The 518,580-nt window shown below is 39.1% G+C and overlaps 3 protein-coding genes and 1 long non-coding RNA gene across 25 annotated transcripts; 2 read left to right on the top strand and 2 right to left on the bottom strand.

Moving 5' to 3' along the window:
- Nucleotides 1-52,471: 52,471 nt before the first annotated feature.
- LOC310645214 lies at nucleotides 52,472-60,032 on the bottom strand. The gene is made up of 3 exons (XR_014493438.1): nucleotides 59,344-60,032; nucleotides 55,717-59,304; nucleotides 52,472-53,526 (listed from the first exon to the last, which is right to left on the bottom strand). It is a non-coding gene; the product is annotated as an uncharacterized lncRNA (long non-coding RNA).
- On the top strand, nucleotides 59,325-287,255 carry BAZ2B (bromodomain adjacent to zinc finger domain 2B). Of its 13 annotated transcripts, none has more exons than XM_083370565.1 (38): nucleotides 59,325-59,497; nucleotides 126,367-126,409; nucleotides 184,742-184,894; nucleotides 198,478-198,666; nucleotides 204,122-204,283; nucleotides 207,134-207,327; nucleotides 209,511-209,729; nucleotides 211,089-211,484; nucleotides 219,403-220,024; nucleotides 221,378-221,677; nucleotides 223,969-224,029; nucleotides 226,449-226,557; nucleotides 226,829-226,930; nucleotides 232,272-232,482; nucleotides 235,571-235,663; nucleotides 235,775-235,836; nucleotides 238,243-238,308; nucleotides 241,626-241,691; nucleotides 242,743-242,787; nucleotides 243,061-243,087; nucleotides 244,380-244,445; nucleotides 250,926-251,066; nucleotides 253,341-253,595; nucleotides 255,158-255,372; nucleotides 255,709-255,783; nucleotides 259,513-259,753; nucleotides 260,032-260,094; nucleotides 263,817-263,961; nucleotides 266,643-267,328; nucleotides 269,062-269,341; nucleotides 269,656-269,811; nucleotides 270,660-270,820; nucleotides 272,853-273,163; nucleotides 273,566-273,701; nucleotides 275,162-275,308; nucleotides 276,783-277,048; nucleotides 281,865-282,008; nucleotides 285,755-287,255. In XM_083370565.1, the coding sequence occupies exons 3-38, from the start codon at nucleotides 184,744-184,746 to the stop codon at nucleotides 285,906-285,908; spliced, it is 6,717 nt and encodes a 2,238-aa protein (XP_083226691.1). In that variant the 5' UTR covers nucleotides 59,325-59,497; nucleotides 126,367-126,409; nucleotides 184,742-184,743; the 3' UTR covers nucleotides 285,909-287,255. The 13 variants fall into 13 exon arrangements, with proteins under 13 accessions (XP_083226691.1, XP_083226695.1, XP_083226686.1 ...); XM_083370562.1 differs by having other exon boundaries at nucleotides 59,403-59,497; nucleotides 126,367-126,413; nucleotides 243,061-243,093; XM_083370569.1 differs by lacking the exon at nucleotides 198,478-198,666.
- Nucleotides 287,256-295,090: 7,835 nt separating this feature from the next.
- Nucleotides 295,091-336,450, top strand: WDSUB1 (WD repeat, sterile alpha motif and U-box domain containing 1). Of its 8 annotated transcripts, none has more exons than XM_083350469.1 (13): nucleotides 295,091-295,310; nucleotides 296,183-296,598; nucleotides 298,605-298,789; nucleotides 301,120-301,209; nucleotides 302,099-302,192; nucleotides 304,129-304,162; nucleotides 306,427-306,467; nucleotides 308,171-308,277; nucleotides 309,892-310,071; nucleotides 315,135-315,275; nucleotides 321,098-321,319; nucleotides 334,672-334,867; nucleotides 336,232-336,368. In XM_083350469.1, exons 2-11 carry the CDS (start codon nucleotides 296,201-296,203, stop codon nucleotides 321,274-321,276), a joined length of 1,449 nt encoding a protein of 482 aa, XP_083206595.1. In that variant the 5' UTR covers nucleotides 295,091-295,310; nucleotides 296,183-296,200; the 3' UTR covers nucleotides 321,277-321,319; nucleotides 334,672-334,867; nucleotides 336,232-336,368. The 8 variants fall into 8 exon arrangements, with proteins under 8 accessions (XP_083206595.1, XP_083206596.1, XP_083206597.1 ...); XM_083350470.1 differs by lacking the exon at nucleotides 295,091-295,310 and adding an exon at nucleotides 295,532-295,726; XM_083350471.1 differs by lacking the exon at nucleotides 295,091-295,310 and having other exon boundaries at nucleotides 295,532-296,598; nucleotides 315,210-315,275.
- Nucleotides 322,501-507,376, bottom strand: TANC1 (tetratricopeptide repeat, ankyrin repeat and coiled-coil containing 1). Of its 3 annotated transcripts, XM_083350432.1 has the most exons (27): nucleotides 507,113-507,376; nucleotides 473,307-474,107; nucleotides 449,532-449,611; nucleotides 418,441-418,641; nucleotides 405,301-405,408; nucleotides 400,095-400,225; nucleotides 398,213-398,402; nucleotides 388,272-388,529; nucleotides 375,993-376,118; nucleotides 375,009-375,287; nucleotides 370,825-370,976; nucleotides 365,301-365,532; nucleotides 361,393-361,559; nucleotides 359,297-359,904; nucleotides 355,816-355,924; nucleotides 352,757-352,879; nucleotides 348,897-349,133; nucleotides 346,440-346,625; nucleotides 342,386-342,464; nucleotides 340,461-340,594; nucleotides 339,727-339,850; nucleotides 339,280-339,455; nucleotides 336,243-336,375; nucleotides 333,847-333,938; nucleotides 327,568-327,714; nucleotides 326,438-326,538; nucleotides 322,501-325,066 (listed from the first exon to the last, which is right to left on the bottom strand). In XM_083350432.1, the coding sequence occupies exons 3-27, from the start codon at nucleotides 449,590-449,592 to the stop codon at nucleotides 323,722-323,724; spliced, it is 5,499 nt and encodes a 1,832-aa protein (XP_083206558.1). In that variant the 5' UTR covers nucleotides 449,593-449,611; nucleotides 473,307-474,107; nucleotides 507,113-507,376; the 3' UTR covers nucleotides 322,501-323,721. The 3 variants fall into 3 exon arrangements, with proteins under 3 accessions (XP_083206558.1, XP_083206560.1, XP_083206559.1); XM_083350434.1 differs by lacking the exon at nucleotides 418,441-418,641; XM_083350433.1 differs by lacking the exon at nucleotides 473,307-474,107.
- Nucleotides 507,377-518,580: the final 11,204 nt, after the last annotated feature.

Raw genomic sequence — 518,580 nt, 5'->3', positions numbered from 1 at the left:
TGTAAAGCCGCCCTGAGTCTTCGGAGAAGGGCGGGATATAAATGGAATTAAAATTAAATTTATTCTATGTAAGTGTTGGTGTGCAACTCGCCAATCCCAAAAACAGGCTGCTAATTTAAATTGGCTGCACTGAAAGCCCGGCCTTCTTTCTCATTAAGGAGGCTAGCTAGCCGTGTTGTTTCGGTTTAAAGCAGGAGTCTTCACACTTGTCCCTTTTATGACTTGTGGACTTCAACTCCCAGAATTCCTCAGCCAGCGTGCCGGACTGAGGAATTCTGGGAGTTGAAGTGCACAAGTCATAAAAGGGACAAGTTTGAAGACCCCTGGTTTAAAGAAATAAAAGAAATCAATGAAAGTGCATTCCCTTGACATTTCTCCCCTCATGAAGTGTCACCTGCCAGTGGGAAAAGCAATCATCATTTTCTTTAATTTGCAGTAGATGAAGCCCTGTAAGCATAGTTGGATATTTTGAATGGCAGGTTTAGCTGCCTATCAAATTATCCACCTAAACAGGTTTCAGAGATGAATGTGCCCTATGCTTGTGACTAGTATATTGAACTATTTTTGAATTGGGTCAAGTACTTTTCAAAAGAATACTAAACCAGCATTCAAAATACGTGGGATGACAGGTTGCAGATATAGAAGAGAAGCAGAGAATAAACCAAGAGAAAACTTGGTAAGCCTGAACTAGACACACAATCCCAGAAATACATGTTTGAATAAAGGAGGCATCAACAGGATGCAATAAGGTGCTTCAAAGCAGGAATGGACACACTATTGGAGCCTTAATTCAAACGCATATTTCCCCAGGATTACACTGAGCATAGGAGAGGAGGCAGTTTTTTTAACGAGATGCTGACAGATGTGTAGCACATACTACACCTGCTCGAAATGTTACATATTCCTTGGTAAGGCTATTAAATCTGGCATATGTATATCATTTCCTGTATGTGTAATATTGCATAAGGCTGGGGTATAAGCAGGATTACTTATGCCTTTATCCTATCCAGCAAGATTCTCATCTATTCTATGAACAGAAAATGGTTTTCAACCATGGATGTTTATTTTTATTTTATTTATTTATTTTAATTCCATTTATATCCCGCCCTTCTCCGAAGACTCAGGGCGGCTTACAAGTTTAGCAGTAGCCTTCATTCTATGTATATGCCTGCTTATTAGGGCTTTCATACACCCCCAAGCGGCATTATTACAAAGTCAGCTTAATTGCCCCCAACAATCTGGGTCCTCATTTTACCTACCTCGGAAGGATGGAAGGCTGAGTCAACCTTGAGCCTGGTGGGATGCGAACCTGCACTAATTGCAGGCAGCTGGTGTTACTTAAGGAGGTATTAGCCCACTGCTCCACCAAGGCTCTTTTGAACTTAAATTCTTCAACATGACTGTGGGGAGGTGTAACTAACATCTGTTTTTAAAATTCCTCAAACTTTAATACAGGTAATTCTTGATTTAGGACCACAATTGACTCCAAAATTTATGTTGTTAAGTGAGATATTTGTTAAGTGACTTTTGCCCCACTTTATGACTTTTCTTGCCACACTGGTTAAGTGAATCATTACAGTTGATAAGTTACTAACCTAATTGTTAAAGTGAATCTGACTACTCCATTGACTTTGCTCTTCAGAAGTTTGCAAGAGGTGATCACATGACCCTGGGACACTGCAGTGGTCATAAATATGAAGCAGTTGCCAAGCATCTGAATTTTGATCACATGATCATGGGAATGCTGCAAGGGTCATAAGTCTGAAAAATGGTCATAAGTCACTTTTTTCAGTGCCACTGTAAACCTGAATGGTCACCAAATGAACTGTTGTAATTCAACGACTACCTGTACTTGTTCCTCAATAAGATCAGTCATGAGGAATAGGTTAACTACACATAAAGCTTCCCTGTAACTACTATAAATAAAAATAAGTTATATATTTCCTTTGTCCTGAATTGGACTGTTGAACTGAAGGTATCTCGAAGAAAACCAGTAACAGAGCTTATTAAAGCTTATTGTAATACAGTGCTGAAAGTATATTTGTGGACTACACATGCTCACAGGAGTATCTGTTACTTCATTCTAAATCTAGGCTTATTTCCTCAGGCTTCTATTTTGTACCTCCCTTTAGCTGCTATATCTTCATACCTTTTAACTTCAGCAAACAGTTTAGAACCTCAGCAGATGGTTAACTCTAAAAGATTCTAGAAGTTCACTTCCCTTTCCGATAAACTGAAAAGCCTTCCAACAACTCCAGAAAATCATCAAACAAGTCCCTCTCTTGTCCTCTGTGGGGTATAGTGAGTACAGAGAGTATGTAGATAGTTAAGATCCTTTACCAAATCAACAAGGCAAAAACATGGCTTAAGGCTGAAGTCATGCAGCAGGTATGCAAAAATGTCAGGCAAGCACTTCCCTAATTCATAGCACTATAAGAGGGAAGGAGATTAAAGCACAGGAAGACTTGCACATTTCTTTTACCATAGTGAATCTTAATAAAAATAGTTTTAGTCTTAATGTGGAGTTGATTTATTGGTCTGATCTACAGTCTAGGACTAACCTCTATCTGATCACCAAGATGAAATCAGAATTTTTTGCTTCTGCTTTTAAAGCAACCTTAAATGCACTATTGAATAAAGCCAAGAATATTAAATAAAACTGTGATAATTTATGGTTGTAACTTGTTCACTAATTATATTGATTTGGATCCAAACAGATATTTTGAAAGATGTTGGTTAAGTTCCACGGTCCCTTGACTGCTTGTTTCTCTGATCCCAGTCCCATGCAAATTATCCCTTCAGGGCTGTGGAACCATGCCAAGTGAAATGGGTCATGACATGGATTAGGGCAAAAGGAAGAGATCACAGGACCATGTATGGATTCACGTTCAGAATTAATCATGAAAATACTTCTATTTTTTTGATAGTCGCTTTCCTAGCCTTTCCTACCACAATCCATTCCACTCAGCCAGACCCCCACACTCTTGAAATAGTAATTTCCAGTCTCCTTGGGGGCTACTTTGGAGAAAAAGTGTGTGGTCACTCATTTATTATATTCTCAGTTCACTCAATAATACAATCTCTCTAAGCAGCTTTTAAATTTAAAGAATTAAAACTAAATTAAAAAGTAAAACAACTACATAACTAAGTGAAATTTTGGGGGGAAAGTGTATAAAAACTGCCATCTCATGACAGTGCAGATAAATAAAATTATCTAAACCACTGAAATAAAAAAATGGGGAAAACAAAAAGAGAAACATCTCTGCCTATGTCTTTACACGAAAGTGCACGCATTGGGGTTCCAGAAAATAGCACTGCTAATAATAAATTCCTCAGGAACCATCTGCTACAGGTAGTCCTTGATTTATGACCATAATTGAGCCCAAAATTTCCATTGCTAAGCAAGATAGTTGTTTTGTTCCATTTTACTACCTTTCTTGTCATAATTGTTAAGTGAATCACTGCAATTGTTAAGTTAGTAATACCGTTGTTATGTGAACCTGGCTTCCCCACTGACTATGTGTCAGAAAATTGTAATGACCTTGAGACACTGCAACTGTTGTAAATCCATGCCATTTGCCAAGCATCCGAATTTTGATTGCATGACTGTGGGGTTGCTGCAACAGTCATAAGTGTGAAAAACAATCATAAGTCACTTTTGTCAGTGCCTTTGAACAGTCACTAAATGAATGGTTGTAACTCAAGGACTATCTGTAATGACTTTACTTTTCATTTCCAGTGGTACCCTTCTGGAGCACGATATATGGAAGGCATCCTATATGTAGAACATCTGGATCAGACTGTATAAAATTGGATATTTTCTCATTCCAGAATTCTCATTACTGAAAACCTACTCTCTATATAGCAGTAATCAGCCATATTTTCTCTAGTTCTCCATTTAGTAAACTAGTTTTTCTAGAACTGAGTCCCATGGCAACTGATTCAACAGAAAATCTGAGTCAATACAAATTCATTTCAAGGCTCCTAATCAAGGTAACAAAGTGCTCTATTAAGTATATCACAACACTGAATTTGAATTCACATCTTTGAGACACTGGTTTAGTAACATTTTCCAGTCATTCATTCATTCAAAATATTGCCCAATCTATCCGTGATCACTTGCTGCTTTTCAGCATGCCAACACTGTACTTTAATGTTAAATACCAGGATTATAAAGAATGGCATCTTATCCTGAGATAATATAATTGGCAAAATTGGCTGTAATTTAAAATTAAAGTAGGTGAGTAATCTTGAAATAGATTGTAATTAACAATATGATTATCCTGAAATGATTACCAAAGTGGGAAAATAAAACTACATTTATGAGTTGGTGGGTACTAGTTCAAGGGAATTTCCTTGTTATTCCCTTTCTTGGAGATTTTCATCTTTTATTTTTGGGGTACAAAATTTTCTTAGTCCAAAAGTAATAGCTGAGGCCAGGACAACAAAGTTTGATTTTGTTTACAGTTACATTTATTTAAAATTATAGTTAATATAATTTTCTGGTCATTTGTTTAATAAAAAACAAAATCTGTCTCTTTCTCTGTAAACCACATCCAAGATTTTCAGAAATCAAATATATCCCTGAAGCCTTTGATATAACCATAATAACCTATGGGTTTCCATGACTGAACTCTTGGACTCTTAATTTCTTTAAATTAACTTTGTGCACATAAATTTCTTTAAATTATAAAAAATATTCAGCTGTTAAATGTCACTGATTAAAGCTAGATTTAATCATATTTAAAGTAATTCAATTTAAAACAGGGTGACTGAAATGAAGCATATCTAATTGAACCTTGATTTTAATGGGTATCCTACTCAAAATATGGTTAATAATAACTTCTTTGACCCGTTGGACATTTATAAAACAGATTGCTCATCTTTCTGCCTCTGAGATTAAAGTGAAAGAAGAAAACTACTACCAAACTATCTCCTTCATCTTTTTCCATTGTTGCATTCCTCCTACTGCATCCTCAGCATTAGAAAGACTCAAAGATCAGGCTAAAGTTTAATAGCGAATAGAAGAACTGAAGTTTCAAAGAATCCTTGGCACTCCCAGCTTTTTACCCGCACCATGTTTACTACAGATTAGATTAGCTCTTCCTGTGTAGCTGGTGGAATAATTAGAATTAGAACGCTCTTTACTTCACTTCAAAATTGTTCTGCTACTTCAGATTCCGTATTCTTTTTTTTTTTTTTAAATTTTTTTTAATAATTTTTTATTAAATTTATTATTTAAAAACATTGGACACAGTACCAGCGAGCTGACAAACCTTTTTGTCTACAATGTTTAAATATATATATATATACATGTATATATGTACATCAAAAATACACTTAAATACACTTAGATTACAAATCGGTGAAATACCACAATATTTAAAACAGTGAGCTAGTCTGTAAAACCTAATAGAGACCTTTCTTTTTATCCATCCAAAGATACAATTTGTTCCAAATTCTATAATAGTCTGATTGATCTTTATTCTTTAATTCCAAAGTTAATTTGTCCATTTCAGCGCAATCCCAAATTTTCCTAATAACCTCTTTTTGTCCTGGGATCTCATTCTTTTTCCATTTTTGCGCAAATGATATTCTAGCTGCTGTGATAATATGGATCGTTAAGTATAGCACATCTTTAGGATATTTCTCTTTCGTGATTCCCAACAAGAAAAGTTCTGGACTAAACTCCAGATCTTGTTTCAAAATTTCTTTCAGCCAAATCCAAATCATTCTCCAAAATTTTTGTGTTTTACTGCAAGACCACCACGTGTGGAAGTATGTGCCTATCTCTTCAGAACACTTCCAACATTTGGGAGATGCTGTTGTGTACATTTTTGCTAAGCGGGCTGGGGGAAGATGCCATCGGTAAAACATTTTAAATAAATTTTCTTTATACGATGAGGCCAGTGTTATCCTTTTATTCCTATCCCAAATTGTTTGCCAAGTATCTAGGTCGATGTTATGTCCTAAATTGTTAGCCCAGGTCAACATGGGGTCTTTCACTTGCTCTTCAAACAGCTTATATCCCAAAAGTAATTTATAAAAATTCCTTATTTGTTTAGAGTCCGGTCCCAATAATATTTTGTCCAATGCTGTTTCAGAGGTATATATCCCCCATTCATTTTTATCCTTCCTAAATCTCGATTGGATTTGTAAGTAGGCCCACCAATCGAGTTTTATACCTTGTAATTCTAGTTCATTCCTAAGTTTCAATTCCCCCTCCTCATTCAGAATTCCGTATTCTTATTGGGTTGTTGACCAATGGACAGGAGGAGGAGTTAACACAATGAAAACTATTAAGAGATTTACCATGTCAGACAAAGTTGACAGGTAGAGGGGTATTAAAAGATACAGTGGACCAAATTGTTTGTTCTCAGGCAAGGTATTCATTGTATATGGGCAAAGGTTTTTTTTGGGGGGGGATGTAACCAATTACTTAAACGTATTCCATTCCAGCTTGTTACTGATACTATTTCACTCACTTTAGAGCAAACCTATGAACTGCCTGCAGGTCCGGTAATCCTGAGATTGTGCCACTGAAAATTCAGTGACAAAATGACAGGTTTTCATAGACTTTTTTAAAAAATGTCATTAGAAGGGAAAGCATTTTTAATTCCCTCTTAATTCATCTCCCAGAATCTTTCCTTAGTCAAAGTCTGGGGTTGACATTCAGCTATTTGTTAAATGTTACATAATTTGGGATTATTGCATGGGAGGAGATTAAAAATGGAGATGGAATTCACTTGGGTTGCCACTTCTATTGTTTTTCTGCTTCCAAAAAGCAAAAATTGTCTTTGCCCCTTCTGGTGGTAACTGTAATAGTTTTCTACAGCCTTTGGGCAAGCTGAAAGGCAGGATTAAGCCCCTTCTTGAAGGGGCTGCCAATTTGATTCAGGTCATAATTCAAAGGGCTGGTTCTCCCACCTTTAAAACCCTGGATCTATAATATCCCATGAATTGATTTCCTCCATGTAATCATTGTCAATCCTTGGTTTACCTATGATTTCACCCATATAATCATAGTCGGACTTTGACTTTCCTATGATTTCATCCATATAATCATGGCCAATCCTTGGCTTCCCTATTTGACTTGAGTGACTTGGATGTTACATTTGACACCTCTACTCTAGAGACAATTAGTACTAATTGGATGAAAAGATGAAATACTCATGTTCAAAAATCAGTAGATATTCATTCATCCCCAATCCTTTTTTTCCCAGAAAGAGAGGTTGCCTTATGAATGATTAAAAAATGTTCAGTCATAGCAAAGCAAATTTTAACTCATTTTAAACAGAAAAAATAAAGTTGGGTACCGGTATATATTTTGGTTTTTCCTAAATGGTTTGAGCACTGTATTTTATGGAAATCTCTTAGCAACCATTTTATATTAAAAAAAATATAGGGCAAGGCAAACCTATATTCTTATTATACTATTAATGTCAATCGGGTAAAACACTTCCTATGTCTTAAGTCCCAGGAGGGAAGAAATGCTACTTGTGAAATTCTATAATTATACCAAAGTCAGAAATGTGAGACTATGTCAGCAAAGACACCTAATTATAGCCTATACATAGAGGTAGCCAATGGAATCAGGTCAGGAATATGCTCACAACACAACTTCCTGTGTTACACATTCCTTTCTAGTCAAGAAAGACTCTATGATTAGTCAAATCATTTTTGTGAGAGCAATCATGATGTGCTCTAATATACTTGCTTATTTAGTTGCCTCCTGCACCTTTGGTGTGCACACAGGGTGGTTAATCATTTTAGGAACAAAAAATATGACAATAAAAGTAGCATTTGTATTAAAATAAACCCTTAACTAACCATTGAAAACCTGACAAAAGAGATGTAACCTGGAGACAGTATGCCAAGTCCCATTCTCAAGGGAATGGGTTCAGTAAACTGGGTACAACATAGGAGAAGGTCCTCCTCTGTGTCCAAGAAAGATAGGGCCTTGCAAGGAAGCATCTTCAAAAAAAGGCCTCTTCAGCAACTTTTAATGGCTAGACAAGCTTATAACAGGAGAGATTGTCAGGAGCTAAGATGTTTAATGCAAAAAAGTTTGGAGACACCCTGCTTACTGCTGCTGTTATGAAATGGAAATATTCACAGCAGGATACTCATTTATTACCCTAAAGCGTTTCCTTATTTAATCATTTAATTAGCCAACCTGATATGGCTGCCATTGTCATATGAACTAATGTACAATAAAACTATTGACACATATTACAAAACTAATTAAACTAATTAAACAGTTAAAACAATAAACGTGACAGAAGAGAAGTGGGAAAATATAATACATAATGTAGCCAAAATGTGGTCTCCCTATTACCAGGGCTTGTTTTTTTAAAACCCACAATTTTAAACATCAGGGAAAATTATCTAAATACAAGGATTTTTGTGCCATCTGTATTTGGTTATCATCAAAACAAAATTTACTAAGGCTCCCCCCAGATAAGTGAGCAATTTTGCAGTATTCATTAAGTCTAATTGTAACAAATTGCTCAAAAGAAAGATAATATTCACAGATGAAATAGATCAAGAATTAGCTGTAAAAACCCCAGGCTGGGGGGGGGGGAAGGTTTTCCACAATGACCTCCTTAACCTCTCATTTGATGATATTGTTAAGGATTTTGCTTTCTAGAAATCAGGAAAGGAAGTGTTTTACATTTTATGTAAAATTCAAAGCAGGCCTCATGCAAGGTTGCGTATGGCTTTTCCGGACTGGCAGCGCTGAACTAGGTAACCACGTTTTGTGTTTTTTAACATTAGCAGCTGTGAAAAGAATTAATTCAGAAATTGTATTTCTCAGTTACATGTATTGATAACACCAAAATCAATGGTGGTGGCTGCAAAATCAATGGTTTTGTTAGATGATTATTTTTTTAATTGGGAAAATGCACTTCTGTGCCCAGCAACAATGGATGGTCCTGGCCCTGGCTTTACTCCCTCTCCCAGAGCACTCTGGCAAGACAGGAGTTCTTGTAGCAAAGAGGTGTTACGGTGATGTGGTGGGAGGTGTGACTACCCTGCAGCCACCACCGGTACCCAGAGAAGGCACTTCAAATTCCTAGCATGCTTTCTTGTTAGCTTAGGGCGGAATCAGTAAGGTGCTGGCTGGCTTCCAGCTACTGCACTTTCCTGTTTGTAACTGAGATGCAGGCTGCACATGAAGACCTCAGACCACCGGGGGAATTCTGGGACTTGAAGTCCACAAATCTGAAAGTTCCCAAGGTTAGGAGACATCGCTCTAGACCAGGGGTAGGCAACCTCGGCTCTTTTATGACTCATGGACTTCAACTCCCAGAATTCCTGAGCTGACTCAGGAATTCTGGGAGTTGAAGTCCATGAGTCATAAAAGAGCCGAGGTTGCCTACCCCTGCTCTAGACCAGACATGTCAAACTCACAACGTCATGTGACGTCGCGCGATGTATCGGAGCTTTTTCTTCATTGCCGGCAATGGGGTGGGCACGGTTTTCACGTGACGCATCCAGCCCGCGGGCCGGCAGTTTGACACCCCTGCTCTAGACTAACTGCTATTTCCCAGACAGAGGTTCTCCTCCAGGTTGCCCATCATCTTGTTTCTTAACTTTTAATGTTTTATTCTAATACAAATTGTTTGGCACATTTTAACTTTTTATTATATTGTAACCTGCCCAGAGTCACTGTATTAGTATGATAGGCAGCATAGAAATTTAATAAATAAAATAAAACACACATTCTGTTTTCTTGCTGGCAAATCCCTATTTCTTTTTTTTTATCTCTCAGCTTTCTTATGCAACAAAGAATTGAGTGCTATTGCTTGGCAATAACACCAGTATTTTTTTTTATATACTCCTGCACAAATATGTGACTTCTTGCTGTGTCAAACAGGTAATTCTCGACTTACGACCACAATTGAACCCAAAATTTCATTTGTTAAGAGAGTTTTGCTCCACTTTACAATCTCTCTTGCCACAGTTGTTCAGTGAATTATTGCAGTTGATAAGTCATTAACCTGATTGTTAAGTGAATCTGGCTGCTCCATTGACTTTGCTCTTCAAAAGGTCACAAAATGTGATCACATGATCCTGAGACACTGCAATGGTCATAAATATGAACCAATTGCCAAAATCTGAATTTTGATCACATGATTATGGGGATGCTGCAAAGTTCATAGGTCACTGCCATTATAACTTTGAACAGTCAATAAATGAACTGTTGTAAGTCAAAGGCTATCTGTATTTAGTGTAAAGCTGGGGCTTTTAATCAAGAATATTTTATCAACAGAACATGGTATCGCCTTGTGCGGGTTCATGCTACAACCGTTGGGTGTGGGGGAGATAGTTAAGATTTACTTTTTTCAGGCAATGAGATAGAGGGTATCTGACATAAGGTGGGTTGAAAAGCCTTGCTGATTTAGAGTAATGTAGCAATTATGTGGGGGAGAAGATCTATAAATATCAGGACAGAATTTTCAAGAGAAGAGATGGAAATAAGAATAACCTCTGTACTTTCATTAAAGATCAGCTGTCTTTGACATTTACATATGAATTGCATATTCCTCAAGTGTTTTTAAAACAGAATAGTCACTGGATTTCTGAAACTTACTTACCAGCTAAAAATTAAATTGTCTTTTCTTATTTCTTTGAGAACTATTTTCATATATTAGTAATTTCTAGAGTAGACCATGTAATCCAAGTGCGAGTTTCATTGCCTTCTCCAAAATCTGCTTAAGATATATTACACATATTCAGTTTATTTTTTTAAATCATAATCTATAGCAGATTATGGGGATAAAAGCTATAAATACACACATTTGTGTGCATATACTCACTTAAAAATCTTGCTACAAATAAAGCATAAATTGTTGCCCTTTAAACTATTGACTTTCTTGACTGGGGGGAAATAGCAGAGAGAATAAGAATAGGGCAGGCTTCTTGTATTTGTACTCCCCCATTAAATGATCTGAAAAAGAAAAAAAGAATTTCACTAGAATAAAGCTGGAGATGCTGTAACACTTTATTCCTACAGCAAATGTGGGGGAAAAACTTACTATGGGAACAGTGTTCAGGGTTGGAATAGCTGTCTCTAGGGGTATAAGGACCTCAACTGTCTCTAGGGGTATAAGGACCTCAGCTGTCTCTAGGGGTATAAGGACCTCAAGCAGAATTCTTGAAACAGGCATTGTCTCAAAAGGAACTTTTTATTGAGAGTTAGTGATAGCAAGGAAGCAAAGTGAGGTCTGAGGAAACAGCCTGTGCAAGCAGTATATCAAAAGCAGTATTCGTTACTCCTCCCCCCTGGGTCCCACTGTCCTTTGAATCACGGCCAATCCACAGGTGGTATATTGTTTTGGTAACTGGCTCCTTTGACGTGCTCTTCAAGGTCTCTCTCGGTTTTGTTTCCCTCCAAGCACAAACCAATTTTTTAGAGGGCTGTAAAGACTGTAAGTATCTGGTAGAAAGGTAGACTCTTATCTCCTACATTAAAAGATTTAGGCTCCACTCTCTTCTTGTCGGCCTGAGCTTTGTAAGCGGCTCTGGCATCCAGAACCTTCCGAACTACAGGCTAGGTATTTTGCAATTGCTTAATCCATTCCTGCACAGAAGGGATGTCAGGTTCCTTAGTAGGTAGCTCAGGCATAGGGACAAAGTTTTGCCCATTTGCAACCTGAAAAGGGGTGAAACCCGTACTCGAGTGCACAGCATTGTTATAAGCAACCTCAGCAAAAGGCAAAAAAAATCAGTCCAATTATCTTGTTCATAGTTGATAAAGCATCTAAGATATTGTTGTAAAATAGAGTTCAGTCTCTGTGTCCCACCATTGTTTGAGGATGATGGCTAGATGACAGCCCCTAACTAGAACCCAACAGATCCAGAAAATCTTTCCAGAACTTGGAGGTGAACTGGACCCCCCTGTCTGAGATTATATGTTGTGGGGTCCCATGAAATTGATAAATGTGTTGTACAAAGAGTTTAGCCAGTGTTTGGTGGTTGGGATTTTTGAGCATGGGATGAAATGGGCCTGCCTAGAGAACAGGTCTGTAACCACCCAAATAACCATATTTCCCACGCTTTCAGAAAGCTCCACAATAAAATCCATATCTCTCTCGAGGGTGCTAAAGGTCTTGCTACCGGCTGAAGCAGCCCTGGTATTTTCCCTTGTTGCAGCTTTGCTGCTGCACACATGGGGCAGTTGGCAACACAGCTCTCAATTTCCATCTTTAATGAGGGCCACCAAAATTGTCTCTTAAGAAGGTGTAGGGTGTGATGACTCAGGGCATGGCACAGAGGCAACACAGTCAGCTGGCAGCTCAAACCGCCCCTTTATTGCCCCCAAATGTTCCCCAAATGCTCCCACATTTCTGGCAAGTACCAGAACAAGTAACAACACACACACACACACACACACCCTTTCAGCAGTGTCTGGCTGCAAGTAGTTTCAAAAGATTTTCACTCTCTCAGGCAGGAAAAGTGTGTGTATGGAACAGGCAGTCCTCTTTCAGGTTTTCGACTCACACACAGCTAGATTAGAACAGCAATTTACTCAAGGCCAAGTAGAGAACAAAGAAAGAAACATACATCAAAATCTAACGAGTCTGTGGAAATACAAGCTTGCCTGAGTAATTTCAGAAGAGAAGCCAAAATTCAGTCTGAGGTTTGGAGCACCAAATCAAGTTTGTCAGCCAGGCCAATGGTCAGAGTTTCAGGGTTTACAAGTAGAAATAACAACACAGAACAAGAGATCAGAAAGTAATTTCCAATGTCGGCAACGGCACACAAACCTCCAATAATTCAGCGTTTGTTCCCAACAAATGCCTCTCCCCACAGTGTCTCCTTAATTTCAATCCACATGTGTGCCTTGTGGAGAAGGGTGGGGCGCTCTCCTCCCAAGTAGTTAAGCCTGCCTGTGCTGTTTCCTCCTCCTTTCTACTCTCCGTGCTCGAGGATCAGGAGGGGATGGCCCTTGCTCATCACCTGAGCTCTGTCTCTCATGTTCATTCTGTCCATTCCTCCCTGCCTTCAAGCCGTCCCAATCCTGAAAAGCCCAGGTCTGCCTCAGCCTGCTCTTCCCCACATTTCTCCAAAGCCAACGATGCCTCCCCCTCAATCTCCATTGGCTCCAATTCCAGTTCATTTTCCTCAGCAGATTCAGGCTCTGATGGAGACATGACATTATTTCCCCCTGCAGGGCCCTCTCCCCCGGGACCATGCAAACTGGGACATTGAGTGAACTGGGCATGAAAGTCGTGGACCAGACGAGGGGTGTGGATGTCGGCGGCATCGACCCAGGTGAAGTCCTCCGTTCCATAACCTTTCCACACCACGAGGTACTGAAACCGGCCCTGCAACCGGAAGGAATCCCAAATGGTGTACTCCACTTCTCCCTGAGGGGCTACCAGTCCCGGTGGCAATGGGGCTGGCTGACTACAAGTAGTAGTCAGCTGCTACTTGTACTAGCAATGACCTGTGGAAAACCGAGTGAATCTGCATGGTCCACGGCAAGGATAAGTGAAATGCCACAGGGTTGATCATGCTTCGACCAGAAATGGCCCCAAGTAGCGGTGATCGAGTATTTTTGATCATTGATGGCCATGCAATGAAATTAATAAAGGTAACAGGAAAGAAATGAGAAACATTTTTCTCAATGTAATATGTCTAATTTAGTTGATGCTAGAAAAAAATAGTATCTTTTGTACATACTCTTGAAAACTATTTTGAATCTAACCATCTATTACAACTAAACCACTTTAAATTAAACAATTCTTAAGAATGAAATATTCTTAATTTAGACTACTTTTACTGTTTGGACTGTTGTGTGTTTTGAAAAATAGATTTAGAATCTAGTTATGTTGCACTTCAGTCTTTAAATAATTAACCTAGTGTATACATAACAATATATGATGTTTTCCATGGTGAGCTTAACATCAATAACAACATTTATTAAAAAGGCTAAAATAATTTCTGGTAGTGTTATCTGTACATTAAAATTTTGTTTAGTCAGAATCTTTCACTTTTCACATTCTGGACAAGCAATGGTCATGTATCCTAGCAAAAGATGTTACATATGTGCATAAGAGTAGTCAGTAGCATATGCCTTTTTAAAAAATATCAAACATGCAAAGAAACAAAAATAAGTCCAAAATATCTGTATTACATCCAGAAATGCCAACTTTGCAACCAATATTTCTCATCCATAACTATGGCACCCTAAGGATACCTGCATACATGCAAATGCTTCTCTGGGATCAGTAACACACCAGGGATTGATTTTTCCTTCCAGTAACAGATTGCTGGGAAATACCAAACATGGCCTTAAGAATTCCAATGTTTGTTACAAATTTTTCTGGATGTGGTTGGAAAGAGGCCTAGAAATGCCAGCACAAATACATCACACTTGCTGAACGTGCACACGCAACTAATTACAATCTTCAATTATATGTGATATATCCAGGGCTTTTTTTCCCCATAGAATGCTCAGAATGGCGTTCCGGCACCTTTTTTTGCACACACACAAAAAAAAGCTGAAGGAAACTGTTCCGGAGAGCCAAATTCTCCTCAGGCAGCCAGGTTGCAGAGCAGCAGAATGCATCGCAGCGACAGGCCTTCAGATGGCTCAAATCGAAGGTAATGCAATCCGTACAGGCTAATTTAAAAGTGGGAGAGTAAGAAGGGCTGAGTGTGAACAGGTTGCTTAGCAACCTGCTTAAACAGTCTCTGTAACTTTCAGCTCCTGGTGCCTTGCCTTTTTAAAGCTGTGAAGTTGAAAAAAAAGCTAAAAAGAAGGCAATAGAGTGCTATCAAGGAAAATGTATAGCCAGCAGACGTTTAGGGAACCTTTATTTTTCATACACTGTTCAAATTTTGTTTTAATGCCATGGTGATACACAATCAAATGTAGTCAGTCTTTTTTTTTTACGTAATCTCAAAGCATCTGTTTGTTAAATACAGTATAACAAAGTTTTGGATGATGGAATTATTTTTTATCTAAGTATAACTAATGATAACAGCTCTTAAATCTGTTATTTTGTTTTATTTTTTGCACAAAAAATTGTATAATTTGCATTTGCATTCATTTACAAATAGAATATGTTGTTAAATGTATTGGTTTTGAAATAATTAGTGCACACATATATCTAAAACCAGTTTATTGCATTTGGCAATTGTACTAAAAAAAATCTCATTGTCAACCAATATAATTCATTTAATTTGAAATCAAGTGAAAAATTGATTTAAATTATTTTATTAAAACAAATTAATGGCAATTCTTTTCTAAGAAGTTGCCTCAAACAAAATGAGTTTGACATGCCTGCTCTAGATAGTTGAATGCTCCAAAATAAATTCTAGACCAGGCCTGTACATGCAGCCTACCAAGTACCCTTGGACAAAGCACAGACTTAAAAAAAAAAGTAATAAAATCACCACCACTGCCCTGAAAGTCATGTTGCCTAGTGCCTCCATGGCTTACCATGACCACGAGCTCCAACACTGTAGATGCTCCTCTAGTCACCAAATCATTGATTAGCCCACCAACATTCCTTTGCAGACCACTAAGATTTTTAATTTATCAGTGTGGGCCTTTCCCTTCTACAAGTTGCACAGACCTCTTCTAGATTTTCCTCTTGCCTTTCCGAGTTAACTCCTTGGTCTGTCATTGAGCAAGAATTGACTTTGTAGGGAAGCATATTATCATTTGATGTATATTTAACATATATTCTACCTTTATTTACCGATTATATAATATTTGTATGCAATCCAAATGGCAAGGTTTGGGGCAACTTACAATATTTTTAAAATCATAAGATTAAAACATAAAAGCAGGGCTTTCTCATAGAACGCTCAGAATGGCATTCCAGCACCCTTTTTTACACACACACACACACACACACACACACACACACACACAAAGCTTTTGCACAAGCTATGCTACTTCCTCTGTTTTCAAAAGCCTATTGGCTTTCAAAAGCCAATAGGAATTGCTGCTGAGCGTGCCAAAAGACCTGGCTGGCAAACGTTGCCCCGGCAAGTTGTTTGCAGCGAAGGTGAGTTGGCAGGAACTTTGCATCCCTCCCTGCTGCCCAACTACACCATCTCAACTAGGTAAGTAAGAGAGGACAAGGAGTGGGAGGTGGGTTCTGCGGAGTCCATGTGCACTCCTTCCTTGTGTTCACCTGTGTCAGCCAGATTGGTGGCCTACCTGGTGCTGGACCTGCGCCACCACCGCCTCACCCTGTGTGCCTAAGTGGCCGTCCTACATTGCCTGGCCTGCACTGCCTCCGCCGCCCGCCCCCCGCAGCCCTGCCATATAGAGTGGGCCCCGCTGCTCCCACAGCACCAGCCATGCCGGCTCTTGCCCCGGGGGGCAGCCCGTAGCCAACACCCCTCGCACCCGTGACCACAGCAGCACCCCACCTCCTGCACCTGCCAAGATGAGTGTTCCGGCACCTTTTTTTTTTAAGAAAAAAAGCACTGGCTGTGCCAGAGAGGGTTTAACCAATTCTCTTTTCTTCTCTGGTAGGACTCGCTTCCCCACTTTACCTGAGCGGTACTGGTTGCAGTTCTGGTAAATCTCAACTTCGTCAGCCAAGATGCACCAGACGTATGTGTGCTAGTGCTCCACGAGCCACACAGGCATTGTACAGGTTATCATTGAGCCTGTCCTGGAAGCAGCTAACTAATATGTCTTTGGGCTAATTGAGGCGGCATGCCAGGTCTCAATATTCTTTGGTGTATTCAGCCACCAGTCAATGCCCCTGCTTTACTGTTTTTATGCGGTCTCGTGCTTTTCAGTTGGCCTGGTGATCTTCAAAGTAGCGTCTCAGGGCAGTCATGAACCAATTAAAATTCTGGAGCTCGGGAGCATCGCATTTGTGCAAAGTCACCATTCAACAGGCTGCAGCACCTTCCAGGGCTAGTGCGATGGCTTGGATTTTGGTCTCATCGCTACATACACTTGCATGTAAGCGAGGACATGGGCCAGGAAGAACACCAGTTGTTGAGGGTCTCTGTCAAACGTCACCCCCAGTGGGATCAACTTCGGCTCTTCTTGGGGGGCCCTTTCTCTAGCCGCTTGAGGAGTGTGCACTCTCTGGGGGGCTGCCTGCTGCCATGCTGCTGGAGTGCCTTCCACCTCCCCCCAGTGTCCCATCATCCGGTTGAATTTCAGCCAATCCATAGGTATCTAAGATGTTTTGAGAACCCAGTGATTAAACGCCCTTCTCAATGTCTTTCATGGTTTTGTTTCCCAAGGTCCTAGGCTCCATTGTCAGGAGATAAGGCAGATGTCTCTGGGCACATTCCTTTCTCATGGAGAGAGGGCATAGCTAAGAAGATGATTAGAGTGAAGTGAATACATCCCTTCTGGTCCCAACAGTAGAATACCTTCCCCACTCCCAACAGAATGGCAGAACCTGAAATTGGAGTACGAGAGTATAAGTAAACAAAAAGAAATAAATGTATTGACGGTCTGGGCATTAGGAATTTCCTCCCCCGGACACCAAAAAAGGCTACATTTTTAAAAACAGGAAAACCCACCATTTTTAAGCATGAAATGCAACTGCAAATCTCACTCTGGTGTCCGTTTTTGCAATCGGGTCAACAAAATTTTTGTCCTCCCAGGCACCCATGTCACTGACCCCAGTATCAAGAATTTTGTCCTAGTGTCCGTTTCTGCATTCAGGTTAAAAATAATTTCAGCCTCTCTGGCATCTGATCTGTGACCCCAGCATCAGGAATTTACTTACCCAGAAAGCAAAAGAAGACCGATTTTTAAAAACAGGAAAAAGCACCATTTTTAAGCATGAAATTCCACCATGAATCTCATCTTGGCGTCTGTTTTTGTATTTGGGTTCAAAAAAAATTTGGCCTCCTGTGCACCTGCGTCCCTGACCCCGGTATCTGGGATCTTCTATTCCAGCTACTGAAAATGCTTGATTTTTAAAGATTTTTACAATCAATTTAAGTATGCTTCTATATGTAATGCGTAGTTATTGTGAAAATTGGAAACATGAGGCCACTAGGTGGCATTGTAAACAACATAGAGTATGTTGTATTTTTTTGCTTTGTTAGAGCTGCATGATTTTGCCAAAAATGTGAGGCAAACAATGGAGAATTAGTCATATACAAATGTGGCTTTTATACTTTAAAATATCTTCTTATTCTCTTGTGAAATATAATCATTGTAATAAGAATAGCTCTTTCTTAAAAAGAAAGTAAATTGAACTGATTAAGATATCATCAGTGGCTTTTAAGTCTTCTCTTTTTTGTCTCTATCATAACTCTTTCTTTCTTGTTATATTTCCCCTTTTCCTGAATGGCATATTAGCCCGCCCTTGATCGAGAAAACAATGAGGGATATCAGGAGTTTTCAGGTAACTATTAATGAAAACCATTTAATACTTCATACTTTATGCTAGATTTTACTAGTCTGCCTATCCTGAAGCTGAATTCTGAGGTTTCCTATTCCATATACAACTAGATGCAGAACATTGTATATTTTCTTTTTAATGTCACATTAACCTAAAAAAGAGCCGACTGGGCTACAAAGCATACCAAGCTATTTCTAGTTATCTGAATCTGACTTTAAATACCTTGCTAAGAAATTGCTTTGTTGTGCAAAAACATCATACTGCTGTGTTGTGTAATTTATGCATTCTTTCCCAGAGCAATATAAGGAGAACAAGGTCACTTTTTACATCACTTGAATGATTGAGTATATATTCTGGGGTTAAGGGACTCTCTTTCTTTTTTGAATGTCCAGGCTTTTGTCTTTTAATAAATCTAGATGGTCTCTTCTTGCAATTTGCAATTCCCCCCTCCCAAATTGCCTTGTATATATAAAACATGGACACCAAATTCATTATTTTGTATGCCATCACCAATATTGAAGATTGTCTTTTCAGCTCAGAAAAATACTTGGTATTATGCAGGAATCATAATGGGTGACATTCTCTCCCCACCCCTGCTTGGTCCTAATCAATTAGGCCCTTACTAGTCCTGAAATCCGTCAAGGCTTTTCACTTGTCCATGGATTCTTACTCAAGATCATCACTCTTCCTCAGCTAAGGTTGTAATAGAAGACTTAGCATAATGCTGAACAAGGAATATTTGTCCTGAATTTAAATAATATATAATACAGTAAGGGGAGAAATCTTTATATGTTTAAGTGCAGCTGTATCAAACTGTGGATTATTGCTTATCTGTGAAGTTTAAGACCCTGGGTCAAATATATTTTAGCATAAGCAAAATAATAGCTGAAGATGACTGTGAAGCATAAATATAGTGCATAATGCATTTGTTCCTGAGTATTTAAATCAATATTTAACTCCCCAGACCTTAAGGGTAGTAAACCTCAAGGTAATACTTCAGTCATTAATTCATACAAAATCCCCCCAAAACATGGAACACCTATTCACCAAATAACAACAACCAACAACTACTTTAAGCATAATTATTTGATTTACCTGTATACAATGCCATACAAAATGTGAGAATGGGTGTGTTTTGTTTTTCACTGTATGTGTTGTGTGAACTCAATCTTTATTTATTGAAAACTGTGCTTTATGGTTTAGTGTCTTGTGTGAGATTTGCCAGTTATCATGTATTGAGTTCTCCCTAGTTAAGAAGTAAGGGTAAATTATAACTTCAGTCATTATGGATAGTTGTAATCATCACAATACAAGCATAAAAGGAAGAAATAGAGAAATGGAAATGGAAGAATCAGATATAATGACAGTGCATCTAGTGAGGTGAATAGTGCAGGTACTATAACAAATGCTTTTGTCCCATAGTATTGTAGCATTCAGCCTTGTGAATAAGTGAATATGATGGCCTTTCATCCAGTTGAAGTCAATTGGGATAGTCACCCTAGAGACCTATTAGACTTCAAGCTTGTTTTAAAAAGCCCTTAATCTTTTGATCTGAACTGGGAAATTTATTGATAGTTAAATCTCAAGAGATTTATGACATTCACAAAACTTTTTTTTTAAAAAAAACACATTGTAGAAATTTATCTAGTTTGTGAATCAATTTCATGCATTACTTATTTCTTCTTATCCTAAAAAGTAGTTTCATGTGCCTGGTATATAGTTGTTTACTCAAAAATCTGTTATACAAAAAAAATTCTATAATCCATATTAGAGCAATATTGTTACAGTAGCAGGCTAATTCAAGGCCATAAAGTGTTCAAAATGTCAACACTAATAATATTGCTGAGAATAAATGACATTTCCATTTTTAAATGTGATTTGATTTTGTTCTTTAATGACAAATGTATACATTTGCTGTGTAGAATCCAGATTCCTTCCCAACATTTCTACTGTGACCACATCATGATTTTTCAACACTGAAGCTATGATCTGGGGGGGGGATAAATTTTTCCACATTTTTCTGCATGATTATTTTTTTGATCTGATTTCTCTCTAGAAGAAAGCTGTGTGAGTGCTCTGATAAACATTTACTTGATAATCAGAGAAATAGAAAGAAATATTCAATTGAAGAAACAACTTGTTTGCATTCATGTCTAGTCTGCTGTTCCTCCTTATCAGAATAAGATGTGCACCCATAATCTGAATAAAAGGCAAACATGCATCTGCTCTTTCAAGCCACATATTTTTATGATGTTTGTTAGGTAAATGATTTAATGGAAGAACTCCAGTCCACCCATTCTTCAGCACAAGAGATGATGCTTGCATGAAGTACGGTATAAATCCCACAATTTCCCACTAAGATCCCTGATACTGCAAAGTAGAAAATATATTAATGTCTTACTGGTCTCTGCTTTATTTATATACTTAAATGTACAAATGTACATTTGTTTTAATATTCCTTTTTTCCTCCAGGTTTGTCTGCTTATTTTACATTAACCATAGTGGGATGAACTTGTGATCCTTAGCTAATAATTGAAATAAAAGATATGGAACGTTTTAACCATTGAGAAATCTATCATTACAATGATGTGAATAATGGATATATACTTGGCATTCCACCCCAAATTCTATACAACTCAATAGATTTTCCTTCAGTTATACCCAAATAGGATCAGATTATCATAGGGATGACTGCATTAGCTTTTTTTTCTGTCAAGGAACACACTCCACAATAATAAACAAACTGTTGGTGGCCCCATGTACAATCTCTGTTTTCAGTCTGATATGATACCACAGACCTCAAGGTTGATTTAATAAGCCTAATGTTGGGGTCTCTGTGCTTTTTCCACACCCCCTGCTTTTTATAATATATTGCCAGGTTAAGAACTCTGAAAAACTCAAAAGGTTATAAAAGTGATACCTAATCATGGATTTCCTCTCCCATCTCTTCCCAAAATGCAATTTACATTCATAAAATTCATCTCACATCTATTTTTGGTCCTTACATAGATTATATACCAAAAGTGTTAGCAATGTGAATATTTAACTGACCTATATACTATATATACATACGGTATATACTCATTATTTCCTTTTTTTGGAAGTAAGACACTATTTATTTATAGTTTCTTTAATTCACCTGAATCTCAAAGTATTCTGATGGTGTACAACATGTGTGCCAAACTCAATCGCTTCATATGATGTATTTGACGTATCACAATGTTTTTTGACTTTGTGGAGCTGGGGTGGCTGTGGCCTGCATGTGATGCATCTGGCCCATGGGCCACCAGTTTGACACCCCTGATGTACAACATCAACAAAAAGAAAACAATAGCTACTAAAAGGACAAAAATAATCACAGACACCAAGGATAAACCCCAAATAAAACCCAGGATAGACCCAGTCAGCTGGGATTAAAACCTCATTGAAATAAAAGTTTCAATCTGTTTATGAAAGTACAGCAAAGTGGGGCTATATGTTGAGGGGAGGAATATTTCATTGGGTATTATTATTATTACCAAGAAGGTCTGCCATCTAACCCATGCCTTAAAGATCTCATGCCCCATAGCTTGTCTTGTTGAGAGGACCAGATGGAAAGATTCAATTATGGCAAAACATTGTCTATTGTATCCTAATGCTGCACCATTAAGGATTCAAAGATAACTACCAGCACTTTGAACTGGGTCTGGAACAGGGGTGTCAAACTACTGGCCTGCGGGCCAGTTGCGTCATATGGAGGCCGTGCCCATCCCAGCTCCAGCAATGCAAAAAAAGTTGCAATACATCACGACATATCACATGACATGGCGAGTTTGACACCCATGGTCTAGAAAGTTTTTGGTAACCAATGCTGTTACTTTAAATACAGTTTCAATTCTGTACTGATGGGCCTGAACTGCCAATACGTTTTACACAAGCAAACATAAACTCAAAATTCAGCTATAATTTCTGTGTTGTCTCCAAAAGCAGCCTCACATAGACCTTGTTGCAGTAGTTCAGTTAAGATGGGATTCAGCCATGCATGACTGAAGTCTAGCCATCCTGGTCCAGGTAAAGTCATAACTACTGCACCAGCCACAGCTGGGTAATGGCTTCCCAGCTGCGCCATCCACTTATGTCTTGAACAAGAGTTGTGAGCTACTGCATGGTAGCTACCAGGAACAATATTATTGGAATATCTGTTTTCTGTTGACCACAAACAACTCTGTACAGCAGGGGTGTCAAACTCAATTTCATTGAGGGCCGCATCAGCATTGCGGTTGCCCTCAGGGGGCCGGGTGGGTATGGCCTGGGTGGGCGTGGCCTACTGGGTGGGCGTGGCTAGAGTGCGTATGGCCTACTGGGTGGGCATGGCCAGCTCTACATCGTTCGCATCAAGGGTGCCTATGGGGGCTTGGGCAGGAGTGGGACAGATCTGAGGGTCTCTGGCAAAAGGAGGGTCTCTGGGCCAGGGCCAAGGCAGTGGGGGCCGTTCCTTCACTGTTTCCAGGATGGCTTCACGGGCCACATGAAACCACTTCGCGGGCCGCATCCGGCCCCCGGGCCTTGTGTTTGACATGTCTGCTGTACAGGTATTGGTAAGCTTTTATTTGCATTCATATCAGCCAATTCAGATCCTCACAGCTTCCCAATATCTGTTCAGCTTCAACAACATCAAGGCACAATATACAGAAAATGAAATGGTAAGTTGAAGAAATCAAAGCCCGGCAAAATCAAAGAAAAGGAAAGTAGCTAAATCAAGTTTGCAACAATGGCCATTTGCTATATTCATACCACACCCATGCACTACTTCATCTCTCTCTCTCTCTCTCTCTCTCTCTCTCTCTCTCTCTCTCTCTCACACACACACACACACACACACACACACACACGTGTCGTGGTATGGATTTATTTATGAATATCCAAGGTACCACCTTGGAGAGTTCTGATGCGATGAAATCATCCTTGATTTGTAAATCAGATGATAACTGAAAGTCAGACATATTACATTATTTACTGGCAAATTTCCCAGATTGGCTACTCTACTTAATCATGTCAAACAGTTTACAGCCAGGGAAGCTATCATGAATTCCTATGCAATCTGTAACTCCCTCTCCCAAATACTTACCAATATTTACATCTGAAAAATGGTCATACGCTGCACATAATAGAGCTTCTACCAGATCCAAGACTATCAGTGGAGAAGACAACTTGGTCAACACTCAAGATTGCTTCTTCCCTTCTTCTCCTCCCACTTCAAAGGTTTTACACTGCAACTCCAACAGCTCTGGGATCAGACAATATCCCAAAGAGATCCATGGGGTTTTCCATAATAATTCTCAAGGCAGAAAAGTTGGACCACAGAGAGTTAAGAGAAATGTCAGCATATTGTTTTTGAGAAAAGAAAAAAATATTTTAAAAAGAAAAGTCTTATACCCCCAAAAGAAAAACTGGCATTTCCTACTTGGAGGAGGAGGACAAAGAGCAGATTTAAATACAAACAAAAAGTTAGGAAACATTCAGTAGCCTAAGGAGAGACAGAGTTCCTTCCTATGTTCTGTTTTGTTTTCTTGATTTGTTCTCCAGGTGGACAAATTTTCTAGCAATCACCTACAGAAACACAAGAAATGAAGTTTACAGTTGCTAGAGCTGTGTTATTATTTCCATAGCACTAACATGCATCAGTTGCAAAGCAAAACTTTCAGTTTATAGAGTTTTTATGTTTTTACAATTACAGCTAGATAAAAGCTCAAGTAAGCTTTTTTTAACCTATAACTTAAGAAAAATATTACATCTGATGTTAAGCAGTATTCATAGAATTCCCAATGAAATGTTTTTACCCTTGGTCAGGTCAAAAAAGATTGTAAAATTGGGCATGATCACATGATGACCCACTTAATGACTTGAACACCATGACTTAGGACTATAATTGCGTGCTTAATTGCAGTTGTAAATCGAGGATTATCGTATGCGCTTATATGGTCAAGTTGCTGGAGTTTTATGTCAAAACTGGGAAGTCTAATTCTTCCTTATATTTAACAAAAACTGACAATTCTGGCTTCCATTAACAGTCATATATATTTAGCTGTTATTTCTATTACTTTTATCTTTTATGTTTTCACTAAAAAAACCATAATAAATCTGTATTTCAAAGGAGATTAGCTATCTTTTTTTCCATTCATCATTTAACTCCAGTGAGTTCCCAGAGAAACAGATTGTATTTATACAGTCTTGTATTTTAATGGTTTGTTTAAAATATAAGCAGTGTTTTATATTGGTGCACTGTTCCATTAAATTCAGTAACAAATACCACTCTGCTCTTTTAAAAATAAAGGAAAAAAGAGAATAGAGCTATTTGAAATCTGTTTTATATCAGGATAAGCACTAGATAACCTTGAAATATTCTAAAGTGAAAAAAAGATTTTAAAAAATCTGGTCTACTCCATCAGCTATTAATGAAAGGAGCTGTAAGATCTTTGGAACTGGTCCCTTCAGGCAAGCCATTCAGCACTCAAGGGCCCTTATGAGGTTCTCATGGTTGAGATCATGCCTATTTGTATCTCTGCTTTCCACACTGAAATATTGATGGGCTCCTATAAAATTTACAAACAGGGTGACATCAGAATTGTGCAACAGGTATGCTGTTATCAAACCCATCATTACTTCACATTTTATCCTGTAGTTTTTCAAGTGTGGTGTGAAGAATGGGCAGGCTGTGTAGCTGAATCCATACAACTTGGAGGTCCATCAAGGCTGATGTGTACTGACTTGGGCTATTTTGTTAAAGACACCAAATTATCGATTCTTATTTGCTACTTATTTTGCTAGGCAAGAACAGCTCAATTCTCTTGGCTGTAGAATTTTAGCGTATTCAGTGTTCAGCTAGTTGCAGAAAATTTGGAGGAGTTCTATGACTTGTCAGTTTCTAATGTTACAATTCATTAGAATTCATTAGAGCAAACAGATCTTGGATAACTTGGGGCTTAGAATTCAGAAATCCTTTTAGCCTCTGGGATATAGCCATCAAAAAGGAATGTTTAGTATTGAGAAGTTTTCATCATTCATTTTGATCTTTTTAAAATACTACAGCTGCTGATTATGTTCCTGTGGGAAGAATCCAGAGAAATAAATATTTTGGGGAATATTAAAAAGGCAGAATATATTTCCCCAAAGGAATAAGGGAGAAGATCTTAAAAAAGACAGAAACCAGCCCCCCAAAACCAGTCCCAGCCTCTCTCCCCCAAGCAGAAACTAGCAGTTAGAAATGCAAATGTAATAATCCATTCAGGAAGGTTGGAGCCAAGAAGCTAAAAACTGTTGAAATTAGGAAGACAAAGACCCCTAAAATCTACATACGCCACCCAAATTCTAAGGACAGGAAACATGATAGGATTAACCCACCAATACCAAAAGGGCACACTCAGACTCAAGTCGAAGTACATGACACAGGGAATACAAAGCCTCAAACAGGAACAGGAAACAACCTCAAGAGCCCCAGAAGGTATAAAAACCCACCACTCCCTGCTACATGTGGTCAGCTTTCCCAGAACCATCTTGCTGTCTGGCTCTGCTCTTCAATAAACTGCAACCTTCTTTCTAAAGCAGTCTCCATTTTGTTTATTCCCAGCTTGGACTGGACCCTGATGAAGATTTTTCTTTCAACATTCCCTTTCCCCTCACCCTGATTTCAGTAAGTTTCAAAAGGTAGGACAGTATGATTTAGATAAATTTAATAGAGTTCTCAGCTGTAAAACAAATTGTAACAAAAATTGTTTCCTCTGAATACTCCATCACTGTGGAAATCAAGAAGTGTTTCAAGCTTGAACTTCCAGTTTGCTGACGCAGCTGCTGAGGACGCTTGGAAGGACAGCTCGTCTTCATGTCCGATTTTGCATCACTGGGGGACCCTGGAAAGGGTTGAAAGTCGCGCTGTAGGGGTGACCAGCAAGGAGGGGATCCCCACTGAATTGCGGGAGAGTGGGGGTCGATCTGGCGCAGCCCTCCAAACCAGCGGATGAAAGACCGGCCATAGCAATATGGCTCGTCATTAGGCTGCAGACAGCCGAAGTCACACTTACCACCAGGCACGTACAAAGCAGCGTGGAAGAGACTGGGTGAGATCTGAACCTCTCTTTAATCTTAATTATTTTTTCTACCTGTATAAGCTGCCCAAAATATTTTCCCCACTGTGGAGAGAGGGAAGGGAAACTCTATCCCACCCTCTAATAGGTGGGATAGATAATAAAACTCTATCCACTATCCAGGGGAGTTTAAAACATTAAAAAGAATAACCTGATTCTAACTGGACTTTTAATTTTCTAAAGCTTGAGTACTAAAAGATTTCTTATTTTATTGAAGATTTGGGTTTTTATCTACAAAAAAGAAGAAAAATCGGGAAAAGGATTACAAAATTTGGACTTAATAAAAAAAATCCTAAATGGTATGGGTGACACGTGGCTAAACCTGATATTACAACCTGTTATTGCCTAACAGAGACTTGGTTTGCAGCCCAGACTATAGATAAGTTCTGTAACTTTGGCAGATATCAGCTGTTAGAAGCCCAGCTGTGTTCCACACTCAGTAACAAAATTACTTTGATTGTAAAGTTTTTAATCTAACACACTATTAAGAAAACATGGCTGAAGATCAGGAACAGATTCTTTTTATGATGAAAGCAATTCTTAAAACTATTATTACAGCTACTGATAAGAGGCTACAAAGAACAAGGTTTCAGCCTAGATATACAAATGCAAACTTTGACTACAACTAAAGAATCAACTACACAGAATATAATAGAAGAAGTGGAACAATTAAATACTATTACAGAAGATTTAATTGATCAACAAATAGAGTTAATAGAAAACCCAGAAAAGAGACTGATAATATTGAAAACAAAAAAGACTTTCTACACAAACCAGAAGAAGCCTGAGGACCAAGAAGAAGAACAGACTGAAGGGAAGATGTTCTGAACCAGCCCTCTTCTGGCCTTGTAGTAAGGCAAACCCCTATTCAGAAAGAAGAGACTGGAGAGCGTCCAAGGCTAAAAGGCATCTGCCAAGATTTAATTACGCAGTTAACAAAAACACAAGAGCTTGTCTTCTCAAGCAGAAAAGTTGCTTTCAGCAACCAGCCCCTCCCCAAACACTCCTTTTATAGAGAGCTCAGGGCGTGGTCTCCCTGTGCCTCCTCCCGAGGAGTCCCACAGCCTTTCTTTGTTTGTTCCTGCTCGACTGCCTCCTGCGTCGGGCGTCCTTGAACAGGGCCAGCTGTGGGTCATCTTCCTCCGCACTCTCGGGCTCACGCAGCTGAGAAGAGGTCCCCGGCTGAGGGCTCTGCAAAGCCTCCAAACCATCATCAGCCGGTTCGTTTCCCTCCCCCTCATCTGAGTCATCCGATACATCGGAGCCGGCTGTCGGACCCACAGGCTGGCCCTGAGTCACAACAGAAGATAAATATTTCAGCAAAACTACGTTGAGATGGAAAAAGAGAGAGACGATTTGTTAGTACTTCCAAAAAAATGGTGATTGGATGCCATCTTTTATTTCAAATAATATGTATAATAACAGAGAGATCTATTTGATGATTTAAAAGCACAGAGATGGAAGGCGAGTTGGCAAAGAAGAAAGCTAGAATACGGCTGAAGAAAATTGGGCTTTTGACTTATCAGTGAAGATTAAAAGAGAATATACTCAAATAGATCAGATGTATACTTTGAATACTAAATTTTGTTATGAACTGAGATGAAGAAAAATTTGATTATTTAGACCTTGGAAGTATAAATATTAAAAGATAAAATGAATATTGATTTGTCTACAAAGATTGAATGTAAAAGTAATTAAGACATATATAAGCTAAAAATCTATGGATAAATGTAATAAACATGTCTTTATTTAGCTGATATAATAAGAATTGTACTAGCCTAAATATGAGATAGTAGACATTAAGAGAAAAAGAGAGGAAGAGAAATTCTGATTACTAAGTTTAAGATATTTGGAAATTAATAGAAAATAAGAATGCTATATTGTATTATTAATTAGATGATGTATGATGGTGAGATAGGGACGCGGTGGCTCAGTGGGTTAGGACACTGAGCTTGTTGATCAGAAGGTCGGCAGTTTGGCGGGTCAAATCCCGAGTGCCGCGTAACAGAGTGAGCGCCTGTTATTCGTCCCAGCTTCTGCCAACCTAGCAGTTCGAAAGCACGTAAAAATGCAAGTAGAAAAATAGGGACCACTACGGTGGGAAGGTAACAGCGTTCCGTGCGCCTTTGGCGTCTAGTCATGCCGGCCACATGACCACGGAGATGTCCTCGGACAAGCGCTGGCTCTTCGGCTTTGAAACGGAGATGAGCACCGGCCCCTAGAGTTGGAAACGACTAGCATGCATGTGCGGGGGAACCTTTACCTTTACCTTTACTATAATGGTGAGAAATAGAATATGTTTGAATAGATAAGATGTGTATCCTGAATATTAGACTTTGTGATGAATTTGATAAAGGGAATTGTTTTTACTCAAAATTTGGAAATTATAAACAACAAATGTTAAATTCAAATATTAACGAGAAACTAAAAATTGGGAAAACTAATTAGGACATTGTCTATAAAGACTGAATGTTAAAATAATTTAGGACATGTATAAGCTAAAAATTATTGATAAATGTAAGAATGTTATTTTTATTTAATTGACATAAGAATTATATTAGTTTAAAAATGAGACAGTAAATACTAAAGGGAAAAGAGGAAATATTTAATGTGGTATTTTGAGATTTGTATTAAAGATATCTGTATGTCACTGAATTATCAGTTAACCTAGCCGCCACATTGCTTTTTAAATACTTAAATGTAAAATTAGAAAATCAATAAAACCTTTTAAAAAAAGAAGTGTTTCAAGCTCCCGATTCTGAAAACTGCCCACATCCATCCCCCAACACCTAAAGTTAACCTGGAGAACTAACTCAGCCACAAGAATGTGGATGTGGTTCGTTTAAGCTATGCACTTTCCAAAAGGGATGTGAAAAAAAGAACTTGAAGAGAATGACAAAAGTCTTGTTGACTGACAAGATTGTGCAAAGGTAAAACAGAAACTCCACAGTAGAGTTTCTGCTAATTTGAGTCTCCTAACAGTGCCCCACAGGTACTTACAGTACCAACTGCTAGCTTCTCTTCTCTGACTGAGGTTTTCCTTATTCTCCCAATTCTTGGCTCCAGATTACTAATGTCTTCCTTGTTGAACAAAAGAAAACTAGATTTTCTGCCAAATCTAGTTCTTTGAACATGGTTCTAATGGTATGAAAATGGCAAATTGACAATTTGCCCTTGTCTACATTGTTATTTCAACAGAACCCAACATTCTTTTAACTGTTGCTGACATCCTTCACACAGCAGATAAATATCTGGGTTTAAGCACTACCTTAATATACAAAGTTTCAGTGATAAAAGTGTAAAATAATTTCTGAGAGAGAGAGATGCAGAGTAATTGAATGAAGTATCTGTGTAAGTTTTTCCTGGAAAAGTACTGGAAAGATGCAAGTGCCTGAAATATACTGACAGAATAAAGCAAAAATACTTTCCAGAGCAAATTGGTGAACTAAAATTAAAAAATTACAGCTATTATGGTATATATCAAAGACTGCAAGAATAGACCTACTCAAATATATTATTCAGCTTTTTACTAAAATAATCCTACCACAAAGTTGAAATTAGTCAACCAGGACACATAAATCATCTGGTAGATATCCATGTGGTCACTAAGAGTCAGCACCGAACTCATGACACATAATGAATGAATTAATCAGATGTTGTATATAGCACATTCTTTAAAAATTGCCTTGGTGATGTTTTCTCAATAAATTTAGCAGCTATTGATTATTACAGTATGCCTTCTAATGATCACAAAGTAAACAGAATAGCACACAAAAATAAATTAATACTATTTTAATGAAAAATAATTAGTCTCACCACAATAATTTTTGTTATTGAGATTCAGGACAAAGAAGAGTTTCTGTGCATGTTGCATAATTAATATTTGTTCCCTTAAGATATATTGCCTAGTCCCTTCTTTTATATGCAACAAGCCTCAGATTTAAATCCAGATACCTCCATCCAGATCTAGGTCTAACTCCAAATTCGGAAATTTGGGGAGGCACAGTTGCTTAGAATGCTATTAAACCATAATCATGTTGATTGAGAAGCAATGGTTCATTGGTTTATTTAGCATACATGGCTTGCTATAAATTGCACAAGCAGACTTCCTCTTACTTAATAAGTCCTTCCATTGTCCTCTGTCTGCATTCTGCCTCAGTGATTCCCCAGATCTCTCCCTAGAGCAAACCTGGGGTTGCAAGAGAATTCATGGAGAATGAGTTTGTTCAGCCCATGGTAACTTTTTCTAGAAGACAGATGGAGTTGCATAAAATCCTATACTTGAGAGTTCCTTTTTGGCAGAAGGAATTCTCAAGTCTTTTATTTTTAAATTTAGAGTTTTCCAAGAGTTTCCTCTTAAATAGTTTAATCCCAATTTGATTCCCCAGTTTCATGCAGGAGGATGCCACATTTCCTCTTTTGTACGCTTTTCTCCTTTTCTTTATACTTTCACCGTTTATATTGCATAGGCTCATAAAGCACTATTGTAATAGGTTGTGTTGCATAATTCACACTTAAGACTAAGATATAAACCAAGCATAGAAAATCTTTCAGTGTGATGATATTAAAAAAGATGCATACAGTAAACCTGACCCAATCATTTGATTAAAAAGGTTGATTCAGTCCACTTTGTGACATATATGCATATGATCACATCCAACTATTTGAAAGACCTACTGTGTTTTTGTCAGTTGTGAATAGGGCATGGGACCGGATTATTTGAGATTACTTCCAGATTTATCTACCTATCCCACTAGGTCAAGCAGGAGGGGTATGCTATGCTATCCCAATCTACTGAGGATTTACATCTGGTGGTACTCAAGTGGTATGCCTTTTCTGCTATGGCCCACATCCTGTAGAACACAGGTGTCAAACTTGTTGCGTCACGTGACGTTTCACGACATATCGTGACTTTTTTTTGCATTGCCGGAGCTGGGATGGGCGCGGCCTCCACATGACACAACCAGCCCGTGGGCCGGCAGTTTGACACCCTTGCTCTAGAACATCATTCCTCCTGAGAAAAGATTGGCCCCATCTCTGCTTGCCTTCCAGAAAGCTCTGAAGACATGGTTTTTTCATCAACCTTGGGACTACAAGGTAAACTGGCAAAATGTTGTACAATATTAAATGGTGGTTGTCTCTTCTGCTATCTTGGATTTTTATCTTTTTTTCCTTTTTTGTTTTAGTTTTATGATACTTACTTTATGTATCGCACGCCATTCAGAGTCACTTTTTGTGAGATGGATGGCTATATACATTTGCTAAATCAATACTTTGGTATATTTGATGTGCGTATCAGACCAAGTCAATCGGTTCTCCTGAGTTCTTCTCCTGAGACTAGTCACGTCCCTGCTGACCATCTTGTCTTAGCTGCCTCTCCTCCTGCATAAATAATTACCAGAACTGGGATTTGAGGCATTAATTAAAGCATCAAAAAAGTATTAATTTTTTAACTTTTGTTTTAAATCTATTAACACATTAGATGTTAATGTTGTATGTTATAGGCCTTTTAGGCTAAAGGCTATTTATTTCCAACTTTGATTTTATCATTGATTGCACTTTGTAGTAGTAGTAGCAGCTTTGATATTTCTTCTCCATTTGTATTGTGCTTAGTTATATAAGATGTACTACTAACTGCTCAGATCACCTGGGGCCCCAGAAATCCTCACTCAAACTAGAATTGAGAAATTAAACTGGGGAAGAGATGAATCGCTTACCAATAACACTGCAGTATTTAAGCAGTGTAGTGCTTCCTCCCCAAGGGGCTGCTGGCAATTGAGCCCTTCTATCCCTTTCCCAGGTGACCAACACACCTTGGAGGGAGTTATAGACCTTAATTAAAAATAATGACCATTAAGATAAAAATCAAACAACAAAATAATATAAAACATTAAATCTTCTGATGAGCAATGTTGCTCAAACTAAAAATATCCCAAAGATGGGTTTGTTTGTTTGTTTGTTTGTTTGGTAAAATGGCTCCTCACCAATCCTGTTGCCTCACAAACATGTCTTCTGTAGGCCCAGTCAGCGGCCTATGGAATCCATCTCTCATGGCAGCTAGGATACAGTCTCCAGGCCAAGATATAGCCATCCTCTCCCTTGAAGGGGGATAATTTCTCTCTCTTTCTAAAGGAGTCCAGCCTCTCTTCCTTGTAGCAGCTTCATTCTTTTCACTCCCCCTCAGTCCTTTTTTCTGAGCTGTTCGAATTTGCCATCCAACTCCCAGCACCCTGATTTAATTCCTTCTATTGGGGACTACATTTCCCAGAAATATCCCCCAGAGCCTCTTGCTGTCATAATTCCAGGGCCAAGGCCCCAACCAGCCCTTCCACCAGGGAACACTGCTAATGGAGCAAGCTACAGAGGTAAACCAAGATGGCTTGAGGAGACATATGAACAGGAAGGAGGAGGCAAATTGGGTGGAGAAAAAAAGTGGTAGAGAAAGCCAGTGGGGGTCTAATGGTTAAAATACTGGATTAGGGCGATAGGCTCAAATTCATCCTAAAGCATGGAGGCTCAGTGGGACACTTGGCCTGTCAGTCTCTCTCAGCCGTTCTACCTGACAGAGCTCTGGTTGTGAGGATTATATTGGAGGCTGAAGTATTAGGTATGTCGTCTTGATCTAAGATGGGATATACTTCTATATAATAATAATAATACAGCAGGGTATTTTCTTCTGCTGAGGGCTTCTAGGGAGAGGATATCATTTCAGTGCCTAGGAATGAAGGCCAAAATAAGGGCATCAGGCCCCACAACTAAAACAAAAAAGGCCGGCAGACCTACCTGAGGACGCAGATTGTGCTGAGAGGCAAAGCACATAACAAGTAGCAGCTGTTTTCCATTAGTTTAATAACATTGTTCTCAACCCAGCGTTTGCAATCAAGATATGTGCTTAGCCGAACAGGGAAACAAGGCCAGCTGTCACCATGTTTCTTGTTCTTCCTCCTTGGCAGAGGTGGAATCCAAGATGAGGATTGAGAAGTAAAGTGAGACCTAGGAAATTGAATGAGGCTTTCAAAATGTGTACTTCTTAAAAGACTGTGTAGGAAAACAAACGGAATTTCCATAGATGTTTCTAATAGACTACTCGGTTTAATTGACCTCAACCTTATTTTAGTAAAGTAACTGAAGGAAACTAAGGAACGGCCCTTCCTGGTATGACTATTAATCCTCGTCTGTTCTTAAGGGATGATGTACAGAAAAAAATGAGTTTGATGGGAAGCAGTTACCCCAAAAAGTAACTCCAGCATAATTAAAATGGTAGATTTATGCAGTTTAGAAAAAGTTCAAAAGTTCTATTGGTTAGATCTGAAAGTGGTTAGGAATTGCCAAGAATTTCCTCTAGAGGTCTCACTGTTGGTAAATAACAATTCCACCAAAAGATCATTTGCTGGCAAATTTGATTGCAGCCTTGTACAGTATAACCTGTACTGTATTAATGGCAAGAACTTTTGTAATTATGGCTGCCAAAGACATTCCTTAGTCTGAAGCATCAAATAATCTGCCCTTTTCAGTGCCTTGGGACTGACCTCAGGTCAAGAACCATTCCAAGAGTTGCCTCAGTGTTTAATGATTCAGAAAGAAAAAAAATGTATTAAATACATGGTGGTTTTATATTGACTTCAATTGCCTTTAATTTAAGTTAAATTCATCACAGTTTTTGTCCTGGCTTTCATTCCTTCTTGGCATGTGATTTCCAGCTTTTTATTCAAAAATTAAATGTGGCCTTTGGCCAAAATCTGTTTAAAACACATATGACAATATTAGGTGTCTCAGTCCCTCTGTGAGTCATGTGCTTTGGACTTAAATCCCACAATCAAACTAATTCCTTGCCTGTTAGTCAACCAATGACAATGAAATGGCAATTGAATAAATTGTCTATTTAGTATGTTTTTCATTTTATATAAAGGATAATATATACTGTGTGAATCCAGTCTTTATCTCTCTTCCACCTGCCTCTGCCCAGAGGAACCCCTGAGATCTGCTTCTAGTACAAGCATTATAAAGAAAGCTTTTTAACTTCTTGTAGAGTTCTGTCTTGTTTGCTCAGTTTGTTATTTATGTTGTTGCAATTGATTCTGGCAGAACTGGTTTTTCCTACCCTTTCCTTTCTTCTCTTCTACTATAAGAACTATGACAAGAACATGCTACTTCTTATTTTTTTATTCTGTAAACCCCCCCCCCCCCAAATCAGCCTTATATAAGCCTCAGTTCTTTGGCCCTTGGAAAGATGTCCCAATGGCTATTGAGTAGACTGGATCAACACCCAAGCTCAGAGAAAGAGAGAGGCACAGCCAATTAGCTGAGTTAAAGAGATATCCACAAGACTGAATCAACAAAACAATATGCTGGTGTAAAATATGCAGCTACAGTTGTTCAGCCCTATTCTGTGTCAATAATGAAGCCATCATTAGATGGTGTGCTTACTGTTTTCATGCAGGACACATTATTCAAAGCAATGAATTGATTCACCTGGTTTTGCTTCTTTTAACAAGGGTTGCCTACTGACAGGAAAACAATAACTTCCATAATGTTTGGCGGGATGGGAATGGATAACTGTGGGCAGATGTGTTTATCAATCAGTAGGTTGCCCAATTAATAGATTGCAAATGCAGAGGTACAGCTGAATGAAACTGGTCCATTGGGCTACTTCTCAACATGGGTTTAGTATTCTTATGAAAGAAAAGTAAACATGTATTCAAAAACAGGCCTGAAGTTTTAGGTGTGGAACAGGCATAGGAAGCAGTGAATGGGACTGATCAGTAATACTGTACTAAATAAGTTTTCTCCTGGCTGCAAATAAATGGCAGTTAGCAACAAATTCAACTTTTTCCTTGTAGCTCGATGTAACATATGAACAGCTATAGAGTCAGAAGCAACAGCATGAAATGGCAGAGATGACAGAATCAGCTATATGTAGCTGATAAACCCGTTTTTTCCCAATTGAAATTGATTTGGGGTGCTAGAGCTAGTCCTGTTCTTTCAAAAGAGCCCTAATCCCATGTTTAAGAAATGCTTGGCATTTTTTCAAAAAAGCCCTAAATCTTGGAGGCATGCATTACACCTCATAACACTTCTGAAAATGCAGGAAAAAAAACAGGGTTTGATGCCTTTGGGGAACCCAGGGGTTCAGTGAGTCCTGTAGCCTAAGGAGAGATGACCACAAAAGGCAGTTCCCAATAACTGGAGGGAAGAGGCTATGCCTTTAGCTATCCAAAGTGACTAGTTGGACTGCCTGACTTTGCTAGGAACCCTATTGCTGATGAAAAACACTGAGCTATATCTACAGTCCAAATTTTGCTGGAAGAAGGGGAAAAACACTACTCTAAAAGTGGGTTAGCTAAAGGCAAGGCTAAAGTGCCTCAACAGTGGGTTGAGGATGAAAGGAAAGCAATATCACAAAGAAATACAGAAAGAGGTTTAGGAATAGGTTTGTGCTGTGGTGAGGGAACACAATAACAAACCCAGAAAGAGATCTGATCTTGGATCTCCTTTTGAAGGCCTGTATCAGGAAGGATAAAAAGGAATATGTTGGGCATAGGCTGGAGAGCCTCTTTGGAGCTTCAGCAGCCTTGTTACCATCATGTTGCTGCCATCTTGACTGCTAATGTCCCAACATTTGCCATTTTCTAGGGTGTCATTTTATGGGATCCTTTAGTTGAGGGACACTGAACTGTGACCCTCAGGTCTACTTGACGAACTTGAAGTACTCTACTGTACTACTGGAGAAGGAAATGGCAACCCACTCCAGTATCTTTGCCATGAAAACCCTATGGACAGTACCAAAAGGCAAAACGATATGACGCTGGAAGATGAGCCCCTCAGGTCGGAAGGCGTCCAATATGCTACTGGGGAAGAGCAGAGGGCTAGTACTAGTAGCGCCAGAAAAAATGAAGCGACTGGGCCAAAGCCGAAAGGACGCTCAGCTGTGGATGTGTCTGGTGGTGAAAGGAAAGTCCGATGCTGTAAAGATTTTTTCTCCATAGGAACCTGGAATGTAAGATCCATGAATCAAGGAAAGCTGGATGTGGTCAAACAAGAGATGACAAGACTGAACATCGACATCTTAGGTATCAGCGAACTAAAATGGACAGGAATGGGTGAATTTAATTCAGATGACCATCAGGTATACTACTGCGGGCAAGAATCCCTCAGAAGAAATGGAGTAGCCTTCATAGTCAATAAAAGAGTAGGAAAAGCAATACTGGGATACAATCCTCAAAATGACAGAATGATCTGTTCGAATCCAAGGCAAACCATTCAATATCACAGTAGTCCATGTCTATGCCCCAACCACCAGTGCTGAAGAGGATGAAATTGACCGGTTCTATGAAGCCCTACAGCACCTTATAGAACTAACACCAAAAAATGATGTCCTTATCATCATGGGGGATTGGAATGCTAAAGTAGGAAGCCAAAAGATAACTGGAATAACAGGCAAGTTTGGCCTTGGAGTACAAAATGAAGCAGGGCACAGGCTGATAGAATTTTGTCAAGAGAATACGATGGTCATAGCAAACACTCTTTTCCAACAACCCAAGAGACGGCTCTACACATGGACATCACCAGACGGTCAACACAGAAATCAGATTGACTATATGCTCTGCAGCCAAAGATGGAGAAGCTCTATACAGTCAGTAAAAACAAGACCAGGAGCTGACTGTGGCTCAGACCATGAGCTTCTCCTTGCAAAGTTTAGGCTTAAACTGAAGAAAGTAGGGAAAAGCACTAGGCCACTCAGGTATAAACTAAATCATATCCCTGTTGAATATACAGTAGAGGTGACAAATAGATTTAAGGAATTAGATCTGATAGACAGAGTGCCTGAAGAACTATGGACAGAGGTTCGCGACATTGTACAACAGGTAGCAACCAAAACCATCCCAAAGAAAAAGAAATGCAAGAAAGCAAAATGGCTGTCTGAGGAAGCTTTGCAAATAGCTGAGGAAAGGAGGGAAGCGAAAGGCAAGGGAGAAAAACATAGATATGCCCAATTGAATGCAGAATTCCAGAGAATAGCTAGAAGAGATAAGAATGCCTTCTTAAATGAACAGTGCAAAGAAATAGAAGAAAATAATAGAATAGGGAGGACCAGAGATCTTTTCAAGAAAATTGGAGAGATGAAGGGAACTTTTCATGCAAAAATGGGCATGATAAAGGACCAAAATGGCAGGGACCTAACAGAGGCAGAAGAGATTAAGAAGAGGTGGCAAAATTATACAGAAGAACTATACAAGAATGAGCTTAACGTCCCAGATAATCACAATGAGGTGGTCACTGACCTCGAGCCAGACATCCTAGAATGTGAAGTGAAGTGGGCCTTAGAAAAGCTGAGCAACAACAAAGCTAGTGGAGGTGACAGTATTCCAGCTGAGCTATTCAAAATCTTAAAAGACAGTGCAGTAAAAGTGCTACACTCAATTTGCCAGCAAATTTGGAAAACTCAACAGTGGCCACAGGATTGGAAAAGATCAGTTTACATTCCAATTCCAAAGAAAGGCAGTGCCAAAGAATGTTCAAACTATCACACCATTGCACTCATTTCTCATGCTAGTAAAGTCATGCTTAAAATCCTACAAGCTAGACTTCAGCAGTATGTGGATCGAGAACTACCAGAAGTACAGGCAGGATTTCGAAGAGGCAGAGGAACTAGAGATCAAATTGCCAACATACGCTGGATCATGGAGAAAGCTAGGGAGTTCCAGAAAAACATCTACTTCTGCTTCATTGACTATGCTAAAGCCTTTGATTGTGTGGATCATAACAAACTGTGGCAAGTTCTTAAAGATATGGGCGTACCAGACCATCTTATTTGTCTCTTGAGAAACCTATATGCGGGTCAAGAAGCAACAGTGAGAACTGGACATGGAACCACTGATTGGTTCAAAATTGGGAAAGGAGTCCGGCAAGGCTGTATACTGTCGCCCTGCCTATTTAACTTATATGCAGAGCACATCATGAGAAAGGCAGGGCTAGATGAATCAAAAGTTGGAATTAAGATTGCCAGAAGAAATATCAACAACCTAAGATACGCAGATGATACCACTCTAATGGCAGAAAGTGAAGAAGAACTAAAGAGCCTCTTGTTGCGGGTGAAGAAGGAGAGTGCAAAACTTGGGTTGAAACTTAACATTAAGAAAACCAAGATCATGGCATCTGGCCCTCTCAATTCCTGGCAAATAGATGGGGAAGAAATGGAGTTAGTGACAGATTTTATTTTCCTGGGCTCCAAGATCACTGCAGATGGGGACTGTAGCCAAGAAATTAAAAGACGCTTGCTCCTGGGGAGGAAAGCCATGGCAAATCTAGACAGCACACTAAAAAGCAGAGACATCACCCTGTCAACAAAAGTGCGTATAGTCAAGGCTATGGTCTTCCCAGTTGCAATGTATGGCAGTGAAAGTTGGACCATAAGAAAGGCTGAGCGCCAAAGAATTGAGGCCTTTGAACTATGGTGCCGGAGAAGACTCCTGCGAGTCCCTTGGACTGCAAGGCGATCAAACCGGTCAGTCCTAGAGGAGATCAATCCTGACTGCTCTTTAGAAGGCCAGATCCTGAAGCTAAAACTCAAATACTTTGACCACCTAATGAGAAGGAAGGACTCACTGGAGAAGAGCCTCATGCTGGGAAAGATCGAGGGCAATAGAAGAAGGGGACGACAGAGAATGAGGTGGCTGGATGGAGTAACTGAAGCAGTAGGCGTGAGCTTAAATGGACTCCAGAAGATGGTAGAGGACAGGAAGGCCTGGAGGAACGTTGTCCATAGGGTCGCGATGGGTCGGACACGACTTCGCAGCTAACAACAACAACAACAACAGATTATTAATACACACACCTCCCATATCTCAACTATGCATTGTGTGGAGATGAACGTCTTACATGCTGATTGGTTGATCCAACTTCTTGTTGGGAGGCAGGCCCGAAGGCAAAGCACATTCAAATGACAAAATGGAGCAGCTAGAGGAGAGACTTCTGATGAACTGAGGAGATAATAAAGATTTGTATGATGCAATGGATAAAAACTAGAAAACCCAGGAGATAACAGCCTATTTATGGAAGGAAATTGGAAGAAGTTCAGAGCAAGATCCAGATGCAAAGAAAAGTGGAAGCAACTGCGAGAAGAGTTTTCAGTGCTCTGTTGTTCAGGTGCCCCTTAGCCAGGACATTAATATTTGCAGAAGGATAAATGTTACAGCTATGCAACTATCTCTGAACAACAGATGCATACGTTCCCTGATGTGCAGTGGCACACAAGTTCAAATCAGGCTTAAGCCCGGTGGTCACTCACAAGTTTAAAATGTGAGTTTAAAGTGTGAGTTCCTTGAGTTAGATGGTATTCCCATTACATGCTTATACAGCCTGAGAAAGGTATATTTTATCTACCCCATTATGGCTCCTACATAATTGTTCCTTGCTTTGATATGCTGGATATATCTGTCAAAATGCAAAAGCAGATAATAATCCTAAGGATCGGCATAGCTACGATTCCAGCCTTACTGGCACTGTGGGTTTGAAAGCAATTAAAAAGATTTGTGAAATAGAAATAATATGGCCTACAATCTTTTACTTATTTATATTGGTGCACATCTGACTGAACTCAAAAGAAGCTTTGTTCTGAGTAAGCACCAGCATTTCAATTATTATTAGAAATCAGGGGCATACTCTCAGAAAACAGATGCAAAAATCTCACACAGATCTCCATTTCATACAAATAAAATTAATAATAATAATAATAATAATAATAATAATAATAATAATAATAATAATAATAATAATAATAATAATAATAATAATAATTTGTCTTTCCAGCTTAGTGTAGGAGTTCCTCTCCCCTCTGTGTGTGGAAGGAAATTCCTGATTTGGGCTAGAGAGACACAGCTGAAATCCTGAATATCAGAACTTCCTTTCTGCAGCCTGATAAGGACTTCTGCCTCCAAGCCTCCCACCTTCCCCATATATGGAGGGGAAGGGAAATCCTTTGGCAGGTGGCAGCAGCTTGCAAACTTCCCTGCCAGCGTTCTCATTGGCTTGAGTGCCCACAGAGAATATTGCAAATGCTGATCACTTGATTGTGGGGCATTTAGCAACTGGTTGTAAGTGTGAATATATTGCCAAGCACCCAGATTACAATCGTGTGACTGTGGGAAGGGTGTGCAATGTTTTATGATGACCAGAAGTGCTTTATGGACTGTAAAGCACCCTTTCCAAGTCACCATTAAACAAGTAGTGATCATAAGCTGAGGACTACTGTAAAGTGGAATTTTATACTTCTTGTGCAGTGTGTTTCCTAAACTGGACTACCTCAAAGAGCTGATATCAATTTTGAAAGCTATGCATCATGAAGTCATTGCACACATGGCCTACATTATACAATTTGATATAGTATATGCTATTACTACATTCGTATTGGAAGTCAAGGCAGTTCTGAGTTGAAAGGATTAGCCCATGACAGCCCAAGGGACGCACAAGGGGAATACTTTCATCTACCTGTTATTTTTCCCATTGAAGTGGTACATATTTATTTACTTGTTTTTGCATGCTTTTGAACTACATTGGCAGGAGTTGGGTGTCATGTCCGTCGGAGCCTGAATCTGCTGAGGAAGATGAGATGGAACTAGAGCCAATGGAGATTGAGGGGGAGGCATCATTGGCTTCGGAGGAAGCTGAGAGAGTTGAGGCAGGGGCATGGATTACTCACAGACTACATAGCTGATTTTCAGGTGGTCTGCCAGGACATGCAATGGAACGAGGTGGTGCACATGGACCAGTTCCAGAAAAGTCTTTCATTGAATCTGGACGAGCTGGTGAGCACCGAATGCCCTCACTCACTGCAGGAGCTCATGCACCTGTGCCTCTGCACTGACGCAAGGCTCCAGCAGCGATGGGCACGACAACGGATGGAGGCCTCACCACAATCATCAAGACAGCATCACCGTCGGTACCACCTTTGGAGGAGCTGATGTAGTTGGGGGCTGCACAACCTCATCTGACCCAAGCCGAAAAGGATCGGCGCCACCACGAAGGCCTTTGCCTGTATTGCGGCAGTCCAGGCCATATGGCAGCCAAATGTCCTGTTAAGGCATCCAAAGCAGCAGCAAGAAATGGGCAAGGCCCAGCGTAGAGGGCTCTATAGGTTGGGCTCACTTGGGAATGAGCCAGCCACCTCCATCACAGCCGACTCTTGTGAAGCACCTCGTGCTAACAGTGAGTGTGTTCGTACCTGGTCAGGGAGTGGTGGAGATCCAGGCCCTGGTGGACTTGGGGGCCATGGCCAATTTCATGGCCTTGGCCTTTGCTGCACAGTGGTCCATTCCCCAGCAGCAGGTGCCACTGCCAGTCTTGGTGGAGATGATTGATGGTCGGCCCCTTTGTTCAGGCCCTGTGGTTACTGCGACCAGACCCCTTCACATGCGCATTGGGCTGCATGTGGAAGAAGCCGTGTTTTATGTTGCTGTAGTGCCCCACTTCTCAGTATTGCTGGGCTGGAATGGTTACCGGCTCATGATCTGCATATCATCTGGTTGTCTGGGGCAGTGCGGTTCCCCAGCAAGAAGTGTGCCACCCATCACCTGCATGCCTGTGCATGGGATGTGGCTACACATGTGGACCTGGACCTACTTATAGAGTTGGTGGATTATGCTGATGTGTTTGGGGAAAAGGAGACGGATTGGTTGCCCCCGCATTGGGCTTTTTTTTTTATTCCATTTATAGCCCACCCTTCTCCGAAGACTCAGGGCGGCTTACAAGCTTAGCAGTAGCCTTCATTCTATGTATATGCCTGCTTATTAGGGCTTTCACACACACCCCCAAGCGGCATTATTATTACAAAGTCAGCTTAATTGCCCCCAACAATCTGGGTCCTCATTTTACCTACCTCAGAAGGATGGAAGGCTGAGTCAACCTTGAGCCTGGTGGGATGCGAACCTGCACTAATTGCAGGTTGACTGCCCAAATGATTTGGTACCCGATGCCAAATTGCCAGTGGGCTGGATTTACTTCCTGTCATAACCGGAGTTGATGGCGTTACAGGACTTCATAGAGAAGAATCTTCGGAAGGGGTTTATCCGGGCTTCTACCTCCCCATTGGTTGTGCCAGTGCTCTTCATCAAGAAGACGTGGGGGGAGCTGCAACTGTGCTGTGATTATTGGAAATTGAATGCAATCACAGTATGGAACCAGTACCTACTTCCTCTCATCCCTAAACTGATCGAGCGGCTTCGTCAGGCCAAAGTCTTTACGAAGCTGGACCTGCACTGGGCCTACAACCTGGTTCGAGTTTGGGCTGGCGACAAGTGGAAGACGGCCTTCCAGACATGTTATGGCCACTTTGAACATACTGTGATGCCATTTGGCTTGACCAAAGCGCCTGGCGTGTTCATGCACTTTATGCGTGACGTCTTCTGGGATTGGCTGGATCAGTTTGTGGTCATCTACCTGGGCAACATCCTGATCTACTCGTCATCCCCACAAGACCACTGGAAACACATGCAGCTGGTGCTACAACGCTTGTGGGAAAGCCACCAATTTGCAGAGTGAGAGAAGTGCCAGTTTGCAGAAACAATGATTGACTGTCTAGGACTAGGTGGTCATATTTCGCCTGCTGGTGTGGAAATGGACCCGGAGAAGTATGCTACTGGTGCACCCCCTCTGTCTCCTGCAGCTGCTACCCACGCCAGAAAGACCATGGGGGGCGGTTTCGTTGGACTTCATTACCGAGTTGCCCCCATCAAAGGGTGCCCCAACCATCTTGGTGGTGGTGGACATGCTCACCAAGATGGCCCATTTTATTCCATGTGTGAGTCTCCCTACAGCATGGATGATGGCCCAGTTGTTCATCGCCCATGTGTTTCAGCTGCATGGGTTACTGAACCAAGTAGTGTCAGATTGGGGGGGGTGCAATTTATGGCACGCTTTTGGCAGACCCTACTCATGGAAGTGCAGATACAGGAGTGTCTGTCATCTGCCCAACACCCCAAAATCGATGGGGGCACAGAGAGGGTGAACGCCATCTTGGAACAGAACCTCCACTGTTTCAGCAACACCCAACAGGACAATTGGGCGGAAGTGCTGGCTGTGGCGGAGTTTACCTACAACAATGCCCTGCATGCATCTACCTGTGTTTCATCGTTCTTTGCCAGTTATGGCTTCCATCCAAGGCTGCGGGGGGGATAGTGTCATGACCCCGTTGGAGCCTGAATCTGCTGAGGAAGATGAGCTGGAATTGGAGCCGACGGAGATCAAGGGGGAGGTGTCGTTGGCTTCGGAGGAATATGGGGAGGAGCAGGCCGGGGCAGGCCAGGGCCTTTCAGGATTGGGACAGCTTGAAGGCAGGAAGGAACAGGGGCAGAATGAACATGAGAGAAAGAGCTCAGGTGATGAGCAAGGGCCACCCCTCCTGATCCTCGAGCACGGAGAGTGGAGAGAAGGAGGAAACAGCACAGGGAGGCCCGACTACTCAGGAGGAGACTGCCCCACCCCTCTCCACAAGGCACACCTGGGGACTGGGACTTAAGGAGATGCTGTGGGGAGGGGCATTTGTCGGGAACAAATGCTGAATTATTGAAGGTTTGTGTGTCGTTGCTGATATTGGAAACAACTCTCTGATCTCCTGTGTTGTGATTTCTACTTGTAAACCCTATGTTGTCAATTACTCTACATTACACCAATTTGTTGAAATAATGACAATGTATCAGCTTTAGAATGTGATAATGAGGTTCAGTGACTATTAGACCTGACTTCAGGTAGCTGTCAGCCTTTATAGACTAGACTATACCAAGTCAGGCAGGTCAACACCACTTTTATTATAAGATTATAATGTTATAAAGGTGGTTTCCTCCTCCCTCCCTTTATGTTTATGGGAACTAGGGCTGGCCATCTCTGAGATGCTCATTTGGGTTAGAATTCTGGCCCTGACTCAGAATGGGACAACTCACTGCAGCCATCTTGCAGCAATCAACTCGGCCCCGCCAACTTGCCTCATCCAACCCAGCGCAGCCATATTGTTGTGGTCATCTCGCTGTGGCCAACTCACCATGGGACAACTCTCTGTGGCCAATTCGCTGTGGGATTCTTTGCTGCAGGACAATTCCATGCGGGATAACTCAACTTGATAAATGTTGTCCGCCACAGTTTCTTCAACATTATTTCCATTGACAAACATGGAAATAACGTAGAAGAAGCAGCAGCGGATAACATTTATTACGTTGGATTATCCTGTGTGGATTTTCCCACAGCAAGTTGGCCATGGTAAGAGTGCTGGGTTGGGTTGGCTGTGGCGAGTTAGCAGAGGTGAGTTGTCCTAGACCCTGTCTTGATAGTAGCACTGAGATAGTGTAAGAACAAATCAAAGGACCCTTTACTCCCCTGGATTGCTACAGGGTCCAATCACATGCATCCAGAAAGCCTGTAGGAGGACAACAGACAACACAGTCAGCCACTAATTGCAATGAAGCAACTGCTTCAGATGGCAGACTGGGATTGCAGCAAATATGAGGCCAGTCTCAAACTATTGCAGTTCTCAATTACTATCAGGTGCAAAGAATTAGGACCATTCAATGTAAGTTGCAGTATAAATGATTTATTGAAGCCTGTACATGAGAATTTTGTCAAATAATGGTCAGCACTAAATTGGTGCCAAATAAAGGTCAATAGAATTCAAGGGAATCTCCAGTGGCAACTCAAGGACTATAAACTGATGATCCATTTTACTCTGTCCTCCAGCTCTGCAAGCTCTTCTCCTATAATTACTTGCCTAATCATTGTAAAGGTAGTCCTTATTTAGCAACAGTAATGGGGACTAGCAGCATGGTCATTAAGCAAAGTAGTTGCTAAGTGAAACTGCAACTGTGTTTATAATCTTACTTCGGCTTTTCTTGGCTTTACAGATGTGTGAAGATTGTAAATGCAAGGATTGGTTGCAAATGCAAGGACTGTCTTTTCATCACCATCATAACTGCAAATGGTCATTGTATGAAGCAATAGTTAAACAAGGATACCTATCTAAGGTTTATTCTGCAGTGATCCTCTGAATAAAACTGAAGTGGTGTGGCATCTTCTTCCTGTTCTGATCTAATAGGGTAACTGGCCACTGAGGGAAGGATAATGAAAGGTAACGATGGTGCTGGGGAAGAGAATGTACAATAGAGCGGCAGTCCCCAACCTTTTGGGCACCAGGGACAAACAATTTTTCCATGGACTCAGGATGTGTGGTTTTGCACGCTACCTAGATCCTGCACATGTGCAGATGAAGCTTTGCTTTCTTGCACGGACTGGTTCCTAATGGGCTGTGGACTGGTACAAGTTGGGCTGCTTCAGCCCTCTTGAGGTGCCTCTGGTGCAATTGTGCTTTTCTGTGCAACCAGGATTTAGGGTGCGCTATGTTGGATTCTGAAGATTTTATTTATTCAGTTTATATCCCACCTTGTTTTTACAAATAATGTAAAGTGGCAAACATATACAGTATGTTTTCTTCCTCCTATTTTTCCCACAATAACAGTCCTATGAAGTGGGTTGGGCTCAGAGAGACTGGTTGAAGGTCACCCAGGCAGCTTTCATAGGTAAGGGGATGAGAACTCAGTCTCCTGCTTTCTACCCTGTGCCTTAACAACTAGATAGCTTATAACTCTCACGTCCACCAAGAAACCTCTGGAAATTTTGGATTTCTCCTAAATTTTAAAAACAGTCTAAAGTGGTTGCCTTCCTTGCATTTGGTGTTAATACCTTCTACATTTAACTTTGTCTACTGCAAATTATATAATCCTTTTCTTTTTATAATTGAACATCTGATATGCCTTACGTTTAGACACGATTTTTCCCCTTTTGCTTCCTTTTGGATACATTTCTTGCTTTGTTTCTATTAATAATTGCATTACAATTATTACGCAAGTCCCAGGGGTAGGCCTTTATTTCCTTTCAGTCCAACTATTCTATGAAAGATTAATTTTTATTTGATTTTTAAGGAGCCAGCATTGGGATTGGAGCAAAGTAATTTTCAAGAAGGCAATGCAGATAATACACGCAATAAAGCTCAAGCACGACATAAATTTACTCACATGTGAGAATTCCTGTGACTTCACACAGAACCACAAATTAGTTGTTACTCAATGCCAGAAAGTGCTTTAGGCATTTTTTTCCTTCCCTGAGTCTTGCCAAAAATTCTCTGTGGGGGATAGTAATGAATTTATGTGGTTTAAATACAACCTGAAACAAAAGGGAGTTAATTAAAAGAAGTTGTGGGAATCAGATGAAGAGGAAATAAAAGACGTGTATGCAGATAGGACAAATCATCTCTCTATAGATTATATGCTGCTTTTACCAGGGAATTGCTGGAAATTGCTTTCTGAGATGTTTAACCATACCTAAATCTAATTAGAGTTTTTTGGGAAGTATCGGTGGTCTTTTAAATCCCTGACGAGGAGAAATTGTGGACATTATTATAGACAGTCCTTGACTTAGGACCACAATTGGGATCAGAATTTCTGTGGTTAAGGAAGATGGTTGTTGAGTCACAATTTTACAACCTTTTGGTCACAGTTGTTAAGCAAAACACTGTCGTTGTTAAGTGAAATCAGGTTTCCTCCATTGACTTTGCTTGTCAGAAGACATCTGGGGTGACAAATGGCAATCACATGACCCCAGGATGCTGCAACTTCATAAATATATGCCAGTTGCCAAGTGCCCAAACTTTGATCAGGTGATGATGGGAATGTTGAAATGGTTGTAAATGTGAGGACCAGTTGTAAGTCACTTTTTTCAGTGCTGTTGTAACTTCGAATAGTCACTAAACATAAGGTTGTAAGTCAAAGACTACCTGTACTATAGTGATAGTAAATGCATCTATAAGGCTCCTAAGTGTTGCTTCACATTAATCTCTCCAAATGCAAATTAAGATTATTAAGCATTATTAGCACTGCCTGTTTAAAAATGATTGAAAACATAACTTAGTTCCAAGAACTTTTTCAAGCTTTAATGCAAGGTTTAAAGAAACCTGAGAGAATTATAGCTGATGGTGGAAGATAGCACTACTCTGTTCTAACCCAACATTCCAAAAGAGTATTAAAATTTGAGAAACTTAACTGATTACGCTGAAAATCTGTTTGGGTGAAGAAGCTGCAGATTGGCAGGAAACCCTAAAACTCTGGCTATATAACAAGCAACTGGCAAACTGGCACTGGAAAATGTTTTGCAACGTGCTGTGACTGCATGTGAACCGAGACACTTCTGAACTTCTACTGTTTAAAACGTGGCATGGCCTTTGGAACGCAGAGAAATATGAAAAGAGCCCACTGGGCTAGAAGATTATGAGTGCTCCTTCCAGTGAGGAAAAAATGTTTGAATTTTTGGACTATTGATTGTGGTACTCCTGGTTTTTTTTGTTTTTGTTTTAGCTTTTTATCCACAGTTTTTCTTCTTTTCTGTCAACTTGTTTTATGGTTATTGCTATATTTAATTATTGGTTTTTCATCTGAAATGATGTGGGGGGGCCTTTTACATTGCTCAAAATCAGCTTATTGGTAAGTCTTACAAATAAACAAATAAAAACCAACTTGCCTTGGATTTGATTCCCAATTCCAAGCTGTGTTAATTATGCAGCATGTCACACCCACATATCCTGATCTGCATTGGGATCACCATGTCCAGAGAAAATAGGTTGAATCCTAAGCTTTCTAGCACCTTCCCCCACACAGTCCCATTCCAAGTCTTCATTAGAAATAACAATAGCACTTGGACTTATATAGCGCTTCATAGTGGTTTACAGCCCTTTCTAAGTGATTTACAGAGTCAGCATATTACCCCCAAAAATCTGAGTCCTCATTTTACTGGAAGGATGGAAGGCTGAGTCAACCTTGAGCCTGTCATCATCAAACTGTTGGCAGTGGGCAGTTAGTCTGCAATACTGCATTCTAGCCACTGCACCACCAAGGCTTTTAGTGCCATTCCTTGTATATGGTGGCACTTACTGAGATCCTGAGAGTCAGCTGGTGTAGTGGTTAAATGTGCTGGCCTAGGAGAAGAAAGACCTGGGTTCTAGTCATCCCTTACTCATGAATGCCAGCTGGTGACTTCGGGCCAGTCATTGCCTCTCAGCTCTGGACTAGGAAGTTGAAAAACATTCTGAAAGAGGATAATGTCAAATCATTTCCAAAAATGTTGCCAAGAAAACTGTATGGATGTGTCCATATACTCACAAGGAGCCAAGGTTGACTTGTTTCCATGTAGCCACCAGGAGTTAAGCTTGCTTTGAAGCACCACTACATCAGCCTGGAATCATATCCTAGGTGGGTCAACTGTACCACAATCAGAGTAAGAATCATTAGGATAATATTACGGTAATACTATTTTTTTTAAAAAAGAAGCAAACTTATTTGTTTAAACTGGATTTTTCCTACACAAAAGGCAGGAGTGCAAGTCATTCAGGAAAGGGGCTATTTCTCTGCTGTCTAAATGCAACCTTGTAAACTGCCTTTAAAGTGTTATGGTATTTTATTTTATCTGAGTTCAGTTACTAAAAGTGGGGGAGGGAGATGAAATGCAGGGGAGCTACAGACCAGAGAAGGCTTGGGAGTCTTCCCTTCCCTACATTCTCCTCTTTTCTGCAAAAAATCAAATTTGTCTCTACTCTTGGTTTAAATATGACAGGGAGAAACCAGGCAGCGTTAAACAAAGCGTGTACCAGCCCATCAGTTGGTGAGCTAGTAGCAAATATTTCACAGATATACAAGAAACTAAATGATAAGCACCTTAGTGTTTGTAGGATGATTCTCTCCCCCTCCCTCTCTTTCTGTTCTCTTTCTTCATCTTGTATACATTAACTTGAAATGTAATTATTTTTATATGTGTACAATCATTACAATTTCAGTGCTGTCGCCAATAGTTTCCCCCTACAACACTGATGGAATCGACTCCCATTCTCCCATCATTCCTGTGTGACCCCTGGTTCTGGAAGTTAGAAACTTTCCAGAATGGTTTTAGAGGAAGAAGGACAAAACAGCAAAGTGAGTCCTCAATGCAAACAACTACTTGAATAGTATTACATTTAGTTCAGTATCTTTTGAATAGAGGCAATATCTGGCAATACATCTTGAGGATACCAGTTAAATTAGGCCAGGGGTGTCAAACTCAATTTCACTGAGGGCTGCATCAGCATTGCGGTTGCCCTCAGGGGGCCGGGTGGGTATGGCCAGGGTGGGCGTGGCCTACTGGGTGGGCGTGGCTAGAGTACGTATGGCCTACTGGGTGGGCATGGCCAGCTCTACATCATTCGCATCAAGGGTGCCTATGGGGGCCTGGGCAGGAGTGGGACAGATCTGAGGGTCTCTGGCAGAAGGAGGGTCTTTGGGCCAGGGCCAAGGCAGAGGGGGCCGTTCCCTCACTGTTTCCAGGATGGCTTCGTGGGCCACATGAAACCACTTCGTGGGCCAGATCCGGCCCCCGGGCCTTGTGTTTGACATGTCTGAATTAGGCAATGATTGCATTCTAAAAGAAAAAAAACCTCTAAATAAAGAAAGGATAAAGAACTTGGCTTATCCTAAAAAAGCTAAGCAGTATCAGACCAGGTTTATACTTGAATGAAAGTGAAACTAGATTGGAAAATCTCAAAGGAAAAAAAAGAAATACCTAAGGAGAAAGCATTTCTGGACTGCAAAAATCCAAATTACCATTAGGTAGCAGCAAAAGGAACCAGACTCTTTGCTGCCATCTAGTGGTTGCTTTGTTTCTCTGATACTTAGATATGTTAGCCCTAACAATGGTGCCAAGAAATTGACTTATTGTAGACTTCAGTGTTCACATAATCACCAGGAATAATCCTCACACTGAGAGAAGCTGTGTAATTGTTTACAGTTAATAATACAACAGGCAGCAATCTGTTTTCTTTGCAATACTATTCAACATAGAAAGATCCAGATCCAGTATTTTGTCATCTAAAGAGCCAGTTTGGTGTAATGGTTATGTTTGGTGGGGTTAAGACACCAGGCTAGAAAGCAGAAGACTGTGACTTCAAGTCCTACCTTAGCCATGAAAACTGTCTGGGTGACTTTGGGCCTCTCTTAACCCAACTCACCTTACCGAGCTGTTGTTATGGGGAAAATAGGAAGAAGAAAGTGTGTTGGATATGTTTGCTGCATTATTTGTAAACCTAAAATAGGTGGGATACAAGCAAACAAACAAACCATGCTGGCTGAGGAATTCTGGGAGTTGAAGTCCACACATTTTTAAGTTGCTGAAGTTGAGGAACCCTAATTTAGACTCTTGTACCAAAACAAAAATTAAAAGCTTATTTCTGATGCATTAACAAATCAGGATTTATCATATTGGTCATTATCCACTATAACTTCAATTCCCTTTTCCTGTCTCCATTGCTTAGTTAAAAAAGAGATTAGGGTCATACTCTGTGGTTTCTTCTCGATGTGGCTCAGTATGATCTACACAAGTCATGGGTTTTGCCTCATTGAAGGGAATAAGAAAAATCCGATTTGCTGTGAAGTAGATGTGCAGGCTTGTCTTTCAGTCCACGGGAAAGGAAGGAGCTGAGAAGGAGAAGTGCATAATCCTAAACCTCTCTGCTGCTTATTCTCATAATCCTCATTTGAGCCAAAGCACGATACCATTTAGAATATTATTCAAACATAAGTTTTTTTAAAAAAAATTTAAACCACTAATGGTCTTGCAGCCATGAATTTGTCAGGAAGTCTTTTGTGTAAGCTTTCCTTAGCTACGAGGCTTTAAACAAACCTTAAGGAAAGACTCAGTGGAAAGACACTTTTGAATTAATCTTTCTGCAATTCTAAAATAATACAGGTAGACTTTGACTTATAATGATTTAGAGAATGTTTGAAATTACCATGGCACTGAAAAAAGTGACTTATGACCATTTTTCACACTTATGACCGTTGCAGCATCCCCATGGTCACCTGATCAAAATTCAAATGCTTGGCAACAGACTCGTATTTATAACATTTGCAGTGTCCTATGATCACATTTGGCGACCTTCTGATAAGCAAAATCAATGGAGAAGCCAGATTCACTTAACAGTTGTGTAACTGTCTTAAACACTGCAGTGTTTTACTTAACAATTGTGGCAAGAAAGGTCGTAAAATGGGGCAAAACTCACTTAACAGATGCTTTAGTTAACAACAGAAATTTTGGACTCAGTTGTGGTGTTGAGGACTACCTGTACTGATCAGTGTGACTGTTGTAAGAACTACTGAAATAATTAATGTATGTTGTCTGAAGTAGTAGTGGCCCATTATTGTGCTTAGCATCCTAGAAATCAAGTCCAAAGTTGATTTTATATCACTGTGAAGTGTACATCTATATTTTGTCATGTGGTGTTTCTGGTCTCTTATGTACAGATAGTCCTTGACTTACAACCATTCATTTAATGACTGTTCAAAGTTATAATGGCCCTGGGAAAAATGAGTTATGACTGTTGCAGCATCTCTATGCTCACGTGCTCAAAATTCTAATGTGGATTGGATGCAGATGAGCAGATTAAAATGGAATTTTAGTTGTGACCCATTGTAGAATAATCATAAGGCTTTGGATCATGCAGAGCATTATACTGCCTTCAGTGTTTATAATTGTCAGGAACAGATATGAGAGAAATAGCAAAAGCTGGATTTTGAGGCTGATGCTTGATCCTCAGAAAGTGAAGGGAGAAATAATGAAACAAGTCTGCCCAGAAAGCAGATGCCAGCCAGCAAAGACAATGAGAATCATACATTAGCCTGAATATTATCAGAGGGCAATTTTGGTGCTTCCACTTTCTAGGAATGGCTGCCTGCCCATTGGGATGATGGGATAAGGGAACAATGCAAATTCTTTTCCATTGTTGACTGTAGTTCTCTAAATACATCCAGCTTGTATTTTTATATTTCTATAATTTGAGAGTATATATAATAATACTTTAATTATAATTATATCATAGCTGTTTATATTATTCTAATTATGCATAATTTTAATGTTAATTTAATAAAGCAAGTATATTGTGTTTGTATGTATACTTCATTAAATTATTAACATTAAAACATTGGTAGTGACCATAATAGGAAAATAATATATTTAATATTTAACATTAATATTTTATTCTATTATAATATTTAATAGAAATATTAAATTTTACTTCACTGTTATACAAATACTAACAAACTACGTGGTCTGAATTAACCATGAACTGTATAAAGAAAATTTGACAAGGCCTCTTTCTTGGTTTTCTGTTGAAGAAAGGCTATTCAAAAATTTAACAAATAGTACACATCAGCAATTCATTGCTGGAACTATTTTTCTATATAAATCCAATAATCAGTCAATCAACAAATACTAGGCAGTGTCCTTAATGACTACTTGGCTCAGGAGTCTCTTCTTGAGAAACGAAATTGTTAAGCTAAGAGGTCTGTAAAGAAGCCTCTTTTTAAAGGAGAAATCATGGTGGTTTTTAAGCTGCAGTGAAAATACAGACATCTTCCATTTCAAGTGCAATCTCTGTGCTAGAGAAACTAGCACTGTCCCCAACCACACTCCACTGATGTTCCTTAAAAAGTGTGTCATTTTCCAGTCTCATGCCATTATGGCTTCTGAGTTTTTGATACGATTAACGTATTTGTTCAAATCATCAAATCTGTTTTATTTTTTAAAAATATTTAAAACATCAGGTACAATCTAAAACAAAGAATTGCGGCAAGGACAGTACAGTCATGCTGCAAATAACTCCCCCCCCATGTGCTTGTGAATATTTAAGTATCCTGACTGAGAAGCCTGGAAGAATAAAAAAAATATTCTTTGGATGGCATTGAAAAGATCCCAGTTTAGCGTCAGACAGACTTGGGGAAACCACTGCAGCAGAATAAATTACCAGAACTACTTTTTAAGAACCAGTTGCATTACTTCATTCTGCAGAGGCCCCCCAAAGAAGGCAATAGACCTCTGAGCAGATGTCAAGGGCGGAGAAACTCCTTCAGGTAATTGGTCTTCCAGTTGGGTCTTCCAAAGTGAAAAACAGTAGCTTGAATTTAGGCAGGGAAAGAACCAGAAGCCAGTATGGATCACAGCACCTGTACAGTGATAAAATCATAATGGAGTGAGCATCTGCTGCCCCATTTTGGAGTTGTAGAAGTTTCCTTGGCTCCTTCAAAGGCCACTCCTCATGTAATATTATATGGGTCTCCAGCTGGGAAGTTAATAGTGGGGCTGAGAGTGATAAAGCCATTTCTATCTTTTGGAAGTTAGCCCTGGGAATTAGTAGATCAAACCTGAATTGATCAAAAGTGCTCAATGTCAGTCCAAGACCATTCCTAAATTGCAATACAGATAATTTATAACAGCTTTTCCCAATCTGATGTCATGCTCTTGCTGGGTATGTTGTGGCTGATGGGAAGTTACAACCCCTGACATATGAAAGACCCTGGTTTGGGAAGTTTGCTTTACAGTTTACTTTACCTACTCCCTCTCCAAGAAGATTGAGCATCATCTTTTTCAGATAGAATTTCAGTATATTGACTATTAGCTCATTTATCTTCCTGCAAAATTGTTCAGACCACGATTTGCTTTACTTGGACCACATGGAAAGAACAGATGTCATCTTGTATCAGTGAAATTTTAAGCCACATCTCCAGGTAGCCTGACTTCACGGTTTCATGTAAATATTTCAAAAAATTGAACTTTGTAGAACCATTAGGCAGAGCCACACTCTCTTAGTACAGTACTGGGTTTTGGAATTAATCATTCAAATAGCAATATAGTATTTCCAAAATCAACTCAGATCATCTAATCAGAAGAGTCCCGTAACTGGTGGTGTAGAAAGCCTTTAAAAGAATTAGGCCTAAAACCTAAATAGCAAGTGATTGTATCAACTCTGATGTCAATTTTATTTATGCAGGATATGAACCTTACCTTGATTTCATTCTCCTAAAGGTCCATTTGTTCCCTTTTTCCCATAATGGCACAATGGACGATTGCCTCTGCTCACAATGCAATACTTGGAAAGAAAAGCTGTTTTTGTCTCTTAGATGAGGTCCAATTTCTATACTCCCACCTTTGAAAAACCCACCCTTCATGTTCTGTAAATCACAAAACCCGTTTATGGGCCTTGACTTTCCTGTAGAATTTCTTTCAGGCTCATTTCTAGCAGGATAATTATTTCAGAACAGGCAAGTCACGGTGATCAACAACAGATCAATCTAGCTGCAAAGCTATTAAACTTGTGTTTTAAGTATTCACGAGCTTTCTTGTCCTTCTGTACTCTTTGATTATGGGGAAATGAAGTAGCTCCGCATTCATTTGACTACTCTAGGGTGACATCATAAACCAGGGAGTGTAACAGCATAAAGGCAGGAGTACTTAGGCATGTTAAACTGTATAAATAGCCCTCAGAGAGCATAAGCTCTTCTGTGCCAACAAGTATCTGAGATAAAAGTAAAGCTCTTAAACCCAGAGTAAATTTTCTGAGCACGAAAGTTATGCTTTTAGAGCCTTCCACTGAGGTCTTACTTATAAGTATAATATATTAAGGCATAGTTGCACCATAATTGAATGAAAAAATTAGCTTTTAAAAACAAATCTACTATAATGCTTTTTCTTTCCAATTCACAGCACGTCCTTCCTACGAATGCTTCCATCTTTTACTAGAAACATGGTTGATGCAGACTTTGCAGAAATATTTTTGCCCTGATGTTATGTCCTGCAGGGCAATCCCATAGGGGTCTAATAAGAAATAAACCCTGCTGAGTTCAGTGGATCTAACCTCTGGGTAAGTGTGCCTAGCTTTGCGGCCCTACTGCACATACTTTCAAATAGCTTCTTCATTGTTATCATGCAACTGCTCTCACTATGCACATTGGGAGCACTGCAAAACACATAAAAATGTGGCAGATTTCAGCGGCAGGTCACACAAATTGGAAATAATCTTGCAGGTACAGGACTTTTCTTTCCTGCTAACATGATTGCACACATTGGGGTTCTTGCTTCCTAAAGCCAGTGAATTCACTGTTGCTTTTAGACTGTGTACCCAGAAAATGTCTAGCTCCTTGGAAGTTTAACTAGAAAATTAAAAATGATGGACAAGACTTGTCAGAGTCAGGTGCTCAGTTCCCTATTACATTCCTGCAACAAGCAGCAGTGCCAAATAGTGGTGTTGATTTGGGAGACCCTTACTTCAAATAGGGCAATGCCCTTTAGGAGTTATACCACAATTAATTTGCCAGCACACAAAACTTAAATAACATATTTAATATGGAAAAAACTACCTTGCTATCAATGCTTTGCACAGCCAAATGCATATCAATGAATGGAGTTCATTTACATTAGCCAAGTCTAGGTAACATTCCAAGAACTGCCTTTTCTATGATTGCAGCAGGTGTCTTCTTCCAGTTAATTCCATATAGTCAGTAACTGGTAGGTAGATCGCAGAAAATTGGCAGAAGCATGTCAAAACATCGCCTAGAGAAGGAAGATGAAGACAGGGGACCAAAATAGAAAGTGGCACATCAGTGGTGTTTTCACAAAGGGTGAAAACTTGGAAAGATGGAAAATATTTTACATTTAATTCATCCAGGCCATAGAGACATTTCCCCACTATTTTTGAAAAAATAAAAAATAAAAGCCCAGATTATGATGAGGAAGCCATATTTAGGAATTATTTAGGAATATTGGGGGGGATTATACTTATATGCAGTCAAAATTCAACAAATAATTATATATAGGGATTACAGCTATCATATAATAACAGGGATTTTGATATGTATGAATATTTTGTCCATGGGAACAATTGGTTCAGAGACCCCAAGAACTGAAACCCAAAGCAACTATCACTTCTTGTATGGGAATTCCACTTGATTTTGACTACAAACACCATCAGTGGTTTATATTATATTTTAAAATGCATATTGAAGCCCCCACCCCCAATTCCAGTAGATTGTTTCCCAGTGAATTGAAGCAGATATTGTTTAAATGCCTCGTAAATATAACATTTGGAAAAGCAAAGCATGGGAAAGATGGAGGCTTACCTATAATGTTCTTCTGAATGGGATGGCATCTTAAGATGTTGTTAGGTGTTATTAGCAATCCCTTGATTCCTGTGTACCTAGATAACCAAGTGTTTTGATCCAAATGACAATCCAACGCCATAAATTTTGATGCTTGCTACACAAGGATGGCAGTTGTTCCTTTATGTATATAAATTTGCCGCAATGCAATTTTTAGGTTTGCAGCTCTATAAACATTTTATACTGTACTATCCAATACGACAAAATGTCTTTACCTCTTCTGTTACATGTGATTGACAGTTTTTTCCCTGACATTATTAGTTGAAAGATTTTTCTTTCAATGATGGATTTTTTTTCAGGATCTGAAAACTATTACCATTTACTTTGTGCATTATCTAAATACCTTGTTTACTTTTGTGTATTTTAAAACTTGGTTGTCTTTTAAGAGAGGCAAAAACTGATCTTCTAAGAAAGGTATTAGCTTTTGGTCCACAGCTTTCTGAGTGAGAGATCTGATTGTCTATATTCATAACTATATTCTTATGCCGTATTTTAACTCCAAGAATATTATTAGTAAATTTTGAGGTTATAGAACTAGTGACCCAATCAAACATGTACAGACTTTGGCCTTCGAGTTAATTAAATGTGGGTTAATAATGTATTATAAGGAAATTATTGTTATTACTGTTATTAGGTAGTTACTCAAATTATAGCTGCAAAGGAATGCAGAGCATAGGATTAAATTATGCATTTGAACTATAGGCCAGCTTTTACTGTTCAGACAGTTTGCTGCTAAGAGAAATTGTGTGTCATTGAAATTAAATGCTTTTCTGGGGATGGAAGGCTCCAGTTTTTTAATGAAATTACCAAGTGTGGAATAGTGAAATGATTAAAATCTGTATTCCGGGAATGTGGCAGCACACACAAAAAAAATCAATAAATGCTAGCACAATTTTGCTGCTGAAAGTGAATACTAGGAATGAAACAAACTACCACCAATTGCACAATTAAAATTGTAGGTCATTAACTGAGATTTTGTCATCAACTTGCTAAGACATTATTTCTACATTTTTTTTCCTTTTGGAATACATTTTCCTGTGTAATGAGGAGCTTTTCAGATAGCCTTGTTAGATGGGCAGGATATTTAGCCCTTCCCCCAGTGGTTCTTGCATTGCAATCATTGTGCTTGCACTTATTATGTTACAAATGACCGAGGTAAGGCTGACATTCTCATTGCATGCAAAAAGACCTAGCCTGCCAAGAGTTGTTTTTTTTTCTCCTAATGAAGCAGCTTTGTGAAATCTCTCCATGCGCTAATACTAATGAAGATCCTCCAGCACAATTAAAATCACAGCCAGGGTCTGAAGAGGAAACCCAGGACAATGGTATCCACATATGCATATAATTTTGATGTTGCAACCAGCTTTTGTTCAGAACTGATGTTAAAAAATCTGCAGATTTTAGAGGGCTCTACTCACAATGCAAAGAATTGTTAGCAATTTCCATGCTCCAATTTCAGAGTGCCAAACCCAGTAATATCCTCTTGCACTTTGTTATTTCTAGTCAAAAATCTCTTCTCCACTGTAGGTTTAAGGTTATATGTTTTATAGTTCACAGGAAGCAACGGTTGGCTTGCAGTGTACTTTAACCCTGACTTAGCACGACTTTAATCCAACGCCGGTTTTAGAAACTACTGAATCAGAAAACTAATTGTTTTAGAACTGTTTTTTTTTTCATTTCTCTGTCTTTTTTTCTGGAAAATGACAGAGAAAGAATGTAATTATCTGTGTCCGCAATAACTACCAAGCCCCCATATATTAGACTGTGTTTATACATAGCAAAAAGGCCAAGAGCTGATAGCTGGGATACTTGGAAACACGTTTGGCTGTCTTGCTGCGGTCTTAATGAGGATGCAAAATACTACTTAAAACAATTATTGGGATCTCTTTTGATAATTCTTCCGTTTAAAGGAGACGACCATTGGTCGAGGGAAGTTAGCATTTATCGGCTGGGGTGGGGGGGGGCCGATGAAGGATGGGCAGCTCGCCGGCTCTCCCTTTCCTCTTACTCGGAGTGTGCCTGCATCGCTGCACACCTCCTACTCAAGAAGTTATTGGATCTGCTTCTTTCCGTGCCGATCGTTTATATCCACACACACACACACACACCCGCAATGTACGCCTAAAAAAATGTTAGTGACGATTTCCCGGCGTGTTGCCCGGGATGCGTTCACTTCGGGACCCCGCCTGAGGGGAATCCACGTCTGGCCAGCCCCCTTGCTTTTGGGGTCCAGCGAGCGGTAACCCCTTCCCCAAAACAAAGCGGCTCAACTTTCTCCCAACTTCTTCAGAGGGTGCTCCTCGAGGGGTCCGAAACGCGAGCAAAGCAAAGCAAGAGGGTGAACTTTTTGAGAAGCAACGGCGTCCCCGGGTCCCTCGGCCTGCTGCTCCTGCGGCTTCCCTGGCCTGATAGGTCACGTCTTGCCGAAGCTGAAATGAGATAAACAATTCTCTTTCTTTCTTTCTTTCTCTTTCTCTCTCCACAACCCCCCACCCCCCCTCCCGCCGCCGCCGCCACCACCACCACCACCACCCCGTCTCTTTAACAGCAACTTTCATTGTTAGAAAGAGAGGAGCGAGTTGGTTGACGTCACTTCGGGTCGGCGAAGCCTTCGGCTGGAAGTGAAGCTTGAATAAACCTTGAGAGAGAGGAGAGGGGGAATCGGCTTCGAGCTGCTGCCGCCGCTGGAACGAACTAAAAGCAAGAGACGGGAGCGGGAACGAGGCGGGTTATCTATCACGAATCCTTCTAGTTAGATTCAACCACCCCCCCTCCTTTTTTTTTTTTCCTCTCTTCCCCACACACACACACACACACACACACACAAACACGCACGCACACCCCGGCCCGGTCTTTCTTCACTCCCTTCTCCAGCCTGTTTGGAGGAAGGCTGCCTTCCCCAGCATCCAGATCCCACAAGCGGAGCGGTGCGCGCGTGGAAGGGAAGCGAGGAGAAGCGTGGCTTCGCGTCTCAATTGCAAAGGTGAGTTCGAATCGATTCCGGAGGCGGAGGTGGTGGTGGTGGTGGGGAAAAGGTGGCTTAAGGGGGAAGTGCAAGTTGTGCTGCCGGCCGAGGCGCCCCGAGCTTTGGCTTCCAAGCCGGCGGCGCGGGGTGGTGGAGAGGGGAGCGGCAGAGGAAAATGGGACAGAAAAGAAGCCGGGGGTGGCGCGGGGAAAACCTCTCGGCAGGCTCGGAGTATCTGGCGGTTCTCTCTGGCAGCTCTTTTGTTTTGCCGGGGCGCTTGCCGGCGTGTGCATCCGAGGGGGCGTTCGCTGGGTGCCCGTCTGTCTCTCGGGTCTTTCCACACGTTCGTTCACAGACGGATGTACACAGAGAGAGAGAGAGAGGGGGGGGTGGAGAGGGCGAGGACTACCAGTCGCCGGCTCGGTGCATCTGCGGTAGCGCTGGCTCAACTAGTAGAGCAAAGTGAAACTGACCTTGTGCCCGAGAGACGGGAGGGGCGGGTAGATTTAAACACGGGCTCGGGGGCTGGAGTGGCGGCTCTGCGCGGTGTGTGTGTGTGTGTGGGGGACACCTTTGGTGCCTGGGCGTTTTGCAAACACCCTTCCACCCCCCCCACCCCCGTGGCTGGCAATAAAAGTCGTGGGGGGGGGGCGGGCGGGCGGGAGAGGCGATTCCGAGAGTCTTTTTTTTTTGGTGCCCGCCCGCTTAGCGACCTTCCTCGCTTCAGAAGTGCCGCTGCGCTTTTTGTGCCCCGTCGCCCTGCCTGCCTGGCTGCTTGAGTCGTTCTCTCCTCCTCCGTTTGCTGAGGCGACTTTGAGCGTGACAGCCGGCCTCAGATACGGGGCGCTTGCCCTCTCCCTCCCCCAAATGTGGGAGAAGGCACCTCCCGGGGAGGAAGGCACGAAGGAGTCCGAGGCTCCGTCGCCTTCCTCCGGGTCCCTGGCCGTGCCCGTCTCTTTTCCCCTCCCCTCCCCTCCCCTCCTTGCCTCCCGCTTTATGCTTTTTCTTTTTAAAGCGCTCGCCGGCCAGCGTTGAATCCGAGGCTGCGGCCGCTTTGCAAAAAAGCGGGGTGTGGGTACAGCTAAGAAGGATGGGGGAGCGGGAGGGAGGGAGGGAGGGAGTCGTGGCTGCTTCTCGGGGCATTCGCTGCTTTGCTTTTTTCCCTCAACAACCTCTTTCTCTCTCTTCTCCCCCTCCCTCTCCGGTCTTTTGTGTGTGTGTGTGTGTGTGTGTGTGTGTGGCTTCCTTATAAAGCCGGAGACGCAGCTGCTGCCTTTAGCCGAGTTGTTGAAATTTATCCCTTTGTGTATATTACAATATCCTCCATTTTTCTGCCCTCTAAACAACAAGCCTTTCGCCATCTTGGGCTTTTTTTAAAAAAAAAAAATCAAGTCGGGGTCTGCGTGCGTGTGTGTCTTTTTAAAGGGGTAAGAGGATGAAACGAGTCAAGTCCCGGTGAATAACCCACAAAGTTGAGGCAATCTTACAAGGACGGATAGTGACGTCATGTAAAGTTTAAAAGGGATTTTTTCCCTCCCTCTCCTCTTCACTACACGTTGGTTTTCTTGGATGTTTATTTTCTTTGAAAGGATTTCTGGTCGAGCAAGTTTTAAGCTGCGATGAAGGGTTATAATTTACATTTATAAAATGGACGGAACGAGTTGTACGGCCTGAATTTTTGGGACAGGTGGAGAAAGAATTGGTTTTCTATAGGGCAGACTATATTCTTTGTGGTGTTTCAGTTTTCACCCATAGATTTTTTTCTTGTTAATTACCAGGTTAAAATGGTAATACTATACAAAGGATAAGACTTGAGTGAAAAACAAATATTTTCTTTTGCAAATATTGTAGTTCTGTGCTTGAACCATATATAGGTGAGGTACTTAAGAATCTTCCTAGCATGATTAAGGGCACAGAAAACATATCAGGCTGCAGCTACATTTTTTTTAAAGTTTGTGGATTGTTTTTCTTAGGTTTACCAATACCATACCCTGCCCCCTTTCTGGAAGGGACCTGTGGATTGTGTCCCAGATGCTATGGCTTTCAAAATACTATTAGTATGCTAAATTCCCAATTGCTCCCTAATAAGATTAAAACACAAAACATCTTAGTTGCATCATCTCACCTTGATGTTTTGCTTGTAAAAAGGGAGACCAGAAAAACTACTACTACCAATTTATTTCTCAACGGACACCCCCTTTCATTTTATAAAGTTACAAGGCAGAACTTAATAAAACATTGAGCACTTCATAAATAATAAAATCATTAAGCAGGCTTCTACTTTCTTGCTTCTTGCATTTGTTTTGTATTTACTCTAACATCTCAGTAACATCTGCATTAACATCTCATGAAATTCTTTGTGTTTAATTTGCATTTCCTTTGTTTTTGTGGGTGGAAAAGAAAAAAACCCAGCATTTACTACAGTTAAATGGAAATTAAAAGGAACCTTTTTAGTATGTCAAGTTTTTTCTTCCAATACAGTATAAACTGAAGGAGAGATTTAGTGTATTTTTATGCTTGGATTGGAAGTATGCTTTCATGTTTACAAAATTAAGCTATTTACGTTAGTATGTCTTTTCCTTTCTTGCCTGCCCTTTTTTTCCTTTATTTCTTTGAAAAGAAGCCACTTCAGAAAGCTTGGCTGAATTGAATGGCTGCCAGTTATGTGGATGTTAGGTAGATGAAAACGTTGAAATAGTTAAAAGAACATAGAACAGATGGCTTTAAATTATACATGCAAAAATGCCTGGAAGATTTGACAGATTATAAATGGTGAGCCACAGAAGATAAGCAGTTTAAGAAAATGGCAGTTAATACATTTGATACCTCATACCTATTGTAAACCATGCCCCTATTTTATGATGCATAATCAGTAAAGCAAGAAAACCTCAAAAAATTAGAGCTGTAACAATTTTCCATGTTGGGTATACATGGGAGAGTTGGAAGTCTTAAATATTTAAGAGTTTCATTTCAAGTGTTTAAATAATTTCAGACGTTCAAATCTGTTGTGGCAAGAAAACATTTTATTTTTAATTCTTGGAGTAATGTTGATTTTGAAATGCTGTTAATGCATGCCTCTATAGTTTTGTGCCTGAAAGTGGTAATAGATAGTAAATATAAGGGTTTGAAGTTTTGGAGTTCTTGGTTTCCTTTTTTCTTTTAATGGGTGATTAGCTGTACTGTTGTTATTCTTTGAAAATGGTAGATAAATATATTTTAAGTAATATGTTCCTGGATTTTTTAACTGCACAATACTTATTTACTATTTTGTAGTTCTATATTCCGACTGAGACCCAGTTTTAAAGTTAGCTGTAGTACCGTATAATTATAAAATTGTTAACATTTCTGTTTGTGTGTACTATATGTATATGTTGGTGTGTTTGAGAGCAAATTAGCAAATTCGCTATATATTATATGCGGGTGTTCATTTCTTTAAAATAAGTACCAGCACTTCTAAAGTATGTTTATACATCACTTAAATGCACCTTCTGTTTGGTGATGGTATAGAATAAATCATTTACACTTTGGTGTAATGGTAAGGTAGGAGCTGTCACACAAATAGCTGGTTTTGGTTCTGTTCTGATTTGTTTCCTCAAAAGACGCTTATTTCAAATTTAGGTAAAGGGGCAGTGGAAACATTTGCTTTCTGGGTGCTTTTCTCCTTTTCCCCCTCATTTCTTTGTTTGCATGTTTATTATAAAACCGCAGTGCAAAGGAGCAGATGTTTTGCCAAACATCCTGATGTGTTGCTTTTTCTTAGGGGAGCATAACTGTTTCTTCTGATGCATCAGCCTGACAGCTGGTTGATTTCATGGAGCTGCTAAGAAGCCATTAGTGGTGTCACTGAATTGAAACAGAACAGTCACTCTCAGCTTGAACTGCAATTGTTAATGTCTTTGTTGTACTTTTATGTTCCTACCCAAGATGTAGAATATCACAGTTGCAAGGAAATCCTATCTTTCTTTTGGATCTCCGTAAATCAGTGGAAAGATCTGCTGCGATTTGGTTGTGTCTAGATGCTCAATAATCTTTATTATTTTTTCCTAGAATATAAAGAATTTGTAGCATAAAAGACTTTAAAACTTATAAGAACACAGTAGGATAAAAATAGTCTCAGTACTGACACCATTCTCCTCCTAGCCTTCATAGGTAGAGGAATAGTGGCTAAGATTGGCTACATGCTGTTATTTATTTCCAAGAGTGCATTTCAGCTTTAAAAGTAATTATCACAATCCAGCACAGTTCGGCACACTTAAGTCCAATGGAAAACAATAGGTCTTGTATGTAATAGATTAAGGCCTAGAGTGCAATATAATTCACAGATTTTCTCTGTTACAGGATTAGAAGTATATTTGTCTTTATTGTAGTGAGCTGAATATTGGGAAGGCACTAATCTGCTTTCAAGGAGGAGAAGCATTAGCAGAAATGTCTGTATTTGGAAATTGTAGTTGAGGCTTTCCAATGTTATTACCTTGAGGGATTTGCTAGTTGGTAGTTCATATTGAACACTTTTTGACAACACACCTCTGATCTTTTCTTTTTAAAATAAATGTATTTATAAAATGCTGGGATAGACAGGAAAAATGCTGACAAAGTTAGTAAGACGGACAATTATGTATTCACATTGGAAGGCTGCTTGAAAATTGATCTGCAAATGAATTAGTGCTTTAATGAAATCAAGCAATGGAGAAGGTGCATATTTCTGTAAGATAGATTGTGAAGAAAACCATTTCATATGAACTGCTTATAGTCAGGGCAGAAAACAACTTGAGAAAATTATTAAAATAAGAATAGCATTTGTATAGCAAATTTCAAGTACTCAAAGCATTCCACACTTATTATCTGAGTGATACATGTCATTATCAACATATTCTATTTGGAGGCTTGAAGCTAAGAGGAAAAATGGGTTTTCTAATGTTATCTAGTGACTTTGTTGCTGCTGAACTGGGATCCAAAGGAGAGGGATCTTCCAGCTAAGGGCACAGTCCTATTCACAGTCAGTGGGCCCTAGCTAATAGTAAAGGCAGAGAGACTTGGTTCCAGTGATCCGTAGCTCAGTGAGAGAGAGTCTGTGCTTTGCATGTAGAAGTCCTAGCTTCTTCAGTTAAAAAGATTAACTAGAGGTTGCTATTAAGACTCAGAACAGCCAGAGCTAAGCAGTATAGAAAGCATCCTTCCACAAAGTTATGCCAGTTGCTTAATTCTTGGGATATTCTTTGATCTGTTTTCAAGATGGCTTATTATTTTGTGTGTGTTTTGTGTGTTATGTGTGTGTAGGCTCCAGATATAATTAAACTTAAGAGTGGGCCCATGAATCTAAGGGGATGGAAATTGGTCATGTTCGCAATCCAATGATGTTCGATGGGTCTTTCATGTAACTTGACTGAAGCTTAGCAGCTCATCTTGATTTTTCTTGTTGAAGCTGCGATCCATTTTTATTTTGAATAGGTGACTCTAGCAAACCTTGTTTGCATCAATAGTAATTCCACTAGTTATGGGGCAGTTTCCCGTCTTGGGGGGAAAAATTCACTGTCATATATCATGCACATATGCAGTGTGTTGTGGAAGAGTTACCAGTAAAATCAAGAAGTCAGAAAATCAAAAATTTTCTATATGCTCATTAGGTAAGAACTGCTAATTAAAACCTCTCTAACTCCCAGTGGTAAAAAGCAAAAGGATATCTCCTAACTGCAGTATAATTGTAATATGATGTATAATTTGATCCTGTGTTTGGCTAGAAAGAAATTTTTTCAGCTTGAAAAATTTGTTTGTTTCAGTTATTAAATCTACCTACCACACACACCTTGTGACTCTTGATTGTTAATGACAATAATGTACAACAATTAGAATGTTCACAGTAAGCTATAAATACTCAGGTTACTCAGTCACATAACAACATTACATAAACGTTCCAAAACCCTCTAAAATAGATTGGTTTATAACTAACTTCTGGAAAACTTCTGCATGAAATCAATTTCACCCCTGGGAGAGGCCATCCCAGGGGGCTCAAAACATCCCAGAGAAATTCCAGGTCTTGGCCTCCCTTGCCCAATGAAATGCTGCACTACCAACAGCTTTTCCCAAGAAAGATGCTTTCAGTAGATCTACTGTAATGAGAAGGTGGTTGTGAGTTACCCGCTTGAGAAGCCATAAATATTGTCCTTGTGTATTTTGATCTAATTGGAGCCTCCTCAAGATTAGAATTGGGGCATGCAAGGGGAGAGGAGAGTGAAGGGAAGTTCCATTGTGTAATTAAAGATGGGCTTCTATCATGTGAGTATATGCCGATTAACCGATACAATATTGAATAGTTAGCTCACAAAAAAAAACCTTTTTTGATGATCAGCAATTCATTTAATTTCCAGTTCAGTTCATACATTCACACATAATTTTCTCTCTCCTATCCTTGTGACCATCCAGAGTAGGTAGGGCTGCGCAAAGCATTTAAGAGTTGCTTTGCAGTCTCTGTTACTGAATATATTAATTGACAAAAGTGGCGTGTCTGGGTATGCACACACATGTGGGTAGAGTTTACAAAGAACCTTAGAAAGATCAGAAGTGCTTCACATTAAAATATTGTGAAACCCCTCTCTAATGTGTTGTACATCTCCAGTAGGCAAAGAATCTGTAATGTAAGTATGTGTATTTAGTAGGGTCTATTTTATGACACTTTTTCTAGCTACTCGCAATAGAGATATTTATTCTGAAGTATTGTTAAAAATGAAGTACCTATATTTCACATAGGAATATTTCCACTATGTAGTATTTTCTTTAATCTTGTTTCTTTAGTTTTAATCTTGCTTACCAATGGTAGGCTTGTAAGAGTTCAGAGTTAATTGATGATTAGAGCAGTGTGTTAGGCTAGTAAAATAAAAATAAATATTTGCATACTTTCAACAGAGTGAAAAATGGGGTAGAAATAAAAAGTATTTATTGAAATCAGGGGAAAGCATGCTTGGGTATGATTGCCAATCTTTTATTTAAGTAGATAACTTAAATATCTGGACTGAGGATTTCTTGATTCAGGAAGATCAGCAGCATGATTTGGTCTATGTCTATTTAGAAGCTAAGTGCCATTGGATTGCAGCACGTTATCTTTTCTTGCAACCGCAAATGAATGGAAATAAGATTTTGCATGAAGTTGTGTGCATGAAGTTGTAGCTCTTGCTAATTTTAGTGAAGGATTTTAAAGGGGACAGTTGTACAGTGCAAATTGATGTTTTGCCATTGGGCTGTATGTGCTATATCTTCTTGACCGCCTTTGTGTATATGGAGAACACATGTTGTATAGATCCAGTTTGATTCACTGCAGATTTGCTGATTAAGGGTTTCAGGAAAAGAGTTACCTTGTTTGTCAAGGCTTCTTCCTTCATTTTAGCAGGGGAAACAGACCCAAATTAGAAAAAGACAAATGGTTTTCCATTTAAAAGGGATAGGAAAGGCTCAAAAAGAACTCAACTGATGCATTATTTCAAAGAAGAACACATTTGGGGAATATGCTGGCTTTAACATGCACAATACAACCAAATTCTCCACTATTGCAGGAACATTTCAGACTCATAAATCCGCTAAGTTCCCTGTGAAACTTCATTACAAAGGAAAAATAATGTTTACAATGTGTTCAAAGTTGATTTGAAATGCTGGTTTTGTCAAGCTGCTTAAAGGCTACCATTGGCTTGAAATACGGTAATTTCATTGCTTTTCTAGTATGCACATCATTGTCTTTAAGTGTGACTGTATGGTTTAAAAACTACACCAATAAAGTACCTTCCAAAATTTGGATTTGCATCGAACTTCCAACCTGTACTTGATTGCCTTTTCCTGGTTCTCATATGGTAAAAGAGAGCACAGCCGATACACTCATGTATTTCCTGCTAATGAATTAGTGTGGTGTAATTTTGAGCACATTTTTGAATCCTGTTGAGAGTGCAAAAAGTGTGATGGGAGAAAGATTGTGAATACTAGTTCCTTCTTTTGTTGCTGTTTTGTCAATTGGCATATTAGCTCCACCTCCTGTTCATTGCCCTTTAGGTCACTTTGCACATGTTGAAGGCAAACCTCTGTTTGCAGCTGTTTTTTAAAAAAAAAATTAATACAGATTTCCCAATGAATTAGTACTTTTCACATGTCAGAGTTGAAAAAGAAGAAAAGGTTTCTTGTTCTGATTCTCAACCTCAACAAGTAGTATATACTTTCGGGTGTTCTTTAACTGCTCGATCTTGTGCACAATCTTTTGTGTGTATGGTAATTCCTGCTTAGTTCAATAAGGCTTGATCCTAAATGGCTGATCTTATTTAACCTTAATTTTTATGATGTAGTCAAACTCTTAAATATTATCTTTAAAACTAAACTCCACAGAAATGGCAATATTACCTTCGTTCCTCACTTTTTTTGGAAGCCTTTACCAAAAAGTGTCTGTAACACCATATCAGGAGACGAATGAATAGATTAATTTCTGCTCATTGCATAGCAAAGTGCCAGGGTAATCACAAAAGAGAAACTACTATATGCTACCTTGTGGATTTTCTGTTGAAAATACTTACTGCTGTAAATAATGTATTATAATAAATTATCCTTGGTGAAGTAATAATAACAGGTATGGGTCTTTTGGTTTTCTGGAGATTAGTTTAAATAATGAACATGAGCTGTAATGGATCTTTAGAGTAAGAATCTGCTTTATTTTTAACTGTTCATGTTTTTCTATTCCCTTGTGGGATTTGTGACCACATTCTTTTTCAGATGTGAAAATTGAAGAAAAACAATATTCACAGATGGCAGTAAACTTTAAAAGATTACTATTCCCTGTAGCTTTTATTTCAAGAATATGAGTGTTGCTGTGTTTCAGTTGCCATTGTACAATTACGATTGGGAGGAACATGGAAATAAGTCCATTAGTATTTAATACATTGATCACTAACTTCAAGAGGGGTATGTCTAATAACAGATAGAAAACTTTTATACCTATCTCTTTGATTTGTTCTTTTGAGTCAAATAAAGCTTGCTTTTATTTAATGCATTCAAGAGGGGGGGGAAATAAATGGAGACTTGGAAAACATTTTTCAAGAAAAGACATCAAAGGCTGTTATATTGGAACGGGAGCAGAATTGCACAGAGATGCACATTCATTTACATTTGTATGTGTAAGAAAATATATAGAAAGATTGGTTTTGCTTTAGTATTTGGATGAATTTATAATGTAAGCAAAAACTACTTAATTTGTTTTCCCTGTCAGGAAATTCAGTTCGGAGATAATTATTGCACTGGTCCAATAGATGTGCAGAGCTATAATTGTGTGTTTTTAACCCTGTTTTTCTGTTCTTACACTTTTCCACAAGCATGCACTCATTAATCAAAGACGCTGCACTCCTGCTGAGGGCAGAGAGGTTCATCAAATTGGCAGCCGGTTTGGTGCAAAGAACGGTATACTGAAGCTCTTAACGCATTGGGACATAAATAAATCTAAGGTCTTTGTATGCAAACCCTGGAGGTTAATACTGCATAATTCAATGTCCTGTCTTTGTTTTTATGATTGATGTTTTTAAATGTTTGAAGCTTGATGCAAGTCTTCTGCTAGGTCAGGGCTGACAGTCTGATTGGATGAATTAAAAAGCATGAAGCTGGCAAGGAGACTTTGAGTATGCGGCAGAGATTGTGTAACCCTCCCCCCCTTCATGGAATATCATTGTCATATTGCCTGAGCTGTTATAGGAATGTTCCAATGATTGGCGATCCCTGCTGTGATAATGGACCTGCTGCGTGAAATGCCAATAGTTTGGCTCTATTTATTCTGAAGCTTGCCACTATTTGTATCTCTAACAGAACTAACATGTAGGGGAAACTGTTGAATTGCTCTGGTACTGGTCCTAAGTCCAAAACACAAACTGGTTGCCTATTTGTCCTTTGGAGGATGCTACTTACAAGTTTCAACCAACATGCCATCATTTGAAAACCTGTATAGACTGATTATTCACTCACAAAACTGGATTATTGAGCTCAGTGTATATTCCCTATAACTTGTTTATTGATCTTCCCACTACGGTGGGAAGGTAACAGAGTTCCGTGCGCCTTTGGCGTCTAGTCATGCCGGCCACATGACCATGGAGACGTCCTCGGACAAGCGCTGGCTCTTCGGCTTTGAAACGTAGATGAGCACCGGCCCCTAGAGTCGGAAACGACTAGCACGCATGTGCGGGGGAACCTTTACCTTTACCTTATGTTTTAACAATTGGTTGCTGCCTTTCCTTTCAGCTCTGCTTGCAATGTAAGGAAGATATGGTTTTAAACATTTAATTTTACCAAACTGCTGAAAAAAATGTTAAAGCATTGAAAGTTGGGAAGAAATTATCTGTATGAAGTTGTGGTATCATACATTTTAAATGCAATTTAGGCTTTGTGTATTGGCAGCAGGATTCTCCAAGCCTTCCAGTCCTTTGATTGTTTCTGTTGATCTGACTAGGGGATTTGCTGAGTACAGCCAAGGTTATATTCTTCTTGTGACGGGTCTTAAAATCCAGCATAGTGGTTTTGTACTTTTTCATGGCAGAAAAGAAAGGGAAAGTGAAGGAATAAGCAATTACTTAGAAAACTCTTACCAGTTTTCCACCGTGTCTAAGCTCACCAGGAAATAAACCAACTGAACTACTGAGCCTTTGTTTTATTTTACATCGTTTTCTTTAAAAAAAAAAGCAACACTCAAGTCAGTACCTGCATTTGTTTGATTTTAACCCTCTTCCTGTGATACTTCTTATTCAGATTAATTGTATGTTCTTCACAGCAGGATGGCAGTATTTAAACAGGTTTTTCATTTATCTGGCATTGATTATGCAGTTTTGGTGCTGTTTAGGGTAGTGATAAAGTGGCAAGCATGAGATAGATTGTGAGTATAAATGTGAAGTTCTGACTTAACCATATATTTACTCAGAATTTCAGTGGGATTTACTTCAGGAAGAAAAATGTTTGAAATAGTAACCTGTTACCATTTTTTTCCATGATAGATGAAAAAAATATGAACTCTAGATTGTTTGCTTTAATTTGAATGTGAACCTTCAAGATGTAACCTGGGGGTTAGAGGGGAGAACTTCTCAAAGAATTAAGAACTAAGAAGTTCCTTCCGTTACATACAGTGGATGTAAAAAGTCTTCATACCCCTGTTAAATGCCATGTTTTTGAGATATAAAAAAAAATCAGACCAAGATAAATTACTTCAGAAGTTTTTCATCTTTAATATAACATGTAACCTGTACAATTCAATTGAAAACTAAACTGAAATCTTTTAGGGGGAAAATTATAATAAAAAAAGGTACAATAACGTGATTGCATAAGCGTGCACAAACTTAAAATAATACTTTGTTGAAGCACCTTTTGATTTTATGACAGTATCCAATTTTTGGTGTAGGAGTCCATCAGCTTGTCATATCTTGCCTTGGGAATCTTTGCCTCCTCTTCCTTGCAAAAGATCTCAATATCTGTCAGCTTGCAAGGGCATCTCCTGTGCACAGCCCTCTTCAGGTCACCTCACAGATTTTCAGTTTGATACAGGCATAGGCTCTGACTGGGTCTTTTCAAAAACTTTGATCTTCTGGTGAAGTAATTCTTTTGTTGATTTGGACGTATGCTTTGGGTCATTGTGTTGAAAGGTGACATTTTTTTCTTCATCTTCAGCATTTTAGCAGAGGCCTGAAAGCTGTGTGCCAAAATTGAATGATGTTTGAAACTGTTCATAATTCCCTCCACCTTGACTAAAACCTCAGTTCCAGCAGAGCAAAGCAACCCCAAGGCATAATGCTACCATCACTAAGCGTCACTCTGGGTATGATGTACTTTTGGCGATGTGCAATGTTGTCTTTGCACCAAACATACTTTTGGGAATTTTGGCCAAAAAGTTCAACCTGGGTCTCATCAAACCATAACACATTTTTCCACATGTTTTTGTCAAACCTGATGAAGGTTTTGGCAGAATGTAGCCAGGTTTGGTTATTTTTCTTTGTAAGAAAAGGTTTCCATCTTGCCATGTACCCCACAGCCCAGATATATGAAAAATGAGGAGATTGTTGTCACATGTAATATATAACCAGTACTTGTCGGGAATTCCTACAACTCATTTAATAATTTTGTAAGCCTCTTGGCAGCCTCTCAGATCAGTTTTCTTCTTGTTTTTTCATCAATTTTTGAGGGACAACTAGTTCTTGGTAACGTCACTGTTATGCCATTTTCGCCACTTGTTGATGACTGTCTTCACAGTGTTCCACGGTATAGCCATAATGTTTTGTAGCCTGTTGACTGATATCTTCCAACAATGACATTGTTTATTATAAGAAGCAACTGAGTAAATCTCAGAAAAATCTTACTCAAACAGCTGAACTTTATATGAGCTTGATCAGAGTCATTTTACAGAATATACAATACAAAATAACAAGAGTTGGAAGGGATCATGGAGATCTCCTAGTCCAACTCCCAGCTCAAGCAGGAGACTATACCAGGGGTCTTAAATTGCAGGTCTGCGGGCCGGACACATCATCCGGAAGCCACGCCCACCCCATTGCCGGCAATGGCAAAACTGTCCCCAATACATTGCCCGACGTCACGTGACATTGCGAGTTTGACATGTCTGCTCTATACTATTCCAGACAGATGGATGTCCAATCTCTTCTTAAAAACCTCCAGTGATTTAATTGATGGCAAGTATGTATTGACTGTTGTTTACCATCAGTTTGAATGTGATAGGTTAACTCTGTGCACAGCCACATCCTTACTTATGAGAGGGTGTGCATACTTACACAACCATGTTATTCTTATTTTTCCCCTTAAAAGATTTCAGTTTGTTTTTCAATTGAATCGTACAACTTATATATTATATTAAAGGTGGAAAATATTCTGAAGTGATGTATCTTGGTCTGATTTTTTTTTTACATCTCAAAAACCTGGCATTTTAACAGGGGTGTCTAGACTTTTTATATCCACTGTACGCTAATATTTCCCGAGACCTTTAGGAAAAATTGTAACCTTTCATCCCATAGACCTGAGTCTAGCATGAGATAAAGAGGAGTGAAGTGGCAATCTGACATTGTATATAGGATGAAATCTTGTTCCACAGACACAAGAGAGGGAAGGATAGAAAATGGCAATTTGTCAAAAAAATGGATATATAGGAAGCTCTGGAAAATAACATTAGGCGTTAACATAAATAAATATTGGCTATTCCTATATGGGAATTGATTCCCATGTAGAACTAGCATTGTCAACTGCAGCTGAGCACCTGTTTTTCCATTAAATGGAGGTTGATTTCTTTTTCTTTTTTGCCAGAATTCCTGATCCTCTAAATCTAATAGCATAATCCTTTGGAAACTATATTTCAGGAAAAGAGTCAATTTAACTTTTAAGCTAGTTAATTACAGGCTTTAGTGCCTCAGAACTGTAAGTCGTTCTGGAAAACCTAAAACTTTCTACAAACACATGTGGCTTTTTGATTAGTCCAAGTACATACTTTGTCCAGTTGAGCTTATTTAGGTTGCCTGTTGAGTATTTTATTATACACCTACAAGCATTCAGAAACATCCTCTATATCCAAGAATTGTTTGAAAAAATAATCCTGTGTACTTTTCTCCTCTGAGTGCATTTACTTTCACACAATGCTATAACCAGTGATGATTCTGCATTCCCTTTGCTTTCTCCTCATATCCCACTCACTGTTCATTGGAGCAGTGAGAGAAAGGATCCTTTCCTCGTCCCCACAGTATTTACAGCAGCCATGAACTGGTAAAGAAACTCTGATCAGAGCACTTGAGGAAGAGATGCTTTCCCAAACTAAATAAGTCTACTTGGGTGTGTGTGTGTGTGTGGGGGGGAAACCTTGGGTATGCACCTGAAAAGGAGGGACTGAGGGACTTGAATGAAAGGATTGAGTCTCCTCATCCAGAATCATTGGTATGACTACATTTGAAAACCACAGAGCGGTATTAATATTTCTAAAAATAGAGGGTATCTGATTTCCTATTCCCTATCTGTTTTTGTTGTTGTTCCAACCTCTGCTCTTCCTGAATTGTAAATTCTAGAGAGTAAGATATAATGGCTTTCTTTCTAGCAACCTTCGTATAAGAAAGGGTAAAATTCTGAATATCTAAGGTGTCTGTCTATTCAAAGAGGCCTGTTATGAACTATTTCCTAATACTTGTATCAGCAACCATTAGCAACTGTATAGCTCATTTTCCAGGCACTTTCATCTTTGGCATTGTCATTTTAATTATTTATTCAATGCAGGTTATCCCTATAATACATTCAACTTAGTTTGGGCAGAAGTGAAATTGCAAACAAATCAGTTATCGTGAATCTGTGAAAAAAGTCTTTGATGCATTAAGTTCCCTTCTAAAACTAAAAATATGTCCACATTTCTTTCCCCTTCCTTCCTTCCTTCCTTCCTTCCTTCCTTCCTTCCTTCCTTCCTTCCTTCCTTCCTTCCTTCTTCCTGAAACTGAAGGTGGTGCACATTACATTCACATCTCTATTTTTTTCTGTATAATAAGAAAAAAGTTGGGCTGGGAGATACCAACTGATCCCAATTCCCTCAGCATCTGTGGCTGAGGATGGACCTTAAACATTGCTGAACTTGAACATTCAAGGTATTGGTTCTTGGTATTGGATTCTGGTATTGGTCCTAGGCCTATATCTTAACAGTACCTTTCATTGGGTTACTGCACCATATTTTCTAGATATTCTTGGATTACAGTTTCTGGGATTTCAATCCTAGCACAGTTAAATGTTTCCCAGTCAAGGAAGGCTATGATAATATATTCTCCTTGCCTGATATAAGCTTAAAAGCTTGTAGTTTTTCTCTGAATTACCCGATCCTGTGATGCTTTGGGGATTAGACCATAAGTGTGGGGTGATTAAACCACTGTATATGATAGGACCTTTAATTCTTTTATTCCCTGTATGGCATTATTAGGTCAGTCTAGCTAAATAGCATACTTTATTGTATAGTAGAGAATTCTATATCTTCTGCAATATACTGCAACCTTCTTCTCTCTTTCTTTCAAACTCTGCAGATTGGAAAAAGAGCACCTACTGTTCTCTTTGTTTTTTTCAATACATGTCTTTTAATGCAAGTGGAAAAAGCATTTCAGCTGCAAATTGTTTCTGAAATGTGCCTGTATACATAATTTTGCTTCCATTGGAAGCATGTCGCCTAGGAGTAAAAGTGATAATATAGATGGAATGCTGCATGCAGAAGACCATGTCAGTCTCTCAGATCAGCCATTTATTGCAATAATATAAAATCTGTAACATTCTATGAAAGAAGTCAGTGATGCATTAGCACATTTGTGTGCCATACATTTAAATGCTTTTTAAATTCTCTGGTATTTTTGTCCTTTAAAGGAAAGTCTGACAAAGGTCAGCTATGGAGCAATGAAAGACTATTTTTTTTCATACATATGATACCGACTACATTGTGTTTGGAAGGCTATATTCTGTTATTTAGCCTAACACTAAATACTTTGGACATTATTCTTATTTAATATGTGTAGATTTGATTAAGCATTATCAGGTATTAAATACAGTGCAGCAACAGATTTTGTTTAATTACTGTACTATTGAAGTTGTTTCAATATTGGTTTGCATAATTTTCTAGGTTGCGTTATGCTAAAAATTATTAATAGAACCTTTATAGGACAGAGGGAAAAGCAGAACAACTCCAAGCTATTAATACTTATTTTCTTTTTGTTGATCAACTGCTTTACAAGAAAAGGAGTAGTGCCATGTCCTTGTTTCATTTTTAAAACTAGTTTCTACGTTTCTTACTACAAAGGATATCTGAAAGATGCATCTTTTCCTGTACGGTATGAACCTGTTTGATTTGCTTCAGAAATTGTTTTTTTAGACCACCATCAATAGAAGTTTGATTGGTGGGAATATAGACAGTCTTTTCTGTGACAAAATTCTAATTGAAAATTTGTTTCCCTTAAAGCAGGGGTGTCAAACTCAATTTCATTGAGGGCCGCATCAGCATAGCGGTTGCCCTCAGGGGGCCGGGTGGGTATGGCCAGGGTGGGCGTGGCCTACTGGGTGGGCGTGTCTAGTGTGTGTACGGCCTACTGGGTGGGCGTGGCCAGCTCTACACATCAAGGGTGCCTATGGGGGCCTGGGCAGGAGTGGGACAGATCTGAGGGTCTCTGGCAGAAGGAGGGTCTCTGGGCCAGGGCCAAGGCAGTGGGGGCCGTTCCCTCACTGTTTCCAGGATGGCTTCGTGAGCCACATGAAACCACTTCGCGGGCCAGATCCGGCCCCCGGGCCTTGTGTTTGACATGTCTGCCTTACAGGAAGACTAACTGTTCTTTTTGTACAGTATGAGGCAACCTATTAAAACATTTGTATTAACACCAATTATTTTGGTTTATAATCCATGGATATGGTTTGATGTATTGTGGAAACCAAACCAATTGAAAGTTAATCAAAAACTGTTTAAAGAAACCATGTATAATCTAATGCATGAAGTCAGCTTCTATGTAACCTGTTTTCAGGGTTAGTCAGAATGAAGAAGTGAATGTGAAATTTGTAATTGAAGTTAAAAAAATTTTTTACAAAAATTCTCTTTTTCCACTTACATCCACTTCTAGTTACAGAGAGGAACAGAATGAATTGACATGATCCAGCAAACCTTCAGTACAGTTAGGGGTAGAAGGAGGAAGTTCTGGGAAACTTTACACTAACATTTTTGGAGGTTAGGGGGATAAAAAGGAAAGTATATTTTGCACAAGTGTATAATCAGAAACAGTGTCTAGACTGCTTCTTCTTAGTAGAAATTTCAAAAATTGAGCTTAAGTAGTTATGAAAAGAAAACATAAATTTCAGTATTTTTAAGAAGAAAATGATAAGGAATAGAAATATCTCAGTAGTAAAGAACCTGTATATATTTGGAATTCCTGAGCAAATTCAGATGTAGCAAAGTTCATATCTAAGAAATTATTTTAAAAAAACACAGTTCTGTTTGTCTCAAATTCCTCTTTAAAAGTATTTGAAAATCTTTAAAGCAATTACCTGTTGGCCTTCATAAGTTCCAGAATTTGGGAATTATACCTGGAAGCATACACTTTAAAATATATGTTCAGAACAGCTTCTGATACATACAAACACATATGCGCACACACACACACACACATGTATACATATACATACACATGTGTTTATGTATAAGTATGTATATGTATGTATATATATACGTGTGTATGTGTGTGATAGTAGATTGAGCCTCCTCCATGCCATGAGTTAGACAGGAAGGACAGGACAGGACAGACAGTCTTGTCTATCTATCTATCTACGGGCTTGGAAGAGGCTCAGTCTGCTATCACATTTAAAATACACACAAGCATAAACACCTACACATAATGTATTTGTGCACCCTCTTTCCACCTTTTAAATGTCACTGTTGCCAAATTACAGCGTGACTACTGCTACTTTCTTCTGGTTCTCCCCTGACATCATTTAAGGAAAAAGAAATATCTTGCTAGCTTCAGGAGAAAGGAATGGAAGAGAGGCAAAAGAAGCTGATGGAATTAAATTGTGGAAGAAGACACACCTGTATCAGCTTCAGAATTGTTAAGAGACTTATATGACCTGGTTCTATTCTGCTGGTCCTTGCATCAACTGGACTTTCAAAGAGTTGGGACATTTCGAAAAAGCCGAAGTTGGATAGATACGTTTACAGTTGCTGTTGGAGAAAGGATCTTTCAAGAGAAAGAGAATATTTGGATCCAATCTGTACTCTCTCTTCCAGGTCAAGTTGAGAGATGAGAATCCTTCACTTTAGTTTTATGCATTTACTTCTGATTGTTTAAAACACTCCTCCCTCTCAAACTTAAATCTATGTATACAAGGGTAAGTACCAATTATTTAAATTCCAAGTAATTGTGCTTGGAAATGGAAAGTCCACTGATCACTTGGGTTAATGTGAGATAATTTTTCTATTGAAAAAAGTTGGGGTTTTTTTTGAAGGCTAATGTTTTCCTCCATGAAAGTGTACTTCATGCAGTGTCCCTTGATGCCACCTTGGTTGCCAAGGAAACTGGAAGCTTGACATGGAAGAAGAAAACAGGCTTGCAACTGAAGCTGATAATCTGCTTTTTTCCATTCTTCTACTTCGCTTTTCATGGAAACTAAATTCTTATCTCAGGGGGGAAAAAAGCAGAAGGCTTGAAAATTATTGCCTACTGTTTTCTAGCCATTTCAGTTTCTGAAGGAAATCTGAAAATGCTTTCTTCTTTTTAAAAAAAAATGATTTCAGTGTCTGGCAGGAAATAGAAATTTTTGAAGTGATATAGTTACTCTGAGAACATACTACCATTCAAGTATCAAAAAGCTCCTGACATCTACCTAGTGACTTTTATAAATTATGGGGGAGTCCTTTTTTAAATATACCTTCAGAAGAGTCTACTAGTTTAAATGTTTTTTAAAAGTTGCAGAGGTTATATCACAGGGCATATTATTTTAAGTCACAGGATAGTACTTCCCTCAACAGTTGGTCTGAATATGCAGTCATTCTGTATTTCATTAGATTATTAAATGACTGATCAAGCCTACACTTGTCTACTTTTGTGTGCGGCATTGGACAAAGTTATTTTGGTGGAAAGATAGGAAATAAACCTAGAATTTTCTATAGCAAAGTGTTTCACTGCCTTCTGTTTCCTCACTGTACTACCATTTCATTAGTTCTCCAACCAGAGAAAAATACCTAAATAATTTCTGCAGATCATCTGATCAGGAGAAGATCCTGAACTTTTTCTATAAGAGAGAGGAGAGAACATACAGTTATGTATAACAAGTAGAAGATTAAAATTAGCATTCTTGCCACTGTGGTCTGAGAATTCTACTAATAACTTTTGTTGCATGGGTAGACTAATCTGCCCTGTCATTGGAAAATCAACCCTTGATACTTTTAGTTAAAAATGATAGAATCCAAGTCCAGCAATAAATGTTTTTATCCTGTTAGTTTACCATTGTGTGTATTTGAGGAGCAACTTATTACAACATCACCATGTGAAGCTTGTATGCCAATATTGACTGGGTAAGCAGTCTGTTTATTTAACAGGATTTCTAGACTGCCCTAAGCACAAGCTTCTAAATGGCATATATCAGTAAAGCAAAAGCACACAGCATTCTTCCCAACCCACCACCAATAAACCCATTGACATGATAAATACAAAAAGATTGCACCATAGCACTTATGTTGCATCAGCATCCCACTAGCTGTTAGAGATCAGTTTCACATCATGAAACTTCTTGTCTTTTGGCTTTTTGAATATTACAGCTCCACTTCAGTTTTTCCAGAGCAGCCTTCTTGAAATTGTTTCCATTTGTGCCTTGTATTTGTTTGTGCATTTGTGTAAGTGTGCCTTTGCAATTGCTCAATAGATTGCTAAGTATACTTGAGTTTATTTATTTAAATGATTCATATGGGTGCCCATCTCACAGAAATCACTACAGGTATGAAAGCAATAATTTCATGATTCAAACCACAAAATCTGAGATTAAAATAATAGAACGTATAAAAACAACTTTAACTAAGAGAGTCACCAAATCTTTTAACCTCTTGAACAAATGTCTGCGGGAACAGCCAGATCTTCAGTGCCTTATAAAAAATTAACACAGCCAAGGATATCTGAATTTCCAGAAGAATGCTGTTCCATAGGCAGGAAATGTCACAGAGAAAATATTATTCCTCGGTCTAGCAAAATGGCATTGTTCGGTGGAAGAGTCCCAGAGCATGTATCTCTGTTAGATCTAGTGTGGCAGCCAGTAACAGTGGGAGGTGGGTGTTCTTGCAAAAACATGTCCTGCTATATAGTTTGAGTCGAGAGGACTGACAGCAGCTTTTCCAAATGTTGTCCTGGTGGCTCATAATCTGTACATAGGTGTACATTTTCCCCAACCAACTGAAACATGTATACCATACCATACAGACAGCTAGTTCTTTTTATGAGCTGAGTCGCTTACTGAGTGGCTATCTGTTGAAAGAGTTTTGAAGAACCAAAAGGCATGGATGGTGACCTAATCTCAGTCCCTGGTATGATGGTGATGGTATCTATGAAAATCAACCCAAGATATAAAGGGCTATATTTCCCTTGCCCAAACTAGGCAGAATTTTTGGAAAGGGATGTTCCTCAGGAACAAAATAGGTCTCAAGCAAATTTTCCAGTTCTGATGGAAAGTTCCATGTTCTGTAGTGTCTGACAACAACCCTAATTACTGCAGTATTATATGACTTCTTCATGAAAATACCCACACATGCAAGCTGGATTCTGTGTGTCTCAGAAATGGTGGCTTTTGCTGATGGATCATTGAGTGCTTCCTTAAACTGTTTTAGACATTTTATTTGCCCAAAGGGACTATACAGTATGTGTTATTTGGGTAAAGTTATGTTTGGAGCTTTCACCCCATTTCTTAGAATTCATAGTAAAAAAATCATTCCCTTTATATGGTTGGTTTCCATATTTGCAGTCTACTTCGATCATGTCTACTGCTGGTTTTCAGAAAATCCATTTCTTGAATGCCCCATCATGTTTGGATTAAATATAGACTGTGAATGAGAGAAATTTAGCACCAGCAATGCTGACCCTTGTGGCAAATATTGATTTTGGATCAGTCTTTCTCAGTCCAAAATCTTCTAGATATCTTGAATTGGTAATAGTATGATTACAGTACCCCTCTGATTCTCCTGCCATGTGTGGAAAAGGTTGTCCTAGATTTCCTGCCTCTTCTCTTTGTGGGGAGGTTAAGAACCCAGCTAGATTAGAAAATCTTAGTCCATTGTATAGTTCCTGTAATAGCCAATTAGATTCTAGTGGAAAGCCCGCAAGTGGGAAACAAACATCAGAGCACTCTCCTGCTTGAGTTCCTTAGTTAACAGTGATTACAGGTTTATTGCCTGCAGCTTTTCAAAACTTCAGAGTATATCTTTGTACACGTGCTACATTTTAGTTTAAAATGGCTTGGAGTAAAAAATCCACCAGTGTTTCCTTTCCATGGTTACCATACACAAAACTGATTATAATTTCATTAATATAAGTTTTTTTCCCCTATTCAGTCATTGTTGATACAGATGAAAACCAAAAGTTATGAAACCCATTTCTGAAACTGTTGAAATGCAGGCAATGATAGTTTTTTAAATCTTCTGGCTGGGTTTCAAACCTGCAGTGGAATTTTTTCTTCATTACATATTTTAAACTAAACTAGATTAGCAAGATTCAAACCTGTTTGACAGATTTAAGAGAACCTTTTGCAATCCTTACTTTAATATCATTCAAATCACATTAATACACACCTGAGCCAACTCACTTTTGCTGATGGTTGGAAAGGTGTCACTAACCTTTTCCCTATTGGAAAATAGGCACAGCGTTAAATCCACTGAAACTATATTGGGCATATCCTATAGCCTTCAGAAAACTGAAACATTTGGTCCAATAAAACCTGGACATTTCCACATCATAAAAATTGCAATAGTATTTTGGAATGTGGAAAGCAATAGCAATTTGCAACTGGAAACCCTTTATAACATTTTAAATTAATTTGTAAATGTTGATATTAGCATTTTTACAATATAATTTTAATTCTACAACTAGAGAAAGAATATGTCACATTGGAGTGATCTTTAAGAACATCAGGTAGCATAGTAAGGTTTCTGAACCACCCTATTTCAAAGAATAGGTGAAAAGTTGCATATTTGAATGTTTCTTGATATAAAATATATGGAGGAAGGACTGTAACCTAGTCCATCTGTTACATTTTGGATCAGCACAAATACTATATATCTGGGAAAATTTGTAGACATAGATTGCTTCCAGATGAGTACATGCAACTTCATTTCCAATCGTGTCAGGAGCAATCTTGCCACACTTCCATGTAGGTTGTATTTAAAAAGTACCATAAGTGCTAAATGAAAATAAGACTATCACTAATTACCATTTCCAATGTTAGAAGATATTAAGGACAAACAAAAACCTCAAAGTAAATTCACCTCCCATTCCCCACTATATAAAGACAAGTTGGGAAAATATATGTTGACTAGTGATTGGTACAGCAGAACACAGGGATTGAGGCCTCTATGTTGATGCCTGCTTGGAATGAAGAACCCTGGGGATTTATCAAGCTTGTGTTGGTTGTTACCAGGGCTTTTTTTTCTCAAAGAACGCTCAGAACGGCGTTCCAGAACCTTTTTTTTGCCAAACCCCCCCCAAAAAAACAGCCTATTGCTAGCCTATTGGAGGGCTAGCAATCTTGGCTCTATTTTATGACTTGTAGACTTCAACTCCAAGAAATCCTGAGCCAGCCATGCTGAGGGGGAAAGGGAGAGGTTTCCAAGCTGAGCCATGCTGGCTCAGGAATTCTGGGAGTTGAAATCCTTGAGTCATAAAAGAGCCTGCACTAGAGGAGGACATTAAAATTATTTACAGGATTACTTCTTTAGGAACTAAACTTTTAGAATCTAAAACAGCTAATTCAGAAAAGCCAACAGGAAAGAACCTCACATTTTTCATCTGCTTCTGTCTTTTGGAAGGTAAAATTAGAATACAAAATAATCTATTTCTTACGTTAACATCTCTGCAATGAAATCAAAGGTAACGAAAGAAATGAGAAACATTTTTCTCAATGTAATATGTCTATTTTAGCTGATTCTAGAAAAAAATAGTATCTTTTGTACACTCTTGAAAACTATTTTGAATCTAAACAATTCTTAAGAATGAAAGATTCTTAATTTGGACTTTACTTTTACTGTTTGGACTGTTGTGTGTTTTGAAAAATAGATTATTTAGAATCTAGTTATGTTGCACTTCAGTCTTTAAATAATTAACCTAGTATATACATAACAATATGTGATGTTTTCCCTGGTGAGCTTAACATCAATAACAACATTTATTAAAAAGGCTAAAATAATTTCTGGGGCTATTATCTGTATAGTAAAATTTTGGACAAGCAGTGATCATGTTACATATGTGCATAAGCGTAGTCAATAGCATATGCCTTTTTAAAAATATCAAACATGCAAAGAAACAAAAATAAGCCCAAATATCTGTATTACATCCAGAAATGCCAACTTTGCAACCAATATTTCTCATCCATAACTATGGCACCCTAAGGATACCTGCATACATGCAAATGTTTCTCTGGGATCAGTAACGCAACAGGGATTGCTTTTTCCTTCCAGTAACATATACGTAAAATCAGTTTATTGCATTTGGCAATTGTACTAAAAATAATCTCATTCATTTAATTTGAAATCAAGTGGAAAAATTGATTTAAATTATTTTATTAAAACAAATTAATGGCAATTGTTTTATAAAAAGTTGCCTCAAACCAAATGAGTTTGACATGCCTGCTCTAGATAGTTGAATGCTCCAAAATAAATTCTAGACCAGGCCTGTACATGCAGCCTACCAAGCACCCTTGGACAGAGCACAGACTTTAAAAAAAAGTAATAAAATCACCACCACTGCCCTGAAAGTCATGTTGCCTAGTGCCTCCATGGCTTACCATGACCACAAGCTCCAACACTGTAGATGCTCCTCTAGTCACCAAATCATTGATTAGCCCACCAGCATTCCTTTGCAGACCACAAAGATTTTTAATTTATCAGTGTGGGCCTTTCCTTCTAGATTTTCCTCTTGCCTTTCTGAGTTAACTCCTTGGTCTGTCACTGAGCAAGAATTGACTTTGTAGGGAAGCATATTATCATTTGATGTATATTTAACATATGTTCTACCTTATATTTACCGATTATATAATATTTGTATGCAATCCACATGGCAAGGTTTGGGGAAACTTACAATAGAAAAAATATATTTTTAAAATCATAAGATTAAAACATCGCCTGACCCGCACCACCTCCGCTGCCCACATTGCGCAGCCCTGCCATATGGAGTGGGCTCTGCTGCTCCCACAGCACCAGCCGCGCCAGCTCCGGCCCCAGGGAGGGGAGCCTGCCGCCAACACCCTTCGCACCTGTGACTGCAGCAGCACCGCCCCCCCCGCCTCCTGCGCCCGCCAAGATGAGAGTTCCGGCACCTTTTTTTTTTTTTTTTAGAAAACCACTGGTTGTTACCAATGGTTTGGGTTCTATGTTTGCATTGCTGAATCACATATTCATGACATAAGCTGTTTCTTTGGCTGGTGCTACATTTATTATCTCTTGGAGCACTTCTATGTCTTCCATTTGGTCTTAACCACTGGATTGGAGGTCCAGGAACTTGTTTTCTGGAACTTTGGCCCCCATGCTAACTGATTTAAACAAACCTCAGCTTAGCCTATGCTGGTTCAATGAAGAACAGCAGCTGAATACTATACGAGTATCTGGATATTTCTGTAGTTTAGTGCAATTTCATTGCATTTTTGGACCTTTTCAGTTTGTCTATGTAGATATCTGCCTTGTTTTTCCAATATTATTTTTACAATTTGCCATATCCGTTCTATCAGAGGATAATGTTTGCAACTTGAACATTATTTTTTTCAGACTGTTTCCTCCTAGGAGGCATTGTGAGCTTCCTCAAATGTAAAATTTCAGTGTATGAGATTTACTTTGGAACCAATTTCCAAGGGAACTATCTTATCTAAAGTCCATGAAACACAGAAAAATTATCTACAAATGCTGGGCTCTAACTTCTTTTAGTCTTTAATTTTTTGTTAACTAATATTGAGATGCCAGTTGCAGTTTCCACTATTTTTAGCAAGATGTGGACAATTGCTCTTTATTGAAGCACATACATAAAATAACTCAATGTGATCGTCACCTTGTTTTTGTCCCTGCAAACAGGCTCAGTCTGTGCTTGCATTGGGACTGAGTAGTCACAGATGGAGAAAAGTAAATAGAAGCGCAAGGTGAGCACTGTAAGAAAACAAATGCAGGGTAAGTAGGTATTCGCTAATGACAGCCACAGGCTCAGTGGTATGTAATATGAGCTCTTACTCTGAGTTATAATCAATGACATACGCTGGAGCTTTCACATACTGTTGGGGCCATACGTTCAGAACCTGTAAACAGCGTGAAATAAAATGGCCTGGTTGTCATTTAGCTCTTAAGTTTCAGCCCTTTTTTTCTTATGCTTTATTTATCTTGCTCTTGCTTTCATCTTTGGCCCACTTGACTAGACAGCCAGTTATAACTCTGGAATCTGTGGCCAACCCTTACATCATCACCACTCCAAGAACGGGCTCTTGGGGAAATCAAAAATAAACATGGTCCATTCTGGCAGCTGAGAGCAGAGTGTCTGCCAAATTCTCACCCCCGTTGGCAGGAGGACCTGACTTCCCATACTTATTTCCAAGCTCTGGTTCTGAGAGAAAGGCTATTTATAAATCTGTTCCACATTAGCCACAGTACTGGCTGTTAGGTCTCCAAAATTACAATCTTAGGAGTTAATTTTATCGAATCAAGGGACTCCTGCATCTCCTGATTAATTAAATATAATATACCGTATATTGAAAATATGATTCCACACAAAAGGGGAACTCTTGAGATATAAGATTAATTTTTTGCTGAAATCCATTTAAAGGAACAATAAAGATATGATAAATGCAAAGACAGACAAACACAGAGGACTGAGAAAAAACAGCACTGTGGGACAATTCTTATCTGCTTAGATCTATCAGACGACAGCTTACATTTTTTAAAAAATATATATGCACAAATGAAAAGCTAAAGAAAAAAGCAAGATACCAAATTGTCTAATAAGATGCCAACGCTGTTGTGCACTTTTATGAAGCTAAAAGGCAGAACAGCAGCAGAATTACAACTTACTCTTGAGAAGAGGGTATTGTGAATGACTTCTGTAGCTATGTACCTTTCTTCCATTGAAAATGTGAGTTTCTCCATTCTTCTGTCCCAAAGGAAAAGCTATTATCCTACTAATATTTCCTTGGATATGGATATGATTACAGATACTCCTTAACTTACAACTACTTGTTTAGCAACTGTATTGAGGTTATTACAGCACTGAAAAAAGTGACTTTACAACTAGCTGGTTATGACAGATTACTGGATCCCCACAGCCACATGATCAAAATTCGGACACTTGGCAACCAGTATGTATTTCTGACAGTTGCAGTGTCCCAGGGTCACATAATTACATTTTGCAACCTTCCTAGCATGGTCAATGAGTGAAGCTGGATTCGGTTAATGCCCACATGATTCACTTAACAGCTGCAGTGATTTGCTTAGCGGTGGTGGCAAAAAAAGTCATAAAATTGAGGGTGACTCACTTAACCACCTTGCTTATCAAGGGAAATTCTGATCCCAATTGTGTTCCTAAATCGACTATCTGTATGCAGCATATTATCCTGACTCCTGCACTTAATATCATCTAACTGAAAATAAAATACCAACATGTCAAATTCATCATGCTTCTAAGGTTTCCAAGCTAGTTCAGTCAATGGGTAAATAACATTAACATCTGAAAATTAAACATTTGTTTCCATCAGACAGTGTCTAAAATGACTTACAATGTCTATATACAAAGGAATTAATTATTTCATCTAACTTTTCTATGAATAGAAATCGCAAGTTTCTTGTGCAAACAGATGCATCACAAGATTATTTTATAAATAGCCTGCAATTAAGCACATGACGTTTAAAATTGATTTTGGTTTTATAAATAGAAATTCTCTGAGAGGAAAAGGACAAAATAAGCTTGTATTGTTTTAAATTTTCCCCACCTGCTGACAAAGGTGCAGAGAGAGTTTCAGGATATTCTGCCATATCAAGGCAAACTCCCATGAACCTAATAAGTAAGATGGAGTTTGCTGCTTAGTAAGAAAGGGAGAATAATTTATTTAATGAAATAAAATCCAATGGATTATTTTAAGCTTCTATTGATAACTTTGATAGCTTAACCTGAAACAATACTATGATGACCTTCTGATTACAAATACTAACTGAAGGAAATATTGCATATGACATGAGATTACATAATGCACAATATTGTTCAGTAACAACTGGCAAAATAACAACAGCAACAAAGCATCTGTAAAACTCTCATCTGTCCCATAAACTGCCTTGATTTAAGCCTTGAATGTATTCATGATTTCAGTCCTGGACATAAATCCTGTGATGCTTGTAACAGCAACCACTCCCCAGGAAGGCACCTCTTAAAGCCTCAATGGAAATGGCCACCTTTTAACACAAGGAAAACAACTGGAGGGTGCTAACCCTTCCTCCTAGAAATCCTAGCCGCCCTTTAATTGTCATATTGATTAGTGCTTTGATCCATCTGAAACTTTCCATTATACTGGAAGTCACATGATGCTGACAAAAGCTTCAAAAATATGACAGCCAGTTTTGAACAACTAGATCTTGCCATGCTAAAATTTATTACCTAGAGAATCTTACTGCCAACAGCCAGCCCTTCAGTTCCTATTCATTAATTTTGGAGACCTTGTAGACAGCTGATCTTTCTAGAAGCTCTGGGTAGTGAAAGACAAGTCTGATAAAAAAAATTCCTTGCTGATATTTTCCTTACATTATACTCTGGTTTTCCATATTTTTTCTATTGGATTTTACATTAATGGATGTTTTGATTTTTAGACATGTATAGAAGCTAACAATTTTTTTAGAACTGGCATATTGTCTAATCAATTTTCTTTTATTCCATCCATCCTAAGTACTGTTTGTGAAACAAGTTGTCAGCTTTACCTAAGGCTCATGATGAAATGCAGTGTACACTATAATTTGTGACTAAAATAAGGAGGTTGATGTTCATTTTTTAACAATATCTTAATTAAATGTCTTAAATTATATAAGCTGTGCAGAATAACCCAGAATGCTGCTTAATATTGTCTAAATAGAAATTAAAATACTTTTGAGAATGGACAGTTTGTAGAAAGTAAGGCAGATTGGAAAAAAATAACATGAATCTAATTTTCCTAGCATTAATCTAATCTCACTTTTTACAGCCCTCCCCCGTCCCCTGTGTTTACTTAATTCCAGTAAGACCTACAGCATGGGTGTCAAACTGCTGGCCCACAGGCCGGATGCGTTATGCTGAAACCGTGCCTACTCCATTGCCGGCAATGGAAAAAAGTCGTGACACGTCACATGACATTGCGAGTTTGACATTCCTGGTCTACAGTGTCCTCGTAGGTATATTTAGAACTGAGTATATTTATTTTACTGAATCACCTGCCTCCTAAGTCAGATCATCAGACAACAGTTGTCACTTGATGTTGGATTGGTTCTAAGCAAAACTGCCTGTGAGTGGAATTTACAATTACTTAATTGTAATTATCCCAACAGACAGCACAGTCATAGTTGTGGAACAGAGGAAAAACAGACTAAAATATATTTGTGTTAGTTTTTCAAGGTAGACAAGAAACAGAGATTGCAAGGTTGATGGGAATTTGACTTTAATGTTGTAGGGCAGGGCTTTTCAACTGGTGGTACACGTACCACTTGTGGTACTTTGCCACATGGCAGGTGGTACGCGATTGCTAGCCAAGTGTAGCAGGGAAATGAGGGAAATGAGTCAAAGCAAGCCAAGTCTGAGGGAGAGCAGCTGCAGCTGCAACTTCCAGACTGTCTGGGCTCGGCAGAAGCCCCAGGAGCCAGCAGATCTCCAGCTGATTGACTCCAGCTGATTGGCGCTTCCAGAAGCAGTTTAAAAATGTAGTGGAAGTTGTATTTATGCCAATTGTGGGTGACAGTTGGTGGCTGCCTCAGTCTGTGATTAGCTCTTCAAAGATGGTCTGTTTCTTAATTTTAAGATTACAATTGACACGTTAAAGCATCTGGTTTGTGACTAGAGCAAAAGTTGAATGTAACAGAATAGGTAAAAGAGATCAAATCAACTGAAAAGAAGCTTATAAAAAGAAGGAAACGTGAAAATGCTATCATGAAATATATACATAGTAATCCCATCACAGATTATATTCTATTTTTGGTTGTGTTATTTTTTTAGCATACTAGATCAAAGTTTTGATAGACAAATTGTCGCTTCATACCCAACTTAAAGGATTTGTTAAACTTACACTTTTGAGAGTTTCAAGCATTTGGAATCAAGAACTTTCTGATGGATGTAGGGCTATCTGGTCATTGTGATAAACTATTGTACTCACAACTAGAGATCAAAGAGTGAGAATACAAAGTCTTCTCAGCCTAAAAAAGTATTACCTCTAACTATGCAAAACATTGGTTTTCTCTGGTTTGTTAGCTTATAAATTCATCTGGTTAAGATTTGGGCTTTACTTGAGCAACTGTCATTGATCTTGAGTGATTGCTTTCTCTTGTTCTTGTTCAAAAAGACGTAACGTTATTTCCGAGGTCAGTTTTGATGCCAGAAGGTTGAAAAGTAATCTAGTGGAATGTTAATTTTAAAAAAGAGAACCTCTTAAGATCCAGGAGATAGCAATTGGCATTTATAATGGACAAATGTTATTTTGTGATTCATTTCAATTTTTATTCTATATTTCTATCCATAGGGCTTACCATGCAACAATTTCCAAGCAAAAATAGTAAGGAGGCTTGTGGGGCTTAAAGTGTATGTTACAAGAAAATAATATTTAATTTGGTATATGAGTATTTTGAGTGGTGGTCATAGTGAACATTAAGATAATTATCAAGCATATTGAATTTCAAGGTTTGCTGAAGAAGACTTAACATGGTTTCTTCAAAGATACCTGTTTCATTAAGTTGTTAGTGTTATTTTGAATCTGGAGTCCAGCAACAACTGGAAGATGACCAATCTCCCATCTCTGTTTTAGAACAGGATTATATTCCTTCTCATAACTCGATTCCTACAGACCTTGATATTATATGTCAAGGTTTGTATTCTAATGGTTAGATTAAATGAACATGGGAGTAGGGTTTAAGTGTTAAAATGTCCCTTAATTTTGCCCATTTTTTTAAAGAAGAGAGGGCATTGTGAGATGGGCATTATGAAGCCCTCTTCCCATTTTGTATCCCTTCTTTAGACAATATCAGGAAGCTGGGGGCAGGGGAGGGGAGTAGGCACTATTTCCTTGTATTTGTAAAACCTTTTGAGAAAAGCCAAAGACTATTAGCCAAACCTTCAGGTAAAGAGGATTCTGGTACCTTGAGGAAACTGATAACTGAAAGACAGAAAGCAAAGAGTGAGAATAATTGGGTAGTTCTTGTGCGGATGGATATAAATTAAGATAACTGCCTTTTCAAAATAACATCCTGGCAACTTTTAAAGGAAAGTCTTGTGGAGGAAACTGATCATAGTAGATTCATGGGTCATTCAGTAAAGTTCAGTAGGAGGAGGTACAGGACAGGAAGCACTTCTTCAGATAAAGTTTAGTTAAATTATAATACTGTCACAAATTATAGGATGGCCATCAATTTTTATGATTTGAAGAAAGGACTGGACTAATTCCTGAATGATAAAGTTATTAATGGCTACTAATCTTTGTACATTACCGCCAATATCTGAATAGCATGGAAGGGAGAAGCAGGGAGGGCTTCTAAGTTCATGTTTTTGTTCTAGACTTCTCAAGCAACTCTTTGTGGGAGCAGGAAGCTTGATTAATCACACTATTGGTCTGTTTCAGAACAACAGAGTTGGAAGGGACTTTGGAGGTTTTCTAGTTCAACCTGCTGCTCAAGCAGGAAACCCTATATATACCATTTCAGTCAAATGGTTGTCTAATCTCTTCTTGAAAACCTCCCATGTTGGAGCACCCACAACTTCTGGAGGCAAGTCATTCCAGTGATTAATTGTTCTGTCAGGAAATTTCTCCTAATTTCTAGGTTGGTTCTCTCCTTGATTAGTTCCATCCATTGTTTCTTGTTCTACCTTTAGGTGCTTTGGAGAATGTGGCAGCCCTTCAAATATTGGAACACTGCTATCATGTCACCCCTGGTCCTTTTTTTCATCAAACTGCACATACCCAATTCCTGCAACTGTTCTTCATAGGTTGTAGCCTCTAGTCCCCTAATTTTTGTTGTTCTTTTCTGCACTCTGATGTTGTATGAAGCTCCTTCTGTGCCAAGGATAGGCAGTTGGTGCCTATGGGTGCCAGTGGGATCCCAGATACGTCCCTTGGTAGCCACTATCTTCATATATGGCTTTTAAAAAGGAGGGCTTCAACTTCTCAACTGAAAGTAATTTCCTTGAAGAGGTCTTGAATTATGTGAGTGGAAGTTCAACATTGAGAAGCTCTATCTATTTTTCTAAAAGCAGGATGACTACCCCTAAACTGTATGTTATTGTTCACTATGTATTTTAATAGAATATGTAAATATTCTTATGATAATACAGTTTTCAGAGTAGCTGAATACTTTAGCATCAACATTTTAATGTTAATCAAGACTTGCTTTTTTTCCCCAGCCCAAATTTTGCTATAATAGCTTTTTTAAAAGTTATTTCCAGATAATTTCTCTTCAGAGTTCTGGCTTTCTTCCATGATCCATCTATCTAAAAGCATAAATCGTTAATTATTCTTGTGGATAAAATGAGATGTTTTGCCTAGCTTTTTCCATTAAATACTTCAAGGTATAATGTGGCATGTGGTCACAGATGTAGCTACATGGTAGCTCACTTGTGGTTAAAAGTGATTCATTTTGGGTTTCAGAAGCTCCATAGATGTCTTCTCTCTCTCTTCCTGGTATCTTGTAACAACAAAAGAACAAACACAGTTAGGCTTTCTGATTGATTAGTTTGCCTGTGGACAGACACATCTATTTCCTTACAGAATGTTTCTGTGAGTGAAAGGAAATATAATGAGGCATAAAACTGTCTACATCTCACTTAAGTTCTGTGAAGCACTGGTGGTGTTTATTCATGAGTCAGCTCCTTCTCAAGCTTCCTTTCACCAGCCAGATCCTTTTATTTCAGTTTGCCCTGTTGCCTAGGAAGAGAAGTCAAAGCAAGTAAGGATGGCTCATACTTCTTCTCCTTCTGTTGATGTCTACAGGTAAAAAGGTAGCAGTTGCAAGTGGCAAAATATTTTGGTGTCTGTACAGGGCAGAACTCCAACCTAAGAACAGACAAATCATTGTACACCTAGCCCCTATTAGTGCTACATTCATATCTTTTTTTCCATCCCATTCATCCTTTCAGTGAATCATTTTTAAAAACTCTCTCCCTTTGTATATGTATGCAAACACACACACACATAGGCATATCGATATACACAAAATTATCATTCAGGTTGTGGGGGCATATTTGTGTACATAACTAATACAAGCACAGGTAGTCCTTGACTTAACAACTGTTTATTTAATGATCATTTGAAGTTACAACAGCACTGCAAAAAGTGACTTATGAACATTTTTCAGACTTATGACCATTGCAGCTTCCCCATGGTCATGTGATTTACATTCAGATGCTTTACAACTGGTTCAAATTTATGATGGTTGCCATGTCCTGGGATCATGTGACCATCTTTTGCAACCTTCTGACAAGCAAAGTCGACGGGGAAGCCAGATTCACTTAAGAACAGTGTTACTACTTTAACAGCGGCAGTGACTTACTTAACAAACGTGGCAAGAAGAAAAGTTGTAAAATGGGCCAAAACTCACTTAACAAATTTCTTACTTAGCAGCATAAGTTCTGGGCTCGGTTGTGGCCCTAAGTCAAGGACTACCTGTATTTCTAACTTTTTTTTGCCATGTTAAAATACAGTTTTACACCATATAAATTGCACTGTCCTATAGTCTTGTTATAGGACTGTGCTCTTCAAAACACACACCGCTGTATCTTCCTGAATCCTCACTGTGACTGTTTCAAGGACTTAGTCATGTGTTCTCCAAGCCCCGTGTATATTGCACAGAAGGTCATGAAGCAGCTCTTTGTAGCCTTCTATTGGTTCTTTTTTTTATTTAAAAAGTTTTACAATACATTTTGACTTTAATCCCCCCTCCCCCACCCCTATCCAACCCTCCCTATCCCTCTCCCCCACTCCCTCCTCCCCCCCCCCACTTCCCAGAGCTAAATACAGGGCATAAAATCAAAAAACAAACATAAACACCCCTATGTTATCAACAATAAACTATAAATTCTATCTCTCTCTAGCTCATATAAAATGAATACAAACAATATTAATATTACAAATAAAGTAGAAAAAAAGAGGAAAACAGAAAAAGAGCTTTACTCAAAATAAATTTTCTTAATCCCAGTCCTTATTCATATTAATTTTAAAAAAAAAAACAAAAGGAAAAAACCAAAAAAACTCACCTGCTATTTGCATTCTCCCACCTTTCTCTAATTTCCAAACAAATTCTCAGTTACACGCCAAAAGCGCCTATCTCTATTAATCTTAATAATCTCCAACCAAACTAAACTATGATCAAAAATAGTTCTTGCATGTATCACGCCAAATGTCTCGCAGTTCCAAATCATCCTTAAGTTCAAATAAAAGTTCAAATACAAAGATTATATAAAAAAAATTTAGGCAATCTCTAAGACAACTTGTTGTTAATTAGGAGCTTACATACCCATTCTTAGTTCAACACATACTTTAAGTCCATAACCCTAATATACTTTTCTAGCAAGCAATCTTAAATTGTGTAAAATATTAACAAAAAGAAAAAAAAAGCTTTCTTTCTCCTCTAAATTAATTTTACTCCATTCTAATCTAAAAATTAATCAGCAATCTTAACGCCCCAAAACTTTTGGAGCACCTCTGTCATGACCCCCAAAACTTCTTTAGACCGCTCTCCTCCCACATCTTCACTGTAAGCACACTTTGAAGATTCCATAACTTTCTGCTGGTCTTGCTCTTGCTCTCGTCTCGCTCTTCTTAGGGCGGCACGCATCTTCTTCTGGCCTCCTGCAGCAACCGATGAAACTGTGACTTGATCCCCTCCAACACCATTGTCCTCTGTCTGTCTATCTGCAACGTCTTGAAGCTTTCCCCCACCGTATCCTTTTGCAGCTTCCAAAAATGATAGGGGGGTTGCTTTTAACACATTACTATAAAAATCACGTGCCTGAGCCACAGTAACCAAACAATGTCTTTTACCTTCATGCGTCGCCACCAATCCAACTGGAATCTCCCATCTAAACTTAATATCACGTTTCTTAAGTTCCTGTACCAGAAATGCAAAATCTTTCCTTCTCCTTAGGATCTTTGGAGGGATCTCTTTTAAAACCAAAACTTCTTGCTCAGCCACTACCAAATTAGTATCATAAGCAGCTTGAATGACTTCATCTCTCATTACTCTCTTTGTAAAATAGACCACCACATCTCTGGGTAACTTCCTCTGTCTTGCAATCCATGAATTTACACGAAAAACTTTGTCCATATTTCCCTCAATTTCAGATGCTGACTGGCCCAGTACCCCTTCCAGAGCCTCAGAAATCAGCTGCTTTAAATCTTCTTTACCATTCTCCTTTAAACCCCTAATTCTAATAGCATACTGCATCTGATTATACTGAACAAGGCTCAATTCTTCGTCCATTTTATCCCTTATATTTTCATTTTCTAATACCTTTGCTTCTAATATAGAGTTCTTTTGACTGAGATCCTCCACTTTTATATCCAGCTGTAGCACACATTCAGCTACGGATTCAACCTTAGACAAGATGTCCACCCTCATTGCTCTCAGCTTCTCTTCCATCTTCTTCTCCAATTTCTCCATTTTCTCCTCCATTTTCTCCTCCAGCTTTTTCAACTTTTCATCCATCATATCAGACATCAATTGTGCATGCTTTCCAAGAGCGTCTTGTAAATCCTTAAGCGTCAATGCCGGGGGAGATGCAGGAGGAAGCAAAGCTTGCAATGAGGTCTCTTGCACCAGGGAAGATCCCGCATTCCGGAGAGCTTTAGAAGTTTTAGCTGCCATCTTCCCCCACTTTCACTTATTACGCACTTTCACTTTGAAGTTATAAAATCCATTGAGCTAGAGAGTAAAAATAAAGAATCCACTTCACCTTGACCTCCTGTACCGCTCTGCCTGCATCTTGATAATCAAAAGTATTTCCTTTTGGCAGGGGTGGTTGCTAACGCCTGGCTCTGCTCCAATAATCCCAGAGCAGAGGCGCTGCGCAGCTCGGAGCAACCCAGGCTTCGGGGGGGCTCATCCTTCAGCCGCCCAAGCTCTCAGCTCAGGCGGCCCCGGAGAGCTCAACCCCTACCTGGGGCCTCACCCCCTCCTCTTCTCCCGAGGAGGGGGCTTCAAATCCATCTAAACAGCTGATCGGCGCTGTTTACGATGGAAAAACACAGCTGCGGAGCGGGCAGCCCGAAAACGGCTGTCGTCGCGTCGCCACCGGAAGTCCCTTCTATTGGTTCTTATATACCAGTTTTTGTGCAGTGTTCACCTGACCCTTCCTTATCTTGGAGGAAAGAAGAACCAATAGGATGTGACAAAAAAGTGTTAACATAGATTGCAGGATGCTTTGGGGGATTCTTGACCTCAAATACATATTTCCCTGGGATTGCATGGCTATTTTGTGAATTTAACAAAAGAGGCAATTTCTTTAAGACAATTTCTTTAAGTTCACCCATTCAAAACACTTTTTTGGCTGCAAATATAAAGTGCTACACTCCCCTTATTTTTTCTTGTTTATGTGGATTGGGAATGAGGGAATTTCTAAATTTGCAATGTTTTAAGAAAGACAGTATTTGTTTTCCAGAAAAGATTTTTCTGAGTGTTTCTTTCAAAACGTAAGACTATTACTGTTGTTTTCTAAGTATGAGGGACTGAAGAATGAAAAGAATGAAATGGTAACGTCCTTAGTATTACTGCATAATAGGGATCTCCTCTTGGTTTTCCAGACACCAGTGTCTAAAACAACTCCCATTCTTACCCCAGCCATAGAGTAATAAGCAAGGGAAGGAAACATATGCTCAAATGCAACGATAATTACTTTGGCACCGTACAATGTTTTTGACTCTAGTTTTCTTCAGTTAAGAAGGGCTGGACTGCTACAGAAAATAAAGGGCATCAGGAAATGTCAGTATCAGAATAATATTTTCCTCAATCTGTGAGTCTTGCACCCTTGATACAGGAGGTCTGTGTGAATTCTCTGTAGGTGCTATTCTATACTGTATGTTTTTCTCTTTTTTGTATATTCTGCTCTTGTTAGGGCCAGAAATGACCCTTATCCGTAAGGATACCTTAGGGCTATTGTTGGGTGAATCATTGGGACAATGGAACAAGTAGATTTCTTTCCTTCCTAAATGCATGGTGATTCTCATTATCATATCTATTGGAATTTAGAAATTGTTTGCGGCTCTGTGCAAGCATGCATATAGGTGCACGTGTATTCCCACAGACACATATATATCACAAATTGTAAACCAAAGAGGACAGACATTTATCATCCAGTAAAAAAACTAAAGTAATAACAAAGTGTCATGGTTCCGACAGATGAAACCCATCAAAAGAACTTCCAGGCAAAATTCTTCCTTAAAGACCATTTTATTCAAGAAACAAAGTATTGGCACTACATAGTTGAACCCAAAAACTAAATTCCCTTCCCCCAGATAAAAAGTAACAAAGTGCAATTCCCACCCACAATAAACTGTCATAAATCACATTCCCCAATTAGTTAAAAGCACAGGCTATCTCCCCAGCTCCTCAGCCCGCCAAAACGTTATCAGCTTATCCTTGGGTTCCCACAGCAGCATTATTGTTATGGCTAGCTGAGCTTTCATTTCAACACCCTCCCCCACCCCGCTGCACCTGATTTCTAAAAGCAAGAAAAAGCATAGTAAAGGAGAAGAGAAAATGGCTGCATTTTCATCAGTTGTCAAAGCGGGAACATCCAGTGTTAGCAGCGCTGACACATAAATTAAAAATAAATATATATAGCATACTTAAAGTAATAGACAATTCCCATGTAATTAAGAAGAGAAATGTGACAACTTTCTATGATGTCATATTTTATTTTCCAATTATTAAGTTTATCTCAACAAAATGAAGGTGACACTGTTTGTAACTGATTGTTCTGTCAAAAATTACCAGAGATTCAGTTCAGTTCTTATTTATTATCAAAAGAGGTTTCCAGCCACCATTTTATATTTGAGGAAAATTTAACACACAAGATGCTGTCCTAAACCTACTCAGAATTTAATGCAATTTTGTTGAAGGAAGTATGTAGGAATTTAAGGTATTTAGGAATAAAAGATTTTATTTAAAGTGAGGAAGTGCTAATTATAAGAACACACTCATGCTGGATAAAGAGCAATTGTTTTCAAAAGAGAGTGGGATAGTTTAATTGCCATCTAAATGGAGTGGCAAAACTCTCAAGAAGGGTTGGGCAACTATTTTTAGGACTGAGAGTTCTACTTCCATCTTGTAGTGGAAATCTAGGGGCCATATGCTCAAATATATTTGGGGCCACTGTAAAGAGATCCATATACAGTGGGACAAAAAAGTATTTAGTCAGTCACCAATTGTGCAAGTTCTCCCACTTAAAAAGATGAGAGAGGCCTGTAATTTTCATCATAGGTATACCTCAACTATGAGAGACAAAATGGGGGGAAAGAATCCAGGAAATCACATTGTAGGATTTCTAACGAATTTATTTGCAAATTATGGTGGAAAATAAATATTTGGTCAATAACAAAAGTTCATCTCAATACTTTGTTATATACCCTTTGTTGGCAATGACAGGTCAAACATTTTCTGTAAGTCTTCACAAGGTTTGCACACATTGTTGCTGGTATTTTGGCCCATTCCTCCATGCAGATCTCCTCTAGAGCAGTGATGTTTTGGGGCTGTCGCTGGGCAACATGGACTTTCAACTCCCTCCAAAGGTTTTCTATGGGGTTGAGATCTGGAGACTGGCTAGGCCACTCCAGGAGCTTGAAATGCTTCTTGCGAAGCCACTCCTTCGTTGCCCGGGCGGTGTGTTTGGGATCATTGTCATGCTGAAAGACCCAGCCACATTTCATCTTCAATGCCCTTGCTGATGGAAGGTTTTCACTCAAAATCTCACGATACATGGCCCCATTCATTCTTTCCTTTACACGGATCAGTCGTTCTGGTCCCTTTGCAGAAAAACAGCCCCAAAGCATGATGTTTCCACCCCCATGCTTCACGGTAGGTATGGTGCTCTTTGGATGCAACTCAGCATTCTTTCTCCTCCAAACACGACGAGTTGAGTTTTTACCAAAAAGTTCTACTTTGGTTTCATGTGACCATATGACATTCTCCCAATCCTGTTCTGGATCATCCAAATGCTCTCTAGCAAACTTCAGACGGGCCTGGACATGTATTGGCTTAAGCAAGGGGACACGTCTGGCACTGCAGGATTTGAGTCTCTGGCGGCGTAGTGTGTTACTGATGGTAGCCTTTGTTACTTTGGTCCCAGCTCTCTGCAGGTCATTCACTAGGATTTCTGCTCACCGTTCTTGTGATCATTTTGACCCCACGGGGTGAGATCTTGCGTGGAGCCCCAGAACGAGGGAGATTATCAGTGGTCTTGTATGTCTTCCATTTTCTAATAATTGCTCCCACAGTTGATTTCTTCACACCAAGCTGCTTGCCTATTGCAAATTCAGTCTTCCCAGAATGGTGCAGGTCTACAATTTTGTTTCTGGTGTCCTTCGACAGCTCTTTGGTCTTGGCCATAGTGGAGTTTGGAGTGTGACTGTTTGAGGTTGTGGACTGGTGTCTTTTATACTGATAACAAGTTCAACCAAGTGTCATTCATACAGCTAACGAGTGGAGGACAGAGGAACCTCTTAAAGAAGAAGTTACAGGTCTGTGAGAGTCAGAAATCTTGCTTGTTTGTAGGTGACCAAATACTTATTTTACCGAGGAATGTACAAATTAATTCATTAGAAATCCTACAATGTGATTTCCTGGATTCTTTCCCCCCATTTTGTCTCTCATAGTTGAGGTATACCTATGATGAACATTACAGGCCTCTCTCATCTTTTTAAGTGGGAGAACTTGCACAATTGGTGGCTGACTAAATACTTTTTTGTCCCACTGTAACTAAACATAGGCAATTTTTATTTTTCAATATATACTGTCATTGTCCAATTTTGTATCATTGGCAAAGTTTCTCTTTTCCACTGTTTTGCCAAATTTGTCCTGGTAGCTTTCAGCATGTATCTTAGTAAAATAAATTGTGATTTTTTTTCCATTTATTTTTTTGTTTTCTGAAATTATACCTAATGGAAACATTTGTGGTTTCTACTAAAAAATATTTTTCTAATTTTATGAACATTCTGATCTTCTTTCCAGTAAGTTTGAGGATCCTTTGTTGTATATATCTACCAGTGTGTAATAAAGTGTTACTTTACTAGATGACCTCCAAGGTCCCTTCCAAGTACTACTACTACTACTACTACTACTACTACTACTACTACTACTACTACTTATTATTATTATTATTATTATTATTATTAATATTATTTTATTCATAAAACATGAAACTCAGTCAACCGAACACTCAAATTGACTGGCACTAATGGTTGACATGGGTTGCTGCCAGCATCCTATACAACCAGGTATGTCCTTAAAATGTAAGATGTTCCGAGTAGCACAGTTCATCCAATGCTACTACCAGGCAAGATTTCAAAAAAAATATTGTTGTTGTTGTCCTTGTTGTTCTATCACTGTGTGCTCTTCTATGGACCCCAAGCAAGTCGACAGAGTCAGGTCTTCCCACATTTATGGAAGACCAGGAAAGTGCGGGCCTGCCTCACCTTTTGAGGAAAGAACATTCCACAGACTAGGGGAAATAGCAGAGAAGGCCCTCTTTCTGGACCTCACCAGTTGAATATTTTTAACTGACAGGGTCCACAGCATACCTTCCCTGCCTGACCAAGTGGGAGGGACTGATGTTCTCTCTCTCTCTCTCTCTCTCTCTCTGTGTGTGTGTGTGTCTCTCCATCTCTCTCTCTCTCTCTCCATCTCTCTTTCTCTCTCCATCTCTCTCTCTCTCTCTCTCTCTCTCTCTCACACACACACACACACACACACACACACACACACACACAACACACTTTTGTCAAAGGTGTTAATCTCTTTCCAATAACAACATCAAGTTACCAATTTATATTGGTAACCAATTTATATTTCATATTTCTAAACTACCATTTCCCTCACAAACATGAAGAGCATTACAAAACAAACCCATAGCAGTACTTTTCAACTTCTGTAATTTGTCTTCAGGAATTCTGTCAAAATGGGTTTGAATCAAAGATGAAATTACTTTATTCCATTGACACATTTGCAAATGCTAGACTTTCCTTCAAATGACTGATTATACAGCTTTCACCAGCTTATTGTGAGACGATAGTACACCAGGGATATCAGTAGCATCTTTACCAAGGTGGATTTTTTTTATTTTGAAGATGCATAATGTTGCTGAAAATAGACCTTGATATTAGTAGCAGCAATTTATTTTTCTCTTTATAGTTTGATAAAATATTCCTTGTGTCAATCATTTATGTCGAGCCCTTACTCAGTAGAATGAGAGCTAGAGAAAGAATTGTTGTTTGAATCTCCATCATACCTTTTAACACTATTAGTTTTGATGCAATATAATTTATTGATCTATAATTTACAAATTATAATTCAGTTTCAAAATAGTTTCCATCAAAACATGTGTTCATTTAGTGCAGAATGAATTGAATGAATGAATGAATGAATGAATGAATGGAGCAGGAATCTGTGGATGCTGGGCTAGGGAGAACTTATATGTCAACACATACTAGATGCCAGCCAAGGCCTTCAAGAATGACCAAATATCCACTGACTTGGAAAAGCAGAAGGAAAAGTTTAGAGTTGAAACCCTGGAATACAGTCCTATATAAAGCTTTGGCTTTTTTGTAAGTATATTCTGGGTGTATTCTATGTGCCATGGCCACATTTTTGTATTCAATAAAGAGTCTAATCTGGTCATGTTTGAGACCCTAGTTCCAAGGAAGCCAGTCTGTGAATAAAGGGTTAAGTATCCAGGGAACCAAGGTTTACAGCTGAGCTTGGTGTGAAGGCTTGCCAGAATTGCAGAAATCTGCCTTATGCCATCTAATTTGGCCTACCTATCCTTGTTTGTCTGTTTTAACATTTCCAAGCTAGAGGTTTTCCAGAAGTGCAGACTAACTCCCAGAATTCCAATAGTGGTGCCATCTGTGGGAATTCTGGGAGCTTAAGTCCATGAAACGGGATACACTCATGTGACAGTAGCTCTGCAAAATCTTTGGCAGAATTCTTTTCAATATTATGCTGTCAGACCCTTTTGCCTGGAAATGTCAGGGATTGAACCAGCACTGTTCTGCATATAGAACATCTGTTCTTAACTACAATCCTGACAATTCAAGCTAACAAAGCATAGGATTCTAAGGACCATTCTTTTAAACATCTGTGAGGTGGTTTTTCCCCCCATTCTTTAGAAAGTGATGATTTGGGCAGGGGATAGTAATGTGGTTGGAAGAACTGATCCATGTAGTCTTTTGTATGTCTTTCATAAAATCTGAAAATACTGCTGCGTGCTATTTGATATTTGGGAGTGTGATGCCCAAATTTCTCAGAAAGGTAAGAAAGGAAATGAACTATTTATTGCATTTGTTTAAATGCATTTCAGAGCATGCTGATTTAAAAATCTACTGTTTTATGACAGAGGTTGAAGGGAACTGCTGGAAGTTGATAAGATTAGAACAGAAAAGAGGAATTCAGCTTATACTGAGTAAAACTAAAATTAATCTAAAATCTTGGACATTTCAGCATTTGATAGCAATATATTATGTTCATCTATGGAAGCCATTAACATTCATCGATGAAAGAATGGCTTATTAAATGCAAGCTTATTTATGTCAAAATCATGGAAGAGTTTGTGTGTGTGTGTTTGTGTGTGTGTGCGTACGCAATCTATTTGATACAGTATCACTTGATTCTGTTAGTTAAAAGTGGGCTTGTGCATATTTCAGTTAAGTGGATACATTGATAGCTTATATTTCTCAATAATATCTAGGGTAATGTATTGAATGGAGAGCCATGGCTCAAATGTGAATCAGATGAAACATTGAAAGGTGTCCTTATTAGATTTGTGGATACCACAACACTGATTGGGATGTGCCAATGCTCTAGAAGATACAGTCAGGTCCAGAAATATTGGGACATCGACACAATTCTAACATCTTTGGCTCTATACACCACCACAATGAATTTGAAATGAAACAAACACAATGTGCTTTAACTGCAGACTGTCAGCTTTAATTTGAGGGTATTTACATCCAACTCATGTGAACGGTGTAGGAATTACAACAGTTGGCATATGTGCCTCCCACTTGGTAAGGGACCAATAGTAATGGGACAGAATAATAATCATAAATCAAACTTTCCCTTTTTAATACTTGGTTGCAAATCCTTTGCAGGCAATCACAGCCTGAAGTCTGGAACGCATAGACATCACCAGACGCTGGGTTTCATCCCTGGTGATGCTCTGCCAGGCCTCTACTGCAACTATCTTCAGTTCCTGCTTGTTCTTGGGGTATTTTCCCTTCAGTTTTGTCTTCAGCAAGTGAAATGCATGCTCAATGGGATTCAGGTCAGGTGATTGACTTGGCCATTGCATAACATTCCACTTCTGTCCATTCATAAACTCTTTGGTTGCTTTTGCAGTATGCTTTGGGTCATTGTCCATCTGCACTGTGAAGCACCGTCCAATGAGTTCTGCAGCATTTGGCTGAATGTGAGCAGATAATATTGCCCAAAACACATCAGACTTCATCCTGCTGCTTTTGTCAGCAGTCACATCATCAATAGATACAAGAGAACCAGTTCCATTGGCAGCCATACATGCCCACGCCATGACACTACCACCACGCTTCACTGATGAGGTGGTATGCTTAGGATCATGAGCAGTTCCTTTCCTTCTCCATACTCTTCTCTTCCCATCATTCTGGTACAAGTTGATCTTGGTCTCATCTGTCCATAGGATGTTGTTCCAGAACTGTGAAGGCTTTTTTAGATGTCGTTTGGCAAACTCTAATCCGGCCTTCCTGTTTTTGAGGCTCACCAATGGTTTACATCTTGTGGTGAACCCTCTGTATTCACTCTGGTGAAGTCTTCTCTTGATTGTTGACTTTGACACACATACACCTACCTCCTGGAGAGTGTTCTTGATCTGGCCAACTGTTGTGAAGGGTGTTTTCTTCATCAGGGAAAGAATTCTTCGGTCATCCACCACAGTTGTTTTCCGTGGTCTCCTGGGTCTTTTGGTGTTGCTGAGCTCACCGGTGCGTTCCTTCTTTTTGAGAATATTCCAAACAGTTGTTTTGGCCACGCCTAATGTTCTTAGTATCTCTCTGATGGGTTTGTTTTGTTTCTTCAGCCTAATGATGGCTTGCTTCACTGATAGTGACAGTTCTTTGGATCTCATCTTGAGAGTTGACAGCAACAGATTCCAAATGCAAGTAGCACACTTGAAGTGAACTCTGGGCTTTTTATCTGTAATGAGGGAATATCACATACCTGGCCATGGAACAGCTGAGAAGCCAATTGTCCCATTACTATTGGTCCCTTACCAAGTGGGAGGCACATATGCCAACTGTTGTAATTCCTACACCGTTCACCTGAGTTGGATGTAAATACCCTCACATTAAAGCTGACAGTCTGCAGTTAAAGCACATTGTGTTTGTTTCATTCCAAATCCATTGTGGTGGTGTATAGAGCCAAAGATGTTAGAATTGTGTCGATGTCCCAATATATCTGGACCTGACTGTATATCTTGCTAAGTTAAAGAAATTGAATCAAAATGATAGAATAACTTTTAAGAAACAACATTCCTGTCAAATGCACAGATATAAAGGTATATCAAGCTTGGTAATGGTATTTATGAAAAAGTCCTTGGTTTAGTACTTGATACAATTGATTAGAAAATACTGTTAAATATAAGTCAAAAGTGCAAGGCATATATAAAAAATTGGATATACAGTTGCAAGAAAAAGTATGTGAACCCTTTGGGATTACGTGGAGTTTTGCATGAATTGGCCATAAAATGCGCTCAACACAGTCTGCTTAAAATAATACTACACAAACATTAGCTGTTGTCATGTTTTAATTGAACATAAGATGGAAACATTCACAGTGCAGGGTGGAAAAAGTATGTGAACCTTTGGACTTAATAACTGGTTGACCCTCCTTTGGCAGCAATAACCTCAACCAAACGTTTCCTGTAGTTGCAGAATCAGACCTGCACAACGATCTGGAGTAATTTTGGACCACTCCTCTTCACAAAACTGTTTCAGTGTAGCAATATTCTTGGGATGTCTGGTGTGAATCGCTCTCTTAAGGTCATGCCACAGCATTTCAATCGGGTTGAGGTCAGGACTCTGACTGGGCCACTCCAGAAGGCGTATTCTGTTCTGTTGAAGACATTGTTTTGTTGAATTACTTGTATGCTTTGGGTCATTGTCCTGTTGCATCACCCATCCTCTGCGGAGCTTCAGTTGGCGGGCAGATGGTCGTAAGTTTTCCTGCAAAATGTCCTGATAAACTCTGGAATTCATTTTCCCATCAATGACAACAATCCGTCCAGGCCCTGAGGCAGCAAAGCAGCCCCAAACCATGATGCTCCCTCCGCCATGTTTTACAGTGGGGATGAGATTTTGATATTGGTGTGCTGTGCCTTTTTTTCTCCACACATAGTGTTGTGTGTTTTTCCCAAACAACATCAATTTTGGTTTCATCTATCCACAGTATATTTTGCCAGTAGTGCTGTGGAACATCCAGGTGCTCTTTTGCAAACTTCAAATGTGCTGCAATATTTTTTTTGGACAGCAATGGCTTCCTCTGTGGTGTCCTCCCATGTACTCCATTCTTGTTTAATGTTTTCCTTATTGTAGATGTGTCAACAAAAATGTTAGCATGTGCCAGAGATTTCTGTAGGTCTTTAGCTGACAATCTAGGATTCTTCTTTACTTCATTAAGCATTATGCGCTGTGCTCTTGCAGTCATTTTTACAGGACGACCATGCCTAGGGAGAGTAGCAACAGTGCTAAACTTTCTCCATTTGTAGACTGTCTTACCGTGGACACATGAACATCAAGGCTTTTGGAGATACTTTTGTAACCCTTTTCAGCTTCATGCAAGTCAACAATTCTTGATCGTAGGTCTTCTGGGAGCTCTTTTCTGCGAGGCATGGTTCACATCAGACAGTGCTTCTTGAGACCAGTAAACCCAAAACAGGTGTGTGTTTTTAAAGGTCAGGACAGCTGTCAGCAACACATCCAATATCATCACACTGGTTGGAGTCAAGGTTGGCTCACTCCTGGCTCCAATTAGCTCTTGGAGAAGTCATTAGGCTAGGGGTTCACATACTTTTTCCACCATGCACTGTGAATGTTTCCATCTTATGTTCAATTAAAACATGACAACAGCTAATGTTTGTGTAGTATTATTTTAAGCAGACTGTGTTTTTCTATTGTTGTGACTTACATGACGTTTAGAGCGCATTTTATGGCCAATTCATGCAAAACTCCATGTAATCCCAAAGGGTTCACATACTTTTTTTTGCAACTGTACAGAAGCATATTTTATGTTTAATAGCAATTTTATTAAATATTACAACAGTAAAAACTAATAACTGAAAAAAATCAAAAGAGAATTTAAGAAAGAAAAAGGAATAGAAATATTATATTCTAAATATAGTAAACAAAAAGAAAAATATACAAATAAGTTACTTCCTGCCTTCATCAGAAGTATAAACAATTTTAATAACTTATCGTATTCTCTTAAAGTACAACAAATTATCTCTTTTTCCCATATAAACCTAAAAGCCTTCTCATTTTAATCCTGATATCACCAAAAGTCCATTAAGATTTACCAGGGCTAACAATTTATCTATTTTAACCTTAATCAAATATATATCAAGTTTATATTCCTTACTTTAATTTCTACCAAACTTAATCTTTAGTACCTTCAAATAATGTCATATAACTTGATTTCTTTTCATTTTTATATTTGTTGCTTCTCACAAAATTCTTCAAAATTTTAATGACTTTTTTTGTAAGTCCCATAAAGAAAAATTTCCAGGTCATTGTCTTAGTTTTTCTTGTTTGTTTATTCATTTTAATTGTTAAGATATCAGCTAATTTCTTTGTGTGTCCAGTGTAACATCTTTTCCATGTAATTTTTAAATTCACTTTCAAGTCAGTCCTGATCTTATCAAGTAGAACTTGTTCCTCTTCTATAGCTAATTTTAGACACAGTCTATCAATAGAGGCAGACATTTTTTAAATTAATTTCTGGGTCCAATGTCCAAAAATATTTTTCAGTATGTCCAGTGTCAAAATATTGTGCTTCATTGTGTAATCGTAAATCAAGTTTAAGTATTTTTCTCCTTTAATTATAAGCTTTAGTTTCCTCTAGGATCCTTCTATTTTTTTAAAAAATTCAAAACAGAAGCATTTTCCCACAGGAAGGATTCTTCGTAATTAATCCCAAAACATTATTTCAGTTTTTCCCAGACTCATAATCTGTTTTACCTTTCTAAAATCAAAGCTTTAGTCACTCTTTTGCTCTTTATTAAAAAAAAATCCTTGTAGTTAAAGCTTCTTTTGCTAAGGATTGAAGGAAACTTACAATACCTGGTGCTATAAAACATGTCAATCAATTCTCTTGTCTCCAAAAGTTCCAAACTTTCTTAGTGTACTATCTTGCAATCTCCTTGTGAAGAGCAGCTCTCTAAAGCAGAGGCCCCCAACCTTTTGGGCACCAGGGACTGGAAATATGGAGAAAGATTTTTCCACGGACCAGAGGAGGCGTGGTTTCATGTGCTGCTTGCATCCCGCAGATGGGGCTTTGCTTGTTTGCACGGCCTAGTTGCTGGCATGGCGTGGATCAGTGCCAGTCCAAGGACTGGGGATTGGGGACCCCTCCTCTAAAGCACTTATGGAGGATCTCCTTGTTTGGAGAGGAATTATCAGAGAGCCAGTCTACTCACCAGCTCTTCATTCTGCCAAGGTCATCAGCTCCATTTTTTGTGGAGCCATCTTCAATCCACCATTTCTTCTCTGGAACTCAACAGAAGCATATTTTCCAAGGAAGCTATTGCTACACTTCATTCTGTTTCAGTGAGATCCTGCTTCTAATACTGAATCACTCTTTAAAAAAATGAATCGGAGAAATAGGACCAGGATCAGAATATAGGCAAACTAATATGATTAAGTACTAGAAATTAAAGGGATATGAAAGCATCATTAGATACCTGGAAGGATGTTACTTAGAAGATCAAGTCATGCTCTCTAATGTTCCAGAATATAGATAAAGGAATTAATAGCAATATCACTTAGACTTATATACCACCTTACAGTGCTTTACAGCCTTCTCTGAGAGGTTTACAGAGTCAGCATATTGCCCCCAACAGTCTGGGTCCTCATTTTAACGACCTCCAGAAGGATGGAAGACTGAACCAACTTTGAGAATTAGCTTGCAATACTGCATTCTAACCACTGAGCTACCACAACTCTTTTAGCTGATGAGTAATAGATTTAGTCATCTTACTCCTTCCACTTTGTGGAATTTTGTGGGCTGGCAATGGAAAGCCAATTTTTCTTTCAGGTTAGGTTATATTGAAATATTGTGTCAATTAAGGCTCCTACTGCTGAAACACAAACCGCCCAGAGACATGTTCTGTGAGATTGGTGACTATATAAATATAGTTTAAATAAATAAGCACCATTTTCTAGTTTTGCTCTCTGGTAATGATGGAGAAATGCAGGAAGCATCAGCCCATATGTTATAGCTGAACTTTAGAATTTTCATGGCTTTATAAGAAAATTTTTCCAAAGTTGCTGGTTTTATGCAATGTGCTGCTACATTAATGTTCTATAAGGTGTCCATACAAAAAGAGTGTTTGGCTTTTTTAAAGCACAAGGCCAATATTTAAATAAAATAAGTAGTAACAGTGCATATCGATGATCTCTGGAAGATTTATATATTTGTAAGATTTTAAGAAGGGCTCAATAATGGTTTCAAATATAAGATTTTCTCCCCATCTCATGGACTGCTTATAAGTGCTATCCTATTTACTACAATTTGTGTGCAATTAGAAGATAGGTTGAGCATTTTGTGGCAGTTGATCAACATGCCCTCAAGTCCTCCATTACACAACATCCATTCTGTAATATCTGGAGAGAGGCAAACTATGTGGGAATCACAGTGTCACAGTGCCATAATTTCTTTTTTTTTTAAATAAAAAATCAGAAGTAAATTTTGATGTTGGCAGAAATGGAAGGGGAGGTGACTTTAATGAGCTGTGTGCATTCCCAACTCTTTCTCTTTTCTTGTTTCTCTAATAACTCTTAATTCAGCCCTGCCTGGTTTGTTAGAACATAGTTTCCCATAATGTGCCAACCATGGGATGAAACCAATTGCATGTATGAAATTGTTATGTAATTGCAAAGGAAGTACACAGTTAAAGTAAAGTCAGTGTAGTTAGAAGGTGAAGAGCAAGAGCTTGTAGGAGAGAGCTTATTCCCTTGGCTGTTCAACATTCCTGTTGAACAGCCAAGGTTTATTGATTCAGGAATTATGGCTGGATCAGAAGTCGGTGTGTTTGTGTAGATATAGAAGGTAATAATTTAGACTAATTTCTTGAGTTCCTTAGAGAAAAGGTAGAAAACAGACATAATAAATAAACTGCAGAATCAGGAATTCACCTCCGAGGAGCAAAATCTAAACAAAAGGGCAACCAAAAGTGTAATTTCAACAAAAGTTGAGAGATGGATTTTTAATGAGCCAAAAGGAAAGAAAGCAGCTAAATTATAGCACAAAAATTAAAATGGATATTGAAGCTGAATGACACTGGAAGTTTCAAAAGAGCTACACAAAAACATTCTTGGTGTAATCTTTATGAGGATGCTGTGTTTGGAAATTGACCTTTTAAAGACTTTGTTTTGTGCATTTTAATTGTGCAACTATGCCATGGAATTACATTAACTTTGTTTTCATCAGGCAATATATGTGCTCATTCTTACTAATGAGTCCTAAAAATAAATAGCACTTAAATCAATCTTTTAATGAAGTTAACACAGCACACATAAATGCGCACACACATCAACTTTCCAAGTATTGGGAGGGGGAGGGGAAGTCTCATAGAATTTAATAAAGACCTGAACATTAGTATATGGCTCTTATTAGCACTGGAAAATGTTGACATTAAAGTATTGCATGCATTGACACAATATTATTTGAAAAGAAACTTCAGTTAATTTTAAAATGTTCCTGTGCCTCTGACTGATATTTTTATTGTATAAACATGTTCATGTTGTGTAACTTCCTCAACTGTTTGCCAGATCACATCCTCATGGCTGAACCTTAGTTTATTTTCCATTTGCTATAAAGTCTTCCTACCAGAAACATTGTTTTAATCTGATATGTCTGCAAGAACAATTTAGTACAGTATTTCCAACACCATAAATGAAACATTCATGGAAAAGCTATTAATGTGTATTTTCCAACTGCCAAATTTAAAAAGGGAGTTCCTTTTAAGTACCACAGAAAAATGATTTTCATTACAAAACAAGTTTAACATATGAAAAGTACTTAAGGCTGTCATCGGTGACTCAGTTCTTCATGAATTGAATGACCAACAAAGGCTTGTCCAAATTGGAATGTATCCTTTTTATTCATAAATACATGTTCAATCTGGTTTTCTGAGTTAGACAAGATGATGGAGGAAGGTACCATTTTATGTTGCCAAAAATATTGCAGTCTGGAGAACTGAATCCCAGAAGAACATTTTGAATATCTCCAGTATGGAACTTCTTTATATCAATTGCGATTCCATGACATCTAAAAGGAGTGGACTAAGATTCTTTTTTTTATTTAAAAATCTTCATTAAATCCTAAAACTTAAAGGGAAAAATAGCTTTTTTTCCATTTTGAGCAAGCTGTTAGAGCGTGTGATGCCAACTCATCATCATTTGTTTCTCAATGAAATTCATTACTGAAGCTTAGGTTTGGGAATAGGACAGATAGTTTTTGTTTTCTTGATTTTTAAATTTTTTTTATTTATTTGTATTCTGTCTTTATTACTTTTACAAATAACTCAAGGTGGTGAACATTCCAATTCCTTCTCCTGTTTTCCCCACAACAACAACTCTGTGAGGTGAATTAGCATTATAGGCATTAATAAAGGCACTATAGGTTTATATCATACATCTTAGTAAGTCTACCCCATAGTCAACCGGCTAGCTTTCATCGCTAAGTTGGAACTAGAACTCATAATCTCCTGCCTTCTAACCTGGTAACTACTAGACCAAACTGGCTCTCAGTTTATTTAACTTATACATAAGATGGGCAGTGCTAGTGACCCTAACCCTAATCTTAAGCCTGGAACTGTTAAGTAGCTTTTAGATTCCAATAATCATGGTTTCCCTCTGAGCTATTTGCCTTGGATGGAATTTAGAAAGATTGTTTTCTTATGGCTCAAATGCTGCTTGAAGGTATGCCTTCCGAAGGACATGCTAGGAGAGACCTTTTCCACGTGTGGCCAGCAATTGGGCTATGCTGTTCCTTAGGGCTGCAATTTGTCCCCTATATTATGTTATGTAGTGCAAGGGTCCCCAACCCCCAGTCCGTGGACCAGTACTGGGCTGTGGCATGCCAGCAACCGGTCTACACAAACAAGTAAACCCCCATCCGCGGGATGCAGCACACAAAACCACGCACTATCCGGTCCGCGGAAAAACCTCTCCACCGAACCAGTCCCTGGTGCCCAAAAGGTTGGTGACCTCTGATGTAGTGTATTTATTTATTTATTAAATTTTATCCCACCTTTATTATTTTATAAGTATTCTGTCAACGCTGCTAATATCGGATGTTCTTGCTTTGACAACATGGAGATGCAGCCATTTTCCTTAACTTTGTTTTACTCTTAGAGATAGAATTAGATGATACTGGGGCAGTGGGGAGGAGGAATGTGCATGGGAGTTAGTTAGACATAACAATATTGTATGAGAGTCAAGGTTTTTTGAAATAAGAGATGATAAGAAATGGATTGGAGAACTGGAGGGAAAGCCTGCATTTCAAATTAATTGCAGAATGTGATTTATGACTGTTAATTAGAGGAGGGATTTGCACTAGATACTATGTGTTCAGGGGAAGGGAATTCAGATTTTGGCTTCACCTATGTTCGTGCCGATGTTATGCTACTCTAATAATGATTCTTTAAGGAAAATAATGCCTTGAAGTTCTTTGAAGAGTTTCATCTGTCGGAACCATGACATATTCAAAGTGGCAGACCTATTCAATATTCCTTCCTCTTCCTATTTTCTTCACAACAACAATCCTCTGAGGTGGGTTGGCGCAGAGAGAGTGACCGATTCATTGTCAGTCAGCTGGCTTTTGTGCCTAAAGCAAAACTGGAACTCTTGACCTCCTGATTTCTGGGCACCAAATTGGCTCTATAGAAGAATCCTGAATACAGGTAATCCTCGACTTACAACAGTTTGTTTAGTGATCATTCAAAGTTACATTGGCACTGAAAAAATATGACTTACAACCATTTTTCATAGTTACAACCTTTGCAGCAAACTTTCAGATGTTTGGCAACTGGTTCATATTTATAACCTTTGCTGTGTCCCAAGATCATGTGATCACCTTTTGTGATGTTCTGACAGGCAAAGTCAATGGGGAAGCCAGATTCACTTAACTACCAGGTTACTTACTTACTAACTATGGCAAGAAAGGTCATAAAATGGGGCAAAACTCATTTAACAAATGTCTCAATAACAGACATTTTGGGCTCAATGGCAATCGTAAATCGAGGGCTACCTGTAGAGTTTAGAGGGTCTCTATCACCAGTATGTTGATGCGTCCACATTCTGATTCACCAAATTTTTATTTAAAACAAAGAAAAATACCCTATTAAAGTTCTAAATTGATATTTGGTGTCAATAGTAGATTATATAAGGGTAAACAAATTAAAGGGTATTCTAAGCAAAAGAGATCAAGCTGCAGACGTGGAAGGTAGATTTCACAAAATTCCTTACAATGAATATCTCTGCCACTGTAATCCGGAGCCATTAAAATTATAGTCCATGTGCTTCTTCACAGTTAGTCTTACTAAGATGTATGACATAAACCTATAATGCTTTTTACTAATGTAAATGCCCATGCTGTTATGAGTCTTTTTATCTTAACTATGTTTTAGACACAGTGACATGCTTTCTTATAGCATCACGAAGCTCTGTTTAATAGTTGGCAACGTTTGGCAGGACCTCATTAGTAAAAGTATGATTTCATTAAACTTGACCAAGTTTAATTATGATTTTAAAAATCTTCCTTATTTATTTACGATTTATTTAGTTAAGATAATATTTTCATTAAGTCTTAGTGTCCACATACTCAGTGCTTAAAATGGTGTATCTGATATTAAGAAAGTAGCATCTGCACTGGCTATGCTTGTTTTTATTTATTTTTCTTCTCATTTCTATCTTTTTCCATATTATTTTATGTTATTTAAAACTGGCCAACAACAAAAATAAGATTATTTTATTATGTGGGTTTTGAATTAACCATTGCTTTATTATATTAAACTTATTCACAGGATTCGTCTGAAAGGGAAGGTAGCCTTCATTTAGGGATCACAACTGGGATTCGCAACTCAATTGAATTTGATCCTTAAGTGACATTCTCACTAAATGAAACTGCAATTGTGATTTTGATCTTATTTCAGATTTCCTTTAATTATAGACCCACAAAGGTTGTAAATATGAGGATTGGGATCGAAGTTACTTTGTCATCACTATTTTGAGAACAATTGCTAAATGAGACAATTATTAAATATGGACTACTTGTATTTCCCATGTCAACCCTTTTTGTACATAATCTTAACTGGCTATCTTTGTACTTATGGAAGGGTGTGCATTTTAACAGAAAAAAGCTGTATTTTTCATAGAATTTGAGGCCACTTGGCATTACATGGTACTTAGATGGATGCATGTCTTAAAGGAACTGCTTTTGCCTGGGGTAATTGCCCCCCCCATTTTTTGCCTTAAAAGGTGTGCAATCACCCCTTTGCTGTGGAGTGCCCCCCTTTCCATGAAGCAATTCCAATGTCATTGAGGCAAGTTGTTGTGGGAGCTGCTGCTCCATTTCCACCTCTAGTGGCACCTGTGAATTGTGTCTTGTGGTGGTGCAGTGGTTAGAATGCAGTATTGCAAGCTAATTCTGCTGACTGCCAGCAGTTTGATTCTGACCGGCTCAAGGTTGGCTCAGCCTTCCATCCTTCTGATGTTGGTAAAATGAGGACCCAAATTGTTGGGGGGTAATATGCTGACTCTGTAAACTGCTTAGAGATAGCTGTAAAGCACTGTGAAGCGGTATATAAGTCTAAGTGCTATTGCTATAACATGATGGCAAATGGGCCTCAAACGCTTCCTTCCTATATTGAAACCCAGCACACAATAACCCTGGGTCTTCTGGCAACCTTTTTGGAGATTGGAGTGAACTCCTGATGTCTCCCTGCGATACCATAATGTGAACGGTCCCTGCAGATGGTGTACTGAATTAATAATACTGAATCAAAATCACACAGTCAACCGTTTTCCTTCTTTGTCCCTAACTTCAGTTGGCTTTTTAACGGCACGCCTGGTGGCTGGCAGAAAGTGGAGAGGGGAGCGTGTTGCAATAAATGCATGGCCTGATGTTGTAAAACTGGCCACTATGGGTTCTTAGTATGGAAAGAATAGATTTAGGATTAATGATTTTGAAAACCTATCTATGAACAATTGCAAGTCAGTGCAAGGATAAGGCGGAGAAAGACACAGTCCAAGTTTCAGGCATGATGTAGGATAACTCATCTATTTGATGAAGCATACCCACTGATAGATTAAAATAATTGTAATTTGCCTGAGATGATATAAATATTCCTGCCTTGGGTAGGAGGTTGGACTAAATGACCTCCAAGGTCTCTTCCAGCCCTATGATTCTATGAATTAGGCTTGTAGAGTAAGAGAAACCATCTGTGGATTCTTCATTTGGTGCAAGGTGTGATTTAAAAGTAAATTTTCAGTGAAATATTTAAAAAAAAGTAATTTCACTTAAGACACAGAAGAAAATGTAAAAATGCCTTTAAGCTCACTTTCAAAAGCAGATGTATTTCTTTCATGTTTTCTCTTCAGTTCCATGAATAGAAGGCATTGTTGAAGATTGTGCCACTCAAATATGCTTAGTTTCAGCAAAGATATTGTGTCATGTATCCAGACCAGGATATTATATACTTTTTTCTACAGCCTTTATGAATGTTTAGATTGAAACCGATATTTTAAGATTTCCACAGAAGATAATGTTTAAAGGACTTGCAATCTTTTCCAAAATATAAATATACACTTAGTATCATTAAAAGCAAGAACCATATGCACAATTCAGGGATACTTACTTTTTACTGAATGTAAAAGATTCTTCTTTTATGAACTGATGCTATAAATATAGCAATACCAGTTGGACTTATATAGCGCTTCACAGTGGTTTACAGCCCTCTCTAAGTGGTTTACAGAGTCAGTTTATTGCCTCCAACCATCTGTATTTTATTTGTATATATATTTGGTGTATCTAGAAAGAAATCAGGCTCTAAGGAATTGATTTATTTTTTTAAAAAAATGATGCCCTTTTAATATGTTGTTTTAAAATGAACACAACAAAGTGGGCCAGTGAAAGAATCATAAAATGCAGGATAAATTTACTCAAAAAGTTTATCATTTATCATTGATACTAGCAGAGCTTTACCTAACAAATAACTTTGATTTTACAAATATAAGCAGAAATATTGAATATGGATGATTAAATTGTATTTCTCGCTGAAATAATAACCCATTTACGTTAATCTTCCTAGTCCATTCCTAATGCTAATAGCTGTTAACGGATACTCATATATGTATCGTATTATGATTTATGGTGATTGCTTTTATTTAATATCCTATTATGATTTATGTTGATTGCTTTTATTTAGTATCCTATGACTATCACCGAGTGTTCTATTCTATTCTATTCTGTTCTGTTCTGTTCTGTCCTGTCCTGTCCTGTCCTGTCCTGTCCTGTCCTGTCCTATTCTATTCTATTCTATTCTATTCTATTCTATTCTATTCTATTCTATTCTATTCTATTCTATTCTATTCTATTCTATTCCATTCCATTCCATTCCATTCCATTCCATTCCATTCCATTCCATTGTTTCACAACTTCAGCAGGAACTTGTATTAGACAAGCAACCTTGTCTATTATTCTATTCTATTCTTATTCTATTCTGTTCTGTTTTGTTCTGTTCCATTCCGTTCTACTCTTATGCTACTCCTATTCTATTCTATTCTATTCTATTCTATTCTATTCTATTCTATTCTATTCTATTCTATTCTATTCTATTCTATTCTATTCTATTCTATTCTATTCTATTCTATTTCATTCCATTCCATTCCATTCCATTCCATTCCATTGTTTCACAACTTCAGCAGGAACTTGTATTAGACAAGCAACCTTGTCTATTATTCTATTCTATTCTTATTCTATTCTGTTCTGTTTTGTTCTGTTCCATTCCGTTCTACTCTTATGCTACTCCTATTCTATTCTATTCTATTCTATTCTATTCTATTCTATTCTATTCTATTCTATTCTATTCTATTCTATTCTATTCTATTCTATTCTATTCTATTCTATTCTATTCTATTCTATTCTATTCTATTCTATTCCATTCCATTCCATTCCATTCCATTCCATTCCATTCCATTCCATTCCATTCCATTCCAAAGCTTGCACAGTTGTTTCTGCTTCCCATATAGCACATGTGTCTGATGGTTTCAGACACACTACAAAAAGCAAAGTACTGCTAAGAGCAAAATTTGGAAAGCAGGAAGTGGCTTTTGTTCTTGGTTACTTCAATGCTACGATTTCCACTAGTCGGTCTGTTCAAAACAGTTTGAAGCTGAGCCATTATCGTCTTCAATTCTGCCAACCTTGAAATAAAAAAGAATGCGTAGAGAATACCATAAACCAATTACTGGTTTCTCTGTGGATTTTGGGAATAACAAAAATCCCTTGGAGCCCACTCAACACAAATAGGGGGGGGGGAAAGGTAACAATCCCCTCCAAATCTATGTTTGTATTTATGCTCTTAGTGTTTGTCTGGTCATTTGCAAAGCAAAAAAAAAAAAGAGTGATTTCTAAGAGCAGGAGATACAAATCATCAAGCTACCTTTTCTCAAGTGGCTGTAAAGACCCACCAGCTGTGATAATGAAAAATAGCACATCAATATTTTTGCAACTGTGCACCTTTGTAAATGTGAGGGCTGGAGAGAGGCAGGGAAAGAAATGGGTTCTAAATAAGCAGAACACTGAAGCTCAGCGGTGGGAACTCTAGGAGGTGGCAGGCAGGGTGAAACTACAGTCCACATCAATGGGATAATACACCACCCACAATCTCTGTGGTACTGCAGCACTACAAAAAATACACAACTCTTGAAGTGAATCAATGGAGCTGGAAAAAATTGATTCAGTTCTCAGAAGCCACCAATATCATATGACTACTGGTCCAGAACTGGTTGTGCTTAAAAGTCCTTCCTGTTGTACAGTTACCAGCACAGCTATTAAAAATCTCTGTGTCAGAAAGTCAGAATCATCTGTTACACACACACACACACACACACACACACACATGCAAATCTGCTCATGTTTTTGACTTACTTTCCTTTTCCTACTAGGACATGAAAACAGATTTGAGTTTCTTGCCTACAACCAGCTGCCTGTATACTATATCCATTACAGAAATGCTCTACTGGCATATAATTTCCCCCTCACGTCTTCTGACTGAGCAGATTGCACTTTCTTGGTTACAGATGGCTTTCCTGTCATGTACGCCCTGTAGCCTTCATGGCAGCTGTATGTCAGACCTGCTGCTCTACAAATGTTCTCCTTTTGGAGCATCCGGCTAATATTTTCGAAAGCACTGAGAGTGTTACAGGGCTCTTTTCTAAGAGCTAAATGGAAGGGTGGAGTATAATAGTTGAGCAAAATGTGAGGGAGCATAACTAGAGAGAATGAGATAAAAGGCCAATTAAATGTAGGCCTAATATTGAGAGAACTTTTGCACTTGGAGTTTTATAAAGGCATCAGAGCAATTTTCCAAAAAATCTGGCAGAATCCCACTTTAGGATAAATGGGCTGTAGCTCAGGAACGACTGCCAATTGCACCGGCAAAGGGAAATATGCCAAGTATTTTGGCAGAGAACAAAACAGATATTTAGAGTCTATTATCTCCTCATTTCATAATGATATTTAGTGTTCTTAATGTTTTGTTTCATTTTTTCCCAAAGTTTTTCTAAAGTTTTTCATAGGTTTATATCATTATAAGCTTGTAGATTATTTGATTTGATTCTTTTTTCTGGCATCTGGAATATATATATATATATATATATATATATATATATATATATATATATATATATATATATATATATATATATATATATGTTTTCTGAGGTTTTCGCGGGTGCCTGTATGTGGATCCTTGGTTTTTCGGGTTTTTCCCCGCGTAGAATTAAAGGTGTAGGCGCAACGTTTCGACGGAATCCCATCCGTCATCATCAGGCTTCTGCTTCCTTCTTCTGGGAGAAGCATGTGGCTCTTGCTCTTTGTTCCTCTTTGTTCCTCCCCCAGAAGAAGGAAGCAGAAGCCTGATGATGACGGATGGGATTCCGTCGAAACGTTGCGCCTACACCTTTAATTCTACGCGGGGAAAAACCCGAAAAACCAAGGATCCATATATATATATATATATATATATATATATATATATATATATATATATATATATATGTGTGTGTGTGTGTGTGTGTGTGTGTGTGTGTGTGTGTGTGTGTATATGTATATATATATATATATATATATATATATATATATATATATATATATATATATATATATATATATATATATATATATTGTGTGTGTGTGTGTTTACATACATGCATACCTACCTACCTACATACACGCATACACACACACATATTCCTTAGGTTTGACTCGATTGCAGCTGAAAAAGCCTGTTTTATCTCATTTATATTGTTGAAAAATAATACATCCTACAATGATGCCTTTAATACCATCAAACAAGAACATCTGCCTATTCCAGATCTTTGGGAAAGACTTGATACCTGGATAAAAATGCTAGTCTAAACATCTATCTGTCTGTACAATGAATCATAATAACAATAGTTCAAAGAACTGCAAATAGAAATAAAATGACTGTGACAAAATAAAACAAAGATAGCACCAATCCTAATAGGTGCCTTGTGTGAAATCCCAAACAACTGTAGCACCGTTTGAATAGACAAAATTGACAAAATCACCATTGGTCAATTACAAAAGGCAGCTTTACTTGGAACAGCTTACATGCTGCAACGATGCCTCTAACGCTATTAAACTACATCTATGTATCTTAAGGTTTTTGGGAAGGACCAAATAGGTGGATAAAATGCCAAATCTAGTCTAAGCATCTGCAATGAACCATAATAATAATAGTAACAACAACAACAGTAACAACAACAACATTGGGAAGTGATCATGCAATATTGGAATTCAACATTATGGAAGCACAAGCAATAGGACACAGTCAAACTGGAGTCTTGGAATTTAAGAGAGCTAATTTCAATAAACTTAGAGAGGGCTTGGGAAGGATTCCATGGATGAGAATCCTCAAGGGGAAAACTACACAAGAAGCTTGGGAAATTTTGAAAAGCGAGATAATAAAAGCTCAGGCTAGCACAATACCAACAAAGAGGAAAAATAACAGCTCTCAAAAGAAACCAGCGTGGCTGCATAAAGAACTCTGACAAATTGAAAGACAAAAAGGACAAGTATAGAAAGTGGAAAGAGGGGCACATAACTAAGGCAGAATATCGGCAAATAGCCCAAGCCTGTAAAGATGAAGTGAGGAAAGCTAAGGCTCAAAATGAACTAAGCCTTGCAACAAAGGCAAAAATAACAACAACAAAAAAGCTTTCTTCAACATGTAAAAAACAAGAAAAAAGTTAAGGAAATGATTGGTCCATTACTGGGGGAAAGTGTCAAGAAGGTGACAAGCAACAGGGAGAAAGCATCTGTCTTTACACAAAGAAAAAAAACAGTCCAACCTATCAAAAACAGTGCCATAAAAAACAGAATAGAAACATAATATAAGCAAGAAAATGATAAGTGAGCACTTGTCCAGCCTAGACGAGTTCAGATCACCCAGACCAGATGGATTACACCCCAAGGTTCTCAAGGAACTGGCAGACGTGATCTCAGAACCACTGAACTATATTTTTCAAAGATCCTGGGGAACTACTAGAGGACTGGAAAAGAGCTGATGTAGTTCCCATCTTCAAAAAAGGGGAAAAATTAGATCCAGGAAACTACAGACCTATCAGCCTGACCTCAATATCTGGGAAGATTCTGGAAAAGATAATCAAACAATGAATCAGTGAACACCTAGAGCAGTGATGGCAAACCTTTTAGAGACTGAGTGCCCAAATTGCAACCCAAAACACACTTTTTTATCACAAGTGCCAGGGCTGCATCAGCATTGTGGTGCCCTCAGGGGGAGCAGGGAGGCACTCTGAGTGCTGCCTCTGGCATGCAAAAACTGGGGGCGCAAAAATGGCTAGTGAGTATTATGCAGGCACTCGCCCTGCCCCATTTGCAGCATGTGTGTGCTCACGGCCACGTGCATGAATACATGCATGTAAAATGCTTCCCCCTCCCTTTTCTTACAGTCCACCAATTGACAATGGTTGGTGACCTCTGCTCAATCACCTCTACTCAAGCTTGCTAGTCGGCCACTTCGTCTCCTTTGTGCTGGGCGGGGCTCCTGCTCCAGGTGGCGGTGGTGGCCTGATGGACCTGATGCTGGCAGCAGTAGCGTGCGTGCCAACAGAGTGCGCTCTGAGTGCCGCCTCTGGCACACCTGCCATAGGTTCGCCACCACTGACCTAGAGGATAACAAAGTCATTACTAAAAGCCAATACGAGTTTGTCAAAAACAGATCATGCCAGACAAATCTTATTGCATTCTTTGACCAAGTGACAAAATTAGTGGACCAGAGGAATGCTGTAGATATAATTTACTTGGACTTCAGTAAGGCATTTGATAAAGTAGATCACAATCTACTACTTGATAAGATAGAAAAATGTGGGTTAGCATCACCACCAGATGGACTGGTGGACTGGAGGCTAAAACATATAAGGAATGGTTGCTGGAATTGGGTATGTCTAGTTTAATGAAGAGAAGGACCAGGGGGGAAATGATAGCAGTGTTCCAATATCTCAGGGGTTGCCACAAAGAAGAGGGAGTCAAGCTGTTCTCCAAAGTATCTGAAGGCAGGACAAGAAGCAACGGGTGGAAACTAACGAAAGAGAGAAGCAATCTACAACTAAAGAGAAACTTCCTGACAGTTAGAACAATTAACCAGTGGAACAAGTTGCCTCCAGAAGCGGTGAATGCTCCAACACTGGAAGTTTTTAAGAAGAGACTGGACAGCCATTTGTCTGAAATGGTATAAGTTTTCCTGCCTGAGCAGGGTGTTGGACTAGATGACCTCCAAGATCCCTTCCAATTTTATGATGATGATGATGATAACAACAGTCTAAAAGGTACTGCGAGTTAAATTTCTTGGGAAATTCTGATTTCTTGTATGTGATGGAGAGTATAATGCAAATATATCAGGCAGCTTTAATCTTTATCATTTGAAATTTTAACCAGAGTCTATCCAGTGTGCTCATTTCTGCTGAAGAGAGTTATTTTAAGAATATAATGAAAGCATGACAATTTTTACTAATTATAGTGCGAGGCTGGAATATATTTAACTTCTGCCTTGGAAGATGCTTTTTAATAGATATTTGTCAATCATTTTTAACTCGTGACCTTGCAGTGTTCAGTATGCTTTGGAAACAATGTTAAAATGTAAGGAAATGATAAATTTCTAAACATAGCTGAGCAGTTCTTAAAAATATGAAATATGGACATGTTGTCTTCGAGGTACAGGATTATTTGTAAGATGTCCTTGAGCATGATTAACAATGTATAGCAAGCAGCTCTTGAGCAGCAAACCAAGATGTGAACAGCAACAACAACAACAACATTCTAGTCTATCAAAAGGAAGAACAATACTGCTGGCCTCTGCTAGACAAAAATAAAAAACTGGCTCGCATCAGGAGCTGGCATGATACAAAATGAATGAAGCACAATCGCTTAGGGTAGATCCACCCACCAGTCCTGCATATGTACATGCATATGCATCCACACAGTTGGTATGGAAAGGGAGTAAAATGCAGGTATATAAAGAGCGAACAAATTAGATGTTCACAGTAGAGTTAAGTATCTCTCAAAGATCACATCACAAACCACACAAAAAGCAATATAAATGAAGGCTACATTTCGACACACAGGCAAAAACAAGAGTTGGCAAGGCATCTGTGCAATGCTACACAGCGCCGGAATCAACAGTTGAACGCAATTAGAAAAAAATGCAGCGTGAAGGGGAATTTGTCATTGTGACCGTTCCATCTTGCGTGACCATCACAAGCCAAAGGCAATGCTGCCTTGGAGTTAGCAGCCAAACATTATTGCCATTTTCTTCTCTTTCCAAAATAACAACAGTTATCTATGACATGATCATCCTTTTGCCAGTCATAGTATAGAAACAGAAACCTTTGTGGTATTTTCATCCTTAAATAGACTTTCTCTAACCAGCTTATCAGTTACTTTTGTTAGATTTTCTGATTCATTATCATTGCATTTATTTCATTTCGAAACACCTTTCCTCCTTCCTGACCTTTGCAAGAATCCTGAGAAATGTTAGGTTAAGAAATCTTAAGAACTTGCATGATTGATACACTTTGTCAACCAAAGCAATACTGGTTGTCCTCAAAACAATTGAGCCCCAAATTTCTGTTGCTAAATGAGACATTTTTTTAAGTGCATTTTGCCCGTTTTATGACTTTTCTTGCAACAGTTGTTAAGTGACTCACTGCAGTTGTTAAGTTAGTGAAAGTTAGTTGACAGGGTTGTTAAGCCAATCTGACTTTCTCGTTGACTTTGCTTGTCAGAAGGTCACAAATGGTGATCATATTACCTTGGAACACTGCAACCATCATAAATAAAAATCAGTTGCCAAGTGGCTAAATTTTGATCACGTGACCATGGGGATGCTGCAATGGTTGTAAGTTTGATTATTTATTTTATTTATTTTAATTCCATTTATATCCCGCCCTTCTCCGAAGACTCAGGGCGGCTTACAAGCTTAGCAGTAGCCTTCATTCTATGTATATGCCTGCTTATTAGGGCTTTCACACACACACCCCCAAGCGGCATTTTTACAAAGTCAGCTTAATTGCCCCCAATAATCTGGGTCCTCATTTTACCTACCTCGGAAGGATGGAAGGCTGAGTCAACCTTGAGCCTGGTGGGACTCGAACCTGCACTAATTGCAGGCAGCTGGTGTTACTTAAGGAGGCATTAGCCCACTGCTCCACCAAGGCTATTAACAGGTATAAGTCACTTTTTTCAGTGCCATTGTAATTTTGAACAGTCACTAAATGAACTGTGGCAAGTCGAGAGCTACCTGTATTGAAGGCTCTTTCCCCCATATTTATTTTTGGAATTCACAGGTGAAGAAGAGATGCCACTCAGGCTAAGTTCCAAAGGATGCTGTCTCTACTGATGCTTAGTGATTGTGCAATTTTGGTACCTGGAAAAGTTCTTTATTAAGAACTGACCGCACCTTAGATCTAGGGTATTTGTCCTCAATTTAATTTAGCTATAAGTTTCTTGTCTCTCTGCTTGTCTTCTGAATGTATACTTTTATTGGCCATTATTGGGAGAAAATTGAATTGGAAAAGGCAAATATTTGTTAAAGGGGAAATGCAAATATTACCCAGGAAGTTTGAAATACTGAGCTGAACCTAGGACAGCATGGACCCTAAGTCAAAGAGTCTAACTTTGACAGTTGTGGCAATAATCTTGACTTAAAGTTTATTTATGGATAACAGATTGCAGATAATGTTAGTTCTATGACTGCAAGATTCCTTCCAGAGGAAAGTTTCTAATGCTAACTGTTCTGTCTTTCCACTGGGTTCTATAGAAAAAAGGGAAAGGCTACAAAAGAACAATATTATCAGTAATTCCACTTACAAAATTCTAGAAATAAGCAGAACAGTTATGCTATAAAAGTTCAGTTTGGAAAAACATATAATCTTTAGCTAGCTAGCTTAGCCCACAAAGTTTTAAACACATTTCACAATGAGCAATGATTTACTTTGAGATTGCTACACTGGCATACTAGAGTATGAAGGTACTATAATATAGGTATGCTAGGTAGGTTGTAACAGGGTAGATAATGTATTCACAATATTTTCTCTTAATAAAGTTTTATTTATATACATAAAACTTTCCTGAACTTCCAGACATTGTTCTTTCACTAAATTGTATAGTGAAAAATTCCAAGTATATTATCATGTACTATTGTGTTGAAGCTGTGCAGAATTGATGTGTATGTAATAAAATATAACGCACTGAGAGATGGGTTAAAGCAGGGGTGTTCAAACTGCTGGCCCGTGGTCTGGATGCGTCATACCGAAACTGCATCCACTCCATTGCCGGCAATGGAAAAAAAGTCATGATATGTCATGAACCATCATGTGATGTTGCGAGTTTGACACCCCTGGGTTAAAGTAAGAATCTTTTCATTGAAACTTGTCAAATGGCATTGTCTTGTGCTTCTGCATTCAATTCTAGTGATCCTCTTTATTCTAGTAAGGTTCATATTGTAGATCAGACATGTCAAACACAAGGCCCGGGGGCCAGATCCGGCCCGTGAAGTGGTTTCATGCGGCCTGCGAAGCCATCCTGGAAACAGTGAGGGAATGCCCCCCACTGCCTTGGCCCTGGCGCAGAGACCTTCCTTCTGCCAGAGACCCTCAGATCTGTCCCACTCCTGCCCAGGCCCCCATAGGCACCCTTGATGCGAACGATGTAGAGCTGGCCACGCCCACCCAGTTGACCATACGCACTCTAGCCACGCCCACCCAGTAGGCCACACCCACCCTGGCCATACCCACCTGGCCCCCTGAGGGCAACCGTAGTGCTGATGCGGCCCTCAATGAAATTGAGTTTGACACCCCTGTTGTAGATGAAGCATTTTCCAATTTCTGTGGAATTGCAGTCAGAGCAGATGTTTTTAAAGTTCTTTTTCTGTTTCATAGTAGGCTTTATTAATGTATACTTCATCAACATCCTTTGTTGTTTAGTAGAAGCATTGTATTATATGTCATTAAGTTTGTTTAGTTGCTTTCTTGAATAATTTTGAAGATGATCTTCAACAGTTAGACATTTGAGTTGTCCTTTTCAATATGGTACCTAGAATAGAAAATACAGGTTGAAATTTGTAAATTTACTGTAGACCTATGCTTATTTGGAACTTGAGGTTTCATAGAGACCAAGAATATTATATGTTCAAATGGAAAAAATGCCATTCTCTTTGCTTACTCTTCTAGTATTGTATTGATCTCTTCCACTAAGCTCCATAAAAATGATATAAATAATAACAGGAGCTAAACTGCCTGAAACTGAGAGCAATTAAATTAGTAAGAATCTATATAAATGTTAGGATAAAAATCTTTGATTTTGGATTGCCATTTACATAGGTTCAATTGACTTTTATCCAGAGCTTTATCAAAGCCTAGTCAGTAGATATTAACGTGTAGTTTTTATTTCATACCAAAATATATCAACTGCCCATTTCTACATTTTTTTTTGTTAAATATGTAAGAGCAGGCTCAATTGTTTATCAACTCTACCATGTACCTTTACTCGGTTTTTCTAGTCACTCTTTTAGGATTTCATTTTTTTCTTTTTTTAAATAATTTTTATTAAAGTTTGCAAGTACAAAAATAAAAAACCTAATAATAATAAAAATATTTTTAAAAGTGCAGAGGTAAAGAATTATAAAGAAGAAAAAGAAAACAATTAATGAAAAGAAAAAAGATGCATAAGAAAATATTTTCCCCTTCATCACAACAAGCACAGACTATTTCATTAATTTAGCATCTTCTCTGATACAACTGTAAAAGATCTTCAGTCCTAATCAGCAAAGGTTTATTAGGATTTACCAAAAATAACCACATACTACATACAAAATCTTAATTAAATAAACCAACTTTATAATCCTTTCCTTTGAATATACTATAACACAGTAACATTACTTTCTCTGAAAATACAATAAAACTATTTTCTTCCCCTATCTCAGGGCTTTTCAACTTTTTCACCCACTGTACCACTTTTAGGATATGGCAACATCCGAGTACCACCAGTCCCCTAGCAAGGTGTCAAAAACTTGATGACCAAAAAAAAAAGGAAAAAAGTGATGAAGTACAAGTAGTCTTCGACTTACAACAGTTCACTTAGTGACTGTTCGAAGTTACAATGGCACTGAAAAAAGTGGCCCCCAAGCCACAGCCGAGCAAGACACCTGCCCGCCCGGCGGCGCCCTTCCTCCTGTCCAAGGTTTTCATTGTTGTGAGCATTTCTGTTGAGGATTGGCAGCAGGTGGGGTAGGGGTGGGTGTTTGGTTTTTATCCATCCCCCAATCTGCTGGGTGGTTGCAGCAGGTTTTGGTCACTTGACATGACCCTGGGACACTGTGACCATCATAAATATGAATCGGTTGCCAAGCATCTGAATGTAAATCACAAGGGCCTGGAGATGCTGCAACATTCCAGCTGATCAGTGCTTCTTCTAGGCTCAGCAGAAGTGCCAGGATTAGTGCTGCTTTCCAGTTGATTGGTGTTCTTCAGGGCTCAGTGGAAGCACCCGGATCAGCGCCAAGCTCCAGCTGGAGCTGATCCTGGCGCTTCCACTGAGCCCTGACGGCACCAAAGAAGTGCTGATCAGCTGGAAAGCGGCGCTGATCCTGGCGCTTGCACTGAGCCCTGACAGCCCTGCAACTCCAGCCATCTCTCACTCAGGTTTGTGCAGTGCTGCCACCAGTTCAACTCATTCCCCTCCCCCGCTACCACTTTTCTAGGGTGGTTGCGTACCACCTGCCAGATGCCAATGTACCACAGGTGGTACCCGTACCACTGGTTGAAAAGCCCTGCCCTATCTTACCACTTACCTGTGAACAAATCTTTAAAGCCTTGTCATTTGGCCTATCAAGAAAAATACATTAAGAGCAAACAGAAAAAACATATATTTTAACCGTTTCATATAAGCCAACTTTATATTCCTGATTTCAGGTTTTTTTTGGCTAACCTAAAGAGTGAAAGAGTGTGCTAAAAGGTTAGTAGAAGTGGTCTACATAATTCTTCTTTGTTGCTCAATGAAATACTGTTTATGGTTAGAGAAGCTATCTTTTTCTTTCAACAGTGGGATTGGGACTTCAGTATCTATGTTGACTATACTGTTGAGTACCATCACCAACAGCCACTGACTTTGTTTTGCCCTTTGGGATCCAGAGTTGAGTACTTGTGGGGGTGCAGGGCAGGCAAATAGATGCTACTGTTTCTTGCCCTCGTCCTGATTGTATCAGGAAGGAAGAACAGTAGCAAAAACAGAGGGAAGTAACTCACAAGGGTTTGGCAACTGCAGCAATCTTTCTCAGATAAGGGCTTTAGTAGTTGCTCAGCAATGCCAACATGCTGATCTTAGAATGGAGGACTTCTAGTAGAGCGTCAGTTCTCCTGACATGTGGTAGAACTGGTGTAGCAGCATATTGCCAAGCCAGGACAGTGAAAGAAGCAATTTTCTCCCAACTCCTGTAGAATCAGACTGCACACTGCACATTTTATTTAAAAAGTGTCCATGACCAGGTGTTCCATTCTGCATATTTATTGTCTGCTGATAATTCTTGATTGTTTATGGAAATTCCTGAACATTACATCTCATGTGTCTGCTTACAGGATGTTGTTTAGCATCTAGGAATAATTCAACTGAGTGTTGCCTTTCTTTTGTGTTTCAGCTTGCAAAACAGTGATGCCGCAGAACTGACCACATTGATTGCAGTAAGTTAGTTCCTTTATATCTGATATTAAGGTAACCTTTTTTGAAGTATCATTCATATTGGAGCACTTAAGAATATTGGGCATGACCCAGAGAAAGTTAAATGTGTAAAAAATTGTATAGCTTTATTTTTTCTTCTTTTGTTCAATCATATCCTATTCTCAAAGAATGCCTGGACAAATCCCTGCAGTTTTGTTGACAAGGTTTTCAGAAATGGTTGCCATTGCCTTCTTTATGGGGCTGAGAGAGAGTGACTGGCCAGGGACATCCAGATGGCTTTGTACCTAACATGGGACTAGAACTCACTGTCTTCTGGTTTTTAACCTGATATCTTAATCACTACACCAGGGGTGTCAAACTCAATTTCATTGAGGGCCGCATCAGCATTGTGGTTGCCCTCAGGGGGCCGGGTGGGCGTGGCCAGGGTGGGCGTGGCCTACTGGATGGGCGTGGCTAGAGTGTGTATGGCCTACTGGGTGGGCGTGGCCAGCTCTACATTGTTCGCATCAAGGGTGCCTATGGAGGCCTGGGCAGGAGTGGGACAGATCTGAGGGTCTCTGGCAGAAGGAGGGTCTCTGGGCCAGGGCCAAGGCAGTGGGGGCCGTTCCCTCACTGTTTCCAGGATGGCTTCGCGGACCGCATGAAACCACTTCGCGGGCCGGATCTGGCCCCCGGGCCTTGTGTTTGACATGTCTGCACTACACCAAAGTAACTTTTGTGTAGCTTTATATGATTGGCTAATTAGTTATAATTGGATTGAAGCATGTCTTCTTTCTCTCCTGTATATAGCATTTCTCACTACATATATACCTACCTACTTACTTACCTACCTATTTCATATCTGGAGAGCGGTATATTGGACAGAGTTAGCCTACTATATACCATTGGGTAGTTTCAGTGCAGTGATGCTGTTACTCAGGGGACTTTCTTTACCTAACTATACTCAGTGTATATAGTGTGTGCATATGACCTTGGGAGATAGGAGGGAGAGCCACAGACTAGATAATGGTCAGATAAAAAGCAGCTAAGCACTCAGAAGGAATGAAGGTGTGGCATAAGGGACTCTCCCTAGATTCTTGGACTGTAAAGGTGAGGGAGGGTAGAGATTACTTTCAGATTTGCAAAATTCTGTGAATACAATCATACAGTAAAGTTAGAGCTAATATTTCTGAGTGTCCCTCTTGGCTGGACTATCTTGCAAGGCTGATCAAATAACAATGAGAAGTAAATGCCATTTTAAGGTTCCATTGCAAATTGTACCAATAGTCGATGCTGGGAGGGTAAAATGAGGACAGTGAGTGCACAGAACTTGCTACCCTGCTTCCTTTAGATATAGAGGAGGATCCTGTTCTGTTTTTATGGCTGAAGTAAGATTCATCTACTGCAAGGGTCTTCAAACTTGGCCCTTTTATGACTTGTGGACTTCAACTCCCAGAATTCCTCAGTCAGTGTGCCTGGCTGAGGAATTATGGGAGTTGAAGTCCACAAGTCATAAAAGGGCCAGGTTTGAAGTCCCCTGATCTATTGGGTCGTTCAACTTCTTTATATGGAATCATTTTGCCATTGACTGCAGATAGCAAAATGTCATTGGCTGCCCACTGCAGCAGCCACAGTTTTCAAATAGCAGTCCTTATTTTCTGTTTACTATTATCACACAGGAAAATCATTCCCTAGATGCTGTTTGATATTATCATTATTATGGCTCATTTGCTGCACAGAGCACACCATTTCCAACCATTGGTACAAATTAGCAAAGCATTTTTTTTAAATTCTCATTCAGAAGTCATCCTGAAGTGAATGGGAAGAATAAGAATAAGAAATGGCCTGATTCTGACATGTTATAATTGTAATTGCACTGTGTGGAAGGTAAATGAGTGAGATGTATTTCCTGATAAATCAAAATATCAGTGAGTTATGGTTTCCATATAAACCTATTCTAAGTTTGCACTCTGGGAAGCCTTTTGCTGAACCATAAATGATGTATTCAAGCATAATATATGGTTGGTTGGTTCCCTCTAGTGCCCATGGTTAGATCCCATTGAACTGCTGTGTTTGCTTCAGTATGTTATAAGCCTAACTGTAGAAATAATTAGAAAAACAATAGTCCACTCTCAGCATTGGTAATGCCTAGTCCTTGATAGCATGTATTTATTTATTGATTTCATTCAGGTGTTTTTACACCATATATCATAAAAGCCCCTAGGCAATAAACAGAATGCCCCAAAGATCAGCTAACGACACATTCCTATATTTAAAATAGATTAAAATAGTATCATTTTGGCAGGTTTTAAAAATTCATAAACTAAGCAAGTAAAGATGGTGGCCAATTGACACAGATGTTATTAAAGATTTCTCAGTGGCTAACGCATGAGGAAGTCTAGTTACAATACTGGGAAGTGAATTTCAACCAATTGGCTCTCCCGGGTAAACCAGACAGGAGACACAATTAGATGGACTAATTCTACTGAATTGTAAGGCTGCATTAGTAGAATTTTGCAAGTTTGACAGTACAACTTCCCACTGCCGCTTTTAACTTCTTGATCCACTAGTGCGGGTCCTTCCTAAGTTTCTTTGTCTGACCTTTAAGCACTTGATACTCCTGCCTCTCTTGTTTGATAATTTCCTAGGCAGTATCTCATTCTCCAATGCCATCCACACATTCTGTATACATCAACTCCATTGATCCAGTAGGTTGGCTGCATCTTGACAGTAAGATTCTCCAATAATCTTACTGGGCAGAGGAAATCTTGAAGGATTCCTCAGGTGTTTTGGACCCAAGCTGTTTAGGACTTTGAAGTTCTGTTCCCCGTGTCCTGGTCCAAAAATCAGCACATGATGCACAAATGTGTTATCCTTCCTTCAATTCAAACTCATATATGTTATTTATCTAACATTTACCCAGTTTATTAAGATTTTTAGGGACTCTTGGCAGTCTTTGCCTATAGCTTTGGATATTTAGCTGCTCTCCCAATCTCCAGGATATTTATAAATATTAAATAGCATCGATTCTAGCACAGAATCTCGAGGGATGTGCCCAGCTCAGTTTCTTTTATTGTGAGAAAAGTCTTCATTTGCTTCTCTGGTTGGGTGTGTGTGTCCCCGTTTCTTTTTTCCTTTTAAGTTAAATAAATAGTAAATGTTTGTTTTAACTTTTATAACAACCTGCTTCTAGAAACATTTTGTTCTATTTCCTTTTTGCTTGTTTTATTGTAACTTTACATTTTTTGTGGCAGGATTTTTTGGCCACACTAATGGAAAAAGAAAAGAAAAACATTCCAGTTTAAGTAAACTTGTAATCTTTCATCCATTTTTGGGTTGCAGAATTTTTAGGGTGCTGGGAATCCAAAGGTTTTTAGTCCCAAATCATTTGGGATTACCAAGCTTAGGAAAGGTATGTGAGAATCTGTTTCATGGTTGCAGCATTTAAAATTTACTCCTTAAATACTTTTGGACTTTTTATCATGTTTTTTCTCTCCTCAGAACTTTTATCACAGATTTTACGGAAAGTAAAAATGGATGTAATGTGGCCAATCTTGCTTATGATTAAAGGAGAGAAGACAAATTCAACTCATAAATGATGATGCTGATTGGTTATAACTAATCTTACTTGAAATTAAGCACCCTTTAGAATATATGCTTTTGAGGGAGGTGGGGGCTGCCTTCAGATCACGGTTGACAACTGGCAATTGCCTGAGCAAATTCTTGCAATTTTCTTGGCAAATTTTCGTAAGTGGTTTGCCATTGCCTCCTTCCTAGGGCTGAGAGGGAATGATTGGCCCAAGTTTACCCAGCTGGCTTTGTGCTTCAGGTAGAACTAGAATTCATAGTCTCCTGGTTTCTAGCCTGCTGCCTTAACCTGACTTTAGAATACCTGGGATTAATCTAAAGAAGAGGTTTCAGCCTCTCCTTGAACTGCACCCCTGATGGAAGAAAAGCCAAGAAAGATAACCTCACTCTTCTGACTGCTAAGGTACAGCCATTGGTTTTGGATGCCAAGTTCTCCATTGCCATTGTACTTCTAGCTATCTGTTATGGCTAGAACAGCTTGTATCTGGATTTGTCACATTCTTCTGCTCTAATACTCTGTCATGATTAAAATAACAGCCAGAACCCTACAATCTAAATAAGGAAAAGCTAGACTTCTTTAATAAGTCTATGACACTATTTAGCAACGGTCACAGCTACAGTGTGGAACTTCTGCCTCACCATCCTATGCTGAAGGCTAGTTTTTTTTAAATGTGAACATGTATATTTTCCAATTTACCAGGAAAAGAATGGTTTGTGAGCACAAGTTGCTAAATTACCACAATCATTACAGCCAAGTCCCAAACTCATTTTTTTCCTACTCTTGTCTGGACAAGCTGACTTATCCAGATGGAGTGGAAAAGAAAAGGACCAGGATTTGTATGTACAATCAAAGCTAGATCCTTGAGAAGACTGTGCTTTGAGTTTTCATCATGTCTACGCAGAGTGAGCTTAGCTCTTAACTAAAATACTAGGATCTGAGTATCTAGAAGAGAATTTATTTTCTGTTGATTTCTTTTTAAAGGAATGTAATGTGCTTGATTGTACTTTATGGAAGAAGACTTTGATTTTTTTTTAAAAAAGTACTATGCCTATTTAGTTCAGTAAGACTTTTAGCCTGAAATTGTATTAAATCGACTCAGTTCTAAGTAGACTTAAGGACAGTGAGTTTAAAATTGCACTTAATGGGCTTTATTGGTATAGGCTTTAAAATATTTTAATTATTTAACTGATATATCGTATCAGCAATACTAAAAATAGAGGGAAGACATAAGGAATAAAATTCTAAGATCTCATACTTTTACCATCCACACCTAAGAAGCATGTCAGGCTACTGCATCTTTTCTGTCTTCTGAGTAAAGCAATCATAATCATATTTTTAATTTTATTATTAATAGATGCCATCCAGCTTGAAAGGAATTCTTTATATGGAATTTTTTCCTACCAGGCTTGCCTTCCCGAATTACTGTATTCATCAAAGGTTTCAATCTACTATTAGTTACATGGCTATTTAGATCAGATTCTTGAATGTGTATTATCAAGGTGATAAACAAGATCAATCCTAACTGAAATTGTAGTGAGTGGTGTTGCAAAATTTGAGAACTTCTATTTTATCGACAGGAAAACGCTATCGTATGTTTTTTTATCTGTGTTGAAATAACATAGCTTTTTAAAAAATGAATTGGTATATCATTATTTATTTTTTATTTATCAGATTTAGGCATGGTTCACTTCACTATCCAAATTACTTTAATATTTATGATTTTGAAAGGCTATCATGAAATGATTGTCCAGTCAGATATTGCCCAAATTAGACAATAGTCCTATCTGAGCCTGGCCACCTGCTGATATCTGCACTGTAGGTAATCTTAAAAATAATTAGAATTATTTGAAGACTATTTCTAATCCTATGGATACACGCTCCCGTGTAGTGTAGCAAATCATCTGCATCTCTCTCCTGGTTTCAAAAATGACTTGTTCAAGGGGCCGACTGTTTTTGAGAAGCGTATGTACCAAGCCTCTTTGTGACTTAGCTGTTCATGTCGAAGCTGATTGTGCACTGGGAAAACAGGACAGTTTTAAAATAGAGAGCCTGTCTATTTATGGCTGTCTGAGTCTTGGATGCTTAGCTGGCTCCTTTGGAGAGACCTGAGACTTTCCATCACTTTGGATTGTTAAAAGTGGTCGATGATTACCAGTACAGTTTGAATGGAATTTATAGCTGTTGTAATTGAAAATTAATTTGTTTTCTGCCTTTGGTAGTCAAAGATAAAGGTGAGCCTTTGTTTGATGCTGCTGTATTTTAACTGTGTCAGGGAATCCCAGGCAGGAGGACACTTATCTTTCCTTCTTTAGCTCAAGCTGAATATTTTACCATAGTCTGCAATCTTGTATTTCAGTAGCGACCTTCATGCCTGGGTCCTAGGGGTGCTTTACAATCAGTAAAGTTAAAATCAGATCTGGTAGTGGGTGGGTGGGGGAATGCTAAAATAATTATTTTAGAAATGCTGACTAAAAGGAATCCTTCTAAAGGTTAGTTTTAAATAGTTCCCAAGTTGGGGATGCTTTCTGCTTATCAGACAGCCAGGGTCCACAGTTGAGTATGAAACTATTTAAAGTCATCTGAAATATGTTTTTTTTTAGAATGGAGGAAAGGGTATTATCAGAAAATGCCCAGATTTGTAAGATAGCAATAGCACGTAAACTTATATATCTCTTCACAGTGCTTTACAGCCCTCTCTAAGTAGTTTACACATTGCCCCCAACAATCTGGGTCCTCGTTTTACTGACCACGGAAGGATGGAAGGCCGAGTCAACCTTGAACCACTCAGAATCAAACTCCTGGAATGAGCAATACGTTAGCCTGCAGTACTGGTGGTTAAATCTATAAAATAGGGGAAAACAAGTGATTTAGTGGCCAAAGGAATATGTACCCTAACAGGTTCCTGTGAAAACCAAAATATCCTCCTGCTTCTCATATGCATTTGAAGCAACCAGAGGGCAGAAACCAGCTAACTGACCAATAAAGATATAAGAATGGATGTACACCTTATCAGGAACAGAAAATTTCCTGCATTATTGTCTGAGATGCCAGATGCCAGATGCCAAACCACATCAGTGATGCCCTTGACGTGATGTCCCGTTGCCTGGAAGCGGTCTGGGAATGGATGGGGAGGAACAGGCTTCAACTCAACCCGGACAAGACTGAATGGCTGTACATACCAGCATGTCAGGATATTCAGAGTATTCCATCCCTTAATATTGGGGGCGAGTTACTGCCCCCCGTAGATAGGGCTCACAACCTGGGTGTCCTCCTAGATTCACAGCTGTCCTTAGAAGATCACATAGGAGCTGTGACTAGGGGGGCTTTCACTCAGGTTCGTCTGGTGCGCCAGCTACGACCCTATCTGGACCTGGATGCCTTACGTACAGTCACCCATGCACTTGTGACCTCTCGTCTTGACTACTGCAACGCTCTTTACATGGGGCTGCCCTTGAGAATCACTCGGAAGCTTCAGCTGGTACAGAGTGCAGCTGCACGGACGCTTTTGGGGGCTCCCCGATACTCCCATATTACACCTCTGCTTCGTGAGCTGCACTGGCTTCCAGTTGCCTTCCGGGTGAAATTCAAGGTGCTAGTGATGACATACAAAGCCCTACATGGCATGGGTCCGGATTACCTACGGGAGCACCTACTGCCAGCGTCAACACCCCTCCGTCCTGTGCTCTCCCACAGAGAGGGCCTCCTCAGGGTGCCACCGGTCAGAGAATGCCGGCTGGTGACCCCCAGGGGGAGAGCATTCTCGGTGGGTGCGCCAGTCCTCTGGAACCGCTTACCAGCCGAAATCCGGATGGCCCCCGACCTTCGCACCTTTCGGCGAGATTTAAAAACCTTTCTATTCCAGCAAGCCGGCCTGGCCTGATAGATTTGGGGTTTTATTTGTAGATCTGGGGTTTTATTTGTTTTATTGTTGGTTTATTGTATACTTACTTTGCTCTGTACACCGCCCTGAGTCCTCCGGGAGAAGGGCGGTATATAAAACGAATAAATAAATAAATAAATAATAAATATTGTGAAATTTGCTTGAATTTGAACAGGAGGATTCAAACTAGACACATTTAGAGATCCAGACATGTCTGTCCATGTTTGATAGAGCTAGCAGATCTGGGCTACAAAATCCAAAAATTAGATTTTTCTGTATCTCTTTGCTTACCCTCTAAATGGTTCTACAGATAGTTGCATTTCAGATCTGGTAGTCTTAGTGTGAGGAAGAGTTCCAAAGAGACTTGGACAGAGGCTCTCTTTGGAGGTGTGGAAGGAGGCATCAAAGGACAAATGACAAAACATTCATTGTGACTTCACTATGTTCATGTTCATCATTTTCCACTGTGCTTAGGTGCAGGAGATGTGGAGGCAGGGAATTCAAACAATCTTTGCCAATTCTCTCTGAAAGTCTTGTGTAACCATTCCCACTTAGCCAGAGAGATCTTAACCTGCCAAAGCAAACGTTTGGGTTAAAGATGGTTGTGTGTAGAAGGAGAAATGTGTGAATATGTTGTGGTGTGAACAGTAATGTGCACGCCTCTGTATGTCCATGCAGTACTTTTGATGTGTGGGTGCCATATGTCAATCTTCCATAACATCTGCCTGGCTGATTTGATCCTGCAGGATTGGTTCACTCTTTTTCTTATTAAACAATATCATCTGTCTGCAGAAACACACCTTCTCTGTAGCAGTGTCTGCCATCTGAGAAGATATCTCCCCCCCCCCGCGAGATCCATAGCCCCACTCTGTCATTGTTTAGAAGAGCTATGAAAACCTGACTCTTCACTCAGGGCTTTGACAAGGGAGAGTGTGAACTTTCACTTCTTCATATATTTTATCTTTATCTTTCAAGCTTTACTGATTTTATTGTAAAAATTTTTTAAATCCCATTTATATCCCGCCCTTCTCCGAAGACTCAGGGCGGCTTACAATCTAAAGCACAAATCAATGTGCTTAGCAATAGCCTTCATTCTATGTATATGCCTGCTTATTAGGGCTTCACCCTCCCCAATTTTGTTTGTTTGTTGTGTGAGCTGCTCAGGGTTGATGAGAATCGGGTGACATGCAAGTCAACCCTTCCTCAGTACACCTCTAGATTTGAGTGTGACCCCAGAACCGATCAAAAAGTTATCTCTAAATTGTAATTTTTAACATGCTATAAGGAGAAATTTGTTAATTACATGGACAGTGATCATATTAACGATATTGGATTTAATTTTAAATAACTTTTAATAAACTGAAGGTTATGTTCAGTTCTTTTTGAAAGCAAAATGCGGCCTTCAGTCTGAACAAATTACACTTCCCCATTCCAATACAGGTAGTCCTCGACTTACAACAGTTCGTTTAGTGACTGTAACATCACTGAAAAAAGTGACTTATGACCATTTATCACACTTACAACAGTTGCAACATCCCTATGGTCACGTGAGCGAAATTCAAATGCTTAGCAACTGATTCATATTTCTGAAGGCAAAAACTCACTTAACAACTGTCTTGCTTAGCAACAGAAATTTTGGGCTCAGTTGTGGTTGAAAGTCAAGGATTATCTATCTGTACTATAAAAACATCCCTATAGCAGAGTTCTGTTCCTAACAATTCTGGATCCAACCCTTTATCTATTACTTACTGTTGAACTAAATAATTTTGATGTTATTCTTGGAGAAATGATAAAGTATAACTTCTTTTTTCTTTTGAAAACTTATCTGGAATATCTCTAAGAATTGCAGCAACAGATCAGAACATATTTTTCAAAGAATCAAGGGATGGGAAGGCCTCAAAACTGCATTCTTTTATATGCCTGTACAACCCACCAAGTGGAATGGAGAGCTAGTGCAATAGAGTGGTTAAAATGTTGGACTGGGAATAAAGAGAGCCTTGTTCAGAGTCCATTCCATCAGGGAATTCATTGAGTTTCTTCTGAAATTTCTTGTGCAGATGAAAATAGGAGATTCCCAGACATGGGCGGTTAAGTCTCCAAAACAAAGGCAGAATATGAATGTAACAAATAATGTAATCTAGCAGGGATATAATATAATCATTTTTCAGGCTACTGATAACCATGTTAGCTGGGCAGAGAGCAATGTGTGTTGATTGGTTGAGTGCATTTGGCCTAGTGGATCACAAATTGGACAGGCCTAAAAATCACGGTCATATGATTAGTATTAGGAATTGGCTACCACAGTTGTCTAGTGTGGGACTGACACACACTGAATTCTTCTCAGAGCTGTGTCTCTGTATTTTGATATGAATTATTCAGCAGGGAAGAAGATCAAAATATGGTTGGGCAGCTCTTGAAAATAAGAAAAGGTGCTTTGGAGCACACAGGCAGGTGAGCATAATGATTGTTTGTGACTTTTGCAAGCAAATGTGTCTTTTTTCTGGGATTGTGAGAATGCCCCCAGGAGCTGCGACATTATCTCAGGGAAAGACACCGGTGCTGTAAAAGAGTTGCAGACAGCTGCTACTTTGGTCTATGCATACACCAAAGCAGCTTTTAGGAATCAAACCAGAAGCATTGTGTAACACTAGAAAGAAGATTGTATAAGTCGGTATTGGCACTGGAGTCTGGTTTACCTTCTGCTTTGACCATACATCAGTGCAGACTGGCCATAGGGTGAGTCACCAGTGTCATATCTAAATTTGACTGCACAGGAAGACCAGGGAGACATGCTGAATATTTTCATGGAATAATCAAAATTATATGAGACCACTTGATGAAGATATATGGAAAAGAGTGGATCCAACAGACTTGTTTCCATCAAGTGATCTTAATCATGTGAAGGTTGTCTGGATAAGGATTTCCATCAATATATTAATTACTGGATCGTGTAGAAAAAAAATCCTTTCTTATCCACATTAACCCCTTTTCTTCTGTAAGCACTTCAGAGGGCATAGAGAGCTGATTTATCCTCTGTGCTACTAAACTGCTCACTCCCATTGATCTGGTTATTATACGATATGAGCTGCAAATCTGTTTCTTTGAAATATTGGTAAATTGATACAAATATATAGTATTTCTTCTGATGATAATAATAAGAAATTATCTGAGAGATGTCTTCATCATTATGTATTGTGCAAATTATTGACGTACAGAAGTAAGGCTTTTTATTTTAAAATTATATGTGGAAAGTCCTTATTTAGCAACCACAGTTGGTACTGGCAACTCAGTTGTTATGCGAGGATTAGATTAGATTTAAAAAAATTTAGATTAGATTTTTTTTTAATCTATCTTTCTTATTTTGTTAAATAATTCCAGGGAATGAACATATCTATTACTACTTCCTCTTCCTATTTTCCCTACAAGAACTCTGTGAGGTGAATTGGGTTGAGAGTCACCCATATGGTTTTCATGACTAGAACTCACAATCTCCTAGTGGTCCTTAACCACTAGACCAGGGGTAAGCAACCTTGGCTCTTTTATGACTCGTGGACTTCAATTCCTGAGCCAGTCATGCTGAGAAGAAAGGGAGAGGTTTCCATGCTGAGCCGTGCTGGCTCAGGAATTCTGGGAGTTGAAGTCCACAAGTCATAAAAGAGCCAAGGTTGCCTACCCCTGCACTAGACCAAATTGGTTCAAGTTACTATGGAAATCACAAGTGTGCTAATGATCTTATTTCAACTTTCTTTTGCTTCATAGACCTTCAAAGTTCATAAATGACAAGACTGGTCGCAAAGTTACTTTTTCATTCCTGTTGTAACTGTGAATGGTTGCTAAATGAGTTTGTTATTAAATGGCAAGCTACATTACAGGAGGGTGTGGTTGCTAAAAAGCCCTTTTTGCTATAGTTTTTTCCCCATTAATTTAAGGCAGTCTTGATAGAAGACTGACTCTCTCTCTCTCTCTCTCTCTCTCTCTCTCTCTGTGTGTGTGTGTGTGTAGGGAGAGAGAGAAAATAGGGATTCCAAATTAAGAATTTTATTCCCTCACCTAAGGGTAATGATTTTTGTTATTCTGGGTTTAGTGAATTCTCAGACACAGCATGAAACCATAAATGTTATTTTAATATCCCAAAATATTATGGAAACAAGATCATTTCTTTTCTACAGACAGTTCAAAAAGAAAACTAAAAATTCACTACTTTGTATGTTCGTTTCAGCACCTGCAGATTTAATTAAACCTTTCTTTCCATATAATAACAATAATTATACCTGAGAAACCTAAAAGAATAAGATCTCTAAGCAGGGCTTTAAGTGCTTGCAATAAGAAAAACTGTTTAAAATGGAAGGCAAGAAGTAATTACACATCTCAAGATTATTTTTTAAAAGAAAGCAGTTTTGCAAAACATACAGGTAGATTATAAAGAGACAAATATTAAGTCTGAAGTGCTGCAAATGAATATGAGTTATTTGGTGTTTGTAATTCGGAGAGTCATTTGCTGACAAATCAGCAGTAAACATTAAGCAAAATCTGTGTTCTATGATTGAGGAATACAGATTAATTTGAAGGAAAAATTGAAAATGAAACTGCTTTTTTGATGTTAATGTCTCCTCCACGAATTCCAAACATAGAAGCAAATTTTATTTCAGCAAGGATCATTCATACAAAGAACTCATGTTCCATGTTCCAACTGAAAGTGGAGAGGAAGCATAAATTCAGTTGTGGGACAGGCAATCTAGTACCTTTCAGTTGTCACATAACATCAGGCAATATGATCAAGGGACAGGGATGGTAAAAAGTTGAAATCTCAAACATCTGTCAGATACTATGTCGCCCACAACAAAGCAGTACTAGATAAATAAATGTGAGTCTTTTCCTGATAACTTGTAAATAAAATATTTTTTTCTTGAGGATTCATTTATTGAAACACACAGAAACATAACATGCAATTCTCTCAGCAAGCTTTCAGCTAGCCACGCTCTCTTGAACTATAATCCGTACCATTTTCTGTTCCACTTTTTCCCAATTTCTTCTCCATGCAATAATATCAACAAGCATTCCAGGACTTCTGAGTGCACTTTGTCACAATTCATTTAGCTTTGGATTCCCCATTTTGACTTCTCAGGATCACTTTTGTAATTTCTGCATTTCTGCAAAGCTGAGTATTTCCCAGACATGGTAGTTACATCTATCTTATATCTGAGTTTTGCTCTAATTACCAAATGTATCCATATTTGTATATTAAAAAATGGAATTATATCTGCTTGATACCCATGAATAAAAACAAAATCACTATACTGAGAAATTTCACTCTCTGTATATATTTAATATAAACATATATTGTAACAGTGAGCACTTCTTTTAATAAAATAATCTATATTTCTGATCAGTAGACAAACTTTTCCAAAAATGTTATGAGAAGAAAATTAAATTCTGTCTCCACAGTTATTTTTATTCCTATGGTAGACATTTGTATTAATAGTTAGCAGGAGGCAGCTTTCCAATTTAAGGAAACATAGGAGTGAGACTCCTTGAACTAAATAGGGTATTTTAAGCTTGTTTGGGTGGAATTGCTAGTGCCCATTGCCTAAAAGCATTAAAGAACAGATTTTGATTGTGCATTATCAGTTGATGATTAGCATCTGCTAGGGGAAATAAGCAGTTTATTAAGCTTTACTGTACAGATGGCAATTGGAAGGATTCAGATGTAAACTGAATTTTCTGTGCTGTCATTTTATTACTCAGAGCAGCTGGTTTTATTAGTCAAATAGCAGTAGTATGTTTGAATAAACCTTGAGAATTCCTGTTAGTTGCTATTGCTTAGGAGGTGCCAAAAGCATCCAAAGGAATTGTTGTTTACAACAAAGTTTCTGTAACTTGTTTAAGGGATAAATATGTTAAATAAGGCTATAAATATAAGGCAGATGGCTTTAAATGTTAATTTGCTGGAACAGCAATTGCTTTTTTTAGCTTATTTTTTTTTAATCATATAAGCAACATTTCAGTTCTTGAAGAAATAAATTCTGGTTTCCTGAGTGCAAATAGAGATACATAAAATACACATTGAAAATCATTCCCAAAGAGAGACATAATTTAAATCTTAAACAGACTTGAGCAGATAATAAACTCTGTCTCTCCATTTACATTACCCAACAAACATGAAATTGAGAATTTGCATTTACAAAGGTAACATGCCTTAGCAATGTATATTTATATACTCAAAATAAATCAAACTGTATTGAATGTCATCCTACAGTTTGGTTTGGATTCCCTGATACGGTGCTTCTGGATATCTCTTTTGGTGCCTACTAGTAACCCTGTCCTAGGCAGACCACAGCCAAGATATAGAATATGGATTCACAAGTGCAGTTGTGGCCATTGACCAAAACATTGAAGATCCTCAGCTAGATTATTGTAGAACCAGAATTAAATAGCTTGATGTGCATCCCTGCTTCTGTCTTGTACCTCATAGGTAAGGTCAAAACACAAAATAAAATTGAGATGGGGAAATATTAATAATACTGATGACCTGAGCATTTGTAAGTTTCATAGTTCAAATTCATTCAAATAACGCCACCATCTTAATTCCAGGAATAGGATGTGGCTGCTTATTTGGAAATAAGCCTCTTTATAGAGCCATCCAACTGACCATGTTTACAGAATGTTTTACCAAACAGCGGAGACAAAAATGTGGGTCATCTTTCATCTGTATGGTGGACATGATGGACTGCAGCACTAAACACCCCAATTTTAATTGGGGCTTACTTGATAAATTCATGCTTATGAGAGTACACAATGAAAAAGGTAGACACATACATATTAAATGTACAGAAATGTCAGATTTATTGGCATTGCTAAAAGAAATAGAGCTGCAGTCTTCAGTTGTTGAAGAAAATGGTTTGGTACATTGTTGAACTAGTGGATGTCCATTTTGTGAAGACATGGCACAAAGGTTGTACAATTGTACATTTAAAATCACAAAACTTTCCATGGCATCTTCAAGACCAGTAAATTCATTATTACATTTTTGTGGATCATTACTGGGCTGCAAAAAAAAAAAACCTGGGGGGGGAGGCAGTAGCAAACCAGTTCTGTAACCCTGCCAAAAACCTTCATAGAGGCAGCCATCCAGAGTCAAGGCTGACTTGAGGGTGATTTGATCTCCATTTTCAGATGCATGAAGTAAGACTTTGTTGGTTTTGTTACAAAAAGCTACTATAATTTTTCCGTTGGGAACTTTACAGAAAATAAAGTAACACAAGTCCTAGCCACCTAGCCACTAGAGAAGACAAAATAAATAATTCATCACTATTTTTCTTTATATTTTTTGGATCTCTAGGTTATTCTTGATCCTACTGCTAAAATACATGCCATGTTAGTCAGTTCCTGTCAGAAGAATGAGAAGGGAAAAATTTCCCTCTCCTGCAGCCCTTTCTGCATCCATCCTTAAATTTATTCTCCACTGCAGAAGTTTTTGTGGGATAGAGAGGTAGTTCAGGAAGATAAGAGATTTCAGGGAAAAAATTCTGTAACCATGTTTGTACATTTCAGCAGCCAGTGATGTCTGCTTTTGGCATTAGGTTGACAATATTTTCAGGGTGTTTTTACCAACCCAAAGAATCAATGCAGACAAATAAAAGATTTTGATTGCTCTTAAAGGGTCACTTCTCTTGTTAGTATTATTGCTACGGTGAGATCATACTGTGCCATCATACAGTTCTTTATTGGGACACCTCATTTTTGACACATCAGCATGTTTGAATCTCCCCTGCAGTTTTGCTATCTTGTCTGATTGCGACAAACCATATATGACAAATTTTCTGGAATTTCATAATTTCAGGTCATCAGTCAAAAAGCTGTGGATTTAAATGCAATTCCTCAGTAATAAAAATCTAAAGCGCAAACAGAAAAATACTGTTACCGAATGCTTTTAATGATGGAAACTTGTTGCAGAATGCTACTTGTGACTGTCAAAAATAAAAGTCTTAACTTTGCATCAGAATGTTGGACTCTTCACTCCTCCATTTATCTGCCTGAGCATTACATCTGTAATTTCTTTATCTTCTTGGAATCACAGCTGTTGGAGTGGCATTACTGCTTTATTAGTTTCTACTGAGATCTGAAGAACTGCGGACAGAAAATGGAAACAGCACATAGCACACCCCAAATGGGTTCCATGTGTAGCATTACTTTTAAAATCTTGGAACATTTAAGGTATAAAAAACACACATGGGAGGGTATTCCTGACAGAAGCTTACATGACAACTGATGCTGCTCAAAACTTCAGCTTAGGGTCGGGTGGCCTAATTGTGCAGTGTAAGGTGCATCCAAATCTGGAGGATAATCCGTGGCATCTACAAATAACGTGTATTGTAAAAAGAGATGCCTTTGCTCACTTTTGAAAGAGCCTGTCATCATCTTGTCATCTCATTATAGACTGCAGCAATAAATAGCAATATATGGACCGGTGTAAAATTGGCAGATTTTACTGTCTCATTATTGGGACAATATTCCACATGATTTCTTTTTCAGGTTAAAAAATACACCAGACATCTTTTTTCATACCCAATCCATTCTACATATCCAGGCTTTTTATATGAATTTTCCCTAATATGCATAGCTGCTAATATAAAGTCCCTGAGAAACTTTACAACATAAATTTCCCTGAGGTTGTACCTTGTTAATACATTTCTCTAAGGCAGGCTCTTTAGGCATCTGTTTCTCCAGTGTAAGCTCTCTCTTTTTTTAACGTAACAATTTCTTTTTGCATTTCAGTTTCAGAAACACATTCTTTTCCAGCCACATTCCTCCTGAACAATGTGTTTTGTATGGAGATTTTTATGAGAGTAGGTTCTTGCAGAGTTTCTTTTGGCCAATCTCCAAAGAATCCAAAGAATCATTTTTTTCTGCCCCAACCGAACAGCAAATGTACCCACTCCATTCCATCCCACCTTGTCCAAGTCTAGATTGGTGCTAACGAAGACCATCTATGTTCCTTTTGCCTTCAAAGCAGACTTACGGACTGTCTCATCTCTGTCAGACTGTGTTATGTGAAGCAGATGTTTCATTTGGCCTAATGGTATGCATGTTTGGCCCCGTATGTTCTCAGATCCAGTCTCACAGAAATCCTTGGTAAATTTATTTTAAGTACAAGGGCTGTGTTGCAGAAGACAATGTGCTTGTTTCATCCAGTTTTACATTTTAGTTACTGTGAAAAACTGTAATTAAGACAAGAAGAGGTAGTCCTCAACTTACAACAATTCGCTTAGGGGCCATTCAAAGTTACAGTGGCACTGAAAAAAGTGACTTTGACCATTTTTCACACTTACGACCATTGCAGCATGGCAACTGGCATGGATTTATGATGGTTGTAGTGTCCTGGGGTCATGTGACCACCTTTCGCGATCTACTGACAAGGAGAGTCAAGAAGGAAACCAGATTCATTTAACAACCATGTTATTAATTTAACAAATGCAGTGATTTACTTAGCAATTGTGGCAAGAATAGTCATAAGATGGGTCAAAACTCACTTAACAACTTTCATGCTAGGGAACAAACATTTTGGGCTCAATTATGGTCATAAGTTGAGGACTATCTCTAATGCATTTCCGATGGTGGGCTACAGTGTCAGGGTTAGCTGTGCTGTTTCTCAAAGCATTGAACCCAATAAATGCAGTTGATGAATGCCCTCATGAAGAATTATTGTATAAATATGGCTGGGCTACAATGCTTTCTCTTCTCAGGAAGAGAAAGGAACTTCATTTTGGGTACATAGGCAGAACAGAAAAGTAGGAAGCATTGGAGCTTTTAAACCCTTTTTTTGTTTTTTTCCAGTGGTGCATGAATGTAAAATGGCTCATCAGAACCGAATTCTTCTCAGCCACATAAGGCTGGGATGTAGTCTGGAAGAGAGAGATGCACGTATCATCTGTTTTAGATGTATTACAGAGGTGATGTGAAGGTGAAAGCAGACTTGCAGAATGCTGGAAAATCATTGATATTCCGACTCTGAGCCTGTAAATGGCTCTGTGGCAGATGGAGTCTCTGTCAAGGAAGAAAAATGGCAGCTCTGGAGCATTGGAGATGTTTTTCCTAGCAGCTCAACTCGTGGGCTGTGACCTTCCAGTGTTCAGGAGTTATGCTTCTGCTTTAATAAATTGTCCTCTGCTTTTTATTCCTTAAAAGTAGATAAATAGTCGTCATCATAATTCAAGACAAATTGAGCTGTTTCATTATAAAAGGAACATAAGCCTACTTTATTATCTACATGCTTAATATGACAGCTTTTAAGTGTGCTTGCTTTCCTGAATGGAGATAGGAAACCACAGCATTTTTTTTAAAGGCCATAGGATTAAAATTAAGAGACACAAAACCTAAAATAAATTAAATTTTGCTAGGCCCTAGAGCTGGTATTGTCTCGGAATACCCTTGAGAAAGAGAACAGAAAATAAGATATTTAAAGGCACAAGTACAAAAAAACTTGCTATATCTGATCAACGAGAATGGGTGAAATTGTAGCCCTGTGAACATTTTAAGATTTTTCAGCTGATAAACTGCCTATGTTACACCATAATGGATTATGTTATTTTAGATCAGAGCTAAATGTCAATGTGTCATATTTCATTGATTTTGTTTAAAATGATTGGTAACTAGGTGGCTTAATGGAAGAAAGCTGAAAAACATCAGCCTACTAAGCCCTACATTCTATAATAAAAGACAGGGAAAAATTTTGTGGATGGCAGAACCTAGCTGTCTGGTGGAACTACAGTGATGAAATGGTGATGAAATACTATAAACAGGTAATCCTCAACTTGCAACCACAGTTGAGCCCAAAATTTCCATTGCTAAGCAGAACAATTGTGAAGTGAGCTTTGCTCCATTTTGCCTTTTTTGCCACAGTTCTTAAGCGAATCACTGCAGTTCTTACGTGGATCATGTGATTGTTAAGTGAATCTGGCTTCCCCATTGACTTTGCTTGTTGGAAGTCAGCTGGGTAGATTACAAATGGTGATCGCATGAATCTGGGACACTGCAACTGTCATAAATGTATGGCACTTGCCAAGTGCCCGAATTTTGAATATGTGACCCTGGGGTGCTGCAATAGTCCTAAATGTGAAAACAGGTCATAAGTTACTTTTTCACTTTTTTGAATGATCTCTAAATGAATGGTTGTAAGTTGAGGACTACCTGTATTTCATGATGCGGACTGTTGCCTTTCATACTTGCATTCTGCTTATTTCATCAGTTGTCCTCCTTCAGCTTCCCATAGACGCCTGTGAGATCAGACTGAGGTTAGCTGATTTCAAGAATAAGATGGTTTTATATATCTTTTAACTATCTACAGGTAATCCTTGACTTACGACAACAACTGAGTCTGGAATTGTGGTTGCAAGCCATTGTGATTGTAAGTTGAGGCACCACATGACCAGACCTAATTTTTTGAATCTATTTTATGACATTATTAAGCAAATCACAGAGTCGTTAAGTCAATCATGTAGTTAAGCAAACCATGCAGTCATAAGTCCAAATCTACTCTCCTGAATAGGCATTTTTTGGTAACTGACAAAAACTTTCAAAATTGCAGTTCCATGACCACAGGATGCTGCAGCCAGTTGTATACGTGAACTACTTGCCAAGTGCCCAAAATGTGATCAGATTATTTATGGGAGGGTCAACATGAGGTTTTATGACACTGGAAGTGCTTTATAGGCTATAAAATACCCTTTCAGAGGCAATTTTAACTTCAAACTGGTTGTAAGTTGAAGACTTATTTCTGTATTTCTGACTTGAAACCCAAAATGGGAGAATAATGTTGCCAGTGTTTAATTTCTAAATATACATTCTGGAGGTTGCTGCTTTACCAGCCAGTTGGCTTTTGTGAGGTAAACTGTAGTCAGAAAAGCATTTACAATAATTTCACACTAATGCCATTTCTGGCTCTTTTGTATGGAAAAGATGAACAAGTGTGAATACAGATAGTGCTTGCTCGCCAACTGCTCGCTCAATGACCCTTTCAAAGTTGCAATGGTGCTGAGCGAGTGCTACTTATGACTGGTCCTTGAAGTTCTGAATGTTGTAGCATCCTCCCAGTCATGTGATTGTATTTCGGGTGCTTGGCAGCCAGGTTGTACTTATAACCATTACATCAACTTATAGTCATGTGATCGCCATTTGCAACTTTCCCTGCCAGCTTTCCACAAGCAAAATCAATGGGGAAGTCGGGAAGGAAGATTACAGATCACTCTGCTAGGTTCCCCACACACCTTGCTGCACACCAACTTGTGTTCTCCTTCCCTCAGCCTCTCTGCTCTTGCACCAACCTGCACCCTCCTTCTCTCTGCCTCTTTGCGTTTGTGCCGCACTGCAGCCCCCCTGTCCCAACTCACATGCATCCTGTGGGGGGACGCCCGGGGCCTTCTCCATCCACTTGTGACACTCCCGTATTTCTTATCTGAGACTCTCCCCACTTTCCATTTATTGACCCAGACATCTTATGAAGTCAACCAGGACTGCCTGGTTGCTAAGTGATGTTGTCATGTGACATTGTGCTTTACAGCCACATCATTTAACAGAAGCAAAACCAATTGCTTATTGCAATCCAAATATTACCTGTAATGATAAATAGTGGCTTCTATTTCTTTAAAAAATATTTTGATTTGGTGTTATCTATTCAATTTTTCCCCCTAAGGCACCTTTTCTCAAGGTTGAACCACTTTTCAAAAAAGCATAATTAAAAAGTAGCTCACAGAATACCTAGTTCAGAGTAAGCAACTTCTACTTAGCGGGATCTCTTCACTTGGAAAATATAACTCTGAGGGCAGTAATATGGTTATATTACTGGATTAACGTTTTTAAAAGATTATTTAAAAAGATATTTTGTGCAACAAATATGCAAAATATAAAAAATAAAAAAGGAATGGCTAAAATTACATTAATATAAAAATTCCATTGAAATGAAAAAGTTAAAATGTTATCATATTTATATATTAAAAGACCTTGGAGAATAAAAATATTTTTGCTGTAGTGAAAAGAGAACAAAGTAGGTTTCAACTGTGCCTCACAGAAGTGGGCAATCTACAGTACAGCTGTTCCCTGCCTCCCTCAAGATAGAGGCATTAACCCACTTTTCAGCTGAGTTTGTTTGTTTAAAAATAAATTATGTTTTTAAGAATCACCATTTTCCACTTTAATTCAGACAGGTGGTTCCAGTATGGCATAACAATCATAATGATCTCACCTCCTAGCATTCAAATACCTACTATTATTCATTTGGGGCTTGTATAAAATAATTGTCCTTTTTAAACTGTTTTTTTTTGTTAAAAATGTTTTATAGTAGAAATCTGTGAATAATTGAATACATTATTTTAATCATTCTCTACCTAGCTAATTTACCATCTTTTCTCTTAATAAACTTGTACCAAGAATCACTAATATGGTTTTTATATATTTCAAGGGACATCTGCTGTCTTTCAACTTTTAAAAGTATCTTGATGCCAATCTGAGCATGGGATTGCTGAGAAACACAGCCAAAATGTTCAGCTGGAGATATTTTAGAGCAACAAATAATAATTAAAATGAAGATTTTGTATCCATAATCTGCCTTGGCTAGTCTTTATTATCCAGTTCATAATTGTTAGGTGTATAGAAAGCAATAAACAAAGTTATATTTTCCAGTGTCACGGCTGTTGCATTAAAATCTGCAGTTTCTCAAATTATTGAGGTTACAGTTTTTGCTCCAGAAAGTTAGCCTACTCTCAGACTAACAATGTGTCTGCTCCTTGTTTGATATTCTGACTTAGAATATGAACCGATTTCAATGGGCACAAGGAGGAATGAAGTCTTGCAATTCAAAATGGCTACTCAGATTTATTTATTTATTATTTCTTTTGTGCTGCTGCTGTTACTCAAAAGTGCTGCATTTTGCTTAACATTCAGATGTTTGTTAACTTCTTATCAGCTGTTGTAGAACCTCAAGCTTCAGAATCAAAGAAGAAATGAAAATACACGGAAACGAGGCTGATATTAAAGATTCCCTATAGTTTCCATAGGAATGCTTGGTTCCTTAAGGAGTACGAGACTGGTTATCAGGCATGAGAAACATAGTTGCATTCAAAGAAATTGTTCTTTCTTGATGCATAATTTGCTGGAATCTGTGCATATTTTAAAAATATATGCTCTATTTCCAAATAAAAAAGATAGTTTTCTAAGGATCCACTTTCACTTGGATTTGATTGCAAGATAAGAAAAGTCACCAAGTGAGAGCAAAGGAATCCTAAAACTACCTCTGAAAGTTGTCTCAAGCTGTGTAAATTAAGAAATCTTTAATCTAGGGGTTCAGACTGCACCTCCTAGTTCATGATGGTTACAGAAGAGTAAGAATTGGATATCCAACACATTTGGAGGTTACCAAGTTGAGAAGGTTTTTTTATTTATTGTACAGCTATTTAGGTTTAGGCTAGTCCAGGGGTAGGCAACCTTGGCTCTTTTATGACTCATGGACTTCAACTCCCAGAATTCCTGAGCCGGCCATAGAATTCTGGGAGTTGAAGTCCATAAGTTGTAAAAGAGCCAAGGTTGCCTACCCCTGGGCTAGTCCAACTGAGTTCATATTTTTTGAAGTTTGAACTAACTAGTCCAAAATCTCACTGAGGAACAGGGAGGATGGCTGCCACTGAAAGAAAAGATGAAATATCTCTCCCCTCTTCCAACCTCCTTTAGGTTCATGAAAGACATTTCAAGGGTCACTATCGTCAGGATTCCTTGTGAATCTGTAGTTTATTGGTAGGACATTTTGTTTCTATTACATCCAAGAGTGAATGCTTCGTTATTTATAGGAACTAGGGAATGTTAATAGCAATAAAAAGTACAGGCAATCCTCAACTTATAACCATTTATTTAATGACCATTCAAAGTTACAATGGCATTGAGAGTGACTTATGACCAGTTTTCACACTTACAACTATTGCAGCATCCCCATGGTCACATGATCAAAAGTCAGACACTTGACAATGGGCATGCAGTGTAACAGAGTCATGCAACCTTCTGATGTGTAAAGACAGTGAGGAAACCGGATTCACTTAACAACCATGTTACTAACTTAACAACTGCAGTGATTCAACTTAACAACTGTGGCAAAATGGGGCAAAACTGTCTTGCTTAGCAATGGAAATTTTGGGCTCAATTGTGGTTGTAAGTCGAGGACTACTTGTACAGTACTGTAAAATGTTAAGGTACGGGATAGCAGATGGATAGCTGATTCCTAAAATTTGCTACATTTGTGTTAAGGATGTGTGTGTGTGTGTGTGTGTGTGTGTGTGTGTGAAAACTAAGTAAATCCAACATAATATTATCTAATACCGGCACAAATGTTTTGGATTAGTGGCTTGCGTTGCAAACCCCATAGAGTTAATAATTTACATTTTCTCTGCTAGTGGTGATTAATTATAGCCTGTGACTACATTGACCTCTTTAGATTCTAAATTTTAGGTGGATGACAGTTCTAGTTTGGTCCATGCTCACATGCATTATACAGTTAAGAAAACATTAGGAAATAGTTGAAAGCTGAATTGGTGCTTATGGAAGCTTCCTTTTCACGTCCAACAAGGATTATTATTATTTACCAACCAATATTCCTCCATAAAATTCTATGCTCTTTATGTGTTCACCTACGTAAGCTGTGTCAGTATGAATTAGATTTTTAAAGTAGCAAGTACTGGATGAGTTATTCCCTTATTTAATAGCAGTGCGGCTATCTCAGAAATTATTGGTGCCATGAATTAGGATTAATTACATCAACAGAAGGATGTAGTGATAACTTTCCTAGTTATGTGCAGGTTAATTAAATCCAGTTTATGCACACTTAGTAAAATATTTCACAAAATGAAAGCTTGCATTTTTGTATTTTAAAATAAATGGCTTCTTAAAGAATGATAGCTTTCATTTTATAGAAGAATATTGTTGCTTACCAATAATTTAAGCATTTTTGAAAAAGGCCATAGTACCGGTATTTTTTTTCAGAGGCATGACTTAAACACTGTAATAGGTTTTTTTTTAAAAACTCAAACTTTCCATTGTTAATTCATCCTGAAGTGAATAGCTTCTTCTTTAAAGGGCTATGACTTTGCATGTTACAAAAGAATATCATTAATTGCCAACAATTCAGTCACATCCTGTAATTTAAAAATGGCATTTGAAATTCTAGTTTCCAGATGATACATAGTATGTATTATAGTTAAGATTACTTTTGTACCATGGTGGTCTTCCATACAGTTGAAATAAAAACATAATTAGGATAGTTATTAACCATTATAAGTAATTATTGTGGAATGAAAATGATTGACTTACAATGTATACGTAACTTTCATTGTTAAACAACCTCTATTATGTTATATATTAGTATATATTCGTACACTTCTGTAGTCTGAATGGCAAACAGTTTTGATGAATACTTTCGACATACTTTCCAGAGAAATAAATCGTCTTTGTCTCCTTAGTACCCATTGATTTTTCCTTCAAGGGTACATTAACAATGCTGATGGAACCTAGGCTGTTGGCATTTGGCAGGGAGAAAATGTTAAAATAAAAACATCTATAATATTTAAACATTGTTGTACAACACAGCTATATTTGAATCCAGGAAAATTGAGGGAAGGACAAAATGCTGAAAAGAGAAGGCAGGGGGTGGAATCAGAAAAAAGAACAAATGATGCAAAAAGAAAATGACACGGAGGTCTTGGTTTAATACATATGTATTCCAGGTTGATGGTTGATTTCATTAGCAAATCTCATTGTTATGCAATGTCTGTTCTTCTGCAGCAAAATGAATATTGCATTCTCTCAGGCTGTGTGTCTATTTTCTGTTGATGGATAAATGAAAGGATATATATTTACTGTTTTTCACAGACTTTCATGCATTTTATAAGGGGAAAAAAACAAAGCTTATGATTCAGTTTATCCTCCCCCCTCTCCTTCTGTTCTTGTAAAGCTTTTAAGAGCTGCATACTAATGAATATTTTAATACACGGTACCCTGTACAAATTAACCGGCGTTACAGTGGAGATAGTCAGAATGAATTTGGTTGTTTTTTTCATGTTCTGCTGGAGAGGGGTTACATTTAAGCAAGAAACCTCCCGAAAGCTGTCAGACTGAGTATGCAAGGCTTTATTACTCTGTACAATAGGAACTACTCTGATACTATCTTTTTCTTATTATCCTTTTCTAAAAGTGATACAGGAATTTCATTTCCTTATGGCTACTGTAATAACTATATACGTTTTATACATTTTAATATATTACCGTAATATAAAACATTTTAAATGTTTATGGTTATAAAAAATCACAAACCTGCAAACTTTGTTTGAACTGTTGTTATAGTATAATCAATTGAAATATTAGAACGAGTGTAGAAAATGATTGCCCTACCATAGCCCAATATGGTTATGGAAAATAGGCAGAAATATAAACACCTGGGTTTCCAGAGATGATACGATTTATTATCACTGTCTTTGAATTTCTTGTTAGATCCAGCTCAGAGGACTAGTGATATGATTTGGAAGATGTAATGAAAAGTTAGCAACTGGTGGCTAATAGATCTTTTTTATCCCAATGTAGGTTTTTATTGTTCAGGTACAAATATTGTAGTTTTGAAATTAAAAGAATTCTTTCTATTGGTCTAAAAGTCTCCAAATATTCCTCATTGTCTGTAGCAGGAGTAGGCAAACTTGATTGTGTTAAGGATTACATTTGGCTTTGAATGGTATGTGTTGGGGCCTGGAGGAGGGGCCATATACCACAAAATGACTGGAGCCAGAAAATGAAATTTAATTTAAATGTCAGATAAGTTAAATATGGACAATATAAAGATTACTGTTTATGCACTCAATAATTTCTCTCTTCTGTCACATAAAATATTGTAATTTGATTATAAGGTTTGAAGGAATTTTGGGGTGCATCCAAAGCTTCAGGGGATGGGTAGTAGGTGAGATCAGGAACACTCACGGTGTGTTCTTGCCCTACAATCAAACTCAAGAAGAAAGGGCACTTTTTGAAAGCCAAATTAACTTCCTGAGAAGCCAATTCCAGAGAATGCTGATAGTACTGTATATGATCTGTTGGAACCAAGTCAGTGTCTGGATGGGACGTTGAATGGCAATCTCATGTCTTGAGTGACATGATGTAAGCAGTGACATGAAAATTATACATAAAAGTAATTCTGTAACAATTACATTGATTTACATTTTCTTCCACACGGTGCCACTAATTTGAAAAGTTATGATTTTTAGGAATCCTTGTTGAAAAAAATATTGGTAAAGACTAGTGCAAGATCGATCAAATCATTAACATTTTTCAGCAGCCTTAATCTGGTTTTTATATGTTTTGAATGATTGCTGCGCAGTCCATTTTTATTAACAATAAATAATAATTTATGGAGATAAATCTGAGCTCAGAGTCATTAAGAGCTGGGTGGCATACAAGTTTAATAAATGATGATCATCATCATTATCATCTCTGGGAGGGAGTCATTGAGTCCATGGGTACTGATGGAGAAAGAGGTTGGCACTGGAGGCCTTCTCACTTTGAAGATGGTCATCTCTGACACTAATCCTCCATAACTATGCTCCAACAATAAAATGACGTGTTGAGAGTATATGAAGGGAGTCTTTCAGATTGCAGAATCCAGAGCTCTCCCTTGTTTACCTGGCATGCCAATACAGGAGGGAAAATAGTTGGAGGAACAATATGTGAACATGTATGGAAGAATTGAGATGTGGTTAGAATTAATACCACCTCACAGTGCTTTACAGCCCTCTCTAAACAGTTTACAGAGTCAGCATATTGCCCCCAATAGTCTGGGTCCTCATTTTACTGACCTCAGAAGGATAGAAGGCTGAATCAACTCAGAGCAGGTGAGAATCGAACTGCTGGCAGTCGGCATTCGGATGAATTAGCCTGCAATACTGTATTCTAACCAGTGCAGCACCACAACTCAAATAAGAACTCTTGTATTAGCACCATTAGTAAATTGGAATCTAGACTCCCTTTTCTTCCCATCAGGAAATAAGTGGTGGCTGGAGAGGCTTCTGCATATTATAGAAGCCTTTGATACAGGATATTTGAAAGGAGTGGAAGAGCAACTTCCTCCAATTCCAAGAAAACTTAGAGAATAACTTCTCGATGGCTGCTTTGTGTCATTTTTCTTACTGCTACATCCAGCTTCTAAGTCTTTAAAAGAATAAGTGCTTGAAGGATAACAGGATTGACAAGAAAACGAGAATGGACAAGGGAGTGTAGTTAGCTCAGAAAACAATCTCAGTTATTTCAGTCAAAAAATAAACTTGGCTCGTGTCTGAACCAATCCACTGTGAACACTGCGTTGGCCTTGCCCATCACTAATAATCCTCTATGACACTTACTATAGATGTATCATCATCTATCCAGACCTACATTCCTCAGCTTTTGTACAAAAGCACCAAATGTCAATATAACTATCATTTGTTGGGCTTGCAAGGACTTGATGGCATCTAATGCACATATGATTCATTATGAATGCCTCCTTAGTTTATGGAAAGATCTTTTGAGTAGGTTGAGATGGTTCAGTCTTGTAGATTATTACCTTATGAAGTTGAATCAAAGTTTGAAGGTGACCTTATTCCTAACAAAATTATCTTCCCTGCTACTAAAGAATCTCCAGGTTTATCCACAATATTTATGAATCCTGGATGATGTATAGTGGGTGGGGTGCAAATGTACATTCATGCTTTTCAATATAGACAGAGAACAACCTTAAAAGAAACTTGTATTTCAAGTTAATCTTAACTGAAAGTAAGGGAACCATTGTTTCACATTTGCCCATTCCTTGCCCTTTAGGAAACACCTCCCTCCTGCCGGTCGTTCCATTTCTTGTTCCTTCAGTTCCTCTAATTTTGCAAGCCACATTTTCAAAAATTGGTTCAAAAGATTTGTAAGGGTTTGTATTTTCCAAAAGTAATCTGTATGCTTGTTTAAATTCAAATAAAATTTCTAATAATGTCCCTTTCACACACACCCCAGACAATCAGTTTGGTGTATATTGGGTATAACAACAACAACAACAATAAAGTTGGAAGGGATCTTGGAGGTCATGTAGTCCAACCCCCTGCTCAGGCAGGAAACCCTATACCATTTCAGACAAATGGTTGTCCAGTCTCTTCTTAAAAACTTCCAGTGTTGGACAGTGGTGGGATTCATATATGTGAACAATCGGTTCTCTGTGTGGATGCCGCTTCCGGAAGTTCATTCTGGGCCTGGGCAACAAAAAATTAGCTACTGGTTCTGCCGAATGGTGCAAACTGGCTGAATCCCACCTCTGGTGTTGGAGCATTCAAAGCTTCTAGAGGCAGGTTGTTCCATTGATTAATTATTCTGTCAGGAAATTTCTCCTTAGTTCTAGGTTGCTTCTGTCTTGCTTTAGTTTCCATCCGTTGCTTCTTGTCCTGCCTTCAGGTGCTTTGGAGAATAGCTTGATTCCCTCTTCTTTGTGGCAGCCCCTGAGATATTGGAACACTGCTATCATGTCCCCACGTGTACTTCTCTTCATTAAACTAGACATACCCAATTCCAGCAACCGTTCCCTATATGTTTTAGCCTCCAGTCCCCTGATCATCTTTGTTGCTCTTCTCTGCACTCTTTCTAGAGTCTCAACATCTTTTTTTACATCTTGGTGACAAAAACTGGATGCAGTATTCCAAGTGTGGCTTTACCAAGGCATTGTAAAGTGGTATTAATACTTCACCTGATCTTGATTCTATCCCTCTGTTAATGCAGCCTAGCACTGAGTTGGCTTTTTTGGCAGCTGCAGCACACTGCTGGCTCATATTGAAGTGATTGTCCACTAGGACCTTTCTCACAGGTATTACTATTGAGCAAGGAACCACCTATACTATACCTGTGCCTTTGGTTTTTCTTGCCTAAATTTATTATCTATGGTAATTCTAATTACAAGGGAGATTTACCCTTTGGACACTATTGAAACATTTGATATCATATAACCTTGATCCTGTTCCCTTGTACAAAAGAGTCAAAATTAGTTTATTTTTATTCATGCAATACATGAATACATTTTCCTTGCAGAGAAATTTGGTCATATCTAGTTAGGAGGCCCCTCAAATATTGGGATAATTTATTTTTTTGCACAAATACTAATACTTTACACTTATATAAAAATTATAATTTTCTATATATCCATTTCAATCTCTATTTTATTAAATATACTGCAGCCTGGATTATCCGGTTGGTATTTATAGGGGTTTGTTTTATGGATCAGTTTTAATCCTATTTCATCTTTTACATATAGCTCCTCTTTAGTCTTTTCTGTCTGTTTTTTTTTATTATATGCCTCATTCTGCAAGTTAAAAAAACAAAGAAAAATCATGGTGGTTTTTGTATGCTATTTTATGATATATTTTGAAAAACTGCCTCACAAAATTTTGAAAATGTTCAGTTTGTGTAAGTCTAATAAGTACAAATATAGACTACACACAGAAACACAAACTATTGTTTTGATTTGAAATTGCACAGGAGTTAGGAGTACTGTGGACTGACTGAGGTATACATCTGTACAGTCCTGTTCTAAGAGCTTCATAGCATAATTATCACAGCAAATCTGTAATTGTTTATGCCTTTTTATGGCTGTCCAGTTTAAACTATGTTATTTGAGCATTGTACAAAAAGACAAAAAACCCTACCTGTATTTAATTATAACCATACAATGTTTTTTTAATACAGTAGAATTAAGCATTCTTCCCAATTTTACAAGTACAGAGAAGTACGTTTAACCCTCCCAGAAGTAATCCAGACAGAATTTTAAGTGGAATTGTTGTCTTGTTGGAAGAAATAGTTTTACGCCTAGAGAAAGTCTGGCAATAACCCAATGATCAAATGAATGGATGGAAGGATGGATGGAGTGATACCACATCAATGCTGACCATTAGTGATTACAGATAGATATTCCATCCCGAACCTGGTCCATCAGGTCTTCCAAAGTTGCACTCATCATCACTGTAACTCAGGGGTGTCAAACTCAATTTCATTGAGCATTGCGGTTGCCCTCAGGGGGCCGGGTGGGTATGGCCAGGGTGGGCGTGGCTAGAGTGCGTATGGCCGCCTGGGTAGGCGTGGCCAGCTCTACATCGTTCGCACCAAGGGTGCCTATGGGGGCCTGGGCAGGAGTGGGACAGATCTGAGGGTCTCTGGCAGAAGGAGGGTCTCTGGGCCAGGGCCAAGGCAGTGGGGGCCATTCCCTCACTGTTTCCAGGATGGCTTCGCGGGCCACATGAAACCACTTCGCGGGCCGGATCCGGCCCCCGGGCCTTGTGCTTGACATGTCTGCTGTAACTGAATCTATCAGTTTTGCTGGTGATTGTTCACTTCTCTTTCTTAGTATTAGGGCCTTCTGTTAAGAGCTAAGTCATCACCTAATGTATCTGATGTAAGACTTGAGCTTGGTCATTTATGTCTGTAGTGAGTGTGCAGGCTGGAGAACTTCTGGGAGTTGAAATACACATATCTTAAAACTGCTGAAGTCGAGAAATATGGCTTATATACGTTGCTCTGTATATAAGAACTCTAGACTGACTTTCATTTTTTCCCCAATCCTGAAGAATTTCCAGGCAGGGTATGGGATTTCTGCTTACTATTCTTCTTTCAGACAAAAACTCAAAAATATCCTCTGAAGTTGCCCAGATTTGTGCTACCATCTGTACAATATGTCACCATTAGCTAAGTTTGGACACTTATTTATTCTTAGCTTTTTATAACACCATTTTATTTTATTATGCATATTTTTAGAACTTATGCTCATGCTTTTAGATGATAGATAGACAGACAGACAGACAGACAGACAGATAGATAGATAGATAGATAGATAGATAACACAGTTTTGCTGCTGAGTACTGGATCTGACCTTTTGGCTGTAATAAACTGATTTGGTTGGTGCAGTGGTTTATGGGCATTTTGACTAAAATTTTGCCTTTTGATATTCCGTAGTCTTGTAAGTGATTGCAGTACCAAATATTATGTTTAGCCAAGTGCCTCTTGTAAGAGCATCCGGATTTCCTGCCTGTGGTATATTACAGTTGGGTCAATTTATCTGGGGAAAGGGACTGTATTGCTCTCATGGGAAAGACTGTTTTTTGGAAACCATTCACTTTTATGTTTTAATGACTTTTAAAATTATCAGAGAAATTGAAGGGGTACCAATAGAGAAGAATATTTGTAGCTCAGAGTTGAAATGAGGGGTCCCTGGTGCTCTCTGAGCTTGGTTGTTTTCTTGCAGACATTTCATTAGTCGAACTAGGTAACGTCATCAGTGCTAGCAAATTGAAGGGGGCTTGAACACTCTCCTTACAAGAAAAAGCTAAAACAATTAGAGACCTTCATTTCAAATAAAGGTGATGGGGGGATGGGATCAAAGTACATGAATGTAAGCCACTCAAAGTCATCTTTAGATGAGATGGGCAGCATATAAATCAAATGAATGAATGGATGGATGAATGAATGAATTTGGAGAAAATCAGCGGGGAGATTTCCTTCTCTTTCAAAAAGTGAAAGGCTTTGCAATGAAGTTGATTAGAAAATTTTGAACAGGAAAAAGAAGCATTTCTTTCACTTAGTGCATTATTCACCTGTGAAGTCATTATCGCAATACATGATGGTGACCACTGACTGGAATGTCTTTAGAAGGGGATTGAATCAACCTATGAAGGACATTGATCTTAAGACTTCCAGGTTCACGGCAACTTGTCCCATCCTCTGCTTGTGACCATCTTGGAAGTGTTTGATTGGTCAGTGAGAAACCTAATTAGAAACTATTAAGAAAGGCATTGGCCTCCCTTAGCAGGGTTGTTCTTAGGTTTTTATATTAATTTTTATTCTTTGGCAGGTATATATTCACTGCTGGTGTTAAATGAAGAGATTTTGTTTGCATAAAAAGTGCAGGTGGATATTTTTTTGACAGGGAATTCTATCATGTTTTCATTCAAGTATGTTTTCAGGAAAGTAATATTGATTTGTATTACATTAGCTTAAGCCCAGTGCAGCTTCCTTGTTCTTTGAGAAGTTGGGCTGTTCTATTTTTCTTTCATTCTAGCTGCCAGTGATATTTAAGCTTTTATTTAAAATCCAGGTAATCTTAGTTCCTTGTTATAGCAAAGGGGATAACATAATGCGGACTAAGCCTTTCATCTGTTTCTCTGAGGGGGGGGGGCAAAATTGGCTTTTGCATAGAGAACGCTCCTTTTGTTAAAACTGCTTTAGAAGATAGGGTGTTGCCACAGTTCAGTAAAACAATTCCTACCTTATATTTTGCAAGCCACATACCTTACCTGGGTTGGTTTTGGTCACATGAACATGGATGTTTACTGGTAATCTAACTGCTCCAGCTGCCTTTCTGTTTGTTTACCAGGAAATCAAGATGTGTAAACTGCAGGAAGTACTATTTGACCCTCTCCGGCAGTATCTCATTACAATAATTGCTAATCTCTGAATAAGACAGCCATGTTTTGTGAGTAACATAGGGAGAGAGAGGTTGTGTTAAGAGAGATTTTAGGTGTTTCCACAAATAGAGTGCTGTAAATGCTTGCTTTGGATTATGCTGCCTTGGTAGCATTTGATAATAGAGATCTGCTGACCCAGAGGTCAGAAGGGCTAGGATACAATTGTAGGTGTTCTTTCATTCCTCTTAACTAAAAAAAGAAAATTATCACGGCTTGTTTTGGAGTGCTGTCACTGTTCTGTATCGAGGGGGTAATGGCTACTTCCTGATTAAACCACTGTTCACAGTAAGCTGTTCATATTACATCTCTATTTGCTTGAAAAAGGAGACGTGCTTAATGCTTTTTTTTTTTCCAGAAGAAAAATAATTCAGGATTTTTCAGTTTAACATGTTTATGCAGAGTGGGTTAAATGCTTGCTTTCATTTTTCTCTGTTTTGCTTTCTTCTGCCTTTTAAAGTAAAGAAATTGTTTAAGCTCTTGAGTATTAAAGCTGTAAAATATTTTTCTACAGGCACGCCTGATTTTACCTATGTGCTTTAATGTTTCAAAATTATACAGCAGTGTTATATTGTGTGCATTAATTATATAAGCATTTGAATTATTATATATTCTGGTGAAAACGAACTGTAGTATGTCATTAAGCAAAGTGGATAAAAGCTATTTGCCATATTATGTGAGCTGAAAAGAACTATTTAGGCACTTAGTTATATCGTCTGAATGATTTCTATATATCTAATATAATTCTGACTTAATTTGTTTTAAAAACAAATAATGATTTAGGAAGTATGATGAACAGGATATAGGGTTTATTTTTATCACCAGTTTGTCTTGCAGTTAGTAGTGATTGAATTCATTATTTAAGTATTTATTAGCAGCTCCATATAGTACAAGCATTAATTTTGGGAAGTCTGAGAGTCTAATGTTAGGTACGGTATTTGAAGATCAAACATGAGTAAGTACAAACTTCAAAAGCAAAATGAAATTGACTACATCATGATATTCCATCTACTATTGATAAAATAATGTGCTCCCCAAAATAAAGCCAAGAGCTTTCTAAAAATTGCTTGATGAAAAGTGCATTACTATACATACATTGATATTTAATAATAAATCCCATTTAAACTCTGCAACAAACTTCTGTGTAAACATGAGGCTTAGGTAGCAACTTCCCTTACATTGTCAAACCAGCTGGTAAACCATTTTGAAAGTGAAGGTGTCACAGTAAATCAATATTGGAAAGACTTATTTTAATTTTTGATTGACCATGATTGAAAGATTAATTTCAAAAATGCCAAGTTCATAATATCTGGCCTATAATCAGATCAGAATGTGAAATTCTGTGTCTGTATAAAATCAGTACAGGTTGGTCCTCATTTAGTGATCATTGGTTGCGACTAGCAAATCAAGCATAGCAGTCATTATTTAATAATTTAATAATTTAATTTGTATACTGTGAAACCGCAGTTGCACTTATGATCTTATTTCAGTTGTCCTTTGCTTTAGAGACCTGCAAAGGTCAGAAATGCAAGGACTAGTTGTAAAGTTATTTTTTCATCAGTGTTGTAATTGCAGTGATGAACAAGGCAGTTGCTGAATATGGACTATCTATATTTGGTGACAAGGAGGCTTTGAACATATGTCGGCAAAAATGTTAACTTTTTATCATTGATGAAAGTGTAATTGGTTACAGTGAATGAAATGATCAGACCCCACAATCTTTTGAGAATGTCTCGTTGCCCAATTTATGTAATTGTTTTATATGATGGTTACCTATTGACTGTATTTTGGTTTTGCCTTCCTAGCCAGGCGTTTCAGATATGTTGGACATGGTGGCTGGTTGAATATAAAAATAGAATCCAAATAAATGGAAGGCATAAGTGGCTTTAATTCCTCATAATCTTAAATAACACTGAATTTCTTACTCAGACAAACCCATTTTCGAATCAGCTCTGCTGGTAGGATCCATAGTTCTAGGACAGTAGTGGCAAACCTATGGCACGCGTGCCAGAGGCTTCACTCAGAGCCCTCTCTGTGGGCACGCGTGCCATGGCCTGAAGATGGCAACTGTCCCTCTTCAACCAGCCACCTGCTAACTCGCCGAGGTCCCACGTGACTGGATGCATACCGGCACGGAAGGTTTCCCTCTCCACCATCCCGTCCCTCCTGGCCTCACATGCTCTCCTTTTCCTGGGCACAACCCATTGCATTGCCTCCTCAGCTGTCACCTGGCCATCCATCTCAGAGGCGGCTTCTTTGAACTGCTGGCGGCGGGCTGCAGGGCCCCAGAGTGTGCCGGTTGAGGGGCCAGTAGACTGTGGCTGCTGACGGACACTGTTGGCCCCCATGCACTCTGGCATCTGTGTGTGGGGGCCGATGGTGTCAGGCAGCAGCCTCCCCGGCCCTGGCACCCCCACCCTGCCTTGCCTCACCCCGCAGGATGAGCCTCCTGCCCCACCTACCAGAGACCCCCTGTATCTCCCCCAACCCTGCCCACCCCCCCACAGGCATCCCTCCCCATAAGCAACATTGAGGTGACCATGCCCACCTTGGTCACACCCACCCAATCTGCCATGACCACCACAGCCACACCCACCCAGTGGGCCACGCCCACCAGGCACCCGGCGATAAATAAGTAGGTTTTGGGTTGCAGTTTGGGCACTTGGTCTCTAAAAGGTTCGCCATCACTGTTCTAGGATCACAGCACAATATATTATGGCACCCCACAATATATTATTGTGCACAAAATTATGAACATGGAATGGGGTTTTGGAACATTTTTTTTCACATACGTGCTAAAACATAACTTTTAGGTATCAAGCTGAAAGTACTGAGAAATGACCATCACTATAGGTAAATACAGGCATTCCTTTCCATTAATGGAAGTATCCCTTCAGTGTTTATAAGAATCTTTGATCTAATAGAGACTCAGCAGAGAGGCACTCTCCTTCTTTTTGTACTTTCCACATGCTATGTATGTTTCATTCTGGATCATCCATGGATGAACAGTTAACATTGTGTAAGTTTTGAAACTCCAGAAGTCAAAAACATTATGAGTACGGTATCTCTTTTATTTTCGATGGAGAATTTTCTTGTTAACTTCAAATCTGCAATGAACTTTACTATAAAATTAACTTCAGCATTTTCTTTCAACATTTTACAAGAATCTCTATTAATGATCCAAGACCAAAGACTATGCTTTTCCTATGGATATTTCAAATTATTAAATGCTTTAAATTAGGGGTCCCAACCCCCAGTCCATGGACCGGCATCAATCTGTGGCATGCCAGAAACTGGGCCACACAAACAAGCGAAGTCCCCTCCACAGGATGTAGACAGCACACGAAACCATGCTCCCTCTGGTCTGCAGAAAATCCTTTCTCCATGGAACTGGTCCCTGGTGCCCAAAAGGTTGGGGGCCACTGCTTTATATAACAATTTAGAGTGCAGTAAATGTCTCGAGCACAACCGTTTTCTTCAGTAAGATCCTTCAGTGAAGTGGATGAATAGTGTCTGTGTTTACTGGGTTATATTAAGAACTATTTAAAATATGTAGTTCAGAACAGATATCTTCATGGAATGAGATGGACTTCTAGCAAAGGTTAGAAGAGGTCCTTGAGCAAGTTTTCATTTTGGTTCTGATGCTTTTTATTGGTTCAGGAATATAAAAACATGTTTTTAACTAAGCAAAAAAGTTACTAGCTTGCAAGATATTTAGCTGTATAGCTCCTCTGTCTGCAAAAATGTATTCATCTGCTAGCTTAATTTTATTTATAGGCAGTTTATGGTTACCTGTCTTTCTCAGGCTAGTATTTGAATGAAAGACTGATTTGGATCCTTCTCTCTTTCTCTTAATTTTAAAACGCCCAGAATTTCAGGCATTTTACCTTAAAACAGGAGGTATAAATATATAAATTTATCCACTCCTTGAATAACTTTTTCTCCAAGTTAAGAAAGTAGTTGAAGATAGCTGCATGAAAATTAACAAGATAAAAAAGCAAAAGCAAAATATAATATACAATAAAATATATGTCAGAAAATAACTCAGTTTCTAAACAGCAATTTTTAAACCTTATCACACAGAACAATATTTCTCAGTCTTTCTAAAACAACAATAGCAAACCAATTTGTAGTTGAAGAGCAAGCATGTATGTTCCTTTCAGGATTTTAAACATGGGGAGACAAGATTATTTCCATCTAAACAAAACATCTTTTGAGGTACATTCATGCATGAGAAATGTTGAGTTCTTTATAAAGCAATATATTCCAAGGTTATTATATATAATTGAACATGATATTACATCTTTGTCATGCTCGACTATATATGAAAAAATGGAGTCTATAAATATTAAGTTAAAACAGGACAACCAAATACAAATCCAGAACTCATGTATCGGTGTTTCTACTGCCATATTGCACTTCTAACTTAGTAAAGTTAGTAAAGTTGACAGCCAGCTCTTGTTTAACATCTTCTGCAGTGCCCAATCAGCACAACTCTTGTATTAAATTAATCACAGGATCATAATGTGTACATTAAACATTTTAAAAACCCACTTAAAGTCCATTAATTTGTTAAAATATGGCATTTTAATGCTTTGTTTCATTTTTTTTTATTACCAGTGGCTCGTTGAGTTATATTCTTCAGTGGTGTAAAAAAGAAATTGTCCATACAGAAGCATCTGAAACTATCGATTGACAATAATGTAGGAGTTCCTGACCTTGTTAAAGATGTTTTAATTGAATATATTACTGCTCAGCAATTTTAGATAACCCAAAGTCCTGCTGCAAGACAGTAGACATTTATTTCAAAGTTTGATTAACAGTAGCAATACCTTTCTTGCCCGGAAACTCCAAAAGAAAGCTTCCTACATTTTTCAAACTAGGATTATCCCAAAATTCTCAAGGAAATTGGCATAAAATGTAAGATTCTTTCTCAACTTTATGCAAAAATATCTTGCAGCTTTTAATTCTGAAAAAAAAATCTGACTAGATTCAAATCACTGCTCCTGCCAAGAAGTCAAAGGGGTCAAGTGATCACTGTCTAGTTTTATTCACTGAGGTCCTTGATAAAAATTCCAATTCTATATGAAGTAGAGATCAAAATGATCAGTGATAAATCTGAGAACTAGGAAAGTTGAAACCATGAACTTTAGAATTATCTAATTTACATAAGCAAAACTAGGGTAACCTTCATCTCATAGAAACAAATCTTATCAATCTGTTTAAAATATTAGCATATATTAATATAGGAATCTCTCTAAGAAGGTATGTCAGTTTAACAGTGTTATCCCTCCAATAAACTTGCAGTTATGTTTAACTTGTTAAAGTAAGTATGAATCTGATGTAAACAATTTGCGATATTTATCCCTACAAATGAGAAAATCATTCTCTGAATAATTATTCCAGTTTTTTAAAATAATTCAAATAATACTTAAAACCGTATTTATTTTACTATTATGGGAAATATATTCGGCTTATTCAAACTAATTTATTTACCTGATAAATTGCCAAATTATACTATAGCCAAAATTCTGGGAAAGAACATCAATAGTTATCAGTAATACATAAATACATAAAATATCAGCATGTAAGAATTTGTATTCAACTTCAGCTACTCTGATATTCAAAATATTCTCTGCTAATAAAGAAGCCAACGTTTCTAAAGGATAGGTTAAATACAAGTGGAGATATTAAATGACCTTGATGAATTCCCTGAAGCATCTTGATATATGAAGTAATAATCCTATTTGTTAAAACATTGATTGATGGGTTTCAATGGCACATTTTAATTCAATTACTAAAAGAGAAGAATATATATATATAGGTAATCATTGGGCTATCCTAGCAATTGGAACTGAGATTGATCCATCATTAAGCAATGCGGTCATAGAGCATGACATCATGTGATCATATTACATAGTGATGACAATCCCAGGAGTTCCTGTGGTTGTCGCAATCCCAGCCCCCCTAGGTTGTTGTGTAAGAAGAGCATGAGTTCTAGGTGGGAAGAGAATGAAGGGATGCCACAGGTTGGTTCTGGGGACTGTGGGTAGGCCAACAGGAGCAGTGGGCAGGTGCTGGGAAACATGGGCATGTGCTGGGAAGCATGGGCAGGTACTGGGAATGCAAGATGACTGGCAAGAACAACACCGGGAGATGGGTTCTATGGAATATGAGATCCCTGGGATCTTGTACTGCATACTGGGACTCTGGGAGAAAAAGCAGTGGGAGTGATTCTGGGAAGCAACTTGCAACCTTCCCTGCTGGCTTCCCCATTTATTTTGCTTGTGGGAATCTGGCAGGGAAGGTCGCAAATGGCTTGTTGCAGTGACTGTAGCTTGTTGCAGTGACTGCAGCTTGCTGCAGTATGGTAATTGCAAGCTGGGCACCCAAGCGTCTGGATCACGATTATGTGCGTGCAAGGGAACTGCAGGTCCTGAAAGTTTGCAGACTGGTTGCAAGTCCCCTTCATTCGGTACCATTGTAATTTTGAACAGTCATTGAAAGAGTAGTCATAACCCAAGGACTACCCAAGTATATCCAAGACAAGTTGTAAGAATGTAAACTTCAGTATATTAAAGGTCATCTCATAACCAGTGAAACAACTATTGCTGATTTACTTGTCTAATATGTCATAGAATCATAGAATTGGAAGAGAGAAGTCACATTATTATTCACATAGCTGATTTTAGATGTTATGAAATTTTGTACTATATTTTTGCCCTATAGGGTTGTTCAGTTTTGGGCACAAGAATAACTTTCTCTTCTGCATTTTAATGGTGTCAATGGGCAGGAATTTGTCTCAATGAGCTGAGTATCTGGCCATAATTTTCTTTTGAAAAAGACAGAAACAATATTTTTATTAAAGCCAAATATTAGCCATTCAGAATACCGGTACTTTAAATCAGTGAAATTTCATAGATTAACCAAACCATTCCATATTCATCATTCTTGTTATAGGCCATATATATGATTACAGTGGTACCTTGGTACCCAACTGCTTTGAAACTCATTGAATTTGGTACTCGATGCATTTGGACACAATTTTTTTGTCTCTTATGACTCACTACATTATTTCTTATGGAAAAAGTTGTTCGGTACGCATTGTTTTTTGTACTCATCACACCTCCAGAACCAATTAACAATTACCAAGGTACCACTGTATATTATTTAACATATAAATTCAAATAACTATTCTATATAAACAAGTATTAGATAGTCTGTACTGTCATATCTAAATGCATTACATCATGCCTATTGATCCTGCCCAAGCTGGTCAACTCCCAAAGCACGGCCTTTGAGGTGTACTATTTGTTTGCACATATCATAATTCCCAAGTTGCATCAATAGGTGCAGAGGAAGGGCACAGCCAATAGGCATTTATCCCTTTATTCCAGTCCATATGCACTAACTCCATGATATAACCATTGTTGATGTTCAATTTAATCATGTGTGTCTGACACAACATTGAATTTGTTTGCATAATGAGATTTCTGGTTTGATATTGATACAGCGTTAATAACAGGTAGTCCATACAAAGTTAATGGTATACAAATATTAATATTTGACTACAGCAGACTTCAGATTCTTTAGAGCAAATATATACAGGTAGTTCTCAACTCATAACCATTTGAAAAAAATGGTTTACAACTGCTTCTCACACTTCGACCATTTCAGCATCCTTTATGGTGATGTGATCAAAATTTGGGCACTTGACAACTGGCTTGTATTTATGATGTTTGCAGAGTCCTGGGTCATGTGATCATCTTTTGTGACCTTCTGACAAGCAGAGTCAATGGGCAAGCCAGATTCACTTAGCAACTGGCTAACTTAACAACTGCCGTGATTCGCTTAAGAACTGTGGCAAATATGGTCGTAAAATTGGGCAAAACTCACTTAACTGTCTTGCTTAGCAACAGAAATTTTGGGCTCAACTGTGGTCATAAATTGAGAACTACAGAGAGAGAGAGGGAGAGGGAGAGAGAGAGAGAGAGAGAGAGAGAGAGAGAGAGAGAGAGAGAGAGAGAGAGAGAGAGAGAGAGAGAGAGAGAGAGAGAGAGAGAGAGACTGCTTCCTTTCTGAATTTTATTTCCTTAAGCATGTTAATTATAGGATTGTTTTTAAATTTGGATCTTAGCCAGGTCTGGCCTGAATAACCACTAAGGTTTAACAACATGGGAGTAATTTGACAACTGAACAATGAGAATCCTGAATTGGAATCTAAGGAGAAAGCAGAGTGATGCTTTTTATATCACAGCATCAGTGTTTCACATTTTAGAGGACAACAAAAATAAAGAGTAATGTTGGGATTAGTTTAACTGCAGCAATTTTAAAGCTGCATTTTAGTATTGCAATTCTCTGCTTGAATTGCAGGAAACTAAACTTGTAGAAAAAGGAAAAAGATGTTAGCACATCATTTAAGGGGAGAAATTTCACAATTTAAATTGCAGTTAAACAGATAACAGACCACAGTCATCCGTCTGCTGATTCTGGAAATCTTCATAAAATTACTGTGAGTACTTCAGAGTAAGTGATTTTGAGTCTGAACCCATCATTGTGAGTTTGTTTATTTATTTGTTGTTGTTTTTATTTGAAATGGCAATGGTTTAGAAGAATGGACACTGATGCCACAGAATCAAACATATTCTGTAAAATTGTCTATACTTTTGGTTCTCGTAAAACTTTAAAAACTACTAGTCAAAGAATAGTTAGCCCTTTTAAGGTGCTGAGTTTTAAGCATCTCTGATTTTAAAAACTCAAACTCCCATCTATTTCCAGTGGACTAGGCCCAACTCAAGCAATAGGAGAATATGTTTAGTTATCTGAGCAATTTCTTTCAGGGTTTTTTCTGTCTTTTTGGTAATTTAAAAGTAGGTATCAGGAAGCTGTTAGGTGCTAGAACTGATCTAGAATGTGTTGTTGTGGATGAACCTAAAGATTTTATGTTTGCCAACTAGTCAGATGTTCATTAAAGGGAATATTAGGTGAAAGTCACTCTGACTCCAGTACAGAGGTAATTTTGCAGTATAAGAGAGACAGAAACAGACTCTAAAGGTGTTTCTTCTTTCATCAACCTGTAGTTCCACTTTGCCTATTTGAAATGGGTGTAATTAAATGCCGCATGCTTTCTCGGTTTTGTTTTCCCAAATTCTAGAAATACAGGGTATTTTGCTACACAGTATCAGTTGTGGAAGTTAAGTAAAACTCAGTAGGTTTAGTGGTTGGAATGCAATCAAGTAAACATGCCAAGTCATTGGTCTTCCCCACCGTCAGCCGTTTTTAGTAGAGTTCCTGTAACTCTTATTTTCACTTACAGTATTCTTTCTTAATTGAAGATACCAGAGTTCCAATCTTAAAATCATGATCCATCTAGAAAGAATTTGATTTTGAACTTACAGTCCTTTGACAGAGCACTACCCTAGCAAGTTAGAAAGTGGAATGCAGAGCAGAGGAGAAACCAACATCTAAAAGAGGCGAGTTTGTGACCAGAAAATCCAACTATGCAATTTGTATATGAGAGCAGTGGTGGGATTCTGCCAGTTTGTACCACTTAGGCAGAACCAGTAGCTAATTTTTTGTTGCCCAGGCCCAGAATGGACGTCTGGAAGTGGCATACACACAGAGAACCGATTGTTCACATATTGGAATCCCACCACTGTATGAGAGGTACATTGAGATAGTGGAAAAAGTTTTAAGCATAATTTACAAATCTGATTAATGTTGCTATGTTTTACCTGGAGCCTAAAAACTGTTGGAACCATCATGTTTTTCCCTAATGTTGTCTCAAGTAGCCAGTTTGAGAATGGACCTCAGAACCCCTGGTCTACCTTCTAAGTGACACTGCGGCCAGAATAAACCTATTTAATATGCTAATGACCTGCTCTTTGGATTAAAATGTTTGCTCAAAACATTGTTACCCTGTATAACCCCTTCATGGATTACTGCCTTGTTGTGGCGAAGGGGCTTGCATAATTCAATGAAGCTATGAGCTATGCCGTGCAGGGCCACCCAAGACAGAAAGGTCATAGCAGAGAGTTCTGACAAAACGTGATCCACTGGAGAAGGAAATGGCAACCCACTCCAGTATCTTTGCCATGAAAACCCTATGGACAGTACCAAGAGGCAAAACGATATGACGCTGGAAGATGAGCCCTCAGGTCGGAAGGCGTCCAATATGCTACTGGGGAAAAGCAGAGGGCTAGTACTAGTAGCGCCAGAAAGAATGAAGTGACTGGGCCAAAGCCGAAAGGACGTTCAGCTGTGGATGTGTCTGGTGGTGAAAGAAAAGAAGGGGACGACAGAATGAGGTGGCTGGATGGAGTCACTGAAGCAGTAGGCGTGAGCTTAAATGGACTCCAGAAGATGGTAGAGGACAGGAAGGCCTGGAGGAACATTGTCCATAGGGTCGCGATGGGTCGGACACGACTTCGCAGCTAACAGCAATCCTGTATAACAGAGGGCTCTTCATGTGCTGACTGTTCATAATACACGTTTTTGTGTATGAAGTATGCCTTTACTTAAAAATCTTCTTTCAGTAGTGCTTTTCAGAATCCTTTTGGAAAATTCTTTTGTGTTCACTTTTTCAAAAAAAAAAAAAGCAAGGAAAAAAGCACTTAATTGAACCCAGTCCAATTTTACCCATACTACTGCCTAGTACTGGGAATATCATATCTCTGTGGTTGTACTTTCCCAAGCCCCAAGTTAATTAGTGCTCAAGTTCTGGTCACGTTTCTTTTAGTTCCTGACCTGTTATCAGAACTATCCTGTCTTGATTTCCCCCTGGGTTGCCCAAGCATGCTGTTTTCTTCCTCTTCTTGATTTTCCATCTGTCTTTTCGTGGTCTCTAAGCTGTTAGGCCGCAAAGCATGTTAAATCTGTAAGGTGCCTTAACACAAAATAATATGAATACTCACTGTAGTTTTCTGTAACGCCTCCAGTAGCATTGTGACCTTGGGATCCATTTGCTGCAGATAGAGGCCTCCTTTGTTGAATGGGCAGCACCAAAGGACAGTTTTAAATCATTATACCTACATCTGTGCTATGCACAGATTCTTCTGCATTAGGCACTGTTGTAATGAAATGTCTGAAATCTAGAATTATGTAGCAATTGTAATCTTTAAGGTGAAACAAGAGCTTTCCAATCATGGAAGTAACCTCAGGGATTTCCATAGAAAACATCTGGACTCAGAAAAATGATAGAATTGTTCCTCATAGGTAACAGCTGTTAAAATGGAATGACTGTCAAAGTAAACAATTCATGTCTAACCTTCAAGAAATCAAACTTTGTGCCTGAATCATTAAGTACTGAGTAGTTTTGTGATAAGCTCAGTCTTTAAAATAGTTGCTTATTAAGATTACTTCAGGAGCTTCAGCAGAAGAAGGTACATACGAATCTTTACTGTACTTTAGTTTATCCAAAGGAATAGGACACCCTCTATAAAAGGCAGTATTCTTTCAGAAGCTTATATGGATCTGGTTATGTTGGTTGTGGCAAGACTATCTCTTCCTCTCTCTTGGGAACTCATATTCTTTTTTCTTTAGCAGGGTTGGCTAATATAAAGCCAGTTCTGGATCTTGGAGCTTTTATAACACTGATTGGGTTCAAGAGATGAACAGACTTATTCCCAGTTCAGCTGCTGGGTTAGCTTCCTGGTGACTATGGAAAAATAACTCTCAGCTACCTTAAAACTGCTTTTGAGGAATAGAGATATGGAAACAAGATGGATGGTTTCTAAGTAGACCTCTGGGAGAAATATGGAATGTTCTTGGCTAAATCTGAACTATGTATGTATGCATTTAGAATTGATTATTTGGTGAACAGATTAACAGAGAAACATTACTTGCACCAAATGGCAGATGAAAGATATTCTGATCCTGCAAATGGACAAGTGAGTGACAGGTTTTTCATTTGTTGACAGAAAATTTGCACCATCAAAGCTTATGGGATTGGATTGCAGGATAAGTATTGCCCCGTTAGGGATTTTCAGGGCTGCCAGCAAAACAATATTGAAGCTGGTACCTAAGGAATATCAACTAGCTTACCAACAAATTAACCGTGTACGGCTTTCTCTTGGCTGAGATTGGCTGAGATTTCTTTAATTGGGCAATGGGTCCAAACTGAAAAACATTGTTATACAGATGTGACAGAAAGGCATGAAACTAATCACATTTTTGACGCAGTTTCCTGATGGAATTAGTTGGTAAAGATTAATTTTGTGGAGTGACTTGATGACAAGTCTAGAAGCTTTCAGAAGTTTAAATCACAGGAAGAATGATTTTTCTACCTATGTTGTAATGCAAATAAGGAATTTACATTAGGGAATATTGCTGAAGAGCATTGATGTATCTCTCTGAAAAAGCTTTGCATTTCTTAGACATACTGTTTATTAAAATTCAATACTTCTGTGCTAACTAATATAAATATTAGATTAACTGGAGTTAAAAAAACAGTTTGAAGATGGAGCTTTTCTTGTTTTCAGTCAGCTGTTTCTACTCATTTGATCCTTTAAAAAAAAGTCTATTCATCAATCTGGCGCCTTTCAGATATGTTAGGACTATAATTCCCAACCAGATGGTCAGTGAATATGCTGGTATAGATTCCTGTACTCTTTGAGTGCATTTGGGAGGTCTCAACTTGGGGGTGTTTTTTGATAATATACAGGCAAACTAGTGAGTGATAATGACCATTTTAAATTCAATTTCATAGTAGCCTCTGCTTTGTTGTTGTAAGTGAACCCTTTAGTCTGCTGTCACAAATTTCCATCCATTTAACTACTAGGTTTAAAACTATGAGGAGATAGATATGTTCCGTATGTAGAAATGATTACACACAAATAACTGCCAGACGATGTTAAATAGTTACTAGTATTTGTATGATTATTAAACATTGTTGCCTTAAAATGGCTGATGCAGCCTTCCTTCCCCTTGAGATATGTTGAACTTCAGACAGTGGAGTTGACGTCCATCTCATTTAGAGAGCCTTTATGTAAGTGTAAAATATGTGTTTCTATATTAAAATTGAGAGCCACTTTGAACAAAGTAGCAGACAAATGATGACAATTGTTCAATTGGATTTGAAGCTGTCATAATGCTTCAGTGCACTTCCGTGAACTGTAGCTGAAGGTTAAGTCACATTTTACTGAGTATTCTAATATTCTGTATGCCATACCATGCATTAAAAAAGCAATTATAATGCCAGAGCCCAGGTACTCCAAACCTATAAGCAATTTATTAATCCTGGTTCACTCAAGCTTCCACTCATAATAATTTTTCCTTCTACTAAGTTGTTGAGACCCGGGGTAATTTTTAAAATCTTCATCATTTGGTGTAACTTGTCTCTGTGGATAATTTTACAAAAAAAATACTGAAGTCAAATTGAAAAAAATTCCTAACTGGTTCCTACTTTTGTATATGAAGATCTTCCCATTCAATACACACAATCAGCTTTTGAATTTCCCATGACGGCAATGACCAAGCCAGTTAAAAACAAAACAATAGGGGGCTTAACTCAAGTTATCAAGGTGTCTTCATGAGTGGACTTAGTTTCATTTTAATCCAACGTAATAATCATAATCCAACATTAGTATTTCATCTAATGGTAGCATTTACATCAGTTGGAGTGCTAAGCTCCTACAAAATCCTCTTTCCTTACTGCAGCCCTTCATCTCCTATTGCCTTCTGTTGGCGATGGTATTACCAGCCTCCAAGTTGGTTTCTCTGCAGTAGGTATCTTCAGAGAATAGATGTAACTAGCAACAAGTTCTCCATACAAGATGAAGTATTTCCCACCAAGACGGGAGTGGAAAATTAACACCAATGCAGCACCGTAATCTATTTTTTGCCCCTCCCCCAATAAATTGGTAGGACAGTCTTTGACCATTTTAAGACATAAAGTTTGAAAGAGGCAGAGTATAAGATTACCAATAATTTTAGCACCATATTTACAATGGAGAACCTCTCTCTAAAGAAGGAAGAATTGGTAAAACCCAACTCCGCTTACACATGCAAGCAATCCTCGACTTAGAACAGTTCTTTTAGTGTCTGTTCAAAGTTACAACAGCATTGAAAAAAGTGACTTGTGACCATTTTTCACACTTATGACCATTAAAACATCCCCATTGTCACGTGATTTACGTTCAGATGCTTGACAACTGACTCACATTTATGACGGTTGCAGTGTCCCAGAGTCATGTGATCCCCTTTTGCGACCTTCTGACAAGAAAAGTTAATGGGGAAACCAGATTCACTTAACAACCATGTTACTAATTTAAGAACTGCAGTGATTCACGTAACAAAAGTGGCAAAAAAAGTCATAAAATGGGGCAAAAATCACTTAACAAATTTCTCACTTAACAACATAAATTTTGGGCTCAGTCGTGGTCGTGAGTTGAGGACTACCTGTATTACATTGCAATGCATAAAATTAACTACAGATGTCATAGATCTGGAGGTTATAAGCCTTCAGCATGGAGGGCACATAATTCAGCCACTTCAGCAAAACTGAACAAACCTTGGGAAATACCATTGGAGAACATTGTGTATACCATCTTCAGTATCATGATAAAATAAATATTGGGGATCAACACTTTTATTAAGTAAATAGTAATGAAGCTTGGGGAGATATGCATGTAACTTGGTAGGTTTTTAACTATTTATTTATTTATTTATTTATTTATTTATTTATTTATTTATTTATTTAAATTCTGAAAGTGCCTCAGTCTATTGGAATGGGAGCTATAATAAATTTAAATAAAGTAGATCATAAGATGCTGAATAGTTCTTAAGCAGTGCTGTTCAACTCCATTTTTCCTTGAACTTTCAGAGTATTAGTGAATTATTTATTTTTAAATAGTTTCTTTTGTTGAAATGTAAGTTTTAATGGAAGAATAAATCTTTGCTTTAGTATCTTACAGTTTACAGTAGCTGCTATATAATAATAGGACAACATAGAGCAAAACATTAACTGTTTAGTGGGTGTTTTTAACAAGTGGTTGAGAAAAAGAATAATTATCTTTAATCTAGATGTGCATATTTATTTTTGTAATTTGCTTCTTCAACAGGCTGGATGCCAAAAATTTGGGCTTTAGCATTTAAAATGGAATAGAATAAATAAATGATTAATTTTACAGAATTAAGTAGACACTTCCATTGAAATAAATCAGTCTGTGACAGTAGAATTAAGGAATTCTGAATGTATTTATGTATGGTGTTATGCAGCCCAAAACCTTATTAATGGTAAAAGGGAATGGGGATATGGGAAAAGATATACCAAAAAAAGAAGAAGAAGCTACCATGTGAAAATGATCCATAATAGCCACAGTATACATTAAGAATGTCCCAAACTGCCATCTAATAAATTACTGGTAATTGTGTCAATTCATGTATGCATGTGTTTTGAAATTAAAATTAAAAATAAGATTTTCCCCTACATGCTGGAAATTTTATGTTTTGTGTTTTTTTAAAAAACAAGCCTCTGATACATAAATAACTACAATTAAAATGCTTTCAATCATTGTAAAGAAATAGTACCATTTTTGTTTGTTTATTTTTTTTATACCTTAGTAATAAGAACATGATATCAGGTTTTATTAAAAACAAATCCAGAATGCCATATAATCATAGTGATCTTAGTTTTATATTAGCTTATGTAAAAATGATTTTTTTTTCAGGAAATACCGGTAACATTTTCCAAACTGAAAGAAGTGATTAGTGGAGTTTCTGAAACTACAAAATGTGCTTTGAAATATTTTTGCTATTTTCTTTGCCAAAGCAAACATTGTTATTTGTTTCAGCGTAGTACTGAATGCATGACTATGCATTATTTTTTATTTTTTAAATTTTATTCATATAAGCAATGAAGACAACAAACATACTTAACACTCCTCCTTCCTCCTTCTATTTTCCCCACAATAATAACGACAACAACCCTGTGAGGTGTGTTGGGCTGAGAGAGAATGATTTGCCCAATATTACCCACCTGGCTTTCATTCCTAAAGTAGGATTTGAATTCATGGCTCCTGCTTTCTAACCTGGTGCCTTCACCACTAGAGCAAACTATACAGTACTATATTTCTTGTATGGACTAAATGATGATGCAAACATGGCACAGATATTTTAGGATTTATTTGATTCCGTTATCAGTTACAATCTTCTCTCTTCTTTTTTTTCTTATATCAAATGTTTGTTTAGGGTGATTTATAGTATCCAGTTCAGCATTTGAATTGTTCAATTGCCTAGATATTATTTTATCACCGACCTCTGTTGTATTTCCTGTACTTTACAAAGTTCTGCCTAATTTTATCAATATTCCAGATCAATATTGGTGAAGGTTGAAAAGGTTTTTTTTTCCCCTTGTGCAACGTCTTTGGAAAAAAGAACATTCCTATCATACTTTTTTTTTCTCAAATAGTAATAATGGCCCAGATTGAGCGGAGTATGTTTTTTTATGTTCAGCTCCCCTCCTTCTGTTTCATTGTGCTTGTGGCCTTTCAGGAGACGGTCCTGAAAGGGCCGCAATGAAAAGAATGGATACTGCCCTGCCTTCAGTTTATGCACTCAAGGCGGTAAGCATTACTCAGTGTGATTCCACCCACATTGTGTCAGTCATATAATTGTATCCTGGGCTGTTGAAGAGAGCTACAATTTAAGAAGGGGCACCACAGTTTTAGAACAGAGGAAACTGCTGCTGATTTCAATTAACAGGTTTTAGCTTCTATTTTGCATAAAGCTGTGATCCTGTTGTTTATTTGGGAATCAAGTCCACAAGATGTGATGGGGCGTTCATCTGAGGGAACAGGCATTAAGCTCACTCTGCAAAATTAATTAAGATGCCTAAACCGCTATTTTGGATTAGATGCTGCTAAACACTTGCTAATCTAGAAAAGCTTTTCCTAATCTGGTGCCTTCTAAATGTGTTCTAGGAATGATGGGAGATGGAGTCTTACACTCGGAAAATATCCTGGTTGTTAAAGTAGTACGAAGGTGGTACTTGCCTGATCCTTGCCTGCCTTGATAATAATGCGGCACAGAATAAAATTAGCACATTTCACTTCTCAGGTGAAACCAAATGTGGGATCAGTGAACTGAGTGAGATTTTTACCGGATCAGTGCATCGTTATCAACATGTTGATATTGTTATTACAGTATTTAGTTCAGTGTCTGCACCGAAGTTGCCGATGTACTTCCAGATGTGCAATTCCTTCGCTTTGTTCAAAGAATCTTAAGCATTTGCCCAGATGTATTTGCCTTCCATTTATAATAATCCTCAATCTTCCAAATTCTGATTGTGCAGAGTTGGAGCTCGTATGGGAAGCCTTCCCCCATGGAAGCCTTCCGTACTACGGGGTGTGTTTGTTTGTTTGATATCCAGTTTATAGACTTACTTATCTCACAATATTGTAACTCCAGTTGACAAACAAGGATTCAAAGCAAAGCAAAAAAAAAGGAATAGTATAAATAACCCATAGCAAAAAAAAAAATTATAAATGCATGCCCAAGGTCTAAAAATATTCTACTTCTAATTGTAGGAGAAATCAGTCAACAGAGCTTCACAGCCCAAAAGCCCAACCAGGGCTTTATTGCCTTACAAAAGGCTAATGGGATCAGGGACATCCAGGTGTTTGGGAAGGTGCTGACACCTAGAGAAGGCATGATACCTAGATCCCACCAGATGACACTCCTTAATAGATGGGACCTGAAGCACGCACCTTGTTGATCAAAGATGGACAACCTACAGTCATAGATACAAATTTAGATAACTTTGAAATAGATATCATCATTGTGAATTCTGCCCTGCCCCTTCTGTGGTGATTTTAAACCTATTTTGTAGTGAATAAATAGCCTTATCCCTTTTTTTTACTACTAAGTAGAACTCTGTTAATTACAATTGATGCTGATTTTAATATTCTGTGTTAATGGATGCTAGAATGCTTGTTTTATTTTAGGTCATTAAATTCTTTATGAATATTTCTTAGAGTTATCAGTTTTGTTTCATTGTACACCACAAAACAAATAATAAATGATAACCAAACCAAAAAAAATCACCTTGTCCCTCTAATTACGTATAATGGCAGTGCTAAGGACTTTTAAATGTCAGATCTTGTCTTTACTGTATCCTGCTGCCATATCATTTGAAAACAATTTTGGAAGAATGTTTCTTTTTTTAAAAAATCGAGAGACCATAAGAAATGTAAGTGAGCATCAGATTTTCTTTTAACCTATTCCAAGAGTTTCAAGTTCTCTGCTTTAAATATCACAGCTGTCGCTCATCTCTGATACGTGGCATAAGAGTTTACACCAAGGAAACCTTGTGATCAGAAAGAGCTGCTAGTGGTCTGGTTTTTTGTATGTCTTAGATGCGCAGTGAAACTTTGCTTTGACAAACTAATTAAGGGGAAGGATGTCCCTTATTCACAAACATCTCTCACATACAAAAGTATGTCATTAAAGCCATTTGAATGAATAGTATCATTACTCAAAATGATGCAAGTGACATCGTTTATGTCATTACACATATTATGCAAAATTGCTGTGGAAATGGGGTCCATTCCATGCACAGTCCATTGTATCAAAATCCACTAAATTGTAGTTCACTGAAAGATTCCAGTGCTTCACTTAACCATAAAAGCAAGTTCAAGTGCTTAATTATATCAACTTTATTGTTATAGAGTCACACTTATTTTGGTTCTTGATGTATATGGAAAAGAACATTTTGAGTAAGGATATGATGAGGAATATGGGAGGAAAAAGAACAAGAAAAAGAATGAAAGAGTGATTGAGAGTGCTGTGGCATTTGAGAACTGAACTGCAGATTTCCTGGTATACGAGAAGAAAGAAGTCCCTTATTTTTCTTCTACAAATCCTAGATACCACAATATGCTAAGGTAGTCCTTGACTTATAACAGTTCATTTAGTGACCATTCGAAGTTACAATGGCACTGAAAAAGTGACATATGGCCGTTTTTCACACTTATGACTATTGCAGCATCCCCATGGTCACATGATCAAAATTTAGATGCTTGGCAGGTGACTCATATTTATGATGTTTGCAGTGTTCTGAGGTCATGTGATCCCCTTTTGTGATCTGACAAACCAGGTCAATGGGGAAGTCAGATTCACTTAACAACTGTGTTGCTAATTTAGTAACACCTGCAGGATTCATTTAACAACTGTGGCCAGAAAGTTCATAAAATGGAACAAAACTCACTTAACAAATGTCTCACTTAACAACAGAAAGGTTGGGCTCAATTGTGGCCATAAATCAAAGACTACATGTATTTCTTTAGTAGTCAATCACCTTTTCCTTGTACTATTAGATCATAGATACTAAACGTAAATTAATTATGTATAAAAATAGAAAAGTAGAAGTATTTAGATTGTATTTTAATGAAAATTCATCCAATCCACGGTTCTCAAATATTAATGAACCCAGGAGCGAGTAAGAAAACTTCCTGTATCTGAAATTTATAATTAAGTTTGTTTATTCTCTTAAAGAAAAATAAAGATAGATTAGGAGGAAGTATATACCAAAATGTGTTAAAGACCATCATTTACAAAAAAAATTATATATTACAATTAAAAACACATAAAGATTGATAAGACTTTTTATTTTAACTTTTAAAAATAGTCAACTGATCAGGAAATAGGATGAAACTAAGTTTGGAAAAATAAAAAAATATGGGGTGAAATTCAATTTCACAGATTCACCCAATTCTAAATTTTTAGTAGGATAGGCACTTTATCTTTTTGAGCAGATCCTTCCTCTGCAACTCTCTGGCATACTTGAAATGCAATAGATTTTAGCAAAATGTAATTCCTCTTATTACTGTTTCTTTTGGCACTTCATTTCCTTTTATGCCAATTATATAAGCACTGTATCAAAAAATAAAATTAATTACCTGTAATTCTTGTTCTCTGAAGACAGAAGCCTGAGCCTAAGAGTTGTGCACAGTTAGAGATGTTTTGTTACATTTAGCTTGTATGGAGGTTTCTTTTTTCTTATCATTCTGGTCAAATCTTACCCATTTTCCTGATATATTTTTTTTTAAAAAAATTATTGTTGCATTACAACTCATAATCATGGACATAGGTGATATAAAAACACCACTAATGTCTATCTGATTCCACTTTATGTGACTACCATAATGAAATCTTATATAGCAAAAAAGCAACAAAAAAACAGCTTCTCCTTTTGGTACTTGTTTTGAAGATGAGATGAAGACAGAGAAGAAAGAAGGAAGAAAATAAAATAACAACTGTTGGCACAAACAGAAATGTGTGACACAGTGGAAACAGCAGGTTAAAATATTGATTCCTGTCATCCATTTCAGGCAGATGGAGCCTATAGAAATAGTACCTTTAAAAAAAATTCTTCAGGGGAATTAGTTAGAAGACATCCTAACTCAATAATTGAGATGCTAGTATGCTCAGTGGTATTCAATGCACACGACGACTCCCTGAAAGCAAAGGATTCCTATTAAGTCCAGCAGCTGTGATTTCTATGCTGTGTGTTTTTAAAACAAAAGTTAAGTTCAGAAAATGATAGAACCTAAATGTTCTTCTCTGTGTAACTCCACAGAAAAGCCCTTAGAAGTGGGGGGAGGAGGGGGTTGCTACTCTTGGTCAGACTTGCCAGAAGCTTTCTTCCAGATTTTATCTGTTGGTGATGGTATATGACTTTTGTTTTATCTTGTTTTACCTTTTATAACTACAGTGCAGCTTTTTTCGTTTCTCTGTATTTTTTGTTTTTAAATACTCAACTGATAACTGCTTTTGGCTTTTATTTTTTGTTGTTAGCCTGCAGTGGGACAAAGAGTTACAGCTGATTCTACATGACGAGGATTCTGCTTTATTTTATTCTTTTTCCCAGTGCATCTAGATGAAAAGGTGAAAAAGGAATTAAATTAATTCTGGGAAGGAAATTTGATTCAATTCATAATGTTACCAATTTTCCAAAGCAGAGAATCTGGATTACATTGCATATCTAAAATTCTTTTCCATCCCAAGTCATTATTCATATTCTAACTAAAACGGTAGTAACGGTTGAACAGAGTTTTTTTTCCTTAAACAAAAGTAGAAATCTTTAAAAAGACATTTCTGTTGTGCAACAGATGTTTTCTTCCTGTTACGTTAAATATGATTTGGTAGTACTATACAGTGAATTCCAATAGCAACCACTGCAGTTAGGTAGTCATCCTGATATTAATCAGGCAATAGAAAACCACTAGTTTGATCCGAAGAAAAATAGCTGCTGCATGTGAAGATTCAGCCTCCACTTAATAATCTTAAATGTATCTATGGTCTGTATGACATCTTAAGATCTGGGCACTTTTATATATATAAATTTTTATAGGATTAGGAAAAGGGTTAGGGTTAGGATTTTTAAAATAACATTCTCAATATTTAGCAAATAGCATGTTGTCTGGGTTCATGTATTTAAAAAAACAATAATAATTACTTATAAACAATGTTAATTGATCACTCAATAGTCATCTTCTTACTAATATATATTAAAAGTCACATATGACATTCCTTTCTCTGTAACTCATTTTTCTAGCCATTGATAAAAATTATCCCATGTTCTAAAATACGCTGAGTCTAACTTAAATGTATCTATGGTCTCTATGACATCTAAGACCTGGGCACTTTTAGACCATATTATTTCAATTACATATTTGGTGTATAATTAAATGTAAGTAACCATTGGCGAAGTAATGCCTTTTTATATTAAACCATCAGATAGGAAATAATAGGTGCTTTTAGAGACTGTATTCCATTTATATTTTGTATCCCATTATTAATTGTCTGGAGCATGAAATCTTATGTTGATTTTTGCATCGGTTGTCCCATAGTTGAGCAACATGTGAATCCATAAGATCAACACCTGGAGATGTCTTTCCCTCTGTGGAATGCAGATTTAACCAAAGAGATGTTCTAAATCTAAACCATAGAAATCCCATGATTAATTTGTTGGGGAGAGAATTATTGGATAAAGAATCAAGGGAAAATATCAAAATATTTTGAAACATTGTAACTTATTTCGCTAAGGAAACACTTGTATTACCTGAACCACTACCACCAGTCTTTGAGAAAATATGTTTTTTGTTTATTGAGATAATACTATAACAACAACTATAGGTTTTATTTTAAAACATGGATTTAAGTAATAATGAGTTTTAAAGATTAAATTATATAGGAAGGAAACTACATTTGTGTAGGATATTTCAGCTGGACGGTTCTAATGCTAAGAGAAATTTGTCAGGGGATATAACTAATTTACCCCTCCCCAAGGGGACCAGTGCTTTCCAGCCAACACCTAACAACAGAAATCTGAAACATGATAGACGTGTGAACAGATCCTGTGCTGTGAGATTCACTCCCCATAAAATAAACTAATGCATTCTCTTAATAAATGTATCTTACTGGAAAGGTACAAAGACAAACCAATGCCGTGTACTTATCAGCTTGTTACACAGTATGCAGTTGTCATTTTGAAAAGGATTGCAACATGTGTGTTTTTATGGAATACATTATTTACTTCTTTGGCTGCTTTGAGCCAAAATATTTAAGTGTGCCTTGAAATATTTATATAGTAATTAGCAGAGAGAAAAAAGACAGGTTTTGCTCACAGTGTTAAAGGAGGCATACCCTTCATCCTTTTCAGTTCAGCTGGATATTCCTGCTTGTTAAAAACCCTGTTCATCACTAAGCAACCTGGAAGTGAAGTTTCAGTCCTTGTCAGGATAAATAAATAAAAATACCTGTCCTGGATAATAGGAGGATAGAAGGGCAAGTATTGTATGATCTAAAGTATGTTTTATCTGTAATAAGATTCTTTCATTTGACACAGTTGGGTGTATTTGCCAACTGCATTAGGCAAAGAAAAAAAATGGAATAAGCACTTGTTGCTTATCATAGGGAGAGCTGCTATATTGATACTTTTTTATTCTCTCTTGTGAACCTTTGGGGTTGCAGTCTAATTATCGTTGATCCTCACTAATGACTCTTTCAGGGATTATCTCTTACAATGTCAGCCATCTGCTGTGGTTTACAGCAATGAACTAACTGGGTACAATTAAGGCTTAATCTTAAATTTAAAAACAAAATTCTTAGGTCTCGCAAAACACAGTAGAAGATGCTACAGACAGAGGCTAGGTGACATACTAGTATTTTAGCTGGTTTGATCAACATTTAACAAACCATGAAGTTTGGCGGTCGAGGACATCGTTTTGCGAGTTTCTCCTAAATAAGTAATTGTAAGGAATATCTGAATAGCCGCTCAATTCTATTATATATGGAAAAATATTTTTCGGCCAACCGCACTTTATCTTAAAATACTGATACTACATGTCCTTACTCTTCAATTAATTCCTGTTTCTGAGAAAGTTTGTTGTATCACATATTGCAAATAACCTTGGGCGCCAATCTTAAGAGTGATCTTGTTGTTTAATTGTGAAAAGATAACACTGATACTTGAGAGCAGTGTGTGTGTGTGTGTGTGTGTGTGTGTGTGTGTGTGTGTAGATAGTTAGATAGATAGATAGATAGATAGATAGATAGATAGATAGATAGATAGATAGATAGAATAAAATAATGTGATAAAATATTAATTTCAATACCTAGTTACCTGAACCGGAGCGTGCAGGAGTCGTGTGCGCATCCCTTGGGCTACAGGCTTTTCCTATTTAATTAACATAAAATCATGTTAATATTAATGTTCATAATAAATAATGTTAATTATATTGAGCTCTAATCAGTTGAAGTTAGGAAAGTCTAGAGCTGCAATTCTGTACTTATTTAACTGGGAGTACAGTGGGTCTTATATCTAAGTAGATTGTGTATTTTTAATTCCACTGAAACCAGTGGGAGACACCATTAATTAATGATGCAACCCTATAAAAAGTCCATCCAGAATTAAGTTCATTGAGGTTGGTGGGGATTATTTTCAGAGAAGTCATAGAATTATATCTTTGAGTTTGATTACTTTCACACTTAACTTGAAATAATTGTGGTTACTGAATTTTTTCAGGGTGTTTTTTTGTTTCAGATGTACTTGTGTGCCTGTGGTAATATTTGCATGCTTTTGTTTAGCTTTGGCCATCAGATATTCTATTAACTAAATTCTGCAAATAAATTGTGCAAACTTATACATAACATTTTAAATTAGAAATTTTCTACAGAATACAAAAAAGTAGAACAATTTCTAAAATGTTTTTTTAAAGAAACATGTTAAAATATTGAACAAAAACACTTTCTTTGTCATGGAAATAGATCCATCCAAGTATCAGTGCATTAATTTCAGCAAATGCCATCTTTAGAAAAATCTAATCCAAAATATTCACCATTGACAATACTATAAATATATGCTTCCCCATTATAATTTTCACAATTGTGAAAAAATAATTTGAAATCTTATCAAGTACATAAAATAATATAAAAAATGTTTTTCTATAAAATAATGAGCTTTGCCAGGATATGCAATTTACACGATATATTAGAATCAGAATATCTCAGGATCAAAAAAACAATGAGGAGCTCCAGATCTTGAAATGGGTTGTTGATTCTGCACTCCCATAAGCAGAAGAAAAGATAAAGCCAAGACAAAAACTAGGGCCTAATGAGTTACAACGTTTGGGAAAACATAAGGGTATAATGTTATTTGCAATGGCAATAAAGAATTTTATTTGTAATTCTTGGCTGTTGTCTAGCAGTTCCGGTGCCATAACCTGAACTGACCACCAATCCAAGGACAGAAGAATTTTATTTGTAAATAATGTCTATTTAAAACTCAAAACATTATGTCCTGGAAGTTCTGTCAACCCAATTCAGGTTGGCTGCAGTTCAGACAAAGCAAAAGATTTGCTTGTTCTGCATTCAAATGAAACAAAAATGAAAAATGTTTCAGATGTTCTGGCCATAGGCACATAGAAAACAAGCTTCTTTGCTGCAAAAATCTGGTAAACTGCTAGACAACGGCCAAGAGTTAACAAATAAAATTCTTTATTGCCATTGCAAATGCTTGTCTAAGAGCCTTAGCTCTTAGCTTTCCTTGAACCTAAAACACCCATTTGTCCTGAAGGTATATAAGGCATTCTTATTGAGCAGACTGTGAGGAGGAAGAAGCTGGTCTGTCTTTTTCATCTCTCAGAGACCACACAACCCTTTCAATCATTTACCTCCTCCATAGCAGAAGGAAGGACAGACAAAGGCTCATTCCTGTTTTTTATCCTGTTGATTATAGAAATTTCAGAGTGCCGTGAAGATAACATATTCACTGCGTAGGCATCCTAAATCTCAAACGAATCATCAAGAACAAAGAACATACACAGAACGCATAAACAATTCAGATTATCATGGTTATAGAGCAAGTTTGGTTTAGTGGTTATGGCACCAGACTAGAAAGTGGGAGACCGTGAGTTCTAGTCCCACCTTAGCCATAAAAAATGACTGGGTGACCTTGGGCCATTCATTCTCTTTTAGTCCAACTCACCTCACAGGGTGTGAGGAAAATAGGGGGAGGATGATATGTTGGATATGTTTGCTGCCTTGAGTTATTTGTAAAAGCAATAAAGATGGGATTCAAATAAGTGAATAAAAATCTCTTCTCGGTTGGGTCGGATAGGTTGTCAGGCAGAAATTCTTGCTGAGAAAAATTCAGACCACTATTGTATAACTTCTGCAGTTTACCCAGAACTTTATCAGGAAAAGAACAAAGGGAACATCTTGGCTCAAGAGAGTTGTCTTTGCAGTTAAGATACCGTATATGTGAAGATGAATGATTTAATCTTTATAGCTCAACCTAACACAGCAAAATGAAAACCATTTTGGAAAATATTTCCAAGATTATTTTATCACTCCCCCCATCTCTCTCTCCATTTCCCTCTCCCTCTCTTCCTGTATATCGATATCTGTTTATATCTATCTCTACTGCATATCTACAGTATGTCTGTCTATCATCTATATTGTTTGTCTATCTATCATCTATCTATCTAATCTAACTATCTCTCTCTCTCTCTCTCTCTCTCTCTATCTATCTATCTATCTATCTACTGTATCTCTGTCTAATCAGTCTGTCTGTCTATCTTCTATCTCTGTCAAGTAAGCTTTTCTTTATAGTTTGATATAGAAATATTTGGCAAGAAGAACCCAATTTCAGTTGATTGAAAAAGCAAAATTCATTCATATTTGGGATTATAGTATAAAATCCAACAGTATGATTCCCCATTGTAAAGGAAAAATATTCTGTTGTTTTTTAAATGCATTAGTTTTTGCAAAATGCAGAATATCTTGGTGAAATACTTGATAATCCCTTAGACAGTCACCTTAATGTGTGCTTTTTTTAACCTGTCCTTTTTTGTTTCAGATATGGAGTCTGGAGAACGGTTAACATCAACAGCAGCCTCCTCTACTGCAGCGTCATCTCCTGCCTTGTCCTCAGCATCCATTGTTTCAGCAATTTCCAAAGGTGGCCTTTCCACTGGAGCCACGTCACTTAGCTCCACAATCAACGCCTGTGGTGAATATGTCATATTTGCGATGTTGTGCCATGTGGATGGCTTGTATCGAGGCATCCAGATGACTTTATGTCACAGTGAAACCTTGTTGCCATGCATTATCAATGATTAAGTGATGTAAATTGATGCAAAATGATGACATTTGCACATGATGTCATCACACAAATGATAAGGATATGGGGGAAGTTTAAAGATGGCAGCTGTAACCATTGATCAAAGACTCATAATCCCCCTTACATGCAGGTTTTGGCCACAACTTTCTTTAACTGTTTTGGCTCTCCCCTCGAAAGCGAACCCAGTAATACCATGAAACAGCATAAATCACTAACAAATATGGTGGGTGGCATGTGCCAGATTTAGTGTAGGTCCACCGAGTCAAGGTTGTTTCAGGATTTTTCTAGGTTTGGGATCTGAATGTGATAAAAAGAAAAGAAAAATAGTGAAGTTGCATGTAACAGAAGTGACATTTTTGCCATTCAGTGTAACTTATCACTAAAACGGATGCCTTGCTAGGAAGGAACTTTAAAGCAATCATACAGTTGTCAATAAGAATGGTTTCCATTCTAGCAACTTGGAACTGTAGTTTGTAGAACTTCTCAACACTGACAAATGGTACTTCTGTTGAGAATTCTGAGAAACAGCCTCAAGATAACTGAGAACACTAAGGCTGTTGCACACCATGGGTGATTTGTAGATCGTTTTGATTTTCTTACATCCAAATAGGGACTGATGCCATAAGTTTCCTATGGGCGTGAAAGTAATTAATAAGTTATTAAAGAAACAACTAGAAGCTTAAGATAATTGCAGTAGTTATCGAAAGCTGCTTTCACAGCCATGGATCAAAATGTTTTGTTGTTGATTATATCCTATTGAGTAAAGTTGTCCTGGCCCTCACAGATTCTTCTTTTTTGTCCAGTTCTGTGTTTTCTAAGATTTCATAGCCTACGTGTCAAAAATATTTATGCAGAAATTATTTGAATAAGATAAAAACCCACCTAATCAACACACTGAAATGCTGTACAGTACGTTTAATTGAGTATTTGGGGGCAGAGAGTGTTTTTTACTCCCAAATGCCTGATTCATATGAAAATATATGTGTGAATACATCCTTATGCAGTCAGAAGCAAACAGCCCTAATACCTCATACCAGAACAAGAGACAGTGAGCGTCTAGTTTTCAAATTGCATGGGAAGGAAAAAGAAGGAGAGATATTAGAAATTTCACTATAAATAGGGCTCCGTTAACTTTACTGCACTAAATCTATTTATCAGTAATTTGGTAGCTTTGCAAGTCTATCCTTGCAAATAGTTTTTTTATTAAGTCAATTGGGACAAGTCTTACCACTGTGTCATCTTGATGATATACATTATTTGCATAATTATATCATTATGCATGTAATAAAATTGAAGTTAAATTAATGTAAATTTAACTGGATTGTTCAAACTATTTTGGATTTGCCAGACTTCTAGACTGAAAACACGTATTCCAAGGAATGAGAATTTTAACCTCTGATTAATAGTGTTTAGTTGCAGGAAGGTTAAGGATTCTAGCAAATTTCTTGTTATCAAGTGAGTCATGTATGTGTAGGCAATTAAGTTGACAATTTCTTTATCTATTTCCTCCTGCTTTTCCGGCATAATGGGCTAGAAGCTTGTCTCTTTTGTGGATCATTCCATACCTGTTCCTTGTTTTATAAAGTTCATTCCAATCAAAGTGTAAAGCAACTGTTGTAGGATTCAACAACTTTTTTATATTACTTCAGGAGGGTGTTCCAATGGAAATTTGGCTAATTAAATGGGGATATATCATATTGAAGTTTCAGTGCATATGGAATCTTATTTGTGTTATTTATTCATTAAATTTGTAGTTCGGACATGTCAACTCATGACGTCATGTGACATTGCGCAGCTTATCAGAACTTTTTCCCCATTGCCGGCAAATGGGGTGGATGTGGTTTCCTTGTGATGTGTCTGGCCTGCGGGCTGGCAGTTTGACACCCCTGTATTAAACTCTTGGCCTATTTAGTTCAAGACTGTTTACAGTAAGTGGCAGCAGTTTGCAAGGAGAAAGACAGAATGTTTCCCATTCCACAAAGTCTAGGATTGAATCTACAGCCTTTTAAATTTTGACCTATCAACATTACTAATTACATGATACCTATATTTTTAGCTGTAGGTAGAGCTTGTGGAGAGATCTGTGTCAAAAAAGTTGCCACTATCTTGAGCAAGAAGATGGGAGAAGCTTTTGTTACTTTGCAGAGCGAGATGGGTGGGATATAAATTAATAAATAAATATATACTTCATTTTTCTCATTGCCTCCAAGGGGAGCAAATTTATTGTGTTATCCAGTGCAGGTTCTGGAGACATGTTGGGTAAATTAGGATGATTAGGATCCTTATTTTTGAATTATCTGAGGAGCCTAAACATTTAGCTTCAGTTGAATGCTATTGTTCTCATTAGCTTTTTTTCTTCTTCTTTGACTTTGTCAGCAGAAGTTTGAGATTTCAGACAGGAGTTATTTCATCTCCCTTAGCTTGATTGTCCAAACCGCAATAATAATAATAATAATAATAATAATAATAATAATAATAATAATAATAATAATAATAATAATAATAATAATAAAAAAAAAATAAAATCCATAAATTGGCTTCAGAGTCCAGTATGGAGTAAATTTTCTATAATTTTAAAATGCAAAATTCAACAATCTCAAAACAAAAACCTCTCTAAATCTCAATCTAAATTAAAATTGATTTTCTCGGGGCCTATCTGAGATTAATAATTTCAGATCTAAATGCTTTAAATTTTCTGAAATATAATCACATACAGGAGCAAAACTCAGCATTTTCAGAGATTGCTGCAGTTTCCTATGTTTGTAGATATGGCTCATAGTATAAAATCAAAACATTGGTATTTATGGACCTTCAGTGAACTACAGATGTTGTTAACCTATTTTGTTTCTTATATCCTTTCATTAATTAAATAAAAGTTGTAAAATAATTGGTTTGGTCCATTGATAATATCCAGAGCAGCAGAGGTGAGACACTTGAGCCACTATGATAGAAAGATAATCTTAGAGAAGTTATTCATATTGAAGATTTGTTTCTACATTAACATAGTAATTTTGGTATGTATCATTTAGATGATAACTATTTGGCTCAGGACATTAAAAACACAACAAAATAAAGGTCCTTCCATAACCAGCTACACTCCCCAAACTCTTGAGAACTTTTTTGAACTGCCACTTAAGGATGCTTAGAGGAACTATTCAAAGGAGATTCACAGTATTAAAAATTATTCAAAGTTGAATCATTTTTCTCCTTATTTAAAGATAACAAGAATGACATACCACCCTGTATAGTTTGGATTCTTCTTCAAATCCAAACTGTTGAATAGCCCTATTGCTCAATGCTCCTGTATTCTCCTTGATCCTGGGCTCTCCCTCCTCTAGCTGATGCATAAATGACACCTCATCAGATGGCACCTTATCCCATTCTTCCATAACATGATTGTTGTTTTTTATGTGGAAAAAACTAAAACAGTAAACAAAAACAGGCCTCTGTGTGTGGAATCTCCACACGGTCAGAAACTATGGAAGAGGGTTGTAAGATGCCACAGCACCTTGGAATCAGGAAAAAACAGGAACAGCACCTTGGAATCAGGAACCAACAGGAAAGAAGAGGGGAATTGCTACCAGTGGGAAACTGGCACAAACCTATTTGTCATATTCCTTTGGGAATTCCCTGAGGATGAGTTAATCACCTGAACTTGCAAAGACCTATGAAAGCCTCATAGCATGGTGGAAATCTTAGATCAGTAGCTCTTGTGCAGGCATGTCAAACTCGCGACGTCGCGCGATGTATCGCGAGTTTTTCCCCATTGCTGGCAATGGGGAGGGCGCGGTTTCGTCGTGATTATCTCTAATTATCAAGCACTTTTCTGTCCTAGCTGAGGACTCCAGAGTTGGCCAAAGAAAACTCCAAAGTGCTTCCTCTTCTCACACCTGTTTTTCCTTGAATCCAAATGGCTTTCTGCAGTGCTTTTTTGTAAAAGAAAAAGGTGCCGGAACTCACAGATGTCATACAACCCACCTTGCCTATCCTACAAGGTTCCATCCAAAAAAGGTGCCGGAACTCCGTTCTGAGCATTCTATGAGAAAAAAAGCCCTGGCTTTCTGCCTAACAACATGTATTTTAAATAAATGAACAGTCAATGGCTGACTAAAGATTAAAGGAATAAATTACAGAATAGTAGAGTATAATCATATTCTTATGGTAGTATGAAACCAAAATTTAGAATGCTGTTTACTTTATGTGGAATATTTCTCATTAGGCACTGAGAAGGATAGTAACATGACACCAGTCTATACATATTTTGCATAATTAGGGGGAAAAAGCTCAGGAATAATGGCTGTTTGATCTTGTTTTTTTGTTTCTTTACTCATGTGGGATGTTGAATCAGACACAACACATTTGCAGGGTGTTTTTCACCTCCCCACCCCACTCCATTTATTATTCTGCTCCATGCCATCACCATAAAAGCTAATCAAGGTAACATAATCTCCTTCATAAAGTCTGCTGTCATGTAGTTTGAATACTCAGACAGAACTACTACTCTCTTACTTGCTGGGTGTATGAAAGGGAAACTAATGGGTAAATATTTGTTCACTGTATTTAATTGCTTAGGTCTCTATGTGCATTGGTCTAACAAGTTTGGGGAACACATATGAAGCTGCTTTTCACCCTGCAATTTTCAAGTAAAATCTAGTAAAAATTACATTTATCAGATACTCTAGAATGAAGAAAAAAGATAATTGCATCTTTTTAGCCCTAGTTTCATGCTCCGTGTGATATTTGATAAGATAAACGTGTGATAAGTTCTTAACTGACCAACCTGCATCTTGTGAAGAGAAAAACAAAAATATTCATATAGCTGAGCATTTATCTTTTACAGTTTTAGCAGTTATTATTTCCAGTGCTATACTGTTAAAAACTTAGCTTGCAGTTAGAGAGATTCAGGTTTCATCCAATGCAATATAATTATTTTCTTTGCTGTAATCAATAGTCTATTAAGCAGGTTTGTAATAAACTTCAGTCTTTCAGCCATACAAATCCCAAGACAGAGACAGTCCAGACTGGAACTCTAGATGTTGTGCCAGAAAGATTATGTTACAGATCAGCTGTTGTTTGTGGTTACTCCACTATAATTATAAAATGTGAGTTTGGAAAAATACTTTTCCAAATACATGTAATTTGAGTATGGTAATTACATTATACATACATTTTCTGCAGTATTTTTCCTCATTATGAGTCTGAATCACAAGCCACTTATTCCATTGCAGTCTGAATGCTACCATATATTTCAGTGGACTTCCCTGAGGGCTGATTCAAAGGTTATGCTATTAGCAATTATGACAGAGATGCCTGTGAAGACCAACTAGAAATGTAATCTCCAAAGTGCTAACATAGGAATCTGCGTTTAAGCCACATGCTGAAATTAACTCTTAAAACAATTCTATGCTAATTAGCATCTGGATCGCAAATATAAATAATAACATCTTTGTATCTGTTTCTAATGAGAAATTATACCATTCTACTTAGCGGTCTAGAAATAATCTGCATTTCAGATTGTAAATTTTAGAGGAGGAGGATATATTTCCAGCAAAGGAAGGAGCCCATTCTTAAGAATTATTGGCAATCCCCATGCCCAGTTTTTGTGTTCCCCAGCCCCTTTCCAGCAGCAAACTACCGTACTTATTCCTGATTTCCGTCATTCTTTATTTAAAGATGGCTTATTTCAAGATGTGCATGTATTGTATGATTATCCTGGTTTTCAATCCTGATTTTCAAAGCAAGCACCAATTATAATTAAATTATAGTGGCTGATCATGAAGTTTCTGTACACACCCAGGCTTTTTAAGCATCTTACCTATAATCATTGAGTGTCATGGATCAGGTAGCTCTTCTAAATATGAGACATGTAGCATCCAGATATGTAGTTTCAATTGTTATATGGAGGATTTAATTATGAAGTTGAGGGAGCAATACTTGTGGAAGCCAAAATGGCGGAAGAAACAGACAAATATATAGTCAAAATATTTGTCTTTATGCAATGTTTTCAGAAAAAGAAAAAGAATTCTATTAGACTGGACTCGTGTATTTGTCATGTTTCTCTCTTATATAGACAGAGAGATGCTATATGGAGAGAAGAGATTTTGAAGAGGACAGAATAAGATTTTAATTTATCACAAATGGGTTAGACAAAACATATTTTTTTCCTTTAATCAGGAATAGTGGAGAGCAGTTTTCATGTGTAATGGGCAAAGAGAGAGAAGGAGAGCAAGAAACAAGGCAATCTGTAATTCAAAACCCAGCAGATTTGAAGGCATTATGATTAAAATAGCAGGATTTTGTTAGCCTTTAGTATCTACTCTGCATTCACCTCTTTATGATTTGGAGAATAAAGTTTTAAGCAATATGGACACTGTACGTATTCAGCATTTGTACCAGTAAGAAGAGAATTACCGGTATGTTGTCATAGCTTTGGAGTTATAACACACACATTCATACTGTATCTGTGTCTCTTATTTCCAATAGTATATACATTGTGGTATGGTTTGTTTTTTATGATTTGCCAGCGATTTTGAAGCAAACCCTTTTTATTTGTAACCTTTCAGTATTGTACCAAATTACGAGAAATGTTAATTAAAACAAGAGACCTTTACTTGGCTGATAGTCGCTCCTGATGATTAGGCACTCTTCTCAGTTTTAACACAGAAAATACACTTGCCAGTACTGTGAATTTACACATCTGATCTTTGAAAGACATGTTGCAACAAGCTGTTCAGAGATTTCTGCATTAAGGTAAAACTGCATGGAGTACAGAGGTGTGAATGTTGTGGCTACATTCAGATAATGATTTAAATCATGGAAGTAGAGCTTTTACTCACATTGACTAAAATGTATAGTAAAGAATATTGCATTAGCTTCGCATTAAAATCACCAACCTCGTCCTTCATGTTAATGTCTTTTATCTCCTGTGTCTTAAATAGACAAGTAGTTGAGGGGTGAGGATATAGCTAGTCATTTTTGTGCCTTTGTTGCTTTTCAAAGGATTTTGTTCACCATCTTTTTACATTTAAGGCATTAGTTAAGTATTTATCCATTTTAGTTCTTTTGAAAAGGCTTATTACAGTGCAGCACAAAATTCATTAATATTAATAAAGGCATTTGCCTTTATCGTTCCTTGTTACTAAGACACCAGCCTTGTCGAAATGGATGCTGGCCTTTTGGGTAATACTTTCAATCATTTATCTACGTACTGGCTAGTAGAATTTCAAAAGCTTTGCTGAAAAATATTCAGCCTATTATAATATAAGTCAAGAGTCTTAAGCAATGTAGTTTTGTATTAAATTTCATTATGCAAAATAAGCATGCAGAAAGCTGGCACTTTTTAAGGGGAACAAAAAACAAAAGAAAAAAATGAAAGGAAATACAAATATTCATCTCTAGCCAGAATATTAATGTATTAAGAAACAAAAAGATAATGATTTGGCAGAAAGGAAGGAATCTGTTTAATTCACCAGGCTTCAATATGACTTGCTTTGAGAATAAGCTACAATCTGATTCTTTTTTGAACATAACTATCTTTGTTTATAAAATATGTATTTCAAAATTACTATTTCTAATTTCCAAAGCATATTTGAATCTTTTTATTATATCCCATAAAAGTATTTTCAAAAATTTGACATATTTTCATGTTGCATAGTTGTTTTTAGGAAACTTTGCAAATGAAACAAAATAATGTCAAATATTCTGACATAGGTCAACTTAAATTTAATGGTAATACCTATTATTGTCTTGATGCACCTATCTTTCACTATATTGTGAATATAAAATTGCAACCTTTTCTTAAGTAAATTTTTGAGTTAAATTACTGCATTAATTGGTCTGCTGAATTTATATTAAATATCCCTAGGAATATCTGCTGAAGATACTTAATGTTGAATTTGCACTAGCTTGCATAAGATACAATTTCCATAGAAAATGGCAAACTTTAATAAAGTAATAACTCTATAGCTGGGGTGTCAAACTCACAATGTCACGTGACGTGTCATGATGTATCGCGACTTTTTTTCTATTGCCGGCAATGGGGTGGGCGTGGTTTCGTCATGACGCATCTGGCCTGCAGGCTGGCAGTTTGACACCCCTGCTCTATAGCAACATTTTTCATATGAATGCCTCAACACATATGCACACTATCACTGTGGAGTCAATTTCCATGGCAATGGTCATAGCTTCAGAAAAAGTGTGGTTTTGAACAATATGGATTTTGGAAAGAAGCATTTGTCCAAGCAGTATCTTAACAGGATAATAGAGTTGGAAGGGATCTTGGATGTCTTCTAATCCAACCCTCTACTCAACCATTGCAGACAATTGGTTGTCCAATCTCTTCTTAAAAACCTCCAGTGATGGAGCACCCACAATTTCTGAAGGCAAGCTGTTCCACTGATTAATTGTTCTAACTGTCATGAAATTTCTCCTGAGTTCTAAGTAGCTTCTCTCTTTGATTAGCTTCCATCCATTGCTTCTTGTCCTGCCTTCAGGTGCTTTGGAAAATAGGTAATGTTGGGTTAAAATATCATGCTATCAGGAAGCATCTTCGCACTTTTAGTAATCAGGAAGAAGTTTGTTAAACATGGCCTCTGTGGCAAGTGGCATTTAATTCTTCAACTTCGAAAGAAAACTCTTCAAGATAGAGTACGTCAGGAAACTGTAGAACTCTTTTTATTGATTCAAGTGTAGTAGTCTTGAATCTTGAAAGCCTGGTAGGATTTCTTTTATATCAAAGAGAGTCAAGGAGTTTATGTTTTGCTATGGTTGTTGCGTATTTTCTCCAAGGTTCTTTTTTTTTTTTTTGCTTCTCTACAATGGTTATCTGTCTCAGAAATGGGGACAATTGGTTTTGGCAGACTAATAAGGACTGACTTACTGGGCTCTTATTCCTGGTGATTTACCCCTGGGGTCCCCAGGTTGGCTAGGAGTTGAAGTCCACAGAGTTGCCAAGGTTGGGGACCCCTGATTTACCTAATACAAGGACCTGTTCAGTGGCAATTTTCAAGTTACAAAAGTTATTTTTTACAAGTAGCAATATAACTAAGTTGCTGTTACAGTATTTATATGTGGGTTCGTTTGATCTATGTCTTATTTTTCTGTTCAGTAGATACTCAAGGTGTATCTAGCAAAGTTTAAGAAAACCGTAAATACGAACAGAATATTGATTTAAACCCGCCCGAGAAAGATTAAAATTAACACCAAAATCCCCCCCTTAATGCTAGAAACCTGGACCTCTGACTGGAGATAGAACATCTTTAAAAGGGACTCTCTTGCAGATCTTAAAAGAATATTATAATGAGACAGATGGTCCCATACGCAAATTTCTAGTCATTTAGGGATTTAAAGATCATTATCAAAACTTAAATTATATCCGGTAAGAAATAGATAGCTTTTTAAGGCATATGTATATGTGTTGTTGCAATTTTCTTGAGGAGTTTCTTCCCATAAGCAATTGCTCACATTTTTAAATCATAAAAAAGATATATGTACATGTTTGCATACTCCATGTAGGAAGTGTTTGGGAAGAAAACTCATAACAAAATAGGACTCTGGGGGTCTACAGCAATATAAATAATAAATACAACAAAAACAGTTCTAAACTGTAAGAACAAAACACGTGATTAGGAATATTGTATACCAGGCCTCCCAGGACAAGCACATTAGGCCAGTATAGTGTATAAATGTATCAATATCTATGTCTGTGGCTATATATGGTAAGTTGTACAGGTAGTCCTCAACTTATGACCATAATTGAGCCCAAAATTTATGTTCCTAAGTGAGACACTTGTTAAATGAATTTTGTCCCATTTTACGACTTTTCTTGCCACAGTTGTTAAGTGAATCACTACAGCTGTTAAGTTAGTGACATAGTTGTTAAGTGAATCTGGCTTCCCCATTGACTTTGCTTGTCAGAAGGTAACAAAAGGGAATTATATGACCCCGGGACACCGCAACCTTCATAAATGTGAATCAGTTGCTAAGCATTCGAATTTTGATCATGTGATCACGGAGATGCTGCAACAGTCATAAGTGAGAAAAACAGTCATGAGTCACTTTTTTCAGTGCCATTGCAACTTTGAACGGTCACTAAATGAATTGTTGTAAGTCGAGGACTATCTGTAGTAGCTAACAACAATACCATATTGTTTTGTTATTTAACATATTGATATTCCTCCCTTTCTTACCCACCCAAATGCCTGCCTCTTTATGTGTTTTTTCTCACCAACCCTGTAAAATAGCTTAGGCTAGCAGTGAGCTTCCTGGCTGAACAAGGATTTCAACTCTGTTCTCCCTTTTCTATTCTGACTGGCTCTTTAACATACCAGAGGACCTATTTAGCGTGTTAAATCTCTCTGCCTGTCTCCTGGAGATAATCCTTACTCAAGGAATCAGGCATTTACCTGTTTGCCTGCCCTGATTAATTTAAAAACAGTATAATTGAGGGGGAAATGCCAAGTGCGTCGATACTTCGTTGTTTTTAGAATGAGTAAACTTTGCTGTTCTTTGTTCTCTCTTCTCCCGTCCTCTGGTTTATATCTCTTTGCTCTTAGCCTATAATGCCTGGGCACCACACGTTGCTGTTATTGTGCCAGCTTCCAAATGTTCCCCGCACTCTATTGCTGTGTGATGCATTTTATTACTATGACTATTGTTATGGTTATTATCAGTCACCACTAGGTTTTTGGCCTGGGAGCCACTCCTGATGATTAGGGCAATTGCTGAAGCTTGAAGTATTATAGGAAATTTAATTAGGGTTGGTCTCTGGCTGTCTACTGACAAACATTAGCTATCCTAAAGAAAAAGTCCAAGAGAAATGTGGGTCCTTTTCAGGTAAATTGGGATGTGGTCTGTTCTGTCTAGGTCTAGGACAAGGGCTGGCAACTTGCAGGTTCATCTTCACCAATACAGGTAGTTCTCAACTTACAACCATTCATTTAGTGACCATTTGAAGTTACAGTGCCACTGAAAGAAGTGACTTCCAGCTGTTTTTCACACTTAACGTTGCAGCATTCCCTCATCACATGATCAAATTCAGACACTTGGCAGCTGAGTCATATTTATGATGGTTGCAATGTCCTAGGGCAGGGGTCTTCAAACTTGGCCCTTTTATGACTTGTGAACTTCAACTCCCAGAATTCCTCAGCCAGAATGCCTGGCTGAGAAATTCTGGGAGTTGGAGTCCATAAGTCATAAAAGGGCCAAGTTTGAAGGCCCCTGTCCTAGGGTCATGTGATCACCTTTTGTGACCTTCTGACAAGCAAATCAATGGGGAAGGGAGATTCTCTTAACCTTGTCACTAAGTTAATAACTGCAATTATTCACTTAATAACTGTGGCAAGAAAGGTTGTAAAACGGGACAAAACTCACTTAACAACTGTCACTTAGCAACACAAATTTTGGGCTCAATTGCGATCATAAGTTGAGAGCTACCTGTATTGAATGGCTGAGAACCATGATGAGAGGGAGCAAGGAAGGGACCACAGCAGTCCATCTGGGGCACATTGTTAAGGCTGCATCCATTTAGGAATCATCCTCTGGGCCCTCATGGCTGGCCTGTGAAAGCATGCCAGGCTGCATTTTATCTGGGTACTTTGTCTGGGCAACATTGACAAATATAACTGACCTGTGAAAAGATGGTTGCCTGAAGATAAACTCTATAGATCAAATTGCAGTAAATAACCAGAATTTGAACTTGGTAGCATTCTAAGAGTTCTGAAAGAAATGCCTCTTACTGTCATTTAGATATTTCTTTCTTTCCTAGGCCCTTAGATCACTTCTTTCTTATTGCTTTGTGCTTGTTTGTATAGAGTCAGTGCATTTTCTTCAGGCAGAGGTTCTACCTTCTTTGTCCTAGATAATTAAAATAATTAGAACATTCAGAAGCACAGAGATTGCTCCTATGTGCAAGTGATGTCAATAGTACCACCTAGTGATAATTTGTACATATCACAGGAATTATACCCCAAGATATTAGAAATAGTGGCATTTTGGAAACAGCAGCCCCAAAAATGTTGCATGACTCATATGCAGGTAAAACCATCCTTTGTAATCATGGTATGGATAAAGAAAGAAAGGGGATAAATAGTAATAATTTATTCAAAAAAAGTTATCCCACCTTTGCCCAAGGAAATGTAGGCTGACTGCCTGAGAGGAAACTGAGTATATTTTCGAAGCACAGTAAACCATAAAATACTTTAAATCATTATGATGATGTTAACATCGTCTAAGGCATATCTTAGTAATTAAGACACATTGCTGTAACTTTGGTTTGTTAATAAGCCATAATACTTGGGCAAATGTAAATCACAAGGTATATTATTAGTAGTATATGTAAATCTATAAACTGTTCTGCAAAATTGTTAAAATAACAAATGGCTTAGTGTACTATTCAGTTCCAGACATTGATTGACCTCCATTTCCATGGTAGTCTTTCTGAAACCATCAAGAGTTGAACTCAAGTACAAGTCGTCTTCTACTTACAACCATTCATTTGGTGACAGTTCAAAGTTACAACAGCACTGGAAAAAGTGACACAATCATTTTTCACACGACCGCTTAAGCATCCCCGTGGTCATATGATCAAAATTCAGATGCTTGACAACTGTTTCATATTTATGATGGTTACAGTGTCCTGGGGTCAGGTGATCATCTTTTGCGACCTTTTGACAAACAAAGTCTATGGGGAATCAAGATTCACTTTACAACTTTGTTACTAACTTAACTGCTGCAATGATTCAGTTAACAAATGTGGCAGGAAAGGTAAAATGGGGCAAAACTCACTTAACTGTCTCACTTAGCAACAGAAATTTGAGGCCCAATTGTGATTGTAAGTTGAGGACCTACCTGAATACCAGGTTCAAATGTGGTACTTAAGAATGTAAAAAAGAACCCTACTGGATTAGTAAGTTCTATTGTCGTCCAGTATCCTGTTTCCAACAATGTCCAAATAGTTACCTTCTGAAAGTCTACAAGCAAGAAAATTAGCACCATAGTGCAATAGTATCCTTCCAAAAACTTTTCTATTAGTGGAAGAAATATTACATGCACTTACCACACTTACCATGCAATAAGTTGACCATTCTGGATTACAGCTGTATTAACATTAACATATTTTACTTCTCCTTTAAACTTGCTTTGCTCTTGCTAGCAAGAGGGAATGTAAGAATACTCTAAAAACTGGAGTGAATTTGTATTTTTTTGGACATCTAATGGTGGTCTAGATTTTCACAGCCCAGATCTGGTAGCCTGAATTTGCTTCAGAATTTGTATTCAGTTTTGGATTCCTTTTTTATAGGAAGCAGCATCCTTATAATGCCAGCTTTATTCCATTGGCTTGAAGCTGATGGCTGTTGATTTTGCTGAAATTTATTCCAAGAACCCAAATTCAAAACCCCCAAAGCCAGAAATATCTCAAGAGGAGCATGTGTTTTTCAAGGACCTTTTCAAGTGTTGCTTTTTTCCCCCTTCAGGACATTTATTCAGAACAGCTGGGGATCAACCGTGTAACCTGTCCACAGTGTCGAGTGCCTTTCCAATGGTCAGCCACCCAGTCTTTGGTCTACATACAGCCAGCTCAGGGCATACAGAATTTGGTGGCTTGGGGTCACTTGGTACACCCATAGCCTTAGCAGCGCACTCCCAGCTAACAACTTTTCCAGGTAAACAAGTCTATATGTTCAAAACAGTCTTCCGTTTTTTTAAAAAAATGCTTGAAAATGCAGCCACAAATGTTCCTTCGGAGTATAGGGGCGCATGGAGTTTATATTTTGCATACTAAAGATAAAAGATCAGCTTTTTTTCAGTAAGTTCCAGATTCTATTACATCAGGAACATCCCTAATACTATATATACATTGATCTGAAAATACCCCTTTGATCTCAGGGAGGCTTACAGATGAGTAAATACAGCTGAGGCAGTTACGTTGCATGATTACAAAGAGAATAGTAATGCATGCTGGCCGGTTCTAGCTTGTTTTTGCTTTATTCTCTTCAACTTTTCCCATCATTTGTTTATTTATTTGTGTTTCTAATCTACTTGTAATAAAAATTATTTAGGTAGGTTATGATTTGCTTTAGCACTAATCCGAAAAATATTCTCAACACCCTAAATCAGGCATCTTCTGGCATGTTTTTTAAAAAAACTGAACACAAGTAAGTTTCCTGTTGTTTTGTAAAAGACCTTTCCATACATTTGGTTTACATGTTTTTAATTCAAATCTATTTGAACTTTTGCGGAATGAAAAATATCTGATCAGCCTCCAAGGGCTAAAAATCAAAATTTGGCTGTTCTAGTTGAAAATGAATTGAGTTTTGATACTTTATTTGAAAAAAGGACCAGGTTACTTAAGTGTTAAAATGCTTATTTGCCAGTAATTTCATGGAAGATTATTTTGTAAGGCTACAATCCTATATAAACATCACAAAATAAAATCATGTTGAAAACTTATTTCTGGGTAAGCATGTGTAAGCTTGCACTATGAGTCTGCACTTTTATATCACTTGCTTGGGAGTAAGTTGTACTAGATTATTATAATTGGTAGTTATCATGGTATAGCTTTAATTTAGGACTCTCAAAGGTGGGCATGTTTGCATTTTTCAGATTATAATTAAGAGACTGAGAATCTTATTTTTTAAAAAGGAAAGAGAAAACAGCCTGCAGTTTTGTGCACAGTTGTTCTGAACGAAATAAATTTCATTGAACTCAATGATATTTTAGTAAACATAAGATTTATCATAAAAGTCCTACTCATCTATCAGAATTGTAGTGCAGCATGTGGGCTGGTGGCTATATAATTGCAAATTTATGTTTTATTTGTATTTAATGTGTATTTGGATGACAAAACTTTTTCAAAGTAACTTGTTTTTAAAATATATTTTACCGTAAATCTTAGAATATTCTTTATTGGCCCAATATGATTGGACACACAAGGAATTTGTCTCCGGTGCATAAGCTCTCTGTGTACATACAAACACCCAAGTAATATTTGCTGTGGTAGTGCAGTGGTTAGAATGCAGTATTGCAAGCTAATTCTGCTGACGGCCAGGAGTTCGATCCTCACGGGCTCAAGGTTGAATCAATCTTCCATCTTTCCAAGGTCAGTAAAATGAGGACCCAGATTGTTGGGGACAATATGCTGACTCTGTAAACCGCTTAGGGCTGTAAAGCACTGTGAAATGGTATATGTCTAAGTGCTATTGCTAATATAAGCATAAGATACCAATAGTAGAAGGTAAAAGGAATCCCCATTCCATTCCCAGAAGCAATCACAATGGCTGGGTGAGTGTGTGAAAGTAGACCAGCCACCACCTGTTATAGTGTGTGATCCCCATGTGCTTCTCTAATTTAGTTTGGCACTCTTTCCAGAGTAGATTGGACATTTATCTATATCTTAGGTAAACTATTTTGGCATGTTACCTAGTAACAGCTTTGTGGCTCTTGGCAAGTCATCGAAAGTGAATGTGTGTTTTTGTTGCATATGAGAAGTAACATCACGAGTAGTTAGGATATCTACTTCTCATTCCTTTGGTGCAGAAGCAGCTTGAGAACTTTGATGTAAACTGAAAGATGTCATATCAGAGTAAACAGAGTGAAAGGATGGAATCCTTAAACACGTAGTTGTTCTCTGATCTCAGAACACTGCACTAGTGAGGAAATTACCACTCCTCTTATATGCAGAATTTATATATTTCACTGCCCCCCAATTCAGATTTCTCACTCTGCCGAATGATAGGTCTAACTCAAGAATCTTATCTTCTTCATGTATTCATTTATATTTCTAAACCATGTAAATGAGTACTTTCACGTGGCATTTGATATTTCCTTACTTTTTCTTTAATTTATTGACATGCTTGAGCTTTCAAAATAATGATGCATGTTACAAAGCCAGTTTTCTACCTAATCATCAGGTATTTTATTACCATAAACCATCTCTTCTTTTTTAAAGTTTTTTTTAAAACAGCCCTTCTTTCATGATGTGTGATAAATAGTTCAAAATTTATGTTCAAAAGCCTTGATATAAATGAGGTGCAAATTAATTCCACGAACTTAACTAGGGTGGCTGGATTCTAGCTTCACAGTGGCATAAGGACGGCAGATTGCTTGTTGTTGGCAAAATTTCTGCCTTAGCTCATTGATGAACTTGATGTAATGCACCTTGGGAAGCCCTCCTGCAGAGCAGCGGGAGAGGGAAATGGCTTTAAAGCAGGATTACGTCAAAATTTTGAGTGGCATCACCTATACATTTGCCTAAGTCTCTTTTAAAAGCAATAGCCTCTCCTGTTTTTCTCCTTTCCCTTCTGAAAAGCATATGTGATGACAAGGGGATGAGATAATGTTGTTATCCGCCTCAGTTACTCTAAGAGTAATTTTAGTGCTTTAGTGCTGTCTGTATTTTTCTTAATCCTGTGAGTTGAGAGAGATGAAGGCTGTCCGGATGCTTGAAAAGAAGTGCTTTGGAACAGAGCTCCCCTATGTTCCAAAGCACACAAACCCACCTTTTTCCAGATGGTTAAATTATTTCTTTGTCCTTTTCTTCCATTGCTTCTCAGGCATTTGGACACACTGCAGCTTCACTCCCATGTTCTCCAAAGCACCCTTGAGTATTTGCATAGTTTTAATAGTTCTCCTGTTCACTCTGTAAGCTTGTTCCAAATTCTGTCTTCAAGAGATGCTAATGAACTCCACTGAATAGCACTATTAGAAGACAAATGACTTAGAAGGCTCTAATGAAATTGTTTTCATTTTTTTGTAATAAACTTGATCAAAAGCTGCTGTGGTTCTTGGAAAATCACTTGACAGCCAGAAAAGCAATTCAAGATGTAGTTTTTATAGTGTTTTTCTATTTCCAGAAAAACATAATTGTTAATGTTTTATACATTTCAATATTTTGTAACTTATGTCAGTTTGAGCAGTATGATTTTCACACTTGCTTATTATAGGTTGCCCAATATCAAATCCTATGATTTTCTATAGATTTTTATAATGTATTTATCCTGGTATGGTATTTGGCAATAATCAATTTCTTATTCGGCTAACTCCTTTTTAAAATACACTCTGTATTGCTGCCTTTTGTTACTGAGGAACAATTATTTTCTAAACTGCTATTCTGGGATTACAATGGTGTTTAATTCTTTGTTCCCTATCAGGCAGTTTGTGCCACTCATTCCAAAGCCAAGAAGGAGGGTTAAAAATGGTATGTGGGTAGGCTCATTATATAATTTATCACCATATGGTTTGTAACACTGTACAGCGGTAGAAAAAAATTCCACATTAAATTTATGGAATTGATCAAACCCATGAAAGATCTGTTCTATGCCATGATGAAGTCAGCAATTCTAGTATCACAGATCTTTGTAATTCAGTAATATAAGAAATTGCCTTTGGGATTCAACAGTTAGGTAGAGTTTGTCAATTTTCATCAAGATTCAGAAATGATCTTCAGATCATTTGCAAATAGAAGATAAGCAGCAAGTGGAATCCAGGGGGTGGGCTATACTCACGTTTCATGAGATAAATTTACTGTTCAGAAAAGGTCTTCTGGTTTAATCAGTGGGTTGTGATTTGGCTTTGGCAGTACTGATTAGTTTATTAGTTGATAGTAGAAGGAGCAAAAGGACTGGCTCACCACTTCTGAGAGCCATCCCATGTTAATCAGTGGTTACTCTTGCCATATGTAGTAAAGATTATAATATTGTGCAGTTTTGTTTCATCTCTAAGGGACAAATTCTGTTATCCACGTAAGGCATATGAAGAGCAATAAACGCAACTTTACACAATGATCTGGGCTAAAATACCATCTGTTTTACATGGTCCAAAGTATATCCTTACTCTGAATGGTATGGGTCTCTCTAGCTTTGAAGCAGGGAACTTTGTCAGTCCTTCTGCTATGATAAGTGGAAGTGCTTTCTTCAGTATTCAGAACTATAAAACGGGACATCAAGCATTAATGTCCTTTGATCAAAGTATTAGAGCTTGATTCTTTTTCAAAAGGAATTTTACTACCATCTTTTTAAGGGTGGAAAGTATTAACCCCTCTCTAAGGCATTGACGTTCACAATCCCATCTAGCTGAATCTCCCTGGTTTGTTCAAATCCTTAATTTGTACTTGCAATTAAGCTGACTTTGTAATAATGCCGCTTGGGGTGTGTGTGAAAGCCCTAATAAGCAGGCATATACATAGAATGAAGGCTACTGCTAAGTTTGTAAGCCGCCCTGAGTCTTCGGAGAAGGGTGGGATATAAATGGAATTAAAATAAAAATAAAAAAATAAAAAAAATATAGTAGCAATGTCAAGAATAAGAGGACCAGCTGGGATGTTACAGTATCCAGTTTTCATTTCTTAAGACACCTCAGTTAATTAGAGATGAAGATTTTATCTGCAGTATAAGTTGAAACTGTATTTACTTGTGTTCAGTTGTGGTCATTACAACTCTAGCATCACTTGAGTTTGCATCACTGCCCCACCATCATGTTATATAGTTCCTCAGAATACCTAGGCACCAATATGGCAGAAGATCTCAATTGCTTATCAATATCATTCCAATATTTTGTAGCACTTGAAACAAAACCTAAATAGCAACTCATACCCTCTCTACAGCACTTTAAAAAAAGGTTTCTACACCTTTCAGATGTCAATTCCTACACAAATCTCTCCTTGCCTGCAGTCAATGATTTCTGCCTCTTGCATGTTGAGACCACTCTTGTTGCTGAGTCTTTTTTCATTTTTCTTTGTTCTCAGTTTAGTAGATGTTGCACATAATCGTAATAATTACATTTTTTTCTGTTTTATTTGCAAAACACTGAGCCTCAGATGTAAAGTACTTTTGAGTGGCACACAACATTTGATCGATGAAAGTAATGTGTGAATTAAATGTAAAGATACAGTGTTAAAAATTGGGAAATTAAAGGGGCATATTTAAACTTCAAAACATTAAAGAAAGATATAGCCTCGTATAGATTTTAAGTGCAGGAGCTCTGATACTTAACAGTATTGACTTGTGTATTATTAAAGTTTGAGATCTGTATATGAATATGTAGCCACAAGAACACATAAAATGCAAAAGCAGAATAAATAATGTGACTTTTATTTTCATTTTCTTTGCATTGGATATGCAGAATGGTGGCGGAATGCAGATGTGCACTCCCGTACTGGCACTACATTTTTCCCACCACTACTTGGAATCTCTCCTCTGTTTGCCCCTCCCACCCAAAATCATGACTCTACTGCATTCCATTCAAGGACCCCAGGAAAAAGTACACGTGGAAGTTTGGAGAAAGGTAAGCTCTGAATGAGACATGTCCACAGCATCCTCTCCAACGGTGTGTGTGTGTGTGTGTGCATGTATAAAACTACTTTATATTTCTCTTGGATTCCCAGTTCAACTCAAATGTATGCACAAACCTACAAGAAAGGGGGATTTTGGTATTCAAAGTTTGAATACATCTTAGAAATAATCAATTTTCATTACGGTTGCAGAACAGCATTAAAAATAAAAGCATTAATAACAATAAAAGCAGACAAATAATATATAACAATTAGTAGTTGATTACTAGTGGTCAGTTAGTCTGCCTAATTTTGCATATGGTGTAACAAAATTTTGCCACATTCAAAGAACTATACTGATCTGATAACATTAGTTGTACATAAAAGATTTCACTATTTCAATATTTCCTGGGTATTTTAATAGGTGAGGTGTTGTAAAATGAGTCTGTGAAACCCTATGGAAGATACACTTTAGCAGGACGTGAGCTGTACTTTCAATGGGCCCTTGTCCGCTTAGAAATAAATTTCAAGTCAGACATGAATTCAGTATATCTAATTATAATTAATTATGCTATAAATATTGTAAATATATCTACAAATAGTGAAACTGAAAGAGAAGGAAGAATTTTCTCCCTCCTTGGTGAGAGGCGATAGTCTGTCCTCTTCACATAAAAAAATTACATCCTGATGAATTAATATCTACAGTTGTTCTCAACTATCTCAGTCACTATTTGAATTTGCACTATTCAAGGTGATATTTCTATGGAAAATAGGGTAACTGGTTGTAATTCAGTGGAAATAGGCAATTTTATATGTTTATTAATGAATATAACAGTAAAAGATTAAAAGAATATACTTAAAATTTATTTTTAGCAAAGTCCCAGTTATAGAAAGCAAAATAAAATCAAAAATATCTAAACATCATTCCTATAATCTACTAGATAAATAGATCTTATAAATATTTAAAATAAATCATCAGATGAATAAAGGACAAGCTGGAAGGTAAATGCATACCCAAAGCACTGCCTGCTATCATCGGTATCCTACTGTAGTCTTTCAAAATGAACCTCTTTTTTGAGATTCCTTAAATAGAACTTACCTTTTTTTCCATTTTGCATACACAATAATTAGTATTCAAAATCCCAAAAGCAAATGCACTGTCATTAACCTCAACAACCTGCTTGCTAGCCTTGCACTAACTGGATTTTGGCTCGCGTTAAATGGTATGGTACAGGTACCTGGAATCAATATATAAATTGTGCTAAGTTGAATATTGCATTATTGGAACTTGCATTGATCATGGCCTGCCGATAGAGGTAATACTGGGGGGAAAAAACCCTACATAATTAACTACTACCAGATGGGAAGTCATGTTAGTGTTTTGCAGAAAATATGACACTGAGTCTTGTGATACTGTAAAGAATTGTTCATTTGTTATCACAGAAGCTTTTGTTGATCGCAGCCCACTTCATCAGAATGGTTCCATGCCAGTTTATTCAATTATGTTTGCTACTCTTGCAGCTACCACAAGACTCTAAATTGAACTAACTATGTATGATATACCAGAATATATCAAACATTAACTTGAGGTTCACTTTCTTGAAATTTGTAGACTTCATATTATTAAATATACATACATTTATAATATATGTAAATTACACATACATTATTTATAAAAATTATACCATTATATAAAAATGAAATATAAATTAATAATAATTTGACCTTTTTATATTAAATTAATGCTGTTAAAGTGGTCTCTCTAGGTCCATTTCTTTGTTCATTTTACTTCCTTTATGAACCATAATCTTCAGTACACATACAATATTAGTACAGCCTTGTGTACAGTCAGCATCTTTTAATATGGTTAGGAAACAGCAGATAGCTGGTCTTACCCATCATCTCTTACAAACCGTAGATAATAAAACAGTAGAAGCCTCGTTCATAAAATCCAGCATTTTGATTTAATACCTCTAGATAAAAATAAATTCAATGTGATAGATTCTGCTGAGAATTTTGGGAACAGATACTCAGAAAAAGACGATATTTTTATGTTTAGAGGAAAAATTGTCCTCTTTGGCTTTGTATTCATCTATTTTGGTATCGATAATTGCAATACTATAAACTTTTGCATGAATCTCTTTCTGTTAAGTAATTGTCAGATTAACAACTTGGGGCATTCAGTTGTTAATGTGTTGCTTATGCATGATTTTTGCCTTCTTTCAATGTAGGCTAGATCAAGAAGCAGGTGTGGCAGGGATTCAAGTAACATTGTTTATTGTAGGAAGGTGAAATAAAAGAATCTTGAAGTCCATTTCTGTCCATTAAAATGTTAAGCAGAATCAAGATAGAATTATTTTGAACTTTTTCTCGCACTTACCTCTTTCTCAGAACTTTCACAGAATTCCCCCTTAACAGCCCTCACTCTTTCCTGTCCCTCTTAATGGCTCTCCCACGCCTCTCCCAACCTTTAGGAAAAGTTTATATTTTTGCTGTTTCTGTTAAGTAAGATTAACATATCTGGAAAAATGTTCTGATCATTGTGGTAATTATACCTCTCCTTTCTTTTTTTTCTTTTCTTTTCTTTCTTTTCTTTCTTTTCTTTTCTTTTCTTTTCTTTTCTTTTCTTTTCTTTTCTTTTCTTTTCTTTTCTTTTCTTTTCTTTTCTTTTTTCTTTTCTTTTCCTTTCTGTAAAAAAGGACCAATTTAAGCAAAGTAGTTTCTTTTGTAGTGCTTCTTTAAAAAAGAAAATTGTTTGATAGCTTTCTGATAGACATAGAGTTCTTTCAACATGTATCTTTTCATTGAGGCTGATGTGACTGTAACTAAAAAGAAAAAAATAAACATAACTTTTGTTTTTCAAGGTGTTAATGGATCTGTAAATGGAAATAGTACCACTTCAGTATCAGGCATCAACACCTCTGTGCTATCCACCACCACTGCAAGTTCTGCAGGACAGGCAAAAGTTATAATCTCAGTAGGAGGAAGCCGCAAATGTAACCAGGAACAAAATAAAAACCAGGGTCTGGATACAAGAGCTGTCAAGATTAAAGACAAGGTAAAAACAATGAAAAAAACCAGAGTAAATTTTGACATAAGATGTAGTCATTCAGATTGTAAGGGAAAATCCTTGTATAAATGTCATCCCTTTTGTGAGCTATAACTGGTGTGTACTGTATGCTACTCAGGATGGTTATTCCCATGGGGACATGAGATTTGATGCACTCTTAGGATGGTGATAACTTGTTGCCTATAATATCTTTGGTACATAAAGTTAGAAAAGGATCAGGTCTGAAATATGTTTTATGAACAGTACTCTTAGACCTCATCTAGAAGCAATTTTAAATATCCTATCATTTTCAATGAAGTTGAAGTTGAGAAGAACCATTCATTGAGGGAAGACGTGAAATACCTAAAGCTGTTCTGTATAAGTCAAGACTTTGCCCTTCACAAATGCTGAGTATGGGTGTGGGACTTGGAGTAGCAGTTCTGTAGGAATAAGCTTGTTTTGAGAGCCTGCAAGCTGAAAGGCTGGTCTGGATAAGATGATGATGATGATGATGATGATGATGATGATGATGATGATTTGGAAGGGATCTTGGAGGTCATCTAGTCCAACCTCCTGCTCAGGCAGGAAACCCTTTACCATTTTGGACAAATTGCTGTCCAGTCTCTTCTTAAAAACTTCCAGTGTTGGAGCATTCACAGCTTCTGGAGGCAGGTTGTTCCACTGGTTAATTGTTCTAACTGTCAGGAAGTTTCTCCTTAGTTCTAGGTTGCTTCTCTCTTTGATTAGTTTCCAATTATAGATTGGAGCTTCACTTTTGCTATATTACAGAATGGGTATTGCAAAATCTTTATGATGGAAAATTATAATAATATGGGAATAATATAGTAACTGATTGGAGTAGTAGAGAAGCCTAAACGGTAGGGAAAAGAGAGAGAAACAGAAAGACAAAATTTTGGTAAGAATGATGAAATTTTGTTTATGCTTACTTGGGAATGTATTATGCTAAATATATTCTACAATATAATAGCTTTTGACTTTCAGACAGAAGCAACTAAAGAAAGGTGATTCCTCAAATAAATAAGCTGTATGCCATACAGGACATTCTAGGTGATAACCAGCACTCTGAATTGCAATTGGAAACCAATTGGTAATCAAAGGTCTTCTTGTCAACAGCTATCACCTCTTCTTCAAGCAGGAGCTGTGATTATGGATATGCCATTCTATCCATGTTGTAATAAAGATCAATATGTATATTCCACTCACATCTGATAATATTAAACAAATGTTGTACTTTAATGACATGTGTTCAGATGTTTCTAGTCTGTATTTAATGTTTGTGTGGTGTGGAGTGTTTATGAGCTACCGAAACAGTTCACATTTGGAAGCTGGTCTCTCTGTCATGATTTTATGCCAAAGTTTTTTTTCTTTTTGTGCAACAGCACACATCAGAGCAATTACAGTATATAAAACCATGTGCTTTTCAGTAAGAAGAAATGGCTTGTTCTTGCCAGATTGTCTAATGTGGTAGATATTACAGCAATTATTGGATGGGTAGGTGGGGTGATATAAAAACATGGCTGTTGCATATCTTTGCTTTGTATGAGCATAATTTCCTAAATTTAATGTGCAGTATTTTGCAGCAACTGATTAAATCATTTCTCTGAACAAAGATACTATTTCCAAATTAATCTTTGCCAACATTGATATATATATATGTCCCAGCACAACTTGGAGATACCAGATTCATATCAGCAGGGCTGTCAGCTGGCCAGCATTACATATTTGCAGAACATTTTGCAGCCTTCATTTTATTAGCTTTATTGCAGTATGATATAATGGTTAAGAATAAGGCTGGGGAGATAAAGGTTCAACTCTATCCTTAACTTATTGGCTATTTTTGGGCCAGTAACTCTTTCAGCCCAGTTTTTCTCACAGGGTTGTTGTGAGGAAAAAAATGGAGGGAAGGTTTTATATATTCTGCTTTTAGCTCCTGAAATAGTGATATTATCAATTCAACAAATAGAATTAGATACCCCTGTTTTGGAGATGGGGAATCAAAGATAACAAATTTCCCATAATGTGGGACCAAATTGGTTATCTGAATCCAGCCCAACTGAATTCTAAAATTCATGTCAGCTCTTTGTGAGATAAATATCTGTGTTACTGCTATAGGAGTAAGAGCTGAATATTTCTAATAATAAAATATTTCAACACTCAACCTTCTTTCCTAGAAACCCAGAAAGAAAGCAGTGGATAGTTCCAGCAACAGTGAAAGTGATTCTGGCTCCTCCTCAGACACCTCCAGTGAAGGCATCAGTAGCAGCGACTCAGATGACTTGGAAGAAGAGGAAGAGGAAGAAGAGGAGGAAGAAGATGATCAAAGTGTTGAAGAAAGTGAAGATGATGATTCAGATTCTGAGAATGAAGCACAGCCGAAAAATAAGAACAAGGTGTGTTCATATCACAAGCTGCCATGAACTGCTAGATAATTTTTGTTACAGGGCATTTGTTTGATTTATGGGACTCTGTATTGTGAGGTTGCATTGGATATCATGAATTATTAGTTATTAATTGTGCTCCCTTTCAAAGTTCTCAATGCGGTTGGAACAACAGGGCAGGTTTTAAGTCTGATATTTTTCTATCCTGATATATTAACTTGTTGAGTTGCCTGGGAATTGAAATCCCAAACCACACAAAGCATTCACAGAAATAGCCAGCTGTTCTCAGAAACTTGTTTCATATTTTTAAAATGGAGTGAAACCAACGAGCCAGTGTAATGAGCAAAAGATATCATGTTTTCATACCCTTTAATGATTTACTGACTTGAGTTTATTATTCTGCTAGCCTCAGTCTAAACTGCATTTTAGATTGAACGGCGCATTTAAAATGTCAACAACAAAAAAGGAAGAAAGAGACACAGCATGGTCTAGTCCTTCTGTTTTTGGAAAAAAATCCCCTTGGATTTCAGTAAAATATGCTCCCAAATGACTCTGCTTAGGATAAAAAAGTAAATGCCTTAAATTAGCTGGCCAAAGTATAGGTTTATATTCTTCTAAAATGGGAAATCTAGGTTGTAAACTGGGGCCCATGGATATCAAGCAAATGAAATACTCTGTGTCGCAAAGGTTTGGGTTTCCTGAGAGTTACCATGACTACTGAATTCTGTTTACAGCTCCTCTTTTCCTTGCAGAGCAGTTATACTGTCCAGTAACCAGTAACCAGAATGTAATCTTTAATGTTCCGTTAAGTTAATCGTGGGACATACATTCAAAAATAACTGATTTTTCCATAGTATTTTTTCACTATCCTAGAAACTGTAACTTGATGTTGTAAAAGGACTTTGTGGGAAATAAGCCAAAGAAGTTGTATTGTAAGGTTATTTTACGTTTATTAGTAGATAAAGTAGTTATGAGTGGATGGGTGTGTCTGCTTGCCTGCCTGTTGTGGGTATATGCCAGTCTCTTGTGGGTGTGTGCCAGTGACAATCAAGTATGTCATTATGGTACTTGGATGAAATAATACTAATGCTGTTTGTTAGTAATGATACTTAGGGATTCATTTAAAAATCATTTGTTATCTGTATGCACTTATATGGATACAGTATTATTTAATTTTATTATTTCGTTTTATTTGAAATCACTTGTAATCACAAGAAAGTACCCCTTTTTATGGCTAGGACCTCACAATTCCTATAGTCTTGGCATTAAAAAGGGCTTGGGGGCCAAAGCCAGTTCAAGCCTATCTTATTTTGGTGGGTTATAGTTCAAGCACCCCTATATCTCCAACAAGATATTTTTCCATATTTACAGGTGCTAATGCATAGTGGACCAGACATGAAAGGAGATGGACAGAAATCCCAGGAAATGCCCCAGGAAAAGAGACCACACCAGCCAATACCTCTTGCGTCTGATAGCCAGACTCACTCGTCATTCCAGGCCCAGCAGAAGCAGCCTCAGGTTTTGTCACAGCAACTTCCCTTTATTTTCCAAAGCTCTCAGGCAAAGGTGGAATCTGTGAACAAACACACAAGTGTAATACAGTCTACTGGATTGGTGCCCAATGTGAACCCTTTGTCTTTGGTAAATCAAGCCAAAAAGGAAACTTTCTTAAAACTTATAGTTCCTTCTCCTGATCTACTCAAGACAGGGAATAAAAATACCTCTGAAGAAGCTAGCGCATTGACCATTGATGTCAGATCAAACCGGGTGAGATGAATTTCCCTTTTATATGAACTTTTTGAGAAAGGGGTTTTGTGTGTGTGTGTGTGTGTGTGTGTGTGTTCATGTATATGTTAATTTCAGTTTAAGATAATATTACATATCTGGAAGAAAGATAGCTATGTAACTGTCAGTACAATTATATATTATAAAATGGTTTAATGTTGTTACATTATTTTGGCTTTGGGGGAAAAATAGAAATAGATAAATCAGGCACCCTTGGCAAATTGCCAGCTTTCAGCCTAACCTGTCAACTTACATTTTGGATTATTGAAAAGACAATAGAATGGGAGGAACCATGTACACCAGGCCCAAGCTGCTTGGGGCAGGATATCAATGAAATGAATACATTGAATCCTGATTTAGAGGATTTGCTGAATAACAGTTTTTCTTTGACAGAAGAACATGTTCTTTCTTTCTCCTTCTGGCAGTTAACATACATGGAACGCTCTGCATAAATGCTGATTATGCAGTTGCACATTTTAAAAAAGATCTCATCCCTTACTTTAGAGAGAAAGATTGCACTAAAATCTGGGCTCCCTTGCCTCCAGGCTTTCATGCTGAATGCTTTAAAATAATTAATATATACATGATAAAAGAGATACTGTATAAGTAGTGGCAACCTTGTACATCCCCTGTAGAGTGGAAGACAGATCCTGGGCAAGTGAATAATTCTTGCATGAGTGTTGATAGTACTGTACGCCTCTGGTGGATACTTCAGATACAAGTAGAGAGTATCTGGGGGGTCTGGGGGTCTGGAGCTGAGGCTGGGCAGAGAGCTAAGAAGGAAACAATTGTTTAATAATACTGAGATAATGCCAATGGGTTTAGGACTTGTTTTCTCACAGTCCTTAGAACAAGCTTATGATGGGCTGCTCTACTGCATCATGTATGAACACATGAGGTCCTGAAAGTGAAGCACCCATTGACATTTGTAGTTTCTGTGTTAAGGACATTAGGTATAAATACTGCTACTGAAGGCAGAGAGGATGCATTCATAAAATACTTTTTTTTAAAGCAATAGTTGATAAAATCACAATTGTTTTTGAGAAAGATATCTTCTTTTTAACGAGCCCAATTTTTAAAAATATAGTTGAGCATGATGCCACCAAACATTTAATGGAAGATGTTTCAGCTTTCAAATAGTTAAACAGGAAAACAAAATATATTGCTCTGTTGGCATGGTATAGTTTTGTGCTTTGTAATAAATCCTGGATCTATGGAAATCCAGAATGGGATTTTGACAATCCAATGATGTTACACATAGAAATGAAGTAATGTTGGTAGCTACATAAATATTTCTGGTGTAGCACTTGAATTAAATAGAAAATGTTAATTTTAAACCACAGATGCTTCCAAATAAGGCCTTATCATGCTGTCATATTACGTATGTTCACGGAACAGAGAAGTTTCATACTCTTTTTTCTTCACCTTATAACCCTTCTGGTTTTCTGAAAGGGGGAGTTGCCTATTAAGAAGCTATTAAGGAAGAAAAAAAAACCTCTGGGTTACTCTTTAAAAAAAACCTTGAGAATCCTTCCATTTGGAAGTGATTAGGGACGGTTCATAAAAATGATATGAATATGCTTAGTACCATTTCTGGCCTTATTGTATGGTAGCTTTATTCTCCAACAAGGATAATGGGCCCCACAGATGTAATGCTACAGTGATGTGGGGTATGTGGAGACCAGCTGGGTCTATTGGCAATATAAAAATGAATGTAAGTATGGTATAATCTTTCATTAGTCCAGGACACTGCCTCAAGATGCTTTCCTATTATTCCTTCTTCTTGGGAAAAGTTCAGAGATTATGCAGCAATTAATCTGTGGTTTTTTTTTACTTTGGATATATTTTTTTTACCAGACTCGTTGGAATGGATAAAATAGCACATATTATTACTTTCATCTCTGTGCTGTCACTTTCACACTTTTTGTAAGGGACTGTGGTCAATAATATTCCGCAGAACTTACAGCAGATAAAAAGCAATGAAAGGATTGCTTGTACTTTCTCTCATTGTACTTTCATATCTTGTCCAAAGGGCTATGTGGGAATGCATATCCCTTTCTTTTGATGAGACCCAGAAGTCTGCCAAGTGAAGGTATAGGTCACTTACATTTTTTTCATGCTGCTTCCTTGTACATACAAAGCAACTCCAATATGTGAACCAAATGCCTATTGAAAAAGAGGTTGCACAAAAGTAGCGATCTCAGAATTCTAAGCACAGTACAAGACATCCTTTTAAACTGACCTTCATGCTTGGTTTCTGCAAAGGAAGAGCTGGTTGTCTTATTTTCCATCATGTCATCTCACACTACGAGGAATTCTTAAACATAGGGATCTGTTTGTCTTATTTAAAAGTGCAAAAGCTTTCAGACAAATCAAACTGTTGTTGATACACAGTGGATCGGAATGCATTTCTTGCAACTTGTATATAAAATTGGCCATGGCGATTTTATATGCATATTCTTACAATTATTTTATTATTTTTTGCTTTAGTACCTGTGCTCTTATTGGTATTACAACTAGATCAAAGTTTATTCAAAGTATAACTGTTATCAATGCTGCTTGTACAATTGTGCTTCGTGATTAAAAGTGGAGATTTGAGCAATTGTATAGTAAATACTTTGTTTTTAAAGTAGCAGTAAATTACCCAGGTTTCTCTGTATTTTCCCCCCAGAGATACTGGATCTCATTGTGTAGTGTCAGTTCTCATTTTCGGACTTTCAGTTTATATTAATGGAGCATTTTAGAGTTCTGTTTTGTTTTGTTTTTGTTGCTACAAAGATTTCATAAAGGTATTTTAAAATCAGTATTTTTTTTAAAAAACACCTTTATAAATTGCCTTTGGATTTTTCTGATTTCCATTTACATGCAATTCTGAACAGAAAGTGAACATAAGGAAAAGAAATGAGGAAGCTGCTTTCAACACAATGAAAAGAATTGAACACAGTTACAAAGTGCCACATAAGGGTCTGAAGTGTAAAGTAAGAAAAAAGTTGCTTAGTAGAATAACGAAGTAAAGAAACTGTGGATAATGAAAAAGTGCATGTAAGAAAACTATTTCTGCAAAAATGAGGATGAGAGGAAGATGTTGTATAATGTAGTCAAAGAGAAAAACACAGCTGGAAAGAGTATAATCAAATAGAGCCAGGAAGATTAAGTGAAGCAAAGAAAATGCAGGGGAATTTTAATGGAAATAAAACACTTTTGGAAATTGGGTGGAAATGGCTAAGGGTACCTCCGATAGAGAGAATGGAATTAGAAATAAAAATTAAGAACTTATTTAGGATGAAATTGAACTGACGGAATGCTTAAAGAACTATTTTAAATGTTTGAATGATAGTAACGTATAAGTTTGGAATTGAAATAACTACTATAAATGTTAATGTTCAAGAAAAAACCTGATTAAAAAGGATGTCTTACATGCTAAAAAATGTTGAGAAATAATAATGTGTAGATGGTGTACAGGTAGTCCTCACTTACAAAATGCCTTGTTTTAACAACTGTTGAAAGTTACAACCATGTAAACAAAAAGCTTTGCAACCATCCTCACATTTAGAACTGTTACAGCATTTCATGGTCACGTGATGGCCATCTGTGTGCTTTGCAACTGTATTTGCAACAAACAGAATTAATATAGAAGGCAGAAGTAAAATCATAAGTCATAGAGACTTGATGTTTTGCTTAAGAATTGAAATCATTCGCTTAATGATTAACAGGGAAGTGAGGTTGGAAGCTCATTGCAGTCACATGATATTTCGCTTAGTGACCAGGGTACTTAGCAATGGAGTTATCAGGCGCAATTGTGGTTGCTAAGCAAGGACTACCTTTAACAGGAGAAATGTTAAAATATAGATTAGGGGTATCAAACTGCCGGCCCACGTGCCGGATGTGTCATGCTGAAACTGCGCCCACCCCATTGCCGGCAATGGAAAAAAAGTCGTGATACGTCGTGACACGTCACGTGATATTGTGAGTTTGACACCCCTAATATAGATGGTTTCCTTTATGGAGCGGCTATGTTTGTTTAATGAATGCAATGAAAAGGCTGCATCTCCAGATGAATACTGGAAGAATGCTATTTTTATGCCCTATGCAAAGGTAGAAGTAACAAGAATGAATGTAAAACTAAAGGGTATTTAGTTTCTTAAATTAGCATGAGATGGTGCTCAGCAAAATTCTGATTGACGGGGCATGAGGGATGACATTGAGTAACATTTGGAAAATGCAGTGTGTGGCTTTATGCCAGGCAAAGAGCATGCAGACTACATTTTTTTTTCTTTCTAGTTGTTGATTGAAAAATGTAAGATTAAAACAGAAAGTTTATTCTATTCTGGTTGATTTAGAAAAAATGTACAATAAAACGAATAGGTGAACTTCTGAAACGTCTTACATGAATATGTGTAGGAGATGACCAGGTTGAGCCCGAGGGAGGGGGGTCAAATGTATCATCAATTAGGAGTCTCTGCATGGCCACAAGAGATCTAAATCCAGCCCACTTTGAATTCCTTTCTATTCTTAACTCCTGCTAATTTCCCCTGACCGTTAGTAGCTCAGATTCTTGTTGAGAGCTTAAGGTTGCAGTAAATCTTTATTCTCATTTGAACTGCCTGAATCTCCTGATTTCCCTGGTACTTGACGATATGGAGTTTAATGTCGGTTGCTGAATGGAGTAAAAGCAATATATAATAGAAATAAAGCATGTATAGGTAGTTCTTGATTTATGACTGTAATTGAGTCTGGTCACAAATCTTGATGGTTGTAAAGTGGGTCATCGTGAGACTGACTCAATTTTATCAGTTTTTGCAATGGCCGTAAAGTGAACACCACAGTTGTAAAGCAAACGCCACAGTCATTAAGCGAACCCTTTCTGTTTGCTACGGGTGATATTTGTTGGAAATGGGAAATAAATGCTGGTTTCTGGCAAAAAGTCATAAATGGCAGTAAAGTGACTGTGGGACACTGTAAATGGCCCTAACCAAGTGCCCTACATATGGTCATGTGACCAAAGGGCCCTGGCCATTGGAACTTCAGAACCAGGTCATAAGTAACTTTGGGAGAGGGGGTTGTAACTTTGAATGGTTGCAAAGAGACTTGTTGTAAGTCTAGGGCAGGGGTAGACAACCTTGGCTCTTTTATGACTCATGGACTTCAACTCCCAGCATGGCTGGCTCAGGAATTCTGGGAGTTGAAGTCCACAAGTCATAAAAGAGCCAAGGTTACCTACCCCTGGTCTAGGGCTTAGGTATAGATGGAATGCCTAGTGAATTGTTCAATACTGATTGGGGAGTAAGATATCCTCTTGTTGTTGTTGTTTTTAATATATATACAGGCAGTCCTCAACTTACAACCTTTCATTGAGTGACTGTTTGAAATTACAACAGCACTTTAAAAAGTGATTTATGACCATTCTTCACACTTACAACCGTTGCAGCGTCCCCATAGTCATATGATCCAAATTCAGATGCTTGGCAACCGACCCATATTTATGACAGCTGCAGTATCCTGGGGTCATGTGATCACCTTTTGCGATCTTCTAACAAGCGAAGTCTATGGGGAAAGCCAGATTCACTTTATAACCACGTTACTCTAACTTAACAACTGCAGGGATTCACTGAACAACCGTGGCAAGAAAGGTTGTAAAATGTGGCACTTCATGACTGTCTCACTTAGCAATTGAAATTGGGCAATCAATTGTGGTCATTAAGTCCAGGACTACTTGTAGTTCGATAGTTGTATGTTGCAAGGAACACTTGTGGTGAGTTAGAGGTGTTTTGATTGGGGATGTGACTGTATGTATTCAGTCTGCAAATGATGTCACAATCTTGGGTGAAAACCTGGATGATTTACAGTGGAGGTTCTGATGATGAACAAGTATATGGTGAATATTAATGTATAGAATTTGAGTGGGAAATATAGCAAAGACACTACAATTGTTTAGATTGAAATGTTGGTAAACTTTGACTTAATGACCCTTTGAACTTGATGGATTTTTTTTAAAAAGCTGCTTACCCCCACCCTTGAAGTTAAAACTGCCACAACAAACCTCCCCCCCTTCCATTTGATCACATTGCAGGCGCCAGTTTGCATTTTCAATGGCTGCGGCATTCCACAGTCCCCTGACCATGATTTCACGACATTTTTTTCTGTCTTCTGGCAAATAAAGGCAACAAATTTTTATTTATTTATTTAATAATATTTCTATACCGCCCTTCTCCCGAAGGACTCAGGGCGGTGAACAGGGCAAGAATAAAAATACAAACTACAAAAGTTAAAAATAGATTAAATAAATGCCCACATACTAAAATACATCCATAAAACATAGTAAAATAAAAATAACAACCACCCCCCCCAATCCCCTCATCAGGCCAGGCCAGCTTGTTCAAAAAAGTATGTTTTTAGCTCGCGGCGAAAGGAGCGAAGGTCGGGCGCCGTCCGGAGCTCAACCGGTAGCTGGTTCCATAGCTCCGGAGCGCCCACAGAGAAGGATCTCCCCCTGGGGGCCACCAGTCGACATTCTCTGACCGGTGGCACCCTGAGGAGGCCCTCTCTGTGGGAACGCACAGGGCGGAGGGAAGTCGATGCCGGCAGCAGGTGTTCCCTCAGGTACTCCGGACCCCTGCCATGTAGGGCTTTGAATACCATTACTAGTACCTTGAATGCCTATTGGATATGCTGAATTCACTTAACAACCACATGATTCACTTAACAACCATATCATTCACTTAATGACCTCAGTGACTCATTTTATGGCCATTCTAAAAACAGTCATAAGATTGAGTCCAGTCACGTAGTGTCTTGACTTATGACTGCAACAATTTAAGACTGAAATTCCAGGCTTGATTGTGGCCATAAGTCAAGGACTACCTGTACTTTATTAACAGTACTTTATTATTAACTAGCATTGCATTATTCCTACCTGTTGAAAAAATTATATTTTATTTATACACTATTTCAAAATCTTTTTTCCTTTCATATATTAAGCACTTTGTATGTAGTGCAATTTGTTCAGGTAAATGGATTAGGCACTCCAATTTCTTTTCTTCCATACCAAATCTTAGTGGATATTATCATGGCTCTTTAATAATGCGAGTAGATGCACGTAGATTTCTTATCCAGCCATTAACTGTTGGGATATCTGTTAATTCTATTTTGAATACATACAGAATTACAGAGGATATATTCATCTACTTTCTGTTGCTAAGGTAACCTGAATATGTAACATTTCAGGTTTGCCTTATTTAATAATTTAGGGAATGTGATGGCTCAGCAGCTAAAGATGCTGAGCTTGTCAGCTGGAAAGCTGATAGCCCAGATTCAAGACCCAAGCAGCGCATGATGGGGTGAGCTCCTGTTACTTGCTTCAGCTCCTGCCCATTTAAGTTTGAAAACATGCAAAAGCAAGTAGATAAATAGGTGCCATTTCGGTGGGAAGGCAACAGTGTATAGTCATATAGTCATGTTGGCACATGACCACACAAAGAAATGTCTTCTGGCACTGTTGGCTCCCTTGGCTAAGAAATGGAGATGAGCCCAGCCCCCTAGAATCAGACGTGACTAGAAAGGGGAAACTTTTACTTTTACCTTTTTAAAAAATAATATAATTTTGATTAACCATTTTTTCCTATTTATGAACTTTAAGACAATTTGTTTGATTCTGAAGCTTGCTTATCAGAATGTTAAAAGATCAGCTGAATCTAGCTCAACATTTAATTAACTGTGCATCTCTCCTGCTCTTGTTCCCATATAACTAGTATGGAAAAGATGGATGGATGGATGGATGGATGGATGGATGGATGGATGGATGGGTGGGTGGGTGGATAGATAAATCTTATATACGCACTCACCCACACACACATTTCCTATTTCATTTGGTGACATTTGTTATGTTTTTCTGTTTCTGTAGGAACAGTACAAACAAACATTCCCAGCACAATTCAAGAAACAGCACGAGTCATCCAAGAACCTGAAGAAGGTTATCACAGCATTATCAAGTCCAAAGCCAACCAGTTCATCACCAGCTCATCAAAAACACACCTCTTTAGAAAACAACCATTCAAATCCTTTCTTAACCAATGCACTTTTAGGTAATCATCAACCTAATGGAGTAATTCAGAGCGTCATTCAAGAGGCTCCTCTAGCACTTACCACCAAATCCAAATCTCAACCCAAGGTCAACGAAAACATATCTACTTCCAGCAACGTAACCTTTTCCTCACCGGTCAATTTAACCACATGTGGGAAAAAGACACCAAGCAACCGGACACCTATTATGTCTTCTACCTCTCCTGTATTACCTGGCCCAGCAAAGGAAAAGGCAGTCAGCAATAATACAGTAACAGCAGTAAAAACACAACATAGTCATTCTTCTGCAAAATCATTAGTTGAACAATTCAGAGGAACAGATTCAGATGTTCTAAGCAGTAAAGATTCTGAAGATTCAAATGATGATGATGAAGATGACGAGGATGATGATGATGAAGAAGATGAGGATGATGAAGATGAAGATTCTGATGATAGTCAATCAGGTTTATTTACTTTAAAGAACCTGTGTAAAATGCATGCTTGTATCTTTCTAAAACACACATTTCTGTGCTGCAAGTGTCTTGAATTTATGCTGAGGCTTTTAGTTCTATAATGGTTTCTGTATAAAATGCTGATATTTGAGATAAGAACTATAGAGATGAACCAACCCTAATACAGCATAATTCCTAACTCATTTAAACTAGTAGTGTTGGGACTGCTGCCACGCTGTTATTGCAATTGCTCTTAGATCACAGTAGGCCAGCAACACTTCAGATGTTGTTGAATTATAGCTCCCAACATATTTCTCTGTTGGCTAAACTTCCTAGCGATACTGAGAACTGCAGAGCAGCAAAATCTGGAGTGTCACAGGTTGTACATTCCACTGCCAGTTTTTTTTCCTTTCAGGAGGGTGACAGTAATTATGAGATAACTATTTGATCTGGTCCCACAATGAGGAAGAAACATTGAGTGTTGGGAGATTTGTTTCTCAAATAAAGGTTTGCTAAAGGAGGGAGAGGAGAGGAGTAGCTGTGATGGCCTAGTTTAACTATTTTAGGCACAAGTCTCTATAAAGATTCCTGGAAATGAGCCAGTTGGATTCAGAAAAAGTGTGTGTGTGTGTGTCTGTGTGTGTGTTTACATGTGTAAAATATACATATACACATGTACAAATACATATACACTTGCGCACAACAAAAGCTGTGCTGCCTATTTGCATGATAGTAGTAATCAATGCATACCTAAATACCTTTTAGGTACATGCTTACTGAGGTAAGGTTTAAATACTTGTTAAAGCATGTAGCTACTGGATGGTTCTTCATATGAAGAAACTGTCAAACTACTGAGTAAATGTAGGCTAGAAATCAGCATTTTAATTTAATTGAAAATGATGAGAACTATGATGTCCTGTTCAAGTTCAGCTTTGGAACTAGTATCAGTGTCTACAAGAGGTTTTGTTTACTGTTAAAACTTAAGCAGACCTGCATCTTCTCTTTATGAATTACAAAGTGAAGAGTAGCCAATCAGTAGTTCTGGTGATGAAAAGAAAGGCTCCAGAAGCATCTGCTTTGGACTGCTTTTTTGGGATAGCATTTGATAGACACAAGCTATAATCCATGGGCGGCATTTTTCTTCTGAGAGCATGAACAGTAGATGTGCAACATTAAATCAGGGAACTTTATGGGTTCCCAATGCAGAGGTGGTTTTTCTCTTACTTCATCTACTATCACCAGGGGGGTGGACTCAACAATTGTTCTCTGCAGTTTACTTATTTTTTTCTCTCCATATTCTAGTGAATGCTGGGATGAGGGTTCATTTGTTTTATGTAATTCATGGTTCTCTCTATTTTCTCAAAGAATCTGATAGTAATTCCGAAGGGTCTGACACTGAAGGGTCTGACGAGGAGGAGGAGGAAGATGATAAAGATCCAGATGAGTCAGAATCTGATACCGAGGGAGAAAAATCTGCGATGAAATTGAATAAAACCCCTTCCTCTGCTAAAAGCTCTTCTAGTAGTCTTGCCACTTGTTCGACACCACTTAATCTCCAAGTAGCAAAGACACCCAGTTCTGCTCCAGCTGCATTATGCCCTGAGTCCCCATCACCGGTATTTGTGGGAACACCATCATCTGGACTTGCTTCAAGCACTCATTGTGGTATAGCATTTATTTATTATTTCTAAAAGACTACAGTATTGTTTGGTTGAAGTCAAAAAGGTATTGTTTTTAAATATGGCTTGTCTTATAATATTTTTTGACTTTTAAGATTTTTCTACGTGCCTGGATTGGGGAACAGGTCTTTCTGGGAAACTGGTAGTCTTCTAGATATTGTTGGAATATAATTTTCAGTATTCTGACCGATTGGGATGCTGGGGCCTTTAATGTATGGAGGGCTTTACTGAATAGCAAAGACTGACTTGCACTACGTTATTTCTACTTGAAAACTGCCTTACATAAATTGTGCCTTCCAAGGAAAAACAGCAGAATTGTCCCCTGGTATTACTAGTCCAGAAGGTGATGAAGAGAGAATGAGTATTTCATAAGGGTATTACAGCCTGAAATTTACACATTTGCCAAGGACCCTGACTCTATCACAAAACCTGGTCAAGGAGAACCATCAGTTGAATTAGACTGTTAGTTGTATATTATACATAATCTATGCAGAATCATATTTTTTCCAAAATTTATAAGACTCATAGATGAGATATATCAAATATATATGTTCTACTGACTCAAGATAAAATAGGTGTGCAATAGATTAAAATATCATGTCTTTATGTCTGTTTATATGTTACTAGTTTCAACAAGACCTAGGGATGTGTAATGTTTAAAACAGTTGTGTTCAGTGTTCATACTACCAAAGAACCTTGTTCCTAATTTGATAAAAATACAAGCCTGCTGTTTCCATTTATAGGTATTAAAAATATAGTTTTCATTTTTAATAAGATTTAAAAACTTAATCAAAGTTTCATCCTACCTTCTAGCTAGCTAAATTCCCAGACATTTCTCTTATATCCGGGTTTCAACTACATATAAAGGTAGTCTACAACTGTAACCAGGATTTTTATAGCTTAATAAAGCAGTTGCTAAATGAATTGTCCTTAATTTTACGACCTTTTTTGCCATGATTGTTAAGTGAATCACTGCAATTTTTATGTGAATCATGCAGTTAAGCAAATCCAGCTTCCCCTACTGACTGGGAAGGTTGCAAATGGCAATCATGTGACCCAGGCAACTGTAGTAAATACATGCTGGTTGTCAAGCACCTGAATTTTGATCATGTGACCATGGGGATGCTGTGACAGTTGTAAGGATGAGGACTGGATATAAGTCATCAGCAAATGACTGTAAGTCAAGGACTACCTCTAATCCCATTCCTTACCATTTGTCAGCAAATACCTCTTTAAGCATAGAACAATATTACTGCATGCTGTATAAATCTTTCATCTAGTAGTGCTACTTCTACAACTTTGCAAAGGAAAAGATTTTTTTTTAAGTTGGGTAAAATTGTTGGTTTATTTTTAGGTAAAAAATAAAATGGAGAGCCTGCCAAACTCAGTATGAATTGCATGAATTGTGGCATATAAGAAAAAGATTAGAACAAATGTGTATTTAACTTAGTATTCTGTGGTTGATTAGATGATTCTAGGAAGCCCACAATCAGTAATTCCCAGTGATTTAGAGTTAACAGGCTTAAAGTTTTTACTAATGGGGATAATCTAGTTCTAGTATCCATTTATTACCTTATTCTCCAGGAATTGTCTAATCCTCTTTTAAAACCATCCAAATTGGTGGACCTCACAAAGGAATTTGTCATACCAAGTTAGATTACCGATCATTTTGGCTAAGATTTATGTACAGCTTTCCATGATTTCAGAAATTGTTTTCTCCCAGCGATACTTAGAGATGCAGGAAATTGAGCCAGGGACCTTTGGCATGGAAAGCTGGCATTCTATCACTAAAATGAGGACTTAGGCCATATCTGCTTGCAAAAACATATTTAAATAATTTTGCACCGTATTTTTTCTAGTGAGTATCCAATTTAGCAATTAATTGACAATGCCTACTGCTAGGAGTGAAAAATTGGCGTAGAGATCCATCAGAAGAAGAAAAAAAGTTGTTAAAAGCCTGAGGACTAGGCCTCTGAAATATTCAGTATTCAGGAAAGTAAGTTGAATACATTACTTCATGATACAGCAGCAGTGCAAATTTGAGTTAGTTCTGGAGTTCTTATGGATTGACGCATTATTGGGAGATAATGTCCCTCTCTTCTCTTCTATTCTATTATACGGTTTAGTATTGTAATCAGTAAATTTGTACACCTATTGATTTTATAGGCTATGAGAAATGCTCCCAAATGAAAATGATCAGCTTCTAATTTCTGTTTGTCAACTACTTTTAATTTCTGTATGTTTCATTATAAATTGACATTTTGAATTCTATTTAAGGTTCTTCAAAAAGGCGACGAGTGACAGATGAAAGAGAATTGCGCATTCCTCTGGAGTATGGGTATGTACAATAAATTTGAAAATAAATTTTTGCAGCCTTTATTTGTTGTGTGCTTTTACTGTTCTGATAGGGAATGATTTTAAGATGTCGGTCTGCATTTAGGCTTGATGAAAGAGGAGTAAAATATTGCTTTGTGCTATATTTTGTTAGATTTTTTTTATCTTGAAAACGTAGTGTTATGACTGTCAATCCTGACGACGGAATAGTCATATTTGGCTCATATTTGCAATCTAATATTAAACAGGAGGCACTTGTGGAAGAGAATGTATGGGTGGGACATTGTTTAGCTTCATTTGAACCTTGGATCTGTCTCCTCTCAGTATTAGTTTGCTAGTTATCCAAGGCTACATTCACTTTGGAAATCAGAATAGAAGGAAATGATTTAAAACTGCTTAGGGGGTCCATTTGAAGGGAGATGGAGGCCCGAGATGCTCCATTCATATTCTCCTTTACTCTGCCTCATAACCTCTGAGGTTCTTTATTAAACTAAATCCAAAACATAGAATAATGTTTTGGATGTGTTGTGGAGAAATAGATCTGCTCATAAGTAACTAAAGAACAATGCATTTCATAGGAAACCTTAAGGTTTCTTATAGAGATAGTCCTTGTAAACTTATGGCCATTTGTTTAGTGATGGTTTGAAGTTATGACAGTGCTGAAAAGTGAATTATAACCTGTTCTTGAACTTATGACCATTGTACCATGCCCACGGTCATGCAATTGCAATTTGGGTGCTTGAAAACAGGCTCATACTTGCAACAGTTGCATCATATTGCGGTTACATGATCACAATTTGCAACCTTCCCAGCCGACGTGCAACCAGCAAAGTCAACAGAGGAAGCCATATTTGCTTAACAACTGCATGATTCACATAGCAATCATGAGTTTCAGTTAACAACTGCAGTAAAATGGTCATAAAATTGGGTCCAGTCACTCAGTGATTTGCTTAGTGAACACATTGCTTAGTGACTGAAATTCTGGTCCTAATTTTGGTCATAGGTCAAGAACTACACTGAACTCTTTCTCTGTGTGTTTTTCTGAACAGATATTTGAAATATGTCCAGGCAATCTAGTCAGATTGTCAAACTAGTTTGCATTGCTAAGTGTCTTTGCATCATATGTCTTCCAGTCAATGTACTCCAAACCGTGTTTTCTTCTTGCTTCATATGGGGAATTTCAGATTAGATCTTGGTTCAGAATCAGTTTGTAACAGCTCATCTTTCTATATAGATTCCAAGTGCAATCTAAATAGCAATAGCAATAACACTTAGACTTAAGGATCGCTTTGCAGTGCTTTACAGCCCTCTCTAAGCCATTTATAGAGTCAGCATATTGCCCCCAACAATCTGCATCATCAGTTTACGGAGCTCTTAAAGATGGAAGGCTGAGTCGACCTTCAGCTGGTCAGTACCAAATTCCAGGCTATGGGGAGAGTCAGCTTGCAGTACTGCTTTCTAACCACTGCATCATCAGATCATCATCAAGCCCAGTCCTTCTTTACCTTGAAAGTTAGTTTTACCCTACTGCTAAGATTTCTGATGCACATTTTTCAGTATAGGCTTAATTTTTTGTATATGATATTTTGTCAAAATGTCAATTACAAATAGGACTTGGGAAATTTCAAAGGACCTTCATTATTTCATTTCAAAATTGTGTTTGCCTTATTTATTTATGTATTTATACTATTAGGTTTATAAGGGACGCAGTGGCTCAGTGGGTTAGGACGCTGAGCTTGTCGATCAGAAGGTCGGCAGTTTGGTGGGTCGAATCCTGAGTGCTGCGTAACAGAGTGAGCGCCTGTTACTTGTCTCAGCTTCTGCCAACCTAGCAGTTCAAAAGCACGTAAAAATGGAAGTAGAAAAATAGGGACCACTACGGTGGGAAGATAACAGTGTTCCGTGCGCCTTTGGCATCTAATCATGCCGGCCACAGGACCACGGAGACGTCCTTGGACAAGCGCTGGCTCTTCAAGCTTTGAAAAGGAGTTGAGCACCGGCCCCTAGAGCTAGAAACGACTAGCACGCATGTGCGGGGGAACCTTTACCTTTACCTTACTATTAGGTTTATATTCCCCCATTCCTCTGGACATTCAAGGTACTGTACATAGATAGCACCCCTTCCTCCCATTTTGTCTTGCAACAACCCTGTGGCCCAAAGTAATCCATTAAACTTTCATGAATAAGGGTGTACTTGAATTTGAGTCTCCACAGTCCCGCTCCAATACCTTCATGACTTTTCTTTCTTCTAGCCCAGTACCAGTTATTTTTTACTCAGAAGAGTTGTTCCATCTCTTCTCAACCACATCCATGTTTATGAAGAAGTAAATTTTCTACCTTCTAAAAAAACGTATTTCCAAATAAGTATGTAGACAATTCCTTCCCTAGCTTGTCTCTTAACACAGAACTATAATTATTTGCAGATGGCAAAGGGAAACAAGAATAAGGAACATTGGTGGCCGCATTCAGGGAGAAGTAGCATATTATGCACCATGTGGAAAGAAGTTAAGGCAGTATCCAGAAGTTGTAAAGGTATATTTTAAACATTATGCTTTGGGTATTTATTTAGCATGCACATTTGTGTTTAAATGAATTTTTTTTCTTCCTGTAAAGTTCTTTGATACAAAATGGCCTGCAATGTGGATGCTAATGATCCTTAACCTGTCTCTGAATTCACCTACTGTAAAGTCATAGTCCACTGCTAGAATATGCACAGTATTTGAATTCTCTAATATTAGCTGTACATCAAAGCTGGGTTGTGATGACTTAAAACCTGAAGTGGAAAAATATGTGATTTTTTCAGTATCTCAGCAGAAATGGAATAATGGATATCTCAAGGGACAATTTCAGCTTCAGTGCAAAAATAGGAGTGGGTGACTTCTATGAAGCCAGAGATGGACTGCAGGTATCCGCTTTTTAAAAAAGTAAAGTCTTTGATCCGAGGAGTAGTATCATAAATCTAAGTGAAATATATATTCATATACATATATACATATGTATATGTGTGTGTGTTTATATATACACACATACACACACATATACACATGCACACATATACATATACATACACACTACACTCGGGAGCATTGCTATTGGTAGTTCATTCTTAGAGCAGTACTTGTGATTTTATTGTCGAGATGGTGAGTGGACTGAGCACATGATCAAGCAAAGTGCTGAAAAACCTTTATAATTTCCTGTTTTGACTTTGCTAAGCTATTCAGTGTCTTGTTGAACTCAATTTAGTATTGTTCAAATTGCAGTCAATACCATTATCCGAGATTACTGGTCTGTAATGCTCAGTATATTCCACTGTCCTAAATATAGGTGGGTGGGTGGGCGGGTTAGGAAACTCTCCTTAAAAATCCGTCTTAAAATGTGTATGTAGGGCATCTATAGCCTTAGACTATTGGGTTTCATCAATAGACACCACGATTCCATCTGTTATAACACCAATGTTGGTATATACCTTTCAACATTTGTGAAAGCTTTGTGTCTGTGTTAGACAAGTGGCAATTATATATGGTTAACATTTCTGTCTCTGATATTCTTTTCTTAGTTATTTAGTAACCTGTGTGATATTAATTCAAATATGAAAGACAGATGTGTTTGTTGCATGCATGAGAAACATAGGCAAGTAAGTTGAAAAGGCAGTCAGGGACACTATGGTGGAGATTATTTTCTAAAATCATTTTACCAATAATACACCATGCTCAGTTATAGATAACTAAATGCAGTCTAATCCTGTGCAGGTTTGTGTAGGAGCAACTCCTAATGAGCTCAATGAGATTTACTTTTAAATACATCAATATACAAAGTTGTAAGAATTTACAAAGTGGTTTCTTTCTTGGTTTATTTCATGTCTGATTTTTTTGGATTTTTTACCCAGAAAGCTTTGCTTATCCTTAATATTCCTTGCCTTAGTATCCTTCTTCAAATGACATCATATGCTATCTGATATATTCCTATGTAATAAGTAGCATTCCTCCTCTTGGATTTTAATGTACAATCTTTTCTTCCTCAGTATGTGTAATAGCTACAAATCAGATATGTGCAGATATTTACTATATGCTCCAAAAATGCTTTCCAAACGATCTGGAACTATTCTGTATGGCTATTGCAGCATGTATCTACAAGCCTACAAAAAGAGGGTATTTACGAAAAAAAATCATAGCATGTAGAGCCACATAGATAAGAAAATGGTTCTGCTTGAATGTTTTATCCAGTAGGTAAAGAAAAATGGAGGCTTATGGTTAGTCCTATGAAAGTTTATTCATGTAAAAAGATGTCAATAATGCAGGTCATTAGTAGAGATAATGGATAGAAACAGAAAATAGATTTGTATTCATTCCTGTAAAAAGTTCTGGCAGTTTCAAAACCGGAAAGTCAGGGAAAAGGGCAAGTTAAACTTCCTTTTTCCCTTTTATTTTCATTTTTGAAGAAACCATTTCTATTTTTTTATTTTTTTTGCAACGAGGTGCATGCATACAAGTAAGCATGTTCCAATTAAACAAGAAAAAAAGTATAATTACTTCCTTTGCTTCTTAAAGGACTAGAATGAATTGTTTTGAACTTGAGTTATTTTAATGATAATGGTTTTAGATTATTTTTATTGAAATAAAATAAAAATATCTGCAGTACTGTACAGATGAAACTCTAATGGCTATTCCCTCCCATTAGCATTATAGATTTTTGATGGAGTATTTTCAGAATCTTTATCAAACTATAATTCCCAGGATTATTGGAGAAAGCCATTCTATTAATATGATCAGGTTCTTAGTATAATGGCTTCCTATCAGAGATTAAGTACACTATGGTATAGTGAGCAATTAACAGAATCTTTAGTGAAGTTATAGACCCTGTCTCAGAAGTATAGTTCCTAATGTAACCTGGAAAAATCCATAACAAATGGAAATGGTGTAATAATAAATGACAATTAAGACAGTTTGATATATACAATTTCGACCATACGACCGTTTCTCTCAGATTTCTTACTTGCAGATTATGTTGCACAGATGGTACCCCTTTTATTCTTTCCTTCCATTATTTCTTACAACTCCTAAACCGTGTACTGCACTGGTTCTTTCTCAAAATGCCAGAATATAAAAGTAACTTTACTAAACTGAGAGCACAACTTCCAATTGTTTCACCATTGTTGCTGAAATTATAACTCTTTCCCCCTGCTGATTATTTCTACCTCTTTAGAAAATTGAATTGATATTGAGCACAATTCTTTTTTGATTATAAACATTGAGGCCTCCACCACAGATTTTTGCCATAGTTCTTATTGGTAAAAATATTTACATTGTTGGGAAAAAAACATATAACTCCATCGAAATGCCATTATTATGCTGACATTAAACACTGGAATAATTGTAGAGAATTTAGATTTCTTGCCAGGCTTAACTGTCCGTTATAGAACTTCTAACTGTCACTTCCTTTGTCCAGTTCTTGGTATAGTATGTCTTTGATTTGATATAGTCAGTTTGAGACAATTTCCAATTAAGCAAACCAAATAAACCATTTGATTGTGCCAAATGTTAGTTTTGAATTCACCTTTGCCCTCATTTTGGTGTTAGCAAAACACCTTTAAGAAATTTGAAGGATAGAAGCATTTTTATGTTATGGTCTGTAGCTTATGTAAGCTACAGAGAAAATAAGGTAAGTATCTGTTCACTGATAGGATTTTTTTAAATTGCAATATGCGTGCTTGAGATAAATACAATTTACAACAAGTGTGAATTTGAAAATTCAGAATAGCATCTTTGGTATTATGTTTGCTAGCATAAATAATGCTTTTTGAATGCGTTTTTGTATATGTCTATATGTCTTACTCTGCTGTAAACTCTAAATTTATTGTAATTTTACAATGTCTTCTGTAATCTGGTTCTGTTCTGATACAGTCAGTTGTTATATTCATCATCCCAATTTAGCATGCCACTGATCATATTCTAGCTGAATGTAATAGGAGTTGTAGTTCAAAGCATTAGAGGAGAATGGGTGAAGGCTGTTTTCTTTATACCAATTAAACTAAGCCATTCTTAAAAGACATTGTCATCTGTAAGCACTTGATTATTTGCTTTCAGTTTTATGCAAGCTGTACTTATTTTTAAGTTTCATTCAATAATTAATTTAATCAATCTTAGGGCACCCTAACTTATTTAATAATACTTAGGGGAAAAAAGTATTGTCAGATCACTGATCTATGTAGGCCACGATTTCTGAGGTAGAAGTGTGCCAGGTTTTCAGGTAGAATTCTTTCCAGCCCTCTCTATCGCATCCAGGGATGCTTACATTTTCTATGTAGAGCTTGTGGTCTGATACTGAGTTATTAAGACCTGTTGATAAATGTGTGTTTTAATTGAAATATTTGGGTATTATTTTATGAACAGGCCCACATATATTAATCCAGTAAAAGATCTTTATGGAAACATAATCTTTCCCATTCCTATTCACATTGTTACACCTATAGAAATCTTGGTGAATTTTTGTGTGTGTATTTGATGCAGATGCGGTTAGAATTCAAGTCTCATATAGTTAACTTTCTAATTTGTATAGCAAAGGTATCTAAATTCTTGTTAGACTCTTATGAGAAAACAGATTGTGCTTATTGTCCCACAAGTCAGTAGTCTATTTTAAAAGAGAGAAAGAGAGGGAGAGAGAGAAGCAGAGACAGAGAGCCTAAAAGCTTGCAATTCAGAGTTATCTTTCCATTCTTCTAAAGGACTATGACCCAAAGGAGATTCCCTTGCTCTATTGCTTTCCAACTTTCTGGAGTAGTTTTCAGAGTATCTGAGGAGAATGTGCAAAAACCTTCTCAACTGCCAAAGAACATTTCAGCACCAGACTTCCATTCACACAAATTCTGAATTGAGCAATACATATATAGCAGGATGCTGCCTTCCTATGTGCAGAGATAATTAGAAGAACATTTATTACTTGAGCCTTGACATGTAGTTTGAAGTGTTACAAATCAGATACATATTGACCAACTAATTAATAACTAGGCTTGAGGAAACAAAGATAAAAACAATTCAGAAGATACTAGATTACAGTATAATATCTGATTAGGTAAACATAGTACAAGAGTCCTATTGGACAAATTAAGTGGAAGATACTCCTAAAATTGAAATGAATGGTACGAAGCCAAGCTCCCATTTTTGCAAGTCAAAAAATGTTTTAAAACTATAGAGCATTACAAAATAGTTACAATGGATAACTCAATAAATATTCTAATCACAAGCAGTTTTCAGAAAAATCAGATCCGTAATTAAAAAGGTAAAGTTTCCCCCGCACATGCGTGCTAGTCGTTTCCGACTCTAGGGGCCAGTGCTCATCTCCGTTTCAAAGCCGAAGAGCCAGCGCTTGTCCGAGGACATCTCCGTGGTCATGTGGCCGGCATGACTAGACGCCAAAGGCGCACGGAACGCTGTTAGATATACAGTATTAGGATCATTTATTTACAATTTGATTCCTGCTTCATCCTTTTTTTTCCTGGGAAGTACTCAAGTCTCAGATATATTTATAGTCATTTAAAAGTAATCTCATCAAGTTTAGGGAATTGAGCACTAAGGCTACAATCCTAAGCAACCTTACCACTGGGACTTATTTGCAACTGTCGGAGTAATTATAGATTTATATTAACAAACTCTTCTTTTAGTATTTTTTTTCTCTTAGGCAACTTGTAATTTTCATAATTATGTGACCACTTTTTCAAGAAAAAAGTCATTCATATTTTCCTTTTCATCACATTTGGCCAGCATGTTGGCTATTCCATTTTGCTGGCACATGGCTGTCAAATAGAGCAGTTCATCAGAATTTTGGAAGATCCAGATTTTAAGAAATTTTTGATTCTATATTCACTGGAATTTCATCAGTTTATGGGTTTGGCTTCTAAAAGGAAATAGTCTTATCACCCCTCAGTACAGGTACATGTTGTCTTTGGGTATATATAGAAGGGCAATCATGTTTTAGTTCTTTATTGTGAAATAAATAGAAAGAAAAGAGACCAAGACAGCTGTGGACTGTTCATAGTTTGGTATTCTTCAATCCTTTCTCTGCTGAAAGGACAAATTCTACTCCATTTACTATTACTTCATTAATTTGCTAATTGAGTCACTCCAAGCTTGCAGTGCTAATACAGATATAGACATATGCTTTAATGCATATATATATGTGTGTGTGTGTACGCGCAATTTTGTTTTCCATTTTGTTTATAATTACTTTCTGTGAAATATATTAATTACAAGGGGATGCAGTGGTGCCTGCTGAAAGGAGAGGAAGTCCTTCCCCGCATCAGAGCAATGGAAGGTCGTAGGGGCCGGCCACCAAATCCTGATAGACAACGTAGTAAGGAGGAATCAAAAATGAGACGTCGCAAAGGTCGGCCGCCAAATGTTGGTAGCACTGAATTCCTTGACAATACAGATGCTAAACTCTTAAGAAAGTTACAAGCCCAAGGTAAGGATTTTATTATTGATTTTATTATTATTTTCTACCTGTCTAAAATTTCTGTATAAAAAAATGGGATATCAGGACTATAGGCTAGCCTGAGAAGTTGAGAATCATCCCAAAAAGAGGCAGTGAAAAGACTTACAGTATATCCTGTGTTCAGAGGGGGGAGGGAAACTTGCCTGAATAAGTCATCAGCAGTTGAGCTTGACTCAAACAAGACTTTATGTACATACATACACAGAGAGAGAGAGAGAGTAAGAACATGAAGCCACTTCCTTGCATTGGAAAATGGGATTAGGCAATTCAATTCAGATTGCTTTAATGGATACCTTAACTTAATGTAAGATATTAATGTAGTTTAATATTTCACAATAATTATTCCCAAAAACAGCACTTTGGATTAGAAAAAGTCTTCTTGATGCCTGGGAGTGCTTACATAGCATGTTAGCAAATCCTTAAAGCAATTGTGGTTTATCTCAGGACCATACTCTGCAGCTCCCAAGCAATCCCAAAATTGTGCCTTCAGTTTAAGGAGCAACAACAGGTGCTGTGCGGCCCTAATACAGTATTTGCTTACAATTTGGTAGTTTTCTTGATTACAGTTCTGTTTTTATCTTTTCTCCAATATGTTGGCAGTGTTAATCCCTTTTATGCAACTTTTTCATTCTGTTACTAATTTTATAAATACACATTTGTTCTATTTCTAATTAAATCTCCTTTGCCACTTTTTGCACGATCAAATTATTGTAAGTATATAACAAATGAGAATTTATACTCAATTTTTTCTCTGAACCTTTGAATATTTTTCTATATTTTTAACATGGCATCTGTAGCGGATCTTTTGCTTTGATCAGATTCTACCACAGGTTTGCACAGATCAGAGGAGAAGGAGCCAGGTTCATTAAATTGAAATGAATACCTTAAAAATAATCATGGGCTGAGAAAGAAAAGCTGTTTTAGTGATCACTGTTTGGTGGCTTAGTGACAAGGAGGCAGTGCTGGAGCTGGCAGTGTCAGTGAGACCTGGAGGCATTCAGAAGCTTATTTTTCATGGTGGAAGTGGCTGTAAAAAGCTAGGTGATGGCAGAAGATTTTTCCTGACAACAACAATATTTGGTAGCTGTGGATTTGTTAAACCAGTGGGCCACAGAAGGGTCCTTCGCAGCCACATATTGTGCCAGCTTGTTCTACTGGTAGTAGTTGCTGTGGCAAATTAGATTTGCAGACCTGTACATAAGCACATGCGGAGAAATATAACACCAGTTTGGATAGATAAAGGATTTCTACAGTCTGTTAAAGATTTGCAGGACATAACCTATCTTCCTGTGTTTATAAAATATGTAAATTCTTATGAAAACTTACTTTCCTTGGCACAAAATGTTGCTTTTGACAATTTTAATGAAAAAGTTTTAGTATTACACAGAACCATTGAAAATAATTGACTCCTTAAGGATGAGGAGAAGCCTTAAGCAGAATTTTGGAAGCTTGAAAAACCTCACAAGTCCTTCCCAAGGCTGCATTCGTGTTTGTATTTTCTCCTGGCTTTTTACTACTCCAAGGGACAGTTGACCTGTAGGTCTGTCATGCTGCAAAACAATAAAAGGAAATTTGACCTTCAAATCTTGGATCTTGAGCTCTTGACCTATGAGCTCTTTTCAAGGGAAAAGAATGGCTCTCATCAGTGGTGGGATTCAAATACCTGAACAACCGGTTCTCTGCATGGACGCCACTTCCGGAAGTCCGTTCTGAACTATGGAGGCCTCTCAGGTCCAGACAGTGCACAGGAAGTGTGTGGATGCCACTTCTGGAAGTCCGTTCCGAGCTTGGGAGGCCTCCCCCAGGCCTCCGAAGCTCAGAACGGACTTCCAGAAGTGGCATCCACACATTTCCAGTGGGCCTTCCTGGGCCTGGGAGGCCTCCCCAGCTCAGAACGGACTTCCAGAAGTGGTGTCCAAGCATTTCTGGCAGTCCGTTCTGGGCCTTTCGAAAAAGGGCTAGGGCATCAGCTGGTTTGCCAAAGTGAACAAAAAAATTACCAGTTCTACCGAACCAGAGTAAACTGGCTGAATCCCACCACTGGTTCTCATCAATATTTATGCTGCTTGTGTGTTTGTAGATATGTCTCATAATGTAATCAATACTGCAGAGCTTGGTTACGTTTTTTAACACAGAGGAGAAGAATAATTATCCAGGCATGTGCCAAAGGCCTGGATGTTCTCACTTGGGTAGCCTCTGATTCCATAAATTGGCACCTATGTTATAGTTTCAGAGGACATATCTATGGATAAAAATCCTCTGCCTCTAATTCTAGACTTGTGGTTTATTTTGTTTTTGTAAGGTGGTTTGTCTTGGCCACTGAATTTTGCTGTGGGAAAATAATAGATTCAAACTATTACATAGAAAGAGAGAATTCCACTCCATGTAGTTTCAAATTACATTGGAAATAATAGTTGCACATCATTCTGCATTTCTCAAACCTTAACTCAAATTATTGTGTTCATTTCTGGGAATCACTCCTTAAGATTCAGAGAAAACATGTGTATGATCAAGGGATGAGAAACTAAGCCCTGTGAAGGGAGATGGAAGGAACTGGATATGTTTAACTTTGAAAAGGATACAATAGTACTTTTCAATTACCTGAGATGATGTCACAGAGTCAAAAATCAGGATTTGCTCTCTTTGATTCCAGACGGTAGGTTCAGAATAATGGATGGCAGAGTGATAGGAAGGAAAATTTCACTTTTGTCAAGGATAACCAAGCTTGAAGTGTAACCTTCTGACTTGCAAGTCAAAAAAATAATTGTTCCAGTGATCTTCCAGAATCTGAGTGGCAATCCATATTATTTTAATATATTCTTTAATTACCGAAGGGAAAAAAAGAAAAGAAGTGACGGTTTGAGATACATCTGCAGTTTCACACTTTTCCTGGGGTATTAACAAAACAAAAAAAATATTTGTATGAAATCATATAAAGGATTTCCTCAGTGCTGAGTTGCCTATTTTCCATTTGTTTTTATCTCTCCATTTGTCCAACTATCCTTGTGTCAATAAGCAATCTTTAGTATACTGTAAGCGTTTCCCCTTTGTGTTCCAGAAATTGCTAGACAAGCAGCACAAATCAAGCTTTTGAGAAAAATTCAGAAGCAAGAGCAGGCCCGAGCTGCTAAGGAAGCAAAAAAACAGCAAGGTCAGTATTACACATCTTCTTAAGAACCTGACAGCTTTTGAAACCGCAGATAGTGTGTTTCCATTATCCTGACTGTTATTTACTACCAACATGTTTTTGTCTTATTCTTAGCTATAATGGCTGCAGAAGAAAAAAGGAAGCAAAAAGAGCAGATAAAAATAATGAAACAGCAGGTAATTTATGTCTTTTGGGTTGCAACTAGGTGCCTTCCAAAATATACTATTTTAGTGGGATGTGTGTGTATGTGCATTTGTGTATCTGTAATGGGGTTACCACTTGAAAACTCATTCTGCTTTGCTCAAGATCAGCTGGATAATTTGATGATCCATAGCACATTATGGGGGGGGGAAATGCATTTCAAGCATGAAGATGTGTCATCACCTGCAAATTCTACAGATAAAGTTGCATTTAAAGGGGAAAAGCAAAAAAAGAGGAAAGGTTAAAAAAAGGGAATGTACAATCATGTCCATTGATACACAACCGTGGGCATAAGGGAACATTTTGTTCCATTTCTTCTGACCTGCCCTGCCCTTCCAGGAAGAGTTCAGAAGTTTTTTTTTTTTTATTCCATTTATATCCCGCCCTTCTCCGAAGACTCAGGGCAGCTTACAAGCTTAGCAGTAGCCTTCATTCTATGTATATGCCTGCTTATTAGGGCTTCCCCCCCCCCAAGCGGCATTATTACAAAGTCAGCTTAATTGCCCCCAACAATCTGGGTCCTCATTTTACCTACCTCGGAAGGATGGAAGGCTGAGTCAACCTTGAGCCTGGTGGGATGCGAACCTGCACTAATTGCAGGCAGCTGGTGTTACTTAAGGAGGCATTAGCCCACTGCTCCACCAAGGCTCTCCACCAAGTCCCATGTTTATGGCTGCTTGCAATGTCCCTTGGTCAGGTGACCATGATTTACAATGTTTTTGCTGAAAACTTGTGTTTGCTTCTGATTTTCAGCAAAAACGCTGACATTGGCTTAATGACTATAAAGGTGAAGGTAAAGGTTCCCCCGCACATGCGTGCTAGTCATTTCTGACTCTAGGGGCCGGTGCTCATCTCCGTTTCAAAGCCAAAGAGCCAGCGCTTGTCCGAGGACGTCTCCGTGGTCATGTGGCCGGCATGACTAGACGCCAAAGGCGCACAGAACGCTGTTACCTTCCCACCATAGCGGTCCCTATTTTTCTACTTGCATTTTTACGTGCTTTCGAACTGCTAGGTTGGCAGAAGCTGGGACAAGTAACAGGTGCTCACTCTGTTACGCGGCACTCTTGATTCGACCCGCCAAACTGCCGACTTTCTGATCGACAAGCTCAGCGTCCTAACCCACTGAGCCACCGCATAGATTCACTTAATAACCATGGTGATTAGATTCACCTAATAACCATGGTGAAGAAACCATGGTGCAAGAAAAGGTAAAAAAAATCAGGTTGGTGTCATAACGATCCACTTTACCACTGTCCCAACTTATAATCATAATGGGCAGGCTCCATTATGTTTGTAAGATGAAGAGTATTTGTACATCTTAGATCAGGCTTGTCCAACCCCTGGCCCATGGACCACATGAGGCCCTGAACAGCTAGTAATGCAACTCCACAAGATCACAGATGTTTAACAGTAATATGCATTAACTATAGTATATATTTTATATGCTGTCCAAGACAATTCCTCTTCACTCAGTGCAGCCCAAGGCAAGTCAAAAGGTTGGACTTTGTTTTATAGATATTCTCTCTTAAATTGTAAGATAATATGAATTTCAGGCCTTTTAACCACACATAGTGTTCGTCCTAAATTTATTGCATAGAATTTATTTTCTTTGTCCATTATATTCTCCATTAATTCAGTTATTATCAGCTCCTGAGGCTGTGAAATATCAGAGAACTCAGCAGCAGACTTTCTGATGTCTAGATCTTCATACAGAGACACAAATTGAAATGAAGAAAATTTACAATACCTTCTTACTCAGAAGTGATTCCCTCTGTATTGGTTGCAGCTTGCTTCTTTTAAGAATTCCATCCCAGAATGTTATAGAAACATGGTGGGAACAGCAATGATTTTAATAAAATTGGTCAATAATGTGGCTAATATTCTTGTGTGTTCTGCTAAGTATATAGGGAAAACAACACTCTTATAAATGCTTTGTTTTTCAGTATTGGAACACATGTTATTTCGGCAGCCATTTGTTTTGGGCCAAAGTTGAGACTTTCGAGGTGCAGGTGAACCATAGAAAAACATTATTTTTAAGCATCTGGGCCATTTTCTTATTAACTTTGATTGTAGCTGATAGAAGGTCCTCCTTCAATGCTACCATAATGCCTGGAAGTCCCCAACCACCTAGAAAAGGGCTGCAGTCTTAACATTTCGTTATTTAGCAGTTCTCATCACATGATCTGGTATTGCATATGAAATAATTGTGGCTGGCCTCATCCAGGGGAATACGATGGAATAATAGCAAGCAGCAAGTGTTCAGGGGAGGCTTTGCCCGGATTGGATGGGTCTGTGTGGAAATTCACTCTCAGCTATGGCAGAAGCGGGTATGGCCCATTATTACTGCTGCTTTAAATAAATAAAAGCCTTTCTTGTTGCAGGAAAAAATTAAGAGAATTCAGCAAATCCGAATGGAAAAAGAACTCCGAGCTCAGCAAATATTAGAGGTATGACCAACTTTTAATGGCAAATACAAAGAAGGGCTCTTGCAAGAATTTAACAATTTTGTTTTAGGATTATATGCTCTTGCAGAAATTTCAGTCCATAGAATAAAGTGTGGCTCCCAAGCTGTGAATTTTTGTTTTTAAGCGAATATAAAATCGTTTCACAGAACAGTTAATATGTACAGGAATTTCTAGAAGAAAAGTATTAGTTTGTTGCCAACTTCCCATTCCCATTGAGAGGAGTTCTCTTCTTATACTTAAAAAAGTAACACATTCAATAGAGTATAAATACACTTTAATATACTGGGCTCAGCTTCGTCAGAGGTATCATGTTCACCAGAAGGATCTGATGAAGTGGATTCTACTCTTATGAAATCTGATGCCACAATAAATACATGTTCAGGATGCAGTAGGTAAATTCACTCATACTCCATTGTACACAGACACACAGATACACACACAAAAATACAGGCACACACACACACACACAGAGAGAGAGAGAGAGAGAGAGAGAGAGAGAGAGAGAGAGAGAGAGAGAGAGAGAGAACACAAAAGACCCTCTGGTTTTTTTTTATTTTTTTAAATATAATTTTGATTAAAACTAATTAGCTAACACAAACTAATAGATAGTAAAAAAGGAAAAAGAAAAGAGAAAGCAAGGGGAAAGTAAAACATGGAAGAAAAAGAAAAAATAAGAAAAGAAAGTATAAAGAAATGGCTTTCGGTATTCTTCATAGCAGCTATAAGTACAAATATATTTTGACCTTTCTTTCTAAATTTATATCATAATATTCATCTTTCTATATGCTATCCTGTCTAATCATCAAAAACATAAATCACAAGTTAATTTTTTTTATTTTTACGCAAAAGAAGTCCACAAGTCAGCAATAAATGTAGATAATGTCTTGTGTCTTATCAAAGAAGTCAATTTATCCATTTTAGCAAAATCTGTCAGCCAACCATTCTTCCATAGTGGATGGTGTCAAATCTTTCCATTTCATACGGTAATCTTGCTGCTGGGATCATATATTGAAATAATCTTCCATAGTTTTTTTCTAACTGTTTAACCATTAATCCTAAGAGAAAAAGTTCTGGCTTCAATGAAATATTAATCTTTACAATTCTTTGTAGCAAAGTTTGTATTTGGATCCATAACTTTAACTTTTTATATATATATTAACCAAGCATGATAGAATGTCCCTTCGTGGTGTTCACATTTCTAACGTACATTTGAAGTGCCTTTATATATTCTAGATAATTTTTCTGGTGTCATATACCAACAGTAATTTGTTAAAAATTCTCTTTGAGATCATAGAACAATATAAATTTCAAATTTTTAATCACATATTGACCTATTTGTATAACCAAAATTCTTAGCCTACATTATTGTACATTCTTTAATCTGTTCTTCCAGTGTTTCACATTTCAACAAAAGTGTATATGTTTCTATTAATTCTCTTCATAAATAAAATTCATCATCTGTACACAATAGTATTACAAATTCTGACTTACAAATTGTGACTTTATACCATAAGTCTTTTTGTCCATTTTAAAACTTTCAGGTAACTAATTGAAATTATAATTATTCTCTTGATTTGATCTTAAATTCACCTTGATAATTTTCCAATAAGTGCTAGTATGTCAAACATTTATCTTTATCTGCCATTTCTCTTCTGTAATATGCTTCTTGAGCTGAGATCTATAAAGGTGCTTTTAGGTATAACCTGAGTTATATCTATTGCATATTCTCAGTACATCCAAACTCAGATTGTGGCCTTCTAACAAAAATCTTTTCTTTCTCAGCAACATCTATTCTTTCATCCCAACCAAATAAAAAGCAGCAAAATACAATTTAGACATGTGGTTGCTCTGATGCATGTTATTAATTTAATATTCTCTGAATGGATCCAGAATTATTTGCACTACCTGGTACAATTGCTGGAGGAAAAGAGGGGATAGTTTGACCAGTTCTCCTCATCCTTTTATGCCTTGTGTCTCCCCTGGGAATGACTATCTAGAACAGTGTGAAAGTAAGCACTACCTATTTAGTCCTGTAGATATCAAAAAGCTAAATGATGAAGGCCAAGAAGGGAAATATAATTTGGTTGAGTGACTAGAACAAACAAGGGTGTATTTATTAAGAAAGCATCTTTAAGGCTGATATTTAAGGTGCTGGTACTTACCTTTAAAGCCCTACGTGGCTTAGGCCCGGGATATTTGCAGGACCGTCTGCTGCCGGGAACAACTTCCCATCGCCCAGTGCGCTCACACAGAGAGGGCCTCCTCAGGGTGCCGTCGGCTACACAATGTCGGCTGGCGACCCCCAGGGGAAGGGCCTTCTCTGTGGGAGCGCCAGCCCTGTGGAACCAGCTCCCCCTTGAGCTCCGGATGGCCCCGGATCTCCGGTCCTTTCGCCGCGGCCTTAAAACTTTCCTTTTTCATCAGGCTGACCTGGACTGACGACAGGGTTTTTTTAAATGTTTTTTAATTTTTAATTGTTTAGTTTAACTTATTTGTTGGGGCTGTTTATTTAATTTCTTTTAACTTTTGTATTGTTGTTTTTATTGTTGTTAGCCGCCCTGAGTCCTTCGGGAGATAGGGCGGCATATAAGTCCCAAAAATAAATAAATAAATAAATAAATACTTGAATAGCATGATTTTAATCTTAAAGAATGTGCATGCTTATACTTCTAAGTGATGTATGAATCTGTATTTTGCAAAAAGTTGTTTGTATTCATTCTATATGTAACTAAACCGGAGAAAATGGAGATTTAAGATTCCTGTTTCAGGTTTCCATTTCTGATCTTTCGGGCAACATTTCTTTTTAATCGTGGTTGTCATACTTGTTTAACCATCGATTGGGGAAAATGTGATTCTTATAATATGCCAAAGAGATGTTACTTTTTTTTAAAATACTGACTTAATTACCGGTAGATCCTGAAAAGTGTACCCACAGATGAGGTTTATCCAGGGAATAAAAAAACATCATTCATCATTAGTTGTTCATTTGTTTGTAAACATGCCACTTCAAGCAAAAAGTTTAGAAGTTCAGTAGCGCAGCCATGTTGTAGGATGACATGTTGTTATATATGATGTTTTTCCTAGATTGTACATATGTAAGTCTTTCCTCTAGAAAAAAAAATCAATGGAATGACTCGTAACACAAAAAAAGTACTGGGGAAGAAATCTGTTATGATGTGTACATGGTGTGTAGTATTGTTTCGCACCTTGTGAAGCATGAAGCCTTATTGCTGGTCTGAGATTATTTTCAAGCTGTAGCGTTCTCTTGCATGACCTTGGGACCTGTTTTGCATGCACAGGCTAAAAAGAAAAAGAAGGAAGAAGCAGCAAATGCCAAATTATTGGAAGCCGAGAAACGAATAAAGGTTAGTTTAGAGAAGCATCAGAGCTTTTATTTTCCAACCATTTAAAAAATGAATTGTATGATCATACACATCAAACCTGATAATGTATCCAAATATTTTCTTTAAAAATCACCACAATTTTATTCTGAATGCTTTGCTCTGTTTAGGCATATACGTACATGTGTCTTTCTGTGTTTTGTGTGTGTGCATATATAGTCTGTTAAAACACAAAAGGTTTTGAAGCATATGTTTCTGTCATTCAGCTTCTATATGTATATGTATATGTAAGTAATAATAATGAAAACAATTAAAAGTTCACACATGATCTTCAAAAAAACAAAAACAAAACCATGAGCCATTAAATAAACATGCAGCTTAACATTTAGATTGAGGACAGGATCCCAAAAACTATGTGTTATCTTCTGTGCAGAGCAGAGTTCCCTCTTGCTGTCAATCTCTATCTTCACTGTTGCTCCCTAAAAATTCCTCTTTTAAGTGTAGAGAATTACCCAGTGTAGTACTGGAGACTCAACAATAGAAGGAAGAGGGAAAGTGGATTATTTCTCTAGATTTGAGGCAACTCTGAAATAGATGTAAAGAGCTCTGATTCACGCTATTGGATCTGTTCCCAATTTTCCATGTTACTGTTGGAAAGAAATTGATCTATAGAAAAAGAATTGGACCATGAAGGTCACAAAAGTTTTCTTCTGCCAATGCAAGTTTGTTTGGGTAGTAAAACAGACCATTTGAATCCTACTTTATTCCTGTCAGGTTTGGGGTGATAGCTTTACACAACTGCCTGTCTATGCAGAATATATGAACCTTGTTTTCTGTTATCATGTTGCCTCACTGCTGATCGCGGCATGATCTGATAACCACTGTAGTGCATCTTCCACACATTGTGTTTTCAAGATATTCAGCAAGTCATTGAAGGTTATTAGAAAAGTAAATTAAAGTGGGATTACATTTTTAAAAAAACATGATTTTTTTACTTTGATCGGTATGGTAGAAAAGTCACCTTTAGTTGATAGTAACATTTATCAAATACTTGATTTTTTTTTCATATCTCAAGGAAAAGGAAATGAGGAGACAGCAAGCTGTTCTTCTGAAACATCAGGTATGTATCCAAAATTTAATTTAAAAAAACAGAAATTCTATTTTTGAATGAACACCTAAATAATTTGGAGGACAAATCATCAAATGTTCTCCCATATACAGTATATACTTATAAATATATATAAACATTTTACTTAAATGTTTTCATTAACTTTATGGGTAAACAGTTTTGTTTTGGTATGGGATCGGGGTGGGGGGAAGAGGGGAATTATAAAGTGGTTTTTTTGACTCTGTGATTTCTGTTTCATAATATTGTGCCAACTCTTTCTACCAGGAGTTGGAGAGGCATAGACTAGATATGGTATGGGTATGTTTACTTTTGTACATCTAACACCGCATTGTGATTTGGTTGTGATATGGTTGTCATAGCAATGCATAAAATGTAGCACTGGCTGCTGTCATATTACATACTGCTGCATGGCTTTCCAGCACAGTGCATTGCATACATCTGCTTGTCTTGTCTGTAAAAGAAAAGAACACAACTTACCCGAAACTTAACTATAAATTGACCCATCTGAGCCACCCGTGAGGCTGTTGCCTTGTTAACAGAATCTTCTTTGCTGTAGTATCAAGTTGGACTGCTGAAAGTAGTGAGGGTTTCAATTTGCATTACCCTACACTTGTTTTTTCAAAGTATAAATAGGTTATCTGTGATTTTCACTAGGCCATTTGCGCACATGATTTGGGAAACGATATTCAATTTATTTAATGCTAACATCAAAGAGACATGTGAGTTTCAGATTACTTCACTGTTGTGCAATTGGAAAAAACAAAACACCTCAGTTTGAAATTACTAAAACACATGCAGTCTTTGGGCTATATTAAAATAAACCCACACAATTTTGGTCCCTAGATAAATCTTTGCCATTCTCCCCACCACCTCCGTTGTGCTCTAGTTCAGGACTAAATCAACATTAACCTAATCCTGGGTGCAGCTTCTTTGGCTTGCCTTAGAGGGACAACCCAGAGGATTATTTCTTTGCATTCCTGCTCAAATATGGCTACTTCATCGGAAGCTAGTTTTCAAACTAAACAGGTTGATTTTCAATGATTGGCTGCCAATATTAGTTGTATCTTCAGCAACATATACCAAAATGAATGTTTTTAACCCAACGTGCAGCCCCAATGGTTTTTGAATATTTTGGGGGGGAAGAGTAACTTTTGGTTATTTTCCAAAGTTATCTGCATTACAGTTTTTAAAAATTTAATTGGCCACTCGGCGAGCGACTACAAACTTCCTATTACAGCATATGTAAGGTAACTGGCCTGTTCCAGCCAACCATTGTGCTTTTTGTTCGGCCAGCTTCTGAAGGAGCCTCACAACTGACCATAAGTAAATCTGTATGCTTCTGTTTTACACTGTCTCCATGTTCATCGCTTTACTTTTTTGCTTTCAGTTGTACTTGTATTTGCTTTCTAAACCTGAACTAAAACATGCACAGACCTGCTATACTTTTTATTTAGCATACACCCTGATTTGTCTGTTAATGCTAAAACGTGTCCTGTCAAGTTCTGGAAATTTTTAAAATATATGTATATATATAAACTCTTACTTTCAATAGTACTTTGTTCTAATTCGATTTGATTTAATAGGAACGGGAAAGAAGAAGGCAGCATATGATGCTGATGAAAGCTATGGAAGCACGTAAAAAAGCAGAAGTGAGTATTAAAGTCTGATTCTACTTCCTCTCTTCCAATATTCTAATTCAGACATGTCAAACACAAGGCCCGGGGGCCGGATCAGGCCCGCAAAGTGGTTTCATGTGGCCCGCGAAGCCATCCTGGAAACAGTGAGGGAACGGCTCCCACTGCCTTGGCCCAGGCCCAGAGACCCTCCTTCTGCCAGAGACCCTCAGATCTGTCCCACTCCTGCCCAGGCCCCCATAGGCACCCTTGATGTGAACGATGTAGAGCTGGCCACGCCCACCCAGTAGGCCACGCCCACCTTGGCCCTACCCACCCGGCCCCCTGAGGGCAACCACAGTGCTGATGCGGCCCTCAATGAAATTGAGTTTGAATTCTTTAAAAAATATATCTAGTTTTAATCAAACTTCTTCAGCACAAGTGGTAGTTTACCTACAGTCAGTAAATCTACTTTCATTTTGCCATTAGGTCATTTCATGCTCTTAAATTTTACCTGCCAGTGCAGTCATATTCCCTGCCCTCTTTCCTTAAATTTGCAGGTTTTGCCTTTCTGCCCCCGCCCCCTGAACCCAGTGCAGAATATTCTCCTCTGTGATTTTTATACAAAACTCTGAAATAAATAATTATAGGTGCGTATTTCCCTACTTGCTTGATAAAATCTGTCACATAAAAGAAACAAATGGAACTCTGGGTTACATTTGGCATGGCATTTGCATGAAGCAATTTCAATTAGTGTCATTTGGTTCCATGTGGCTGATTTTTTAAAAGCTGTTGTAGGGGCTTGATTTGGATTGGGACTAAGACAGAGGTCTGCAACCCGCGGCTCCGGAGCCGCATGCTCCCGGTCCTCTGCCATGTGCAGTCCAAAAAAAAAAAGTGGGACTAAAAAAGTTCAACCAATCAATTCAAATATGCAGGGTAGGTGCATATCTCGCCTTGGCTCCACTCTTCAGTCAAACATGCGCATGTACGCGCATGTGCACACATTTTTTGCGGCTCCCAGTTTTTCCTTTTGTGAGGGAACTGGTTCCGAGTGGCTCTTTCACTGTTTCAGGTTGCTGACCCCTGGACTAAGACATAGTCTTGTTCAGAATCACAACTGTTTACGGGGGGAGGGAACTCTTATTCATTTCCAGTGTTGTCAGACACTGTCAGATATAATAAAGTATTTAAACTTTAGGCAATATTTCATTTTATGGAGAGTAATCGGTGCTACAACGAAAATTAAGAACTGCTTGATTTTCCTCTGTAATGCAGCTATAAAGAACTGTTAAAAAGGAAATACTCCTTCAGATTGGTCTTGACTCATAGTGTCTGTAAAGACACCTTCATACAGTTTTCAGCAATAGTATACAAGTAGTGGGATTTCCTGGTGGTCACCTATCCATACAGTAACCAAGACTGATCTAGATTATTTTTTCATGGTGAGCGTGCATGAAACATAATCTCTCTCTGTGTGAATTTTGCTTAAAGTGTAAGGATATATGGGAAAGTTGCTTGGAAAACAGTAACGTGAAAAATGTTATCTATAGGTAAAAATTGGGAAATTACTAACATACCATACTTATTACTAGCAATCTTGTCAAATAATAAATAAGATTATGTGTCAACCATTAGAACTGTTAGAGTTTCTTCCAGATTATTGCCGGTTCCAGAATTTGAAGTATAAACTTTGCAGATAAATTTCAGAATTAAGCCAAAATTTAAAAAAATGTTTCTCTCAGCATTGCTAGAGAGTAAGTGCTAATAATTACAGATCATACTATATGATCATCATGCATAAGCTATAATATAAAGCAAGGGTAATTAGATTCAAATACAGTGTACAACATAACTGATATATCACTAATACTTTGGTTGATTAATTTAACATGCTTAAAATATTCTTCAGTTAAAATCTTAATTTCAGAAACCAATAACTTTTTGAACCCAGCTGAAAACATTGAAAGCAAAGAGTAATAAATCAAATAAAGTTACATATTTAAGTAGTTATAGCTGAAAACAATCTATATCAACTCTAATTAATTTCAAAGGTTAAAAACACCGTATCAATAATATGTAATTTCAAATACTATGAAAGATAAACTTCTGTGAATTAATGCCTTGGTCATCCACATTCTGTAGATAGTCTGTTGGGAGCAGATCTTAGGTTCTGGAAAATTGAAAGGTTGAGACAACAATCAGTGGGTCCAGTTTCTCTCTCTGTGTCTGTGTCTGTGTTAGTTATATTTGTTCAAGTCTCTGCCTTTTTTCTTAGAACCACTAAATCTTCAGACGGCTGCACCCACAAATTTATCTTCATTTTGCCTCTATGAACTCTATAACAAAGTGCTACAATTGTACCACTGGTTCTTCCTTCCCTCCAACTCCCTCCCAATAACTCTCGGAGGATCAATAAGCAACAAAAGGTTGTTAAACATGCATTTATCACTAAGCAGCGCTGTCAGCAGTTTTGTCGGCAGTCATAATATGGAAGCGTATCTCAGGTTTTAGAAGTTGTCTAATAAGCAGTTTGAAAGCAGAATTAAATTCACAGCACCCGAGTGAGTCTTGTGCTCTGAATATTCCATGATTGAAGATTTATACCACCTGGTTGCCTATTGAACATACCATGGGGGAAATCTAGTCCTAGTTTTACTTAACAAAACTCATCTTTCAGTTTTAAGTGTTCTGTGTGTACGCTTTGACCGTTTAAAATCGATAAAACCAAATACAGCAGCCAAGAATGTTTTATTAATTATTAGAGGAGGTAAGTAATGCTGCAGGATGATTAAGCATAATTTTTTGAGCCCAGCGGGCTTGAATAAACAATACAGCTTAGAAGCAAGCCAAGTCGGTTTCCCCCTGAAGGTTCTGTTTTGCCCAGCCCACCCAGCATAATGGCTCCCCTGGGCAATGCAAAGCTGCAGCAATATGGGTTATTTAAGCAGTTTCCCCATGTTCAAATAATAGGTACAGATTGCCTTGGAATTTAATGAGTACAATTCTGCTCAGCCAAGAATGCTATAGGGTGCAGACTGCCTATGCATGAATAAATATATTGGGCATTTCCATAGTGTCCAGCATCAGTGCATCCTTCACTCTGTAGCTTTGCAATGCAAGACTTCTTTGTACGATACACAAGAGGAAAGCATTGTTCATTTTCTAACTTGGGCCCCTTCTACATGGATACCAGCTTTGCAGCCCACCCCACCTCACCCATCCCCGTGGTTTCTTCCATTCAAAAAGCAAAACATGAGCAAGCCAAAACTCAGTGGGCTCTTGTGCACAATACAGTTGCATCAGATCATCCATGAAACAAAGCGGAATAGCAGCCCAGTGCTTCAAAGAGATAGGCAAAACCTCAGGAGGCATGAGGAAGCAGATGAAATAGTAAACCACCTGCATGAAAGATTGCAAGGCTTTTTTGCAGGATTGGCTGGAAGGTCTGTGATGTCATCGGGACATCGAAGAGCATCCATTAGTTATGCAGCTAGCATCCACGCCTACCCATATCTCTCTCCTTACAATAAATAGTAACTTTGGCAGAGATAAACAGTGCTGAGTAGAGGGAGTAAATAGAGCTTTTATCATTCTATGTTTATCTGTCCAGTTGCCTCCCAGAAACTGATCAATACAGTATCTTCTTAGTCCCATCTTCTTACATGGACCCTGTGAGCATCCAGCTTATCCACCTTAGTTTCACATGATATTAGTACTAGTGGGGGGAAGATAAGAGTGCAATTGAAATATAAGAGCAAATATTGCATATCCATACGACCTTGGGAGCAAAAGTTCATAGATAAAAGACAAAGAGGGAAAACAAGCTTTTGTTGGTCACTTAAAGCAGATGGTCCTCATTTAATGACCCCATTTGGGACCAGAAACTCTTGTCACTAAATGCCATGTTCATAAGTGGAAGGTTATTTGACCGCACCACACTTACACCAGTCCTATTGTGGTCATTAAGCAAATCACCTGTGGTCATTAAGGCAGACATCACATGACCATTTTACTGCCAACTTCTCCATTGATTTTGCTGTTTGGAAGTCAGCTGTGCAGGTCACAAATGGTAATCATGTGACTTTGGGATGCAGGGATGCTGGGAAGCTGCTGTTGCTGGGATGCTGCTGCTGCTGCAGCCGGGTTGAGAAATTAGCTGCTGGTGATGCTGGGCAGAGGCTGCTCCTGCCCAGGGTTGGCGCCCATGAAAGAAGGACACAGAGATCTCTCGGGGGAAGGGCCCCGCTGCTCCTGGGATGCACACTGAATACTGGACACTCTCAACCACGAGGAGCAGTGGACCTTGTTTATTTATAGCAAAAGCAACCAATCACATTTTATTGTTATTCAAATAGACCAATCATGGTTACACATGTGTTCTTCTAAACTATCCTAAAAGGACATAGGTGTTAGAGGTAGATTAATGACCAATCATTTGCAGGAGGCGTCAGAATTTGCCTTTCTTTGTTTTCTGGGTTTATGGCTTACTTCCTTACACATGGTTCACTGAAGACTTTCCATGGTAGAAAAGTACTAGCCAGAAAAGTACTAGCCAGCTACATGTATAGGAACAGAGATCATGGTTATTCCAACATTGGGACACTGTGACAGTCATAAATTCATGCTGGTTATAAGGTACTCGAATCGCGATTATGTGACCAAGGAAACACTAACAGTCATAATTTCAAGGATTGGCCATGAAATTGTTTTTTCAGGTACCTCATAACTTCAAACCATTGCTAAACAGAGCAATCATTAATTGGTATTTAGATTCAATCTGATATACTTTTAATTGGCGAGAAATCCTGCTGAAATCAGTGAAGTTTATTTCTGAATAGACAAGCATAGGATTGATGTCTTCAGTAGGTGGATTTTTAAATCATATTCAGGATCTTCCATTTTATTAGGTGTTAAAACCTATAAACTGCCTGCTTTATCAATGCTGTATTGTTAATATGATCATTTAGATCTAACTATCTGCTGAGCTATCACAGACTGACAGTGTGCCCTACCATACAAAACTCAGACCCAAAATAAACAAATTGAGCCTCTCTCTCGTTTTTTTTTGGCTTGATGTCTCACATTGCAAGGTCGAAGTTAGTCAAAGAAATGAGGCAGGAGAAAGAGAGGTGGACGCACATGACTCTCAGAACATGTGTGTTGGGGATAAAGAATCCTGTTCTGGGGAGGTTTCTGGGAATCTGGATTATTTGCTGTCACTGGGTTACAGCAGCCATTGTGGGAGTGCCAGGCTCTCTCCAGTGCTATATGTGCCAAATTTTTGCCTATGTGTCAGCGTCAGTGCAAATTTGTAATCAACAGTGTTTTGATTGGTCCCTCTTGCTGCCCAGAGGCAGGCAGACGGCTTGGTCATCATTATCAACTGCAGCACCATTAAGGAGAAGTCATCCTTTGGCCTTATCACTAGGAGAGTTCTCTTGCTTCCACACTTCTCTGTTTTCGATTCAGGGCCTTTCTTTTGTTGATGTCAGCCTTGCAAGGTAACCCAGACAAGAAGCACACCCACCGTTCTGCTTTATTGTGAGGTTACATTAATAGAACTTTGCAAGTCTGAAAGTGCAATCTCTTTTCCCCTCACCTTTATTATTCAAAAAACTAGGGAGGCTTCCTTCTGAAGACCTTTGCCATGCCCCCGTTAAGATTTTATTTACTATATCAGATAGTTTGTCTGGCCTCTGGCTCTTCCAACGGCCTCCCGAGGTCATTCCCACATACCATTACAAATGAAAATACTGCACAAATAGTTAACAGGTGGTTTCAGATTTATAATAAAAGAAGTATACCGGTAAGGTAATATACATCATACTAGGATAATATTTTTTTTTAATCTGGGAAAAAAGTGAATGAAAATGGTGGCTTAGATCCTGTGTTCTCTTCTAACTGGAAATGAGAACTTCTCTATTAGTATTTTTGTTTGCTGTCGTGTGTTTTTGGGGAGGGAGGGGTATTTGCATACATATGTCTCCCTGCAGTTTCCTGTGAAGTTGGAACCAATCTTTCAGCAGATGTCAGAATTCCAACATGCCTTGACCTTGAATGTGCCTTTGGTACTGAATAAATGTATTCACACTCGTGTCACATAGCAATTCATTTAAATGTAGGGATGTTAAGAGAATGTATCATGCTGCTGACTCTAGAAACTCTGCCTCAATTAAGCCTAAGGGTTTTCAGGGCATTTATATGTAGCGCAGCTCGTTTGTATTCTCACAGTACAGAATTCATTCGTGCTCTTGAAAATAGCCTCCAGAGCCAACCGATACTAGCATCTTCCTGCCGAAACTACTATGGCAGATCTCACTTGCAAGATTTGGTCTTTTGTGTATTTAAAATTCAGGTGTTCCCAACCCCCGCCCCCCCTTAACCTAAATGTTTTAATTGCTGGGATGGTGATTTAAGATTATGTAACCATTGCTTTTCAAATTGTTGAATTGTTCCTTTGTAAGTGGACTATATGGGGCTTAATTCTTTTTTATCTGTCCTGTGCTACTTAAGGAGAAAGAGCGGTTAAAACAAGAAAAACGTGATGAAAAGAGATTAAACAAACAACGAAAACTGGAACAGCGAAGATTAGAATTAGAAATAGCTAAGGAGCTAAAGAAACCTAATGAAGATATGTGCTTAGCAGACCAGAAGGTAATCAGAATCATGTAAATTTACTTTTCATTTCCTTGCTGCTTATCCTTCCTTCCTCTCTTATTGTTGTAGCAATTTCTTTTTACTTTATTGCCTTTTAAAATTATGTCCATTTTACTTTAGATTGCTTGATAATATTATATCATTGTTTCAGGATGATCAGTATCCACACTAAAGCAGATACTGGGATGTTGTCCTTTCTTTTGTTTTTCTTTAACTAGTAGTCAACATTTTAATGTTTGGGCTATTTGTTCAAACTCTCTCGGCTAGTTTCCAGTATGCCTCTTCAAGCTCTTGCCTTTATACCCTGCTTGGGAATTCTGAGAGGCATTTGGTTGCCTCCTTTCAAGGAACAAGAACATTATTTTTGGTCTGGTCCAGCATAGCTCTTACACTCATAGCTTCTCAGAATTTTTTTTGCACCACCAGTTCCATGGTGCATAGTTACATTTTGCAGGATGCAGAAGGAAAACATTTTTCATCAGAGAAAGTCACCGTTCGTCAGAACACAAACTCCAATGGAGTATAATTTGAAAATTAGCTTTTCCCCATCTGTCTAGGCCAGTTTGATTTCAGGTACTACTCAATAAGAGATAGTGGGTGAAAATTAATATTTTTTTGTTTATTTTTATTTTTAATCTTTTATCTGACTTTGGTCCAAAACGTACCTTACAGTTTTAAACCGGTGGTTATCATAAAATGAATACAGTCTGCAATAGTACATAATAGAATGTCCAGGGCTTTTTTTCTCATAGAACGCCCAGAACGGAGTTCCGGCACCTTTTTTGGATGGAACCTTGTAGGATAGGCAAGGTGGTTTTGTATGACATGTGTGAGTTCCAGCACCTTTTTCTTTTACAAAAAAAGCACTGAGAATGTTTATAGCAGGGTGCCATACTGCGTTAGATATTATTAACATTTGCACACTAAGCATGTCGTAAAGAGGTTAAAACAAAAGACCAATATGGTCAAACCCTTTGATGATTTCTCTTTTCTGCTTCTACCCACAACATAGACCAGCTCTGTTTTGTTTTAGACTTCAGATGGGCTTATTGCCGAGTGCAATCGACAACGAAGTGCAAATATTTTATCTTTCTTAAGAGTAACCAGGAATAACTCTTTAATAATCAAATTTTGGTTGCTATTGCTAGAATACACTGGACCTAGTAGTTTGTTCTTTATTTTTTTCATGAATATTTTAGGAAAATGCAATGTGTGATATTCTAACTTTATTCCAGAAGCTTAGTTATTTTCCCTTTTCAGTATAAAAACCTCTTCTATTAAAGACATGTGTGGGAGTATTGCTTTAGCTCCATGCCTGGATGCCTTATGTGAATGCTGGTCTAATTTCCTGTTCAAACAAAAGGTTAGACTTGTTGCCAAAATTCTGCAGTGAGGATGTAAGTTAGTAAGAAATAAGTGTATAATAGTCAGAACTAGCACTGTAGCCAAATGTATTTTAGTAATTATTATTGAATTTATGATTCCTTACAAAGCAACTGAATAGATTATGGCCTGTTTGTTTCCTCATGTACTTCATTTTCACAAGTAAAGGAGATAAATAGATATTTTTAGGTGAAAGCCAAGCATGAAGAAAGTGGTTTACGATATTTCTGAGCGCAGCTAGTTGTTAATAGGCACCTTGCCAGCTGCAGCTTTAGCTCAGTCAGGCTTGTGCAACCTTTCTCGGTTTGAAAATCACACTTAGCCTTTGAGTATCATGCTGGAGCCAGAATAAAAGCTAGATTTGATTTGATCAAATGTTAAATTTAACTAAATCAAATTGTTATATTTATTCTTGGTATATTTAATAATTGCCTCCTTCTGCCAAAGTCAAACATAATCATTTAGCAGCAACCTATGGGTAACCTGAGCTTTCATAATAACTAGATTATAAATGTTGAGGGTTCCCTTTTTTTTCTTCAGAGAAAACTTAATGGGTCTAGAATATGATCCCTATCAATAAATGAAACTTCAAACCATTTATGCACAAAATTATTGACACCCTGTTTGTGGTTAGAAATGTCTTTCCCTGTTTCATCTGTTTTGAATTTGGGAAGGAAGTCTAAGGAGCAAATCTAGAGTTCTGAGTATTCATTTTGATTGGAATGCTCGTTTGAAACAGTTACACAACCAATTATTTTGCAGGCTGGATAGTCTGCAGTATTCACTTCAAATCATACAAACCTTTTGATGCTGGCTACATTTCTTGGAAATAGTTTGCCAACGATCAGCACTATAGGATGCAAAAGATGTGTTCTTTCTCTTTTTTAGCCCTTGCCAGAGTTGCCTCGCATTCCAGGCCTGGTTCTCTCAGGAAGTACATTTTCAGATTGTCTCATGGTGGTACAGTTCCTCAGCAACTTTGGCAAAGTTCTTGGCTTTGATGTGAATCTGGATGTCCCAAGTTTAAATGTTCTGCAAGAAGGATTGTTGAACATAGGAGACAGCATGGGAGAAATACAAGATCTGCTAGTGAGGTTGCTCTCGGCTGCAATTTGTGATCCAGGACTAATAACAGGATACAAGGTAATGAGTACTCACACTCTCCTTGATCTTATGATAATATTTTACAGTATCATGGACAAATATTCAGTTGGTAGTACATGAAGTGTACCTTATGGATTGGATCACATAACTGAATACTTTGCTATTTGTTGAGATGCAGTTCCTATCATCCTACACCTTTGACCACATTGACTCGGCCCTAGGGATTTCATATAACGTTTCCTGCTTGAGCAGAGGGTTGGACTAGGTCCCTTTCAACTCTGTTATTCTGTTAGAGAATCAACCATGTCTTAAGACCCACGTATAAATCTTATTACACTCTTCCCCACATATCCCAATCTCTCTGTCCATTAGCTGATGGTAAATAATGCAATTAGAACTCCAGTATCGCTCAGTTAGCAATGAAGGGACTGTACAGAACTTAAGATAGGATGCTGTATTTCACACATATTTGGAGTATAACAAATCTTAGTTTGTCATTTAACATTTATTAACACTTAATATTAATGTCTGCTTTTATATCTGGTGTTCTGTACCAGCCTGCTACCGGCCCTGCAGCAAAAGCAGGGACAACCCCTTTACAAACGGCAAGAGGCTGGAATAAAGCCTGCCAAATTTATTAACACAAAACAGAGCAAGACAAGACACCAACCATGAAACAGGAGCTATGAAACAGGAACTATCCAAGCGGTTGCCTTCAGCAAACCAGCCCTCCCACACATTCCCCTTAAATACAGTTCAGGGCGTGGCCTCTCTCTGCCTCCTTCCGAGGTGCCCCATTGCCTTCCTCTGTTTACTCCTTTTTGACTGCCTCCTGCATCGGGCGTCCTTGAACAGGGCCAGCTGTGGGTCATCTTCATCCACGCTGTCAGGCTCACACAGCTGGGTCTCCGTTGTGACCAGGTGGGAGGGGCCCGGCTGAGGGCTCTGTGGAGCCTCAAGGCCATCATCAGCAAGCTCTTCAACACCCCCTCCTCCTCCTCTGAGTCGTCCGACCCAACTGCCGAACCCACAGGCTGACCCTGAATCACAACACTTGGGCTTAAATAATGGTGAGGACTATTTAGCTTTTCAAATCTGTCCTCACCAGATACCATTTTATAAGTCTGTTGCTTTTAGTTTCAGCATATTTAGATTATTTCCCAATATTGGTCTCCAAACATCTGTCTACCTCCCCAGGTAATTCCCAAATTTTATTTTACTCTAGATTTCTTTGAATGTCTTTTTTCTTAAAATTAGTTTAGGGGCCTTGAATCTACCTTTCTGCGCGAGATCTCACAGTTAAGACAGGCAGTTGCTTGGGAAAGGTCTTTAAGTCTCAATATAAATATATTGTATATTTCAATATAAATAAATGTTTAAAAAAATTAAAGATAGTACTTTGGTTCTGTGAGTGCTGGCAACAAAAATAAAATAGTAATAGGTTCTAAACTAATAGATAGTCATGCCTCTGGTTTATGGCTTGTATTTTGTTTGGGTTTTTTTTGTTTTCTCTTTATCAAATAACAGAAAACTGTATTACATATGGGCTGTCATTACTGTGCGCAAAGTGCAATTATTTACAAGCAGACTTTTTTCTCTAGGCCAAAACAATTCTCGGGGATCATTTGTTGAATGTGGGCATCAACAGAGACAATGTGTCTGAAATCCTGCAGATATTTATGGAAGGTCACTGTGGGCAAACTGAACTCACTGAGAGTTTGAAAACCAAAGCTTTTCAGGCGCACACACCAGCTCAGAAAGCATCCGTGCTTGCTTTCCTTGTTAATGAATTAGCCTGTAGCAAAAGTGTTATAAGGTAAGAATTTTCTCTGTGCATGCTTCTGGTGAAGCTAATAAAATGATCAGTAATAGGTTTGAACTTCTAAATGAACCTCTGTACCAACAGAGTTAGCTATCTTTTTTTTTAAAAAAAATACATGTTCGCCAACAACATTCCAGGTTCTCCAACAACAAATAATTGTACTTATTTGTCATCATTAAACTGACTTATTTTATTTATTCTTGACTCATACTAGTTTGAATAGATAGCATATAAATTCGGGTAACAAAATATTTTCTGAGATGCTAAATATATTTGGAATGTGTCATGTAATAAATTGCGCCTGATAATGAATGTTTTCTGCTTTGACAGTGAAATAGAAAAGAATATAGATTATATGTCAAATTTAAGAAGAGATAAGTGGATGGTTGAAGGCAAACTTCGGAAGTAAGTGATACTTCTCTAAAATATTCCAGAACATACCATTTCTGTTTAATTTGTTATGTGGCTTATTTGCAAAGACAAATCTCATGCAATGTAACATTTGTTTAATTAAAATGGGAAATTAATTTTGTAAAGCATGTAACTTATTTTTGATAGTCCATTGAAGAAAAAAAAAGTAGTTAATTAGAAAGACTCAAATTGGAAGAAAGCTGTACTATGGTACTTGTAAGAAATTTGTTTCTCGCTTGAAGGTTTGTGGAGTTAATAAATTGCTGTGGGTTTTTTGGCACTAGTAAAATCTGATTGGAACAATTGTGTATTTTTTATTTCTGAAAGAGGATTTATAGGCACAAGTTGTTTCGTTCTGATCATCTTTAGAATTGCAAATTATTTAGGTAATTGGTTAAAAGTACCTCAAAGTTTGTCATATAATTTTAAGTATTTCCTATGGTATATCTGGGAAATACTTGCCATTATTGAGGTAGTTTCGTTTGCTACAAAACAAGTTTTTAAGGATGCTATATTTTCCATTGCACAAAACAAAATTCCATACAGCAAGTATAATAGCTCAGTCTACCGTAGAATTTGAAGGGAAAATAATTGTAAATCAGAAGAGGGCTGTATAGCCCTGTGCTATGCATAGCCAGGCTCCACTTTCTTTTCCTTAGTCACTTTTCTTTCTTGTTTAGCAAATCAAGGAATTCTTACAGTGCTTGTGTTTCTAATCCTATTTCTTCCCCACTCATTTTAATCCACCTCTGAAGAAAGAAGAAGTAAAGGAGAGAGCTACAGGAGGGAGATAGAAGAAGTAAAAAAAAGAGGTTTAAATTAAATTACAGGAAGAAAAAGATCTTGATTGTGAATTTCTGTTAATGATACTGGCTCCAAATTCATACTGTGTTCATGAGTATAAATGGGAGCCATTGTAATCCTTAACTCATAAAAAACATATACTAAATCACCTTAACCACGAGCTAATTAACATTTGAAGTTGCCCTGCAGTCTCTTATGCAAGGAGGCTTCTCACCTAGGGGGGAATTCAGTCTTCTCTTAACTGTTCTTCCAACAAATGTAAGTACAGTACTAGATTTGAGGGGCATAGCTGCTTCTCTTATTTAGCTCTACAAAAAAAAACCTGGCAAATTTTACTTTTCTAAATCTTTCCTTTGTGACTTTCAGCTTCTCATTCTCACTCCCAATTCTCACCTTATAAGATGCCACTATTTCTCTTTCACTAGCCATTCATTATTATCATGAGGATGAGCTGAGGGTTCATTGCATTTTGCATCTGTTGAAGTCTCACAGAGTAAAGTATTTCATTGGTCAATCTTAAGAAAGCATGTGTTCAGATCCTTCTCCTTCAGATTTTTATATGATGTGTATCATCCTTAGCTGTAGAAGATGATAAATTGTATTAAGTATTATTCACAATAGGCATTCATTCACTATAGGCATAAAATGCTCCTGATTAGTAGAAGGCAAGATTATTCATATTTCTTTTTCTTTTCCCTCAGACTTACTTAAGCATGTATTCTCATGATCTCTTGAGTATGAAAAGGTTACATTATAATTTTATTCTGCCTGTCCTCCCAAAGTTCATTTGCTGCATCCCTGTTTCTTCCCCCAAAATCTAAGATTGCTATATAGATGATTAAACTAAGAATGTTGACCTTGCCATGTTCATCCATTTAGTTTTATTGCCCAACTAAACATTTTAATTCAATGCTTTTGGTCAAAGTCCAATCTTGTGTTTTCTACGCTGTCATAAGATGCTTCCCCTTAGTTAGAAAGGTCTCATTATTGGGTTGTGTTATTTTTTTAATGGTAAAATACAGCCCTATCCTATTTGGAGTGATAATGATCTAAAATAAATATATGAAAGAGAGACGTTATGTGATTTTTTAAAAAAAAATTTGCTCTACCTTGCCAAAAATACAAGAAATGTGTAGTTTATCCATGGACCAGAACTTTGTTGAAAACATCAAGCCAGCTGTTTGCTGTTTTTGTTGATGCTGTGACTTCAACCTTCTAAGTAAATGATTGAGAGACAAACAATTACTTTACTGGGGGTTAGGAAGGGCAAGTGAAAGTAATTGCATACTGCCAGAACTGTCTTTTTAGTTTACTCTTGTTAGTTGAATGTAGAGAAGAGTAAAATATATTGACTAGCAGCAGTAGAGGTTGTTTAAACATGCCAATAAATCAGTAGAAAATCTCTGGGAAGAAAATCAAAATCAAGTGGCATCTTACGCCAGACATTATGACTATCAATGTAAGTTTTACATTTATGTTTTGAATTTTTGTGTTAATGTTTTAATTATCTTCACCAAGATGCCTGATCTATTCTAGTACTACTGATGCTGAACTATAATATTTTAGAGTAGCATGCTGTAGGAGCTTTGTCAGGGTGCAAGCACAAAATGCATCATGATTTTTTAATGATTGTAGTACTGGTGCAGATATTTAATCTTTTACTTAAGGCGTATGCTGTGGTATAAAATTTCAGCCTTATGTCTCCTTGGTCAAGCAGTGGGCATTTAATTATTTGCAAATTAGAACATTAAAAGAAATCTTCCATCTTTTGCATTAAAAGAAAAACTTGCTGAGGATAGCTAAACATTTTAAGTCATCCTTTTATCTTTCTTAAATTAGTCTGATAAACATCCTCCAGTTAAGTTTTTTTTAAAAAAAATCAGTTCCAGTCTGCTTTTTAAGAAACCAGCTTCACTGCATCATACCCACTTGCTGTATGGAATACTGTTTTGTAGGATGGGTGAAGAAAGGAAGAAAAGGAAAAAAAATACATAGAAGCATTCAATTACCATAATTTATCTACTTTTGCCATCCTAATTCGTACTCTTTCTCCTTTCTTTTCTTTCTTGTAAAATCCTTGCCTTTTCAAAAACACATTTTCATATCTCCTTAAATTCTGTTACATGCCAAAATATTAAAAGGGTGTGTGCAGCCTGGCTATTGAAGGTTGTTTCAGAATATTTGCCTGTTAGATTCCTGGTAGTTAGAGCTGTAACATCTGCTGTATGGAATCTTGTTTTGTAGGGTAAGAGATGAAGGGCTACCACAACTTTACTTACTGGTATGTAAGTTTCTTTTGTTTCATAAACATGAAACTAAGGTTTCTGCTACCAGAGTGCTACAAGATTAATGCTTACTAAGACATCATATAAAGTAATATGTAGACACTTGAGAAGTGATTTGTATTCATATAATCCGCAACCAAGCATCAGATTTATTATTTTTGGTTAGAGTTAGCACTGTTTTTTTAAAAAAATGTGTCTGGAAACAGGTTACGGAAATTGACCAAAAGAATAATACAGCTAAATACTTGTTTCTTCAGCTTAGAGAAAAGGTTCAGGAAATCTTTCTGTTGTTCCTAGCTGTTGTAACAGAATTTTATACGGTAACATTCACGTTAGACCTAAAATATTTGGTGAAGAATTAAATAAAAGTAGAGATTTTGTGGTTTCTGATGATTCTTAGCAAATAAAATCAAAGAATTTTAAAGCTCTTGCCAAATAAATTTATACCTTCAATAAAAATGGTTCTGTTGGCGAATTACATTTCTCAATGCTGATTCAAAAGCTGCAATAAATTGTGTGACAGAAATGGTTCAAATGCGAAATAATGATTTCCTCTCAGTGAAATGTGCAGAACTATGTATATGTATATTTTAGCAACGCTCCATAATACTGTTTGTCTACCATGTGTTTGAAGGCTTAGAATCATTCATGCTAAGAAAACAGGCAAGCGAGATGTCACAGGAGGAGGTGATATAGGAGAAGAACCCCATTCACTAGGTACTCCCACGCCAGGCCGAAAGAGGAGACGGAAGGGAGGGGAGAGTGATTATGATGATGACGACGATGATTATAGCGATGATCAAGCAGATGAAGATGAGGAAGAAGATGATGACAAAGATGATAAAAAGGGAAAGAAAGATATTTGTGAAGATGAGGTAGGTGTTGCTGTTAAATCAGATAACTTATACTGACTTTTATAAAGTATGTGTGACTTTAATGTAGTGCTATATGAAAAGCCTTGACTGAAAATTTCAAAAGAGGTTATGACAAGAGTTTGTTTGATTGTAACATCAACATTTCTTATTTACCAAAAACTTATATAGGCATAGGAGGAAAAGATTAGCAGAATTTCATAAAATTCTGGTTTTATAATCATGAGCTCAAATAGTATACAGAAAATAATGCATTACCATGTTTTATTTGTTGGTGGTAGGATGATGGGGACCAGACGGCAAGTGTTGAGGAACTAGAGAAACAGATTGACAAACTTACTAAGGTAAGCTGTACCTTTATAAATTTAAAGTTTACTCTCTTACTATAGTATAATGTAGATGACAATTATTTTTAAAGTGTTCTTAATTAGATCCTTAGCATTTATACACATTCACCAGATTTTTCCTTATTGCAAATGCTTCTCTGGGATCAGTAACGCAGCAGGGATTGCTTTTTCCTTCCAGTAACATATACCTAAAACCAGTTTATTGCATTTGGCAATTGTACTAAAAAAACCCTCATTGTCAACCAATATAATTCATTTAATTTGAAATCAAGTGAAAAATTGATTTAAATTATTTTATTAAAACAAATTAATGGCAATTCTTTTATAAGAAGTTGCCTCAAACAAAGTGAGTTTGACATGCCTGCTCTAGATAGTTGAATGCTCCAAAATAAATTCTAGACCAGGCCTGTACATGCAGCCTACCAAGCACCCATGGACAGAGCACAGACTTTCTTTTTTTAAAAGAAAGTAATAAAATCACCACCACTACTCTGAAAGTCATGTTGCCTAGTGCCTCCATTGCTTACCATGACCACAAGCTCCAACACTGTAGATGCTCCTCTAGTCACCAAATCATTGATTAGCCCACCAGCATTCCTTTGCAGACCACAAAGATTTTTAATTTATCAGTGTGGGCCTTTCCCTTCTACAAGTTGCACAGATCTCTTCTAGATTTTCCTCTTGCCTTTCGGAGTTAACTCCTTGGTCTGTCATTGAGCAAGAATTGACTTTGTAGGGAAGCATATTATCATTTGATGTATATTTAACATATGTTCTACCTTTATTTACTAATTATATAACATTTGTATGCAATCCACATGGCGAGGTTTGGGACAATTTACAATAGAAAAAATATATATTTAAAATCATAAGATTAAAATATAAAAGCAGGGCTTTTTTTCTCATAGAACGCTCAGAATGGCGTTCCGGCACCTTTTTTTGCACAAAAAAAAAAGCTTTTGCACAAGCTATGCTACTCCCTCTATTGGCTTTCAAAAGCCAATAGGAATTGCTGCTGAGCGCACCAAAAGACCTGGCTAGCAAACGTTGCACCGGCTAGTTGTCTGCAGCGAAAGCGAGTAGGCAGGAACTTTGCATCCCTCCCTGCTGCCCAACTACACCATCTCAACTAGGTAAGTAAGAGAGGACAAGGAGTGAGAGGTGGTTTCTGCGGAGTCCATGTGCACTCCATCCTTGTGCTCACTCATGTCAGCCAGGCTGGTGGCCTACCTGGTGCTGGACCTGCATCACCGTTGCCTCACCCAGCGTGCCTAAGTGACCGCCCTGCATTGCCTGGCCTGCACCACCTCCGCTGCCTACCCCGCGCAGCCCCGCCATATAGAGCGGGCCCTGCTGCTCCCACAGCACCAGCCATGCTGGCTCCGGCCCTGGGGGGGAGCCCACCGCCAACACCCCTCGCATCCGTGACTGCAGCAGCGCCACCCCACCCCACCCCCCCTGCCTCCTGCGCCCGCCAAGATGAGAGTTCCGGCACCTTTTTTTTTTTTTTTAGAAAAAAAGCACTGTCACAAAGTATAAATAAAGCAAGCTCTTGGACCTGGGTTAATTTAAATCTGTGAGATATTATAAAAAGGCAGTAATCCAGGGCTGTATCCAGAAGACAGATGACTGCTAATTTGATGCTGACAGAAACCTGCAAAGGGTACTCCAAAAAACCCCATCATATTGCCTTATTCTGGGGGTCTATTGTTTGAATTGTGTGATCCTAATGTCCTGTTTATTCTTTTCTGTAGTCTTTGTGTGTTTTGGAATACTTGAACATGCTAATGGACTTCTCCCCCTTGAGAGAAACTTTAATATTACTCACTAGGATTACAAAAACCTCAAAACTATTTTGTGAATCCAAGATAACATAGGTTTCTTTCTCAAAGTAAAACTGGTACAAACTGCTGATGGTTTTTTTTGAAGGTGGAATGTTACCTTTTTGTTCCATCCATAGTGAAACAATTATAATAGAACAAAACTATCAGATTAGATCAGGAAAAGGGTTACCTGGAATTTTTGATCCTCTGCCTCTCCAGTTTGAAAGGCAGGTGGCAATGCATATTCTCAGGTCTAATGCGCATTTGTTATCTTTTGTTTCAACTGAAGCAAAAATATGGCATTCAGCATATTATCTTTTTGTCTTTATCTGTGGACACTTGAGCACTAGCTTTGTCTGCAGCTCAATTATCATAAACATAATTTATCTCAAGGCAATATAAAATATCAGAGCCACAAAGCCTCAGATTAGCATGGCGTGTTGTAATAGATGTACACATACTTTGCTGCATGTCATAACTGATATCTGATAGAAAAATGTGGGTTAGCATTACCACCAGATGGTTTCGTAACTGGCTGACCAACTACACTCAACATGTAGTCCTCAATGGAACTGCATTTACATGGAGGGAAGTATGTGGTGGGGTACTCCAAGGCTCTGTTTTAGCTCCTGTACTCTTCAAATCTTCATCAATGATATGGATGAGGGGGATAGATGGGGAACTCATCAAATTTTCAAATGACACCAAGCTGGCAGGAATAGCCAACACCCAAAAGATAGGCTTAAGATACAGAAGGATCTGGACAGACTTGAACATTGGGTACTATCTAACAAAATGAAATTCATTGGTGAAAAAAGTAAGTCTACATTTAGACAAGAAAAACCAAATGCACAAGTACAGTATAGATGATACCTTGCTCAATAGTAGTAACTGTGAGAGGGATCTCGGAGTCCTAGTGGACAGTCACTTAAATATGAGTCAGCAGTGTGCTGCAGCTGCCCAAAAAGCCAAAACAGTTCTAGGCTAATTATCAGAGGGATAGAATCAAGATCACGTGAAGTGTTAATACCACTTTATAATGCCTTGGTAAGGCCACACTAGGAATACTGCATCCAGTTTTGGTCACCACGAAGTAAAAAAGTGGTTCAGACTCTGGAAAGAGTGCAGAGAAGAGCAATAAAGATGATCAGGGGACTGGAGACTAAAACATATAAAGCATAGTTGCTGTAATTGAGTATATCTGGTTTAATGAAAAGAAGGATGAGGGGTGACATGATAGCAGTGTTCTAATATCTCAGGGGTTGCCACAAAAAAGAGGGAGTCAAGCTATCCTCCAAAGCATCTGAAGGCAGGACAAGAAGCAATGGATGGAAACTAATCAAGAGAGAAGCAACCTAGAACTAAGGAGAATTTTCCTAACAGTTAGAACAATTAATCAGTGGAACAACTTGCCTCCGGAAGTTGTGAATGCTCCAACACTGGAAGTTTTTAAGAAGAGACTCGATAGCCATTTGTCTGAAATGGTATAGGGTTTCTTGCCTGAGCAGGGGGTTGGACTAGAAGACCTCCAAGGTCTCTTCAAACTGTTTATTCTGTTCTGTTCTATTGTGTTCTGTGCTACGCTACACAATAGTATTCTATTAAGATTTCATTTGCTTTCATGCTGTGAAAATCTTTGATTCTTTTGTTCTCTGGAAATTGGTAGCAAAAGGTCAAACTTTGCTTATGGAATGTCTCCTTCAATCTGTTTTAATTTTGTCCAGTGTGACACATCATCACCAATTAGACTCTTTCAATTTCTCAATCACAGAACAAAAGTATCATTTGAAAGTAGCTTAAATATCCAAAATGTTTGGTGAGCTGTCTGTCATTCATTGGCATAACTTTGAAGAAAATCTTTATGACCATACCATTGTATTTTTTTTTATACAACAGCAACAAAACCAGTACAGAAGAAAGCTATTTGAAGCTTCTCACTCTTTACGTTCAATGATGTTTGGCCAGGATCGTTACAGACGTCGATACTGGATTTTGCCTCAATGTGGGGGCATTTTTGTTGAAGGCATGGAAAGCGGAGAAGGTAATAAGCTAAAACTAAAAAGATAAAGGTGAAAGTTTCCCCCGTCCAGTTGTGTCCAACTCCAGAGGGGTGGTGCTCATCTCTGTTTCTTAGCTGAGGGAGCCAGTGTTGTCCGAAAATACTTGTGTGGTCCTATGGCCAGCATGATTATACGTTGAAGTGCACAGAACGCTGGTTGGCAGGAGCTGGGGCAAGAATGGGAGCTCACTCCATTACCTAGTGCTTTGGTCTCAAACTGCCAACCTTTCAGTCAACAAGCCCAGCATCTTAACCGCTGGGCCACTGCATCCCCAGCTAGATCTGGGAACTCTGAGAAAAATGTCCATGCTCTCGAAGTCTTCATTTAGCGCCAGAAGCTGGTATGCAAGTACTTAACTAAAGAACTGAATGCGCTTTTATGTTGCCTTGTGAACTATTGATAATCCCAAATTTACAATCCGGAACAAATTAAATCTCTGAGGAGAAAGTGTCCTATAAGGCAGGTGCCGTAACAGGGAAAGGATGTTTCTTAGGCATGCCAAGGTGACATTGCTTCCCCAAGGCGAGCTGAAGAATACCCATGCTGTTGGATCTAATGGGACTGGCAGAACCCACAGAGGTAGGCAGCCTTGCAAGAAACCTGGCCCGCTGCCCTTTAAAGGTGATTATCATCTATCCTAAAGACACCCCAAACACACTGTTACTAGAGAGATTGAAATTCAGAGAGAGGAAACACCAAACATTTTACTTCCCATTTGTCTGTTCCTTTCTATGTGATTCTCTCTTTTCTTTTGCTCTTTGTGAAGAAATTGTTAATGCATATTGACACATGCTTAAAAGAGAAGTGGGAAAATGTGGAGATAAAGAATGAAAGCTTTCTTTATTTAAAAAATGGAACTGCTCTCTGAACACAGCTAATAGAATTCTGGAGAGTTTACATTTCAGAATATTTGTCAAATATTTATCTAGCAGAGTCTGTTCCTCTTTATTTCTGCGTTCCCACAGAGAGGGCCTCTGCGTTCCCACAGAGAGGGCCTCCTCAGGGTGCCACCGATCAGAGAATGTCGATTGGTGGCCCCCAGGGGGAGATCCTTCTCTGTGGGCGCTCCGGAGCTGTGGAATCAGCTACCGGTTGAGCTCCGGATGGCGCCCGATCTTCGCTCCTTTCGTCGCGATCTCAAGACATTTCTGTTTGTACAAGCCGGCCTAGCCTGAGGGGGAGTGTTGGGGTTATTTTATTTTTCGTTTTTTAACTTTTCTGGGGGTTTTTAGTGTTGTATTTATATTGTTTTTAACTAGGGCAATTTGTTTAATCTTTTTTTTTTTTTTTTTTAATGTTTGTATTCGCTATTTTATTCTGCCCTGTGAACCGCCCTGAGTCCTCAGGGAGAAGGGCGGTATATAAATGTTATTAAATTAAAAAATTAAATTAAATTAAATTATTTCCTTTATGAGGACTTATAGGTATAAATTGATTATACATTCATCCACAATTTTTTATTTGAGTGATGTACGTTATTGAATTTATTGTACTCACCTTTAATAAAAACACAAAAGGAGAAAAGGATAACAAAAACCAATAGTACATTTCTTATGCTGGTATTTGAATCTTATAGTAGGATAATGCCTAATTTTAAGGCACTAATTGTTAATTAAAAATAAGCATTTTAAGCACTGGAAAGAATACATTAAATAAATTAAGTAAAAATAATTTCCCTTGAGATTCTTACGAGTGAAGCATAAGTATGATGGGTGCCGCGGAATGGGAATTTTTATATAACATTTTTATAAAAAAATGTTTTGTCAGAATTTTGTTGCCAAACAAAAAAAGCCCTATTGCTGGTACTAAGCCATGGGTTAGGAAATATCTCACCTTGTGGACGTAATCCATGTTGCTTTTGTTGTCTACAGAAAGCTGCATTTCCTCATTTTGAAATTCTGGAAAGTATGGGTCTTTCCCCAACAGTATTACTTTTGTGATTTGGAATACTACTTAGAACACAGTTTGAATAGTTACTTTTCAATTATCTTAGAGGGAGGGTCTGTGTGTAAAAGAGATATTTGATAGCGATATTCTAAATATTCTGTGGAATGTTATCTTTTTTTGAATAAATTTAGTCTTGGAGAAATTTTAGTTACACTACAAGCGTATCTTCATATTATTTTTTAAAAAATATTCTGCATCACTAAAATGGAACAGTACCCATGGAATAAATTAGGACATTAAAACTAAGGTATAGTATATATGCATTTCTCTTGCTCTTCCTCTCTTATACAGGTTTCTACAAGCAGTGAAGTGTTTACTTACGTTTATGTATCAGAGCATGCAAAAAAAATGTTTCACCACATAAATCCCCTTTCCATGGTGCATTTAATAACACTGTTTCTTCTGTCTGGTACCAACTTCGGCTGAAGTGCCAAACATTTTCAGTTCAGATGTTAAGAGGAAGCTTTTGATTGTTTTTCTGTTTCATCTCTTGAAATGAAATTGTGATCAGCCTCATACATGCTGGTTATATTCTTTTGGTTATCATTGTTGATTTTATGCTAGATGAATATCCTACCTTAAAAAATTATTCTATAAATCAAAAGTATTTTTTTAGATGAGAATGTTTTTCCCCCCCGCCCCGCTTGGAACAGCTGAAAACCAAATCCATTTTGGCTGTAAATTGAGTTAAGTAACTGTCTTTCTATGCATACAGGTCTGGAAGAAATTGCAAAAGAAAAAGAGAAGCTGAAAAAGGCCAAAAATATTCATATCAAAGAAGAAATTTTTGAGACCTCTGAAGAAAAATTAAATTGCTTAAATGCAACACATTGTAATCCAAAAGAGGATCTCAAAGAGAAGGATAGCACAAATCTCTTCCTGCAGAAGCCTGGCTCTTTCTCAAAGCTAAGCAAACTTTTAGAAGTAGCAAAAATGCCTCCCGAGTCGGATATTCTGGCCCCCAAAGCCAATGGCAGCGCAGCAAATGGGTGCTCATTGTCCTATCAGAATAGCTCTAAAACCTCCCTGTGTAGCCACCAGGCCACCTCATCACAAAGCAGCAGTGAACGATCTGATCCAAATCATCTTTTTAATCCTGTGGCAACAGGGCCAGGGAAATTTTATAGTTCTCCATTAATTTCAAACGACCAGCTGTTAAAGACTCTTACAGAAAAGAGCAGGCAGTGGTTCAGCCTGTTACCCAGAACTCCTTGTGATGACACATCGGTTACCCACCTAGATTCACCAGCTGCTGCTTCTGCTACCACTGCTTCTTCATCCCTCACTCCACATTCTCATCCTCCATCCAAATCACCCTCACCTGTTCCATCTCCACTGATTGGTTCAGCCTCTTCACCAAGCCCAATAGGATTAAGTCCATTTGCCTTGTCACCACTTCAGGTAAGCATTTTATTCCATTACAGGAAGTTTCATCCTGTGTGCTTTCTACAGGGGAAAAAAAAAGAGTACGGATGATGCTAGGAGTATTGATAGGAATCCTGATTACCCTTTTTGGTAAAGGAGGAAAGTTAATTAGGAGTTATGGGCATACGAGTGTGAAGATCTATGGGGTCAGGTCAGCTGTGGGTGGGTGGGTGATGCAGGGAGTTGTAAGGAGGAAAGGAATTAATTTAATCATCACTTTTTTTTTCTCCCTCCAGTTTCTCTCGATTGGAATCTCTTCCAAAATTCTATCCAGTGGTTTTGTTCAAACATTGTACTAAGCCCTAATATGATTGTTTCGTTTTGGCTAATGGAATGTTTGAAATCATTCTGGTTGAACCAATCCTTATAGTTTGTACGGCACGGTTTATGTCATAATTGACTACTTGTTGATTGAGCCATCGTGACTTTTTCAGTAATCTATTCTTAAAACTTACTATGGCTTAGTATAGAGTGTGAACCCAGTTATGGATATTTGATATTTATCCAGTGCTTTTTTTGTGAAAGAAAAAGGTGCCGGAACTCACACATGTCACACAACTCACCTTGCCTACCCTACAAGGTTCCATCCCAAAAAAGGTGCTGGAACTCCGTTCTGACAAAAAAAAGCCCTGTATTTATCTATGCAGAATTAGTATAGGTGAAACTTTACTTTGATATCCAAATTTAGACAGTTGTGTATTCAAGTAAAAACCTCCGTTTTAACAAACCATTCCAGGGGAGGGAGCGTGTCTTATTTCTGAATGTCTGTTCAATCTGAAACTATGTTATATGCAGTAATTCCCATTGTTTCTGTAATTATGTAAATTAATGCAAATTATGTAAATACCATGTAGTATATCTTAATTGTCCTGATTTCAGATGCTACATTAGTTCAAGAGGATGGAGAATTGGGACAGAAATGTCCATTACATCTGAAGTTTGTTAAATGTAGTTATCCGCTGGTACCTTTGGTGTACACACTGTTTCCTTACACACTGTTTACAAGCTAGAGTGGAGGAGGTGGAATCCCTGCTAACCTCTTTGAAGTAGTTCATTGCACAGTGTCCTATTTCATCTTAGTAGACTTTGTCTCCAAGAAGATACAACCATGCCTGCAAATTTCTCCCAGGAATTGAGAAGGCCCCTCCCACCTGATAGGAATTCAGCACTGAAATCCTATTTTTACTTTTCTCAGATGTTTGGCTGGCACTCCTCCCTTAGAAGGCACTACTGTGCCTGCAAGTTCTACTCAGTTCTCAAAGGGTTTTAGAAAAGAAAAAGGCTATTTGTTAATTTCCCCATTATAATCAGCGAGGACATAGGAAGCATATGCTAGAAAATGGGCATTTTGTAAACCAAGGGAACACTTTGGATACAAAATGAGGCAATCCGAGTCAAAGAAACCTGCAATATTTTCCCCGAAAAAGATTTGAAAGCAAATATTTTTTGCATGTCAACAACTGTACTATGTGAAAGCATGATTTTTTTGTGATATTTTAAAGTGATACTGCTAATTATTGAGCTAAATCCATACTTTGAAACCAACCCATCAATTACCCCCCTGAGCAGGGGGTTGGACTAGAAGACCTCCAAGGTCCCTTCCAATGCTATTACTCTGCTATTCTGATTGCAGTTTTCTGCCTGGAGTTATTATATAACTAATAGTTGTAACTATTCAAATTGGGGTTGTTATTGTTGTTTTTGTATAGCAAATGAAGACAGGATTGCCTGTAATGGGACTTCAGTTCTGTGGATGGCCTCCTGGTGTTATCAATTCAAATCATCCATTTTCATCTCCATTGCCTAGTATGGGGTCTGGCCTAGGACTGTCAGAGGGCAATGGTAATTCTTTCTTGACACCCAGTGTTCCAACAAGCAAAAGCGAATCACCAGTGCCACAGATGGAGAAGCAGACTTCTGTATCTTCTTCAGCTCTTGTGGAAGTAGCCAAACCAGCTGATTATCCTAGTCCAAAGCCTATCCCAGAAGGTCAGTATCCTTTTATTTCTTTTCAGAGGTGTTTCTGATTAATTCTAACAGAATCCTAGTTCACGTTCTTCTAGTTAGAGACTAGGCCTTTTAAAAATGACCTAGCGTTTGTTGTGGCAGACCACTGTTTTATTTTCTGTGGCAACAGCAACAACGGCAATAACAGCAAGGATCTCAGGGTGCTGTAGTTCTCCCTGATGTCATATATCCGTGTCTTTTAATCTCAGACGACTCAGTTTTTTGGGGGGTACCTATTTCCCATATAGAATATTTGTATGTTTTAAATCCTTCTTTGTCTCCATATTTTGATTCAGAAATGCAGTTTGGCTGGTGGAGAATTATTGACCCAGAGGACCTAAAAGCTTTGGTTAAAGTGTTGCATCTCAGGGGAATTAGAGAAAAGGCCTTACAGAAGCAAATTCAAAAACATATGGATTATATAACTGTAGCTTGCCTCAAGAATAAAGATGGTATGTAATTGAAATGGAGAAAAAAGTAATGCAATGGTATAAGGAGAACTAGATCTTTTAAGATTGCCTTCTAATGGCCCAGATGGCCCAGAAGTAACATTAAGTCTAGGTGACCTATTAATTATGAAATGGCTAATGGAGATCTTTCTTTAATTAAAAAAATACATTAGAGTATAAGTATAACCATGATGGATTAAGCCAAGGCCCATCTTAGTCCTGTTTTTTTTTTTCACAATGGCTAACTTGGTGTGTTGGCAAGTAGGAGATATTTCTCTTATCCTTCAGCTGGTATTTGGAGGCATGTGACCAGAGAATAACAATGGATCTCCAAGACTAGCAGCTATTGACTGATCTCAATTTTCCCAGTCCCCTTTTAAAGCTGTCCAATTTAGTGGCCAGCACCACATTAGGTGGTAATGAATCCACATGACAAATTATGCTGTTGTGAGGAAATACTTCCTTTTGTTTCTTCTAATCTCCTTCCAAACATTCCACTAGGTAACTCCTTGGCTGTGGTGTTTTGAGAAAGAGGGAAAACCTGTCTTGACTGAGTTCCCCCTCAGTGCTTTGCATAATTTTATAAAATCTTCTTATCTCAATTCTCGCATCATTTTACTGAGCTAAAGATTACCAGGCATTCTAACCTATTAAATTCATTTGAAAAGCAAAATACATTACACCTCTATAAATTGGGTTTACAAGTATATGTCTAGAGAAGTAATTTTTGTTGGATTAATTGTGACCTCTTATATTGATAAAATGATTGTTGCAATTGACCTATATTGTTACTACGAAACAATTGATCTGCACGTTATACTAAAATAGCCTAATCTAATTTCTAAATACAGCTGCAATTATTGAAGTAAATGAAAATGATGAAAACCAAGTAACACGAGATATTGTAGAAAATTGGTCCATAGAAGAGCAAGCCATGGATACAGATATTGCTATTCTTCAGCAGGTAGAGGATTTAGAGAGAAGAGTGGCATCAGCTAGTTTGCAGATCAAGGTAAAACGTATTTCAGTAAAATCTGTATTTAGTAATTATTGGCTAAAGTGCTAATTCAAACTTACAAAGGGTAGTTTTCCTAGAGTTAAGCAATTATTCTCGGTAATAAAAGAAATCAAAAGACTTTGAGGATTGTATTAACATTACCTGGAATGAAATATTTCATCCTTTCTTATGGAGTAGACTTTATTTTTATGGTTTGTTAAATCTTAACATGGGATTTTAAAAATATAACTATTTTCATGAACCAAACTAGACACCGTGAGTTCTAGTCGCACCTTAGTCATGAAAGCCAGCTGATAATCTGGGACCACTATCTCTCTCTCTCTCTCAGCCCAATCTACCTCACAGGGTTGTTGTGAGAAAAATAGGAGGATGAAGAAGCATTAGGTATGTTAATATTGAGTCATTTATAAAAATAATAAAGGTGGGTTAAAAATAAGTCAGTAAATAAATATTATGGAGGAAAGATGACCATCGTAGATCTGCAAGTCCTCAGAGTCATGTAGTAGAATTTAATGCAATATTATTAAATTCAAAATACAGCATTTCTGGTATCATACTTCATATTTGCATGGTTCAGGCTGAGTGTAGATTTAGACTTTTTTCTGTCAGGTGTTGGAGTGACGGAGGCCAATAGCATCTATTTTCTGTCTCCTATAAAGTTTTAGTTTTATCTTCATTGGAAGATAGACCAGTATTATCTGAAACAGCATCTCTACCCAGTGTGTATGGAAAAAGATGCTATACAAGCAGCGTAACTTTGAGCAGTTTACTTTCTGCCTTGTGTGCCGTCCACATAGCTCCAAAATGACTGCTGCCACTGAGGACATAGCTTGTGGCAAAGTGTTTTGCAAATGCAAGTTCTCCCCATGTGTGAATATTCTGGTTCACATGGTGGAGGAAGACTTGAAGGAGGTCAGCAGCCTCCTATCTGCCTGTGGGACTCTGGGCGTCCTTGGATCCTTCTCTGTCTGCCAAAGACAACAGAGACTCACCCAGCAGCCAAACTTTTCTTTTTCTTTGGATTCTAGCAAGAATAACAATCTCCTGGATCAATATTCCTATCAGTAATCCCTGCTGCTATCCTGTCTTAGCGATCTTGCTCTAATCTCCATGTTTGCTGGATGGCAAAGAGATAGCACAGAGTTAAAAGCAGGGATCCTGCTTCAGGAGATGGAGGAAAAAGTCCTCTTTTCACTCCTCATTTTTCCAAAAGTAGCAGCTCCGTAGCAATCACTGCACCTGCCCTCATATGCAGGCAGCAAATTTGCTGGCCTTGTTTTCAAAGTGCAGCAAGAAGATCACTGCGTAAACAACGTAAACAACGATTTTCTCTTTTCCTCCCCTCTTGAGGATGGGGGAAGCCACATTATCATGTAAGTGGGAAAGAGCCTTTGATTTTCCGTGCAAACAGAATAGTAAGTTCCACTGATGAAGAGCAAAGGCTAGCTAGCTCTTGGATTCCATTTACGTTCACCATTAGTCATGATGATCAAGATGTGACTTCTGGCATCTTTAAAAATTTGGGAGAAAAATTTATGTAAATATTTGCATTTTTTTTCCTTGTGGAATTAACAAAATGTGCAATATGAAGGTGTTACGTATCACATATAATTAATGTGAATTAACCTTGTTACTCCGAGTCATCAGAAATGATTACAGGGTTTAAAAAAAAAAACAAATTAAAAATGTGAAACTGGGATTTGTGCCAGTTATATATTTCCCACGAGAGCACTGGCTCTTGGATGTGAGTTAAAATCAATTTATTACTTAGGAACTTGTTGGATTGCAGATTTTTTTTCCTCTCCCAAAAATGTAACATAAACCTCTGATTTAAAAGTCAACATGGGTGGTTGTCTAAGTAGTGTAGGAAAGAAAAAAAAATCAGCTTTCTGATTTTTATTTTTTTTTAGACCTTCTGGAAAGAGATGCACATTTTAGGGAGGTGAACAAATGACCTATCCATTGTCCAAACTGAAATGGTTACAGTACCAAACATATGTGTGCCCAATTTTGTATTAAAATGTAGGGTTGGATGTGCCCCGAACCAGAATCGGAAAGGGAAGACTTGGTATATTATGAGCATAAATCAGTCACTCCATTGCACAAGAAGCGTGATGGTGATTGTGTTGGTGGAGAAGAAGGCAGTAGAAGTACTCTAGAACGGAAGAGTGACAACCCTCTAGATATAGCTGTAACCAGACTTGCTGACTTGGAGCGGAACATAGAGCGAAGGTATCTGAAGAGCCCCTTAAGTACCACCATTCAGATCAAACTGGATAATGTGGGCACAGTTACTGTCCCTGCTCCTGCACCATCCGTTAGTGGTGATGGTGACGGGTAGGTTATTGAGATTAACTTGAAAAATTATTGTGCTTCTTTGCTAATTGGAGCCTATTTTTTCTATTGTGTGTTTTATCTATGTATCTTCTTGTATGTCTCTGATCCATACGGACTGCGTTTTTATGCATGGTGCTGTGCAAAGATTTGTTTTATTTATTTATTTATTTCCCTGTTTCTTACGTTAATCCTGCAAAGTTATCTTATGGTTGTGATTGAGCTTTGAGGCACGTAGCCACAGTCTGTGCACTACATCAAATTTAGTTGCTTAAGCCTTACTACCCTTATTGGCTGTGTATGTTTTTGTCATTGCTTGGCTTTCAATGTGACGATGATTGTTCCACGTTCAGAAACTGATGAAAATGGATGTGACCTGCTTAATTTCTCTATATTTCAATGCAGAATGGAAGAGGATATTGCTCCAGGGCTAAGGGTATGGAGAAGGGCATTGTCAGAAGCTCGCAGTGCTGCACAGGTAGCTCTGTGCATTCAGCAGTTACAGAAAACAATAGCATGGGAAAAATCTATTATGAAAGTTGTAAGTGTTATGAACTGATTTTTACATATCCTATTTTCCTCCTTTCCAGATACCTAAGTTTGATAGCATTGTCGCTGCATCCCAAAATTACAATTAAATGGCACTTTTACACGGTTCAGACTAAATTTTTGAAAAAAGAAAAAAGGGCCCTCCTGTAGCCAAATTCAGTATGTTGAACTTCCACATGACAAATAGCCTTTCTGCTGGCTTATTTTGAATTTTATGGAGTTTCTTTGCCTCTCCCTGGCAGAGGTCTCCATGCAGTTAATAAAGTGACGCCTTCTATGTTGCCATAAGAAGGGTTCTGGGTCCAAGACTGCAATTAAAGGCTTTTTCAGAAAGATGAGATGCAAAGTACATGCTTAAAGATGTGCATGGCTTCTTTGCATGCCCACCCAGTACAATGGTATGTGCAGATTGGATGGCTGTACAGCATACAAGCTGAAATGTCCATCTCCGCATAGAAGTAACAAATTAACAAGCACTGCTATGTTAATTGCATATTCCTAAATTGCATGCAAATGCATGTAAGAGATTTTGCATGAATCCTGGGCATCAGATTTCTGAAAATAAAGCTTTTTATGCTGTAGTAATCAATGGGAAAAAGTACTAACAAATAGTGAGCGTGTTACTCTTGAAATAACTCTCTCTTTCTCCATCTTGCTACAAACTCTCAAACTTATTTTTCACTGGTTATTGTGATATGTATGCTTCCAACACATTTTATTAATATAGCGTGCACTGGAATGATTTTTCCATTAACATTGGAAATTCGGTCATTTTATATGGTGTTTCTTCACTAAAAATTGGGGACTAAAACATCTCCTTTCAAACTTTAGGCATTTCTTATGTCACAAAAGCAAATACGTTTTGGAATGAAGATTATAGATTATCATTAATAGTCTTCAAAAATGAAGTCTTAGGACAATTGTGACTCCTATTTAGCTTTTGGGCTTGGACTGTCCACACCAAATTTACATCCTTCTTAACCAGCAAGCAATAAACTCAACATAAGGACACAACACTATCTACCTTTCCTGATTTAATACTTTCTTTATATAGCATTAGTGGGAACATCATATTTTTATTTGAATTCCAATTTATCATAGACTGAAACACAAATATGGCACAATTGAAAATACAAAATATACAGTAACTGGGAATAATTTTCAAGTGCCTTAAGAACATTACAAAATCTTCATGATTCCTCCCTAATTGAGTTGGTTGAGAATTTTGGTTTAGATAAGATCTGTAAGTTTAATGAAATTCAGGAGGTGGATGAAATTATTTGACTGCCTGTGTATTTATTCTCTGCTTCTGCTGTAAGTGTAAATGGTCCATATAACAACAGATATTGAGCATAATTTTAAAGTGTTGCTATAGTCTTCATAGCATGCTGTGGTTATCATGTTCAAGTGGAAGATAATGCATGAATCTGAAATAATTTCTCTGTATTTTAGTACTGCCAAATATGTCGAAAAGGAGATAATGAGGAACTACTGCTTCTCTGTGATGGCTGTGATAAAGGCTGCCATACATACTGCCATCGGCCCAAGATCAGTACTATTCCAGATGGTGACTGGTTTTGTCCTGCCTGCATAGCAAAGGTAATAAGAATTGGAGATAAAGCTGTATACTTTTCCCCTCAGCTGACTGCCATGTAATTATTGTGCCTAAACTACAAGACATGGTACCTTCTAATTTATACATTAATATCTTGACTACTCATAGATGTCTCTGAGGTACAAGAGAATACACCTCTTTGACTTACTAAATCAGTCTAAGTCTAATACATGGATTTTTGTTGTTGTTAGCTGCGAAGTCGTGTCCGACCCATCGCGACCCCATGGACAACGTTCCTCCAGGCCTTCCTGTCCTCTACCATCTTCTGGAGTCCATTTAAGCTCAACATGGATATTTAGAAGTTTATTAATGTTTATTAAAGTTTATTAATGAAAGACTAGAATTAGGATGGCCTGCTCCATGCACTGCATGGAGCCGGACAGTGGTGGGATTCAAATATGTGAGCAGCCGGTTCTCTGTGTGGATACTACTTTCGGAAGTCCATTCTGGGCCTGGGCAACAAACAATTAGCTCCCGGTTCTGCCAAAGTGGCTGAATCCCACCACTGAATGTGGATGACAGCATTTAAGGACTTTCCCAGTGACTTTACAGCAGCTCTGTTGAGTCCTTGATTCCTGCCTTTCAAGAGGATACATGTACTTTATGTTATTGCTTCCAAGTGCTTGTCCCTGCCAGCGAGCCTCAGGTGGCTCCTTAACATACCAAGGACCATCAGAAGATAAAGTGGCAGTATTAATTTCCAACTTGCCAAGGAGAGGGTTATTGCATATATGGGACTGGTAGTTGGATCAGAGGCCTTCACAAAACCTCTTATAACCCAGACTTAAATTTAGTAGGAGCTACGGTCAGCACTTCTTGTCCCTGGAAATTTTGAATTGGGAGTTGATATTGTGAAACACTCCTTGTTACATATTCATCTCCAGTGCTGTCCTTTCGTCCGCATGGTTATATCGACATGTGCCATGTTCTCACAGCATAAAAGCTTTGCCCTTGAAGAAAACTGCTGATACACAGATGCTTCCTGAAAGCATCTGGTTCATAACTTTTTAAAGACATTTTTAGGAAGGTTCTGCACAGTTAATTCTTTTTAGTGTGCTTAGCCTGTGGCCAGCTGTGGTCCTCTTAGGATGAAAGCAAAATTGACAAAATCATGGTGATATATATTAAATGAAACTCAAATAGTTTGGCCACCTAATGAGAAGGAAGGACTGACTGGAGAAGAGCCTAATGCTGGGAAAGGTTGAGGGCAAGAGAAGAAGGGGACGACAGAGAATGAGGTGGCTGGATGGAGTCACTGAAGCAGTAGGCGTGAGCCTAAATGGACTCCAGAAGATGGTAGAGGACAGGAAGGCCTGGAGGAACATTGTCCATGGGGTTGCGATGGGTCAGACACGACTTCGCAACTAACAACAACAACAAAATATATTAACTAAGTTTGCTAACAGAGATAAATACATTCTTGCTCTGCTCTTACTGGTTTCTTCTCCTCCGATACAGGCAAGTGGTCAGACTTTAAAAGTTAAAAAAAATCAGATGAAAGGGAAGAAAAGTAATGAACACAAGAAAAGCAAGAAATTCCCTCTACCGGTAGAGGTGGAAGATGAGGACTCAGCATCTGTAAGCAGCTCTGTTAAAAGGGGGAAAACGGAGGCCAAAAAGAGAAAAATTGAAGATGGCATTTCTGTTAGTCCATCAAAACAGGAAAGTGTCTCCCCTGTGAAGAAAATGAAACGTGATGAATCTAAGGACTTGGCTTTATGCAGGTATTGCTTGGGTATATTAATTGTATATTTTATCTGAAAATACACTGAGGTTCTCAGGTGTGACAGGAGCTGTTTAAAATTGAGCTTGCCCTAATCTCATGCAAAGAAAGATCTGAAGGGCCCCAACTTAAGAGCAAAACAGATGAATGGAAACGCCACGTCTACTTTCCGATAGCTTCTTTCCTGCCTCGCTTCCTCACCTAATCTCCCTTCTGTTTTTATCTCATGACTTTTATTGTTTTATCAATGTACAAAATACAAAGAAAAATAAATATAGGAAATTAAGGGAAGGAAAAAGGGAGAAGGAAAGAAAATATAAGGTGGAAGGGAAGAAAGAAAAAAGCGTTGACTTCCGACTCTTTTTAGCACAGTACAAGATAACAACATTACAACCTCAACTTTTTACTTTTACATTTTAGTATATAACTAGCTATTTCTGTAACAACAAATCTATCTATTCGGCAAAACCCAAGTCAAAGTTTCATTTATTTCATCACAGGCATAAAATCCAGAAGTGATATCCAAATAAAAAACATAATTAAATATATTTTCCTCTTCGAATAAAACAATCAATTTAACCATTTCTGCTTTATCTTCCTTGCTGTGGAAATAATATGTACAGTATTTCTATTTGCACTTAATAATCTTTATAAACTATCACTATTTATACTAACAAATTTCACTGTATTCTTTCAGATTCTTTAACCTTAAAGGGAAAAATACTTTTTTCATCCATTTTTAAAAGGCTAAGCTTTTCTTTAAAAACATTTCTAAAATCACAACATTCTTATACAACTTGTTTTTTAAAAAAACGTCCTCTTAACACACATACTTTAAAGTTCACTTTCAGACCAATAACATTCCAACTCCAATTAACTCATTAAATTTGGACCATTCCCTCCATTACCCTCATAGAAAATTTTTTTCTTCTTGTATACATCCTTTTTAAAACTCTAAACTTTTCTTTAAACTATTACATCTTTTTCTTTAACTTTCTCTTAAGATAGATACTTTCAAATACACTTTTAATAATGTTTTACAAACTTTGGGAATTGCTTACGCATTATATGTAAAGGAAAAAATACATTTACAAACTTTAGATTAAGACTTTCTTTTCACTACAATTATCAGACCAATAAAAATCCATCCTAATTCCAATTGACTCATTAAGTCACTCCTTCCTGCTTGTCTTCATGGAATAAAATCGTTTTCTTGTCTGGAATGTTTGTCAAGTAGTTATAAGCTTCTCTTTTTCTCAACCTTGTTAATGTCCATGAGGAAAAAGTCCCAAACTTGTCCTTTTAAAAGTTGCAGATGTTCTTGGAGCTCTTCTTTCAATTGTGTTGGGAAGTTTATATTTAAACCATCATAATAAAAATAGGTGTCAGGTTTATATTCGAAAATTGCAATTGACTCCTCTGCATTGTCAGCTATGTGTGAAATTGTTTCGGTGGTTTGGTAACTTTCTACACATATTTGCATCTCTGAAGTAATTTGAGAAGATTTTTTTAAACATCCTTGGAGCATAGCTGATCTATGAACTGATGGATTTTATTTAAAGATTTTTCAAATACATCTCTAATAATATCTCCTCCATCTTTTTAACTCCCTCTTTAATCAAAGAATAGCTTTTTTGTAAGTCACTTAACAATTCCTGCCTAATCAGGAATCATAAAAATCAGAAAGTTTTAGCAACCCACAGCAAAGCAGACCAAACTTCAAATTATTAAAAACTAGAACCACAATTTTCTGCCCTTATATCAACTTCTTTTATTTTTATAGGTTTTATTAATTTTCAAAAATTACAATTTTTAGAACTTAGTAAACAACATGTTGTCTGAGTTCACATATTTAACATTAACTTCTTCAATATAAATCCATTCAGTACTGCACAATCCAGTATTTTTTCTTTGATCTTCCTTTATTCTCCACATTTTTTCCCTTTTCCCCTTATTAAACAATTACAATTCTTAGTACTATTGATGTATACAAAATTCGATATAGACATCTTTATATTTTACTAATATTATAGAAATAATAACAATTCATAAGTCAATATCTTGTTTTTGTGCTCTTATTAAAGTTTGATTTCCCATCAATATTTAAAGTATCTTTGTCAGTTATAATTTTCTCAATATTAATTACATTTATATAGCTAAAAAAATTATTCATACCAATCCTCCTCTTATTTTAAAATTTCCCATATCAGAAGAAAAAATGCTATTTTAATTCTAAATCATATCTTCCATTATAAAAATCTAGCTATATCTAAGGGTCATCAGTTCTTTTAATATATTAAAACAGCTATATTAAACAGATAGTGACCCCTCTGATAGATCAAATCCTCTGTTTTTTAAGTCTAACTCTTGCTTTCTTTCTTTGCCAAGCAGCTTTCCAAGCCAAGGCAATTAAATCGCCCAAGAATTTTCTTTCTATTTTTGTGAAAGCTGCTTGGCATGAGAAAGACAATTTAGGTAGAGTTTTTTTTTGGGGGGGGGAGAAACTCCGCCCATCCATATTCCCTAGACATTGCCCGCTCTATGTTCCATTTTCTAGAATCTTCTTCCTTGTCATCAGATGTATTTTGGAGAAGGAGTAAAGGGTCTTTTGTATTTTCATTGTTATAGGTAGGTCTTGCAGTATTTTATTTGTGTATAGCAGTCCATATTTCCCTTCTCCAATCTCCTCCATCTCTAGGTCGATTTCTTCTGCTTCATCCTCTGATTTCTGGTTTATTTGTTTATACTTTGTAATCGTTGTCTGGGAGCTTTCCAGTTGTAGCTTCAATTTGGAGATTTGGTCCTTTATATCATCTATGTTATTTTTATTCTCATTATGGTTTCTTTTTATGTCCTCTTTGTGTTCAAGAATTATTTGATGAATTTGCTGTAGCATAGAGAGTATTTCCTTCTGAAAGATATTTGTTTTTTCTTGAGGCATCATTCCTAGAAATCCTCTGGTATCTCCAGTCACATTAAGAGTGAAACAAAATTTCCTCTAGTTTTCTGTATATAGCCTTTATAAACCAGTCCTAATAGCAATATTTTATAGTAATCCTTTATATAAAGTATCCTGAAAATTATCAGTCAGGCAAGGTTGTAATCCACAATGTTCCCAGTGTTCAAAATGTTCAATCTCCCTGCAGCCAGACATATTCAAAAGTCAAGTTTTTCTTTCTCTCCCACTGGCTCTTGAGATTAAAAGTCCAAGCTCAGTAGATATTTATAGTCCATGAAGGTCAGGATGATAAATATGCCAAAATATTTTCCTTTATTGCCAGCTGTTCTCCCTTAAGCTGAAAGTCACCAAGCAGCCAAGGAGCTAGTTATAGTGTGCTGTACTCAAATCCACCACTAGATGTCATTCAAAGTCCATTTTCCACTCTTAAAACAAAAGGTTGATTTCTTATATTTCACCTCAGTAGGTTTTTTTTCCCCAAAGAGAAAATCTTAACAATTATCTCAGTTCTCAGATTTATCAAAGCTAGCTTTTCATTACTTTCACTTCAGTGTTGTGTATTTCTGTCTCCCATTAAAAAATTTAAAACACCGCTTCCGTTCACATCTGGAGGTTTTAAGCTTTTTGGGAGCCTTTCCCAGAAAAGTCAGTTGTAAAATAGTAAAGAAAGGATCAACATTGTCACCCAGTCCAAACATGCTGTTTACGATGTGCTAATTAAAGCTTTCGTTATTCGGTTGTCAGCAGCTAATGGCCGGCCACAGAGGTTTGGCCGGTCTTTCCCCTGCCAGTTTAGAGAGCTTTCCTTGGATCGAATGGAGAGACCGCCATCTCTCCATGATCAACAAGGCACCTCTCCTTCATTGCCTCTTCGGGGTAACTTTAGGCCCTTTTCAGGGGCCCCAGCAGGGTGAAATCGGATGTGGAAGGCAGAGCTCTGCCTTCCCATCTCTTTTCTTGCAGTGACGCAAAACCAGATGCGCAACTTTCTTTTAAAAAAAGATACTTCACACTTCCTTATTTTAGCTTGCCTTCAGCAGCCTTCTTCCTTGTTGTTTTAACAATGAAGAAATCCCCCAAATGGCAGAGATCTTCAAAAAGGACTAACAGGCTGTGGCTAAAGAGAGCCTCTTTTAGCTTAATGAAGATTAATAGTCTTTAAAAATGATTAAGAAATTAAGACTTTCGTCATAATTTACTTCCCATTTGAAAAATAAATTCCAAAAAAGCTGCTTCTTCAACCAACGAACAGATTCCAGCCCCATTCCCCAGTTTTCGACATGCATGCTACTTCAGACATAGCTCTTGAAGCTACTTGCAGATCTTTGCTGTATTGGAGGAACTTGTGGGATAATTCTAGGACTTTCCCTAATCCAGGAGATATAAACTAAAGGAATGTCGGTTCCTTCTGTTGGTAAGTTGAAAAAGCTACAGTCGAGGGAAAAATCCTTCAAGGATCCTTCCCTTGGCATGTTATCTGTTGGCCGTCTTTTTACCGGAAGTCACCTAAACTTCCTTCTGTTGTCAAAGCTTGACTGGGAGAAACAGGTTTTGGTGCAAAGTGCAGAAAGTTGGGCATAATTCAGTGCCTGATATTCATGTGGTTATTTTGATCTCTCAAATCTATACAGCTTCTGTGGTATCATTTTCATCTGATTTTGGTTTTAACTATTCTTCTCTGTCCCAAATATTTTCTAAAGATTCCTCTCTGCATCAGGTGAAGTGGATTGTAGCTAATCCCTTAATAAATGTGTTACTTTTTAATATACCATTTGACTTTTTTTGTTGATATTCATTGAAACATGAGGTGCAAAATAGTTGAGAACTGACTTGTGACTTTCTTTCTAAACATTGTTAGTGTGCTCCTGTCTGAATTGGAAACTCATGAAGATGCCTGGCCTTTCCTACTTCCTGTAAATTTGAAACATGTTCCTGGTTATAGGAAAGTTATTAAAAAACCCATGGATTTTTCTACAATTCGAGAGAAGCTGAATAATGGACAGTAAGTAAAAATCAGAGGAAGCACAGAAAAGAATCCACTTTGATTAATTAAAACCCAGATAGATTCTGATGTCTAATATTTTAGGTTGTAAAATACTATAATGGCGAACACTCAGGGCTGGCAAGGTGAGTGAGTATGTAGTACTAGTAGTTACACTGGAGATTGAAGCTTTTGTTGTTTTCTTGGACTGTGTGTATCAGACATATATCCAGTAAGGAACTATTTGATAGCTTCTGCAAGCATCCACACTGTGATGAGTATATTTTACACACACACACACACACACACACAACATGGTGTGTGTGTGTGTGCACAGAAATATTTATTCTTGTCTGTTCTGAAATAGCTGTTGCAAGATATCTGAGGTCCGATGTCAAACTCTGTTTTAAGTGGGAAAATCAATTCATTAGCTAAATTTCAAAGGGAAATTCACTATTGATGACTTCAAAAGGCAGACATGGACTCAAGATTGTTTAATTATATATTAGATCTTAGGACCACCATCAAAGAACATTTACAGAGTCAGGAAAAATGGTGTAATGGAAGAAGTACAGAATGTGTTGTACTGTTATACTGTATTATATGTTATATTATGGTGCTTTGGAAGGACGTGGTATAGTGCTTAGGGCTTAATGGAGGACCAGCAGCAGGAGGAAGAGAGGCAACAAGTATATGCATATATCGCACAATGCATATATCTGCATTTTTTTTTAAAAAAAAGAGCTTTGCTGGATAAGATCGAAGCCCACATAATCAGGTATGCAGCAGTCAGCTAAAATGCCTCTGGAAAGAGACAAGTCAGGAACATAATAGTATCCTTCCACTTATGCTTTATAATGTTTAATATTATAGCAGTATAGCCATGAAAGCTTCGTCCTGCTTGAATTATTTCAAACTCAATCAATTTATTTACCTAGCAATACAAGTAGCAACAATTGCTATAAATCACCATATGATGAATGTCCTGCTTTTACCATTCACATTTAAATTAAATCGAAATATTTTTGCATTCTCTTTTCGGTCTCTTCTCATTTAGGCTGATATTCATGGTTCTAAAATGACACAGAACACAATTGAGTAGTATTGCGAACTCAAACTTTCAAACAGTATCAGTCTGTGTTCACCTTCAAGTTAAGAAATAGCTGGGTGCGGGGTTTTTTTTGTTTTTCTTTTTGTTGTTTTGCTATTGGCAGTTTTACATCCTTTACTGTACATCTGAACTTGTATTAATCTACATTTGTCGGTTTGCAAATCAAGAAAGCCTCTTCTGTGAGTGGTGGTATGAAACCAAATTGTAAAAAAATGGAAATACAGAAGCGAGCACACCTGGCTACAGCAGTTCCATGGTATTATAGTCCTACCTTTCCATTCAGAAGTCTTTTGTTTTTGCAGGACCAAAATTATGGTGTCATGGCAGCCAGTTGGCAGGGCAACAGATTTTCACCAGAGGCCCTTCTGAATGTGGTTGCACGCTTTGTGCCTTCATGCTAAACCTGCAGTTCAGAAGCCCTTCTTAAAAGTCTTTGGGGAGGGGTATGGGAAAGGGTATAGGAAGATCAATAATAAGCAATCAAACACAAATTCCAGGACATTAGAAGCATTCTAAAAAGCTTTTAAACTTCACTGAAGGGGTGGAGGGGGCAGGAAGATCGATTAGAAATAGCAATAATGCCTTCATTTCAGGTTGAATTTGACCAGAATTGAGCACAGTACTGAAATTGAATACAATTGCAGATTGGCAAGAGGTGAGGAAGAGCGTGTACACACACACACACACACACACACACACACACACACACACGCAGAGCGAAAATAATTCACCCACTTTTTCTTTTTTTGATAACAATGTTGAACGAAGGACAAATGTGCATGACATTTTATGCGGCATAGTTTTGGCTTTTATGGAAACTACCAGTAAGGTGGAGCTTGCTGGTGGTGGATTGAAAAGACTCCTGAAAAAAACTGAACTAATTCTGGTTTCAAATTCTAATGGCAGCAATGAGATACTATTTAAACAGGAGTTTGTTTGTTATCCAATTTATATGCCACTCATCTCTCAGGGAGAAGCGTATGAGACCCAGTTTGAACTAGTGGTTAAGGCATCAGGTTCGAAAGCAGAAGATCGTGAGTTACGATCTTAGCCGTGAAAGCCAGCTGGGTGAATTGGGGCCAGTTTCTCTCTCTCTCTCTCTCTCTCTGTCCAACCCACCTCACAAGGTTGTTGTGGGGAAAATAGGAGGAGGAAGGTGCGTTAGATACATTTGCGACCTTGAATTATTTGTAAAAAAAATAATAAAGGCGGGATACAAATAAATAAATAAAAATACTGATATGGAGAAAGAAAGCAATCTGAAATACACTTGAAACTTCAGAAATTGAGCTGGAAGGGCAGTGTCACTGCAGAGATTAGTGCCTTTAGAAGCGTAGCCGGACAGAGGTAGTACGTACGTGTGGATTTTATGAATATTCTCTTAGTTCCTTTTAAAATAAATCAAGTTTTAATTTATTTTAAATTACGCAATGTTTTGAGAGTCAGTTTGGTGCAGTAGTATAAAGGTATCAGACAGTGTGTTCTAGTCCCACCTTTGGCACAAAGCCTGTTGGATAACCTTGGCTCTGTCCCTTACTCTCAACCCTAGGAAGGAGCAGGCAAGGGCAAACCACGTCCAACAAACCTTGCCAAGAAACCCACAGGGACTTGTTCAGAGAATCAGACATGACTGAATGGGGGGGGGGGAAATAATATTTGTGTACCCATTGTATTCCCCAAGAGCCCTTAAGCTTTCTTGAGAGTGTTTGTTTGGAAGTCAGGTCCTTCTGTGAGACTGATTTACTCCAATAAATATGAACTGGACTGCAGCTAAAATTTACACTGGCCACTTTTGGAACACATTCATAGCTTTGAAATGTAAGCTTATGCTTTTCATTTGTTTGATCATACCACATCTATTAACTAATTGATGCTATTAATGAGACGAGGTGGAGGTACAAGCAGTCCTCGACTTATGACCACAATTGAGCCCAAACATTCTGTTCTTAAAGTGTGATGTTGGTTAGGTGAGTTTTGCCCCGTTTTATGACTTTTCTTACCACAGTTGTTAAGTGAATCACTGCAGTTGTTAAGTTAGTAACACGGTTGTTAAGTGAATCTGGCTTCCCCATTTTGCTGGTCAAAAGGTTGCAAAAGGTGATTGCATGACCTTGTGACACAGCAACGGTCATAAGCTTGAACCAGTCACCAAGCATCTGAATTTTGATCACATGATCATGTGGATGCTACAGAGGTCGTAAATGTGAAAAATGGTCATAAGCTACTTTTTTCAGTGCTGTTGTAACTTTGAATGGTCACTAAATGAACTATTGTAAGTCAAGGACTACCTGTATAAATCTCTCAGAGGCATTTTAAATGAATATGATTCTATATGCGATCAGGACAGATCAACCTGAGAAAGCTTGCCTGTGGTAGTTGCTATGAGTGGATACTGACTTGATGGCATAGGATCAATCAATCAAAGATGAAATTATTCCACAAAGTGTGTTACCATTGTAGAGTATTGTATTAAAATTAGACGTTATTGGTTATACAGAAAATGTGTAATGGTTGGCTTTGGTAGAATGTGCTGATTTATAGCATTGTCCAATTTTAGACAAAACACTGCATTTCTCCCTGGCAGATGTCTTAGTTTCATTTTTAGATGTTTTAACGTCACATAAAATGAGTGCTGTTTTTGCTTTGTTTGTTTCAGGTATCCTAATCTTGAAGCTTTTGCTATAGATGTCAGGCTTGTGTTTGACAACTGTGAAACATTTAATGAAGATGATTCTGACATTGGTCGGGCTGGCCACAACATGAGAAAATATTTTGAAACAAAATGGACAGAGATTTTCAAAGTGAGCTGAAATGATTACAGTCCAACATGTTTTCTTAATTGAGGACAAATAAGACCAGCAATGTGAAGTGTATTTACATTAAAGTACAAGGCACATGCATAACTAATGACTGTTTTATTTTTCCTTAAGGGATCACGGGGAGTAGTGCTAATTCTTAAGGTTTCACTCCTTCAGCAACCATGGCCCTTGGTTCTTGGTTTGTGTGTTTTATCGAACTATTTTAGGTAGAACAGGGAAGCACACCCAAAGAATTTAAATGTAAGGGGTGTCATAGTGCAATAGCAATTTAAAATATATCAAAACGCACTGAATATTCAACCACCAGAGCTCTAGTTGGGGGAAAAAGTTGTATTTCCCCTTTCAATAAAATATCTATTTTTCATTTTTTTTTACTTTGTAGTTTATTTTTAGTAAATGTATTTAATTTTATGAATTATTTATGATTAAATAGCATCCAGACTCTTCGTTTTCTGTGAAAAGGAAGAATTAAAAAATAAAATAATAAAATAAAATTGCTTTAAATGTTGAAAATACAACAAGGAATGTTTTAAAATTAAACAAAAAACAAAAAACAAAACAAAGCCAAGTAAAACTGTTTACACTGATGTGCTGTAAAAAGCACGAAAAATTAAACTTTACTGTAGAGTTACAAGTACATTTATATATATGTTGCTGCATCACTTGTGTAGTTAAATTGTATTTCAAAACAGTGAAGAAAAAAATGAAACATATGTATATACTGTTCATTATTGTTTATATTAAGTCTTGTTTTAAATATGTATGATGTGTACATATTGTTTGCAGACATTATTGTTTATGCCTTAGAAAGGACTGTAGCATTTTATTTTAGTTTTAAGGTAATTACAGCTATATGGCTTGTACAGTAAGTATCCTCTACCAACACTGTGGAGTCTCCTTAATCTTTGTAGTGCCTGCCTTTAAAACAGGGTGTAGGGGATATTAGTTTTCCATTTTTCTATTTTGTTATATAATTTCAAGCCACCAGGGCCTCAAATTTGAGCATAATCATTTGTATCCATGTGGAATAAAAATGTGACAATTTCTTACGCACACAGTATTTTTTCATAAAAACATTTCCCTCCATTTGCCTTGCCACAGAAACAACAAAAAAGAAAAAAATAAAAAAATTTGTAACCACTGTGTTTTATCTACTGTGTGTTGTGGTGGCCTGTTGGAGGCAGATAGATCAGAATTTTTTTTGTACCTATGTAAGAGTACTTGAAGTTTCATTTAAAACAAAATGTTGTGGAAAAGGTAGCATTCTTTTTTTTTAGGAGTGTTATTTTTCACTAGTATTTGTGGCACGGATACAATAAAAGACTGTTTTGCAAACCAGTTTTTTTTTCTCAGTTATTTTAATTCTATGTTACTCAAACACATTTTAAGAAACCTGACATTATTAGCAACATGATTTTTTCCCCTTGCGATTGTGAATGGAAAATGTACTATATAGAACATTTGAGGGCAAAACTCATCTTTCTGGGAACAGAACATTCTGTAAAATACTGGGAATTTCTCTTTTTCTTTTTGAATAAACCAGAATATCCTGTTGTTTCCTGAAACATTCTATCCCCAGCATGCTGCCCTTTGCACATTGTTGTTTCTGTAAAAGATAGGAGTAGGAGAATCAGAGCTACAGCTTATGACCAGATTGCTTTGGATATACTTCAGTCTGGTGTTAAACTAAAATCTATCATTTCTGGAATGTCAGCTTTATAGCTGCCTGGAATTATGAAAGCTATGAAAACTATGGTAAAATTAACACAACAGTCCTTGTGTTTAATAATAATATATAGTCTATTATGCTTTCCCAGCTCCTACTTTTTTCCACCCAGTATAATAGAATTTTCCTGAAATTATCTACAGCAGTTCTAGTCGGGCACTGTTGATCTCTTATGCCTGGTAGGAGAACCATAGGGCTTTAGATTTGGAAGATTCAAGCCCACCAGTACTCTCCCTAAAACTTGTCTTGCTTCAGGAAGATGACCGATAGCTGATGTCTCACATTTACGGAGAACACCAACACTAGAGCTTAATATCTGTTTGACAACCTCAGAAAGTTAACATTGTGCTACTGTTTCAAACTCAACATACTTTAATATTTATTTGATTTATACTTTGTCTTTGTGGTCTCGCAAACACTCAAGATGACTAACATTTTTTAAAAAAAAATAAAACAATATTTTGTATGAGTGAGTGAGTGAGAATGAGCAGGGGGACAACTTCCCCCAAAATACATTTCATAACCTGGAAACTATCCAGAAGGAATTATCCCATGTGACCGTGGGATCTCTGTGTCTTGAAAGGGATCTTTTCCATACATTGGATAAGCCGGGCATGTTCATAACAGGAAAAGTGGTCATTAACGTTCAGAATTTGAAAGGTCACTATCAATACCATAAACGGTAACCAACTCAGATCTTTCAGTACAGACTGATAATGAGCCCTGTACCTTGCTCCAGTTAGTAGCTCAACTGCTACATTTTCAAACAAATTGGAAAATATAGGCACTTGTCAGAGAAAACCCAAACTGTATATAATCTGTTATATTGCACTCACTCAAAATGCAGATTACTTTTGTGATCAGAAGTAAAGCTCAGCTGTGGTACTAATATCAAAGAATTTGACTTTGCAAGGACAAATTTTTAGAGTTGTGGTTGGCACCTCTGCACCTCAGTTTTGAGGGAAACAGTGATAATTGATGTCTACCAGACACTGCACAAACTAGGGGTGCTGTGAAAAAAATACTGAGACTGTAAAGGCATTTTAAATCAAGAATGTTTGGAAATCTTTTAGTTTTTACCATTAAGAAGACTAAGCTGTCTACAGTACACAACACTTACATAGGAATGTATTTTCTTTCTGCTACTAGATTGTTAATACTTTTTGTTACTAGACTGGTGAGAATTTTGGAAGTGTGGCATTTGTACTGCATTATTTCTGGGTTATACCGTATGGTACATGTGACTTAAGAACTGATTGCCCCTGACCTTCGTTTGTTTCGCCGGGACCTAAAAACCTGGCTCTTTGAGCTATCAGGCCTGGACTGAGGGGTTTTAATGATTTTAAATTGGGATTTTAATTTTTGGGGCCATATTTAATTTTATTTTATTTTAACTTAATTTTATACTGTATTGTTTTTAAATTTTGCCCTGTAAACCGCCCTGATTCCTTCAGGAATAGGGCGGTATACAAATTGAATGAATAAATAAATAAATAAATTACTACGGCCATTTTGGTACAGTGGTTAAAGAAACAAGGCTACAAACAGGCAAATGATCAATTCTAGCCCTCCCTTATGTATGATGCCAGCTGAGTGATTTTGGGTCGGTCACTCCCTCACAGACCTAGGCAGGCGAAAAGATCAAAGTTCAGGTATTCATCAGGATTCAAGACTGACTGGAATGTGCATGAATGCACACGCATAAGCACACAAATGCTTTGAAGACAATTGTCTTCAGAAATGCCAATGCTATTTTACAAATTTTGAGGGAAGCTAGCTCAACCAGAGTGCAAACAGCAAGCTGGTCTGTTTTAGAATGCCTTATGGCAGGGGTGTTAAACTGCCAGCCCGCGGGCCGGATGCATCATAGTGAAACCGCACCCATCCTATTGCCGGCAATAGGGAAAAAAAGTTGCGATACGTTGCGACATGTCACGTGACATTACGAGTTTGACGCCCCTGCCTTATGGGTTTCGGGCAAGGAATGAATATTTTCTTTACAGTCACTGATCAGAATTGCCAACAAAAACTCATTACCAGTAAAGTCAAAACAAAAGATAAAATATTATAAATAATTGATGGTAGTTCGTCAAGGGATAATCAAATTCTGCCCTATTTTACAGGCAGTACTATATAACAAAATTTAGCTTTGTTCAAGAACACTGAGTCATACCAATCTGATAACAACTGCATAAAAAAGATAAGAATTTCCTGGGTATTTTACCAGGTAAGGAGTTATAAGGCAGATCTTTGAGTCTTTCTAGAGCAGTGATGGTTAATCTTTTGGGTTTGGCATATCAAAAATTCAGAAAATGCCTTAACTTGACTGTATCATGTCACACGCTCCCACACACACCAAACTCAAAGGAAATAATTCTTTACAATGACACAATTTCAGAGACATCCTTGTAGGTCAGGGATGCATATATTTTTCTTGGGACTCTTTCAAGAAGATTCTAAGAATTGGTGACCTTTGTTAATGGAGATGATCCAAATGAATTATTAATATCTGCAAATATTGGTTGACGGTATATTTTTTATATAAACATCTGAATTAAACTTTTTTTTCAAGAAAGGACTTAAGAAATTTGTTCAACTCTGTTGGAATTGTTTGCATAATTTTCCTGGTCTTTAAATACAGTGCTATATCATATTGTTAATGCTTCTATGTACGTGTGGATGTGTATCCAATTTTTATGTTAATATGCTTATCTGAGCATTGACAAAGCCTAAATGTAAGTGGCCACACTAAGCAGAGACCATGTGCCTAAAAGTATCCAACACAGCACCTTTTTCCTCAAAGTAAGTGGGCTTCAGCAGAATCTTTGTTCATCACTGCTGTGAAGGACAGCTAATTATTAATTGTAATAAAACTAATGTTCCCATGTTTTCTAAAAAGTCTGCAATTCATTCCTACTCTTGGACAATTAACATTTTAAGCATCAATCAGAGTCTTTAAATATTTGGTCATTCCTTCAAAGCATCCATGAACTGAAACCATCAGTAAAGGAAGTCACTGCCAGGGTCCATAGACTCTAAAACATAATTTCTCTTTTGTTTACTGCAATAGCAATAACCACATTCCAGCTGCTGCAAACATTTTGGAACTGCTTGTTCTACAGTAAACAGATTTATTATCAGTGTGATTTAAACAGAAACTGCAGAACTAGAAATATGTTTAAGCTGTATCATGACATGGAGCACATGATGTTCATTTACAGTTCAACCCTCTACATGTCTTCTCAGAAGAATGCCCTGCTGAGTTCAATAGCACTTATTCCCAGGTAAATGGGTATAAATCTTCAAGTGCACAATTGCCATAAATGACACATAAAAACAACAGAGGGAGCCCAAGGAGCAGGGGCAGCATTTACTAGCCAAAGTAATATGATGCAAAGTGTGTACTAGAGAATACAATGCTCTACAATTGTATGAGGAATCTATTCATGTTCACAAAAATAGTAAAAGATTTAATTTTATAAATATCAATACCATAGTAACTTAATTTTCAGTGCCCTAAAACCTAATGCTACTTACAAATTCACTTGGCATTCACAACATTTTTAAATATACTTGTTGTCCAACGGCTACTCCGATTATGTGCAAAGCACAGAAGAAATTTTCTTCACATTAACAAAACTTTTAACTCCAGTTGCCAGAAGGGATATCACTGATGATTAGGAAAGGACATCTATTGGGCATTTATTGGTTTGGATCTCAACACTTCCCTGTGAATATGACTCTCACTCAGACTTCCTCCACTGAAGGAAGAGATGTGTAGATTTTCATTAATTCCTTCTGTCTTCTACGGTTAGATACAGACACAGACATTCACGCACTGCAAATTTTATAGGATCAAGGACATGGAAGTATTTTATCTGTTAACATAATTCCATTGAGCGAACATTCCTAATAAGCATTAATTTGAATGGAAGACCCTGCTATTCTTTTATTTAAATATTGATTAAATTTGTTTGCCACTTATTTGCCCTTGAAGGGACTCTGGGCAGCTTACAACATTAAAAGCAACAAAAGCATAAAGAATAAATATTTCTAAAGCAATAAAAATAGAATTACCATCCAAAGTAAAGTTTTGAAGCAGGAAAAACAACAAAAATACATTTGAAATGTTACTATTTTAAATTTTAGCTCCCCTCCCCTCCCATTTCTCCAGTCATCCAATGAAGATGAATAGTTTGGGATCCAGGACAGATAAAAGGAAGCACTTCATACCACACATAGTTATACTATGGAGTTTTCTACCATGTAATGGCCACTGATATGTACACCTTAAATTATATCTGATTCACCACTATAGGAGACAGGATGTTTCCTTAGGAACTCCTTACAAATAATTCAGTAAAATGCACAGTCATTTATCAACTTTATGGATAACCACTTAAAAGTGACATTAAATCTAACACATCTTTACCCCATAAAATATTTAAAAATGTAAGTTCTGATTGGGACTCAGATTTAACTAAACATGTAAAATCTTTACATTCCTGATTATTCTCTGAGTGTCAATAAATTATACATAATTGGATCCAACCTCTTAAAGCTATTATTAACAACCATAAGGCTATTACATCATCATCATCATCATCATCATCATCATCATCATCATAAGTTGGAAGGTACCTTGGAGGTCATCTAGTCCAACCCGCTGCTCAGGCAGGAAACACTATACCATTTCAGACAAATGGCTGTCCAGTCTCTTTTTAAAAACTTCCAGTGTTGGAGCATTCACCACTTCTGGAGGCAGGTTGTTCCACTGGTTAATTGTTCTAACTGTCAGGAAGTTTCTCCTTAGTTCTAGGTTGCTTCTTTCCTTGATTAGTTTCCATCCGTTGCTTCTTGTCCTGCTTTCAGGTGCTTTGGAGAATAGCTTGACTCCCTCTTCTTTGTGGCAGCCCCTAAGATATTAGAACACTGCTATCATGTCACCCCTCACCCTTCTCTTCATTAAACTACACATACCCAATTCTAGCAACCATTCCCTATATGTTTTAGCCTCCAGTCCCCCAATCATCTTTGTTGCTCTTCTCTGTACTCTTTCTAGAGTCTCAACATCTTTTTTACATCGTGGTGACCAAAACTGGATGCAGTATTCCAGGTGTGGCCTTACCAAGGCATTGTAAAGTGATATTAGTACTTCACGTGATCTTGATTCTATCCCTCTGTTAATGCAGCCTAGCACTGTGTTGGCTTTTTTGGCAGCTGCAGTACACTGCTGGCTCATATTTAAGTGATTGTCCACCAGGACTCTGAGATCCCTCTCACAGTCACTACTATTGAGCAAGGTACCTCCTATACTATACCTGTGCATTTGATTTTTCCTGCCTAAATGTAGAGCCTTACTTTTTTCACCATTGAATTTCATTTTGTTAGATAGTGCCCAGTGTTCTAGTCTGTCCAGATCTTCCTGTATTTTAAGCTTATCTTCTGGAGTGTTGGCTATTCCTGCCAGCTTGGTGTCATCTGCAAATTTGATGAGTTCCCCATCTATCCCCTTGTCCAAATCGTTGATGAAGATGTTGAAGAGCACTGGGCCAAGGACAGAGCACTGGGGCACCCCACTACACACTTCCATGTAGATGCAGTTCCATTGAGGACCACATGCTGAGTAAGGCCTGTCAGCCAGCTACGAATCCATCTGGTGGTGATGCTATCTAACCCACATTTTTCTATCTTATCAAGTAGTAGGTTGTGATCTACTTTATCAAATGCCTTACTGAAGTCCAAGTAAATTATATCTACAGCATTCCTCTGGTCCACTAATTTTGTCACTTTAAGTGATTGTCCACTAGGACTCCAAGATCCCTCTCACAGTTACTACTTTTGAGCAAGGTACCCCCTATACCAGGGGTGTCAAACTCAGTTTCATTGAGGGCCGCATCAGCATTGCGGTTGCCCTCAGGGGGCCAGGTGGGTATGGCCAGGATGGGTGTGGCCTACTGGGTGGGCGTGGCTAGAGTGCATATGGCCTACTGGGTGGGCGTGGCCAGCTCTACATGGTTCGCATCAAGGGTGCCTACGGGGGCCTGGACAGGAGTGGGACAGATCTGAGGGTCTCTGGCAGAAGGAGGGTCTCTGGGCCAGGGCCAAGACAGTGGGGGCCGTTCCCTCACTGTTTCCAGGATGGCTTCACGGGCCACATGAAACCACTTCGTGGGCCGGATCTGGCCCCTGGGCCTTGTGTTTGACATGTCTGCCCTATACTATACCTATACATTTTTCTTGCCTAAATGTAGAACCTTACTTTTTTCACCATTTAATTTCATTTTGTTAGATTTTGCCCAGTGTTCAAGTCTGTCCAGATCCTCCTGTATCTTAAGCCTGTCTTCTGGAGTGTTGGCTATTCCTGCCAGCTTGGTGTAGGCTGCAAATTTGATGAGTTCCCCATCTATTCCCTTGTCCAAATTGTTGATGAAGATGTTGAAGAGCACTGGGCCCAGAACAGAGCCTTGGGGCACACCACTACACATTTCCCTCCATGTACATGCGGTTTCATTGAGGACCACATGCTGAGTACAGCCTGTCAGCCAGCTACAAATCCATCTGGTGGTGATGCTATCTAACCCACATTTTTCTATTTTATCAGTAGTAGGTTGTGATCTACTTTATCAAATGCCTTACTGAAATCCAAGTAAATTATATCCACAGCATTCCTCTGGTCCACTAATTTTGTCACTTGATCAAAGAATGCAATAAGATTTGTCTGGCATGATCTGCTTTTGACAAACTCATGTTGGCTTTTAGTAATGACTTTGTTTGCCTCTAGGTGTTCGCTGATTCGTTGTTTATCTTTTCCAGAATCTTCCCAGGTATTACAGCAGCACCATTTATTAAAATAATAGGGAAATTACATTCAATCTACTGCACGTGCCTAAAAAGAACTCGTGCATACTACAAGTCACCACACCTGACATATGTAGATATGATTGGTAACAAACCCTCCCCCAAAACACTTCTAGAGAAATGATTGTCTTCCTGTGCTGTGTCAGGAATATTTGGATATGGCAACTCGGGTTGATACTTCAATTATGTTGCAATCATTAAGTCCTGACATTTAGATGGGAGACTGTTGAAGGTCTGCCGGTTGAAAATCTGGAGACTGAAGAGTAGACCAAGTGCAATTTCCTCCCACACACCTTTAAGTCGCAGCGAATTTTTAAGGGGGTTTAGCTCAAGGTCAGTCTGTAAAAGACAGATTTTTTTTTAATTCGGGCACATTTATTGGACTACGCGGCTAGCAACCCTCTTCCCCCCCCCCCCATTTTGTCTTAAATGCAGTTTCCGCCCGTGTGAAGCCTCAAGGTACAAAGCACAGAATCGGGGCTAGAAAACAGGAACGGAGTTTCCAGGTTTTGTTTAGAATGGTGACGTCACGTCCCCTACGCTCGCCAACACGCCCCCCCCGGTCCATTTTGCTTCCGCGTTCTGCGGAGACGGTCACGTGAGCACAGGTTCGGCCGGTTTTACTGTACAGCACTTTTTCATTTTTTTTCCCCCCTCCGGAGAAAAGCGATGTGCGCGGCCACGTGACCTTGTTTTGTTTCTGACAGGTCGGGTGTCCTCGGGCCGCGCGCGCCTCTTGTCAGTCGCTCGGTTACTGGCGGAGAGAACGGGCGAGTCCCGAAGCCACCGCGCGGCCGTAGGGAGAGGTAGGAACAGAGTTGAGGGAGCCCCTCCCCCCCCGCCCCACGTTCCTCTCCCCTCCCCTCCCCACTCGGATTGGAGGGCTCAAGCGGGACTCCTGGGAGTACTGGGGACGCTTCGGGGTCGTTAGAACGAGAGCGCCCCCCGGTGGTGGGTGGTGCCTGTTTGCCTGTCCCAGCCTCTCTATTCTGGGTCTACCTCCCCCCCCCCCCATCTTCTGGAAAGAGGAAGCGGGGAAAGAGTCTCTTAGTGTTAGTCTTAAGACTTTCAAAGGGTCAGCCTTGAAAATGCTCGTTTCAAAGTACGTCTCTCGGAACATGAAGCAGACACGAGTTAAGTGTCAGGGAGTTGAGAAAGCGATTCTGACGTTGCAGGTGACTCTGAGGTTGGAGGCTGCCAGCCTCTGTAAATCAAAATCCAAGTAGGTATTTCCAGTGAGCCTGATTATAAGATACCCACAGCGACCCTATGTTCTCCAAAAAAAAAAAGGAAAGGAGAAACCTGAAAAAAGGGCAAATCTTGAAAGAGGTTTATAAGGAGAGAAAAAAGTTAATTGTTTATGTTTAAAATTTTGCTTTACAAAGGATAATTCAAGAGCAAAACCAAGCAAATAAATTTAATAGACAGCTTTCTAAAATAAAGAATAATGGATGTAAGGTCTATAAGTATAGAATATCATCCATAAATTATGGATTATTATTTTGGGTTTAGCTTTTCACCTTTACTCTGATTGAAACTAGTGAGAAAGCGGGGTTTTTTTTGGTGAGGACCAATATTTTGGTAATGATAGATCAGCTTTCTTAGTACAAAGTTTAACGGAGTGTAACGTAATCTATAAATTATGAATCAGCTTGATTTTTGTTTCTCTTTATTTCAGGTAACTTTATATCACCAAATGGTTAAATTAATTTGCACTTTGGCAGACCACAGCGATGATGTCAACTATTGTGCCTTCTCTTCTTCCCACTTGGCTACATGCTCCTTGGACAAAACAGTCCGTCTGTATTCGTTAAACAATTTTAGTGAGGTTCCTTACTCACCACTGAAAGGCCACACTTATGCTGTCCATTGCTGTTGCTTCTCTCCTTCGGGGCATATTTTGGCTTCATGTTCTACAGATGGCAACATAATTTTGTGGAATACTCAAGATGGGTTGAAACGGGCAGTGTTGGAGCATCCCTGTAGAAACCCTGTAAGAATTTGTCGATTTTCTCCTGATTCTACATATTTAGTTTCAGGAGCAGCAGATGGAAGTGTAAATATGTGGAATGTTCAGACGCTGAAATTGTTTCGGTGAGTATATCAAATCTGAGGCAATTAGAAATACTTTTTTTCAGAATTATTACGGTAAGTCTATTTGCTTATGCTTACTATAATGGAAGAAGTTGCATTCCATTTCTACTCCAGTAGTTGTGTTAGCCCTGTGAACCAGACCTCAAGAGAGTTTTAGGCCCAATAGGTTTTAAGGGTACCACTTGGCTGATCAGGCTGTCTCATTTAGTGATAAAGTTAGGATTGCTTCTGTGGAAGTCAGGGCAAACAATCCTTGGACTTCAATGGATTGAAAAGAGCTTTTGAAATTCAAGTATTGCAGGAAAGATTTGTTTCTGGTTTTTTTTTAAATAACATGTCTTTCTGTACAGTATCATGTTTAAAACCGCTCTTATCAAGAATGAAACAATGCTGGTTTCCACGCGTGGTGCTGGCGGACGTTCCGGGAGAAGCTCTCCCCCCGCCGTCCGGTCTTTCTCCCTTGGAGGACCCTGCAAAGGGTTAAAAATCATCCTGGAGGGGTGACCACCATGAGGAGGCTCTCTCTGCGATCACGAAAGGGCAGCAGCCCTCCGTTTGATCCGGAGTTACTTCTCTGGCCTAAAGAAGAAGAGATTGGCCATTAACATGGCTGATCACTAAGCCGTTCCTTGCCGAAAGCCAAAATCACTATCAAGCACAACGAAGCAATCTGGAGGATTTGGGTGACACCTTACCTTTCTTACTTCCCTAATTACTTTCCTGTGGGACTTTCTTGAAAATCTTTTCCCTCCTTCTTGAAAGATCGGTGACTGCTTACTTGGGGATTTACCACTTTAAAGCCTCAAAAGAAATCAAATGACTAAGCTAAATAATTAAGCAACCTTATTTGTACCTCTGAAATTTTTGGGCCACTAAAAAGTTTTTATTGCTTATTTTTACGGGGACCTACTACCCTATTTACTACTAAAAATGAATTAATTGGATAAAAGACTTATATTAGTCTGCAAAAGGATTGTACATGCTATTAAGGATATCTTGTGGCGAAACCCGGTATAGCAAGTAAACCTTTTTTTTACTCTGAGATTTGGCTCTAACAGATTTGTCCTTGACATTATCTTTAAAGATAAAAATTGGGAACACCTGGCACTGAAAACAAGTTTTAGGAATAGTGGAGTGGACATTTATTGACTTTTATTAAAATAGCCTCCACTAAAGGCCTATCTGTAAAATACTAAAGAAATGGAAGAATATATTCCACCACTTGACTATAAACTCATACTTGATATAATTTTGGCAATGACTGCAGAAATAAAAGCCAGACTTAAAGACAAATCTGACAGCACAAACTCACCAAATGAGACTCTTACTTCAATTGATGAACTGACAATCCAAAAATGAACAGAGCATGAGGAATTTAACAACAAAACAGGGGACTTTAAAGTACAACAAGTACAATCTATTGAGAGCCTTGATGCCCAAACATTGATTTCAACTATAAAACCTACAATCTAACAAGCATCAGAAGCTGAAGAAAGCAATACTAAGATGGAGGATGCCAAAGGCCTTCAAATATAGTACACCAAGACTTCAACCAACCAAATAATAACTACAACACCAGACATGACTTCTTACCTAAGCAAGATCAATTTGAAAGAAGAAGACCATATTGAATTAATGACAACTGCACTACGCCAAACATGGAGATTGGATTTACTGGAACAAAAATTTAATGACTACAACATAGTTTAGAATTTACACTTAATATAAAACACAGCAAAAAAGAAGAAATATAAGTAGTTCCCTAAATGTCAATGAAGCCTTTAAAATATAGCCCTGGTCTTGACAAGTGATTAACAATAAGTCTTGAAATTTTATAATTACCACAAATTAAAATGTTATAGTACATTTGTAGGTAGCTTTGATATTGCTCTGTTTGTTATCTCAAAGGTTACATTGAAATATTCTCCCTTTAGATTTAATTTGTTTTTCCCCCCAAACATGTAACAATGTTTTAGCTACCAAATTTCTTTATTCTTGCTTTTTAGATCTGGTACTGTTAAAGATGGATCATTGGTAGCTTGTGCATTTGCTCCTAATGGACGTTTCTTTGTGATGGGATCATCCTGTGGAGATCTAACTTTCTGGGATGACAAAATGAAGTGCTTATATAATGAGAAAGCTCATGATCTTGGTGTTACCTGCTGTGATTTTTCTTCAAGGCCACATTCTGGTTAGACAATTTACTATTTAAATAAATCCTTTTAATATTTTGTCATCTCCAGACTTAACTTTTACTTGTATTCTTGTCCTTTGTATCCATAACTGATGAATATAAATTCCTTTTGAAGTTTCTCTTTAATTCTATTGTAATGGATTTAAAGCCAGATTTTTTTTTCTTAAGTAATATTTCCTGCCCAGTGATCTATCTCTTTTGCAAATGTATGGCACGTAAGACTGTGATCTTAAAGACATTTAGTGGGGGTAAGCTCTACTGATCACAGTAGGACTTAATTCTTAGTATATATGCAGACGATTGTACTGTTAAAAAGTTTATCATACTCTTCTTTCCCTTTAAAGAATTGTGCTTGAAGTAGAAGAGAATTTTGGCTGCAATTAAAATTATGTGAAATTATTTATTTATTTATTTTTATTGCATTTTTTTACTTTATAAGTAATTCAAGGCAATGAACATATATAATGCTGCTTTGCTTTCACTGAACATACTTTAAAAGGACAGTAACTTTTAATCTCTCTTCATATGGAAAATGTCAAATTCAAAGCAATTAATTTCATTTTTTAATTTTTCCCTAATAAGCGTGATTTTGGAATTGCTAATTGGCTTCTACTTGAGTATTCTATGCTCAGTTCAGCTAGTCTTATGATTTCAAATTCCAATATTGTAGGAAAAATGTTAACATCCATATATAAAATGAAGTCCTCCTAAAATATATACAATATTTTTAAATTGGAATGAAAGATATCCATTTATCGTCTGTGGAGACTCTCAATCATCCAGGTACGATTGTCCCAAAGGCAACTGGACTTTCTTGTTTTTCTTTGAAGATGTTTCGCTTCTCATCCGAGAAGCTTCTTCAGCTCTGACTGGATGGTGGGGAGTCTAATGGTGCGAGAGTATGAATGGATTTCCAGAAACATTGCAAACTACAGGAACCATTTGTGCTTTAGTTTGAGATTCAGACAACACAGACTCATCCCAACAGCCTGCACCTGTGTTCAATAGCGAAGAGACACAGGGCAGAAAAACATCCTGTATCCAAGAAAGCTCCACACACATTTGCACTACTCAGGAGACCCTGAGGACACAAGTAAATCTCCAAATGGCCCCAACAACTCTCTAAAACAGACATGTCAAACACAAGGCCCGGGGGCCGGATCCGGCCGGCGAAGTGGTTTCATGTGGCCCGCGAAGCCATCCTGGCCCAGAGACCCGCCTTCTGCCAGAGACCCTCAGATCTTTCCCACTCCTGCCCAGGCCCCCATAGGCACCCTTGATGCGAACGATGTAGAGCTGGCCATGCCCACCCAGTAGGCCATATGCACTCTAGCCACACCCACCCAGGCCACACCCACCCAGCCCCTTGAGGGCAACCGCAATGCTGATGCGGCCCTCAATGAAATTGAGTTTGACACCCCTGCTCCAAAAGAATGCAAATGACCAGCTGTCTGCAAACAGTATAAATCCTTTCACTCCCCACCATCCAGTCAGAGCTGAAGAAGCTTCTTGGATGAGAAGCGAAACATCTTCAAAGAAAAACAAAGTCCAGTTGCCTCCTGAAAAAGCACATTTGGGATGTCCATTTATCTTTGCCTATTTGGGATTATTTGTGTTACATTAAACAGGTGTGTGGATTGGAGACACTATATAGAACTATTGTAATTTAATTATGGAAAAAAATCATTCCATTCTAGCATATTTTTATTGCCTTCGTGGAACACAAAGCTAGAAAATTGAAAAAAACTGATTTACAACACAAAACAAATTAGATAGTCCTCAACTTACAACCATTTGTTTAGCAACCATTTGAAGTTACAGTGGCAGAGAAAAAATGATTTATAATCAGACCTTGCAATTAACAACTGTCGCAGATTCCCCATAGTCATGTGATCAAAATTTGGGTGCTTAGCAACTGACGTGTATTTACAAGGGTTACAGCACCCCAGAGTGATGTGATTGCCATCTGAGGTCTTCCCAGCTGGCTTCTGACAAGCAAAATCAATAGGGGAATTTGAATTTGCATAATGACCACATGATTCCCTCAAAAAATGTGGTTATTCATTTAACAACTGTGGCAAAAAAGGTAATAAAATCAAGCATTCCTTGTTTATCATCTGCCTTGCTCAGCAACAGAAATTTTGGTCACAATTCTGGTCATAAGTCAAGGACTACTTGCATTACATGCAGTCCACCAGATTTTTGAGTTTTGCACAGCAAACCTCTAATTGTGCTTAGTTTACTAGAAGCAGATATTGAAAAAAAAATAGAAAACCTTATCTGGTTGTGTTTCCCATGTATTTCTGAATATATATCTATTTTATCAGATAAGCAAGATGCTGATTATTTCAGAATGGCATCTTCTGGTCAGGATGGCATAAGTAAGATCTGGCTCATTTCATCTTCTGATTCTACAGGTATCAATAATTTAAAAATGCTTATTCTTTAAAAAATTACTTGCCTTTCCACTGCTTGGATTTTTGATTAGGTCTTGCTCAAACAACAAACAAGCACATAAGACAAAAGAAAAAGGAAGTATTTTACCAAACAAGCGAATAATCCTTTTTGATAATATGAAAGGATTGCTTATAAAAGTATAAAAAGGAAAAAAGGAAATAATTGATAGCACATTACAGTAAAGCAACATATTACAATAAAGCAAGGGTGTCAAACTTGCAACGTCACGTGACGTGTCACGACATATCGCAACTTTTTTGCCATTGCTGGCAATGGGGTGGGTGCAGTTTCACTATGACGCAACCGGCCCATGGGCCAGCAGTTTGACACCCCTGCAATAAAGCAATAAAAACACCAACAATAGAGAGAGAAAGGTAAAGTAGTCACTCTTAAGAGAGTGTGAAGCTTTTTCATATATTTATTGTTCATTATTTTGATTGATATTGGAATGAGGGTTAAAAGATATTTTTCATTCATTAATATGAATATGAATTCATTAGCATGAATTCGTTAATAATATCCAGTGGCGTATGGTTCTGTCAGATTGAATTCTTCCCTATTTTGGCTCCTAAATTGGGTCTAAAGATCTTTCAAAGCACATTTGGGGGGGGGGGAAATGATTTTTTTTATGAAAATAGAATTTTTTAAAAAGCTGTCCATTTTATCCTATTCTCATTGCTTTCATGGAATACAAAGCTAGAACATTAAAAGAGCAGCCAGATCTGCAATACAAAACACAAGCTAGATACTGCATTGTGCAGTATATTTTGCTTTGTATTCAAAAGTGACAAGGTTGCAATTTGATAATGAATATTTTCATTAAATATTTGTTCACCTTTCAATGTTTAGGATTTGACCTGAGATGTAGATGTACTTTAAGTGGACATACTGCGCCAGTTCTGGCTTGTGCTTTTTCCTCGAATGGGCAGGTTTTAGTTACTGGGTAAGAATCTTTGTTTAATTTATATATTTTACTTCTGCAGTTGGTTTGCTCAATTGGTTCTTAGGTTTTCCCATTTCTGTGTTTATAAAGATAGACCTTTATTTAGCTTATTTCTACATTGATACTGTGTTTCCCCGAAAATTAGACCCACCCAGGAAATAAGCCCTAGCCTGATTTTTTGGGGTGTGCTTAATAGTAGCCCTACCCAAAAATAAGCCTTGGGGGTAGGCGTGGCCAGCACAGGAAGCGGTATGCGTGCAGGGGCTGATGGTGTCTGGCAGCAGCCGCAAGTAAGTGTGAGGGCAGAGGCAGGGGGAGGCAGTCGATCCGGACACGCGGTGCTCGCAGGAGGTTTACATGGCGGCATCGGCAGCAGGTGGAGGCAGAACCATGGGGGGGGAGGCATGCAATCCGGACACACTGCCCACTCTGTCCCACGGTCTCTTTGCTTACCTGCGGCTGTGCTGGGGCAGGCAGCCCACCGTGCGTCTGGATCACCTGCCTCCCCCCTTGCCTTCTGCCGATGCTGTCCTGCGAGCCTCCCGCAAGACAGGCAACTGAGCAGCACATCCAGATTGCTTGCCTCCCTCGCCTCTGCCTCCGTGCTCGGACTTATCTGCAATGTGCCAAGGGGCCGGTGGGCTGCAACTGCTGCCAGACACCTTCGCACCCCACACACTCGCTGCATCTTGTACACACACGGGGGACAGAGTGCCTGGCCAGGCTGATCACCCTGATACCATGTTTCCCCGAAAATAAGCCCTAATGTGTCTTTTGGTGCCAAAAAAATATAAGACTGGGTCTTCTTTTCTGGGAAACACAGTAAGTGCTATGGTGCTGTTGACTATACTGAGCATCACATTATATCCATTTAAGCTCATGAATCATTTTAAGGAGAAGGCTTATTTGAAAGTAGTGTTGAACATTTAACTCGAAATCACTATAGGCCAATCTCCCAAATTTAAAAAATATGTAAGGAAAAATCTGTACCTATGATCAACCTTTCTATGTGAAGTAAAAGGAAAAAAATGTATAAATGGCATGTCTCCATTAAATACATTTTCAAAAACTTAAGTTTTTGCAACAGAAAGGAAATATAAACAATCATACATTTAAGATGCAATATGAAAAAAAGTCAATTGCTTTTGCATAAAGGTTTATTCTACATTATGTGTATTTCAAGGTTATGGAGCAAGACAGCTCTAATACTATTTTTGTTCAAGCAGTGGATCAGAACTACAGGAAGTCCTTGAGTTATGACTGTAATTGAGCCTGGAATTACGGTCATTAACCATGAGTAACACATGTGTCTGATTTTACAGCCTTTTTTGCAGCAGTCATTAAATGAGTCACCACGACTTAAGTGAACACAGCAGCCATTAAGTGAACCCATTGTCTTCAATAGGCAGTTTTCCTGAAGAAAATACTGGGCTTGGGCAAAAAAACCACCTCATCGTAAATTGCACTCAAAATGTAATTGTCCTGGGGGCTGTTAGAATTTTGGGTTGTAAGTAGCCCTGGCGGGGTCCATCGTAACTTCGAATGGTTGCTAAGCGACTGGTCATAAGTCGATGACTACCTGTATACAGAATACAAATCAAAACCAACAAGCAAAATCATTTAAGAAGTATATATATTACTCCTTCTAGTAGAGATAACTATAAAATTCTTAACTATTGGAGTCTCAGCTTTTAAAATGTTCAGCAGATTATTTTAATTATTCTTATCCTCCTGGATTTCTTTTCATTCCCTTTTGAGTTTCAGAGGAGGTTATTGTAAAGTTAACTATTCATAATAATCACTGTGCTCTAATACTGAGCTTATGGTCACTGTTTGCTATTCATACTATTCTGATTCTTGGACAATTAAAACCTTTTTTTAACTGTTGAAGGATGAGTACTGATACAGTTATGTTTTTTCATCTTTGTTTTCTCAGGTCTGTGGACAAAACTGTAATGATTTTTGAAACTGTAAGTATTTTAAGTATCTAAGAGGGAAAGCCCTCATTACGCAAGGATAAGAATACATTAACATTCTTTTTTCTATTAGTAGGCATTGCAAAATTTGCTTATTCAGTAACTTTTATTTTTTTTAATTTTATTATATTTTAAATTGTTAAAAGTTAAGCAAACGACTTCTATATTTGTAAGCCTAGTCATAAGTCCCCCATACTTCTATAGGGGTTGGGCACCTAAACCTTCCTATAAGTATCCGAACTCCTATTGTTTAATTCACATGTTTTTAAGTAGCATACAAACAGTGACCTTCATGAATCAATATTGTTCCTGATTTTTCAGGTGTAGTTTTATTTGCCCCCATTACATTGTCATTTTCATTTCTTTCTACACTGAACAAGTCTTGGTTTCAAGTTTTTATGTCTGAAAGAAAAGCAAAGAATGCAGTTTTAAGCCCTCTGATCAATTTCATATTTTCTTAATCATTGTGAGATCCACTGTGTCTTCAGAATCCATCAGAAATATAGACCAGAGTTACAGAAATTAAATATCTCCCACTAACACTACAGTATTTTCATTGCCAGTCACTTACCTTCTGCATTTTTTCTTCTCCTTCTGATCCTCTTCTGTGGACTGGAAGGATGGATTTATATGAACTCAGCTTCTTGGCTAACTGTATCATGTAAACAAAATGGCAGAGAAATTTGGCAGTTTTAAAAAAACAAATAATTACTTTCTGAGAGTGGAAAGTTGCTGTAAGGAACTTGACTCTAAGCATTTACAAATGCCAAACCAGTGTGTTCCATGATAAGCTATGTAGGCCAGGTATTTGCTTAAGTTTCCCCCCCCCCCTTTGAATCTGCTTGTTATTTCACAGAATTATTTGTATAAAGTATTTAGAATATTTATATGTCACTTGTTTGTTTTACAATTCCAAGTAGTTTACAGGGTGTACAAAAAATGATTTCTGTTTCTATTCTTGACAACCAGAAAATGCTCTACTTCATTAAAAACTATATATTTAAATTAAAAAAAATGTTTTAAAAGATGGGTTATACCCAGGCTCAACTATCTGCCAGTGGATACATTTCATCAGCCATTTACCAAATTTAGGGGGCTGCAATTTTCTGATGCAGATGAAGAAAAAAACTTTAGGGGGGAGGAGACAAAGGCGTTTTTAACATCCAGTGTGCTGTTAATGTGGAAAGGATTGCAGTCTCAACTGAAACCTGACACTGGTATTTTTTCTCCATGCACTTTTTGATAACCTAGGAGTATGTCTGTCTTTAAATGATGCAAAAGTTTTAGTCACTGTTAGTCCAAATGTCTTTGAAAGTTAAAAATACAAAATGGGGATTTGATTACACCAAACAGCAAGGTAGATTCTTTGGCTTTGTAGAGAGATTCTCTGAGGAAAAGAGTCTGTAGCTGTATAGTTTTACTTTGGCTCAGAGTATATGCGATCCAAATAATACGGCAAGGAATAAAGCATATGATGGACCTTATAGTGATGAGTGATGGGCAGATAGCAAGTTGTATAAGCAGTTGTATGATAGTGAATATAGTACAGTAATGAAAAACGAGCATATACTTGCTATCCAACTGTTTGTAAGTTTTTTTATTGCAAACCTGTTTTTTATACAATTATAGGACATTTTAATAGTTAATTTTGGAATATTTTCCTTAGTTTTTCTGAGATGAATTTTAAATACTGTACGTATAACACTGCAATGTCTTATTTTAGATAAATTTTGGAGAAAATTATGAATTGCAAAAATAATAAAAGACTTTTATGGTACATTAAGAATGAGAAAAATATTATAGGAAACTGTATACTGTATACTAAAAAATAGCTTTTCCAATGGAAGTAGAACAGTTTGTGAAGAGTAGCATCTAGTGGTGCTAGATGCCAAGTACAGGATTTGTTATCCATTTAACTTAGGTGGCAGCATAATTAATTCTAGTCACCTTTATGTTATTTGTTATTATTTTTGAAGACTATTGTAATCCTAAATAATCTTCAAAAATATATGTAAACATTGGGTACTGGGTTTTTTCCCCTGTAAGCCCAGTTGATTAAGGGATACTTGCAATTTTGGAATTCTTCTCTGTGTTTGATAATGATTTACTGCAATTTTTAATAAATTCAGTTTTCTGTATTAATTATAGATAACTGTAAATGTATTCTGTACACCTGTAGTTTTTGGATATTAAAATGGTGTATAGATTAATTGTAAATTTTCTTATCGTTTGTTTATTTCTTTGTTTATTTTGGACAGAACAGTGGGAGCAACCTACACATTTTGACTCAGCATACCAGGTAGGCCATTAGCATGTATTAGTATATTACTATATATTAGTAGTAGCAGTAGTAGATGTAGTATTGATCATTGTGCAGCCACATGTTCAGACTGGGTTTGGCATTTTTGTCTACCTTTCGAGTCCTTCCCAAGATCCTGGGATTGGTAGATCTGGATGTTTGATGGTGTTATAGATATCATTGCAGGATAGAAGCTATTCCCAGGAAAAGGCGCCTTTTGCAATTGACTGGTGGTGAATTTGTCAATGCCGATGGCATTCAAGTGGTACTCCAGTTGTTTTGGTATTGCACCCAAGGTGCCTATTACTATTGGTACTACCTTTGCTTGCCTTTGCCACAGTCATTCTATTTCTATTTGTAGGTCTTTGTGTTTTGTTATCTTCTTCAGTTCTTTCTCTTCTATTCTGCTGTCTCCAGGCACGGCCAAATCCACTATCCAGACTTTTTTGTCTTTCTTGTCAATGATTGTTAGGTCCAGCCTTGTCTGTTTTAATTCTAAAGTCCCAGAGTAATTTAACTTCTACGTCTATGATTTTCTCTATTTTATGGTCCTACCAGTTCTTGCTTGCAGGCAAATGATATTTCTTGCAGATCTTCCAATGCACCATTGTTGCTACTTTGTCATGCCGTTGTTTGTAGTCATTCTGGGACCTGGGTGATCTTCTTGCAGCAGCTTACCAAGTGGTCCATTGTTTCTTCAGTTTCTTTGCATAGGCAGCACTTACTGTCTGTTGCTATCTTCTCATTTCTGGCTTTGTATGCATTTGTCCTTAAGGCTTGGTCTTGTGCAGCCAGAATTAGTCCCTCGGTCTCTTTCTTCCACTTTCCTGCTTTTAGCCATTGCTAGGTCTTGTTATTATCTGCTTTCTCTGCTATTTTTTTAAATGTACAGGTCATGTAGTGCTTTGTCTTTTCATGCCTCCATTCTGTTCTTCATTTGGTCTTTCTTGTAGGCCAGTTTGGCCTTTCCAATAGTCAGTAAGCCTTCCTGTCATACTAACTTCTTCATTGTCCTTCAGATATACTTCCAAAGCCCTTTTTTCTTCTTCAGCCATCTGATGTACTTGCAACATTCCACGCCCACCTATTTGCCTTGGTAGGTAGTCTGTCAGTGTGGCTGCGAGGATGAAGGGGATGATTTTCTGGTCTTTCTATCCATGGCTTTTAGTTTTGCTTGAGTCCAGTCCACTATTCCAGCTGTGTATCTAATGACTGGAATTACCCAGGTGTTGATTTCCTCTATTGAGTTTGGACTTTAAGATCTTCTTCACTCTCTTGATGTATTTACCTCTAATCTTTTTCTTGACTTCAGTGTGTGTGATGTTGTCAGCTTGAAGGATGCCCAGGTATTTATAGTAATCATCTTCATCCGGACTCTTAATGTTATTTTCGTGGGGCATCTTGATTCCTTCAGTTTTCACTATTTTTCCTTGTTTGATAGTGAGTGTGGCACATTTGTCCAATCAAAACTCCAGTGCAATATCTTGGCTATATATACAGACAGTGTTGAGCAGCGATTCTATTTCAGATGGAGTTTTTCCATACAGCTTCAGATCATCCATGTAAAGGAGGTGGAATAATCTGTCATTTATTATTATTATTATTATTATTATTATTATTATTATTATTATTATTATTATTATTATTTCAAGGATAGCATTTGAAGTGTGACATATATTTATCAAGTAACTTGTTATTTCTAGATATGTTACAACTTGTGCCTTTGCACCAGATATGCCATTATTTGCTACCGGTTCAATGGATAAATGTGTCCATATCTGGCAACTGGAACCAGAACAACTTTTCACAGGTCAGTACCAAAATGTTTTTGTCTCTTGCTTTGTAGATATTATATCAATTTGTTTTACATCATTACCACCGAAGTTTAAACCTACATACTTTTATATAGAAAATAATTTCTTTGTTGCCTTTTGTCTCAAGTAAGGCTCCAAACAGAAGCCTTCCTCATTTAATCCCAAGCCTAAATTAGAAATAATCAATTTTCTTCCAGGCTTAAATCACACATGTCTGTTCACAGTATTAATCCAGGATTAAATCATTGTGCTCTTATATACTTTTCAATGAATATTAGTCTGTTGTTCTAGTGGCCAACTCAAGCAATCCAATCACTATACAAGATAATTATTGTAGACAACCATCTGAAATAGGCTGTGGCTAGCACCTCACCTGCCCCAACCAATTAATATCCCCCAGAAAATGTTCTTATTACTTTATCAATTTCTCATTACATTTGGTATGTAGGCATATCTAAAGGGATTGACACTCATTTGTAGTTAAAGAAATTGCCTAAGGATGAACTCATGTTTGTTTCCTCAGTTGAAGCACTAATCAATTTTTGTACCATCCTGGTTGATTGTATCTTTATTTATAATCAAAGGCAAGTTATTCCCAGGCTATTTTCAGGCTGGCAGTTCAGCTTAGTCACTCTTGTCTCTGGCCTCAAAGGGGACAAGCAAGAGTTTCTTATCCATTGCACTTCAAAGAAAGATATATTTTAATTGTATTTTTGATTGTTTTGATTGCTATTTGGTCTTTTTACAAAAGCTTTAAAATATAACATAATGAAAACAGTAAGGCAGTGCATTAGCTATACACCAGACATGTCAAGCACAAGGCCCGGGGGCCGGATCTGGCCCGCGAAGTGGTTTCATGTGGCCCGCGAAGCCATCCTGAAAACAGTGAGGGAATGGCCCCCACTGCCTTGGCCCTGGCCCAGAGACCCTCCTTCTGCCAGAGACCCTCAGATCTGTCCCACTCCTGCCCAGGCCCTCATAGGCACCCTTGATGCGAACGATGTAGAGCTGGCCACGCCCACCCAGTAGGCCATACACACTCTAGCCACGCCCACCCAGTAGGCCACGCCCACCCTGGTCATACCCACCCGGCCCCCTGAGAGCAACCGCAATGCTGATGCGGCCCTCAATGAAATTGAGTTTGACACCCCTGCTATAGACTGTCCCTCTCCATTAGTTGAGAAAATAGGATCCTCCAGAAGCTGTACATTGGAAGAATAGAATAGAGTGGCTTTTCTTACCACTCTTTCCCTGTTGCCCATTGTTATGCTGTTCTCAAGTATCTCTCAGCCTTTGAAAAGTACTTTTTTTGGAAACACAGACAGAAAAATGAATCAGGTTAAAAAAAGTAAGTTTTTCTAACAGCACAAGGAAACACGTTGAACACATGTCTGGATTGATACATTAAAAGCAAATAATAAAGTAATATTTGCCTTCTAATTGTATAGCATATCAAGAAGATTTATGTTATGTTGCATTTGCTAAAATCTGATGGAAAAAAGAGGATAAGTGTTATAATTGTGCCACCCTTCACACTTGGAGCAATGTTTTAATTATTTCTTTTAATATATGTTATTTAGTTACATGAGTTCATTTTAATCTTTTCTCAGGAAGTCCTCTGATACAGGAATCAAAGATTTCTGTTGATAACTGGACAGAAGAAGATGTTTCTGTTTGGCTTCAAACACATAACTTACAAGACCTAGTTGAGATTTTTAAAAGAAACAATATTGATGGTAAAGAATTGTTAAATCTTACAAAAGAGAGCTTGACTGATGATTTAAAAATCGGTAAGACAATTGAATGAACTGTTTTACAGTATTATTTAAGCTGAATATTCTGATCTAATCTGAACATAACTTATGCAAAAAAAAAACCTCCAGCATAGCTATCAGTAACATTGATCGTTTTAGGAATGTTTGAATTTTTTTGTTTCATGTAGAACAATACGAATATGTAACATTTAACAAGTCCAGGTTGTCAAAATATTCCATTATCATATGAAATGATGGTATTATCAACTGATTATCATTTAATAAATAATTTTATATAGGTTTTTTTAGCTTGGAAACCAAGCAACAGTTTTTAGACCTAAATACTTGATTTCATAAACAGGTTATAGAACTTCAGTGCCTTTTCATGTAAAAGATACAGATGACTTGACTCTTGTAATCAAATAGATTCTATTCCTTGATTTTAGCCCTTGTCATATTTTTTTTATGAAACAATCATACAGGTAATCAAATAATGATTTGATAATACAAACAAGTGAGGATGAGGATTGTATAACAGAGTTGGTTTTAACAATAAATAACATATTGAATGGAATTGGTTTATGAATCAAATGCATTTGAAAATGAATGATCTTCCTTTTTGTTAGTCTTTTAATCGCGTTTACTATTGGTTATACCACAAAGCCATTTCATCAAATCATCTAAGTTTTAAAAATCAATGTTATTCTGTAAATAATTATATGAAAATATATATTGGTATATATGAAAATTATTTGAGTTTTGTATCCATGGAAATAACAGATCATTTTCACAATTGTTCCCTTTTATTCCATCAAGTGCTTCATTTTGTTCCATCAAGTGCTTCATTTTGTTGAATTCAAGGGTACCAAAGTTGCCAAAGCTTATCAGTTGAGACTAATTAGATAATGCTGATGATAGGCTTATATTAAAAAATTGAAATCAGTGGGACTGAAGATAGGCTGACCTCCTGCAAGTGCATCAGCACTCTGTCGAAATATCAACATAATAATATGTCAGTGTACAGGGACTTTTAATGACACCACTGAGAATTAATTACTAGCTACAAACAGGAAAATAAGAAGAAACTTGGCAGAGTTGATCATAATGAGATCTGTAATATAAAGTGGATAAACAAAATGTAAAATATGTTAGCAGAATTTGCTGATCTCCATAATTCTGAAAAAGCTGAATAGGAAGAAGGCAGGTGTATCTGCAGGTGTGTGTCATTTCCCCATTGTTTCACTGCACAATATTTCTCAGCATATACTTGTATATAAATTTGTCTTCCTGATGTTTAACTCGGTTGAACTAGGACTGTGACTGAACACAGTTGTGCAGGTCCTCTTCATCATGATCATTATAGAACAGAACTGTTGTTAACTTAAATATTCTTTTTTTTCCTGACATCAGAAATTGAACTCTACAGTACTGAAATCGGAAATGCACTTTATTATCATCTTTAGTTGAAGGAGAATAAACAACACTATTCTATATGACTCTACCTAATAATATTACATCCTGTCTCAATATTTCCTGTCAAAGTAGAGATAGATTAATTTGAAAACAAGAAAAAAAAATTCTTGTTGAAAAACCCTTATGAGGACTTTTTCTTTTAATATTATACATACAACATATCTTAAGCTGTTCTTTTGTTTTCAGAACTTGTATACAGTTGCAAGAAAAAGTATGTGAATTACGTGGAGTTTTGCATGAGTTGGCCATAAAATGCGCTCTAAACGTCATGTAAGTCACAACAATAGAAAAACACAGTCTGCTTAAAATAATACTACACAAACATTAGCTGTTGTCATGTTTTAATTGAACATAAGATGGAAACATTCACAGTGCAGGGTGGAAAAAGTATGTGAACCTTTGGACTTAATAACTGGTTGACCCTCCTTTGGCAGCAATAACCTCAACCAAACGTTTCCTGTAGTTGCAGATCAGACCTGCACAACGATCTGGAGTAATTTTGGACCACTCCTCTGCACAAAACTTTTTCAGTGTAGCAATATTCTTGGGATGTCTGGTGTGAATCGCTCTCTTAAGGTCATGCCACAGCATTTCAATCGGGTTGAGGTCAGGACTCTGACTGGGCCATTCCAGAAGGCGTATTCTGTTCTGTTGAAGCCATTGTTTTGTTGAATAACTTGTATGCTTTGGGTCATTGTCCTGTTGCATCACCCATCCTCTGCAGAGCTTCAGTTGGCGGACAGATGGTCGTACGTTTTCCTGCAAATGTCCTGATAAACTCTGGAATTCATTTTTCCATCAATGACAACAATCCGTCCAGGCCCTGAGGCAGCAAAGCAGCCCCAAACCATGATGCTCCCTCTGCCATGTTTTACAGTGGGGATGAGGTTTTGATGTTGGTGTGCTGTGCCATTTTTCTCCACACATAGTGTTGTGTGTTTTTCCCAAACAACTCAATTTTGGTTTCATCTGTCCACAGTATATTTTGCCAGTAGTGCTGTGGAACATCCAGGTGCTCTTTTGCAAACTTCAAACGTGCTGCAATATTTCTTTTGGACAGCAATGGCTTCCTCCGTGGTGTCCTCCCGTGTACTCCATTCTTGCTTAATGTTTTCCTTATTGTAGATGTATCAACAAAAATGTTAGCATGTGCCAGAGATTTCTGTAGGTCTTTAGCTGACAATCTAGGATTCTTCTTTTCCTCATTAAGCATTATGTGCTGTGCTCTTGCAGTCTTTTTTACAGGATGACCACGCCTAGGGAGAGTAGCAACAGTAGCAACTTTCTCCATTTGTAAACAGTCTGTCTTACCGTGGACACATGAACATCAAGGCTTTTGGAGATACTTTTGTAACCCTTTCCAGCTTCATGCAAGTCAACAATTCTTGATCGTAGGTCTTCTGAGAGCTCTTTTCTGCGAGGCATGGTTCACATCAGACAGTGCTTCTTGAGACCAGTAAACCCAAAACAGCTGTGTATTTTTAAAGGGCAGGACGGCTGTCAGCAACACATCCAATATCATCACACTGGTTGGAGTCAAGGTTGGCTCACTCCTGGCTCCAATTAGCTCTTGGAGAAGTCATTAGGCTAGGGGTTCACATACTTTTTCCACCCTGCACTGTGAATGTTTCCATCTTATGTTCAATTAAAACATGACAACAGCTAATGTCTGTGTAGTATTATTTTAAGCAGACTGTGTTTTTCTATTGTTGTGACTTACATGACGTTTAGAGCGCATTTTATGGCCAATTCATGCAAAACTCCACGTAATCCCAAAGGGTTCACATACTTTTCCTTGCAACTGTAGATTCTGATCTCCACAACTTGAAGAGAATGTATTATTTTCGCCTCCTTTATGTCAGAAACCTCCTTGAGTAGGCCAACATCCCAGAGACTTTTCTTCCTTTTTTTTGACAAAATTAATGTTTTCAGCATTATGACTTCAACTGTGTTAACTTTTTTTGTAAGATTCAAGAGCAATAATAGTTTAATTGATAATTAATAGCTGTAATTTCTGTGAATTTTAACTTTTGAAATCTCCTAGCTTAGTATTTTGAAAGAGAAATAACATCAACGAATGGCAGTAATAATTGTGATAATTTAAATTAATGTTTCCTAAGACTTCAGTCTTATGGTCTTCGAGAGAAATCAGAATAACTACAGGATTGCTTGCATTTTCCCAGTTCAGATAGAATGTCAGACTTCCCAAACAAAAGTGAAATTCAGTTTCTTCTACCAGCCTCTGAGGCTGGCATGTTGCAACATCCGAAAAAAGAGGAAAGGGGATGTGGTGAAGATGTGTTGAATCCAAAGACCTTCTGATGCCTTGATATGGCACACCCATCCACTACTCAAGCTATCACATAATTTAGATAGCGAGATGGGCATAGTTTTAATAAATAAATAAAATTTAAACAAATCATGGAATGGGTTACATTAGAAAAGATTTTTTTTTTTGGAGAAAAAAAATGAAGACGATGCAGATATTTGTTCCTTGCTGGCCTGAGATTCAGAGATAAAAAATACAAAAGATATAAAAGTTGACTGCCCTCTCCCTTCTAGACAAAAACAAATTACTTCAGTTCTTAAAAAAAAGATCTCTTTTCCCCACATCTCACCTCTTATTAGTAATCAAATTATATAACTCACCATTCGGTTCAGCAAAAGTCTGTTAAGAGATGAGTACTTTTGCCCTTTTGAAAAATACAACATTTCTCAGATTTAATAAGCTTTGTATATAAAAAAGAAATTCATAAATTGAAAATTAAGACAATGGACCATCTTCTATTATTTTACAGTAATTGCTTAGCTCTTGTGCTCTCTCTCTCTTTTTTTAATTCTCTAGAAACATTTATTGGTTGGGAAGATGACCACCAGGTGGATCATCGGCAATTAGGCACCACTCTAATGAGTTCCTATCCAATTCGTTTCCAAATTTGAAATAAATTTACATTGTCTTTTTAAAAAATTGAGTCCAAGGCAGATTACAAAGCTCTTTTGTTTCTTCAGATAGAGATGATGCAGTACTTGTGATATTTATTACAGTCACTGACTAGAATTAAACAAGTGAGCAGCAAATGAAACAAAATAAAACAATATAATTTACTACAGGATTACGGATGCAATCATAGTGTGTCTAGTTTTACAAACAGCATAACAAAACATGGCCATTTAGAGATATTGTTTGGCCATGTCATGCTTATTTTCTTGGCTATAATTTTTTTCTGTTTATAATGTCTTTTTGTCACTTGAGCTAAACATAAGTAGGCAAAAGTGAATGTAATGTTTTTATTTTATACTGTCCCTATTACAGGTAGCTTTACATAACCAGGGGTAGGCAACCTTGGCTCTTTTATGACTCGTGGACTTCAACTCCCAGAATTCCTGAGCCAGAATTCCTGAATTGAAGTCCACGAGTCATAAAAGAGCCAAGGTTGCCTACCCCTGCATAAGACCGTCGTTTGAAGTGTTCTCTCTCCAAATTTAAGAGAGACATAATTTTAGCTTTTAATATTTAGGAGAATTACATAAAAAAAGAGAATCATTTAACATAATTAACTGTATATTGCCTTGTATTATTTTCCAGTTAGATCTAGTCACTAAGAAGTCTAATATAACTTTTCCAGAATCTCTAGGTCTTCGCAGTAAAGTTTTGCGTAACATTGAGGAGCTCAGGAATGAGATGAAATCTGCTTCTCTAGATATTCCTGATGAGTTCCTGTGCCCCATAACCAAAGAACTTATGAAAGAGCCAGTGATTGCCGCAGGTAAGCGTACTGAAGATGGCTTAGCTGTATTTATCATTTGGTAGAGATTTAGTAATGAAGAATATATTTTTATAAAACAAGCTATGTATATTCTTTTTCTATCAAAGGAAAACATTTTTAGTTTTAATTGTCACCATGTTGATTACATTCCCAGAAACCAATAGAAATGAACCATAGTATAATCATGATATAGTGAAAATCTATTAGACAGTTTGCAATACTATATTATATATGATGGAGTAGGTGGCTTTTCTATGTTCACATTTGATATGTGTATAACTGGCTGCCCAATACTGCATAATGTTCACATTTGTCATTTCCAAGATGCATGAAAGAGATATAGAATATTTCATTAAATCTGAAGCAAAATTGTGTGAAGCCAGAAGCTGGAGCTTTTCTCATACCTGATTATTCATATACTTCTTGGTTTTAAAAATATTGTTTGTTCTTTAAAAATGTTGAATTATTTTAAATTGCCTGTTTTGAAAGCTCAGGGATGGGTTTAATGCTCTTAAATTGATCCCAGTGCCTTTTAATCCCTCATCAGGCCAGCGTAATTCTGACCCTCAGAGACTTTCCTGGTTTTAAGAGTTTTTCTGCAAGCTTGCAGTGGAGGTAATGCCACAGTTCATGGCAAGGACAGCCGAAGGTTCCCCTTGAATGTTGGCCCTTTCAATCTGGCATGTACAACTCTTGCTTGGTTCTCAAATTTATAATCATTTTTAAAGAGTTATTTAAAAAGCCAGGGCACTTATTTTTCACATCTGAGTGTGTCCTCAAGCCCCAAACCAACTATTTCGAGGGAATTTAGATGCATTTTACTGCTTCATTTAAAATTAAATCCTTCCTTCCTTCTTTTTTCTTCTTTTCTTTCTTTTTTTTCTTTCTCCATCTGTCTCAGTCAGTGTCTCTGGGTGGCTTACAATTAAAAACATATTACAATCAAAATATTGAAACATTTTAAAACAATAAAAACCAATAAGAATAATAATCTTAGAATATACATGCACTTCAGACTTAACAATATTGCATATAATCTATGGAGATATGATTGCCAATTGAACACTAATAGGTTTGAATAATGGGAGGAGATTGACTGATTTTGTGGAAGGAATGGTGTGGATTCTTGGCCCTGGGGTAGGTTTGCTTGTTTGCTGAGCACGTAGTCTGAACTTACAGATGTAGCTGACTCAGTAATCAAATGACTGCTAGTGGCTAGAACTGCATTTGTCAGTAAGCAGCTCCCCCTCATGCATCATTCCTATGTTAGGAAGACATCAGGTAATAAGGATAGAATAATAAGAATAGAATGGAATGGAACGGAACGGAACAGAACAGAACAGAATAGAAAATGGAATAGAATAGAATAGAATAGAATAGAATAGAATAGAATAGAATAGAATAGAATAGAATAGAATAGAATAGAATAGAATAGAAGAATAGAATAGACCTTTATTGTCAAAGTACAACCATGTATAACTTGAGATTGGCTGAGCCTCCCTTCGTGTCCCCCCACTCCACAACTCACAGTACAACAAACCCACCATCTTTTTACACCATGTGAGCTAATTGCACAACACACCGGCCTTGCAAGTCAATCATACATAAAATTATAAAATTATTTCCCATTCAAGAGCCTGACAGCCCACAGATAAAAGCTGTTCTTCAGCCTGTTGGTTCGGCTGGCTATACTCCTGTATCTCCTACCCGATGGTAGGAGAGTAAAGAGGTACCGGCCAGGGTACCGGCCAGGCTTTTCCACTGGTTAATTGTCCTCACTGTTAGGAACTTTCTCCTTAATTCCAGGTTGCTTCTCTCTTTGATCAGTTTCCAACTATTGTTTCTTGTCCTGCCCTCTGGTGCTTTGGAGAATAATTTGACCCCCTCTTCTTTGTGGCAGCATCTCAAATACTGGAATACTGCTATCATGTCACCCCTATTTCTTTTTTTCTTTAGACTAGCCAAACCTAAGTCCTGCAGCCGTTCTTAATATGTTTTAGTCTCCAGGCCTTGGATCATCTTAGTTACTCTTCTCTGAAATTTTTCCAAGGTCTCTACATCTTTTTTGTAGTATGGTGACCAAAATTGGTTGCAATATTCCAGGTGTGGTCTCACTAGGGTTTTATAAAGCAGTAGTAATACTTTGCGTGATCTTGATTCTATGCCTTTGTTTATGCAACCCAGGATTGTATTAGCTTTTATGGCTGCTGCTGCACATTACTGGCTCATAGTCAAGTGATCATCCACTAGGACTCCAAGGTCCCTCCCACAGTTACTGTTTTTGAACCAGGTCTCACCTAATCTGTACTTATATCTTTGATTTTTCCTGCCTAAATGTAAAACTTTGCTTTTCTCCACATTAAAACTTATTTTGTTGGATAGGGCCCATTGTTCAAGTTTGCCAACATCTTTTTGGGTTTTGAGCTTATCTTCTGGGGTGCTGGCTATTCCTGCCAGTTTAGTGTCATCTGCAAATTTGATGAGTTCCCCTTCTGTTTCCTCATCTAAGTCATTGATGAAGATATTGAAGAGTACTGGGCTTAAGATGGAGCCTTGTGGTACCCCACTGCTTACTTCTCTCCATGTGGATGTAGTACTATTGAGGATTACTCGCTGAGTATGGTTTGTCAGCCAACTACAAATCCATCTGGTGGTGATGTTGTCTATTCCACCTTTTTCTAGCTTACCAAGCAGTAGATTGTGGTCTACTTTGTCGAATGCCTTACTGAAATCTAAGGATACTATGTCCACGGTGTTTCACTGGTCTACTAATGTGGTCACTTTATCAAAGAATGAAATAAGCTTGGTTTGGCATGATCTGTTTTTAATAAACCCGTGCTGGCTAGAGTGAGCCAGCAAGCCAGCAACAGTGATCAAGGAATTTAGCAGAGGAAAAACAAGGCAAACTGAGATCTGACAGAAAAATGAGGAATCTTCTGTGATTACCTGCCAGGAATGCACTGTTTATACTAGAGGGTTGGGTTGGGAAGTTATTTCTGCTGAAGTAGGAATTAGGAAGCTGTGAACCTCCATATTGGTATCTGCCCACCCTATTATATTCAGCAGGTGGCGGGCCTGCTGGTGGGATTAGAAAGATGTTATTGTGCCCACTCTGGAATATCATCTCCCAGAGATCAAACTCACCCTGAACCTTTGGCTTTTCACAGGGCCTTAATGATCTGGTTTTGCTATGAAGCCAGGAGTCCTGATAATATAGGGTGAGCCCAGTTCCTGATTGTATCAGTTGTGGGGTGTTTTAAAGTCCTCTGCTGCTATTTGATGCTATTTATAATTTTGGTCATTGATTTTACTCTGTTTTTAATTGTTAGCTGCTGCAAATCCTGTTTATTGGATGGGTAGCAATATGAAATTATAAATCTTCCCTGAAAAATAGCTATAGTAACTAAGCATGATGGAAATGGAGACCCCCCCCCCCACATCTGAAAGCCCACGTTCTTGGTGCCTGCATTAAGAAAAACTATATGTGAACGTTGCATACACTAAATTATTTCATTCTTATTTCAAAAGGGAGGTGAGGGAAAGTAGATTACAAATTTCCAAATTCTTTGGAAAGTCTATGTGACTTAAGTTAGTAGGCAATGGCCTCTGCAAAAATTGGCAGTACATTTATATGTTATTTCTTTTTCATAGCAGAAGTGAATCAGGCCTGGTAACTGCATTTATCTCCTAGTCACGTCACAATTTTGTGCTTCTGTTTTATACATGAAAAGCTTAGGACTCAAGGGACTCTGTGTAGCAGTTTTGATTATTCCTTTGACAGCTTTGAGATGAGTTTTTGGAAATTAATTTTAATCTCAGGATTAAAGTAACAGACTGCGAATTCTAGCTTATTTTTAGCAAACTGGGAGAGTGAGATGTGTTTATTCATCAGTAGAAAATGTTTAGTGATACTTTTTTATTCTGTCATTTTAATTTCATGGAAATCAGTTACTTACACATGAGAAAATATTCATATTGTCTGATGAATGACTATACGGTATGAGGTTCAGACATATTTGATTGGAATACAGTATTTTAATTCTTACACTATCTTAAAACAGTGAGATAGATATTGCTATTACTATTATACATATTATTTATATACTGTAACTTCCTATTACTTTCTCAGTCTCTCTTTCTGTCTTACACACACACACACACACACACAGAGAGAGAGAGAGATTCAGTTTATTTCTATCTAACTTGAAGAGTTGTGCACAAATATTCAAGTCATCACTGCCTTTTTTGCTGCTTCTAGAAAAAGTCACATTATAAAGACAAGCTTTCTAAGGTAATAGTGCTTAAAAAGAACAGTAATCATAAAAAAAATACAAAACATAAAAATTACCAGTATAGTATGTGCACTTTAAAACATTATCTGAACAAAATTATAAATGCTAGTTCAGTTGGTCATGATTGCTTTATACAAATTATTTGATTCTTTAATTATGTAGGCTAGCTTTCTAAAGTTTATGCAGTGGCTTTCTAAAGCAGGTTTCCCCAACCTTTCTGGGTTGATGGCCCTGCGCGCAAGGGGGGAAAGGGGACATTTTTGCATGAATGGGGCTGTGACCACCAGCACCCGCCACTCACATAAGTCGGGCTATGAATGCTTGTGCCTGTCATTTATGCAAGTGGGGCTGCAACAGCCTGCTGCTCACCCAGGTGGATCTGCGAGGGCCAGGGTCTTCTGCTCATGCGAGCAGAGCTGCTGGTGCACGTGTGCTCACCTGCCACTGGCGCAGCTCAGTTTTCAACGGGCTGCGGCCCAGTAGTGGGCAGAAACGTTCTAAAGCCTTAAACAAAGAGAAATTGGGCTTTTTCTATTTGTAAAACCTACGTTCTGCCCCACGAGTGGTTGCAGCTATGTAAAACTGAGTAATGTTTAAAATACAAGGAAAATATTTTATTTGCAAGTTCCTTCATTATTCCCTAAGTTTATATCCTCAATAATTTGGCATTATTGAGAATGGGTCTTTGTCAAATCAGCACGATCTCAATTTTTGTCGAACCTGTATTTTTTTTTTATTTTGGAGCAAAGGGTTTGCCTACGTACATAAAAATTGTAGTCTTTAATGAGGCTGTCATCCGTAAGTATAATACACAGGATTAGTTTTGAGGGCAGCAGGAAAAGACCTATGCTTCCCGTTTACATACTGTAGGTGAAAAAAATTCAGTATGTGAAGATAATCCTCGTTCAGTCCAGATTCTGCAAATTTAAATTGCCAAGAAAGGCCTCTTCACGTAGCACAGTTCTCTGCAACAGTGGCCCTCCACATATAGAGCCAGAGTACCCGACCCCAGCTTGGTATGGATGGATGTATTATGGCTGTGCAAACCTATTTGGATCAGTTCGCCATGCTGGAGCCTTTCAAAAGCTCTGCATGGCTGCTTCAGGAGCCGCCCCAGAGCGTCTGAATATGAATGACTAGCAGACAGCACTTCCAGTCTGAACTGCCGCCAAAGCAGCAGGAGCCTTCAGTGTGGCTGTAAAAGATGTAAAAGACATGACGCTTTTGTCACTTCAAGCAGTGGTGCTGAAAGATTTTGTGTAACATTAAAATGTTATTTTAATGAAATTTTCTACATTGTATTAATCTTTTACATCTGTACGTTAGTAGATTCTTACTGAGTTAAGAGTCAAAGGATGCAGTTGCTAAGTTCATACTGATTTCTTCTGGATAACAGATGTTGTGCATTTGTATCTATTGATACGAAGTTGGTCCATTTCCTATCTGAATAGACTAGAGGTAGCTTGCTCTAAGGTATGAAATGATTTGCAGAGCACGACTGTTTTCAGGAATGCTTGTTTCTTTCTTTAGATGGCTATTCCTATGAGAAGGAAGCAATGGAAAATTGGATAATTAAAAAACGGCGTTCTAGTCCTATGACAAATCTCCCTCTTCAGAGACTTGTACTTACCCCAAACCGAACCCTAAAAATGGCAATTAATCGCTGGTTGGAAACTCAGTCAAAATATAATGAAAAACAAGCACCTTAAAGACTGTCATTTTTTTTCAAAATTAGAGGAAACAAATCTAAAGGTATGTAAAACATTTCAGCTGCTGCCTATGGGCACAGTACACTTTTGTTACCATGGGGGTAATTGATGACATTAGCTCAAGTACCTTGATCCTTGACGAATGTCAGCTATTGGGTATTGCAAATGATTTAAGTGTCTGTTACTGAATGAAATTCTGGCTGAAGTGATATTTATATTAACATGGATTCCATAGACGACAGTAGGACTTGGTTTTGATTACGTATGCATGGGATAGAATATATGTTTTATTAATTTCAAGAAAATATATAGCTTGTAATAAATTATGCTCTGTAAAGTTTAGCAACCAACAAAGTAATTATGTGCCTTTTCCTATGGTAGCTTATTTGGATATTAGAGCTTCCCAAAATTCCCGGGCCCAGCCCATAGTAGACCAGAATTACGGAATTGAGGCCAGAGAGGTACATAGTTTTTTGTCTTTGTCCTGGATCTCTAAATGTACATATTTATGTTCCTCTTTATTCCAAAGAATGGAGGAACACCGTGGCCCTGACAGAGAACAACAGGTGCTTAGACCTTTGAGATCAAAATATTTTCCCGCCTCGCCTTCTTCCCAATAACTTTGTGAGATGGGTGTGGTGTCATGTTTTGTTGAGCTCAGAAAAGAGCTAGCACAAGGGGCAAGAACCTGAAGTTAGCTTTCCAGTTCTGAGATTTCCTAGGACATTTATCAAGTGGCCATGAACCTGTGCAGTAAGATTTTGCATGACCTAATGTTAACAGCAGAATTACCACTTCTTACTACCAGCCCTGAAACCATGTTCTTTTTATTCGCTATTACAAACAGTCTTCAGAGGACTATGATCAAGAATGAAATGAAAAACTCAAACTATGCACAGTTTAACTAAAAGGGCATCTCATGATCAATTATAACTTTCTAGAACTGCAGTACACTCCTATTTCAGTGCCTTTCCAGAAGTGCAGCCTAGGTATAAGGTTGACAATTCAACCAAAAGTTTGGCATGGAATAGTTACCAACTCATTGGAGATCAGCTGTTGAGCTGATCTACAAATATTAAACACTCACCTGTGTTCCAACAATTTTTGGAAGAGAGAAGTAATCCATGCAGATTGTTCATATATTTTAACATTTGAAATGGATCTTAATCAAACTTGCGTTAGTGATGATCGCTCAGTGTTGTGCTGTAAAACTACACCAGAAACTATATTAATAATCTTTTATTTAATAAGAGAAAAATACAGTAGCTGTGCAAAAAATAGATCTACAGAACAAGAGAATAAGATTGTACAAATATCAAGATAAACAATAAATAAGCTACAGAATAGATTAAGTCATTCCAAAACAGACTTTTTAATGCTTTTTTTAAAAAAAATGTGTGAAGTTGTTATAATGTAACATACATTCTGTACATATGGGAATAATTTGTTAAAGGGGCTACAGAATTTTCCAGCTTATACAACCAGCCTTTGTTGACTTACAGGAACATCCTTACAAATGTGCCTCTTCAAGAACAATTTGTAATTTAAATAAGATATTTCCTACTGCAAATTGAGGAAAGTATCAATGGCCTTTATGTAAGCTTTTCCCTCGGATAGATATTAGGTGTTCTATAAAAATACTCTATGACCTGTATTTCTCTTTGTTTTTCTGATATAACACCTCAAAAGATGTTTAGATAAACTATGTAAAGTGCTGATTGTATGTTGTTAACTTGTCATATGACTCAGTGCAATAACAAAGATGTTGAATAAAATGCATGCAGAATTTTACTTCTTCCCTTGCATTAATGATAGACAGCCTCGATTGCATGGAAAAAAATATCGCTGCTGAAATATTTGTAGAGATGATATAAGTTATATCTGCCATATTTATAAAAGTGGGAGAATAACAGTCAATCTTCTTCTAAGAAAATATTCATTGACAAAAGTAAAGTTTCTGTGGATTCCATCCTCTGGAAGCAATTAATCCAATTTAAACAATAAACAATATACATGACCAAACAAAGTGAGTTTTACAACACAATCCTATAGTCTGAGAAGTAAACTGTACTTATGTTCATCGAGACCTAGTCCCCAGTGAGTGTATATACCACTGCAGCTTCAGAACTGCAGACTTTTAAAAGAAAATTTTTAAGAAAGATTAGTTTGCTATACTGCTGCAGGCTGCGTAAATCCAGACTTGCAAGGTTTGGCATAAATGATGGAACTTTTCAACTGTGTTAACAAACACCTTAAGAACATATTTCAATTAAAACGACAGGATAGCTAGGTTAATGTTCATATTGCAGATATAAGATCACATTTTTGTGATACGCTCCCTAAAATACGATTAATAGCAGTAACCTAAACGCCACTATTGCAGTAAGTTTTACAACCAAAAGCCACGGTTCATCCCTGTTATTAATTTGCAGAAGGAACAGTGAATCATACGTTAGATTCTACAAAAGATCGCTTTGGTTTTGTAGAAGTGATATGACTTGAATGAATGTCTTTGCTTAGCTGAGAATGCTGTTTGGAGAGAGCTTCCTGATATAAATGAGCCACTGGCTTACCTATCCTGTTATCTTGAGGGCTGGCAGATGCTTGGTGCTTTAGTTCCTCCAGTTCTTTTGACTGAGTTCCATTTTGGAGATTGTCTCCTATTATTAGGGGGGAAGAAAAGAAAGACGAACCCTGACTCGCAGAGTGGCTTGGTGGTTTGGAAGAAAACTCACAGCTTGCAGACAAAGTTGTCCCAGAACTCTTCAGGACCCCTTCTGTAGCTTGGCTGTGCCAACTGCGATTCAGTGGGTTCATCTGCTGCTGTTGGAAGCGTACAGTTTTATCCATGATCCCCATGAATGGAATATTGCGGGACCGGTGTTCGACTGACCCACTCTGACCAAGCCCTGCTTTGTTCTCCTTGAGTCGAGTCTCGAGATTTTGTCCTGCCATGCTCTCAGAAAAGCTGCTCGTTGAGCTGGAAGGTACCATGTTGACCGAAAGCGAACTGGCACTGCTTTGCTGCCTCAATTCACCGGTTCCTTGACTTAATGACGGGGGAGGATGCACGCTCAGCTTCTCGTGTGTTTTGGACTTACTCATGAAAGAAGGTCCTTTGTCACTATGCTGCAAGTAGGGAAGCTGGCAAGCTGCTAATCTTTCGTTGAAAAGTGCAGAGCTACTGCCTGCCGATACTGTGTGTGCCCCATCTAAATGCTGTGCTTTATTGTTTGGAGTCATAAGGTGTCTGGAAGTCACAGGGCTGGGAGGAAGGTACTGGAGATGTTGAATCTTTGTGCCAGACTGACTAGAACTAGGTCTTGCTGCAGCCTGGACAGAATTCAGATGGTGACTGGTTTTTACTATCTGAGCTTGTTTCGTGGGCTGCACAGACAAGCCAGGCTCTCGCATATATGCACTGCTGGCTCTGTTTGGAGGAGAGGCAGGCCTGAATTTCTGCTGAGTACCTTCCTGAAGGTTTCTGCTGCAAGATAAAGAAGCCTGGAAAAGTGGCAATCTTGGCCTAGCTGGACCAGGTTCCTGCTCACACAAAAGTTCCTCCTCTTTTATTTCTTCCAGGCTGAAGTGATCCTGCACAAGTACTTCACCCTCGTAGTCGGAGTCATTGCTCTGCTGCATTGCCTGAAAACACTGCTGCTTTTGTTGTTGTGTTCTCTGGAGCTGTTTGCACTCCTCTTCGACTCGAGTTAGCAGTCTCTTGATTTCTTGGTTTCCAGGGCACAACTTTATGGCTTCCCACAGATCGGTGAGGGCTGCCTGAAATTGCCTGAAAGAGAGGAAATCCAAAAACAGTAAACTTGGCGCATTCCGTTTTCCACAACCACAAGCCGCAGTATATTTATTTTGGCAGTTCCCTATCTTTTTTATAACCCACTTGTAAATCCCTTTCAAGAGTAGCATGATAAGCTCCTCGCCTCCCAATTACACGAACAATAGACCTCAAAACTCTTTCAAAAATTATTGACAAAGAACAATAGAAACCCTAACCCTATTAAATTAAATGTGGAATAATACTAATGTTTTAATTAACACGATTTTCTGTTATTACCTTTAACTTATATAAAATGCATCTGTTATGTTGGTCTCAATTCAGTTTGTAAAATGTGGTTCCTTACTCAAAAAAGCTAATTCTTATAAGGTAAAAAAACAAAAAGAGAAACATATAAAAAGGTTGGAGGAGGAAATTAAAGAACTAGAGAGTAAATATACAGAAAGTAGAGAGAATAGGATTATGTTAGAATTATCAGCTAAAAGAAAAGAGTTGCAAAATACTGAGTTAGAACAGGTTCAAAGAAATCTAATTTATTTAAATAAGGAGTTTTATGAAAATAGTAATAAAAATTCTAGAATGTTGGCTACAGCCACACAAGTTAAAAAGGCAAGAAGCCTGATTGGAGTAATAAAGGTAGGGCTGTTTCGTGTATATTGCACATCCTAATAGTTTCCTATTTTCAATTTCGTGTGAAGTCAGGGATTTTAGCCATTCTTTGTGCTCGTTCCAAAAATATCTCAATTAATTTTTTTCCTCATAATATTGCAAGTATCAATAAAGAGGTTTTCTGTTTAGACCAGACGTGTCAAACACAAGGCCCGGGGGCCGGATCCGGCCTGCAAAGTGGTTTCATGCGGCCCGCAAAGCCATCCTGGAAACAGTGAGGGAACGGCCCCCACTGCCTTGGCCCTGGCCCAGAGACCCTCCTCCTGCCAGAGACCCTCAGATCTGTCCCAATCCTGCCCAGGCCCCCATAGGCACCCTTGATGCGAATGATGTAGAGCTGGCCACGCCCACCCAGTAGGCCATACACACTCTAGCCACGCCCACCCAGTAGGCCACACCCACACTGGCCACACCCACCCGGCCCCCTGAGGGCAACCGCAATGCTGATGCGGCCCTCACTGAAATTGAGTTTGACAACCCTGGTTTAGACCATCTTGGTAGCCCACCAAGATTGGAAATTCTGCCAGCAGAAACAAACAAAAAGTAAGAGAATTAACACAAAATATCTATGAACAGCTTGGAAACCAATAGAAAACCTCTTGGTCTTTTGTCAAAATGTGATATTAAAGGCCATATCGTTGTTCTTACACATTTTTTAAAAAAAATATTACCAAAATAAATATGATTGCAAAAGAGCACCTGCTGTTCCTCTTGGCTCTGGCCCTGGCGTAGTACGCTTCATAGGATGTGGGTTTGAGGTCAAGGGCCTTGGTAGCAAATTCTTCTGCCATGCCAAAATCCTGCCAAAATCACAGTGCAGAAATTAAGGTAAGGACTGAGGAGGATCTGCTCAGGTAACCTCAAGGCGTCTTCCTAACCCCACTTCTGCTGACAGTTGGAATCCGTTGGTGATCCATCTGTATCTGGGACACAGATAATTGCCGTGCCTGGGATATGTGCGCACCCAAACTGCTTTCAGAAAGGCCTTGATGTCTGAAAGATCAGACATAGTAGCAGACGTCTGAAAAGATATGCGAGCAGTCACCCAAGACAGGGCTTAACACTGCAGTGTCTACAACACATTCAGACGGTGCCCACTGCCCTCTCCCTTATCCCCCACTCAATTTGAACAATTCTAAAAGAGCCAAATCTTTCAATTTAATTTAATTAATTTAATAATTTGATTTCTATACCGCCCTTCTCCCGAAGGACTCAGGGCGGTGAACAGGGCAATACACAATAAAAATCAGATACAAAAATTAAAAAACCATTAAAAACCAATTAAACATCATGCCCATAAAATCAATACATATTAAGTTAAAAACTAATTTTAAAAACCCAACCCCATCCCGTCAGACCAGGCCAGCTTGTTCGAAAAAGAATGTTTTAAGATCGCGCCGGAAGGAGCGAAGGTCGGGGGCCATCCGGAGCTCAACCGGTAAGCTGTTCCAAAGGTCTGGCGTGCCCACAGAGAACGCTCTCCCCCTGGGGGTCACCAATCGGCATTCTTTGATCGGCGGCACCCTGAGGAGGCCCTCTCTGTGGGAGCGCACTGGACGGAGGGACGTTGACGCCGGTCGCAGGTGTTGCCGTAGGTAATCCGGACCCATGCCATGAAGGGCTTTGTACGTCATAACTAACACCTTGAACCTCACCTTGAACCTCAAGAACTCTATGTTCTTGGATGAACCTTAAGTTATTACAATTTTTAAGACAATTGCCTATTATCCCAAAAAGCTGCTGACTTGGCATTATCTAAAATGGCAGTTCCACCCAGAATTATTTTCTGCGAGTTATACCGAGGGGAAAAAGTTGGAAAAGAGGCTTACATTAGTTTTTCTGCGACATCTTGATAAGTTCAGATATAAGGAAACCCTGAGTTCATTGAAAGCTTTCATTTCTTCTCCAAAACTCTCTCGAGGAAACTTCCTTAAGGCATACTGATACCGCTGTGCTGCCTCCTTCATCTTCCCTTTCTGCAGATCAAAAACCACAGAACGATAATATTTCACTGCTAAAACTGTTTACACCTTTATGCCTTTACACTGGCAGTCCAGTGAGCATCATTAAAGACTAAAAAAAGATCAATTTTCATGACAAAAACAGTAGTACTATTTAGTACTTTATATATTTTATTAATTTTTATTGGTTAATACAGACTTAGAAATTCATGCAAATCGTTTGAGGAATACTTGCATGTTTACTTTCAGGACTTATATATGTATAGGCAAGGGACTCTTATGTGATACGATAGGGACCACAAGGACTTTTTTAAAAAAAAATAATTATATCTGAAACTGCATTCTGTAGCTTAATAATAATAATAATAATAATAATAATGATAATAATAATGATAATAATGATGATGATAATAATAATAATAATAATAATAATAATAATAATAATAATAATAATAATAATAATAATAATAATAATAATAATAATTTTATTTATATACCGCCCTTCTCCCGGAGGACTCAGGGCAGTGAAACTGGGATGTTTAAAGTATTTTTAAGTATTTTTAAACAGTATCCTATGTAAATATGTAACATCTTACCAATCAATTTAAAGGTTATGAAACTATTTCATTTTGGAAACTAACTACATTTCAACTAATAATAGCCATCTTTTACATCAAGTACAGAAGCAAATAATGTAGTTGATGAAACGACTATATTTCATACCTGAACTAAATACATGGCAGTGTTTTGAATATTCTTTCAAAAACAAGTTATGCTTATAATAAGGCAATAATTTTTCACTTATAGTATTTTGCTGTTTTGTTAACATGTATATTTGTAAGGAGAAAAAGATTATGCTATATACTATACAAGATAGCATAATTCACAGGCTACAAAGCTATGAGTGAACTACATTGAATTATGCATTGATTTTATCAAGTTTAGAGATACCAATATTTAGAGATATTTCAGAAGAATGAGTGCAAAGTAGTAACTATATGTTTAGATAACATTTATGAAGTTAATTATTAAACGATGTAGATAAACACACTATGTAGACAAACACTTAAATTGCAATTAATCAGCACCATAAGGAAGATTCACAAACGAAAGTTCTCTAAAAAGAATTGAGAACATAGGAGTGATCGGGTGCAATTCCTTAAATCTCATTATCTTAATTTTAACTTGAAAGTAGTTTGACTAATTTCAATTTAAGCTGTAATACTGATTTTTTTTAACGAACAGAAAGACATTCCCTATATTTTTATTACTAATATAACACTGCCTTATATCTGGATAGTTCAAGTTTCTTCATCCAAGTAAACAACGTCACATGTTTTGAAGAGTTAAAGCATTTATGGAGGTATGCATTTTTAAATGTCCTTAATAATACATTTTCTCTTTAAAGTGTCCACTGCACTGAGATATAACCTAAGCAGGACTCAAAATTGTGTGCACATTCATCTAAAATATAATTGGCAATGGTTGGGTAATTTCTGTTTGGAAAGTCTGTGAAGAAGCAATGGCGCTCCCTGCTGTCCCAGTTGCAATACCTTACCTTAAAGGTAAAGGTTCTCCTGCATATGCGTGGTAGTCGTTTCTGACTCTAGGGGCCGGTGCTCATCTCTGTTTCAAAGCCAAAGAGCCAGCGCTTGTCCGAGGACGTCTCTGTGGTCATGTGGCCGGCATGACTAGACGCCAAAGGCGCACGGAACGCCGTAGTGGTCCCTATTTTTCTACTTGCTTTTTTTACGTGTTTTCAAACTGCTAGGTTGGCAGAAGCTGGGACGAGTAAAAGGTGCTCACTCTGCTACGCGGCACTTGGGATTCGACCTGCCAAACTGCCAACCTTCTGATCAACAAGCTCAGCGTCCTAACCCACTGAGCCACCGCGTCCCTTTACCTTACCTTACATCCGTGTTTTTCAACTTTGGCAATTTTACAAGACGCAGACTTCAACTCCCAGAATTCCCCCAACCTATGCTGTCTGGGGAATTCTGAGAGTTGAAGTCCATGCATCTTAAAGTTGGCAATGTTGAAAAACACTGTCTTATACAGATACTTGTCTTAACGCAAGCCTTGCTGTGCACTGTGGTTAAAATAGAGCTGTGCATTGTTTTGAATGTGAAGGAGAAAGGCTGCTTCACAGCACAGTGGTGCATGTGCACCATCACTTGGCAACTCCTTAAACCAACATCAACATTTCCTGGGATCGTGTTGTAGTTGCAGAGAGCAGTTGCTTTAAGGAGTTGCTGATGGCTGTTAGCTGTGAAGTAAGTACTTATTTGTCCTTTCAAATCTGAAAGATGACGCATCTGTCTTTATACATCACACACAAAGGCGTGTGCAAACTATGGTTCTAAAACATTCTACAGCAGGAGTGTCGAACTGTCGGCCCGTGGGCCGGTTTCATCATACCAAAGCCGGCCCACCCCATTCCCGGCAATGCAAAAAGAGTTGCGATACATCGCGACACATCATGTGATGTGGCGAGTTTGACACCTGTGTTCTAGAGCTTTGTTGTTGTTGTTGTTAGTTGCGAAGTCGTGTCTGACCCATCGTGACCCCATGGACAATGTTCCTCCAGGCCTTCCTGTCCTCTACCACCTTCTGGAGTCCATTTAGGCTCACACCTACTGCTTCGGTGACTCCATCCACCCACCTCATTCTCTGTCGTCCCCTTCTTCTCTTGCCTTCTAGAGCTTAGCTTTATCATTATATCAGTGTTAGCATTTCAGTTTACTCAGATGAATTCCAAAGATTACTCTTTGGCCAGGGGTTTTAAGGCCTTTTGGAAATATAGTAAATGTTTCAGTAGGCATGTATGTCTTTCCATCAGGAAAAATCTTACATACCTTATCCCTAAATACAGCTATCCGTTCCCTATGCCTCATTTAAAAACAGGTGCTTTAAGACATCAGGGGGCTTTTTTAACCATCATCAAACTGGTCTCATGTAGTTATCTACATTTATTCTGCCTCCCGTTTTACTCCTTTAAAGCCCTTGCTGGTGCACCATACGTGGAACTTGGCTGCCACAGCTGCACATTCTAAATAAAATTGAAGGGCAAAGAGGGGAGAGAAATCTGACAATAGATTGCGTCTCTGGTCCTCTTGTCTCATCATCGTTTTCCTAGATCTTTCTAAGGGCAGAACGATCAGTTCTCACAGAGTCCATTTCCCCCTCTACTCTCTGTTTTGGTTTCTCGCTTCTTCCTTTCTCTTTGGAGAATAAGCACAAACTCCTTTCTCCCTTAATCACTTTTTACCCCCCTTAATCCTTAATTTAAAAGATACTGAATGGATTTAGTTCACGAAGTATTTACCTTCTTGTTCTCAAAGTGACTCCTGCTTGGTCTTTCAAAAATTGCTAGGACCTAAGGCCACTTACTACTTCTCCGAGGGCTGCTGACCATGAAAATTGTGCTCTTGGTTAATTACTTCTGTATGTCACACCAGAGAACTCTGGACTCTGCAGACCGGTGAACCTTACATTATTTCACACAAGGAAAGTTATATGCATGCCAGAAAACTCAGCACTTTTTTTTTTTCTTTTTGGTCACGAAGACCTCAAAGCTCAGTGCCTTTAATGGTGGGAAATGGCTTACCTCATAGCTCATCAGAATTTAAAGGGCTGTTTTTATGTCTGCTGCCACTGCCAGAGGATACCCAAGCAGGACACTCAAGGAATGTTCCCAGCTCCAATCCATCCGGCATTACTGGCCTCATGCAGCTTTTCACAAGGCAGTGCACTGTTCTATATTATCGCAGGCCATCCAATATGTGTGGTAGGGAGTCATAAAGAATAATGAGAGTTCACTTTTCTATAACTGCAGTTCCGTTGAGTAATCATCCGCGCATTCAAGCACCCCTCCCTTTGAGCCTCTTATCAAATCAAGGTCCTTAACCCTACCCTCTGAAGGGTATGTAATAGGAAAGAGCAGCCTAACCAAATGACCAATTTTAGAGTGTTCCAGAGCTGTAGCACTCTGCGGGCACAAATCATTTGAATCTGAATGTACTGGTTAGTAAAGGTAAAGGTTTCCCCCGCACATGCGTGCTAGTCGTTTCCAACTCCAGGGGCTGGTGCTCATCTCCGTTTCAAAGCCGAAAAGCCAGCGCTTGTCTGAGGACGTCTCCGTGGTCATGTGGCCGGCATGACTAGACGCCAAAGGCGCACGGAACTAGTCACTGTTATTTCTCCTATATAAGATTACATGGGATTCATGATTACCTATATAATTTCTTCATGTGATTTTCACTGTCATTAGAGAAACCTTACTAGAATCAGGATTACATTGTATTACATATGTGCACGGTTCCTATATGAGTACAGAAATCAACATTTAAACATTAGTCGTAATAATCATTGCCTCACTTACACCTTTATATTTTAAATAAAGCTATTTTATTTATCTTTTTCCTGCAATCAAGATTAAGATTATTTATATTACAAATAAACAAACATACTGTAGTACAAAGCCCCTCTGCACGTACAGTGAGGGGGAAAAATATTTGATCTCCTGCTGCTTTTGTACATTTGCCCACTGACAAAGAAGCGATCAGTCTATAATTGTAACGGTAGGTTTAGTTTAACAGTGAGAGACAGAATAACAACAACAAAATCTAAAAAATGCATTTCAAAAAAGTTATAAATTGATTTACCGGTAAGTATTTGACCTCTTCGCAAAACATGACTTAGTACTTCGTGGCAAAACCCTTGTTGGCAATCACAGAGGTCAGATGTTTCTTGTACTTGGCCACCAGATTTGCACACATCTCGGGAAAGATTTTGTCCCACTCCTCTTTGCAGATGCTCTCCAAGTCATTAAGGTTTTGAGGCTGACATTTGGTAGCTCGAACCTTCAGCTCCCTTCACAGATTTTCTATGGGATTCAGGTCTGGAGACTGGCTAGGCCACTCCAGGACCTTAATGTGCTTCTTCTTGAGCCACTCCTTTGTTGCCCTGGCCGTGTGTTTGCGGTCATTGTCATGCTGGAATACCCATCTAGGATTCATTTTCAATGCCCCGGCTGAAGGAAGGAGGTTCTCACCCAAGATTTGACAGTACATGGCCCCGTCCATCACCCCTTTGATATGGTGAAGTTGTCTTGTCCCCTTAGCAGAAAAATACCCCCAAAGCATGTTTCCACCTCCATGTTTGATGGTGGGGATGGTGTTCTTGGGGTCACAGGCAAAACTCCTCCTCCTCCAAACATGGCGAGTTGACGCCAAAGAGCTCGATTTTGGTCTCATCTGACCACAACACTTTCACCGAGTTCTCCTCTGAATCATTCAGATGTTCACTGGCAAACTTCTGACGGACCCTGTACATGTGCTTTCTTGAGCAGGGGGGCCTTGCAGGTGCTGCAGGATTTCAGTCCTTCATGGCGTAGTGTGTTACCAATTGTTTTTCCTTGTTCACTATGGTCCCAGCTGCCTTGAGATCATTGACAAGATCCTCCCGTGTAGTTCTGGCTCATTCCTCACTGTTCTAATGATCAGTGAAACTCCACGAGGTGAGATCTTGCATGGAGCCCCAGACTGAGGGAGATTGATCGTTATTTTGTGTTTCTTCCATTTGTGAATAATAGCACCAACTGTGTCACCTTCTCACCAAGCTGCTTGGCAATAGTCTTGTAACCTATTCCAGCCTTGTATAGTCTACAATCTTGTCCTTGACATCCTTGGACAGATCTTTGGTCTTGGCCATGGTGGAGAGTTTGGAATCTGATTGATTGCTTCTTTGGACAGGTGTCTTTTATACAGGTAACAAGCTGAGATTAGGAGCACTCACTTTAAGAGAGTGACCTGTATAAAAGACACCTGGGACCCAGAAATCTTGCTGATTGATAGGGGATCAAATACTTATTTCACTCATTAAAATGCAAATATAAACCTTTTTTGAAATGCGTTTTTCTGTGTTTTTGTGTTGTTATTCTGCCTCTCACTGTTAAAATAAACCTACCATTACAATTATAGACTGATCATTTCTTGGTCAGTGGGCAAATGTACAAAATCAGCAGTGGATCAAATAATCTCCCCCCCTCACTGTAACAGTAATTTAGCAATCCATACTATGGATGTTTTACCAGTACATATACCAGTTCACTCATTCAGATCTCAATTAGCACAAGTATCCACCTACTTTATACATTATGTTTCCTTCTTCAATTAACTTCTGTAGAAGGATAATCAGAATATCAGGTTTTGAAGTAGCCATGGCCCACGCTGCATTTCCTGAAATATGTAAAATTAACACTTAAATGCATTCTAAAAAATCTTTAAAACGATTGACAACTCCTCTATTTATGTAACTCAACAGTGCCTCTTAGTTGACTCTATCAGGAGTACTTGCCTCCCCAATTTTTATCCAAATATGAAGATTTACAGCATAATGGTTTGTCTGGCTAGAACAAACCGGCTCTTTTACAAATGAAGAACACATTTAAGAAGGCAATCTTAACTTTTAGGCTGAATTTTCGGGCTAAATCCTGATATGAAAAATGGATTAACTATTTCCAAAAAGTGACTAGCTATTCATGATCCAAGAGTCCCATAAAAAGTTGGATGCTTTAGTCTGTCTTCCAACAACATCAGGAGGCCTTGCCGCTCTGAAACCAACATCTCTGAAATTGATTCTGCAGGCTCTGAAACGTAAGGTGTATAGAGCAGATTCACTGTACTGGATTTTATTAGCATACCTTGCTGTTTTTGGAATTCCGTGTATGTCACTACAGCTATCTCTTAAAATCTGGGTATTTGAATGTATTGCTTAAAAGAACATTTAAAACATTCTAGGATTTTCACAGGTTTTATTAAGCCTATATTTTAAGGGCTGGAAAAGAAAATCCAAACTTTTTTTTTGTTTTGCCACTTGGACTGAAAAGAGTGGCTCTCGGCTTACAAGCATCTAACTGTATTTGCAGCTTAGCACTTGTAGAAATGTCGAAATCTCTCTCTCCTGAACCAGCATGAGCTTGCATTGTGAGTTCTTCCCAAGAAGAAACGGACCCTACCTCACTGCTCTGGATAGTGGAAAGCAAAGGCAGCACATAAGAATTGCAATATGCAAAGAAAGAAAACCATTCTACCCTGGAGATAGGGTGGAGGTCCTCACCCAGAGTCAGGAGGAAGTCAGAGTCTCAGTGAGAAGACGCAACGGGAAGGTAAATCCGAGCAAGTTGGATGTGTTGTATAGGGATCATCTGCCTCCTTATTTGTCCCAGTGATTAAGGACATTAAAACAGTACAAAGGTTGTCTTGAGTTAATCAAAGCAGGTTACACTATTGTTTTATTGCTCTGTTCCTGAATGCTTTTGAGTTCTTTGTTGAAGTGAGCAGTCTACAACTAATTGTATAAATAACTTCATAAATCACTCTGAAGTTGGAGTACTTCCCCAAAGTCCAGAATTTTTAGACTCATGATTTCTATTTGATTGTCATGTCGATCCCTATCTGCATGAGGAAAACCTGGAGCAATCATCTAGGCCAGGGGTAGGCAACCTTGGCTCTTTTATGACTCATGGACTTCAACTCCCAGAATTCCTGAGCCAGGCCCTTCTAGGTTAGATTAATGGCAATGTGCTTTACATGGGGCTATATTTTAAAACTAGTGACAATTAATTAAAAAAATACACAGCCCACTTGGGGTGCAGTGTCTGGAAGTGTCCAGTGTAACTATTCAGAGCATTGTATTGATAGCCAGCGGACTTTTGGTTACAACTTCAAAAGCTAGTCATTACTTTTAAAATTCTGCACGATTCTACGTAACCTAGATATGCATAGAACTGAAGACAAATGATCCGTTCATAATATATACTGGACAAGGACCACAGGGATTTATGAGTGGAGGGCTAGGCTGCTTTGTCTCTCTCTGTATGCCCCATCCCGAAGGAAAAGCCTTCCCCGATGGCTTTCACAGAAGAACATTTAGCACGCAATGTTGCCAGGTGTTGCTATGGGAGGGATTTTAATATAACTTTAATTAAAATATTTATTTTATATTAGTGTTAATGAGTTAAGCACCATTGAAAGTCCATGTGGAGTTGGCAGCCTAGAGATATTGTAATGAACTTAGCAACGTGGAATAACCTATTTCTGTCTTGTTCTTGGATGAGTCCATTCTTTCTAATCTTATTTTGTTTCTATGCTAATTTTTCATGATCTGTAACAGATATATAACCTTTGGGGGGTCTGCCTTCTAAAAAATAAGCAGGCATGAAATTTTATGTGAATTAACCGAGCTATTAATCTGATTATTCTTCATATATTTAATAATTCTACCTTTTTGTCACATTTGTAATTACAATTCAGCATTAAGTTTGGAGGTACCTGGGAGTTAATGCCCAAGCTTTAGATACTTAGAGGCTGAGAATTTAAATTGTACTAGATAAAATCCGAATTGCTAGAAGTTTCAGTGTATGTAGATAGGCATAATATTAGTACTAAACTCAGTTTTATAAAACAGTCTAATGCAAATGGTTTGGGCTTTAAAACAATCCTAAACAGAACCATTTTATTTTTTCAACAGCTTTCACTGACCTAGTTTGGCTCCTTTTCGAAGCAAGGTGACCACCACTGATGTATTTCGACATCCAATGGCTCTATCCAGTGGGCGCATCCCGCTGTTATCAACATGCTCAATTATGGCTCCCTTCTCCACTAAATACTGCACCTGTAAAAAATAAAAATGTAAAGCAATAAAGCTTTTTAAAAATCAGCAACATTACTTTGTGGTAACTGGTGCAGCCACTCAATCCTCAATTTGAAATTGTACAATCAGGAATTTATTTCTTGTATTTGTTTTGTACATCAATTTTCCACCACTGTAATGCTTAGATTACTTGATCAATAAAGTGTTCTACAGCAGTTTTTCCAGGAAGCATAATCTTGAAAGATATGTTTAATTAATATTTCTTAATGCAATCCCTCAAGCGTCAACAAACCTTTGGTATAACTTGGTTTGTAAATTAAAATGTTTTCTACAGGCAGACACGGTATTTAAAAATCACCAGGTTCTTAACTAATTACATTATGAATATCCAGACTTTAACCATAAAATACCCTAACATTATTTATACTTTTATACTTGGCTAGTTCAGAACAAAGCAGCCTGATCAATTTTGCTCCAACCTAAACTTGCCCCTGTGTCATCTCTTCTGCAGAAGCTTCAGATACAACTCACAGTGCTGGTTATCACCTTTAAGCTACGTAGCTTAGGGCCAGGTTATTTGAAGGGCTACTTCTCCCCTATTATATCCACCCACTCCCACCAGGGTGGGAAGACAGGGAATGCTATGGGTCTCATCAATTAGGGGTTGTCATCTGGTGGAACCATGAAAAAGGGTCCTCTCAGTGATGGCCCTTTTGTTATGGAACATCATTTCTCCCCCCCCCAAAAAAAGATATGGTTGGTCGCTATCCTGCTCCTTTTCCAAAAGGCCATAAAAACGCTGCTTTGTTAGTAGGCCTAGGGACAATAGATTGAAATGGAGTTAATTAAGTGGTTAATCTACTTGTATTGTTCTGCCATGGGTGTGGGGTAGGGATTTTTTATTATATGATGGATCTTTTAAATTTGTAAATGTTGTAAGCCACCTGGAGACATCTATATGTGAGTTAGACAGCTATATAAATTTGTTAGATGAATAAGTAGCTGTGCAGCTAGACTGTTGTTACAGGCATCCATGCTATATGGAAGTGTACAATCTACAAATATATGAAGTACAAACTGCAAAAATTAATATCAAAGCTATACTCAAGGACCTCTTGTAAAGCATCTCTTTGCATCTCATCTACTGAAAGCACAACAAACAATGCAATTTTGATGTTAGGCAATACGGAAAAAAAACAGGTTACAACATTATTCCTTTCAGTATTTTGATCTGATGGTGGGACACAGCATTGAAAGTATTTTAATTGAGAATCAAATGAGCATCAAAATACCGTATTTTCCGGCGTATAAGACGACTGGGCGTATAAAACGACTCCCTACATTTCCTGTTAAATTATAGGGTTTGGGCTATACTCGCCGTATAAGACTACCCCTCTTCCAACGCACACCAAATAAAAATTAAAAAACATCAGATTTGATTTTAATATGGTAATTTTAATTCAAATGCTTATGACATGCAGGTGCTTAGTAGGAAAACTGTCACTTATAAACATAAGGCTGTTTGTCATCAAACATGTAAACATAAAAAAGTGCAAGTGGATTAAACTAATAATAATAATAATAATAATAATAATAATAATAATAATAATAATAATAATAATAATAATAAGAAGAAGAAGAAGAAGAAGAAGAAGAAGAAGAAGAAGAAGAAGAAGAAGAAGAAGAAGAAGAAGAAGAAGAAGAAGAAGAAGTTGGAGGGGACCTTGGAGGTCATCTAGGCCAACCCCCTGCTAAGGCAGGAAACCCTATACCATTTCAGACAAATGGCTGTCCAGTCTCTTCTTAAAAACTTCCAGTGTTGGAGCATTCACCACTTCTGGAGGCAGGTCGTTCCGCTGACTAATTGTTCTCACTGTCAGGAAGTTTCTCCTTAGTTCTAGGCTGCTTCTCTCCTTGACTAGTTTCCATCCATTGCTTCTTGTCCTGCCTTTGGGCACTTTGGAGAATAGCTTGGCTTCCTCTTCTTTGTGGCAGCCCCTGAGATATTGGATCCCTGCTATCATGTCACCCCTCACCCTTCTCTTCGTTAAACTACACATACCCAATTCCAGCAACCGTTCCCTATTTTCCTAATTCACTTTTTCACTTTTCCTAATTCACTGAAGGTTGACTCAGCTTTCCATCCTTCCAAGGTAGGTAAAATGAGGACCCAGATTGTTGGGGGCAATAAGCTGACTTTGTAATAATGCTGGGGTGGTGGTGAAAGCCCTAATAAACAGGCATATACACAGAATGAAGGCTATTGCTAAGCACATTGATTTGTGCTTTAAATTGTAAGCCACCCTGAGTCTTTGGAGAAGGGCAGGATATAAATGGGATTTTTTTTTAAAAAAAAAAGACCAAATGGGAGATCCGCTCCAGGTTTTCCAGCCAGCCAGCCCAGTTCCTGAGTCAAATGTGTCCTTAGAGTTAAGCCGTTGCTCTGGCTGCTGCCTTCCCCACCTGCCTTTCAAGTTGGGATATACTACAGCTGCTCTTCAACTTTAGAAGGAAAGACGCCCAGACCCCAGCCTGTAAAAAATCACAGACTGCAGCTTCTTCTCCAATTGTTCCCGCTTTCCCTGTGCAGACTAAATGGGAGATCCGCTCCAGGTTTTCCAGCCAGCCCTGTCCCTAAATTTTCAGCACCAGGCGTATAAAACGACCCCTGACTTTTGAGAAGATTTTCATGGGTTAAAAAGTAGTCTTATACGCCGGAATCTACGGTATATGCATTTCTAAAGTACTCAACATTGAATAGCAGTTACATTTTTTAAAAAAATCGGTTAAATATCTTTCCTGCACCTACAAAAAAAAAGCAGTTTGAATTTGCTTAAATAATATTCAAATTGGTGAAATACCGATAATTTTACTTGATTTCAGGTAGTAAAATTCACAGAGAAGATAAAATACATCCTGGCTTACAATATCTGAGTCTCCATAGAATGCTGCTAGATCCAAAGGTGTTCTTCCATTCTTGTCTGTTTGGCCTATTTTGGCATCTTTTTCAACCAAATATTGGACCACACTCTTATGCCCTTTGAGGCAAGCCCAACTCAATGCTGTCAGGCCTTCCTTGTCCACTAATGAAATATCAGCACCTACATGCAAACAAACAAACAAAAAATTGAGTGAGAAAATGTTTTTTTTATTAAGCTGATATTCATATATGATATTTTTCATTTAATGCTTGACTTTCCCTTGAAAGCTCACACCACACACTATTTAATTTCAATTGGAGTTTTTGGTCTTTGCCTGAATTCATAAAAGTCAATCTATGTTCAGAAATACAGCGGTAATAAATACTATCTATATTAGAATAACTGAAAAAATAAGATCATTTGAAAAAAAGTTTTGGAGAAGTTATTGTACCTTTAGAGACTAGAAATTCAACAGTGGTCAGATGTCCTTCACAAGATGCCACCATGAGTGGTGTTCTGCTTTGCCTGTCACTTAAATTTATATCAGCACCATGTTCCAATAGAAGCTTGGCTATCTGGAAAAATGAAAAAAGCCTCATTGCAAAAATCACAATCATTGGGGGGAAAAAGACGCCCTTCACATGAATATCTCTGGCCAGCTGACTGAAACAAATTTCAAATTACAAAATACAAATTTATCCTAACCATACTAGACCAGAGGGTAATGGGGAGTTTCCACAGGTAAAGGTGTGACCCAGAAGTGGTTTGACATGTCCCAGAAAATAATCTGGACAAAACAGTCTATTTTGGGACAAGCCTCCTCAAGGATACACATCAAAGATTACCAGAAACCAACCAACCTGGAACAGCTTGGTCTGAAGGAAGAATGGGACCTTCCAGAATTTTCTGCAACTTGAGAACACTGAGAACTTATGCACCGGAGACAAATTCTCTATGTCTCCCATCTTGCTTGGCCAATAAAGAATTCTCTTCTCTTCTCCTCTCTACTCTTTCCTAAATCAACTAGTTTTACACACTTGTAGTTATATCTAAATAAAACCGTGGCTTTCGTTACTTCATCAGATTTCCTTTTGATTTCCAAAATGGCTACTCTGAGCTGATACTATGAATGTTTCTTTCATTCTGTGAATTATAACTGTTTTATGCATAAGCGTACAGCCCCACCTGCCAGTGCCCCTGACGCACAGCACAGAAAAGCGGAGGTATCCCTCTCTTGTTAGGCCTTGTAACTAGAGCCCCATGTTCAAGTAACAGCTCACATGCTTCCAGTTTTCCTCTCCCAGCAGCAGCAGTCAAAGCTAAAAATTAAAGAAAAAAAAAACTGTACTATATAGGATATAAAGGGGAGCAGAAACTTTAAGGAAAAACCTTAAGAACATTCTGTGTATTAAGGCCAGATAAAACATATCATTCAATAATCAATAAAAGGGAACTTCTCTATATCCTCATATACTAACCTTTATTACAATTATAGAGGGAAATAATTCAGTTTGTTTGTATAAAATACAGACTATAATGTTAAAAATCAGAACTCTTGTCCAGATTTTAATAGGGTTATTTGACTCAACATAAATTTAAAAAACATGCTTGAACTTTATCTAAAATACTACAGGAAATGCACTTACAATTTTCAAAAAACATGGCATTTGACATTGGGGATAACTATTTATTTTAGGACTGTGCTGACCCAAGCAGTCTTAAAGTTGTATTTATACTTTCTAACTGATCACTATGGGTTGTGTAAGGCAAGGCTAGCTACCATAGTAAAAACAGAATGCAGACCTGTGTTCTATCTCAGTATTGCTCATAGCTCTAAGGTCACTTAAGAAACAAAAACAATGAATCTCAAGTATACCATATTGGGGAAAAAGCAAGATAAAAGATTAGCTTGCACTGGGCTTAAACAAACAAGTTCCTCAGGGGAAAAAAAAAACTATGCTCGGGAATGCTAACCATTCTAGTGGAAAAACCCCATCTCTAATCTGTCCCATGAATTCTGACTTTAGGAAAGAAGTTTAAATGAATATCTAAACAAGAAGCTGATGCAAAATGAAAAATATGAGAGCGACCCATTAGACCAGAGGAATGCTGCCACAAAATCTTGAAAAACGTTGGGGTGAAGGAAAGGACATTTTTCAGTTAAGTGATTTGAACAGCTGAAAGCTGCTGTACTCAATATAAACTGTCTCATTCACTTTACTGTATCTCACATGGCATTTCAAATAATCTCTGTTTCAAAAATGTTGGCTTTTGTGCACAGCTACCTTCTGACACAGTGGAACAAAATATGCTGGTATTTTATTTCTAGAATGCATCTTTTCTGGCAAAATAGGACAGTAGCTTTTGTACTACTGTTATATATTATAGAATTAGACAGACCTACTGAAAAAAAAGAGACGGATCATTCCCTAATTTAAAAAAAAATCATACAAAGAAATGGAAATTAATGCTTTGTACAGTTGAACCTCACTATGCGTGGGGGCAATCATAAATACTAACTGGAATTAAACATTAAAATGATAAGGAGCTACATTAACTTCATTTACTTAAATACATTTTCACTGTACACTTTCCACAAAGAAATGAGAAGAGGCTCTGACAAAAGAAGCAAGCAAACTTTAAAATAAACAAGCATTGTCATGGCAAAAAATGTGAATTTTTAAGTCTAACACTGCTTCACAGAAAGTAACAGTGTTAAAAAAAATTCAGTTCCCTATTCATGCTTATTATGAGTATTAATACCACAACACAGCCACCCTGACACTATCATTGCTATCTCTGGGCGCGTACCACAATAATCCCCTAAATTTCAATTGTGAATTAAGCTTGGTAATTATGTGCCCCTTTCCCCCCTAACTGGTAAGCATTGCTCTAAATCAGGCCTCTTCAAACTTGGCCCTTTTATGACTTGTGGACTTCAACTCCCAGAATTCCTCAGCCAGGCACGCTGACTGAGGAATTCTGGAAGTTGAAGTCCACAAGTCATAAAAGGGCCAAGTTTGAAGAGCCCTGCTCTAAATCTACACATTTCACTTAGCTTTTACAATGTGCCATTGTTTGAAAAGGTTAAAAAAGGTTAGCACATATACCTGTTTCTCCCCACAAAGTATCTGTTTCATTGATGTCAATGTTAGGCTCCTTGTCAATTCTTATCAAAAAACGAATGACCTAAGAGAAGAAAAATGAAAAGGGAGGAAGAGAGGGAGGGAGGAAAAACAGTTGATGAAGTCCATCAAATCATGAGTTTGCTCAACTATTGCACTTCATTACTGTGAATGGTGCTTACGTAAACACTGGGTTTCAAATAAAGGACATATTACACATGGATTGTACTGAATTAAATTAACAGCAAAGTTGACACAGATGTAGCTTGTGAATAAAGCAGGCCTTTTAACCTTTTAGCTTTGAAAAGTTCTAAATTAAAACCCCAATATTCATCAGCTAGATCAGTGGTTCTCACCTTCACTATGGACCATCTTTAAATACCTTTTGTGGCCATGGACCATGACCTCGGACCCCCAAGACTTAATTCAAGTTTTAAATAATAACATTTCTTCAAAAGCTTTTGTGGGCCCCCTGTGATTACATTGTGCCCCCCCACAGGGCTCCTCAGACCACAGGTTGAGGACCACTGAACTAGATCATCATCAGGAATGGCCAATAGATTGTTTCAGAACACAATGTGCCTATTATTGGTATCTTACTCCCTGCAATGTACAGGAATAAGAATTCACTTATTTTTCAATAAAGTAGCAATACGTCCGGACAGACTTTTGCATAAAAAATAAAAATCAAACAGTTCCATGGGAAATGCTAAGATGATTCTGTGTGTGATGCTGTTGAAGTTTGAAACAATTGCTAACATATAAATACAATCTTGAAAACTTAAGAGCTTGTTTGACTTGTGTTATTAATCAATATTCAATATAATTATGTTGAACTTTGTATAGAATACAAATGAATTGGGTTTGGATGGTTTTATGGAACTTTATGGAAAAGAAATTTGGCTAAGGCTAAATAAACACAGTACAAATCGGCAAATGTGGTAAATCTTAAGATCTGTACCTGGGGATTTAGAGATTCCAAATCTGGAAAATAAGTAGGTGCTTTATCAAGACTAAGTTTTAATTAGTAAGACTTATTGGAGAGAAAAAGCAAAGGTATAAATGAAGAATTCTAATAAATATTTCCACTGTCAAATGTGAATCTTATATATAGACAATAGTGAAGATTTAATAAGGCAGGTACTTCTTCCATCCCCTGGATCAGAGGTTGCTACTTAGAAGGTCCAAAGAAACATTGCTTTTCACTACTCCCTGCTCTGGAGTCGCATCTCTCCAGACGTTTGAATAGCCCTGAAGATCAATGATTTGTGAAGACTTAGCTACTTCATCAAGCCAAACAGGCAAGGATGCTATTAGTATCTTTTTAGATAAGTAATGCCTCTTTTTAATGTTTCAATTCTGATGGATGTATATACAGGTGTTTTATAATGTATGATTTTGGTTTTAATCTTTGATCATTATGCCATGTTTAATGTCTACTCATTGAGGACATCCATATCCTTTCTACATGTACTGCCACCAAACCAGTTCTCCCCTCCTCCCATACTTATGCCTTTCCTTTTTCTTATCCAGAGGCAGAACTGTACATTTCTCCCAGCTAAATTCCATCTTTTTTTCATTTCAACCTACCACCAAAGCCTGACTGAATCTTTTCTAAAGCTTTAGCCACTGAGGGAAGCAGAAAAACGTAAAGTTAGTTTGTGTGACCTGCAGATTTATTTACAACAAACGCATGGTAGTGTCAATGCTGGCTTGGGACAGACATTAAGTTGGCAAATCTACAGTTTCTTGGTTTCTCTTCTTTTTAAAGATAGACATTTGCAGTTCTCTGGTGTTATGGGATTTTGCCAGTCCCCCAGGAGTTCTCGAAGACTATCAAGAGTGGTTCTCTGATTATTTCCAGTAGTTCCCTTAGGATTGTAGTATGTAATCCATCTGGCCTTGTCTATCCTAAGCTGCAGTTTCCCTCCTTCTCTTAGTGGCATAACAAGGACCATGTAAAGTTCCACTTCCTTTTTAAAAGAGGACACATAATAAGACATTTGGCTTCTCATCATCTCCCTTGAACAGTTAACCACTTTCTCCTTGCAATGGACCTACATTTTTTTCTAATGTACGTAAGGAAGCCTTTCTTGTTGTTTTTGGTATCACAAGATTCAGCGGATTCTAAGCTTTAGTCTTTCTGACATACAGTTTTTGCAATCCATAGTTCCAGAAGTTTCTGGAACCACCTGTCCTTCTCTTCCCTAATCGTTTCTTGTATATGTCCCTTTTTCTCCTCAACATTTTAGGGAGTTTTGCATATATCCATGCTGGCCTCTTTACAGATCTTCTAATTTTATAGAAGTTATTTACAACTGTTTCTTCATATCCTGTTTCATGGGATTTTTTTTTTTATCCTTCCTGGATGTTTTTCTCTTTCAAGATTTTAAGGCAATGAAACTAATCTCTCCTCCTTCACAACTCATCAAAATCTGTTATTCGTTATTATTACTCAGTACTTTTTTCTTCTGGATATTACACATTCAAAGATAACAGGATCATTTGCCCACAACACATTCATCACCATTCTTCAACCAATTCCTCCTTCTTGGTTGAGGGTTAGGTTCAGAATAGCAGATACTCTTGTGCTTTTTGACTAAGTAATGGACAATAAAAAACAGGATTTTTTTGTTACTTCTAATTCTCAGCAGTTATATTCCCAGCAAGAGTCCATTCACATTCCCTGTTCTCTGACACAGAAAAGCCTCGTCCACATAGCCTGCTTGCCCATACGCTCTGTTATATATTCCCATGTCTACTCTCAGCAGATGTATGTCTGACTGAAGGAAAAATCTGTGATATTTGGGTAAGAGGCGACTTCTATCTGAGAGTCTGGGTGTGATGTGAACCTCAAAGGAATTTCTTGTTGAGAAGTCTCTTGGCTCACAAATGAGAGGACTGATTGCAACAAACCAGTTTAATAAATGCCTGTCTATGCTTTGTGACCTTTCACCAAACAAAACAAAAAAAGACCATTTATGCCCATTAGACAGTGAAAGTTTGTTCCCACAATGTTGTCTTCCTTGAAATGGAATTTTTGGAGCCTGAAGTTTGAATCTTAGGTGCTTCTGATAGGTTGAATAAAAGTTAACAATTAAAGAGCAGAAAAAAGTAAAACATTAGTAAAGAATAATCAGCTCCAAGATAAACATGTTAAAACTGCGAAGATCAAAAACAAACAGAAGGGAGGGTTGACTATCTGGATATTCTGTTCCAATGAAATAGAAGTTTTTCACTTTGGATTTTATTTTAAAACCAAAAGGAATCTTACAGTATATTTACATAGCAGGCCTAATCCTCCTTTACTCCATGCACCTCCCAGAGTTCAGCACATGTTTTTAAAAGTGGCAATACAAATATTATAGATGTTAAAGTGTGCAAAGATTAATTTCATAAAATTACAGATGCATCAGCTGAGCTTTTGAGCCCAATTTTGCCAATGAAATAGCTTTAGTTGCAAACTAAATCATGTTGTCCAGCAAGCTTAAACTAAGCCCAAAATCAAAGGCAAGGGTTTTGTTGTTGTTGTTTTTTAAAAAAATACCAGTCAAGAGACTCTTTTTGCTGTACATGCTAAAAGTGTGAGCATCCAATTTTGGCAATGGTGCAGGCTGGGTTCAGTGTCAATCCAATATAAGCAGACCTATTGTATATGCTAACCATTTTTTTGATTCCCATTTTACACAAAGATGTAATAAATAGGGTTCTTTATAAGAGGAAAAAGCGCCTCTTTTTAAAAATCAATGAACAGATGTAACGAGCAGTTGGAACAACCTTGAGGAACAGGAAGAAGAGCTTTAACCAAAATAATAGATAAAAGAAATCTGAGTCCAGGCCAGAACTGTAGCCTGAGAAGGCATTGCAAACAAGAAGCTCCACAGTTCTCATGAAGAAAAAGGGGGGGGGACATGTATTCAGACGCAAGATTCTGTAGCAATAGCTTTATAATAAAGGTGGCCTCCATGACTTCCCTAATCTGGTCTACCCTGAAGGAATGAGAACAGGCTGTGTGGAAAAACGAGAGGAGACAAGTTACCTGGCCATGTCCCATGCTTGAAGAGGCAGTCAGAGCCTGCTGAAGGGCCTGCTTCTTTGACAGACAGCTCTGCTGGTGAGGCGAAGTCTGCCAATCTATGCCGAGCATATATTCAAGAATATCGGAGTGACCTCTTAGAGCACTATGAACCAAAGCGCACTGTCCCTTTTTGTCCAAGTGATCGATCTATTTTAAAGGGAGAAGAAGATGTATCAAGCAAAATAATAATCAAAATAACAATAAAGCTAATAATCCAGTTAAGAGTACATCCCACTGGGGGGAGCATCCCTGAGGCCTTTAGGGAGGTGATTTTTGGCCTCTCACATATTACAAGAAAAACGGAGTCTCTGCTCCCTCTAATTTTACCGTGAGGAAGGCCATTTTTAAAGAGTTATTAGAAGGCCTGATAATATGTTTCAAACAAAATGATTTTTCTCTTTCCCAAGTGATTTCGCTGTAGCAACTGAATTAGTTATAAATCACTGTAGTGGTCTCTAGTTGCTTTTCAGCCATAAAAGACTGGCCAAGGTACATGCAAATGACAAAAATCCTCTCACAGGATTTCTTGGCAACCTATCAGTCATCAGACATTGCAGAGTATCAAGAATTATTTACTAGCCAATGTTTCTTTCATAGTAACAACATGGTAGATCAAAGCAATAATAATAAAGAGGTGATATAACTTCTGGACTATACGTCGATGCTTTAGGAAGCTTAGAGAAAGTAGAAGAAAAAACAGTAACAGCTCTATCACACTTATTTGGAGGGAGAGGCAACCTGTTAATTAGTAATCATTCCTCCTTACTCAAAAGAACCCTGTAGAAATGGAGGTATGAGATCAAAGCTATGGCAAGCTCAAGAACCCATAAAAATAGCACTGAGTTCATGCTATAAACTTTGGGGCATGTTTGCAATGTCAAAACACATAGAAAAGAGATGGAACTTGTGTAGCTATGCTGTTCTTATAAGCATGACCCTTCTTGCTCTCCATAGAGGCCACTTTTGTAGCATGCATAAGCATAGGTAATCCCTGAATTACGAGCATTCACTTAACGTTCATTCGAAGTTACACGATCACCGCCCCCTAGTGTTCATAAGCAAATCCCAAAATTACAAATACTGCAGCACCACGGCAGTCGTTCGCCCTTAAGAACGACCACAGAGGCTCTGCAACATTAACGCTATTCTTCCACTTCCCAAAACTGCTTTTCCCTCCCTTCCTGCTGCGCCAGACTCACTTATCCTGCAAAATCTGTCTCCTTTCTGGTGTGAATTCTTTCCCTCTGAGAGAGAGCAGAGTCGGCCTGGGAATGCTTTTCACACCAACAATGGAAGTTCCTGGGTGCCGTAATATCACGCAAGTTCAAACACAAATTCTCTGCAGAAGAGATCATGGCCCATGGAAGCTTCTATTCTGGGGGGGGAGAGCATTTGCTCCGTTTGTATGCCTATGGTACAGAGCATAGAATTGGAGTTGGCCAGGTGCAGGAGGTGCACAGCCAGGGTGCGCTGCTTGCTCGTGTGCACCGGCCTTGGTTTGAGGGCAGGAACGAAGCCTTCAATTGAAGAGGGAGGCATCGTGGGGAGCTTCCATTGTCGGTGCGAAAAGCATTTCTAAACCGACTCCTCTCCCTCAAAGGGAAAAATACTGCTGCAGAGAGGAGAGATTTTGCAAGGTGAGTTCGGCACGGCAGGAAGGGAGGGAGAAGCATGAGGTATCTTAGTGGGTCTGGGAGGCTTTGGGGGCCTGTTCCATCACTAGGCCCCTCATGGCCTTCCCCACCCTGAGATACCTCATGTGCACTTAACAAGCTGCGTGCGTCTTAACGGAGTTTTCTCGTTCAAGGTACGAGATTCTCCCATGAGTTTTTGAGTTACGAGTGGAACGTGCAGGCTCCATTTCACTTGTAACTCGTGGACTACCTGTACACGTCAATATTTTACCTCTCAAATCTCTGGAAGGCACACACTTCTTCTAATAATCTTACAGCTCTGACAGCACATGTTTCAATTTGATCTCTTTCCCCTTTCATTTTTTTTCTTTTTCTTGCAGAGCATCTATTCTTACTCAGAGATTCTGCTAATGCTTCCATTTAATTATTTAATTACTTATATTACTGTTTTAACCATTTCTTGATACATATTTCCGAAATAATAAAAATACTTATCACCAAGTCTAAGATACATTAAGAAACCTAGGGCCATATGCAGTTGCATAATATGGCTTTTAACTTAAATTTTTTTCCAAGCAATTTTGCACAAACCTGAGCAGGACATCAGCCCCCATGGTTACAGTTTTATACATAATTTTCGCATTTGATTGACAGAAAGCATAGCCTGATGGAGCATGCTCTGTTTATCAGCAACACTGCTACAACTAAAGCACTATGGGGCAGAATATAAGTGCCACTGCTATTGCTACAACTCCAAACACGCAAAGTCTCTTATGAAATTTACCTTTGCTCCTCTTTTGATAAGAAGTGAAACTATGTGCATATGGCCTGCAGCTGCTGCACAGCAAAGTGAAGTCATCCCATTTTCAGATGCTCCATCAATCAAAGCCCCAAATTCTAGCAGGAGGAGGACCATTTCTTCATGCCCAAGATGAGATTGCACGCACAATATTGGGGCATTGTTGAGGACTTCTGTCCTATAATTTACATTTGCACCACCCAGAATCAGCAGACGACTCACCTAGGTTTAAAAATAGATAAATCACTGTCTCATTTTGATATTATTATTTTTGGAATTCATTTGATTCTGAATGTTAAAGCATGAAAATGATTCAGGCCACCTGAGGATCATTCGTTCCGTCCATTAATAAAATACATATTTATACTTTATTAATTTATAGTCTGAGATTAAATAAATATGGAAACATATACAACAATTAAAGTGTACAGAAAAATGACAGCCCAAACCAATCAAAACTGTAAGAAATTTCAATACGCTAAAGATACAGACAGAAATTTCACTATTGTCCTTTATATTTTATAAAAATCAGTAACTTAAAAGAAAGGCAAGGATGTTGTCAGGACCCACCTCAATCCACATCTTAGGAAATAAGAACTCTTGGATGCAAGTTTAGTCCAAAAGGAAAATGTTTACTAGGAAGGAATCGATTGTGGGAATACAAGACGGAATCTGAGAAAAGTTACATTTCAATCCTATATAAACCATTCCCATTCCAGCCCCTCCCCTCATCCATTTGGTCAGGCTGTCGTCAGTTGCTAGGTGTCAGGTCCTTCCATGGGAAAGGGAACTCTCCTTGGTTTTATGGTTATTGCTTTCCTTTTCAGTTGTAAATGAAGATACAAACCAGACCTGTCTGTCCCCCTCCCTTCCCCCGTTAAAACATCCCCTGTTGTTTGAAAATCGCTTTAGTAACCATCCTCTCCCCCCCCCCCTCGGAGAGATGGCAGAATCCCCAGTAATAGCACGTTGTTAGCCTATACAATTATGAAATGTGATATAAATGGATTCTGACAGATGTCCTTGTTGTGAGGAATAAAATATATTAGTTGCTCCTTCTGGTTTTTAAAGAAGAAAACATTCTGCATACTTTTCTCTTCCTATGCTTTCCCCCAAAAAACTCCTAGGAGGGACAAGGAAGAATTATGCAAAATCAAGCGGCAGTATTTTGCATGAGCAAAAGGAATAAGAATGGTTGTGTAAGATGTTTACACAACGGCATATATTCGTTTGGATATCTACAGGCTGCTGTGCCTTAAATTATTCACTTTACAAGTGCAGTATCTGCTTTATAAATCAGTGGCCCCCAACCTTTTGGAAACCAGGGACCGGTTCCGTGGACAGATTTTTCCATGGACCGGAGGGTGCATGTACTGCCTGCATCATGTGGACGGGGCTTCGCTTGTTTGTGCGGCTCAGCTTCTGGCATGTTGCGGACTGGTGCCAGTCCACGGACAGTGGGTTGGGGACCCCTACTCTAGATGTCACTTTATAATCTATAGCAGGGGTGTCAAACTCGCAACGTCACGTGAGATGTCGCAACGCATCGCGACTTTTTCTCCATTGCCGGCAATGGGGTGGGCATGGTTTCGCCATGACACATCTGGCCCGCAGGCCGGCAGTTTGACACCCCCGATCTATAGCAACCAATCGATGTTTCTTTGTGCCTACACAGCGTAAGGTTTAACACAATCTTTTCATATTGAAGACAGCCAATTTGGTGTAACCGTTAAGGCATCAGGTTAGAAACCAGGAGAATGGGAGTTCTAGTCCTGCCTTGGGCACAAGGCCACCTGGGTGACCTTGGGCTAGTCACTGTCTCAACCCTAGGAAGGTGGCAAACCATTTCTGAAAAACCTTACCAAAAAAACCTGCAGGGACCTGTCCATGCAGTCTCCAAGAATCAGACATGATTGAATGGAAGAAAAAAAGGACATATTATAGTATTTTCTTTATAACAAAACCAGAGAGCGATGGTCTCCCAATCTGTTTTAGGTGTAATATCTTAATGTAATATTTATCTGGGACTGCTACAGTCACAGACTTTAATTTAATTGACTCAGTATGATTTTCCACTTGAACATTGCTGTGGAGTAAGCTAATTAACATTATGGCAATTCACTGGCAATTTACTCAGTATAACTGCTGCCATTATTACCATAAACTTAGAATCCTACAGGTTACGGTTCCTTATTACAAATGCACTGAATTCTATGGATCACTATTAAACAATTACACTGTTATAATCCTTAAAATTATAAAGACGACATATACACGCACACACACACTTCTAGTCCTCAAATGGTAGTGTATCAGGCCAAACAACACCAATGAGGACATTTGATTTGGTTAATTTAAAGTATGATTACATGCTATGGAATCCCAGTCAGTTAGGACCAACTTCAGCTATTCCAGTGTGGATGACTTTTTGATGTAAATGAAGGATCGGTTTATTCAAGTAACGCACACTCATTCTTAATGCAGAAGCTAGAATTCTATCCACCCTTGCATTAAAATTCATTCTGAGAGCTGCTTAACTAATATACATGCTACAGAATTTGGCCACCTTAACTTGTCTTGCCTTAATATTTGTAGAAGCAATAACTTCATCCAGCTTTCTTCCACTGAAGTTTTTCTCCTGAGATGGGGATTTTTTCCCCAATTAATTCTGCAAATGCAGATAGCCAAATATCTCTTCCGAATCTGTTTATATTTTTGTAGTGCCACATGCCTTCTTTCATATAATTGGTTGCTTTTTCTGACCTCACACGCACTGCCCCAGAAAGACCCGGTCCACAACTTGGACGTTCTCCTGGGCTCGCGAGTCCTGTTCGAGGAACAGGTGGCACTCGTGGCTAGGAGAGCCTTTGTACAACGTTGTGTTGTGTGCCAGGTGCAGCCTTTCCTGGACCAGGATTCCCTGCGCCGGGTCATTCAGTCCCTAGTCATCTCATGGCTGGACTACTGTAACACGCTCTACATGGGGCTTTCCTAAAAGAGAATTCAGAAGCTACAGCTGGTGCAAAGTGTGGCAGCGCAGGTAGTTTTGGGACCCCCAAGAATGGCCCCAATAACAACATTGTTCCGCGAGCTGCATTGGTTACCAGTCTGCTTCCATCCCCATGTATCTTTGGTATCTAATGTTTGTTTTTAACTTTTTATATTTTAAAAGTTTATATTTATACTTTAACTTACTGCATTTTCCCCAAAATAAGACCCAGTCTTATTTTTATGTTATTTTTGCCTCCAAAAAAGGCATCAGGTCTTATTTTTGTTTGTGTGTGTGTGTGTGTGTGTGTGTGTTCCACTCACCTCCGGCACCAACAGCCCGCCCAGCCACCTCACTTCTTCTGCAACTAAAGGAGCAGCTTCATTCTGCAGCTGAGAATGGAGTTTCGGCCAGCATTTTGCAGTCAAAGGCCTTTCCGGAAGGCCACTGCAGCCGAGAACTGAGCTATGCATTGAATCCATAGCTCGGTTCTCGGCTGCAGTGGCCTTCTGGAAAGGCCTGTGACTGTGAAATGCAGGCCTGGGTATGTCGCAGAAGAGGTGGGCTGGCGAGGAGAGGCCTGGCTGCAAGATAAGTGGGTGCGGGGTGAGTGGAGCAGCTCCGCAACCCCACCCCAGCTTGATTTTTAGGTGTGCCTGGCCGCAAAACTAGGGCTTATTTTTGGGGTAGGGCTTATATTAGGTCCAACCTCAAAAATCAAGCTAGAGCTTATTTTTGAAGTAGGCCTTACTTTTGGGGAAACATGGTATATATACCTCTAAACTGCCCAGAGTTACCCTATGGTAAGAGGAGCAGCGAATAAACTTTATAAATAAATAAGAAATTATTTTCTTACCTTAACATTTGGTGTGTAGAGATTTCTCAAAGACGCAAGTGCTGCTGACAAACTATCAGTGCTATAGCCAATCCACAGGGCCTGAAGATGACTGGAAGAAATGCCCATTTTTCTACTGAGCCCCTGCAAGACATGATGATAATAAAAACTGAAACAGCAGAATTGCAGGAGGAGAAATTCCAGAAAGAAGCCTTGAACGCTCCTTGACATTTTTTTTTTAAAAAAAGCCCTCATGGACTAAATTCTCACAGTTCAGGGTGGTTATCACCATGGCTTGTCAGGCATAAAAATATACTCAAGATGCATAATCTTTTAAAGCACATGTAGCCACTCTGCATCCTAAAGGCCTTAGGATCTGTCCCTGCTGCCTGATGAGGGTTCCTGGTGCCACAGCACAGATATAGCAACAAGCAGCAGAGCTTTCTCTCTGCCTGAAGGAAATAAAAGTGTTTCCTTCTCTTTTTTTCTGATCTGTAATATGAAGAAAACTAAAATATGATGGAGTGGTGGCGAACCTATGGCACAGGTGCCACAGGTGGCACGCAGAGCCTTCTCTGTGGGCACGTGCGCTGTCGCCCCAGTCCTAGGCCTTCAGCTGGGTTTTATAAAACCTTTTCGCTTTAGGCCTCCGTCGCTGTGTGCAAAAAAAAGGTTCAATCAATCAATCAATTTCAACTTCTGGCGGGGAAAAAAAAGATCTCGCAAAGTTGGAATTGATTGATTGAACTTTTTAGTCCCACCCAGTTTGCCGTTACCATGCCCAACCAATGGGTCACACCCACCCAATGGGCCACACCCACCCAATGGGCCACACCCACCCGGCACCTGACGATACGTAAGTGGGTTTTGGGTTGCAGTTTGGGCACTCGGTCTCCAAAAGTTTCGCCATCACTGCTCTATGTACTTTTACTTGCCCAGAAGGGAGACAGACATGTAACTAGCATGTTTGCATAGATACAGATGCAGCTTTCTAGGACAAGTGGTTGAGAGAATGCTATAGGTGTAGCAATAGCCTTTCCCCCAATTATCTCAACCTTTTTCAACTTCAATTCCAGTCTGGCTTTGGAAAAAAATAATAATCTGTCTTTCTGTCTATCTAACTATTCAATTTGTCTAATCAATGTATATAGCCATCTCTCTCATATATTATGGTTCCGGTCAGCTTACAATTAAAATATTAACAAAAACTAAAAAAAATAAAATCCAAAAAATAAAGCAACCATACAAACGATACAAGCATTAAAAACAACGAAAACAACGAAAAACCATACAGTATAACTACAGGTAGTCCTCGACTTATAACAGTTCATTTAGTGGCCATAGTAACAAGGGCGCTGAAAAAAGTGACCATTTTTCACACTTATGACTGCTGAAGCATCCCTGTGGTCACGTGATCCAAATTCAGATGCTTGTCAACTGACTCATACTTATGACAGTTGCACTGTCTTGGGGTCATGTGATCCCCTTTTGCGACCTTCTGACAAGAAAAGTCAATGGAGAAACCAGATTCATTTAGCAACAATGTTACTAACTTAACAATTGCAATGATTCACTTAACTGTGGCAAGAAAGATCCTAAAATGGGGCAAAACTCACTTAACAAATGTTTCGCTTAGCAACATAAACTTGGGGCTCAATTGTGGTCATAAGTCGAGGACTACCTATACTCTCATCCTGTCAGATAACCATACAGGAGACAGTAGAGGAAGTACAATTTTGGGACATTTTGATGCTGCCAATTACGATATCCTATATTTGTCTTGAGAAAATTACAGCTATGAATACTATAGTTACGGGGTGGGGGTGGGGGTTTCTGATCCCAGTTTAGAGAGATGGATTCAGAAAGTAGTATTTGAGGACTACAGCTCTGGCCATTGACAGTTATGGGCATGATTTTGATCCTACTGGCATTTAGTATCAAGATAAAGCCCTGGAGCTGAGTGTCATCAATAGGAGTTAGTAAAGGCTAGAGATGTTACTAGATTTGTAACCAGCATCTCTACTGGATGGATGGATGAAGGCCAATAAACTAAGACTGAATCGTGATAAGATAGACACTTTGTGGATGGATAGTTCCTAAATATTGGAACTGGGATGCTGCCACATTCAATGGGTTTAGAGTCCCGGTAATGGGGTGGGCGCGTCTTCCACGTGATGCGTCCAGGCCGCGGGCCGGCAGTTTGATACCCCTGGTTTACATTCTCTCAGAAGAACAGACATATGATTTGGAAGCATTCCTAGAGCGATTAAGAATATGGGAGGTCTATGAATAACCAGGAGACCCTACTGCTAACTTCAGTGGGCATTCCAACTATGCTTTTCCTGGACAGGAACGGTCTAACTATTAATATTCAGGCAATGATGCATTCAGATGTATTAGATTATTTTAATGCATTTTTGATAGAACTACCCTTCAAGTTGGTTTCAAAAGGGGAGCTTGGTTAGAATGCAGGTTATTCAGGGGTGTCTGTCTGGGTCAATTTTACACCTCTGTTGAAGAAACTGCCCTGGCTGCCAATTATATGCTGGGATAGGTTCAAAGCTCTGAACAACCCAAGATCAGGATAGCCAAGTGATTATCTTTGTTGTTATAAGCTGATCCTATGTCTGAGATCACTGGGAGAGGACTTAATGCATGTACCCAGAAAAACAAGGAACTGCCTTCTGCTGGCAGTCTTCTTTTTAGTGGTATTTAAAGGTTTTTCTCTCTTTTGCCTCCATTCTCGAATGCAGAAATCACTGAAATTCTCAGAGCACCTAATGTTATATCTTAAAGTTGCACTTGAAAATCTGTATCTTAAACCAAGCCTTCTCTATCTGAATGTTCAAGTAAGGGCTCTTGTTTCTGTATTTGTTTCCCTTTCTACACACACACACACACACACACACACACACACACTAATAAAGAACAACTCCTATCATTCACAACAATATGAAGTCACAGCTGCCTGCACAGTTCTTTCTAAGCACCAAGAATGCTGTAAGGCACTGTGACAGAAATACCTAAGAAAGAGTAAGACGAAAGGAAGATTAAATGGCAGAATAAAATGTATCTCTTACCTTAAAAATGTGAGCTTTAAGAATGTGATGCCCCAGTTCCATTGTCTGCTGACGGTTAAGTTTTCCTTCCTGACGTGAAAAGAGGAAGGCAAGAAGAGCATGCCCATTCCTAAAGGCAACAACAAAAAGGACGGAGACAAATTTAAACAGCTTCCTAATAAGTCCCCTCAGAATATCTCCATCGACAGATCTTCCTTCTCTCTTTCCTCTGCCTAAAGTTTAAATATAAAGGCATAATAAACTTGGGAAGTAAAGAAAACTACTAGTAGTAGAGATAGTCCTTGATTTGTGACCACAGTTCAACCTAGAACTTTGGTTGTGTAAGTTGTTGCGGTTGTAAATCGAGTCACCATGTGAACAGAGTCGATGTTATGATCATTTTTTATAGAGGTCATTAAGTGAGAGACTGCAGTCAATAAGCAAATCACATGGTTGTAAGTCCTCATTCAGCTTATCCAATAGGCTTTTTTGCTGGAAAACAGTGAAAATTATTATGGAAAACGTGATTGCACGACCATGGAATCTTGCAAGCAGTCATAAATTCAAGCCAACTGCCCAGGGCCCAAAATGCAACCATGTGGCTGTGGGGTGGGGTGGCAGTTGTAACTTTGAGAATCGGTCATAGGTTTTTAGTCTGTCATAACTTCTAATGGTCATTGAACAACCAGTCGTAAGTTAAGGATTATTTGTACATCGTTCTGAAAGTAAACTAGTTCTTTCTAATGAAGAAAATATATTGCATTTATAATACCAGTACAAATATGCATGATTACTAAGTTGTACAAACTGCACAGTCATTTATCTGAGCAATATTCAAACAGTAAGCAGATATACAAATATTTTGTTTTTTACCTGCTCATAATAAAACTATAACAATGTAACTATGTTAATGTCAGTCATCATTAGATCTTCAAAAAAAGATGACTTCCAATGCATTTCAATGGATCAATATTTTATGCATGTAAGAGATATAAAAGAAACAAAAAGAAAATCACTTATCTGAGCTCAACTCTTAAGTGACCTCCATATTATATTCTTCAAATAATACAGAAAGCATTTCCCCCCCAAACTTCTCAGTCTAGGCTCAGAATTTTCTCCCAGTGAAAGATTAACCAGATTAGTTTTCAAGATCAATCAAAATATATGCTGCCTACATAAAAACAATACTTCATAATAAATAAGAATTATCAAATAATACAGAATAGTTTTGTTTAATTTTATTTAAAATGTATTTACTGAATCTATATGCCGCCCATTTGCAGTTCAGAACAACTCTGAGTAATTATGTTGTTGTTAGTTGCGAAGTCGTGTCCAACCTATCGCGACCCTATGGACAACGTTCCTCTAGGCCTTCCTGTCCTGTACCATCTTCTGGAGTCCATTTAAGCTCACGCCTACTGCTTCAGTGACTCCATCCAGCCCCCTCATTCTCTGTCGTCCCCTTCTTCTCTTGCCCTCAACGTTTCCCAGCATTAGGCTCTTCTCCAGTGAGCCCTTCCTTCTCATTAGGTGGCCAAAGTATTTGAGTTTCAACTTCAGGATCTGGCCTTCTAAAGAGCAGTCAGGGTTGATCTCCTCTAGGACTGACTGGTTTGATCGCCTTGCAGTCCAAGGGACTCACAGGAGTCTTCTCCAGCACCAGAGTTCAAAGGCCTCAATTCTTTGGCACTCAGCCTTTCTTATGGTCCAACTTTCACAGCCATACATTGCAACTGGGAAGACCATAGCCTTGACTATACGCACTTTTGTTGGCAGGGTGATGTCTCTGCTTTTTAGTGTGCTGTCTAGATTTGCCATGGCTTTCCTCCCCAGGAGCAATCCTGAGTAATTATACTCATTACAATAATAAGGGAAAGCCATGCTTTGGTGACAATGGATACTCTGAGCATTTTCTGAGATGGGCGAAGGCCGCAAAATGGGCAAGGCCACCTCACATACTGTATACAGGTAGCCCTCGACTTACAACAGTTCATTTACTGACTGTTCAAAGTTACAACAGCAGTGAAAAAAGTGACTTATAAATGTTTTTCACACTTACAATCGTTGCAGCATCCCCATGGTCAAGTAATAAAATTTTCAGATGCTTGGCAACTGGTTCATATTTACGAGGGTCAAGTGTCCTGGGGTCATTTGATCAACGTTTGCGACCTTCTGACAAGCAAAGTCAATGGGGAAGCCAGGTCCACTTACAACAACCATGTTACTAACTTAACAATGATTCACGTAACAACCGTGGCAAGAAAAGTCGTAAAATGGGGCAAAACTTATATTTTGTTCCTCAAAATAGGAGGAAATCATATCTTCAGGTTTGGGGAATCATCAGAGAGGTTTCCTGGGCCACAAAAAGATAACTCTGGGTTGACCACAGACTTGGGGCTGCAAGTTGCCCACTCTTCACTAGCACAATCTGCCTTTCACAAGGTTATTGTGATAAAGGCTTCATTCTTCTGAACTGAAAGAAAATTACTTTAGTGGTATTTAAAGGTTTTCACACATGTAACTGAACTTTCACTATTTTTATTTTGAACAATAATCTCCCCCAAAGTCACATCACACTATTTTTAAAGTACGCCTGGGTTTCAGCCATACCTTAATGTAATTTTTGTGGCATGAAAACTCATCCAAAGACCTGCTAGAGCCTTGCCAGTGTTACATTTGTGTAGTTAAGAAAGCCTCAAAGGATAGCCAAGCTGAGCACTAAATGCTCGGAGCTAGGAAAGAGAATTGTTAGGGCTGCAGCAGCGCTGGGACTAGCAAGCAAATGATACATCTGCTTAGCAAAATGTACTTCATCAGTACATTTCTCCAGGAGCCAACATGCTCATTCATTCTCCTTCATTAAATTTTGAACTGCTTCTAAATTTAGAGCACCAAGCAGCATGGGCCCATAAATCTCAGAGAGCTGAACTTTTTTCCCCAAATGGTATGAATGTCAATGTAGACATTAATAATTCCATTACAGACTGTACCCAAATTTATTTATGGGATTCAGAAAGAACAAATGGGGTGGAAAAATACTTATCAATTCAAAAAGTTAATAAATTCCTCCAATGGGTTCCCCCCTACCATATTATTCTAGATGATGGGCAGCTATATACATGTTTGGAAATGAATAAAATAAAATAAAAATTCTGTCTATCGAAGTGTCTTTAATCTCTGCAAAGACTGATAAAAGTCTTGTCTGAAAGGATTTTGGTAAAGGATTTTCAATGCTGCGCAGTCAGACTAACTAGCATTACGACAGATGAGAACATCATCCTTCCTGTTACTAAGGTTTAAGGTGAAGAATCTAATAATTCATCCTTAATGATTGTAGGACACTTCTGAGTTTTTATTTTTCAATTTCATGTATCCTTCAACCAACCTAAAGTGTAAAATATTATGGCTAATAAAGCTTTATTCATGTGGCTAATGTCATTTTCTCTCTTACAGACTGTAATATAAGAATTATCAACAGTTATTAATATCTACTATATTTTACCTTGGTTCACACAAAAAGTCGGTGCTTTCACCATCTGCTCTCCAAACAAGCCATTCTCTGAAGGAAGGATGGCAGAACATCCGTGTCTTGTCACGCCTTTTTATCAGAAAGCCTGAAAGAGCCTCCATCCTCTGCGAGAACTCTTCCCACTCCTGTTCACCCTGTATCTGGCCAGCATTAATTGCTTGGAAGATCTGGTCATCTGTCATTGGGTGAAGGGATGCTAAAGCCACATTCAGCACTGGAAGGGCTCTTTCGAAGGCCGAATTTGTCATGAATTTCATGTTGCACTGAAGCAAGTAAAGCTCAGAAAGAGATACCGGAACGACTTTGTAACTTGCACTTTTAATCACCAGGTGACCCTTCTGGAAGAGATCTAATGTCAATTTCAAATAGAGATAAGATCCCATGCTCCTCAAGATCAAGTGGTTGCTCACTTTCCCAATAGTCGTGGCATCAACTTTTCCATTGAGGGAAATATTGTTTACGATATCCTGGCTGGCATTGATCCTGTACTGAATATATGCATTTAAATCAGACTGCACTTCTTTGTTGTCTGAAAAATCATCCAAGGAGATTGTGAAGAAAGGATGTGAGGCGGTTATTTCCTGCATTAGAGAAGGAAGAAGAAAAAAGGACTTTACAGCACTTGTCAAACTTCATTATTACAGCTATTTGATTTTAAAAGCATGCTAAATTAAAGCTGGTGAAAGTTGTTTGAGTGCGAATCAGAAAGAAGGTTTAGCACTAGTAAACCACTCTTTGGTCTAACACAGGGGTAGGCAAGCTCGGCATAGCTGACTCAGGAATTCTGGGAGTTGAAGTCCATGAGTCATAAAAGAGCTGAGGTTGCCTACCCCTGGTCTAACAATACATTTATTCATTTCCTATATTCATATAGACAATTAAATATTCAAACACTTAATATCAGGAACAAAACAATATCAGATTTCTTATATACATGAAACAAATTAATGCATTTATTCTAGTCTGCATCAATGATTTTATATAAAAAAAAGCATTCAAAATATTTTATTTGCACTCGAAAATGGTAAACTTTGATACAGGTCAAGTTTAATAACTTAACAGTGGTTGACCCTGACCCTGTTCCTGTGACCAAACAAGAGTTTCTTAAAGCTAAAGGCCCAATTTACAATAACAAGGAGATATACAAAACAATGAGACATTTTATGCTCGTGAAAAAGCTTCCTGCCTATATGCGTTTGTTGTTGTTGTTAGCTGCGAAGTCGTGTCCGACCCATCGCGACCCTATGGACAACATTCCTCCAGGCCTTCCTGTCCTCTACCATCTTCTGGAGTCCATTTAAGCTCACGCCTACTGCTTCAGTGACTCCATCCAGCCACCTCCAGTGAGTCCTTCCTTCTCATTAGGTGGCCAAAGTATTTGAGTTTTAGCTTCAGGATCTGGCCTTCTAAAGAGCAGTCGGGCCTATATGCGTTAATAGGGAACAATTATTTGACGTTCTGACATTACTGTTCTGATAGCCTTTCTGATTAAGTGGTCAAGCCTTCCGTGGTCAAGATTGGATAGTGAATCCTGCTCTAAACTGATCCCTAGCATTCTTCATTTCAGGGATTTAGAGTCTAGATCTTGAAAGCGGTTTATTTTGGAGATAAGGAATTTTAAAACAAAACTTTGAAACCACAGATGTTTCATAACAAAAGAGCAAATGGGAAGAACAGCAGAAATTCTAACAAAAGGACTTGTGTGGGACTTACATCAGGTCACTGCAGCTGTTTCAGAATGCTACACCACTCTCAACTGCCATGTTTTAGATTTTACTAAGCATCATCGTGAGTCAAACTGATCCACAGTGGCATTGGTGTGGAGCAACATTTAACTACACAATGAAAATGCTTGAATACAAATATTACAAACCCACAACAAACACATTATGACCTTTTGTACAAGCCTCCACAGCGTATAAACTATGATGACGGCCATTCCTAGGTATGTGTGATCTGTAACAGCTGTTGAAGAATTCAGATTAGTCCTTCCAAGTACAATTTTCTGTTCTGAGAGTACAATGTTATTAACAGAGCAAAAACTATACCACCATATGCTTAAATATTACCTGAAAGTTTGATCTTACGGTCACGATCAGTTTTAGCCATGGTGGAAATTTAGAAATAATATTTGTGATGAATGAAGAAACTGTATCCCCATAATCAGGTTTATGAAATTCAGCTTCATTTAAGCCATCTACCAAAATGATGCATTCTTCTTCTGAAATTTTCTGTTCTGAAGGACACGATTGTGAAAAAGCAAAAGAAGTAAGAACATTTATTAATATATTGCAGCAATGTGATTTCTGATCAGAAAAACAAGTATTAGAAAAACAAGTATTAATTAAAAGGCTTATTTCCTCTTGACACACATAGGCCTACTAATTTAAATATAAAAAGTGCATTTTAACTATTTTCTAAGAAACCTACAGTGAAGATTCCTTTACTAAAAAGTGGCATAGCTAAATGTTATTTTACTGTCTATAAAGGGGACTTCTTTCTAGTAAATCAGATCAATCTATTCAAATGTTTGCAGTGAATCTTCTATTCTGAAGTTAAAAGAGCTACCCACAAAAGTTATTCTATCTTAATAAGGTAGATGGTTAATAAACTATTTTTTTAAAAAAAGTATTTTAATTTTAAAAGGAAAAACTAATGTCCCACTCTGACAATTTCTCAGAAACAGGCTCATACTTTTGAATAGTTAAAATATTTTTTAAAAAAGAAAAAGTCCTTTGCATGTTAATAGAAATACTAAAATAGTTCACTCAAGCAAAATGTTACATTTGGCAATAGTACTAATTTAAAAACTGACAACAGATACAAGATATTTATTTATAAGAGGACAATATGCTTCAATGTGCTTTCATCCCCGGAAAAAGTAGCTCCTACTTGCCCTAATATTTATAGCTATTTCAAATATTTATGCTATTTCTTATGCAGCAGTATAATCTATCAACATATTACAAAAATTCTCAAGGTGAGATTTGTTTTTGTTCTCTTTGCAAGCATTGCAGGTAATCCCCGAGTTACGAGTGTTCACTTAATGCTCAAAGTTACGTGATGAGCAGCCCCTATTGCTTACAAGCAAGTCCCGAAGTTACGAATATTGCAGCACCATGGCAGTCGTTCGCCCTTACGAGTGACTGCAGTGGCTCTGCAACATTCACTCTGGTTCCGCCTATGCCCTCCCTAGGCACCAGAACTTCAATACTCTTCAATACTGTGAAGATCAAGATCCTCTGCTTTCTTGGCTGCTCTAGGCCTTTGGTGCGTTTACAGAGAATGAAGGCCTAAAGTAATGCAAAATCATGCGAGATCAGTGGGGCTAGATCTCACGCTACTGATCTCGCGTGATCTCATGGTACTTTAGGCCTCTGTTCTCTGCCACAGAGAACGGAACCTAAGCTGGGGGACACTTCCTCGTTCCTCCGGATGTGGGCTCCAGAGGCATTTTCCAGACCCGATCAGGCTATGGGGGGACTGTGGAAGCATTTGCCAGCTTCAGATCCAGGCTGCAGCAGCCTGGAAAAGGCCTCTGGAGCCCAGATTGGGCGGCAGGGGGCGCGGTAGCGTCCCCCGACTTCAGATCCAGGCGGCAGCAGGAACCGCAGCAGAGAGGAGACGGTTCTTTTCCAGGTGAGTCCGGTGCAGCAGGAAGGAAGAGGGAAGCATGTGGTATCTTAGTGGGTCGGGGAGGCCTTGGGGGCCTGTTCCATCACTGTGTCCTCCATGGCCTTCCCCACCCTGAGATACTCCTGTTTGCTTAACGTGCCGCGTGCGTTTTAATGAGCAAGGGAGTAAACTCATTTGAGGTACGATATTCACTCTATGAGTTTTTGAGTTACGAGTGGAATGGGCAGGCTCCATTACACTCTAACTCGAGGACTACCTGTATTAAATACACATTTTAAGCACACACTCATTAATTACAACCTATAGCACTTCTTTGTATAGAAGGATGTAACTAAAAAAGATACCAATATTAACATAAAATAAGACTAACACAAATGGTCAATGAGAATAAAAAAGCAACACAGCACTGAGTACTTCATACCTTCTTGAAGGAACCCAAACATCCCATTTTAAATTTACACAATGGATTATTGTGTATTACACAATGGATTATTATAGAGCAATAAAATAAAATAAATACTGTATTATACAGTCATTTTAGAATCTCAGGAACGATCGAGAACATTGAATGAACGGATAACAATTGTAGCTCGTTTTATCTAGTGTGGCAACATTGCTAAAAGTATAATGGTTACAAAGCATTTCTAGATTGTGGGACAAACATCTGCACGGCACCCACTGCTGAGGTTCCATTTTGCAAATGGACGCACAGCCGCCTCTCATGAATAATTCATGTTTCCCATTATTGTATAGATCAGAGTGTTTGGAAGCATACCAATAAATATATAAAACTTTTGATGCTAATGTTCATTATTAATTTAAGATGAATATATCAACTGTCTCTCTCATATCTAATAAATATATACACAACCTGGGGAGCTCCCTGCATTCACAGCTCCTGCCTGAATAGAAGGTATCATCTGTGGCAAGACGGCCTTTGCACAACACCATCTGCCACATTAATTGCCCTCCTTCCTAGATCGGGGGTGTGTGTGCTTCAGACAGTCATTCATGCCTTAGTCACCTTAGTTACTGAGCAGCTTGCCACGATGTGCCCATGTAACACCTCTGTTTCATGAGCTGCATTGGTTACCAATTTACTTCCAGGTTCAAGTCAAGGTGCTAATTTTTACTTATAAAGCCCTATATGACATATACATAATAATGCCATCTCTAGAACCTTGGAAGTGTATGCCTTTTCTCTTGCAGCACCTGCTTTCTGGAATGGGGTTCCTAAGAGCCAGATGCCCAGTGTTTAGAAGAGCTGTGAAGGGAAGGGAAATGTTGTGATTCCAGGCCAGCCTGTGATCCCAGCAGCTGAGTCCAGGGAATCAGAGGAGGAGGAGGAGCCTGGGGAGCCAGTAGAGTCGGAGGAAGGCTTTGATGAGCTACAGGACTTACAAAGTGAGGAAGAACCTGGCTCCTCCACTTGTGATCAAGCTGAGAGCCAGCTGTGCTGGGAGGCTGAGTTAGACTTGGAGGAAGCACAGCTGGAAGACCTCAGATACGCTCGTAAACGCAGACAAGAGTAGGTCAGAGGGAGGCAATGGGACGACTCCAGGGGAGAAGGAGAAAGCAGTTAGAATCCACGCCTTGGGGACTACGTAACAAAAAAAAGGAAAAAGGAATGTGTGGGCAGGGCTGGTTGCTGGAGGCAAACGTTTGCAAAGAACTTCAGTGTCAAGAGATCACGGGTCTGTTTATTTTGCCAGTGAGTTATTTCCTGTTTGACTCGTGCTCCGTTTTGTTTTTGGACAAGGTCTCAGTTGGAAAAGTGTTCTGTTGCTTTTTCTGGGACAATTATCAGGTCTGTAACTCAAATAAAAAGGGTTTATTTTTCCAGTTTACTGTTAAAAGAGGGGTTGTCTTTGTGAAGTAACAAGGACTCACATAGGCTAGGACAGAACAGGAAGGGAAGGAACGAGCAAGGAAAAGTGAGGTCCCTCACTTCATCACGCTTGCTGTCTTTTAATAATTTATTATTTATTGTAATATCTTTGATTGTTGTGAGCTGCCCAGAGTCCAACAGCATACATGTTTAATTAATAATAACAGTACTTAAAGGAAGATAACAGTGTTTGGTGTGCCTTTGGCGTATAGCTATGCTGGCCACATGACCCCTTGGCCAAGAAACAGAGGTGAGCACCACGCCCTAGAGTCAGACACAACTGGACAGGGAAAACTTTACCTTTTTTTTACATCATCTCCATTCTGTTTCATTCTGTATAGTATTTGTTGTCCTCTTTCAAAGAAAGGAAAATTCTCCACTGTTCCCCAGTCCACTACTATGAAATACTTTATATACTTTTCCCTATTGGCTACATGTTTGTTTCCCACTTACCTCTCCTAAGATTCACTAGTGGTTCCAACACGCCTCTTCTGAATGCTGCCACAGGATCTTGAACACAGGACCTAAGGCTAAGCATACTTTGTAGGTGTGGTTCCTTTATCAAGAGTTCTCTGTATGCTGTTAACTGAGGTGACCGGCAAAGTAGAGCTGCGATACTATGCACAAATTCTGGGACAAGGCATGTGTAAGTGTTGTCAGCTTGGCAGTAGTGATAGGCAACAACCTTTATAAAAGAAAGGCTGTTTAGAATTTATGATAACCACACAAAATAATGAAAAGAAGAATCCCATCCCATTTCCTTAAACCATTTGAGATATAAAACTCAGAAGAATATTCAAACTGTATATGCAGATCTCAGTGCTCTAGTTCAGGGGTTCCCAACCAGGGGATGCGAGATAATATTCCAGGGGGTACGAAAACTTGGGTCTTCAAAATTATAGTGTATATGCATAATTCGTTACCGTTATTTTGAACTTTTGTAAGGGGTGCGAGAATATATCAGAAGCGTTCTAGGGGTGGGGGATATAGAAAAGGTTGGGAGCCACTGCTCTAGTTTAACATACTATCTTTAAAACTAGCAAATCTTTTTCTTCAGTATGCATGCATATATTTTTACCCATGTTTTCCCCAAAATAAGACCCGGTCTTATATTATTTTTGCCTCCAAAAGAGGCACCAGGTCTTATATTTGGGGGATATCTTACCCATTTACCTTAGGAGCGCCGCAGCCAGGCCTCCCACACCCTGACACCTGCCTCACCTCGCCGGCCCACTTCTTCTGCAGCCGCTTGCCACTGCTCGCGCACGTTGTCCCAGCTTCCATTTTGCCTTCCAGAAAGGCATCTGCAGCCGAGAAACAAGCTCTGGATTGATGCATGCGGTGCCCTTGGCTTCTGTTTCATCGTCAGAGGCCTTCCGGAGGCCGGGGGTGATGCACACAAGCTCTGGTGGAGTGGCCACAGAAGAAGTGGGCCAGTGAGGCGAGGTTGATGTCAAGGTGTGGGAAGCCTAGCTGCAAGTGTCCTAAGGTAAGTGGGTGTGGGGTGCGTGGGGCAGTTTCCCCCCATCCCCATCCTAGCTTGATTTTTACCTGTGCACCTCACCCACCTTTGTGCAACCAGGTGTGATGGAGTGAGTAGGGCTTATTTTGGGGGTAGGGCTTATTTTCGGGGAAACAGGGTACATCATTAGCTAAAAATATCTGGGCCCCAGCATTGTACATCTATGCAACAGTTGAGCGATTTATTTTTACTTTTTGCAACAGTAGAATCACAGTATGGCTTTTTTTTCTTAACTGTATAAACTCACCTATAAATATCTCTATAAAACATTATTTTTATTTTTCCAAAACAAAAAATCTTCTGTATTACATAATATAGCACATATTGATGTAAGAGGTTTAAAGAATATTCAAGAAACAGTTAGGATGGAGTTCTTAATTTATGCTTGTTATTTTACAGAAAGTCTTAAAAGTCCTTTGAAAGTCATGAGATGTAATTCATTTGATGGTCTGTACTTAGTTTTCAAGAGAAACTCATCAGTTTCATCCATTTCACAGAATATTGTCTTATTCAAGAATACATACACATTTTGTCCCCTATTACATCATCTAAACAGGACTGGGATTACATGCAGCTAATTTCTCATCCATTCACTTCATTTAAGGAAGCCAAAGAACTTTTTTGGCAATGCAAATTGCAAACAAAGCTCCACACCACTAATTAGGATCAATTCTTCAGCAGGAGTAAATGTTTAAAAGCTTCTACCTTCCATCCTATAATCTTGGTCAGCATCAGAGATCCTGTGCTGCACACTGAAAGAATTTACTCTGTACCCAAAGCCAGAATAAATAGTTAAAGCAATAGGAAATAAACACAGCACCTCATTAACCCCACTGGGGAGTTCCTACCAATACATAAATAAAACCAGAACGTTTTAAGTTCATGTATTCACTAGAGTGGCAACCCCAATCCAGAGTACAGTCTGTCTTTTTGTTCATTTGTTTGCTTTTTGTTGTTGTTAGCTGCGAAGTCGTGTCCGACCCATCGCGACCCTATGGACAACATTCCTCCAGGCCTTCCTGTCCTCTACCATCTTCTGGAGTCCATTTAAGCTCACGCCTACTGCTTCAGTGACTCCATCCAGCCACCTCATTCTCTGTCGTCCCCTTCTTCTATTGCCCTCGATCTTCCCCAGCATTAGGCTCTTCTCCAGGGAGTCCTTCCTTCTCATTAGGTGGCCAAAGTACTTGAGTTTTAGCTTCAGGATCTGGCCTTCTAAAGAGCAGTCAGGATTGATCTCCTCTAGGACTGACCGGTTTGATCGCCTTGCAGTCCAAGGGACTCGCAGGAGTCTTCTCCAGCACCACAGTTCAAAGGCCTCAATTCTTTGGCGCTCAGCCTTTCTTATGGTCCAACTTTCACTGCCATACATTGCAACTGGAAAGACCATAGCCTTGACTATACGCACTTTTGTTGACAGGGTGATGTCTCTGCTTTTTAGTGTGCTGTCTAGATTTGCCATGGCTTTCCTCCCCAGGAGCAAGCGTCTTTTAATTTCTTGGCTACAGTCCCCATCTGCAGTGATCTTGGAGCCCAGGAAAATAAAATCTGTCACTACCTCCATTTCTTCCCCATCTATTTGCCAGGAATTGAGAGGGCCAGATGCCATGATCTTGGTTTTCTTAATGTTAAGTTTCAACCCAACTTTTGCACTCTCCTTCTTCACCTGCAACAAGAGGCTCTTTAGTTCTTCTTCACTTTCTGCCATTAGAGTGGTATCATCTGCGTATCTTAGGTTGTTGATATTTCTTCCGGCAATCTTAATTCCAACTTTTGATTCATCTAGCCCTGCCTTTCTCATGATGTGCTCTGCATATAAGTTAAATAGGCAGGGCGACAGTATACAGCCTTGCCGGACTCCTTTCCCAATTTTGAACCAATCAGTGGTTCCGTGTCCAGTTCTCACTGTTGCTTCTTGACCCGCATATAGGTTTCTCAAGAGACCAATAAGATGGTCTGGTACTCCCATCTCTTTAAGAACTTGCCACAGTTTGTTATGATCCACACAATCAAAGGCTTTAGCATAGTCAATGAAGCAGAAGTAGATCTTTTTCTGGAACTCCCTAGCTTTCTCCATGATCCAGCGTATGTTGGCAATTTGATCTCTAGTTCCTCTGCCTCTTCGAAATCCTGCCTGCACTTCTGGTAGTTCTCGATCCACATACTGCTGAAGTCTAGCTTGTAGGATTTTAAGCATGACTTTACTAGCATGAGAAATGAGTGCAATGGTGCGATAGTTTGAACATTCTTTGGCACTGCCTTTCTTAGGAATTGGAATGTAAACTGATCTTTTCCAATCCTGTGGCCACTGTTGAGTTTTCCAAATTTGCTGGCAAATTGAGTGTAGCACTTTTACTGCATTGTCTTTTAAGATTTTGAATAGCTCAGCTGGAATACTGTCACCTCCACTAGCTTTGTTGTTGCTCAGCTTTTCTAAGGCCCACTTCACTTCACATTCTAGGATGTCTGGCTCGAGGTCAGTGACCACCTCATTGTGATTATCAGGGACGTTAAGCTCATTCTTGTATAGTTCTTCTGTGTAATTTTGCCACCTCTTCTTAATCTCTTCTGCCTCTGTTAGGTCCCTGCCATTTTGGTCCTTTATCATGCCCATTTTTGCATTAAACGTTCCCTTCATTTCTCCAATTTTCTTGAAAAGATCTCTGGTCCTCCCTATTCTATTGTTTTCTTCTATTTCTTTGCACTGTTCATTTAAGAAGGCATTCTTATCTCTTCTAGCTATTCTCTGGAATTCTGCATTCAATTGGGTGTATCTTTCTTTTTCTCCCTTGCCTTTCGCTTCCCTCCTTTCCTCAGCTATTTGCAAAGCTTCCTCAGACAGCCATTTTGCTTTCTTGCATTTCTTTTTCTTTGGGATGGTTTTGGTTGCTACCTGTTGTACAATGTCACGAACCTCTGTCCATAGTTCTTCAGGCACTCTGTCTATCAGATCTAATTCCTTAAATCTATTTGTCACCTCTACTGTATATTCAACAGGGATATGATTTAATTCATACCTGACTGGCCTAGTGCTTTTCCCTACTTTCTTCAGTTTAAGCCTAAACTTTGCAAGGAGAAGCTCATGGTCTGAGCCACAGTCAGCTCCTGGTCTTGTTTTTACTGACTGTATAGAGCTTCTCCATCTTTGGCTGCAGAGCATATAGTCAATCTGATTTCTGTGTTGACCGTCTGGTGATGTCCATGTGTAGAGCCGTCTCTTGGGTTGTTGGAAAAGAGTGTTTGCTATGACCATCGTATTCTCTTGACAGAATTCTATCAGCCTGTGCCCTGCTTCATTTTGCACTCCAAGGCCAAACTTGCCTGTTATTCCAGTTATCTTTTGGCTTCCTACTTTAGCATTCCAATCCCCCATGATGATAAGAACATCATTTTTTGGTGTTAGTTCTATAAGGTGCTGTAGTGCTTCATAGAACTGGTCAATTTCATCCTCTTCAGCACTGGTGGTTGGGGCATAGACTTGGACTACTGTGATATTGAATGGTTTCCCTTGGATTCGAACTGAGATCATTCTGTCATTTTGAGGATTGTATCCCAGTATTGCTTTTCCTACTCTTTTATTGACTATGAAGGCTACTCCATTTCTTCTGAAGGATTCTTGCCCACAGTAGTATACCTGATGGTCATCTGAATTAAATTCACCCATTCCTGTCCATTTTAGTTCGCTGATACCTAAGATGTCAATGTTCAGTCTTTGCTTTTTAGCAGAATGCTATTGGTTGCTGATGATCAACTCTATCTTTATTTGAAAGTGTGGTATCAAAGAATTAAATAATTGTCATGAACCTCCTTTTCGAGCCTCCACAATTTAGGCACATTGAGTTAGTGAATTGACAGTAGGGACATTCAATTTAATTTCAGCAATTGTACTCCATGATTCAGAAATACAGCCGAATTCCACAGAGTGTAAACCCAAGTAGGGGTGTATAAAACTATAGCTTTAATGAAATTAAAATTACATTAATGTGTGTGCTTTCTGTTGAATTCTAAACATAGCGTGGCACTGAGCTTGACAGCATTAGGATAACAGTTACATAATATTGCTTTAAGTAAATACTTCAACACCAAAGCAAATCCTCTTTTATTTCCAATCCTTTGCAAGGCTTTCCTATTTTCACAACCCTCCCAACCAAAGTAAATGCATTAGAATTATCCCTGGTGCAATCTGCTAATTCCAGTTTACATAACTGTTAGATAAATCAGTGACGAACACACTGTAAGCTGCTAAATCCATTTCCCCCTTTTTCTTCCCAATAGAGGAGGAAGGAAGTTATACTGAATAAACTGCGGGAGGGAGGGGGGGGGGTTAGTTCCTTTTGGAATTACAAGATTAGCCCTGCCAAAGTCAGATAGGAAAAAAAAACATTTTTCACAACCATGGCTTTTGTATTGTCATAAACCTGGGGGAAAAAACCCATTTAGTATTAAATGTGCTACCTTTGATGCAAGGCGTCTAACTGACTCGTCCATTTGGTTCTTATGTTCCTGAGCAGGAGAACGGGCCGAAGTTTTGGCAGGACTGGTTCCAGCTGAAGGAACCAGAGATGGGGGGAGCTGGCTGAGAGGAATCTCCTGACCAGGATCGCTGACTGCAGGAGAAGAAGCAGAGACTAGAGTTATAACCGATGGCATTCAATTGTGGTGTAAATTATGTATCTGTAAGGCTGGAGATGTTTAGACTTCAAGAGAAACCTAAACATTGTTTGAATTTTGTGTTCTTTTCTCAGGTGTTACCAGTTAAGACTCCAATATATAGCTTCTGGCTATGCTTCCCTTTGGAGTCTTCTGGTAACAAAATCTTGGCACCAGAAGTTAACTGAAACAAGCTAACAGCTCCAAAGAAGTGGATTACAGAAAAGGCAAACACACACACACACACACACACACTTTTCCCCTGCCTCCATAAAATTGTGTCATGCTACACTGATTTTTGTTTGTATCTTCATGTCAGAATTTTTAAACCAATCACTTTTTGTTACCCAATCTTATTCCAAAAAGGCTACAAATCAGCAAATGGTAATACATACCATACATATGTGTGTGGGGGAGGGGGGGAATGGGAGGGAGGGAGAGGGGGAGGGGGAGGGAGGGAGGGAGGGAGGGAGGGAGGGAGGGAGGGAGGGAGAGAGAGAGAGAGAGAGAGAGAGAGAGAGAGAGAGAGAGAGAGAGAGAGAGAGAGAGAGAGAGAGAGAGAGAGAGAGAGAGAGATTGAGATTATGTGACATAATGGACCTCAAGAGTAGTTAAAAACCAGCCAAGAGCTCAAGGCAAAAACCAAGTACTGTATGGAGATGGGATCTAACAGATGATGAAAATAGGATCTTTCCTTCTCCATCTTTCCTTCACATCCATTCTACCCTCTACTTAAGTCCATCCCAGTTTCAGGGACCCTGTTAAATGTGGTGATTAGCTATGCTATGAACAGAAAAGGAGGGAAAAGAATGGCAAGTTAGCAGCAGGATTTGTGCCAAGCTCTGATCATTAATATCAACTGAAGCAATTTAAATTTTGTATAAATTCATCTTGTGAAACAAAACAAATGAGTTAAGTATTGAATCTGTGGATTTGCCAGTGAGATAAGGAATATAGGATTATTTCTTCTTTTCAGTATATGATTTACAGACTTTTCACATTTTCCCCCCCTTTAATTTAGAGAGTTTATTTTCTCCTTTAGCCCCCCTGGGCATCTTTTAAAGTGTTGATCTTCTGGCCCTTCCACAATTTTATCTGTAGCTAACAGCCTCTGGCTGAAGCTCTGTGTCCTCTCTTCACACACCAGTTTTTGCATCATTTCTGGAAACAGGATAAATAGCTCTCTGTCACCAGCTGTCAAATCCATCCGGCGCATATAAGATGGCACCTAGAATCCTATCCGTGTGGATAAAAGTGGCTGACATACACTGACTAGGATCTGGACGTGATCCACACACTTTTCACTGAAGCCTGAGGGAGAAATTGCTCTTCAGTTTCCTTGCCAAAACACAATCCAAGAAAATGGCAGGCGGCATCATCAACACAATGGGTCTTTCACTTGCTCTCCCCCACTCCCTTCCTTTTTGGATTCCTCTTCATTTTCTTCAGACTTTCCTTTTTCAAGCCACTTTAGCTTCTTAACCTACATCTTTTTAGAACTTTTTCCAGGATCTTTATGAGGAAAAGCATACTCCAGTGAACGGAGCAGAAAGGAACCACATTTTCATCTCCCATCAAGGCAAATAGGAGTAATTTCCCATTAAACAAGTGATCTTAGGATTGGATTAATGAATGCAAAGTACACAGTTCATAAGGTGAACTCTGCAGCCAAACAACTTTCACATTTAGTCTAAAAAAGACTGTTTACAGTACCAGGTAGTCCTCAACTTACGATCACAACTTCATCCTAGAATTTCCGTTGCTAAGTGAGAAATTTGTTAAGTGAGTTTTGCTCCATTTTACGATCTTTCTTGCCACAGTTGTTAAGTGAATCACTACAGCTGTTAAGTTAGTAACAGGGTTGTTAAGGGAATCTGGCTTCCCCATTGACTTTGCTTGTCAGAAAGTTAAGAGAAGGGGATCACATGACCTCGGGACACTGCAACTGCCATAATTACGAGTCAGTTGCCAAGCGTCTGAATTTTGATCACATGACCCTGGGGATGCCGCAATGGCTGTAAGGGTGAAAACGGTCATGAGTCACTTTTTTTCAGTGCCATTGTAACTTCGAAGGGTCACTAAATGAACTGCTGTAGGTCGAGAACTACCTGTACAAATCAAATCAAATTATAAATGAAAATTAAGCCAGAAAACACATACGTGGCGAAAACTCTTAAACACCTGAAGTTGGCAGATTAAGAAAGAAAACACTCATTAATCTGCTGAAACATAAAAGTCTTTGATGGATTCCAGCTATCAAAAGTGAAGGAGATAGGGAAATAGTCAAAGCAGGATTCATTTCCTTACTCTGGCACCACAATCAAGAAGGCTCATGAAATCAACTTCTAGGATAAAAAGCTTTTAACCGCAAGCCACAATTAAAATGACATCTCCTTTTATCAAACTAACCCCGGGGAGGGGAAGTCCACAAATGTCAGTTGGATTGCATGATGTCAGGAAGCAAATCACATCATTTGCATCATTGTAATTAGATGTTATTATGCAAATGACATGAACAAGTCAGTGACATAATTTGTATCACGTACACAATGACAGCATCGCTCCAATGATGTAAATGGCTGTGGCAATTTGGAGTGTTGCATGCAAAGCCTGGTGCAGCGAAGGACAGTAAAAGAGGATCCCTTCCATCTTTGGGAAGGGAAAGGGAAAGGATTCAGCAGGCTGCCCATGAGCAAAATTAAGATTTTCTCTGTTTCTCTGATCTTGTGAGAGGGTTTTAATGGTATTAAATATTTTAGGGCTTATATTTGCAGTTTTCATGTGTTCCCCATCTCAAAATTGGGTGGGGAAATTTTTGCCACCCATTTTGATTCTGAAATCAGAAGGCAGCTCCAGGCAGTGGGGGGCGGGGGCGGGAAACAGCTTCACATACTTCTATGCTAGGAAGCATCAAGCAGCACCTATTGAATCTCAGGCAGGTCTTGAAGATGACATACAATGTGAGTACAGGTGGTCCTTAACTTAGGACCATAATTGGGTCTAGGAAGATCCATTGCTACACATGATGGTTTTTAAGTGAGTTGTGCCCAATTTTACCACCTTTTTTTGCCATAGTTGTTAAGTGAATTGTGCGGTTGTTAAGCGAATCTGGCTTCCCGTTTATTTTAATTGTCTTGAAGCCAGCTGGAAGGCCATCTCATGATTCTGGGATTTTAATTTAATTTTTAATTTAATAATATTTCTATACCGCCCTTCTCCCGAAGGACTCAGGGCGGTGAACAGGGCAAGAATAAAAATACAGAATTACAAAAGTTAAAAAATAATTAAATACATGCCCATATACTAAAAATACATCTTAAAACCCCAATAAAATAACAATAACAACCCCCCCCCCAATCCCCTCATCAGGCCAGGCCAGCTTGTTCAAAAAAGTATGTTTTTAGCTCGCGGCGAAAGGAGCGAAGATCGGGCGCCGCCCGGAGCTCAACCGGTAGCTGATTCCATAGCTCCGGGGCGCCCACAGAGAAGGCCCTCCCCCTGGGGGCCACCAATCGACATTCTCTGACTGGTGGCACCCTGAGGAGGCCCTCTCTGTGGGAACGCACAGGGCGGAGGGAAGTTGATGCCGGCAGCAGGTGTTCCCTAAGGATGCTGCAACCATCATCAATACAGGCTGGTTGCCAAGTGCCTAAATTTTGATCATGTGACCGTGGGAATGCGGCAATGATTTTAAGCATGAAGATCAGTTGTTAAGTCCCTTTTTTTTTAAAGTTAGCTTTGAACAGCGACTAAACCACTGGTAATAACCTGAGCACTACCTGTAGACAGGGCCTTGTCTTTCCATATTAATGGGGTGGTGATGGTAGGGGGAGAATAACAGTTTTATGATGGGTTAGTGGAAAGTTTACTACCCTTAAGGAATGGCAATCCATATAAGACACATTTTACACAAAAAGCCTATATAGCGCCACTGTTATGAATTAAATATGTTTTCCCTTAAATAGAAAAAAAAGAAATTTCAAACCTACTTTTGGGAGAAGCGGAGCTGGTGGAAGCAATTTGCCGCATGCGACCTCCATGGCAGCTCAGCGCCACAAGCTTGGAAATAATAGCCGTCTTCCCAAATCCCACATTTCCAATTACCACAGCTCCCCTCGTCTCTGTCTGCTTGGGATTCTTCAACTTTTCTTCTATTGTCTGAAACAGCCAATCTCTTCCAACGAACACAGAGTCTGTTGTTATGCTTGGCACTTCAAACAATAATGGCTTTAGCAAAATATCTTGAGGCTTATATGGGACAAAACGTGCTAAAAGAAGGAGAGACTTTATTAGAAGACAAAGCAATGAAAAAACAGGGTTCTGTTGTTTTTTTAAAAAAGAACTTAAATCCTACAGAAACATCTAATCTGCTTTGAAATTCAATAATCTAATCCAGATAGAGCGAGTCAATTTTTCTTTAAAGAAAAAAAACTTATTTGTCCAGACTGTTCCATTGCTCCCACATGACTCCTCCTTCCAGCACGAATACTAAACAAATCAGGAAGCTGGGCTCTCTAATGAGCTCAGTAGATTTTTCATCCAAAATGCTCTTAGTTTCAACAATCGTGTTCAGTAAGCCTTATCCTAATTCTCCTGAATAAATGTGTGCTTTAAGACTTAACAGAAATGACGGAGGCTTAGGGAAAGGATCCAGCATTTGTCGTATAAATTAGAAAGAGAAGAAGCAGCAGAACAAGTCACAAGATCCGAGAATACCTAATTTGAAAATAAGACAGCACAAAGGCGAAAAACAGGGCAGGAAATGATAAACTCAGGTATCATCATAGTCCCTATTTTTTTTTTAACAGAAGTTCAAATTGAGGCGGGATAAATCAGTTCTAAGAAATGTCCTAAAGAAGGAAAGACTTCAATAGTTTCCCATGAATGCACCCACTGCAGTTCCTATTGGTCGTACTGCCTTCTAAAAAAAAGGATAGTGATCTTTTAAATCATGGCTTTGGCACAGGCCTTACCTTTTATTTCTTGCTGAACTCTCCCTCCAGCAGTGCTATGCCAAGGTAAGCGGATTGAGGTCCGCAAGGGAGTATTCCTCTGTCCATCCAAATAGCTCAGATCTTCAAGCTTTGTGGAACTTGTTGCTGTAACGAGAATAGCTAATCAGAAAGGTAAGAACTGGACAAGCCTGATCAAAATACAAGTATATTCTTAAAAGGTAAAGGTAAAGGTTCCCCCGCACATGTGTGCTAGTCGTTTCCGACTCTAGGGGCCGGTGCTCATCTCCGTTTCAAAGTCGAAGAGCCAGCGCTTGTCCGAGGACGTCTCCGTGGTCATGTGGCCGGCATGACTAGACGCCAAAGGCGCACGGAACGTTGTTACCTTCCCACCGTAGTGGTCCCTATTTTTCTACTTGCATTTTTACATGCTTTCGAGCTGCTAGGTTGGCAGAAGCTGGGACGAGTAACAGGCGCTCACTCTGTTACGCGGCACTCGGGATTCGACCCACCAAACTGCCGACCATCTGATCGACAAGCTCAGCGCCCTAACCCACTGAGCCACCGCGTCCCCTTACGTAGCTCCAAATGTAGGAAGCCATACTGTAGTGTATCTGTTTTTCATCTTCACGCAGGGATTATAAAACCATCCTCAGATAAGACAAGTAAGGACCTTGCATGCTACCACATATTCTCACAGCGCTGCCGTAATGGGCCTTGGAAAAAGCTGATTTGCATGATGTATTAAGTATCACTCTATATTTGGATATTTTTAAGTAGGAAAAGTATAAGGGTTAAAATAAAATTTAAAAAAACATTGCTTGACCCTGTCAGTTCTTTGTTCTTAATTCTACATAAGAAATGGAGGAAGAGGAGGAAAAAGGGGTTAGGATTATAAAGCCATGGTTTGAAGCTATGTTCACTTTCAGGAAAATATTCAGCTATTACTCATACAAAGGAAGTTTATGTCTAGTCGCCAAGCTAAGACAAAGAACATTTCTTTCTTTGAGAAAGAGAAAATGTGAAATTAATATGTTTTTCTACTATTCTTTGGAAAAACTGATATAAACAAGAAACAACAATAACAACAGCAGCAGCAGCAATGATCTTTGAAATGTTTCTTTGTCAGAACCGCACAACTACTTTTGGCAGTTTTGTCACTTTGAAAATAGAGCCTTGAACTTTCATGAGTATGAAGTTAATTAAGAGTTAAATTACTATTCTCTATAAATATGTCAATCATAATGTCCTATGATCCTAAATTTTAAGAATTTATTATGCTTGTCGTATTATGAAGTTCCAGATACTCAAGACATTTCCATGTTCTTTTGAAGACATAATGTAACCAGAAATATTTTGTAGTAGGGAATAAACCTGTGTATAAAAGCCACTTTTACTATGTATAATTTCTTTATTTGTTAAAAAAAACATTTTTCAAATATCCTGCATCTGCCTAAATTGCCTGGGTCAAGGCTCCTTTCTTTCAATTAAGTATATGATTCGTGATATGTATTTTTTAATATAAGGTAACATTGGAAAGGGTTTAAAACTGATTGACAATTGGGCAGCATCTGACTCAATTTTAATAGGATGTCTGACATTCAAATCATGTACTAACTTTCTGCTTTTCTACAATGCAAGATAGCTGAGATGAATTTTGAGTCAATGGATATCCAAAGGAGGCAAGAAAGACTTTGTGCAGCATTTAACAATAAACTATTATTGATTGTATTCCCAGCCTCACTTTTCCAAAGATAATTAATCATAAAATCTTGTCAAGAGATTGGGAAACAGGCTGGTGAATCTCAGAATAGCTACCTCAAAGGATTAATAAGAGGAATCATATCAAAATAGAGTGTTCAGGTCCAAACCAGAGACCTTTACCCAAGTCCAAGTTTTTACTTTTTTGGGAAGGTGGGGAGGAAGACTGCTATACAACAGCACAACCTACAAAGGCATAACCTTCAAGAATCTTGCCATTTTAGAATGCAGTAGAAATCCAAGAAAAAACATGGTTAACATTTATATATAAATTAGGGGGGAACCACCAAACCTATCCAACTGTAATGAGTGGGCTATCCGTAATCATTGAAACATTTCTCATTTACTGGGTGGGTCACCCAAGAGCAGAGACTGGCTAGTAACAATTAGCATCTTGCTATTTGTGTGATGTTTTCCAAAAGAACTGAACTCACTTTATGATATACCGTATATACTTGAGTATAAGCCGAATTTTTCAGCCCACTTTTTGGGCTGAAAAATTCCACTTCGGCTTATACTCCAGTCAACAAAAAAAACTTACCGAGGACTTGTGCGCGGCCGAGGCTTTGGTGCTTCCGGGATCGCCCGCACCTCTCCCAAGCCACCGCCGTCCGAGACCTGCCGAAGTTTGGGGAGGTTTGGGGAGGTGCGCGCGCACCTCCCCAAACTCCGCGCCTTGCCTGCCTGCTTCTTTCCGCAGCGGAAAGAAGCAGGCAGGCAGGGCGCGGAGGAACGGAGACTTGCCGACGTTTGGGGAGGTTTGGCCGCCTCCCCAAACCTCGGCAGGTCTCCGTTCCTCCGCGCAGACCTGCCGACGTTTGAGGAGGTTTGGGCGCCTCCCCAAACCTCCCCAAACCTCGGCAGGTCTCCGTTCCTCCTGCCGACCTTTGGGGAGGTTTGGGCGCCTCCCCAAACCTCCCCAAACCTCGGCAGGTCTCCGTTCCTCCTGCCGACCTTTGGGGAGGTTTGGGCGCCTCCCCAAACCTCGGCAGGTCTCCGTTCCTCCGCGCAGACCTGCCGACGTTTGGGAAGGTTTGGGCGCCTCCCCAAACCTCCCCAGGTCTCCGTTCCTGTTTGGGGAGGTTTGGGCGCCTCCCCAAACCTCCCCAAACCTCGGCAGGTCTCCGTTCCTCCGCGCAGACCTGCCGACCTTTGGGGAGGTTTGGGCGCCTCCCCAAACGTCCCCAAACCTCGGCAGGTCTCCGTTCCTGTTTGGGGAGCTTTGGGCGCCTCCCCAAACCTCCCCAAACCTCGGCAGATCTCCGTTCCTCCGCGCAGACCTGCCGACCTTTGGGGAGGTTTGGGCGCCTCCCCAAACCTCCCCAAACCTCGGCAGGTCTCCGTTCCTGTTTGGGGAGGTTTGGGCGCCTCCCCAAACCTCCCCAAACCTCGGCAGGTCTCCGTTCCTCCACGCAGACCTGCCGACCTTTGGGGAGGTTTGGGCGCCTCCCCAAACGTCCCCAAACCTCGGCAGGTCTCCGTTCCTGTTTGGGGAGGTTTGGGCGCCTCCCCAAACGTCCCCAAACCTCGGCAGGTCTCCGTTCCTCCGCGCAGACCTGCCGACCTTTGGGGAGGTTTGGGCGCCTCCCCAAACGTCCCCAAACCTCGGCAGGTCTCCGTTCCTGTTTGGGGAGGTTTGGGCGCCTCCCCAAACGTCCCCAAACCTCGGCAGGTCTCCGTTCCTGTTTGGGGAGGTTTGGGCGCCTCCCCAAACCTCCCCAAACCTCGGCAGGTCTCCGTTCCTCCGCGCAGACCTGCCGACCTTTGGGGAGGTTTGGGCGCCTCCCCAAACCTCCCCAAACCTCGGCAGGTCTCCGTTCCTGTTTGGGGAGGTTTGGGCGCCTCCCCAAACCTCCCCAAACCTCGGCAGGTCTCCGTTCCTCCTGCCGACCTTTGGGGAGGTTTGGGCGCCTCCCCAAACCTCGGCAGGTCTCCGTTCCTCCGCGCAGACCTGCCGACGTTTGGGAAGGTTTGGGCGCCTCCCCAAACCTCCCCAGGTCTCCGTTCCTGTTTGGGGAGGTTTGGGCGCCTCCCCAAACCTCCCCAAACCTCGGCAGGTCTCCGTTCCTCCGCGCAGACCTGCCGACCTTTGGGGAGGTTTGGGCGCCTCCCCAAACGTCCCCAAACCTCGGCAGGTCTCCGTTCCTGTTTGGGGAGCTTTGGGCGCCTCCCCAAACCTCCCCAAACCTCGGCAGATCTCCGTTCCTCCGCGCAGACCTGCCGACCTTTGGGGAGGTTTGGGCGCCTCCCCAAACCTCCCCAAACCTCGGCAGGTCTCCGTTCCTGTTTGGGGAGGTTTGGGCGCCTCCCCAAACCTCCCCAAACCTCGGCAGGTCTCCGTTCCTCCACGCAGACCTGCCGACCTTTGGGGAGGTTTGGGCGCCTCCCCAAACGTCCCCAAACCTCGGCAGGTCTCCGTTCCTGTTTGGGGAGGTTTGGGCGCCTCCCCAAACGTCCCCAAACCTCGGCAGGTCTCCGTTCCTCCGCGCAGACCTGCCGACCTTTGGGGAGGTTTGGGCGCCTCCCCAAACGTCCCCAAACCTCGGCAGGTCTCCGTTCCTGTTTGGGGAGGTTTGGGCGCCTCCCCAAACGTCCCCAAACCTCGGCAGGTCTCCGTTCCTGTTTGGGGAGGTTTGGGCGCCTCCCCAAACCTCCCCAAACCTCGGCAGGTCTCCGTTCCTCCGCGCAGACCTGCCGACCTTTGGGGAGGTTTGGGCGCCTCCCCAAACCTCCCCAAACCTCGGCAGGTCTCCGTTCCTGTTTGGGGAGGTTTCGGCGCCTCCCCAAACCTCCCCAAACCTCGGCAGGTCTCCGTTCCTCCGCGCAGACCTGCCGACCTTTGGGGAGGTTTGGGCGCCTCCCCAAACGTCCCCAAACCTCGGCAGGTCTCCGTTCCTGTTTGGGGAGGTTTGGGCGCCTCCCCAAACGTCCCCAAACCTCGGCAGGTCTCCGTTCCTGTTTGGGGAGGTTTGGGCGCCTCCCCAAACCTCGGCAGGTCTCCGTTCCTGTTTGGGGAGGTTTGGGCGCCTCCCCAAACGTCCCCAAACCTCGGCAGGTCTCCGTTCCTCCGCGCAGACCTGCCGACCTTTGGGGAGGTTTGGGCGCCTCCCCAAACGTCCCCAAACCTCGGCAGGTCTCCGTTCCTGTTTGGGGAGGTTTGGGCGCCTCCCCAAACCTCCCCAAACCTCGGCAGGTCTCCGTTCCTCCGTGCAGACCTGCCGACCTTTGGGGAGGTTTGGGCGCCTCCCCAAACGTCCCCAAACCTCGGCAGGTCTCCGTTCCTGTTTGGGGAGGTTTGGGCGCCTCCCCAAACGTCCCCAAACCTCGGCAGGTCTCCGTTCCTCCGCGCAGACCTGCCGACCTTTGGGGAGGTTTGGGCGCCTCCCCAAACGTCCCCAAACCTCGGCAGGTCTCCGTTCCTGTTTGGGGAGGTTTGGGCGCCTCCCCAAACCTCCCCAAACCTCGGCAGGTCTCCGTTCCTCCGCGCAGACCTGCCGACCTTTGGGGAGGTTTGGGCGCCTCCCCAAACCTCCCCAAACCTCGGCAGGTCTCCGTTCCTGTTTGGGGAGGTTTGGGCGCCTCCCCAAACGTCCCCAAACCTCGGCAGGTCTCCGTTCCTCCGCGCAGACCTGCCGACCTTTGGGGAGGTTTGGGCGCCTCCCCAAACGTCCCCAAACCTCGGCAGGTCTCCGTTCCTGTTTGGGGAGGTTTGGGCGCCTCCCCAAACCTCCCCAAACCTCGGCAGGTCTCCGTTCCTCCGCGCAGACCTGCCGACCTTTGGGGAGGTTTGGGCGCCTCCCCAAACCTCCCCAAACCTCGGCAGGTCTCCGTTCTTCCTGCCGACCTTTGGGGAGGTTTGGGCGCCTCCCCAAACCTCCCCAAAGGTCGGCAGGTCTGCGCGGAGGAACGGAGACCTGCCGAGGTTTGGGGAGGTTTGGGGAGGCGCCCAAACCTCCCCAAACAGGAACGGAGACCTGCCGAGGTTTGGGGAGGTTTGGGGAGGCGCCCAAACCTCCCCAAAGGTCGGCAGGTCTGCGCGGAGGAACGGAGACCTGCCGAGGTTTGGGGAGGTTTGGGGAGGCGCCCAAACCTCCCCAAAGGTCGGCAGGAGGAACGGAGACCTGCCGAGGTTTGGGGAGGCGCCCAAACCTCCCCAAAGGTCGGCAGGAGGAACGGAGACCTGCCGAGGTTTGGGGAGGTTTGGGGAGGCGCCCAAACCTCCCCAAAGGTCGGCAGGAGGAACGGAGACCTGCCGAGGTTTGGGGAGGCGCCCAAACCTCCCCAAAGGTCGGCAGGTCTGCGCGGAGGAACGGAGACCTGCCGAGGTTTGGGGAGGCGCCCAAACCTCCCCAAAGGTCGGCAGGAGGAACGGAGACCTGCCGAGGTTTGGGGAGGTTTGGGGAGGCGCCCAAACCTCCCCAAAGGTCGGCAGGAGGAACGGAGACCTGCCGACGAGCCGCGGCCACACAGGGTATTCCTGTGTATTCAGGCTTGCAAAATGGCGGATCGAGCCTCTGCTGGCGGCAGAGGCTTGCAGAACGGCGGATCGGCTTATACTCGAGTCAATAACTTTTTCCAGTTTTTGGGGGTGAAATTGGGGGTCTCGGCTTATACTCGAGTCGGCTTATACTCAAGTATATACGGTAATTTAGTTTAGATAATTTCCAATATCTTGGCGTAAGGGACTATTCCCATGTAGCTCTTTTCCATTTAGGCAACATCTACCTGACTACTATGTCACATTTCTCAATTATTTCCAACTGAAGTAATAACAATATATATCCTGGCACAGCTCCATTTCTCAGATAAACTGAACAGCAGAATTAATTTTTAAAGAGTTCTGATATACATTGTAGTAAAGACAAAAGCTCATTAATTTAAAGAGATTCCAAGTTTGTTTGCATGTGGAAATTGAAAGACTTCAACTCTTACAACACATCCACATACAAGTCTGGGAATTACGACTTGTATACAAACCAAAAGCTGTCCTTAAACTGGAAGAATTTTTTAAATTATTCTTCCTATTAAAAAAACAAAACTAGAAATTCTGGAGCTATTTCCAAAGATTTAAGCATCTTTAAGCATTTAAAAGCATCATTTAAGATTTACTAAATATTGCTACAGAAGAAATAACAAAAACTAGAAAAATCAAAGTCAAAAATAAGAAAGTTGATAAAACACATCAGAAAAGCAAATGAAGTAAAAGTTAGCTGTAGTAACAGTTGTATAAAATGACAATAATTAGTTTTTTTTTTAATGCATATCAGAAAATAAGGGCTTGGAGACAGGAGTAAATTTGATGAAAAGAAGAGCTAATTGTAGACCAAGAAAACCACGTTTTAACATTAGCTAAATACAATTCAGCAGGCAGCAAAATGCTGTTTAAGGGGAAGGGATCCACACTGAGAGACACCCAGATGAATTATGAGCTTTGTAATTCCCACAAAGGACACAAGCAGTTCATCTCAAAGAAGCAACACTACAACATGCAAGAGGGAGTCCTTGAACTCAGATGCAGCTTCTTTCTTCCTTTCTTTAGAATCGCCATTCAAGGGCAGGCTAAGATCCAGCAGCTCTTATCCATGCCTGGATTGTTCAAGCAGTGACATTTACAATGGAAAAGGCACCTCCTTGTCTAAGTGGGCCAATTGCATTAACAGGGAAAAGAACTCCAGGGCACTCGTTTGAACTTGCGGAGACACTTCAAGCTGGAAAGAAAATTGGAAAGCAGAGATCCATGGAAATGGGCCTCTGCCGTACGCTGGGGGAGAGGAAGGAGGTCCACCGGGGATCCAAATGTCTCTACAGAATTACCGAAGGTGCAAGGTCGCGTCTGACTGACTCCTTTGGCTAACAAAAAGTATGAAAGCAACCCCAAAGAGGAAAGCATCGATAACTTTACAGAAAGTTCTTAAAACTTTGGGACATTTATTTTTTATTTGTTTTTTTAATTCCATTTATATCCCGCCCTTCTCCGAAGACTCAGGACGGCTTACAATCTAAGAAGCACAAATCAATGTGCTTAGCAATAGCCTTCATTCTGTGTATATACCTGCTTATTAGGGCTTTCGGGGGGCCTCAAGCGGCATTATTACAGTCAGCTTAATTGCCCCCAACAATCTGGGTCCTCATTTTACCTACCTCGGAAGGATGGAAGGCTGAGTCAACCTTGAGCTTGGTGGGACTCGAACCTGCACTAATTGCAGGCTGCTGGTGTTACTTAAGGAGGCATTAGCCCACTGCTCCACCAAGGCTCACTGTGAGTGTCTCTAAAATGATAAATGAATTTGTGTGATCTGCCCTTGAAAAACACTAAACATTAACTAACTAAATAAAATGGCTGTGATTGGCGCATGGCTTTGACAAATGTTTCGATCTGGGGTTTAGTCTTCTCTCAGAGGTTGCTTCAGGTTTTTGCTCCCCAGCTTGCCTAGAGAAGCCCACTGCAGGTTTGCCCAAGCAAAACCAAAATGAGTTTTGACAGCTGTCCTGCTTTGCCTACACAGACTGATCTGCTTTAAAAAGATCAGTTTTTAAAGGTTATTCCTCAACTTGAAAGTGACCACTTCCCTCTCTTTAAAATGTGTTGCTTTGCAGCCTCTTGCAGAGGATTTATAACAGTTATATAACTTTCCAACGGGGAGATTATGCCATATTGAGCATTCCCAAATCTGGAGAAGGCAATAAAGCAGCAACTATCCTAAGAGCAAATTCAGTATATAGTTTTTTTTTCCTTTTATGTGCAGAGTCCTGAATTAATCTTACCCCCCCTAGACAAGATGCAAGAGACTACTGTAAGCTGCTGGTGTAGCATGCCTGTGGCTCCCGGCCCTGGGCTACCAGCTACCAGTGCAATCACACTGCTTTTGATCTGTAGAACAGTAAACAGCTTCCTCTCTTGCAAACCCTACCTCAACAATCTCTCTGCTCAGTGGGGGAAAGGAAGGGTCTGGCAAAGGAGAGAAAGTTTTTTTCTCCCCCCTACACAAACAGCTTATAGTTATTTATTTATGCATATGGCATAAATATATACTAATATTTCACCTAAATTAAAAAGACATAAAATATGAATAAATTCATGAAAAGGTCTATATTCAAGTAGCAATCTCTAGGTCACTAACCACTGAAGCGCAGCATTGTTTATCTAAAAAATAATAATAATCAGAAACTTGAGTGGTATATACCCTCAACTTACAGCCAGTCACAATGTGACCTATAGTTTGATGTGTGACCCTGCAGTCACACTGAGGCAAGGATGCTATACCCCATTTATACAATGAATCCCAGGAGTCACCATGTGAGGTGCAAATTCTATTCAGGATTGTTCACTACTGGCAAGGCAGAACCTAGCACGTAGGATCATCTATATTCTATATGTCTTCTTTGTCTGGGCATTGGGCAACTGATTTGGCTTATACTAATTAGCTTATAGTACTCTCTTACAATTCCTTCTTCTCCAATCTCCCTGCTCTGCAAGTAAGGGGAAAAGAAAGGTAAGACAAAGAAGAGATTACCTACAAAATGTTTCTTCCTCTCACCCCATAGTGGAGAGGTTAGAGAGGAAGAAATTTCAAGAGAATAAGCTGTTGTGTCCAACCAGGCACAGGACAATTCATAATGACTGTAATGGAATTCATGTGGCTCAGGGATGCTGCAAAGGTTGAAAATGGACAGCAAATTAATTTTTCCACACTGCTATACAGGGAGTGCAGAATTATTAGGCAAATGAGTATTTTGACCACATCATCCTCTTTATGCATGTTGTCTTACTCCAAGCTGTATAGGCTCGAAAGCCTACTACCAATTAAGCATATTAGGTGATGTGCATCTCTGTAATGAGAAGGGGTGTGGTCTAATGACATCAACACCCTGTATCAGGTGTGCATAATTATTAGGCAACTTCCTTTCCTTTGGCAAAATGGGTCAAAAGAAGGACTTGACAGGCTCAGAAAAGTCAAAAATAGTGAGACATCTTGCAGAGGGATGCAGCACTCTTAAAATTGCAAAGCTTCTGAAGCGTGATCATCGAACAATCAAGCGTTTCATTCAAAATAGTCAACAGGGTCGCAAGAAGCGTGTGGAGAAACCAAGGCGCAAAATAACTGCCCATGAACTGAGAAAAGTCAAGCGTGCAGCTGCCAAGATGCCACTTGCCACCAGTTTGGCCATATTTCAGAGCTGCAACATCACTGGAGTGCCCAAAAGCACAAGATGTGCAATACTCAGAGACATGGCCAAGGTAAGAAAGGCTGAAAGACGACCACCACTGAACAAGACACACAAGCTGAAACGTCAAGACTGGGCCAAGAAATATCTCAAGACTGATTTTTCTAAGGTTTTATGGACTGATGAAATGAGAGTGAGTCTTGATGGGCCAGATGGATGGGCCCGTGGCTGGATTGGTAAAGGGCAGAGAGCTCCAGTCCGACTCAGACGCCAGCAAGGTGGAGGTGGAGTACTGGTTTGGGCTGGTATCATCAAAGATGAGCTTGTGGGGCCTTTTCGGGTTGAGGATGGAGTCAAGCTCAACTCCCAGTCCTACTGCCAGTTTCTGGAAGACACCTTCTTCAAGCAGTGGTACAGGAAGAAGTCTGCATCCTTCAAGAAAAACATGATTTTCATGCAGGACAATGCTCCATCACACGCGTCCAAGTACTCCACAGCGTGGCTGGCAAGAAAGGGTATAAAAGAAGGAAATCTAATGACATGGCCTCCTTGTTCACCTGATCTGAACCCCATTGAGAACCTGTGGTCCATCATCAAATGTGAGATTTACAAGGAGGGAAAACAGTACACCTCTCTGAACAGTGTCTGGGAGGCTGTGGTTGCTGCTGCACGCAATGTTGATGGTGAACAGATCAAAACACTGACAGAATCCATGGATGGCAGGCTTTTGAGTGTCCTTGCAAAGAAAGGTGGCTATATTGGTCACTGATTTGTTTTTGTTATGTTTTTGAATGTCAGAAATGTATATTTGTGAATGTTGAGATGTTATATTGGTTTCACTGGTAAAAATAAATAATTGAAATGGGTATATATTTGTTTTTTGTTAAGTTGCCTAATAATTATGCACAGTAATAGTCACCTGCACACACAGATATCCCCCTAAAATAGCTATAACTAAAAACAAACTAAAAACTACTTCCAAAAATATTCAGCTTTGATATTAATGAGTTTTTTGGGTTCATTGAGAACATGGTTGTTGTTCAATAATAAAATTAATCCTCAAAGATACAACTTGCCTAATAATTCTGCACTCCCTGTAAATTCAAATGGTCACTACATGAATGGTCAATAAAAGAGAACTATCTGAATATGAGCACCAACCTTATTTAATATCAACAAGGCGGGTATCTAAGCAGGGATGAACTGTAATCCCATTGCTCTAACTTTTATCTAAATGTCTTGATAAGATTACCTACCAAATTTCCACTTACATATTCTTACACTGGGAGATAAATTTGTTTCCACTTTATTATAGACAGGGTGGTAATATTATGTGGGACTCAGAAGGTCCTTTATGCAATTCTGCAGGAAGAATATATTGGGAATTAACTACCAAAAGACTAAAATCATCAGTTTGGCTAGAAGACTTGAAAGTCACGCTAGGCATATAAATAGGCATTCAAGCAATCATGTAATTTGAGCGTCATTTTTCACACCTTCATTAAGCAGGGTACCTCATGCCTCCGATTCAGCCCAAAATGCTAAAATCTGTATATATTTCATCTTCATTTCTTGCAAAAAGAAGACGATGATTCTATTCCTGCTGCAATAAAAACACTGGCACAGATGCTGTATTATACGCAGCTGGGCCATCCTCTGGTTTAGACTTACTGGAGCAAGTTCAATCCAATGGACTGACATTTCAAAGCAACCTCATCGGAAGGCATGCTATTGGGTGACCAATTCTTACCTGTTTGCCTAATATGCTTCTAGCAGTGTGGACAAGCTCTTCTCACTAAGGCAACAATCCTGCCCAACCATCCTATGACTGCTATATTTTTAACCAAGAATGAACTATATGAGCCATAAATATAGGGGTGAGGAATTTAAGTTATTTAGCCTTCAGAAAGAAATTCATTTCATCGTAAAAATAAAGACAGGCAGGAACCACCACCATCACCCTGATTTAAAACTTATAGAAACAAACAGAAGGGAATTCAGCAGGAATGGACTTGACCATAATTGAAAGTACTTTCATATATGACAAATTCCTCTTCTCAAATCAAGGGGATGTGAAACTCTGTTCCCTGACTAGACTCCTATAAAATTGCACAGGGGTGTTTTTGCAAAAAACAACAACAACCCATTATGGACGGCAGAATAGTCTATAAACAGATTTATGATTTATGTTGTACTTTTGAAAGTTCCTCATGTTGAGCTCTGCATCTATCCGCCCATTAGCTAAAGAACAGATCTAAGTTTACGAGAACTGGCTTATGCTAATACAAGAGCAGCATTAAAGGAAAATGTTTTCACTTAAGTCGAACAAAATCTGGAAGGCAGTCAACATTAACTCCTTCAGTTCTTCCTTACCTGCAACAGAATTGGGCCGAGGCATTCCTAATGAGCCACAGTTTTGAATGTAAGTAATGGGTCCATCCCCAGAAGATGCTTCCACTTTTGACAAACTTTCTGAGGATCCTGTTGTCTCCTCTTCTGCAACTGGTGAGCAGTTATCTGTCCTTCGGTCAATAATTCCTTGGTGTACACTAGTCCTGAGATTTCCTTCTTTAGTCCATTCTAAACTTGATCCGCTCCGATCATCATTTTCAGAGGAACTTGTTACTGTCCCTAAAAACCCGACAAACAAAAATCCATAAAAATACACTCCTGGGATAAGAGTAGTACACTTTTGGTTACACCCACAGAGTCATGGGAAACTCTGAATTGACATAAGGAAAAATGATAGTTATGTGACCCATCTGGCAAGTCTACAAGTTCTTTCATGTCACTTTAAATTACAATCCTTGGGAAAATATAGGATAGTCCCTGTAAATGTTCTTAGTTTTGACTATATATACTGCATGCCTCTTAACATCCAAGAAAATATGCCATCAAAACTACCATCGTTTTATTGCGATGACTAACAAACTCAATCGCTATAAAATATGTAAAAATCTGAAGAAAGCCTTAGGGTATTTTTTTTCCATATGACAGAATTATTAAATGTTTTGATTTTTTTTAAAAATGGTCTTTTGATATATTATGAAACAAAACTCCCTCCTGATTCTCTAATTGAGGGAAGAGGTTTTCCACTCAAATCTGTAACCCTGAAAGGAGGGCATCTTGCCAAATGTCGCCCCCCCCTCCACCTCCTTTTGGCCACTAGCCCAGACCTTTCTCTTCTTTAGCTCCCTGGAAAAGATGAAATTCTGCCTTTACTTCTTCTTTTTTTTATGTCAGAGGAGGCACAGACAAATTTCAACTAAGGCAATAAAACACCAAAAAAGAGAAGGAAAGCTATCCAAGCCAGTAAAAAGTGTGGGAGGAGGAGGGGAAGGTAGCCTTCCCCTCAAAGGAGCTACTGGGCCAGAATAACTTAGCAGGAATGGAAACAGACTGGAAGCCGACTTAAGTGGCATAGAAGAACAACGATTTTCATGGTTGAGCAAAGCTTGCCCACCCTCCACAGGAAAACCTTCCAAAAGGCATACTTATTAAACTCTGTACCGAATGAACATTAATACTAGTAATATATTTGCACACATAAAACTAAAAAAAAAAAGTCCTGGTAGGTTTGGAAAATGAAGCCTGCTTCCCTTATCAAATAGATGCAGAATAAGTAGATCTATAAGGAACTCGTGGAACATTTCATGATTACTTTTGTACTCTTTTAATGCTGTGAAGTGACTTGAGGGTTGTATGAATGAAAACACGAGCAATAAACTAAATAGATAAAAGCAAACAGAAGAAACTAGTCCATCATTTTCATTCCGTTTTAAATTTTCTCTTTTAAAAATCACTACTATCTTTCAATATTTGTTGGGAAGTAGGTATGACAGAGAGATGCATGTTATATATTTTTGTAACAGCTCTAAGAATAATTGATATGAACTTATGTACATTGACAGAGATACTCTTTCAGGATCCTTTATTGTCCCAGCTATTTTACCTTGGCTTTCTTCTAGGTTTTCTAAAACTTTCATTTTAGCTCCGATCTTCATAGCTTATTAGTATTCATTTTAAATTCCCAATTTTGAACTAAGCATGCAAACTATTCCTTAGTATAAAAATTTCTCTGCTTTCACATCTTAAAAATAAGCAACACTGTCTTATTTCTTGGAAGACAAGCAGCATTTTACCAGTGTCCATTGTTTGTCTTCACTACCATTCTGAACTCCAAGCTTGACCTCGCCACAGCAACTTCAAAGCAAAACAGCCAAATGCTTTGTGTACTGCCACTTCCCAGGGAAATATATAGGTTCACAAAAATTGAAAGAAAACTTATGTGTGTTTATTTGTCAAATTTATATAGCTGCCCATTTGACAGAAAGCAACTCTTAAGTGTCCAGTTTGCACATTTACTTCAGAATTTTTTCTAATTTCATGCATACTAATGTTGCTTTCCCAGTATTAAAAAAAACAATTTTCCAAGCAATTAAACCTGGCATGGTAACTTCCAATTAACATAGACATCCCGTTGGGGATGAGCCTTTTTGCTGAGCAATAGAGCACCAGGTCATTCATAGGCACAATATATGCACAATTATTTCCATATTTTAGACCAGAGTTCCCCAACCTTTCAGGATTTGTGGACCAGCAGGGGGGAGGGAGGGGGATGGTTCTGCACAATGGACTGGCAAGTGCTCCCATGTGCACAGCTCCACTCACACAAGCTGCTCGCACATGTGACTGCCACTCACGCAAGTGAGGATGGGCATGCACATTCAATTGCTCACCCTTTTCCGTGGCAGTTGCAAACAGCTCACAGTCCACTTGTGGGCTGTGGCCCAGAGGTTGGAGACCTGTTTTAGACTTCTGCTTATAGAGGTACATCAAATTGGTCCCTTTAGGTTAGTAACAACCAGACAACGATTGGCAATATATATCCAAGATTTTACACAAGCCTTGACTATACCTAGGTAATACTACTGAACCATTCTCTCATCATCCCCACAACTCAGATACTGCAAATCCTCTGCATTGTGCTACAGTAACATGTTTGTGAATACAGGTAGTCCTCAACTTACAACAGTTCATTTGGGGACCATTCAAAATTAGAACGGCCCTGAGAAAAGGGACCTTTCATCTTTTCCACACTTGCGACCGTTGCAGCATCCCCATGGCCATGGGATCAAAATTCAGATGCTTGGCAACAGACTCATATTTATGGCGGCTGCAGTGTCCCACGGCGATGTGATCCCCCTTTGTGACCTTCTGACAAGCCAAGTCAATGGGGAAGCCAGACTCACTTAACAACCATGCTACTAACTTAACAATTGATTGATTGATTATATTTATATGCCGCCCTTCTCGCTAAGGACTCAGGGTGGCTCACAACAATAAAAACTAAAAAAGAACATGAAAATACAAAACTTAAAAAAATTTAAAAATTTTTGCAGTACTCATTTAACAGTAGTGGCAAGAGAAGTTGTAAAATGGGCCAGAGCTCATTTAACAATTGTCCTGCTTAGCAAGGGAAATTTTGGGCTCAACTGTAGTCGTACAACAAGGATTACCTGTATATATAGATCAGGGCTTTTCAACCTTTTCACCCATTGTACCGCTTTTAGGATATGGCAACATCCGAGTATCACCAGTTGCCTAGCAAGGTGTCAAAAATTTGATGACAAAAAAAAAGGAAAAAAGTGATGTACAGGTAGTTCTTGACTTACAACAGTTTGCTTAGTGACTGTTCGAAGTTACAATGGCACTGAAAAAGATGCCTCCCAAGCCACAGCCGAGCAAGACACCTGCCTGCCCACCCGGAGGCGCTCTTCCTCCTGTCTGAGGTTTTCATTGTTGTGAGCATTTCTATCGAGGATTGGCAGCGGGGGTGGGGGGTGGGTGTTTGGTTTTTATTCCCATCTGCTGGGTGGTTGCAGCAGGTTTTGGTCACTTCACATGACCCTGGGACACTGTGACCGTCATAAAAATGAATCAGTTGTCAAGCATCTGAATGTAAATCACAAGACCCTGAAGATGCTGCAACATTTCAGCTGGTTGGCGCTTCTTCTGGGCTCAGCAGAAACATCAGGATCAGCGCCGAGCTCCAGCTGGAGCCTGGCGCTGATCCTGGCACTTCCGCTGAGCCCTGACAGCCCTGCAGCTTCAGCCATCTCTCACTCAGGCTTGTGCGGTGCTGCCACTGGTTCACCTCATTCCCCTCCCCTGCTACCACTAGGATGGTCGCATACCACTTGGCAGGTGCCAATGTACCACAGGTGGTACCCGTACCACTGGTTGAAAAGCCCTGATGTAGACGGTAAGGAAAATGACCTTGAGAGAAATATGCAGAAATCACTATCTAGACAAAGGTGGCTAAAACATTTTTCAAATCCAAAATAATAACATTTTAATTAATTTAATTTAATTTAATAATATTTATATACCGCCCTTCTCCCTGAGGACTCAGGGCGGTTCACAGGGCAGAATAAGATACTACATACAAACATTAAAACAAGATTAAATAATTGCCCATATTAAAACAGTTGGAATAAAATTCTAAAACAACAATTTAAAATTGAAACAAAAAATTAAAAAACCCCACCAATCCCCATCAGGCTAGGCCGGCTTGTACAAACAGAAACGTCTTGAGGTCGCGGCGAAAGGAGCGAAGATCGGGCGCCATCCGGAGCTCTACCGGTAGCTGGTTCCACAGCTCCGGAGCGCCCACAGAGAAGGATCTCCCCCTGGGGGCCACCAATCGACATTCCCTGATCGGTGGCACCCTGAGGAGGCCCTCTCTGTGGGAACGCACAGGGCGCAGGGAGCTTGATGCCGGCAGCAGATGTTCCCTAAGGTACTCCGGCCCCATGCCATGAAGGGCTTTAAACACTGTTACCAGTACCTTGAATCTCACCCGGAAGACAACTGGCAACCAATGCAGCTCACGGAGCAGCGGTGTAACGTGGGAGTATCGGGAGACTCCCAACACAACTCTCGCGGCTGCATTCTGTACCAGTTGGAGCTTCCGGGTGGTCCTCAAGGGCAGCCCCATGTAGAGAGCGTTGCAGTAGTCCAGACGAGAGGACACGAGCGCATGAGTGACCGTGCACAAATCATCCCGGCTAAGATAGGGCCGCAACTGGCGCACCAGGCGAACCTGGGCGAAGGCCCCCCTAGTCACAGCTCCTATATGGTCTTCCAAAGTGAGCCGTGAATCTAGGAGGACTCCCAAGTTGCGAGCCCTATCTACGGGGGGTAATAATTCACCCCCCATAGCCAGAGGTGGAACATCCGAATAAACCCGGGATGAAGGTATGCACAGCCACTCAGTCTTGTCGGGGTTGAGTTGGAGTCTGTTCCTCCCCATCCAGACCCGAACCGCCTCCAGGCACCGGGACATCACGTTGAGGGCATCACTGGGGTGGTTTGGGGTCGAAAGGAAAAAGTTGGGTATCATCAGCGTACTGATGATACCCAACTCCAAAGCCACGAATGATCTCACCCAGCGGTTTCATGTAGATGTTGAACAGGAGAGGCGAGAGGACCGACCCCTGAGGAACTCCACAAATGAGAGACCTCGCGGTCGACCTCTGCCCTCCTGCCAACACCGACTGCGAACGTCCCCGGAGATAGGAGGAGAACCACTGTAAAACTGTGCCTCCCACTCCCAATCCCCTGAGACGCCGCAGCAAGATACCATGGTCGATGGTATCGAAAGCCGCCGAGAGGTCTAATAGGACTAGAACAGAGGAATATCCCCTGTCCCGAGCCCTCCAGAGATCATTCACCAGCGCGACCAATGCCGTCTCCGTGCTGTGCCCGGGCCTGAAACCCGATTGGTACGGGTCTAGATAATCCGCTTCATCCAGGACCAGAGGGAGCTGATGCGCCACCACACTCTCAACAACCTTCGCAAGGAAGCGAAGGTTGGAGACAGGACGAAAGTTGTTTAATACAGCTGGGTCCAAGGCAGGCTTCTTGAGGAGAGGCCTCACCACCGCCTCTTTCAAGACGGCGGGGAAGCTACCCTCACTCAAAGAAGCCGATATAACTGCCTGGAACCAGCTGCGTGTCCTCTCCCGGGCTGCATAAACCAGCCAGGAAGGGCACGGGTCCAATAAACACGTGGTGGTGCTCAGTCTCCCCATGATCCTGTCCACTTCCTCCGGAGTCACAGAATCAAACTCCTCCCAGGTGATATCGACAAGATCGCCAGTGTCCTGATCGTCAGACTCTGCCCAGTCAGAGTCCAGACCGGTCCGAATCCGAGCGATTTTGTCCGACAGATGTTGGTTAAACTCCTCAGCACGACCCTGCAAGGGATCCTCTCTCACCTCCTGATTTAGGAGGGAGCGAGTCACCCTAAACAGGGCGGCTGGGCGATTATCTGCGGACGCGATAAGGGTGGCGAAGTGGTTAGACCTCGCCTCCCTTATCGCAGCGAGATAAGACCTAATATAGGTTCTTAGTCGCAATCGGTCGGATTCGGATCGGCTGGACCTCCAACCGCTCTCTAGGCCCCGTCTCCGACGCTTCATCTCCCGAAGCTCCGCAGAGAACCATGGAGCTCGACGGGATCTGCACCGGGTCAGGGGCCGCAGGGGTACAACTCGGTCAAGAGCCTCAGTGGCCGTCCTTTCCCAGGCTTCCACTAAGGCATCTGCCGAGCTGTGAGCAAGGGAGGCAGGTGGGGACCCCAGCGCTGCCTGGAACCTCTGGGGATCCATTAAGCGTCTGGGGCGGTACCATTTAATTGGTTCCAAACACCCACGGCGGGGGGTGGCAAAACGGAAGACCAGCCGCAGGAGATGATGATCGGTCCATGACAGGGGCATAATAATTGGAGAGCCCCCACCAAGATCATCTAACCACCGTCCAGATAAGAAAACTAGGTCAAGGGTGTGGCCTCCCTCATGAGTCGGTCCCGAAATTACTTGCGTCAGGTCCATGGCCGTCATGGAAGCCATGAACTCCCGAGCCAACTCAGATGAACCTCCCAGCGATGGTAGATTGAAGTCCCCCAAAACTATAAGTTTCGGGAACTCAACCACCAGCCCAGAGAGGACATCGAGCAGCTCAGGCAGGGCTGCTGCTGCGTGACTAGGCGAAAGGTACACCAGCAGCAGGCCCAACTGCGCACCAGGGCCGCATCTCAGAAAGAGAGACTCACACCCGACTATCTGAGGAACAGTGGCCTCCCGCGGACACAAGGTCTCCCTCATAACAACAGCCACACCCCCACCCCTACCCTGAGCCCGAGGCCGGTGCAGCACCCGGAAACCTGGTGGGCAAAGGTCAACCAGAGGAATCCCGCCCTCTGGGCCCAACCAAGTCTCCGTGATGCAAGCCAGGTCCGCCTGCTCACCCTCAACCAGATCACGAACGAGAGGAGCCTTATTAGAGACAGACCTGGCGTTCAAATACACCAGCCGGAGCTCAGGGGGCTGCACACCCTCACTCCCGGGCCCTTGGGGTAGAGCCAGAGGGTCGGAGTGCCCCACCGCTTGTAAGCAGCGGAGAGGCCTTCCCTGAGATCGATACGGCCCTCTGCTCCTACATCTGCTGCCATTCCCTGATGTCGTGGGAATAGGTAGCCCCACGACCAGCCCTGGAGCCCCGGAGGTGACCGACCCCCGCTCCTCCCCCCTGCGATCTCCATCGGCCCTAGCCAGAACAGCGGTGGTTGGATAGCCCCCCTTATCCAAACAACCAAAAGAACCCTCCCGCCTCCCTAACCCCCTAAAAAATTTTGAAAGAAAAATAATCAGGGGCCTCTTATTAGGTCTACGTCGAAGGCCCCAACCCGTGCCCAGCCAACTCTCAGGGTCCCAATAAATGGGCCCTTCCTCGAGGTTATGATCGGCTGGCAAGGCGGGTCGCACCCAGGAGGGGGGAGCACCCCTGAGGGCGCACAAGTCCGTGGAAGAATATTTAAAGGAAGGCATAAATAGCAGTCCGGATCGCAGGCAGTCCATAGATAATAGTCCATGAGGAGGATCTATTCGGAAAGGGAGTCCCAGGCCTCCGTCCAGCCGCTGCCACTCAGCTGGATAAACCCCCCGGGCAGGCCTGCCACCGTCCTCTCACTACGGCCACAGAGCCAATTCTCGAGGGGATGGAAGTCTGGAGCAACCACACTGGGTATGGCCTGCCCCATAGAGCTCTCACCTCTAGGGGCAGCAGTTGTAAATTCGGCCATCCTCTCACAATGGCAATACCCAGAGTTCTCTGTCCTTTGGGGTGTAAGGGCAATGCGCAATTGATTGTGAAAACAGAACAAGCCATCATAGTCAATTCTAATAACAGCCAAGTCCCCCGTTGTCCCGTCATTCCTAGAGATTGTAACTGACCACCAGTCCATAGGCCCTCAGTTCCATAATTATTAGGGCCTTCCAGACTGTGGTCAACAAAGATTGGCTCCCCCAGGTCCATTAAATTCCCCACCGGTCTTCCAAAATCCTTCGAAATGATCCAAGTCCACAAGGCTTCACTGGGCTCCACCGGAATCCACCGGCTAGCCCAGGAACCTTCAGGGCCATCAGAAACAATGGGGGTGCCAACCCATCTGGGATATGCAGAACCAACCGGGGGGCCGGCAAACCGGCCATAACGCCATCGCTGAATCACCGAAGCCGCTGCCGCTGGGCCGCTATGGACACTGCCGCCGCCATCATCGCAGCCACCGTAACGCCGCCAAGGCCGCAGACAATCCGGGGAGTGCCACCGCCACCGCCGATGAAAAAACGGGCCAAAAAGGCCCAGGCGGCAGCAGGACAAACGGTTCGATAAATGCAGGCCAGACCACAATAGTCGATGGTAAAGTGGCCCGAAAACGGCCCGGGAACAGGCCGGGAACAACGCCACCGCCGCCGCCATCGCCGTCGCCATTAGGATGACCCAAAGCGTCGTCGTCGATGCAGGCAAAAAGTAGGCAGAAAGCAGAGGCAGGCCGGTCGAAAAGAAAACAATAGAAAAGGCGGGCCAAACAGCTCGTAACTCATAAACAGCTCCGTCGCCGCCGCCGTAGCACCGCCGCCGCCAGCCGCCGGGAACTCCAAACGCCGCCGCCGAAGAAGCCAAGACCGCCCGACATAGCCGGAAACTCCCGACAACCAGCTGAGCAGCCGAACAGCTGAGCAGATAGCAAGCCGGCAGCCCAGCGCCATTTGTGAAGAGTTCAGGCAGACACTTCCCTAATTCACTGGAACAGCAGGAGGAGGAGGAGGAGGAGGAGGAGGAGGAGGAGGAGGAGGAGGAAGTAGTGCAGTGCAATCAAGCTTGCATGATTTTGTTATTACAGGCAATCTCAATAAAAATAGTTTTAGCCTTCTTCTGGAGTTGATTTCCTGGCCTGGTCTACTGAGTAGGCCTCACTATATATCTCTAGTGATAGAATGAGAAGCTTTCCATAAAGCTCTTCTTGCTTTTGTTATTAAGGACCAAAATAAGAAATAGTACAATATCAAAAACATAAAGAGCCAGTCTGGTCTAACAGTCAAAGCACCAGGCTAGAAAGCAAGAGACCACGAGTTCAAATCCCGCCTTTGCCATGAATGCCAACTGAGTGACCTTGGGCCAGTCATTCCCATCCCATCCCTCCTCACAGGGTTGTTGTTGTGGGGATAATAGGAGGAGGAGGTTGGGTTACCACCTTGAATTACTTGTGAAAATAATAAAGGTGGGATATAAATGAAATTAATTAATTAATGAAAACACACCTAGTGGTCAACTTGCTTCAAATATATGATGCTACTGGTGGTGTAATAAGGATTGTTGATGGATACATCTTAAAGGAATGAGGGTGAGGGAAACTTCTTTAAAACTACAACCGGATTGGTCAGAATTGTCCTTGAATTCCAGATAAGATTCAGGGACAATGTCAACTTTGAAGACACTATAACAAGATCACAGGGGTACTGAAATCTGAAGAAGGGACTTTGAAATTCGTAAGTCAAGTTATTAACTACCACATCATAGCAACATTATCTTTCTTTCTATAGCAAAACTGCCATCTTCCCCACCCAACATATACCTCTGAAAATCACAACCTTGTAATAAATGAAGTCAGGTTTCCAGCTTCTTCTAGCCCAATAAGGGTTATAAGTAAATAGAACATAATTAAAAGATCCAAAAAAAATAAGTCAAAAGAATCCCAGAGAATGACATAGTTTTGAATGAAAGATCACTTTACTTTAAAAAAAAAGAAAGAAAGAAATTGGAGCCAAGCGCTACCAGGAATTAAGATAAAAGAGCTTCGGCTTCAGCTACATTTTCTTTGCGGCAGATAGCCTTTACAGACACAAAAAAAGCAAGCTGCAAAAGAGACAGCCAGAAGCGACGGCGTTCGTAGGAATTAAATTGCTTACCTATAATTCCACTGTCCTTGCTTTCCAATGTGGAGCTTGGGCTACTAATGGTCCCACAGGGACTACTTTTGTTGGCCGCTGTTTTTTCAGCACAGCTATTCAGGGTAGAGCAGGGACTATCGGTGCTAGGAGACGTAGTGCTGCTTGTTAGTGTAGAACAGGGACTGACTCCTTGACTAGCTACTGTGCACTATAAAATGAATGAAACAAGGAATTAACAAACATAGCACAGATCAATACACAAAGAGAACAGTTCATATTCAGCCGGGGGGGGGGGGAGAACTGCACAGACATACAAAGTTCCCTCGGAGCTTTCTCAGAATTATCTGTTGAATCCTTTTAAGAGAAGTTAGTACAGCCATGACCACATAAGAGGTTGAATCAACTCACGGACCTTTGACACTCTAGGCCGGAACTGTAAAGGATTTTCTGAAATATTGGTGGAAAAACCATCTTGCTAAAAGCCAGCAATACAAAACCCAACTATTGGGTTTTCAGGATGAAGGGAAAATGCAGATTATATTCTATTAGCTTTTTTTTTTTAAATAACCTGAAGGATATCGAAGATCTTATTTAAAACCATTTGGTCATAACTGATTATAGGTTTAGAACGAAGCAGATTAATAAACCACAACAGTTTCTTTACTTATTTAGACAAGAGGTTCCATCCTTTAAATATTTTGTAGAAGATTTTCCTATATCATGCTAAACAATATACTGAAAAAAATAATAATTCAATATACATAGAGTTCATATGCAAAGTAACTATGTAAGTTGCACTGTAAAGAAAAAAAGTCATCTCAAGTTGCATCATGACCCAGAACTGATTTCCAAATGTCAGACAAAAAATTGTATAGTTAATTTCTCTGCCGGGAGAGAATTTCATTTAGCTTTTCACAGATCCAGCATGTCAAGTATCCTACATACCCTGCTTCATTGTGGCCTTAGACAAGAGAAGGGTAAGACTTTAAAAAAATATTTTCTAGGGCAAGTAGTTTGAATCATCTGAATTAAAAATAATTACTCAATAGGATTCTAATAATTCTATGTGGTGCATCTAGAAGTAGTGTTTCTGTAGAAAAAGCAAAGAAAAATGCCAATAAATATATCACTTGTTTATTATAGGTGGGCCACAAAGTTTCTGTTGCTAAGTGAGACATTTGTTAAGTGAGTTTTGCCCCATTTTATGACTTTTCTTGCCACAGTTAAGTGAATCACTACAGTTGTTAAGTTAATAACACCGCTTGTAAGTGAAACTGGCTTCCCCATTGACTTTGCTTGTCAGATGGTCGCAAAAGGGGATGACATAACCCCGGGACATTGCAGCCGTCATAAATATGAGTCACCTGCCAAGTGTCTGAATTTTGATCCCTTGACCCTGGGGATGCTGCAACAGTCGTAAGTGTGGAAAACGGTCATAAGTCACTGTTTTCAGTGCCGTTATAACTTTGAACGGTCACTAAACAAACCGTGTTAAGTTCGAGGACTTCCTGTAGTTATTTTTTTTTAATCCCATTTATATCCCGCCCTTCTCCGAAGACTCAGGGCGGCTTACAATCTAAGCACAAATCAATGTGCTTAGCAGTAGCCTTCATTCTATGTATATGGCTGCTTATTAGGGCTTTCGCCCCCCCCCCAAGTGGCATTATTACAAAGTCAGCTTATTGCCCCCAACAATCTGGGTCCTCATTTTACCTACCTGGGAAGGATGGAAGGCTGAGTCAACCTTGAGCCTGGTGGGATGCGAACCTGCACTAATTGCAGGCAGCTGGTGTTACTTAAGGAGGCATTAGCCCACTGCTCCACCAAGGCTCTATTTGTTTGAAATATTTGGTGAAATATTTTGAAAGCAAGAAATACGTAGCATCTTCCATTCACATACCATAGTTTCATGTGTTCCTTCTGCGGAGATGTGGGCAGAAGCTGGAAGCCCTTCTCCCAGTAAAAACCCAAGTCTTGTCATCAGTTCCTGAGCTGCTGGTGAACAGCTTGATTCCTTCTCTGACTTTGCTTCTGTTCAAAAAGAGGTAAATTCAAGGCAACGAAAAAGATTATTTAAAGTTTACATTCACTTCAAATGATCGTGGCTTCCAGCATAAAGGCAAATAATGAAATTTAAACGAGTTATTTTCAACCATTTTTATTCTGTCATATTCTAACAAAACTCCATTTAAAAAAGCACCTTTATTTTCCTTTTATTAAATGGAAACCACCACCCCCCCTATAAAGGGAAAGCCTTGCACACCTTTAACTTCTGAAATTGAAGAATTAAATAAGGTGTAAATACCAGCTCTGCAATCTACCACTAAATTATTTCGGTTTTGCATCCAACCTAAGTTTTTAGAATATAAAGAATGCCTTTCTCTTTCACACAAAAGTAGAATCTGAAGATGCTATTTTTTTCCATGGATGGAAAAACAAAAATGCACAGATTATGTTTATAAAAGTATTGTTCTGTTCCAGCCTATGACCGGCCCTGTTTGTGTGTCAGGGACAACCCCCTTTTCCTTTTAACAATCAATAGGCTGGAAAACCCCCAACCCAAATTTATTTACAGTTCCAAATAATAAAGTGTTTTAAACAAAAAAGCAGCAGAATATTTTCTTCAACCAAAAATACATGATTCAAAACATCCAACAAGAGTCAAACAAGAGTCAAACAGATTAGCAAGAACATTCTCTTTGAATGACTCCGAAAGGTTGCCTTCAGCAACCAGCACTGCCCACACCTTCCTCTTTTATTATCTGTCCCAAGGCATGGCTTCTCAATGCCTTCTCCTCCTTTCACTGAATTGCCTCATAGATTTTCTTTGCTCTGCTCTGCTGGATTGCCTTCTGGTTCTAGCGTCTCTGAACAGATTCAGCTGTGACTCCTCTGAGTCCGACACCTCCTCCTCACACAGCTGAGCCTCATGAGGAACATGACTGGTGGGGCCAGGCTGAGAGTCCTGCAAGTGCATCAGAGCCTCCCTCTGACACCGAAGACTCTCCAAACCCTTCCTCCTCCTCCTCAGATTCCTCAGACTCAGCTGCTGGGAGAACAGACTGACATTGAATCACAACAAGTATGTGGTCATACATGAGTCTCTTTTTTGTACATGTGTGCCTATGTGGATGTACAGTATGTGTCTATACACCTATACCTATATTCTTATGGAAATTAATAGCAATTTTTCTTAAAATGATTTAGACTGGGAGATGACCAAAAGAGGTCAATGTGATTTTCCCAGACTCTTCTCTGCTAACAGAAGAGCCTGGAAAAATCTTCTCATCTTTCTCATCTTTCATACTACCTTCTCCTATTGGTATCTTATGATTTATCACTTATTGTTTATATCTTATCATTAATTATTGTAACTATGATTTATGATCTATGACTTACCACTTCGTTCTCTGAATGTACGCTGAGAGCTTTTGGACCAGAGACAACAAGTACCTTATGTATCCAATCACACTTAACCAAGAAAAAATTCTATTCTATTCTAACAAAACAAATCTATGATAATATCTCATGACTGATCATATGAAACAATTCATTTAGCAGCTATGCTATCAACCAAAATAGCTTCAGGCTTCCTAGATGTTATATTTGATATATTTGGTTGTTTGCATTGCTAAATTTCTGTTAAATAAATATATTCAACATATAAATTTGTTTTATGTTTTAAATTGCACCAAAAACTCCATGAGTAAACAAGCATGGTTGTTTTAGAAAAGCATTGCCATTTTAATTCTTGCAATCAAATAAATATTCTAGCATACTTATCCTCCCATATACAGAACAAATAATCAGAAAATTAATCAGACTTGCCTACAGACATTGTGGGTGCTCCAACACTGGAGATTTTAAAGAAGAGATTGGACAACCATTTGACTAAAATGGTACAGAGCTTCCTGCTTGAGCAGGGGGTTGGACTAGAAGACCTCCAAGGTCCCTTCCAACTGTTGAATAGAATCAATGGCTGGAAAAAGAAGTATTTAAATGGAAGAAACATCCTCACCCATGGTTGATACATAATCCACTTTCTTCCATTGTACCTTTGTTTTATATGAAGGTATAGAGAAAAATTCCAACCCGGATGTGTCATATCAGTATTGATTAGCCTAGAGTAGCCCCACAGCAAGATAGGCAGCAAGTAAATTTAACAAATAAGTGACATGATAAAAGATAAAACAATCTTAATAACAATACAATTTTAAATGATGTCTATTTACAGGACAACGTTCTAAACCAAGGATCCACATGCTTCAGTTTTACTTGGCAATTCATTTTCTTCTAAGAAAAAAAAAAGATTTGCTCTGCAGAAGTACACAATCTTCTTGCAACTAGCTACTCCAGAAAGTAAGACTTGTCTATTTCTCAGCATTCTCTGTCATGCACATTACAGTTTCGCTATCCAATGTAAATTCTTATAATCTGCTCCATGCCAGGCACATCTCCCGAGACCTTTTCATCAGCTATAGAAGCTAAGGAAATCTTCATGTCCAAACACAGTTAATTCTGAATACCAGATGCTCAAGACAAGAAGGGGAATGCTCTTGTCATCATATAACACTTGCAAGCTTTGTACATAGATTTAGCAGCTGTTTGCTGTTGGAATCATGATATATGAGATCGAGACAAAAAAATCCAACTTACAGCAGCAACCTGATTATAAGAAAAAGACAATGTTTAATCCACACAACACACAATTCCTATGACCACATGTTGCTGTCATCATATGGTTGACACTACAAAAAAAGCAAATTTGTGAGACAGAGATTCAAATAACTTGCCCAAAGCCATATTCTGGGAAGTCAACATCACATTGACTAAGTCAACTCACTAAAACACAGTTTGTTTAATCAGGACTTTTCAATAACTACTGAAGCTACTTTCTCATATCATATTAAAACAAGACAGGACAAACTTAATGTACTGTATGAACAAATGCTTTGTCTTCTTCTCTAATGTATTAACTTTTCTTTCAACCTTTTTTAATACCTTATTTCAAGTAGCCTTTTCATGGATGAATGTTTTGTGAAAAGTAGAGGATGAAGTAAAAGGTCTAATCTAGAATAAAAAATACTTGGTAGATGAAATATATACATTTAGAAAGCCTTCTTTTTACAATTGATGATGCTGCCAGAGCTTTCCTAACAACAGAAAACCCAATTTAATTCCTCATCAGAGACAAATCAAATTTCTCTGAATTCCATTCAATCCTATGTTGTCATTTATCCCACCTATTAAATTTACCAAACATTCAAGATGCTTAAATCAAAATATTGCAATTCAATTATCATTTGCCCACAATTATGAGCCAAAGCACCTTCACTCCAACCAGCTCCACAATCCTTTACCCAGCAGATTGCACAAGCACAGTGCTCCTGGGACAAGCAGACAAACTTTCTCCAAATCAGAATTGGCTTTTCCTAGCTAAAATAAACAGATTGGGTAGGCATTACAAAAAAAACACCTAATAAAGACGTGTATGGATCTGATCTGCGAATGCTTTTATAATATAACAAAAGTTAAAAGATATAATCTTACCATGTCTGTGAGATATGCCATGGCATGCATATAATGCCTGCTATGCCAAAAAACTTACTTCGCAATGGCTTTGCTATTTCATGAAGATCCTTTCTCAAAAAATTGTGATTACTATAGCAATCTTTACATGATTATAAACAATGCAGAATAATAGTCAAAACCAATGCAGATAATGTAGACAAAAAGGTTGACAGATGCATCTGTGGTTTCTTCTACCTACTTTATCAAATATTAGACATTATTTTATTTTTTGTCTGAATTTGTTATTTTAATATATTAAGTATAAATAACATGTTACATACATGTGGCAGAGAGATATCCTGTCATAAATGACTGATAGGGTGGAGGTTTAAATCAACAAACTAGCAAAATTAATGCATTTCTTCAGGTTTATATGATGTTCTTTAGTCACTTTTCTGGATTACAAGCCCTAGGTCTTCTCTGTTGAATAAATAAGAACTAGTAATAAATAGGGCATTGGAGATGATCGAATAATTCTTATGCACTAAGATGTCACCTTTAGATCAACAAAACTGCCAATCCCTCCCAGCCACTGCATGCACATCTCATAGAATAAAGGAATGAGCATAGCATTTTGAAGGAAAGATCCTCAAAATCAATATAACTGTCAAACATTTTTGGCTTCACATCTATAACAGCATTAATATGCATAAAACCATAATTGGAAATTATAATAGTACTGGTAAATTGTTTTAGTTCTCCATTAATATCCTGAATCTATGGGAAAAAAACTGGAGGCATAAACACTATGTGGTAGAAATTAGCTTTGCTATAACCACAGGAGAATCAGGACCATAGTACATTTCTCACTGAAGAAGGGGGGGGAGGTGTGAAAAGTGAGAAAACAGGCAGGCAAAGCTTTGAATTCTGCTAGAAAAATCTATGCTTCAAATAGCAAAGAGATTTGGAGACTTCAAGCTCAAGAAAAACAAGGAGATGACTTATTTAACTAGAATGCCATATACTGATTTTACTGATGTCAACCAGGCTGTGAATCTGAAATACAATGCTGGAGATGAAATGCTTACTATATTATAAAGCATTTGATAGTAATTTCTCACTGACGTTCGCTGAAACTGCACTCTGTTATGCCGTGGTCAAATTTAATGAACATGGAACTTTTCAAGAATACCAATTAACTCCAGGGTCAGGCTGTTACTAGTCTTGCTGACACAGTCATCTATTGTTATTGCTGTCCGATTTTAGCAAGCTTTTCATTGCTGTGGCAAGGCACATCACTTTAACATGGCATAAGTGGAACACTCTTATTTGGAAAAAAAAAAAAAAAAAAACCTGAAAGCAAGTTCAGAAACTAACTCCAAGCAGGCCTCTCACATTAAAAGTGACCCCCTCCCCAACCATCAGGCTAAATTTTGCTTGAAGATTCTGTACACATCATTCCCAAATGTCAAGCAACCAAACACAGCATATACTCACCAATGCAAAGCCCGTAAAATGTTCATCACCATTTCCCTTTCAAGGCAACATCCAGCCATCTAGTCAAAATGAAACGATTCCAAAATACACATGCTTACCATGGTTCTGGTTAGGTTCTGTTGGCTCCAATACTTTTCTCATTGGAACGACAACTGTATCTGAAGGTATGCGAGGGCTTTCCACATACTTGGGCTTCCTCACCGGACCTGAAATGCGAAATACTTACTATTACCTTTTGTAATATTTTTCTCCAAAAGGGGATACAGATTTCAGAAGGCGTAATCAGAATACACTAAAAGCAGAAGTTCATCACGCAACTACTGTCCTCGACATCTACTACAGTAATTGCAGCAATCTCTCCCATACGTCCACTTGTGCAGCCTGTTGTGTGTGTGTGTGGGGGGGGGGGAAGCAGCAACAGCAAACTGTATTTAGGCTCACTTTTTGGCATGTAAACTCTTCTGTAGAACAAAAGCAGATTCCTAGCTGTGATGCCCCTGAAGCTGCCTCCAGCATATGTAAAGAGAGTGGCGCTGACATGATCAAAAGCCCCGTAAACATCAGCACTGGCCTCTGGAGGCAAAATCCCTATTTTTCACCTCAATTGGAAGATAACCCTTGTTTACAAGAATAATCTTTGAAACTGGGAGGCAATGATTACAAAGGCAGATTGCAGCATTAGCCCTCTTAATACCCCTGCCTATAGCTTTATATTACCGACTATGGTATTTTTGGCCAAGTCGATGACGCACAAAGGTCAGTGATGAGAGGAAATAAAAGGAAAAAAAATATCCATTTGGCAGCTCTCTCGATATTTTCATTTTAAAAGAGACCTACAGCAATTTGCCAATGGATAGCTAGGTTAAGCCAAAGCCTATTCCGTATTTCACAAACATGTCTTTTCACTTGGGTCCATGAGGAGGTAACTGTTCATCAAACAGATTTCATCAAGTGTAAAAAAAAAGAAAAAAAGGCCAAAGTACTTTCATTAGGGTATTTAAATTATTAATGACAATGTACTTTACCAAATGCAGCAATTGCTGGAAACATTAAAGGAACAACAGAACTTGTAGTCACAATGAAAATACTGCCATCTAAAGCTTCTTTAGAGAAAGGCTTTCAGTGCTGAGGCAATACCTTCAATCTGGGCTATCCTACGTTCTCACTGCAATCTGTCCCACCATCCCATTGCATTTTTATTGCTGCCACCAATCACGATTTGCACCATTGCCATTGACTGAAACACTACTCATCAAGAAACGCCACATACTGCAGCCACCGATATTCATCATTTAATCACAGCTTCCAGGTGCAGCTCCCGCTACTGTGTAGAAATGTCCAAGAATGCAAACATATGGACCAGAATCCTCCTTCCACACAGAATTCTATAGTCCAGTGGTGGCGAACCTATGGCACGGGTGCCAGAGGTGCTACTCAGAGCCCTCTTGGTGGGCACCCGCACCATGCCCTGGAGGTGGCACTTGTCCCTCTTCAACTAGCCGCCTGCTAATTCGCCAAGGTCCCACGTGGCTGAATGCATCCCAGCACAGCTGGTTTCCCTCCCCACCATCCCGTCCCTCCTGGCCTCACATGCTCTTCTTTTCCCAGGCACGACCCACTGCATCACCTCCTCAGCTGTTGGCCAACCATCCATCTCAGAGGCAGCTTCTTTGAACTGCTGGCGATGGGCTGCAGAGCCCCAAAGTGCAGCTGTTGGGCCGGCAGGCTGTGGCTACTGATGGACACCGTTGGCTCCCATGAGCTCGCTGGCCTCTGTGTGTGGGGGCCGATGGTGTCAAGCAGCAGCTGCCCCAGCCCTTGGTACCCCTGCCCTGCCTCTCCTCACCCCACAGGATGAGTCTCCTGCCTACCGCCACACCTACCAGAGACCTCCTGGAGCTCCCCCAACCTTGCCCACCCCCCACAGGTGTCCCTCCCCATGAGCAACATTGAGGTGACCACACCCACCTTGGCCACACCCACCCAATCTTCCATGACCACCACACCCACACCCACCCAGTGGGCCATGCCCACCTGGCACCCAGCGATAAATAAGTGGGTTTTGGGTTGCAGTTTGGGTACTTGGTCTCTAAAAGGTTCGCCACCACTGCTATAGTCCATCACCCAATAAGCAACAACCCTAGTATTGCAGATGTACAGGTGTTTGGCTAAATGGGAACAAGTACCGAATTTTTTGCATTAAAATGGACACGACACCATAAGCAGAAGCTCACCAAAAGAAAGCAATTACTATCACACTGTGTAATGGATGAATTTTCAATTTTGTTTTACAATCTTCATGTGAAGTGTACCAAAGTAACTTACAGGTGAAACTCGAAAAATTAGAATATCGTGCAAAAGTTCATTTATTTCAGTAATGCAACTTAAAAGGGGAAACTAATATATGAGATAGACTCATTACATGCAGAGCAAGATAGTTCAAGCCATGATTTGTCATGATTGTGATGATTATGGTGTACAACTCATGAAAACCCCAAATCCACAATTTCAGAAAATTAGAATATTACATGCAATCAATAAAACAAGGAGTGTACATAGAACAATATCGGACCTCTGAAAAGTATAAGCATGCATATGTACTCAGTACTTGGCTGGGGCCCCTTTTGCAGCAATTACTGCCTCAATGCGACATGGCATGGAAGCCATTAGCCTGTGGCACTGCTGAGGTGTTATGGAAGACCAGGATGCTTCAATAGCGGCCTTCAGCTCTTCTGCATTGTTCGGTCTCATGTCTCTCATCTTTCTCTTGGCAATGCCCCATAGATTCTATATGGGGTTCAGGTCAGGTGAGTTTGCTGGCCAATCAAGCACAGTAATCCCACGGTCATTGAACCAGGTTCTGGTGCTTTTGGCAGTGTGGGCAGGTGCCAAGTCCTGCTGGAAAATGAAGTCAGCATCCCCATAAAGTTCGTCTGCGGAAGGAAGCATGAAGTGCTCCAAAATCTCCTGGTAGACGGCTGTGTTGACCCTGGACTTAATGAAGCACAGTGGACCAACACCAGTAGATGACATGGCTCCCCAAATCAACACAGACTGTGGAAACTTCACACTGGACTTCAAGCATCTTGCAGTGTGTGCCTCTCCATTCTTCTTCCAGACTCTGGGTCCTTGGTTTCCAAATGAGATGCAAAAGTTGCTCTTATCAGAAAAGAGGACTTTGGACCACTGAGCAACAGACCAGGTCTGTTTTTCTTTAGCCCAGGTAAGACGCTTCTGACGTTGTTTGTTGTTCAGGAGCGGCTTGACAAGAGGAATACGACATTTGAAGCCCATGTCCAGGATCCGTCTGTGTGTGGTGGCTCTTGATGCACTGACTCCAGCCTCAGTCCACTCCTTGTGAAAGTCCCCAACACTTTTGAATGGCCTTTTCCTGACAATCCTCTCCAGGCTGCGGTCATCCCTGCTGCTTGTGCACCTTTTTCTTCCACACTCATAACTTTCTATTAATGTGCTTTGATACAGCACTTTGGGAACATCCAACTTCTTTTGCAATTACCTTTTGAGTCTTTCCCTCCTTATAGAGGGTGTCAATGATGGTATTTGCACTACTGTCAGGTCAGCAGTCTTCCCCATGATTGTGATTCCTACTGAACCAGACTGAGAGACCATTTAAAGGCTCAGGAACCCTTTGCAGGTGTTATGGCTTAATTAGCTGATTAGACTGGGACACTTAGAGTCTAAAATATTGCACCTTTTCACAATATTCTAATTTTCTGAGATTGTGGATTTGGGGTTTTCATGAGCTGTACGCCATAATCATCACAATTATGACAAATCATGGCTTGAACTATCTTGCTCTGCATGTAATGAGTCTATCTCATATATTAATTTCCCCTTTTAAGTTGCATTACTGAAATAAATGAACTTTTGCACGATATTCTAATTTTTCAAGTTTCACCTGTATGCTTGAAATAAGAGCTAAAGTCCAATTCTCTTCTTCAAGAACAGACACTGCTTGCAATCATTCATACTGCTATCTAGCTATCTCAGCAGCAGCACCTAGCTATAATCCTTGTTTCTTCAGAAAGAATGTGATTTTTATTCTAAAGGTTGGCTATATCCCACTTTGCAATAGTCCTAACAAGCAAGCTTGGTTATGCCAGGAAAATTAAGCCAAAGAATTTTTTTCTCAAATTAGGCCAATCAAACATTTTCTTGCTTGTCAATATTAGTAAGAAATGCACTGTAAAAATAATATTCCAACTTGTATGAAAAGAGCATCTAATTTCCAATAGCTGCCCAAGTTATTAACTGTTACATCTTCCATGCTTAAATGAAAAGGGATCAATTAATAAATATATATCAAGCGACTAATCAAAACGCCGTCACAATCAATTTTATCGCAACTGAAGTGAAGAATGAAATTCCACTATTTTCAATGGAACTTTCCCCTTATAAATCTATTCACGCTTGCAGCTTAGACTCTACTACTCTAACATGAAATAATGCAGGTTATACCCTTTTTATGTAATCATACTTTTTTCACGTGTTTAACAAGGCTGAAGCCTTAAGAATTACTGTGAAAGGACATGTATTTCAAAATACAGGTAATCCTTGAGTTACGACACAATTGAGCTCAAAATTTCTTTTGCTAGGTGAGAAGATAAGTGAATTTTGCCCCATTATATGTCTTTTCTTGCCACAGTTGTTAAGTGAAGCATTGCGGTTGTTAAGTTAGCAACACGGTTGTTAAATGAATTTGACTTCCCCACTGACTTCGCTTGTCAGAAGGTCATAAAAGGGGGATCACATAATCCCAGGACACTGCAACCGTCATAAATATGAATCAGTTGCCAAGCATTTGAATTTTGATCACATGACTACAGGGATGCTGGGATGGTTATAAGTGTGAAAAACGGTCATATGTCACTTTTTTCAGTGCCGCTGTAACTTTGAACAGTCACTGAATGAACTGTTGTTAATGTTTATTTGTACAAGCCATTCAGAGTGAGAAAACCTTACCCTAGACTTAGAAGGACCAGTAATTAAAAGAAAAGGCCACAAGAAGCAACATTGAAGATACCGTATTTTCCGGTGTATAAGATGACTGGGCGTATAAGACGACCCCCTACATTTCCTGTTAAATTATAGGGTTTGGGCTATACTCGCCGTATAAGACTACCCCTCTTCCAACGCACACCAAATAAAAATTAAAAAACATCAGATTTGATTTTAATATGGTAATTTAATTCAAATGCTTATAACATGCAGGTACTTAGTAGGAAAACTGTCACTTATAAACATAAGGCTGTTTGTCATCAAACATGTAAACATAAAACAGTGCAAGTGGATTAAAATTTTCCTAATTCACTCTAAAGCTTTCCCTGCGCAGACCAAATGGGAGATCCGCTCCAGGTTTTCCAGCCAGCCCTGTCCCTAAAGTTTCAGGACCCGGCGTATAAGACGACCCCTGACTTTTGAGAAGATTTTCATGGGTTAAAAAGTCATCTTATACACCAGAAAATACGGTATATTGAAAGTATAGTTAACATACATAAAACTAGATAAGAGACAAGTATGATAAAAATATATTGATTTTGTATATATATTCACTTACCTAGAACAGTTCTGTGTTGTACCGGAGTCTGATCAGAAAGCAGTCTAACAGCTCTAGCATCTCACTACTTTCATGATTAAAAGCTATATTTTCTGAGCAAAAAAGGTATAGTTTACATGTCTTTAATCATCTATTTTGTTTCTTTAAAAGTTTTTTAGGAGGTATTTTTATAAAAACAAAATCAGCAAAGTGTTTATTGACTTAATTTCAATTCCTTGCAGTTCAACCTATTTGCATTATTTTCTGTTTCATAGTTAATTTATAGTGATCCTGGATTTTTGAAGCCAAATGGGCTTACTATTAGGAAGAGGCAAGATTCCAATACAGTAGAATTATTCTTAAACCTAACCATATTTTCACTGGGTAACATTTCCACTACACTCAACAATAAACCACCTACAGCAGGGGTGTCAAACTCAATTTCATTGAGGGCCGCATCAGCAGTGTGGTTGCCCTCAGGGGGCCGGGTGGGTGTGGCCAGGGTGGGCGTGGCCTACTGGGTGGGCGTGGCTAGAGTGCGTATGGCCTACTGGGTGGGCATGGCCAGCTCTACATCGTTCGCATCAAGGGTGCCTATGGGGGCGTGGGCAGGAGTGGGACAGATCTGAGGGTCTCTGGCAGGAGGAGGGTCTCTGGGCCAGGGCCAAGGCAGTGGGGGCCGTTCCCTCACTGTTTCCAGGATGGCTTCGCGGGCCACATGAAACCACTTTGCGGGCCGGATCCGGCCCCCGGGCCTTGTGTTTGACATGTCTGACCTACAGCTTCAATATCTCAACTAATAACACCCTTTCCTGAGGGATGGGAGAACTTAAAAAAGGAGTATTATTGCTTATTTTGGATGTATCAGAGAGTAAGGTTGACTATGTGCAAAAGGCTACCTAATTCAAAAGTTTCATCTCCTTAGTAGACCCTGTACAGCATAAAAATACAAGATAGGGAAAAAAGAATTTTACTAATGGGAGTATGCAAAACACTGAATACAAGCATTCCAAATTCAAAATACCCTAGTTCAGCTGTGAAGAAGCCTATTTTGAATGCAAAATATGCCACCTTGAACACTTGAACGACATTGTTTCAAGTAGGGAAACACTTCAGCTCAACACCTCCAAAATGTTCAAAATGTCCAATTTGCATATGAGGTATTGTGTATTTGAGATGCAACGTTTCAAGTTTAAGATGGTTCAGTCTGAAATGTTTTGCACCACTTTAATTAATCATGACTTTGCTTGCAGGGACTCCAGTGGATTTTCAAATTAAATTATTCATAATTGTCCTTATTCTGAATTTACTGGAAGATTGTTTTTGTATTGTCTCTGGGTCATAAACTGCTCTTTTTAAAAAATGGCACACAGTTTTAAATTTCAGTAATATACCATGCTTGAGCTCATACCAATCCCATGTGTAAAATAAAAATAGTTTTTATGCTGTATTTCATCTTGGCAGTCAATCAAGTTCATATTAAAAAGTTGCAGCCTACTATTTTCTTCCACCTAATAGTAACTAATCTAAACATGGCAATATTTATTTTCTTACACACAGAAGTAGCAAAAAGATATAGGCCAATGATAGTAACTTGAAAATGAGCTCCACCAGAAGTAACTTAAGTTGCAAAGATCTGAAACATAAAAAACATCTACACCTGTTTGTTGGGATCCAGAGAAGTTATTCAACCCTTCCCCCTTCTGAATAGAGCAGAGGTCCCCAACCTTTTGGGCATCAGGGACCGGTTACGTGGAGAGAGGTTTTTCCACGGACCAGAGGGGGTGTGGTTTTGCATGCTGCCTGCATGCTGTGGATGGGGCTTTCCTAGTTTTTCCAGCCCAGTTGTTGGCATGCCGTGGCCTGGTACTGGTCCACGGACTGGGGGTTGGGGAACCCTGAACTAGAGGAAAAGCAACTGAGGGATTTCCTCAGTTACTCAGCTATACTAAGGAAGGGAAAATAAGAAAGTTCCTTCAGCCTCTGATAAAAGGAAACAGTGTAAGAAGCTAGAGGGTTTAGGACAACGTGCCGTGACCAACTCACCATGGACAACTCACCATGGGCAACTCGTCATGGGAGAACTTGCTACAGCCAACACGCCATGGGACAACTCACCACGGGCAACTCGCCACGGGAGAGCTCGCTGCAGCCAACTCGCCATGGGACAACTCACCATGGCCAATTGACCATGGAGAATTTGCCAGGTTACAAATGGTGCTCACATGACCCCAGGACACTCCAACTGTCATAAATACATGCCAACTGCCAAGCCCCCCAACTTTTAACCATGACCATGGGGATGCTGTAACGGTTGTAAGTGTGAAGACCGTAAGTCACTTTTTTCAGTGCCACTATAACTTCAAACAGGCGCTAAACAAAGACTACCTGTAGTTTTTTAGGACCTGATCAAGAGGCAACACTCAAGTGACAGAAAATTGTCTGTGTTCAAGTGAGCTTTTGTTGTTGCTGTCCTGAGGTTCTTATGGAATCCTAGGGTTCCATTGGTCACAGCTTGAGAAACTTGGTTTAAATCATTAAACTAAATCCTGTAGTCCGGTACCTTAAATCAGGATATAAACTATTTTTATATAAATCAACTCCACCCTGGCTTTCAAATACACTTCTTTTACAATACAGTATACTCAGTATCAATAAATGAACTAAGACCATTAATAGTAAACATTACTTCCCTCTTAAATAATTTTTAAGTGAGCCAAAGTAGATTATTTGTGACTGGCAGCACAGTTAAAAAGTTTTAACAGGGAAGTAATCTGGGGTAAGAGTATCAATATTTAAGAGGCAAACATGTTTAACAAAATGATTCAGTAAGCTTTCTATATTCAATACAAGGGATATGCAGCAGAAAAAGTCTTTTTTAAATCTAAAAATCAAGGATTTTAATATAAATCTAAAATATTTAAATATAAAAATACCAGTAGAGGGTTCTACTTTGATAAGTTTTTGTTCATAAATAAAAGCAGCAAGACCAAATGAAAATGGAGTAACCCTAATAATCATAATTTAACATTCATACCACTTCCTTTCAAAAGACAATTCCTTTCTGTTCTTTAGTGCCAAGTAATGCTATAATTAGATGCAGTAAACTAGATCATGAGAGGACGGCCATTTAGAATCTGGATTAGAGTAATAAACAAAAGAGGGTAAAATTAACATTACAGCCTGAAAAGATCCTAAGCCTCTGTCTGACGACGCTTCCTTCCAAAGTTTCATTATCATAGGAACAATGGAAACGTATTGCTGAAATCATTATAGACCAGACATCACAGCAATGTTTAAAACAAACAAAAGCTGCAGACTATTGTCATGAACGTCTAACCACAAATTTAAGGGCAAACCCTGGCAAATGAAAACTTTAGAAGTATTCAGAATGATACAGCTGTAATGGGAAAATATAAAGCTTTCGAAAACAGTCAACATTGCCTTCAAAAATCTTAATTTACTTTCCATCTGCTAAAAATGCCATATATAAAAAAGAGCTGTAGAACCAAGGTTCATCCCAAAACAAAAAAGTAAGTATTTAGATCATCTGGCCAATGAATTGGCATAAAATTTGGTTGGCCAAAAAGAAATAGCACAGACAATAGAAATAGTACTACAGGAAACACTGAAGCAAATGTGAATCTATCAGTATCCATTTTCATTGCAGTTATGAACTCTTGTTGAGAAGGTATTATTATTATTATTATTATTATTATTATTATTATTATTATTATTATTATTATTATTATTATTATTTATTGGATTTATATACCGCCCTTCTCCCGAAGGACTCGGGGCGGTGTACAGGGCAATTAAAACACAATATACAATATACACTATACAAAGTTAAAATAAATTAAATTAAATTAGCCCTAATAAGTAAAACACATTCTAAAAGTTTAAAAATTAAAAAAAATTAAAATCCCAATCCCTCAGTCCAGGCCGGCAAGCTCAAATAACCTAGTTTTCAGGTCGCAGCGAAAGGAGCGAAGGTCGGGAGCCATCCGGAGCTCAACAGGGAGTTGGTTCCATAGGGCCGGCGTGCCCACAGAGAATGCTCTCCCCCCTGTGGGCCGCCAGTCGGCATTCCCTCACTGACGGCACCCTGAGGAGGCCCTCTCTGTGGGAGTGCACAGGACGATGGGAGGTTGACGCCGGCAGAAGGTGCTCCCGTAAACAATCCTGACCCATGCCATTAAACATATGAAACACAGCAATCTCTTTTGACTTCATGCATGTTTGAATGAAACACTTTAAAGTGGCATTATAAACATTACCTCACAGTTTGGAAACTGCAAATGAGAAAGGTGATAAGAGTAAAGAGGAAGCTGTGCCCCTCCCTCACTTGACCTATTTCCTACATTCTCACTGTTACTACTCCTGAATGTCCCTTGAGTTGCTGATCCTTTACTCTATGTTCCATTATTTCCTTTGTCCTTCTCTTCAATTATTCCTTTTCCTCAGCCACCCAGAAATTATTCTAGTGTTGTCCACATGGTGTCACCAATTACTATGTTTAATATTTGTCTTTTCCTTCTTCACCTGCATCCTATCAAATGTTTGAACATGTACTTATACATCTTGGTACCTCCACAGGCAATGTGTAAATAGAAAATCAATTAACTTATTGTCGACCACACAGTATAAATAAAATGAGTAACAATAAATGCCTGAGTTAATTATTCAAAATTGTGATCTATCACTATCACTACCTTGCTCCTATATATATTTAATTTGGATGTTTTAATTGGTTTTACTGTTTTTACTGTTTTAAAATGTTTCTAATATTTTTAACTGTAATATATTTTTGAATGGTAATCTACCCAGAGTCATTGACTGAGATGGGCAGCCATAGAAATTGGATAAATAAATTTTAAAAAATCATTTTCTTTCACTATGTAGCAAAATGAAATTAAAACTTCCAAAAGTAATCTCGGTAAAGCCTCCATAGTTTTCCAAATTGTCTCTGGATTGTAATTTTAAAGTAACTCAAATAGTTAATAATTATACTGGACATTTTCTTTGTTAATTATTCATTACGAATTTGAACTTTTAATATTTGTCTGGATGCCACCTATTTTTTCATTCTGGTAATTACTATGCCAGTATTCATCTCAAAATAAAATTAAGCTTCTTAGTCCCAAAAGCATTAAGCACTAATATTGGGTCACGCTTTGTTTATTTACTAAATATTCTTTTGGGTGTGTTCAGGAGTTAACTATAATCAAGTTGATATATCTTTCTGTAAAAGTCAGAAAAAAATTGGATGTAATGGGAATGTAATGGAAATATTTTCTATTGTTACTAGGAAAAAGAGATTTTAAAAAGAAACCTACAGTTGGCTTCATAACAGTGCATCAACCAAAATAAACTCCAGCTGGATTTTTAAAATATATTAAACTTTTAAGGCAAAACTATTTTTAAATTAAGTTCCTGGATGACGATAATATTTAATTTTAATAGCTTACATAGGAAATCAATTAAAGCTTCCTTGGTGCTTGTACTGAGAAAGAGCAGTACTTACACTCATGTATAAAAATGTTACATATCAACTTTCTATGTTGTTGTATATGAAGCATTGGCTACTCCTTACACCAGGGGTGTCAAACTGCCGGCCCATGGGCCAGACGTGTCACACGGAAGCCATGCCCACCCCATTGCCGGCAATGGCAAAACAGTCCCAATACGTTGCACGACATCACATGACGTTGCAAGTTTGACATGTCTGCCTTACACTGACAGATAAAGTGCTCAAAGAAGGATCATTTAGAATAACCAAAAACTAAAGATAAAAAGCACCTGGCAAACTACTGCAGATGCCTAGAACTCTAGCCTGGCAACATCAAAATGATGTTACTATATTGGACTGAGTCCAATATATTGATAAAAAGGAAGTAAGTAAATACAACTTACTGAGTAAGATATGTACACAAACATTCTATTTATTGTTACAAAGAGATATTTCAAGAGTTGTTCTTTCCAAACCAAACAGTTCTTCTCCATTTTCTGAATCATATTTAACTTGACAAGTAATTTATAAATCAGACAAAATCTAGGCATAGCAATATAGTCCCAATTTTGCTGTATTAATTGAGTGTTCATGTTTTCTAAAATCTGTATGAAATAAGAGCTTTAGGAAAGTAATATAGCCAGATTCTCCTTCGCGAAAAATCAAGGTAAATATGCAAGATGCACTTTTTAATGATTTCACACTTATTTTACAAAGACAAAATATGCCACACTTATAGCTATTTTTACCAAATACATTTCTAATTACATCAACAAGCTACAAAAAGCCTTTCATGCAGTATTCTCTATGTGACTGGGCTCTTTTAACTATCTTTTCCTGTCCATTCCTCATTCTATTACCTTAAATATTCTTTTCAACTTTCTCCCATATCTTTAAGCACGTAAGTGTGCAGAACAGATGAACTAACACATTTGTACCACATCGTGAGGGTGCTACTCAGTCATACATACTGAACATTGCTTTGCCGTAGGAAAAGAACATAGAGATTTTTTTTCACCCAATTTATTTATTAATCATTTTTTTAAAGATGAAAAATTTAAATACTGCTTCAGGTATTAATATGGCATGGAGAAACAAAGCCATCTGTTTTTCTATTTATTTGTGGAATTAGTGACAAACTTTTAGTTACCAAATAAGGGAACAGAGTGAAAAATAAGATGCATATCCAAACTTAGCAGATGGTTCAGAAGTGATGAAAAACATTTAAAGGAAGGAAGGAAGGAAGGAAGGAAGGAAGGAAGGAAGGAAGGAAGGAAGGAAGGAAGGAAGGAAGGAAGGAAGGTCAATCAGGACCAAGAATAGCTTCTGGACCTTTTTGGAGAAGGAGTCAAGATCTTACTAGCAACAGCCTTAGAAAATTCCAAGCTGCCCAAGTAGACCAAGGAAACTGAGCAAGCAAGCATGGATTTGAGATGATGAATTATCTTTGATAACTGACCAATCAGGAGCTTTATACCTGTCCTCAAAAGGTCTTATAAAGATCACCCATTAGGCAGTCAAAATTTAGGAGGAGTAACAATTGCAAAGCTCAGTTTCTTCCTTTTTATCACTTTATCTGCTTCTATCTTCAGATTTCCAATTGGACCAGCCATCTAATTAGAGCCTACAACATGTGGGGAATAATCTTGGTATTCTGAAAGGTAATACCAATTTTTATGCTTAGGGAATTACTTTTTAATTGTAAAATTAAATCAATTTTAATTTTATATGTACCTTTTTATAGTGCAGCATCCAACGTGCAGCACTGAACCCAAGTAGGCACCTCTAGCATGTAAGGTATCTATTCAAACAATAGGTGACTTCAAGAATTGGTGCTAAATGTAACAGCCAAGAACTATGGTTTGTAAACTACAACTTTTCTTTGAATGGGTTCACACATCATGCTGTGCCAAAAATAAATAAAGTGCATTATGTCTTCTTCAACTATGGTATGTATATAAGATAAAAACTTCAGACAAGCAGTTCATCCACATATATGTGTTAAAATGTAGAGATAATTCATTTCAGGTGTTAATTCAGAGGCACAAAAAGGAGGATACCCCCGTAAAAATCAACATGGCAGTAATTAAGCCCAAATTAAACCATGGCCTTTGGAAACTATTTTGTTAATTAAATAGTGTGGAACTGCAAGTGAGTCTTTCTAGTTACCTGGAGATTTTTTGCTTACTCTTGTCTGCATCAAATAAGCATGACGAGGCAACAAAGGTGATGATGGCAAGGAGACTGAAACTCCTTTGGCCAAATTCATTCTGTAGACATCTTCAGATACAGGTTGGATGCCACTTTGAAAATCTGCACTGTGGCCAGATGTGGATATGATCTGCGGTACATTTTCTGAACATGAATCACCTAAAACAAACAGTGAAAAATTAAGCTACTTAGCAAATGAATCTCATAAGTCCTACAAAATTGATCAGACACACATCTCTTTGATGCACTGGCAACAGAGCAAAAATTTATTTTAGTGGCATCGGTCACAAGAGAGAACTAGAAACAGAAATAGTCAATGAACAGGACAAACTTTGCTTCACGTTCTAAGAACTAGAACAAAAAGATTACATTAGTTTGTTTTCTACTGAAATCATGTTGCTACACCAGTTTCAAAACTCTTACATCTGAATTAGAATACACAATGTCAAAAGAAAACAACTATCCCAAGTTTTTTGCTAGGAACTGGACTACTGCTGCTGTTCTTGTTTGTCCTGCTTAGTTGAAATTTTTTTTATTAAATTTACACAGCATCCATCTCACTCTGAAAAGCAACTGTGAGTGACATATAGTGACATATAGTGAAAAACATAAATACCAAAAGTATTAAAAACATTAAATAAATTAAATTAAATACAAGCATCTGTTTTCTCATAGTACAGTTGTAACATTATCCCTAGGGAGAGACAGTTAGATGTAGTGATTAAGGCACTAGATTAGAGACCGTGATTATGCCCTGCCCTTGGCATAAGGCCAACTGAGCCAGTCACTTTCTCTTAGCCCTGGGAAGCAGGAAATAGCAAACCATTTCTGAAATCTTGCAAAGAAATCTGTAGGGACTTGTCCAAGCAGTCACCAGGAGTCAACGTTGATTTGGAGGTACGCACACAAAAATACAACTCTTCCAAACCATTAGCTCTATTGGTAATAAATAAGGAGTAAAAATAAAAATAAAGATTAAAATATTAAAAGACTATTAAAATTATATTAAAGAATAAAAACTAAGATTAAGAAGCTATTTCTACATGCTGGATGTAGCATTTTAAAATTATACGCCACCGATTATTTTTACAAGAAGGTCATGGCAAGGAGACAAGCTCCTTGATCATCCTTAGTCCCAAACACTTAGAAAGAGCATCTGCAAGGAGTTTGCTGCCCTAACCTCAAAAGAACACTTGGCTCTAAGAGCCAGTTGCCATAGGATGCCAGAACTGAAGAGAAGGATATGCTGTCTCCATTCATCAACTGCTAGGAGGTGGGAAAGTTTGTTTTGTTTTACAGCAGTCTGTTGCAAAAGACCAACTATAAATCTTCAAAATAAATAGAACTTGGAAGCCTTGCAACAAAATGTTGTAGTAGAGGTTTTTCCAAATTACATCAACTCTACTACTTTCTCTTGCTGAAATCCGCCAGTAATTCTGAGGCTGAAATCTGCCAGTAATCCCACTACATCTGGAGGGCATTGGGTTGGGGAAAGCTGATCTGGTATCTTGTTGCTAGGTCTGTATATTTCATAGAATTAATGACAGAACATTCTCAGAATCAGAGCCTACAGCTGCCAATTTCTAGCCACTGAATCATTAATTACATGCATGCCAATAAAGTTTATATGTTTTGCATCTTGAATAGTACTTTATAGCAGAAAATTTATATTAGGATGAAGTAGAGGGAAAAACAAACTTTTTAAGACAATTACGTAACTCATCCTCAAATACAGATATTAACAAAATTAGGCTTTTCCCACCTATTTTCAGACTCTGTTTAGCTTCACTTCAATCAACAAATAGTAACAAGCAAAGTCTCTAAAATGTCTTTATTAGAACTAACCAAAATAACAGAAAAATATATACAGGCTGAGTTTTCTGTTATTTTACAGTTAGGAAGGATGCTAGAAAAAATAACTGGGAACAAGATATAAAAGTCCCAAAATTGTGTTTAAGTCATAAAGTTTGCTGGGCAAAGTCAGCACAAAGCTACAGATTGTAGGCTGGGTGCTGAATCAGTATGACCTTATTTGTCCTAGTAAAGATTATGCCCAGCTACGGATACTTAATGATGTTCATCTTTATTCAAATCAGGGCATTTTTATCTGTGTTAAGAGCAACAGCTATGCAACAAGATTGAGCTGTTGTCATGTGCAAGTATCGGGGTGGTGGTGGAAGGGGGGGGGCTTTAAAAGTCTGGCCCCAAAATTGTATATTACACAAACTTTTTTTCACTGGCCCAAGGGAGTTTCTCTGATTCATGGCATATTCCTGTTTCTTTCAATAAAAATATTATAATATATGTCCTGCTTTGTTAATCAAGAGCAGCCATTACCACAGTGTAACTACTACTACTGGTTCCATAAACTGAGATATTAATGAGTACCAAAATTATGTCCCCTCCTCAGCACAGCATAACTAAAAATGGGAAACCTCTACTAATCATTGTTTTCTTTTTCATCAGAACCAGGAAGTGCGATGGTTGCCAGATCTAAAAGAAAGAAAGATATTAAAGCACAATTTGAAATGGTTTATCTGAGTTATATTGAAACCAGTAATAATAGTTTCCTGCTTTAGAAAAAAAAATGGGTAATCATAGCCATAGAATTTCTGGTAGCATTAGGACATCCCATGCACATTTGAAATATCCTATAAAAAGATAAACAGTGTATTTTTGCAATTCTTGTGGAACCATGCTGCAGTTAAGAACATGATCTCAGACTCTAATTCAATTTTCAACTCACACAAATTCATTAGGCTCTCTTTACATAGATTATCCTTTTAAAAATGTTCAGCAATTCTATTAGACTGTGGTGTCTACGTATGGAAAAAAGCTCACAACCAGACAAATCATTGTTTTCACAGTTATGTCCCTCTTTATTTGAAAGTACAGTTTTTGCCTTCAGTGTACTAATTCATATGGAATTAAGAATAGTTACACAAATATACCATAAAAATTATAAGATTTTAGGCTGAGAAAAGTATCCAGGATGAAAGCCCTAATTAGTCATTCATACCTAGATTATTAACATTGTTTGATAAGAATGCCATTGTCTACACCCAGCTATGTCTTTGGGTGCCAGCCAGGGGATTTCCTGCAACAAACATTTCTTCTTATCTTATCCATTCTTCTTATCTTATCCATCTCTAGGGCAGATATAAAACATCTAAATATACTATGCTGAATATCTGAAACAATTCCTTCATTACAATATATTTCTCTAGTGAGAGTCCAGGTTAAGATGCTCAAGTGGTTAAAAAGGAAAATATATTTTCTATTAACATGCCAGTAAGAGTCAGGCAACATATTTTAAAGAACCAGGTAGGTTTGCATAACTCAATACAAAAAAGCACATTGAGCTGAACGATCTGAAAGTAACGTGAAGATAGGAGGAAAACATGGTTTCATATTAATTCATAACGTTGGTGCAATATTTAATACTAGCCACTGTAATTTATAAACCATGATTTATCGCTTAGCATGGTGTGAACAGAAGCAGTTCTGGTTTATTCAACAAATAATTATTTGTTAGATTTATATTAGACATTCCTTCAGGAACTCAAGGTAGTATATAAGCCTGATGAGTAATCCCAGTCCCTGTATACAAATTATTCCTTTTACTTGAATACTCTTATATAAAGTTTCTAGAAGCACCCCTCTGAAAAATGGGGTAAACTTCTCTTCCAGATTAATATAATGCAGGGGGCAAGAATTTCATTTTTTATCATACCAATCAGAAAAATATTTTAACTTCTCTCCACGTAATTTTATTTTTGCCAAAAAAGTATGTAGCTATTAATTGTGCATTTAGCTTTATGTTTAATTTACCTCCACTATAATATTAAATAATTTTAAATTTATGCAATATGCAATTCTGGAAATAACAGGAAGACAGCAAATAAAAACTAATCTTACGCTTCTATTTTTAGAGCATATCTGTTACAAAAATAGTTATTTCACACCTCAAAACTATATCCTATATCACACTTCCTGGTCTTACAATCCAAAATAGTGATTAGTGAAGACTGAACAGCCGTTAATAAAAAATTGATTTAAAGGAATGCTGTATATATTCTGGACACTAAACAGAACACATGTTTGTCCACTTTTCCAATTATATTCTCTCTAACAGTAAAAGCTGTATTATTATACTGCAGTAGTAAATAATTTAATTCTGTTTTCCTTAGTGTGTATCGGTACCCAGAATATCATGTTACCTCCCAGTTGGTGGGAAGCAAACAACAATACATTGGCTTACAAGACAGTCTCTAGATCTGAGATCCTATCTTGCCTAGAATAGAATATATCCTTGGAGAAAATATGTACTTTCCTTTAGCAAAATTGTTGCATGTAGCATAGGTATGACTAAAGCGTGTAGACTAGTCTAGACCTTTTTTAAACTTATTAAAATGTGTCAAGTGAAAACCCCAATTATACATGATAGACCACAAAGGAGAGCAACAACCGGTATGTCCCCATTTGTGACAAGTATGGTCTATGGAAGATTCTGTTTCGGAATGTAAGAGGAGTAAGTAGTAAAGAAGATGAATTAATTAAAAAAAGGAAAATAAATAAGTTGTGTGTTTTTAAAACAAAGTCAAACAGAAAGAATGTAACAGATCTAATCGGTGGTTTGATTTTATGCAGTAGAACTGATAAATACATGTAGAAAAATAAAGGTGTAAGTTTACTATGAATGAAAAGGCTAAAACATTTTTTAAAAAGTATGTATTGATGTCATCTATGTTGTAACTGCCTAGAGTTGTCCCAAATAGCAAGATAGGTGGTATGTATGTATGTATGTATGTATGTATGTACGAACAAGTAAATAAGTAAGTAAGTAGGTAAGAATCCAAGGATCAATGAGAATTGCAGGTTATGTTCCATAGAATGGTGATAGCAGAAGAACTGTGGATGAGTTTGGGGAGAAAAAGTTGAAGATGTGAATAAATACAATCCAGATGAAAACATTATTCTGCTATATAACACAGCTGGAACAAGATAAACCAGGACAGAAAAAACGATAGTACCATTCAGACATCCAAATTTGAATAAGAATGGTGACTGAACAATGTCTGAGTAGAACAAGTCTTTCTAAAATTCATGTTGTCATCATTCCACTAATTTGGACATATGGCAAAATAATGAATATAAATCTAGAAATATAATTGGATTGTTTCTGATTAAAAATGAGGCAATTAAAGATGTACATGAACGAAGAAATGAGCTTTGGTAATATAAAAGCTGGAACCTAGTAAGGCGGAGGAAGGAGAATTTGTGTGTTTGTTATTTATAAAAATAATAAAGGCGGAATATAAATAAATAAATAACTGAGATGGAAGGAAAGGAACAAGGTGAAACCAAATAATGAAAAAGAATGACTATAGTAAGATAAAGAACAAAATCCTGTATGGGAAAAAATAGAAGATAAGATGAGTATTTCAACAGAAGTAATATAAAGCAGACATCAAAAAGAACGTAGAAGCTGCTTGAAGAAGTATGAAAATAATTATGTAAGAGGGCCACAGAATTTCACAGAATTATGTTAATGGCATTATGAAAAAGGTACTTGGTGAAATGATGAAATAACATGCTGTGGATTAGAAAAATGTACATAAGACAATAACTGTTACAAAGAACTGAGGGTAAGATAAAGATACATAAGCTGTATTTTTGTTCTCTTTGAGCCAGTGTTGACATCCAGCCTGATTTACACCATCTTACAGAGTAACCAGACATAATTCCAAACTCATGTATTCATGAAGTGAGATTAGGAATAGATTCCTGGCCCAACTATAAGATAACATCAGCATAGTGATGTATTTTCTGCCTCTATAATTCATTAATGTTTTCCAAGCAACACCTACCGTATATACTTGAGTATAAGCCGACTCGAGTATAAGCCGAGACCCCCAATTTCACCCCCAAAAACTGGAAAAAGTTGGTGACTTGAGTATAAGCCGATCCGCCGTTCTGCAAGCCTCCGCCGCCGGCTGCTTCGTTCCGCAGCGGAAAGAAGCAGGCAGGCTGCTTCGTTCCGCAGCGGAAAGAAGCAGGCAGGCTGCTTCGTTCCGCTGCGGAAAGAAGGCTGCTTCTTTCCGCAGCGGAAAGAAGCAGCCTGCTTTGTTCAGGCTGCTTCGTTCCGCAGCGGAAAGAAGCAGGCAGGCTGCTTCGTTCCGCAGCGGAAAGAAGCAGGCAGGCTGCTTCTTTCTGCTGCGGAAAGAAGGCTGCTTCTTTCCGCAGCGGAAAGAAGCAGCCTGCTTCGTTCAGGCTGCTTCGTTCCGCAGCGGAAAGAAGCAGGCAGGCTGCTTCTTTCCGCTGCGGAAAGAAGGCTGCTTCTTTCCGCAGTGGAAAGAAGCAGCCTGCTTCGTTCAGGCTGCTTCGTTCCGCAGCGGAAAGAAGCAGGCAGGCTGCTTCGTTCCGCAGCGGAAAGAAGCAGGCAGGCTGCTTCGTTCCGCAGCGGAAAGAAGCAGGCAGGCTGCTTCTTTCCGCTGCGGAAAGAAGGCTGCTTCTTTCCGCAGCGGAAAGAAGCAGCCTGCTTCGTTCAGGCTGCTTCGTTCCGCAGCGGAAAGAAGCAGGCAGGCTGCTTCTTTCCGCTGCGGAAAGAAGGCTGCTTCTTTCCGCAGTGGAAAGAAGCAGCCTGCTTCGTTCAGGCTGCTTCGTTCCGCAGCGGAAAGAAGCAGGCAGGCTGCTTCTTTCCGCTGCGGAAAGAAGGCTGCTTCTTTCCGCAGTGGAAAGAAGCAGCCTGCTTCGTTCAGGCTGCTTCGTTCCGCAGCGGAAAGAAGCAGGCAGGCTGCTTCTTTCCGCTGCGGAAAGAAGGCTGCTTCTTTCCGCAGTGGAAAGAAGCAGCCTGCTTCGTTCAGGCTGCTTCGTTCCGCAGCGGAAAGAAGCAGGCAGGCTGCTTCGTTCCGCAGCGGAAAGAAGCAGCCTGCTTCGTTCAGGCTGCTTTGTTCCGCAGCGGAAAGAAGCAGGCAGGCAAGGCACGGAGATCCGGAGACCTGCCGACGTTTGGGGAGGTTTGGGGAGGAGATCCGGAGACCTGCTGACGTTTGGGGAGGTTTGGGCACCTCCCCAAACTTCCCCAAACGTCGGCAGGTCTCCGGATCTCCGTGCCTTGCCTGCCTGCTTCTTTCCGCTGCGGAAAGAAGCAGGCAGGCAAGGCACGGAGATCCGGAGACCTGCCGACGTTTGGGGAGGTTTGGGGAGGTGCGCGCGCACCTCCCCAAACCTCCCCAAACTTCGGCAGGTCTCCGGATGGCGGCTGCTTGGGAGAGGTGCGCGCAATCCCGGAAGCACCAAAGCCCCGGCCGCGCACAAGTCCTCGGTAAGTTTTTTTGTTGACTGGAGTATAAGCCGAAGTGGAATTTTTCAGCCCAAAAAGTGGGCTGAAAAATTCGGCTTATACTCAAGTATATACGGTAATTAAAAAGGAAAAGAAGACATTGGCAAATATCTTGGTTTAAATTGAACACAAACAAGATCAACAAATCTCAAAATCTAAAAGACTGGCTTAAAAAATACCTAAAAAGCGGTGTCTTACTGAGAAAACAAAAAACGAAATATACATAAGAAATGATTGTCTTCAATTCCAGTACCTAATTCGCCTAATGGACTAGCACTTTCATTAACAGATTAAAGCTTTCTGATTCCAGCAAGGCATTCTGTTTGGCAACACAATACCCTGCTGCTTGCTTAAAAGTAAATTTGGGTTTATTTTGGGAAAAACAGAATAAAATTAGAATGAAAAACAGAAAAGCAAATGCTATGTTTTTAAAAAGCTAAGTAACTGATATATTAGACAGAAAAGAGCCCCAAGTGTAAGAAATCAGCATAACATAGAGGACAAATGTAAGCAAAGGTAATTAGAAGATTTTAGGAGCATGGAAGAGAAGAAAGAAAACGATACGAAAGCATTAAGAAATGTATGACAAAGACTTCTGAAGGAGATATGCCTAATTGAGGTGCTGACAACCAGCTGAGGACTAGGCAGAAATCAAGGAACCGGTGAGTAGATTGATTCCTTGGAACCTCTCCAGATAAAATGGGACATCACTCACATCTGCTCTGAAAAGCTGCTCCTCATGAGGAGACTGCAGGACTGTGTCTCCCATGGGTTTGAGCCCCAGGAGATAATGGGACCAGCCGTCTTACTTGCAATTGCAGTGGACATTTTAAAGGACACTAGGTTTTCAAGCATCACTTTCTAATCACTTTCAGAAATTACCTATTTACCATCTTAAAGGCATTAGGTAATTTTAGAATGTCAAGGTTGAAACATTCTTTTTTTTGTATATTGTTATTTTTTTATTCTCTACATACATATGTTAGTTTTTCAAACAGCATGCGAGCTGGGTTTATAACACGTTAATACATATACAAATTCTACTCTTTGGTTCTCTCTTCCAACCATTTATAAAATAGATTCCAGCTTTTATAATATTCTGTTTCTTCTTTGTCTTTTAATCTCATAGTTAATCTGTCCATTCCAATATCTTCTTTATTACCTCTTCTTCTGACGTTATTTGTTCATTTTTCCAGCATTGTGCATAACTTATTCTTGCTGCAGTTACAATATGTAAAACCAAGTATAAATTTTGTTTGTTAGTCTTTTATGGTACTATACCTAATTAAAAAAATTCAGGATTAAATGCTACATATTCTCCTAATATTTTTTCTAGCCAAGCATGTATTTTTCCCCAATAAGCCTTTACTTTGTCACACGTCCACCAAATATGTTTTCCTCTTTATTCTACTTTTTTTCCTTGCCATATAAACTTCAAAACTAAAGAATTCAACTCTTTAAAAAAATTCTCCCAAGTTTTATTGGAATTGTCTGAAACAGAAATGAAATCTTAGGCAATATATTCATTTTAATTGTAGCTATCCTTCCTAGTAGACAATTTTAAATTCTTCCATTTTTCTAGGTCTAACTTTATTTGTTTCAATAACCTTATATAGTTATCTTCTTTTAATGTTGAACATTTGGCTGATAGATATATACCCAAATATTTTACCTTTTTCACTATCTGTACCTCTGTCACTTCCGATATTCGACTTTTTTGCTTATCCGTAACATTTTAAACTATTATCTTAGTTTTTTCCTTGTTTATTTTTAATCCCACTACTTCACCATATTGTTCTAATTTCCCTCACAATTTTGGAATCATCTCCAAGGGGTCTTCCAAAATAAATACCAAATCATCAGCAAATGCTTGTAATTTATATGTTTTACCCTTTATCTCCAAACCTCTAATTTCTGCATCTTATATTTCGATTTAAAACTTCCAAAGTGAAAATGAATAACAGAGGAAATAGAGAGCACCCTTGCCTTGTGCCTTTCCTTATTTCAAAACTCTTAGTACAATCTCCATTCACAATCACTTTGGCGGTTTGTTTATTATATATTGTTTTTACCATATTTATGAAATTCTGTCCAAAATCCATTATTTGTAATTGATGAATCAAAAACTGCCATGAAAGATTGTCAAATGCCTTTTGAGCATCTAAAAATATTAATGCCATTTGTTTCCCTGGATGTAATTCATAGTATTCCAATACATCTATTATCATTCTTAAGTTATTTTTAATTTGTCTTTTTGGTAAAAAGCCTTTTTGATCCGGATGAATAAATTCAACCAGATATTTTTTCAGTCTCTCCGCCATTATTGAAGTAAAAATTTTATAATCCACATTAAGTAATGAAATCGGTCTATAATTCTTAATCTGAGTCAAATCTGAATCATCTTTTGGTATTAAAGTAATGTTTGCTTCAATCCACGTCATCGGCATTTTAGCTTATAATAAAAGACCATTACAAACATCTTTCAATGGATCACTTAATATCTCTTGTAGACTTTTGTATAGTTCTGCCGGAAGTCCATCTGGGCCAGGAGCTTTACCATTATTTTGTCTCTTTATAGCCTCTGTTATTTCCATCATTGTAACTCCTTCATCTAGCATATTTTTAAATGTCTCTGAAATCTTTGGAAGGTTATTATCTTTCAAATATTTTACAGTTTTCTCTCTTGAAGTCTCCTTTTTATCATACAGTTCCTTATAAAATTCTTTAACTATCTTTTTTATTTCTTCATTTTTATATTGTAAATGACCTTTCCCATCCAATAGATTATATATCATTTTTTTTCTTTCTGTTTTTTAAGTTTGTAAGCTAACCATCTTCCCAGCTTATTGGCATTTTCAAAGAAATTCTGCTTCGCTCTTTTTATCTGTTCTGCCATTTTTTCTGAACCCAACAAAAAAATTTTATTTTTATTTTTATTTTAATTCCATTTATATCCTGCCCTTCTCCGAAGACTCAGGGCGGCTTACAAGCTTAGCAGTAGCCTTCATTCTATGTATATACCTGCTTATTAGGGCTTTCACACACACCCCAAGCGGCATTATTACAAAGTCAGCTTAATTGCCCCCAACAATCTGGGTCCTCATTTTACCTACCTCGGAAGGATGGAAGGCTGAGTCAACCTTGAACCTGGTGGGATGAGAACCTGCACTAATTGCAGGCAGCTGGTGTTACTTAAGGAGGCATTAGCCCACTGCTCCACCAAGGCTCTTCAAATTTAATTTATGTTTTATCATACCCATATCTCTTGTTAAAGTCTTTTTTTGCGGATTCTTTTGCAATTCTGATTCTAACTTTCCAAATTCTTTTCTTAATAATGCATATTGCTGTTTTCTCTGTTTATTTTCCCTTGCTGTATACCAGGCATGTCCAAAGTCCGGCCCGGGGGCCATTTGCGGCCCGGGGGGCGGTTTAATACGGCCCTCTAACAGCCCTCCCTGCTCTGTGTAAATGCGGCCCTCCCTGCTCTGTGTAAATGCGGTCACCGCCCAAACTTGGAAGACGAGCATAGAACAAGCGAGTTTGGAGTTGGAGAAGGCAAGCGAGGAAAGTAGGTCGGGTGCGGCTAGCGGGTTGGGGCGTGCAGCGCTGGTTCTTTCCTCCTCGGCAGGGAGGAAGGTGAGGCAGTGGCGGGGCAGGCCTGGCCCGGGAGAATCAGGCCGCGCCTTCTTCGCCGCCGGAGCTGCCCCGGCTCCGAAGCCCTCTGGCTCCCCTGGGCGAAGGCAACGTCCGGGGAAGGGCGGGGGGGTGCTGCATGCTTTGGAGGGGAGGGAGGACGCACCTCCAGACAGCCGTGCTTAGGGGGCCTCCTGGGAGACACACACACACACACACACACACACACCCAAGGGTATTTTCATGCAAGAATTTTGTACCTGTTTGAAAACAGCTCTGAATTTTGAGGTTGTTATAATGTTCGGAAAAATGTTTGGCCCTCCAGCATGTTCACTTCATCCAATCTGGCCCTCTTTTAAAAAAGTTTGGACACCCCTGCTGTATACGATATGGCTATACCTCTAAAGTATGCTTTAGCTGTGTCCCATAGATTTTGTGTCGTAGTATCTTCTTTCTTATTTTCTTTAAAAAAGAGTCCCATTTCTTTTTTTTAACTCTATAAATTCTTTTTCCTTTAATATGGAACAATTTAAAATCGATTTTAGCCTTTTTTGTGTCCCTTTCCAAGTCATTTTCAGAGGATTATGATCTGCCCATGTGCCTATTTCTATTTCAATGTCCTGCACATTCATTCTCAAGTCAGCAGTCATCCAAATCATATCAATTCTTGATCAGGATCTCTGGCTATTTGAATAAAAAGTATATTGTAATTTTTGTGGATTTATTTCCCTCCAAATACCTTGAATTCCAATTTCCTCCGCCATATCAAAAAATGTCTTAGGTAGTCTTCCTCTACCAGTTTTCCTTGTTTTGTTACTTTTATAATCAATTTTTCCATCTGTTATTGCATTGAAATCTCCTAGTAAACAAATATTTTGATACTCCATTTCTATTATTTTTCTATGTAAATTTTTATAATTTTTATAATTTTTTTCTTAGCTATCGTTTGGTGCATAAATTGCCACTAATAATATTTGCTTTTGATGCAAATAAATTTCTACCATTAATATTCTTCCTACTTCATCTGAATATACCATTTTTGAATTGTCTCTTTAATATATAGAGCTACTCCTCTTTTTTTCTCTTGTGCTGACGTATAGTAAAGTTTTCCAATTTTTGAATATTCCAATAGTTTATAATGTTGTGCTTTTATATGTGTTTCTTGCAAACAAATTATATCCAAATTCAGTTTCCGCAGTTTCCTAAAAAACTTGTTTCTTTTAATTGGGGAGTTCAGTCCATTTATGTTTACTGAAAAGATTCCACTTTCTTTATCCATTTCCATTTACTTATATTTCGGTCTAACCGATCTAGTAGTTCTTTGTTCTCTAGCAGGTCCTTCATCCTCTCCCTTTTGGAGACCTTCCTCTTTCTGTTCTTTTGTTTGTGCAGTTGCTCCTTGAGTCTTCTCTTCTGTTTGTTTCTGCTCTTTACTCTCCGCTTGACCTCTTTTTACTCCTTCATCCAAAATTGACCTATTCTTCTCTTCAAAGTCTTCTGCTTTCCAAACTGAATCAAGTCTATATCTTGTATTATTCCAGTTTATTAAGATGCCTTCTGGCATCAGCCATCTAAAATTTATGCCATTAGCCATCAATTTTGTAGTCAAGAAATGGTACTGTCTTCGTGAATCTCTGACTCTCTTAGGTATCTGTTTTAAGGCCACAATTTCTTTATCTTTATATAGTATTGGTTCATCTCTTACTTTCCGCAGTATTTCATCTCTTGTTGTCTTCCTTGCAAACTGTACATGTACTTCTCTTGGTAACTTATTTCTTCTTGCATAGCTTGAATTGAAGCGGAATATCCCATCTAGTTCAAGTTGAATTTCCCCTCTGTCTGCTTTCAGAGCCTCCTCCAAGATGTCAATAATCACCTCTTCTATGTTTTCCGCTTTATCTTCAGGGATGTTTTGGAATCTTAAATAGTGTTCCGCATTTGCCATCTCTAAAATCTTAATTTCGTTATCTAATTTTTCATTTTCTCGCAATAACATTTCTACCTTTTTGTCATTATCATCTGTTTTTTCTTCAATCTTATGTATCTTCTGTTGATTTTTTATTATCATTTGATTTTGAGTTTCCAATTTTCCCTTTATATCCAAAAATTCTTCATTTAACTTCTCCAGTGTTGCTTGTGTGCTTTTATGATTCTCTTGTGTCTCTAAATGGTTCCTTTCCAAAGTCTCTTGATTCTTTAACATAAGATCCTGAAGAAATTTTAATGAAATCTGTGTTTCACCTTGAGATGTGGTCTTTTCCCTTTGCAGCATAGCTTCAATAGATCCCTGTGTTGTAGGACTGGATTGTCTTACTGAGGGTGCAGGAGAAGTTTTTTTCATAAGTCTTGCAATATTCGATGAAGTCATTTGGAAGTTTACAGTCTGTAGCCAAAACAACATCTGTTTAAATTTAGTCAAATTCAATAGAAGTAACTTTGTGTTTCAGTCTCATAACAAAGCAGCCTTATCAGCTGCAGGTGTTCTCTTCAAGATTAAATTTCAATCAACAGAGAATGTTGCAAAAATTTCCTTCTTTTTTTTCCACCACTAGATGTCCTCCTTGGCTTATTTATCAATGTCCAATATTTTTAACAAACAACCTCTTCCCCCTCCCTGTGTAATTACTCGCCGCTCGTAAATCTTCTGGGGGTCTTTGCTTCCCAGCTCTTTCCACTCAGGGGTTCAACATTTATAGTCCTCTAAGAGAAAAAAAGGAAACATCTTGCTCACCCAGCTTCAGCACGCAGTTGAAATTCCTCTGGTTTATAATCCTTTGCTTCCCACTGGAGACGCCTATGGCCGAAGATTTAAACAGCCTTTCTCTTCGTTTTCCAGAGGGTCCTACAGTTCGCTCTGATCGGGTGCCCCCTGATCCGAGCTCCTGAAGTATCCCTCCTCCTTCATTGCCCCTCCAGGGCAACTTTCCGACCCTTTAAGGGTCACTAGACGAAGAAAAACCAAGCTGGAAAGCTGAGCACTGACTTTCCCAACTTGTCCCGACGGCTACCAAACAGGAAGTCCCAAGGTTGAAACATTCTCATTGGGTGGGCTTAAGCAAAACAAAAATTACTTGTAAACTTAAGAACTAAAAGAATTTGAAATAAACAGCAAAACCTAAATAAGCTTTTGATCTAATGCAGCTATAAATGGATTAAAGATCCAAATAAATTTGGAATATTGCCTTTTACTAAAAGATTCTGGAATTAAATCATAAAAGAATAGCTTCTTGTGGAAAACAGTTCTATTTTGCTATGCTGGCCATTGTATGCCGTAACAAAGATAAGTGATGATTTTAGAAACTGGACACTAGAGGGAGTACAGATTCTAAGCAGAAGGAAAAATGAGACAAGCCTATTCTTGATGTCAGTTCATATTGGGACTTACAAAATGACACAAAAGGTTATAACTTTGGAAATAGTAAAGGAGATCTTTGAAGAGTGGAGCCATATATTAGTAACTACAATGTTAACACTATCAGTACAGAAAATGGAACTACAAATGACAGGCCAAGAGAATGATTTGGAAAAGGATGTTTTGCAGTATATTGAAAACAAATTGGCTGAACTAAAAATTAAGGCAGCTAAAATGTTACACAGGTGTACTGAAACTATATATTTAACGTTAAGCAAACAGAACTGTTTTATTCTAATGTTTTGCAAAGAAAGATATGTTGGGGAAAGGGGAAATCAAATGAAATTAACATATGGAACATAGATTATAGAATTTAATTGTTTAAGGATTGTTTTATAAATGTTACCCAGACAACATTCTGCTTTATAATGTTTTATGTTATGTTAAAAAAATTTCAATAAAATATTTACACAAACAAATTGGCTGAACTAAAAATTAAAAGGAAAATAGAAATGATAAACCAAGAGAATGACTTGGTATTGAGGAGAATAGAGGGAATATGAGTGCATGTCCAATGTTTCCTGTATATTAAGGTTATGAACCCCTTCTTGGATTACTGCCTTGTCGTGGCGAAGGGGCTTGCGTAATTCAATGAAGCTATGAGCTATGCCGTGCAGGGCCACCCAAGACGGACAGGTCATAGCAGAGAGTTCTGACAAAACGTGATCCACTGGAGAAGGAAATGGCAACCCACTCCAGTATCTTTGCCATGAAAACCCTATGGACAGTACCAAAAGGTAAAACGATATGACACTGGAAGATGAGCCCCTCAGGTCGGAAGGCGTCCAATATGCTACTGGGGAAAAGCAGAGGGCTAGTACTAGTAGCGCCAGAAAGAATGAAGCGACTGGGCCAAAGCCGAAAGGACACTCAGCTGTGGATGTGTCTGGTGGTGAAAGGAAAGTCCGATGCTGTAAAGATTTTTTCTCCATAGGAACCTGGAATGTAAGATCCATGAATCAAGGAAAGCTGGACGTGGTCAAACAAGAGATGACAAGACTAAACATCGACATCTTAGGTATCAGCGAACTAAAATGGACAGGAATGGGTGAATTTAATTCAGATGACCATCAGGTATACTACTGTGGGCAAGAATCCTTCAGAAGAAATGGAGTAGCCTTCATAGTCAATAAAAGAGTAGGAAAAGCAATACTGGGATACAATCCTCAAAATGACAGAATGATCTCAGTTCGAATCCAAGGCAAACCATTCAATATCACAGTAGTCCAAGTCTATGCCCCAACCACCGGTGCTGAAGAGGATGAAATTGACCAGTTCTATGAAGCACTACAGCACCTTATAGAACTAACACCAAAAAATGATGTTCTTATCATCATGGGGGATTGGAATGCTAAAGTAGGAAGCCAAAAGATAACTGGAATAACAGGCAAGTTTGGCCTTGGAGTGCAAAATGAAGCAGGGCACAGGCTGATAGAATTCTGTCAAGAGAATACGATGGTCATAGCAAACACTCTTTTCCAACAACCCAAGAGACGGCTCTACACATGGACATCACCAGACGGTCAACACAGAAATCAGATTGACTATATGCTCTGCAGCCAAAGATGGAGAAGCTCTATACAGTCAGTAAAAACAAGACCAGGAGCTGACTGTGGCTCAGACCATGAGCTTCTCCTTGCAAAGTTTAGGCTTAAACTGAAGAAAGTAGGGAAAAGCACTAGGCCACTCAGGTATGAATTAAATCATATCCCTGTTGAATATACAGTAGAGGTGACAAATAGATTTAAGGAATTAGATCTGATAGACAGAGTGCCTGAAGAACTATGGACAGAGGTTCGCGACATTGTACAACAGGTAGCAACCAAAACCATCCCAAAGAAAAAGAAATGCAAGAAAGCAAAATGGCTGTCTGAGGAAGCTTTGCAAATAGCTGAGGAAAGGAGGGAAGCGAAAGGCAAGGGAGAAAAAGAAAGATACGCCCAATTGAATGCAGAATTCCAGAGAATAGCTAGAAGAGATAAGAATGCCTTCTTAAATAAACAGTGCAAAGAAATAGAAGAAAACAATAGAATAGGGAGGACCAGAGATCTTTTCAAGAAAATTGGAGAGATGAAGGGAACGTTTAATGCAAAAATGGGCATGATAAAGGACCAAAATGGCAGGGACCTAACAGAGGCAGAAGAGATTAAGAAGAGGTGGCAAAATTACACAGAAGAACTATACAAGAATGAGCTTAACGTCCCTGATAATCACAATGAGGTGGTCACTGACCTCGAGCCAGACATCCTAGAATGTGAAGTGAAGTGGGCCTTAGAAAAGCTGAGCAACAACAAAGCTAGTGGAAGTGACAGTATTCCAGCTGAGCTATTCAAAATCTTAAAAGACGATGCAGTAAAAGTGCTACACTCAATTTGCCAGCAAATTTGGAAAACTCAACAGTGGCCACAGGATTGGAAAAGATCAGTTTACATTCCAATTCCAAAGAAAGGCAGTGCCAAAGAATGTTCAAACTATCGCACCATTGCACTCATTTCTCATGCTAGTAAAGTCATGCTTAAAATCCTACAAGCTAGACTTCAGCAGTATGTGGATCGAGAACTACCAGAAGTACAGGCAGGATTTCGAAGAGGCAGAGGAACTAGAGATCAAATTGCCAACATACGCTGGATCATGGAGAAAGCTAGGGAGTTCCAGAAAAAGATCTACTTCTGCTTCATTGACTATGCTAAAGCCTTTGATTGTGTGGATCATAACAAACTGTGGCAAGTTCTTAAAGAGATGGGAGTACCAGACCATCTTATTGGTCTCTTGAGAAACCTATATGCGGGTCAAGAAGCAACAGTGAGAACTGGACACGGAACCACTGATTGGTTCAAAATTGGGAAAGGAGTCCGGCAAGGCTGTATACTGTCGCCCTGCCTATTTAACTTATATGCAGAGCACATCATGAGAAAAGCAGGGCTAGATGAATCAAAAGTTGGAATTAAGATTGCCGGAAGAAATATCAACAACCTAAGATACGCAGATGATACCACTCTAATGGCAGAAAGTGAAGAAGAACTAAAGAGCCTCTTGTTGCAGGTGAAGAAGGAGAGTGCAAAAGTTGGGTTGAAACTTAACATTAAGAAAACCAAGATCATGGCATCTGGCCCTCTCAATTCCTGGCAAATAGATGGGGAAGAAATGGAGGTAGTGACAGATTTTATTTTCCTGGGCTCCAAGATCACTGCAGATGGGGACTGTAGCCAAGAAATTAAAAGACGCTTGCTCCTGGGGAGGAAAGCCATGGCAAATCTAGACAGCACACTAAAAAGCAGAGACATCACCCTGTCAACAAAAGTGCGTATAGTCAAGGCTATGGTCTTCCCAGTTGCAATGTATGGCAGTGAAAGCTGGACCATACGAAAGGCTGAGCGCCAAAGAATTGAGGCCTTTGAACTGTGGTGCTGGAGAAGACTCCTGCGAGTCCCTTGGACTGCAAGGCGATCAAACCGGTCAGTCCTAGAGGAGATCAATCCTGACTGCTCTTTAGAAGGCCAGATCCTGAAGCTAAAACTCAAGTACTTTGGCCACCTAATGAGAAGGAAGGACTCACTGGAGAAGAGCCTAATGCTGGGAAAGATCGAGGGCAATAGAAGAAGGGGACGACAGAGAATGAGGTGGCTGGATGGAGTCACTGAAGCAGTAGGCGTGAGCTTAAATGGACTCCAGAAGATGGTAGAAGACAGGAAGGCCTGGAGGAATGTTGTCCATAGGGTCGCAATGGGTCGGACACGACTTCGCAGCTAACAACAACAACAAGGTTATGAAAGACACATTCAACTGAAACACATGGAGTTGTGTTGTATCTTTATCAAAAACTAATTTTACAGAAGATTTTAAAAAATGGAAATCTTGCATGCACATTAACGGAACTTTGTGATCTCCATGATGCTTTACTTAAATAAAACAGACATACTGTGATATTCAGCAGGTAGCAAAGATGTTTTTATCACTTTCATTATACTTATACACTAAGCAATGCAAGGGCTCTTTTCTCAATAAACATGTTATCCATACATTCAAGCCAGGCATATATATTGACACAAAACATTCTGCCACCAATTTTTAAAAAAAACCAACTAATTTATTTTCCCACTGAATGTAATTCTATAGAACTGGTACATCCGTGGATAATAAATCCTATTCAGTTGCCTGGCATAAGAGCCATTATATTTTTAGAAGCAGTAAAAAGACAAGAAAGAACAGATGGAATAGAAATCCCAAAGAACTGTTATTTTGCATCTGCTCTAAACCAACAATGAAGAACCAGGAAATACTAGCAACTGGGTCACAAGTCAAAGCAACAATTTAGAGGAATTCTTTCCATCGGTACAGCCTAATATAGCCACAGTTCAAAATGCACACATTTTCTTCAAATAGTTGACCACCAGGGTACCTGAGAGTTAATATGATCTTTTTAGAAGTTACATTTTGAATATAATTTGCCTGAAGCAGTTCCTTGGCAGTAGATACAATTAAAGCATGTATTGTTAAAATACAGACCATTCCAGTATGGCCACCAACCGTTAGCCATTTCAGAGGCATTTGAAATACTTGAATATTCGAAAGATTAAGTATTTGAAATAAAGCCAATTCTATACAAAACACCCAAAACATACTAGTTGATATATGATGTGTGGAATAAAGAATGGAATATCTAATCTTGAAAAATCAATGGGCCCAAGCTTTGATAAACATCAAATTGTGGTACTGTTAATATTAGGCATTGGTTGGCATTTTTTTTTTGTAAAAGGGCTAGAGTTCAGATTAAGATACACAAATATTTTCTAAGTGATTTGTAGAAATAAAATGGATTGAATTAAAAGAACACTATAAAACAAAAGTAATGGAATGCTATAATAAATGCTTAAAACTAGTTCACTAGAAAACAGTTTTATGAACAGAGAATTACTAATTATTTTGTGAGACCAATGACATAAGAACAGAATCAGTGTTCTGTTAGATGGCCCCTATTGCCCATCTAGTCCACTGGTTAGTTCTCACAGTCCAACCAAGTGCACAAGCTGCTAGTCTTCCAGCAGATGGCCTTAAGAGCACATGGTGGTGCAGTGGTTAGAATGCAGTACTGCAGGCTAACTGTGTCCACTGCCAGGAGTTCAGTCCTGACTGGCTCAAAGTTTACTCAGACTTCCATCCTTCCAATGAGGACACAGATGGTTGCGGGCAACACACTGATTCTGCAAACTGCTTAGAGAGGGCTGTGAAAGCACTCTGAAGCAGTATATAAGTCTAAGTGTTATTGATAATGCTACCATAAAGACTAATAGCTCCATGAATTTCCAGTGGTCCAAATCTGAATTGTCCATGTTAGCAAAGTGCTTCTTGAGTTATCAGGAAGAGTTCACCACGACATTTAGGACATGGTTTGCACATTTTACCGCCTCCCCCCATAGTCTATCTGTTAAGCCAGAATCTGTTAACATAGTCCTTATCATAGCTTGTAATGTTTGCCCACGTCTCTCAACAAATGCATTGTGTTGAGGCCTGTAAGGGGCTGAATGCTTGTGCTCAATGCCGGCTGATTGTAGCATATCTACAAAACGCCTGCTAGTGAATTCAGTGCCGTTATCAGTTATTATACACTGAACGTTTCGCTTTGCTTTTCTCTCTACAAACTTAAGCCAGTTTGAAAAATGTTGGAACGTGTCTGCCTTTGATTTAAGTAGGTAACAAAACCCATAACGAGAGTAATGATCCATGATGCTCAGGACAAAATATGATCCCCCTAAACTAGGCTTCATGGGGCCGATAAGATCTGCAAATACAACTTCCAAAGGGACAGTGGTCTTGAAACCGTTTAACCTGTTTGCAGGAGTTGCCTTGCTCTTTTCCTGATTACATGCATTGCAATTCAGGTATCTCTTACACGGCTTCAGTCTTATTCCTTCCACTAATTCAATAGTCCTACATAGTGCGGTAAAGTTCACATGCCCTAACCATCGATGAAACAAATGTATGCACTCATCATGCGGCTTCTTGTTCTCACATATAGAGTTAGCATTAGTCATTTTAACTGGGTTGCCAGTGAGAACAAACAAACCATTTTTTAGGTTGGCAGTAACACAGGTTCCATTCCTCTCCACAATACATTTCTCCTCCTTGAACATCACCACAAACCCAGCCTTAACCAATGCCTTTACAGATAAAAGGTTAAATCGCAGTTTCGGCACATACAGCATTGATAAACTTTCGTCAATATATGGACAGTATGCATTACCTTCACCAGAGGACTTCATCCTCCAACCATTGGCCAGTGAAACATGTTGATTGCTGCACTTCATATGGACAAAACCCTCTTTGACTTTGGTGATACATTGAGAAGCCCCACTATCAACCACCCACAGATCGTTGTATATGGTTGTTGGTTCACCAGAAACAGCCAAACCAATGTCCTTCTTTGTCTTCCTACTGCTATCCACATTCTGTTTTCTACCCTTCCTACAGAACCTAGCTATATGCCCTTTACCCCACAAGAATAGCATTTCTTAACAGTATAAGCAGTAGTATACTGATGTTCCTCTTGTGGAGATGGCTCTCTCTGCTGGTCTCTGTCTTGCCTCCTTCTGGACTCCTCCAGCAATCTTCCGGTTATCCCTGGCAGTGTCATCTCATCTTTGGACAGGACTTCCAAAGAGGATACGTATGCATCATAACTGTCGTCTAAGGAGGACAGGATGATATAAACCTGGTGCAGCTCTGAAAAAAAATCAGTTCTTTCTCGTGTAGCTCTTGTAGAGTTGTCTTCATGAAGTTCAAATGGGCTAACATATCCCCATTCTTTTGAAGACAAGCCCTAAACAGTTTACGTGTGAGGTGCATGTGTGCGCCCACACTATCACGAATGTAGATGTCACAAAGTGGCCCAATACCTAGCAGCAGACACCTCACCACGAATATGGACAAGCTGTTGGTCATTCAGTGTTAGTCCAATTATGCATAGAGCCTTTTCATTGTCACGGTTAAACTTGGCTATCTTCTGTGCATCGTCCTCATCTTCTGGATCCCAAGCAGTCACATCTGGAGGGTCATCAACTACAGCCCATAGTCCTTCCTTGCGCAGCAGCAAGCAACACTTTGTCAACCATGTAACATAGTTGGTCCCATCTAACCGGGTTATCCAGGAGATGCCTGACAACTGTTCTTGTGCCATTTTTACATCGGATAGCTAACACAAACTCAGCTATGATACTGTGTGTACTAACTCTCAGTATGCATCTGGGCCCATAACCATTGTTAACAAAGTGCTTCTTGAGTTATCAGGAACCTTCACAGGCAAAAGCGTACTGAGAATAGTAAGAGTCACACAGTAACCACACAGATACACTGAGTTGTGATAAACAGAAAAATACTTTACTATTAGGTGTAAAAACAAAAACACAATCCAAATAAACAGTCCAGGTCATACATGAATAACAACAGATAAGCAACAGCAACAGTCCAGGGAGTAACCAAAATACAATGTCTTCTTACCGGTCTGAAGGTCAAGTACACAGTTCCTAAGGTTTAACACAGTAGTTAGCCAAAAAGCAAAAACAATGAGAGCAAAGAGAGAGAGAGAAGCCACGTTTCAAGCTCCCTCTTATCGCCATTGGAAAAACTTACACACCCATTGGCCAATTAGCACCTTAAGGTTATAACATCATGGTTTATATATTTCCAACCCAACCAGGTAGGCTATAACCATATGCCTAACATTCCAAATCTTTTTTGAAGTCAGCCAAGTTGAAAAATGTGTATAAGTCAAAAAATTCCTATATAGCAAAATCAGATTTATTTTCCTACATGAAGCAATGGCAGCTGAAAAAAGGCTATGACTCTTCTAACAGGTTATAATCATAATCATAATAGTAAAGTTGAAAGGGGCCTTGGAGGTAATCTAGTCCAACCCCTTGCTCAGGCAGGAAACCCTATACTATTTCATACAAATGGCTGTCCAGTCTCTTTTTAAAAACTTCCAGTGTTGGAGCATTCACCACCTCTGGAGGCAGGTTGTTCCACTGGTTAATTGTTCTAACTGTCAGGAAGTTTCTCCTTAGTTCTAGGTTGCTTCTCTCCTTGATTAGTTTCCATCCGTTGCTTCTTGTCCTGCTTTCAGGTGCTTTGGAGAATAACTTGACTCCCTCTTCTTTGTGGCAGCCCCTGAGATATTGGAACACTGCTATCATGTCACCCCTACTCCTTCTCTTCATTAAACTAGACATACCCAATTCCAGCAGCCGTTCCTTATATGTTGCTCTTCTCTGTACTCTTTCCAGAGTCTCAACATCTTTTTTACATTGTGGTGACCAAAACTGGATGCAGTATTCCAAGTGTGGCCTTATCAAGGCATTGTAAAGTGGTATTAATACTTCACGTGATCTTGATTCTATCCCTCTGTGAAGGCAGCCTAGCACTGTGTTGTCTTTTTTAGCAGCTGCAGCACACTGCTGGTTCATATTTAAGTGATTGTCCACTAGGACTCCGAGATCCCTCTCACAGTTAGTACTATTGAGCAAGGTACCCCCTATACTACATCTGTACATTTGGTTTTTCTTGCCTAAAACCTTACTTTTTTCACCATTGAATTTCATTTTGTTAGATAGCGCCCAGTGTTCAAGTCTGTCCAGATCCTCCTGTATCTTAAGCCTGTCTTCTGGAACGTTGGCTATTCCTGCCAGCTTGGTGTTGTCTGCAAATTTGATGACTTCCCCATCTATCCCCTTGTCCAAATCGTTGATGAAGATGTTGAAAGAGCACTGGGCCCAGAACAGAGCCCTGGGGCACCCCACTACACACTTCCCTCCATGTAGATGCGGTTCCATTGAGGACCACACGTTGAGGACGGCCAGTCAGCCAGCTACGAATCCATCTGGTGGTAATGCTGTCTAACCCACATTTTTAAATGTGGTTTTAAATGTGGTTTTTAGGTTAAAGTTCTGATCTCGTAACAAAGTACTAGATGAAATCAAAGTAAATCAAACTAGTGAAACTCTTCAACTCACAACCCACAATTGAGTCCAAAATTTCCATTGCTAAGCAAGACAATTATTAAGTGAGTTTTGCCTATTTTACAACCTTTCTTGCCCAAGTTGTTAAGTTAGTAACCTGGTTGTTAAGTGAATCTGGCTTCCCCATTGACTTTGCTTGTCAGAAGTTCGCAAAAAGTCATCACATGATCCTGTGACACTGCAACCATCATAGCTACATGCCAAGTGTCTGAATTTTAATCATGTGACCATGGGAGCACTGCAACAATCATAAGTGCCAAAAATGGTCATAAATCACTTTTTTCAGTCCCACTGTAAGTTCAAACAGTCACTAAACAAATGGTTGTAAATTGAGGACTGCTTATATACGTAGAAAGAAAACAGTGTTGCAGAAGTTATAGAGCACATTCATGTATGCTTCTACACATTTTAGATTTAATAATATGTTAAAGGACTGAACTGGCTTTATTACTAATAGTATATGCTCATTCTTGTTTCCTTTTCCTAAGTTTTAGATTATTTTATCCATTATTACATATGGATAGAAACATCCTCTTCCCATTCAGATTCTGCTTATTGCCGCAAGAATTCCCCCAACTCTGTTACTTTTTATTTTAAAATACTATGGGTTCTAAGAGAAAGATAGTTAAATATGTCCATTATGCCAGTTTGAAATAATAATAAAACACGGGTTTTAATACTTAAACATTTATAGAGCTTTTTAAAAAAGAAAACTCTAGAGTATGTAATATATTTATAAAATGCCAACTGTGCTGTAGAAATGCTACTGTATTAAACATTTTATAATAATCAACAACAGAAAACTGGAATAGGATCAAATCATAAACAGATCCATATATTTTGTGTGTGTGTGTGTTTTAAAAAACTTTTGTTTATGAAATTGTGCTAAAAATCAGATTGCAACTTGAAAAGATTTGAAGCAAAGCCCAATATTTACAATGAACAGATCTGAACTTTTCATACCAGAAAATTAAAAGCCTGTGACATATGGCCTATATGATGCACATCAACGTAGTTTGCCTGTTTTTGCTTTTCAGATGTCAAAAATGATGTTTATGATTTTGAAAATTGAAAATCTTGGAGACCTATCGGAGAAATACTAATAACTACTGTTTCAGATTGCTACTGTGTTAACATACCACCACCACCACCCAAAAAGAAAGAAAGAAAGGAATTATAACTCTGGCCTCAACTAGAGATCTCCACATGGAAGACAATGGCTTTTTAATTATGTAGTACATTGAACTGTCACAAATTGTCTGGCACTGCCTTATTTCTTAAGACTGTAATCCTGAAGCTAAACCCGGTCCTGAAAAAATACCGAGCCCCAAGCATCTGAAATCCATAAAGTGTTATTTTCAACAGCTATGTGCTACTCTTCCCATATTCCATTCGCTTTTTTATCTTTTTTTCTTTCCCTCTAGGGGTTTTCTTTTGAGCATGCTGATTTGACATCCATTCCTTCAATTGAGGATCTATCTTCTTTTTGTTGCTGGATCCTTTCTATAGCAAAGACAACTTGATAACAGCAAATATGTTAAATTATCCACTTTAGATAATCCCTTTTACTTCAGCTTTTCTTTTGCATTCAGGACCTCAATAATTTATTATTTGTTTGAAAAATAGTAGGGAGTAGAATAGCACAATTTGAAGGTCATTGTAACTAATGTTGATAAAAGTCTGCTTCAACAATTGGACGCACCATGTGCTTTATTTATATAATATTAATATTATATAATATTAAGCCATCTGTCAAAAGGAGTGCAGGTGGAGCAAAAGAATTTCTGTTTTTTTCACAAGGTGCTCCAACATTAGAAATGCAATCACTATTACTTGATTCAATCCGTTTAAATTAAATACTGTTAAGGAAAGGCTGCACTTTCCATTTCAATTTTGTCCAGGAATACGCCTCACTGAACACAACTGAATTTATATCCGAATGAACAAAATCGCATTGTTGCAGATAGCAATATAAACATTCCATAGGAAAACAAACTGTTTCTTAGGTCATTTTGTATCACTCTGGAAAGAAACTCTTGTCTCATTAGAGAACTGTATTACTCACATCTCTGTTAAGGAGGTTAGAATCTTATGCATATTCAATGCATAATCTTATGCATAAGTAATCAGTAATTTGCTGGTTCTTTGGAAAGGTATTAGGAGGTTTGGACTTTGAAGAAGCAAAATAGAGTATTGATGCTTTTGAACTTTGTTACTGGAGAAAACTCTTCAGAATATTATGGATGCTCAAAAAAAAACAATCAATCCAGAGTTTTCATTTGAGGCACAAATGATCTGGCTCAGATTATCATATTTTGGAAGCATTATGTATAAAAAAGACCTACCCTCATTGGGTAAGCATATAATGCTGATGAAGATGGAAAGAATGAGAAAAAGAGGATGCCCACCAGCAAGATAGACAAATTCAGTCACAGCAGCAACGGATGCATTATTAGAAGTCCCAAAGGAACAGGCCACAGACAGATTCTCCTGGAGACAATCTACGTGGCCAGTAAAAGTTGATAACAACTTGATGGCTCACAAGCATTAGATCATTTTCAGGGCTGCTTTAATTCTGAACTCATCAAAATTGGAATGTAATCCTTGAAGAGTTGTTTGAGTATCTTGTTTATTTTATTTTATTTATTTAATCTCTAAACCGGCAATGTAGCCTAAATGACTTTATACTAAAGTATTTTATGCTGAGCCTAAACAAACCACAATGAGGTTTATCTACAATATACACCACAGCTAGTAGTTATACCTGCATGAAACAGTAAACTAGATTAATGGGGAATCATGGTTTATAGCGAATAAACTGTGTGCATTACATATTTGCTCCACTTGGGCTTTTCTACTACCTTGAGCTACTTCAAGATCTCAATGGAACTGGGGCTCCAAGTCAGTCGCATTTATTACAAACCACAGTAGTAAGTCAGGTTTTACTCTTGATTTACAAAATGTGGCACAGTAAACCAGAAAACTCTGGCAAGGGCCAAGAGGAAGCAAACACATTATTATTTTAGTTTTTCCACATTAATTCAAAATTATATGTTTTAATCAGACTTCCTCATATATTTACTTGTTCAATTTACAGTTAGGGTTCCCATATTCTGGCTGAGCATCTACTAGATATAGAAAATTCCAACTCATTGCAGTCATCTGGCATAGATATTGAAACCCTATTAATAGTCCATATCCTGTTCAAAGCTCTGTACAGGTTCTGTCCCTGCACACTGGACAGCCTGGATGCTGTGTGGAATTAGATGGGGAAGAACCATCTTTGAATAACTCCTATCAAGACCTAGTGACATGGGGACTGGACCGCCTAGATCTGGAGATATTCCAACTTTTTTGAATGGAGTGGTGTGCAATTTGAGATTGCTTAGATTCACAGGTCCTGCTTGATGTGGTCGGACTTTGTCCAGTGAGTTGTGCCTTTTTCCTAGATTGGGGGGAGGCCTTTATTCACTCATTCAGGCCCAGGTCATTTTATGGTTGAATGCACTGTACATGGGCTGCCTTTAAACATCACCCGGAAGCTTCAGCTGGTCCACAATTCAGCGATTCAGGCAATAATAGGCATCACTCAGAATGCCCATGGAACACCTCTGCTTTGCAAACTGCGCTGGTTGCCACTCTTAACGGAATGTATAGATGGCTTTGGGGAATAAGTGGAAGAGATACTACCTAGGAAACAAATCAGACAAGAAACACAGGAGCCCCAAATGTTTTAACCGTCAGAGAAAGAACTTAGGAAGGACATATCCTAATGCAGGGGTGTCAAACTTGCAACTGACTGGCAATGGGGCGGGCGCGGTTTTGCCATGACACATCCAGCCTGTGGGCCGGCAGTTTGACACCCCTGTCCTAATGGGTCAAGCAGTTAAAAGTAGTGGGTGGAAATTTGTACTTTCAGACTTGCGAGACACTGTTAATGTAACCTTACAATAAAGTAGAATTACTTCATGCAGTCATATTTCCTGTCTGGTTTACCTAGGAGGGCTGACAGCCAGTTTGCTTCTAGGTGCAATTCAAGGTGTTGGTCTGCGTATAAAGCCCTACGTGCCATAGGACAAAATTATTTGAGGAACTGCCTGTTTCCCGTAATATCTGTCCAGCTGGCTCAATCCAGCAGAGGTGGCATACTCTGGGTTCCGTTGATTAAACAATGCCATCTTTTGGGAACCCAGAAAGAGTGCCTGACCTCTGGAATGAGGTTCTTCTGAAATATAAATGGTCTCTAGCCTGCTGTTGCCCAGGCCTTTGGAAAGCACAACTGATGTCCTTTTATTTCCTTTTCCTTGTTCTCCTCCAGGCTGTTTTCTCAGCCATCTTGGTTCTTTGCTCTGTGTTTTTGTATCACATTTTTTTAAAGTATTTTTAGCAATTTGTAAACCACCTGAGAATCAAGTCACTGAGAATCAAGCAGCATATAAATGTGATGAATTATTATTATTATTACAGGGAGATCTTCCAATGTTTTATCCGCGCAACAACAAACCTGTGAGGACGGCTGGACTGAGACAAACTGGTTTGAAGTGAGTTTCCAAGAGGGAAGATAGACTTATAGAGCATGAATCTACCCAGGGGTTATTTCAGCATCTTAAAGGCCTAGAATTTGCTTGATGCCAAACTGAGATATGAAACCACAAACACCATACTATAAATCTTTCTTTGACACTTTTACAAACCATTCCTTCCCTTCTTATTCTGCCTGACAATATACTTTTGTTTAAAAGATTTCACTCTTCAGCCTAGCTGTGTCTAGTTGTTGCAGAAAAAATTCTGAAGCACTTTATGGGCATTTTAATCTGTATCTAATTAACAATATCAAATGCATATTTTAGTCTTAGCTACAGTACCAATAATATAACAGATGTAGTTTTACATTGATCTACAACTTCCCTCACTATCAAGTGTACACACTTTAATTTCTCATTAAAATGTTCTTGCGACAATTCCCATAGCTGCTTCTCTTTGCAGGACCCTATTATTACTAACAGCTATTTTCCTCACATACTCAACAGTAAAGATTTAGTATTTAAAAAAGCATTCTTATTGAAAGAAGCAACACAAAAGAATGAAGTTTTGCCCAGGCTTCAGAATAAAACTTTAACAGCTGTATTTTGCTTTGGGTCAGAGGAGCACAGTCATGATTCATGCCCCTTTCTGAAATCAACTAGTCTCAGCGATCTTTAAAATGGCTCTGATGCAGAAGAACTCTATATTCAGAGGAGGTGAAGGAAAACAAATTAACATGAGACAAACTAAAGACCATTTGATATCATTATTTGTGTGCAAGAGTCTGACTTTAAAAAAATTGCAATTAAATCAAACTACAGATTTCTGGCAGCTTACTGTTGCCCTTCAGCTGCATTAGATCTCAGTTTTGCTACTAGCCATGCTGATTGGGGCTGATGAGAGTTTAAATCTTGCCACAGAGTTTTATCTAATACTGTCACTCATGCAAATTATTACAGTCAGTCCAATTTGAACAAAGAGCCACCAGTGAGCCAGAAAATAATTTCTTGTTTGCCAAAATAACCTTTTAGCATGTTATCAAGCAGCAAATAAACTGCTATGTTTACAGCAAAGATTTTCTAGTATATTTTCTTTATTTATGTTGAAGGATGACTTATTAAGGTTGGGGGCAGACAAATGACAGAAGCCTTTTCATTGTGGTTTGGATTTTCTCATATTGTGTAGCAGCATGGAAGGGGGACATTTTGCAGTATGCATGCCACTAATTTAGCCAAGAAAGGGCCTTAAATGGCCTTTCAAGTATGGGGATGCTATAGTCTTATATGTGATCCAGTTATACTTATACTCATCAGAAGAGGAAATAAAAGATGCACTCATACATTTCTTTCTAAAATATAGTTGCAATGATGTCATGGTATCACTAGGAATTTCTCAGGCATTGCAGGAAGGCAAAAGTAAACAAAAAGTTGCCTACCCTTGGCTTAAATTCTTTGTTTAGGAAACTTTACATTTTACATTCAAACTGAAAAGACGTCTTGCTCACAGAAGGCATTTTGGACATATTGATAAATGTTTGTAACTCTAATTTCATTATACAATAAGCTGGAAATCTGAGACAAAATTATTTGTTTTTAGAAATGAATGTCAGCCTTAGCCTAATAGCTGTGGCCTTGTACACCACTACTCTCACAATATTTTTATCCAGCTGAAGTGAAATGATATTTAATTTATGCCTTAAGTAGCCTCAGGAATTGAATGAATGTGAAATACTACATATTGCAGATAAAACTTTATTATTTTATAACTTATCTGAAGCTTTCAGAGATTGAGGGAAATGATTTTGGTATTACTTTATGGCTTCTCCTGAATGTCTGATGGCACACTGCATTTATGAGGCCTGTATATCTAGAATTCACAAAACATAGTGTGCTAATACCTATAAAGTTTATATTAAGATAAGGGCTAATAAAGCGAACTCAGATATTTGAAACCAGATCCTCTCGGTCTCCAACATATTAATCATATATAATAGAAGCACATATAAATCACATATTAACAATGTATTCCATGGGATAAGAATGTAGGTAACACAAAGGCTCAAGTCTCACTGAGGTATGTCTCCCCAATCTAAATGAAATATGTTTCATCAAAACATCGCAACTGCCTCACTGTGCACACCATTCAACTCTAAAGTTTAGGTATCCTTTCTTCTTTTGATGGACTTTTTCTCAGGAAGCTGGCTGAATTCTTTATCAAGTAAATCATATGAAAAACACATAATCATGTAAAGGGAATAAACGGGCACTGCTCTGTTCTTTAAGAGCTAAGTCACAGAGTTATTTTCTAAAGAGAAATTGCATAAAGAAAACTTTTAGAGTTATTATTAAATCCAGTATCTCATCACTCTTTTAACCTCAAGGCTTGTTTCTCAATTCCCTGCAAGAAAGCACATTTCTCTGTTTTCCTGGGAGGTGTCAGGAATAAAAGAAAATACATCATGCCAGAAGACCATGGACCAATGATAGCATCAATCTGAGGACAAAGGGCCATCAGAAAGTTGCATGTCTTCCATCTCTTGACAAAGGAGATTAGCCTTGCCCCACATACCAAGATGAACCTGCAAAAGATTCCTTTCCCTTCTCTTACTTTCCAAAGAATATCCATGTCCAACTTTCCATTACTCTGGGATTGACAAGTTAAAAGGATGTTCCCTCTAGTCCAGGGGTCCCCAACCCCCAGGCTGGGGACCTATACCAGGACACGCAAGCGGCAGGCAAATGCGCACAGCTCAATTTGTGGGAGTGGTGAATGCGCGCACCAGCTCCTTGTGTAAGTGGAGCTGCGTTGTGAGCGCACGTGCCCGCTGCTTATGCAGAACCCTAACGCTTTCCCCCTCCCTGGTGGTCCCCAAAGCTGGAAAGGTTGGAGACCCCTGGTCTAGTCCTATACAGTCCTCAGGGAACTAACAGTCACTCCTTGCAATCTATTTCAAGAGTGGGAAATCTTTAATTCCTAGGAACTTTCAATCTGCAGAAAAAAAGAAGGGAAGCTAAGAGTTATAGCTGAAGTACACCAATTCTCCACCTGTCATCAACTGTAAAATATTTAGAAATCAATTGCTCATAATGTGGGATATGTGTTTAAATAAAGTAAAATATCCTACCAGATTCCTTCTTGTTTGCCTTTCCACCATCTCTGCTTTTTTTCAAAACTGCTTTTAACATTTTAGCACTGTTCCTTTTCCTAAAACAGAACACAGGATATTATAGTCTTAAATGACTGCACATGGGAGATAATACCAGTGTATTTAATTTTTGCACATTGCACGCAAATAAACAAATGTAATAATTCAAAACATGTTGAGGGCATACTTCTATTTTTAAACAATCATGTTATATTAGTGAAACCAAATACTGATGGTAAAAAAGAACGATTAAATACTAAAAGCCAGTGGCCAGGGGTTTACTGTCTCGTTATAAAGAAAAACAGCACACAACATTTTCCACATTCCACATATAATTAAGGTTAGAAGGCTAAACCTGGATAAGTTACCATTAGGCACTTGGGCACAAGCATGTCTGGTTTTTGACCAGAGTTCATCAAGAGAGGAAATAATCTGTACCATTACACTATCTACTATAAACGGAGGGAAGTCTAGTCAAGATAAGCATCCTTGAAAGAACATTCCTCAGTATGTTTTAAAACTCCTATGTAAAAACAGATTTAAAATGAAGTCTGAATTATAGAAGTAAAAGAACTAGAGGTTTCCAAGTATTTCCTGAACTTCAACCCATAAGATCCCTCACCATTGTTCACGCTAGCTGGGACTATTAGGGTATGTAGTTAGCAACATTTTTTTTAAAGGTAGGATTTTTAGTATAACACTTTCTGGATGTATTTCCCCCCCTTTCTTAACAGCAGATCTATTAGTTAACAGCTTGATGCTAGATTTTTGGACAGAAGTGAAAAGATGATTCAAAATGCATAAGAACACAAAAACAGAAACTGTCTTCAACCCATTATTTAAATACATCTATTTCCTTGGATCGTGTGACACCTGTGAACAGCAGCTATGTGATTCCTGAAAAGGCAGGGCTGCTTTATGGAGTTGCAAGTAAATGCTACATTCATACATCCTTGGCGTTTAAATTACCTTTTTGCTTTCAGACCTGTGTGTCTGAAATTCTGTAATATTTGGCATCTTGGATATGTTTATTTCATTTAAAAGTGTCACATTTTTATTGAACACAAATTTTATTAAACACACTTTTATGGCTGCCCAACTCACACATGTTGACTCTGGGTGTCCTACAATATTAAAAAACCCATAGGGTAAAACCTTAACCCTTCCTCCCTGCACCTTCATCAAAAGTAGCAATATCTGGTCATCTTGCCAATACGTCCCAGTAATATTCCTATTTTCACAGGAATCTCAATAGTACCATCTAAAATGAGTGCAGTATGTTACTTCTCATTTCAAGGAGATCATCTCTCAAGAGAATTACGGAGGTATATTTAATCACAAAATAGCTAAGAGACTTAAGCTTTCACACCTGACGACTGGACAAAATGTTCTTATGCAGCATGTGCCAACCGACTCTCCAGTGCAAAAAATATCTACTATAATAATTGTTTTATGAATATCTGGTGCCAAGAAAGTCATTATCACTTCAGTTTTTGGTTTTCTCTCCACTCCTGCCATGGTCTTTTTCGTTGAATTACCCATTACATCTGTTCCATGATGTGAAAACATTTGGCATAATTATAGTATTCGATTATTATCTGGACAAAATTATAATCAGTATCACGAAAGCACTTTTTCACTTAATGTAATGCATGTAAATTGCAGCAATTGCATTGAAGTTTATTTCTTTATGAATAGATAAGAAGAAAAATCCTTGTTATTTAGAAGAGTTGTATTAAATGGAAGAACATTGTCTATTTTTTTAAATTTGAAATTTTGTGTAGTAAATAAGAAAATGACTTATCATGAAATGGATAATTTTTGCAAGAAATGAAATTTATTCTTATCAAAGGAACATAATACATCTTATGAACTATAATAGTCCATGAAAGTTTATACCACAAAGTCTTTGACTACATTAAGGTACCATGACTAGAATTAATTATCTTTTTTTTTAATTTGAGATATTCAGTAGGGAGGAAACGGCTACACAATTTTGTTATTCACTTTTCTCTATATGAACTTGTGGTGAAGTATCAATCCCTTTCTATTTGGATAATATCCCAGGGATGAGAATGGGGACACTGGAAGAAAAATCTCTGAATATAATTATTTTCATTTTCATTATTTTGTACAATATTATTCACTTATGAATTGTCCAGAAGTGGCAGTGATCTGCAAGGAATAAAAGTAAGATATCACCATATACTTTTGGAACAAAGCTGATATCTCTGTTCTGGATATGTCAATTTTCTTGTTGACACTGAGGAACAGTATTACTTTTTCTTTAGTGCATGGCAAAAACATTTTTTTAAATACAAAAAAGCCTTTCCTTTGTGACTATTTTGCAACTGAATACAGTATGTTCTTTATATATTCTTCAATTTATTTTTTTTAAAAAATGTTCATGGCTCCAACTTATAAAAGAGGGACAAATTATTACATGTGGTGGAGTCCATATGTTTTCTGCTCAAAGTATCAGCAGACTTCTTTGAAGTTTTCAGAGCCCCACAGCTGTGCAAGTACTGCAAGATCATGAGATGGCTGTGATTTACATCTCTAACATTCCAGCCAAAACTACTAGGAGCCTCTATTGTTGCTACTTCCTCTTGCAAACACCAGATTCTTAATCTCATTGTTCTCTTTTCCACTCTCCTGAACAACATTTTAGAACAGCATGGTTCTAATTTTAGGCAGAACCCCGAAGCCTTTTTCCAAAAGCCACTTTTTTTGCATTTCTCACATCTATAATCTGAATTCAGTTCAGTACTTAGAATAGCCAGATCACATTTGGTTTTTAAAATAACTTTTTTCAGCTTCCTAACTCATGTGAATATCACTAGGGCAGTCTTTAATGTCACCTATGAAAAGCATCCAAATGTTTTTCTTCACACTGCAAAATATTGCTTTCGGAACATGGCACAATCTTCGATTTGGCAATCATGTTTTTCTTAATCTCCTATCATATCTACAAGTGTCTAATGAACAATCTTTCCATAACAGTTATTTTACATTTCCAAAGCATTATATGAATACTAGTGGTATGCAAGTTCATGGGCTAACCCAGGGGTGTCAAACCCGATCGCATCGCGGGCTATATCGTGACTTGTTTTGCCCTTGCTTGGCCCGGGTGGGTGTGGCCTGCGTGGGACACATCCAGCCGGCGGACCGTGTGTTTGACACGCCTGGGCTAACTCCACTGAAAAGAGTGATTTGTGCATATCTACTACACTGATTTCCTACCAGAATGGTAAGTCAGAAGTAGGAGCTACAACAAATACTTAACTATCCAAAGGTAAACATTGTGTAGAGTTTTCTATTTTGCAAAATATTAGTAATCTGCATACCTTTGAACTAGAAATTATGAACAAATGGCAAGAAACTGACCCTTTTTTTCCATGTTGTCCTTGCCAGTGTTCAAATCCAGTATATTTGTTTCAGCCACAAGTCACTTTAAGAATTTTTTTTTTTAGAAATTGGAAAAAGTACTGTATAATAATATATAATTAGTAGGTCAAAGCCATGGGATCGCATTCCACAAATTCTGCCAATGTATTTCATGGCAGTTTTTAAAAAAGTATCAAGCATTATTTCTTAGACATTCTCTTAGGTTATATATCAGGAAACCCAAAAAAGGGAAATTGAAAGTGATTTGCATGTTTTATATATATATATATATATATATATACACACACACACACACACACACACACACACACACACCCATATTCCTTCCAGTTATTGCTATAAAGTAGGGAGGAAGAAAATGAGAGGCCTGAAGCAATGTAGACTTCATAAACGTTAAAACTTTCAATCATTCTATCCAAAAATAATTGGAATGCCTTATGTTCTGACAAGAAAATAAGTCCTAATGTCTGGAAAACTAGAATAGGAACAAAGCAATTAGATTTGCAATTACAGTATACATTAAATATAATCTCAAGCAGCCTTTTAAAATATGTATATAAAATATGTATATATTATTTTCTATTAATTTACCACAGGATCCCAAATTGTAGGCGTGATTGATGGACTCTACTAGTAGCATCTATGGTAAGGGTATTTTAAAAATGAACAGAGTAGTGATTTATAGTTAGCATGGAAATATTAACTGATCTACTGTGAAATCAGGACATGTAGTGAATAATTAATTGGTATTCTATTATGCAGTGTACAGACTTGGAAGGTGACTTTGAAATATCAGGCAACAGCTTAGTGCAAAGCATTCAAAAAGCTACCCAAACAAAAGAAAGCTGGCAAAGAAGACTTTTGTGAAGCTGAAACTTTCATGGCAATCCCTTAAAATTAGATTTTATCTTCTCTCCTCCACAGACTTTCGTCCTTTCTCACTGATTCATTTCACATGTTTTGCTGGGTGGGGAATTTTTAGAAAAATCTGGAAGAAAACAGGGAAACTTCATGGATGTTTTCCTCAACGTGGAGACTTTATCTTAAGTTTCCATCAACTGAACAAAATATCCATGAAATTTCTCTGCCTTCTTCCAGAATACCTTCTTCTACTTTGCACAAATTTTCAAGACTTACCCAACATAAATTTTTAACTTCATCTTATCCTTTGCATGTAGTCCTCTCAGAGTAAGTTGTATATATGCACTCTATCAGTAACCATCAAATAGAACTAGACGTGCAGTTCTTGAGCCTTTGGGGGATCCAGGGTGTGTATGCTCTTTGACCATGAAAATCGAGAGTAATTAAAATTTATTCTTGATTTTCATGGTCAAAGAATAGTGTGACTTTCTCCATCCCACACGTCAACCAAAAGAGGCTCAAGTCACACACAGCATTTCAAAGCAGTATATTACATAATATTCGGGCATTAAAAGGGCTATGATTTCTGTCCAAGTTTTATAATATAGAACACATAGGCACCATTTTTGGTGGTCTAAAACAACAGACATGGAGATACTATAGTAAGCAACTTGCCTAGGGAAGCAAAATGTATTTGGACCAGTGATCAGCATAAAAATGCTTCTTTGACAAATCTAGCAGAAAAAAGGCAGTCTGTTGAGAATAATCAGTTTAGCTCAACACTATTTTTTTATCAACTGCTTCCTGAACGTCCACAAGGAATTCAACTCTAACAGGTTTTAGCAGGAGAGGTACGATTATTAGCAATCATAATTCTCCTATGTCTATGCAATTATTTGCACTGTTCTTCATAATTGCTTTTAGTCATGCACATATTCCAAACTCTGCATCACCATAAAAATCTGCTTTTGAAATAAAAAAAGCCTGAAAGGTGAGGTGCCTATGAGCCTATTCATATATATTATTAACTCCCTTGACTGGAGTTGAATCCTGGATGCATACCGCTAGTCCTCAACTTACAACCATTCATTTTGCAACCGTTACAACAGCACTGAAAAAAAAAGTGACCTATGACTGATTTTCACACTTACCACTGTTGCCGGTATTTATTTTATTTATTTATTTATTTATAGTTACATTTATATACCGCCCTATTCCCTGAGGACTCAGGGCGGTTTACAGGGAATTAAAAATCCACCATACAAAAGTTAAAAAACCAATTAAAAAATATTAAATTACCCTGTAAACATTAAAACCCCCAATTAAAATTTCTCCTCAGCCTGGGCCTGAGAGCTCAAAGAGCCAGGTCTTCAGGCCCCGGCGGAATGATCGGAGGTCGGGGGCAGTCCTCAGCTCCACCGGCAGCTGGTTCCAGAGGGCAGGCGCTCCCACCGAGAAGGCCCTATCCCTGGGTGTCACCCGCCGGCAATCTCTCACCGGCGGCACCCTGAGCAGACCCTCCCTGTGGGAGCGCACTGGGCGAAGGGCGTTTGATGCCGGCAGCAGGTGTTCCCTCAAATAGCCCGGACCCAGACCATGTAGGGCTTTATAGGTAATAACCAGCACCTTGAATTTCACCCGGAGGGCAACCGGAAGCCAATGCAGCTCGCGGAGTAGAGGTGTTACATGGGAGTATCGGGAGATCCCCATGGTCATGGGACCAACTGGCAGGCATTTATCCCAGCCTGCTTCCGACAAGCAAAGTCAAAGGATGAAGCCAGATTCACTTAATAGTCACAAGATCCACTTAACAGTTGCAGTGTGATTCGCTAAACAACTGCGTCAAAAAGGTCATAAAATAATATGGCCATGGTTTGCTACTGTTTTCTTCTGAGTCATTTTAGTGGTTAGAACAAAGGATATCCTGGGGCAGAATAAAAGGGAGATTGGGAGGTACCCGCAGCCTTTTTGTGTTCTGGGAAACTACTGCTTTATAATGTGCTAACACATTATAAAGCATCAGGGACCAGTTCCAATGAGGTGTTTTTCCACGGACCGGAGGGGGCGTGGTTTTGTGTGCTGACTGCATCCCGCGGATGGGGCTTCGCTTGTTGTGCGGACCGGTTGCTGGCATGCCGCGGCCCAGTAATTGCTACAATTATTTTCCTGTATCTTTGCAAAGCAACTCTGAAAGCACTGCACACATTGTGGCTGGCTACACCTTATATAGCAGCCACTGCGTTTTGATGCGGTGAGCTTTCAAGTGGGTGCTGACTCCCGGCAACTGCTTAGACAAGTTTTCTTGGCAAGATTTCAGAAGTGGCTGGCCATTATACCTGTTCCTTCTTATGGCTGAGAAAGAGTGAATGGCCTAAAGTCACCCAACTGGCTTTGTGTCTAAAGTGGAAGCAGAACTCAAAATCTCCTCATTTATAGGCTGCTGCCTTAACCACTAGACCAGGGGTAGGCAACCTCGGCTCTTTTATGACTCATGGACTTCAACTCCCAGAATTCCTGAGTCAGCATAGCTGACTCAGGAATTCTGGGAGTTGAAGTCCATGAGTCATAAAAGAGCCGAGGTTGCCTACCCCTGCACTAGACCAAACTGGCTCTCTAGATGCCCATTCTATAATCTCAATCTTTTAAATGCATAATTTTTCCCCCAGAAAAGATGGAGAACCCATGCATTAGCATGCAAAGGTGCCTAAGCAATGCAATTCATAGGTAGAAAGAAACAGAATAGGGTGGATTCATTCCACTTCTCATCCCCAGTTTTATAACCCAACTGCCAACTCTAAATTGAGTCAAACAACACATTTTGTAAGTTTTTTTATCTTAGAAAGAATGATCAGAGTAGGGGAGGTAGGCTTTTTTGTTGTTGTTGTTGTTCTCTTTCATATCTGTGTTTGCTCTAATACTGAGTAACTGAATTACCGACCATTACGTTAATGCCCAGAGAGAAACTTTGAAAAACTGGCCTCTTGTCTCACTGACTCTACCAAGAAAACTCTGACAACATGCCAGAACAGCAGTTAAACATTAAACAATCCATACTAACTCCAGCAAAGCAAAAGTTATAAACATCACTGGAAGGATTTAAGGAAGTTTTGGAGGGGAGAAAAAAAAAGATCAAAAATGCATAAAAGTAAAAACCTCTCCTCTCCAGAGCAGCTGTGTTTTGGCTTACCAAACTGGTTTTCAAAAGTTTGAACCAAGGAAGTCTAGTAAAGTCCATGAAGCAAATAGACACAAAAGAACCACACTTAAGATAACATTACGCAGGTCTGAAATTCTTCAATATATGCTGCACCTTTTAAGCCAGTGGCAAAACCCTCCTTTGTCACAACTCTTCTATCTCCTCCCGTGGGATCAGGGGATCTCCTGGTTCTTGTTATACCTAGCCTTTGCAGGAAGGACCTTAACAATGATTCCCACCCACCATGTCAACACAACAATCCATGTTCTCATATGAGTGAATACTATAGCTTAAATGTTAACAATGATGGATCAACATTAATGACGACAACTTTATATTTAGAAACTGTGGCACATGGAAAGGGAGAAAAGAGCAAGTTGGAAGTCAGCCTGATTTCAAAAGAAAAAAAGAAAAAAAGAAAAAGAGGAATAATATATCAGGTGTGTGTACACCAGGCTTCTTGCTAGATTCTAAAGTAAAATGAAATAAATGCACAAAGCCTGACTTAATTTAATAGATTATCCTGAGACTTCTTTTGACCTTCTGTTTTCAATTACAAGAGCTTCTCGAGAATTCTTGCAATAGCAGTCGAAGGGCACCAGATCAATGGTTCCTAGGGACTAAGATATGTAAAGCCCAAACCATTTCAGCAAAGGGAAAATGAGAGATTGTTTTTAAGATTTTAGAGGAAATGGGAAGTAATGTGGTAGGTATTTTGGAAGGCTGCCAGGGAGTGATCATGTAAAAAGGAAGGGTGTGCTGTGAAACATACTTTAATATAGGAAAACACTGATCTGAGACTATTTACCAGCTTTCAAAGGAGATCAGTCTGAGAAACTGCAGGCTTTAACAGGTTATTAAACCATAAACAAATCATTACTACATCACAGTGAAGACCACCAGACTAATGATTCTTTAGCAAATCATGGCTAAATATAGTCACCTCTAGTAGAGATGGGTGGCACATAAATCTAATAAATAATGCATTCTGATTTTTGGTACAGTACAAACGGCTGAATACATTATGTTCTGAACACGTACAGTTCACTTCTTCCTTAAAAGCCGCATAAGCATCATTTTTGTTTACAGACTGCCATGAGACCAAAGTGAGAGCCCATCAACATGATTTTTTAGTGGTGGATCCACTCTTTTCCTTACAGCACAGTTTTTGAAAGTAATTAGATTAAATACTTTTTCTTTAATGTGAGACATCAATTATAAATTTGATTTATAAAACAATTATATGATCAAGTGGCAATATTTACAGGTTTACCATATGTAAGATATTTATGTCAGGCACAGGAAATCAGGAGCCAGGATACAGTTCTAAATTCCATGCAACCTATATACAAGAATCTGATCTATTAATGGTCAAGGAGAATTGATGTCAGGTAACTGTGAATGGATTCCAAGGGTGGGGGCTCAACTTAGGTGTTTTACAGGTCATAGTGACTCTAAACTGATGCCCTTAATCCCACCCTTGGGCTCGGTTAGGTCATCTCCTACATCTTAAATCTGTTAGTTTAACTTACTCAGGGTCAATCTTTGTGTCACCAGGACCTGGACTTTGCCCTTACTGTATTGCATTTATTTGGCCTTCAAAGGTCCCCAATGATCACAGGAAGCACAATGGAAGAATTAACAGCAAGGTTAGTGCACCTATTCTGCCAGTTGGTAGATAAATTTGGTAGTACTTTCTTGGAGGTCCCTGGCAGTTACAAAAATTTGGACCAGGGTTACTTATGGTTCACAGGCTGTCCAACCCTGAACTCTAACTGAAAAAAACATTCCTACACAGATTTCAAACGGTTTCATAAATCAGTTCCAAATACTAGACCCGTGGTGACGAACCTACGTCACGCGTGCCACAGGTGGCACGCAGAGCCCTCTCTGTGGGCACACACACCATCGCCCCAGTCCTAGGCCTTCAGCTGGGTTTTATAAAAACCTTCTTGCTTTAGGCCTCTGCCACCGTGTGCAAAAAAAAAAAGGTTCAACAATTTCAACTTCTCGTGGGGAAAAACAAGATCGTGCAAAGTTGGAATTGATTGATTGAATTTTTTAGTCCCACCCAGTCTGCTGTTACCTCAGCCATGCCCACCCAGTGGGCCACGCCCACCCAATGGGCCACACCCACCCAATGGGCCATGCCCACCTGGCACCCGACAATGCATAAGTGGGTTTTGGGTTGTAGTTTGGGCACTCGGTCTACAAAAGGTTCTCCATCACTGTACTAGACTATTGTAATTAGATCAATACTTTCTATGACAAGAAATATTTGAACTTTAATTGAAGTTCATATTAAACCAATAACCAATTAAACCAATAACCGATTCAACCTGGCCGCACAAAGTACTTAAGCTGGTTTGATATGCTTAAATCATCCTTATTTAAAATACCATCATTTCCCGGGGGGGGGGAGAGAAACTACATGAAGGAACTTATTTTATAGTCCTATCAGAATTTTAATAATCTAATCACCAAAATTAATCAATAAATATGCTTGAACTGAAAGATAACTTTTGTTTTTATTTAAAATAGAGATGGAAGAAATTCGTGAAAGGTTTTCAGCAGTTCAGTACACAAGGAAGGTCAGAGAAATAATAATGCTCAAAATGTATTTGGGGATAAATGCATAGTCAGTATGGCACAAGAGTGAAAATGCTTTCCATTCGTGGTAAAACACTATTCATTTCAAACTTAAAAGCACAGTTCCACCCTAGTAGCTGGTGTGGCAACATTTAGAAGAAAGGAAGAAACCAGCAGATTAGAGAGTTACCTAACCCAAGAAGTAGCCACTAATAACAGACTTGCAAATCAGGGAAGAGTTTGGTAAGGAATGAAGACTAATTAAATGGTCTTGTTAAACAGAAATCCAGAGGACACTTCAAACATTTTTTCAAGCAAACTGCATTCATAACAACAAATCCTATACAGACTACGTTATAGCTTGGCCATTTTCCTTAAGGATTATGGTTAGGTAATAGGTAATGCACTAACTCAGTGCTAATTATTTAACCCAAGCACAATACTATGGTCTACCTGAAATCTTAATAAATGCAATGAAGGATGACAGAGTAAAGAATTACACTATTTATGTAGATGCATTTAGTTTACAAAATATTAAACCCTGGAACCTATTTCATGATGCTAGAAAAAATAAGGCTGCTAAGGATACATCGACAAAAACAATTTTCTGGGCATATGGTTTTCTTTTTATTATTTCTGTAGATAAAATATTCCTATCAACCACCTCCTTTTCAACTTATATTGTGGAAAGATGCAGCTGAGAACTTAAAATTTTCTTGCCAATGGATAGTGGTTTCCAGATCCTTATAAATATTTGTCATTATTGTCCCTGGATATTTTCCTCTTCTTTTCCCTTTTGTTCTTACTGAAATTTATTTTTTTTAAAAATGCTCCTATTTGCCAGGTAAACTATATGGTGAAGAAATGAATGGAGACTTATAAAAAAAATCTCTCTCAGTTTTGGAAGCAATTCGAAGTTCTCAGAACAAAAAAAGCTTCCTCGGAATAGTTCAAATAGTGAAGTATCTTGCTCAGGTCAGTGAAGCTTCCTGCGTCTGGCTGTTCCCTGGAGCTTTTCCTGATCGCTTCTTCTCCTAGAGCAGCGATGGCAAACCTTTTATAGACCGAGTGCCCAAACTGCAACCCAAAACCCACTTATGCATTGTCGGTGGGCGTGGCCCATTGGGTGGGCGTAGCCCACTGGGTAGGCATGGCTGAGGTAACAGCAGACTGGGTGGGACTAAAAAGTTCAATCAATCAATCAATTCCAACTTTGCGCGATCTTTTTTTTCCCCGTGAGAAGTTGAAATTGATTGATTGATTGAACCTTTTTTTTTGCACACGGCGGCGGAGGCCTAAAGAGAAAAGATTTTATAAAACCCAGCTGAAGGCCTAGGACTGGGCCAATGGTGCGTGTGCCGAGAGCGTGCTCTGCGTGCCACCTGTGGCACGTGTGCCGTAGGTTCGCCACCACGGTCCTAGAAGCACAAGTTGCTTCTGCTGATCAGACAGTTTGCCATGCTAGCCACATCAAATACAACAGTAGTATTACTTGTTGCTATTAAGCTGTACTGTGGCTCAGCTGTACTGGCATTTCCCTGGCACTGATGGAAGTTCATCTGGCTCCTTCTTGTCACAGTAATATAAAAACTTATATTGCTTCCACAAGACATACGAGTTGGGACTTTCGTAGGCTTCCAGAAGATGCAGATGGAAACCACTACTGAAAATGTAATTATATATCCAATATCCAGTATCCAATTCCATCAAAATTAGCTGTTTAAATCCTGTGTCAAGTTTTCATGCAAAATCTCTCTTTCTCCCTCTCTTTCTCTCTCTTGCTGCCACATAAAAAAAATATTACAGCAGTTTTCCCCAACCTGCAGTTTTTTGTATGTGCACTTCAGCTCCTACAATTCCAACATAAGGAATGAAATATCTACCAAAAATTACGGTGTATTTTCATCCCATACATTAAATATTACAGGTAGTCCACAATTAATCATAATTAAGACCGGGAACTCCATCATAAAGCAACATGGTTGTAAAACAAATGACTGCGCTGACTTATAGTGGCAGATCTGATTGCAGTCATTAAGCAAATCATGCAGGGTTATTAAGCACAAAGTTACATGAGCACAACCTCTGACTTCCTGCCAGCTTCGCTTATCAGAGGCCGGTAGTGAAAGCTGCAAATGATAACCACATGACTTGCCACTATCGTGTGTTCCCGCTGCAAAATCCCCAAATTCGTGATCACATGGCTGTGGGGACACTGTGATAGCTGCAACTTCCAGGACTAACTGCAATCCTTATTCAGCACTTTCATAACTTTGAATTGGTCACTGAACAAGTGGTAGCTAAGCAAGGACTACCAGTAATAACCTTTTGTTGATAAGCTATCCTCAATTAGCATAGTTTTCTCGTACAGGGGAAGATAGTGGGTAAGGACAAAGTAGGGAAAAGAACAGTGCAATGTTTTAGACTTTATTTGGGGGAAAAATTGCTTTGGGCACATAGGACAATCTACCACTCATTGCTTTGGCTGTGTAATCTTGGGAACAAATGCTATTGCTTTAATAAGTTGTAGACTAGTTGTGCATTTGTACCCCAAAAGATCTCTTCTGGATTGAATTCAAGGCAGCACACGTCCCTTGTAATAACAGAGATGAAAAATCATTAAAAATAAGGGCTATATTAAATCGGGCTTACATTTTTTCTAGCACTACCAATCAGTAAGCATCATCTATCAATTCTAGCATTATAGTAGGAAAGAAATGGGGGGAAATTGTGAAGACACAGAATATGTTTTAAATAGAGAACTAAAAACACCTGCAGTCCCATAAAATTCTGTGTGAGGTGATGTGGCAGCACAAAACATCTTACATGAAAACTCCTTGTTTTTTTTAAACAGGATAAACAACTTTAAAAAACCAATTGTTTCTTTCTTTCTTGACCTTTTTCGTATGATACTTTAATAAAATAGCTTCCTTTGCTTTTTTTTTTTACATGATTACACAGGTTCATATATTAAGAGTTATTAGAAAAAAATAGCATTTAATCCTGCTTTTATTGCAATAATGGGACACGGTGCATGGAGGAAAAAGTAAAAGTTCTATGAATCCATTTAATTTTTTTTTTTTAGAAAGCTTAATAAAGCGGTAAGAGGAAAGCTAAACTTAGAATCTTCCCCTCCATTCCAGAAACAGATGATTTCATGGAAAAACTATTTCCTTTGGAGCAGAATATATATTCCACATCCTAAATTGTCAGAAATTTTAAAAAAAAACAACCCCCCCCCCAAAAAATCAGACATTTCACACCTAAACTGGTAAGAAAAGAAACAGAGCAAAAACATCACTTCTGAACTCTGAAGAAGGCCATCTTCTTCCAAAATACAGAATAGAAAACTTCAGAAAATAAGTTTGCATCCTCATGTTTTAGTACTACATTTCATACCTGCTTTCTTAAATGGCTCCACTGTTGAGGTGGCTCTTCTTACCCTCCTTCACCTGTGGTTTGCATCTTTGGTTATTAAAATATTTACTAACATAGATTTTTATATTTTATACCTATTTTTTTACATTTGTTATCTTATCTTACTGTTGGGCAATGTGCAAAGTTACTTTTGGTAAGATGGAAAACCATATGAATTTTATAAATAAATACCAAGTCTGTTAACAGCTATGTTCAGGGATAAATTCCTTCAAGTTAAACTTGATTTGTGCTAATACTAAGGATATATTCATACAGAATTCTGAACAGCAACACTGACAATCACCTGGATCAGGGGTGGGGAACTATGGTCCCTTTATGACTTGTGGATTTTAACTCCCAGAATTCCTGAGCCAGCATAAAATGGCCATAATGCCCCACCCCTATTCAGATGATTCCTAAGCCAGCACTGCAGTTCCATAGTAATCTCCCATTTCAGTCCTAACCAGGTAATCCTGTTGAGCTTCAGGGCCCAAATATGATCAGCCAGTTGCTGAGTCTACTGAGAAAGACTGCTGATGCACCCACAAATGCCTTAGTCTAGAACAGTGATGGCGCACCTTTTAGAGACCCAGTGCCCAAACTGCAACCCAAAACCCACTTATTTATCACCGGGTGCCGGCCAGGTGTGGCCATGGTGGTCATGGTGGACTGGGTAGGCAGGGTCAGGATGGAGGGGGCCAGTCCCGCACCATCTCCAGGGCATGGCATGCATGCCCACAGAGAGGGCTCTGAGTGCTGCCTCTGGCACGTGTGCCATAGGTTCGCCACCACTGGTCTAGAATATTAATGTTTAATTTCATTAATTTCAATGGGAGCATAACAATCAGAGGAACAGATGTATACAGTGAATAATCCAGGGGATATGGAAGATTTGTCTGCATACAGGGTCAACTTTATTGGAGATGGTGAAGTCTGATAATGTTTGAAAAATTCTGGCAGAGACTGAAACTCAATTATCTGCACCACATGTACCCAACATGTCAACAGTCCCCCACTTAAAAAATCAATTCTGAATGGGTCTGTTTTCAGTAACAACAGATTGATAGCCAAGCAAAAGGAAATACAGTATTGGAAAACAACAAACTCTCCAAAAGTGAAACTTGAGAAAAGCTACTAGGTTTAGGAGACAAGCTACATTTACATTTAATAAAATAAGACACTATCATCAGATTTATGACCTTAAGAATTCTTTCAAAATGTAATTATACTAACAACACTAATTGTTTCTTCATGTGAATACAATATGTTATCTCAGTTTAAGGATATCAGGAAATGAAAGTGGATAATAGAGCTGATCTGGAATTATTATTATTCTCCATTAAATGAAAGATCATTTCTTTGAAAGGAAGCGACAAGAGAACAGAGGAAGATCATTGTGTACTTTACAAACTTCCTATAAATATTTTATTGTGCAAGACACTGCAGAGTAAACACATCTTACAACAGCCCTGGGGTTCTCTTTCTATTTTTTCAAAATCTGTTTTATGGAAATGAGACTCAATAAATAAAAAAAGCAGGACCTCCAATGATGGAAAAAAGACCAAGGCAAAGCAAATGACCTCCACTAGGACTTGGATGGGGGAATATGCCCCTTCTGGTCTTCAGCAGCTTTCAACACCACCACGTAATCCTTCTGGATTGTCTCTGAGGACTAGGGACTAGAGCAGCGATGTCAAACTTGCAATGTCACGTGATGTGTTGCGACGTATCATGACTTTTTCCCCATTGCCGGAGCTGGGGTGAGCACGGTTTTGGCATGACGCATCCGGCCCGCAGGCCAGCAGTTTGACACCCCTGGACTAGAGGCACTGTTCTGCTCCTGCTAGCAGGTGGCTCCAGTTGAGGATAGTAAGGAAAGAGGGTTTTGTTTGTCTGTCTGTCTAATTTATATAGTCATCCATCTCATCAAAGGCTCTGGACAGCACACAACAATCAAATAAAACAACAAAAGTAAAAACAAAGTTTTCTCTTTCCTAATATTTAACATTCAGGTGAAACCAATAGAAAAGGTCATGAGTCGGACTGGGGTACAGCAGCACCAAGACCAGGATGATATTGTTCTGTTCCAGCCTACGACCGGCCCTGTTTGTGTGTCAGGGACAACCCCTTTTTCCTTTTAACAATCAATAGGCTGGAAAAACCCCAACCCAAATTTATTTACAGTTCCAAATAATAAAGTCTTTCAAACAAAAAAGTAGCAGAATATTTTCTTCAACCAAAAATACATGATTCAAAACATCCAACAAGAGTCAAACAGATTAGCAAGAACAGACCAGGATTCTCTTTGAATGTCTCTGAACGGTTGCCTTCAGCAACCAGCACTGCCCACACCTTCCCCTTTTATTATCTGTCCCAAGGCGTGGCTTCTCAATGCTTTCTCCTCCTTTCACTGAGTTGGCTCATAGATTTTCTCTGCTCTGCTCTGCTGGGTTGCCTTCTGGTTCTAGCGTCTCTGAACAGATTCAGCTGTGACTCCTCTGAGTCCGACTCCTCCTCCTCCTCATACAGCTGAGCCTCATGAGGAACACAACTGGAGGGGCCAGGCTGAGAGTCCTGCAGTGCATCAGAGCCTCCCTCTGACACCGAAGGCTCTCCAAACCCCTCCTCCTCCTCCTCCTCACTCAGCTGCTGGGAGCACAGGCTGACACTGAATCACAACAGATATCCAGTTTTTCATCATAACTTAAGATTATGCCAAAGAATGATCTAGGATCTGGATGCAGCATGGCAGTCTGAAGCAGAACCCAACAAACAAGATGTCTAATTACTGTAAATCAAGAGGCTCTGTTGGCTATATTATTTTCTCTTGTTGAGGAAGGGGTCCTCCTAGACTCAGTTTATTGTTGGCTGATCAAGTGGAGGTTGTGGCTAGAGGCCAGTTCTGGTTCTATTTGGTGAGAGGACCCTGCAGAGTAACTTCTGCTGTTATTACTACCTGCCTGGACTGCTACATGTGCTCTACATAAGACTGTTAGGTGATACAAGATGCAGTACCTTGTGTCTTAGCCAGCAGTTGTTGGGAGCACATTACACCTGCACTGGCTTCCAACAGAATTCAGAATCCAGTACAAAGTGCCAATTTTGCCCTATAAAGCCCTATACATCATGATATTTTTTTTCCTAATTAAAATCAGCATGGCCAATCTCCTAGCAGAAGCTGCCAGTGGTAGCCTACTTCAATGAAGAAGGGGGCTGAGGTGCAGTACTACATTTCAGTAACAGCACTTACTCTTTGCAACACTCTCTCTGTTGAAATTAGATTTGCTATCACCCACATCTTGTTTCAGAAACTGTTCAAACCCGAGTTCTTCCTTATATTGTGTCTTCACTGATTGGAACAATCTAGGGGTTTTAATATACTGAAGTGAATATCTTTTCTGTTGCTATGAAATGACGGTGGGTTAGTTTATTTATTGTAGATGCTTTATTGAACATTTCACTGTTAATTGATAATGGACATTAACTGCCAGTTAACCACTATAGAAGTCAGTGGCAGGCAGGATTGTAAGTTGTGGGATTCCTTTCAGAAGTAATGCAAGCTAAACTTGTTTTGGTTTGTACCTCTCAGCCGCATAAACATTTGTTCCACCATAATTATTTGTTTTACAAATACCACAACTTTGTAGAAAAAAAAATCTGTTAAATATTTATTGATTTATACAGCCGAGAGGCAGACTACTGCATCAGGAAAACAGAGTAATTATCTCCCACCTAATTATCTCCCCACCCTTTACTGCCACAGTGATGTACCCTAGTTTCACAGAATTCTCACTGCAGAGAACATGCATTGATTTTTTTTCTCCTCTTCATCTTCCCAACCCTGACTCAGGCAGACCAGATGTGCTGACACAGAGGAAAAGTACAGGTGGTCCTCATTTAACAACCATTCATTCAGAGACTGTTTGAACTTAAGCCATGCTGAATGAATACTACTTACAACTGATCCTCAAATTCTGGCAGTCACAGGGACCCTGAAGCAAATGACTGTGATCCAGGTGCTCTGTAATTGGCCTGGATTTGTGACTGCTGCAGTGGTCCACAGACATATAATCATGATTTGTGACTTTTCTTGCCAGCCTCCAACAAGCAAAGTCAATGGGGAAACCAGCAGAAGTTGAAAGCCAGTCGTGTTAGGCCTCACTTAATGACCCATGTGGCCCTCACCTAACAACAGCAGCCAAGACTGCCAGAATTGCTGTTGCTAAGTGGTGTGGTCATGTGGTTTTTCAACTTAACTATTGTGTTGCTTATCAACAGTGTTTCCATCTCAATTGGCACCATTAAGCAAGGCCTACCTGTAGCAGCACATACCCAAGACTTCATTCCTTCTCCTCCATTGTGAAGGAAAGCCATCAGAACCCAGATGCTCAGCCTAGATAACAAAAATGCCAGGGTACAAAATTGAACTGAGGGAATGAAGACATAACTAAAGAAATGAGTGCAGAAATGCCTGTAGTATACGATGCTTTACAAGCCGATTTTGCTAATAAAATCTGCAGAGCACACTTATCAAGCGCAGGGAAATGAGAGGTCCAAGCAGTTCAATGAATATTAAGGTTTATTGCAAGTTTATGCTCTCTACAAGAATCTGAACGACTAATGGTCAAAGCAAATTGGCGGTAGGTAAGAGTCAACTGGATTCAAGGTGAGCTGGACTTAGATCTCTTATGGGCATGATGGGACTCAAGATTGATGACTCGTTTGACTCCTCCCTCGGGCTCAGCCTTACAATTCTTACAACTTTTTTCTTAGATATTAGTTACACTTTTGAGGTGAGACCAGCCCAGTCTGAAACTGAAAAGCAATCTTTCAGGAAACTTGGCTTATTCTCCAGTCAAAGATGAGCTAAACTACTTCATTGCCTGCACTCAAGATTTGAGCACACTATAACAGAGTTTGTCCCCATCCATCTTCCTTGACTATAGGAGAATTCAGCAGGGATCTGCTTATCTTGTTCACAGACGAGGGAATATTAAATATAACAAATCCAACTTCAAAACCAGTGGAACAGCCAGGAGGAAAGGTGAGCCAAATGAGCTTTGGAACAAAAGAGGCAGTGTCTTCTGGGTGCGTGCAACATCTTGAGGCATATGGAAAAAGTATTGCATCACAACATCACCAATGCTGCTTTGGTCCATCTTACCCTGCCACCCTTACTTCCAGATGCTGCTGTGTCTTCTAACTGTTTCCCTTTCAAAGAATGCAAAATGCAGAAAATGTCAAAAACAGGTGAATTCCTAATGACTATATTTATAATGAAACATATGTTTGAACTGAATACAATAAATGTGCTTTCAAACCGATCCCACAACTTTTTTTATAAACCCTTAAACAATTATTAAAAGGAAAAAGGGGGGGGCAAGTCCACAAGGAAGATGTTGAAGCACTTAAAATGTAAATTGAACTGCCATATCATCAATTTAAAAATGTTTACTTCCAGAAACATTTGTCAGATGTACAGTATATCCTGTCTGATCTCTGTAGAAAGATGGCTGATAAGCTTAGCTGGGATCAAAAATTAATTTACCAAAATGCTGGCAGAAAACAGGATTCAACCTTCTACATGTGGTTTGCATTATAGATAGGAGAATACTTGATTCTTCGGATAAAATAGGACTACAAGTATAATTGGAACATTAAATCAAGACCTACTGTAAGTCCTTTGAATTAACTCCATGCTTTTCAAACTAGAGGCCTACCCAAACCATTAAAAGAAAGATTCTCGGAAACAGATGCTGAATTCCTTTGTTTAACTTAAAGAGCTGCATTAGAGCAGATATGCACCTATGGATAGTGAATCTATACATAAACCTCTAAAACGACCTCTCTAAACAATTTGCCATAAACCTCAAATGATAAAGTGACCAGCAGCAGTCTGCAAGAAAGCATAATCTTATAACCTTTGTATATTTTGACTGAAATATGCCAGATGTACTATTAATGACATTAAATGATTTGGTTTCATATAGCTTAATTTCACTACTTTTAACAAAGCAATTTCAACAGACAACTATAATACTTATTTTCAGCCAAGAGTGCGTGCACAGTATCTGTTCCAAAGCACAAGATGGTGGAGATATCACATTCCTGAGGATGTTGTTACACAATTAATCTCCTCCAAAACATGAACAAGAGAGAGGAGAAAATACATAGTTTTATATGAGAACATTTGCCTAGAGTATTTTTAGTTTACAGGCAAGCCAGCTTTTTAAATGAAGCCCTAGAAAAACATAATCAATGTACTTAAAGTTATTTCCTCAAAGTTTTTACAGTCACTGCAACAGCTTATAAAGACAATATAACTGGGCAGCTTAAAAAGAAGGAAAAAGCTAATTAGAAAAGATACAAAGAGGTCTTGGGCATATTTGTACAAACTCTTTGTGTTAGTTTCCCTTACTGAATCCAAAGAATTGTTACATGATTAAAGTATTGGTGAGTATAGATTTTCTTCTGAGAATTATATGATTAGAATGATGTGGAATCCATACAGAAGCAGTTACTCTATCATTTAACTGGAACTTAGTTTGCAAAATGCCACAGGCTTATTTATTTGTTCATTTTTATTTTCCACATAAAGGATAATTGCAGAATTTTCATCAAAGGAAACAAATATCATCATCAATTTCTATAAATACAACAATGTCCCTTATAATACCAATCTGTATTTTTTGAATCAGATTTTTTTTTATCACCATCAAACCGCTGCGGGAAAACTGACGCAAAATATAATTTCTCTTAATATACAGAGTTGAATTTCTATTTTTCGACTCTGATTAAAACAGCATGTTTCATTTCTTAGAACTATATCCAATGCTGGATGGTCACTATGGACAGAAGGCTTTTGATACAATAGAGCAGGGGTCCCCAACCCCCAGTCCGTGGACCAGTACCGGGCCATGGCATGCTAGCAACCAGTCCGCACAAACAAGCCAAGCCCCATCTGCGGGATGCAGGCAGCACACAAAATCATGCACTCTCCAGTCCGTGGAAAAACCTCTCTCTATGGAACAGGTTCCTGTTGCCCAAAAGGTTGGGGACCTCTGCAATAGAGGCTTCTACTACCAGATAAGGTAGGGTGACAATTTTGAATAATTGCCTTCCCACTATGATGATTTTTGGCACTTTCCGAAAGCCTCCAATATTTTGAAACAATCTTGGGGAAGCCACAAAATTCTGTTAAGCCTTCACTAAATGAAAGACATTTTCATTAGCATAGAATACTGAATACTCCTTTGTGCATTAGTTACATGTGGACAAGCTCAAGATGTCCCAAACACTTAGATTTCACTCACTTTATGCTTTACAGATTCAGCAGAAACAACAACTACCATAAGACAGCATTTTAAGTTTTTCTTCATTAGTGCATTACAGTTCCTAACCTTATTTCTAAGCAACCAAGCTCAGAGTTGGTTTATCACTAGTTCTTCACAGCACTAGTTCTTCAATTGAGGGAATTATTTCTTACATGGTTATTAAGAATTGGATACATTTTAAAGTAGGCTTTTGATACCAGATTTTGTAATATTTCAGGTTAATTCTCATTTTATTACATTAAAAACCACTGTGAGTTAACAACATAAACATTTGGTAACAAAATATATACTTCCTTTCCATTCTTTGCTGTTTCCCCCAGTCATTTATGCTGCAAATGCCAATATTATGCAATCTTTTAAGATGAACTGAGAGTGTGGAACAAATATATTGTCTCCAATAATCACTTTTTCCCCATATACAAGTAATCCTTGTTTAGTAAGCACAACTGGGACCAGCAATGGTAAAGAGTGATGACTTGGTCATTAAACAAAGTGGTAGACCATGTGCCGTCAAAATGTTTTCGTCTCCTAGGGACCACATATTGCAGATAGAATTTCTCCAAGGCAGTCCATCTCCAATCTATTTTTAATGTGTCCCAATGATGCACTTATCACCACCTTACCAATGGTCGCCACCTTCTCTTTTCTAGCAAAATGGTTGCTAAGTGAACATTACATGACCACAATTGTGCTTTCTTTGCTTAACAACATCAGAAGGATATGACCCCAAAAAGGTGGGTTAGCCCAAATGTTGGGGAAAGTTTCTGGAACCTGTCAAACAAGGATAAAACAGCAAATCTAATAGCCTCCCCCCGACTCTGCCCTATAGAATGCTGATCCTGGCACTGGGATAATTAGCAAGAAGGAAATTAATGTTCGTATTTATATTCATTGAAGAGGAAGGGATTACAAGAGAGTAAATAGGCACACAATGGGGAATACATGTTGAAAGCAATCCGCTAGTGCCAGCTGTTTGCCTAGTACATTCATGGATGCCAGCCATAAGCCACTTAGGAAGCAGTGTCAAACTGATTAGGGTCTTGTTGGGGTCAGGCAGCAATGCCAGCCAGCTGCCACATTCTAATCAATTAAGGTCATACAGTAGACTTGTTGCAGTTAGAGCAGGATCAGACACGGGACAATGCATACTGACTGTAATGGTGAACACAAGGGAGACAAAAAGAGAGATACACTGCAATGATACAACACAAGCATTGGTTGCAAAGCTACTTTTTCATCACCATTGTAACTGAGAACAATGCTAAATAAGGATTACCTTTATAAGGAGACGGCCAGACTCTGGAGAGAGAATAAAAAGCCTTTTTGCCTTCCTACCTTGTTCTCCCTCCTTCTGGCTTGTCTCTCTGGAAAAAAGAAACTAAAATCTTCTTCCCCTGATCAATCTTCTCTTCCCCTTTAAAAATCCCTCCCCAAGAGCCCTGCCCTGCCCCCAGCCTCCGCAGAGGCCTCTGGAGCTCCTGAACTCTCTTTTGAAACATCAGTGTTCTGGCAAAGCCTTCCAGCCAGCGCCGATCTCCCCCCCCCCGATTCCCCTCTCCGCTACACTTCCTTCCTTCTCCCCTTCTCATTTCTTTCCTTCCTCCATGCTCAGTAAGGGGTGATATGAGACGGAGATTGCCAGCGCTGCTATCCCGCATTGGGGGGGTCTGTCCCAGTGAAAGGAAAGCCTTGTGGCTGCAAGGCTGGAAGTGCTGGTGGGGGGGGGGTTGGAATTGATCCGCAACCTGATTGCATCCATCAAAGCCAGAATGCGCTCAGCCTAAGATCCACTGGAATCAGCAAGGAGCTGCCTTGCCACCTCTGCCCCGCCCCCCGAGTGTGTGCACAGAAGACGGCCAGCTCCAGCATCCTGGGTGAAGTCAGCCTGCATGACAAGACAGCCAGCAGGGATGCTGGACTCTGCTTGTGCGTGCACAGAAGGGGGCGGGGCTACCCTGTGGATTTAACGCTGAGCACGTTCTGGCTTTGATGGATGCAACCAGGTTGTAGATCAGCGCCCGGTCGGCCTGGGCGAGGCCAAGGTGCGGCAGGCCAGTCCTTCGCTCTTTTCAGAGCAGGTCCCCAGGCCAGATGGAACCACATGTTGGGCCACATCCGGCCCGCGGGCCTTGTGTTTGACATGTCTGACTTATACAGTCTACAGCAATGTTGCATAAAACTAATTTTAAAAAACCAAAACATTATACAATTTTGACAATGGATGGTAACTTTTCAAATACAACTCTTTAATTTTTTAAAAAAAATCTTTACATTACATATAACTTACTATAAATGAGAAAATTTCAGAATAAATTCTTAAGGGGCTGAATTCAAACAGAGCTTTGAAATCAATGAACTTTTATTTAATCATGAAGGAGTAATTAATTACTTATTAGTTACTTATTCTAAGCAGGATAATACAGTGTTCTCATTACAGGTAATCAACTCACTTTTTAGAACAATCCCTATTTACAGTATGTAACAAAATAAATATGATATTTTCAACTGTGGCTAATGAACATACTTAAATGCTTGAAATTCTTTGCATCTCTTGGTCAGAATTTCAACTGATGAATATTTTAGTCTTAATTTTCACATTACTGTTACAGTATTAATATTACTAACAGTGTGGTATCTTTCCTCATGCCTTGAGGAACCTTATTCTCCTCATGCATAGTACTCATTTGAGTAGAAAGATAGTGTACAAATGAAGTTAATTCACTGAGCAAATAAATGAATATCGTGGGGGGAAAACTTGCTCTTCTTCTGAATCCCACTATCTCGGATGCGTAATACTAAAAGGGGAGTAAATTAAATGAAACATGGACTAATTCCATGCAAAAATGATGCTCCCATGTAAAAATGCTTCAATGCTGCTCACTTTTTTTAACCACTTTTGTCAAATCTATCAATAAGTCTGTCCCTGGTTATGCTCCTTTTATAAGTTACCTTAGGATGGTGTTGAAATGTCTGGCCAAACAGAACACAATCCTCTCAACTTGTAATCGGATCTGCACAATCCAAGACCTCAGGACTATAGGCAATATAGTACTAGCCCAAAAACTGTAATTGTGATCGAATTTCTCCCAACATTGGTGCTAGACTGAACATCCTATTAAACATGACAGAACAGGAAAGTTTTTTTAAGGATAGTAATCTCATTAGTTATATTTTAATTAGTTGCATTTTACTGAATTAATCATTATTCTGAATTTGTCTGCCTTGGCCCTGTTCTTTTTTTGGAGTAACCCTGTAAAAACAGAGGGTGCTTTTCAATACAAAAATATTGGAGATACCTGATATAAACTAATGTGCCAGATGTCTTGCATAACTACTGATCAGTTTTGGGCTTGGTGCATTTAATAATTCTGGGAACATTGCTTACTGTTGATTTATAATTTTCCCCGGTACTGGTCTCCGAAACACACAACAAAAAACAAGTTCTTGTTGTAATTAGCAGAAAAATACAGACTCATTTTAATATAATTTCTGGAAACCATATATAAAACGAGAGGAGAAACACTTAAGAGTGCAGAATTCCCTGAATGCATTAATATTTGTTTAATTTAAACACAGCCCAGATGACTTCTGGTATTTTCTGAAGGAGTGTGTGAGAGAGGGAGTTGAGTAAATCAACGGTTTTGTGCATCTGCTGTATATAGCATGACAGCTTGAAAATCCTCTGCTGAATTACTGCAAGGAACAGCAGGTCTGTTTGAAGATACTACAGCAGACTCCTTGTTGCATTGCCTGGGTGAAAAAAAAAGAGAGAGTATGTGGCACTGTCACTACTAATCATTATGGAGGATGAATATCAAACAGAAAATTAACAATAGCATAGCAATAGAGCCTTCTTTGATCTTCCTACATCTAAAGGATACTGCAGTGGTAAATAACTGTAGTATTGTGAGTTCCAGGAAACACACATTCCATAACTTCAAAATGAATCCTCATTCAATGTATCATTTTGGATAGCAAAATATCAAAAATACCAGGATGGCATTGTAGCCTTTTCTCCTAATTCAGTAGAGGCTTTCTTCATACTACATTACATATTTCCTTAACAGCACTTTGAAATAAGCCTAAAAGGATTTCTAAACAAAAGTCTTTTTGTGCTACCAATTGAGGAGGGGAAAAAAGCCTCAACAAGCACATTGCTATCCAAAGACAGGAGCAAAGGGAGGAAGTGTCTCCAAAATGCAGAATGCAAACTCCCACATATATTCTGATGAACTGAAAAATGTTCTACTCTACTGCAGACTTCAGTAACAAAGCTCCAAAACAAAGCACATATTTGAAAAGCAAGGCCCGAAGCACACAACAGAAAAAGAGAAAGGAATGTCCAGGTGACAGACAATCTTTTCTTGCTGATTCCAAAGGAAGATATTACCGTATATACTTGAGTATAAGCCGACTCGAGTATAAGCCGAGACCCCCAATTTCACCCCCAAAAACTGGAAAAAGTTATTGACTCGAGTATAAGCCGATCCGCCGTTCTGCAAGCCTCTGCCGCCAGCAGAGGCTCGATCCGCCATTTTGCAAGCCTGAATACACAGGAATACCCTGTGTGGCCGCGGCTCGTCGGCAGGTCTCCGTTCCTCCTGCCGACCTTTGGGGAGGTTTGGGCGCCTCCCCAAACCTCCCCAAACCTCGGCAGGTCTCCGTTCCTCCTGCCGACCTTTGGGGAGGTTTGGGCGCCTCCCCAAACCTCCCCAAACCTCGGCAGGTCTCCGTTCCTCCTGCCGACCTTTGGGGAGGTTTGGGCGCCTCCCCAAACCTCGGCAGGTCTCCGTTCCTCCTGCCGACCTTTGGGGAGGTTTGGGCGCCTCCCCAAACCTCCCCAAACCTCGGCAGGTCTCCGTTCCTCCTGCCGACCTTTGGGGAGGTTTGGGCGCCTCCCCAAACCTCCCCAAACCTCTGCAGGTCTCCGTTCCTCCGCGCAGACCTGCCGACCTTTGGGGAGGTTTGGGCGCCTCCCCAAACCTCCCCAAACCTCGGCAGGTCTCCGTTCCTCCTGCCGACCTTTGGGGAGGTTTGGGCGCCTCCCCAAACCTCCCCAAACCTCGGCAGGTCTCCGTTCCTCCTGCCGACCTTTGGGGAGGTTTGGGCGCCTCCCCAAACCTCCCCAAACCTCTGCAGGTCTCCGTTCCTCCGCGCAGACCTGCCGACCTTTGGGGAGGTTTGGGCGCCTCCCCAAACCTCCCCAAACCTCGGCAGGTCTCCGTTCCTCCTGCCGACCTTTGGGGAGGTTTGGGCGCCTCCCCAAACCTCCCCAAACCTCGGCAGGTCTCCGTTCCTCCTGCCGACCTTTGGGGAGGTTTGGGCGCCTCCCCAAACCTCCCCAAACCTCGGCAGGTCTCCGTTCCTCCTGCCGACCTTTGGGGAGGTTTGGGCGCCTCCCCAAACCTCCCCAAACCTCGGCAGGTCTCCGTTCCTCCTGCCGACCTTTGGGGAGGTTTGGGCGCCTCCCCAAACCTCGGCAGGTCTCCGTTCCTCCTGCCGACCTTTGGGGAGGTTTGGGCGCCTCCCCAAACCTCCCCAAACCTCGGCAGGTCTCCGTTCCTCCTGCCGACCTTTGGGGAGGTTTGGGCGCCTCCCCAAACCTCGGCAGGTCTCCGTTCCTCCGCGCAGACCTGCCGACCTTTGGGGAGGTTTGGGCGCCTCCCCAAACCTCCCCAAACCTCGGCAGGTCTCCGTTCCTCCTGCCGACCTTTGGGGAGGTTTGGGCGCCTCCCCAAACCTCGGCAGGTCTCCGTTCCTCCTGCCGACCTTTGGGGAGGTTTGGGCGCCTCCCCAAACCTCGGCAGGTCTCCGTTCCTCCTGCCGACCTTTGGGGAGGTTTGGGCGCCTCCCCAAACCTCCCCAAACCTCGGCAGGTCTCCGTTCCTCCTGCCGACCTTTGGGGAGGTTTGGGCGCCTCCCCAAACCTCGGCAGGTCTCCGTTCCTCCGCGCAGACCTGCCGACCTTTGGGGAGGTTTGGGCGCCTCCCCAAACCTCCCCAAACCTCGGCAGGTCTCCGTTCCTGTTTGGGGAGGTTTGGGCGCCTCCCCAAACCTCCCCAAACCTCCCCAAACCTCGGCAGGTCTCCGTTCCTCCGCGCAGACCTGCCGAGGTTTGGGGAGGTTTGGGGAGGCGCCCAAACCTACCCAAAGGTCGGCAGGAAGAACGGAGACCTGCCGAGGTTTGGGGAGGTTTGGGGAGGCGCCCAAACCTCCCCAAAGGTCGGCAGGTCTGCGCGGAGGAACGGAGACCTGCCGAGGTTTGGGGAGGTTTGGGGAGGCGCCCAAACCTCCCCAAACAGGAACGGAGACCTGCCGAGGTTTGGGGAGGTTTGGGGAGGCGCGCAAACCTCCCCAAACGTCGGCAGGTCTGCGCGGAGGAACGGAGACCTGCCGAGGTTTGGGGAGGTTTGGGGAGGCGCCCAAACCTCCCCAAACAGGAACGGAGACCTGCCGAGGTTTGGGGACGTTTGGGGAGGCGCACAAACCTCCCCAAAGGTCGGCAGGTCTGCACGGAGGAACGGAGACCTGCCGAGGTTTGGGGAGGTTTGGGGAGGCGCCCAAACCTCCCCAAACAGGAACGGAGACCTGCCGAGGTTTGGGGACGTTTGGGGAGGCGCCCAAACCTCCCCAAAGGTCGGCAGGTCTGCGCGGAGGAACGGAGACCTGCCGAGGTTTGGGGACGTTTGGGGAGGCGCCCAAACCTCCCCAAACAGGAACGGAGACCTGCCGAGGTTTGGGGAGGTTTGGGGAGGCGCCCAAACCTCCCCAAACAGGAACGGAGACCTGCCGAGGTTTGGGGAGGCGCCCAAACCTCCCCAAACAGGAACGGAGACCTGCCGAGGTTTGGGGACGTTTGGGGAGGCGCCCAAACCTCCCCAAAGGTCGGCAGGTCTGCGCGGAGGAACGGAGACCTGCCGAGGTTTGGGGACGTTTGGGGAGGCGCCCAAACCTCCCCAAACAGGAACGGAGACCTGCCGAGGTTTGGGGACGTTTGGGGAGGCGCCCAAACCTCCCCAAAGGTCGGCAGGTCTGCGCAGAGGAACGGAGACCTGCCGAGGTTTGGGGACGTTTGGGGAGGCGCCCAAACCTCCCCAAACAGGAACGGAGACCTGCCGAGGTTTGGGGACGTTTGGGGAGGCGCCCAAACCTCCCCAAAGGTCGGCAGGTCTGCGCGGAGGAACGGAGACCTGCCGAGGTTTGGGGAGGTTTGGGGAGGCGCCCAAACCTCCCCAAACAGGAACGGAGACCTGCCGAGGTTTGGGGACGTTTGGGGAGGCGCCCAAACCTCCCCAAACGTCGGCAGCTCTGCGCGGAGGAACGGAGACCTGCCGAGGTTTGGGGAGGTTTGGGGAGGCGCCCAAACCTCCCCAAACAGGAACGGAGACCTGCCAAGGTTTGGGGAGGTTTGGGGAGGCGCCCAAACCTCCCCAAAGGTCGGCAGGTCTGCGCGGAGGAACGGAGACCTGCCGAGGTTTGGGGAGGTTTGGGGAGGCGCCCAAAGCTCCCCAAACAGGAACGGAGACCTGCCGAGGTTTGGGGACGTTTGGGGAGGCGCCCAAACCTCCCCAAAGGTCGGCAGGTCTGCGCGGAGGAACGGAGACCTGCCGAGGTTTGGGGACGTTTGGGGAGGCGCCCAAACCTCCCCAAAGGTCGGCAGGTCTGCGCGGAGGAACGGAGACCTGCCGAGGTTTGGGGAGGTTTGGGGAGGCGCCCAAACCTCCCCAAACAGGAACGGAGACCTGCCGAGGTTTGGGGATGTTTGGGGAGGCGCCCAAACCTCCCCAAAGGTCGGCAGGTCTGCGCGGAGGAACGGAGACCTGCCGAGGTTTGGGGAGGCGCCCAAACCTCCCCAAACAGGAACGGAGACCTGCCGAGGTTTGGGGAGGTTTGGGGAGGCGCCCAAACCTCCCCAAACGTCGGCAGGTCTGCGCGGAGGAACGGAGACCTGCCGAGGTTTGGGGAGGTTTGGGGAGGCGCCCAAACCTCCCCAAACAGGAACGGAGACCTGCCAAGGTTTGGGGAGGTTTGGGGAGGCGCCCAAACCTCCCCAAACGTCGGCAGGTCTGCGCGGAGGAACGGAGACCTGCCGAGGTTTGGGGAGGTTTGGGGAGGCGCCCAAACCTCCCCAAACAGGAACGGAGACCTGCCAAGGTTTGGGGAGGTTTGGGGAGGCGCCCAAACCTCCCCAAAGGTCGGCAGGTCTGCGCGGAGGAACGGAGACCTGCCGAGGTTTGGGGAGGTTTGGGGAGGCGCCCAAAGCTCCCCAAACAGGAACGGAGACCTGCCGAGGTTTGGGGACGTTTGGGGAGGCGCCCAAACCTCCCCAAAGGTCGGCAGGTCTGCGCGGAGGAACGGAGACCTGCCGAGGTTTGGGGACGTTTGGGGAGGCGCCCAAACCTCCCCAAAGGTCGGCAGGTCTGCGCGGAGGAACGGAGACCTGCCAAGGTTTGGGGAGGTTTGGGGAGGCGCCCAAACCTCCCCAAAGGTCGGCAGGTCTGCGCGGAGGAACGGAGACCTGCCGAGGTTTGGGGAGGTTTGGGGAGGCGCCCAAAGCTCCCCAAACAGGAACGGAGACCTGCCGAGGTTTGGGGACGTTTGGGGAGGCGCCCAAACCTCCCCAAAGGTCGGCAGGTCTGCGCGGAGGAACGGAGACCTGCCGAGGTTTGGGGACGTTTGGGGAGGCGCCCAAACCTCCCCAAAGGTCGGCAGGTCTGCGCGGAGGAACGGAGACCTGCCGAGGTTTGGGGAGGTTTGGGGAGGCGCCCAAACCTCCCCAAACAGGAACGGAGACCTGCCGAGGTTTGGGGATGTTTGGGGAGGCGCCCAAACCTCCCCAAAGGTCGGCAGGTCTGCGCGGAGGAACGGAGACCTGCCGAGGTTTGGGGAGGCGCCCAAACCTCCCCAAACAGGAACGGAGACCTGCCGAGGTTTGGGGAGGTTTGGGGAGGCGCCCAAACCTCCCCAAACGTCGGCAGGTCTGCGCGGAGGAACGGAGACCTGCCGAGGTTTGGGGAGGTTTGGGGAGGCGCCCAAACCTCCCCAAACAGGAACGGAGACCTGCCGAGGTTTGGGGACGTTTGGGGAGGCGCCCAAACCTCCCCAAAGGTCGGCAGGTCTGCGCGGAGGAACGGAGACCTGCCGAGGTTTGGGGAGGCGCCCAAACCTCCCCAAACAGGAACGGAGACCTGCCGAGGTTTGGGGAGGTTTGGGGAGGCGCCCAAACCTCCCCAAACGTCGGCAGGTCTGCGCGGAGGAACGGAGACCTGCCGAGGTTTGGGGAGGTTTGGGGAGGCGCCCAAACCTCCCCAAACAGGAACGGAGACCTGCCGAGGTTTGGGGAGGTTTGGGGAGGCGCCCAAACCTCCCCAAACGTCGGCAGGTCTGCGCGGAGGAACGGAGACCTGCCGAGGTTTGGGGAGGTTTGGGGAGGCGCCCAAACCTCCCCAAACAGGAACGGAGACCTGCCGAGGTTTGGGGACGTTTGGGGAGGCGCCCAAACCTCCCCAAAGGTCGGCAGGTCTGCGCGGAGGAACGGAGACCTGCCGAGGTTTGGGGAGGCGCCCAAACCTCCCCAAACAGGAACGGAGACCTGCCGAGGTTTGGGGAGGTTTGGGGAGGCGCCCAAACCTCCCCAAACAGGAACGGAGACCTGCCGAGGTTTAGGGACGTTTGGGTAGGCGCCCAAACCTCCCCAAAGGTCGGCAGGTCTGCGCGGAGGAACGGAGACCTGCCGAGGTTTGGGGAGGCGCCCAAACCTCCCCAAACAGGAACGGAGACCTGCCGAGGTTTGGGGAGGTTTGGGGAGGCGCCCAAACCTCCCCAAACGTCGGCAGGTCTGCGCGGAGGAACGGAGACCTGCCGAGGTTTGGGGAGGTTTGGGGAGGCGCCCAAACCTCCCCAAACAGGAACGGAGACCTGCCGAGGTTTGGGGAGGTTTGGGGAGGCGCCCAAACCTCCCCAAACGTCGGCAGGTCTGCGCGGAGGAACGGAGACCTGCCGAGGTTTGGGGAGGTTTGGGGAGGCGCCCAAACCTCCCCAAACAGGAACGGAGACCTGCCGAGGTTTGGGGACGTTTGGGGAGGCGCCCAAACCTCCCCAAAGGTCGGCAGGTCTGCGCGGAGGAACGGAGACCTGCCGAGGTTTGGGGAGGCGCCCAAACCTCCCCAAACAGGAACGGAGACCTGCCGAGGTTTGGGGAGGTTTGGGGAGGCGCCCAAACCTCCCCAAACGTCGGCAGGTCTGCGCGGAGGAACGGAGACCTGCCGAGGTTTGGGGAGGTTTGGGGAGGCGCCCAAACCTCCCCAAACAGGAACGGAGACCTGCCGAGGTTTGGGGAGGTTTGGGGAGGCGCCCAAACCTCCCCAAACGTCGGCAGGTCTGCGCGGAGGAACGGAGACCTGCCGAGGTTTGGGGAGGTTTGGGGAGGCGCCCAAACCTCCCCAAACAGGAACGGAGACCTGCCGAGGTTTGGGGACGTTTGGGGAGGCGCCCAAACCTCCCCAAAGGTCGGCAGGTCTGCGCGGAGGAACGGAGACCTGCCGAGGTTTGGGGAGGCGCCCAAACCTCCCCAAACAGGAACGGAGACCTGCCGAGGTTTGGGGAGGTTTGGGGAGGCGCCCAAACCTCCCCAAACGTCGGCAGGTCTGCGCGGAGGAACGGAGACCTGCCGAGGTTTGGGGAGGCGCCCAAACCTCCCCAAACAGGAACGGAGACCTGCCGAGGTTTGGGGAGGTTTGGGGAGGCGCCCAAACCTCCCCAAAGGTCGGCAGGAAGAACGGAGACCTGCCGAGGTTTGGGGAGGTTTGGGGAGGCGCCCAAACCTCCCCAAACAGGAACGGAGACCTGGGGAGGTTTGGGGAGGCGCCCAAACCTTCCCAAACGTCGGCAGGTCTGCGCGGAGGAACGGAGACCTGCCGAGGTTTGGGGAGGCGCCCAAACCTCCCCAAAGGTCGGCAGGAGGAACGGAGACCTGCCGAGGTTTGGGGAGGTTTGGGGAGGCGCCCAAACCTCCCCAAAGGTCGGCAGGAGGAACGGAGACCTGCCGAGGTTTGGGGAGGTTTGGGGAGGCGCCCAAACCTCCCCAAAGGTCGGCAGGAGGAACGGAGACCTGCCGAGGTTTGGGGAGGTTTGGGGAGGCGCCCAAACCTCCCCAAACGTCGGCAGGTCTGCGCGGAGGAACGGAGACCTGCCGAGGTTTGGGGAGGCGCCCAAACCTCCCCAAACGTCGGCAAGTCTCCGTTCCTCCGCGCCCTGCCTGCCTGCTTCTTTCCGCTGCGGAAAGAAGCAGGCAGGCAAGGCGCGGAGTTTGGGGAAGTGCGCGCGCACCTCCCCAAACCTCCCCAAACTTCGGCAGGTCTCGGACGGCGGTGGCTTGGGAGAGGTGCGGGCGATCCCGGAAGCACCAAAGCCTCGGCCGCGCACAAGTCCTCGGTAAGTTTTTTTTGTTGACTGGAGTATAAGCCGAAGTGGAATTTTTCAGCCCAAAAAGTGGGCTGAAAAATTCGGCTTATACTCAAGTATATACGGTAAATGTGCAGTCTTGACACTGCCAAATTAATTGCTTTGTTTTAGGAGACAGTGCTAGAACAAGACTGCCAATCGCACAGTATGTCAATCCTCAACTACAACAAAACGAAATATGTTTTATCCCCGCCCCACCCCCAACCACCTCTTCTATCTTGTCTTCAGAGGCAAGATTTTTAATTAAATTTCTAGGGATATGCCCATTGCCCACCGCCCACCCCATATAAAGCAAATACATAACAATTTTATTTGTGCTCATTATTCTGAATAAACCCAAATCATTTCACAGATAGGGAAAGCAATAAAAAAAGAAGCATTATATATTCAAAGAAATCCATTGTATACTCAAATAAGGACACAGAAAAGGGGATAACCTGGCGTTCTTCTGAAGAATCAGCTTAACCCACAAAATTCTGTATGGATTTAAAAACAAATTTATAAGCACAACATTAGTTCCACTACACCCTTATGTGTCCTATATGACAATACAAAATATAAGATGGGGGGAATAAACAGAATCAGAATGAAAATGGAGAGAACAAGTTTAATTCTCAGTTGGTGAAAATACCTGAAGCAGAAAGTAGCTTTATCCATATAGTGCACTTCATTTCGACTCTCCTATCTCTCTACAGCAGGGGTGTCAAACTGCCGGCCCACGGACCGGATGCGTCGTGCCGAAACCGCACCCACCCCACTGCCGGCAATGGAAAAAAAGTCATGATACGTCGCGATACATCACGTGATGTTGCGAGTTTTAACACCCCAGCTCTATAGGCAGTCCTCACTTAAGAGACATTCGTTCAGTGACCATCTGACGTTATCGCAGTGCTGAACGAAAGGTGCGTGCGTCGGGTTCCCGAAGTTATGGCTGTTGCAGCAGCCAGGTAGTCACATGATTAAAATTTGGGCACTTGGCAAACCACCCACACTTTACAACTTCAGGGGTGCTTCAACTCCCTCTATCTGCCTATCCCCGCCCCTTTAACCCTCCTGCAGTGGTACACCTCACCGCCAGCAACTCTGGTGCTGAAGTAGAGTCCCTGGTTCTTTGGTAGTCCCAGCTGCCCTCCCCTCTGAGGCCTCCCAGCCACTGCCAAGAAATGCTGCCTCAAGCTCTGCCCCACAGCCAAGCGCCCCAGCGGCTCTGTACCCCAACTGCGCAATCGGGGTAGTGCCACCCCATCAAAGGACAGTAGGCATTGAGAACACCAGCCTTACTTGTTTTAGGCCTAAAAAAGAAACCCTGGCTGAACTTAAGCAGTGGGTGTGGGAGACAGACATTCAGGCCGACAAAGCCCCACTTGTTCCTAAAGGGTAGTGCCACCTATCAACAGATATCACTGAAGTAGACAGGGAAATCTAACGGACAAACATTAACTCTTAATTTTTTTTCTTATTGTTGTTGGATTGTGTCCAATGCTCGAAGACTACCTGGACAAGTCCCTGCAGTTTTCTTGGCAAACTCCTTCAGAAATAGTTTGCCAGTATCTCCTTCCTAGGGTTGAGAGAAAGTGCCTTTCTGCTCCAGAACTTATGGCAATTAAAGTAGAACAATGCCTGTTGAGTAGCACAAACGGAACCAAGCAGAAAAGCTCATACAGTCAAAAGATAAATTCATTATTAGATTAGCAATTTTACTGTTTCTCAGCCTACAAAATTCAGCCTAGTTCAGTAGAGGCAGGGGGAAACGGAGGATTAAAATTTAAATAATCGTGTTTCATTCTAACCTACAGAACATTTTCAAAAAAACTCAGTATTAGTAGTGAGGAGTATTTCATTTAAAAGAAAAAACTTTTTTCCCCAGTCATAACCTTACATATTTATCATCTTTCCTTAATTTTGTGATTTTTCCTTCCTCAAATAAAATTAACTCCTAAGTCACTCAACTTCATTTCTTTCATCTCGCTATCACATTTCACTTGTTGAATATTTTGTCTAAATATTTTCTCCATATCTTCTAACAAGGACATGCAAATTATCAGCTTATTTTCCTTTCTTCAAAGCAGTTCACATGATAAACATGTTGGGAAAACCAAACTATTTTTGTATATCCTGAAATGTATTATAAAAATACATATATATAATCTGGGACACAACTTTCTTTCAAGCTCAGATTTTCTGTAGTACTTGAAATATTTTCATACATCTAATAAGTCGCAAATGAGACCAAGCTCTCAGATAATTCACTGAGACACAACTTATATGAACGCAATCTTATTTCTACCAGAACTGAAAAGGTCATTTTCATTGCAGAGGTGAAGATTTGGAACGCGAAGGGGAAAAGAGTACTTAAAGAACACTGCTGTTTACAGGTATTAAAAACCAAAAAAGATATACTCATTTTCCTGCAAATAGCAAATGACCATCACACAGTTTATTTACTTATCTGTACCCCAGCTTTATTATTTACAAATAACTCAAGGTGTTGGCTAACATACATAGCACACCGTCCTTCTCCTATTTTCCCTTGTGAGATGAATTGGGAAGCGAGAGAGTGACTGGCCCAAGGTGACTCAAGACACCTTTCACAGCTAGAAATCATCCATGCTCTAGTCCAGGGGTAGGCAACCTCGGCTCTTTTATGATTCATGGACTTCAACTTCCAGAATTCCTGAGCCAGCTGGCTCAGGAACTCTGGGAGTTGAAGTCCATGAGTCATAAAAGAGCCGAGGTTGCCTACCCCTGCTCCAGTCATTATTTATTCAATTTATATTGTTGCAGCTACTCTGGACAGCTTAAAAAAGTTTAAAACGGTAAACAAAGATAATACAAAACTATTAAAATTAAGAAAGATTAAATAAAGACTAAAAACCCAGAGCACAGGAAACATGGGAGGTGGAGATCTCTCTACATCCATCCTCAGCGTAAAGCCCCCTTATCAGGGCTCCAGGCCAATTGGCACAACCAGGTGTTGAGGCTCTTTAACTTCACTTCCTGAGGGAGAATATTCCAAAGGATGGGACTACAGCAGAAAAGGCTCTTCTCCTGGACCCCAACAGCCGAAATTCTTTGGCAGATGGGATCTGAAACAAAATCTGTGATTCTTGCAGATCCAGAATCTACATATAGATACATCCTACATTCACAGAATTTTACCTGGCTCATTGGACCAACAGGTTATAGATTTTCAAAAATATATTAGTAATATCTTAAGCATTTTCAAGGCAAAAACAACTGCATGCAAACTGTTAAGTGAGGGGTCCTTGGTACTCTCTGAGCTTGGTTGTTTTTTTGCAGACATTTCATTACGCAAACAAAGTAACATAATCAGTACCCCTCATTTCAACCGTAAGCTACAAATATTCTACTTTATTGAAATTGTTGTTTCAGGAATAACTTATGGGTTTTTTTTCCTTGGTGAAGAAAGCATTCATATTTGTAACAATAAATCCATATAGTAAATTAGAAATACAAGCCATGTGTAAATCAGTTATAAATATAAATAATAGAAGAAAATTGCATAAATAATTTTGGCAATAACTGCTGCAAAGGTGAATAGCAAATCAAGAGATAATCAATTATTTGTCATTTGTAGGCAGACGATTTATGGAAGCTACTGAGACTGCTTAGCTAATTAAGAATTCAAACAGTGGTAAGAGCAATAAATTATCAATGGATCAAAGAAAGAATTCAATGTGTGTGTTTTTCTCAAAACAAGGAAAAATAGTCCTTTATGAACCCATTGTTTCTGTGTGTAATTAGAGAGGCAAAGTCTATACTTTACAGCCTCAAGGTCCTACTTAATCCCGTCAGAAACTCCTTATAGTCTTAGATGTTCTCAAAAGACCCACAAGTCTCTTCAGAAATAAGGGTGGAGAAAATAAGAGGCAAGTCTTTCTTTGAAATGGTGTCACAGCAGTAGGATTTGTAGTCTATAAAAACTGAAGGTCCACATGCAAATAGTCCCAGGTCCACTCTTCCCTTCTGTCAGTTGACAACCCAAGATGAACTGCAGTCATTGCTTCCTTACTCTAAAGTAGCAATGTTATAAACAAAATAGTTAGGAAGGGGGGAAAATAAAAGTTTTTGTCCTATTCAGTTAGAATCAACTGGCTCTGGATGGCTTACACATGGTTCTTATCATGCAGGTGTAGAATGTATCTTTAGCCACGAATGCATTTTCAGCTTCAGTTGGTCTGTTAGCTACAACCTTATCTAGAGAAAGCTGAGCTTCCATTAGCAATACATACCTTTGTTACATTTAATCTTGATTGTCATTACACACTTTACACCAGATGGACTTTAAGTAAGTCTTGTAATTACAACTGGTACAAAAATTTGTTTCAAAGTAAGTCAAAAAACTTCTCAAGTGTACAAGCCCAACTAGCTGGCTGAAGAATTCTGGTGTCATGGTTCCAACAAATGAAACTCTTCAAAGAATTTCAAGGCATTGTTTTACCTTAAAGAATCTTTAATACAATAGCATAGCTTCGGGACATACATGGTCGAAGCCGAAATCCCCTCCCGTAAACACATAGTATCAAGCACAATTCCCACCTTTAATTTACAGTCATAAATCACATTCTCCAATTAGTTTGAAATGCAAGCTTTCCCTCCTGTTTCCAACCCTCCATTTCTTATCATCTCTTATTTCAAAAGCCTCAGAATTGTTATGTGTAATTAACTCCCATCACATTCCTCTTCCTTTTTGAGTATCAACTAATTTTAAGAGTAAAGCATAGAAAGAAAAAGGCTGCATCTCACTATGTTGTCAAAGCAAGAACATCCGATGTTAGCAGCACTGACGTCTGGGAGTTGAAGTCCACAAGTCATAAAGGGGCCAACTTTGAAGACCCCCTGGCTTATACATTGAATATTGTCATCCTGTGTGTATGAACCATCCTATAAATCTGTTAAACTACATACATATGGTATGGATGTATGGTTGTACTCCCTACCAGGCACCACCTGCCTATTTCAAAAAGCTTTAAAGCTTGAATTAAATGTTACAATATATTGGTTATAATTTTTGTAGTTCAGTGTTTAGTTTTATCTGAAAGTGAGGGAAGATGCTATGTGTGAATGCTTAGAATTAGGCAAATGAAATATATTAACGCTCCTCACTACTTGTGTTGAAAGTGCTCTACGGATAAGAATCAGATATGATTATTTAAACTGTAGCATCTGCTGATGTTTTTGTTATTATAAATAAAGGCTGTTTTTATGAACCATTATAAAAAGAAAGAATGATTTTAACCAAAAGAGGAAATGGCCGGAAGTTCTGAAACTGAAATGAAGTCTGCCTTTTTAATGCTTCATTTTATGAGTTCATTTTTTAAACTGGTTTTCCTACAAAACTGGGGGGGGGGAAATCTACACATTGCTATTTTGAAGATACTTAGTTTACAATCTTTTGTCTTACCTTGAATATGCCTCGCTGAACTTAATGGTTATTTCTGAACAGCCATGTATAGGACTGCATTGCCAATCAGCTGCTTGTAGCAAAGTGACTTTCTCACAGCTCAGATGGAAAAATGGAACTCCAGATGACTAGTGGGTGTACACAACACAACTTCTGAGCAGAATGAAGCCTTATGCTTCTTTATATCCATTTTTTTCCTTACAACAAAATACTTTTTAAAATAGCACACAATGTACTTCTCAAGTTAAACCACAGTTTATGGTAATTAGCAAACACGCAAATCAATTGAATTCAGAAACATTATAATGACTGTAATTTTAGCCAGAATGGATTGCACTAAAATAAAATCATTAAGCCTTGAGGCTGGGTATAGGCAAAGTCAACAGCAATGCACTAAGGATTGTAGTTCCAAACATCTGTAGAGTACCTGGCTGATTGTGGCCACTCGGATTAGCAACAGCCAGAATACAATCTCTCCCCAACCAGTCAGCATCTCAATTCAGTTCCACGTCTCTTCAATCACAAATATAGCTTTCAAATGTATACAGATTTGCTAAAACCCTTCCTCCAATGCAGGGGTCTTCAGACTTGGCCCTTTTATGACTTGTGGACTTCAACTCCCAGAATTCCTCAGCCAGTATGCCTGGCTGAGGAATTCTGGGAGTTAAAGTCCACAAGTCATAAAAGGGTTAAGTTTGAAGACCTCTGCTCCAATGCCACTGTTCACACGCTGATGTAGAATCATGTTGTCAAGGGAAAGATGCTTTGAGTTTAAAGTGACCTTATATGATTCACTCATCTATGATCCTGAGATAATATGATCTATTATGCAGCATGAATTTATGCAGAAACTATCACAGTTGAGGCAAATACATAAACATTCAGAAACTTGTCTGAGTTCAACAGAGCTGATTTCCAACAGTACGCTGCCTTGCTGTATTTGCTTTCGAAAGGATAAGAGTTTTAGCAATAAGAATGATCAGATTTCATCTAATCTTCATAGTAAACTTGCAATGGAATTCCTTTTCCTTGTCAAATATTTCCCAAAACAGGATACAGGAATTTTGCAAAAACAATAAATGTTGAGCTTCATGCAATATTTTCATGGCACTTTAAAAAATGAGCCACTTGTGAATGCAGAGGAAGCTGCTGACTACAAACCAGAAGAACAAGTACAAGTCCTTTCAAGCTATGTTTATTATTATCGCAGAACACACAGCTTCATCTCCAAATGGAGACAGACCTGAAAATTGGCAGAAACAATTCCTTACCATCCATCTTAGAACACAGAACAAACATATGGCTATTTTTCTCTGTGGGTTGCCATCCCTGACTTTGTCAGCATCACGTATCTGAAGATGTTTTTATATATAAGTACATATAAACCAGTGGCGGGATTCAGCCGGTTCGCACCACTTCGGCAGAATTGGTAGCTAATTTTTTATTGCCCAGGCCCAGAATGGACTTCCAGAAGCAGCATCCACACAGAGAACTGGTTGTTCACATATTTGAATCCCACCGCTGATATAATCAATCATAATATCCATTTCATTGAATATCTATGGCAGGGCTTTTTCAACCAGTGGTATGCGTACCACCGGTGGTACATTGGCACCTGGCAGGTGGTACGTGACCCTGCCTAGCCTAGACAAGAGTAGCGGGGGAAGGGAACGAGCTAAAGCGGTGCAGCGCAGGCGTCGCCGTGAGAGAGTCCTCAGGAGCTGCAGGTCTGCTGGGCCAAGACAAAGGCCCCAAGATCAGCACATCCGGGAGAGAAAGGAGGAGGGGGGGTGGAGACAGGAGAGGCTATAAAAGGAGGCAGTTTTGGCTGGAGAGGTAGAGGGGAAAAAAGACTCCAGAGAAAGAGACAGAAAAGGCTTTTGTTAGAGAAGCGGTGAGGAGAAAGAGGCGGGGGGCACTTTCCGGGAGAAGCGTGTATGTGAGAGAGCGCAAGGGGCTTTTGTGAGCGAAGGGTGAAAGAAAAAAGGGAAAAAAATTGAGGGGGAAAAAGGAAAAAGAAAAGGCACTGACTTCCAACTTTCTCTGTTGTAGTAGAAGGAAGCATTAATATTGAACCACAACTTTGTATGTTTCCATATTATAAACTAGCCGTTTCTATAACAACAAATGAATCTAAGAGTAAAACCCAAAATCCCCCCCCCCCTTTTTTTAAGTCATCAAGTTTTTGACCCCTTGCTAAGCACTGGTGGTACTCGAATATTGTCATGTCCTAAAAGTAGTACAATCTCTGAAAAGGTTGAAAGCCCTGATCTATGGAATATGCTGAACTTCAGGCACGTGGAAGGATTTTGGTTATCCTACAATTTAACAATGACAATGGGAATAAATACAAGCTTGTTGTGTTCCATGAGATGGATTCAAAACAACGGGCCATCAACATGTGCTATAATATGATGGAATACGTGTATTTCTAAACTCATTGCTCTGTCCTCCCAAATGGATATGCTTAACAAACTACATTTATAGTTTATTCAGCAAGTCATATTAATCCAGAATTTGTCCTATACAGCGAAACCATCATTTATAGTTTGTTAATTGCATACTGATGAAAGAAGGCATAGGGTATTATTCAGCTCACCTGTAACTACATCACATGCCTTAAGATAACATGCAAATACAGTCACTGTCTGATGTGGCTATATTTGAAACAAACAATACTTTATCTACATCTGCTTTTTTATTTGATGTTAAATTTCCTTTCACATTAATTTTTATCTTCTGTTGGAACAAAAGGAAAGAGGGGAAAAGTTTGATTCCCCAAGAAAAAATTTATTCCAAACTTCTAATATCTTTCTTGCCCAATAGTTATTCTGTTTGTTTTTATTCTAGCTAAAGGCAGAATGCAAAAACTTCATGTTCCTTTGAATTCTTAAAAAAAAAATCCCTCCTAAGAGCTAAAGTGGTTTATAGCTAATGAAAACCAGCAAGTTCTTAGATTTTTAGTAATTAAAAGCTTTTCAAACTGGTCTGCAAAAGATTCAGATCTATAGTATTTAGTGCATTTAAACTGAATTTGATGTAGGATATTTCCCCCACCACCACTTTTTAAAAAAAGATTCAGAGGAGGCAGGAATTTATACCACACCACATGTTTCAGAGCTACCCTAAAAGTAAATAAGAATTTGCAACAAGTACATCCAGCTACACAGTTCTTATTCACATACTGCAGAGCCCTCTACACACCTCTTGAATAAGGGCGTTTCTCTGATTAACAAGTTGCAGCTTCTCTCTGGTAAGACTTGCTTTTACTTAAAACAGCCCATAGAAAACTACCTTTACCTTGTTTGTTAAGCCAGTCTTCAAAAGTATTTTATAACTCTCTTAACATTTCCAAAATTGTGTTTGTCTACACACCTGCCAATACCACATATAGGTTTCCTCACATCTTGCCTAATTAAAAACTAGTTCTGGCCTTCTCACAGATCTTTCTCTTGCTCATATCTTTCATGTACAGACTGTGTGTTCATTTAATGTGAAATAAGTGCATATTAATAGGGATGCGGTGGCTCAGTGGGTTAGGACGCTGAGCTTGTCGATCAGATGGTCGGCAGTTTGGCGGGTCGAATCCCAAGTGCCGCATAACAGGGTGAGCGCCTGTTACTCGTCCCAGCTTCTGCCAACCTAGCAGTTCGAAAGCACGTAAAAATGCAAGTAGAAAAATAGGGACCACTACGGTGGAAAGGTAACAGTGTTCCATGCACCTTTGGTGTCTAGTCATGCAGGCCACATGACCACGGAGACGTCCTCAGACAAGCGCTGGCTCTTCGGCTTTGAAACGGAGATGAGCACCAGCCCCTAGAGTTGGAAACGACTAGCATGCATGTGCGGGGGAACCTTTACCTTACTTTAAGTGCATATTGGACTGAGGTCTGATATGTCTTCTTCGAACAATTTTTAGTAAGTCGCTCTATTATAAAAGCTAGCATATCCTTATGCATATGATTTCTCTTATCTAATTCTGTGGCTAAGAGAAACATATAAAAATATTTTGTTACAGAATCCTCCCACCAACCTTTGATAGCCAATCTCAACATTTTGGAATATTATATTAATAAAATGTAAAATGGTTCCAAGTTAGGGTTAGGGTTGATATCATAGAACTCCACCAAATAGTTCAAGCCAATGAACACTTGCATAAAAACAAGAAGCCCTGCCTCTCCATCAACATTATTCTTAACTGAAGACACAAGTAAATACCTATGTCATGGAATGCCATCAACAAAGCTGAAACATGAAGGAGACCCCACAAAAAGGGCAACTGAGACCCCTTTGCTTCCTCCACCCCTAGTTACTACCCTCGTTTCCATGGTGCTTCCAGGTAAGCAGTAACCACTAAAAAGGTATGTTCTCTACAGATCCCCATAATACATATTAAAAGACTTTTCTGACTTCGAGATCAGAAGATCACCCAGGAGCTGCCCAAAGATACCATTTTCTCCTGCTCTATATCTCACCAAAGTGGGAAGAACGACTTATTTCTCTTCAGGGTCATTCTAATCCTGCCTCTTGAATTAATGGTTCAAAAACTGGTTCCTCAAAGTAGGTCACCTGGTCTCTCTTAGGTTGCTGTTTCACAGCTTATTTCCCAAGTTTAATAAACCTGCTAATTTTACAACCAACCTGCATATACTAGAAATCCCCCATAGTCAATCCAGTTTCTCAATTTCAGCAAGAATTAATTCAAGCTGCAATAGATTCATAATACTTTGGCAGGAGAAGACAACAAGAAGTTCTCTTCAGAAGTTCTAGATTACAGTTCCCACAATTCCTTATTATATGGCTAGAACTGAAGGGAATAGAAGTCCAAGTCTTCCAGAGTACATCAGGATGAGTAACTGGGCTTTGACTACCGTAGTTTTGGTTTCTGGTCTCTGACTCATCATCTACCGTACCTGATTGTCTTGAAGTTCACCTTCCTGTAACTATGTGTAGCTGCAGTCGATAACAACAATAGAGTCACTTTCCAACAATTCCTCCACAAACTGCATTATGGGTTCACGCATGATATTAAAGCCCAATGTTATTTAAATGCTGTGTCAAATTAACCCCACACCTCAAATCATGTTATTAAAGTATTTGTATTCCAAGCAGGGAAGAGCACTTTGGATGTGGTGTAAGCAGCTGAGAGTGTAGCAAGAATATACTTATGCCAAAATTGGACACAAACACTATACATCTCTACACAATATATTTTAATAAAATATGTGAAGATGCTTTTGCTGTGAGGATCTACTGTGTTTGCTTTAGTATATGGTTCCCTCTCTATTTTTGTGCCAACTAAAACTGCATGATAGCACTACAAATTGGAATTACCACATGGGATTAATCTTTCCTTCTCAACCGTCTCCCATTTCTGTGCCAGGGAAAGTTTAATGAGAAAAGGTTAAGCCTCCCTCATCTTACACATTCTCTATGAAATAAATAAAAAATAGAGACGAAAATATATGTGATATACAGAGTTATTTTCAGGCAACTATGTTCTGAAGCAGTTTCTCTATTCCATGGAATTATTAATAAAGGGGGAAGTTTTAAGCTTTTCATTATTTATAGTAACCAAACATGATGCAAAAATTGCTATTTTAGTCTATTTAAGATTACTTCAATATTTTAGTATCCCATATTTTGGCAATTATGTAAATTAACAGCTGTCAAGTATTTTAGACTTCCTCAAATATTTTATCACTTTTCTTTTTTATTTATGAACTTTATAACTTTTTATGAAAATGTGTACAATTTTAAAAATGTTTAAAAACAATAATAGAGGTGATTCAGTACTGAAATGTGTTAAGATTCACGAAATCAGAAAATAAAATAAAATATAAAATAACTCCTATCAGTTGAGAAAAATTGCTAAAGATGACTCATTATCTCCCTCCCCCCAAGTATATGCCTATGGGGGTAGGGGGTGGGGAAGCAAGTCTAAAGCAATCTTATGGTGTGGTATGATACTATTAAGGCTTTTTTTAAAATATTCAGATCAAGCAACCATTACATTTCTTTTTCTCCAAATTGCATAATGGCCAATCCAAAGGAAATGTAGGAAAGCAGTTATCTGGTCTTTCAAACGCACTTGCAGGAAGGCTCAAACTGGATAGAACAAGGAAAGGGGAATAAGCCTTTACCTTTTGTACTATTTTCTTCGTTGTATTTATTCCTTTTAAGCTGTTATTTACCACAGTAGAGAACACATAACTTGAATAAAATCAGCTAGGTTCTAAAGCACGGGTGTCAAACTCGCAACATCACGTGACATGTTGCAACGTATCGTGACTTTTTTTCCATTGTCACGCAAATACAGACTTAGTGTAGGAAAACAGCATGCAGGTAAGCATTTGCATTCCCATAACAATCCCTATGGCTTTAAAAAAATGAATAGCTAATTATGGATCTCCAACATCTCATTTTGTTTAATCCATCAGTGTTAATTATAATCCTGTAGTTCTTTATGTGGCTTTATCATCTAATTATTTCCACAGTATTTTATCAGAAGGGGAGGGGAAGACAATTCTTCCCTCCTGAAAGTAAAAAGCTGTTACTATCTATGAGACAGAAACAAAGAGAACTCACCACTTGATCACCAAAATTTACCTTGGTGGACTTCATGTTTGCAAATTCCAACTGCTGCCCAGTAGTGCATATAGGAGCATGCGGGCTATGCTTAAAAAATAGACTTTTTTTCTGGCAATACACTGATGTTTATTGATCACTGTTATTTAAATAATGACTTGTAGCCACTAGCATGGACTTTGACTCTATGTAGAAGCTTGTGTCTTGCTGTGACTTATATTTTAAAAAATATTTTCTAAACTAACAATTGCACATTTTCCCTATGAATATCAAAGGTTTCTGAATGTACAGCGGAGAACAAGGTAGAGACTTTATACCTGCTTCATAAAACACTGGTTTTCTTTGGGGACCTTCTAAAATCTAGTTTGTTCGCAAATTTCTAAAATGAAAATGGATCAAGGGACCTAATACCTTATTTTTCCCCCAAGGATATTTGGAATGACAACTTACATTTCTTACAAAATTAAAAATCCTAGACTGGAGTGACAGGATATGTACGAATTGCTTTTGTAAGAAGAAATTATATATTAAAAAATAATTAGGTCCTGCTGGACTGGAAGCATAGAAATATACAGAACAGAAAATTTAAGCTTTTATAGAACTTTTCTAGGAAAATAAATATACACAAGTTTGCATTTTTAAACTCTAAAAAGATCCATAGGAATATGGTCACCGATATTTCAAGGAATAATAGTTTGCACACTTATTTTAAGGGTACATGATTATTACTTCCAATGATCCTATTCTGAACTGCATGCTTACAGTAGTAATATTTTGTACCACAACACATTTATGGTGTAAACAAGACTAGTGATTACGTACACACACAGCCCATATAACACACCAACTGAGAAGCTGAAAACACTCTGATCAGATTCTATTCTCCATAAACAAAGTGTAGATATGTGCTAAGATCACAGCATACCTATTATTAATTTCAAGGAATTACTATTAATATTATCTTGCCCTTCAATATACAAGTAATCATTTGTTAAACCAAGCCAGTAAAAACTTGTGAAAGGACGCTAAGACCTAGGAAAGTTTGTTATGGATCACATCCAGGTAAGAAAAGATTAAAAAGAAAAAACTGGATTTTTTTTTCCTGAAATTCTATAAAATTGGACTTACTAATTTTAATTATTTAAGTATTCCTTAAAATACCAAGAGGTTTCAAAATAAGTGAACAGAATGGAACATAATGAAAATACGCAAAAACAACACATAACTTTTATCCAATAATCACTTCAACCGACCTCTGGAGGTACATGACAAAGTCAGGATTTCAAACTACATTCAAATGCTTATATATAATGCATAGAAATATCATCATCATATTTGGAGACAACTCTAGATATTCAACTAATAGTTATCTAAATAAATATGTTAATGACTCCCAGCTGGATGCACTTTTACATTATGTAACTTGATGCATTACTTTATGTAAAAGAGCCAAACCTCTTCTATATACTAGCATAAGTAAGCATTTGCAATTGAAATAAAGCCACTTTTGCTTTATAAAGCAAAATTGGTAATATTTTACTTCCATGTCAAGTATGATAAAAATTATTACAGGCCACTGTGCCTTAATTCTAAACATATTTCCATCTTGCTCACTGATGCAAAAGGCAGATTTCATCTATGTCTTCCACATGTTCACATTGTATATACATTCATGTGTATTTTAGATATACAGACATTTACATGCATCCATTTTGATAATACTAATTAAACCTTTGGGAACAAATGGATGAGAAATACCTTCCACATAATATGGCTTTTCTGCAGCTACTATGTTAATGTAACACAAAAACTTAAATGAGCATATCACACACTTTTATAGCATAATCACTAACACAAATGAGTTTTGTTTGACCTATCCCACCTTTTCTCCAGGAACTCAAGGCTTGATGTTCCCTTTTTCAATTTTCTCCCAACCACCTTGTGAGAAAGATTGAGCTGAAAGAGAATGATTGGCTTAAAGTCATCTAATGACCCTTTATGGCTAACGGTGATTGGATGCCCATCTTACTATAGGTTAACACTGGGTGGCTTAGAGTTACATCTAAGCTAAAACATAAAAAGTTTAAATCAAACATTAAAATCAAAGACACATGGGGTGAAGGGGGGGTGGAGTGGGGTAGGGGTAGGTGGGATCTGTTATTACTCAATCAACCACCTCCATTGCGTTGATCCCCCACTGAGGTCCTAAGCTGACTGGCAAAGCCCTTATGAAAAGATAGGAGGGTTAGGGCCAACCTCACATCGGGGAGCAAGATGTTCCAGAGGGCAGGAGCAACAGCAGAGAAGGCCCTCCTCCTGGACCCCGTTAAATGAAATAATCGGGTTGATGGGACCCACAACAGCCTCCACTACTGGCACGAGTGGTACAGGTCAATCCCATTGGGGTGAGACAGTCCCTCAAGTAACCTGGATCCATAAAGTTTCTGGAACTTTACTCACAAGGAAGCTGAATAAAATGGCAAATCTTATAGCCCATTTTCCCCAACCCCACATCCTTTGGGATGCTCACCTGGCATGGAGATAATTGGCAAGAGAATTGGTATTTGCAGAGAACAGGATTACAAGAGAGTAAGCAAGCACACAATGGAGAAATCACATGGACAGGAATGCATTAGCTGCTTAGGAGGCAAAAAAAAATCCTTCAGTGTGAAATTATGGTCTGGTCAGTGTCAGGCAGCAGAACCAGCCAGCTGGAGGAGGGTTCGATTCAACTAGCAATTAAGGTCATAGAGATGAACTTGTTAACTTTTTAGGTGCTGCACTGCAGAGAACAGCAACCCATGAAGAGATAGCTTGTTTAATGACTCTCTCCACTTGGGGGGGGGGAAGAAAACCGCACAGACTGATACTAAGGGCAAAGAGGTGACTGAGAGTTGCTGATAAAGTTCTAAATATGGGCATTGGTCACAAAAGTACCTTTTCATCACTACTGTAACTGCAAAGACTTGCTGACTGACACAGTCGCTAAACAAAAGACTACCTCTATAAATAATAAGTATGTAAAGGGAGATGAGTAGTTAAAAAATATGAAATATAAATATTTGATAGTCATGCATTCCATATGCTCTCATTAAATAATAGCATCATAATTATGAAGTTTGTATGTTGTTTGATTCTCAATGACTCTGTTTTTTCTTCTACTTCTATTTTCTTAGCTTTGAATAATGTTTTTTATAAAAATTTATCGAACTATATGAAAAGACGTGACACTCAACTGTTGTATGATCTTCATTTCTACCAGTAAGCTCTTGAATAAAGAAATGTTAGACTTTGGAGAACACAATCCTGCTAGAACTAAGCATCTGCATATTACATAATTGTTTTCATGTTATAAAATATAATTAGAAAGCAGAATTGTTAAATAATGGAAGCGTGTTAACTGAGTGGGTGACAGCCTTTATAAGTTTGTTTTCCTCAGAAGAGATGCTTTTCTGAGACATTTAAACTCTCATTCGTTTGAAATGGTATAGGGTCTCTACAGAGCAGGGCTTTTCAACCAGTGGTACGGGTACCACCCGTGGTACATTGGCACCTGGCAGGTGGTACGCGACCATCCTAGAGAAGTGGTAGCGGGGGAGGGGAATGAGCTGAACCGGTGGCAACACCACACAAGCTTGAATGAGAGATGGCTGGAGCTGCAGGGCTGTCAAGGCTCAGTGGAAGCACCAGGATCAGTGCTTCTTCGGAGCTGTCAGGGCTCAGCGCAAGCGCCAGGATCAGCGCCAGGCTCCAGTTGGAGCTCGGCGCTGATCCCAGCACTTCTGCTGAGCCCAGAAGAAGCGCCGATCAGCTGAAATGTTGCAGCATCTCCAGGGTCTTGTGATTTACATTCAGATGCTTGGCAAGTGATTCATACTTATGGCAGTCACAGTGTCCCAGGGTCATGTGAAGTGACAAAAACCTGCTGCAACCACCCAGCAGAGGGGTGGGATAAAAACCAAACACCCCCCCACCCCACCCCCGCTGCCAATCCTCAACAGAAATGCTCACAACAATGAAAACTTCAGACAGGAGAAGAGCGCCGCCAGACAGGTAGGCAGGTGTCTTGCTCTGCTGTGGCTTGGGGGGCACTTTTTCAGTGCCACTGTAACTTTGAACAGTCACTAAGTAAACTGTTGTGAGGACAACCTGTACTTCATCACTTTTTTCGTTTTCTTTTGTTTTGTTTTTTGGTCATTAAGTTTTTGACACCTTGCTAGGCGACTGGTGGTACTCGGATGTTGCCATATCCTAAAAGTGGTACAATGGGTGAAAAGGTTAAAAAGCCCTGCTCTATAGCAGGGGTGTCAAACTGCCGGCCAGTTGCATCATACAGAGACCTCGCCCACCCCAGCTCTGGCAATGCAAAAAACATCACAATTTGTCGCATCACGTGATGTGGCAAGTTTGACACTTATGCCCTTCGGAGCCCTGACAGCCCCAAAGCAACACTGATCCTGGCGCTTCCGCTGAGCCCTGACAGCCCTGCAGCTCCAGCCGTCTCTCACTCAGGCTTGTGTGGTGTTGCCACCGGTTCAGCTCATTCCCTGCCCCCGCTACCACTTCTCTAGGATGGTCGCGTACCACCTGCCAGGTGCCAATGTACCACAGGTGGTACTCGTACCACTGGTTGAAAAGCCCTGCTATAGAGGGTTAGACTTGAAGACTTCAAAGGTCCCTTCCTATGTTATTCTGTCATTCATTGAACATCACATCATCTCTAAGTAAAAGTTTTTTATTCAGTTTTCCTTCCTTAAGTGACAGCATATAAAATGGTAAACAAGTATGACCTTTAACGTCTTAAAATATTTCCCTTTATTAATCAAGCAAAACTTTAAGCCAACTTTTTCATAATTCTGTAATTCTTGTTTTGAGATATAATCCTATGCATTTCAGTGAGATTTATTCCCCAGGAAGGCTATCATCAGAACAGAGGGACTAAGCTGTTGGCTAGATTGATACACTTAATTCCTGAAACTTACTGCTAAATTGTTAAGCCTAAGCAATTATATCCTTTTAGAATGGAATATTTAAATTCCTTTTAAAAAGTATCTATCAGCAATTCAGTAATGGACAATTAGGATAACACTGAGACTGAGATCACATTAGCACAAAAACACAAAAACAAAATACAGACACATGTTACAATAGGTTTCAAAAACTAAGCCCTGCATTGTGTTCAGTAATCATGATTATGGAAACCTTGGCTTAGAGATATATGTGATCCATCCAGAAATATTGTCTCTCTCACACAAACACACATTCAAAATCCATATGGAGTTTGTGTATTATTTGCAAGGTGATATTATTGTGACATTATTATAATATGTTATGTTATATGGACAATAGTTCATATCCATATGTGGTACTTAACCTAAAATATAAAACTATATGGCAATCTCCATAGCAAGTAGACTTGAACAAGAGGTATTCTAAAAAAGTTTTTTTCTCAGAATATGCATCTTTATGATGAATTAGGTTTAAAGCCTAAATTAACCTGGCTTAAGATAATTCACAAAAGGCTACTTTCCCAACCTCTCCCTTCTTAGTCTACCTGGACTCTCCCCCCCCTCCCCCATATCTAACAAAATATTTATCTAATTTACTTAATAAATAATTAAAATTCTATGCCACCAGAACAACCATACATTCCTGTCACTTTACAGTAAGGAATAACAGCAAAGCATCTACAATATACAATCAAGAACTGTATCATAATTATCATCCTCTCCTGGTTTTGTGTGTCCTTTATAATTATTTTTAAGTGTGATGGTTTTATGTATTTGTTTTTTAATTAAACGTTGTACGCTGCCCAAAGTCACTTTCATGCAAGATGAGTGGTTATACAAATATGAGAAATAAATAAATTTAAAATCTCTAGAATCAAGGGTGCTTTTGAAAATGCAGAAGAGGACAAATTTGTTCTTCCTTCAACGAACTGCTGCAACTCCTCCCACATCATTCAAAAATCTTGAATATAATGACAGATTTTAGAGGTCATAATTGGGTACAAGAGAAGAAGCAGATGAAAATGTCCATTAACCTTCTTAAACTAGATAGGACACATGCTATGCAGAAAAAAGCAAAGAGTACAAGTTCACCATTTTATATCCACAGAGCTCCTATCCACAACCACAAGAGTTAGATTTATTTTTGTGCTACAGCTCCCACGTGGAATAATTCTAAAAATACTCCCTCATCATAGTTATAATATGCAAAAGCCACTAACCACATTCCCATTATGTCTTTTTAACAATTGTATGTTAAAATTATGTTTAGCAATTATACATTTTACAGTTACAAAAGCGCTTAAAATTATGATATATGAAATCCATTTACACAACAACAGAAGGAATCCAAATATGTCACTTCTGTATGCAGCAGTCACCGTGGGGGTGGGGATCACCCTTTTCATATGCCTACATAATGAAAGGGAAACATATGGATGTAAACGAGTCTTTTGATGTAGGATTGTAAATCATTTCAAGCTTCTGCAGTCATAATCTGCATCAAGAGAATCATATGTATGCAATATAAAGGTCTCTGCGTGAATCCATTTCCTGGATCATATTAAAAGCAATGGCTTCCAAATTTATTGAAGTCTCTGCCTGAATCTATTTCCTGGATCACATTAAAAGCAATGGCTTGCAAATTGAGTATCCGTTGTGTTTCCCAGGAACAGAGTAAATCCAGAAGAAAGTAATCTGGAGATTCTCCCTTCCTCATTAGTGCCATTTACTGCAGAAGGGTAAACTAGCATGGATAAGGCTGGAAGTCTTAATTTTTCCACTTTTAAGTTTGTAATTGTAATGGTGATGCTATTGTGTTCTTCTATTATAAACTAATTGGGATCCATTTATTTTATAAATAAATGCTGCAAAGGGAAGAGCTCTTATTCAAGTCCCCCCCCCAAAAAAATATGCAGTTCCATCCTATTTTCCTACCCCAAACAAATCATTCAGGACCACTGAACAGGGTCAGTTTTTATTTGAGTGTTTGGGAAGGAAAGATTTCAGTAATAAGATTTTTCTGCACTTCTGAAACTTTGCAGAGTTCCTCTAAATATGTTTATAGTGCCTTCTCATACAAGTGATGTCATTTTGGCTAGGATTAGTCATTAAAATTGCACAAAATCAGCATTACAGTATAAACAAGTTGGTAAGTAGATGCCATTCACTCCCACAAAGTAAAAATAATGCAGCTGTGAGTTGGGATGAGGGATCTATGACTGTATATGCTGATAAATCAATTACCTGCCATAGGAACAATACAGGTTAAAAGAACTGTTGTATCCCCTGGCAATGGAAGGAATATAGAATCCTTACAAGCAAGTTTTTTCTACAGATGACAAGAAAATGTATTGCTGCCTGTAATGTACAAACTTCCCATAATCATAATAATGGACATTTCCAAGGTATATATATATGATTATTTGCTTTCAGTTTTTCTACATGGTTATTTCTAGGATGATACCATCTTTTTAAAATATAGATTAGACCCTATTTTTATATACTCCATTGATCCATTTTGGGTTTAGAAAGTTTTCAAAGCCTTTTTAAAGTTCTTAGTCTTGAAAACAACAAATAATTTTCACAACCTAGTTTTAAATAGAAACATGCTTGGCTTAACTAGAAAGTGGCTTGCATATATAATTCAAGAGAAACTTCCCCTAGATGGCATTTTTCCTTAAATACATACACTTTAGTATAGATTCCACAGCTGACTTTAAAATGATGTCCTCCAATTCAGAAATACTATGGTATAGATTGTATAAAACTCCAGTTAAAGGCAGAAAGAGGCAGCGATGGGAAGCAAGCAATTCTGGAAAAGAACCAAGTATGCTTTGGCTCTGTAGTAGACCTAATTTATCATCATTTGGACATTCCAGTGGTTAGCTAAACCAAGAAAGCAGAACAACTGGTACTTTATACTGTAAAGCTCCTTCTACCCCATCAAAGTTATAAACATGTCCTGCACATCAAGTCCAATTTTCTCATTTAATCATTTGCCCTCTCATAACAATTTAAATAAATATCATAACATCAAATTTCTCATTAACATCCCTCAAAAACTAGGAAGTCTCACAGTAGTTTTGTATCCCAAAACACACGCACACAAATAAAATCAGCTCTTAAAAGGAAATTCTGAAGGATGTAAGATATTGCCTTCATTTCCTTTCGTAATGCAAGCTGGATATTATGCTAGGATTTCTCTTTAAAGCCACAGACCAAAGTTTATAGCTGACAAATTCTGCAAGCAGCTGATAATTCACTGTCTACTCTACCTGTTTTTTTTAATGGACAAGCTAAATACAGCACACAGTGGTTTTGTCTGTATGTTTGTGCATGTGTGTGCGTCTGTTTTGGCCTCATTTGTTTAATTGGATTATCTTTATCTATTCTTAGGGCTTATATGCAGAACAGATCATATTTTAGATCATATCTGTGCAGAAATATTGAAAATTCAGAAGGGTTCAAAAATCTTTAAGCACCACTGTTTGTGTATGTGCATGCTCATGTGCGCAAAAACTATAACAAACACAATTAAAGCAATGATAACTTCTTTTGAAGTCACAAAAGAACCATACTATTAGAAAGAAATTTTAACAAACACATAAGTAAAGTAGCATGTTTTCCCCAAGCAGAAAACCTTCATCCCAAATGTATTATTTATGGGTCACTTTTGTTGTTGCCACAATTTATTTTAGTTCAATGGAGCTTAGAAGTAAAGGATTGATCATTTAGATTTTAATTGAGATTCTATGGCTTGGGCAAAAATTTGATTTATATATGAAACCATCACTGGGATTCACTCATCTTTTTAACCCATAATTTATTTTCCAAATAAACCACAATTGACTGAGTTCACACTACAGTAAAACAGTACCAAGGAAATTGCATGACTCCTCAGTATCATTACAATCTATAACACTTACTGGTACTCTCTGCTACCATCAAACTGTACCTCAGAGTCTGGAGCCCAAATATGGTAGCTGTAAACTTTGTTGTAATATCCCACCTTTAGCACTTCAGTTGTTAAGGTGCTCAACCTTGTTTAAAGAGGACCAGATTTAGACACCACAGAGTAATTTTTAAAATCTCAATTCTTGGAAATTAAGATTTAGTTATTCATCTTTTCCATTTTTATTAATCTTGGTACTTTGGATACCCTACTGTTAGATACTTTTAATATCAGGCAGTATCACGAGTGTCTACTGTTATCCATATACAACAGAAGCCAACAGAGTCATAACTACATATGACAGAACGGCATTAAGAAAGTACCATGAGTATCACCAACAAAACTTCAGTGTTATCTAGAGAAACATTCCTTAATAATTATTAATAGTCACTGCACCCACAATAACAGTTTCTGTACTGACAGCTAGTCTTAAGAGCTAAAGTATAAACAGAGTTTCCAACTTACTGCTAATCAGGTAGCTTTTGATAAAACTATTTTTCCCTCAATAGTCTCCCATGAACAATTTGGTGATCATATGAATTTGTAGAGGTGGATTAGCACTGAACTGTATACAAAATATTTTAAAAGATTCAAGCTTTGTAACCATGAATGATGAAAATTACCAGGATTAGTTCATGGTGTTTATTTGCTGTCATAGGATCCTTCCTGATACCAAGTCAAGCAAGGTCTCCAACCTTGGCAACTTTAAGACTTGTGGACTTCAACTCCCAGAATTCCTCACCCAGCTTTGCTTTGCTTTGCTTTGCTGGCTGAGGAATTCTGAGAGTTGAAGTCCACAAGTCTTAAAGTTGCCAAGGTTGAGGACCCCTGGTCCATCTAGTTTAGCACTGTCAACTCTGGCAGAGATCAAGAACACTCAACAGGCAAGAACAGAATGTATTTGGCCAATTTGTGGAACAATGTGTTATGAAAATCCAGAAACCGTTCTGCACAAACAAGGGAAGCCCCATCTGCGGGATGCAGGCAGTACATGAAACCAGGCCCCCTCCGGTTCGCAGAAAAACGTCTCTCCATGGAACAGTCCCTGGTGCTCAAAAGGTTGGGGACCTCTGCATTAGAAGACAATGGTTATTGTGACACAATATATTCAGCTATAATATTGTCTGCTTTTCTGTGACTGACCCTGTTTTGTGAACCAAGTCACTGCAGTTTGTAAATCATGGCTTAGCAAGTGGCACGAATGCAAAACAATTCTGGTTTATTGTTCTATCATTAAACAAGTCACAATTTAGCATATAAAGACAACAACTTAATTCACTTAATACACGTAAAGGAACTGGAGAAGGGAGGTGTGGACAGCCTGTTCAAGTACTTATTGGGCCAAGAGCAATTGTGAGTCAACTATCCTCTCCTAGTCAATTATGTTATGAAAACTTGAAAATCCAATCATCTGTAAGATACAGTCCTAAATCCTACTAAAAAAACATAGAATATCAAGGGAATATCTTCCAAGTTCTGATAGCGAACTATACTCATGATCTCTACTGCCTACTGGCCAATGGGGAAAAGGAGGTATTGATGTAATAAAGCCCTGTCAGTGCTTTTCCAACAGAAGTGCTCATCAGTTATGAGATCCAACTGGAGTAAATGGAGGAAATGTTCCTAAAATAGTAACCCTTGACTGTCAGCAGCCAAGTACCAGACTTGTGGCTAAGTCAGGGGTGTCAAACTGCAGGCCCATGGGCCGGTTGCATCATGTGGATGTCGCACCCACCCCAGCTCCAGCAATGTGGAAAAAGTCACCGTACGTCACAAAATGTCACGTGACGCGCCATGTTTGACACCCATGGGCTAAGTGGTTTAGGCATTCTGAGTGAAAGAACCAGCTGGTACGGTATGTTTAAAGTAATGTTAATTACAAGAATTCCCAGTACACGCTAAACGCAATCTCATATCAAGACACAATAAAGAACAGCGTTCAGTGAAAACCTGACAATGTAAAACATAAAAATTTAGCCAGTTTATTAAATACTATTTTGCTTGCTTTATTACAGCTCTCTGTTTGGTGGATTGGAATGACACCCCAGAGTGCCCAGTTCAACTGCTGCAAAGAAGATACAGTAGACAATGCCAGTGATATTTGTGGAACAAGAACTGGATTAAAAGGAATTCATATATTATACTAAACAAATGTTTATTGGAAACAAATGGCTAGGTTCTAACAGCATATCCTAAGACATGATTTACAATAGATAATGCCAGTACTAACATAAGCCAAAACCAAACAAACCACATTCTGTCTTAGCACAATATATTAACACAACCTTAAAATCATGCCTGACTCAACTTGTTTAAGGAAATATGCTGTTCAGCTATACACAGAAAAGGAAGATTTTACATAAAACTTACGTTGAAGTTAAGTTATACATTAAACCTGGACTAAATCCACAGGTCTATTTGGACACCTTTTCTTTTGCATATTCCCTTTCTTTCCCCTTACCATCACTGGGCAACTCTGTTACGTCCATTTTTTAATTGTTAAAAGACAAATCAACCAAGGCAGAAACAAGCCACCTGATTCTGTATTTTCTACTTCTAATTACAGATGACATTTACTTGATAAAGGCCAATACAAGTTTTCTATGTTGCAAAACAACATTTAATCTTGATTTTTTTCACCAAGACATCATCATTTTTAGGTTAGATACGCAATAAGCACACTTAACTGAGGAAAATAAAATAAAATGTGCTTGTGTACTTCTCTGCCAAAAATATTATTTTACCTTTTCATACAAAAGCCTCTTTTCATACAAAGGCCTATTTGGAACATTTCCATTTGGAAACACCACTATAAGCTTAGCCTTCCTTTTAAAAAAATCATAATACCAAGTGCTTCAACCTTCCTTAAGCCTATTTTTTCCAAGATGATCAATATACAGAATTAACTACCTCCCTCTCTGCCCTACATCCTATTTCCAAACAGAACATTCGGAGCATACTCCTGTGATCAATGTTTAACCTGAAAAATAACTTTTTAATGCTAAAACTCTCGTTTTCCAATGTCAAGTGGATTACAGTACTGAAGATTACTCAGTGACGATACGGAAAAACACGCTCATTGCCTCCTAGGCCTTAGCTTCTTTATTCTAAGAGAAATGCATAAATTCGAAGTGACCCCCTGGCTACCTTGCTGCCAACTTCTCTTATAACTGTGCTGCCTGGTGATCCTCCTAAACAAGCCTAGAAAAATCACATCCATAAAATGCAACATAGCTTGACCAAGTAATCCCGGTCAATTTCCCCCCAAAGGCATGCAGGCAGGCTTCTACCGTGCTCAACTAAGTCGTAGCTTTCCTCCAGCCATGTTAGAAAGTGCCACCTGTGAAGCGACTCTCTTTATCTTTTTGACAATTGATGGCGCACGCCACCCAAGAAGCAGCCTTTTAAACCACCGACCTCCTTGTCAGGATGTATCATCCAGCCTGTTTTTAGAAGACCGGCTACTCCACAAAACCAAGTTACCAGGTCTACTACGCCAGCGTTTGCCAACCTTAGGAACTTGAAGATGCGTGGACTTCAACTCCCAGAATTCCCCAGCCAGCTACGCTGGCTGGGGAATTCTGGGAGTTGAAGTCCACGCATCTTCAAGTTCCTAACGTTGGGAAACGCTGATCATCCATTTGTTCCTCAAATTCCCGAGCGCGATGTGAACGCAGTCATTCGGGCTGCCTCTCGTGCCGGCGAGGTAAAAGATCAAGATCGTTTTTGCCTTGTAAGCCGCACCGCCTCTAGGCCCTGGAAAACCTCGTCGTCCATGCCAGCCTCCGGTGCCCACAATGGAATCCGAGACGCGCAGCTTCAGAGCAGCTTTTTTTTTTTTTTTCCCAGCTCCACCCTCCTCACCTGGGCTTCCACCTCTCCCAGGGGCTCTACCCGATCCGGCTGCGAAAAGCCCGAGGACCAGGCGAAGTGAGCCGAGCGGGGCAGAAAACGCCCGACGCTTTCTGCCGCCTGGTGGCCGTCCGGGTTTTTGCAACCTACAGACAAGCAAGCACCCATGACCACCACCACCACCACCCCACCGAACTCGGGGCTCGCCGCCGCGGAAGGCAAGAAGCCGAAATCTTTTCGCCGCAGACCCAGGCACGCGTTTGCTCCAGCCAGAAACTTCGGCTCGCTTTTGCTTCCATTTTAAATAGGCAGGTTTACCTCTTGTTTCGGTATAAGGAAAAGGCTGTAAACACCGAGGCGGGGGAGTCAGGGCGGATGCCTAGCGGCGCAAAGTGAGGGGTGAGGAAGCGCTCTCCTCCTGCCGCTGCCGCTGTTGCCGTCGCCGTTTGCGCGAGCGGGCACTTACCGCCTGGGTTTGGCCGTCCAAGCGCCTCTTTAAGGCGCTTCAGGGTCTCTCGGAGCGTCTCTCGACCGAGACTCCTCCAGTAGCGCCGGGCAAGCAAGGCAAAAGCAAGGCGGCTGAGCTCATTGGAAGCCAGCAGCCTCAGTCCCCGCCTTCCGCGTTTCTCCCTCAGGCCGCCTTTCCCTGGGCGAGCCAGTCTCGCGCTGGGGGAAGGGAAGGGAAGGGAAGGAGTTTCCAGGTTGCAATGGACGTCTCGCGTCTTGCCCTTCTTCTCCACCCGTCTGATTTGGACGGCAAGGCTGGGCTGAGACTCCGCAGCTTGAGCCAACCCTTTCCCCCCCCCCTCCGCCGCCGCCGCCGCCGCCGCCAACCTGGGCGCGGCCAACTCACCGCGGCAACCCCATTTTTTTTTCTTTTTCCTCCTCGGTTCCTGCCCGCGCTTCACCCTCCCCCCCACCCCGGGCGGCCAAAGTTCCTGTTGCTTGGTGAAAAAGCACAACTATCTGGGACCAATTAGCGGGAAGGGGCTCAGCGGGATTGCAGGCCGGGTTGAGAGCCCCGGCCTTTGGCATTCCCGCCTTCCCCTCTCCCTCCTAGGATCGACAAGGCCAGGGGTCGGCAACCTCGGCTCTTTTATGACTCGTGGACTTCAACTCCCAGAATTCCTGAGCCAGCTATGCTGGCTCAGGAATTCTGGGAGTTGAAGTCCACGAGTCATAAAAGAGCCGAGGTTGCCGACCCCTGGACAAGGCGAACTGGAAGTCAGGGTTGGGGGAGGCCGGGGCATGACATTCAAAGGGGGAGAAAAAAAAAGCGACGTAGAGTCAGTCGGCCGAAAGAGGGGGGGGGGGAGAAGAAAAAAAAATGCAACTTGACATCTGTCTGCTACTGCGCGTCGTTTGCATGATCTGTGGGGTTGTCCTTTTGCTGGCTGGGTTCAAAGAAAGCAACCCGTGGGGAGGGGATTTGCTGCGCGCTCTCTGGTATCTGTGAAGTATGTAAGAACCTGCGTGTTGCGACCGGCTTCCACAACAATGTAAGCTCTGCCATTTGTGTGCGCTTGGGAGTTCATTGCTGTGGTCCCGAGAGACACAGGTTTTTCACCTGAGGGAGAAGCGTTGGGATTGGGGAAAAAAAATATGAAGAAAAGGTGTTTTAGAGGACTGAGATTAAGTTGTCCCCTTTTGATGAAGGCAGTATCTTCAAAAAGTTGTCGCCTTTATAGCTTTTGCCTACCTTCAGGTGACTCGTATGTCTTGTCCTTTGAGTAAAAATACTTTTCAAGTATTTGGTAAATCTGGCTGAATTCTAAGTACGGTATGTCTGTGCTGTGATAATTTCCTTTTTTAAAAAAGAAAAGAGACACTTAAAAAAAACACCTTTCAATAAGGATTTGATTTCCCCCCCCCTTTTTTTTTTCAGGACCATCTTTCTGGTGGCTCAGTGGGTTAGGACGCGAAGGTCGGCAGTTTGGCGGGTCGAATCCCAAGTGCCGCGTAGCAGAGCGAGCGCCTGTTACTCGTCCCAGTTTCTGCCAACCTAGCAGTTCGAAAGCAGGTAAAAATGCAAGTAGAAAAATAGGGACCACTGCGGTGGGAAGGTAACAGCGTTCCGTGCGCCTTTGGCGTCTAGTCATGCCGGCCACATGACCACGGAGACGTCCTCGGACAAGCGCTGGCTCTTCAGCTTTGAAACGGAGATGAGCACCGGCCCCTAGAGTTGGAAACGACTAGCATGCATGTGCGGGGGAACCTTTACCTTTATACAAAAATAAGTCCATGGAGTACAAGCAGGGCTTTTTTTCTCATAGAACGCTCAGAACGGAGTTCCGGCACCTTTTTTGGATGGAACCTTGTAGGATAGGCAAGGCGGGTTGTATGACGTCTGTGAGTTCCGGCACCTTTTTATTTTACAAAAAAAGCACTGAGTACAAGTAGTCCTGAACTTATAACCATTTATTTAATGACTGTTTGAAGTTACAGTGAAACTGAAAAAAGTTACTTACAACTGGTCCTCAACTTAGGACCATCACAGTAACCTCACAATCATGTGATCAAAATTCAAGCACTTGGCAACAGGCATGTATTTACAACAGTTGGAGCACCTTGGGTCCATGTGATTATCATTTGCAACTTTTCCAACTAGATTCCAACAAGCAAAGTTGGCCATATGATAACAATTACCTTGCTTAGGAAGAAATTCTTGTTCCATTTGTAGTCATAAATCGAGGACTGTACAGCAGAAGCAGCAAAACGGCAGAACCAAATATAGAGAACTACTTCTCCCCCACTTTTTCATTTAGCAGTTTTTCCCCATTTGCACCTAAGCATAGTGCAAGCATATCCTGTATGCCTCTTCCCCTGTTCCCACATAACATTGCTGCCTTATGATTACTCATTCTGTGGTTAAAACACCCATTTTCCCTCCTTTTTCCAAGAGTAGCAACAAGGCCTATAAAATTGTCTGTCTAGAGATTAAGGGGACTGTGCTAACCTGAAACAGCCAGATCTGTAATGGGGACAGCAGACTTCATGTACATAAAAAGTTTTCTGCCAGCTGATGGATATGAGTCAAACCCAAATAAACTGCATTATGGCTCGAATCCAGTCTTCTACTGCCTTCTGTCAGCCAAAGGCCTAAACTTATCATTTGTAGAAAGAGCTTTCTCCTGTCATTTTTACTCCTCTGTGCCAGGTCTAAACTGATCACTTTCAGAGAACTTTCCTTTCTCTTGCTCAATCTATTTCAACTCTTGCAACTTTTTTTCCCTCTCCATATTTCTCCTATGCCTCACAATTCCGTCCTCTCTACCAAATTAAGGTGAGAGCAGTTATTCAGCCCTGCTTTTTTTTAAAAAAAAATCCTTAAAATCTTTTACAGAAAATCAAACATTTTATTTTTAAAATTTATATAGCTGCCCACCTCACAATTGATTTCTAGAAGAAATAAATTCATAATTATTTGGAGTTGTAGGGTATGAATTCAGTCAATACATAATGCTCCACTGTTTGCCGTTATGACGCTGATGAAAAAGTAATTGTGATCAAACCATGCATTTACAACCTTTGCAGGTCTATAAAGCAAAGGAAGGCTGAAGTAAGATTGTAACTATAGTTGCAGTTTCACTTAGCAACTGCTTCGCTTAACAGTGAATTTGTTGGTCCCAATTATCATTAAATGAGGACTATCTGTACCTGATTACGGGTAGTCCTCGACTTACAGTTGCACGGCAAACATTTGAAGTTATAACGGACCTACCTGGGGGCTATTTGCGATCCAGATTCAGGGGTCTGAATGGTTGCCTTCCCCAGCGGTCATATGACCGAACTTCAGGACTCAGCATCCTAGCTGCATTTATAGCTGTTTAACATCCTGCAGTCACATGATCACATTTTACCAAGGTTTTGTCAAAAATTGACAGTTACTTCCAGTTTTCAGCGAAACCTTGGATTCACTTAATGACCATAGTGGCTGCTTTATTACTGTCATAAAAAAGTCATATGATGACCCATTTTACAATCATCACAACTTATGGCTATAATGGGTAGGCTCCATTACATTTGTAAGTCAAGAACTACCAGTATGTAACTTATTTCAAATAGTCTAAGTCTTTTGAAAGATGGTAACTTTAATGAACCCACCATCTTTATAATAGAAGTATTTGTTTTGGTTTACAAACGTAGCTATTTAACATTTTGATCCAATAATTTGATTATTCTGCATATATCTAACAATGTAAATAGCTGTTTATTCAGAACTGTTAATAAGAATTACTTATACGTAACTACATCAATAACAGTTGAATTTTTTGTGACAGTACAATCTTGATCAGCTGGTGCTTTATAATTGTATTGATTTAATTTGCTGCATAATATCAAGAAAAAACCAAAAACATTTCTGAGTTTAGTGTCTCCATCACAATTTAGTGTGACCTATACAGTTAAAAGCAACCCTTTTAGTTTTCTTTGTAGAGAACTCACAATTAGCTCTGTTGTAAGAAGTTACTGCTTTATATCACTCTAGCTGCAGACATCTTACTTATCTGTATCATTACCCTGGTGTCTTTTATGTCCCAACATTTATAGTTTCTAGAGGGTCTTTTAATATTGGAACATACAGGAAAATATCAGTCTGTCTGCTACTTTGTCAATTATATTTTGTGAGTAGAATCAGTTGAAAATCTTTCCTTATTTGGAATTATACCAATTTTCCTTCCACAAGAATACCAGAATAATGATCAGTTGAATTCTTTAAAAACTTTACTAGAAAGGATGGGGGATGAAGCTATTTCAAAAATCCTGAAAGCTTTTAATCATGTAGTACAATAATCTCTCTGATTACTTTGCTCTTAGCCTGTACCATATTGCTGTCCACACCTTTAGAGCAAGGAGAACAAATGAATGCATAGTCTGATAAATATCAGCCTCCTTTAATTCTTAAATACAGCTATAGAAAAAAGTTATTGGAGATGGTTATGTTGGGAAGCACCCAGCCAGGTGGCAGGGAGGAAGGATCAAATGTGGAACTAGCCTGGAGTCACTGCACAACCACAAAAGAGCTAGGTTTGACCCAGACATACACACATTTAACTTCCTTGGAGATTTATCTATTTGTTCCCAGGAGTAGGTTGCCAGACTAGGGAGATTCCTGTATTGCAGGCAGAACATAATAACGTGATTGTTTAATCTAATAGGTTGGGACTGAGGTCCCCAGATTTCAAACTTAGAATCTCTTTATAATTTCACTTCTGGATGTGGGAACCATTCCTCCCACTCTTAAATGCTCCACAGGAATTACACCCACGTTGTGTACGGAACATATACCAGTTTTCTTAAAAAAAGTAAAAGAATAGATGCAAAGAGAAACTACAGCCATACTTACAATGATGCAGATTCTATCCTTGGTCAACTGGTTCCACCCACTCCCGCTGTCGACAGAAGTCCATGGAGCCATAACCTTGGGAAAAATCCCCCCTCCCCAGTTTATAGAATCATCTGACTTGGACAAACTTTGCCATCTGGTTTGCATACATATTCCAAGAGTTATTCAGGTTGAAGTGACTTGCAAGAGACAAGATTAGAAACTCCTGTCTCGTCTCCCTTTCATCCTGTGTTGACAGATGATGTAAATAAAAGAACTGTTATCTCTGGAAGAATTTAATGCCCATTAAGTAGTGAAGTCCCAGATAGTGTGGCTGAAAAACTTTGGAATGTCTTGTTCACATAATCAGGGAATGGTTATCTCAGCATAACCCTGAGATAAGACATGGTTTTAAGTGTGAGCTCAATAAATGGGGATATGTTAATTTAAGATGCCATCCTGAAGACAATTGTCCTGCCAGTGGGATCAAGACTGTTCCACATCCCACTAACCTAGGAGTGTCAAACTGCCAGCCTGCAGGCCAGACCTGTCGCAAGGAAACCGCGCCCACCCCATTGCTGGCAATGGGGAAAAAGCTCTGATGCGTTGCACAACGTCACGTGACGTCGCGAGTTTGACATGTCTGCACTAACCCATTACATGGTTTGTTCTTTTGGCTTAAGCTATGTTTGCCTAATTAGCATGACACTCCCCTTCCTCACTCCCTCAGTCCCATGCAGCACTTTAATTGAAGACGTAGACTTATCTGGCCTGAACCTCAAAGGGCTGCCATTTAGCGTTTACAAAAACTAGAATGGGTATCTATGGTTTGTCATAGGTAACAAACTGGTTTCTGTAATCCTCAATAGTAGCTGTTTGAAGAAAAAGTTAACCAGTCTCACTCACCACCCTTAGTGTATCATCTGAATTCTCAAGTATAATTTATAATTCTTAATGAATGCTAATGAACTCAGCATGAATATATGAACGCAGCCAGCTAAATACATTTTCAAGAAACAATAGTTAAAACATGGTTTAGTATCATTGCACATTTTTGGAAATCTTGTAGGAAACGTCTTACAGACAAGACATTTCTGATTTATTAAATTCCTTTAATAGTACACAAATTGGATTATCAGATCTGCTCTGCAGAAATTCAGACAACCACTAAATAGCAAAAACAACCACCACCTATTGTAGTTTTCTGCATCTCTTTGCTGCTACTTAGCATTTCGATCTTTGTTAAGCAGATATGGTAATAATAAATAATAAACGTTTATTGTCAAAGTACAACATGTGTACATTGAGATTAGCTGAGCCTCCCCCCGTGCTCTCTCCCTCCAACACACAGTGACAACAAACCCTCCATCCTACCACACTATGTGAACCAACTACACCACACACCGGCCTCCCAAGTCAATTCTGCATAAGATTATGTCCCATTTAAAAGCCTAACAGCCCACGGATAAAAGCTATTTTTCAGCCTGTTGGTACGGCTGGCTATATTCCTATATCTCCTACCGGATGGTAGGAGAGTAAAGAGATACCGTCCAGGGTGTGAGCCATCTCTGAGAATTTTCCTCACTCTTTTATTTATTTTATTTATTTTATTACATTTATATACCGCCCTTTCCCTGAGGACTCAGGGCGGTTTACAGGGAATTAAAAACCACAATACAAAAGTGAAAACCAGTTTAAAAAAGATTAAACTTAACCCTGTGCAAATAAAACCCCAGTTAAAATAAATTAATCCTCAGCCTGGGCCTCAGCCTGGGCCAGAGAGCTCAAAGAGCCAGGTCTTCAGGCACCGGCGGAATGAATGGAGGTCGGGGGCAGTCCTCAGCTCCACTGGCAGCTGGTTCCAGAGGGCAGGCACCCCCACTGAGAAGGCCCTATCCCTGGGCGTTACCCGCCGGCAATCTCTTACCGGTGGGACCCTGAGCAGACCCTCCCTGTGGGAGCGCACTGGATGAAGGGCACTTGATGCTGGCAGCAGGTGTTCCCTCAAATACCCCGGACCCAAGCCATGTAGGGCTTTATAGGTAATGACCAGCACCTTGAATTTCACCCGGAGGGCAACCGGAAGCCAATGCAGCTCGCGGAGTAGAGGTGTTACATGGGAGTATCGGGAGACCCCCATTACAACTCGCGCGGCCGCATTCTGCACCAGTTGAAGCCTCCGAGTGGTCCTCAAGGGCAGCCCCATGTAGAGAGCGTTGCAGTAGTCCAAACGGGAGGTCACGAGCGCATGAGTAACTGTGCGTAGGGCATCTCGGTCCAGATAGGGACGCAACTGGCGCACCAGGCGAACCTGGGCAAAAGCCCCCCTGGTCACGGCTCCTATGTGGTCTTCAAAATTGACTCGTGAATCCAGGAGGACGCCCAAGTTGCGAGCCCTATCAACGGGGGGTAACAACTCACCCCCCCATCGTTAGAGATGGAATAGTCTGGTTGACCCGAGATGCCGATATGCACAGCCACTCAGTCTTGGCGGGATTGAGACGAAGCCTGTTTCTTCCCATCCAGACCTGGACCGCCTCCAGGCACCGGGACATCACGGCGAGGGCATCACTGGGTTGGTTCGGGGTAGAAAGAAAAAGTTGGGTAGCATCAGCGTACTGATGATACCCCACCCCGAAACCACGAATGATCTCGCCCAGCGGCTTCATATAGATGTTGAACAGGAGGGGCGAGAGAACCGACCCCTGAGGAACTCCACAAATGAGAGGCCTCGGGCCCGAAACAGCGTCGATCAGCTGTTCGGGTGGATTGGAAGCCCCCTCCTCGGGAGAAGAGGAGGGGGTGAGGCCCCAGGTAGGGGTTGAGTTCTCCGGGGCCGCCTGAGCTTAAAGCTTGGGCGGCTGAAGGATTGAACTCCCCCGTAGCCTGGGTTGCTCCCAGCTGTTCAGCGTCTCTGCTCTGTGATTTCTGGAGCGGAGCCAGGCGTTTGCGACCACCCCTGCCAGAAGGAAAGACCATGGAATAAAAGGAGCAGGCAGAGCGGTACAGGAGGATAAGGTGAAGAGGACTTTTATTTTTGCTCTCTAGCTTAATGGACTTTATAAACTTAAAGTGAAAGTGCGTAACAAGTGAAAGTAAAAAGATGGCGGCTAAACCTCCCCCAAAAACTCTTCGGAGTGCTGGAACTTCTCCGGTGCAACAGACATCATTGCAAGCTTTGCTTCCTCCTGCTGCATTGACATCGAAGGACTTACAAGATGCTCTTGAAAAACATGCCCAGGTAATTTTGGAATCAATGGGTGATAAATTGGCAAAAATGGAGGAGAAATTGGAGGAGAGGATGGAAGAGAAGTTCAGTGCGATGAGGGTAGACATTTTGTCTACAGTGCGTAGTGTGGCTGAATGTGTGCAAGATCTGGATGAAAAAGTGGAGGACCTGACTCAAAAGAATGCCATATTAGAAGCAAAGGTATTGGAGAATGAAGATTTAAGAGACAAAATGGACAGAGAACTGAGTCTTGTTCAATATTACCAGATGCAATATGCTGTTAGAATCAGAGGCTTAAAAGAAAATATTAAGGAAGACCTAAAGCAGCTGATTTCTGAAGCTCTGGAAGCAGTATTGGGACAGCCAGCATCTGAAATAAAGGGAGGCATGGATAAAGTGTTTCGTGTTAATTCATGGATTGCTAGACAGAGAAAGTTGCCTAGAGATGTGGTGGTTTATTTTGCAAAGAGGGAAACTAGAGATGAAGTTATTCAAGCTGCCTATGATACTAAAGTTGTGATTGCTGACCAAGAAGTTTTGGTTTTAAAAGAAATTCCTCCAAAGATCTTAAGGAGAAGGAAGGATTATGCATTTCTTGTGCAGGAGCTCAAACAACGTGATATAAGGTTCAGATGGGAGATTCCAGTTGGATTGGTGGCGATGCATGAAGGCAAAAGGTACCGTCTGGTCACTGTGACACAGGCGTGTGATTTTTATAATAATGATTTAAAAGCAACCCCACTACCACTTCTGGAAGCTGCAAAGGGATCTGGAGAAGGAAAACTTCGAGAGGTTGAAGCTGGACAGACAGAGGAGAATGGTGCTGGAGGAGATCAAGCTACAACTTCTTTGGCTGATCCTGGAGAGCAGAGGGTGACGCGTGCTGCTTTAAAACGAGCAAAAAAAATAAAAGAACAAGATCAGCAGAAGTCTATGGAACTTCCAAAACGTATTTACAGCCAAGCAGTGGGAGGAGCACGGCCTAAAGGAGAACCTATTAAAGATGTGCTCCAACAGCTTTGGGATGACATGCATGGCGACTAAATTTTTAACTTGGAACGTTAACGGACTAAATTCACCACAGAAGAGGAAGAAAGTTTTTCAATATTTAAAACAATTCAAGATAGATGTTATATGTTTGCAAGAAATGCATATTAGGGCTATGGACCAAAAGTATTTATCGAACTTAAGGTTGGGCACACAATTTGTTGCTTCTGCAATGAATAAGAAAAATGGAGTGGTTGTTTATGTTAAAAGTGCCTTAACAGCGGACTTAATTGAAGCAGATAAGCATGGAAGATACGTTATGATAGAGTTGCTGTTAGAAGGTAAAAAGACGCTTTTAGTTGGATTATATGCTCCTAATCAACAACAAGCTGATTTTTTTAGTTTACTTCACACAAAGCTTACTCAGTTGGATTATAAATCGTTTATTTTTATGGGGGACTGGAATGGTGTTTTGGATGTACAGATGGATAAGGCTGGTTCTTTTAAGCGCGTTCCAAGTCATGCTAGACTGCCTAAATCCTTTTTTGAAATGAAGGATGACTTGGAGCTGCGAGATATTTGGCGTGAAATACATTTGCATGAAAAGGATTATACTTTTTTTTCTGACAGACATCAATCTTTTTCCAGGAACGATTTTATTTTGCTGACTAATGACTTTTTTTCAAGGATTAAGAAGGTGAAGATATGTGCAAGAACTATTTCTGATCACAGCCCAGTCTGGCTAGAGATTAATAAGGAGAATAGAGATAGGCGCTCGTGGTGCGTAAATGAGAATTTGTTTAGAAATCAGAGAAATGTGGAAGAATGTAAACAGCGGATGAAGGATTTTTTTGAAATTAATATGAATAAGGACACTTCTATGGACATGGTTTGGGATGCTAGCAAGGCCTATATGAGAGGGGTGTTGATATATATGAACAATAAACATAGACGTATTTTGGAAGCCAGGAGGAAAGAATTGGAGAATGAAATTAAGGAAAAAGAAAAGGCTTTGATTTTGAATCCAGCGGATGTGAAGACTAAGGAGGTTATTAAGCTATTAAAAGGACAATTTGATAAATTAATGGCTGACCAAGTGGCAACCAATTTCCGGTTTGCCAGGCACAACACCTTTTGCAATGCTAATAAACCAGGTAGATGGTTAGCTTATAGACTGAGAAAAAAGCAAAGGGCTTCTAATATAGATAAAATTGAGCATAAGGGAAGGGTTGTGTTTCAACAGGATCTTATTAAGGATGCTTTTGTGGATTTTTATTCTAAATTATATGCTAAGGAGAAGATTAATGAAAAAGACATTGATATATATTTGGAGAATGCTAGCATCCCGGTTCTTACGCAAGCACAAAAAGAGGGGATTAATCAATTGATAACAGAAGAAGAAATTCTTATAGCAATTAAGGAATTGAAGGTGGACAAAGCACCAGGTACGGATGGCTTGACTGCGGCTTATTACAAAAATCTACAATTAGAGATGATAAAACCGTTAAAGGAACTGTTCCAGACAATTCAGAGGGGGGGAAAGGTGCCTCCGTCTTGGAGAACTGCTTTTATTTCTTTGATTCCGAAGGAAGACCAAGATGCTACTCAAGTTAAAAATTATAGACCGATATCGCTTTTAAATACAGACTACAAGATATTTGCTAAGGTGTTGGCTAATAGACTGATGAGGGTTCTGCAACAGACGATTCATGGGGACCAAACGGGGTTTATTAGTGGTAGGCAAATGAAAAATAATGTGAGGCATATAGTTGATGTGTTAGAGTTTTTGGAAAGGAATAACCAGATCCCTGCGGCGCTAATTTTTTTAGATGCTGAAAAAGCTTTTGATCAATTGAATTGGCAATTTTTGATGAAAGTTTTGGATAAAATGAATTTTGGGGATAATTTTTTGCAACCAATTAGGGCATTATATCAAAAACAAACTGCCCGAATAATAGTTAATAATAGCCTGACAGAAACATGTAATATTGAGAAGGGCACAAGGCAAGGGTGTCCGTTATCGCCCTTGTTATTTGTACTAACATTGGAGATATTGTTGGTTAAAATACGGAATTCAGAAAAAATTAAGGGTATACAAATTAGAGATCAGGATTATAGATTGAGAGCGTTCGCAGACGATCTGGTTGTTACAGTGACCCAGCCGGAGAACTCTGTTGTGGACCTGATGGAGATAATAATACAATATGGGAAGGTTTCTGGATTTAAAGTTAATACACAAAAAACTAAAATTCTGGCCAAAAATATGACAGCTTCGCAAAAGGCTCTCTTAGAAGGATTAACTGGATTTGAGATTGTTAAAAGGGTTAAATATTTGGGGGTGCTTTTGTCGCCCTCTAATACAAAGTTATATAAAAATAACTATGAAAAATTATGG

The sequence above is a fragment of the Vipera ursinii genome, assembly GCF_947247035.1.
Source record: "Vipera ursinii genome assembly, chromosome: 1".
Lineage (NCBI taxonomy): Eukaryota > Metazoa > Chordata > Lepidosauria > Squamata > Viperidae > Vipera > Vipera ursinii.
This window is presented reverse-complemented; position numbering and strand designations above follow the sequence as displayed.

Coding starts and splice junctions, on each gene's coding strand:
- BAZ2B (XM_083370562.1), top strand. CDS start 184,744: ATGGAGTCTGGAGAACGGTTAACATCAACAGCAGCCTCCTCTACTGCA. Junction 235,664..235,774: donor GGAAGCAAAAAAACAGCAAG/GTCAGTATTACA, acceptor TCTTATTCTTAG/CTATAATGGCTGCAGAAGAA. Junction 253,596..255,157: donor GACTAATAACAGGATACAAG/GTAATGAGTACT, acceptor TTTTTTCTCTAG/GCCAAAACAATTCTCGGGGA.
- WDSUB1 (XM_083350468.1), top strand. CDS start 296,147: ATGAATCAGCTTGATTTTTGTTTCTCTTTATTTCAGGTAACTTTATAT. Junction 301,210..302,098: donor TTCATCTTCTGATTCTACAG/GTATCAATAATT, acceptor TTCAATGTTTAG/GATTTGACCTGAGATGTAGA. Junction 306,468..308,170: donor ATTTTGACTCAGCATACCAG/GTAGGCCATTAG, acceptor TGTTATTTCTAG/ATATGTTACAACTTGTGCCT.
- TANC1 (XM_083350432.1), bottom strand. CDS start 449,592: ATGTTAAAAGCAGTTTTGAAAAAAAGCAGAGATGGTGGAAAGGCAAAC. Junction 376,119..388,271: donor TCGGCCCAATTCTGTTGCAG/GTAAGGAAGAAC, acceptor TTCTCGTTACAG/CAACAAGTTCCACAAAGCTT. Junction 327,715..333,846: donor AAGGAAACATAATGTATAAA/GTAGGTGGATAC, acceptor TTTGATCTGCAG/AAAGGGAAGATGAAGGAGGC.